Here is a 576,716-nt window from a genome sequence, read left to right as displayed (position 1 = left end):
TCATGAATGCAGAAGAGCAAAAAGTTTAGAACAATCTGTTCAGATTTGGTGAGCAATTTTTAATTTTTGCTTGCTGCCAGTTTGTCTGTGGGTTTCTCAGTCTGCTGAAAGATAACCATAAGTCACTCTCTTGTTTTTTATCCTGAGAAGTTCATAAATCATGACTTTATCAGAGGGATTTGCCACTGTAAAATGCTGAGTTCCTATAACATGAATTGCCTCTCATCTTCCTATGGAATTCTTATACTTTTAGGAAAAAAACACAAACGACAATAACAAAAAGCACAACAGAAATGGTTAGTGGTGGAGTCATTTTCCTGTGAGTAGAAAATGTGGCTAAACAAAACCATTACACAGTCTTTATGAGAACTGCTGCAGTCCATGGCTGGGACATAAGAAAACAGATTATATCTACAAAGCACTTATCTTGTCGCTGTCTGCAGTGTCTACAGAGAATGGACTGTTTCATTTCCTGGATTCATGGGTCCCTAATGAAGTATAATTGTATCTCCATGATGCTTTCATGCTAATTGAAGGAGACTAGAGGAAACTAGCTTCTGAGAGCAAGCAGTCAACATTAGCCTTTCAAGGTACTTCCAGTATTAGGCCTCTTTCAAAGTAGTTCCATCTATTTTTTCACCATCCATTTCTATCATCATTTCATCCTTTCAGAAAACACAGAGACATAGGAATAACAAGAATACATTATACTTTTTATAATATATAAATATTAATGTTTTAATATCTTCTTGCAAAGAAGTAATATTTTTAATTGGATTACAAATTTTACTAGCTTTCCTACACTGGCATAAATTCAGCCTCATATTGTCATGAGACATAAAATATACCACTAACTAAAATATTCTTCTTATTCTGTCAAAACAGGTATTTTATTAATCCATTTATTACTGAGCCTTGCCTATTGAGAATCAGGCAGAACCCTGCATGATCTCTCTCTCTCTTACCTCCTTAACCACCTGCCTGGGGCAGAGCAGGATCATTTACTATTTCTACTTCTGACTTTTTTCAGCCAGAAATTGTTAATTACAGATGCAAAAAAACAAAGTCAGGCCTTTCCTAATTACTTTCCCCCAACTGCCTCAAACAAAATGATTGTTCTATGTCTGAGACTACACAATAGAGATTTTGAAACTGAAAAGAATGATCTGCCAGGCTGAGGTGGCATTAGCTAAATTGCCACCTTCACGAGAGCAGAGGGTTAAGATTTCACACAACCATTTCCCTTGCTGTGATTCAGACATTGAGAAGTCTCTTCTTATACTGCACCCACTCTGTGCACTTGTATTACATCACTGTAACCTCAGCAATATAACTGCTCAGGCAACATAAATTAGCCTTAATGTGCTTGTACACATAATTCACAGGGGTTTAACTCCCTCTACTTGTCACAAGTACAAGCTGCCCCTAATACAAGCCAAAGTCTAACCTGAAACATATTTTGACTGCCTGCTTTGTTTTTCTCTGCTGAGGAAGATTTCTCACAGTACTGTGAGTAATCACAACTGTTTTTTCACCTTCCTTTCACCATCACTCTTGCTAAAAGTCTTCAGAGGTGTCCCAGGTAAAATGACTAAAAGAAAAAATATGCTTACATCCCCTCAACTATTTTGTTTAGATTCTGTCCTGCAGTGATCTCCTTTGAGTACATTAAAGTACTAATTAAAAAAAAGCATAACCAGTTTGGCAACTTAAAATACATGCATTTAAGAAAAAGCCAGAGTTTAAGAAATATTATATTGTTATTTCAACTTTTGCATTTGCATCTTCAAAATAATGTTATTTTAGCTCTGTGGAAGAATTATCCACTCTAACCATTCTCTGCTTTACAAAATTTATTTGGTAAGTATAACTTCCCTACACCTTCCTAACTGACAGTAGAAAAACTAAATCTTACTCCTTTTCAAACACTTTGGGTTTTCCCTTATTTTTGTAGAGGATTATGGAGACAGCTTTGACTGAATCAAATTATGCTCCAAAAGCTTTTGAAGAGAAGTTCAGTCTCTCCAGATACTCAGAATTCTCTTCTATAGGCTGAAGAAGCTGACTGAAAGGTTTAATCAGGTTAGATCAAAGAGCCTCTCCTCCAGGGTACAGACTTTCCTGACGTAGATTAGAACTGGAATAATGAACATTGTAAGAGTCAGTAATGTATACATTTAAAAGGAAAAAAAATATAGGATTTTGTCTTGCCTGGGAAACGTGTGTATAACCTATATTTCTAGGTCCATGTAATTCAGTGCCATTACACTTCATCATTTCATGGTTCTTCAAATGATTACCATTTCAATAAAATTTCACATTTAGTATTTGTAATTCAAGGACATAAAACAGAAAATAAGAAAAAGTAGATAACCCAACCATGACAGTAAAAATTAGAGCAGGCATTGAAAGTGCAGTAAACACCATAACTATTTCTTCATGGAGGGAATTTGTGCATTTCAGTTCTTGATGTCTCAGGGTTTTCAGCTTACCTGGAGATGCTGTTTCACTTCATGAGCTCCTGACTCTACAGAAAGCCCAGAGCTCCACTGAAGTGAGCAGAGCTGTTCTCAGGCCCCACAGCTCAGCTCTGTTCTCAGCTTGAAGGGTTAGTGTCTTTTTGGCTGCCTAGCCACACAAAGAAATTCCAAAGCCAAAAAGCTTCTTATGACTGTGGTAGCTGGAATTACTACTAATGATTTATTAAAGAGATGAAATTTTGTTTCAAAGGCCCCAGACATGTCTGAAATAAATGTTGCTGAAACTTTCCAATTGCATGTTTTTTACATCCATTTATCTGATTAAAAAAAATATAGCAATATTCAGCTTTTTTCCTAAAAAAAATTATGTCCTTTCTATCCAAGTTCCACTGCAGACCCACTCCCCTCACAGAGAGGTAGCCACACTAAGTGCAAATTGCATTTGGTCGCCCTCAACCCTGCAATGCCATCAGTTCATCTCTATATCACTGCCAGTTATTTGCACTGAGATATCTGTTTTTGAAAAGCACATAAATTTAGGTCCTCCAATTCCCTATTGCAGCAACATGTCTCTGCCTATGTGTTGGAGATGTTTTCACTTTTAGCTATCTGATTTCAGAAGTGTCTCAACCTGGTGAGAGAAGCAAATGCTTTTTTTTTTTTTTTTTTGAGTCACTGATTGCTGTAAGGCTGAAACAAATGCTTGAAAATTACTTTAAAAATAAATCTCAAAACTTAGTGATCAAAATAGCATCTTTTCCATTAGCATATTATTGACAAGTGTATCTTCTCAGTGAAGTTAATTGCTGTTCTCTGCTCTTACAAACCAGTGTGAATGTAAATCATGCCTTCCAACCAGCTTTGGGATTGGAGAATATTGTCCATTGTTACATTGTTCTCCCTTTTACACATGAATTAACATGTCCTAATAAGCTGCTTTCATCATTTGATGCTTCCATCCAAAATACAAACTAGCTCAGCTTCTCTAAATCATTATCAAATCTATCATATTCTGTAAATTTTAGGCTTTATTTATAAACTTGATCTTTCCCTTTCAACTGAAGCAACTGATTTTCAGTTTTTTATGTTCTCATTCACTCTAATTACCCAAGTAATATCACAAACTGACTGGGACTGTACTGAACTCCTTTTCAACTCATACAAAAATTGCTTCTGGAACTTGAGGTAAGGTGCTTTTTGGATGGTCACCTTCCTATCTTGAAATATATGTAGTGTCAAAAGTGCAGCTATGTAAAGAAACTTTAGTAAAGATTCCTTCTGCAATATAGGACAACAAATGACAGATTTTTTTGGATCTTAAGAGGTCCTCATGTCTTTTCCTGTTAATACTGGAAATTCTGTTTGATGTTATGTTATGTGAGACTTCATCAGCTGAAACACAAGAAATAATGTGACAGTCACTGGATCTGCAAAAATCCAAGAGCAGTGACTCCTAAAGAAGTCACATAAATTGTAGGCTGGCTAGGATGTAATGTCTATCAAGAGGCCGGTGGAAATTACATGTTTTGCTACAGGAACACTGATTTAAATCTACACAAAGATATTCTCATCCAAGTGTAACTCAATTATCAAATGTATCTCTTTATCTTCTGTTATTTTTTAGAAAAATATTGCAAATTATTACATCCTTGTGACTGTGTAAATTCATACCTTAAATTTTTTTATAACTGCTTAAATATATAAAAATTGATTTTGAGGGAGAAGAGGGGGGCTGGGGAAAGAGAGAGAGAGAGAGAGAGCAGGTGGTGTGCCTTATCTGAGTCTGGATCTCAATCCCATTTGTAAGATCTCTGTTTCTAGTAGTTTAGCTAAGCAAAGAGAACCAAGGAGAGAGGAATGGGAGGAGGGAAGAAGGGAAGCTCACAGGATCCAGAACCTATGTGTTTGTGCTTCTTTCAATCCACTAAACTGATCTATTTGAGCTAAACCAGAGAACATATCTTAATAACAGGTAAGAAAGGAAAACTTTATCATCAGCTTACTGATGTAGAAGCCATGACTGCCATGACATATTTCTGTTTTATGAGTTCTTGCATTGGCTGAAGAAGGAAATTTTTGAAGGGAGCTAGATATCTAAGTCACACTGAAGATGGGTATTCAGTTCTCTTAGGTTCTATAGGACATTCTACCACAAATAAAGTTATTTTAATTTAATCCTTCTGACTTTATAGAAAGAAAATAAGATATCTCACTGATGATAGCTGCTGCTACTAATATTATTGTTTTTGTTGTTGTTATTATTATTTTTATAATTTACCAATTCTCCTGATTATTATTAAAAATAATAAGTAATGAAAATTCATATACTGAAAAAGACATGTCATGACATAGACTACAACTGATGAAGCAGGTAAATGAGCTGTTTATCAACACAGCTGAAAATCCAGGAAAAAAACCCAAGGATTCTGTTCATTAAAAAAAAAATTTCATTTTTGAGCCAAACCAGTGAATCTTTGTGGCTGAACTGTCAGACTTTAATTGCTCTGAAAGCCTAATGACAAACGGGGAGAGGTGTCAGAAATTCGCATGATTTATTATCTTCCTACACTTCAGTTTCAAGCAAATGTACAATCCCAGAGGGATTCTCAACCACTTCCTGACAGGCCCTCAGCACTGAATTAATACACAAGGTAAAAGAAAAGTTAATGTAGAGTATCAGAATTGATTAATGGAAGTCATGTCAGCTGCCAGTCCTCTGCAAACTAATTAGACAAAATGCTCAAGAAAACTCAGTGCTGTGTATGAAGGTTGCCAGAAACTTTAAAGAGGATCATTAAAAAAACAGTAGATGATTATTTAAAAAAATAAAATAAAATAAAAGACAACAATTAGGGGTTTTTTTCTTCAATGTTTAATATGTATTCATTTGGCCAACTGATTTTTGCCTAGAAATTAAGATGTTAGTCCTACAAATTCATTCTAATGATTTCTGTTTGAATTTTCTAATCTCTGGAGTAACTTTTAATTTCAAGACTTTTGATTGGTTTATAACAGAGTTCTAAAACACTGATAAAGCCCAGACAATCCTAGGTAAAAATAATGCCATCCTCAGTACAGGAATTTTTGTCATTAGGTTGAAGTAATTCATTCAACCATGTGCCTGGACTACTGAAGACTGAAGTATTCTAATTTTCAGCATGCTCCAAAATCAAACCCTGTAACAACTGACATGCTTTTGGCCTTGAATCATGTTCAATATGGACATAGCATGCTAAGGGATAACCATGTAAATGCTTCATATAGCACAACCTGGAATATCTTTTTAACCATTCTAAATGTTCCTGTACCCAGGCACTTCAGCTGATGCTGTTGGTTTTTTTTTTTAATTATATATGTTGTCTGCCCTATAAAGGATCAATAACCTCTTCTCAACATTGAGGTCTCTAGTCACAGTACAGGGCTTTCATGAACATTATTCTGTCAGAAATATTGGACTCAGTTCAACCACTTCATCCCATGAACAGTTGGAACTACTGCTCTGGTACCAAATAAGTCTATAAAAAGTCATCTCCTCCACCACAGAACAATGTCACCTTATGGTATTTTCTCATGTCCAAGTGGAAGTGTCAGAAGTCAGAGTTCACTGCAGCTCTGAACTGAGCAAAATCAATGTCTACCCCATCCATATTGCTTTTAGTTTTTTCATGTATATTCTACAAATAATCCCATATGGGACCTTTACTGCACTTCTGGGGATCAAAAGCCGAGGGCAGTGTATCCATGCAATTTATATCCTTATTCATGCCATGTGGAAAAGAGTTGAAGCTCACAGACAGCTGGAGGTAGAGAGGCAGAGGCCAATAGCTTCACTCTGAAAAGGCTTCTTCATCTGCTTGCTAATTCCTCTTCCTGGAGCAGGGTCAGCTCAGCCCTTCAATAACTGGATCCATAACTTGCCCAGTCTCACATCCCCATAGAGTATTACCAGCTTCATCAGCCCATTTCCAGTCCTTTCTCATGAATCACATCCCAGCTGACTCAATGTGGTGGGAGTGTGTGAAATCAGAGATAGCCCTGCTGTGCTTAGAGACAGAGAGGGACTCCAGCTTGTCCTGAAGTTTCAATGCAAACATGCTTGACAGCCTGGTTCTCTCATGGTCTGCCAGGTCCCTTTTCTGCTTAAGCATCCCTAGAGCTCACACTTCCCTAGAGTCCACACATCTTTGGAAAAATTATCAACACAAGGAGTGGACTTCAATGCTTGAGTGGAAGATATCCTTGTAGCTGGTTCTGTCACACATTTTCTTCAACTCCAGACCCCTTGTTGGTCTATTTATTCCTTCTTCAAGGGATCACACACCCAAGCTCCATCAGTTCCAGGAGAGCTCAGGCTCCCAGTCATAAGAGATGCCACCCTAGAGCAAAAAATAAGTTTTTGTTCCAGGATTTTCAAAGGAATTTCTCCCACAGAAGCAAATTGATAATGGTATGACACTCCACAAGGAGGGGTTCTGGGGACAGATCCCTTCTGCCTGTACACATTTCAGTCTACAGAGAAAGTCCAGCTATGACAGATTAGGTGTTCACTGTGTTTTGCATGCACATGTCTGAGAAAGAGCCAGAGAGGGCTCAAGACTCATTTGAGAGCATTTTGTTTGATTGTGGTCTCTGTGAATGAGAGAAGGAAAATCCTAGACAATAACAGTTGGGACAAATTGCCAGAATGAAGTGTGCAGTGTCTGATATTCTCAGGATATAACAGATTCAAACTGATACACCCACATAAAATTAAGAATCAACACCCAAGTCAGCTAGTGCCATATCCATGGGGCCTGATACTCATTCAGATGCTCCATTCAGACACAAAAGTGCCAAGCTGATATGGACAGATGTTTCACAGCATATTTTACTTTGCCTTGCAGAGAAAGAACTGCTATGTGAGCAGTGGGGAAAAGTTGGTCATTCACATTTCACAGTGCCACATCTTTAATCCCTCTTCTCATCTATTTATCCTCCCATTGCAGTTCTCTGGAAAAAGAGGAGCTGGGAGATTATTGCCATTAATTTGGGAGAGTGGATGAGGGCAGACAAGGTTTGATGTTTAGAAGCAGTCCAGGAGCATCAGAACTCTTGGCATGGCCAAGGCATCCCATGGGCTCTGTTATGTGCCTGTAACCAGAGAGCTCTGAGGACACCTGCAGCTCTCAGAGAACAAGTGACTTAACAGGTGCCAAAAACCTCTTCAGGAGCCTAGGTCTATGATAAATTTAAACTTAATCCCCACAATCTTTATTTCTATTTCCCCACATCTTTATGACAACTAATATCTAAATCTAGCCAAAATGTTCTCTAAATAAAAACTGCCTAACATGGTCAGAGATGCATCAGCTTGAAGTAATTAGCCCAAACAGCAGAACACTTATTAGCTGTAGTTCATCTACTGATGGATAATTGTTTATTAATATTAAGTATATATATGCCTTGGAGATACAGGTCCCACTCTCTCACTGTGGTTGTCACATTTTGCCACTGCCACAAATGCCAGTGCTCTTCTTGAATATCCTTTGGGAAAAAGAGACAGATCAATACAGCATGGCAGTGATGGGCTACGGCCTGCTCCTATTTCACTTGACATTGATTGACACTGAGTTTCCTGGAGAAGAATTGATCCATGCTCAGCAGAGAGTCCTGCACATCCCATCTGCAAAGGCAGGTTGGCAGGCACAAGGACCCCCCTGTCTGTCCCCAGGCATCCTGATGCAATTCCACACTCTTAAACCACAAGGGCCAGACTTCAGCCCTGCAGCTCTCAATGAACAAATGCAGTCCAATGGCTCCCTGAGGTTGCTACCCCTGATACAGTCTGTAAGACCTTCCTGCTGCTGGCAAAGGCTGCTTGATGACAGACATAAAACTGACATATGCATGTGCCTAGATTCTGATATCCATGAGCAAACCCAGAGTATTACCCTGAATATCCTGCCAGACTTGTTCTTGCACATCAGTGTTATATTCTTCAGCCAGAACATCAGATCCTCTCAGGATAATTATGTCAGGGAAACTAAGCAAACACTTCACAGCAGAATGGACTCATCCAGACAATCTATAAAGGATTAAGTAGTTGCCAATGGATGAAGAGTTTTCACAGAATAATCATCCTCTCTCTAATCCTCAGCTCTGAATCTTAGGGAAAACCCACAAAATGCCTGCAAAAAATGAGCATGAGAGCTAAGACCCATAATTTTAATGAAAATAGAAAATTTGGGCTCAGCAGAGCTAGCATTTGTACCACATATGATATGATCCATTGCCTGGTAATTTTCTCTCTTTCAAAGATGTAAAATGATATTACATCTCCTTTTTCCTTTTCTTTCCAAAATGGTCTGCCTGTTATACAAACTAACTGAACTCCAAACACATTGTAAAATTGTGTTTGCTTTCAAAATCTGCTTTTCTTTCAGACATGAAGTGTTCTCAGAAGTTCATTAAAATTTTTCCAAATGAGCAAAGAAATTGGCCTCTACCATACCAATAGCAAAGGAATACAATGAGGAATTATTGAATTCCATACATTTAAAGTTACTGCAAGATTAAAACAGGATTCATAGACTTTTCTTGAATAAAGAAAAAGGAGGAGCATTTGCTATCAAAAATGTTTTCTGAAGCCATAATGTCAAGATGCAAATGAGCTCTGCAGGGATTTAATTCCTTCCAGGCTGGATACTTGTCATTATTTCACCTTACACAGACTTGAGATTAGGCTGTTATCTTGAAACAATCTGTCACAGAATTCAGTATCTATTTTTTTCTTCCTTATTGCACTAGTGGAAAATTTTCTATCCTGACCATTTTATGAAAAAATTGGTGCCTTTTATTTTAAATTAAATACAGTCTTTAAAAACAAATGAGAGGGTGTGACAGAGGTATAAGTTGTATACTGGGGTAATTGTAAGATATCTGCACAATCCAGTGAAATGAGATGAAGTCCTTTTACAGAGCTGACCTAGAAAAGCCACGTTACAAAGGGCAGATGCATGAATCTCAGCTGATGCCCAAAGCTGGAGAGTGCCTAATGAGCTGTGGGAGAGCAGGGCTGGAGGGGATGTGTTAACTAACACAACATCAGCCACGACTGCACTCGGGGCTGGCAGAAACAAGCCTGTGCTGGGTGACCAGCCGACCCTGCTGCCTGCAGCTGCTCCTCTTCAGCTGCCCCTGCACAGTGCCCACGAGTGAGGTCAGGCAGAAAGACGAGAGATGTTGGCTTGTGCAGCCAAACCAGCACTGCTCCTTCCCTCTGCTGTGCAGGGAGACGTGTGTGCCCTGCAGCCCCAGAGCCCGCAGCCCCATCTTCTGCCACTCTCTTCAGCTTAATAAGCACTTCATTTCATCCTTGACACCTTAGCAAGGGACCTCAAGCAGTTTTAATTTTCTTTTCTGCCTGCTGGCCCCTTATGACGTTTAGCCCTCCAACACCTCTTAATGCAGCTGACTAAATCAGACAACATCACCAAACAAAATGTTTGCTTTCATGCAGAATGTTTAAAACACTATTTTATTCATATTTTTAAGTTTGCTCCAAAAGAAAAACAAAACAAAAAACCCAGTGAGATTGCAGGTCTTTGAAACCAAATAAAGGCACAGAATATGAGCAGTGTGACAAATGACAGGGGTCTGAAATACATTCAGCTTCTCTGAATTTTTCTGAGCCTTGGTTCTGGAAAAGCTCTTGAGTTGCACAGGACAGCCTGGAAAGCAGGAAATGAAATGGAATTTGAGTTAATTTTATTTCATCATTTGGACCAGATGTTCAGGTGTTCTGATATAGAGATTCAAGAAAAGAAGTTTAAAGGATGTTTCTCATAAAAGCTAATCACAGATCCCTACTATTTTCAATGGCAGCTGAACATAGTAAAGTGCTTCTAAATAACAAGAATCAAAAGATTCAAAGGACCAGAGTAACTAAATCATTATTTTGTGATTGCTGACACATGGCTGCCACCCCTGCATTTTATCTCACATTCTCTCGGTCTCATTTAACTTCTTTATCCTAGTCACTAGCAGAGAGGAGTTTCTTTCTGAAACTATCTGCTCACTTAAAACACAAAAAAATTTGAAAAGGAAAACAAAAAGGATAAGATTTTTGTACAGACATTTACTTAATAGATGTTACTGTATTATGGTATTAGTGAAAATAAGAGCAGTTTGACTCCAGAGATTACAATATTCATTGTATTCTAATGCAGCCACTAAAACATAGCAAACATATCTATTATCCACAGTGCTATGATTCTTAAAATTATAGGTAATGTGTAAATTAGTTCCATGGTGAATAAAATCAGTGTTTGTATATTTTTTAATAGTCTTCTGAAAGTCCTTTCATACTTTACATTGAGAAAATTTAGCTCTGGAAAAAAAGCTTAATTTATTGACCTAAGGCAAACCATACCTTTCTTGTAAAAAAATATATTGGTCCTCCAGTAGAATGAAATTACAGTTTGGTAGTAGTTAACAATTGCTCTCTAATGCAAAGTAAAAAGATACACCCAGGGGTTGGCTAGTGCATGTCTGGGCAGGGCAACCACACTCAATGTTTCTAACTCACATTTGCACAGAAAGCTTGCAGCATCCAATATTGTCTTAGTACAGAGGACCACTGATTAACAAGGCTAATTAGAGGTATTTTACCCTGCTGTGCATCCAGAAGCACTCTTCCTATCATATAAAAACCATACTGGCATGCATGGAGAACATTCATTCCTTTTTCCTTTGCACATTTGGGGAGTGTTTCCATGTTGCCATCTCTTCTCTGTCTTATCCACCCTTCCCTCACAGGCCACATTTTGTGTTCTTATAGCCCTGTCCTAGCATTATTACATTTGTTCACATCAAGTCATACGTTTGTTATTTTTCAGACAATGTATCCTTTTGCCAGTTATTCTGAATTCCTAACACTGTCCACCCTAGTTCTTCTAACTTTCATTTTACCTTCCTCAGATAATATAAATAAATAAGCTCTTTCATAACATCTTTGATGCAAGGAGTGACTGACACTGAAAAATGTATTTAGAACATGACTTGAAATATTTTCTCACTTTGACCAGGAACTTTTGGATGAACTTTGTGAGAACAGCTCCCCAGCCCCCTTTTCCATGTCACAGTAATTTCATCAAGGTAGTTTTGCCTAGGGTTTTTTATGAGAAAAAAATATGACAGAGAACAAACCAGCCCATTAAAGCCAGTTGGGTTTTTTCTCTATCTGAAAAGCCTGCTATTATTCATAAAAAGAAATTTAGTTGATATGACATTTTTTTCCCCAAATCCATTCTGGCTATTATTTGTCATTTAGCTATTTTCCAAGCTTTTTGATTATTTCTTCTGTGACCATTATAGACATCAGAGCTGAGCTGACTGGTCTGTAATTTCCTCTCTCTCTTTTTTTTTTTTTTTTTACTATGTATAAGGACAGGTAATACATTTGCCCTTTCTTGAATGCCATCATTTCTGAATAACTTTACAGAATAATGGTTAATGGCACTGACATTTTTTCTGTTTGTTCTGGAAAAACTCTTGAAGAAGTTTCAAGGCCATGTAGTGTGTAGACACTGAACTATCTAAATATTCAAACATATTCTTTGACCAGTCTGTTGTTCTGGACTTTCTGTCACAATGAACACTCAATGTGATGGCCAGTACAGGGCTGAATATCTTTTTTTTTCCACCTTTTTAATATGATCTGCAATTAGCTGTTGGGAAGGGGGGTGGTAATTATTGTTTGTTCTGCTTCTTAGTATCAGTATACTTTAAAATGTGTTCCTGTTACAATTAAGACCTCTTTCCTTGTTCACAGACCTTGCATTCCTGGTGCTGTGCACAGAGACCTTCTCATCCCCAGTACCAGACTGTCAGTTCAACATTTTGTTCAGGCCTGGCAAGTATTCATGTTTAGTGAAGTTTTTTGCTTATCTTTCCTTTGCACTTATATTGCACACATTTCTTCCTTTTCTGAGGTTTCTAACTCTCTTGAAATCTTTTTCCTTCACCTTCCTTCTGCAGAAAGATTATACATGGCTTTTTAAAGTCTGTCTATTGTTTTATTTTTTTTATCCTTTCTCCTTTCTTTCCAGTGAATCATGCCTTTCATCTTTAAATTTCCATTTCATTTTGTCTGTTATTCATAATCAAGAATAACTAGTTTTAATTACTTTCTTTCAAGTTCAGTGCAGTGTCAAGAAATTGCTTTCAGCACACTGCAAAAGCTTTTCAAATGGTTTGGTTAAACTACAGCTCAGCAGACTGATAGTTGCTGATGCCTCTACAGCATTTGAATTTGGGGGTCAGCCAGGAATGGCTTTTTAGCTGCTGTTTGGCAGTGCTCCTTGTGCCCAGGACAGCCTCTCTGCTGATATACATCACCTGATAGCATTGCAAGAACATGCACCAAAGGAGAAGTTCCTGTGTCTGCAAAGAAGGAAAAAAAGATACTCCAAGTTTTCCAACCTAGAAGTATGTGCTGCACCATCTCAAAGTTGTGCAATTGAAAATAAATGTGGGGATTCACCCTTTCTGGAAAGCTTTCCTGCCTAGCAGAGCAGAAGCAAACTGCATATTCAGCCTCCTTCATCGAGATGTGCAACTCTTACCTTTTGGAGAAAATTTAATTTTAGATAAAAACAGGACCAGCTGCTTTACCTCTTTAAAATAATTATCATAGTTGACTCTTACAAAGACTGTTCATCCCATTCTCTCCTCTTTTCATTTCTTAGCAGATTTTCACTGGTGTCTATGTCTCTGTCTCCTCTGTCTATATGTTCTTAATTATAAAGCAATATATTTTCCTCCTTTTATCAACCCAAACTTCTTGAGCCAGCTCTACCCCAGTATATCAATATTGTAGTTATGTGAGTTATTCCCTAAAGCCTCTGCTATGCCAATCAAATAATTCTAATTATGTGCTGAGATTTCTATGTCTGATCTTCCTAGAGATGTAGTATTCAGCACGTGCATCAATAAAGCCTTCTGTTTAGTTTTTCAAAAGTTTAGCTTCTCCTTCTTTATTAAATTTTTGCATTGCCCTTGCCTGGATATCATTGTACACTATATAGTCATTGTTTTGTTTTAGCCCTCTAAATGTCCCTGAATGAGAAAACTACAATGTAAATTCACCAAAAATATTGCATTTAAAAGTGAAGGTGGCAGTTATGATACATTTTAAATATCTCAACCCAACAGGCTTTTTATTACTTATTATAAGGAACAGAACAGAGACAGAGGAAAAAAAAACAGAGAATTTTGCTTATGCAAAATGAGAGGCTGCATGTCTGCCTTAAAACAGCAATCACAAGAGTGTTAAATTCAGTTTCCTGAACAGAAAGTCACACTGTTGAAAGACCTGGGGGGAGAGGGAGGGGATCATGTTCATGGTGTTTATTCTCAGGTGTTATAGTTCTTACTGACTTTCACAGTGCTAAATCAATTAAAACCAGTTCACATTCTCTTCCTAGGTCACTATTGCCTTCCTTGTATTCAATTTCCAAGCAGTCAGACAAAAGCACCTTAAGACATAATGTGTTCCTTAGCCTGCAACCTCTTTAGTGTCCACTAGTGACTGAATAAAAGATGATTGCAGGATAATACACTGATGTAATTTCAATTCACTTCTTTTTGTTTCATTTTTAACAAGCAATGGTTCCTAATAAAGCATGCTCTTGGCACATTTTCTCTGTAGATTTTAGTGGTAAGAATTTCACTTTTCTCTTAACATAAACCAGTATCACACCAGTACACCAGTATTACATTCTGCAAGCAGTAGTTACAAATGAAACACAGCAACTAAATGTACAAAATACCTGGGGACAGATTCTGCTATCAGTCCCCTTCAGTGAGTCTGGATCAGAACACAGAAAAAGCCCAAGATTTACAGCCTTATGACATGTAACAAGAAAAGAGAGTCATGTTAAATTGAAAAAGCTAATTGAAAAGCTGTTTGATATTTCTGAAATTATACCTAAATTGGTATTGAAGCCACTGGAGTTGTAGGGGTGCTACTAAGAGAAGTGCAAGTCAGTAGTAATGCATTGCATAGGCTGCATTGCCAATTCTTATTAAACAAAAAATACACATTCAAGCTACTTTTTCTTGCATGTCCTTCACACTGATTCCAAACATATTTTATGAGAGATATCCTGTGATTCAACCTAGCAGCTTTATACTGCTCTTCCAGTTATTTGTCTTAAGACACAGTGCAAATTATAATAACCCAGATTTTCACACAGCAAAATAATCTTCTTAGTTGATTCTCCACAGATTAATTTATTCAGCCTTCTTTCATAGGTCTTGAAATAATGTACAGTAACCTCTTTTTCCATTTTCCTATCACTGAAAAAAATAAAGGTTTTTTTCAACAAGAGACACTGAGTGCTAACCACAGAAAAATCCTTTTAAAGAATGTTTATTATTTATTCAATTTTCAGACTCAGCATAGATACATAAGGTATTAAAATTGTGCTTTTAATACTGATCAGTCACTTTTAGAAGACTCTCTAATCTGTACAGTTATTAAGTGTAATGGGATTTATTTCAATAAAGTTTAACACTAGGAATGAAAGTACATGTGGTAAATCCTATTATATCTAAAGAGATGGGTTGCATTTCCCATTTTACTTCTTAATCCTTCTTTGTCAGGAACAACACATTTTCATTTGAGAGTGTTCGAGGGTTCTTTTCCTTGATGATCAATTTTACCATTTGAAAGCAGAGTGAAGGTTGAACATCTCCCTTTGAAGGGAGCAAACAGGATTCCCATGAAGTTCAACAAAAGGAAGTGCAAAATCCTGTACCTGGGAAGAAAAACACCCAGGCAATATTACAGGCTGGAGGCCAACCACTGAAAAGCAGCTTTACAGAAAAGGACCTGGAAGTCCTGGCAGGTGCAAAATTGGACATCAGCCAGCACTACATCCTTGCAGCAGCAGAGGGCCAACAGCACCTGAGGATGCATTAGGAGAAACATTGCCAGCAGACTGAAGGAAATCATCCTTCCCCTTTACTGAGAATTGGTGAGACACACCCAGAGTGTTGGATCCAATTCTGGGCTCCCCATTGCAAGACAGACATGGAGCTACTGGAGAGAGTCTAGCCAAGAGCCAAGGACACAAAGGGAAATAGAGGAAATTCCATATAAATATAGGGAAAATTTCTACTGTGAGGGTGCTGAGAGAGGTGGTGCTCCCTGCCTTGTGCTGGATCTACTCAAAACCCAACCAAAACATGTCCCTAAGAAACCTGCCCCAACTACCCTTGAACTGAGCAGCTTGTTGGACTAGGTGATCTCCAAGAGGTGTCTTCCTCCAATCCCAGTGATTTTATCACCCTGTGAAACCATTCATTAAGTGATCAGAGATATAACCCCAATCTAGCAGAATCTTACTCTATACTACTAGTTTCAAGGCTAAGAAGGAAATCATATCCTGTCTCTTTACCTAAAGAATATATTAGGCTGATTTTTCAAGTTTAGCCTGAGCAAAGACAGGTTCATTTTTATTAGAACTCTGCTCTCTTTATGCTTATTATTCTGTAATAATTTCTGCACATACACAGGGAAAAAGAAAACAAAAGAGAAATAAAGACAAGGAAGAGAACAAAAGAAAGAAGAAGGAGGAAAAGGAGAAGTGAGGAACGAGGGAAGGGAGGGTGTGAAAGATGGAAGGGAGGAAGGGAGGAAGGGAGGAAGGGAGGGAGGGAGGAAGGAAGGAAGGAAGGAAGGAAGGAAGGAAGGAAGGAAGGAAGGAAGGAAGGAAGGAAGGAAGGAAGGAAGGAAGGAAGGAAGGAAGGAAGGAAGGAAGGAAGGAAGGAAGGAAGGAAGGAAGGAAGGAAGGAAGGAAGGAAGGAAGGGAGGGAGGGAGAGAAAAAAATAATGGAATGGAATGGAAAGAAGGAAGGAAAGGAAAGGAAAGGAAAGGAAAGGAAAGGAAAGGAAAGGAAAGGAAAGGAAAGGAAAGGAAAGGAAAGGAAAGGAAAGGAAAGGAAAGGAAAGGAAAGGAAAGGAAAGGAAAGGAAAGGAAAGGAAAGGAAAGGAAAGGAAAGGAAAGGAAAGGAAAGGAAAGGAAAGGAAAGGAAAGGAAAGGAAAGGAAAGGAAAGGAAAGGAAAGGAAAGGAAAGGAAAGGAAAGGAAAGGAAAGGAAAGGAAAGGAAAGGAAAGGAAAGGAAAGGAAAGGAAAGGAAAGGAAAGGAAAGGATCACTTGAAAAAGAATTACAAACTTGAGCCACGAATCAGTGTTTGATGTTTACAGAGGCATCACAAATGTTGTTCAATGAAATGAAAAGCAACATGAAAAAAAAGAAAAAAATAAACCCCAAGATATTTCAAAGTTCTAGTTATGTTCACCAGAGGCAATTTTTCTTTTTAATGTTGGATCACTTATTCAGCCAATAGAGAGGTGATGAACAAAAATGCTGTCTCCTGGAAGGGTGGGTAAATAACTTCTTCTTGGTGTCCTTTCAAAGGCAGGAAATTCAAAACATGACTTCAGTAGAAAGTGACACTTAATTAGGCAGCTTGTGTTCTTAGACACCAAAGGGAATAAAAGGTAATGTGAGATGTAAAGCTGAAAGTGAATCATGATGGAATTCATGTATTTTTACACACCAGGAGGAGTGCAGGTCTTCAGCAGTGAATGCAATTTGCAATTTCCAGTTCCATAGTCTTCTTCAAATAAAGTCTTCTGTCTCAATTCTTACTTTTAGGCAAATGTGTCTGGGAGCCCCACTAAACAGTTCCAGAGAGGTAAAAAAGACCAAATACATCAAAATCTACAGATATGCAACCATATCCCCTGCAGTCCAGGTTTGAAAGGATACAGATGGGAGAAGTTGTCTTACTGCAGCTGATGTTCAGTGTAGTGTATACCATTTGTCTACTGATGTGTATTTCATAGACTGACAATTCTAAGTCAGACAATACACTTAAAATAAAAATTAAAATTGCCATAACTTCAGAATAAGAGAATTGCGTATTTTCTGACAACAGCATGCAATCCCTTCTAATTACAGAACATATTTTAGAGATGTAATGATATCAGTGAAGTTATGTCCTCCTATTCATCATATTTTGATCTTTGTTATTCTCATTTCAGTGCTTGGAGCATGAGAGTTGGTTCATGTAAGATTCAATCTGTATAATTTCAAATGTTGTTCTTAAAGTGCTTCTTAGACTTGCCAAAAGCAGTCTCTATTCATGGTGTGCTATCTATCTGTCCATCATGGTAACTATCACATAAAATAGCTTGCCTTTTGCTAAGTTTATAATACAATGTATAATATGGCTTTTATATGGGCATCTTGAAACCTTCAAAATTTTTCCCTATGTAAATATTAAATTAGTCAAAACATTGTTCCAAGATTATATCTGGTATGGCTTCTCAGACAATTTTTTTAGAAGAAATTAATGGAAAATATCAATGAATAATAGATACAAATAACTTGAGAAGTAACGCATTTTGCAAAGAAATCATTTGACTCTTAGAGTGAAAATTGATTATTGCATGTAGTACCACAGCATCAGGAGAAAAGAAAGGGGGTTTAGTTCCACTAGCAATACAGAGACAAAATATTGCTTATTTATTTCTTCATGCAACTTGCTTCTGTGCTTCTCTCAAGTCCCTGTAAGCTGAGAGGCCTCAGACAAGCTGGGCTCTTTCTTCTGCATTTAGCAGATGCTCCTGTAGAGCTGCATCTGGGATCTTTTTCCCTGGAAGGCACAAGGCACAGTCTCTGTCTTGTAGCACAGCCCACTGCAGCTCTCCCTTTCCCTTCTGAAAACAGGAGTGACCACCCACCTCGTCCCAAACAGGCCATTTTGGCAGACTCAGAATTTTGCATGGCAAATATGATGCACACTGGAGAACTGTGGTGATGGAAAGTACTTGTGTGGCCCACAGGTAGGGGTGGCAATTCCTCTCTTCAGGTCTCACTTCACCTTTTCAGGATGAGATATGAAATTAAATTTCTTCAGCTGCCCCTTGAGCCAGGTTATTCTAAAGCAAACTTCTCTGGTGCTGATCATGTCACCTTGTCCCACTGTGAAAATGTTAAAAGACACAGGTTTACCTTAACAGAAGAGCTCTAGTGTCAGCTCCATGGTAGTAGACCCTCTACAGAAATTTAAAAGGGAGATCTTGCTCTGTCCTGCAATAGAAGGATGTGAATAGAGGAAACGAGGTAAGACCAGGCAAAATTAAAATAGACATAACTAGTATGAAGAAAAAAAGTAAACAATGCTGAACTGTGACTTCCTCTCCAGACTGGTCTTTCAATCTGCATTATTAGATCCTGCACAAAAATGATAAAAGCAAATATTCCTGTCAGCATTTTCACAAGGGAAACCATTCTGATATGTTCTAAGGCATCAGGTTAATAGCACACACATTCTGCACTGAGGATTGTAACCTCCTGTTACAGAGGAAAAGAATTGCAATTGTTTCTTCCAAGCCTGATTATTTACATTCTGTGTGTCTGTGACTCATTAAAGAATACTGAGAGGAAGCTGCTACATATGCAAGACAGAATGTGTACACACACACATATGTATGTATATTGTTCAGACACATTTACAAAAACATACAATACATATTATGGAATGGGAACACAATACTGCCATTAGGAAAACTAGTGTTTTGCAAATTTTGTTTATTCGCCTTTTAAATTGGAATCAGAGAGACCACAGGGATATATTGGTACCACTTATGTTGCAATCCTCAACAAAGTAGCTATGTTTTCCAAAATTAGCAATAACATGAACAATGTGGAATCTTAATTACTGTTCTGTAAAGAAAAATAACTGAATTAAAGGGAGTGTTACTGTCATTATTTAGGAATTAATTTCACACAATAACATATGGAAAACAGTGCAAAAGAGAGTAGGATGAGAGAAGAAACAGCAGCGTTCCCTACACTGCTATTGTGTCCTATTTTCTGTATGGCACATCAGGAAGTTTTCCCTGCATTTGTATTCTCTGTATGTAGCCCCCTGAGAACACCTACCTGGCTTTGGCTAATTGGAACATGAACAGAGTGGAGTGCTTGACTTTGTGAATGGCAGTTGAAAATTGCTCAAAGGTAGTTTTTAACCAGTGACTCATTTCTGAGTGGGCTTCAGGAGCTTGACCATCAAAGGAGATCTTTATGTCTCATTTTATCATCCTGGGACTCTTTGAATACAAACATGTCTGGGCAAAGGCAGAATGACTGGTGAGGTCAGTGGTTTAATTTCTGTTCCTGCACCAGAAATACGAGTTGCTAACACACCAGGAACTTTTCTTCCTTTGCAATAACACTGCCATAATTTTGAGTGACAAATAGAAACCATAACACTGCTACAAATCTCTCTGGGTTGTTGAAGAGCACTAATCAGAAAATAACATTCCACAGCTGTTGTGTTCCTGAAGTACTATTCACTGTTTACCCTGGGAACAGCTGTCATTATCTCCTGTTAGCAGAAAGCCTGCACAAATAGGGTCTTTAAGGTCATCAGCACCATGCCCAGCCTGATCTTTTCTTGTGGCAGTCCCAGAGCTTCCTGCATGTGCTGAGCACACCTCACTCCTTTTGCCTCTTTCAGTATGCCACAGAGCACCCATCTTTGCTGGAGAGAGATATTCTCAGTAGATAAGTATAATCACAATGCTAGACACCTCACAGCCACAGTAGGGATGGGTTTGTTCACACACACCCAACTCACACAGCTGCTGATGGATTTTTTTGCATTGTCCACACAACAGCAGGAGGGAATGACAACCAGTGAAATGGAACAACTTAAAGCAAGCAAGCAGGATATGAGTACAAATCCCACATCACACAAAACAGTGGCATCGTTTTAGATAAGGCAGAGAACAGCCCTTACATTTTATATATGAGTAGAGGCATATTTAACTAATGAAACATTTTATAAGTTCATGGAAAACATGGGGATTCTCTCTGAGCAAGATTGAAACACTTTACAGTAATCTTCATGGTTCTTTTAATACCTGCTGTTCTCTAGGTACAGTTCAAGATTTATCTTCCCTTTCACTTCAAATCCTTTATTTTAAAGGGAGGCCAGTGACTACCCTAGGGGGAAACAAAAGAAAATCCCATCTGTTGCTTTGGGTTATATGCTTTCAACACTGCCACTTGCTTCCTTGCAAAAAGAAAATTCCAGAATTTGCTATCAACCTAAGATGAACTTTTCACAAAATTTCAAAATGATTTAATGATATTTCCTTGCAAATCTTTCAAGTCAGAGAAAAAGGAGGTTCAAGAAAAACCCTTTGGTAGTTCAAGACTCTCCAGTATCTAGGGCAAATTCAAGGAACAATTACTTTGGAAGTTCTAGGTCAACCCAAAATTTGCTATGTAACCTTCAGGATTTGCTTAAAACTAGAATCAAAACTGGATTGCTGATTAAAATTGAAACAAAACCACATTCACTCCTTTGTGTATTAAATTGGATTCTCTGGGATATTCACATAGCTCACTTATCCTTTGGGCTTTCAGATTCACCATTGCTGAGTCATGGAGGTTCTCAAGAACCTTGTCCTTGAGAGAACCTTGTTAGCATGTCACACAGGACACTAGACATGCCAAGGTTTGTTTTCATCATTCATCATGCAGAAAACTGCTGAAGCAATTCAGTTAATAAAAAAAGACCCAGTGTAAGACAAAGCCAGAAGGCATTTAACTGTATAAAATCCCTGGATGCCATCAGTGGGAGCTATCCTATTGTTTGGCAATGCTTTAAGCAGTAAGTTATCATGTATTACTGGGTGTTCTTACTGTACCTGTCTCCCTTTCCATGACTGAGAGAGAATTGAGCTAGGTCCTGTAGAGGATTTGATCAGAAAAGGTATTTGGTATAACTGCTCTGGCATTCATATGCTACAGTACTGCCTGCAAACACAGGGTATTTTAGCTGTTCAGAAATGTGAATGCATCCCAGGCTCTCAGAAAACCTGCTGTTACCTTTCTCTGTGAAAATTTATTGGTTTGTTTGTTGAGGTTTTTTTCCCAGCACCAAATACCAATGATCTTCCCATTTGCCATAGCAAGCCCCTTAATCAAGCTGGCACATTGCCTGGTTGAGATGGCTTTGAAGTTATGGGACTGGCAGATCTCTTTATGGCTGTGACCTGAGTGATTAATCATGTGGAGTGGTCATTTGCTGAGAGTGGGAAGCTTTTCATGACTGATGAAAATGGGCCAGTCTGGAGGAAGAAGCAGCTGAGAAGGAACCAGAATATTGATTTGAAAACCCACTCACCTGTATGAGTTAGAAATGCTAGTAACAAATTCCTCCTTCTCCTCAAGCATTTGCTTACTACAGGTCTACAGCAGGAGAAAGAGCAGTGAACGGTGAATGAATACAATCTAATGGACACAGCCTCTGAAGTTTCCTTATGAGAAGACAAACTTCCAAAAGCCTTCCTGTGGCACTGTGGCACTTGTACAGTGCTAGAGCACAGAGATCATCCAGCAAAGAAATCATGCCTGTATGTAAGTACATGCTCTTCTGTGCATGGATTAGTTAGCCACAAGTATTGTTTGGCTCTGTGCAGTTGCAGTCAGCTGTCAGAGGCAAGGCTTGAGGTGCTTGCCTGGCTTGAAGGGATATCCAAGAGCAGACACCTCAGAGCACACTCAGCTCTGCCTTTGGCACTTGGGGAGGGGTGGAGCACTTCACAGAGAGATGCCAGGACATCATTCCCATGGTTGCCTGGAAGGCTGCATAGGATCCCCAGCATGTCTGACCACACTGTGACACCCCATGAGGTGCCCATGGAACTGCAAGCTGCTGCACGAAGCAGAGAAAGAAAGGGCTCTGTTAGATTAGTCAGGTCATACATGCACAGCAATCAGTTACAAAGGGAGCAGGGAGAGAGATTAGGAACATAGCACATGCTGAACTTTCAGATCCATTCTAATGATCATGGATAATCACCCACAAGGTCCCGTGTTGTTTAGCAGGTCGTGTCTCACCATCACAAGGGGCTGAGTTTTGCTTCTCTTCTTTGCTTCTGCTTAGAGCCCTGGCTTTGCTATTGTCTGCCAATCATGCACACAATTTTTGTAATGTATCTACAGCACATCCAAGCTCATCACCACTACAAGCATTCTGGTGTGCTTCTGGTGTTCCTGGCCTGCCTTTTGTTCTGTTTCTCATGTCTTAATCTATCCTCTAAAGGTAATCCAGTAAGTATGTTTCCCTGCTCCCACATCAAGCACCTAGAACAGAGTTAGTTTTTTGACATATTTCTTTCCTCAAAGGGCTTCTCCTCTGAAACAGTTTATCACTGAACAAAGTCACAGTCCATAATTTCATGCTGACTGGCATAACAGCAGATTCCCCTCCTTACCAGCTACTACATCAGGTTTTCCTCAGAAACAGCAAAAAAGTATTGTGGACAAGAAAACTGAAGCTGGTTCCCTCTAGCCCAAGCCTTCTTCAAGTCAGAGTGCTCACACAACATAGTGAAGGTGGTTCTCAGGCCCTTCTGTATTCACCACTTTCTGCAAACAGCAGCTTACCAGATGAATAACAATGAGGTGGGTACATATCAATAGCTGAGCACACGAATAAGTAAATAACAAGGCACGTGCTTGCAAACCTCTCTCTGTCACTGCAAACAAATCCTACCTGCAGAAGGTCACCTCCCCCTCATTCCTAAACACTGCATTTCTCTGGAGTGGTTTAGAACTCTTCCCATCATACTGATCAGGTTTCTTGTCTCAGCACCAGACACCCTAAACATCCTGGATGGTGAAGTTGGCAGACAATTTCACCCAGGAATAGGAAACCTAAATACATTTAAGAATTTTTTCTTGAAGATTTACATCAGACTTGGCTGTGGGCAAAGGAATTACACTTGAAATCTTGGTTTCATAAAAAAATTACGACATTTTCATGTAAATCAGCATATAATTGATCCTACAGATATTGTATTTGGGTAACAAAAGTGACAGGCATACATTAGAACCTGTCACACTCTTTTATGTTCAGCCTCCTTTTTTCATGCCCCTTCCCTCTAGAGCTTCACCCAACTAATCACTATGCAATGTCACAGCTGTCTGGAAAAACATTGCCTGAATATAACAAGCAGACACATGAAAAATCAGTTTCAGTGGATTTTATTTGCTTTGGTGCTGCTTTTATTTGTGAAAATTCTGGGCTTTTAAACTCTGTACAGACTCTGTGACCTGGAGGCAGAGGAGAAATGGTAATGGAATAGGTCAACTTTTCTGTGGCTCTTAAGGAAAAGTTCTAGTGCTTATTGAACTGATGAAGTCTTGTTGTCCGTAGTTATTCTTATTTTCTGGTTGATTGCAAGCTCTGATTAAAGCTTCTGCCAGGGCAGGGGCACTTATAAGATCTCTCTCAGAGTGGACTCTCTACTAAATGAGTTTACTCTTCAGCCTTTAGTCAGGGTACTTCAAGAGTCTCCAACCTATCTGGCTGGCTATTTTCACAAAATGCATAAGAATTAAATTACCTTGGAATTCATTTATTTGTCTTTAAATCATTGGAAAAAAAATTCAAAAGCCCTGTACAAATAAATAAGGTACTGGGTTAAAATCCACCACAGGGCTTTTCTCCTTCCCTCTTTCATGCACAGGAACCTGCAGACACATGCACACACACACAAAGAGAGAAGAAAATGTGTGATAATGCCTTAACACACTTGATGAGAGAAACTAACCCTGACAGGGCAGGCTGTGCCTCATCTATACTATTACCCCTGAACTGCAGTGATCTCTGAAAATTTTCCTACCAACCTTCAAGTTGGTGGGAATTCCTTTTGTTGCATCTTCCCATCCAGTGACCTCCTCTCTGCTACTTTCAATAAGGGAAGGCTCTTCACTGCAAACATGATATCCACTGCAACCATTGCTGGAGAAACCCCAGCTGCTACCTGCAGCACTAACCCACAAAGCTGAAGGATCCTTCTGTCAGGAAAAATAGAAAGGATCCTAAAAAGCTTTGCTTTATTTTCCTGTGGTTTTTGCTAGTATGTGCCACTGACCCCTTATGTGGAGGGAGATGTGGAATTAATTTTTTTCAACTAAATTTTGTCTTTTCTCACCATAAATATAGGTCAAGCTCAAATCTGGGGGATGTACCTTCAAAACATTTTCTGCCATAAATCTAGCTGCTGTTCCTTTGTTTGTAGTTGCAGTCCACTAATTATTCAACCTCTTAATCACAAGGCATTTCATTACAGTCCAAGAAGTAATTACTCACAAGAGTTGGAGTGCTATCTCCATCCAGTGGTGAAATGTTAAAATGCTGCTTTCCAGGAGCTTCAGTTTTTCAGACTTTTTGCAAAGCATGAAATACATGAGGTCTTGATTTTAAATTGCCCAGCTAGCAACTGGATAACTGCATTGAAAGACTCTATATGAGACCTAAAAATGAACATTCTATATATTAAAAAAAAACTTAGTATTTTTATCATTAAAAAATCCATCAGCGAATGTTGTGAATTTTAATTCTTATCCCCCCTCAGATTTCAGCTTTGTCTTTGAAACCTGATGGTTTTCTGCCATTGTAACTGTGGAGACAAGAATGCAGAGCTTCACCCACCTCCCTCGCCCCTTCCTCCTCCAGTTTAATAAAGCCACATTAATAACCTCTTCTTTGCTAATGTAAAAAAAGGCTTCTGGCAGTTCCCATTTTTCATGTGTGGCAGCAGGAGAGCACCACTAAAGAGAGTGCAGGGTTAGAAGAATTACTATGGCTTTGCCAGCAGAGACTCCATAATTAGTTAAGCTCCTGGTTCTTTGCCTTTCTTATGCTACATTGATTTTAGCTGCCATGGACAGAAAAGAACAAAATGCAGGCAGAGCTGGCTTACAGTACCCAAAGGATTGCCAGGTTCATTCCTCAATGTAGCAGCTTGTGCTTTAAGTCTTTCAAAGACAGGATGCCCCAGCTTGACTCTTACCTTGGCCTCCAGGAGCACATTCTTGTTTTCCTTTCCCTTTATTTTTGGCGTGGCCTCAGGAAACATTCAGTCTCAGATTCTCCTCACAAACAAGAGAAAAAATGTTGTTTTCTCAGCAGCACAACATCAACTTTATCAAAAAATGGTGTGAAAGGTTAATTCAGACAATAAATGGCCTACGCCAAGCTCTCAGCAATATTACATTGACCTGCTCTTTGTTTTGTTTTGTTTTCCCTAATTGCTTTCAAGTATGCCAAGGCCTGGCTGATCTCCAAAAACCTGGAGCTGAAAAACTCTGCAAATCCGTTTCTAACCCATCTCCTTGGACTATCCTCAAGGCAGAGCTGGCACAGTTCAGACTGTGGTTCTTTGTATTCTGAGGACACTATTGAAGCCTGTGCAGGTTCACTGTATGTGCTGTTTGTCTATGAAGCTGCAGTATAGGATTGGGAAGAAATCAATTTTTTCAATGTGCCTTTCAGCATTTTAACCCCATGTATGGCCCATTCTCTTTTGAAGGTATGATAGCTCTGTAGTTGATAAAAGGAGTTATCAGTAAAGCTGTGCCTGAGATATTTGTAGAGCCACTGCTGAATGCTCATTTGATATTCCCTTCAGCTGCCAGGTAAACCCCCAATTCCAGAAAGTTTTGAAACAAGAGTTTTCAGAAAGCTCAGGAGTATTTGGACCACCTCCTTGTTTTGGATCAGTTCCTAGATAGGAGCATTCATTCAGATAGTCCTAGACTGAACAGGACTGATAAGGTACTGTTAGCATACCAAATTATGTATGAAAATATGGCAAATTAATTTTTCACTAGGTCAAAGTACACATCTGGAAAAACTGAGGATAATTTTCCTTTAATTTTTGAAGTGCTAAGGAAAGACATTAATTTTTACAGAAGAAAATATACCTCATTCAGGAAAATCATTAGTTTATTATAAAACTAAGAGTTAAACAATATCCCTTTTTCTTTCACATGAATTTCTTTAAAATAGATAATACAGTTCTTCGAAAAGATGTGACTTTTTGAAAAAATGTTCTGCAAGTCTCTTGGACTTAACAGATGCATTCTCCCAAAAACTTGCTTTAAGAGATATTTGTAATCATTTTTAGAGAAGCATTTTTAGACAACTGGATTGTTCATAAAGGCTGAACACTTGTTGAGGAGACAGAGGCTGTCTATAATATTCAACTGATTTATCAGTTCTCGACCTTGTACCCTGTGACTCACAAATCCCCTGGTCCCATCAGCCTGCAATGATCTGAGAGTTCTTCACCATACTTTATTTGGAAGTAATTCTAGCCAATTTACAATGCCCTGGGGAAAAGGCCCTGAACTGCCCAAACTCTCATATAAGTCACTTATTGCATTTAAATCCTCTAGTCCATGGAATTATTCATCTACCCTTTGTCCAAGGAAAGAAAAATTAGGTAATAAAAGTATTTTCATGGAAAGCTTCCTCTATCTGTTAAACTAAAGCAATTTCTCCATTCTGATTGAAGAGTTGCCAGACTCCCAGACTCCCACCACTACTTATAGTGCATGTACACGTACATGTTTCTAGTATTCTGCAAAAAAACATGATGAGTAATGAAAATAGGACTCAAATTCTTCTAATGTTCATTAAAATATATTTGCCCTTCTTTTAACCCCATTTAATTCCTTAATTTTTCTCTTTTATTATAATCTGTAGAATTCAGACTGCAACTTGCAGCTGCTATCCACTGACTTTACAATCTGGCTGCCACAAGACCAGGCATCGTATCACAAGTCATAAGAAATATGGGTGAAAAAGGGAACAAGACTAAGTTCTTTCTTCTACTAAATAACATTAATAACATTAATGAATAACTCTAAGTGTGTAGTCAAAATTTGTTCTGAAAAACTACAGTACTGAGAGTTAGGAGTGACAGCTGTATCTGCCAGACATCACATCAAGCTGAGTACAAATTCACCTGTAAAATTACACTTGCTAAAAGATGGCTTACTAACAGGCTGGAAAGTGAGTACAAAAATCCTATCAAGATGATTAATAAATGTAAATATAGTAAGGAATTTTAAGAGCCTTAAAAAAATTGGAATGGCTGCACTAGCTCAAGCCAAAGGTCCTTCAAGTCTAGTACTTTCTCTTCAACTGTTCCATTAGCAAACCCCTTAGAAGGTTAGCACAGGGTAAGCACCTTTGTTGGTGTTCCATTCTATTCCCCTTAGCTCTAAATATTTTCTGCTCAGGAAATTCCTGAACTTGACTAGATTTATATGTTTATTAAACCCCAACAGAAAACTCTTCCAAGATGTGCCCAGTTTCAAATTGAACCTCTCTCATAATACTGTCCTCACCCTATTTTTTGTGAATTCTGTAAGTCTACTCTCTCTTGTATGAAGAACAGCTTACTTTCTTTATTTTCCTGGAACTGACTGGTCCTTGTAGCGCAAAAGACTATGAGCAGACAAACCCTATCCACGACCTCATTACCACTGACAAGGCCTGTGCATTACCCATAGGCTACTTCTCAAGGCTGAAGAAAGATAATTTGCTCATCCAAACCTCATATGCAAACTCTTCCATCTAATTATCCCAGTGGCCATTTTCCAAATGCCTTCCAGTTTTAACATTGTGTCTTAAAGATCAGGGGATCAGAACTGGCCAGAGTCCAGGGTTAGGTAAACCATGGATTTATATGGTGGCATTAACTATGTTCTTTTCATTATTTACTCCTTCCTAAAATCTGGTCTAATTTGCTCATTTCTCCCAGACCCAGAGCTGATGTTTTCCTGGACTCCAAGGTCTTGCTAACAGTGATCATCAAACCTACTCATCAAATTTCATTTTACATCATGAATATCACCTTACATTCATCTACTTCAATCTCCACTTGACACTTCATTGTTTAATCACCCAAGCCTCGCTGGAAGTACCAATATTCACTCACATTGATAATTTACTTATACAGTCAGTAAGTGTAAAGAGATCACCCTTACAGCTGTTCTTTCACATTCTTAATCCAACAAATTTTCAGAAGTGACTTTCTTCCCCTCTTACAGCACTTCTTTATAAGTTTCAGGAAGAAGAAACACAGTCTCTACAGAAAGCTCAACTTGTCATAGGATTTATTTTTCAAAAATGAAAAAACAAGCAAAAAAATCAACAATTTTCTGGTCAGAATCACCTCACATATCAGCTTGAAATGAAGTAAAACCTTTAGGCATGTACAACAGAAACAAGCCTGTATTCCTAGACTGTGTTAAATGACTAATATATTTTCTGAGCCTAATTTGTGTATTTGTTTGCCAGGAAAAGAATTGCATGGTATAAAGAAAAATGCACTAAAGATGGTTTGTTGCTTATTTCATAGGGAAGCACTGCTGTGCCATGTAGCACTTCTGTGGCTCTTAGCCTTCATGGACAGCAAGTAAACAGATTTGTGATATTGTTGGAATAGACTGTGGGTCTCATGAGGCGTGACAGCTGTTATTTTACAGTACTTAAGTCAGTGTGAAGTGACAGTCAGCCACCTACTGGAAATGCTACATACAGGCATAAATAATGTGTATCCACAGGACTCCTGCAGCACATAAATGCACTAATGCAGTCATATCCCCTCTTTCAAATGCACTCTCCTTGGAAGATCAAGGCCACTTATCGGGCAGCTGTGATGCTCTGTGACAAACTGCCCATTCTCCATGCTTGCCCATTCTTTATGGCACAATCCACCGTTTTCAAACATAGTCTTTTTGAGCTTGCAATTTATTCTATCCACATTCTTTTCAGTACACAGACCAATTAAACTATTGTAAACCCACAGATGTGAAAATAACTACCTATGTGTTCTTCACATACCAAAAAATATATTATTTTCATCATAAAAAGGGGTAGTTCCTGATCCACCCTCAACACAACAGAAGAAAAAAGTTTCAATAGAAGCACCTTGTACACAGGACATGTTTTATAACACAGCCAAAAACATTACCTGAAGCAGTCTGTTAATTTGACACTGGTTCAGGAGGCAGAATAGATTGAATCAGGTTCATGATAAGAGCACAATGTCAGGAGTCAAGAAATCTCTCCTCATGGCTCTCAGATTATTTATGTAACCATGAGTAACTCGGGTCAGGGCTCAAAGGCGTGACTGAATTATGATCATGCAATAAGTTACTGTGGGTCTAAGCAGCAATAACTCATGATAACTCCTTGCATTTTCATAGCCAGTGAAGGATATGTAAGCTGATGCAAATACTTTGAATGGGCAGATGCAGAACAGTACTTAGAAAGTGTAAATAATACTCAGTTGACAAGGGGATAACTTCATAGAGTACCCTATGTTGATTTCATTAGGTGCCCATAAGTTGAAATAAATCTTTTTATTTTAGCAACATAAACTTATCTGTGGAGGTATAACTGCTCTAGCCACTTCCTTCCATTATCTCTTACAGGTATTTATTTTATCATTTGGTAAAAAGTCTGTTTCCCTCAACACAGAAGAAATTTTGTAAAATAGTTTCCCTGCTCAGGTTAACCTTCACACTCACCAAGGTAGTGGATTTAGGTTTGGTTGGGTGGGGTTTCAGGTTTGCCTATCTTTAAGCTTCAAGGTTATCACACAAAGTGCTGATTAGACCAACTTATTCTGCCAGGGATATTTTTTCCCAAATATTTTTAGGTTAAATTTATATCAGCAGATTTTATACAAGATATCATCTGTCAGCACCTGTCTCACTTTATGCCAAATTAGGTATCATTTGTCCTCCCAGAGACAGAATAAAAGCAGAAAACCAGTACAAAACCTCATGCTGTGTATGTAGCTCACTCAACAGGAGATGGGGAAAGACAGGAGAAAATTAGGTTTCATTTAAATGGTCTGCACTATTAAATAACCCCTAAACCTATTTGGATTTGGAAAATAGGTTTTGTATATATAGACGAAAGTCAATTAACAAGAACTTGCAAAACAAGTAGAAACATAACTAGTATAGCCACTGCCAAATGGGGAAAATACAGCAACTGCAGCAGAGTCATCAGTCATCAAGAGCAGAAAAAAAAAAGAGGGGAGGAGGGTGTAAGAAGAGGTGAAGACAGTATATGTCGTTATAGTAATAACATTTTAACCAACAAGACACAAGCTCTGCATTCAGCTCCCAGCAGAAAAAAGCTATATTTATGCTCCATCTGTACAGGTAATAATTTAATTTATTTGTACACAAGTGATAACATCTGCACTCTGCTCCCAGCAACAGTCTGAGCCCTTCCTCTGCCCTGCCTCCCCATCTGTCTCCAAGTCTGAACTACCAAGAGGTGGCAGAACCACCTGACAGCATGACAGGCTGAAGATCCATATTATTTTAAAACAATTTTCAATGCAAAAATTTACATATTAAAGCAGAAAGACTGAATCAAATTCATTGCTGGGATTCATCAAGCAATTTAGGCAGAGAGTCCCTTCTCCCTCAGCTGGAGCTCTGCATGCTCAGCATAAACAATTATGATGCTGAAATGGATTCCCCTGCTTCAGCCAGGTGGAGTCTGGTAAATGCTGCCACAGCACAGGCACTTCAGCTCCACTTTATAATTTGAGCTCCCTAAAGTGCCTATTGTTGCACAGCAGAAGAGACAGGTATGTTACTACTGCTGCGTGGGCATAACATACAACTTGTCATTAGATCACTACCTAAAATCCTGTACATTGAAGGCTGAAAATCTTGCAAGCTCTAAATCCTAAAGTAAAACGGGTTAAACTATTGCAACTTCCAGACAGCTCGCTTCATCTTTCCTGATCCACACTCCCATATCAGTAGGAGATGAATAGATTACAGCAATAACATCCAACAAGCAACCACTAAAACGTCATTTTCTTTATCATATCTAGGTAAAATTTTACTAACAAGCGGTGCTTAACAAGAGCATTCAATGTGGAATTAAAACAATCTTCCTAAGGCAGCAACCCGAGTATAGCTTCAGGCTCCCTTGATGAACATTACCCAATATTCTGCACTTGTTTCTCATTTCCTCTAAATCCAGCATAACTATCTAGAGTGACAGTAACAGTGTCTGCTTGTGCTTCTGGCTACCATATGTACGCTGGCCAGAATTCTTCAGTTTAACATATGAGACAGTACTGAAGAAAAGTTCATGATTCAAACTATTGAGAGAGCCAGACACTGATTAACACTGGTTCCACCACACCAGCACCACTGAGCCAATTGTCAGCACCCATTCCCAGTTGCCCATGGCTGGAGATCAGGAGCTGGGCTGAGCAAAGGTGCATCAGACACTTCTCTCTCCTCACGGATGGATGCTTTTTAGGGGACCATCAGTTTCTGCCAGCCTAGAGAAAAACACAGCTCAGATTCTCAACAGACCAGCAACACAAGGCAATACAACCCCCAGCACAACCCCCTCCCTTTTTATGCAAACACACAAAAAGGATACACTAATACCAGGGTCACACTCATTCCTTGGTGGACTGTCCCAGAAGAGCTGCTTGGACAAGATGGTCTACCATCTCCGGCTAGTGTCTCAGAGCCTTGGCAGAATCCTGCAGACATCCTTAGGGATCTGAGCATCTCCACACCACCTGCTGGTGCGACTGCAATCTCAGCAGGTACAAAACACAAGCAGTAATGTTCATTTCAGTTCCATTGTAGGTCATAAAATAGGTGCTGTTGAATCACACACTACTGCATAATAGGTAACATGCCCCAAATTAAGCTTTGGAGTACCTCACTTCAAAGCAGTCTTGTTGGGCTTTGGTTTGTTTGGGGTTTTTTATTACTATTGTGTATATTTTTTGTTTGATTTTGAAGAAGTTTGCTGTTTTGAAAAACTTTTCAAAACAAGAAACTGGAATCAAGGGTGAACCACAGCCATAACCTAGAATTGATTCAAACTTATACCAGGAGTGACTGACAGTCAAGGGATATCACAACTGCTAAGTGTGGATGTCAATGGATAGCACAACTGCTGAGTGCAGCCTCTACAGAGCTGGTCTCTGTCTGTTCCTGAAGGAACAGGTGCCCAAAGGACAGAAGCCAGCAGCACGGCTGTGTGAATCACTCACTATCTGAGGGCAGACCAGTCAGACTCAACCACAACAGCTGCCAGAGCCAAACAATCCTCTGAGCAGCATTTTATTCTGAAAGGAGCCCCATACATGGCTGCTAAACAACCAAAAACTCTACACAAGGCTTTCAAGTCCAACAGGCACTTTTAACGAGTTTTCAATTTACAAGTGATTTTTTAAAACACACACACTCATCATTAAAAATCTAATGTGGATCTTACATTGTTTCCAACACATTTAGTCCTCAAAATCTAGGCTTGCATTATTAAGATGACAGTTTGCTTGAGTTCCAGGGAAGATAATTCTAATGAGAAATGGCCAGACAAGGCAAACCAAATCCCAAAATTTTCATACCCTCCACCTTTTGAAGATTAGACCCAGAAAACAAAAACGATCAAGCAGTCTTGTGAATCAGCACAACAGCAGCTGACCTTGGCTTCAGAGCCACCTCTAGTACTGGCAATACTGCCCTCACACACCTCAGCAGTGCAGAGCACAGGCAGTGACCCATCAGCTCCAGGCAGAAGCTTTCAGCTCTTAAACCCTCTGCTTCTCAGAAAAAAAAAAAAATTCCTTTTGCACAGGCTTTTTTTGCCTGCTTTGTTTAAAGGCATAATATTTTAACTCCAAGCCATTCCCAAAAAATACAAATCAGGTGAAATCAACTAAATGTTTTTCAACTCCACTCTCTTCTCCCTGTAACCCCAACATCTCATTCAGAGAAAATGTAGTGGTCAAAACATTCCATAAAACACAAGCACCACATAAACCCCTTTAATTTGGTTTCCCATCTATATATTGAAGAAACAAAAAAAGACATCACACCATTAATTTTCACATGTTTAATGTAATGGCACTCTAATGAATTTTACAGTACTTTAATCTCCACTAGATATTGTGTTTCATAAGTACAATGGCAAAAAACAAACATGAAAAAATACTTCTTTTCTGGTTTAAAAAAAAAATCATTTTGAGTTACATATGCATAAATTACTTTCAAAAAATTGTTCAGGATTTTATTTTATTTTTCACCCATATCTAACAAAAACTGGTTTTGTTGAGTATTTTCCTAAGATTTAAAGAGAGATCAGAGATGGCACTTAAGAAACTCTGAAGTCAGAGGTGTCATAAGGTTATACCAGGACTTCCGCTGGAGCCTGCCATGAAGCAAACACTATAAATAGGGAAAGAATGTGCAAGAGCTCTGAATAAGTGAGAAGCACAACATGTTTTGCAAGCTTGTGTTCTGAGGGCCATGAAAGTGAAGACTCTGGGCTGAGGAGAGCCCGCCCAAATTTCCCCAGCTAAAGTCTATTCAAAGCAAACCCATCATAGAAAACCACAGGGACAGCCATTTACCGGTTTCTGCAATACTCATGACAAAATTTCCTTTGGATTGACAACTAAAACAACCAGAAAGGTGACCTGGAGAAGCCATAGAAATAATGGAAAGCATTTGTTGTTTCTGCCATGACAAATAATTAGGAGAAATAATGTGAAATCAAGTTAAAATAGACTAGGCAGAAGTTTTTTTAAAGTGGATCAGCTAAAAAAAATAGCAACACTATTGGTTTTCTTATCTGTTTTATATTCACTTTAAAAAGACCAGGAGAACAAGTATACTTTGTACTAAGATTGGAGCATTCTTAAAGAGATGAAACTAGTCTAGAAATAGCCAGGACTCTTATTTTCACCTAAAAGTTTAGCTCAAATGATCGTGAACTTGCACAGTCACTTAAATGACTTGAGTTTTTGGGGTTAAATGTGTTTTCCTACAATTTACGGTGCTCATTTTACCTTCTGTTCCCTCGAATTCAGAGTTCCAGAGGGGACCCAAGTGAATTGCTCATTCTACTATATCAAATTTTTTTTTTTTAAATTAAGAAAATATTCACTAGACTAAGAAAGGCATTAATATTTTACCTTTGCATCCCATTTCTGGAGCTGCCTCTCACCAAAGGACATTCACAAATACTCTCATGTTAAATACTTCTCTTTGTGAGAGAAAGTAATTCATAACTTTAAGTTAATATTTTGTTCACTTGGATGCCCATAGGATATGAATTGGGCAGACAGTTTGATGCATGCACAGGACTAATGAAGTATGTTAGAGAAAATAAATGCAGAAAGCTACACAAAGTAGAACTTTTCCTTGAATCATATATTAAATTATACAGAAGAAACAAAAATCTCTACTTACACAGAGAAAGGGTGAAAAAACACCACACTCAATCCAGCACTTTTCCTACTATTAAGAGTATTGCACATTCCGATAATGTTGCACAAATTACTGGCTTTTAATAAAGACCATATATGAGGTATTAGTCTATTAATAAATAAAGAAGAACACAGAAAAGGAAAAGCACTTAATATAACCTGACAATCCACTCCAAGGATTAGGCAATGAAAACTGAACAAGCAGTAATACATACGCTTGAGGGGAAGGCTAAAGTTCCTTAGCAAATAGGCAGCTTTCAATATCCATCCGAGAACCAATGGGTTAAATCTCTTAATACAGATTTTAAAAACTCAAAGACTGTTTAGAACACTGCTAGTTTAAATGCTTATTTTGCTCATGCAATCAACCTGAAAGGTAAATTCTTACCTCCCAGCCCTAAAGGGACAGACTATTTAACATACTGTATCTGTATGACTAGTTAAAAAGAGTTAGAACAGAACTTTTTGATTGACATCAGCTCAACATCAGTATTTGGGGGTTTTGTTGCGCAGCATTTTCTGGTTATTTTTCCTTCCTTTTTAACTGCAACTAGTTGACACTGGTTGTGGGTTCCCATGGTGCTGAAATCAATACCCATTAGTACTGCCCTTATTAGCAGTCTCCAGCCCCACAAGGCATTGGATGAATACAAGGACTGTAATTTTCAATTTTACTCTATGGTTAGGCTAAGAATTTACCTTTCAAATCACAACGCTGAAAAATTTCTGCTGACAGGTAATAAATCTGTCAATCTAAACACTGTAGCTTTTACTTAGACCCTTTCAGGAACACCACAAATCTGAAGGCAAGCTTATCTTATTGAAGTTCCTAAGATCTCATAGGGGTATTTTATCTCAATAAAGTGAGTTATAAAAAGTACATTGCACATGTGGTAATATAGTAAGCATAAAACAAGAGTGTTTTGGGTGTGCGCTTCCAAACCTTGTTAGAGAGATATTTGTATTGTAGGAGAGGGAAAATAAACCAAAACAAAAACCTTGTGTGCACACAAACTTACATTCATGAATATCCCTACATGCCCTAAATAAGTCAAGGGTTATTCGAATCCTAAGATCCCTTCAGGCCAATTCAGAAATAAAACTATTTTCTACATCACTCACATTCTTAACATATTCCCTCACTATTTTCCAACTTCAAAAAGTAAGGGTGTTAGTAATACTTTTGCAATGCTAGAGAGAGTAACAAAGATCCAGGGAAATCACATTTCCATTTTGTGTAAATTTTGTAATTTGCACTTTAAATCTGTATCAGGTAAAAACTGCAAGTGCAAACTTGGAAAGAAATGATTAAAAAGAAAAAAAGGTAGCACATCAAAATTAAAGTACCTCCTCTGCTTCAATCCACACACCAGTAATTCAATCAGTCCTGAACTGGCTTGTATGAAAAAAAATTATATTACGTTTCTGAAATGAAAAAAATATATCTTATGGTCAAATTTAGGGAAAGTTTTACTAAATTAAAATATATATATAACTTTTTCTGTCACATGAGATTATTTCTCTCCCATTCTAAGCAGTTGTTGACACATTTACTTCCCAACAGCATACTATTTCTATTCTGAAAATTAGTTTCATCTACAACTTCTTTATAGTAGCTTAAGTGTTTTTTAGAAAACACAGTTCAGAGAATTTCTTCCATGTTAGCACAAAACCAAGAAAGGTTATGAAGATGTTGAGAAAAGAATAAAAGTTTAGAAGAAAGGAAACATTATTGTCCAGAACAGTCAGTGTATGTGGTAACCATGTTTCCTCGTCTCTGAGTGACAGTCCTGCAGTGCTTGCTGGATCCATGAAACCTGGCATCAGTTCGCACCGCGTGTCTGTGTGCATTTTCAAAGTCACTGAATGAAAACATCTTTTCCATATTTTCAAACACATCATCAAACAGTCCACCTCCAAAAGAAAACTCTTGGAAAGAACGTCTTTGCCGATTGTGAGCCTCCCGATGACTTCGGAAGTGATTTTCAAAGTGCTTTTTTGACCGTGAGTTTTGACTAAAAAGGTCAAAGTCTTTGAACAGATCGTCAAAGTTGAAATTAAATGACTGATGGAACGGGCTTCCATTACTTCCTTTTCCTCCATGACGGCCAAGCTGATCATATTCTCTTCGTTTATTCTCATCCGACAAAGTTTCATATGCTATTTATGTAAAAAAAAAATAAAAGTAGTTACAGTTCATTTCCATTTAAAAATGGAAAAAAGAAAACCACATATGAATACAAAGAAGAGTAGCTTTCTCTCCCACTCCTCCTGAACTGAACAAATTTCAAACAAGACTTACATTCAATGTGCAGGCCCAAACAAGCTCAATGTTTACTTGCCTTTCTCCAAAACAAAATAAACTGCCCCAAAATAGTTACTTACAATAATAAACAAACACAGTTATATTACGAGGACAGGCTATACACAATGCAACACAGTTTAACTCCCAATACATATTAATAAATCAAATAAAATAGTTGAAAGAAAATAACAATGAGAGGTGGTGATCAGAAAGCCTGAAGGAAGAAGGATGAATTAGGAGCTCTACAGAACAAGACAAAGGATCTGCTGCACTGTTATCACACAAACACAGAGCAACATCTGCAAAGCTGCTTGCTAGCCAGCAAGTTCTACCTACACCAGTTACAACCAAGCAACAATAAACATCAAGGAGATAAAGGAAATCAATTTCACCATGTGCCAATTCTCAATTTTTCAGAAGTTCTGCAATAAACCTAGATTTTGTGACTGGATATACCCAAAACAAAATTAGATTTCCCTCCAATCTTTGGTTTAGAACTATAGCTACTGGTATTCAAAGGTAGAAACTCTGATAGAAAATATACCCATTCTGATAACTAAATATTTTAAAACTCCATTTCATTTTCTTACCTGTCAAAGACTTGCAATTCTTCTATATAATTCAATATTTAAGAGTTCCTATGTCCTCACGTAGTAGGTGCTAACAACTGAAATAAGTATCTAACAAGTCTGTCACTGCCTTTCATTATATTACTAACCACTTTTCATTCAAAATAACTCTTCTGCAGACCAGAAGGTAAAAGCCAGAAATCTCACTTAGCTTAGTTAGGAGAACTACACAGATAGATGGATGTTACACCTGAGTCTACAGGGAATAGAAGTGGGTATACCTTATTTTTCAGCAAGTCTTTCTGTTCTTGATTATCCACTTGAACCATTTTATTTTATCACACAATACTTATAAGTGGCATAGTCATAGGATCACAGGATAGTTCAAGCTAGACATGACCTCAGCCTCTACTCTAACCTCCTGCTCAAAGTAGGGTCAGTTATGAGAACAGACTAGGTTAGTCAGCACTGTACCCAGTCATTCCTGACAAGTATCCAAGGTTGGAGCTGCACAACCTCTCTAGGCAATCTAACACTGGCCTTTAGAATAGAGTCACAGAATTGTTAAGACTGGAAAAGATCTCCAAGATCATCAAATCCAACCATTACCCTCAAGGTGAAAAAGTTTTTCCTTGTAACCACTTGAACCTCTTGCACCTGTTCTCTATTGTATTCCCACCATGAGCCATGAGGCACCCTGCTCTGTGTTTTCTTATAATCTCCCCATAGTTACTGCAAGATTGCTGTTAGGCTTCCTGAAGCCCTCGTAGTAATCCTGAGCTGGATCTTATGGAACAGACCAAAAGGTAACAATTAACCTGCTAGGGCTAAAGCTGTCTTACTACCAAGTATTTTTTGTGAAAAGAGGAATATGCCAAAAGCCTAATAAAGCAGAAATGCATAAGCTGTGTAAAAGGCCTTCCTAAGTGCAAGAACACAGAAACAACTCAGATTTTGATGCTGGACATTTGACACAACTTACCTGGAATTAAGGGAAAAAAAAAACACCAAAAAACTTTATACCTCTTATTCAGTAAAAACAAAATGTACTTAGGTTATAGATGTAAGGCGTATCAAATTATTATGACAAAAGATAGGGTATATTACCTTCAGCAATTTCTCTAAATTTTGCTTCTGCTCCAGGACTCTTATTTTTGTCTGGGTGGTATTTCATAGCCAGCTTGTGAAATGCCTTCTTAATCTGGCGGTCAGATGCATTTTTTGGAACTCCTAAGATATCATAATAGCTCTCTGTAGCCAGTATTAATTCAGTTATCATTAAAATGCAGAGAGCAAATGTGAAGACAGATTGTGTAGTGGCCATTTCTCCAGTTCCTAGAAAGAAAAGGAAATATACTTAAACAATGAGTTATTTTACATTCCACAACAGCTCAGTTACAACTGTAGGCTGGCAGAGGAAGACCAGTATGTTTCAGGAGTCAATGACAGACTTGTAAGTGCGTTGCTTTACACCTGTCAAACTCCATTCCACGGTTTTCACATTCACAGAACACGTAAGTGAAAATACTGCAAAGTGACATTGCACATGCATAACAATTACCTTAGTGTTCGTCTTTGTTTCACACTTAACTGATCATCGTCATACAAAGTTGCAAAAGTAAATACAGAACACATTTCATTGCATCTAACATTTCACACTGCCATACCTGAACTAGTTTTACATTAATCCTTCACTTCTAGGACCACAAACACAGCAGCTCTCCATTGAGCACAGGATGCAAAAACTGACTCTCTACTGGAAGACCAATTCACTGATTAGCTGGTGCAACAATAGAAGCCTGAAAACACAACTGGCCTAGAAATGACTGTGAGGCACAGAAAGACAGCTCAGCTCCAGTTTGTTTAACCAACCTAAGGTGAACATGGAGCAGATCATTCATTTCCAGAGTTTAGCCAAGTAAAGCACATTTCCCCTTATTTAACAATAGGCTGGTTTAGCTCATCCACATATCAGATTGCATTATAAAGGAAAACACCTACCATATCTTTGACATCAAAGAACCCATCTGATAAATACCACTGCATAGAAAGGTATACATATGAAACCCTCAGTGTTGGAACTGAAGGCAAAAAAAAAGTATTTTATACAGCATAAGTAGCTTCAACAATAATTAAAAGCTGTAACTCTTTTTCCAACAACACATCTATCAAAAAGATAATATTTTGAAACAAATATATGAGAACTCAGGGGAAAATTGTGGTATATATAAACGATTTCAAAACAGGTCCACATAGCCACATGATGTCTCATGATTTTCATGAAGGACAGGGTGAGCTGTTCTACTAGAAGGTGAAAACAGATAATATGCCTGTGCATATTATATTTAAAACAGAGTGCAGAAAGGCAAATGTTCAAAGACAGAATGCTGGCTGACACCTGACCAGAAGGATGTATGACAGGACCCTGAACATTCCAGATGTAATGTGTCCCTCCCACCAGATTATGCTGATTTGAATGTAATGCAAGAACAGCTCAGAGACGATCAGTGTTACTTCCCTCAAAGCTGAATAAACAAACTTACAGCCTGAGCAGCATTAAAGCTAGAATACTTTTGCCAGGCAGCATGGGACCCAATAGAATTCAAAACCTTTGAATATCTGATATATAGAATAAATCAAGCATTTATCTGAAAGTCAATACCCTCTAAAGAAAATTAAAATGCAAGAACCAAAAATGGAAAAAAAAGAATACCATTTCTCATAAGTAAGTCAGGGGGCTAAAATGAATGCTGTGAGATGAGAGCAAAAGGCTTGCAAGATTAATCTACCCATGCCCTCTTAGGCATCTATTTGGCCAGCAGCCTGCATGATATCAAGTGTTAAGGGGCAGCAGTTGAAACAAACTGTATTTTGATCAGTGTACTTAGATACCAAATGACAGTTCTTTCCAGTATTCTTCACTAACAATATCAGACATATTTTTAGTACAAAGTTTTCCCATATATCCTCTCTCACCACTTCACTAACCTGAAATTTTACCACTTGGCACTATGAACTAAACACGTGCATATCCTTCTATGCTTTTGGGGCTTTCTGCCTGTTTGAGCTTTACAGATGCAGACTTATATGTTCATCTCACACATGTGATGGTTTTTATTTACTTTACTAACCCACATCTGCATCATACTTGTATAATCAGCTGCTGCATTCTCTTAAGGAAAACCATCCTGCTTCTACTACTGAATACTGACAAGAGTTAAAATGAACAGTTCATGTCCTCCATTAAGAGGAAAATAACTCTCTTCCATAACTCATAAGAGCCAGAGATCATCAAGTTAACCCTTTCAGGTTTTCTGCTCTGGCAAACCATTTCAACTTGTATTATTCTCGACAGAAAAATACACCTGAATTTTTCTTTTTCTACAGTTCTTGACATTAGGAATTCTGTAACGAACTTCTTTGCTATTTTTGATTTCTAAAGCATTTAAGTTTCACTGGTTTTTGAACTAGCAAACACAGATTTAATGCTGCCCTTGAACAAATCAAACTCAAATTTAAGATATAAATGAAAATCAAAAACAAATAAAACTCCAGTATAAGCAGCATTTTAAACTTCATAGGGTTATCAGAGAGAGCAAGTCTTATATTTATATACTATCAATTATTCAATTTACTTTTTGGAAAACACCTATTTTATATGCTGTTAGTATCTTAGTGTTGCTACCGTCAACTATTTCAGCCCTAACAATTCCTAATTATTTTTACAATCCTTTTCAAAATAAAGTCTCTTTTAAATACTTCTTTTGCTTATGTCTCTTCACCCTTTGTTTCTCAATCAAAAAGGGACAGGTAAGTCACACTTTCCAGGCCATACACTGTCGCTACTTAAACCACATTCCAGAATTCATTAAATTCTGTGCACATTAAGCTCATGCCATAATGAGCTCTTCTAATAATTATGAAGAGCTACACTTTATTTAGGTATATCTGTCAATGAAGTAAGAGACCTTACACCACATATTAACTATTTAACTGTTGGGTAAGCAGGTACAGATCTCAACTACTATTCATCTTTGCATAAGAAGTACTTATTCCAAAGTACTGCAGAGGTGATAACAATCGGTTCTTCAGTAGTTTATCAACATTTATCAACAGCTGCACAATGAAGTGATGTTGGGGGATCATGTACTTAGAATAAAATCTGTCAGATTTAGAAAATAAGAAGCTACTTCATCTTGCAACACAAATACCCTACTCCATCCTTCTTTGAAATTAATTAACTAAAATCTTGGATAAATGTTCATATTTAAAGTCTCACACACTCAAAGAACACAGAGCATCACTAGCGTCCTGCTACTGCTTTAATTACAGAATTGCTATACACTAACCTGGGGAATGCTCACGTCCTATAATTATTGCTGCAAACAGTTTACTAAAAGTAATAAAGTTACCGAGGTCTTCCCTTGGTTCTACTACCACGACTAATCTGATGAGTTAGCAAGTCTTCCAGTCCTCAAGCAGCTACAAGCAAATCCGTCAAACTGAGGGGCTTGCACTTGTACGCAGCCTCTCCTATACTGAATCGAAAGCAATACATAAGAAGGTTCCTGAATCTCGCCCTAGAGCACAGGGAAACGATGGAATCACCTGGCACCACCCTGCCTACCCAGACCCCTGAAGAGCTCGCTGGAGCCGGACCGCACCGTCGGGCGGGGCCCGGCCAGGCCGGAGCTGGGCAGCCTCTCACAGCCAGACTGAGCTGTCCCACTGCCAGAGCAGCCAGGCTGGCAACCGCCACCGCAGCGTGACCCAGAGAGGCCCAAATTCCAAATCAATGCTCCGGACCGAGCCCCAGTGGCCCCTCTCTACGCCCCCCACCCCAGTTTCCCACGCTGCCTCAAGCTTCCCAATGCACCCCCCCCTTCCCGACCCCTCCGCGTTCGCCTTCTCGCCACCTACTTCAGCAACCTTCCACTTTCTCCGAGCCCTCACCCGCCAGGTGCGGCGGCCCTTCTCCGCCGTGCTCACCTCAGCGTTCCCCGCTCCCCCGCCGCCCCTCAGCGCCGCCGCCTTCCCGCCCGCGCGCGCCCGGCGCTCGCGCAGTCCGGCCCCCCGCGGTTCCTACACGAAGCGCTGCGCCATTGGCCGCGCGGGCGCACGTGACGCGGTGCACGAGGGAGGCGGCAACCGCCGCGCCGCCGCCACCCGCCGCTGGGGGCGCTGTGAGCAGCGGGGCCGCCCCTGGCCCCGCCCATCCCATCGCGGCCCGGCCCATCCCGGCCCATCCCATCCCAGCCCAGCCCATCCCGGCCCAGCCCAGCCCATCCCGGTCCGGCCCGGCCCGGCCCATCCCGCCCGGCCGTGCCCGCCGGTGGCCGCCATGCCGCGGTACTGCGCCGCCACCCGCTGCAAGAACCGCGGCGGCCAGAGCGCCAAGGACCAGCGCAAGCTCAGCTTCTACCCGTGAGTGGCGGCGCAGCGGGGCAGGGTCTGGGTGGGAGTGAGCGCCACCGCGGAAGGAAATGGCCCAAAGACTCAGCGCCGCGGGTCGACCACGCTGGTGGTCGCCTTGGAACCCCGCCGGGTCCCGGGGGGCTGGAGGGAAGCAACGCTGGGCGAAGGGAAGGCGTAGGGAATAAAGAGTGGGCAGCTGGGGCGTAATCGCCCCCAGCGTCCCTCGCAGACGGACGGAGCTCGGGGAGGCGGCGGTGATACGGCAGCGTTTGAGGACTCCGGAGTAGGTGCGGAGTGAAGAGCAAAGGGATTCGATTAAAAAATAAAATTTGCACTTCTGACTCTTTTCGCTGCTGCTGCTATGGAAGCGATGTTCCAGCAGGGCAGGCAGTAGTGGAAGCTTTGTAGTAGTGGTGAAGTGTCTTGTGTATGACAGTTCACATGCCAGGGGAAGGAAGGGCCGGGAAGAGTCAGCAAGTAAACATACAATGATTCCTTAAAATTAAACTTTGCCGCTAGAATTATTACCTTACCTGCGCTGTGAACAGAGGCATTGCTGGTTGTTTGGAAGCAGCTGAGTTAGCTGGAACTTAGCTACCTCGGTTTCCAAAAAAGCTTGTGGTGGCAGCATGGTGCTGCCCAGACCCTGCATGGACCACCCCAGGCCTGCAGTAACCCCTGCGCTGTTGTGGTCACCTGTCTGTCGCTTCCCAGCATGGGGAGTCACAATCAGTATTTCACAATCCTGAGAGAAGCACAGTGCAGGTAACTAAATATACTTGTGTAGAATAAAAGTATGGAACTGTTTGTCAACAGAAGCAACTTCGGAAAATTTTCCAAAATAAATTTCATAACAGGACTCAAAATCTGTTTTGGTAGAATTTGTACCTCAGACTAAGTTTCTGATTAGTCACATTTACTCCAAGATCAGGAAGGCTGTGTAGGAAGACCTACAGGAAGACTGCTTTGAAAGAAATTTTATTCTAGATTGAAGAACACCTTATTTCCCTGGCACATTTTTAATATGGGATGCATCATAAAACAATCATGAAAATAGTTTCTGTTCCCTTATGCTTTAGAGAGTATGAGTGTTGCATGGATAATCAAAACAAGTTTGAGCACTGAGATGTTTATATTCAAATGTATGGCATAAGTATGGAGCTGACTGCCAAACCTTAGCTTTTTTACCTAGCCTTTGAGTTGTGATGCATTCTGAGTTTCATGCTCCTATAGAACGGATGCTGAGATTTGTTTTCTAGATTTCTCTCCTTATATTAGTGACTACTATTGACATGAAAAGCAAGTTTCATTCTCTTGCCTCTTACCACCACCGACGAAGTCCTCTGCTGCTCTGTGGTTGGGGTCTGAGCCCCTTCCAAATCTTCTGTCGCCTAATCTCAACTGGCCTAACAGCCCTTCTGTGTTTTATTTCTTTACTTCTCTGACTTTTGTAGTGAGGCAACTGCTGAATAAATTCTGTCCACTTCCTCTTTACATTTCCCCATTTTTTTGTGTCTTGTTTATGCCAGAGAGCAGATTCTGTTGATTAGTGAAGGAGCATGCATGAGCAGGTTTTAGCAAAGTTGCCTTTAAGCTAAAATATAACTTTCACTATCAGGTTATTGCCATTTTTGCTACAGATTATTCTGTTTTCCATCTGAAGCTGGCTGGGTCTTGGTAGAGCAGTGTTGTGAGGGTAACTGCAGTAGGAGTGAGTGCTCCCAAGGCCTTCTTGGAGAGAGTGTGATGGCGACATGACCTTCAGTGAAAGGAAGCCATCGTCTCCTTGAGAGACTTTGTTGGACCGCTGGAGTGACACCCAGGCTAAGCTGTGTTACAGAGGAGCATATTCTGGCATACATCCAATGCTGCCACTGGGTGTTCATGATCTAAGCAGATAGGATTTGAGAAGCCTCAACCTCTGACTTGTGTTCTTATCAGCATTATTCCTTCCATTCCTCAGATATGCAGAGCTGGATGCATCAAAAGCTTGCTCTGTTTCCCTGTAATTGAAGACTTACATGGCATCAGGTTCAAAAGATTGGGGAAGGGGTAAAAACTTGCACCTTTATGCTGTGAATTTCAGCTGTCATTCTCTCAAAATCACCTGAGTTTGCAGTTTTGGAGCACAGGGCCTGTGTAAGAGTCATTGCTATGTGTGACTTTTGGAGGAAACCTGCAGCTTCAGGGATTTGAGGGGGGATCACAAAAGCAGAGATTTTTCCTTTGTAATTATTATTGCTCATGATTCTCAGAAATACTGTTTTTTGAACAGTAGTCACTTAACAGTGCTCAAAATTCAACTTGTGGTTTATGTATAATAATGTGGTTATATGCTATGTTAAAATAAAATTGATATGCACCAGAGAAATATAGAAGCACATTTCAAATACTCTGATACTGTGAGAGAAAGAGTGGTCTGAATGTTTGTGTTCATGTTACTATCACTTCTTGACTGTACATGCATGTACATGTACATGCATAATAAGCCTTTAATTTCCCTTTAATTTGTGTATTGCAATTCATTAAGTAAATTACATATCTTCATACACTTTCCTTTTAATTTAGTTCTCTTTCTGATGCAATTTGTCTGACCATTTGCATGTATTTTTAAAGTCAAATTTTTTTTCTATGAAGGTGTGTACTCATCATTTTCCTTTTTAAGTAGGTTAGATGATTGAGAAGTTAGTTCTAAATTATAAAATACGATGTGGGCTCTTGACACTGTGAGAAGGTTTAATTGCTGAAACACAAAATATAGAAATGCTTTGCATCTGCATGCATTTACTTTTTGAGCAAAATTTAAATCCTTTATTGGAAATATTCACATTGCCAAATTATCTGATAATCCAAAGAGGGGCATGCATTAGGAGGTACTCTGTTAAACAGAAAATACTAGTTGTGTCTAGAAAGACAGGCCCTAGAAATACTGTTAATAAAAGGAGGACCGGTCTTAACTTTCTTTAAATTATGTCTCAGTATTTCATCTCCCTTCAGCAGAACTGCTTTCTGAGCAAGTGTTGCAGGATCAAACCTTTCAAAATATCTTGGCCATGGGTTCTGAAACCCTTGGCTAGCAGAAATCAGAAAGTCTGCTTCTGAGCTCTAGAGCAAATTCCCAACTAGAAATAATTTGGATAATGATTGGACTAATATGTATATGACATCCAGATTAGCATTTAATACTTAAAATTTTTGAAAAAAGATTATTTTAATCTTTTCTAAAGGAAGGCTATCTTCTAAATAGCAATGAGATATTCTTATTTAAAACAAAGAAAGACAACGATAACAGGATTTTTTTGTATTTTCTTGTTTGTCTTTTCAACTGCTCTAAAAAGATTTCCACTTCACGATAAAGAGAGACTTGAGAAATGGTTGCGGAATATGAAGCGAGATTCGTGGACTCCAAGTAAGCACCAGCTGCTCTGCAGTGACCATTTTACCCCCGATTCCCTGGATGTGCGATGGGGGATACGCTACCTGAAAAATACTGCTGTGCCAACTATTTTCTCTTCCCCAGATGATGAGGTAATCTATTTCTATCTTGTTTTGTTTTGTTTTGTTTTGTTTTGTTTTGTTTTGTTTTGTTTTGTTTTGTTTTGTAGTACGAAGCTAACCAGCTATTGATGTAATACAGATTTTCTAATCTGTGAGATATTCATATTTTATTTAAAAAAATAGAATTCCTGTCCATCAAAACAGTTTGTCAGCAGGACTGACACAAAACAGATATGTGATTCCATAATGTAAAGGAAGAACAACTTCCCCTATTTTAGGTGGAGGTTCAATATCTTTTTTAAACTGGAAATTACAGAAGCATTAACTATAGAAAATGTTAAATTTCATATGAGAATATTATGATTCTAAGTTTTTTTTAAATGCAATTACTCTTAATATTTTAATGTTCTTTTAAAGTCTTTTATTAACTGTACAGAAATACTGGCTTTGGAATGTGTTAGTTTCAAACTATATATTTCTCCCAGTCTATAAATTTTAACCTCAGGACTGTAGGCTGCCCAAGGCAACCTACAACCGACTTACCCTATTGGTTACATAAAAATACTGTGCTACACAGGCACCTAGTCTTGATCAAACCTGTACTAATTCTCTTCTAGCATGTATTTATCTTCCACTGGATCATCACATTGGAGGTGGGAGGAATAGAAGGACTGATTTAAGGCTAAATGGGTGAAACTGAAAAATGGGCAATTAATTTTACAAAGCAATTTATTTTTAGTCATGAAGTGCTCTGTCTTGAACACCTGCAACTGTTGTTTAGACTCTTTTGACTCTGTGGAGTGAAAAGTAATCTTGATAAATCTCTCAAATACAAAAACAGAAAATCCTGCAAGTTGTGGCAGTGCTAATTTAACAAGAAATATCTTCCCTTTAACACCCCCCCTCGCCTCACCCTGGTTCTATCCCTCACATTCCTGTGCTGCTGTTGTAACAGGGATATGTAAATTTGGAACTGGATTTCCCATTTTTCTGTGCAGCTACAGATAAGCTGGGTGTTTTGACCCCAAAGAAAAGTTGTCTTTTACCCACCTCTTCATTTTCTTTTTTGCATGTGACCATAGACTAGTCATAGTAGACCTGCAGAGGTGGACAGGAGAATTACTAAGGTAACAAACTCTTGATGCAGTTGTATTGCCAAGAACGTTTCTCTAAATTATTTTGGCATCAGCAATATGTATCTGAAAAATCACAGATAGATTTATCCAGTTTGGAAAAGTAATTTCTATGCTTATTATTAATATATCCATCATTTTCCTGCTATCTAAAGAAATGCCAGTGCTTCATATCTGTGATATTGTGAACATGTACACAGTTTTATATGAGTACAAATTCTTCAGATTTTCATAATCAGGTCTACTAGAAAAAAATAAGACACCCACTATTTCTGTATTTCTGTTTCACTGATGGACATACCTAAAAGCTTATTTGTATATTGATCTTAAATGTAATCATGTGATGTAGTTTATGTGAAGGAAGGGAAAAGAAAGTGGCTAAAAAAGGATAAGCTTCAAATTGAGTCTCTTTCATTATCAACTTCTGTTTAAAGTCCTGTTAACATTGTATTTTTCTGGTAAGATTTCTATCTATGAAAAAAAAAATGTACTCCATTTTTATAGATTGTCAAGTTTAGTTGGCAGAATTGAATTGCTGGTTTGCAATCATCTTTAATGCAGGAACCTTGTACCGTGTACATTTAATATATTTAATACAATGTTTTAGATAGTAATAGAGGATGCTAGCTTTGTGTAACCACTTTTCTTCAAGTGCATTTAAAATTACTGTATCTTGTCTAAAACAGTCCTAATTCCCTAAAGTTTGAAAACATCCCACAATAAAACAAAAAAACCCAAACCACAATAAGAAAAAAAACTCAAAAAACTAAAAACCCAAACACTATTATTGCTTTTAGTGCTTTAAAATAGTATTTTAGCATTTGGAACCTGAAGCAAAGTTGTGGAAGATGCTTACGTGAATTCCTGAACCTCTGATGTAATTTTTAGACAGTGCTCCTCTAAGTTAGTTCTTTTGCAGTATCACACTATGAAATGAGATTTGCCTATTTTTTTCATGCTCAGTGATTTTCTTGTTACAAGGTGGTGATTTTGGTTTTGGGTTTTGTTTTTATTTTTCTCCTCCAGGAAAAAGATTCTTCTCAGAACACTCCACAACAGGTACAGAAAGAAGACCAGGAGCAAACAAATGTTGTGTTAGAGAAAGTGTGTATGCAACTTGAACCTTGTACACCAAAGAAAAATTCTGTGATTGCACAAAATGTAGATGAAAAAGCAGAAGTGGTTTGTTCAACTGCACTGAGTAAACCTTTACAAATTCAAAACCTGCAGCTTCCGAATGAAGGTGGCTTTCTGGCAGACAGTGTCATTCTTGACAGTTCATCTAAGCAGTACGTACATCAGCCTAATCCTGTTTTAATGACAGCAGCAGTCCAGGGCATGGAAGCTACCAGTGTTCATACTTCTGTAGAGGATTCAGGAGGTTGTACAGCTACAGTCCTGCAGTTTACAGACCCTGACTACTCAAATTCATCTCTGAAACTGGACAGTGCCTTAGGCTTGGTTACTGACTATGCAGTTGAAAATTCTGTCCCTCACGTGGTCTGTTCTGGTGAAGTGCAGACAAGTGAAGATGCAGTTCTACTGAGTACAGTCACACAAACTATTGAACAGTTCAGTGGAAGTGAAGAGTCTGTCATTGCTATTATTATGCCAGCTGAGAATCCAGAAGAGCCTGAAAGAGTAAATAGTTCTTTCCTGCCTGTTAGTGAAGAGTTTCTTGACATTGAGGGGACAGAAGTGATTGAATATGACAGGAATGAAATACTGCAGACTGAGCATTCATACTGCAGACAAGACATAGACAGAGATCACCTTTGGCAAAATATTTCGAAACTCCACTCTAAGATAACTTTACTTGAAATGCAGGAAGTAAAAACTTTGGGGAGGCTCAGGTCGTTGGAAGCTCTTATTAGACAATTGAAGCAGGAAAACCTACTTTCTGAAGAAAAGCTGAAAATGGTAGAAAACTACTTTACAACACTCGAAGTGACTATGATTCAGTAAAGGCTTTCAAGTGATGGTTCTAAAATATCTTTTTAGCCTCTTTGACTGTACTTTTGGACAAATTAACTTTTTTTCCAGTTGTGTTTTAAACGTCTAATGCAAATTGTGTGAATAGCAAATATTCTTTAAAATGTTACACCAACCAAAGCTAAGTGGTAGAATGTTGTCTGTGAGACATGACTGGAAAGTAAGATTTAAAAAAAAACACTGAATTGGGCAAAGTTTTAAGTCTGTAGGCTTCTCTTAAACATGTAGTGCCTGTATCTGGGACAGCAGTGGAATGGACAGAATAAGCATATAGGATGAAGAATTATACATGTATATATATGCATTGTCCAGTGAGGCCAAAATTGCTCTTTAGTTTTCTGTTCGACTAACATTTGTTCTGATAGTTTTTTGTACGCTTTGATCTTATTAAAATTGTTTCTGCATAAAAGGTGTTTTCTTTCATTTGTTTCTAGAATCAAAAAATCTCATACAAATACTGTTCCAGTGGACAGGCCCATCTGATTTTTAATTTTTTTTGTTATGATTCAGCTTAAGTGGAAAACAATTACAGATGTTTTTGCTAGTTAGTAGAAGAGAAAGCTCTGTTTAGTGAGTGCTGTCTGCATTGATCCTCTTAAAGCCTGCAGCTGGGTAATGCATATACCCTTAATAATACACTGAAGAAAACAATGTTCAGCAGAGCAGACGGCTAGTGAAAGTAGCAGAATTTGACTTTGCAAGAAAAAGAATTACAGAACTAGAGAATTACTCCCTCTACTCATTTTATTAACTATTTCTAGTGCATAGGTTATCACTATAGTAAACAAATAGTATAATTCATTTCGAGGAAAATTAATTTCCTTAAATAGTTTCTGCTTACTCTGTCAGTATGCCACCCTTTGGATCTAGTTTGCTGTATGCTGTAGTACACTGAAAAAGTCCTAGATCATCTGGTCCCTGGCTAGACATCATAGCTGCACTGATCCTTGTTATACCCCTTCAGCTGAACTCTTCTGGTACATTAAATTTTACAACCATTAGATTGCTTGAGAATGTGTTTTTCTACAATGGTGTCATCCCCCCTTCCACAAGTTCAGTCTAGGACTAGAGCAAATGGCTTCATTTTTAATGGTATTTATACTGGCTTTTACACACTTTCTAAACTTTTGATAATCTTTTCATAAGGAATTGAGGATCAGTTCACACTAGCTACAAAGCTGGCCTCTGACTAGATAATAAGTTACAAACAAATTTCAAAATTTTTGAGACTTGGAATATCTCGAAGTGCAGAAGTTGGTCTGCTAGAGCACAGTGCTGTAGGAGGTTAGTCTGCATTAGTAAACACTGGATTAGGCTTGTTTTGTCCTTCAATTCATTAACTCCTTCCAGACTTAAAGCACAGGCTGTGCTTGGTAAAATTGCTAAAGGACATAAAGGCCACTTATAATATGGTGGGTTATTTACCATGTCTCTGACCTGCTCATTTTGCTCTCCCTGGAACAAGAGAACATTCCTATTCTGCCTTGTGTGCAATGAAATCACAAGGAGTGTCCTGTGTACTGTAGAAACATTGCTGCCATATCTGATCCTGTCTTGGGAACATTGTCTAGGTGGCCTCTCTGAGCTGTATGTTTTGTAATGTTTTACAAAGCAAGAGATCTTTCAAAGTGATTTACAAAATGCTATATGAAATTGCTAAATGATTTGGCAATTTTAGAAGTTTCATGAATGTATTACAAATCCTCTGCTGATGCTGTATCTTTTAAGACTGACAACCTGTTTCAAAAGCTCACTCTAGTTCTTGAATGGCAGTGAGAGCTCAGGCATGGCAAAAGAATTGCAACACCACAAGCTGTTATCTCAGCAAAGCTCCATTCCTCCCCCAAATTTGTGGAGTTTAACATGGGATTAGCATTGCTGATATATTTTTGCTTTTACTAAGAGCTTACAGTATTAAAATTGAGAGTATTATTTGTGGCATAGATTTCTTTAAACATAGGGGAAAACCCAAAATGCTCAATTTTCCTTTCTTTTATGGAGTTTCTTGGGACTTACAGCAGGTTGACTTTGGCTGGATGCCAGATGCCCGCCAAGCTGTTCTATCTCTTTCCAGTTGGACAGGGGAGAGAAAATAAGATGGAAAACAGCTCATGGGTTGAAATAAGGCAGTTTACTAAAGCAAAAACAAACGTTTTCATGCACACAAGCAAAGAGAAGGAAAAAGAAGGGTTAATTCTCTACTTCGCTGTGGTAATGACATTCAGCCACTTCCCAGGAAGCAGTGCTTCAGCATGCATCATGTTTGCTTCAAAAGGCAAATATTGTAAATAACCAATTCCTTCCCTTCCTCTTCCTTCCCTTAGCTTTTATGTTTGTGCTGACCCCACATGGTATGGAATATCCCTTTGGACTACTTGGGTCAGCTGTCCTGGTTTTGTTCCCTCCTGGGATCTTGCCCACCCCTTTCCAGGAAGTTAGGGAGACAGCACTGATGCTGTGCTAGCTCTGCTCAGCTGCAGCCAAAACAACAGTGTGTTATCAGCAGCTTTCCAGCTACCAGTGCACAGCACAGCACTGTGAGGGCTGCTCTGGGGAAATGAACTTCATCTCAACCCTAGTTTACAACAGAAAAACTCAGTAACTCTGCAAGCCAGACCCACCTCATTTCTGGGCAACCCAGGAGACACTGTGAGCAGCAGAATGAATTTTTTTAAGCAGAACTAGACAAATGCCACATCCAACCTTGAGGAAAGGTATAAAACATAGGTGAATGACTTGCCTCTTTTCCATAAATTCCACAAGCAGGAAGCCTCTTGCTGTATTTTAAGTCTGGACCAGAAAGAGCACCTGCACACTGGGGCCTTGTGAGATGCTCAGGGAAGTGGGAGGAAGGAGTGAGCTTTGGCATTTGGACAAAAAATATATTCTCCTTTGTTCATTTATGAGACAATTTTCTGCCTTACTAACATGAGCTAATTTAAATTTCTGCAGCCTCAAGTGGATCTCTGTAAATGCTTTAGAATTTTATTCCTGCTTACAAAAAATCACTGCTCTATATTCTCCTTTACTGGAACCAGTGTAATGGATTTCTAATTTACCAGACCATTTACTGCTTCCACAATATGAGTTTCAGCCAAAATATTTTCCACAAAGAAAACACAGTAAAGCATCTAAATAGACATTTTACAGTAAACATATCTCTCAGCATTGTTAAATATTGTGGGGTACATTGCAAAATGTCTATCATTGTTTAAATACCTGCCTGTCCTGTAAAGGATTGACATTTCTGAGAGCATGAAAGCAATATAGAAACCTTTCAAAAAGGTTAAATCCCAGAGATGCTTATGGAATGTATGTACATTTCTATATAAAAATAGTACGTATTGAATATAACTATAGCAGCAGTGCTCCCTGTAAACAGCAGGTGGTGCTACTGGATCACACTGTAGAAGTGAAACTAAAGCATTTTATTTTTATTCTTTTGTTGATTCAACATATGCAAACAGATTAACTATGCGGGGTTTGGGGGATTGTTTTCCTTATTTCAGATGTATCTTTAAATTTCAAATGGATCTTTAATACGGGAGGGTAGTGTATGAACAAAACAGTGTGACATTCTCTTCAATCTTGCGGAAATAAAGCTTCAGCCAAGATGAAACTCATTTATATTCTGAACATAAAACATCAAATTTGAGAGCCTTCTGCTCAAATGAATGGCAAAAAAAGAAATGTATTCACTGTCCTTAGGTGGAGCATGATTGCATTCCTCATTTGTTGAAGTGGGTCAGTGATTACTGTTTGAATTCCATAAACAGTTTAGTGTTGCTTATTTGCATATTAACCAGGATAACAGTGTGAGTGTTTAATCACACCCTTCATCAGAGGTGTCTGGTTTGCTGCTCAAGAGCTGCAGCCATGCTTTTGAGACTGGGAAGATATGTGCCCAACAGCTTATGTGTGGCATCATCCCCTCCAAATTTTGCTGAGAATATACAACTTGAGATAATCAGAATAGGGGAGAGCTGGTCGTACACATTCAAGCAAGTTTCTTCTTCCTTTTTCAGTGTTACTTTCACAATGTGAATAGATATTTGGGCATTACAGTAAATATTAGTTTCTGAATTAAAGGAATGGCAGCAACAATGGCACTGCAAAACCAGGTAGTAAAGGGATCTGTAGTATCAAGGCAACCACTGGCTTCAGAGGCATAAATGATCCTCAGGGGTGGTGGGGTCACGTGTTGAGATTGTCTAAGTCCTCAGGAAGTGGTGGTCAGCCCCTCCACCACAGCCTCCTGAAAGAAATCATCTCACCTCACTCTGTGTGTCTCCGACACAATTAAGTGATATTTTAGATGAAGAAGAATAAATTAACTAAGTAATGTAAGTAAGAATAATTTACTAAGTAAATGTCTGTTCATCTACTGAGTATAGCCAGGGGGTGTTCTAAATAGACATTTCATATATATATATATAATAAATACCTAATATATTATAAAAACCTAAGTTCCCTAATGTAGATTTCACCTTTTCCAAATGTAAATCATTTCTAGTTCTCAGACAGGGGCTAGTTAAAAAGACTAAAGTCTAGCACGAAGGAGTTGGGCACAACAGCCCTTCAAAATTGTGACTCAAGTTTCCTGTACAGCCAGTGACAAGATGAAAAGCTTTGAAAATTCTAGAAGGGATTTTGCTCAGATATTTCATTTGTATGGATACAATCCTTTTTTCCCTTAAGATTTTGAAAGACACCTCTATCTCTGTAAGAAATTTGTAGGACATTAGGAAAACTGATTTACCAGGTGCCTGCCTTAGTCAAAGTACATCAAAGGCACAAGTCTAGGCGCTGCAAAACATCCTCACAAGGTGCACATCAGCTATGAGAGCTCTGTACTGTTTGATTAGTACCATGTAAAGCTGGCTTAGCTGGAGGGTAGTTAGTGTCCCTTTTTTTTGGCTGGACTAGAGTTAATTTTCTGCTCAATAGATGGTATAGTGCTTTGGTTTTTTTGATTTATCATGAGAAGAATGTTGATAACTCAGAGATGTTTTAATTGCTGTGAAGGAGTGCTTACCCTGAGTCAAGGAGTTTCCAGTTTCCCCTGCTTTGCTAGGGAGGAACTGCAGAAGAAGCTGGGAGGGGGCATGGCCAGGACAGCTTACTCAAACTGGCCAAAGGGATATGCCATGCCATAGAGCATCATGTCCAGTTTATAAACTGAGGGAAGCTGGCTGCAGATCAGTGCTCAGTGATGGGCATCAGTCAGCAGGTGGTGAGCAGTTGGTTTGCACATCACTTGCCTTTCTAGGGGTTTATTTCTCTCTCTTTCTCTTTTTTTTTTTTTTTTTTTTTTTTTTTTTTTTTTTTTTTTTTTTTTTTTTTTTTTTTTATTATTATTTCCATTTTTAATACAATTCTTTCTTTTTAGATTATATTTTATCTCAAATATTATATATAAACTGTTATATGTAAACAGTTCTTATCTCAACCCACAGGTTCTACCTTTTCTTTTTTCCTTCTTATCTCTCCCATCCCACAGGGAGCCAAGGGTGTGAGTGAGCAGCTTCATGGTACTTAGCTGCTGGCTGGGTTAAGCCATGGCATGGAGTGACAGCCCCATATTGCCTCAGTGCCCCCTGACAGGCTATGAATGCTCTCAAAGCACTGAATTAACCTCCCCAGGGCTGGCTCCAGCAGGCTGACAGGCTGTGTGCAGGAAATGGTGAGTGTTCTGCTGCTGCCAGATAAGGATGAGTATAACAGCAGAGTTGCTTTTCAAGCCAGAGGCCCAGCCAACATCTGCAGAAAGGCATCCACACCTCACTGGCAGCCCAGCAGCCCCTCTCTGAGGCTCAGTTATCTGTGTAGCCCCTTAAGAAGTGGGGGACTGTCTCCTAATGAGCTCAACTTCCCACCTGGTACAGAAACACTGCATTTTCCCACTGTGAGGAAAGCACATATTCAAGGTTTGGCTGGCTCAGAGGACATCTGCTTTGACCTGAACCACAGCTCAGACCTCCAGCAGGGACTTGACAAAGAAGCAAAACCTGGACTGATGCTGGCAAGTGAAAGAGGAACCAATAATCCAAGACTCTGAGACTTACTGGGATAGGAAATCCTGCAAGGGAAAAAAAAATACAGATCATGAGCACAAAACCACATTTATGAACATTATTAGAAGCAACAAAAAATCCTAATTAGATTTTTACTTAAAAATATATTAGACACTGACACTTATCTGAGGCTTGCTACAGAAACATGAGCTCAGCCAGAGTTTCATTTGAGATGATTTATTTCACAGCTTTTAAACAGATAAATCACCATAATGACATCACAGTCATAAATCCAAATTTAATTGTATTTTACATCTTTCACATTAAAAACCATAAATTTGCTTTTTCACTTACCCATTTTGTGAGATTTCAATAAATTTTATGCTGTATTTAACATCAAAAATGAATTTACATCTTTATCAGTGGGGTTTGGTGTGTACTGAAGGGCTGGAGACATTCTTTGTTTACCTTTACTTGTTTTTGTTCACCTTTTACACCAATCTCATTTCAGAGCTGCAAGAACACAACACCCTATTGCAAAATCTCTCATCAGGCTGCCAGGAGCCTGCTGCTTGAAACAGGCATTGCTTACAGCCTATGGCCCTTTGTCTTACCACAAGCTCACACATTACATTTGTGGGGTGTAGATATGCCCATGGCTTATTGCACTGAAATCCTCAACTTCTTTGACTGCACCCTGCCTGGCAAGGTCAATTATCCTTCACCACCCAATGTAAATATGTTAGGTGTTTTCTTTTTCAATGAATAGGACAGTTTTTAACCTAGTTTATTCAAAATTAACTCTCCATTATGTCTAAAAGGATTTTACTTATAATAATCTGTCACTGTGGGGGTCTGCAGCTCCATCTCACTCATTATTGATAGCAGATAATATATGGAAATGGAAGAATAGTGGCAAAGAATACAATACTAAAACACAGCTATGGATCTTTTCTAGTTATCTGTTTCTTGGATAAATACAGATTTTAAAAATCTGCCATCAACAGCTGCATACAATAAAGGAGCAGAAATCACTGATCTAATCCCCAGCATGAGAGACATAAAAGATGGAAAGCTTTTGGGAGTCACTGTGACAACTGCCTGTTCTAAACACCTGCGGGTTTTTAAAATTTTGTAGTTACTCATCACAGGAAAAAAAATAATCTGACAATTAAAGAAATATTTTAAGTTTCTCAAATGATGTTTTAGCTAGAACTAAAAGTTTTGCTTTGGGTTTTAAATAAGTATGCTTAAGAACAATTAAAATACAAGCTTTTAACATAAGTTTGATTGGAGGTGAAGTGAAGCTGTGAGTGTCATGCACTGATATAAACACAATGTTGAAGTGAACTGATACAGAGGCAGATGATTTTACTCTATCATACACACATGCACACCCCAAAAACTCTTGAGATACCATACTTGCTTTAAAAAGCAAAAAGATGTTTTAATAATGTTGCCAAAACAAGACACACTACAATTTTCTCCCTCTAAGCATAAAAATCAGCACACTCTTGGTTCTCAACATGTATTGTAAATATGCATTTTATTGTTTATACAACGTTTGTAACAATAGAACAAGAAGCAGTAATGAAATGTTATATTACAGGATAATAAGTTCTGCCTTTTATTTCAGGGCAGTCTCTAAAACAGTATTTGACATCAGTATTTTACATTTGACAGGATCAATAACCTTCTGGGAAATACCTCTTACTGCTTTCTAATGAGCATATTTATGGATTTTGAAACAGAAACAAGTTATCTTCCTGAAAAGCTATAACTGGGAATGAACAATTTTAAATGAATGCTGACACCTACACAACAGCCATGTTTCTGCAGTTCTCCAGAGAAAATGCAATAGCAAATAACATTTCAGAGCTGCAGGAACATTAAAAATATTAAGTGACTGTTCATTTTGATTTTCTTCCCGAAAGGTTTATAATTTTCAAGGCATATGAGTAAGGCCATAAACAAAAGTAGAGCCATGAATTTTAAAAAATTAAATCAACCCTGATATTCTTTGTTCTCCACAGAGACCATTTCCTGTCCTTTACAACAAAAGTTTGTTTCTGTTATGAAAGAAATTCCCTGAGCCAGGCTCAGGCAGGCAGCCCTGTGTTAGATCCCACAAACAATGTGAAAACTCACCAGAGACCTTGTCAGAGGTAAGATACTTATCACTGAAGTTCCTAATGCATGGCCCTCTAGCAGGTCCTTTATGCAAAACAAAGATTACAAATTTCCACTGCACTTTTCCCCAGCCCCCTTTGTCAGGGCAAGATGTAAGTAATTCCAAACATGGCTTTTCGTATTGCTGCACTTGCCTCAAGTATTTACATTCCTTAAGAAGAAGCTAAAGACTAAAGGTTTTTTACCTTTTTAAAGGTATGTAGGTGCTACACATCAGGCTGCCTTTACAAATCATGCCTCTAATGTTTTTTATTCCCTGCAGATCCAAGGTGCTTGGCCAGAGGCTGGAAGTGGTGTGCCAAGGCTGACAGTCTGTGCCACTGGCCTGGAGCCACAACACACGCCCCAGGCACACCTCTTCCTCACAACCAGCCCCCCAAAGGGACAGCAGTAGCTGCTAAGAGGAGGTGACATGATTTATACAGACTCAGGTCTGGGAAGATGCTGCAAAAGCTAAAAGAGAGAGCAGATACCTTTGTCACCTGAAATGGGGTAATAAAGAAGCACACAAGCACCATACTCATGAAATGTAGACCTGAAATAACGAAAGAACTGGCCTCAACATACTCAATGCTTCCTCTGAGAAATGCTACTCCTTCTTCTTCCTCAGATATATCAGAGCCTGCACAAAATGAAATTCACAGTGAAGTCAGGAGCTGCCTCCCAGCCAGTTGTGATCCCTTGTTGCTGGAAAGGGCTTCTGAGTGACCCCAATGAAGGACAAATATTTGCTCTCTGTCGAGTCTAGTGTCAATCTGATGTTGAAAAAAAGTCACTGTAAGGTAGCTCCCAAAGGAAGAAATGCAAACCTTCCCTTCCAGAGTGAAAATATTTGAGTCATTTGAAACATGAAAATAGTGACCTACTGCAAATAGTGACCTTCCATAAGAAAAATGGAGCTCTATAAGAACAGGAGTCCTGGCAAAGAGGACCCCCATGCCTTGTACCATTTGCAAGCTACAGTGCTCCTTTATTGCCAGCTGCTTACTTTTAGAGCAGCTTACCAAATCACACGTACAACATGCCTTTGGCATTGCACTTTGTCTTTATTCAAAACTCCTAAGTGGTCAATATTGTTCTTCTAAATGTAATCATTAGTAATAAATATTCAGATGATTTAATTCCATAAATATCATGTTTCTGTTTTATTATTTGATTCAAAGGGAAACAATGCTCTTAAAACTGATGAAAAGCTTTGAAACTGAAAACATTGGTTTTAGATTTGAGCCAAAGCATGAATCTAACATGGGAAATATAAGAGAATAGGAACTAACTCGTGATCCTGAAGGGACTATGAAACATGCTATAAAAATATTTTTAAAGGGTTTGAAAGAGAGTGAGGGCCAAACTAACACAAAATGTCAAGCTTTGACCCACATTCTGTCTCCCATGACCCATTACAACTGCAATATGACTGCCTGCTGGCTAAATTTCCATTGCTGTTATGAAGGGAACATGGCTCAGGGGTGATGGACCCTGGAAACACACCCAGTTCTGAATCTAATAGAAGAATCAGCTGAAAAGTAAAAGAAAGAGGATTTTACCACCCCTATTTATAGATCTAGAGCCAGACAGGGATGTGAATGGCCTTGGGAAAGCTGAGAAAAGACTCTACGTCTTCCAAGCTCTACACCTCATTAAGCATCCACACACAAATTACAAAACCACAAAATCCCAGAAATGTAGGTTCTATCAGGGCTCTGGAGGTCACTTACTGTGGTTCCCTCTCACAGCAGCCCTTCCCCTCCCAGCACTCCTCCAGGCCCTGATGCAATGGGAATCTCCAAGCTGGGCAGCTCCCCGCCAGAAGCAGAGAGAAGACACGGTCCTGGTACTGGCATGGCCCACAGCACCACCCTGAAACACTCTCTTTTCTACCAACAAACACTGCCTGAAACAAAAGGCAAGGGTCCTCAGTTATAATTTCTGAATGTAATATTGGCTCAAAGATGTGCTTGTGTTCACACAAGAATCTACAGACCAGGCAGACATTTTATGGTGGAAGCCTTTTAAATTACTTTTGTAGTAGTTGAAGTAGGAGTAGCAGTTTTTCCTTTAGTTTTGATACTGGTGAAAATTTGTCATCAAGGGAAAAAAAAAAAAGATGGAACAAGAATGACAATGATTCCCATCTATGTCCCAGCTGTACTCAGAGGCTGCAAAAATGCTGTTTTGATTTTAAGACTGCATGCAGAGCTCTGCTTCTGCTGAATGGGAAGTGGTCATGATGCAAAACATCAGAATTAATGGAGACAATGCACTGTGCTATACTTTCTCCAGCTAGGGGAAAATGCAAAGAGAAAATGTACTCTGTTCTTTGACACAGCTTCTCAGAATTACAGCAAATGCTTTGTTGCTAATAGATTATTTTTTCTAACACATAGATACTTTATAATATTTTTGCAATTCCTTTATCATCCCTTTCCATTACCACATTTAGTGAGAAATATGGGTGAAAGGCTGGAAAACAAGGGAGCAGCAGAGTCTCTTTCAGGCTTTGAAGTTACAATGGCACTGGAGACAACCCAGCACGATTAAGGGAAATCCAGGAATATCCATTTGAATCAGTGGCAGTGGAACAGCATAATCCTTGCACACTAAGCCCTGCTTTGTTTTCAGATTGTGCTGCTGATCCTAATGAGAAATATCAATGGCAGAGTAAAAAGGGGCCTGGATATCAGTTTATATTATGTGGAATAAACAGGGTCATTCCCATTTCTGATAGCATCCCCCAGGGCTGCCAGTTGCCTCTAAACTCTGCTTTTATTGGCCAGTATCTGAAATCAGTCTCAGAAGTCAATCACTAAAATTGTCACCAACCATTTATAAGTACATCTGTGTACACACACACACACATATATATATATATATATTTCTGTACAGGTTTGTTTCCTTACAGGTAAAAGCACCAAGATATACAAAACCTGAAAGCAAACCTGCCAGTACCTTCTTATGGGCTTTGTTGTGGATTTGTGGATACTCCTGTGACTCGAGGCAGTCTCAGCATATTCTGATTAAAAGTGTGAAAACATGTTCTCAGGGAAGAAAAGAGTGTCAGATCCTTTCCCCAGGGAAGCTGAACTAATTGGCACAGTGTTTGCCCAGGAATGACTGAGAAGTAACAGAGAACTTAAATGATAAAGAAACATCTTGTGATTCATAAATCCTCTTATTTCCCATATGCCATTCCAGTTATTTCACTGGGTCTCACCCTCAGAACTATTAATAACTTAGAACACTCAATTCTAAAGGAAACCTCTGCTTTTAGCAGCATGGCTATTACAATATGCAAGCTGTCTCATTTGACAGCCGGAGCTGCCCTTACACAGTCTGGTAGGCTGCAGACAGACACTATTTTCCACACAAAAACCCTTTCTGCTTGAGCAGCTCCCATCAGACATCACTACCAGCAGCACACCATGATATCCAAGTGAGCAGCTGCCACACTCATCAACACAGCATGGTAATACTCAAGCATAAGGAGCAGAGAGGAGCTTACAACCTCCAGCAGGCTAAGGGATCTGAACCAGGTTGATGTGGCAAGGGTTTAGCTTTTGACAATTTACTGGCCCCTGGGAGATGGTGTTCCAGCAGGCACTAATTATGTGCTCTCTTTTGGTTGAATTTTCACTGAGAACAAAGTGCCTTGCATGTATCTTGGCCTCTTCTGTAAAATTTCATTCATTTTCTAGTGTTTTCATCTATTCTTTGCCATTGACGTTTAAGTGTAAATAAAGTTTATACCATGAAGAAGGGTGCCTAGGGAGTGCCCTGCTATTTTCTCCACTGTCTCAAAATGCTTTCCAGGATCACTTAGGAGGTGGTGACTTGCTAAGACTTATGACTACTACATTTTCAACTAATCTTCTTACTTGGTTTCCACAGCTGTCATCATACTGAATGGGATTTAATTTTTGTAGCAACATGCTTATCTCAGAAGTCAGTGTTATCTCTTCATAAAATCCTTTGTGTGCCAAAGATTAGAGGAGCCATTCTTTAGCATGCTCAGCTTTTGCAGCTCCTATAGGCAACCTGGAGAGTCCTGTAAAACCACTGTATCTAGAAACATCTTAATTCTGATTTGAGAATCAAACATGCTGTTCAGAAGCCCAGCTTAGCCAAAGAGGAAATCAAAACAGTTTTGGACACTGCTGAAAGCAAGCAATATTTTTTAGAACTGAGGGGAAAGGAAGATCACATTTGACTACCTGAACCAAGGTCATTCTGATCTCATTCTACAGTTTTAACTAATTTGTCTCATTGTTTCTAAAAATCCCCCACTACATTCAGGTGTCATTTTTCTACATTATGGGGTCTTACCTTTGTTTTAGTCTAATAGACATGCTGAAAGACTAAAATATAAACAAGAGTAAGACTAAAATATAAACAAGAGAATTGAATCTATTGAATATATTGAATATATTTTCATTCTAGCATCTAAAGGCAGATTTGTTATTGAAAGAATTACTTTATTTATCAGTCTGGCTTACAACCAACCAGTTTCATGGCTGCTAATCAGACTACAGCAGCTGCCACCTTCAGAAGAACATGTGTGTGCCAAGATGTCTGCTGACTGCTTTGTAATTTCCCAGTACAGCTCCACGGGCTGCTGAGTCCTTCCTCTTGCATCTGAATCTCATGACCAAAGAATAACAACTTTCTGAAATAAGAGTTTGTAGATCTAAAGTGCTATCCACATTAAAAAATGGTGTTTTATAGCATATTATTAGATTTTGTATTAATTCCAGCACCCAAGTTTTCCCCACCCCCAAAAAGCCCCAGTATCTGCTGGCAGCAGAATATGCCCAGCAGAAGCCAGAGAGGGATCCATCTGTACATGGAAGGGAGAAGACCACTCATGGAGACCTGCTCCAGGTGGTGTAATATGCCATATGGGTTTTTTCCACATGGGTCAAGCTTTGCTCCTGTGTTTAACCTGGACCATTTGTCTGCTATTTTCAAAAGTAGAGGCTGCTCAGATTTTATGTTGGCCATGGAGATACATATTGAATTGGTTGAAAACTCTGCAGTGTATGAAAGGTTTCTATCTTACAGGTTTTGTACCATCCAGACATCAGTAACAATGAAACACACACTATGAAGGAAAAAGATTCAGTGACATTTTTTCCATTAAATTTTCTGTAGAGCAGGCATTCCTCTCCATAACTCCCAAATGTTTGAACTAATCAAATGTAGTGCTTCATGCAATGAGGTAGAACTTTTTTAGAGCAGGGGGTTTCATGAGACTTGGCCAGAGGACACTGTGAGTACAGGCTTGTCTCAGGAGGAGTGGGGTGATGAGGTGGAAAGGCAACGTCTGGCACCTTCTACTGCTTGGACTCACTAAGTAAGCAAAATACATCCAGGGAGGTAGGAAGTGTCATCTGCATTTACCATGGTCTTGTGCTTTTGACCCTTGTTGAGACAAAGGGGCAGGCTGAATGGACCTTTGGCCTGAGCTGCTGCAATCATCTGGTGTCCTGACATTGATTTATGGTAATTTCTGTAGTAACTTCGAAATTATTATTCAAATGTAGGGAACCTAAAAGACCTTTGCATACATTTAAGTTATTATTTATTAATAATGCATTGTTAAATACATTTAAGGATTACCTCAACAGGGCTATTCATGACAATGCATGCAACCTTTAAAAGAATATTTGTAGGACAAAACCTGGGGGCATTTGTCATGTCTTCCATGTTTTTTAATGAGAAAAAAGTAATTTGCTTTATATGTATGTATGACAGCAATGATTCTGAAGATGCTTTGTTAAGGAGCCATAAAACATGGTTTTATTTTTTACAGGAATTAAAATTTTATCTTGATTTTGCATGCTTTAGAATATAGGAAAAAGTTTTGTGTGCACACACTGCATTGTCATAAAGTCTTCAAACTGGCAAAACAATTATGGCTCAAAACTTGAATCAAAAACAGGCTGAGGAAAAAAATGGTGCCATGAAACTGAACATTACTAAGCTCATAACTATGTAGTCTGCTTCAGTACTTTCCATGGATGTTAAACACACAACCATTATGATTAAGGTTTTCTGTCTCCCACAGGACAATCTCACTTGTCAATCTTCCATGTATATTTTACTTTCAGGATGCAAACTCAGTGAACTGAAGTATCATTTGAAGTTTCCTACAGTCACTTGTAAATTCGAAGTCATGTTTTCAGTTACTTTTGCTGATACAGTCTATCATGAGATTAGAAGATATCAAAACTACAAGCTAATCAAAATATTTTGTATGATAATATTCAATTTCCCGAGGACAAAAGCTTCTCTTTTCTTCCCAAAAATAAAACAGGGCTAATACAGACCTTAAATGTGTCATTGTCAGGGAAGAATGTAACCCCTAAAATCTGCTTTGGCAAAAAATGACAATAATCTTGAAGATCAACTCCAGACATCAAGAAAATGAAACTATTCTGATAAAATTGCCTTCTTTTACTTGCCAACCACAAAACAATCCAGAAAATCTGGAGCACTAGGCATCATTTTCCCATCGTCCCACCACAGCCAGCTGTGCTGGGCATTGAGGCAAGTGGCAGCATGGCAGATTCCCTCCAGACCCTTTCCCATTCCTCAATGGCTTCATCATCCCAGTACAACCTTCAGCATCTTTCAGCAGCAAATGCCCCTGCTCCCTCATGCCTGGGGGGTCTCCACAGGTCCATCAGCTGGGGGATGTGGTCCAACAAGGCAGTGTAGCTCCAGGCTGCACAGTGCTCAGGCAGCAGATCCTCTGAGCCATCTGCCTTTTAACTCTCAGCATTCCTCAGCTGTGGTTTGTGCTTCTCTCATAATCAGTTAAACTTCTTTTTTTCATTCTTTAATTTAAATATTGCATTTTGAAGGGTCTTAAAAAATTGGAACCCCATAAAAAATAAAATCAATGGTTTTTTTTCTTTATTATTCCCTTCATTTTTCTGTCTGATTGCCCACTAAGAGTTTTTGCCACTTGAAAGAAAGGATTGAGCTTTTGCTTTACATCTAAATATCTCATCTTTAAATTTTTAGTCATTGGTTTATACAGCTTTAAATGATTTTTGAGATGCTTTCTGAATAGTTTACTTTGGCCATAACATATATTTTTTCAGTAAAATGTCCTGTGTTCTCACATTTTAAAGTATTTTTCAGCTTTGAGGTGAGTCTTCATTTTAAGCTGTGGAAACCATATCTTACCTAAAAGAGATATGGCCAAAGGTTGTAGTTTCAAGGAACATTTTCTTTGAGCTCTAAAGTGATGATGGATGCTAAGCATGTGCTGCCTTTGATCTACCATTCTTGAAAGCAAACCCTCCCTTAACTTCAAGTTAAAATAAGAAAGTTACTCTTTGCTCAGTAATTAAACAGCAGCAGTTATCACCCATGTGATTGACAAGCTAGATTTATTTGGCAAAACAGAAGGTAAGTTAAGTAGGTAAAATTGCTCCTACAGGCTCAATTGCAAAACACCACCACCACAGAAAACTGCTTTCTGCTGTTTCTCCTGCATGTGTTAGGGAAGTACACTGCTGCTTGCATTTCTGGAGATAGAGAGGCTTGTGCTGAACATATACTTGAATCTTTCAAAGATGTGTATTGCAAAGAAAACCCTTCTAAAAAGGTCCTGAATATTTTTTGCCAAGTAGCAGCACTACCATCAGTCATGCAAAACTGACTGCATTTTGTAAGAAGGGAGACATCCCAGCATCTGGGACCTCCCCCACTAACAAGGACTGATGGAAATGATGGAAAGTGGTTTGGAGAGCTCTTCCACCAGCTCTCTCAGTACCCTTGGGTGAATCCTATCTGTCCCCATAGACTTGTGTCTAAGTGGCAGAGCAGGTTGGTAACTACTTCCTCCTGAATTGCAGGGAGCCAGTTCTGCTCCCTGTCCATCAGTTCAGGGGATGTCTGGTTTCCCTGAGGATATTCATTCTTTCTGTTAAAGACAGAGGCAAAGAAGACACTAAGTACCTCAACATCTTTATCCTTTGTGGCAATGTTCCCCTTCACATCCAATAAAGGATGGGGATTTTCCTTAGCTCTCCTTTTGTTGTTAACATATTAATAAAAACACTTCTTATCTTTCACAGCAGTGGCCAGATTGAGTCCTAGTTGAGCTTTTGCCTTTCTAATTTTCTCTCTACCTAATCTAACTACATCCTTGTACTCTTCCTGAGTTGTCTGACCCTCTTCCAAAGGCAAAAATTCCCTGCTCAGCCAGGTTGCTTTAATGTCTCATCTTTCAGCACATAGGGCTGGTCTGCTCCTGCACCTTCAGGATTTCCATCTGAAAGTATGTACAGCCTTCCTGGACTCCTTCATTTGTTAAGGACTGCTTCCCAAGGGAGTCTCTAAAGCAGGGCCCTGAAAAGGCCAAAGTCCTCCCTCTGAAAGTCCAAGGTAGAGGTTTTGTTGATTTTTCCTTACTTCACCAAGAGCCAAATCTCAATCATTTCATGGTTTCTGCATCCAAGAAACTAACTCTTACCACCTCATCTCCCACCATCCCTTCTCTGTTTATAAATAACAGGTCTAGGGGGGCTCAGTGACCAGATATGTCAGGAGTTCTCTTCCACACACTCCAGGAACCTGCTAGGCTGCCTCCTCTCTGCTGTGGGGAGTTTCAGTTTCGTGAAATATCAGCCAGCAGCTTATATTCTTCACTGAAGAGGCACTTCATCTGCCTCTTCATCATGGTTGGGTGGTCTATCAGGATGTCTGTCTTGATAGCCTTTCCCCTGATCCTTACCTAACACAGCTGCCCTTCTTCTTTCTGACAGCCATAGCTAAAATGTGTGGAGGTGGCTGACTTGCTCTGGGCAAACCCCTGACCTTCACTACCATTTCCCCAACCCTCAAGTTCCAGAGCTTCATGTCTATTCCCATATCTGGGGTGGTGAGGGAAGCTGAGAGGTCATAGTTATGGCAAAAGTTATTTAATGGTGACTATCTGAATCTTTTAGACCTAAGCATATGTATAGCAGCAGACTAGAGCCAAAGGCAACAGAAAGAAGCAGTGGGTAAAACTTACTCCATCTCACACATTAGTTTGTTTGCTTCCCTGCTTTCTTGCTTGCAGCTTTTAAAAATTTTAAGTAGCAGTTTTAATAGGGAAACTCATGGTTGTTATAAATTTCTAAAGTACAAAAAAAAAAAAGATCTTGATAAACTGCCATATATTATCTTTAGCTAGAGTAGTGTGAAGAAGCATGGGAACCAGCTTGCTCTGCCCATCCTGCCTATGCTCTGTTTGGGAAGCTGCCAGGGAAAGGGAAACTGAACAACATTACAAATTACCAAAAGTTCCTCACCCAGGGGTTCCAGACTTTTAAAGTACACTCTGATGTCCTTTCTTTGATGAAGCTCAAAAATATAAGGGATAAATGAACAGGGGAAAATGCAGCAGAAGATTTACAACCGTCTTCATGTCTGAGTTACTTTCTCACTTCTTTTATTTTCTGCTTTTTTTCTCTTTTACGGAAAAAAAAAAAAAAAAAAAAAAAAAAAGAAGAAGAATAGATCTTCTAGTTTAAGATCTTATATGTTACAGCTTGATTAAACTACTCATTCTGCCAGAAGGAGAGTGTGGGTGTAATCAGAGTGAGCAGCAAATCTCTGCAAAGGAGATTTCCTTGTTTCCCACCAGAGTCTTGTGTTTCTGGGACACAGTTCAGCAGTTCAGCTGGACATGTGGGTGCAGCTTAGCATTCACCTTGGGAATTCCAATATTTGATTTTCATACATCTGTACACAGACTGATTTTGGCAAGGCAGACACATATATTAGAACAAGGAATAAAAGCTGGTTCAAAACACATCTTCAGAGTGTACGATAATCTGGTTTGCAATTTTTTTGTTCCTACTCACAGATTGAGTAATCAATTCTAACAGTTCCACTTTTAAGACAGAGAGAGAATGCCGTTTATTAACTTATTGTATTTGAAAGGCTGTTTGTGGTTTTTTCATAAGTTTTCTCCAATGATTTACCTTGTAAAAAGAGCAGCAGCTGCTATTTAGTCATCTGATTAAACGAAATTCTGCTCTTTGCAGCCTCATGTCTCTAATGCTCTAGGGGCATATGAGAACTAAATACAGAGTTCTCTCACCAAATGGGGTTGACAAGAAATTTTCCTTATTTTACCTCTTCAGTGTCAGCACAGGGACAGTATTGTGCGTCATAAAGGAGGTAAAGGTAGTTATGTCATGTGCTTTGGCTTTCTGTTTGACATTTGTCATCAAAATGAATTGCTGCAAAGCATTTTATATATAAAAACATTTGAAGAGATTTGTATCCAGGCAACAGTTGTAAGCTACTAGATAAATTGCCTATTACTCATTGCTTGTAAATTAGTTCCAGCTAATTTCTCCTAGCAAACAAGGGCTGCAGAGACCTGATAAAGGGAAGTGATTAAAGCACATTTCAGGAAAGCCAACAAAACAGATTGTTTTGTCTCTGCCCCTACTTTTCCTGTGGAATATGAGTCTGAGAAGGAACCCCGTGTTATATTCTTAGCAGTGCTGCAAATTCTGACCATAGCAGAGTTGCTAACCAGGCCACATGTTTCTTGCCTGTAGATGGAAATGCTGCCTGTTAATAGCACTCTTAAAATTATAATTATAATGATTTAAAAAATGATAAACCAGATGAAAAAGCATTCCAATAGAAAAGAAGTAATAAGGTGAGTACAGGCTGCAGGAAGGTGCCCCAGTGACCCCAAAAGTCACTGCTAGCTAGCAGTATTAGAAGAGCAGAGTTGATGATTTTATGCTAAACTGAGCACAGCTGTCTCTAGCTTCAGTAGATGGTTTGTGGCAGATGTCTCCAGAAGACAGAGAAAACCCACAGCAATTTAGAAACCATTGTTCTTCTCACAGTGGCTGGACTTTGTGGACATCTCTAATGGGAAATAAAATGAAATGGGTGCTGTTCCTTGCTTCTGAGAAAAGTGCTACAGTGCAGGTATACACCTAAACCCTCTCATAACCCCTAAAAAAAGCAGTTATATTAGCATTACATAGAGACCAATATTAATATTAGTAGACATTATCATTATTAACACATTAATAAATTTTTTTAGCTATATGGTAATTATTATTTATATAGTAATTACTAATAGTACTACTCTATAGTAGATTTCTATTAAACCAGTATGTAAATGTTTGTGCATTTTATATATATTTTATATTTTATGTAATATATAAATATATTTTATTTACTACATATATTATATATGGTAAAAATAATGTACTAATATTACTATTATGCATATAATTTAATATATTGACATGGCCCTTTGGGAGTGGTCTCTGGTTTGTGGTAATCACCTCAAGTCCAGACACTGTTTGGGAAGCACTTAGCTGACCAAAGGCAGAACTGGGCCAAAGTCTGGGCAAACACTTTAGCAGATGGTGAGCACATACCAGAGCTCAGCCCTGGCCTTGTTAATGTCCTAATGCACACAAAGCCTGTAATTCCTTCAGACTTAGACAAATGCCTTTTAAAAGGCAGATCTTCACTTTAATCCTGTTGGATCAGCGTGGCTTTCAGCTACCAAGAGAGCAGGAGGAGGCATTGCTTGGCCCTGTGGGTCTGGAAAGGGAGGCAGATGTGAGGCTTTTCCAAGCCACCCCATATTGCACCTCTGGGGCAGAAATGGCATGAATGGTGCCAGGGGTGAAGCACAGTTCATGACCTGCACCCCCTGGCTCGGGGCAGCCAGGCTGAGGATGCTCACTCCACGCCTAAGCCTGAAATACAATCACTGTGCACAGCAGCCCAGCCCTCTCAGAAGGCAGCTTGTCTCAGAGACCTGCACGATTGTTGTTCTAAAGGGAGGCACAGGGATCTGTGTAGCAGCAGCCAACAGCTTGAAATCAGAATCCTCTTGTCTTGGGCTGGTGAATATGCATTTGAGGCTGATAGAATTTCAAAATACTTAAGAAGGAGCAACCGAGTGCCTCTGCATGTGTTCAGCCTCTTTATTTTTCTCTCCTGTGCTTAGATACTTTCATGTATGAGCTCTGTAGGAAAACTTTTCTTTTTATATTTAAAAAATGATAATTTGTAGACACTTTTGATAAAAACCCAAAACTTTCATGACAACAAATACACTTCAATTCACATGAAAATCAACTCATGAAGGATGGCAAGAATAAGGAGTTTTAAAGTACTGGAAATATGTTAAAGTATTTGCTTCTCTTTTGAATTAATATACCATAATATCTAAGAATGAAAAATCTAAGAAAGATTTAATCTCTTTTTATAAACCCAGATAAAAATTGAACATGGGAACTGTAATGTTTATAGTAAGCTATTAAAATACAGAAAAAAACTATACACTCACTCACAGAGACCTGCTATATTCACAATAGCTCTGACTGTAATTAAGGACTTTTAACATCTGATTTTTAAAAGCTTTATTTTCTTCTAACCTTTCAAGGTGTTTCACCTTTCTACAACAAAGAAACTAGTCTTACTAGTTTTGTACAGGACTGTAATAGAAAAATATCTTCATTTTTACAGAGGCACTTTGTAAACACATACCAGATCTCATTCCTGAATCTGAATTGATTTCTATGTTCCAAGCCAACATTCTCAGTTATGAAACAAATATTTACATCTACATCTTGAATTTAGAACTATTTCCAGTGGCTCTACTAGGATTTAGATCAAGTGTTAAGTAAGAAAATAAGAATAAATTCTCTACACTGTTTTGTCTCTTCACCCTTTTTTATGGCTCAGTGAGCACAGGTATGACAGAATCTATTCACCTGCCTCCTTCCTTAATACCACTGATGGCTGATATGCACAAGAATGTCAGTGAGCCATTGCTTGTGGGGAACTGTATTCTAGAAAGGGGGACAGACCACACAAACTGGCAGAGAGACCTAGATTTTAAAAAGCAACATACATAATTCACCTTCCTAATCAGTGACACAGCAGTGTCATATTTCTTAAAGGTCCCAAGACTAAAAGCAAAATACTCTTCCTCATTTCTTCCACCAGTTTTAAAGACAAAAATCCCTTCCCAGCTGCAGACTAGTCTTTTAAAGCTAGTTTGGATATTTGATGGATATTTGGATATTTTTCCTGACAGATTAGAAATACTGCTCCTAACTTTCACTTGCTACCTCTCCCAGCCATTAAAACTGGTTTTCCTGTTATATGTATATATTTTAGCTAATGCATATGTAGGGACATCTTTATCAGAAACTTTGACTCCATTCATTAGCTTGCCAGCTGTTACTTCTTGCCAGAGATGATTAACTTCCCCCACGTGATTCCTATCCTAAGAGCTAGATTTGCCAAAGAAGGGGGAGAAGGTAAAAATAACTGCTTTGTTAAATAAGCCATAATAGCTGTTTAACTAAATAAGATGCATTGTTCTTCGGAAGAAATATTTTCCCTGCTCTCACATTCTTTTGTTTCAGTTCTTTCCACTCTGGTGAGACACCAGCTGTGTTTTCTGCCTTTGTTATGGACTATTTTTGTTGATATCTTTAGTTTACCATTCTTATCTGGCAATGTATCTGTAGGACTTCTATGGCAGCTATTAAGCTGCTTCAGAAAATCCCTTCCCTTAAGCCTCTTCACAAAAATAAGACAAGTGACATACGTATATTGGATGCTGTGTTTTTCCCCTCAAATTTTCCTTGGGAGGTGGAAAAAAAAAGACATTTTCCTCTTTATTCTGATAGCAAGAAAACAAAAGAAGGGCAGCTATAGGTGTGAAACTTAACTATCAGACCACTTTCCAGGGAATACTCAGGACTGCTGATTTCATTTGCACAAAAGAAGTAAAGAAGCATTTTTACTAGAAAGATCTTATCCCTAAATCTGCCAATAGACATTTAAGGAGCATAATTTTTGCTTTCAAAACAGATTGAAGATGGCATGCTTTGAGGAGGAGGTGAGGAAGCTGAGGAGGAGTGTTAGGACAGTTGACCTTGAAATTCACATTTCAGGATTTTCAGGGACCCACTCTATACTTTACTGTATTAAGTGTGACTTTCTAACCTTCCTTTGGCATTCATTTTCTTCTTCTTTTTTTTTCTGAGTTCAACGTGCACACAGAGAAGCACTTCTACAAAAATGTTATTTTCAGCCTTTACAAGATTCTTGTAAGTCTAGTAATAGACAACATACTAAAGCACAGGCTGCAGTATTTAAAACATTTCAGGAGGGCAGTGTACCACAGTATGGGGGTTTGTAGTCAGCCACAGGTCCTGAGTCCAGCTGCCATCCTCCTCATGCTTGAAAAGTGGAGAAGAAGGAAACATTGAAGCTGATGTCTGGCTCTTCATTGCTTATGAAGAAAATTTTGCACAAGACTTCCAGTCTTATATTTTTGGGATGTGGTTATGGAGTGTGCAAGCAGTTATGCATTCATGCTGAGCCTGACTTTGAAGCTTTCAGTCAGGAAGATCCAAGAAAGAAGCAGATGCTGGAAGCTGGCTGGGCAGGAGCCCTGTTTACTTATCTTCTTGGCCAGACTCTTCCAGGATCCCTGAAGCATCTATCTCTTCAGAGTTGACAGGGAAAATGCCTCTAGACTGAGTAGTCCTAATCTTCTGTTTGGCACCTTCAAATAAATACAGAAAGGGACCTAAGTATAACCTCAGTGGAAAGCTCTTACCTGTAACTGCCAGTGTTAAAATGAGTTCTTGTTTTGTTTACTCAGCTGAATAACTCTAGTGCATTTATACAGCTACAAAAAAAAAACTAATTAGACAACAAAATTGCAGTCCTCCTTGCTGAAACCAAGTGTAAAAATTACAATCTCCATAGAACCTCTTAGTCATATGAGATTTCTTCCAGCCATCCTTCTGAATATTTGTCATGTCTTTATAATTTCCACATTGAAAACATTCACAGAATTAATCATACCACCTGGTTTAGATGACAAAGACCTTTTTAGATAAGAATATTTGCCATCTGATGTAGACTAGAAGACCTAAATATGAGACAGTTGTTCTCAGAATGGCACCAAAGTTTACCAAGAGTTGATGCAAGTGTGAAAAAAGATGATGTATGTTGAGCAGGTCAAATCCTTTGGTACCTGTGAATGAAGTCACATCCTTCTCTCCATCCTGAGCAACAACAGGAGAAGATGAACTCAAATGAATTACTGTTGCTAAGTGCAGTTAAGCATAGGGCAGGATCAAACTCTGCTGCATCTGTAGAGCTGGCTTGAGCTTTCTCCCAAGTACAGACTTGCCTCTCACAGCATATTTTGTCAATCTAATTTTGACCAGAGGCATACTCGTACTCCCTTGCAGATGTGAAACTATTCTGAAACACAAGAAAACATGTTAGCTCCCAAGGAGTGTCTTTGTCCAGGTCCTCTAGAGACAAGCTTTTAAAATCCCTTAGAAATCCCTCATACTCAAGAGACTACATTCATTCCTGCATACATCCCTAGCACTACCTTCTCCAAAATGCGATTTATTTTCCACAAAACATGTTGTAAAAATTATACAGCACATCCTCAGAGTTTCTCCAGAGTCATTGCCATAGTCTTCCACAGCAAAACAGGATTATTTTTATTCCTGCCCTTATTTACTGCCAACTGGTTGCAGCCATCTGAGAAGAATCTGGACCCCACTGTATGTCATTGCTTATGAACAATAAAATGGCTCATTTACATCTGGATTCTGTCAGGGTGCATCCTTCCTTCCTTCCTTCCTTCCTTCCTTCCTTCCTTCCTTCCTTCCTTCCTTCCTTCCTTCCTTCCTTCCTTCCTTCTCCCGCCTTAATTTGAAAAAAAAATCATATTTTCAAAAATGAAAAAAAGTTGTTGCTTTGTCATGATTGCTTGGGAAAACACTGCCACTCAATTAAGGGAACAAATTAATGGTCTTTAGATCCAGGATCTCATTTATCAGATGATTTTTTTGTTTGTTTGTTTCTCCACAGTATCCTCATTACTGACATTACCCCACCACATCTGAAGACAGTGTTGGAAATCAGCAAGGCTGACATGAAAACAGCCTGCAGAAACTTACAATTGATGCTGCTGATGTTGATGGAGATGAGCAAGCAGGAGAGCTTCCAGTTTATTTTTACTTCTTCTATCTTCAAAGTAGTCATTCAAGCACATCTGTGTCTCTCTAAATGCACCACAATGTTGGATGATGAGCCTGTTGCTAGGCTACTAACAACATGTCCTTTTATATGTCTAAAAATACATTTAACTCCTGTATTTAATGGTGATGCTTCCTCTGCTATTCTAAAGTGCACATGATTATTGCAGACTACCTTGAGGCTTCATGAAGATGAGTGTTTTAGTCCCTATTACAGCCCTGTTATTAAGATTGTTAGAGAATCTGGGAGGAGGCATGATTATTCCTGGCTCCTAATTCATACATGCTGTTCTTTCTTAGCAAGCACAAGAAATAGAACTGAGAAGGACTTTAAAGGTCATATTACTTTTCTATCTGTATAAGACAGGATCAACTAAATAACTCCTGGCAGACATTTGTCAAACAAGAGTCTGCAAGTTTATAGAGGTGGAGATTCTTTTACCTTCCTAGGCAACCTAATTCCATGTCCAAATATTCCCACTAGAAGGTATTTCCACAATATCCATCCTAAATTTCCCTCACTGCTCTTTAAATTCATTAATGCTTTTATTAAATGCATTCATGGGTGTTGTCTGACTAGACATACTGGAAAAAAAATAGCCAAAAAGAGCAAATTTAGATACCAGATCTTTTTCAGACTACAAAAAGACAGTATTTCTAATAAATAGAATAAAGGCAGCTGCTGATTTTGCTTCAGACTGAGATGCAAGACTCTAAAACACTTTAAAAGGGGAAGCTTCCATATGTTCAGAATTCTGTATATGATTTCTTCTCTTATTGATGGAAAGCAACACCATGGGAGAGATCTGATATGAGTTTGGGGGATTATTGAGGGATGTCAACATGGAGCCCATGCTGAAATTTTACTGCAGCCTTATTTACCCACTTGCTTCACATAAGTACAAGTGAATAAAAGACTAAATCCTTACAGAGTCAAGGCCTTGGCTCTTATGGGCCAGTCTCTGTCAGTAGAAGTGGGTAATGAACAGGATCTTACAGTATGAGTAAAGGAGAAAATTTTCCCTACCACCACAGGGAAAACTGCAGCAAGCAGCTTCAAAGGATACCTGCACAAAAGCCCAGGCATGTGCAGGGTGGGGATGGATTTCTAACACTGTCACTGTGAATAATGTATTTTGAGCAGCTGAACCAGAAGAGGAAAGATCAGAAAATCAAGCAAAAAACTACACAAGTGGTAGTACCAATGAAGTCTAGTGCTTTATAGATTTGTATATAAGGCATGTATTCTCTACAGCCTGTCCATCGCGTCACCAGGACAATCTCTCTCCTCTGTCAAAGTACTGACTTTCATGAAACATGTAAGACCCTGCCTTACTTTCATTTTTTGGTCAACCAAAAGTTATTTCCATGACAGACAGGGATACTTCACCTGTTCTGATCAGGAAGGATTCCAAAATTAGGTCGATGTTAAAATTATTGCTCTGATGTTAACAATAAGCAGCACTTAGAAAATATCACAGTGAAATAGTATGGCATTTTTAAAATAATAATGAAAACCACAGACTCAAAACACTAAAAAGAGTTAAAACTAGTCCTTATAAATGAGAAAAAAAATCAAAACAAAAAACTAACAAGAAAATGGAACTGTCTAGCTCTTGGCATAATGCCAGCCCTACCCTGGAAAATGATGAAAGTAAGTAAGGGCTCATACAGCATCAAAAAAGAGAAGACCAAAAATACTGTAAAAGAAACCAGTGTGTTGGAAGATTGGAAGAGGAGAATGATCCTTTGATAGGACTTACTCAGGTTTTCTTCCTTTTTAAGAGTGGCTGGATGGAATCTATACCAGAAAAGGTTCAGGATTAATTGGGGGTTTTACTCAGAAAAGACAGTTCTTCACAGGAAAAAGAAATAAAAAGCTCAAAGCAACGGCCTCTTAATTCTTAGTGTAGTACAGATCTCTCCAGGTTCACAACACTCACAGTCCTCCATAGCTGCACTTCCCAGGCTGCATAATCCCTAAGGTACTCAAAGCCCCTTCCATTTGTTTGTTCAGTAATTGCCCCTCACACAGATTTCAGGGACTTGAGGTTACAGACCCCACAGGAGGACAATGGGCTAGAGCTCACTGAAATGTGCACATTTAGTTTGGATCACTTTCAGCAGTGACTTAGCATTGGAATAGACCAGCTATGTTGTTGTTGTCTCTAATAAAGTCTTGTGTTAGTTGGAAAACAATGTCTTGCTGAAAGGGGATGTTTCTGGAGCCAAAATCTGCTACAAGGGTGACGCAGCCTTGTAACATCACTTGGGAGGTTTGAACTGCACTCAGTCAGACATCTCATGAGCAGCACTCCCAGATACCCATTCTTCCCAGTACTGATCAGTAATAAACAGCTGGAGTTTGGGATAAAGGTAGTATTTTCAAATCCCACAGCTGTTTCTAAAGTGAACATGCTTTTTCTTTTGTAAAAGACATTGGACTGACTTTAAAACAGCTGAGCTCCACATTTAAGGAGTATCTTATTGCTGAATGGTGCCACAGGAAGGAAGGAAGGAAGGAAGGAAGGAAGGAAGGAAGGAAGGAAGGAAGGAAGGAAGGAAGGAAGGAAGATGATTTCCATCACATTTTTCCCCTTAATACTTTCCATCGTGGTTTGTTTAAAGTCCCTGTTAAAGTCCCTGTGAAAGTACTGCATAAGCATTCTCTGTTAAGTTCATATGTACAAGTATCATTGCATAACATTTATCCCATCTTTAAATAATGCTACTGACCTTGCTGTGATCTGTGCTTGCTTTTTCTCTGCTATAAACAGAAATCTGCAAAGCAATAGGAGATGGAAAGAGGCAGGAGGGAGAGAAGGGTGCAGGTCTCAGGCTTGTGGTAGCCACCTCCAATGAGAAGCCAGCCTAACAACAACACAGAGGTCTGTAGGCACAAAGTGATGGGATCAAAGACAGCAGAACAACACATGGAGAAAATACTGCCACAGTGACTATGGAAAAACAGTGCCCTGGAATTTCAGAGGAGAGAGTGTATCAGTAAAGCTGAGATACAAAGCAGTGCTGGGATACCAGCCATAGCCATCTTCAAATCAGAACAGGATTAGCAGGGAAAGGGTTGATTTTCAGTTTCTTCTGTGAGAAAGACTAGGACCAAGAACACAATCCTGGAATGCAAATATACAACACAATATAAAGTCAACAAAGAGATCTGAATTGAGTCTTTCCTTCTCTGATGGCAAAAAGAAGAAAAAAAGACAAGAAAAAAATACAAATAAAAAGTAATAATAAATGAACTTGCTGCCATATATTTGTGGAGTGATGCAGATTAAATCGTGTCTATGAGAAGCAATCATTAATATTCATAAAGAAGCTCAGCAGCTGCTGCCAAAGGATGAAGGGAATGTTCAGGTAATTTCAGACTGGCAATAAAACAAGTTAGGGTTATAAGAATGGCAAGTTTGCATATGAAAGTAAAATGTATCAATTTTCTGAAGGTCTTGTGATATATATTCCTCCACAGTTCCAGAATTCCTGCACTGAGAGTGAGCAGATATTATTTTGAATAAAACATTGCACTGAGATATGACAGGCTTTGGTGACTTGGGAAATCATTGCTGGGAATCTTTAGTGAAGTCCTGCAAAATATATCAGGAAGTTCAACTAAAATACAATCAAAATGAGTCCACAGACAAATCTTTCAAAAGAAAAATTTACCTAGGCAGTATGAAAAATGTACAAAATTGTTCCCTCTTTCCTACAGAACTGCTTCATGTTACAGACACAGTTAATGAGTGCTCAGATGAGGTTCCAACAAGATATGAAGCAGAGGAAATATTCTCCTTTATAAATTGTTCCATGCAGTAAATTTTATATATAGAAATTTTATAAACTGAAAGTACTGACAAGCTTTTTCTGTATGCAACACGGTGGAAAAAAATTGTTCTGATGTGAACAGTCACAAGGAAAAGCAGCTGACACAAAAGCTGAAGAAGGAGGCACTTCCTCCATGCTAACATGTTACTACACTTGAGTCCCTTTCATTCATGAAAAATTAATTTCTATGTTTCTAAAAGGCTGTAAGTTTTCCTATACAAACTTCTCATTTCCATTTAAACACGTCTTAACAGTAAAAAGGGACAAGTCACGCATGGGCTTTTCACCCTGGAAACAGACTAGGATTGACAGAAAAACATGTTTTTGTGTAATTGACATTGTTCCCACCTTTCCTCCTGTGCTCATACCGTCTGCTGTGTTCTGTAAAAGCACAATGCTCTCACCTTGCTCTGTAGCCATGCTCTGTCCCCAGCACATCCCCTCTCTAGAGACAGACCTCAGCCTCCCCTGACTGCACACAACTGCATCCAGAAAGGGAAAATACTGCCAAGGATGTTGGAGTAAACACCTCATTCTCCCTCAGCGGTGATGAACACTATCAAAACTTGTATCTGAGAGGAATAATACAGGGCTCTTCTCAAATCATACTCTTTTCTGAGCTGGGGTTGATTGAAAGCTGAATTAAATGGATTAATGTTACAAGAACTACAATAAAAAATGAGTTGCTGTGACATGATCTTTCCTTCAGAGAGATTTCAAGGCAAGATAATTTCCATGTCTGACAAAAATTACTGTTTTGGGGGCACTGTTCTGTTTTTTTTTCTTAGAGACCATGAAGAATTCCATAAATACCATAAAAATAAATAGATGCAGATCCAGGACAAATGTGCAACTAAGAGATATTAATATAATTAAGCTTTTGTCTCCACAAACAAGTGGTTGCACACATGGGTTTTAATTGCAGTAGTTTTAAGCAGATGAGATCAACTTGTTTCCCTGCAGTGCGTACACATGAAATACTTGAAAAAATATATACTGCCACTTTGCATTTCCAAGGTCCCCAGCAAACAGCAACCAGCATCTTGACACCCAGGTGGATAAATTATTGTATTAATGTCACAGTGACAGAGGCAAAGTAACATCTTAAATTTTGACAGATGCAGTCATAAGCCAAGGAAATACTGATTCATCCTTGACAGGCATGATTGTGAAAAGATTTATACATCTTTTCAGGGTGAAATACACCAAATTGAGATGTATTTGATCCCTTTGTTAAAGATCCTAAGTTCCAATTGCCTTAATTTAATTTCATTTTCTCCACCTATAAGGACATTTTCAAATAAGAGCATATACATTCAAGTCAGTACATACATCCTGTCAGTATCAACGAATACTAAATTCTTCTGTACCATGGAAAAATACCTACTCCAGTCTCAGTGGCTTGGAATTGACCATATTTGATCAGAAAGAATATCTCCAAAAGAGGTTACAGTAACTAATTTCTCTGGCAATTTTTGAATCTAGTGAGATAGAAACACCCTATGAAATCTTTGCTAGAGAAATAACAACAGAACTAAATGTAAATGACAGATCCATAGCTGGTAACATAAAATATTAGAAAAATAAGACAGAACAAAAAAACATTAGTAGAGCCAGAAAATCATCAGACTGTGAATATATTTTTGAAGACTATGCCACATTTGGGTAGATAGCGACATGAATAATCTCGATATAAACTGCAAAATTGAAAAGGAACATCTCATCTGCATATAGTCACTTACTTGCAATGATCAAAATTTTGTTCCAGTAAAGCCATATACACACAGACATGAACACTAGGCTACAAGATTTTTACAGCTTCAAAATGAAATGGTTAAATGGAGTAGCCAATCTGCATAACCTCCATAACACACATTTTGGTGGACAATGTGGAAGACTACATCTTTCCAGTGCCTATAATAGAGATTAAATTTAAAGTATGAGTGCTGCTATTTTTTTTAATCTCTGTGTCATTTGGCACTAAACAGAGTTCAAAAGCTTACTGTTTGATGATCACCTTCAAGCTTGAGGTGTTACACACCAATCAAACTTTGCATTGAATATGGGAATTCTTTATAGACTTCCTCTATAGTATTTGTCTTTCCAGTATCTGAGCATTGTATACATATAATTGCATTTTTATAGCATGCTTTTGAGAGAGTGCATGTTACAAGCCCTCCTTTAGAGAGGCAGAGCTGAGGCACAAGGTGAACAAGACGAGAAGTAGACACTAATTTTCAAAGTCTGGTTTGAGTTTCTTGAGTTTTCAAAGTACTTATCATTATGTAAAAAATTTATCTATAGAACATGCAACACACTTCTTACACTACAGCACACAAAGAAGGACAGATGTTTTTACCCATAAGCTTCTGATATTATTTCAGATTATCTGAAATATCTTAGACCTTAAAGTGTAATAATATAAGAACTAACACCCTGAGTTCAGCCGTGGCAAGTGAGTGTAAAGATCTGAATGTTGATTAGAAGTGCCCAAAGTAGCCTGTGTTGCTGAGGAAGACACAGTCACATTGTGTACTACTTGAAGTTTCCTAAAAGTCGTAAATCTCTATGCTAAATATATCCAAATATAGTTTTGTCCTGTGTTTCCCACTGTGTTCTAGTGGGAAATGATTAAGTAATAAAAGGTTGCCAGGGAACCATATTTTACTCCACTGCTTTCCTGAAGAACTTTCAGGAGAGATCTCATACATGGTCTCACAAAGGATTGCTGAGGAAGCAAGATAAGTCTACAATGATGCATATTCCTATGTGAAGAACCAAAGCCTTGCATTTTATCTGATTTCCCAATCCTAATTAAAAACTAAACAGCAAATCGTCTACAGAAAACTGCAACACATTTAAAACCATCAGTAGGTAGTTGATCATATGGTGTTAATTATCATTTTAAATTCTGCACAACAGCATAATAATAATAACACTGGTGGTCAGAAATATAACTACAGTTATTGGTTTAAATGATTGACTGCAAAACTGTAATTATACAAGTAGGCTTTTCTGCCCTTTTGAGATAAGCTCTCAGGGTATTAAAAAGATCAACTTGTGTGGTATCTTACTTTTATTCTTAATGTCTTCTAATGAAAAGTTTCTAAGAAAGATACTCAAATAGACTTTAGTGTTCTTCACATCAATACCTATAAGACAGGAAATACTTTCAGATTATAACTGTAGTTACACTTTCTAGTTAAATTCTGAAAAATTATTTATTATGTCTATGCTGTTCATGTCAGTGCCACAGGCTAATAAATAGTGCATTTCTGGGGTGCTCATAGATTTGGCTAACCTAAAAATTTAGTCAAGTTCTAGTAATTTCATTTCTGGTTAAACATAAGTAATTAAGTTGTTCTGCCATTCATCACCCATGCAACAGAGAAGGAAGATTTTTGAGATTTTTGAGGAAGATTTTTTCCAGCATGGGAGGTACTCCTGTGGATATTCTACTCAAAAACAAAGAATAACTGTTTGAGGATATGGCAGTCAAGGACAGATTTGGGCTGCAGTGACCACAGTGTGGGCCCTGAAACAAGGGAGAATGCTAACAGAGTAACTAGTGCAAGGGTATAGGAAAGATGAAGCCAGACCCTTCCTGAAGGTATTCAGTGACAGGTTGAGAGGCAAGAGTCACAAGTTAAAATAAGGCAAATTCTGATAGAAAAATTTTCAAATCTGCAGGTAGTCAAACAGCGGAACAGATGGGGTACAGGTATATTGCGGAATCTCTGTCCTTGGTCCTGAGCAACCCAAGATAGGTTGGACCCATCTTGGCTGTGGGACAAGATGAGATGATTTCCAGGAGGCTGTTCCAACCTAAATTTTTCTTAAAAACTGTAATGCTGGACTTTAGGATTAGTGGAGTTATGCTTGTTCAGGGAAGTGTTAAAATGGTTGCCCTGGGAGGCTGTTCTCACAGGCAAGAGTGCCCAGGGGAGCTGGTTGATGTCAAGAACAATTTCCATGATGTGCAAGTGCAATTAAGCCTGGTTTGCAAGAAAAAAGACAGATAGAGTAGAAAACCAGCTTGCCTAAACAAGAAATGCCTAAATTCCTAATTACCAGACTGATGACCAAAAATAGGCAAATGCCACACATATCTTCAAAAAAACTGGCAAGAAAGAGGATTTGGAGAGCTATATGCTGGTCAATATATCCATAGCTACAGGATGACTGCAGAACAAATCAACATGGAAGTCATTCCACATGAGATAGTTTCAAATTAGCTGTTAAAATTTGAGAGGTGAAGGAAAGGAAGATTATTATTCCCTGGAAACGGAGGCACCAAGTGACTTCTTTTTTTCTTTATTTTTAACTTCCTAAGGGTTGTGGATGTTTCGTTGCCCTCCATTTAAATAGAAGCTGAGTTTAAAAACATGAAAAAAACTCCCTAAACCCTACCCTGGTGGGATTCCAAAAAGCCTCCTTGAAATTAAATGTGTCTATTTTTTATAAGCATTTGAAGTAGCATATACATATGTGCCTATGTCTGTGTCTGTCTGTGCATTCTGTGGCTTTCAACAAGCAGCCTGCTCAGCATATCTTTGCCTGAGTTGGATTTATTTGTACTGCTCTGTAGAATATCACATAATCCATTTACAGGAGAGTGTGTAAATGTTTTGGGCAATACACAGGCTGAACAGTTTATCCTTATCCAGACATGGGTCCTGTGAACCATTCAGCTTGTTCTACTGACTTACTTTTCTAAATGGCATTGCCAGCTGGTTTAGATTTGTAGGACACCACAGACAAAATTTCCACACAATTTCAGAGGCAATGGTCCCTGGGAAATTCACTCTTTGCAGGGTATGGCTATTGTCCAAACTGCAGATATTGGCAGGCTCCAGATTCCACAGTCACCCATTAGCCCCAGGCTCTTCTGTGACAATCCCAGAAACACTGAGTGCCAAAGCTGTACCCATTTAGCCACTGTGCCTCACACACCTGTGCATAGATAGGAGACTTAAAGTAGACTTGAAATCACTGGGAAGTTTACCTTTTTGGTTGTCCAATCTCCCAGTTTCACTCTTTCCTCTCAATCAAGCCTACAATCCATACAAGGCATTACTGCTTGGAGTATGACTCACATCTGTTTCCACAAAAACCCCAGGCAAGATTTCATGTAACACTGGCAGTGAAATGAAGTAAGCATCTTTGTGGTGTGTGCTTAGATTAAATGAAAGAAGATAGACTATGGAAAGATAGCTGAAAAACAGAAGACCTCTCTGGAGATGTTTCAGGCTTATCTAAGACTCAGACTAAGAATTACAATGAAGACAAGAATATGGTGAAAAGCATTCAGAAAACAAAGACAGACAGAAGAATCTGATTGTAACTAGTCTGAATTTAAGCTAGTAAATTAAACAAACTGTGGGTGGAAGTAACAAAAAAAAAAAAAAGTAGCAGAGGCAGCCTCATTTTCCTAAAAAAACCTTGGCTGGCTGAGTGGGATGGACATAATTAGGATTTGGCAGTGCTAGGTTAGAGGTTGGACTGGATGACCTTGAAGGTACTTTGCAACATAAAATGATTCTATGATTCTCTGTAGGTCACAAAACCATTATTTTTAATGTTTAAATGAAATGAAGGTTTAAAATACTTACCATATCTCCTTTATCCAGAATTCTATCACAAATAAACAAAGACAAGGACAAGATATAATTGTCTTAGTATCACTCCTCCATTTTTAAAAATTTAGCCTACTTGTCAATCAGTGATAAATGAGTCCACTTCCAAGGCTGTCTGCCCCCGTAACAGAAAATAAATGTTCTGTCTCTCTCTTGTCATGTCTCTTCTCACTGAACATTTAATCTTACCCAGACAAAAAGCTCACTTTTATCATCCACAGTACTAACTTTTCTCACTCAGATTTTATGTGGATCCCTCAAGGTATCATGCCTACTAATCCCTTACCCATCTTGCTGTGATTTTGGGCTATTCTGAGACACCTTTTCAAACAATTATGTCCTTCTGTGTGTGTAACAGAGAAGTAATACAGGGCAGCTTTAAATAACTATATCAGTCAGCTAACCTGCCTTTGTTGTCTGAATAGTCAACAGAAAGGTGATTTCTCTGGAGATGGTCTCCACAGATTCAAGATTGTCTCCTGCTCCTTCCCTCCATCATGTCCCTAACTGCCCACGAAACCTCCCAGCTAGGACTCCTGTGCCACCTTTTCCACCCTCACCAGCCTGATTCTCCAGCCATCCCAGCAGAGAAGGTGCTGGAGGGCAGCATGGTCATTGGTCTCATTTGTGGATACAGGGACACCAGTGTGTAGGTAGGAAGGGTGAGGAGAGTGTGATGTCCTTTTCCCCCTGCCTCAGTCAGATGTGTCTGGGTTCATACCTGAAGACTTGAGCCAAAATCAAGAGCTCCCAGATTCAAGAGCAGAGCTGTGGCCTAAGTTAGATATTGGCTTCCAAAATACATACCAAGCAACATGAAATTTTTTCGGCCATTCTCAGGCAATCAGGCACAAAGAGTAACTCCAGAGAGTTGAATGTTTTCACTTGATTCACTAAGCTTCCAATCAAGCAGTATGGAAGTAGCAGGCCAGCAGTAGTGATGAACTAGCTCTGAGAATGCATCCAGACCAATCATCCCATCCTGTAAAATCCTTGCTGACAAAACCCATAAATAAATAGAAGCAGCATAAATTGCAATCTGAGAACAAAACAAAACAAAAGGCTTTATAGAGCTGAAGGATCCATAAAAGATTTTCCACTACATTGTCAAAACTTTGCAGTATACTAATAAATAATTCATGTAACTCTAGTTCAAATGCAAAAGTAAAGAATAAGTCGTGATGAAATCCATTACAGCAGGAAGCTTCTCGACAGTTTGTGTACTGGTAGAACTTGAGTGGGCTTGGGAAATATAATAAGTATTATGGCTTTAATGAAAAATAGACTATATAATCTTCCCTAAATTCTCCATAAGTACATCTTGCCTAGTTACAAAAACAGGACTTTGAGTTAAAAATAAAATGGAAAAAGTTTTTAAATTCTCTTCTGCTTACTCTGCTAGACAAGTCCCTGAGCAACTTGAACTAATTGGACCTATCTTGAGCAGGGGTTTGGACTCTTCCAAAGGTCCTTTCTATCCTAAATAATTGTATGATTTCATAATACAATAGTGGCCAGAGCAAGATGAACAAATTTCTGGAGGAAATAATTGCATGTTGCAATGTAGGCCTTACCTCTCAGTGATGTGCCTTTTCATCAAACTATGGTGTCTCCCAGTGGATGCTTTTCCTTTGGGAGGAATAACAGGCCATTTTCTTAATTATAATATGAAGTACCTGTGTGCTAAAAATTACTAGAATCCTCAGTTCATAAAGTTAGCATGCCACTTGATATGACAAATTTCAAAACATGAAGGCATTATTCATGCCCAGAGGCTTTTTAATTATATTCTTCCATAAGAGATTTATGAGTCAGTGATTGCCTGGTTATTAACTTCTTGCTGATTTGCATTTGAAGTCCAAGGAGTTTTAGTTCATAATTCTTTTTCACACAATGCAGGTATTATTAGCTATCCAGAAGGACAGAAATAGCAGAAATATCCTTTGGAAGCTCAAGTAGCTGTAACAGTATGAAGAAAGCACAAAAACTGACATAGACCTATAGCACTAGATGGATTATAATGCCATCTATATTTGCAGAGTGCCACTCATCTCTACTCTTTTCAAGAGCTGGTATGAGGTTTGGGGTATGACTTCCCAGACAGTGATCCCAGATAATTTTAAAATCTGTGCATACCATAACACATTGGGCCATCTCTGTTTTCTCAGAGACAGAGTCAAGTAACTAAAGCGTATTTTTTAAAATAGGACATTGAAAATAATATTGAGATAAATTCAAAATAGAAAGACACCTCCAATTTATTGAGAAACAAAATTGACTAATCACATTGTTTAATTTTTCAGGTGAATCCTTATTTATTTTTCCATAAACTGATAATCTTTCAATGAAAACTTATCATGTGGAAGTAGTACAATTTTTTTTTCTTATACTTCTTTAGCTCAAGCTTTTAACTCAACTTGGATCAAACTCTCCAACTGATTTAATTGTCTCAGACAAATCCAGTAAACAAAATCTATACTAAACCTCTCAGAGAGTGCCAAATTTCCAGGGATTTCCAGGGACTCCTCTAAATTCCTTTACTATGACACCTACAGATATTGAAAAAGTCAGTACTTCGCACACATTTCTCTGACAATGTTAAAGGAAAATTAAAATAATCCATATCTCAAATCTGAGAAATAACCCAGTATAGAGAATGGAAGACAGCTGCTCTGACTCCTACTCAAACCTGCCCATTTTCCTCAAGTAATCACATGCTTGACCACAAATCCACAGGAAATATTCAGTGCTGTGCTGGTCTTGTTTGGAGCAGCTGTTCTGACTCCATCTGCAGTCAAGCCCTCCACAGTGGCTGGTGCTGAGCTGACTTCTGATTCCCACCACCATTTCTTTCCATCTTTATCTCTTCTTGTTGGTGGAACTGGGATGAATATCACTAGCCATCTACTGGACTGCTACTAAAAAAATCTACCACATTCACAGATGTAGTTCCCATTTAGGAACACTTTATAGAAGAACTAATGTTTTTGACATATGATGTTTCTCAGAAGAAGCCACCAACCTGCTTTTACAGTAGACATAAACAAATAATGAGATTTACATGAAGGAGCGTACTTGAAACTATGAAGCTAGGTTGAACTTCAAGTGCATTCACTGGTATCCTTGGGCCCATTTCTGTTTATTCTCCATGGTTGTTGTATTCACATTTTTATTTAAAGAATACTTTAAAGGTTCTTAATCCTTTCACCCATCTCATTTTCTTTTTTCTTACCCATTTCAGTCTGATTTTTTTCATATTTAGGAAGACAAACATTTTTAGGAAGAACCTCTAAGAATATATTATAACTGATTTGTATTTAAAATGATACCTGTAAATTAATCTCTGTTCTTCAATAAACAAGCTGTTCTTTTAAAGACTTACCCTTCAAAGCTGCCTTTTCTAAAAAGATGAATATCTTGGCCTCTTTCTTTAACTACACCACTATGGGTATCTAAAATACATATTGCACTGCATTGTCACTGGAAGATACAGAGCCATGGGTAGCTGATGAAGGCAGAAAAGATGCACTCTCATTTACTGGCTAGCATTTATTTTCAGTAATGTTGTTATTTGTGAGTATGGGCTTGTGGTGAAACTGCTGAAGGACAGGACAGCTGGAAGCCTCTGTGTTCAACAGCTGATGCATAGAGTGAAAACCAAACAAACTATGTTAGGAAAATATTCACACTTTCAGATTACTGTCTGAAAAGGACCCATAATTTCTATCTTTGGCCACCTGCTAATGTGGTATTTAGTCTTAAAAATGTGTGAATATCATGTGGAAGGAATGGTTTATCTGTTTGTAGAGCACTCAGTATAATCATATTTAAAAGACTGTTTTAATGTTCTTTTTTCATAGTGTATACAATAAGAGGACAATGAAAAGAATAACTGGTTTATATAAGAATGTCTCCCTGTCTGAAAAACCCATAAGTGTGGACCAGAAATCTAATTATATGGGTACATATCACTTGCAGAAGAATAAAATGTATATCACCTCTTCCTCAAGATATTATTTAGAGCATGCCAGGGACCCAAGCAGCCCCTGAGGACAATTACCAGGAGTTCTTTCAGACCTTTGCATTACATTGAATACCTTATTGTTTTCATCCAGACCTAAGATTAGGCACCCAAAAGGTGGCAGGCTGTTGGCACTCACTAGATACCCATTGGCTCTGACATTATGATTTAGCCATTGAAACTTTAGTTTTGAACAGAACACAATGAAACTTCAGAAAAAAAACCCCCAAGACTTAAGAAAAAGAGGTACCAGCTGTTCAAGCAGCAATCAACTTCAAACCACAGACATTTAAAAAAAGTAATATAAACATCCTAAAATTTGAACTGTTCTTCTGCCAAAGAGCAAGCTGCAAGCTTTTATAGTTATTATGTAATTTGTAGATGTTTTCATGGGCGTAGGAAAAAATTGGCACAAATGGTTTTACAATTGCATCATACAAATTGGCATTGTTCACTGACCCTCAAACCTATATTTTCATCTCTTTTAGAATTTGCTGTTCTGCAGCATATGTGCTGCAGAAAGCTTGGTTAGTAACTGCCTGCTGTCTACAATCTGTGCTTCCTTAAATATATTTGCTTGATACTGAGGCAGGCTGTGAATGTGCCACTCAATTACACAGCAACCCAACAACTGGCAGCACACAGGGATGTTGTTGAGCTAGTGTTGCATAGGATGGAATTGGCTCCTAAAAATTGTTCTGCATGTGACACATTAAAGTATTTGACAATATTGTTTCAAAGCCTACTCAGGGACAAATAGTCCCATTTTCCCTAGAGACCACAAAGGAAACCACAGATTTCTACATGATGCACTTTTTTGCCAAACCATGCTTTAATATAGACAAATGAGACAAACTTTTGTTTACAGGAGATGTTGTATGATTGAGCAATCATCATGTTTGCACTTTTTTTTGGTATTTTTATTCTTGTAGTAAGTGATCTAGTTCTAAATAGCCTAAGACATAAAATGGCTTTTCAAGTACCTTCTCCTGAATGGCAATTGCTCCTTGCCATTTTGCTAAATGGAGGATTTGTTTCTTTCTATGTTTAAATGTGCATATGCACTTGGTTTCAAACCTTGGATTTAGTTTTTTGTATTTTTTAATCAAGCCATTTTTCTGATTTATCATGTTCATCACAGTCTGAGTGTGCAGCATATCTGGGGCTGGGCAGCTTTGCTGTCAGTACTTGTGACCCTGCAGAGGACCCACACTGCATTGTCTGTTCCTGAAGGACTTACTCTTTGGAAGGGAACCTTGCTGGAGCAGTTTGTGAAAGTGCAGCCCATGGGAAGGACTCACACTGGAGAGCTCCATGAAGGACTGTCCCCTGTGGCACGGACCCCATGCTGGAGCAGGGCAACATTTGTGAAGAGGAACATTTCCCCCCATGAGGAGGAAAGAGCAGAAGAGAAAATGTGTGATGAATTGACCACAACCCCCATTCCCCTCCCCACTGTCCTGTCTGCAGGGAGGAGGGAGAGAATCCAGGTGTGAAGTTGAGCCTGGGGAGAAAGGAAGGATGGAGGGAAAAAGGTGGGGTTTAGGATTTGGGTTTTTTCTCATTACCCTTCTCTGATTTTGATTGGCAATACACTAAATTAATTCCCCAAGCTGAGTCTGCTTTCCCTGCCACAGTAAATGGTGAATGATCTCTCCTTTTCTTTATCCCCACCCATGAGCCTTTAATTCTATTTTCCCTCCCTTGTCCAGCTGAGGAGGGGAGATAGAGTGACTTTGGTGGGCACCTGGTGACCAGACAGGGTCAACTCACCAAACAGTGAAGTCTAAATATTTTTTGCCACTAATGAAAACTCTTCTAAACACTTACATTACCTTTGACACCAGAGAAATGAGATACTTTAAAATAGCTTGAATTAATAAAGCAAACAGATTAATTTTGAGACTTGTGGAGCAATCCATGAAGAGCTGAATTTAAAGAAGCAAAGCTCAAAACAATTTTCAAAGAAGAATTTTCAGAATTATTTCTATTTCATTTTCCTATTTTTATTATTAAGAGGTGAACCATAATTGATAAAAATGTGAAATTATACAGTGCCAAAATATTAACCATGAAGGTAAGGGATGTTTATTCATTACCACATTATGACACTTTCTAGCTACTTAGAATACTAACAATATATTTTCATAATGTTCAGTGTTAGAGAAATGTTGAAACTTCTAGAAAAACAGTACTGCTTGCACAATTCCTTTCCCTTACAGATGCAAAGTGTTCATGAATAATTTGAATGCAGTTCAGTTTGTGACTTCTGTCTGAATCAACCCCACATTTCCCTTCAGGACAAAAAAGTATTTATAAATTTTAATTGATTTCTTAACCTGAAGGCAGCGAAAATATTTCGTCTTTGGAGCACAATATAGAAAAAAAAAATCAGAGTATTACAAGATGCAGTTTGTATCAAATCACAATTAAATTTTAACATATAAACATATCTATATCTGACATGGATATTTTTATTGTAAAATTATGGAGTTAGAAATTGATTTATAAAACAATATTCTGTCACTTTCTATCGATAATCCTGTTGTGCCTGCAGTTATTTTGCAGATAGTGCACATAAAATACTCTCTTTATATTAAATATCAAAGTCTCAGATCAATTCTTTGTCTTCTATCAATGATTTAATTGTATCTTGCAGCCTTGGCACAGCTTAAAATTCACTAGGATTAGATTAGTTTCACATTTATTATATCCTCTTATCTGCTTTAATTTACAGAAAAGAATCTTTATTAAAGGAAAACCTGTAACTACTGAATTAATAAATAAGTCAGCTATTCAGTCAGTCTGGTTTCTTAATTTCAGTGACTGAAAATCTAATTTTTGTCGTGTCCCTCAGGTAATTAATACAAAATTCAGCTCTTTCATGGCATACAGTCCTTGCTTAAATTGCAAGTAAGACGAGTTTAGCAGTCTCATTCTTAGCAGAACAAAACCTCTATAACAGCATAACACTTTTCTCTTGCAGAATCATTTGGGAGTCATGCCAGAAGTATCAGACTAAGGTGACTTTACAGTGAAAGGAGTCAAAAGATGAAGATATTTACACATCTATATGTTTGTAAGAGATGCAATGATGTGCTTTGTCTTCCTTTTATTCTCATGGAATAAGGAAGAGGTGAAGGTGGGGAGAGTGCTGGGCCACAGAGCACCTCTGTCCTCTGGACTCCTGAAATAGGCAGTGGCACCCCAGCAGGACTTATCCACAATGATGTCAACTTCCACACACTGATTGCACATTTTGGTGTGTTCATGCCCAGCTGGATACTCAGTGCATTGTTTCGTGGCACAAAATAAAGCAATGGGTGTGCCTGTGCTAGTGCCTTCAGTGTGGACATCACCTGAGATGCTCCTTTGTCATTTTGCCTGTTGTGTTCATACTTCCATGGGCAGACAGCCTTGTTAATAAAGCAAATAGTCCAGTTCTGATCATCTGTTCTCACCACTGTTCACAATATAAACACAGAGTGCTTCACCCTTGCAGTATGCAATGTTGACACATGTGCACCCTTAGTGCCATCTGACTCCTGCTTGGGGAGCATTTGGGAGGGAAATTTCCTAAAAGCTGTGTACGTGCTGGGCATGCTTCATCCATGATCCACAGGATCAAACACAGCTTGTGTTCGAAAGTTCAGTGTTTGGACTCGCTTATCTTGGTGGTCTTTTCCAACCTTAATGATTCTATGAATCTATGAGTCCAGAGCTCTAAGCACTCAACTCGCCGTGGTATCATTCCTTTGATACTATCTACGTGGAAGGGTCAGACAATCCAGTATTAATTCTTTTGTAAATGCAAACAAAACAAACCCCAATGCTACATTAATGTTTTTAACCTCATCTTTCACAGCAAATGCATTTAATTCCAAGATTCAGTGCTCACACTTGCTGAGCTAAAAATAAGAATTTATTTTCTGATGTTTTTCTCATGTATTTTTTGGGAACAGTTAGTTACAGATAAACATATATCATCTTGGAACATGAGTCTTGTCAAGAAGGGATCAGGAATATGAATCACATTTCCAGCAGATTGTAATTTGTATTAAATGTATCAATAAGCAGTGTATTCACACCATGACTCTGCTTGCCAGAAGGCCTGTATTCTCCATGACAAAGTACAATATTTCCCTTCAAAAGCTGGAGCTACTCAGCATTAAATAATTTGAGGCCAGACATTTTTTCACACATTTAGAGATATGGGCAAATATTTCCAATGCACTGTGATAGCTAGCATATAATTTACTCCTAGTATTCCTTCAAAGGGGTTGATACAGATAGTAACTGAACTCGTGAATAAGCAAGAACAGCATCTTAAAGCAAAAATTTTTGTTTAATATCTAAGTAAATGTGTAAAAATGAAACAAATTTTTAACATTTTGTACCAAAATTAATATTAAGGTAGTTTCATGGAATTCAATGCACAGCAATAATATTGAAACTAAAAAAAAAACTTTATATTTTTAGCTAAATAAAATAGCAGTATTATATATAAAATTTGCATTTGTGATTTAAATCAAGGTTCTCATTTTTTAGCTTCATAACTTTAAAAAGTTTTCTTTTAAAACTTATTGTAAGCTCCATAATGATTTCATTTAAATAATAGTGACGATGGTGATGATCACAATGATGGAAATGATAACAATGATGGCAAGGATCTTTCTTGAGTCTTAGTATTTGTTGCTACATCAATTGTCTTGAAAAGTGGTCACTGGCTTGTAAGGAAATGTCTTTCTAGTTATATCCACCTCCCCAGACATAATTTCCAGACATCTTCAAGGTCAAATGTTTTCATTTGACATTTTTTTAAACTTCTTCCCCAGATGGCAATGTAATGTTTCCTACACAAAGTTGTGCTGATTCCTTCATTGTTAATGAAGAATTCATAAGATTTGTAGCTAAAATCTGGGTAAAACAAAATTTTAACAATTTTTGGTATACTGAAATGGACGCAGGAAACACAAATCCAGAATTCTCAAGATTGTTCAAAGTGTGAGCCATGATATTAAAAACTCCCAATTCATACAGCAGTACTTGAACAGGTTTGTGCTTTATCTCTAGGACATTTGGATGGAAAGGTGAGAAACCTTTTAGTAGAGTTTCATTGACCCCAGAGTTCGTGATGGAGATGGATGATATTCCTTAGTCAAATTAGCTGCTACAACCTACCAGCAGAAAGAATATACTTTGGTCTGCTGCACTGGCAAAAAAAGGAAGCACAAGGGAATGGGTATAGCTACTTAGTTTCACTCAAAGTCTATTCTTTCTTTTGCTCCTAAAGAGTGAAGTGCAAATCAATTAAAATTTTATGGAAGAGTTGAAAAAATGCCCAGAATCTGCCCTCTTAATGAGATGACCTTCAGGAGTCCTCAAGGGGCAATAGCAGGAGCATCATACAAGCCCAGGGAAATGACTTATCTTCTGTCCTTTTGTTTCAGAGTGAAGTGAAAACAACCTTGGCTACCTTAGCAAGAGATTAAGGCAGGTAGAGTTTGGGAAATATATTGCAGATCATGAAGTTCTACCTGGGACCAGGAGAGCAGAGAGGAACCTGATGCTGACACACATAGGGCTGAAGAGGTACAATTTGCAATAGCAGTCAAAGTTTTGATCTGGCAGGATAGATTACATTCATTTTTTATTTCTGATTTTCTTACAGCATGATTTCCTTTCAATTTAAATCTATATGGACCATCTATGGATCATCATAAATAGATCCTCGGTAGAGAATAAATTATTCAAGTATACAATTATTCAATTATGCAAGTAACACAATTCCCATTTGAACTCTTTGCAATTCCGTTTTGCTGCTGTATGAACAATCTGTTTCATAATCATGGATGTTTCCTGTAGATAGCCAGGGCATTCAGGCCCAAATCTCTACCTTGTGAAGTCAGAAAACAACTTTTTTTTTTTTTTTTTTTTTTTCTACTCTAAGAAACCCAACCCAAATTCGCCTAAAAAAATGGATTAGCTGGGTCATCCTGCTCTGCCTTTGTCAGTTCATGACACCCTTAGGCCAAAAGTAGCCAACATTCACAACCTCTTGAGGATACTTTTGTCCTGGTCATGTGAGAATACAGAGAATACAGCCACGTTTGCCTCAGAGATTAAATCCTGCCAGTTCCAACTTGTGTCTCCGGAGCACTCTGCCAGCCTTCCCCCAACAACACAGACACAGGAGTGGTTTATTCAGCTCCACAACCAGTTCCTCTTGTCAGAACTAAATGTGAAAAGTTAAATTGTCAGGATATTAGTTTGGCATCATCTTTAAAATTTCTCAGCATTATTTCATTGCAAGATTAAGAAGATTATCACACAACACTTCTATCTTCAGTATTCACCATTTACAAGAATTTGAACTGGGACTGGCTAAAATAGAAAACAGAAAATAGAGAAGCAGTTCTGTAGAATAAAAGAATTATCAAAAAAATAGAAAACAGAAAATAGAAAAGCAGTTCTGTAGAATAAAAGAATTATCAAAATATACTCTTAAGAAAGCAAAACATGGTGCAATTTTCTTTTCATTCTACTAGGTTGTTTTTGTAGTTTCTTTTTTCTGTAATAAATCTATAGAGAATCAATAGATTACATTGTATTTGATTCTTCTTATCTGTACTGCAAAATAGAAACCACTAATTTTTAGGCAAGAATCTAAGTCCTTTTAGTGAACTGTGCCCTTCCCAAGTACTAACAAAACCGTGGAAAGTAAGAAAAAAATTCCCACCCAGATAACCAGAAAGCATATCACAGTGCCAGCATCAACAACATAGTCATTCATTTTAAGACTGGGAACACTGGGTATTTTTCTACTCAGAATTTATTTGTATGAGAAAACAGAATCTGGGCTTTGATGAGAAAAGCTTTCATCTGATAATTGGATTTTCATTCATTTTTATGGGCCTTCACAGTGCCCCTGGGGACTCATACATTTGAGTTATTGATTCTCCCATATGGATTAAACACCTTGGCCAGACTACAGTGTTGTGCCAAAGTCAACCCTCTCCCTTAATGAAATACTGCAATACCTGTTGGAAATCTAAGTGCAGTGAATTGAAAAACATCTCGTTCAAATGAAGACTCAAAACATAGACTAAAACAAGAGCAAAAGATGTTCAAAGTACAACTTCCAAGAACACTGATAGCTAAAGTTACAAAGAGAAAAAATTTATTTTATTTTTAAATGTCTTTTTTTGTTGTTTATTTGTTTGGGGTATTTTGTTTGTTCTTTATTTTAAGAAATAAGAGAAGTCCTGTAAAGGGCAGGTCATAAGGATTCTTAAAAAATAAAAAGGAAAAGGTGAAAAGTTACCCAAATGAATTTCCCATCATTTGAAAATGAGTTTTGATGGAAAAAAGTGGACCTGAACCAAAGTCCCCACTGAGACTGTTAGTCAGTGCTACCCATGGGGTAGGCAGGGCAGGGCATGCAGGATAAGGACTAACATCTGGAAGGTGCAGCCCAGTTTATCTTCCTAAGGGAGAAAGCAGGAATAGCTGTGTTCAAGTACCTCCTGACAGACTAAAACCAGTATGCATAGTCTGTTGTTTGCAGCATAACACAGTAACCTTTAATTTTCTTTTTAAAAGCACTACTAATGTCAGGGGAAGGAAGATAAAAAAATCAGAAAGAAAGCACTTGAAAGACAAAAATATAAGTGTTTTGAACATTACAGACAGTGAATAATCATCGCTGAACTTAAGAAGTTCTGATACTTCATTCAATACATGATCTGAGATATGGGCTTTAAATGAACAGAGTGAGGTACTGTTATTTGGAAAATCCAGCTCTACCAAATAATTTTTAGTGCCAGTAACAAGTACATCAGCAATGCAGAAATATAAGTAGAAGTTATACCTTTTAAGTTTCTATCAGAGGTCGGATCAGGTGGTGTTAAATGGCACAGCTCCATGTGATGTCTGAGCTGAACAGTGACTTCCATCAGTTCTGGATCTGGACAACTCTTTGCACACAATCTGAATGCCTGTTTTCCTTGCAAATTAATGTCTTTTGAGGAGTTTTGCTGCCAATACAGTAGTGCAGTGACACGGTGATTCCTTGAAGCATTTCAAGGACTTGAAAGTTTGCATACCTTCAAGTCTGCATATTATGCTGTGTAACTACGATCAAATGAAGTGGAAAAACGAAAAATCCCACCATTAACCATTGGATTAAGTCATAAGGGAAAACTTCACTGAGAGCTAATTGACTGGAAGTCTTAGACAGTCAGTGAGTGGCTGTATCAATATCCTACCAATAGAATGGATTGTATCTTGGATATTCTTACCCCAGGTGAGGACATTCACTTGAGTTACAGATTTGCTGTAATAGGGAACTTTTTGTGGGGTAAAATTATTAACTACTAATTAAAGGTGGCGGGGAGGGGGGGACAGCAAGAAAAACTATCAGCTGCAATTATAGAAAGAGACTTCTACAAACCTTTCCCATTCCTGTCTGCCTCTGGTACTACCTTCATCCACCTTCTTCCTCTTCCTAACAGCTGGAGACCCACCCTTCTTGTCAGCTGGGCTGGGGCACAAGCTTTTCCTTTATAAAGAACAGCAATGTTTGGTTCTTGCCCTGGTCTAATTATACAGAGAATAGAAATCATAGAATATGCAGACATATCAGCATAAATTAACCTGAAGTGTAACTATTCACTTTACAGCAGAATTTCTCACAACGTGATCAGTATTAAGTTTAAATCAATATTCCTTTGACTACAATTTAAAGACTATTAAACCCCCATCATTTTATAGCATTTCTATTGATATATGAGACTTCTAGCACTCAGAAAACTGAAATGCAATGAAACACAGTAAAATGTAGACAGATTACATGTCACCAGATAAGTGCCACAAAGAGTCCCCACAAATGCAGATCTATTCTCACCTGAAAGAGCCTTGCTGATATTCCTTCCATACTCCTCTGATCAGATTGAAGGCATTGAAAGGAAATAAATAGCTACCTGCTTATAACATTCACAAACCAGGAATAAAATGGCATCTGCGATAAAGATATGCAGATTTATTTTTATAGCAAAGGGAAATATTTGAATTTGAACCTAAAGGGATACTAAGGAACAGAATAATAATTGGTTATCTGCCAATAAATCCCATGCTAGAACACATAGGTCTGAATGCCAAATTAAAGTGTACACTCTTAGCACCCACTTTTATTTAGAGTATGTATATGTGTGTGTAAGGGGTGTGTGTAGGTGTCCAGTTAACTGCTTGCACATCAGGAAATGCATGGAAAATCAAGTCCCATGTTGTGAAGCCAAAAAACCTGAACTGCTGCTGTGCTGCTGATACCTGTGATCCACAATGGAATTCAAAACTGAAGCACGGGTTCAGTGTCACAAGCACACCAAATTCTTTTATTTTTAAAAATTACATTAAGCTGCTTGGCATTCTAAAAATGTACATAAAGAGTTAATTTAAACCAGGTGCTAGAAAGAGTTAATTTAAACCAGGTGCTAGTAAGAGATGGCAAAATCTTTTTCTGACTTTGTGCTGCCTTCTCAAGATTTGTCACTGTCCCCCAGTCACACCAGAATGATGAACAATTCATGGTTCTCTCTGAAAACATATTCAAGTTTAATTATATCAGGTTCCTTTTCAATTACGTTTCAATTTGTTGGACCAGGCATTAGTAAAATTTTACTACTTAGAAATCCAGAATCACATATGGGGAAGTACTTTAGGACACAAAATATCTAAGATACTCTTATGTATCTTTGTCGGTCTTTACAGGGATTCATTCTGATAAGACGATGGTGATTGAAGCACTAAGCCAGGCTTGCACAACACAGAAACTTCCTGTACATGTTACAGAACTGCAGAGAAATATATTTTTACAACAAAACCCACATTTTTTCAGCTTCCTTATCCACAAAATCAGGGATGGTAGTAAAATATCAATATGTCTTGTGAACAGAGGGAATGTAACAGAACAGCAAAAAGCTCTCAACATTTATGCAGAAGTACTGTTTTCCTCAGGGTCTCTGTCTACGAGATGAATGCTCCCCGTGAACATGGATTCGTCTTGAGCCGAGGTATTCTCCAGCTGCTTCTTTGTGCAATATGGAATCTGGCCACAGAAATACATATAAATCCATGGGTTGGTGCAACTATTTAGGTTGCCAAGGAGCATTATAATGGTGAATGCCGAACCTAGAACAAAACAGTTAAAGGGATAAGAGATTAAACAAAACACTCATAGAAATAAGTCACATTTTCACAGTCTGCTGCTTTCTGCTGTATCTATTCATATCTTAAAGGTAATCTAATAATAGGAAAATCCCATTTCAATGCAATTTGCAGTTGCTGAAGGTATAAAACACACTTTATTGTATGCATTCAGAATGAAATAGTTTCATCTAGTTCTTTTTTGATGTAGATACATTAACTTTAAAAGCAATTACTAAGCTGTTAAATTTAACACATATAAATAAACACAGATACATATTTTGACATAAGTATATGTAGAATAGGTCTCAAATTCACACTGACAGGAAGAATTCTTAAAATTCAGAAACAATACTGTTTTTATCGGGCAGGATTATTATATTTTTTTCCTCCTTCTTAACCTCTATTAGAATAGGAGAATTTAAAGTCACATATAGAATTTGCCTTTCAGAAAGAGGCAATAGCATAAATTTGACAAGACTATTTCTGTTTGCAACATGCTGTTTGATAACTCTCTCAGGCTTGCTTTTTTGCATTATATACAGCTGTTTGACAACTTTGAGTTGCTTCAAAGTGTACTACAGAAATTCCATCAATATGATTTCAATATTAAAAAAAAAAAATCAGATGTCTTATAATATCACTGTTCCACCCAGTAAATAAGAAATAATTTTATTACTTTGAATAGTCAATTGCTCCTTTTCACCTCAAGAATCCAAAATACTGCTGCTATAACACCTAAAACCTCTAAAAATCTAGGCTCTGCTGAAGCACAATACTTTTCACCATGCTGTTCATGAATCTTTAAATTCTTAATCACTCAAAATACACACACAGAATAGACACATGTTGTTTTGATCACATAGCACAAGAAATTCCCTGTACCTAATTAAATACAGAAGATAATCAATCCAGGTATTTCTTTTTCTCGAATGACCACATGTAGCCTTTACACAACAGCAAAATGCAAACATAAAGCACTCGACAGCAGTGTGCTAGCCTGCTCTGCAGCTGTGACTGAGGAGGGAGAGCATCTTACCTTCGGTCAGGATGCTGGGGAACCACACGGACCAGAGCTGTGCAATGAAGAAAGGTGACCAGCAGAGAACATATGCAACAACTGTCACCACTGTCATTTTTACTGTCTTGATCATAGCCTTTGAAATACAGTTCACACTGCTTGCCCGGGATGGCAGGACTTGATTCTGATTTGTTGCTTCGCATTCATTCTGTTTTTTCACATTTATATTTCTTCTGATTATTTTGCAAATCTTGACCTGGCATGTGATAAGGATTGCTGAGGGAATGAAGAATATAACTACAAAAATCCAAGTCACATATGCCCTTGGGCCCCAAGGCTGAATAAATTCACCCCAACATTCAAAGACACCTGGAGATATTTCAGTCTTAGAAAAGATAAATACCTGCGGTAGGCTAAGAATCAGTGCTATAGACCAGCTGGTGCAAATGGGGATGTTCCAGAGAGCTCTCTTCTTTTGGAAAGTGACCATAGGGTAGCAAACGGCTTGATATCTGTCCACTGTCATAACCACTATCATATAAGTAGAGGCAAACATGCCCAGCAATTGTAGATACTTGATAATTCTGCACAAGAAATCTGGCCCTATGAAAACATCTGTAATATCCCATATGAGTTGAGGCAGCACTTGGAAAAAGGCTACCACTAAGTCAGCAATGCTGAGGTGAAGCATGAACACATACATCCTAGACAGCTTCTTTCTTCTCCGCCACAGCACCAGTATGAGAATGAAATTGCCCACAGATGCTGTCAGAAATATGACCCCCAGCACAGCAATCTCTACTTGAGCTAATTGCTCATCTCTTTCTGGTCTTCCAATAGGATCTGACTGATTTGTCAAACCCAGGAATCTGTGAGAAGCAGGACTCTCGGTCTGATGTGTGTTATCCTGCATAGGAAATGAGAAATTCTTCATAATGCACAGAAGCTACTCTCAGTAGCTGCCACTTGCGACTCAGGTTGACAGCTGTGAAGCACTGGCTGGCAAACAAACCAGCCTGGGTCCGAGTTGCAGGATATCTTCAAGCAAATCTTCCTGCTCATGTGAACCAAAGCAGTGGGACTTGGATAGTGATAAAATTCTGTCTCTTGCTGGCATGCAAAAAGGCTTTATATAGGCTCCCAGCAGACAGAGCCTTATGTAACTGCACAGCCCTCGGGTAGGCTGCAGGGACAGCAGCCAATGGCAGACCGAGCCACACAATTGGGGGAAATATATAAATAAAAGGCAAACTTCAGAGGCTCAACATGATTCAACTACTCACTTCAGAAAAAACCCGAAGTTGTAAATAGCTGTGGTCAGACTCATACTTAAATGACCTTACTCAGGAGAGTTCTTGCAAAATTTTTTCTACGCAAACCAGCGGAGCACATTTCAGGAGAAGTGGGAGGAAGGTTTATACAGAGATAAAATTGGGTCCCTGAGCTCAGGCACATCGTAATGGCAACCTCCAGCCTCCTGGGGCATGACCACATCCTAAATGCAGCACAGACAAAGAAATGCATTTTTCCATAGCCCTTTTTTTTTTTTTCCTTCTTCTCTTTTTTGGAGTCACCTGGTTCTAAAATAAAAAGAAAAATATTTTTACATAGCCCTAAAAATAAAACTTTTATTTCAACACAGGGTCAAGACTTAGAGGTTGTTTCTCAGCAAAATGACAAATAACACATGTTAAATAAATTACTTTTATTGGGACTGAGTCTACTGAGAATTTAATAAAAATAATAAAAAAAGTCAAAATTCATTGCAAATCCAACTGAGGAAAAGGTCTCTATGATGAAACAATATCCAAACATCTCTGTTCTATTATAGAGATAAAAGTTTGCGAGGTCATTTTTTAATATCTAAACATTTTCATTTTTGTGGAGTAAATTGTATCATGAACACAGGAAATTCATTGTTCTTCAACTTTACAGTATGACTTTTGCATAAAGGTACTGGCAGATAAGAATAGAAAATTCAAACTGATTTAATTTTTTTAATCTCTCAGCCTTTCCTCTTAATCACAAAAGAGAGATTTAATAAAATTTATTAGTTTAATATGAAAAATAACAGATATTTGTATGCAATCTTACTTGAAGCTAAGGCACTCATATCCTTCTGGTTACAGTCAAGAGACTGGTAATTTGAAGTCTTTCTGAAGAGGAAACCAGTAATGTGGAAAGCAATATTCCTGCTGCATACATAGTACATAATACTGAACCAAAGCTGATTAATCACTGTGATCACAACTATATTATAAGACCAGCTCAGGAAGCTCACAGACAGACCACCACTTCTTTCACTAAAGGTTTTCATGTGCCAACAAGCAGGTGAAAGACAAAATTCATAAACAGCATGCTGAGGTAGACTACAAAAGAATTTTCTCTCCCTCTTTCCCCCTTATCTGCCACAATGTAATGGATGTTAATAGCTCATGAAAGGGTAAGACCATGAGAACAGACAACAGAGAAGCTGAACAATCTCAGGAAACTTTTCCACTGACAGCAGCTGTAAGTATCCATAATCTAGACTTGGCTGAACACTGCTGCAGCTGCCTGAGTCTACAAAGGCTTTTCTCTTAAGACTGTGTTGCAAAGAGCATGAATCATAACAACTTAATCTAATACACCTGATTTTTTTCCCCTAAATTAAGGCCTATTTGTAAGAAACTTGGATTTCTGAGGTTGTTTCCTTTTAGTTTCCCCCCTCAATCTATCTCAATTAGTGGGAAACAGGCATAGCAAGACCATAAGGGAACAAATGGGTTTGCCTTAACCCTCACTCTCCCTTCACCCAGAAACTTGCAGTAGAGTAATGGAACTGGCCACAAACAATAAAGCCTGGAAATGCTGCACTGGAGAGCAGCTGGGCTGATTTCAGGTTATGTCTTCTGACAGAGACTAAGTTTTAGGTGTGTGCTCCAAAATCATTTATCTTGATTTGATTATCTTGATTATCATTATCTTGATCATTTATCTTACCATCCTCATTCCACAACTTAACAAACAGCCAAGTGGGATCTTTATTCTTTGAGCAAGTATATTATGTAAACACATACATCTCATCACTAGGATTAAATGGGTTGAAACAGGAACATTTTGAAAAGAAAATTAAGTTCACGGTCAGGCATGGAAGACAAACATACATTTATATTTTATTATTATATATATTTCAATATCAAGAAATTATATGCAAAAAGCCAGTATATGCAAGAGAAGTAAATTCTGAGATACTGTTGGAAGACTAACCAGAATATCATACTTATTTGTATTATTTTTCACAATGCATAAGGTATGGATAGACATGTATTTCAGGCATATGTGTTTTATCAGCTATACCTAGAATGGTCCAATAAGATCTCTGGGGACACACAACTCTCCCTTGGTATACACATGCACACAGCACACAGTATCTGGGCAACAGCCCAGGTGCTGGATCCAGCATGTGGACACAGGTTAAAGGGCAAGCACACTGTGAAACAAGTAGCCTCAGCTATGTTTATAAAAAGGGTGGTGGCCCTCCTTGTACAAGTTGTCCTAGTGATGTTAAACTCTATTCCATCACGCATATAATCACTTCAATATATGTTAATGGTTTAATAACTTTATAATTGTGCCCTTTCAATCTTTTTCATCCATGCAAACAGATAGGCAGGAACGTTAAATTGAAACGTTAAATTGAAATTTAATCCACTCTTGGAGTATAACTAGCTGAGGAAAGAAAATTAGGATAACAGATGAAAATGTTTAAGTAGCCTTAGCTGTGCCAATATTGTCCTCCCATTGCCCAGCTTTTCTTCATTCCAAACTGCATCTGCCCAAGTTAAATTCTTTCCCTAAATTATTTTAATTAAATTCTGCTTAACTTCTCAGTAATGTTAGTTAGCTAAAGGGAGAGGTTCAGCTCACAGATTGACTCCAATTTAGCTATCTGCTCTGAATTTCAGAATCACACAGCTGCTCAAGGCATACTGAATTCAGAGCACTTCACCCAGGGTTTGTCCAGTCAGGTCTTGAAAACCACCAAGAACTTTAAAGCCCAAACCTCCCTGGGTAACTGGTAACAAATGCTTATTATCATTGTGAAAAAGCTTTCCCTATGTGTTACCAGACCCTTCCCTTCAGGCCACCTACCCTCATTCTTCTGGTATGATTTAAGTAAAAGGCTGGCTCAGATCTCCTGCCAGCCTCATCCTAAGCATTGTGGGGGCACTGTTAGTGCCTCTGAAGCTTTCTTTCCTCCAGGCTGAAAAAGCTACATTGAGAGCATTGTGGAAAATGTTGTATTCAAGGAGTTAATGATCTTAAACATGACATGTCTGTTCTACTGAGCCTTGTACTTAAAGCCTGTGCTGACAGTGGTGAATATTTTGAATGAGATGACATCCCAGCCTGTTGGGAGAAAATATAAGTGATTGTTTGCCACACAAAAGAAAAGGCTCCACATTATGGGGAGAAGGAGGAATCCCTCCACAGATGGCATCTGTGCAGGGAAAGATCCATGTAACGTCTGTCTGATGCTGCACAAAAATGGAGTTGTGGCAGTGGAAGGGACCTAAGATTTCCTCACTATGCATGTTTCTGGGGTTTACCCTACCTTAAGAAAACAGCTGTTTTGCCACCCACTTTATTGTTGTACCCCCTGGTGTAGAGCACAAGCCCAGCTCACCCAGCCTCCCTTACTGGGCTACATCTTCCAGCCCTTTGATCAGACTCACAGTGCTATGCTGAGTTCACTGATGCTCATCACCACCTTTCCTGTACAAGTTCCAGGACCAGAGGAAATATTCCCTTGGGCTGAGTGGGGAGTGCTGAGTTAGTGGTGAATAAACACTTCCCCTGATCTATTAATTCCATGTGACCTGTGTGTCTGTCAAGTCCCATCACAATCTTTATTTTCCAAAAACTGCATGCAGTGCATTGCAGATTTTTTTTTTTTTTTTTTTTTGCCAACTCAGGTGAGAAATATATGCTGAAGCAGAAATAGATGCATTTCAGAGTTAAATGCCTTTGACCAGTTACTAAACCCCAGAAATGTTTAATTTTTGACAGACATTACTTATTAAATACAACTTGTGAAGGAATAGGTTTGCAGTCTTTTACTTTGGAATGGATAAGCAAGTTCTAAAATGTTCCTATTTAAGAAAAGATCAAGTGGAAAATATTGCTGTCAGCTTTTGAGGTAAGAAACCCTCTTTTCTCAGTGAGATTCTGTAGATGTGAAGAGCTAGCAGATTATTGTTACTGCACTTGTCAAGTCATGAAAACCAACTAATTAAGAAAAATAAATTTTTGCACGATTTGGTACATCTTTAGAGGACCTCAGAGAAATCAAAAACTATTTCCTTAGTGCTGATGTGACTCTATTTACTTTCATGCATTCCATAGGCCTTATAAGGAGGAAAGCACTAGAATGTGCAGTAAAAGAGTCAGTTACCAAGAAGATAGTAAAAACACTTAGTTCTTAGTATTTTTTTACATGAAATACTTACTTAGTAATATATTCTGGGGTAGGCAAAAGAAGTCAACATAACATTGTATTGAAATTGCCCTACTAATAGAGACTGTGTTTGAGGAGAAGTAATGTAAATATACAACAATAGCATGAAATGTTATGAGAACTGCTTCTGGAAGTAGTGCAATGGATAGCAAATGGATTCTTTCCTACTGGAGGTTAGTCGAAGTTACACATGAATACTGTTCAATACTTAGCCTGTAGCACAGATGCATTTACAAAATCTACAACAAGTTAGGTCCATATTTTTCACTAATGTAATCATGTTTATTTCCAGAACATGATGGATAAACTACTTTGCTTTAAGTGTTTTACTGGACTAAAATTACATACGCTTTAATGATGCTGTACAATCTCCTACTGCTCCGAATTCTTAAAAAAATATCCCACCCTTAGTACAGTAGTTATATTAATATACAAGGTTCTTTGGACCAGTGCACTTACATAGTTAAAAAGTTACATCTGATGGCAATGTGCCAACAGAAGACAGAGACAAATACATTACAGACACTATTACAGACAGCATATAATGAATCGTGCAGCTACCAATGCCACTGTCACCACACAACGAGACACAAAGTGATGAATAGCATCCATAACTTTATTCCTCACAAAGAGTTAAGCTTTGATTCGGACAAAACCACTTCTGGGCAGGAAGGAGAGATCTTAGTGAAGCCAAAAGAATATTAGCAAATGTCAGGACAACCCAAAATCTCATCCATTTCCAGTCAAGATGAGGTAAAACTACCCTTAGCTTTTCAAATTAACATTATAGCGAACACAGGACAACATTTTGTCCTGGCAGCCCTGTTTATACACCAAAGGGGAACTGTGCACATCCATGTTTGGTGTACATATGTTATGTGTGTGTGAACGCTGCTCTCCTGCACACAGATGACCTGGATGTCTTTCACTTTATATGAAACTATGTTCATTTCTCAAATGAGTAAATTAACTATGGATTTAAAGGACAAGGGTATTACTTCAGAAAGATTAAAGGCTACATCAAAACAAATGCAGGTCTATATAGCCTTAGAATGTCGGACTGAAACACATCAAACAACTAATTTACTGTTAGGCAATATTTTGGAACAAGACCTTCCTAAATAAAGTGCATCTTCCAGTAGGAATTAGCCACAGGCATTAAAGCCAGAGGAAGAAAAAATGTGTATGGGCCCCCTGTGACTTGTAACTACGCACGTCCCAGATACTCACCACAAAACAGTACCACTAACTACATACAGTACTACGTGCCTCTTTTTAATCCCTAGGGAGATTAAGTCTAAAACAATAACTTTTTAACCTGTTTCAGTAAGAACTTTATTGTTTGCTATAACCGATCTCATTCTTTAGGTAAGTTTCTGATTTTATAGCTGTTACTGACAGCAGTGAGTGAGGGTACTACTGGGTCCAAAGCCTGGAACCAGTTTGCTTAATTCATGTACTCATTATGCTGCTAGAATTGTCTTCCACAATGTGTAAGCCATTCACTAAGTAATGCTTCTTTCCTATTGCCGCTCTAAAATTCTGTGCAACTTTAATAAAGTGTTTACCCATAGCGTACAGAACTTTTACTCTTTCTTGTACAACTTCCATCAGGCTATTTTAAGACAGAAATAAATCATTATATATCAGTAACACAGACTTCTGCCAAAAACTGTCTTTTTCATTTGCAGTATTCCAGACAGTCTGGGTTCTCTATTAGGATGCTAAGTGGCCTGATAGCTCACCTGCCACCAGGGTCATGGAAAACAACTGACAGATAAGCAGCTTCACCAAGGCTGGTCAGAGCAAAGAAAAATGGACAAATAATGTGTAACTTTAGGAGAAGGAACTATGATGAACTGGTTTTGATGAAGAATCACAAAGCACTTTTTCCACAGATGAAAAGTTATAAACAGAGCTTTTAATAAAGGCGAAAATCCTAAGATGGCACCTAATGCAATACTTAGAGGTCTAGAACAAAGATCCACCATTTGTCAATAATTTAATTAAAAGACAATGTAAATAAAAATGACAGTCAGTTTCTCCAGCAATACTGAGTAAACAGTTGTAAACACTGTGGACAGTGAATTAACTCCAGCAGACCTAAAGACTGAATTTTGATCTCTATCCATTTACACCAAAACCTTGAGTGACACTTGTACAATCATACTCTCAACCAGATGCTGCAGTAACAACACATCTATCACTTCTTGAGTGCTGAAAGGTAACAGAATGACTCTTATGATAATCACAGGGGGCTGAAGAGGAATTTATATGACCTCTAACACAAGCTTGAATTTCATATTCTAAGTAATCAACTACATTATTCATATCTAGTATATAATTATTTGATTGGTACACTCTTGTTTTGGCAGATAGATTTCTAGCACAGGAAATCAAGGATAGATGTATAAAGGACTTCAGGTGCCAATTCCCTGAGCAGGATCCCTGATTAAGGGATCCAAGCACCTTTATGTTGTGTGGGAAGCATGAAACTGCTTGGATTTAATGGAGCAGGACATTGCAAAATTTCAGATCCTGATGGTAGAGTCTTAACTCTGCATGAGAGCCAGGTACCTTTATGCATTCAAAATGCAGTCTATAACTCATTTAATGATGCCCTATAAGAAACAGGCTGAAAATTGTGCTAGTAGTGCTTTCAAATGTGGTGAGGAAATGTAGGTTCCTGGGTGAGGAGAGGAGGTACAGCAGGAAGAGGAGGGAAGAGGAACAGCAATGAGGCCATTGACAATACCTAGGAAAGGAATGTTTTCAATGGAATATTTATTCAGCTGATGAAAGAAAATTGAGTCAGTGCTATTTTCAGCCTGAGAAGGTTTAAATACACATTTATGATTTTTTAAGAGAATTTCCTGTTCATCAACTTATTGGCAAGACAGAATGGATAATGCTTTCCCCTCTTGTTGAAACTAGGTGACTACAAACATAAGAATTCATGAAACCAAGAAGAAACCTTGGGAAAAAAGCCCATGTATCCTTGTGGGTAAAGCACTCCTATGAGAAGGGGAGTGCCACAGTCTGATATTTGCTCTTATATAAACATTTCATACCAAAAGCTATTGTGTAATGAGAATAATCAGAGAAATCAAACTCAGAAGGTAAGGACATCTTTGTGGCTGACTTTCTGACTGTGAAGCAGGCAAGTCATACTTTTGCACTTACCCTTCCATTTCAGTCCATTTCTTTTTTTCATTTGGAACAACTCCATCAGAGAAAACACCATGGGAATAATTTGGTTCTTTTCTGGTTTCAGTCCATAAAGCTGCCAGCACTGGCAGGAAAATAGCCATCCTGACTTTCTATCTCTGCAGCCACAATACAAGCACTGAGAAAGATGAGGTGGGATTTGGTGCGAATTGTTATGTTTCTAGTACTGTGTAAGCACATCATGATTAGCTAGAAGAAATGACATTTCAGAGTGAGATCCAGAATCTTGGGGATTCTGACCCTTCTTTTTGGATGATGTATCTGGGAGAGGAAGGGGATAACAACCCAAGATATTCACTGGCTTCCAGGTAAACTGATTGCATAATGTTTGGCCCACTAATTTATAATATTCTATGAAGAGAGTTGCCCCCTTAGCAAACATGTTACTTCCATATTTATCTAAGATTCAAGAACAATAAGGAGCAAAGCAGCCCAATTATTTTGGGTAACTGATGCAAGGCAAAAATACTAAGCAGCTGCAATGTAAGTCTTACATCATCTGCTCTTTGGATTTAGAGAAGACAATTTCACAATAATGTGAATACCTGGCAAGGACACTTTTTTTTGAAAAATTCTCTTTTATTTGAGTTGCTTAACCTTTTCTAAGGCTTCTAGAATTTTTAGCACTTTGACAACAGCAAAATATTGAAGGAAAGTAAAAGATAAAAAAGCAATACGAAAATTATGTAGTAAAGTTCCACTTGATTAATTTCAGTGTTTGTGCCAAAAACCACCTCCAAACAAAAGGTTGCAGAAAGTATCCATGCTGTCATAAGCATGGGTTCAATTGTCCTAATTCTTATTACTTTGAGTTTTCAGTGAATGTTGATTCAAGTTGGAAATTAATTATTCAATATTCTATCCCTGAAAACAAGGAAATGTTTTCCCATTTTTGTCTGCCATCTAGTGTTAAGAGGCAGAATGCTTGTGTTTGCAAATCCTAAAATATTTGCTAGCACTATACAGCTTCTGTCCACGTCATATTATGCTGATGAAAATAGAAAACAGTGTTTTCCCTAAAGCTTGACTGAAAAAGTTAGATTTAAGCAATTACCTCAGATACCACTATTAGCAGAATACTGCTCTACCAATATATGTTAACTTGTCACAGTGCTTTGATATACTTGGGGGTTTTAAAAATTTGTTTGAGTCTCTTAGGTATAGTTGTGTATTTTCAGAATACCATGCATAATCAATATGGCAAGTAAAAATAAACTAGTACTATATATAAAAGTGTTATTCATATAATAGCTTTTTATCAAGCATACCGTGAGAGTACGAGCAAAACTATTTTCTCAAAATAAAAACTTCCGTATTTCATAGATCAAGAGTGAGAATCCTAGACAGAAAAATTTTGGAATCATTATTTCTGGTAAATATCCAGTTTTTGTCAAACTGTCTCATAACCCATTATGACTTTCTTTCAAAGCATCAGTTCAAGAAAAACATACAAATATAAATGTTAGAAATCATTAATGGCACTGAAAAGTATAGCATGCATATACATGAATACAGTTAACGCACATGAATTATTGACACCACAATACATTGGCTATAACATGACAAAATTCACATACACTAAAGAAATCTCTTTCTTTAAAACAGGAAGATGCACCACAATTGATGTGTAACTTGATTTACAAGTTTTCATCCTACCTACAAAAATCTGTATTAACAGCTATAATGAGAAAGTCTTTTGAAAGCCTTTCACTTTTTAAATTTAGTAACAGAGATTGTATGCATTAAAATCAAACTACTCTCAGTGTTGTCCTAAACTGAAAACAATCATGTTTCAAGGGACCACTCTGAAAAAGCTTGAGTGCTGCATATACAACCTAAGAGAGATCAACAAAAACCCATCAATAATAACATCAACAGATTTCTCTCTTAATCCTTCCCATGGAAAGTACTGAAATGGAAGTATTTTTCAAATAGCTAATGTACATACTATTAAAATTTAAATACATCTCAAAATTATTTAAATGAGATGATGTCTGTATTACGTGAAAACAACTACAAAAAGAGTTGGCCACTGTTCAAATACCATATGTGGATTCATCTCTCTTATTTAGAAAGTAGGTATTTAGTCAAAGAGAATGAATTCATCTTTCACTACTAAGAGAGCTTATAAAATTAATCTATCTTTTAAATAAATTTGAGATAATTTCTTCTTAATGTCATGACTACAGTAAAGAGAATTGGCAAAATGTTTGAGAAGGTGCAGAATTTGTGCCTGGGAATACATAAATCTATCTTTTCCTGTCCAGTGTTTTTCAGTTCCTTTGTATTGTTTCACGGTTGTTTTGAGAAGCTGATGAATCAAGCACCTCTGAACATGTCAGATCAGACAGGTCTGCTCATCCTTGGGGACAACAACAGAACATATGGGTCTGTGACTGGACCAGAAATGTGAAACCCTTGAATCTTTTCCTTAGCAAAGGTATGAATCAACACACCATTGTACAAATCCCAGTGGTGAGATGAATGTCTGAGCAGGCACAGGAGAGAATTTTACAATAAGATTATGGGATAAAGTGTGAATGTTTAGGAAGGAGCCATGTGCAGCTAAAAGGGATCATTTGCCTCCTACCTCCAATACCTTATTTGCAAGTCAAAGAGAGGCAGGATGTGCCCTGGCAGGATGAAGCTTATCATTTCCAAACTTCCTTCTTTCTGAAGTTGTAGGTCTTGTTTTGCCTTAACTTTTGTTGTTGTAGTAAAGCAAGCTACCCTGCTTAAAGGCAGCTCAGACTGTGGCTTCAGATGGGCCACTGCTTCTTAAGTCATCTGATGAGATCCAACTCGGTTCAGCACACTTGCAAACACTTGCTTAGAGAAGAGCAAACACACCCAGGGAAGCTGCTTAAGCTAACACTGCTACACGTTCTAAAACTATCCGTACTGTGTTGACAGTATTCAGGCTTTTACGTGAAGTAACTCATACATCAGGAGGCAATGAAACCTCCCTGCTTAGCTGCATCTGGCACTTAGGGCAGACCTCACTACTGTATGAAATATTTAGTTCAAAAACGAGCTTAAGCATATATAATGAAATCCTGTAATAAATTAAAGCATAGTAATTAAATCTTGAAAACACAAGCATACCACCACTGGATAATAAAACCAGGTGTGTAGCAATCTACAAACAAGGCAGGCAGACCATACCTGCGGAACAGGACAGAAAGCAGCAACTCTGGAAACATTTAGGAGGGAACAGACGACCACCTGGGTATGAACTGACACTGTACAGTTCAAAAGGATCCTAATAATACATGGCTCATGAGTTATTTGTGGCCACTGAGTACTTCACCAAGGAAGTGACGTGCCTTGAGTCATTGCATTGGGTTAATGTGACAAGATCTTGGTGGGGAAGGGTGGAGAGTGCAGAAGAACATCAGAAGCTGCCCCTGTGTTGGAAGGTCCGTTCCAGTGGGCTCCAAGATGAACTTGTCACTTGCCAAAGCTGAGCCCATCTGCAATGGTGGTAGTGGCCCTGTGATGACATATTAAGAAAGGGCAAAAGCTTCTGTGCAGCAGCAGCTGGGAGAGAGGGGTGAGAATATGGGAGAGGAACAACTTTGAAGGCATTTGAGTCACTGAAGAAGGAGGGGGAGGAGATGTTCAGGTGTTGGAGCAGAGATTCCCCTGCAGGTCCTGGCAGACTGCATGCCAGAACAGGCAGGTGCCTGAAGCAAGCTATGACCCCATGGGAAACCTGCACTGGAGCAGGCTCTTGGCAGGACCTGTGGCCCCATGGGGAGAGGAGTCCACACAGGAGCAGGTCAGGACCTGCACCCCTGCAGGAGACCCACACTGGAGCAGTCTGTTCCTGAAGGACTGACCCTGTGGAAGGGACCCTCACTGGAGCAGTTTGTGAAAACTGCAGCCCGTGGGAAGGACTCACACTGGAGAAACTTGTGGAAGAATGACTCTTGTGGGAGGGACCCCACACTGGAGCTGAGAAGTCCTCCTGCTGAGGAAGAAGGGGCGGCAGAGACAGTATGTGTTGAACTGACTGCAGGTCCCATTCCTTGTCCCTCTGCTCTGCTGTATGGAGAGCAGGAAGAGAATTTGGGAGTGAAGTTGAGCCTGGAAAGAAGGAAGGGGTGGGAGGAAAGTTCTAAGACTTGGTTTTATTTCTCATTACCCTACTCTGATTTGATTGGTAATAAATTCAACTAATTTCCCCAAGCCAAGTCTGTTCTGCCCATGATGATAAATGGTGAGTGATCTCTGTCCTTATCTCAGTTCACAAGACCTTTGTTCTAGTCTTTCTCCCCTGACCAGCTGAGGAAGGGAGTGACAGAGTGACTTTGACCTGGCATTCAGACGGGTATGTCCTGCTCTGGGACATGTGTAGAATTTAAACCGGAGCACCTCCCGTACAAAGACAGCCTGAGAAAGCCAGGGCTGCTCGGCATGGAGAAGGTTGTGTGGGAACCTCAAAGAAAGCATCTTCCAGTACCTGAAAGGGGCTGACACAGAAGCCAGAGAGGACAGAAACTATAGTGACAAGACAGTGAGTAATGGGCACAAAGTGAAAGACAGGAAATTCAGGTTAGATATTAGGAATAAATTATTTATTGGGAGGGTGGTTAGGCACAAAAACAGGTTGTCTAGGGATGTGGGTGCCCTGACAGGCAGCATGACACTTTGACCAGCCTGGCCAGGTGTGGCGTGGCGTGGCGTGGCGTGGCGTGGCGTGGCGTGGCGTGGCGTGGCGTGGCGTGGCGTGGCGTGGCGTGGCGGGCGGGAAGCTGGGACCGGATAACCTTGCCCGCGCGTTCCACCGCCCCCGCCCTCAGCGCTCCGGGAGCGCGCCCCGGGCGGAGCAGGCGCCGCCCCGCCCTCCCGCGTGCCGCGCCGCACGTCGCCGCCCGCCCCGCCCCGCCCCGGCGCAGGCGCAGCAGCCGCGGCCCCGGCCTCGCGCCGCCCGCCCACGCCGCGCGAGCCGTCGCGCGTCACGCCCCATCGGCTCCCCCCGCACTGCGCGGCGGCCCGTGGGACGCCGGCGCGCGCCCCAGCTGTTTCCGGCGCGCGGGGCGGGCGCAGGCGCAGTGCGGCGGCCGCGCGCCGCAGGTGTTGTGGTGCCGGGCCCCGCCGCCTCCCGCCCGCTCCGCCGGGGCGGCACCGCTCGTGAGGGCGCGGCCTCTGCCTGGCGCTCGGCGGCGGCCTAGGGACAGGGGGGAGGCGGGAGCGACTGGCCAGCAGGTACCGCCGCCAGGACGGGCCGCGTCGTCGCCGGATCGCGCCGCATCTCCGCCGGGTCGTGGGGCAGTATGAGGACGGGGAGGACGCGAATAGCGCGTGCCGGGCACGCGGGGCTCGGTCGCGTAACGGGAGGTGGGCCGGGGACAGCGGGGCCCGGACTCGGTGCTTGTTTACGCCGCCGCTCTCGGCAACGTTTCTGGGAAATGGCGCAAGGCAGGAACAGCGCCCGCGCCTGCCCCCGGGGCCGGAGGCGCCCCCGTGCCTATATAGCCCGGCCAGGCCCGGGGCCCGCAGCTCGGCTGCGCGGCGGTCACCCGGCGGGACAGGCACAGCGTAGGCAGAGGAGACTGTGAGTACCCATGGCGCTGCCCGCGGTGGTGTCGCCTCTGCTGTCACTGTGGAGCCGGCCTCTGCAGGAGTTGGCCTGCGTGCCTGCCTGGCAGCCCTTCCCGGTGACTTCAGTGACTCAAGCGCTGGAGAAGCCTGGGATTGCTTTTTCGGCAAATAATGGATTTGTGCGGTATCAGCACATCTTTGATACGCTGTGTAAAACGCTGCTCCACTAGTTGCACCTTTCTTTGCAGAAAAAGGATTATATACTGCTCTTGGCTCTTAGAATGGGCGCGTTTCCTTGAACTTTGCTCAAAGTATTGGAGTCACTTCTCCCCCGTGGGGAATTCTGCGAAGGGGGTGGTAATATGATGACATTTGAAACTTTGTGTCTGCGCAAGATAATTTACTGGAAAAACAACAGTCAATTTTCTGTATGTCACTAAGTGCTTTTGAGAAGTGCCACATATTGCTCAAGATGAGGTTAAACTGGCCTTTAGGGGGTATTGTGTTGAAATGTTGGGATGAGCTACCAAATGTCCCGAGCAGTAAATATTCCCATGAGATTATTTGATTTGATTTGAATGTTTATCTGTCTTTATCAAAAGGATACATAAGCTTCATCTTTTTTAAACAACTCTGTGATTTTAATTTAACTTGTTTCTGGTTTGGGATTTGCATTGTTGGTTTTTGTTTTGTTTTGTTTTTTCTTTTTCAGACAACACTACATTACAGGACTTATTTATTGACATATATTTTGGAATGAAGTAGAAAGCAACATAGAAAAGGTGCAATTATTTATAAGTAATGACAGTTCATTTATCCTTGGACACTTATTTATTCTTTTTGATTAACCCCAAAAATCTTTGGTGGAAGCAGAGAAACAAATACCTGTGTTTCTGTAGACCTAAAGCCTACTGGAGGATAAATCATGCTGCACACCTGAGAGATTTTCATACAAGTGAGCCTTGGTGTAAGTGGGCCAGAAGCAGAACTTTTTGGTATAACAAGTACATTTATAGCCATGAGTTTTTATACTACAGAGTTTCCAAACTTTTAATTTCTTCTTCTAAAGGACTTAAAAGGGTGAGCATTCGCATGTCACGAATTAAGAGTACTATAGAATCTGTTTCAAAGGCAGTATCTGGCACTCACAGTGAACTGGTGTCACGGATAGCTCGATTAAAGTCCCCCTCAGGTACTTCGGGTAAAGCAAATAAAAGTAGTGCAGATGCAAATAACATCAGCACAAATCTAGAAAATGATAAACAAGTTACAGATGTCAGAACTCAGGACGATTGCAACAGAGGCCCAGCTGCTAAGAAATCCACTTGTGCAAGTGAAAACTTGGAATCTGTGTTACTAAGTTCAAGTGGCGCTCATCAAGATACTCCAGAAGTTTCAGCATCTAGTAAAAACCACCTTTTTCATATAAGCTACTTTTCTACAAATTTTGGAGAGACTTACAACTTCGTAGCTGATCACATCAACTCTTACTTTAATAATTCTGTTATGGAACAAGGAAGAAAAAGGAATGCTTTATTGCAGGACTCTGAGGAGAGGAATAAGCTTGATTCATCAGCAAAGACTGTAACAAGTGAAGAGAAGAGAGTGGAATCGGCAGGTACTTTAGCTACTGAAGCAAAGACCTTGGATACAGAAAAGGCAAATACTGCTCTCCCAGTTTCCACTAAAAAAAGTATTGCAAATTTTCTTTCATATCCCAGTAACAGCGTACAAGCTTTTGTAGACAGCTATATTGGTGGATTGGTTCCAAAGTTAAGATCTGATGCAAAAGTTGTTTCATCAGAAAAGAGTAAACAGCAAGAACAAGAAGTGTCTGAGAAGAGTGATGAGGACAAAGCAAAAGAGGCCAGGACTGCAGAAGAGAGAGAAAAGCATCTGTCTCTTCAGAGAGAAAAGGCAAGTCTTTGTTTCGTGTTAATTTATGTATTATTTCTATGTATATTTTATAAAAGTGTATATATATGCTACACTAGTGTATATACCTACATATAAGCATAGATACATATAAATAAGTATGTACTTGTGTATATATGCTTGTGTATATACTTACATGCATATGTGCATGTACTTTTACTTATATATAAGTACTTCCATTTAAGTGTATATGTGGTGTTCCTGCCCACAGCAGGCAGGTTGAACTAGTGATCTTTAAGGCCTCTTCCATCCCAAACTGTTGTGTGATTGGTTCTGTGTACTTTGATAAATAAGTACATATATAAAACTATATAGATTTTATATATGCCTACTTTTTGTAAACTTAAAAATACATATGTGTACTGAAATTGATACATTTGTGTGTAAGCATTAAATATTTATGTAAGTATAGATATGTTTATGTAAGTTTATATATAAGACTGTATGTATATATATATACACATACCTCTGTATGTATGTGTTTTAGGTAAATATATTTAGTTCATATATGCATAGAGTCCATAATAACAGAAATATCTAGTTGTGCTATTTTTTGTAGTTATAGAAATTCTAAAGGTCATGGTTTTTTAATGGTTTAAATACCAGAGAGTTACCCTGAAAATCCATCTGAATACATACTGACATGTTTGTTTGGTGTATTGTTACTGTAAATTTTATTTAGTTTTTACTAAATAAAGAATCAAAATGTTTTTGTTGACAATTTAAGCAGTGCTTACTTGGAACCTGTAGGAGATCTCTAGTACAATATGCTGTTCATTGCTTCTGAGAAATCTTAAAATAACACGTTGAAATAAGTCTTGACAAACTTTACACATTTCTTAGAGTAGTTTTATGTTGTCTTTTTGTCTTCTTTAGATCATTGCAAGAGTGAGTATTGATAACAGGACCCGAGCTTTAGTTCAAGCCCTACGGAGATCCTCTAATCAAAGAGTCTGCATCAACAGGGTTGAAGAGCTGACCTATCATCTTCTAGAATTTCCAGAGAGCAGAGGAGTTGCAATTAAGGTGCAAATAGTTCTGATGCTTACATAAAAAACAATCTGATATAGAATGTTATAGAATTATGTTATAGAATGACATAGAACTTTCTTCTGTGCTTTTGTGGACTAGTCATATTTCTTAGTTGCAAAGATTAGAGTTTGAGTGTCTCCTTTTAGCTGGTTCAAGCATATTCATATGCAAACTACTGGTAGTTTAGGTAAAGGCTTTTAAGATTGTGATGTTTAATTTAGAAGCATACGGCATGGTCATGTGGATAGGTAGTATAGCTTTTTCCAGTGGTAGATAAAGGTCGTACACTGTGTACTCTGTGGCACTTGGCCAGATGGGAATGTGCTGTACAGTTGATCTGTATATGGACAGTACTTAGTATGCTTGTTTACATGCTCTCTTTAAAGGAGAGATGGCAAGAGAACCATCAAATTAGTTCATGTAATCTAGTCCTACTTGTTTCCTTCCCTGGATTGAGGCCAGGAGGTGGGTGGTAGACTATTCTAGAAGTACCAGCTAAATCACAGCATTTGTCAACCTTGTGCATTTTTCCATGAGATGTGATAGACCTGTGGCACAGACTGTAGAATTCCTGGAAGAGTAGCCGGGAATGGAGTGCAGGCCAGATGAATCATCTGAGCAGGGTACAGGTCAGGCATTCACATAAATATATGTGAATTACTTTATTATGAAAGAGTGTACTCACTTCTCCCATTTTGATTGTAATGTTATATATCTATGTGGGAAGGTACATTTTAAAAATACTCTGAGAAAGCATTCTAAATTTTGTTTTGATATTAGTGTACTTAGAAGTAATTTCTTGTTTTGATGCAGTGTGTACTTATTAAACAAATCTGGGTTTTACCTGTACTTCGTGTGCTTCATACTCAAATTTTGGCTGGTATGATACTGAGTCAATAAAACTAAACTGGTAAATGTAGCTTTCCTAGCTATTCAATATATGTTCATATCATCTTGATTGTTTAGTTCTGATAGGTAGTTACTGATGTGTGTACAGCATAATGTTGACATTCTTTCTTTCCCTTGTTAAGAGAAAGACATGGGTAAATACAGATTTGAAGAAGTTTTCTTCCAAGTTTAACTAGGATATTGCTTCTACTTTAATGCCACACTTGTAAATTTAAGAACGGATTATTTTGGTGTAAACATATGGTTAGAATGAAATATCCTTGTATTTATCAATAGGAAAAATTAATCCCATGCCTGTTGCGACTGAGACAGGCTAATGATGAAAGTCTTCAGGCTGCTGTTAGAGAAACTTTAGCTCTGATTGGATATACAGACCCTGTGAAAGGCTGGGGAGTTCGAATCCTCAGCATTGATGGAGGAGGAACAAGGTAAAACTTCCGGGGTTTTACATACTTGTAACCTTTTCGTAGTGTAACTAGAAATAAAAATTTCAGTCTCTCTTTGATAAATAAATGCTCAGAGAGGCAATTTATGAGTTACATTTTTGTTACATTTGACTATCTAAGGGCTGAGTATTGTTTTTGTATGCATTTCTGCTTGAATGGTGTTTGTTTTGGTGCTCATATTGTTATATACAGCTACCTCACTCTCTGCCAACAGAGTTCACATGCTGCATGCTAGATACTGTTTCGTGCTAGAGAAGCACAAATCTGATGGTCTCTAATGCATCTCTCTCATTATTTCAGATACATTGAAGTCAAGCAAACCCCACACTGGAAAATACTGTGCCCCAGGTGGCAATATATAGCCTTGTAAGACCAAAATATAAGTGCTGTGTAGGGGGCATGCAGCTAAAATCTGTCCTTAGTTTACATCGAAAACGTTGATCACTCCCCAAGCCTTTGCTATAAAAAATATGGCTACACCTGTTGAATGCTATTTTTGGTATTCCTGAGTATGTCATTCATACTAAGTATTCATCATTCTATTTTAACTCTGTTCTGCTGCTCTTTTATTTCCTGAAATATTCAGGATTCTTATTTTTTGCAGTTATTAAATTATAATTAGTTATAATGAAGCAAAGGTGATTGAAAAAGGATTAGTGCAATGTAAGATAAGACTACCATTGTATCTGAAGGGGAATTTTGTGTTTCAGGGGTTTAGTTGCACTTCAGACTCTACGGAAACTAGAAGAATTAACTGGAAAGCCGGTTCATCAGCTCTTTGACTACATCTGTGGCGTAAGCACAGGTAATTATTAAGACAAAAGTTGGAGTTTTACTATCAATATAGTAAAAGAACATCTGAGAATAAATACAAATTTAGCAGTTTCTGTCTTAGAGTGTAAGCTGGAAAAGTACAGTCGTGATTTCTGGAATCTTTCCTTTTTCGTCTGAATAAAAACTTTGGGCAGTACATGGTAAACTTCTGGCTTCAAACTGATTTGTCGTTTTTTCAATTTACGTGAAATCTTCAATTTTCACACAGAAACAGTTTTCTTAGATATTTATGGAGCTTTACAGACTACTGAGGTAATATTCCTCAGGAATTGATACTGGGTGAGTTGTGTTTCCTTGATTAAGTTAACAGCAATATTTCTTTCTTAATTACCTGCCAGAAGGACAGAATGTGCCTGTAGCAAGATCTTGAATGATCTAAATTAGAGGAAGTGGTCAGTGCTGTGGCCCTCTGTTCATATTGGTCTGTGCAGGCTGGAGAAATGGCTCAGCAGGTTCAGTAAAGCCAAATGCAAAGCCTTCCATCTGAGGTGGGCTTACGGCCTAGAAAGCAGCTTTGCAGAAAAGGACCTGGTCTTGTCTGGAACAAGTTGGACATGAGTCATCTCTGTACTCTAGAGCAAAGAAAGCTGCTCACATTGGCTTGCATGGACAAGAACATATCCAACAATTTAAGGGTCTCTGTTTGGCCACAAATGCCTTGTTATGGGCTCCTCTATTAACCCTTAATTTTTTGGGTATGTTTTTGTACATAATGGGTGAGTCTGGCAGCAAGCCGAGTCTGCCAGAGATCAAGGGGCTGGGGCTCATGACATCTAAAGGAGAGAGTGCAAAAACTGGGTTTATTTGGCGTTGAGTAGTCTAAGGGTACACCTTTATCCTGGTTCAGCTAATAAAAAAAAGATAGGTCTAGAATAATTTTGAAGATGCATAGTGATAGGAGAAAAGCCAACAGACAAGTTGGAGTATGGGAGGTTATAATTAGGTATGGGAACATGTTTTTCTTGCAGGGATGGTCAGACACTGAAAGAAATTGCCTTTACAGCCTTTGTAATCTCTGTCCGTGGAGATACTCAAAATTTGTCTGTACAAGTCCCAAATAACCTATTCTAATTATACCTGTTGGAGCAAGAGGTTGGACTAGATGATGTCTACAGGTCCCACCCAGACTTAATTACACTTGTGACTCAGTGATAAGTTACTCCTCCCTAGAAAGCAGGAAGCTCCAAAGCATGTTTCTCCCTTTAAGACAGTAATCTCCTTCAGAAATTGTTAGACCAGTAGCAGCACAATTGTTTTCTAACATGAGAGATATGCTGTAATTTACTAGCTCAGTTTCCTTTAGAAACCCACAATCTTCAAATTTTTTGCTATACTTATATTCTATACAATTTACCATGAGTAGATAAAATGAGATTTGCTTAATAGGCTCAGAATAGTGGCGAAGACAGTTTAGGACTCCTAGACAGAATTCGTTTGTAGGCACAATATAGTTTCCTGCTTTACATTTTTAATAGTCTTCCAAATAAATCCTTAGTTAGTTTAGCAGTAAGTGGTTGTTTCTTTGGAAGGTGTTTTCCCTACAAAGTACTTTTCCAGTGGTGTCTTCAATGATAATAAAGGTATTTTGCCTTGGACATAGAGGCCTCGTGTTCTTCATTTACTCCCACTAGAACTAACTTCGTTTTTAATTCTTCCTCAAATTTGGGGATTTATGACTTCTAGTAAGTACTTAGCATATTCTTTTAAATTTTGTTTACACAATCAAGCTTTTGTCTGCAGTTGTCCAGTTTGCAATAATAAATGAAAAGACATGGCTGGGTGAGGTTGTGCATGTCTGCCAGCACTGCTGGCAGTTCTGTTTGTATTGACAGTACCCATGCCAATAGTCACTCATTTACAAGAGTGATGGATTAAATTATAGGAAGGATGCCTCTTGTGCACTGCACTTCTCTTTTTTGCTGCAGTTTTTGTATTTATTACTGTTGTTCAGTTGTTTTGCCTTTGAAGTTTAGAAATGCCGTTGCTGTGAATTCAGCATCACTGTCTTTGTAGTTATATTTCCTGTGCTTCTCTTCATTGGAGGTCAGAGGGTGTAAATGTGGGCAGTCACAGACAGAGATCAGCACAATGTTGCTGTAAAAGGCCCTGCATACTTTGAATCTGCTCAGCAAAATAGAAAATGTATGATATTGTAGGGCTAGTGCTGCAGCGTTTAGAGGAAGAAAATGGGGCTTAGGATTTTCATGACCCTGGAAAATGGTGTTTCTCTGCTGCTACTGTGTTAAGTCTGCCTCAAATGGAGGCATCTTTGGCAATTAAGAAAGTTCCTCTTGATGAAACTTTGTGCCAAGTAGGCCCAGGTTGCCTTAAGCATATGTGCTACCTTTTAAGAAACTGAGACCATCAGTCCTCTAGTGCTCAGGTGTAGCAGTGGTGGGCATTGTGCAAGTGAAAAGGGGCTTGGAAGTCATGTTTGCTTTAAAGCTATATGTAACTTCCTGCATGTAGTTTTTTCTGCACATGCATTATGTTCTTACTCTATTTCAAGAATTGGAACCTTTTAAAATTAATTTTATTCAAGCCTATGGCATTTATTTCCAGATTGAAAAAATCATGTGTCTTAATTATTCCTAATGCTTAATTACACATTCTCACAGTATGGAACGGCTAGATTTAAAGGTTATATGTGTCCCTTTCAGTTTAATATATCTAAGAATTACATGGGTAGGTCGTCATTCTTGTTGGGCACACACTAGATGGCAGCATGTATGAAACTAATTATAAATGGTTGCAAACAAATGTAATCCAAACTACTGAAATCTCATTTATTTTATTTTTATTATTTTCCTAGAATATGTCTCTACTTACTTAAGAGTTTGCATGGTAGCAAATAATGCTCCAAATAAAATTTTAATACCAAAACAAAGATTTCTCTTACTCATTTCTCTTTCCATGTAAAGTAGTATATTTCATTTGCTTTCTGGCATATGCTTATTGTCATCTGAAAAACGAAATAATGTAATTTTTCAACTTCCCATATTTCCATTTTTGAAAATAGACTTTTATATCTTGTGTATGTTCTTTTAAAACATAGTCTGTAATCTTTGATCAGTGGTATAAATGTCAATTGGTCTTGCTGTTTCAAGACAGATACTCTGTTAACTAATGAACTATGTTAACTGGTAATCCATCTTTGTAATCTTACTCCAGGATACTTTTTACATTGCAAAATATTTGTTTTTTTCAGGAGCTATATTGGCTTTTATGTTGGGGTTGTTCCATATCCCCCTGGATGATTGTGAAGAACTGTACCATAAATTAGGATCAGATGTTTTTAAGCAGAATGTCATTGTTGGAACAGTCAAAATGGGCTGGAACCACGCATTTTATGACAGTGATATATGGGAAAAAATGCTCAAGTAAGTAAAAGATGATCAGATGAAAAATAATTAGCGCAATGTCTGAGTGCATTTGTCTTTTTTATTGCTTCACTGGTATGCAGATTCTTAAAACAGCTAGAAGGGATTAACGTATACTCTCATTCTTTTGAAATAGCTGTTTTCATGTTTACCAAAATGTTGAAAGCTTTTAATGTAATCATTTGCATTTCTGGGGAATAAAGTAAGCTTTACTGCACTGATTTCTGATTATATTCCTGTATGCTTGCCAGCTCTGCTTGATCTGACTCATTGCAGATTTGCTACAAATTTTATTAGCCACCTGCTGTGCCTTTTTTCTTAAAGGAGATTGGTGAGAAATGAAATAATGTGCTGTAGTAGGGATTTTTAATGTTTGCTACTATATTGGAGGGCTTTGTCCATTGCCACTTTTATCAAAAGGGAAATGAGCTGTAAAGGTTGCAGTGAAAAATTATCTGCAGTGTCAGAGTTGCCCCTGGACTGTATTCACATGCATTGATGGCTGTTCAGGAAAAGCCACTAGAAAGAATTATTATATTACAGGTTTTATTTCTTAGTTTTATTCATCTGTATTTGTATTGATAGTTCAATTGTTGATAATTTTTAGCAAACTAATGTCGTAGTTTCCCAACCAGCATAAGTTGACCCTGCCACTGAAAGAACTGGAACAATCTCTTCTGAGAAAATCTGAAATGGTAAAAGGTCCCTTCTGATAAGTAATAACAAGTTCCTTTGGGAATGTGATTACTGTGTTTTATGGGATTAAAAGAGTTTTTTGACATATATGACATAATAGTGGGAATACCAGTGTCTGAATTTTAAGCATCTTAATTCTTAGATGAAATGGAGAAAACTTCTAAGCACTTCTTCTCTATGCTCTTGCAAATTTTCAGAAATAAATAAATTTGTCATATTAATATAATGAGCTTTTCTTCTCAGATATACGAAGGGTTTTTTTAGAAGTCATATTTTTCTCTGTCTTCCCTCATTACTTTCCCCACCCAATTAAAAGAAGTCTTGTGAAAAATCACAATAACCTCATGTGAAATTATTTTACATGCCTTTAATTAAAATACAGTTATTTTTCTGCAGCTACTTGTAGCACATGGGGGAGGTAAAGAACTCCTGTGCAATAGACAAAAGCAGGCAATTAATATATTATCCATAGAGTAAATTAAAAATTAAATGTGCTGATCAGCAAATTACTTCTTTGTGACCTGCAATGTTGAAGGGAGATGCTGTGCCTGCACAGCATTTTGCTGAAGCGATTCCTAGAGGCTTCCCTGTGGTGTGGGAGCCTGGAACTAAGAAGGGAATTGTAAGGTTATATAGTATCTCTTTACAGCAATAGCGAAGGTCAGGTCTAACATTGTAATAGCGTGAGGAAACTGCTTTATGTTTTGCTTTGAATTTAAAAGCATTACTTGAGCTGTGTGTGATTTTGTAGTTTAAATGGTAACTTGTCAGCCTTGCTTGAAATAGAACATTCCACTGACAATGTGCAGACATGTAATACGTGTTTAGTCCTACCATAATATCAGTGGTGGTATTTTCTGTCAGAAGGTATTCTTACTGACTATAATTAAGTAGATGTTTTATCAGGCTAATGTTCCATGCATTCATGTGATATATTATAAATTGCATTTCAGAAAATGACAACTAATTTTGGATAACAAAATTTTTATTCAGAGTACTTTAGTGAATTGATTTCATGTGTCCTTACGTATTTCTTGAGTTGCAATTTGAGGACCAGTTTTAATCATTTGCATTATGTAGGATTTACTTACAACATATCAGTGTATGTGATGCTATATTGAATCGCATTTGTAAGAACCTGGCTTATAGTTCCAACTTCTCTGTTTTCTTTTGACTGTTTTTGACATCTACAATTTTCTTCTTGCATGCTGTCTTAAGAAACCACTGGAGAAATTTGGTGAGCAGCTAGGGGGTTAGCAGCTAAAATCTCATGTTGGGAATTTATAGTCTTGAGAAGCAATCAGTCGCTGTATGGAGCATAGGATAAAAATTACATGTTCTCTTTTGGTAGGAAAATGAATAATGCATGTGTTTGGGGATACAGGTAATAATACTTCAGTATTTATTTTGCAGAGTGAAATATAAATTGACATTGCTCTCTAGTGACTAGATGGGCAACACATTTCATACCAGCACATTATATAAAAGTCTCTTCTGTAGGTTTGGTAAAGATGTCATAGTTTCCTGATACTGCTGTTGTTGTTAGAAGAGGATAAAAGTTAAAATTTTGCCTTTTGCATTGAGTGCTCTTTCTCCAGAGTATTTGCATCACTCTGTAGGTCATTGGAATGTTTCTTCCAGCATATGGTTGGCAATATGTTCTTCATAACATTACTGAAATAAGTGTTGCAGTACTAGTGACTTGAAGCAATGAAAGAGCAATGTTTGTGAAAGAGACTCGTTGTTTAAGTAGGTCATGTCTAGAGGACATAGGTCACAGACAGACACAAACAAGTAGATAAATGGAAAAATAGGATGGCAAAAGAAATGATATGTAAAATAATAACTGATGAGTGGAAAAATGTAAAATGCTTACAGGATTTAAAGTAACTTTAATATCGGAAGGGATTTGGGTGTAGTCATGGACAGTTTAATAAAACATCTCTATGCTTGTGGTCAAACAAGATGATTCAATGTGTGACAGCTGGGATTGAAAATACGGAAAATACTGTAATGCCACTTTATTAATTTACAATACAGTTTCATTTAAAATATTATTTACAGTCCTGGTTTCCCCGTTTAATAGAATATTTCTGTTGCAAGATTGGGGGAAAAAGTAGCCAGTGACCTAAAGACAACACACATTAGGAGTCTTTAACAAAAGCAAACAAGTTATTTGAGATAGCAAGGGATCATGAGAATTAGCAGTATCTTCTTTTCTTTGAGAACAGGGGAGTATTCAATAAAATCAAAATTAGAAGACTATTTTTAACACAACGTGTGAATAAACTGGAATTACTTCTGCTATAACTTCCTAAAAGAAAATTTAACAGTGAGACAAATACATTTATTTAATATGCAATTACAGTGTTAATGCTAGTAACAGAACTAAAATAAATGTAGAGGTGATATTAAACTTTTCTTCTTAGACTGTAATGTCTGAAGTTGCACAGTAGTTTAAAGGATTTCTTGTTCCTACTCTGGAGTATCAGTTTCTGGCCTTCATAAAAAACAGGATGTGATTAGATAGTTATTCATTTTGATGGTTCCCATAATTAAGCAGAGGATATTGCTTATGCATTTTTTTAATCTTCGTGTTCAGGGTTTGGGAAAAATACCTAATACAGACATTTCAGAAGTAGATGAAAGTGATGCAAATCAGTAGATGTCTTTGATATCTCACTGCTGTCAGTCTCACTTCTTTTATTCCTACTTCATGGTTCTGTGTGCCTTCGTCTTCTTCTGTAATCAGTTAGTGAGTGCAAATGTCATTCTTCCCCTACTGGCTGGTGATTCAGAGACTAGAATCAATGCAAAAATAATACAAAACTGTGCTACTGGTACAAGAATGGTGTCAGCAGTTTTCCATCATAGGACTGGAACCTGTCTTCCTTCCTTCCTTCCTGTCAAGGGCATATATGCAGCCATCCTCCAAGCACAGATATCCACTAGAAGAACACCAAATTGTCCTAATTGCACATACAGTCTACTGTCTGCATGGAGGGCTGCTGCTATGGTAGCCTTTAAAGCTTCTTTTATCTTCTGACCTGAGTAGGTCAGTAAAGGTGTTTTTAACAGTTGAAGCACTATTCCCTCCTGTCATGGGTGCAATTGATGGATGACCTCATAACAACAGCCTATGGAATATCTTTACTTTAAAAATGTGGCAGTATGGAAGACCATTGTCGTAGAATAAGGCAGATGCACCAACAGTGTTTGGGCGGGCTGTGTTCTAGGGGAGGAAGAAAGCTTGCTGATTTAAAGGAATCATTGGGTGACCACCCACTCGGTAGGAGTTTAATACCTTTATTGTATGCAAATGAAAGTAGATGGTAAGGTGAGATTACTCACTAGTGTGGTAATTTGCTCCAGTCTCCTCTACTGTGCAGAAGGGCTATTTTCTAGTTAGCAACAGAAATACGGACCCTGATATAGTGAGAAATTACGATGCTAACCATTAGTGTGATTTATAAAAAGATGTTTATGTGAAAAAATATTAACTCAAAAAGGAACGGTACATGCATATTGGATTACTGTTAGGAAGACTAGATGCAGCTGTTTTAACTTTCTTCTAAGTCATATGGAATGCCATCTTTCTCTCTGTAGCTTTTGTTTCTGTAATTACAGAACAGTGATTTTTTCACTTCTGTAGAACGACTAAATAAGGATGTTGGTTTTTTGATTCCTAAATATTGGAAAGTATTTTGTCTAACTATGTAGTTGAGTAATCCTAATGATTTATTGTTAAGTATTGAACTGAGTAGCTTGAATCAAGACCTCTATAGTAACTCTTCAGACTTATTTTGAACAGACTAGAAAGTTTGAAATGTTGGTCCATTGAAGTCAGTTGCAGAAATCTGATTGTTAAAATTAAATACAAACATTGCTTCTTTTAAATGCAAAGTTCTCAGAAATGGGGATGATAAAAATGTACATTTTGTTCATGGTAAACTGATGGAGCATTTTCAATTTTTTACGCTTTCTTGTAGAGAAAAAATGGGCTCAAATCTTATGATTGAAACTGCAAGAAAGTCCAAATGCCCAAAGGTAAGTACAATTTTCTAAGGTAAATACTAATTGTATATTTCACGAGTACATTTAAGAGTTCTGAGTAAATTCTATACCTCAAAGAATATTGGATAGACAGAATGAATGTTGAAGTGCTCTTCAGGCTTCCGTATGTGATAACTCATGCTTTTAAAGGACACAGTTTAATTAGATTCTTTAATTTCGTCAGTAATTTCTGATATTTTTATTGCTTTTAGTTGGAATATATGCAGAGATTTTAAAAAACCTTGTAAGCGTGGAAATACTGGGTCGGCATTTTGGGGTTCTGCAAAGCTTGTTTTTTTCATGTAAGAATTCTTGTGTCTGGAGATTCTATCATGTCAGCTGTGATCTGTGTTACTGTGTTGCAAGAGGGCAGGGTTTCTTCCCACTTTGTTTGGAGTACCTGGTTTTCTCCAGTCACATTCTTGGGCCTCAAGATCTCTTCTCTTCCTGTGTGATAGAAAAGGCAACAAGTCATAGGAGGGGCATTACATACAGCAGCATGGGAGTGAAAGATGAGAAAGCATGGGCATTTTATTTTTGGTGAAGGATAGAGTGTGAAGAAAGAAGAGAAATATAATAGGATACATTTCAGAACAATCTGTAATTAACAGGTGTTTTGGTGTCATAGCACTATATTCCATGCTTTACTGTTAAATGGAAGATATTCACATTTTTCTAAACATAGAAACATGTGCCTTACTGACTGCATTCCTAGTCCATGTCTAAAACAAGGACATGAAAAGGCTGGTGTGGTATGTTGCTTTCTGAGAGCGAAGCTATCCTATGTTGACTTGAAAGTTATCTTTGAACCAGGATCTTTGGCTTCCTTCCATGTTCTTCAGTAATAAAATGTGAATATAAATAGAGTTGAAACTAACTGTTCCCAGTAATCGCTTTATAGTGCTGTCAGTGGTGGCACTCTTTACAAGGCACATCAAAATCAAAATAAAACACACAGTTCTGTGCTCTGCTGCTGTTAAATTCATGGCAAGATGGGTTTTTCCAGACGGTGCTGAGCACTTTGCAACTTAGACTGCATCGTGGAGTGTATGTGGGTATTGCCAAAAATGAAAGCATCCTTTTAATAAGTTTTCTATTAAATTTTCTGCAATTATTTTTCTTACTGCTTTTGGTAGTGCTTAGAACTAAACCCTCCTTTTGAAAAAAACAGGAAACTTTTACTCCATCAAATGATGGTGTGTGAATCAGGCAGTATTGCTTTTACATTGTAATGTGGAAGTTATGCTTTTGTTTTCTATAAGGATGAATTTACAGTGAATAAAATTATTTAAGTAGCTGAAGAGTGAAAATGCATACAGTGATGTCACAGCATCAGTTGTGCTGTTGTGTGACATTTCATGAAAACACTCTACTCTTCTACTCTGTAAAACAGTAAACAAGATTTGGAAAAAAAAAATTGAACACCCCCTTGGCTAAAGTGTTATTCTGACAGTGCCCGCCAGGCTGGCTGCATCACCTCTAAAGGTCTTGCACATTCTAACACTCACCCATGACTACATGTACTTTTCCCTTGTGATTAGATCTGTAAGATACATTATTTTTGTCATAACAGTTGGCGGTTTTTTCAGTGGAGATATCATTTTGACTTTTCAGTTGGATGAGCATATGTGATTTCTGCCACTGACATTTCAGTATCCTTACAAAAAAACCTTAAAAGACTTATGTTTGAGTCTTGTGCAGGAGGGATTCTTATTACAGTTCTACAACTCCAGTTGCAATATTAAGTAATCATTTTCTTGGAGAAAGAAATTGATGGATGGTTCTGACATTCATATTTAATGGCATTGTTTTATTGCTTGTTACAGACTTCTGAGAATTAAATACTATTTCAAAAGGAAAAGTATTTTAAAATCGTATAGTTGACACCAGCATGTTGTTTAAATATCATAGATATTTGTAGAAACAGAGTAGCCAGTGGAAATAATTAGTTGCAGGCTAAAAATGGGGTTTTCTTTAGGGATTTGGGTCTCTTGTTTGTGTTTTACTTTCACTTTTTAAAATTTAGATAGACATTATAAAAATGTATAGAAATAATGAACTTAGTAAGACTTCCAGAGGTGCATTAATATATAAATTTCATATGGTGGGAAGCTTTCATTCTCATATTATGGTTATTATCATCATATATAAATAATTTTGTTCCTCCTCATTTACTAGGTAGCTGCAGTAAGCACCATTGTAAACAGAGGAACACCACTGAAAGCATTTGTGTTTAGAAACTACAACCACCTTCCTGGTGTTAAGTCCCATTATATTGGAGGCTGTCACTATAAGCTGTGGCAAGCAATTAGAGCATCATCTGCTGCGCCAGGTTACTTCCAGGAATATGTTTTGGGAGGTGATCTTCATCAGGTAAGTTGAAATCTTTTCTTTGAGTAAATATTTCCCAATGTTACACCTGAGAAAAAACATAGTCTGAATCTCTGAATCAAAACTAAGCAAATAAGTTGGTAGCACAAAGGAAATCTAGGACAGATGGGGTAAGAAAGGATATTTTTAGCTTCCATAGCCCTTACAGAACTAGAAAGGCTTAAAAATCTTAGTCTTCTCAGTACAGACCTAAGCTCTTCTCCTGTTGCTTTCTTCTGTGCTCGGAAGGAAACCTTATATGAGTTGTAAATTGCCTCTGACTTCCAACTTGCAACTGGTATTTCACTAAGCATTGTTTCACTAAATAGATGGTGTAACTTAAAAATCTAACAATATTGTAAAATGTGAAAAAAACAGGTTATGCACTTCAGCATACTTTTTATTAGTGCACAATTTCAGTTTCTGGTCTGCTTTTTAATTCTTTCAGTTGATTGCTTATTCAGCTTTACCCTGGTTCTGGGTTAGTCAGAGGAGTAAGAGATGCCACAGCAATAAGATTAAACTCAGGGGACAACTGCAAAAGAAATTCCCTTGAGGATAAAGCAGTGTATCCTATTTTGTTATATTACAGCCTCTCTTGGTGGCCCTGATAAGTAAAGAACAAAGGAAATTAATTTCTTTAGTAGATTTTTAACCATGGGGTTTTAGTCCTCCAGTGCCCCTATATTATTCTGCAGTTCTTCAGGTTTTTAAAGATTACTTCTTGCAATGCATACTAATTTAAAACTATTAGTATTTATTTTAATAAATACATGATGCAGATGTGTGGCAGAAAAGACTGCAAAGGGTTACTGAACCAGACAACTTCAACAAAGAGAGCATAGGATTGAATCACTTAAGTTTAATGAAAGCATCTGTTACATTTCTCATATTAATTCATATGATGGCATTCGCCTCAAATGCTGGGAAAAAAATAGCATATTTGATTAATAAGGTATACTAATTTATCTGTTAGCCTTTAAATTTCAGTACTACTCAAGCACATTACAATGCTAAGGATATTACAGTCTTCCAGTGGACACCATCAGAAATTCTGTATGTGATCCAAGTATAAGATGAAATAAAGAAAAATTCTTTAGATTAAGAGGTGGTCAAAAGAAGCATTGGTGAAAACAAACCGCTACAATTTAACCTGAAAAATGACAGCATATTTCCATATTTTGTTTCAACATTTATAAAGTGATGAAATATTTTTTTTATTTAGGACATTCTTACCCCCCATCCTTTATCTGACTGCCCCCCACAACCTTCCCAATATGGTACATCTTGTTATCCTCAAAACATTTTAATCAAGTAGTATCTAAAATAAGCAAATAAGTTTTGAGGGGTTTTAAAACCTAAAAATGGAGTAACATATCAGATTCCAAGCCAAAACACTGCTTGAAATCCTGAAACGTGTTCATCTTCCATCTGGACAAGCAAACTTGGGAAGGGAGCTGCTTTAGCCTTGGGAGCTGTTCCAAGCTACTCCTTAACTAATTGGATGGGTCAGTGTTAATCTATTTAAAGAAGTTTTCTTTCTCTTCTCACCTTTCCACCCCCTTGTTCCCTGAATTGAAAGTACCGGGAAATTGATCTGTGCTTTTACATGAAAGATAGCTGAATAAAAAACATAATTTTATAACTTCTACACAGTTCTTAATACAATTCTTTATCTTAGCATAGTTTCTGAATTGCCAGACTTGTGTGAAATGCAGTAAGGCTGGTACTTATTTCGTCTATGTTCACTTCTAAGTTCAGTTTACCAGACTAGAGAATGTATAATTAGTGTAAATAGAGATCAGATCCAGTATTTTCAGACACACAGGACTGGAATGAAGTCTACTTTATTTTTTCCTTACTCCAGAGTCTTTGGACAAAGCCCTTCCATCTGTTCTTAAAAACCCTGTTTCCCAAGTTCAGCTTTCTTCTCTATTTGATGTATTATAATTACTAGAAAGCAAGGGCTTAGGATGCAATTCACCTTTGTCAGCTGTAAAGAACTAAAGAACTAGTAGAACTGCAATAGTAGATGCTAAATTTTTGGATTCAAACTCTTTCATATAATCTGAAAAGTATCTCTTCTCCCCAGCCAGGAATGTTTAAACACTTGAATTCTTACAGAAATCACCTTTCATGTCTGACATGCTTTTCTTTCCTCAGATTACACTTTTCTTAACACATCGCTATTTCCATAATTATCTGGTTTGTGTGGGGGTATTTGGATGTCCAGGTAACAAGTTACTAGATAGCAAATGCTCCATAATTGTTTTCATGTGGCTTTTTAGCAGAGATTATAAATCCATTGCATTGTTTTAACCCTTGGGTAAAAGCCTCTGTGCATGCAGCAGACTGTTACCCTTATTTTCCTGGGAGTTCATGATACCTCACTGGAAAATGCAAGATATTCAAGCTTTTTAACTCTGCTGAAATATCCAATGTGAACTGAAAGAATTACATATGCATAAATACATTTTAAAATAGATACAATCCTAAATATTCTTTCTTAAAATAGCTTTCTAATTAAAATTAGTTAATATTGGTAACTTTTTGTTCTTATAGTTCTTATCATAAATATGGGAATAGTTGGTTCTTGTTAAGCATCTTTATTCTGAAGATGCAGTACAAGTGTAATTTTAAGTTCCTTGGCCAGTAGTATATATGAAGTGTGTATGGAAATTCTTGCTCTTTTCTGTATGTACACTGTCTAACAGATTGAACTGCTTTTGAACATGAATAAATGAAGCATAACATTGTTAGGCATTTTTGATGGTACTGTGATTTTTGAAAAATGTATCAGCACAGTGTGCATTAAGTGTAAATAATAATTTATGCCGAAGGCTTCAAAATTATAGTACAGTGTCAGAAAGATGGTATTTTAAGTATTTTTTTCTTGATTGGGAGCTTCCATTAATCACCATAATCTGTTTTCTGGCCATTAACTGTGCTAGTTTCTTACTAGTTTATATATAACCAGCCTCTGAAGTGTTGGTACTTCTAAACAATTCCAAGAACAGAGGTATCCAAAAAGTATGTGAAAATTCAGAATACTAAGTACAATATTTGTTTCCTAGCTTTGAAGTTTAGGACTCTTTAAGTATTATATAGAAACCAGGTACCATATTAGCTTATCAATTAGTTGTACATTTAAATCTGAATGAGAAACACTCTGGCATTTCATCTGACTGAATACTCTTCAAATGGGTGCAAATGCTTATTTTGATAATGGAAATTTAATGAATTTTCATGTCTTACATGATCTAGCTTTTGTAGGAATCAGAGTCCTTTCACAAACTGTATGAAGTATCTGAATGAGAGTTACGTGTAGGGTTGAGATGAATTCTTAAAGTTTTTATGTATGACTCTAGATGTCTATGGTGGAGTCATGGCTGAACAGAACTGTTGGCTTTGACTCGTGTTTTTGTAACTGTAGAGTTATATATGCACATTATGTGTATTATATACAATACACATTATTTGTGTACACATGCATGCCCTTTCACTGGAAACATTTCAGTACTGGGCACTCTCAATGTAAAGCATGTTTGTTTTTTTAATGAGGTAATAAATCTGTTTTACAATTTTTCTGATGTCATTATTTAGAAAGAGTTTCTAGGTGCCTGAACACTTATTTATTCTGCAGGTGAGCTGATGACATGATTTGTTAAATTTCTGCAAAAAGCCATCAGTTGTTGCAAATAGCAATATTTACATTCAGGTCAATCATGCCATGCTATCTGGTTCTGCTCTGTCAAGTAGATAAAAACAGTGCAGCTGTTGGTAGATGAGGGCAGTAGGATTAATATTCTTTGTGGTTCAAAAGAGGAACACATTAACATTCAAAGGGATTTAATCCCTGTAACATGCTTCTCCAGGAAGCCTACAACTTAAGGGAGACCAAGTCATGATGTTACATGATAGAAGCTGTATTGCCACATGTCAGTTCCTTTATTTTAGAATGTATTTTTGAAGTACTGAAGGCTCTTAACCTCTTCCCGGTCCTGCTACAGCCAGTGACTTTTTTCCTCCTCTACTTCCCACAGTGGGGTGTTATTTCTTATATCTATTATTTTTATTTTTTCCTTTTTTTCCCCTTTAGCATGAAAAACATTTGTTATGTTACTTCAGTAGACAGTAAAGTATGCTGATGAAATTATTAATTAAATTAATTAAAATAGCAATTTAAAATGTAAGAAAATCATTATGCACACTTCATTTAGTAGCTTTTACAGTAAAAACTAAATTCATCCCACAGGATTAATTCAAAGGGCAGCAGGGATTGTGTATGTGGTGGTGGTGAATTCAACAAAGCCACAGATTTTTTTTCAAATGAAGTATGCCCAATTTAATACAAAGGACTTGATCACTTTTTCTTGACAGCTTCCCATGATTCCATTGTTGTATTACAATTCCCTTTATTATAGTGCTGATGTTGATGTATAATATTGTTCAAATAAATGTGTTTTCTTTGAGCAAGATCAGATAGTAAAGCAGTTAAATTGGCACCTAGTCTTTTAGTGGAGTTTTAATAATACAGGATGTGTGATGAGAATACAACCTAAAAATTAAAAATATATGTAGTACAATAAGATGATATAACTAAAATTTTAAGCCACATTAAGATAATTCTGGTTTCTACATATTTTTCAAAATTTCCCTTTCCTTTTATTAGGTAATAAATCTGTAAAGCCAATTCATCTTTGTAGCTTGTTACAGGAGGGGACTTCACAAGTGATTGGCTTAGTGCATCCTACCCTAATTGGTTTTACATGGTAGCTTTTAAAATTAGATTCAAGGGTGCTTCCCAGACTCTAAGAAGACATAGAATATAGGTCACATTGAAGTTCTTTTCATTCTTAGGATATGCCATGGTGATCAGTATGCGCCAGAGCTTGTGCAGGCTGCAGTTTAATAGGTGTATCTTGTTCTCACAATGATAGAAACAACTCTTTCTTTGTTTCTCTACTTGTTGCCATACACATTTGCCTACAGCCCTCAAGGCAGTGTTGCTTGCTGTTTAAGGAAAAGAGAATTTACTGGAACACGTAAGCTACATGGATATCTGCGTTTCTTTCTCTCTTATGGATTCTATAGGTTTGGATAATAGCTCTGAAGGTGGACACGCCCTGTGCAGTTTACCAGCCTTTGTGACATTGCTGTGTTACTGTACCAGTAGTATTTTGCAGAGCTTGAAACATTCCCTGCAGAGGCTTGCTAAGTAACATATTATTGGCAGATTTGCTTAGTATAATGAAATTGAGAGTGTCTGTTGTTTAGGCATTTAACTTGGAAGCATTCTAATTTTTATCTCAATTGTTTCAGAATGATGTTGTCCTAATGTAATCTTCAGAGTGCTTATTTAAAAGGAGAAACAAAAGTTTGCTCTCAAATAAGCTGTATTCATTTAACTGTTTATTTTGCTTAGACTTCTGAGTCCATGTATCTTCAGTGACACTGTTGACCAGCTAATATTTGTTATAAAACAAACCTTGTAAAATCAGAGGAGGCTGTGTAGAGTGGAAAACTGTGAACCGAGTCCATTCAGTAATCTCTATATAGACAGTCTAGGTTCTGCATTTGTGTTCTGATGTTGCAGCCACCATTTCTTAGATAAAAAAGAAAACTTTTTCGGTGCTTGATAGCTTAAAGATTTTATTTTCCTAGGTTGTGTATTTGTCCAACACTGACTTAAACGGGGCCATATTTCCAAAGAAAATAGCTTTGCAATATTCATTGCGAATAAAAGCCCAAGGGTGTAGTGATTCCATTGATATACTTTTTCCTCTTCTCTCAAGGAAAGCTTGATTTTGATATACAGTGGTGTGGTGCTTAATGTGTCTGATGTTTTTATATAAACACTGATCCTTTTGTTTTTTCTTAGTCTAGATATGCCAGTCTGTCTCAGTTTTGCAAAATAGACTCTGTTCTCTTGGTCATCCTAACGGTCTTCTGCTGCACCTGCTGCATTTTGAGTAATCTTTCTTGAAACGGGGCTATTCAGTGTGTTTTTGGCATGACCCAAGACACGTTGTGCAACGTTGAATGATATAGCAGAGTCAAAATTAGCACTTTCAAATCAGAAATAAAGTTCAGAGGAACTAACTTGGTCAGACTGGAATGCAGTATTCTATGTGCTATCTTAACAGTATGATGTGTTTCCTTTTTCAGAGAAAGATACAGCTTAGAATTACACTTGCCTTTCTGACTGCAACTTTATATGTGGGTGATTTAAATAATTGTGTGATAGCTCCCTACTCAGAGGTTTCTCATAATGGCTCTGACACCAACTCTCATTTAGCCATGTACTTCTCAATTTAGGGAATTTGTGAATGTGCAGAATTCTCTTTCAGTTCTTTCTCCCCATCCACCTGCCTCCAGTGTGGATACAAGATACTAGGTAGTTCACGTCCAAATCCTGAACCCTTCACAGCAATTATCTTCAGTAATGAATTCACTTTATCTCATACATTTTGTCCATTTTAGGATCAAATACTTTTAACTGCAAACATACTTTGTTTCAGATGCAGTGAAACCAAGTCTAATGTTTGAGTCAACATATAAAGAATAAAATTGTCTTAAGAAATTTAAGTAGCTTGCATAGTTCTATAAATAAAAGGGATTTAATTGGAAATCCAATTTTAGTTCGAAATTGCAATATGAAAGATAATGAGAAATTAGAGGAGTCCATAAAACATTTAGTTTTGAAAGTTGACTGTAGAGTTAGCTTACAGCATTGATTGTTATATTTGGTTTGAACAGATGAATGACCAACATGTTTTAAGTAGCATTTATAAGTGATAGATCCAATCATGAGCCACCTACATTCATAAGCTAGCAGCTAAAATGTAGACCAATTAATTAGGAAAACTAATATCAATAAGTAATAGCATTACCATTGATGTAAAAATGTATTGTGTCTAAGTGTTTCCATTCTTATCTTGGGAAATAAAATTCAAAGAATTTTGAAATTTTGAATATTTAACTTAGTCATATTTCACAAATATTAGGATTTATCCATATCTGGGATTCCTTGTTCACTTGTAGAGGTTTTATATTAATGTAATTGTTTTGTGCAGCTCCTAGAGCTTTCTTCTTAGTTCAGTATATTCTGCCATAGCAAATAGAGTGTTTACATGCTTCTCAAACTGAATGTTGTCAGCAAGGACAAAACTTCTAGACTTGAGTGTCCTGGCAACATCTGAATACAGAAGGATTTTATTCAGTTCCATGGGCTGGGGCGTTTTGTTGGTTGGTTGTTCGGTTTGGGGGTTTTTAACTGGACTGTTGAAGTTTGCCTGTGCTTCACAGGTATTGTAAGAGAACCTGAGTTTGGGTCTGTGTCAGTGATTGGTGTAGATTCAGCCATGGGCCCATTTTTTTCTTGGTTACACACTGTGATCTTTGCTTTTAATATTACAGGCAATTTATCATTTGAGAACCACAGTTAAAATACATACTGTTTTTGTGATGTGTGTTGTTAGCTGCAGAATTAATGTAATTACATCTGTCATGCACAACTTACGTTTTTAATGAAATATCTGACAATATATTTTATTGCCAAATAATTCTTTCTTTTATGATGTCTACTAATATTTAGCACACTTCCTCAGTACCCTGTAAGCATACATCTTACGAATCTGACATAAACCCATAAATTCAGTGATGTCTTCAGAGCAGCTAGTCATTTTCTGGGAATTAATGACTTGCTAGGATGAGTTAATAATTCAAGATAATCACCTAGGGTCTACCTCAGTCAGACATTCATTCTGTTGAATATAAAATATATTATTAAATGTCTTGCACATAAAAGCAATAGTATTGACAGTTCTTGGAAGCATTTATAATGACATTTAGGGGTATGCCAACTATATTATGATGTTGCTAGTTTTTAGTGGGGGGAAGTGATAAATACTATATGGGAAAACAGCTGAACTGAAAAGAAAGCTTCTCAGTGAACTTTCAGACATTATTAGATTTATATTTTTACTTTGTCACGTGATCTCAGTATAAAGTCTCTCTGTAACTGTTGTGGTAGAAGTACAAATATAGCTAATGCACCTTCATATTTTCTTTAATTGTAAAAGAATGCAGTAATGGAAATTTAATATTATTGTCATCCAATAAAATAAATACAAATGCATTGCATTTTCATATTCTGTACAAATGTTTTTTCTAGAATTTTTCCTAATGCCAGTTCAAGAGAAATCCTTTTTTCACTACACTCTTTATGACAAGTAATTTGGGTTTTTTTCTAGTGTCTAAAGAGAAATCATAATTTTGCAACAGCATTTCAAAATAATGAGCACAAGATGTTTATTTCAGGAATCTAAAAGAGCACTCTGCTTCTCCCTAAATAAGAGAATGGGTTCTTTCTGTAATAGAAATCTGATGTATAGGAGGATTGCATTTATATCTGTCACCAATTAGGGCCTCTGTTGGGAATCAGCATAGTGCAGATTATATTATAATTGTATGTAGTTGACCCAGTAGTCTGCTTCTTAGCATGATTATAAAACAAGGGTGAATCTTCACAAAGAAATTGGATTAAATACTTGTATAAGGAGACAACTGTAGGTCATTGTATGCTTTATAAAAAATGATTGAAGTTATTTTGAAAATTTTCTCAAACAGCAAAGTGGAACACACTGTTAGAATGAAGCTAAAACAAATCGTTCTTGATCACTATGTATTTTAGACAGAGATTTGTTAGAAATATTGGCACCACCATCCATTGCTTGTCAGCAAGAAGAAGAGAAAACAGTTCTGCTTCCGTCCTGTTTCATGTTTATAAAACTTTATATATTTTGCCAAATAGTTTGTTAAGGAAAATAAAGATTTCCTGTCTTACTGGAAGCCCTTCATCAGTTTCATCCTTGGTAGTACTGTGACCAGTCTGACTGATTACTCCCAAGAGTAGAGCCATAATTCATGTATATTTCAAACATATTCGTACACATGTAACGGAACAGTGTAATCATATAATCTTTGTATTGTATTGTCCTGAATGCTATCGGAGCCTAGTTTATTGTACAGTTAAATCTGAATGTATCAATTTCTTTTTCTCAAAGCATTTGTCAAAAACTATAACTTTTTTAGCCCAGTGATTCTTGAATGAGCAAGCCTTAAAGCTTAGGGTACATATATTAACATTTTCATAATGGCTCTGGGTGCCCAGAGCAGTGAGAGGACTAGGCTGGGTTGTGAATCTTGAAGTTACCTGTGTTGATAGACCTTACTGCCTTAGGTAGTGAAAGAATCCTCCCCTTTCTCATTCCTGTCTTCTACTCTGAGGACATTTGCTGCTACATACATAAATATATTGAGATGATTTTATAGAATGATGTGGCAAAGCATACCCATTTACTTATGGAAAATAGAGTAAACGTTTTTAAAATAGTTCTTTTATTTTTCTAATAAGTAACCCCTTATTACTTTGCAGCAACTCCTCAAACTCCTCATTTGCAGCAACTAGACTTGTCCTTAAGCTGCATATTTATTATATTTATATTGACTTTAAGTACTGAATTTAAAAAAATACGTTGCAGAAATCCATTCAGAATTTTAGTGTGTCTTGTCCTGGAACAGCTTTGTACTAATTCTCTCTGCTTTTTCACAAAGACAATGAAAGTAAACAACAGAGCAAGTCTGTAAGAGTGAACTAAAATGCAAAGCATGTCTGCATAGGCAGTGAGGTGAAGTGGTTACTATGGAGCCAACAAACTCAGCTTCCAAATATCAGGCTTGGCTTTCATACATTATATATCCTTCATTCAATGCTAGATTATTTTCTTCACAAAGTTTAGCATCATTTAAATGAAACTGCAGCACACAATGTGTTATGCAGAATAATTATAAGATTCAACTTGAGTCTGACAGAATTAGGAAATGCAATGAAGGCCTATGAATGTAGATAATGTTCTTGTGAGAAACAACTGCTCTCCCATGGTAAAGTATGGTATGATTTTTGAATTTTAGTATCTTATATTTAAATAATTATTTTCAAAGTATTGACTTAAGTATGTCACTGGTGACTTCATGCCCATTCACCATAATTATTTAAATAGGACAAGATTTTCAGAAAGTCCTGTGTTCCCAAGTGCTCTGAAACTCTTTCTTTGAGACTTCCCAACCTATTTTCCTTCTGATTGTAGAATTTGCACCCATCTTTTTCAGTGTTTAACCAGGCCTTTCTTTATCTCTAGAACTGTGCAAGCAGGGTATCTCCAACAGAGTTTTTATTGGAGCATTTGTTTACAAAAGATGTATTTTTCCTATGAGTCTGTAAGTCAAATCACACAAGGGAAGCCTTGCCTGACCCTTTTGCAACTATCAAAACGTTGATAGAAAATACTGGCTACAGCTTTAGACTCCATGTTACCTACCAGCAAGCCCTAAAAATATGGTTACTGTTGCATTAAGGAATTTTTGTGGAAAAAAATCTGTGAAAAAAAAATTAATTGGCTTAGTCTGGGAAAAAGAAATAAAACAGAACATCTCAATGTTTACCACCTGGAAAGCCTTTGACAAAAGACTCAAAACAATATCCTGGTCTCTGAGTTCACTGCTTTGCTGTCACTAGCAAATTTGGGGTTGTATTATTATTAATTTCCATTTTAATATTTAACTTATTTGATTACTTCTGCTATTTTTAATTTAGAAATATCTGGTTTTTATTTAGAAATTTTTAAAAAGCCTTTTTCCTTGCTGCTTTCCTGCATGATGACATTGGGAGAGTTTTGCCCCCTTTTCCAGTATCTCCTTGCATTAGCATTCCTACTCCAGCACTTTGTCTTTGGTGTACTGCCAGCAAATTAAGTTGACTCAAGTGTAGAATGGTTTTGTAAAGTTCAGCAGATGAAGCAGTGTCTGGCACTTGCCAGTGCACGAGTGTAGCAGCAGAGAAGGGAAGGGGTGACTCATTTGTGCTTGGGAAATGAAAGAGTTTACAGTTAGATTGAGAGGTTGAAATATAGGGAAGGCCAGATAATCCAAGAATGAGAGAACAGGAATAAAAGGGGATCTGCCTTGGCTGTTTGCCCAACACTGAGTCCTGAGTCAGAACTTGGGCCAATTCCACCTGTTGTGGATATAGGTCAACAGTTTAGTCGTTTGAAGAGTTCCTGTAAGTTACTCTTTCTGTTTAAGACTGCAAGGTGTGAATCATAGACTCATTTATGTTGGAAAAAAACCTATAAAATCCAACCTAACCTAATACTGCCTAGTCCACCACTAAACCATGTCCCTAAGCACCACATCTGAATGTCTTCTAAATACCTCCAGGGATGGTGACTCCATCACTTCCCTCTTTAGTCTGTTCTAATGGTTTTTGGTGAAGACATTTTTCTTAAAAGTCCAACTGAAACTTTTCCTGACACCACAGATTATGTATTTTACACAAGACTAAGGCTGGACTGAAAAAATTAAATTTCTGATAAAAATGGATTTTGAAATGTAGTTTTGTTTTATAGCTAAAATTACATGCATCTGTGATTCGTGCAGTATTTCTTTAAATGGACTAGAACCTTAGGAAAACTGCAGGAGGAGAGTGCCTCAGATGGTTATCTGGTCCAGCCTCCTGTTCAAAACAGGCTAAACCTCAAAATTGGGTTGGGTTGCTGAAGACTTTGCCCAGCTTAGTTTTGAAAATATGCAAGGATGGAGGTTCCACAGCTTCTCCAGCTCTTACTCTATACTTTTTGAAAGAATCTGGGTGTTTCTACTTTAGATAGTGAAACACTGTGATTAGTTTACTCCTTGGCTTTCTCTCTTTAATGGGGTAAGCAAACCTAGTTCCGTGCATTTCTTCTCATATATTATGTACTTCAGGCCCCAAACCATCTTAATGGTTCTTTACTGTATGGTTACCAAGACATTCCTTACAACTGGCAATCATTCAGTATTTATGTTTATTGCATTTTGGTTAAGGTATTTTTAAATACATTTTAGAAGTTAAATGCTTACAATAAAATATTCTAATTAGTCAGTAATAATGATTAGTAAGTAATAATTATTGTTTAAAAATGTATTTATTAAGGATGAGTTTATATAGTATTTTATAGCTACAGAATAAGTTTAACAAAATCAGAAAAAAATTTAAGACAGCAGATTTAGCAGCTCTCCAAGACAAGGATCAGTGAAGTTTCTTGTGATCTCAGTATCTTTTGTACAAAACTGCGGAGTTGATCACTTGGGAATTCTGTTTCTGTGTCTCAAGGGCAAACATGGGAAGAATATGTCATGATTTCTTAAAATTAATTTTGAAACATTTAGATCTGGCTGTCATATTTCTGTATTGCTAGTTCAGTAGATTCTTGGGATGGGCTGTTTTCCAGTTTTATGAAGTTAGAGGAATTACTCAGAATCAGAAGGTTTAGTTTCTATTCATTCATTTTCAGAATGGAGAATTCTTTGTTGTTTACATTTTCTTAGAATGCACATAAATGTGAAACTGTAACTAATTTTAAAAATGGTGAAAATTACTTTTTCACAAGAATTTCAGCTTTTGACATAATTAACTATATGGTTTCTGGAGCTGCAGATTTAAACCAATTACTGCAGTATTTTCTTCACTGAGTCCTTAATAGTACAGTTTAACTAATTGCATTATTTATACTTCAGTAGTTCATCATTGTAAGCAAAAAAAAAAAAAAAAAGCAGTATGATGAACATCACTTTATTAACAGAGTAATTTTTTTAAAGTATTGATTAGGACATGGTTATTACCACCTGCAATCTCTTTGAAGGAGAAGGAAAAGGTCAGTTGCCTTTCTTAGTCCTGCTTCTGACTTGCAAAAATCTAACTTTGTGTCTATTATCTGAATAAATGGTAGAAGCTGTGTCTAAATTGAAAATCATTAGGAATTTACTGTCATTACAATAAACCTAAATTGGAGAATGTTTAAATATGGAAATTATTGCACAAAGCTGTTAGTTATCATCACAAACACATTTGGTATGTGTAGATATTTTATGTTCCTTTGATCTTTTATTTGTCAGTATCACTAAAATATTGTAGTATTCTCGTATTATATACCCTCAAACTTCTGATAACACTAATTTTCCCATGGTGTAGCAGTCATGTTTAATTCAATTATATTGACAATATCAATAGAAATTATTTTGTAAGCATGTTTTTAATCTAGGATTTAAAGAAATAATTAAGCACCACTATTATAATTCTTAAGATTTTAGATAAAGATTCATGGGGAATTATATGGAGGACAAAAACATCCTTGTATTTATTTTTCTAGACTAAACATGAGCAAAGAATAATGGCACTGAAGAGACCATTCATGTTAGCAGTGTATTTAGTGTTTTGAGCAAGGCGGATGGTGTCCAGAAAGGGTTCAAAGAGCTTTTTGTGGGTTGAAATGAAAGGTTAATTAAAGCAAACTCAAAAAACTAAGCCCAGTAATCCTTTCTTACTTATCTAGCACAGCTGTAGTTACAAGGAGTTTCTGTAAAATGTTTTTCATCTCTAAAACCTTTTCATTCTAAGCTATTCTTGGGTAGAATTGCTTTTCCTTATTGTTCTAATAATGTGATGGTCAGATATGGGATATAGTGAGTTCAGGGAACTTTAGAATATAGGTAGTGCTTGCATTATACCTATTGTGGTAAATATTCTGGTTCTTTTATGTTTTACTTGTTTGTATAGATTCTGAATGGATACAGCTATTTTCATCAGTGCTGTTGATTATGTTCTCAAGCTTAAGTTTTGCCTCTATAACTGCTGATTTTAAGGTATTCCCAATTTAAAAAACCAGTTCAAATTCCAAATTAGTCTATTTTTTAGTGATGGTCATTTTACTTCCAGGAAGTGCTGAATGCACTTCTTGAGATTCAATGGATCAAAATCTCATTGTCTGAATGCTTCTCAGGCTTATTGTCATTTACACTGCTTCTTATTAGTCCTGAAGTATTTTATCCCAGCCTCATCAACTACACTTTTAACATGTTGCTAGCAAAAGATGTCTCTCCTCAATTCCAGAGTAGCATTTGTTCCTAGTAGTGTTGGGCTGAATTATGATCTTCAGAAAACTGAAGAAGCTTCATATCCCCAGGGCTGGTCCTCACAGGACCTTGAATCATCCTGAGACTTGATGAAAGGACAATACAGAAGAGCTCAAGCCATCAAGGAGATCTTTTAAATGCATTGATGACAGCAGCTGTCATAGTTGATGGTGGAACCAACAAGGAATGGTGTTTTGTTGGACCTGGTGATTATGAAGAATAAACATCTGGTCAGGGATTTGAAAGTTAAAGAAAGCTTTGGCTATAGTGACTGTGAGAGGATGGAGGCCAGGATCCTAACGGGAGGAAGCAGGGGAAAAAAGCAGGGACTCTCCTGTAAGGAAAAACTTGAGTCAGCTGAGACTATTCAGCCAGGAGAAGGGAAGGCTCAGGGAGGGCATTTTACCTGTGTGTACCAATCAAGAAGAAGAGGAAGCATTTCAAGGGTCAGATTTGTGATTAAGAAATTGTCAATATGCGTACCTGTCTTACTGAAAAGGTCTTCAAAAAATGAAGTTATAACTTCTCTAGATATTCTAGTGAATGCTGCTGTTTCAGTCTACCACTTCTATATAGTGCAGCAGAACTGGACACAGCCCCAGCAGCTGCTCTGACAGTGCCAGGGAGGCTAAGCTAGGCAGCTGCTGCATTGCACAAACAAATTCAATTCAATTTCACAAATTTTTGCTTATGGAAATTAATTCTTATTGGTTTTAATTGATTTTATATATTAGGGCTATGCTAATTTAATTTATAGTTTCATTTTCTTTTGTGACTATATGTTATGTATAGGACCAATATTTGTATTTCTTCTTAATTTACAGGATGGAGGTCTGCTCCTAAATAATCCTTCTGCACTGGCAGTTCATGAGTGCAAGTGTCTCTGGCCAAATGTTCCATTGCAGTGTCTGATTTCGCTGGGCACTGGTCGATATGAAAGCGAGGTAAAGACCAACGTCACACACACCAGTCTGAAAGCCAAACTGACGAATGTTATCAACAGTGCAACTGATACAGAAGGTTGGTGTCTTAAGATACACACATACTGTGATTGTCTTCAATTTTATTTATGTTTCTTAGAATTATAGTTCTAATTCAGAGAACGATCTTCAATCATTTGTCTTTCCCCTTCTTCTCTCTACCACCCCCATGAAACTAATTGAAACATGTCTATCCGTAACTTACTTTGTATAGTTTTAGCACCAGTATTATGTGTTTTCTGGAGGATAAATGTTTTTACTTGAGCTTTTGCATAAAAGGCATATTCAAGAATTCATTTAAAAATGGTATTTTTTTATATTTTATTTGTTTTTCCCTTAACACAGAAATGCTATGGTTAATACACAACATTGATTTTCAACATCCTCAGAAAAAGTATTTGATTACTGATATTTTTTTCTATATGCTATTATACCTGTACTTTTCCAAGGACTGTACTGTATCTGGCAGTGCTGACAACTTCAATTGCTGTCAGGAAGAGCCAGTCTGTTTTCTAAAATAAAATCGGTTCCTAGATGGGAGTACACTAGTATTCTGTCACTAGCAGTTTACATCTGTCTAATTTTTATAAACAGGATATACTGGTACACAGATAATTTCCCCCTCCCATTACAAAGGAAACTGATACTGCAAAAAGTCAGGGAACAAGAAATGCTTTTATGGTCTAGATCCCTTACTGTATAGCCTCTGTCAGCTGACTGTCACTAGTAGGAAGAAGCTAGATTTTGAATTGCCTTTTAGTTTTTGCACAGTTGTGGAAAGGCAGTGGGAATTGTGGCAAGGAGATGTTTGTTGTCCACTTTCTGTCAAAGTTTCATTGCAGCTGAAAAATGAGGCAAGAAATTTGAAGAGAAGAGGAAGAGAGGAAAGTTCATTGTGGGAACCAAATGAAAAGTGGAAAGAGAGGAGAGTAGATTTGAGCAAATGGAAAGTTATATTACAAGGGAAAGAAGGGGAAAGTATTAATTAGGGCAAGAAAGACTGGATGTGGTGAGACAGAACAGACATAGCTGAGTAATTTGCAGGAGGAGAGGCCAAGCCAAGAGGATTTAAGATTTGCAAGAATCTCTTGCTTTGATTTATCCGTGGTATTTTTTTCACTTCAAAATTTCAAAAAAGAATGGAGGAACATGGTAAGAATAAAAGAAGATAGAACGAATGCTGAAGGAAGTGATAGAAAAGATCAACAAAAAGATCTAAAGGGAGAGAGAAACAGGTTGTAAAAAAACAAAAAGAACATGTAAATGCATTACATTGTTTTTTATTTTACTAGTTAACTGAAGTAATATAATTTAACTAGAATATTTTAAATTAAATGCATGTTAAATTCAAGCGTAGAATCTGTAGTGATATATTAAAAAAGTAATAGTTGTGAACAAAATAAAGCTTTAATCCTACATATTTTTACTTTGAGATTGCAGAAGAACATATCTGTTGTTTTCATTATACCTACTTCTGTTAGTACCAAATGTGAAAAATCATGGGTATCCTGAAATGGGAATATGCAAGTTACATTCCTGCTCTTCAGGACATGCTCTTACTTGTTAAGGAATGGAATGTAATTAAAAATCTCTAGATAGCTGCAAAGCTTACTTAATTGTCATACCAGTGAAGCTGTCTTGGAATAAAAGATGAAGCTTTTCCAGAGTAAACAGAGCTGCAGGGTCATTTAGAAGTCTTCTAATGAGAAAGTGGTTTTGATGAGGTAGCGGTAGAAAAATGTTTACTCAGCAAAGCAGCACATATTTACTCTTACTGTGTCATTTCAGAGCAGTTGTTGTTCAGATCACTTGCAGGACTGTTAGACTCTCTCATGTGAATGTGACACTTTTCTTCATTTGTTTTCAATACAGAAGTTCACACCATGCTGGATGCACTGTTACCTCCAGATACATACTTCAGATTTAACCCTCTAATGAATGAAGATATACCTCTAGATGAAAGCCGTAAAGAGAAACTCAGTCAGCTGCAGACAGATGGAATTCGTTATTTAGAACGAAATGAAGAAAAACTGAGAAAAGCTGCAAAAATATTAACACAAGAAAAATCAGCTTTGCAAAGGGTTCAGGACTGGATAAGAGTAAAGGCTGACATGTATGAAGGCTTGCCATTTCTTTCCAAATTGTGAATAATTAATGCATGAAAGATAAATGTAGATCTTGTTCCAGGAAATCCATTTGGTACTGTAAAGGAAGAACACTGATTCAGGGTAAATAACATATTTGGTAAGCTATCAGAATTCTGGAGGAAGCCATTCAGGAGGGCTGTTTTGTGTACACTCGTTACAAGTTTTTTGAATCTTACTGTTGCTCTACTTTAATTTCTGAAAGTCGGTAAAACTGAGAATTATGGAAAAAATTGTGCAATGCATTTTTGGATGTATGTACTATGATTACGGTGGCAGAAAACCTTTATTTATCAACTACCAGGCTTATTCAAAGTTAAAAAAAATTAAATCCTCATTCACTTAAGTGTAGGCTATATACCTGTTAGGCTCTTATGTAGGCAGTGAATTTAATAGAAATGTAATGTTCTTGCAAAAACTCTGCCTGTGTTAATTGCACTTTTACATCTGAAAGATAACATTTAAATTTGTTTTTTTATTTTAGTGGATTTTGTACATAACAGTATTGAGTAAAATGTTTGGATGACTATAAATGGCCTATTAAATTATCAACATTAACTGGTATTTTTAGAACTTTCTGCTTATTGCTTTTATGAGAATAACTTCAGATTGATTAATTCATTACTTGAAAGTAATCCTAAGCCCCAAAACTTCACTTGAGCAACTATTCCAGTTACATCATATAGGAAATAAAATATTGCAGTAGTTGGTATGAATGAGAAAGTTCCTTAGAGAAACTTCAGTTTTGGGCACCAGACTTGAGGTATAGTTCTAGTGAAGAAGAAAATTAGAATTGCTACATCAAATTATATTAATTTCCTTTTTGTCTTCCAACTTTCATATATGCATTCTCCTGAAATTATGTCAGGGCTGTGAAGTCAACATTTAGAACTTACTCCAGTCCTATTGCCCATTCCTTTGGGCATACTTCCTGCATATGCCATGAGGGATGTTGTGAGCTGTGACAACCCAGAGTGTCAAACAGCATTTTCAACAACAGGAAGGTATGCAGGAGTTCTTCAAAACAATGCTATGGAATTTGAGGTAGACACAGCTGCTGTCACATGTTGGCACGTACCTGTTAATAAGATTGTTTGACAAGTGCCTGGGTGAGTGTTTGTCTTGTAGTAGACATCTACAGTGCATGAGAATATTGACTAGGTAAAAGGTAAGTTCTATGCAGTAGCTAAAACATTCAATTTCACCAAAAATCAATGCATTTGCCACTTTGTTGTTTGGAACTAATCACCTAAAAATAACATTTATTATGATAGTCACTTTCTGTACTTGTTTTAAGACGTTGAAAATGTTATTAGGCTGCAGTTCAGAATGAACTATGAGGCACGCAGCTGAGATCCTTGGAGGTGCTACATAGTATTCTTGACTGTGCAAGAAAACATTTGGTTGGGATGTTGTTTTGGGGGTTTTTAATTTGATATATTTTAAATTTTGACTTGTGTAATTTTACTTAGATATTAATATTTTTCATCCTCCATTCTCTCCCTTGTGTTTGCCATACAAGGCAGATTTATGATCATAATCCAGCTTTCATTTATACAGCCTCCCTTTTGCATTCCAGTTACTAAGAACTGAGTAGAAGAATAATGAAATAAACCTTTCCCATAGGTGTGAAATGATTTAAGCATATAAAAAAGAAATGTCAACATTATTCTGATAGAGGTAGTTTGTACAGAGTTAAACTGTGTTGCCAGCACCCTAAGTCAAAACAGTATCAGGTGGTCTCACATAACAACACACAGTATGCACCTCTGTGGCAAAGAGCAAAGTCACAGCATTATCCATGAGATATCAAAGGCATTATTCTGAATTTATAAGTTTCCAGGCACAGTTTTTTGGGGCAAGTATTATCTGAGGAAACAGATACCTTTAGTGAAAATAGTGATAACATTTCCATTTAATTTTTTATACAAGTAAAACCTTGTGTTCTGAGGATTTTATTTCAAATAGGGTAAGATCTGGATTTGTGACAGTACTGTTTTTGCTGGAAGCTGTTGTCTTATCTTCATTCACCCCTTTTTCCCTTCCTCTTTATTGCTATAACAATATTTTTCTTAAGTGTGGCTTTTAAAAGTACATATGGAATTGAGTTGAGCTATAGAGTAATTAATTCAGACTGTTATAGGCCTCTGTGTACATAAATTCACAAGGTGCTTGTATTGAATGCCTTCAAATTAACTCTGATTCTTGGTGTTGCAAGTGCTGCACTGTCTATCAGGCACTAATGAGGAGTTTATTTTCCTCTCTAAACCATTTTAAAATATGGAGATGCAATAGGTGTTTCACTTGAGCTGTAATTAGTTTTTAATTACTTTAAAAAATCAGCAATTTGCCAGGAATCCTAACTACTATGGATGTGTTCTTACAGCACTCTATTTATAAAGTAAAATTATTTTCAGGAAGTTTGAGGCATTGACTGTGGAATACTGCACGATACTTTTAACAGCAGAAAATGGAATAAGAACTGTTGTGGAATGTAATCTCACTAAATTAGGAAACAGAATTTTAAATTAAAATTCAGGGCTTTATTGATAGGGAGCAGGGGAATTAGCACTGGGTCAAATACAAGCAGGTTTTAACTCATCATTGTGATGGACTGAAGAACATGATCATTCCCTCTACAGATGAATCTAGGAGTGATCGTGAATATTTCAAACAATGTGATTTCAGTGCAGCATGGACTTGAGAATAGACTAGAATGGAAAAAGTGCCTCTGAAGAATAAAAATATTAACAATGGGAAAAGGAATACTCTACTGCAGAACATCATGTTAAAGGAATCCTGCTTTGAAAAAGTAACCCTGGGAATGCTGTGGGGCTATCCAGTTAAAAAACTGAAATTGACTCAGCAGTCACCATTACTAAAATAACTGAATCACTGCACCAGAGAATTTCCCCACCCAGGAAGGAAAATGTGAGCAAACCTGAAAAAATTAGATCAATGTGAATTTTGAATCTAGAATAAGCAGTCACACAAAGACAGTAAGTAGATAAGCATGCTAGGTAACTTGGGCATTCAGAGTTGACTGCAAGGTTTGTCTGACCAGATGAGAGTAACCATTTGAAAATGTGCCTGTATCCTGGAAATAAAATCAGGAACTTTATTGGTGCCCCTACCCACAGCAATGGGGTTGGCACTAGATGACCTTTAAGGTCTCTTCTAACCCAAGCCTTTCTATGTTTCTCTGATGAGTTTAGGCTTTAGTTGAGAAAGTGAAAATGTAAAATTTGCAAAATTGGCAAAGTGTCTTTGCTTTGATTTTGAAAGGCAGAAAGAAAGAATCCAGACTAGGAAATGAAAAGGAATATGCATAAAATAATCTCCCTTTATGCAAAGTCAGAAAGAGAAAAGCCTCTTAGGTTTTCCTGGATAACCTGTTAGGTCATATCTTAGCTTCTAATTATCTATGCAGAAGGAGATGTTAATTGAAGGAGGTTTCATTACCAAAGGAAAGAAAATAAAACTTCTAAATGTTGAAGTGTGATCTCTTTAAGATACTTCCTGTCAGTGTCCATTCCAGCAGTGAAGATACTGATTCTATTGCACAAGCTGCAGGCAGTCACAGTTGACTATAACTATAGTTTTGATCAGTGCTATTAGAGAAAGATATATTCAGACTAAAACAGATGCAAAGAAGGGCTGCCAAAGGGAAGATTAGGAGAGTGTGGTTTGTTTCATCTGACAAAACAAGGGCTAGAAGGAGGCAACCTGTTGCTGTTTAAAAATACTTCAAGAAGGAAAAAATAGTAGGCTAAGGGACAACACTTGCATAATACCAAAAGTGCTCAAACTTAAAAAGCCAATTTATTTGGAAGGTAAAAGGTGCTAAACTCCTGAGGAGCAAGGTTACCGAATGGCTACACAGAATTAAAAGAGCAAAAGACACTGATTTAATGTACATTTTAGAAATCCACCTCCTGAAGGGGGCTCTATAATGCATTGTGCTTACCAGTCTCCATGGCCAACTGAATCCCTTTAACCTCTGAGGCAGGTGAGAACTCATTAATCCCTCATATATAACAGAATCCATAGGAAATGTGGAAATGTCTAGCAGCTTCTCTTTAGTTCTAATAGACAAGGATTATGTTTTGTCTTTGATCCATTACTTATATTTCATTTATTTTGCTTTTCTTGCTGAGCTGGTAAAGGGAGCTGATACAGGCTGAAGTAATACAAGACACATGACAGGTGAAAGAAAAATCTGGTATGTGCTTAATATTTATTGGTCACATAAATTTTTCATCAGAGATTAAAATACTCATATTTTGCTGGGTCAACAGATAGTGCTGGTTTTCTTCCATTACAAGGTTGTTCTCAAAATGACAAGTATAATGTACAAACAATCTGTTGCAGGGGAGGATGTGTTAAGGCCTCCTCTTTCAGCTTAAGGACTGCACCCCAGACCAGCTGAGATACAAACCCATAGGCTTTTACAATCAACTACATAAGGCAAGACAGAAAATCCCCTTGTTTGTGTTTGTTCACCCTGTTGTTTAAACAGTGAGTCAAACTTTCAGACCTTGCAGAACTGTTCTGTTCGAAGGATAGTTTGCTGCTAGAAGTAAGATACATTCTTGGTGCAATCATACTCATTTATGAAGACAAGCATGCCAAATGCCTCTTCCTCAAACTCTGAAGGAACAAGATGAGTAGGCTCTTTCCTTGCTCTAGCTGCACATCACTGAGGTGTGAACTCAAGGAGTGCTGCCCCCCAGTTCCCCTGTACTTTGCTCAGCCTCCTCATTCCCATACCTGCAGTTGTGTCTGCCCCTGGTATGTGCCCATTAATTCCAATGTACCACCTGGTCCAATACTCTGCTGATGGCCTTCACTGTTTGCAGATAACTCATAATTTTTTTTTTTAAATTGTTCTTCAAGATTGAACAAGAACAATTCTATTACTTATTTTAATAAAGTTGGCAGTTTTCAGTAAGGGAACCATAAGCAATTTTCAATATACTGTAAAAATTAAACAAACACTGAAATCCTCTATTACTTATTTCCCTGGTAATGCATGTTTAATTTATGGAAACAATTCAATTTTGCTCTTTACTTATTATTTAATTTTATTTATTGGTTTCTCATATTAATTAACAGCTATTTCCTCATATAGTTGCAAGCATAGGAAGTACACAGGAACATTTTCGTATCTTTACCTTTCAGGCAGAAGCTGTAATATAACATTTTCACATAAAACCACAGAGACAAACTAGAAATATAACTAATACCTTTGAAGTGCAGTGCTGAGTTCAGCAAAGTTACGCTGTTAGCATTTAAAAGCTTGTTTTTCTTTTTAAAGACCTTGGAAACTGGAAAGGGAATGGATTTTGTTCTTACACGTAACCAAACCTAATTGACCTAATTGAATGATGTAATAACCATCAGACTAATACCACAGGGAAGTGGTCTTCTAGAACATCTCAAAATTTGAATAACAAATCCTCAAAAGTAACTCCTTAAAAATCTGGCGGGTGTCCAGGGCATCATTTCAAAAAAGCTGCTGTTCTATGCTTCCTCACTGGCTGCTCTGTGGAAACCAGAAATATGGTCCTGTCATGTAATTTGAATGTATTTTCAGGCAGGTGAGTCAGGCAGTCAGAAAACTTGTAACAGTGGGACAACATATATTGCTAAGAAAAAAGAAGCAGAAATGTTGGAGAGTTTACAAGCTGAGTAGGAAATGTTTATATCATCCTGCAAGGAGAGGTAGGTATTTCAGGTACTGTTTAATATGAGGAGTCAAAGGGCAAAATCATTGACACGGCTAAATCTGACTTCAAAGCATTTCTTTACAGAATCTACTAGGACATAAGCATGCCATAACTTCTAAACTTCAGCACTGTCCATTCCAAGCAGGTCTAAAGAATCTGGTTATGAATACAGCTGGAAAGACAATATTTCTATAGCAGAATAAGTTTTAAATAATTTGCACTAGATATGTCATAAATCATTGGGAAGAGCTGCAGATTAATAAGGAAAGCTTAGATGAGATTGTCAGGAAGCAAGTGTGCTCTGGACAACTGTTTATTGCGTGGGTTCATACATATATATACATAAATGGTTGTGTATACTGGAGATAGTAAAGAAAAAACCAAGACAAAATACTTCCAGCATGATGTTGTTTCTATATATTTTATGCCCAGTCTGTAGAGTGCATCTACTTCAGACTGTCTTTGAGAAATGGAAAGTTTTTCCTCATCCATTATGCAGGGCTTAGCATATTGCAGCTTCTTGGGTAAACATTACCCCTTTTCAAACCAATACATTTACAGTCGGTGCATCATAATTCCACTTAAAAGAAGCACTATTAAAAAAGAGATTGGTTTCCTGAACTGCATATATCCAGAGTGTGTTAGATCATGACTGTGGTATTACTGTCTTTTGTCAGTATGAGTTGCTCACTGGTATGAGGTGCTTTTCCTGTGGCACACCCAGAAAGCGGCATCATTACCACACATGGGAGCTTGGTCATCCTGTAAATGGCCCTGCTGGCATGGGACACTGCAGCTGCTGGACACAGACAGCAGCTGGGCATTCAACAGATACTCCTCCTCCACACTGGAGTTAATGAGGAAGAAGACTTAGTTCATTATTACCATTGAGGGCACAATGCCTTTGCTTTCCTCCTTCACAATTGCTCCTTGTAAAGAAGAAGCACTTGCAGCCAGGCCTCAGAAAACAATACTCCATGGTCACAATAGCTTACAGTCAGATCAAAGTCACTAAAAGCACTGGAAAGGACAAATTCTCTTAGGTCCCCAAAATGCCTGGTTTCCAGTTGGGCTTAGAATGCCAAAGCCTGAAGGTATTGTGAGAGACTAACAACAGTGTCAAGAGGTCCCTCTGCAGAAGGTTCTCATGGTAAGTTCCCCATTGCAAAAGCACTTTAGAGGTGTGGATTCTCCAGAAGAAATAAAATCCATCTGACAGCAGGTGCCTTGTTCTAGTAACCTTTGCTATGGAGAGCATCCCTGACAGACCAGGTATCAAGTGCCCAGGTGACATACAGGGGTTTGTGAAACAGGCACCTACTCTTAGCAGGAAGATGGTGCCAAGCCTTTTCCTTTCTGCCTGGGACTGTTCCTCAAAAGAAGATTCCCATGCCAGCCTTCTGTCCCAGAGAAACTACTGTTCAATGAGACAACAAAGTTTCCAAGCACTGGTTTGAGGGGTGTTGGATCAGGTTCTCTAATGTCTGTGGAAAGGAATGTGTTTCTTGAACAAGTCAAAGGATCAGCATGGGTGCTGCTCTGCAAACCCTACAAGCCACTTGTATGACTTTGGCTGTCACTGTGGGGTGACACGGTGATAAGCAGGCTGCTATTCCAAATGTATTTCTCTTATTATTTGGAAGGACACTCTGCTGCTGGCTGATGGTAAAACTTAATTGGTCCCAATGTGTGCCTGTGCTGCCATGCGTTTTCAGAGAAGTGCTATCTGTGATTCTGTGAAGGCACACCTGATGGTGGGGGCATGGGATATGTGCTGGCAGCCTCAAATCACTGCAGGGCACGAGAAAGTGTTCTGACTGGAACTGTGAAAGTCGTGTTCCTTGAGGAATATGGATTGTCTGGAAAACAGCTGAGTCTTTCTCTAGAGCCTGAAAGCATTAGGGATGCAGCCAGAGGCATTGTAAGGGAAAATAATGAAGGAATATGAAACTGCACAAAGCAGAGCCAAAGCCTTTTCAAAGTAGCAAAGAAAGCTTCTAATTAGGTGCTCAGAAGTATGTACTTTTTTATGACAGTTTCTGGACAGCTTTTGTTCCCTAGTAACCTAAAAAGAAATGAGAATAAAGAGCTTCTTCAGAAGGTAAGTCACCTTGTCAGACTGTATTTGTAAAAACAAACACACTGAATCTCACAAACCCTTTCTCCCACAACAGTAAACAACAGATTAGAAAATTATTGAATGCAGTTAATTTTCTAATCTGATGCAGACATGCTCAAATGACTTTATAGAGATATAGCATTGCAGCCTTCCTTCAGCTTAACAATAACTGCTACAACTAGTCTGTATTTTAGTGTTAACCTCTGGTCTGCAGTCTCTGCTGTGAAGGTCAACAAATCAGATCACAGAAGGCTCAATGTCAGTGTTTTACATCTTCATCCAGATATGTGTTAGAACTGTGCTGTGTCTCATCTCTAAGCCCATGTCTCTGTCGTTAATAAAACAAGGTGTTATGGTAGATGGTGGCAAGTAGTCAGCTGTGCACTCAGCTGCACCCAACCTTCCTCATCACGGTGAAGATGTCTAGGATCTCAAAGTTTTGCCCATCTTGCTTTATTCTCTTCTTGCTTTCAAGGTCTAGAACAACAGCTGTTGTGAACCCAGGTCTGGGTTTACTCCCTTAAGAACAAAAGGTATGATAGCATTTCTGTAGGAGTTCCAACCTGAGTACTGTTTCAAGATGTTCCCTTTTCCTTTCCCAAAATAGATTAATTTTTTTCTATGTCTTTGTTCCCCATTCTGAACAACCCATATCTTTTAGCTCTGCCTTGTGGAACTTGTCTGACTTCTGGCACCCTTCTAACCTCTAATGCTGTGATGTAAATTATTGTCTTTAAAGATCACATGCCTAATTTTGAAACCCAATGCTGATGTTATAAACAATTGTAAATGGTTTATAGAACAAGAACAACCTTTGTGCTCATCTTTTTCTCTGTTTATTTCTGGAAAAGAGTGGACTTGCCTAAGATAGCTCTCTTCATGTTAATGAAGAGAATTAATGAATTAATGAATTTCTGCCACAAAAGAAAAAAATTATAAAAGTGTTATAGAAAAAAAATAGCAATAGTTCAAAAATGTCAGTTACAGCATTTCTAAACCTTTAAGCAGAGCATAAAAGTTCCTTAGAACAGGAGATGATATAAAAAATGAGAAAATCAGTATTACGTAGCTAAAGCAACCAAAGATCATACATAGGTGGTGCCAAGGGATTGATTTTTATGGTAGAAGGTTCCTCTCTAATCAAAATAACAGAAAATAACTTCAGAACATAAAGGAAGTTTAGTAGAAAGAAACAAAGTTTGATGTCAAAGCTAATATGTACACTGTGTTTTTGAAGAGAAATGTAGATGACAGATGAATTTATTTCATTTGAAGGTACAGATTGAAACAGTAAGCCACAACTTCATCTGTGTATTGATTACAGATACTCATCTATAAATGCAAATTACTATTGAATGTGCTTAACGATTATTATTTAGCATATTTAAATATGTGAGTAAGCTCAGACTTAAAGCTGTTTCTCTGATCCATGGTAGCGGAAAATAGTGAGCATGTGTATGCACACACCCAGAAAAGAAGTGAATGTATCCACATCCAGTTTGAATTTCCCTGTAAAGAGTGCAGGCATTTTCATTACTGCATTTCAGGGACTGTATTAGATTCAAAAATCACAGAATCAGTTCCACAGATCCTTGCTTCTTGCTGTGGGCATCAGAGTCTGCCAGCTACATGCATGAGAGCCAGTGCCAGCCTACAGACCACCTTGCTCATCACCAGTTGGGACTTTCAGCACCAAGGAGTGACAAAACTTCAATGCTTTATGTTTAGGCTTCCACTCTGCCTTTATTATTAAAGTAATAAGAAAATCATAGACTAACCTGAGCCAGAAAGGCCCCAAGAGAACCATCAGGTTCAATGCTGAGCCCTGCACAGACAGCCCCAACGATCACACCATGTACCTGAGAGTGTTGTCCAAACTCTTCTTGAGCTCTGTCAGGCTGGTGCTGGATCACTTCCCTGGGAGCCTATTCCAGTGCCCAACAACCCTCTTGAGATACCTTTCCCTGATATCCAAGTTAATCCTTCATGCCATTCTCTCAGGTTCTATGGCTGATGACCAGAGAGAACAGATCACCACATGTCCTTCCTCTTCTCCTCATGATAAAGCAGTAGGCTGCTATGAGGCCTCTCCTATTCCCCTCTAGACTTCCCCATCTCTGTGACCCTTCTTTGGATGCTCTCTAATAACTTAATATATTTCTTATATTGTGGTGCCCAAAAGTGCACACAGTGCCTGAGCTGAGACTGCACTAGTACAGAGCAGAGTGGGACAATCCCCTCCCTCAACTGCTTTGCAATGAAAAAAAAGAAAAAAAAAAAACAGTTGGTATTAGTCAGTTTGAGTAAACCAGGAAAATCTTTTTTCACCACTCTTGGTGAATGATGGATTATCACACAGTCTGTGCTGTGTCACTTCAGCCATCTGATTTGAGGGCATATAGCTGGTAACTACACTAATTTGCCTCTGAAAGTTTTCAAAATGCTCAAACGAACTCCTGAGCTGAGGAAACTGCAGGACTCCTGCAGCAGTCAGCATCACAGCAAGCAGGGAAGCAGGTTCTGGCACCAGAAGAGGTGAGTGATTATCCTTTAAATGTGAGTTCTGCCTGAGCACTGTAGAAGGAGCAAGGGTATTTAGAGAATGAAAGACTGACAATCTTATAACACCAATTGGAAAAGGGCTCACTTCCAGTGAGAGGAAAGCGTGAACACCAGGGATCATACATCATAATTACAGGGTTTTGTGTATTTGACTGACACACAGCACAGAAACGGAAGATACCCAAACGTTGTGATAATTTCTGTGTGTGATAATAGCTCTTCCAGCAAAGTAAGGCAGAGAAGAGTAATTTCCAGTGTTCTTAGAAACTGTGTAACTTTCCTCTAGTTTGTGAAAGGAAAATGATACACTCTTGCCAGAAAAGAATGGAAAAATAATGCAGCTTGGGGAATGTGGTAAAGGGCAGAGGGTTAGGGGGGATCAAGCAGAAGAGGACAAAATAAAGCATTTGGTGCTGTACTGAGGAGTGCTATGCCAGTAAACCAGGAATTGGAAATGATTAAACAAAAGACAAAAACACAAGCAGAAGCTCATCTGCTAAAGACAGAACAGTAAAACTAAATAGATATACTTGCTGTTTATGTATCAGTGCAATTTTCTATTAGGAATGAGGGGATAAAAGAAAAGTATTCCATCTGTTTATGTTGGTGCTCCCACTGCACAGGAAACAGAACTTTTTCAAATTTACTGCACCTCAAGTTAAATTCAAAAGCATATGGAAATTATTTCTAGCACTATGTCACCTGATAGCATTTGGAAAATCTCAGCATTTTAAAATCTTAAAATTCCTTTACTTTGTTAAGTGTGTGTAATTACATTTCTTGTGATGCACAAATGTGTTTTGTTTAATTAATTTCTTATGTTCCCTAATTATCATTTTCAGCAATTTTTTTCTGAGTAATTTCGAGTATTTGATTCATCTGGGGCAGATCTTTTGAATCCTTTAAGGTGCCAGTTCATACCTAAAGGTCCATGCAACTAGAACATTCCCATGGGATCTCAGCTGCTCTTCTTGATTTCAAAAGGGCTACTGGTTGGCTGTTCATCAATCACATCTTTAAACACCATTTTGTGCCTGAACTATGACAGACCCTAGGAATTATTAACTAATCTCAGTGCCATTTAAAGCTGAGAATACTTGCACAACACACGACACTACTCACTGTAACTGGGGGGGATGGGCTGCACAAGGGTTGCTTTTCCTCTGCCCTGGGTGTATTTCCAGTGTGAATTGTACATTTCCAGTGTCAGAAATCAGTTTTTCTTTGGTATTTTGGGCAATCATAAATAAAACCATGAAGAGTGAAACCTTTCATTTGAAGTAATTATAGTTTTCGGGACCTTTAAAAATACATTTTTATCCTGATATGGTGACCAATACAAGGCAATCTTAGAAATATGTTTGATTATGCAGAAAAAAAAAAAAGTGATTGTTCATGGCTGTCTGCTTCAGAAGGCTACAAGGACATGACATCCCTCTGCTGTAAAACTAGTTAATTTATCCAGAGATTTTCTCACTGCTAAAGAAATCCAAATGTAAGCCATTAGGGCAATGGTGTGTTTGTAATTTAAAACTAATTTCATCCTCAGAAGGTACAGAAGATTTAAAGAAAATGTGTATCCTAAGCAAGGAGACTAAAGCCCTTTGGGTATTTTTGAAGTTCAAGACTAAAGGATAACTTCAAAAGGACTTAATTGATAAATTTTTTCACAAAGATTTCCCTCTCGGTCTCAGTTTCCCAGGCAAAACCTTACCTGTTTTCTAAGGCATGTTATAAAAATTTATATTCATGTATTGGAAAGAGGAGCAACCCTTATTTTATCACCAACTTCACTCTTTTTCTCTGTCATCATAAAATACTTAAATACATGCTTAGTTTTCGTGAGTGTGCGTAAAAATCATGAAGTTCATTCACATTATGGATATGCACAATAAAGTAATGCATTAATACTTGGTGGATAGGAGTGAGGTTTCACTGAACAAGAGTTATAGCTCTAATAGCTATTATTAGGCCTTTCCAGAATCTTGGCATTTCTTCCTAGATAATTTCCATAATGGAAAAAACTCCACTGAAGACAAAGTCTCTTAACATGTGAGACACTGCTGAAGGATGAAACAGGTTAAATCATAACATCAAGCTCGTCTTTAGGCTCCTGCTTTTGAAAATGCTTAGTATACAACACTTTAGATGTCCTTGGACAAATTGTCTGCTGTCTGTAGACTTTTGATCTTTGTGGAGTAGTTTTTCAAGAACACTGAACCTTGAGTTATGCTTCTGAGAGATTTTTAACTGTCTCAGCCAACCTCTTCTAATGGAAAAATGTGAAGTCTAATTATACATACAAAAGTGTTTGGTGTTTGCAGACAGTTTAATCCACTGTGTGTGAAGGACTTCCTTCCTTTATTTACATATCAGATAAAACACTGGTCCTGTTGAAATTAATATCAAATTTCCATTGACTTTAGCCATTTCACTATGTTGAATACAGCTGTCAAAACCAGATGTAGTTTCTGTAATATGACAGTGATAATATGAAATACAAATTTTATAATCCTTTCTCTCTCTCGCTTCTGAAAAGTTCCAACGGTCCTTTGTATCCCTTGAGATCACCTCCTGAGCAAGGAAAAAGTACTGTTGTCTGCATATGATGGTATCTGCAAATGTTTTCAAAAGTTCATCTCTCCATTTTAATGAAAATTTGATCTTTTAAGCATTCTCAGAGCACATCCACCTGATCAATTAAACTTGACACAAAACCAAGCTGATGGTACTATCTTCCTGCAATTAGAATTGTTCAGGGTGTTTGATATATGCTTAACCCTTTTTCAAGCCTTTGCTAACTAGCAGCTAAGAAATTGAGTATTTCAAAATGAAATGGTGTTTTCATATCTCCTTCTGAAGGTATTTCATTTTCCATGGAATTATTAAATGCTCATAGGCACAAGAGAGAATGCTCTAATCATTAGTCATGGTATAATCTAGACACTCCAGCTATTGGCAACAACAAATGCCACTTAAAAATCTAGCAACAGCAACAACAAAAAAGATACCCCCCCTTCCCACCTAGAAAAGCAGCAAAATATGTGTAGACATAGGGTTAAAACACAAGTTTTCCCCTACACAGTCAAATATATCAATTGCACTTTTCTTGCGTGTGATGGATTTTATGTGTGCAATCTTCCTTCCTCAGTGTTTAACTATCCTGTAAGAGTGGATTGCAAACTCTATCTTCATCCTCAGATGTTTTGCAAAGTTTGTGCCCTTAGAAATTGAAGTTCATTGGGCAAAAGAAATAATTTAGCCCAGAGTTCCTGGTTTCTTTATCAGCACTCTAATGATCAAGCTAATGAAAGATGAGGCAGGTGACAGCACTGACAGTTCATCCTCACCACCTACTTCTCAAAGTGAAGGATCACGTCCTTTTTTTTTCACTCAAGCACCTGATTCCTGAAGGAAGTTTCCACCCTGTGAATCCCTGGCAGTATTTGCCACCACCTTTGAATATCTAAAGTCCTAAATAGGCAGGATTCAAACCATTGCATTTCCATGAGGCTGTTTCCAACTGGCCCTTTGCTTAGCCTGCTAGCCTTCTGGGGTTCCAGGAGAACTCTGATTTCTTGTAAGGGAAACCTAGGTGATAGCTTATGAATCAGACATGGAAGTACCTAACTCTAGTCACAAATTGTTTTTTGAGAGAATAGCTCTTTAAGTCCTAAATTATTTTTTAATTGTTGACAGCCCATCACAACACTTCTGTGCAATGTCTTTCCTGTACAACCCTCTGACTACTCTAGTTCTCAACATATCTTACATCAAAACACATCCTTTGCCTAGTGCTCTGTGAAAGCTGATTTGTTACTCTTACCAAGAAGTGCAGCTTTTAACATTAGACAATATCACTTAAGCTTTTGATCTTGTCTTTGGTCTCTTTTCTGCTTAGAAATATTCTCATTTTATGCTTCTGTAATATACAAATACTAGATTCTGGAGAGTATTAGTCCAGCAGTTAAGTGCATTTACTTCACTACTATGGTATCAAAAAAATCCTCCAAATGAAATATGAAGTGCCTATAAACAAACTAGATTAAAATTAATCTCAAAAGTTAATCAGTGTTTGATTGGGGGCCCCCAGAATTTACTGAATATGGTTAGTCTAAATTTTATTGACTTTCAATACATTCAGTGGAGTATATCTCACCCTTTTACTTTGTGCGGAGTACTTTGCAGGCTACACCATGCTCCATTCACCATTGTACGACCTCAAGTGGAACAGTGGAACAGTGGGACAGTGGGATAACTCATGTCAAAATCACATGGATGGCATTCAGCTGAGTACATGCAGACTCTTACAATGTAGACATTTACAGCTAAATGAGACACTCACTGGTCCTGTTACAGTCAAAGGAAAGAAACAGGCATTTCTAGGATGCAACTTGGCTTATTCTAATGTAGACATCTAAAATAGGTTAGATGAATCATACACTAAAAGTGCCTATTTCTGGTTCCCTTTATGCTCAGTGGAGAGAGTGACTAGCTCAGATGCAGACATTCACATAGTAGACATCTAAAGTTAGGTGAGATGAACAACCAAAGATGTCTTTCCACACCACTTTTAAATGTCTGCTTTAGGAAAAAAAAGTCAAAGAATTCCTTTCAGCTAACACTAGCCTTTTCCAATGTATCAGATCTCTGAGTATTTTATTTGTAACTTCTTCCTAAAAACACTTTTCAACATCCAGATCACAACTGATACCCATCACAGACAAGTTTTTGATAGATTTTTTTCCCTTTGTCACAATACTGCAATACTGTGATTGTGAATCAATTTTGTGTCTCAGATAAATGTGTTGTGTACCTGATCAGTGCTTCCTTTAACAGATCAATATAGAAGAAAGCAGGAGATGATAGCTAAGTAAAGCAAGGTTGGTAATCAAGGAATGTGAAGACTAAGACTGTTTGGAACCACCCATCCATGGATATAATTGCAGCAGACAAAGTGAGAAGAAAGGTTAGGAAAAGTAATATGATGACTACAGAAAAGATGCAAGGCAGCAGAGAACTCTGAAAGCTAATATTCCTTCAGCCTTAAGAACTTCTGCTTATCATAATGGCTACTGTTGTCTATGCCACCAAGCTCTCCTGCTTCGTTTTGCTTGGTGCCACCATCCTACTGTCAGTAAGGTAGCAGTCATCCAGACTAGCAGATGCCATCACCAGTAGCTCCTGGCTGTACAAACCTTTGCATTTACTTGTTTACTAAGAGTTATGCCACAATTTGGAAAGATCTACTTTGTGCTATTGAATGTGTATATCTGTTTATCTATGCAATATAAAAAAAATTACAGATCTAAAATTCTCAAGGGAATCACAATGGTGTAATCACCTGCAACACTTCAGCCTCATCATAAATCAGTAGGAGCTGTTTATTATCTCACTATAGAGTATGCCTTCCCTGCAACAGTAAAATCTCTTCCTTTACACGGGTTTTGTGGTCTAATTTCTACCAAGTTGTTTGCCACAGCCCACTGTTTGTGCTTATAAATATTGTATGCTGGCCCTCCAAATACTAACCAGATCTTTGATCCTACATTTTAAGAAAGGTAAACTTTCAACTCAAATCTTTCTCCTCAAGTATCCTGCAGTTCTGTAGTTCCCCTCCTGAAGGTTTGGGTCACCTTGTTGCTTGTGGAATCTGTCAGGGATCCAAACAGACATACAATTTCTCAGACAGTTTTCTCTCTGCATTTTATACCTATATTTTCACGAAGCCAGGCTATATGATCTCCTGATGGAACACAGTACCACAGAAGAAAAGTCAGGCAATATCCTAGCATTTTAAGGCAATCTGTGTATACACTGATGCACATTTACTAAGACTAGTGTTTTTGCAGTTAAATAAATCAGCTGGAAACATGGGAGTTGTACAGCAAAAAACAAACAAAAAAAAACCCCAAAAAACCAGTTAGCAAACAAATGAAAGTAACGAACATTGGAACACTTCTCTCTCTATAAAATCTTTTTTCTTCACTCTTTTTTTCTTCACAGTCATCTAATCTTCTTTGCATATTCTGGTCTCAAGCATTAATATCCTGGCCTCAGATTGATAGGAGTTTGAATATCTCCAAAGTCTGAAGCAGTAATGTTTGACTTATTGTTTAACCCTTGGATATTTATATTCACGTGCCATATAATTTACAGAATCTCTTATTCATTTCAAGTGCTGCTTTCAGAAGGTCAGATGCTCAGATTTAACTTGCCAGTGTCGTAATGTGGTTTCTGCAGAGATGCAGGGTAAGGGCTATTTGTTCATCTTAGCATTGTGGTTTGCACTATTAAGTTATCACCGTGGAGTTCACCTTGAGAGCTGTTCCCTGAAATGTAAAATGGTTAACCACTGCAGAAGTTGCCACCTTGCAAGGCACAAAAGGCTATTCCTACAGCGGCTGATCCAAAGGCAAATTCAGCAGCAGCAGTTAATCACATTTACCACGTGTTAAAGGTATCGTTGGGTTAATTTTGAGCAATACTGAGCACAGCCCACAGAAGGCTCAAAATTACATTGAAATAATTTCTGATGTCGTGCATTAAATGAACTGACGGGAAAGAGAAGGAGAGCTGTGGGACAGGTGCGCTCAGCAGAAAGGTTTACTTGGAATAAGCCCCGTTCCCGGCTATTCTGTCCAAATGGTGTCACGCAGAGTTTCCCTTCCAGTGATCGCATCCAAGCGCCCGCCTTCCTGAACTTGTGAACTGTAAATTTAACGAGTTCAACAGGACAATTCTCGAGTGTAAAATAATATCCTTGTCTCCAATTTGGGAACTCGCTGAAACCATCTATTTAGAGGGGCACTGCCGGGCTAAAATAATGCGGCTATTTAAAACACCGGCCTGGCCGGGGCGGCAGCTCGGGGGGTGCCGCGGGGAGCGCTCGGCTGTCCCCGGCCGGGGAGGGCACAGGCGGGGCCGGGGCCTGCCGGGCACGGCCGCTGCTGGGGCGGCTCAGGGCCGGCTCGGTACAATGGCGATCCCACCCGCTGTAACCGCGGCGGCGGAGGCAGGGAGCGAAACGGGGAGCGAGGAAGGGATGCTCAAGATGGAAGCGCCCCGCGCCCCCTCAGGTGCGAGGGACCCGCGCCCCGCCCCGGCCCCCGCGCCGCGCGCGCGCCCACCCCGGCGCGGCTCGCGCAGACGCGCGCGCCTTCCCCGCCCCCCCGCGGGAGCGCGCCTTGCCCGCGGCGCGGCGGGGGCGGTGGTGGCGGTGAGGGGAGGGGATAGCGCGGGAGCGCGCCCGCCGCGGCTCTTCTCGCCGGGCTGCCGAACGGGCAGGAGCGGCGGGAGCAGGAGCGCCAGTACCGCCCTGACCCTCTTCTCCCCGGGCGGAGGAGCCGCAGCTTCCCGTGAGTACCGACCTGGCCGTCTCTGTCACCGCGCCGCGCATCACGCCGAGGGAGCTGCCGCGCCCGCCGTGGCGCCGGTGCCACATCCCGCCGGTGCCACATCCCGCCGGTGCCACATCCCGCCGCACCGCCGGTGCCACATCCATCCCCCTGCAGCGCCGCCTCGACGGCGAGGAGCCGCCCGTCCTCTGTGGGTACCGGGGCTCCTCCGAGGGGGCGGGCGAGGAGGAGCCGCTGAGCCGCCCGGTGCCGCGGCGGCCGCTGCGGGGCTTTGTTGCTGCGGGGCCGGTGCAGCTCCCGGCAGGCGGCTCGGGGCCGGTGCAGCTCCCGGCGGGCGGCTCGGGGCCGGTGCAGCTCCCGGCGGGCGGCTCGGGGCCGGTGCGGCTCCCGGGCGGGCGGCTCGGGGCCGGTGCAGCTCCCGGCGGGCGGAGACGCTCCGCGGCTGCGGCGCGCCCACATCCCCGGGCGGGCTCGGTCGCCATTTCGTGCGCTGCCCGGCGGGGGCGAGGGCCGGGCGTGTGCGGAGAAGGAGCTGTCGGTGCTGAACTGCCGCGCTCCGCGCTTCGGCTATTGCGCCTTTATTTATCGCCCGCACTTCTTTTTTTTCCTTTCCCCCTCCTCAGAGTTGCGATATTACTTTGGTATAAAATTGCTACAATGTGTCTGAATTGCGGGCTTTTCGTGTTTTCGCTATTTTGGCTTCTTGATGGCGATTAATGCTGAATATCGTGGTGTAGACTGTGCAGCGAGTGCACTTGTCTCTTTGGTTACAAACTAATAATTAACCAAACCTTCAGCTGTCGCTGAGGTCTTCAGCATAGATGTGTTAGTTTTGAAGTCTGAAATCTGTTTAAACCAAGGCTTTGGAGTCTAAGTGTAAACAGTATCTGATTAATAATGCCAAGCTGTTTAAATATTTAAGATCATAGTGTGCTTCAGCCCAGTCAATAAGGCTGTTCCATATTGACAAGTACTCTGTGAAAGGAATGCTATTGCTTCACTCCCTGTGTAGTTGGATAAAACAATGGAAAATGTGATATATAGCTCTACAGTGTTCTTTTATCCATAAAGGTTCAGCTTTTGTGTGTTTATTAGAAAAACCTCCTACTGAGTGAAAAAGCCAGTATTAAACACCTGGGTTTCTTTTTTCGAATTTTCCCTGTCTTTATGCATTTCTTTCTCTGTGTCTGATTTTGATTCTTAATTAAGTATATTGTGGAAAAGGTAGATGAAACCTGAAAACTTTATTGTACCTATTAAGTGCACTATTATAATTTCAACATCTTCCATAATTTAATGTAATAGATGTGATAATTTATGGATAGTAGTTATATGGATCTGTACATAAAACAAGTCACTGTAAGACATCAGAAAGCATCTGGACTGTCTTTTGAATATGAGAGCAGCCTATATGCCAAGAGCCTCATCTTGCTGCTGTTCTTTGGCGAAAGATATCAGTTGGAAAGAGGAGGATAGTTTAGTGTTACATAGCTCAAAGGACTGAGAAAGCAGAAACTGACTTGCAGGTGCAGCATCTTTTTAATATTTGTTTAACATGTTTGATGTTATCTTTTCTGTGAATATACCTCAAGCATTTGTTTACTTTTGAATAGAAATTGCAGTGCAAGTGACCAGAGCTGCTAAAGAGTGTGATGCTGAAGTCAGTGAAAGTTGCTTATTTAAATTTCAAAGTACTTTGAAATTCTCTTGGGTGTCTAAAATTAGCTGTCAGACTATATCAGTACAGAACTGGGAAAGTGTTACATTCTGAGAATATTGAATGCAGAGAAGCAAATCCAGAAAGCTGCTTGGTGGTGACAGAACTTGGAATCCACTGAATGAATTCACATTCTGGGTTGTGCAAAGGCAGTGTAACTAAAGGCAAACTGTACAGCTGTGTGACCACATCGGATGGTGGAGTAGTGTATACCAGCTAAGGATGGAACTAAAACCTTCTTCACAAGTCACAGGTAAATCCACAATTAATCATACTCATATTAGTATCTTAGTTCTGTCATTAGTATTACTGGCCACAGTAGAATTACTCAAAGGTAATAATGTTCAAGGTGAATGAGATCACCAGAATCTGAGCCTTAGATACTGTTCCTTATCTTCTTGAAGAAAACATATTATTTATCACATATACCACAGCTTGTTTGACATAAAGGACTTTAATAAGAAAATTTGGCTATTTTAAATGGTCTTTATTTTAAGAACATGAAATAACAAATCCAGTGATGCATACCAAGACCTCCTGCTAGCTTGTTGCACTCTGGTGTTTCTCTCTAGTGCTCAAAAAGGTGATAGCAGAAGCTTTAGTAACCAAGTTAAGACTTTCTTGGGGGCTAATGAGGTGTCTCTCTTATTGTCAGATGTTATTATTTTGAGGATTCTGATTTCAAGTCAGGAAACGGTGATGCATGTTGCCCATTCTTCCTGATTTAGCGAAAGGACCGCCATGGTATCTGGGCATAAAAAATTGAATACACAAAGGGTTTGGCATTTTTTTTAACAGATTGTTGCACAGCTCAAATAGCTCAATCAGCCTAAAAATTAAATCTGTTTTACCTGCACCTGTGAAATTGCTGTTGTTCTGTAGTTTTATTAATCAGTCTCAAATCACCTTGAATTGTGAATACTTCAATTATATTGAAATGGTACAGTGAAATTGTGCTATTCAGTTTTACCAGGACTTGTTCATTTTTTCATGTTTTATGAACAGAGTTGGTAACATGGGAAGTCATACAGAGGAAAGTATATCTTGGTAATGCAAGCTGAGGGAATAATGTAGGAGGTAGTGTACTGGGCAATATGCAATGAATTTGATTTTGCCTTCCTGAGTGGGCTGATAGTATTTAAAAAATTCCATTATGCTTTCTCTGCAGTGATAATTTGTTGCATTTTAAATTGGTAAGTGTGTGTATTGCCTGTTCAGTTTAGTATTAACAACGTTGCAACTTCTGCATTTATGAATACTGTCTCATAAATGCAATATTAAGGGAATTTGTAAGGAGTTAATCGCTAATAATAAGATTAACATGATGCACCGCACGTTTTGTCCTGCAGTTTGTTAACCAGGAAAGGATAGTTGCAAGCTAGCTATATTGCTTTCTTCTGAGCTACTGGAGGCTGGCTGAGCGTTCAGTTATTTACCTCAATAGAAAACTGAAAGGGAAAAAGTGAACAAAGGAGGTCTGTTTTGCCTGTCCCACTTGCTGGGCTGTTGTCTTTGCCCTTTTCAGTGAAGGAGGGGGTAGAGCTGGGTCAGAGTTGAAGAACAGTGAAAAGGAATTCAAGTCTTATGTTGAAATGGGAATGATAGCTTAGTTTGAGTGCCGAACACATTTGCTTGATTTGATTTTTTTTCTGTCTGCGGGAGCTTTAACTGACAGATGGTGATGGACTGCCATATAGACTGCTAGAAGGTACAGCTAGATATGTGTTCAGAGCCTGATTAGACACTCAGTAAACAAGTGCATATCTGATGAGACTTTTAATACTGGAGATACTGATGCTAGACACTGTGTGACACACTAGACATTTGATTGTGTGAATTAAGGGCAGACCCCTGCAGCTGGCATACATTCAGGCTTACTTGTCTAGCCTAATTGCATTGCAAATACTCCACTGGATTGATCTTTAGCTTCTCCCTTCTAGTAAATGTTGAATAAGTACAAAAATGTTCTTCTGGATCCTCTATTAACTGTTGTTAAGAAGCTTTCAGTTTGGGTTTTTTTTTGGTTTGCTGTATGAATTGGGATGTATCTTAGTATTCATTTTGTGAATACACTGTTTTCCTACACTGTTTTGGTTTTGAAATGGCTCAATTCATAAAGTGATTACAGCTTTCCCCTTGTTAACTTTTCAGTATGGAAGCATAACAGCTTGAATTATAAAATGTTTCTGTAAGAGCTCACAGTACCCCCATTCTCCTTTAAGCAGCTAAACTTTATATAAAAAAGCAGCATTTGATGCAGAGCATCTCAGATGCATAAAAATAGCCAAGAAAGGAAAAAAAGGCTAGTTCAAGTTATGAGGATGTGATAACTTTAAAAACCAGCCTCATTAGAAAGGAACTAGCTGTCTAAATTGTCAGCTACATCAGACAGAATTGGTACAGATGTTGTCTCTCTAAATTCTGTAAATACTCATGTAAGACTGCTGAATTTGGATGCATCCCAGTGGGAATTGACTTGCCCTTATACTTTGTTTGCATCACTAGGTATACATGACCTTTTAATTTCCTTTGGTTTAAAGTATGTAATTGTTACTGTTCAACGGCTTGTTTGAGGAAAAAAAAAAGCTGATCCATAACTTCCCCCTTGTATGACTTAGTCTTTAGCCACTAATTAGGTTTTTCCAGAGAGCTAACTATAAGAGCCAGCCAAAATATTAACATACCATTTTCCTTTAGACTGTTACCTAAGTGAGGACATGACAGTGTTTATACACAAGTACAGATTGTTTTTTTCTGATGCATTTGTCCATTGTGATTCTGAGGGTTCATGTAAAGGACTGCCTTTTCAATGTCACAATACTGTAGGGCTCTGTGTGTTTGCAAAGGTGGTGTGTAATCAGCGAGTGCAGAAGTCAGCCTTTGTACCAGATTTGGAGTCAGGAAACAGTTCTGCTGGTGGAGAACAATTCCATGGAGTTAACTGACCAGAGCACAGGTGCTGGCCAGGGGAAGGCTTCCCCACTGAGTGTTGTAGCATGGATAGGGTAGTAGAAATCAACAAAATTCAAAAGAAGAGAAAAAACAAATCTTGAGACGGTGTTTCAAGAATGTTTAAGAGTTAATCGGCGTTCATCAATAGGCTTGTGCACAAGCTACTCTTTTTAAAAAGATTGATGGCTCTCTTCCCTGTTTCTCCAGTGTTTAGAAGGACTAAAAAGTAGGATTTCCTACCCTCCTGCTCTCCATATCTCTGAGACAATGCAGGAGGTGCTTGATGTGCATTCCCCCTTAGAATTTTCAAGTAGCAGGAAGAGGAAAGCTTGGCCACAGCTCTTCTTTGGGAGCAATGAACAGGTTTGGTGACTTGGTTACTGCTGCTTTGTGTAAGCTGGCATCTGTGGGTCCCTCCACCCAGCCCCACCACCAACTGTAGACCAGTGCTGTGGTCTCTGGACAAACTAAATATATAATAGAAAGTTAAATCCTCTTGTTTTGGTGCTCTTTTGAAATGGAAGTAATTTTTAAATTGTGAGCTCAGCTGAATTCAGTGTATTTTGTTGCATTTGTTACATGGCAACAAAAAATCAAAACCCTGTTTTCCCATTGGCTGGGATGAGATGTTGATAGGTTGTGCTAGCCATTTTCATCTCTTCTGACTAATTCCTAATTCCTACTGAAGCTCAGAAAAGCAAGATATATTCCTTTTCCTTTCCCATCCTTTCCAAATTGTACAGGATTTCAGTAAGTTTACAAGAGAGCACTCCTCATTAAAAGAGAAGAGAACAAAAATGGAGTTTTTGCATGCAATGCTGAATACACTGAAGCCTCTAGGATTCTCGAGTCTTGGAACTGTAAGTTTTGTGTTCTGGTCCAGTTGCTGTGAAGAGATGAGTCCTTTCCACGGAGGAAGGTTTTTTACAATGAGAACAATCAGCTATTGGAATAATCTCTCCAGGCAAGTGGTTGATTCTCCAGCACTGGACACTTTTAAGATGTGTCTGGACAGACTATTGGGACATCTTGTCTAGACTGTGCTTTTGCCAAGAAAAGCTGAACCAGAGGTCATGGAGATCCTTTTACAACGTGGTGTTTCTATGGTTCTGTGCTATGTTCTTGAGGCTCTTACAATCCACAGTCTTCAAAGCTTCTTTCTGATGCAGGTGTCATTATTATTCACTTGACCTAGGTTTGGTTAGGACATAGAGGCAGACAAGAGTTATCACTATTCCTGCAACTCAGTCTAAGGGTGTTTGGGACAACTTTGGGCTTGTGAAGGAACTCATCATTCATATTGGAGCTGTATGTACCTTATGCATAGTTTGGTTTTTGCCTACTGGAGTGATTGTGTCTTTATAGAAGACACAATCTGTACAGTGCAGCTCTAACACCTGTAATGTGAAAATAGTCTTTCAAATATCCCTGTTTTCCCTCAGAAGTATTTAATGTATTTATGTACCTTGGAGTCTAGTAGCCAATATTTCAATGTATTATGAGGTGTACCATCTTTCCCAGACAACACCAAACTTATAATCTCAATGTAAATTGAAAATTCAGGTTTCTGGTTTTCTGCTTTTCATAGTTAGAGTAATTTAAAAATTATACCTAAACTCGATTCTAGACGGGGACAAAACAAGGAATATCTTAACTTATATGTGAGCTATTTCTGGATGATAGAGTTGAAATGTAAGCACTTGCATAACTGGAAAGCAAGCCAGTCCAAGGTGACTAAAAGCTAAGTATCTATTAGACCTTGTAGGTGGTAGTTGTATAAAGAGCATTTTTAACTGAAAAAGAGATAGAAGTGTAGGAACATATAAACAGAAGAGTGTGACCACCAGAGGGCAGACACAGTGTTTAAGGACTCCAACCCCAAATCCTTAGAAAGGAGTCTATGCCTTTAAAAATGGAGTGAGATAATGACTGAATAAATAACACAGTAAAAATGCACAAAATTTCATACACTGAAAGAAATATAATACTCTTTAGTGTTTAAGATGAAAGTAAATACATCTGCTTAGGACTCACCTGAGGTTTTGTATTTCTACAGTGGCAGTCAGAGTAGTTAATCAGATCATGCAGTTGACCTGTAAATAATGAGTTCTTAAACTTAACTCATTTGCCTTGAGTCCAGTAATTTTAATTAGACATGTTTTTCATTTGAAAATGAAAAGTACACTCCTTTCTCAATGGTTTCTCCCTTGTAGTTAAAAGAAAAAAGAATCACTCTGAATTAAATTTCATGTTTTCCCAGATATACCCCAGGATTTGCATACAATTTTATTTTATTAATAACATGTATGCCCTTTAAAGTATGTAATTTTGCTCTTCAGAGTATTATGGAAAATATTTAATGTTATGGACCTAAAATTAAATGCTTCAATAAAGTAGCTTTTTCAGGAAAGCTGTAGTGTAGATTTTAGTGAAAGATGATGTCTAGTAATTTTTATTTAGCTTATTTGATAGGAATGTAGGTGTTTAATTAAAGCAAGCCATGTTTTGGGTTTTACTGCTCATGCACTGTCACAAGTTACAATGATAGTGTCTTTTCTTTGGATTACTTTCCTTTAAAATCTAGACTGTTTTTGTGAGGAAAGAAAAGCCTGTAACCCTTTGTTTAGAAGCCACAGTATTCTTTATGATCATGTCTTAAAATCTTTAGTTGCTCTCTGGGGGTCTCAGCTCTACCAGTTATGCTGAACATCATCAAAACAGCCTTAAATGCTGCCCAGGTTTCCAGTCTTCCCACTATCATTTCCAGCAGGCACAGTTCCAGAGAGATCCTTTTAACATGGGTTGTAGATATCATTCCCAGAACTTTATCTGAAGGAATTTCTCCAATACTAAAGTTTTATGTAGTTCACAATCTTTTCACCCTCTTGGCATTAAAATATAGGATTAAACTTCTCATCACATCCAGAATTGACAGGATCAGACACTTGAAAGAGTATAATGGGAATTAACTATGAATATACAAATCTCAATAAATCATTCACTTGAATAATGTGTCCTAGCTTCTCCCTGCCCTCTTCCTCTAGAAGCCTAGAAACATCTAAAAATGAAATCAGAGTTGCAGTTAATAATTGGTTGTTTTTTGCACCTTTTTTGAAAAAACTGGCTAAAGTTATGAGATTCAGTAGCTCTCTACAAGAGTTCAATTCTGTCCCTTAGATACAGTGACAGAAACACTGTTGCTGAGAACATCCGCAGCATCACAATCTGTTGGAAGATAGTGGCTGCCAGGGCAAATGCCAAAGTTCACATTTAGTCTTTGTGTTCATTATGTTATACAGACATTTATGTGTGGTTTTTTTTCTGAAGTAAAGCTGTCCTAAAAGAGTCAAACAAAAGAGTTCAAACATTCCTGTGAATTCCCCCACCCACTTAGTTTAACTGAGATTATATTGAAAGGCAGCCCAACAGTTACTAATCATACTCATGTCAGCAAGCTTAAGTAAATAAATACCGTTATTTTAATTATTATAGATGGAAGAGTTCAAATGTCAAACTAATAGGTAGCTTCCTTGTTTGACTGTCAATAAAAAGACAAATTTATTGGAATAGAAGAGAAAGAAAGTGCTAAAACCAGAAGAGAATGTGAAGTGAGGGGAAACAGGGCAAAGAGAAATCTATTTAATTACATACAAATAGGTACTAACAAATTAGAGCTGTGATTTCTTGTTTACTAAAACAAAACCTTGAGCTGTAGTTTTAGTGAGTGATGCTCATAACTCTGAAATATTGTCTGAATTAGTAAAGAATTAAGTTTAAAAAATAATTTGGAAGATTTTCTCATAAAGACTGCTCATTTTTTCCTTTACTTGCTGCTCACAAATGGAAAAATGACCTTTCTGTGATGATCCCTTGCTCCAGTGATTATTCTACACTAAATTTTGTATTCTGAATTGTGACAGAACACTGGAATGAAAATTGCAAAGTAGTACAAGAGCATATTTCTGTGAAGATGCAGAATAATGCTGACTGTTGAAATTGAGTGCCTGGATTATCCTGGAAGACCAATGGAGTAGAAGATGGCGTGAGACTTCTGTTTCTGAAAGTGTATTTAAAAATAGTTGAATATTTGCTTTTATTAGTCGAAGATAAACGTCTGTGGTTGCAGTAAATAATTTATAATTCACTATGGTGAGTTAGTGCACTACTTTAATTTTGATAATTTTCAAAAATAGAATTCAGATTAGTGGAATTAGTTTGATCATAATTGTAGTAATTTTCCCGTTTTAATATTAATTTTTTTTATAATCAACGAAGAAAGGAATTGAAGTGTTTGCCTTGAAATATGACTTGGATTTTAAACATTTCAGTACTTTTCATCGCTATTCAGATATTACTATAGGAAATAGAGATATTGATAATTTTTAACACTTAAGTATCATTGGAAAAAACGACCCACTGCTTTTCAGATAAAACTGAAAATGTAACTCAACCTTTGCAATGTAATTCAATTTCTGAACATTAATCCTCTAACAAAGACTTGAGCAGAGCCCAGAATGAAACGCTTAAAAGTCTATAAGCAGGACCCAGAAGAGCAACATTTTTTATTCCCTTTTCTTCTTTATCCCTTCAGTGCTGTTTCTGTCATCCAGTGATAGATTTTTAAATACCTGCTATTCAGACATAGGCAAGTAATTAGTATGTAAATCTTGCTTTGAGTGCAATTGAGTGTTAGTAGGCACAGAAATGTAAAACAAAACTTACAGTTTCCTTTTAAGAAGGCTTATGTACTTTAATATAATCACAGTCAGACTTTATCTTAAAACCTTTGTTGTCTAATGACTTCTGAGTTTTCATATAAAATTATTTTGCAAATTTCTGTGTGTTCTTTAAGGCTGTGGTTATCTGTCCATACATTCCCAGTCCTAATGAGATTGTAATGTATGATTACAGCTTCTAGACACAATTGATGGGTACTATGCACTACAGTGTTTTAGCACTTACGTTTTTCAAGAATATTAAAGCCTGCTCCACTAAAGAGGTTCATATTGCTGAATTTTATTACTGTTTTATATGTCACTGTTCATTACCACAGTTTAAGAACTGTGTGGGAAAGGACACATGGTTAGCATAAGTATTCCACTTTCAGAAGCACTTCATGTAGCATACATATCTTGCTCATTAAGTTTTCTTTGCTGTTAATGAATCTGCGTTTGAGGTGTTTAATCTTATTGGTGATGTGGAAAGGAAAACTTAGATTTAGATCAAACTAGTTTATTTCTGAATAGTGCTTCAGTACAGGAGAGCTAACAACTATACTGTAAAGAAAATATAATATCCTGCACATGGCTGAAGACAAAGCCTCTAAATACTGAGTTTGGAGAATCAGCATGGCCAGATTATCCTCACTGACTTCAGCATGGATGGATGATACTCTGTTGTAGTGAAGTTATTGATTAGATACAAAGCTTGATGACAAAAGGGGATGAGTTTTGAGATTTATTCATTTTTGTTCCACTTTGAAGCAGGGGGTGTGTTTGGGTGGAGCATCCCTTGCGCATCCAGCCAACTGTCCCAGGAACTGGTAGTGATTTTAATGTTACACTAGCAAGCTGTAATCATTAGAAGTATCATCATACAGTAGTTTTAAATAAAGAACTTTCCATTCTGAGTATTTCTGTTGATTCTCCAAGCTGTGATTTCTTCTTAGGTTATTTCTATTTATTTTTCAGGCTATGTTTTATCTGTGCTATAAATGTAGAAGTGCCCCAAATTGACTTCATGTGAGCACACATAGGTGAGAGAGCAGGAGAGTAACTTTTTGTGCTGTGATCTGAGGTCAGTATGAGTGAAGGGATTTGTGTCCATTTCTACCAAACAGCCCAGCTGACTTCCTTGACATCAGTTACACTGCTGAGTTTTCTTCTGTAACTGGTTATGTGTATGGATGGTCTATCCCTGTGGCTTTTAATAATTATCAGATCCCTTTACTGCCTTGGATAATTGAAATAAAACTATGCTTGTAGGGAAGGAAATGAGGGTGGGAATGACACCTTCTGGGGTGATAACTGTACTGTGCACATCAGCACCAGTTCCCAGCTGGTCTTAAGGTGAAACCTGTATTTGTGATTACTGCTGCTCGTCACTGTTGATTCAAAGCAGTCATGGTTGATCTTTAAGGAATAGGAAAACTGTTGGAATTGCCTAACAGTGTATATGAAGAAATCAAAAAAAGAACAAACTTGTCTGTAGTGGCTGGGTTTTTTGAGAAGCCAGAGTTGTGAAGCTGATAACGCTTGGACTGACTGAGAACCTGTAATGTGAGTGGTAGGTGCAACCTTCACTTGGGAAATACTGTTCTGATCCTGTCTGGGTAGTAATTTAAAGTACTTGCAGGAACATTGGTGGTAAGTGAATTTACTTGAGCTGTTTGAGAAAAATGTGTGAGAAATGAGTGGAGGTCTATTTTTTCTATCTGGTGTCATTATTTTAAAGTTACATGAAAATATCTCAATGTAACTGGCTTCTTCTGGTCTACCATCTATGTAAAATGGGAATAATGCCTCTGGGATTGATCTGAAGCTTGAATTGGGCTTTTGATTATTTGCTGTCATTTAGTTCAGTGCAACTTTGATAGAACAAGTATTTCTAGGTACAATGCCAAAAACCTAAATTTGGAAACCATTAAGAAAGCAGCACAAATGCAGATAAAGTAGGCTTAATGTGTTGACAGATTTTGTGAGATGACCACAGTGTTTCCTTGCAAAAGACAAGATAATCCCTTGTCTCCAAATAACTTTCTCAGTGTTGTTGCACAGACAGCTGTTTGTTTAAAGAGGGAATGGGAAAAGTAATCGGCTGTTTTCTGTTGTGTTGAGTAATGCTCATCTGGGAAATCTAATCTCTTGGATAGGGTCCGATGGTCCTTTATCACATGGTGGTGGAAGTCTCTTCATCTGGATTAAATGAGACTCCACAAAATATTTTCTGCTGATTATGCACGATCTGTTTCTTTCAGTTTGCCATAAGCTCTATTCAGTTTTGTATTTCTTGGCTGTCTTGCATATACACAGGAGATTGCTTTGTGAATAGGAACAGTTTCAGCTGCCTCAGGGAGTCTCTGGGAATGCTGGATTCTCGACATCAGGTGCTATTCATGCTTGTAAGCAACTCCAGTTGGCCTGTGCACTGCTGGAGCTGCCTGAGGAAACTTCAGGGACTGTCCATTATTCCCAACTAAATACCAGCTGCCTTGTTTTAAGGGCAGGTGAGAGTTTATTCAGTCATCATGGTGTGCAAATGCTACAAGGGACTGATCTGAGATATTTCAGTTGAACAGCTCCTGGTCCATGCTGGAGGCTGGTGAGTGTGCTGGGTGTGCACACAGACACAGCCCTGATACCTGGCAACTGTATGGTGTTTTGAATTTAATTTTGTTTGTCTCCACAATTATAAATTCTGTATATCTTGCAGCAATATAAAGTATATTGTTTTAGACCAAAATGTGGTAGTAAAATCAGGATGAAGGGACTGATTCACATTATACAAACTTTCTTGAAAAATTTTGTGGTATTGTGCTGTTTTTCTGGAAGCACACTATGTCTTAAGTAGTTTCTGTGCTAGTGTTAATTGCTAACTTTACAGCTATTGCCACTAACAGCATGTAATTTTTCAAACAGCCTACTATAGCTTCTGAGATTGCATGTCTTTATTCTGATGACAGCATGGTGTACAAATGTTAGTACTTCATCAAGATGGTATAGCATTAGAGTTGAGCAATGAGAAATTTCATTGGGCCTCTCTTTAAACTTTCAGGTGATGAAGGCTGGGAGGGTATTGCCACAAATTTATCCTTTTCTCTCTAGCATCTGCTTTTAGCTACTATTAGAGATGAGACCTTGGGATACTTGTTATTATGCTGAGTGTATGCCAGACTCTGTAGGACATGCAGCACTTGTATTTTCAAATTTAAAGAGGCCATCAGACTGAACTAAATCAGATCAGGGCTTGGAACCCTATCGGACTGTAGGATATTTTTCTGACAAATGTTACTGTAATAATTGAACATATCTGTAAACAGAGTGTTCATTATGTGTTTATGCATAACAAGGAGGAATCCTGTTTCCATAACTGAAATTCAGCTGTACCAGAATCTGAACTATTTGGTATGGGATAGATCTGCCTTTGTTTTTAACATTTTGCATCTTGTTGAAAAATAAGAACTCTCTGAAGACCAGTCCAATGAAATCCTTGTCTGTCTTTTCTTAAAAGCATTAAGGAATTGCTAGGCTATTGTATCTAACTTTGAATTTGTTCCTGTGCTGAACAGAGTGAGAAGCAAATATTTAAACCAGGTGACTTCCAGAAATCCTTTCTAACCATAACTACTCTAATTATTCTGATGTCTCCCATCCATTTCAGAACAGGTTTGCCTGTCATTCCTCTGTGGACAAATGTTTCAGTGTATTGGAAGAAAGAACTTTTTTTTTTTACCAGTGATTGGGTCACAGAAGAAGTGGGAGATCCTGGTTCTGTTGTATTTTGTTTGGTTGGTTCTTGGGTTTTTTTTGGTTTTTTTATTTTTGGTTAGTTGGTTGGTTGGTTTGGTTTGGTTTGGGTTTTGAGTTTTTTCTTGCTGGGCTTCATGGGATCTGAGTCACTTCTGTGCTCTGGATTCTAACTGCCAGGACCCAGAGCATGTTATGTGAAAGTTTCCATCTTCCCTGAGCACCTGTGCAACAAGGAAGGAATGGCTGGCAGAGATTGTATGCCAGATTATACTCTCCAATGAGCATGTATTCTGTAATAAGCCATCAGCAGTCCTGTTCAATCAGCTCTTCCCATGTGGAGCTTGAAGTTGAGTCTCCCATCCTTAAGTATGTACTCTAGCCACCTGGCTACGGAAGAAGTGAGCAGAATTATCACTTGTTCTGCTTCTCAGGAGCTGTGATCTCCACCACATCTGACTCTTGCAGTTCTTCAAGAGAACTCTTGTAGACTTCAAGTGCTTTATCACATCTGCTTAGAGAGCTGTAGAATGTTAAACCAAAGATAAATGTTTATCTGCTCAGAATATGTGTTGTGTGCACAACTGAGGGAATGAAGTTGACTCTCTACGAGATTCTAAGGCTAAATTGGGACCTGTGCAGTGTACTTGGGTATCTGCCTACGTTCTGGGACTTTTTTAATGCTATAAACTGAATTGCTGTTTAAAATTTAAGTGGGACGAGATGAATTAGCATAAGATTTAATATTAACTTCCTGCCATAAAGTTATAATCTGTTTTATTAGTGGCAAAACTTTGTGTTACCATCCCATCCCATGGGAAATGAGTCCCATTCACCAAACTGGAACATTAGGCTTTAGTTTAATTTCCAAGGATAACTGATGATAGCTCTCTAATTTAATTTATGTTTGTACGAAAATACCAAACTTCAGGTCATACCACAGTACTGTTTATGTAAAGCACAAATGCTACAAGGACTATTCACAAAATAAAGAAAAAGCCCTGGACCAGGTCTACTATGTGAGTCCTGGTTTGGATGTTACATTTGCGATTAGAAGATATTGATTTGATGTCACAAGTATTTTTAACAGGATTTACAAAATGCAAATAGCATTATGTAAGACAGATTACCTATGGCTTTAATACAGGATTGTTTCTAAGCCAGAGGCTACATTTTGCTGGGTTATGTATGTTTAAAACTGAGCACATTAGGATTAGGTTTGGCAGAATACCATTTTCCTAATCCTTGATATTTTCAGGTTAGATGACTTCAATTTTTTAATTCAAAATATGAATTGAAAATTCGAATTGTGATTGTTTTTTAAGTAACTTTCAAGGTGGATAGCTTCTTGAGTCAGGATTGTTACAAACAATCTCGTTTGTGTTGGTAAAATGAGAAATTGCTGTAGTCCAGCATACCCGTATAAAATTTTTTTCTACATCGGAGAGCTACTTGGTTCAAAAACAAGCAGAAAAGACCAAATGCATTTCCTGCACAGCAGAACATATGTGGACAACATGTCACATTGCCAAGCAAGTCAGTCAAGTGTTGGCTTTGCAATGAACCACAAGGAAAATCTTACAGGCACTTGAACTCCAAATAGTTTCTCAAAGGCCTCATATGCACAGTACTACTTCAGGAAATGTACACAGCTGGCATGGAACAACTTCATGTGACTGCATTGTTGTCATTGCTTTATGCTCTGAATGCCTGAAATATGGCACTCTCTAATACACAGGCTAAGAAAGTCTCTTACAATGGTAATGTTTCCTAATGGAAAGCTAAATTGTTCCATCTACTCAGCAGCCAAGGTTCCCTATTAACAGACTTAACTGGAAGGATGCCTTTTTGTCCCCCCAGAGTAATTTCAATTTTTCACATACCTTATGCCTGGTTTCATTCAAATACGTTGACATCTGGTTTGTTCACCATATTTCTTCCAAACCTTTATTATCCTAGTATTTTTCCCAGGGAAACATTTGGCAGCATTTCCTGCATTACAAGACACATTTAATATACAGAGACCAAGGAAGAAAAAGTAGAAACTTCTAAAAAAAACAAAGAGGAAAAAAATTTAAGCACTTCTGAAGTGTGCATAAATATGCAAGAAAAAACCCCCCAACTTGTACTTTGCATGGTTAGATAGTTTCTTCTTTCTGTTTTAAAAAATAAAAATTCTTGTATTCTGTGACATGTATTTATATCTCTTAGTACAACTAGATGGTTTTCCCATCAGCTTAGTTGTCATTTCTGTGGAACTCTGTTCTCTGAGCACCAAAATACAGCTCCCAGATGCCACAGGCCATAAGAACTTTAAGTGTTAGGGAAATAATCAGAGCCTATCCTTTTAGAAGATAAATTGCTGTAGTATTCTCTAGCTGCCATTTCTAGGGAGCATTCAGATAGATGCTGATGTGCTCTTCAGAGGGGGATGATGATTATTTCTGAGACCCTAAAAGTGGATTCTGACTTTCAGGATTTTAGGATGGTGATAATTTCTGATAAAAATTTGCTGGAAGGCACCCTAAGAAAAGCTCCTTTTAGAGTGATTCCATACAATTTATGTTCAAAGAGACAAAAATACAATGAAGCATGAAGCTTGATGTTTCTTAAATACCAAGGCAGCAGCTGGAAAAGGCCATGGCTTTCTACAAAGCTCAGCTTTCCCTATACCCCTCAGTTTCAAGTAGGCAGGAATTAGTCCTGGAGACATCATGATCTCAGCTCTTTGGTGACAGTCTGATCGAGGACCTACCAGTATTTTACATGGCTTTTACACCTCTGCTCTTGAATAGATGGGAATAGCAGGGGTTCTTGGATTTTACAGTAAGTACCCTGAAATACATACAGGGGGTATGGGTGTGAAACAGCACTGTGATGGAACAGCAGAACAGCACTGATGGCTTCCTGGAGTGACAGTGCTGCTGGAAGAGATGGCCCCTTTCTCTTGTGCCTGGTGAGCTCCAGCTTTTGGCTTGGTTTTGTTCTTCAGTAGATTCCTTGTTACCCTCCGTGCTGCCTTTGGTCAAGCTGAGCAGTTTGCAGAGCACATGTGCCACAGGCAAGCCTAGTATGAAGCATGATGCAAATGAAGGTTTGACTTCCTCAAGTCAGAAACTATTTCCTGTTCTTTGGATTGATACAGGGAAGGGGTAAACATATGCACCTGTGTAATAGGTACACCTTCAGAGTGACACCTGCTAGCTTCCACCATGTTTTTACAACATAAACTCATTTAAATGAAAAAGAGAATGGTGACAGCTCTTCTCATCGGTACAAATGAGCCAGAAATTGCCAGGGAGTTGCTAAGCAGTGAGTTAGCAGAGCTGAGGCAAATACAGCAGATGTCTAGCAAGTTCTCTATTATCGGCATTTCACACTAGTACATAAACTGAGCTGTTTCCTCTGAAAGCAAGAGAGAGCTAGTCCACCTGGGGGGTAGAACCACTGGTCTGGCAGCTTTAGAAAGCTTAAGTTCTAATGCTGAGTCTGATCCTCCTGGATGCAGCCTTTCCTTGAAGAGGCTGACATGGCACTCTGATCAAAAGGACACTAGTTTGTTTTATGCTGCGGATGTGAGCAGGACGATGATCTAGCCTTCTGTTTTCCAAAGCTGTATTCAAACAGTGTGGCCCAGCCTATGTTACTGCTTGCTCAGCCTGTTCTAGGAATCCAAACAATTAGCTATGGATAATATCACCTAATTCCACTGTGAAATAAAAGAGAATGGGTGGTCAAAAACCTCCTGACAAGAGCTGTTTTGCTTCGAATAATGCAAATGAAGCATCCTAGCCCAGTAAGTAGGGAGCTTTTTGCCTGCAGCCACAGGTCTTTGTTCTCTTTTCTGACAGACTGCGTATCCATTCATCTCTCTGATTAGTAGAGCTACTGCTACAGTCAGTCAGAAATGGTAAGTGTGTGTCTCGCTGATGTTGGTCTCTCTTGCATTTAGGAAGTCTCTGCACAAGCACATTTAGCTGTCTTTATGTTTGGGCTTGTTAATGGTGACAAGCTAATATAAATTAATTTGCAGATCAATGCTTACTCCAGTCCCTTTGTCAGAGATGTGAGCAAAAACTGGTATCTCTGCATAATAGAAGTGCTAAATGTATTGCAAGATTTTTTTTTTTCCTGGAATGTGGTATCTTTAATATGATCTCTTCCATAATAATTTTGAAAAAACAGAAGTTGGACTCTATTAATTCATCATGAGTTTTGGTGAGTCTAAGTGAGAAAATACTTGTATCTTAAAGCTAGTTTTTTAGACCTCTGTCCATTTAGAAAGCCATCTATTAAAATGTTATTTCTAATTAGAGAACTAGCAATTTCTATACATGAGAGAAAAGAGAAAACTGGAAGATTGTTTTCAAAACTGTTTCCCAGTGTGGCTGTAGACATTTTTTCTGAGATTTGGGAGAGAAAAGAGGTTTTTGAAAAAGGAAAAATATTACACACTAGATGTAGCTGTATCATGGAGTTATACTGTAAATATCAGATATGTATATAAAATACACATTTAAAAAATCCTCTTCTGTTTCTGTGTTGTTTTCCTAGTACTTGGCTTGGCTTTTTTTCACCCAGTGATGAGTGTTGCACTGACTTTTGTCTAATCATAAACTTAAACATTGAACTAAATTCAGTATTTATTCTAGATATTTTTTGACAATAGATTCACAATTCATTATATCGCTGTTTTTGTTTGACCTTTGTTTTTGCTATTTTATTGCCTTCTGACTTTTTACTGCAAGGTCCTTCTTCAATTAGTTGTAAACAGTCCTTATCTTTACAGTCATGAGAATTTTGGAACTCCAGAAGCATCAGAGTTTACTCCTTTTCCAGGTCATTTCTGAATACCCTGAGCGGCATAAGCCTGAGCATGGATCCCTGCAGGACTCAGGATAGCCTCCCTTCCCTCTCACATGATTACCTAGTTACAATTTTAAAGCTACCCCTTTCAAAATAAGCAAAATCTGTAATAAAGGCTCCAAGCTTGTACTTTTCCCTCTCTTATACTTAATGCCTGGTCTGCATTTAGCAACCAGTATTCAGTACTGTTAGATAATTTCTCTGTCTACTGGTTGCTGTGATTTTTAACCTGCTTTGGTGTCCTAAAATACAGACTTGTGTTGTGGGACACACTAACTCTAAGCTACTGAAACTTGGACTGGGGAATAGGAAGAAGATTGTGTAAGGGAGGGCACATTTTATATCTGTTTTATGCAGTAGCTCACTGGAAATAGTTGGGAAGAAATTCATAGCTGACTACAAATCAGTGTCCTTTTTTTGAGGTCTAGTACTATTCTATGTGTTAGGATTCTTAATTATTTTTGAATAAAATAAATGAAAGTCTGGTAATGGATTTTTCCATCTTTAACAGCAAAACATCAATTCTGCTTTTGAAACAACCTTTTTATAAAATGGAAATGGATACTTGGAATGAATTACAATTATTTTTTTGTCCCACTTTAGTTGTGGATTCAATATATAGTGGCAGTTGAAGATGAGGTCATTTTGAGTTCAATCCATTATCAAATGTTACTTACCTTTGCATCATAAAAGCAGAACTACAATGTATCATATTTGCCAAATGGCAAGTTGTCTGTAGAGTGATAGGGTATTGTTTTGGGTGTGGGAGCAGCTGCCAGGTCACAAAACCAGGCTGTAGAGGTGAGGAAAGTGGCAGCAGAGCCTCTTGCCAGTGAGAGGGTGGTATGACTCAATGGTCTCAATGAACATGCTTGACTTCTGAGTGCATTTCCAGCCTTTTCTTGGATCAAAATAGCTGTAACTTTGGGGCAGCCTGACAACACTGCCTTTCTGTGTAGTCATGTTGAGAAAGCTGACTGACTCAGACATTTTAAATATTGCATGTCTAATGGCTTTTCTGGTTTTGCAGTGCGTTGGTTGTTATGTGCTGAGTTGGATTAGCAGTAATTCCTTGCTATAATATACTCTTTTGCGTGTGTATTTTTTTCTTATGATTCAAGTTTCCAGTAAATTGGAAATAGCCTTCTTTGTTCTGTATTTGTCCCCTTCATTTGCTAGTCAATGTCATTGGGTTTCATTGGGCAGGACAGTAAGAAAGGACAGACTGTTGGAGGCGACCAGGAAATGAAACTTCAGAGTTCTCAAGGGATGATAAGATGACTGGTAGAGCTGTATGGAAGAAGCAGAGAACTAAAAATGTTTTCAGCTGTGTTGAGAGAAGAGATAGACTGCAGACTAGAAAACTAGGGAAAAAAATTGGCAGGAAAACCACCTAGAGAGGATTGCGTTGTCTTGATGACAAAATTCAAATTGAGAACAAAAAATACCTTTACATTGTAACATCATAGAAGACCATCAGATTTCTCAGGCAGAGTTTGCTCTTAGGGAAGCCATGCTGGCTGTCATGCTCTTATTTTCCATGTGCCTAAGCATAGTTTCCAAGAGTATTCGCCCCATGATCCTGCCAGGCACAGCGGTGTCACTCACCTGTGTTTCTGTGGGTTCACTTAAAAATGGGGGTTATCCTTCCCCCTTTGCAGCCAGTGGGAACCTCATGGGACTGCCATGACTTCTCAAATATTATGGATATCTTAGCAGCTTCATCTGCTGGTTGTCTGAGGGCCTGCAGATTGATCTCATCAGGTCCCATGGCTTGTGCACCTTCAGGTGCCTTAGATGGACTCAACCCAATCTCCTGCAGTGGGTGGTTCTTCACTCTCCCAGTTCCTGCCTTTGCCCTCTGCCTTGTGGGTGATGTGCTTGGAGCAGTCGCCAGCAAAGATTGAGGCAAAACAGTAACTGAGCACCTCAGAGTTCTCCATATCCCAGGTAACCAGATTTCCTTCTGGAAATTTTCCCTAATTTTCTTTTCATTGTGGATGTGGACCTGTATAAGGTTTTTTGTTGCCCTGGACAGATTTAGTTCTATCTGGGCTTTTACTTTCCTAACCTGGTCCCTGGTTGATCTCACAATCCCTCTGTGTTTCTCCCAGGCTACCTGTCCCTGCTTCCACCATCTGTAGACTACCTGCTTGAATGTGTCCAGAAGCTCCTTATTCATCCATGCAGACCTTCTGGTGGTTTTGCCCTCTTTAAGAAACTTTACTGCTGAGTTTGGAGGAGGAGACCTTTTAATATTAACCAGATTCTTTAGGCCCCACTTCCTTCCAGGGCTTTATCCCATGGTGTTCTACCAAGCAGATTCCTGAAGAGGCCAGAATGTGCTCTCCTGAAGTCCAGGGCAGGGAGCTTGCTGTGTGCACCCCTCGTTGCCCCAAGGATCTTGAACTCAGGGTAATCTGAAGTGGCTGGTGTTGGCCCTGTGGGATCTTTCACTCACTGTTGCTCTCAGGCTCATGTTTAAATACTTTGAAAGGGAATGTAGAGAGTCTACATTGTCTCTAGGGCAGTAGCCTCGTGTGCAAGAGCTTTTCCCTCAGTCTCTTTCTTATCAAAGAAATATGCAATTAAAACAACAGAAAGTCCTCCCATATCCTTTTCCTGGGCTGGATTAATTAAATATATAACAGGCTGTTGTAGCACCATCTCTGTGATCACAGACATGCTGGTAGAGAATCAAGCTGACAGATGAAGGCAGCACGAGGCACTACTGAAGAGGAGTCTGTCCCAGCTCTTTTTTCCACAGTCCCTGAGGCAGTTCATCTCAGCACAGTAACCTATTTCAGTCTTACTGGGCTGTGCTGCAAATTTCATTAAAATACAAGTAAAATGAAATACAACAAAACTTATAAGCTTAATTAGGAGATGAGCTATTAAATTCATATTACCCCTAGGTATTATTTGATCATTGTAATTTTTATTTGAATTTGAGAGCAATTATCTGGTCTAACTAAATCTTGATTTCTAAAAAAAGAATTTAAAAAATCTTACTTTTTACAAGGCTTAAACCCCTTAATTTTTGTAGTTGATTTGTGTCTGTTAGAGCCAGAGTTTACTTTTTTTTTTTTTTAGTCAGACTATGTGTAATTTTCATCTACTGAACTGAGATGTCTTGGGTACAGTTAGAAGTAATGTTGAATCTTCAGTTTTTCCCTAAGGTCAGTCTTGCACACTTGCAATGATAGTAAATGTTTGTGTCGATTGAGCAAAATGGGGTCATTGGTCATTCAAAGGGGTTAAATTATTCTACCCCTTGGTTTCTGAAAAAGCATAAATGCATAAGATGGGGATGGGTGTGAAACTCCCTCTAGGAAGCATCTGTGAAACTCAGGCTGTCCTGCTTGGAGATGCAGAAGTTCAGGCATGAGGAAATGACACTTAGTTTTGATTATTCCCCAGAGAACAGGCTTGTGGCCTTTCCCCTTTACTTCTTTCCTACGTTTTGTGGGTTCTCACCTACATTGTATATTACATCACAAATTTAGCTCAGACAAGACCTGTTTTGTCAGACTGAGCCCTAAGTCACCATCTGGGAGCAGAGATTTGGCCTGTGCAAGGGCAGCAGAGCTTGTGTAAGTCTGAAATGGGGAAAGAGCCACCCAGACTCTAGTGGGGGAACATTAAACACTATTCATGTGTAGATCTAGTGGTTAACACTGTGAGGCTCCATTCCTTTCCTGGTGAGATACCTGCCTGTTTTCATGGATTTCTGTGGACTGTACTACTGTTTTTTAGCAAAGTTTGGAGTTTACAGAAGGGGAAGATGATACTTATTTTAAACTGATTTTAGTCATTCTCACTAATTTCCTTATATTTCAGTAAGTTCCTATTTCTGTATGCACTTACCAGTGCCAAGATTTTTATGTACACTCCTAGATTTGTATTTATACTTAGTCTATTTCCTGTCTTAATGCTTGTTCTATTTGGCTGGAATAAAGAGACCTAACAATCATACTGTGATCTACACCTGTCTGTGATTCTCTGCATTCTGGAACTCTGAGAAAACTTGTTCGTAGATTTATGGATGTGTGTGTATTAGAGGTCATAGTGTTTTCCATACTATGTGGAAATTTACTTGCAATTAACTTCACCAAGACATTTATTTGTTTGGTACGGAAAATACTTGCTTATCACTGTATACTCTTACCAATTTTGTTCTGGCTTGACCTTTCATACAGAAATCTACTATTCCCAGTGCTGGTGATTTCAGAGTAAGAAAGTAGTTCAGTGACTCATGAACATGCTCCCATAAGCATTTGTGGCTTAAATGAAGCTTAAATTTAGTGATAGTCAATTTTGATATTTAATACCGCGTTTCAAAATAAACATAAATGGTTATTTTCTTACCTTGTTTGTTGTTTGTTTAATTAATCATTAAAAAACCGGGAAAAACAGGAAGATTTTTATCTAGAAAAGTGCTAATCACTGGGAAGTAAGTTTACTGCTCCTAGTATTGTACCAGGAAAACCTCCTCTGTGTCATTCACTGTGTAAAACTAAATTACATCTATTCTTCTGTGGTTGAATCTTTGCTACATATAATGACCAAAGTTTACTGCTGTGTGAAAACTCTGCAAACCTCGGCATTTTTTGTTTGTGAAATCATAGCAGCTGCTCCTAGAGTGTTTTAGTCTGGACAGTGGAGAGAGTGAAGTACCAACCCAAAGTGGAAGGCTGGATAAGCTTGGTTTGGAAGGCCCAAGTTCTCACTCAGGGCTCAGCACTGGCCCTGCCTGGACTTGGGCTGTCTCCTGCTGTTTCCAGAGAGGACGTTTTTGCTCTGCCATCCTCAGCAGGTGCCAGGAGTTTGGCTTAGGTTCAGTATTCGATCTAAGCCAGCCTTATGCATTCATGCATTGAATGGGAAGCTGACAAGCTCTCTTGGAGTTCAGGGTGCTGGGTGTGTCTCAACTCTCTCCAGTAAGCAGCCTGAGATCCTAGCATGAGGTTGAAAGACCTAGTCTGACTGCTCACAGCCTTCTCAAGCTTGGCAGGATTTTCTAGCCCAAGGCCAGCATGGAGAGCCTGAGTGTGCTGTTCCTCACAGGGTGTCTGAATCTGGTTATATACGAGTTTTCATACAGACCTGCTTTACATGGCTGTGCTGCTGCTGAGCTCACCTGTACCATGCTGCCTCTGTCCCTGTGACCAGCAGCACAGACCTCAGGAGAGGCCAGGTAATTTCTGTCATGCCATGGGAGTCCGTGCCGGGTCCCACACTGCCCTGGAGATGGAGGTTTGTAGCTCCTGAGCTGTGTCAGGTGTAGCTGTGCTGTGCCATGGTGTCTGTGGGGACACATGGGCAGAGATAAAGCAGTCATTTGAGACAGTCTTAGGCTGTCTCAGTTTTAATGTTAAGGAGGAAACCAAATATGGATGGCTTGTAATGAGTGGGGGAGGAGGATAAAAATGAGAGCTAAGAAAAGAGAAAAAGTGTGTCAAAACTGTCAAAATCTTCACTTATGTGAGAGGGAAAGGGAAATTTCTCTAGTGAGGGAGGAGAGGATGTGAACAGTGAGGTTTTCCACTTGTGAAACCTGGACTATTTCTTGTGTGCTTCCTGCTGATAGTGGGTTGATAGAAATGATTCAGGAGCTAAACTGTGTGGTCTCTCCTTCAAGACAGATATCTTAGCCTAGCCCAATGTCCTAGGCAGCAATAAATGACACCTTCTGGACCTGCTGAGTCCCCTAAGGAGGAATATCTGACTCCTTCTGAACTAGTGACTGTGTGCTGGATTGTACAGTGATCCACCTACAGCAGGAGGAGTTGATACCTCTCATACTGGCTTCATGTGGCTGAGATCAGTGCCCTGAGAACAGGAACAGGGTGGTTTATGTTCTATCAGGGAGGAGTGGGTGTTGAACTAGGAATGCAGTGGTCTTAACATGCATAAGATAATTGTGGTTTCCACTAGGTTTGGTTCCCAGATGACTACCTGCTATCCCATTGTCCATCACCAACTTAAATACAGTGATAATGAAGTGCTACTTCACTGGGCATATGAAGTAGGAAGACCCTTCCCCTCCTATGAAGTATTTACCTGAAATCTAGGGCAGAGGTTTTTTCTCTGGTCTACTTGTAATAAGTTTTAAATTTCAATCACACAGAAGTGGTTAAACACTCGATTGCCTAAATGAAACAGGGCGAGAGAAAAATCCCAGTTGGTTTTTGCAGTTCACACGAAAGCCTAAGTTTGTCTAGACTTCCCCATTCTACTGAGCTTTAAGAGGAGGAGTTGCAATGCAATTTTTTGTTTGTTTATTTTGGGCTTTTTTCCTCATCATTATTTCATTATTGTTCATGCAACTAGGTCTAAGAAATTATAAACCTCAAGAAGGAAGGGGTTTTTAAGTGGAAAAAAGTGATAAAATATGTATTTTAAAATAAATTAAAAGCTTTAAGGTATGCATTTGTAGTTGAAGGTTGAGCAGTGGAATACTTTTTATGGTATGACAGAAAGGTGTGGTATTTCAGGGTGGGCTTTTTTGCCATATAAAAATGTAAAACTTTCATTTCATGTTTATTGAAGTATGGAAAGATATGGAAAACAGAACTTGGGTGTCAGGCTCAACAGGGATTCTTCTGACTTCTTTTCATGTTTTTCTCCTGCTTAATCTCTTGTAAATGAAGAGAAATACCTTGTTATACTTTCATATAATATCCTAATTTTCAGTCATGATTAGTGTGCTTGATAGGCATTCTTATTTCTTCAGTAATTAAGAATGAGTGTCTGAAAAATTGTTGGGTTTTTTCCTCTACTGCATTTCATATGCTGCTTGTTAGGGAAAGCTAACTTCACTGCTTTTGGCCTATTTCAATTGTCATGATTGTTCTGTATTGAATTCTAGGATGCAGTGTTGTCATTCATTTAAATTCTTTCTCTTCTCTGTGAAGACTGCCAAAGATGCCTGTGTATCAGAACTACCTTTGTTGAAATAATCAATGAGGTTCAAGATGATTTATAGAAAACAGTGGGTGATCCCCCTTTGTTGGAGTGTCCTTTGTAATCCTAAGGATGGCACATCAGTGTGGTATGGCAGTGAGTGGGCTCTAAAGAGCAAGGGTGCATGTGGGGTGATTCATGGAGTACTGAAACAAGATGGGGCTTTTCTAAGTTGAAATGCAAAGTGTAGAGAAGCGTTTTCTACAAGTACTAACACTGTTTGGGAATATGTGAAATATTCATTATTTTACATTTCATTTAAAGTATTAAACCAGCCTGAGACAGTTCTTTAGTTTGTCTCTGCTTTCCCTCCTGTTGGTAAGTGTACTGCCTCATTAACTTCCTGGCCTAACAATAAAGACTTTGGAAAGACTTTTGTGTATCGCCAGACAGATGATGCAAGGCATAAATACAGCCTTGGGAACATCTTTAGTGTCTTTCTTAGTGAAACCTGAACATAAAGGTTGGTATTTTTAACCGGCAGGATTTCAGTACGCTTGCATCACTGCTAGAGACTAAGTAAATTTTATTATTTTTTCTTGCTGTACTCTTCAAAGTGATGTAATGGGGGGAAAAAAGTTACACCATTTCACAAGGCAAGAAAGAAAATCCCCCACAGCATCTGAGTGCTGGTTTTGACACTTTCTAGTATAAAGGAGAGTGATGACAATAACCTCCAGTTCAGATAATGATTCCCACTTAATCATTATTTGTGAGAATGTGCTGTATTAAGAATTGTATGCTTTCCTGACATAATTTTCAATTTACTTAATAGCTGTTAAATTTGGCTTGATCTCTCTATACCCTGCTTAGCATGTCTTGCTTTGGAAGGCCTTTTTTTCCTTATTAGCTGTCTGTAACCTCAATTATGTTCTTTCTGCCTTCAGCAGGTTTATAATTTAGTTTTTTACAGTTTCTAGCATCGAATGATACCTAGTCAATTGTCAGATGTTTGACAAGCTTAGCATTATTTCCCCAGATAACCTCTCAAGGAGCTATGAAGCTATCTTGCCTTGTAGCACTGGACCCATAAACAATTTTTCAAGCAGAGTGGAAAGAATAATTTAGTCAAGGTGTAAGAAGCAGCATACCCAGTTTCCTTTTTACACACAATACATGCAGGGGTCTTAGTGGAGAAAATGTTTTGCTTTTTCTCCTTTATACAGGATGAATTTACAATGGGTAGTAGCAGTGTTATTCAGATGTCACTAGAAAATGATAACCCAGAAAAGTGAAAAATGCAAGAAATTATGTGCCAGGCAATATTTATTTATTTTTTTAACTTGAAGGCCATCTTCCTGTTAGACCACTAATTCTTGATGAAGAAGTTTTCGCTCAGATGTGCATCATGTTAAATACAAGATTTAATTATGCTGCTGAAGGTGCACATCCTGAAGGAAAACAAATTACTGTTCTCATTTCTATGGAATGCAGAAAATTCTGTGGAATATTCTATGGAATGTAGATATTCTATAGTACTTCTGCAGAAGTGTTTTTCAGTTGGGTTTTAAGTGTCATTATAAAAATGTTTTGCAGTTTTTTCAAACATTTTTAGAGTCAGTATCTTTATGTCAGCAGATAAGCTGGGAAACTTAGTCACTTGGTATTCTCTATTAGGGGGTTGTTAATGTTTTAAAATGAAAAAGTAGATTGAACTGCTTGTTTTCTAAAGCACGTTTTAGCCCTCACATTGTAAATTTCCTATTGAGGCACCAGTGGTGGTAGGAAAATGAGGAACATTTATTTAAAATACAAATCTCCACCCAGCTTGCTTAAACCATCAAATATTCAAGTGCCCTTTTTACAGGCTTATTGCATAATTATACTTTTGTTTCTAATAATTGATCTATTGAATTTATTGTAGAATGAACTCACACAAAATGTGCAGAGCTGCCTTGTATGGTTGTGCTGATCAGTGTCTATTGCAGCGTTCCTTATGCTTAAAAATATTGCATAGTAGGTATATGGTGGAGGTTTGCTTTTGTTAATGTCAGCCACTTGGAAATTCTTCATTTGGTGAATCATGAGGATGGTACAGTGATTAAATGCCAAGTCACGATCCAGTGCTTTGAGCTAATTTTACTTCCAGTGTGCTGCTTTTGAATTACAAGCTCTTCCTACTGGCACTGTTATGTTTCAGGCAGGAAAGGAACTGTCCTTCAGCTGCTCCTTGGTGTGGAGTTCCTGTCAAGGGTCTGTGCTTCGCAGTGCAGGCTACTGGCTCTGAGTTCAGACTCTAAGGGTCTCAGCTGCTCCCCCATTTCTTTTAGGGGATGGCATGTATGTGTATAGGAGGATACTTCTGCAGTCTCCTGAATACAGACTAGGCTTCTAAGAATGTGAGAACACAGAGCCAAAAGTCAAGTGTTGCTCTGAGTGGAGCAGACATTGCTGAGCCTTCTTAGTAAGCCATGTGCTGCATCAGATCTGGATGCAGCTTTTCCTTCAGTTGCCTTTAAAAGTGGTTGAGAACAACTTCCTAATTTAAACACTTGGAAGGAAATTATACCTGAGAAAACTGTTACACAAGACTGAGCTAAAATTGTTCAGATTTTGTCTCTGTCTCTGTTCAGATATGGAGATTAGTTTTTGTTATGTATTCATTCCTGTTTTGAGTCATTTTAGTTCATTCATATGGGTGTAGTGCTACCAAATTGCCTAATATAAGTATTATTATTAATATATATTTATCATATCTTATTTATTATATTTATAATATATATGTATTATTTATATATATATAAATAATATAAATAAATATAACTTGTAGTAGTTGATCATATCTCACCCTCTATCATTAGGGAGGGATTAATAGTGCTATCTGGTTTTTAAGCTCTCTGACACTAGTGTTTGCTGCAAGCTAGATTTGTTTGAAAAACTTCAGCCAAAGTAATTCAATCACTTCTGAAGATGACAGATTAGAATTTATTAAAATAAAAAAGCCACAGTTTTTGCTTAGAAACCTTTTCTTTCCTGTACAGGATTGGTACTTTGTCATTACTATGACTCATTACTGGCTGAGCTAAAGAACCTTCAATAAATTTCAACTTGTCTGTTTTCAGTAGCAAAGCATAAGCTGTAACAAATACTGTAACTGTACTGAGTGCATCCCAGATCATACCTGCAGGTATCTGACAAGGCTTTGTATTCACAGTAATAAGCTATTGGAACTGGCGAAGTTTGGGGCTTGGCAAAAGAACCAGAGGCTTAGGGGGAAAAGGAAGTTTTCCCTTTGGTTAATAATATTGCTTGTCATTAATTTTGAGGAATGAACAGCTGGTAATGTGGAAGAGCAAGGAGAGTCAGCAAGAGGATGAGTAGTTAGGCCCAGACTCTGTGAGAAGTTGTAAAACTGATGAAGCTGGGACTGTGAATTGCTTGGCAAGAAACAGATCCTTCCTTGTTAAGCAACTGGGATAAGGTGCCTCTCTTGATACTGGTAAGTGCTTTTCCTTCTAATGGCCTGGGCACTACCCCACCATGTGCTGTCTCGTTCAAGTCCTACGTGGTAATCCTGTGCCTTGAATCAAACAATGGTTTTGAAAGGTTCAGTTCAGTATCTGGTGTAATGCCAAGACTGCTGCAGCTCAGCAGGATTTTTTTTCATTGCATGGCCTTGGTTATGTATGTTGTGTGTCCTGGGGAGCATAAGAGCATACAAGAGCCAGGAGCTGCCTGGGATGGTCTTGGAGCACTGTTGGCTGAAGTAGAAGTGATGCTGTCCATTGCCAACAGCCTCCAAGTGAGGTGATAATTAAAAAAGCCAATTGAGGGAACCAAACACTGTGGATGGTCAAGCAGATCAGTGCTTAAGCTCCTAAACAGATGTTTTTTTGTACTCCTGTGTTGACATGATGAATGTGGCAGAGATTAGACCTCTGAAGTTGTAGTATTTGGAGAAACAGATTGACCTAAAGAACTGGAAGCTTGTTTATGTGCATGCATTTGGAGGACAGAAAGGGTAAGTGCAGTAGGTAAGAGCAACAGCTGGGAAGCAAGGAGATACCAGGAAAAACCCGAAGGAAAAGCTGAAGCTTGGATAGCAGAAAGCATAAGATGAGGTCAAGGTGTAGCAGTATAAGAAGAGTTAGGATACAGATGTACAAAAGTTCTCTCTAGGCTGAAGCAAGCTTGTGAGCAGTATCCATTGCACAGCTTCAAAGGTTGGCTTCAAAATGTTGGTGTCATCTTTATATTGCTGTGCATTCCACTGCAAAAGTCTCAGTTGTTTCTTCCACTGGTGGTGTTTTGCAAACAAAAGTTTCCTTTTTTATTTTTCTTCTCCTTAGATCACTTGTACAAAGCTAAGCTCAGAGTGTAGATGACTTGGAAGAGATCTGAAGTTTCAGTTCTGCTTTTAAGCTATGTCATTATTTATAATAAGGAATAGATAGAATTTATATTCCCAAAAATTTCTCTGAAGGTCTACTATGAAAGGTTTGCTGAGAAAAATAAAAAAAACTCTCCAAAATAAAGCACTCAGTAGAAACATTAGAATAAATTCACAAATGTACTAAGAACTTTATTCTTACAGTATATGTGCATTATAATCATTACATGATAAGGCATGCTGAAATTGGATTAAAATAATCATCTGCTTATATAAGGGGTAGGGTTGTAATCATTGCTGGAAAATTTGATTTAATTATTGTTGTGGTTATAGAGATCAGTGTAAAGATAACAGTTCATCCTACCATGTACTGTTTATGAAATATACATGAAGTTGGATGGAGGGAAAGCACACTAAGAAAGAATCAATAGGCACTCCCAGTGCGTTAAACATCAAAAGTTTCTGGAAAAACACTTAGCAGAAGCTCTCCCATTCCCTAGGACTGAATTTCCAATTGCATCAAGCATGGATGACTAGAGTTGTCTATTTTCAGGTACATGCTGATAGTCTTACGGGCTTTTTTCTCAGTTTCTTCTCCTGGAGTTCGTGTTTGCAGTGTGGCTGAAGCTCCAGCTTCCAGGCTTAGTGACAGTGCTGTCTTTGTGGTGCTGGCAGGTGATCTGTCAACTCTTTTCCTGCCAGGCACTGGGGGTTTGCAGCACACAAAACCCCAGTTCCCGCTGCCTCTTGGGAGAGCACAGAACTTGGAGGCTTTAATCCTTTGCCAGCTCACAAAATTATCTTGAGTTTTCCAACCTTGTAGCTAAGATCAAAATCATCTCTACTGGAAGTTCAGTTTTGTTAGCATTCCTAGTCTCTCCTCTTGTAAGGAAAGAGATATGGGATTCATTTTCTTCATATCTTAGTTATGCTGCATATTAGTGGAGTCAGGTGGTTTCTGTGGATTGCTCACTTTCTCAGCAGGTGGTGAAAATCAATTTAATGCCCTGTAGTTTTGACAGGTGTTACCAATATATGTACTGGGTACGAAATGAAAATACCTTGCTATCATTCTACACTGATTTGACTACTCCAGACTGTGTTGTTACCAGTTTGTCACTGTAGTTCTGTTTCTAGTGTTTCAATACCCAGGTGCCTGATCTAGCTTCCTAAATACAGATGCGCTTTTCACCTGCGTCTGATATATAAAAAGGTTAAGGGCACATTCCACAGTAATTTCAGGGAATGAAGCTTAGTTGAATGGGAGACTGATTTAGACTGTCAGATATGTTTAGCAGAAAGCTAAACATGCCATTAACCCAGGTACTTACAGTGTTTGCTAAAAAAGGGAACACTATTTATATGTGAAGATTCTGGCCACTGCTGACTTTTATTTGCAATATTGCAATGCAAATTGGATTGGGAACTGGGGTCAGGAAGATTGGGCTAGGGAGAGGGTGCAGAGTCCTGGTAGCTGCAGAGTGAGAGAGGCAAAAAGCAGAACCAGGTAAGTCTGGGAGGCCCATACAGAACACAGTGAAGAACTAGTACCTGTTACTGTGATCTTGTAATCACTGAAGTTTTTTGTCTTCTGAAGCTTGTGTGATTGTTATACTGGTGCATGTCATCTGCTCTGTAAGCCTGAGTCATTTCAGCTCTCAATGGAGAGCAGCCAACTTGACTGTGCCATATTAAATGGTGATTTGCAGCTTACAGAATTCTCTGTAGAACAATCTTACATTTAAATCTATATAAAGAAGATTTTTTTAAGCTTTCATTTTCCAAAAAAGTGAAGGTTCTTCACTTAATTTGTGGACATCTGAATTTTATTAGGTAACATATTAACACAGAAGGGATGATAGACTCTCTTTTTTTTCTTTTTTTTTTTTTAGCTGATAGGTCCTGTTAGTCTGCTGTTTGCCACCTAAGTTAATCCAAGTTCAACATCATTTATCAGGTTACATGGAGGATGTCATGCCTTTGTAAGGCCAACAGAAAAGTGTACTCTTTTAGCAGAACTGCCCTTAGCTTCAGGCTTCAGTGTGTTCAGTTCTCATTCAGTAAAACCAGAATGACATTCTTAAATTATCAAAAGCCATTTATATTTTATCAAGATTTCTTTTTCAAAGTAGGTTTTGATTTTGATTTCCAATTTTTTTAATGCAGATACCATCAATAGTGTTGTAATTGGCATGAAGATACAATTCATCAAATGTCCTCAGGAACTGGAAGCTGAAAGTTTTGCACTCCGTGCTTTAAACCTGAATCTCTATCTCAAAAGAGTTCTTTAATGAATTTTTTATTTTGTTAAAATAGACATCCTTGTCAGTGTTTAAAGTCAAAACAACATTAAATGTTAATAATGCCACAGATTTAACTTGCTGTGTGTTTTGAAACTACCTTACTGCTTCAAAGTCAGTTGGTGGCACTCAGTGTTAACCTCAATCAATACATGCCTGTAAATGCTTTTGAAGAACCTGCAGTGCCTATTTTTTCTTATAATATTTGTTTGCTGTTTTTTTGTTTCTTTAACATGTTTGAATTCCAGTTCCCGTCTTGAATTTGGCTTTGTCAATAGCATACACTTACTCTCTTGCTATTTGTAGTGTTTTGGGAATAAAAGTATGTTTTTAAAGTTGTTTGCTGCTAGTGGTCCTTGCCCAAGTATTTTTCCTTTTCTGATAAGGGAGAACTGTAGTAATATACCACTGCTGGCTGTTCTGATGGGTTATCCTAGACAGACTATGACACTGTGGCAACTGCAGAAAATAAAAACAGTCTGATTTGCAATTGGAAGACAGTTCTACAGCAACAGCAGAATAAAATATGCTTTTTATTTTATTTACATGATGATAAATCAAGTAAAGAAGACATATTTGAGTATGTCTTCAAGTGTCCAGTCTTTGTTTTTCTATAATCATCCTTTAAGTATTTATTGGTTTTATTTGTTTTATGTACATCCTAATAAACCTTACTATTCTTTAAAGGAAAATGAAATATTAGCAAAAATAATGAATATGTTAACTGTTTAATTTTAAATTTAAGCATATTTAAAAAAAAAACACCCCAAAGCTTAGCAAAATAAACAAAATAATCTGAGAAGAGATTTTTATTTCTGTTTGTAAAAAAGAATTGCTAAAAGCTTATTTACCAAGTCAGGAGGCCCTCTTGAATAATCTCCTATTTAAGATGAAAAAGAAATGTTTTCAGTGTTTAGAGGCTAAATTTTCATTTTTAATAGGCTGTGTTTGCTAAGGTAATTTCCAAATACATTTTGCAGAATTTCAATAAGACTTGGGTTTATCATTAGTTGGCATTTCACCCACCACAGATCCTGAGCCAGAATATCCCTAGTTTAAAAATGAGGTAACATCTCTATCATTGTGCTTTCAGGAAAGATTAATAATATATAGGTATCCACAGACTGTAAGAGTATAACTGAAATGATCAGGTAAGATTAAAGTTACAAGTCTGATTTTTTTTCCAGTAAATAATGTCGTTAGGGAAATACTTATAGATTGCTGGGAAGAAGTGTAGCTCATTGGAACTGAGAATTTTCTTAATGTGGGGAGGTGGTACTGAGAGAGAAGTAAATTAGGAGGCCATGTGATGTGTGAATGTTCAGGCTTTAATGGGATATTCACAGATCCCATCTATAACATGATTGATTTTTCTTTGTGTGCCTGTCCAATATAAGTATACTGAATAAAACAGCATCAATTTTAGTCATGGCCTTAGAAGCCCCTCAAAACCTCCTTACCTTCTGAGTTCACATTTGATTACTGTGTATGTTGTAAACTCATTGCCCTTTGAGGAATGAGGCTGCATTGTTTTGGTGCATGTGCTGTCTATACTTTAGGAGGAGAATACAGCATATTTACCTCAAGCACCTGCTGGAAGTGCATTAGTTTCCTAATAGCAATATGGTATAGCAATTTGGAAAACAGAGCTACAGGCTCTTGTGTAAGTAAAACCTGTCCTACGGATGGAGATTTCCACTGAGTTTGTAAAACAGGTAGCTGTTTTGCAATTCTATATATGGCATACAATTTGGTAAGCAAAGAAGTGCTTTAAATGGATTATATTTAAATATAGAAATTATATGTAAATTACATTCCTCCTTCTACAATCAAAAAGAACAATCTGATACCTTTAGACTTGTGTCATATACTCCTAATGAAAGGAGGAGACTGTGTTATTGCAGAGGGACTACATGGCCTCAGGAGGTAATCTAACATAACTAACATAACTGTACCTGCTGGTGTCACAGCTGCTAGAGTTACAGCTGTGCCATTTTCCCAGCTGCTCCAGTTCTGTTTGTGCAGCAGTTCTGGCTGCTACAAACCAGGTTTGCTGTACAAAAGGCAGTTAGTAAATAACTGAGCTGGATGGTTGACAACTCCAGCAAGCTCTTATGTGCAGTAATGATGCCAAACAGCTTTGCTATCTAAGGTGCTAATAAAGGAGAGGTGCATCTGCAGCTTATCAGGTTGTTTGCTAACTGCAAAACAGGCTTCTGCAAAGTTCAGGTCCTTGTAGAGATTTCTAGCTTTGCTTTTTTTTTTTTTTTTTTTTTTTTTAATCCTGTAGGAAGTCTTTTGACAAATGTGTGAAGTAAGGAAAAACTATAAAGGGTGCAACTTCTTTGGGGTTTTTAAGCAGTGATAAAGCCAGTTTCTATATGTTTCTATATGTTTCTATCTCTTACTGCAGAGAAGACAAAATCATGCAATGCATGCAAATCAAAACTTGGACCTGCTGTGAGTTTGGATGTGTGGTAATTTGGCTATAATGAATATGATGTAAATTATTTTAATAAAATTCCATATTATAATATTTAATAATTACTTTATTTCTACATTAATCCTACCCTTCTTTTTTGGTCTTGTTTGGATACTTTATACAACCTGCTGCTTTCTTCCTCCACTGCTAGTATTTGCGTAGTGTATTTTCTTACTGAAACTATCTTTTGAATATGTGATTTTATTGCTCAGTTCACCTCTGTTGCCATATAGTTTTACTGTCTTTAAAGCAAATAAAAATAATTTAATTTTTGTTGTTGCAGTGGTGAAAAATCTATTATGCTTCTGTGGCTCCTGCTTAATGTTCCTGCAGTGGCTGCTATAAAAATGAAATATTTATTCTATTCATGCAACCCAAATTCAGCAGTTAGTTGCTACACTAAAGCATTTGACAACTCACAGAATATTAATGACATGTAGTCTTTGTGAGGATGTCAATGGCACATCTAGAGACAATACTTTGAAATCACAAGCATAATTACAAAGAAAAATATCAAATGTCCTGTTTCCATAAGTAATGCCAAATTATTCAAATGTATTTAAAATCAAATGTAGTTCTGACTGGACTGCATCAAGGAATGGTTTCAAGCCTTTGAGTAATTTTTTTTTTTTTTCATATCTAGGTCAATAGTTGAAATTCATTCTAGATCAATAGTCATGAAAATTAATTTGCCTATCAGAAGATTGACAAAAAAATATTTTTAAATTTGAGACATTGAAGTCTTAATTGCATTATATAAAAGGGCTTTGCCATAGTGAAAAACTTGCAATACTTAAGAAGTTAAACCTGAAAGCAGTTTACTGTGTGTTTTTGAGATAGATGTTCATAATTTAGTCTCAGAAGTAGAAACTAGGTTTAAAGGGAAAGTTTGTGGAAGATGAAGCCCAGAAATGCAGTTATGTGCAACTTTTCCCTTTTGAAAATGGTCAAATTTGTCAAAATGGGGGCTTCTGTGCTACAGCAACTGTGCCCAGAGGGGGTGTACATGTTCACACAGGTATCGTGTGTAGCTGCTCAATTTTTAACCCTTCCCCTTCCCCTTCCCCTTCCCCTTCCCCTTCCCCTTCTCCTTCCCCACTTTGTACTGCTCCAGCTGTGCACTGCAGTGGTGCCTTGAGGGCCCCCATCTGGGGCCAGCAGTGGACACTGGGAAGAGGTGGGACACAGCAACTGGCAATCAGAAGGTCAGGAGATTCCTCCATCTGTTTTTTTTTTTATTTTTCTTATTAAGACTGCTTTACTGCTGACTGGTGGTTTGTTTTTTTGAATGAAACTCTTATATTTGAAACTTACTGGAAGAATTATTATGGATTTGTGCCTTTTCCAACAAACAGCCTTGACTGCAATACTTGCTGGAGGAAAGACTTGAGATAAAATGTACCTTTTTGGTATGCAGATGCAAGCCCCCATGGTTTGTTTCTGAGGCAAATCCCTATCCATTGTGTTTTAGGATCTTTGGATAGCAAGGATGAAGGGGTAGAGGAGTCTTTGTTTTTTCACTTCAATATGTTCCTCAGATGTGGTCTGCAAGGAGGAGAAATTGTCTTCCCTGTCTGTCTAAACAAGCTGTACCACTGAGGGGCAAAGTGTTGAAGCACCACAGCCAGTGCTGCTCAGTGTAAAGGACAAAGCACTGCACACACCATGTTCCTCTTGCTGTTTTTTAAAAGTAAGTTATAGCTGTCTGCTTTGAGGAGCCCAGTTCTTTTGTATGCTTGGCAGGCTCTGTGTGTATGTTCTGAAAACAGCCCTTAAGGAGTTTCAGGTGGCTAAACTTAGTTTCAAGCTGTTGGTCAAGTTATTGACACAATTCAAGCAGACAGTTTCTAAATTCTATTACAATTATACAGAGAAGGAATGGTAGATAGCTTGAGAGCATTCAAGTAAAGTTTCAGGCAGTGATAATTTGGATGTTTCTATGTGTAATGGTAGATGAGGGTAGACAGAGGACCATCAGCAGCTGAATGTGGCCTCCATTCCAGCCAGATTTTCTTTTGGTCTTGCAGGCTCAGGTATAGCACATATGTCACATGCAGAAGTTTCAACATGTGCCTTACCAAGAAAAAGAAAACTCCTGGACAGCTGAAGCATCTGAAAAATATTTCTACATCCCAATAAGACTCCAAATCATTAAATTTTTTCCTTCCCTTGTGAACAGAGAGAATATTGATTTTTGTCTTGTTGGGATTTTTTGTTTACCTGTTTGTATGATCTTTTGAATGATCTTTTTGTTTTGTGTTCCTGTTTGGTTGGTTTGGTTTTCACAGGATCAAGATTGTAACCCCACTTTGTAGCTATAATATTTCTTTTATCCTCTTCCCTTTCCTGCCCAGGCTTGATTCTGTAAATTTATTTTTTTTAATGTGTAGTTGATGTGAATTCATTTTGGCTATGCACTTGATATCTTTAATTTCAGTAACTTCTAGTTAGCTACAGGCACTGCAGCACCAGCAGATCTGTTTTGTTCCTGAAGCTGCAATTGTTTTTCTGGCTGCTGATAAATCTCCTCATCCTGAGGTTGGGAAGTGCTCATTTGTCTACACTTACACTGTGTTCTGTATATTTACATGGCTTTAGGCATCCAGTAGTCAAAGACACTCATTGTGCACAAAGAGGAAGGGAAAAGCATTTGTTCCACTATGAAAAGGGATGGAGAACAGTACTAGAGAAAATCTTCGTATAATTAAGGTTAATGCTGTGAATCTTATTATGGAACTTCCTCATTAAAAAGTAACATGAAAACATAAAGAAAGCCCATGTACAATACTTAACTGGATGTGCTGGTAAAATAATAAAGTGAATGAACCCTGAGTTAGTTGAAGAGGACTCTTCTCAGTCAGCTGTGCTGGAATCGCTCTGGGGAAATCTCACACTCCTTGGCAACTTCTCTGTGTGATAAACAGCTTATGTGTCTTATGTATGTGAACAAAGGCTCTCCCTGGAAAGGATTAAGAGAAATGGAACCTGTATGAGTCTGCATCCCCAGAGTGTGTGAGAAGGGATTTTCTGTAGCTGGCAGATAGTCTGCTTTGGCTGGTACAAAGAACTTCAGGAAAATGTAGAAAGGAGACAAAAGTCTAAGAACTGTGAACAAGACATACATGCTACAATTATTTTGGAAGAAGAAATAGTTACTCAGATCTAGTTAAAAATTACTTAACCTGATTTCCCTACCATAATATGTTGGTGACTGGTAAGAAATAACTGGCTATGTTCTTGTATAGAGCATCATGTTGTTTGTAGGAAAAAAACACAAAAGGAATAAATGATTACTGAGAGAACAACAGCAATGTGTTTAATTAAAGTATGTCCATGAAATTTCAGTTGCAATGGCTTAAAACCAGTAGAAGTGGTTAGGATGAAGTTTTACAGCAAATAAATAAATTCTATAATCCTTAGAGGATTCTGCTCTTCCCAATTTTTGTTTTTCAATACCACATGCCTTATTAAATATTCTTTAAAATTCACCTCCCAACCCAAGTACTTGGGTTGACTTTTTGAGATAAGGATACACACGTGACAGTGAATAATCATCTTGCGTACCTTGTTATCCCTGTGAAACTGTCTTTTGGAATGTCATCTCCACTTTAAAGTATTTTCAGACTCCACAATCATAAAAGCATTTTTCATAAAGAAACTCGAAATGTTTGCGCATAAAAAAATATGATTACTGAAAATCTTACTAGTAAAGTAAAGGAAATTCAAGCTGGAAAGTGATGTGTATGTACACATCAGGTTTTTTTCTGTTTAAACAGTTCAAGAGGTCAAAAAATAGTTTTGTTAATATGTAAATTGTGCACTAAGTCATTCCTAATGGTTATATTATTTTAAAGCATCCTGAGGCTAAAATGGTACTAAGATTTAAAAAAAAAAACCCAACTAAACAAAACAAAAAACCCAAAAACCGCAACAACAACAACAAAAACACGCCAAGGGTAATATTCTGATTACAAAAAATAAACCCTGGCTATCTCAGTGAACGTTTCCAGAGGCAGACATGACTATTTATGTTGAAGAAAAAAGCAGCTATTGTGACTGAAAACCTTCTCCTAATAAAAATGTATTGAGAAGCAAGGGAACCATATCAAAGGCTTCTTTTTAAGTCTCCACCACAAAGAACCTGTTTTATTATGATAGCTGCTGTCCTAACATTCAAGTAACAGATTTTGCTATGGGTTTTGAGCTGTCCATTAAATATAGCACCTCCATTTTTTGAATGTTTTGAGTAGCCCACTGAGTAGCTACTGTCTGAAAAGTGGAAGTCACAGTGGGAAGCTGAAGGGGAATGTGCCTCTGGAGCATTTAGTGTTTAATGGATCTACAGCTGTAGTGAAGCAGTGTGCAGAAATAATTCTGATTAGGCTTGGTCAATCAGATGACAAAATAAGCCCTGCCCCTCCTTCAGCTCTAGAATTCAGAGGACAATTTCTGCTTGAACCCAGTTAAACACAAAAAACTCTGGTCAATCAGTTATATATGAGCTGATTTCTTGATATAATATGCTGTCAAAAGCAGAGGGGAGCAAATAGTGTTAAGCCACTGTATTACCCAAATCATTTTCTTCTGGGACTTCATTTTGGAAGGAATGATCAAAACCATGAAAATAGCTATTTTGAGGATTGAGCTTTTCCAATACTTAAATATTACTAAGTAAAAATAACAGATTAATACTGTGCCACATTTCTGGCATGGCAAGTAGCTTCTTATTTACAGTTTCATGTCTGCTATTGCTGTTTGAATGTACAGCTGTAAATGTGCAGTTAAAGATTAGTAACTGAATGGCAGAGGTTTAGCCTAATCAACACTATATTATTTGGTGATAAATTTCCACATTAAAAATTAATGACCTATAATGGTAATTAACCTCTTTTTTTTTTTTTTTAATCCTTCTCAGCTAAGTGTTTGCAGCTCTAGAATCAAGACATATATGTGAAGTGAGAGCCCAAATTAGGATATTTTGAGTCTATTTTGGCAAGATTAAGACTTCAGGTGGATGCAATCATTACTGAACCTCCCTGGCAATCTGCTTTGAAGTAGATTCTTAAGTCTGGCTCATGCTTTTGTGAGGAAAAACATTGTTCTAAGAAGACTTGAAAATGGAATAGGTTTCAAAAGGACCAGATGAAGTTATTGTTCTGAACTGGTTTTGGTGCTAATAGAGGCTGATAGAATTCATCCTGCTACCTATAAAAACATGCTTTAAGATTCTCTTAAAGTTAGAAATGCTTTAACTGGACTTAAACAAACAAACAATAACCCCAAACAAACCCCCCCCAAAAAAACAAAAATTAAAAACCAAACAAAACCAAAACTAAACAAAAAGATCAATCAAACAAAGAAGCAAAAAAAAAAAAAAAAAAAAGAGAAAAACCTGGATTTGTAACAGAACAAAACAGAAAACTTTTGTATAGGGTTACTTTCTTTAGGAGTTGAAAAAAAAGTTAGTTTTCTGTGTCAGTGTTGCTTCAAGGTAGTTGCTTGGAAAGGAAGGGTGGTCCAGAGGCTCATATAGTGTATGAAACCAGTGTCTTTAGGACTGTGGGTAAACACATTTGATTCTTTAAGATGTTTTCCTTTGTCAGTACATTTTAATCTTCTTACTCTGAGTACTTCTTACTCTGTACTACTGAGTACAGATTGTAGTTTTTGTGATGATCTGTCTATTAAACACGCTGTTGGAGATAGGGGATTGTCCCACTGGCAAGTCATCAGGTAGAATGTAAAGGAGAAATGAAACTATATGTCTAAGTAAATAATCAAGATACAGGTAGCTGCTTGGAAGGAGATTGTGTGGTTAATGTAAGAGCAGGATGAAAATCTTAATGTTGCTTGCATTTTTAATGCACTACATATAACGAAAAAACATATATGTATATATATATATATGTAGATTTTAAAATTTTTAATTACTCTTAAAAAACCAAACAAATGGAAAAATGCTCTAATAGCATGAGAGTAATTTTATTAAAAGGTTCATGCAGCTAAGCAGATTTAGCTCTGCTTTTCTATAAATACAGGGAAATGTTTAACCCCTATTGTATGGCCACAAAGCCTGTGCTGATCACACAGAAGCTTGGGAGGGCCCAGGACAAAGCGACAGGCAGCTGGAAACGGCCCCTCTTGTATGTGCCCCTGCACACAGGCCAGCAACACCAGGGCTTAGCACCAGTTTTGTCAAGTTTGCAACATGAAGGGGAGCATGATACAAATTCTTACCACTTACTAAGAGGAAGAAAGGAAAATGTAACCCACCAAAAAAAGGAAGAGGACCAAGACAGCTATATAGCTACATGCACAAGGTAATGGCTGGGTTCTCTTTTCTATCCTGGTACTTCCCAGTCACTCAAATAGTTGAGATTTATGTACCTTAGTATTATTTAGTTTTGTTTAGTGGAATGGAGTATCATGAAAAAATTCAGGTTATAACTTTGAACAGAAGAATAAACCTAAATATGTAACTTACCGAAACATTCAACTTTGATTAATAGTCTAGGAATTGCAAGAATGTGGTTATAATTTGTATCCATGAAAGATGGGTATGACTTCATAACATATTGAAGATCAGATGAAATCTATATTCTGATTAGCATAATATGAATAAAATTTGGGCATTGTTCTTATGGATGTTAATATAATCTAGGCTGGACTACCCACTCTTTCATGACAGTGTGTGTATCAGATATGAAAAAAAACAAAAAGCTACTTTTGTTGTATTTCCAGTATATTTTTTTTCCATTATTACTTTGGCAGAATCATCTGGGGGGTTGGGCACACCAGAAATAAGACAGATATGACAGCAAGATGGATCACTGCCCTCATCAACCAACCCAGGGTGGTTTCTCCCTTTCTGAGACCTCCTCATTAATCTTTAGCTCTAAAAGAAGAAATTACACGAGGCTGGACAATGGAGCTCTACAGCACTGGATTGCATAAAACTGTGCTTAAATACATGAAATATCACAAAGGAAAGTTTTTCTATTAAAAAACTTTGCACGGTATTGCAAAGTAAACAGAAACTGAATTATATATATGTGTATGCGGATACATTATTAATTTTATAAGAAAGCTGCATATTATCTCACTATTGCTTTTTAAGGTTACATTAAAAATTAAAGTGTCTTGACATTTTAAATAATATTTTGCAGTGCATTTTATGTAAAACAATTTAGCCAATCAGATTATGAAATAAAAAATGGATTTTTAATATTTTGGATTTTTCACATTTGAACTTTTTTGCATAGTTACCTATTGGAATCTATGTATTTCTTTTTCTAAATTTAGCTTCCCTGTCTGTCAACACTTGACAAGAAAAGCAACAATACTATGTAAATTGTGGTTGTTTCATCAATATCTGAACAAATAAGTATTCAATAAGCATAATGTCTGGTGTGGAAAATAAAATAGTGTGTTTTCCTTTTCCACAATATGCTAATTATGCTAGGTCATATAAGCAAATTATATGGCCCTCGATATATCTCATAAATTTAAAAAAATCTAATCTGTGAACTTCTTTTAGAACCATCATTTTTACCCTCCTCCTTGATTTTTATTTCCTACTCAGTTTTTCCCCTTCTTTTAGTGAATCTTAGGAGTCTTGAAAAGATTAGTAGTAGATTAGTGTAGTCAACAGAGCTGTGGTTTTCTGCTTGTATGAGGTCTTATACAAGTCATCCCTGTGTTTCAGAATATGTCTATCTTTTAAACAAAGCCTTTGAGGCTACAGATGTTATTAAATGGCAAAACCAAGAATATGGGGACAAATGCCTGTCATCAAGGTAGTCTGGTTGGCAAGGGCCGGGCTACATCTGCATTTTAATGCTTTAGAAAATGAGTCTCTCAAAAAAGAAGGCTGGCCATAATCTGAGCATGGTCTGGGTGCTGTGCTGTTCCTGCAGCCCTGATAAGTAGCTGGTGTCTTTTAGTTCAGGGTACCTGGAATAGTGGGAGCTGTGCTGCACCCTATCAAAGTCATGATGTTACAGGCTAATACGGTCAATCTTGCGGTCTGTTCCAATGGGTCCCATGGAGGCAGGCAGAGGCTGCAAATGAGGGTGCAGTGCCTGGAATAGGAGAATTGCAGGGCTGTCAAGAGCAGAGAATCAATACTTAAGGCATTCTTACCCATGCTGTTGATTGGAAGAGTTCCTCAGGCTGGAACGTTCCCTAAAGCACACTCAGGTTTTGTCTTGGAGGCAGTTTGTTGAGGAACTGAACCAGCCAGGAAGCATCGTCAATGGCAGGGTGGATGCAGCTGGTACCTTGGTGTAATGGGATCTGTGTGATCAGTGTCAGGCTGTGCTGTCAATTAGGAGCTGCACACATGTAGCACTTCTGAATGCAAGTCCTGTGTTGACTTTGGCTCATCCAGGTCCTGCTGGTTTGCAGCTTTTCCAGCTGAATATAGAGGCAGGGGGTTGGAAGTGATTTGAGTGCCTGAATAAGGATTAAGGCAATGAAGTGAATCTCCTAAGAGAGTTTGACCCCAGTGAAATAAATTGTATATGAATGCCAAAACTCCTGATGTTACAAAGATACTGTGTTGTTTCCAATGTTTTATTATGAAAGAACAACAAGTTGTTTTGGAAGAGTGTGATAAAAAGCCATTTATGAGAACTGTTGCTTGTTACTGAAATAAATAGATACATGAGAGTTCTAGTCAACAGTTCAAGTTTGGCCAACTGACAGGCCAATCTAACAATAAAAAGGTTTCTTAAAGTATATGGAAAGAAATTGTATGGCTGAATTATCAACTTGATGAGAAATTAAACTGATCATCCTGTATCACCATTGTAAGCTGAGATGTTAAAGTCTCTCTTGGTTTTCTTTAGAAAAGCACACCAATCTGCAGTTAAAACGAAACAAGGAACTTAATTACTTTCTTACAAGTAAAATGTATATACTTTTATGTATGGGACACAAAATAACAGATGCTGTTATTTTTCAGTGATGCTAATTTGCTGCTGTTGAGTGCAGTTCATTACCAGTTCACTGACATAAGGACTGCCTAAGTGTCAAGCATAGCTGGGTTTGCAGATGAGCAACGTGTTATAGCTAAAAGACTGTAAGGGGAGTCCTCAGAAAGATTTTGAAGCTCTCTTTCAAAGTTCCTGGTCCTTCTTGAGCCTTGCTTACTTGAAAGTTCAACTCCTCATATGCACTACCGTGGAAAGATAGCAACTTGCTCTCAACAAAACATTAAATGTGTTTAAAATAGGTTAAAGTAGCAGAAAGTAAGAGATGAGATGAGCTGGCTGTAGAATTCTTGTCAATAAATGAAGAAGGTAGCAGCTGAATTCAAAACAAACCTCTTCTGCTGTCTTTTCTTTCTTTGTTTTGTGCTTTTAAATTGGGGGAGGAGGGAGTGGGGGATGTGAGTCCTATCCTTCCACTGGAGTTTAGGATGTTCTCCTAGAAAGCGGGAGTTAAGATAAATTACAAATTGCCCTTAAGTCACAGCTCTCTCTTTCTGGACAAGTGCTGTCTGTGATCAAACATTTGCCTGCAACAGAGGCCTGCTGCCAGCTGCTACCACCTCTTCCAGTGGATGTCTTTAGAATTTTGGGCACCTGTAGCACAAAGAGCACTGAAGTGTTTAGTCCTGAGGTACCCAGGATTACTGAACACTGGAAAGAAGTGTTAGGCTTCCTGATTGTCTTGCTCAAACTTTGCGGAGCACTGACTGGTTATAACTAATGGTGCAGTGAACCTGGATAAACTATGGTTGCTCTACTTTGATCTGGTGTAAGTGGCTATTTTGGAGAGCTAAATGCAAAACACAACTTCGAAACCTAAGGAGCTGCTTTTCTTTCAAATGCTTCTTGTTTTTTCTTTGGCCCAACATACATTATGTAGTTACTATTAAAATACCAGTTCGTTTGACGCATTTGAATTTAGTATTGCGACTTTATCAAGACATATATGAAGTATTTGTTGTAGTTTAAGAGTGAATGTAAAAATTTGCCTCTATAAATGCTTCAGGTTGTATGTTATTTTTTCAGGCAAGGCAGTAACATAAAGACGTGTCATACAGGAGATAAGAAAAGGAGGAAGAGTAAAGAGGGAGACAAACTTTCTCAGAAGTTATTTGTACAAAGGTAAGATAATTTTTCCTTCTAAATTTTATTTTCCCATGATAAGTGGGGAAAAAACCCCAAACTACTGATGTTGATTTTTCATCTCTTAAGTTTCTACCTTTCAATTTAGCTTCTATTATCAAGCATAGTCATATAAGATGTTATGCATTTACCCGCATTTTCATGTCTGAGTTAACAGTCTGTGATTTATGTTTGGGTTTTTTTTTTTTTGGTTTTTTTTTTAATTTCACATCAGATTTTAACTGGAGGGCATATCAAAATATGGCAGCTAGAAAAGCAACTAAAAATATTTCAGTTTCACATAATTGCAGGTAGCCTTAATCATCTCTGATGTTCCTTACTGGAGAGAACAGGTGGTCGGGGCAAGTCAACTACTGAAATAGTGAGGCTCGAAAAATGGACTTAGGAGGAACATGATATATGTACTAAAAATTGAAAGTTTTTTCTTCTAGCATAGATCACAGATTTAGTGATGGGAACATTCTGAAATCTTTGCTTGTATGGTTTAGATCCTAACACTTTTTTCCCAATCCCCCTTGATCTCCTTCCTGCTCTTGTGTTTGCATTGCATAACTCTTTCAGCGTGAGAAGAGAGATAGCTTTACTTGAAGTGATTAGTAGCTACTGAATAGTCATTGGTCATAGTCAGTGGCTTAGTACCTTATTTTTTTTTAAGCTAACAATCTGATTTGGGGAGCTTGAATGCAGTATTGTATGTAGTTTAGTAGAACAGAACTTTTCTATCTTTTACAGTACGTAAGCATGGATGGTTGTAAAGTGTTTTGTTTCTCATTGATGTGGTCAAGCAGACAGAGCATCTGAAAGCATCAGTAATATGTTTAAAACAGAGAAGGGAGCAGATGGTCACTAAAGCATTTTGAGTTCTGAATTACTTGCTGGCAGTGTTACTGAAAGTAACATTTAGTGCATCTCTCCCTGCAATGAAGATATTTTGTTCACTTGTTTGTTTTTTACCTCTTCTGAAGTGTTTCTTGTGTTAGTCACTCAGGAGTTAAATGCATAATTGGATAAAGAGAACTGTTACTGTAAGGTTTTTAAACTAGACTGCTCTGAAAAAAAAACACCATTGAAGACTTTGAAAGGCTTTTTGGATGGTAAACAAGTTAAGGAAGCTCTGAAGTAAGCTCTGAAGTTCTTTGGCTTTGCTACTGGCTCTCTCACTCACCAGGATCCTGGCACCCTATCACTGTGCCTTCATTGCCTCCATTGCTCCAGTTCTCCTGTCAGGGAATGCCACCATACAATACATCCCCTGGGGCTAATTGGATGAGTGACAACCAGCCAGCTCTGGAGTGACAAGTGTTTGAATGCCTAATTGGGTCAGTGCACAGGTGCCTGCTCTTCATGAATGAGATGTTCTAGCTTTTCTCTGTGATGTTCTCTTGGTTCCTCTCATTTTTCCTACAGTTGTGAAACAAAACTGTCAATACTTTGATGTGAGAGGAAAGGCTTTGTCAAAGGAGAAGGATGATTTCCCATTGCCCTGCTGTGGTTAAACTAGCTTTACCGCTTGAGTACTGGCTGGAGGAGACACACAGAAATTCATTGAAGTGACAGAAGTTTGCTGATACAAATGGACATTTCAACAGACAATAAGATGAATTATTTGACTGGTGAAAACAAATACATTGCCTTAATCTCTACGTTAGGTGGTTCTCATACTGTTTAGACCTACAGGCTTGGGCATCAGAAAAGCATGGGAGAGAAAATGAACCTATTTTGTTGTATCTGCACAATAAGGCTTTTCCTAAGTCAAATGAACAATTTGCCTTCATATAATGAAGTCAGACACAGGCAACTGTTTTGTCTTATTGAAGGCTTGGTGTGTGCATAGAAAAAATCTGACATTAAGCCCATAGTATGTATTACTTAGATAAATTTTCCTTCATTTTTTCTCTTCCGCAAAGAACCATATGATACCTGATTTGAAAGGGTGTCTGAAGATTGTCTAGTCCAACATCTGCCCTTATTAAGTAAAACAGCTTGCTGCTTAGACAGCTGTTGAACAACCAGAGAGCAGAAAAGGGCTTTCTTTAGCTTAGGTGGAATTTAGTGTGTTTTAGTTTGTGCCCATTGACTTTTACCCTGTTACTGGACACCACTGGGAAGTGTTGTTTACCTCTGTCCCTCTCAGGTGTTTATACACATTGATAAGATCTCTTGGAGACTTCTCCAGGCTGGAGTCTCAGTGCTTTCAGGCTCACCATGTCAGATGCTCCAATCTCTTAATCATCTTGGCAGTCCTACAGTGGACTGCATTCTGGGATGCATATGTTTACTTCTGCTGGGCAGCCCATAAGTGGACACAACCCTTCAGGCATGTCTCAGCAGTGCTGAGTGGAGCAGAATGATCTTCATCTTGACCTGCTGACAACGTATTTTCCTAATGCAGCATAAGATGCTTTTGGCCTTCCCTACTACAAGGGTACACTAGCTTATGGTCTTGCTTGGAGTCCACAAGGACCCCTAGCTGTTTTTCTGCAAAGTCTCTTTCCAGCTGATTATCCCTCATCCTGTTCTGGTGCTTGGGGTTATTTCTCCCTAAGTGCAGGACTTTGTATTTCCCTTTGTTGGACTTCATAAAATTCCTGTTGGTTTATGGCTGAGCTTTTCAAGGTCCCTCTGAATGCCAGTGCAACCCTCTGGTCTGTGAGCTACTCTTCTTAGTTGGTGTCATCAGGAAACTTGCTGAGAGAGCACTGTATCCCATTATCCAGGCCATTAATGAGCTAGTTAAAGGGAACTGGCCCTAGTACTGATCCCTGGAGTACACCAGCAGACTTTTCTCTAGCTAGGCTTCATGCTGATCACAACCCTTTGAGCCCAGCAGTACAGTCAGATTTCAGTCTATCTCACTATCCATTTCTGTAACCTGTACTTTATCAGTTTGTCTGTGGGGAATTTATGGGGGACAATGTCAAAAGCCTCACAAAAGTCAATATAAACAACATCTGCTGCTCTCCTGTCACTCACTGAGCCGACCATTAGCTGGTCTGTTCTGCCCAGTGTCTCAGTCCCAGCAGGTGCTGCTGGCAGTGTGGCTTCAGGAAATCAGTGTCTCCCCAGTTCAAGGTTTGTTTAAAACAATATTCTCACTTTTGCTTTGGCTGACTTGAGTGTGTATTTCTAAAATAATGCTTTTTCATTGGTGTATATTTAAAAGTGTGAAGAGAGTTATTTAAACATAGACAAATTTTTAAAAATTTTAAGAGGTGTGATGTCAGCTGGGTAGCTACTATCAACACTGTTTATACAGCAACTGTTTATGTTCCTCATTGTCCTTACTAATAAAAAAACCTGCTGATGGAAGTGGAAAATAAGGAGAAGAAAAGACTTGACATGGTGTCTCACAGCTGTTTACTCTAAGATGAACAGACTGAAGAGAGGGTACTTTTAGCTGATAGGAGTCAGAGGAATTGTTTATAACAGTAGAAGTACAATTTTTCAAGTTTACATTATTCCTTGTAAAATTTTATTGTGAAAAATGCCCCCATTATAACAAGTCTGGCATATAATCTAGTTAAATTTAAGAAACTTGATAGGAGAAATTGTCTGGAAAAAAGAAGCATATTTCAATAATCTGTAGTTTCCTAGCATCAAAGAAAGGATGAAGAGAGTTTCTTACTCAGTAATCAAAATGTAAGCGTTTTATGTGACAGAAATTACCCCTAGAAATCAGAGACATTTTTAACAGATTGGAAATGGAAGGGTTTAGAAAGAGAACTTTTCTATTTTCATTTGGGGAAAGATGTGCATTTATTTATGTAAAAAATACCTTACAAGGCTTTAATTTATTGTTAATAAACTGATGTGTTTCATAAATGTGTTTACAGCTAAAAAGAGTTTAAACAGAAATAGGTGTAGCTCATTTAGGGATCACAGCTACTCTAGTTCTAACCCTAACCCTAACCCTAATTCCTTAGTGATCCCTGTTGTTTCAGAGGATGAGGCTGGTGCCTGACCTCAGGACCAGTCTTCCATGAGGCTCTTTGCTTTTGCAGTGGAGGAATTTGGCCTATTTGCAATTCAGAGGCTCAGCAGGGACAGGGGAAAAGCACCTTTAGTATCTCTGGCTTGTTTTTGTGAACAGAGGGAGCACTGTTGGTGCACTCCAAATATGCATCACATGTGCTTCTGCAAGCAGGTCAGACCAAGCTTATAATAACCATTTAGCTTCACTATGATTCTTAAAGCTTTCTTTAAATTAAAAATAAAACAATGCCATTAAAATTAACTCTTTATGGAAAGCATTCCAAAACCATTAGAAGGCCTGAGTATATAGTGTGTACAGGTCTTGATCTTTCTGAATTGAAAATTCAAAGAATATTTACTATATTATTAATAATATATAATGATATAATGTGTCGTTGGTGATTAACATCCTGTATTCCAACATAAACCTTTTTTTTAATAGAGGATTTGTTTCCAAACAACGAACCCCAAATGGATTATTCATTCTGTGCTACTATGCTAGGCATTATGGCATCTCAGGCACCTCCCTTTACATTTTCCTGACAGATTACAGAGTTTCCAGAATTGCATGAACTATATAGTTTACAGTATTGTGTAATGAAGTCAGCACTTTTAGGATTTTTGCTGAAGTTATTTGGAATATTCTTTAAAAATAAATGATTCTGGTTTAACTTCCATATTTTCTGCCTTGTGAGAATTTTGAGTCTTTTTTATTTCATTATTGACATTTATTTTGAGAAGGGTTGAATGTGAGACTCCGAAATTGTTTCAGTACTAAAAAAAAAAAAGTTTTACTAACTTCATGTTCCTCTCCAATGTATTTCTTAGGTTGTGTAATCATTTGAACCTTGCTGACTTGAAATGTATGGTACATAGTCAATTTGGAGGACCTGCCAAGAATGGAAGAACTGTATAAGGGGCCTGAATAACTGCACAAGTTTAATTTTCTGAGAAGACACATTTTCAAGCAGGAAACATTTTAGTTGTATTGACAATGTAGTTAGACTAATTATGTGCATATCTCAGTTCTCAAAAGTATTGTTCCAGTGAAATGTCAGATTCCACTGAGAATAGTGCGAGCTTCTACTTCTTGTATATGGCTGTATTTAGCTCAGTAAATTTCATCCAGTCAAATATTGATTTTTATGACTGAAGGGCAATTCTGCCCTCCTCACTGACTGTGGAAAGATGAATTACAGGCTGTTTCCCCTGGAGTCTCTCAGGACTGATCTATGCCTTGGAAGTTTGTTGGCAGTTTACGGGGCAATTAAATTCCCAGGAAGTACTTCAAAGGGAAATGGATCTTTGGCTGGCAGGAGTGAATGTTTTCCAGCCAAAGAAAAGAGAAAAATGTTGCAGGAAGATTTAAACCCTGTAGGTATATATTAAAAAATCTACCACTAACTGTCAGGTTTTTCTACTAGCTCAAGTGTGTTCAGACAGATTTCTCCCATCCACCACATGAATGGCAGCTCTCAAGCTGCACAGGTTTGGAAGGTATTGAATCCTTCACATCTAGAACAGCAGACTGCAGAAGGGTGATATGCTTCCACCCATTAATCAATAGTTGTAAAGGTTATGAAGTAGAACCATATATTGAATAATGGTGTGGAATAGCATAAAACAACTATTCATCCAAACAGTATTAGTTGCCTTGCACTGCTTATGCCTAAACTATAAGGAAACTGGATCCACACCTGTTCTTTTTAAAACCAAAGTAGTCCTTCCAAGGTGTTTGATGCTTGTTTGCTGCTATCAAAGAAGTAAGTTATAAAGAGGATTTTGAGACTTGATTCTTCATACTGCTGTTCCAAAAATCATGCAGATAACCTGTATGAAGTTGCAGGAGGATTTCATTGATGCAAGGTAATTTTCATTGATGTAACTGTTTCACTTAAAGATCCAAGAAGAATTCTTATTTTTATTCTTCTCACAAGCACCTTGTAACACAACCTGCTCTTTAGCAAGTGGGACAGAGCACTCATAAGGACCAGGAACAGCCTCCACAAAACAGAAACTGACACATCGAGGGTTCCTGTTGGAGAGCAGCCCTACACAAGACAGTACCCGGAGCTTGACACACAGTGTGCTCCTTAATGCTAATACTTCTTTGCTATACTTCATACAAGGAGTTTGGTTTTCTTGAGTGCAGAGAGTCCCAGCTTATAGAGTAGTGATTTCTTAAAAATCCGACACTGATTAGTCCTTATAAAGTACAAGTGTCGGCAGATAAAAATTTCACAAAACCTTTACAAACCACCACATCGAGTAATAGAAACTCCTGAGAGTCTCGTGATTCAGGGCTTTTTGCTAGATTAAACATGAAATGCTAAAGGCCTACAATACAGGTTTCCTTCTACTCTGTATATGACCACTGGAACAGGCTCCCTATGGAGGTGATCATAGCACCAGCCTGTCAGAGTTCAAGAAGCATTTAAACAACACTTCCAAGCACATTGTGGGATTCTTGGGACTGTCCTTTGCAAGGCCACGAGTTGGACTTGGTGATCCTAGTGGGTCACTTCCAACTCAGCATATTCTGTGATTCTACCACACCAATGTATAAAGTGTTGTTGCATCCTTTTTCCATATTCAAAGTCATTATATGTTCTCATCACTTCGCAGAAGGTTTGCAGCTCTCTTTTCTGGTTCTATGCTGATATAATCATCCTTTAAACTCAGGAGAAAAAGTTTAAAAGCTTCCATTAGTTTTTGTTGTCTAGGTAGGTATTTCCTCACTGAGATAACTAGCTATTTGAATACTATGCAAAAATGAGTCTTTTGTGTTCAATATAGTAGCAGACATAGATGCCCAGACCAACAGTGTGAATTACTCTTCTTGTGGTGTTCAGTGCTTGAAAACCTGTGTCTGTTGTTTCTGGGTTTGGTCCAAGGTATTCAAGTAGGATCTTGTGTCGTGTGTATACAGTATTTCATCTGCTCAGTTTGTTCATTGTCAAGTTGTTACATATCCCTGAGTTCCATAGGGTCTAGCATTGAACGACCTAACCAGTCAAGAACAAGGTTTTCTTCCCCGGAAAAGTACAAATATACGAACACTGAGTTGCAGATTGTAGCAGCAAATGTTCCTGCACTCGTGATTGTTCTTGCAGCTGCAGTAGCACATCTCTTGTAAAGGTTCAGCTCTTCTCCTACACCTGTTGAGTGGAGGGCTCTGCTGTAGGTGTTACCTTCAGGAGAGCTTCAAGAAGAGGTATTGTACAAGAAGTGAGCCTGTGAGCGAAAGGTTACAAAGAACACAGGCTTAGGACCCAAACAGACTGTAGGGCAATGTGTCATGTATGCATTGTACCTTGACAGGTGTCAGCACTTATCTCTGTTATGTGTGCAGTTACCATCCTTGTCTGTTTGGTACATGCCTGTGACATGTTGTATCTGACAGTGGCTTCTCTATGAAGCCTGTGAGACATGGTTGGCACCACCACTATGCTCTCAGGCACTCTGTTGCACCCTGCTTTCTTCTCACAGACCTCAGGAAAGCTGATTACTTGACCTGTACTCCACTGAATTTAAACCACATTGATTCAGCTCACCTTCCATTTTGTCTCCAGGAAGAACGTATTTTGTATCAGTTTATGTAGCTCCTTTTTTACTTGTACTCATCCAGGTGATAACCTTATTTGTTTTGGATGCATTCAAGTCTAATTGAATTTAGCAGCAGAATTCCTATTGACATTACTAGTTAGGATATAATTCATTACCTTTGGGTGTCTGTGGTGGGGTTGCATTCCTAGTGGTATATGAAAACTGGTAGAATTACTTCAGAATGTTTATTTTACTTCTCTAGTTGATTTCCTGAAGCTCTTTTCATCTGTACTAGTGTACACAAGTAGGAAGATGCATACAAAGATGACTATGCTTTTTTCAGTATAACTAATTTGAAAGGAGAGTGTCCATGACAGGATATGGAAAGCTCTCTGTGACACATTGTGTTGTGATTTTGGCTTGGACGGAGTTAATTTTCTTCACAGAGACAGTATGGGGCTCTCTTTTGGATTTGTGGTGAATGCAATGATGATAATGTAGAGATTTTTTTGTTGCTGTTGATCAAGGCTTACATAGACCCAAGGCCTTTTATGCTTCTTGTACTGTCAGGAAGTTGGAACTGCATGGGAGGCTGGGAGGAGAACAGCCAGGACAGGTGATTTCAACTGACTGAAGAGAGATTCCATATGATATCATGCTCACTATATGCAGTGGGGGGAAGAAGGAGGAAGGGGGGAATACTTGGAGTGATTGGTGTTTGTTTTCCCCAGTAAAAATTACATGTGATGGGACTCTTCCCTTCTGGGGATGGCTGAACATTGCAGAGCAGGGAATTGATTCCTTTTTGTGCTTTGCTTTTTCTATTAAACTGTCTTATCATGTACATCTGAGGATAGAAAACTGATGTACAACTGAGGATAGAACACTAAAAGTTCTGACCCTGAACTTATTAGGCAGAGACAAGAAGAAGGATCTCAGCTTTCAGCAAAACAGAGGTAAAATCTCACTGAGCCTATGGTGTAGCTGTGTGGGCACTATCATCAGAGGGGAGAAGTGCTTACAGTATTACTTTGCTTTCACTTGGGATCATTATTAGAATAGTACAAAGTAGTAGGTGATTTCAGACTTCTAATTAAACACCAGGGATTGCATTTCCTCTGTTGCAAAAGATGAAGTCTAATATTTGTGATATGAAAATTCACCAGTTATGTCTTTTTCTGCAACCCTTGTAAGTCTTTTGTAGAATAGAAAAACTATTACACTGCAAAAGCATCTGTGGAGCATCTACATTTTCAGGCTTTTATTAAATGGTTAGTCTATATGGGATTTGTGGAATCCAAAGCAGAAACATTGTTAAATAATGCATACTGAGGAAAACATAATCTCATGTTTATTCCACAGAGGCTTTTGGTTTTGTTTTGGGATTCATGAACTCTCGTGGGCCTTCTAAAAATTAGCAGATCTGAGTACTGTAACAGTTCAATAATGTAATCTGTCTGGCATCAGGAGCCCTCTTTTGCAGAAGCTAAGTGTCTTTTGATATGTGATGTGGTCTGATAATGTTATAAAGCTCTCTGGCTTCACCAGAAAGTAAATGACTGAGTATCAGCAGTTTGCAAAGCTTTTTAATACTGCTGAAAGAATAGATAATGACAGTGTACAGTACTAGAACAAAACAATAAAGACTGGGATATACAAAAGTTGATGGCCACTTAGTTTCTAAAATAATTACAGTTCATGTGGTTTTGGCTTTCACAGCTTTTGACTATAAATTCTTTTTCTTTTTGTTGAATTTCTATGAAGTATTGTTCAGAAAACACATTTCTGCAAGAAAACTGTCAAATGTTTAGCCTCAGAAAGCAAAAACAGTTGTTTGAAATCTGTCATCTAGTCGTCTATCTGTGTATTCATTAGTTTTTGAAATGCCAGCAAAGCAGACATGAATTAAAAATGAAGAAATTGTTTTGAAAGATGATATATCCTGAAAATTAATAATTAAACTTAAAATTAAAATTTATACTAGAGTTTTGTAAGGAAATTACTGACCTAATCTAGTGGCAAGATGACAGAAGAACTTGCATATTCTGCCTGGCAAAATAAAAAAAAATTAGAATCTATGAATTACTCACAAAATGCTTTTGTTTTGTAATTCCTTTAAAGTAAGTCATGATAGTGTAGAAAAAAGGATGGGCAGACTCTCTGGGAACAGTGGAAAGTCTCTTTTGTGTCTATCTGCTGCAGTGCACTCTGTCAAATGGCAAAAGGAAAGGCTGTACCTGCTGTCACTGCCAGTACCTCTGTACAAAAAATGTGCTTTCTTTCATCAAGAAAGGTTAACGTGCTTTTCATTGTATTCTGTAGTCAGTAGATCATGTGTTAATTAATTTTGAGTTTCTGAGTACAGCACCTTTAAACCTATAACTAGCTTAGTAGAAATCTTCCTGCAAAAGTTCTTGTGCCCGTTGACATTCTTCTATTATTGTTAATAACATGTGTGGTACTTCTTTCATGTTGAAAGTACCTCTCTACCTTTAGAGAATAAAATAAATGTTATTTATTGTTATGAGATAAAGCTTCCTGATGCTGATAGACTGACCTAGCTACTGCAGTTTGTCTTGGCAGAGCTAAACTGAACTAAATGCTTTTCCACTCAGAAACATTTCTCCAAAGAGATACCTCAAACAAATAAAGGATTCCTACAGATTTGAAAAGATGGCAGCTGGCATGCATGTTCTCACTGACAATGCTGAAAGAGAGGGAGAAGCTTAACCAGAGCCTGAAGAGTGTCCATGGCCTGGACAAAGTGGGGGCAGTGAGCTGCACTGGCAGGGTGCTGCCTGAAAAAACCATGAAACTTTGAGCACAAAAATAACACTGGATTCATTTTTGAAAGAATGTCACATTGGACTCTCATAGATCAATTAAATGTTTTTTAAAGTCTCCTTTTGAAATAACCTACCCAGTGGGATGCCTCTTGGCCAGCATTCATGTCAAAAGCAGTATTTATCTTCTTTTTACTGTATTGACAATGTTTTAAAAGTTCCTTTTTTTTTTTCTTCCTAAAAGGATACCAACAGTTGAAATAAAATTAGTGCCAGAATTCTCTGCAAATCTTTATTCTCCTATGAGCTTTTCTTTAACATGGCAAACAATTTAGCTGATTATTTACCAAAAATAGATTGAAAATTCTGATATTAGCTTGATGAATTCTAATGGAGAATGTTGGGTTAATTCTCCCTCTTTGTCACATTCCAGAATACTATATTAAACTAACAAATTTTCTGTCAGTGATCTTTGTTTGCACCCCTTTCCCATAAATACCTTAAATATAATTTTTCATATTCCTTTTTAATAGCTGATTTGACTACTGGGTAACAATGATATGATTTGCAAACTAGCGTGCAAATGGAAAAGCTCTGTTGTACCAGAAGATTCAGTGAGCACAGGAATTGCAATCAGGGTGGTTTTTTAAAGAAGTGTACTCATCAGATGAACAAATTCTCATTATTTTCATTGAGAAATATACCTCTAATTTATTACAGAACAGGCTAAATATTATTTTCATGTGTGTATATGTATAAATATATGCACACATGTATTATTAATTCTATAAGTATATAATGTTAGTAACTTTATCACTTATGTGCAGCATAATTTTTATAGAAAAATGGAATGGTTTGTGTTAGAAAGGACCATGGGCAGGGACACTTTACACTAGACTAGGTTGCTCAAGGCCCCATCCAGCCTGAACACTTGAGGGGTGGGACATCCACACTTTCTCTGGGCAACCTGTTCCAGTGCTTTACCCTCTTCAAAGAATAGCTTCCTAATATCCAATGTAAACCTACCCTCTTTCAGTTTAAAGTCACTCCCTCTTGTCCTGTCAATACTTGCCCGTGTAGAGTTCCTCTCCAGCTTTTTTTTAGGCCTTTTTAGGGGCACTTGTAAGTCTCCCCGGAGTCTCCTCTTCTTCAGGTTGAACAACCCCAGTTCTCTTAGCCTTTCTTCATAGAAGAGGTGCTCCAGCCCTCTGATGATCTTTGTGATCCTCCTCTGGACTTGTTCCAACAGGTACATGTGTTTCCTGGATGCAGCACTCCAGATGGGGTCTCATGAGAGCAGAGTGATGGGGGGGAATCACTTCCCTTGCCCTGCTGCCCACGCTGCTTTCACGTTTGGCTCTCTGGGCTGCAAGTGCCCATTGCCAGGTTGAGCTTCTCTACATGCCCAAGATCTTCTGTTCAGGCCTGCACTCAGTCTGTTCTCTGCTCAGCCTGTGCTGTGCTCAGGATTGTCCTGATCCAGGACCTTGCACTTGGCCTTGTTGAACTTCGTGAGGTTTGCACACACCCTCTGGGTGTCATCCCTTCCCTCCAGCACACTGACCACACCACACAGCTTGGTGTTGTCAACACACCAGCTGAGGTGCCCTGGATGGCAGTGTCCGTGTGACACAGATGTGACACAGCGCCGGTCCCAGCACTGACCCCTCAGGAACAGCACTTGTCCCTTGGATATCGAGTCATTGACCACAGCTCTCTGAATGTGACCAATCCAGCCAATTCCTTATCCACTGCATTCGTCCATCAAATCCATTTATCTCCAGTTTAGGGACAAGGATGTCATGCAGGATCCGTGACAAATGCTTCACACAAATCCAGGGACATGACGTCAGTTGCTCTTCCCTTATCCATGGATGCTGTCATCCTTTTGTTTGTCAGGCACAGTTTGCTATTAGTGAAACCACATTGTCACCAATCACCTCCTTACCATCCATGTGTCTTAGTACTGTTTCCTGGAGATTCTGCTCTCTATGATCTTGCCAAGCACCGAGGTGAGACTGACTGGCCTGTGGTTCTCTGGGTTTTCTTTTGTTTCCTTTTGTAAAAATGAGGGTTATATTGCCTCCTTTCCAGTCAGTGGGAACTTAACTGGACTGCCACAGCTTCTCAGATATGATCGATAGTATCTTAGTCATAATTTTCCTATCTTTAGAAATAAAAGCCTTCAGATACAAAATTTATGCTGTTTATAAAATACATCCTGTTAAATATATGTGAAAGATGATACTAAGTTAGATTTATTTTGCAGGAAACTGCATACATTGGTGTATGGTAGTTGCTTACACTTTCTTGAATTATTTTATTCCTGATAAACCAAATACACTAATGTATTCAAGAATGATTTAAAAGGTTGGTGGATGTAAAACTCAGGGAAATTTGACATTCCTTTTTATGTGACTTACAGAGTTTGCAGAATATATTTCTTTTCTTCAGAATTAAAAATTCACATATCTAACAGCCTACACTAGGAGCAATGCTGCAACTCATTAGAAAGAAATATAAGGACATGCTTTGAATCATAAAGATGGGAAAAATAAAATGTCAATTTTTTAAAATAAAAATACACAGTGAAATTTATGAATGCATTTTCACAAAACATGTCTGAGATGTGGTGAGAGAAAAATCAGTATGGACTTCAGTCTGCTGCTCTGCTCTTGTGATAGACATGTCACAGGTAGTATGTAAGGGCAGGAGATCTAATTCTATTCTCTTCTTTCCTGTGTGTATGAGAAGAAATTCTGTTGAGGATAGTACAGTTCTATGCATGTGAAGTGATATAAATAAAATAGAACTCACTCCAAGTTAGTGTTCTTTTTTGCCAGATTGTTGCATCTGAAGTCAGTTTTCTATGAGGTAGAAATTTTAGAGCAGGATTTTTAATGTTAAGGGTACTGTGGGATTGTTTATGGCATCTAGCAGTTGAATATATTTAAACCTGAAATTTTTACAATCTGGAAGGAAATGGGATGCTGTAGTGAAAAGTTGTTTAAAAAGAAAGTATGGCTGTGAATTACAGTCACATGGAAAAACTGTGTCCTTGCTGAAGGTCATGGAAAAGAATGTCTGAATGAAAGTCATTCATAATAATCAGCTGTTCAAAATACTGGATGGCTGATTAGTCTGAATGAAAAAGCCAAGCATAAACAAAATTTGAAGACTGTGACAGAATTCTTTGGAAAAAGCAGTAAGTCTGCAATTCTGAGAAGTTCTTGCCATACAAAGTAGGTGAAAAGAAAGTCTATTTGGGAGGCTGTCTTTGAGGAGCATATTTTAACTGATATGTACTTAGTAGTGATTTGAAAAATCAGTGGATGTTGCTCATTCAATGTTCATTGAGTCAAATGTATTGAGTCAGAGATATTAGATCTTTATTTGATTTTTTAATTAATATTGCATACTTATTTTCAGATGTTTTATTCTACTTCAGAAGGAACTGCCTTTGACTTTGCAGAGTATTCCAGAGCTTCAGTAGGGAGGAACAGAGTCAGTGTAATGTGAATACTTCAGTATTACATTCACCTCACCCAGATCCATGAAGACTTGGGCTGGGGATACAGTTTCACATGCTGCTTTACCTTGTTTCATTTCAGGTTGTCATCCAAAAGAGGTAGTTCCTTTGAGGAAATCTCTATCATGTCGAAACCTAATCTTTTCTTGAAGAGGTTTGTTTTCTCTTGGATTAATGAGCTGATGCAGCTGACTGGGTATGCTGCAATTCTTAAATGTGAGGGGAGAGGCCAGGAGCTTGCAGTGAGGAAGAGCTCAGGATCTCTCTGTATCTTCATGACAGCTACTTGTCTTTAAATCAGAACAAGTCTAGTGGGAAAATCCACCCTTAAATAAAATACCAACTTTTTCATTTAAGTAAAAGGGGATGCTGGAGAGAATGCTAAGGTCTGTTCTTGGAAAAAGAAGGAAGTATAGCCAGTGAATGGATGGCCCTAGTTCCACCCCTTCACACACACACGCAAAGGTTCTATTTTAATTCGTGGAAGTAATTTTCCTACATAATCCTGTGACTCCACCCAGCAACCCAAAGAAAAAAAGTCATTGTTGAACCTCCGTTTTTTCATATCTGTAGTTGTTTAGGGAAAGATTTAAGTACAGAAAAGTCCCTTCTAATAAAGTATTTCAATGATCAAGAGATTATAGTGATTGCTGGCAAATAAAGGGGAAACTACTTTTCAACCTAGATCTTAATGCTTTTGTAGCAGCAAAACCAGTTGTATAGATTAAGTTCATTTATTGACTCAGCAGTCAAGTTCATTCAGGTTTAATTGCATTTGTTTCTGAACTCAGATTTTATTGGTTTAGTTTTTTTTTTTTTTTTTTTTTTTTTTTTTCTGCAGGTGTCTTGACTCAAATACATTGAAGTGGTTCATTTTGTTAAGCAGTAGTTTAATGACACTTTTGTCCATTTCAGATATTTGAGTCTTTCCTTCCTCTTTCTGTTTTCCCCATGACATTCAATATCTCTGCCAACCCAGCATAATGACTTGGGTAAACTTTCTCTGATTAAGTATGTGAGAAAACTTACGTGTGAAGTTCAGAGAGTCTTGTTCTGCCAATCTTGATTTTATGTCTGGAAATACTGGTTTTTTACATTAAACAAAAGATATATCATTCTTTTCCCAGTATATACTGGGAATACATCTTGCAGCATTGAAAACAGTCAAGCTGTTATGGAAAAAAAGGAATGTGGTTTAATTAAGCAGAAACTTATTATCTTACCTGGCAGCTACCCAGCAGCAAGCATTATATGTGAAAATCTGTTTTATCTGTTGAACCCAGCCTTATGCTGGGAACTCACTATCAAGATTAAAGAAGAGTGAGAAAAGATCTTATTTCATCTTTACCTTCTCCATGATTTCATGGATCATGGTTCCAGGTAGCTCCTTTTTAAAACCAGCTCCTGTTACAGAGTGAGTTATGAAGTTAAAAATTAGGCATGAGTATGAATGCAGAGATCCCTGTGATGCACTCTGAAAACTTGTACATATTTTTAAAACAATGATCAGGGATACCATAAAAAGCCTGGTTGCTTTTGTGTTCCACTCGCATTTCAAATGTGAGAAAACCAAAACTTTAAGATATGAATCTTAAAGGAGACAGATTTTTCCTTTTTCTTCTATTCAGATTTATAGGAAAAGTATTCATATATCCTCCTGAAAACCCCTAAATATGTTGATGCCAGTTTTCTGCTTTTTCCTCTGGGCAGAGAAATCTTGCAATGGTTTCTTTGCTCACTGCTGTCTAGTGACTGCTGCACAGGCAACCAACGTGATATAACCCACTTCAAAAATTTGATCCAATTCAGTACGAATCCCCAACAAAACAAAGCAAACCCAACCATACCAACAAATGTAGAAAACTTCAACACATTCCCCACATGCCCATCCTTAGAACTTTTTATATGTCTTGAATAGAAACCTTGTTTTCATGCATTTAGAGATGAAATTTGATTTGCATCCTTAAATTTGACTCCAACAGGAAGTGAACGAAGTGAAGCTTTTAATTTCAAGTTAAATGTTGGCTGGAAAATTTGAACCTACCTGAATTGTAGAATATAGTTATGAGTTTAACTTGTTTAGGCTAGAAACTGGTGAACTACTTACCAGATCATCGCAGTGAAACAGATTGAATCAAGGTACTGTAAGGAAAGAAGGAGGACTGGGAGAGGGGCTGCCCTAATTTTGCAGGCTGGATTTACCAGCCAGTCTTAGCTATTGTAACTGACTTCTGTGCAAAGGTATTCTTGATTTTGTAGTTTATTGTTCTGACAGTAAGAAAAGTCATGTCTCAATCCCTCTTCTTCAGTATGAGGTAGATTGTTCTTATTCAAGGTCTGATTAAGGTTTTTTCCCATGATGGGCTTTAATTTCCATCACCCTTTCTCTTCATAGGTGACTACACTCAGCAGTATGGAGAATAGCTTTTCTATCAGTCTGGTGGTGCTGGCTAGCTTACAGGTTTTGTGAAGGAAGGAAAGGCAGCCTCTTTCTGTCTTCTAGAAGGAATGGTGCTTAGGAGAAATCAGGGTGAGGGAGGGATGCAGTGCGTTCACAACTGTTCGGCTAAGGAAAGTTTTGTCTTGATTTCGTGCTCCTTTTTGGTTGGATGCCCTCCAGTTGTGTAGTGTGCTCACTCAGTGACACCTTCATAAACATCAGGAGCTTACCTGGGGGGTAGAGTTGCCTTTTTGGTTGTGCTATGTATTTCCATTTGGTCTGTGGAGCATTTCCCAGGAGCCCTACCTTAGGTTTCGACTTCTTCCCATGCACCATATGGAAAATTTGGTAAGACATCTCCATTTCCATATGTCTTGATTTCCAGAAGTACTGCTTTGAGATACATTATTCTTTTGAGCAAATCTGAATTGGGAATTGAAGCTGTAGAACCCTAGGGAATAATGCTTGAAGGGAAGTTAAAGGTGAGACTACAAACCAGGCTGGTTTTAGAGATGTAAGAGCAGAAGATCAAAAATCACTTTCTTCCCTATGGTGCAGTAGTTTCTACATGTCCTTACAGACCCAATTAAAATAACATTTGATTAAAATGAATACAACAAAGCACAGTTTTAAGTGGTACTATATCTCTGGATAAATTGAAAAACCACCAAAATTTAATTATATGTTAAAGATTAAAGAGTACTTTCTGGTATTAGTTATATTACAGTTTCTCTAGTATATAAGCAGTAGGGCAATTTAATGTAAAATTAAAAATCCTGGGACAGCAAATTCAAATTAGCATGTCTGAGAAAATAATTTTGGCCTTTAATGTTGATTTATAGCAATTTTTCATTCTTTATGTGCTGAAATCCAAAACTGTTATGCTAATATGGCTGTATCACCTGCAGTGGCTGCTTGAGAGCAGTCCTTTGTATTTTCTTCGAAGGATCAATATTTCAAAATGTGTGAAGGGGAGGGGTCTAACTGACAAGGTGCTTTGATACACTGTTATTCTAACTATGGCTGGATTGACTGAAAATTGCCTCAAAGAGTGAGGTAATTTACAAAAGCTATAAAGTGTAGCCAAGTGTTTGAAGTAATTAAAGAAAAGAGGAGTGATTTAATTTCACTTTTTAAATGTCTTGCCTTCACTGTTACAGTTTCTTAAGTTTTTCTTTTTGAAATGCTCATATTTGATACTGCATTTACATGAAAAAGGTTCCTTAAATGTTACAATTGCAAAAAAATTAGAGCTGTCAAAAGTTAATGAAATAATTTTTAATAGTTATGCTATGAGAAATTACTTTTATTGTACCCATGTAATTTGAGAAAAAATTTGGTTTTCATATTTTGTGTATGTCTAGAAATTGAGCAGATAACCTGGCTTAGGAAAAAATGGTAGTTTGGAAAGAAGATGGATACATAATTATAAACCAGTGCCTTTCATGAAATAGGAATTCAGTTCATTTCAGTGCTACCTCGTTTCTCTGCCTAGGCATATTGTCATAACATGCAGATATTACTTTGGAAGCCTCATTGTGTAATACAAATATTATATATGTATATATGTAAATAATCTCTTTTTATTTTTGAATCATTAAATGTGGTCATTCTCTATTGTGGATAAAATAATATGCTTATCAGTCTGCTAGTACCAATTTACAGGTTGGTTTAAAAGTTGTGTAAAGTGAACTGCTTTTGCTGTACTAATGAAGAATTTCAGGAATTTTTTCTTTTGTTATTTTGGGATTTTGTATTGTGTTTTCCTCTTGCAATGCTCTTTTTCCTTTACCTTTAATTCAGTATTTAATATTATTTTGTGGGGAGATATCATATATGCTTAGAATAGTAGTTATATAATGAGAGAGAGAGAGACTACTTCTAATGGAAAAAAGCTTTTTATCATCCATTGGTGTGACTGTGCAGAACTGTGATGAGCTTAATTTACACAGAAAAAAATTGCAATTGCAATGTGTGCTGTTTGCATTTGAGATTTTGGTGTAGAGGATAAATTAGTTTTTAAAAGTAGTGAATATGGCAATATGAAAGAATTTCCTCAGTGGTAATATGAATATGAAATTCAAGTGATTTTGAGAACAGTGTAAGTTTTTTACATCAAAGTGTAATGTTTACTTACATAGTAGAAGTCCTGGGTAAAAATTTTTGTTTCATTAATGAATAGCATAGACATTAAAAAAAAAAAAAAAAAAAAAAAAAGAAAAAGAAAAAAAAATGTTCCTAGTTAAGGAACAAACTGGATTAACTTCTTGATGAATAAATGAGTTTTTTACCCTTAAGGTTTAAATTAATGATTTTACAAAGAGCATACTCAGTCTCCAGTTATTTGTTTTGTTCTATTCTGTTTGCTTAAATTGCACCTGAAATTACATTATTTCAGTACTGCTAAATGCCTTCTCTGATTCTTTTAAATGGGAAATTAAAAATACTCTTAACATATAAAATATGTTTCAAATGAAAGAGCAACAGCATGGAACTGTAGGTTAGCACATCCAATTTAGGTTTCAGTTTTTTAGTGACATTTTAATACTCTATTAGAAGTGTAAGATTTATTGTGAGAATTAAGCCGCTGGGTTTTATTTTTGATGCATTAAACTAAAAAATACATTCATTTAAAAGCCATACTAATCCTTTAACATCACAATAGCAGAGAAATTGTTCACATTTACATAAATGTGAAATGCATAAGAATAGATATTCATTTATATTTTTGAATAAGTTCTCTTTTATTGGCCTTTGATAATGAAGATACAAGAAAATGGGTGGAGAACAGAAAATTAACAGAATCAGAACACATCTTAATCAAACCAAGGTTTAATTAAGCCTGATTAAGTCAGATTTGATTGAATAACACTGGCAAAATGAAGGATAAATCTTAAAAATATGTATTTTAGTAAATTATAACTGTTATTTGAAGTCTTCCCACTAAAATGACATAACATCATGGGTATGTCCATTTGGACAGATGTGGTTTAATAGTCAGCATCAGGAAAACTGGCTAAAATTACATAGTTTGTTTTAAACAAAAAGAAAAAGTTAGTAATAAATGGAAAGAATTCTGGATAACAGTAGACTCTGGGGAAGAAGTAATAACAGGTACAATGCTGTTTCATCCAAAATGTCTTCTATGCTTCTGAAGGTTTGATCCCAGGTACTTACCCTGCTCTGAACTGAAAATGTTCATTGTTACAGAATAATAGTATCACAGAATGCTTTAGGTTGGAAAGGACCTCCAAGATCATCACATGCAGCCATTAAGACACCACTATCAAGTCCACCACTAAACTATGTCCCAAAGTGCCACGCATGCACGTCTTTTAAATACCTCCAGGCATGGTGACTAAGCCACTTCTCTGGGCAATCTGCTCTAGTGCTTGACCGCCATTTCAGTGAAGAAATGGTTTCTAATATCCAATCTAAACCTTCCCTGGCACAATTTGAGGCAATTTCCTCTTGTCCTACCTCGTGTTACTTGGGAGAAGAGGCCAACCTCCACCTTGTTACAACCTCCTTTCATGAGGTCGCACTTTAGCCTGCTTTTCTCCAGGCTAAACAGCCCCAGCTACCTCAGTTGCTCCTCATCAGATCTCCAGACCCTTCACCAGCCTCATTGCTCTTCTCTGGATACACTCCAGCACCTCAATGTCTTGACCCCAAACTGAACACAGGATTCGAGGTGTGACTTCACCAGTGCTGAGTACAGGGGAACAATCACCCAAGCATAGTGACCTGGTTATGAAATGTACCACAACACTGGTGTACCTGCAAACAAATTATAAGTGAGTTCATTTACTTAGGTCTCACACAATTCTGTTGGAAGCAGTGACAGCAGGAATCAGTGATGTATAAAGCAGGAACAGACTTGATTTGCACAGCTATAATCATTGGGAGCATTATCAATTCTTGCTTTTGGAGAGAAGGGCAAGAGTATTTCTGTAGTGTTGAAGTTTTTGTTTCAGAGTTCTCTGTTCATTTCAGTTTTTAATGGTGGGCAGATAGCAGATGCAATTTTAAGTCCTGTAAAAATTATTTAAATTAAATGAGCAAGTAGGCCAACTTTTACCTGTTAAATAGGTGTTGCACATAGGTGGCTAGTCCCTGACTCCCATCACCAAAAAATGCACCCAGGGCAGCTAGCTGGAGTTTGTACAGTTTGTTCCCTCTGTGCTGTTTACCCTCCTTTGCTTATGTGCTTGTTAGGGTTTTTTTATATCTGACAGGATGCCTTAGTCCTCAGTTTCTGGCAATGTCCCTATTCTGAGTAACCTTCTCTTTAGCATAACTATTCCAGCATTTCATGCTAATATTACTTCCCCACTACTTCCCCAAGGGAGGAGTTGCCCTGTCTGTGAATCAGATTCTGCTCTTTTGCACAGTATGGTTTTCTCAAGAGTATCTCCAGGATTGCAGGAATACTTTTGGGCAGTCAGTGATTTGGGGGTTAGCTGTAGGGATACAAAGAAGATAATTAACCAGTGTAATACAGAGTGTATTGCCTTCTCCTTAGGTAGCTCTCTGAAACCCCTGCTCTGAATTCTGATGGGTAGAAAAAAATTAGAAAAATTGAAAAAAAAATCAGTTTCATCACATCTCCCAAGTAAAGAAATCAGTATTTTAGGGAGTATTTCAGCTAAGCATCCTCTTTGCATATTTACAAGTAACTGAACTGGAAGTCTTCACTCAGAGTAACGGTGCATTTTCCTGCTGCCCACTTAGTTTTTCTTCTGGTTCTGTTTGCACACTATGGTATGGCTGTCAAAGCAGGCTGATGATACATTGATTTTTTTTCTCTTAAGCACTATTTTGTTCTACAGCAACCTTTCAGAGGGAAAGAGATGGGGTACTTGAAAATGTTTGCCTTGTTGAAGTTTGTTCTGAATTTTTTGTACCTAATGAGCAATGAGATTATTTGCGTGCTCTAAAAGTGTCAAAGCGTGAAGAACTATCCTAATGATACCATCATCTAGGTGCCTGTTTTTACCATCCATGAGCTGTAAAAATGTGTTTCCCTAGTTTTTCTCTCACTTACTCTGAATTCTTTCTAACTTACAGAGAATTTTAGTGATCAGGAGAATTTTTTCCTCTCCTTGATCCCCATATTTAGTTATGTGCTTCAAGCCAAGCTAGCTCTCTCTCAACTGATGCATGTTATGTTTTCACTCTATCCTTTGTAAACTCATGGTCTTCAGCAGGTTTGCAAAGTTACACTCAATTCAAACATCTCAACCAAGTCTTTGAAAGACAGTAAAGTATGTAGACATGCATAAGAAGAGATGAGGTGTATTTGTTCAGTCTGTCATGACTCTAAAGGACTACTGAAATAGATGTCACTAGACCATCAGTTTTGTGCTCCATTCTTTCATTTTTATGTGAGAGCATTTAAAAGTAAAAGAATCCAATCAAGAATATACGACACCATAAAGGACCCAAGCAAGACTGAGGCACTTGTTTAAATTTGCAGCAAAAGTGCTGTTCAGATGCTGATTGACTCTGGAGGCATCTAAATGTGCCAGGCTTACTAGGCTTACCTACCTATTTGAGGGCTATCCAGAGCTTTGCTTTGCCATGTCTATAGTCACCCCAGCCAAAGCAGTTTATAATTTAAGCTGAGCAGGATCTAAAAAGTAAGTGCTGCTCTGTTTAAATCCTCAAAAGGGCCAAATCCAATCTAGGTATTCAGGGAATATTTAAGACAACTGTAAAAGGACAGATTAGCTTTACTTCAGTGTTTTAAAAATTGTCTCTAAGTGGCTGCTTTAAGGATTCAAGTCTGTGACACATGACTGAGCTTACAGGCTTACCTGCAGTCCTAAATTAGATATTTGACCTCTATGCTTAGTTGTTTAGAGGCTTTTTCCTACATTTTTTGGTGCTCATAGGTTGTATTTCTTGAGCAGACTTGAAATAAGAGTGGAATTTTTAAGGACCCCCTACCGCTGCTTTTTTAGCTGTATCACAGTGTTCATAGTGATTTACCAGAGTGATCCAGTTAGCAGCTATGAAATTTTAGGGTTTAGGGAAGACCAAGCGAAACCCTGCTCAGTCCTGTCAGGGCCAGAGGAGTCACCTTGTGTGAGGGTGCATCAGCTGTGTGTGTCTGATGACCTGGTAAAAGTGCAGTTCAGTGGCAGTGGAATATGGGTGGATACTTGAAGCAGTTCTCTGTTGCTAGTTCTGCAATTGATACTGAAGTTATGCTGGAAGCAGTTGGCTCTCATTGTGCTGGGGCTGTGTAGATGTACAGTCAGTACTTGTGTACTTGTGTTGAAAGAGCTTCTGTTCTTATGGCAGATGTGTTGCTCATTGCCATGGTGAAGACAAACAGGCAAATACTTTGGGTTTTTTTATAGGACCAAGTCTTAGGAACAGAAACGGTCAGCACTGTTTTCTGATGTTATATTATTTCAAGTAATATGATGATTTGGAAGAAAAATTATAATGCATCGTATTAGGATGAAAAACTTCTTTAGTCATAGTAACCATTAGTAGATATTGAATAATATGTGTTGAAGATCCATAATTTTATGTCATTCAGCAAGTCTAAGTGTGATGGGCCTACCTGTGACCTCCAGAGGAGCCAGTGGGGAAGATATCTGGTTCACAGGTTTTCATTTTTAATATGTTCCTTAAGACTGGAAGAAAGCTGGTGTTCTGCCCAGATTCAGAATAGACAAGCAGATTGAGCAGGGTAAATATAGCCTGATATAAATTACAGTGAACATATGGAAAAAAGCTGATTGGGGACTCAGCTGATAGGGAATTAAAGGCCTTGAGTAAAATTGATTCTGCTCAGAGTTTTATGGAAAGTAGGGCTTATAAAACAAATGATTGACAAAAACTTTATTTTAGTCTTTTAATATCCGGTAAAATTGCAAGTTTAGGAAGATGATGGTGTCAATATAAAAGACTTTCAAAATCATTTGACTTGCTGCCACGTGAAACCAGTTAATAAAAACATGAATTGAACTATGTAACAAAACAGACCAGACTTTGATGAATAACAAACCAGTTGCCAGGTCTTAATATAGGATTTCAAAAAAGAAGTTTCAAGGACTGTGTGGCATTCCCATAGTGGAAAACTGAGTGTGAGTGTAGAGAGACTTAAATTGTGTCTGGATTGTGAAAGGGAAGGAGACTTAAGTATATTCTCAGGGCCAAAACAGTAATGCTGAGTGTAGTGGCAGTTCACGAGTGCAACCAACCAGGCTGATGATTGTTTGCTGTATATAGAACTGCTGAGAACATTAAGAGTGTAGCACACAAGACCATCTGCCTTTGTCAAAATAGCTTGAAAATGGCCAAGTGCATATAAACATCTAACTCTAATAAGTACCTGAAGCAGCTGAATTGGTCCTGAGAAGATCTTACTGAATTCAGGAGTTCTGTCTGCATAGTTTCTTTTTCATCCAGTTCTCTTTAAATGGATGCCCCTATAACACATACAGTATAGCCAAATCCAAAGCAATGCGCTTAAGCTTCATAAACAGGAGATCACAGAAGATGATTAGTATTCCTTGATGACTTTAAAGGATAGATTTATAGGAGACTGTGACAAATTAAAAACTTAGAGGAAAGCAGTGTGGTGTTTTGCAGGGTTCTAGAGGATGAGAAATAGTTCTTATTTGGTGCTTTTAGAACATTTTAAGAATTATTTTTGACACCTCTATTTGAACACTCTAAAGCTATGGGTCCTATGATAAGTAGAATAAAACCAGCTACCTGGAAGTAGACCATAACTTGGATAATTTGCGTCCAATAGGTAAGAGATGGATGGGGAAAGCAAACCAGTGGGGACTGAATTGACTACGAAATTATTCAAGAGCAAAATTTTGAAAACTACTGTCAAGACATATTTGGCTGTTTAGTCATGTCATGTCATGCTACCTCCATAGAAACATTTAAAATTATACTTGTTATATAGCATTATTGTTTCTAGTGGTGCTGTGTCCATGCTGCTTAGGTAGTGTAACGCTAAGTGCATTGTTACCTGTTTCTATTTGAAAGATTTTAATTAAATGATTATTACAAATTAGCATTTTTTATGTGACCTATTATTGCAAATACTAGATAATCTAAAAAAGAAGTGTGATATTTAAAATCTTTGTTCAAATATATTTTTAATCATCTTATTAATACTTGCATATTTAGCATAGTTGTGTAAAACACATAAGTCCTGTAAAGACCTTTTGTTAAGTGATAGGGATATTGCAGTTATCCTCAAAAGCAAGCATGTTGTGCTTTTTGATTATAATCTTCAATCCTTTTTTATATACAAATCATTAAATACATTTATGCCATTTGAAATTGCTTTTCATGTTTCCGTGCATATAAGACTGCTATGAAACAGATTTCCTTGAAAACTGTTAATTTTTCCTATATTCTAATCATATCTGTCTTTCATTTGTGAGGAAAAATACAGGCATTAGACAAATGAGGCAAAGGAAGTTTTTTGCTAAGTAATACTTTTTCTCTACTCTGTAGTATCTAACTTGTTCTGCATTAATTCAATCATGTCTATATGGAAGAGAATGCTTTTTCTTCCTAATATATATGAAATATTCCAGTTGTTCTGTCTTGCAATTAAATAACCTTTCACTTCTTACACTGACCTTGGTTTCCATTCACACTTCTAAAGACCTTTTTGTCTTAAAAATAATGTAATTGAGTAGAAATGCATAATCAGTGATGCATCAAATCTCTGTGAAACAATATTACTTTTAGAAGATACTGTCTAACTTTGCACTAGATTGAATTTCAGGAAACAAACTTCCTTACACTCTTACATCCTAAAAAAGAAATTTTGCAGCAGCAATTACAAGGAAATTAAAAATGCTGTATGCTCTTCTGCTGTAGATAGCTAGATGAAAAATGTGTCCTCTCTGTCATTTGGAGCCTCAATTGACTCAGCTTTGAGGTGGCAATTGACAGAGTGTGTGTCTGTATTAATATTAAATCAGAAATCAGTATTATTCAGTACTGGTATAGAACAGTACGATATCCTCTGTGTGTGCTTGTGGGTGTTTGGTCCTCAGCCGTGGATACTGTTCAGTTGTTAATGCTCTCTTTGGCAGATACTGGCCTGACCCAATTGTAATTCTTCTACAGTGCCTGGACACAATTCAGGGAGTATCAGAGTGAGTAGGTAGGATGGATACTCCTTCAGAGGGGAAGGATGTAACCTGTGATATACCAGTGTCTTCTCCCAAGTAGCAAGGAAAAGGACAAGAAGGAACAGTCTCACACTGGTCCAGAGAAGGTTTAGATTAAATTTTAGGAAAAGTTTCTTTACTGAAACAACTATGAAGCATTGGAACAGGCTTCTCAGGGAAGTGGTTGAGTCCTCATCCCTGGATGTATTTAAATATATGTGGAACATATGTGGAATTTTGCCATGCTGATAGTTAGGCTTGATGATCTTAAAGATCTTTTCCAACCTTCTGTGATTCAATTCTGTGATTAATTTGCTCTTGAGCTCTTAAAATTGAGGAGATCCTTGTCCCTTTTGATTTACAAAAGGGATCTTGAATTCTGCCTTCCAAATTATCCCTTCCTTATGCATGCTCTTTCTCCTAGCTCCTTCAATGTTTGTGAAGTATCTGGTTTTGCTCTTCATAGCCAAATGGTCCCAGTGAAGAGACCACTGGGAAAAAACTGTGTTTTGATCTTCTGCCATATAATCTACCTCAGGTTTGCCTCAGGTGCTTGCATTCTTCTAATTGTGAATTTCTGTGGGTCATTTTTAAAACGTACTTGTTTGTTTGGTTTTTTTTCTAAGTGGAAAAAAGGTTGATGTCTCTCACTTGATCCTGTTTCTTTTGTAATACATTAAATCCTTGCCTTTTGAAATTGTACTTTGTGATGAAGTACTATTGCACTTGCTTATGCATTTTTATTTACCTCGATTCCTGTTTGCTACCCCATAGCTTCAACCTTTAGTCCATGTTGTTAGTAACAATCAGCATCTCATCAAGAAGCACAGAAGACATAACAAGTGACATTTTGTTAGGTACATAGGAAGTATGGATGTATAGAAATTCTTATTTTATAAAAATTGGTGAGTAAACTCCTGAATGAACTGTCAAAATATATGTGTTTTCCTATGAAAAGGGTAGGAAAAAACATCTGAGTTGCAAGAGCTTGTAAATAAATTATCTGGAGGAAAAGGCAGTCTGCTGTATTAATATTTCAAGTTTTGCAATTGAAGCCTTTACATTGAACTGCGCTTAGAGGCCTGTCCTTATTTTGTAGCAGATAATGTTATGTCAAAGCAATGTTTAGTTCTACACAGCAGCTGTTGTATTCATTCTAAATTATGCCAGATTTAATCTTGAATATATTCAGCAGGAGCACCCAGTCGTGCTGACAAACATAAAATGATTTTCAGTAATTTTCTATCCAAACCCTTTGGGCACATTGGCTCTGTGAGGCTGAATTCCCATATTATATCCAAACATTCCAGCAGTAGATTCAATAGGTATCCTACTGGAACTTTACAATAGCAGAGGTAGACAATATGAGACAATTTCTCAAGAGTATTACTTTCCGAATCATTTAAATTGCCCCTGCCTGATTCACCAGTGCTCATGTATTCATTTGTACTTGTTCAAAGCAAATGCAATTTAATTTTACTGTACTCTCAAATCACTGCAATGCTCATTTTACATGTCGAAAGAACAAGACAATAACGTGGATAATCAGGTTTTCAGGGTTTCATAAGGAGAAGTGAAATGTTGCATGGGGAAGAAACAACAGAAGTCAAGGTTCACTTGTGGAACACTTCCAAGAGTATCCTGTAAATCCCAGTCATTGCACAGCAAGAGCACCTTGATAATTGCAGTGATACTGTAATGAGGAGATGACATAAAGTGAGTGAGTGAGAACCTAGTTTAACTGGAGCAGACAGCTGTAGTTGATGGAATAAAATCAACTTTTCTGGAGAGCACTTCATTGCAGGAAATGTGCTGGAGTGTTCCCAGGCACTCTTGACAGCAGCTCTACTCCTTCCACCTGCTCACTGTAGCAGGAGTGTAGTGAATTCTATGTGCCGAAATGGGATGGAGAAAACACTTCTCACCTTTCTCAGCTCAACCCCCAGCAATTCAGGATGCTCATTTAAAATGTAGGAAAGTTCAGTTTATTTTTCTAGGAATATTTTTCGTGCATTCCTGCTGTATGTCTGAACCCCTTTCTGAGTATTTTATAAGTAGGTATGCCACTTTTGACTTCTTATGCAGTTCCAGTTTGTACAAATAATTATGCAAAGGCCAGAACTATGGTGTCCTCTCTTCTGATGTGTTTTGCAATTTTTCTAATCTGCCATGATAAATAATTAGTTGTTACATTTTAGTATGCAGTCCTAGAGATGGTTTGGAATGTCAATAACCAACTTGCCCTCTCCCATAATACCCCAGTCATCAGTGCCCAACAACTCCAAATAGTACATGTCTGGAACTTTAACCTACTGGAATATTCTTATATTGAAAGAAATATCTGTTTTATGGATAGTGACAGTAAGAATCAGGGTGTTTGATGTCCTAGGTTAGGATGAGAAGTAGAGCTCCATACCTCAGTTTTTGTTTCCAATTCCAGTCTCTGCTCAGAGGACTGTACAATGAGAATGATAATTTACAGCAGCAATTAAGAGGCATAATTTCTTCTGTAATGTGAAAATTGAGGGAAATTCTTTCCATAGACTGGTTTAAGTAACTTCAGGAACCACAAACAACTTTTAATTTAACATTTGTAAAGCAGCTGCTTCTTGCAGCTTTAACTCCTTGGGGACTGGCTAGCATTGTGTTTCATATCTGTAGCCAGAGCTGAGCAAATGTTCTCTTCAGGGTGGATTAATGCTGATCTCTGTGAACTCTCTGATCCATCTGGCATCTGGGAAGTACTTTCTCAGTGGATGTCCATTTACTGAGAAAGCACTGTGTAAATACTGTTTGGATTTCTAGGCCCGCATAGCACTTTGTAGGTCACTGGTGATGCTGATGGGGCTTGCAGGCAGCTAGTTTTCAATCCTCCAATGTTCTTCTCAGCTAGAGCTTGCTCCTGCATGCAGAAAATAAGGAGGGAGCCAGACTCATTCTGCATGGCTAATGTGATGTCTCATGCTTGGCTGAGGGGGGAAATCCAGCACATTTCAAGGAACACGTTTCCCTTAAGTTTCATTTCCGATGGTTTGTCACGTATGAAATGAGGAGAAGAATGTTTGAGAATATGCTGACAGTTAATTAGATTTGGTTTCAGGATAGAAGTGAAAAAGTGTTTTGATGTTATCTATTTTGAGAGGAATCAGATATCCAGAAATAGGAGCCTAGGTACAGTATACATGGTAGCACCTCAGCACCTTCATGAAGTATTGTGTATTCGGTCTACAGCTGTCTTATTAGAAAGAGTTCCAAAGTGGGGAGAAGCTGGGACACCTAACTCAAAGTTGCACAAAGATTCTACAGTTTACTTAGCAAATTCAAGGCTTGGCATGCTTTCTTTGGAGTAAATGCCTAAAGTGCCTCTTTCCAAGAATGGTGCAAGGTGCTTGAAGAGAGACCACTAAAGCTTTAATCCACTAAATCTGCTTCAAAGGACTATTATCCTTAGTATATACTCTTTTTTAACTAGATGGACTGACTGATGTGTTATCCTTCTTAGGAGAGGCATTTGTATTTCCATTCAATAAGGTTATAGGAGTTCTTCACTAGCTTCTTTAGGAAAGTGTTACGATCTAGATGACCTAAGAACTTGTGAATTTCTTGGATTTCAGTAGAACACATGGTGTAACTCTTATGCTTGGATATAGTACTTAGACTGCTTGTATTTTGTAATATTATTAAGATGTGTATGATCATTTAACTCTCCATTGTATCTACATATCATTCTTTTGTTTTTATTTACCAGGTTTTTTGCCTAAACTTATGTAACTACTGCAAGCTATCAAGTCTTATGAAGTTGAAGTTCATTCTTCAAGTGTGATTTACTCAGTACAGCATAAAATCATGATGAAAAAGTTGAGCATACCTACAAGCAAAACTTCCCTGGTCCTTTTTCTGTGCCAAATTATTTCTGCACTGGATGTACCTCTTGACTGTAAGTATTAACCTGATAAATAAGAGCAGAATAATGGAAGATTAGTTAAATCATTTCTGTAAGAAGCTGAAGATAACTCCAACATGGTGCTAAAAATAGAATGTGTTTGGCCATTCAATCATGAGTATTTATACTTACTTACTGACGATTTTCAAAATCTGCGCATAGAATTAATTACGTTGGTCAGTTGAGGCAGTTTAACACAGGATTCTCACAGAATCATAATTAGACTTCAGTGTGCCTTTGTTTGATCAAAATGAAGAAGAGCAGAAAAGCCCTCCTAAATGCTAATTATTTTTGAAATTAAAATCATATTGATAATTTTCTAAAAATCCCCGGACAATTCCTAGTTGCTTTAAACAATCACCCTTACCTTCAGGGAAGAGGTTCCCAGGAGCTGATATGAGAGCTAGTAAAAAATTCAAATACATAAAATTCAGACACTCAAAGCATCCTATTTTTTTGATGCAAAAGGGTAAGTAAGGCTCTTAGATTTCTTAAGTAGTGCCTGAAAACAGTTAAGAACTTTTACTTTAAAACATGTTAAAAATGTGCTGAGCTGGGAGCTCCAGCTGACATTAACACAAGGAAACATCTGAAGGAGGAGAAATCCCAAGATCTGAAGTTCTTGTCTAGTATATCTTGTCTAGTAAAAACTTTGTTAGTGGGGAACCTTGAAGGTAGCACTCCATGCTGAAAAGAAATGGTAGTTGCTATATTTTATATTCTCAATAGCTAATTTTATTAAATTACTCATGTTTCAGATTGATGTTTTCTTTCTAAGATAAACATGATCACATTTTCAGAACCATGTTGCACCTCTCAGTGACTATTCATTTGTTAAACTAATTACCAGGGAAGAGAACTTTAGGGCTGATGTTGAATTGGCAGATTAATACATCAGTAAATTTGCCTTTGATTCTAATCTGCATGGTTTTCTTTACCCCTGTGATTTTGATACTTTCCTGCCTTCCAGAAATGCATGTTTTTCTTCACTGACATACATTACAAGTGTGCTTTGGTGGCTTTTTTCCCTATGCATTTTACAAGCCTATCAAACCAATGACCTGTATTTCTGTAACAAAATCAATATATCTGAATCACATGCAACTTGTTTTGTTGTAAATGCCTTTAGACCAATAAGCTGTGGGTTAAACAAGGCTTTGAAAGTTCGATGAATAAATGAATTTGTTACTTTCAAAACTTAATTTTTCTCTTTAAACGTCTTTGCAGGCTATAAATAGTGTTTTAAATCTTTCTTGTAGTTCAGCAACTAATAAAAATTCTGCACCTCTCTAATATCATTATGTTAAGAGCAAGATTTTGGGTTAAATTTACCAGAAATGCATCAATAGACAAAAATGAATATCCCTTTTGGCTGTATAATTTTAATTCTGTTCTGAGAATTTAATTTCCTTCTACTTCATGCTTAATAACTTTGTGATAAAGTCACATACTTGAATTTTTAGCCAGAAATTACATCTAGAATGATGATACTGCTTTCATAAATAATTATGAGAATGGGCTCTGGGAGAGCACCCCAAGGGAAGGACCTAGATTTTTTTGTGGGTCTTCCCTGAATATCCACCATAGAGACCTGGTGATGAGAACATACTTGATTAGTTGAATATTTAGGTTTCATCCAGGTTAGAAATTCCTGTTCATAGCAAGTTCACTAGTTCCTAGTCAGTGTCTCCTCAAAGCAGGCAAGGAATGACTGAAAATGTAGGGGACTCAAGGACATTTGGCCTATTGATAAAGAAAAGTGTTTTTGCAAAGCATTGGAAGTAAGCAATAAAGATCTGACAGCTAAGGTGAATTTTTTTTATTTAGTTTTTTTATTTAACCAAAAAGAGTTGCAAGTCTGTTGTGTAGAATTGGGTGCTTTTGGCTTTACAAGAGTAATTTTAGCCTGAAGCATTCCCTTTGTTCTTCCATGTGATCATATGGGTGGATTGATTTTGACTGCAGCATGAGGGTAGTGCACTCCATTAATTCTGATTTGCTGCTGTCTCCTCTGTATTAGTGTTTTATGTCCTTGCAAGGCCAAAATTGCATAGCTTGGTTGCTGTTAAAAAGTCAACACTTCAGGAAAGTTCCTCACACCAAGAGCTTTAAGATAAATGTAATAATATCTGACACAGTGGAAATTGTGGCTGGAATTTCAGGCATTGCTGCATGGGTTGCAGTGCTGAATGTTTTAAATATTTTCTTTTTAATGGTGACCAATGTACTTGTCAGAGATACTTACCTTCCCTCTCAAAATTGCTAATTTTCTCTTCACTAACAAATGTTTCTCTTTAATCTCCATTTGTCCATTCAACTGCTGATTCTGATGTGGGAATAAAAGCAAAACTTCTAGAAGAATGTAAGTTGCTCTTCACTAAAAATAGGCTGTGTGCTGCTAAAAATTAATTCAGATTGTGTTGCAAATTGAATTTGCAGTCCAAAAATGTGTGATTCTGACATTTGTTTAAAATTTGGTTTGCTGTATCTAGGTGTTTTGTGCATGCAGTGTTCAGAAAATACTACTGTACATAAAACAACACTCTGATATTCTGAATAAATTAATTGTGTGATTTTTGATGGTGTGCTATTTGAGCATTGAAATATTCACTCAATATCAGTATGTACTGTGTTTTATTACTACTTTCAGGAGTAAATACATTTGATAAAAAATATTATTGGAATGTATGTACTTTTGTACTATTTTTCATATATGATGTGGACATATTTTCATATCTACAGTGGATATAGCTATTTAAGTAGACCTCATATTTTATGGGTTCTAACTTCGCTTTAATTTTATGGGTAATTTAATCAGTTTTAAGTGCAGTCCATAACTCAGGAGTGGAGGTTTCAGGGCTTTGATGTGCATCAGATGGAATATCTTGTGGGTTGGAAGTGTTTATGTCATATTCTTTTTCAGAGTGTATTTGCTTTTCCCAAGTAAGCATCTGACATGTACTGACCCTGAGAAATGCCTCTGCAAGGGAAAAGGACTGCCTTCAATTACTCCTAAAGAAATACACACAAAGGCATCAAGTAAAAATGTTGCCTTCCTCTTTCAAGGATTCTTCCCTGTGCAGTGAGGGGCAGAACTAAGTTCTCTGTGGCCTCTTCTGTTCTGCTTAGCTGCTGTGTTTTGTTATGATTCCATGATCTGATTTCTTTTCATTGCTGTTTCTTGCAGGTAGGGTTTTACAGACAGCTACCTCTGCCTGTGCAAAGGAGTACTTAATGTATAATGGTATACTTAAGGAAGACTTAAATAAAAATCCCAGTTGTACAATTTTAACTGTCTAGAGTGAGGCATGAGAACACAGCTAATGCTAATGATTGAATTATTTTGTTCTGGTGGCTAGAAATTACCCCAAAGCAGTAGCAAAGGATATTGCTGGACAGGTGATTTACAGCACCTAGGCAGGGATGTTCATGGGCATGTTATTTAACAGGTTTATTTAGGTGACACTAAGCTATAAACATATGAATAATGTTGAGGAAGACACCTTTCTCACTGTCCTAATATCACAAACAGTATTTTTTTTAAATGCAAAAATGGGCATAGATAATGGTAAAAGATTATAAATTACTTTCAGTAGGTAGGCACCAACTACTTTCTCAAGTGAATTGATTTTGTTCTTTGCTACTTGTTTTATAGTACTAGACAAATCACAAATGTTAAATGATTGCTTCTCCTGGGACTGTTCACAAGATTGAGTGTATTTTTAAATGGTCTCTTAAGAGGAATCAGTGCCTTACTTTTCCTACATGTTTTCTTTATTTGGAAATTAGATAATATTTTTGTCATTTTTAACAGAGTATTTTACTTATAACACATTTTTACTCCTGAAAAGTAGTTCTTAAAAGCATACTTTATAGATTAATGCAATATGTTAAGCATAATAAATGTGTGGAAAGGTTTCACCCACAGAGAATTTGAAAATACATAAAATGTTTTGAAGCACAAAGCAATGTATATTTTCTCCTTCTGTGTGGTAAAAAAAAAATTTTGTGAAGATTTATGTCTTGCAACTCTTCATTTTGGATTTTTTGGACTTAGAATTTGAGTGTCCTTTGGTTTTGTGAAAATCTGTTGAAATCTGAGGTATAGAAATAATATTTTCATTAAACTTTTTGGCCAAGATCTTCATCCACTGTAAATCAGAATAGCTCAGCTGGAAATTAGTATAGCTACACTGATTTACAAGGGTAGAGAGCTTCCTGATACAAAGGATACTTGAATCCCACTCTTCTGTCAATGATTTGGTTGCTAACTGCGATTCTTCTATCTCTGCTTACAAAAGTGTCTTGGTGATACTTTGAAAATATTGTTGAAATCATCTCTCTTTGTTGTATTCCATAATGAAGTGTCACAACCTCCTACGATAACTCAGCAGTCTCCAAAAGATTACATTGTTGACCCTCGAGAGAATATTGTAATACAGTGTGAAGCCAAAGGAAAGCCACCTCCTAGGTTAGTAGCTCTTTTTTATTTTTTTATTTTTTTGCTATTATTGGCCTAAGAGCATGAAAGAACTAGGAGAACATACTGTAATGAGTCATCAAGCAATTGTAGAATTTTTTTTCTTCTCAAAACTCTAACAATAAAATAATATTAGATTATTACCACAGCAGATAGGCAAATGCTCACAGGACACACTAGGAGGCATGCTGTACTATGAACTGGATGATGTGCCAGGTTTAGGCATAGTGTTTAAGGATAATGGACATTGAATATAGTCAGACTAACACTAATACATTCAAATGTAAGGTTTTGTAAATAATTCCATTTTAGGAAGCTGAAATACAATTTGTTGGAAGTTATGTAGCCTTGATCAGCAGCCTTGTGTACTTAACAGCCTTAAGTTTTGGTTTTGGCAGAAATGGATCAGATTCCTGATCATTGTCAATTTTAAGATCCTCTTTCAGCATCTTGAAATATTTGAAAACTACTAATTTCAAGGTACTGAGTACCTGCACTGGAAACATCAGTAGCCATGATACCTTCTGGCCTTGTTAGTAACTGCTGCTGACTGCAGAGACTATGAACATAGAAATGTGATCTCTCTGCTAAGCAGTGTTATGGTACACAGAAGGTCTGTGAAAAACTGCTCATTCAGACACAGAGCTTGTTGAGGTATTTCTTCTGAATAACCAGGCTTTTTTCTGCATTACTCCTGGTCATTGCCTTGGCATTGTGTTCATTATCAGGCTGGGCAGGAGAATGGAGAAGATGGAGGTTATCTGGGATATTCTCACCCTTTCTAGTGTTCTGTTAAGGACAGGAGTGCCACAGAGCTGCTTTGTTCACCAGCATTTTAGTTTTGCTGGCCCAATGCCACTTTTAAGAGTCAAGGTGTTTACCTTGGGGATCAAATGATTATTGTCCACTTTGGGACATCTGCATCTGCAGATGTTTGTCCTGAACACTTATGATTGGAATTACCAGAGAGGAAAAGAATGCTGTGAGACTGACATACCTGAGCCATGTACCAGGGCTCTCTGCTGTACATCCTCATCTTCCCCATCACACACAGATCTGGCCTTGTTCCCGTGCTAGTGACAGGATTTAAGCAAAGAATTTTCTAATGAGTTTTATAAGCTTGTTCTTAATCTTGTTTATTTTTTTTAAGATATGACATTGATTTAATTTGTATCAGAGTATACTTAAGAAAGTGGTGTTTACAATAGTCTAAGTTGTAGACCATGATTCTCTGCTTCTTTACAATTGTTTATGAGTTCTATTAGTCTTCATTTTTAATGACTACTTTTCAAAGCATCTCTTGTTTTGAGTAGCATCAGTACAAATTTACTAGGTTAAATAAAGGCTATCCAACCATATAATTTCAATTAGAGAATTATGTTTGCATTAGAATAGTTAAAAGAAATCAAACTCACCACAGTCTTCAATTCAGTTGCATAACTTCAAAATTGCCAAACCAATTAAAAGAAATGGTCTCCTGCTGGGGCATGAGATGACACATTTCAGCCCTGAGCAAGTTCTTAAAGACAGGTTTATAAACCCTTTCAACAATAGATTTTATAATCGAAATGCTAATGCAGCTTTAGCAATATCAGTTCTTGCAGATGTTATTGCATCAATTTTAGTAGAAAGGAAATCAGTTCCTTTCCATGTATGATTAACCTCAGAAATTTTTAATGTATTTTTAGAAAAAGAATTGACTTTGAAATAGCTCTTGTTAACAAGTTGAGCCAAACCTTTTATCTTAAAATATTGCTAGATTTCTGTATTGCTTTATTAGTTAATTTAGTTTGGGAATGAGTCTTATCTGCATATAAAAAAATAACATGTATTTTTGCTAATTTTTTTCTTTTTTTCTTCATACAGTCTACAAAAAGTAGCTGAGAATAAACTTTTTTTTTTGTTTTTATTGTTTTAGCTTCTCTTGGACACGCAATGGAACTCATTTTGATATAGATAAAGATGCACAGGTAACAATGAAACCAAATTCAGGGACTCTTGTCATAAATATTATGAATGGTGGGAAGGCAGAAGCATATGAGGGAGTTTACCAGTGTACAGCAAGGAATGAACGAGGAGCAGCTATTTCCAACAATATCGTTATAAGGTCTTCTAGTAAGTACAGCTCTTAATGTTCATAAAGTGTGAAACACTTTGTTTTTTTTATTTGCTTATGTACTTTTTACCTTTTGGTTTTCCTGTCTTAAAAATTCAGTCATTCATATGATCATGCTAGAAGTTATTGCCTATTTTCTAATATTCAGGTATAATTATATATTACATGTTCTCTCAAATAGTTTTTATACAAAAATTTAGTAACTGAGTTTTTTCTTGATGCATCTGGATAATTGTATTATGTTTAAAACAGAGTTGTATGTATGACACTACTCCTAGAATAAAATATTTAAATCCTTAAGGCTTTAAAGATTATTTGTTGACATTGATGGCATAATTGATGGCAACAATTTTTATTCTGTTTATGAAGTCTGTATTCCATACTTTTTGCATTAGCTTTAAAATATAACAGATTGGAACTAAAAAGGAGGTAAAATTTTTTGATTAATGGTAAATTGTTTCTACAGCTTTTTATGAGCTTTATCTCAGTTTAGTTTTCAAGCTTGCCAGCTTAAAATGTGCTGTTTCTCATCTTAATTAAAGAGTGTGTATATAATTCTGCTTCAGAAATGTCTAACTCTCTTTCTATTTTAGCACATCACCTTTTTTTTATTTAGTATACTTACAGTTTTGCAAGATACTGTCATAAAACCTTTAGTGAGTAGACAAAATAGCTTGGATCAGTTAAATATGCTTTTAATAAATCATTGACGTACTTTTCTTCGAAGAAAATGTGAAAAAAATGTGAAAAAGAACAAAAAAAACTTCAGCAAATGTGAAAGGATTTCTGATGGCTATAGTTCTTCCATTTCTCTGGAATACTTTGTGCATTTTCACTTTAAATCTTTGAGTTTTTGCCAATCCATAGTTTGTGTGTGTATCAAAATTCTTTTCTATAGGATCGCCTTTGTGGACAAAGGAAAAGCTAGAACCAAATCATGTTCGTGAAGGTGATTCACTAGTACTGCACTGCAGACCTCCTGTTGGCTTACCACCACCTATCATATTTTGGATGGATAATGGTGAGTTTGTTTTTTATGCAGTTGACTTTGTGCAGTTTTTCTACATAGTAGATCATTGCTTACCTAAACCACAGATGGTGAAGTTTCCCTCTAAGTTAAAATTCAGTGAATTTCCATTTCTGTAGAACAGAGGAAACAAGCATACAGCCCAAAAGCACAAAGCCAAAAGCAGCTGGAGATCTTAATGTAGATTGTAGATTAACCCACTGGGGAAGAATGGGTAGACAAGGGATTTCATCAGGAAGCTTAAAAATGTCTGTGTATGTACCAAGTCACAAATGAGTGTAATTGAATGAATGTGGAGTCTGCAGATCATAATAATAGAGTGTGTCAATTATATTGGACATAAATGTGTTCTTGTTTTCCCTTAGCTTTCCAAAGGCTGCCTCAAAGTGAGAGAGTTTCCCAAGGTCTAAATGGAGATCTTTATTTTTCTAATGTACAACCAGAAGACACCCGGGAGGACTATATCTGCTATGCAAGATTTAATCATACACAAACTATACAGCAGAAACAACCCATATCTGTAAAAGTCTTTTCAAGTAGGTATTGCATCAGCAAATTATGTATTTGCACAGTATTTAACTGGAGCTCTCAAGTTACATGCTAAAGTTGTGTTATGCTAGCAAATTTTGTCATTTTAATTTTGAATAAGAAGTTACATTACTGTATAAACTTGAAACATAATCTCATTTTCTTGATATATAATTGATCTTAAAAGCTATCATTTTTCCATTTATAAGGATTTGTGTTTTGAAAAAAATGTTTTTTAAGACTTGATACATAGAAAACATACAGTGTAAAAAATTAGTTTTCAGATGTTTTTTCCAAAGCAAGAATATTAGGTTATTATAATTATTGTAACTATTGAAACAAATTAATCGATCACTTGATTAACTCGCCGTGGCCATGTCATCACCTTTTGATTCCCAGAATTTTTATTTATCCCTCTTGTATGCTTTCTTCATGATATTCTGTTTATTTCAGTGGATTCATTGAATGACACTATAGCTGCTAATTTGAGTGACACTGATATTTTTGGTGGTGAGTTACACTGGTCCCCACTGATACTCCTTGTTTCACAGTAGCATTTAGTTAACTAACTTCACCTCCATGGCTACTTAATCTTTTGCTCCTTTTTCAGTTCTAATAAAGGTATTAATTAGTGCTGGTGATAATACATACTTTGCAAAGGGACTGCACAATGTGATCCTTTCAAATATTTAATGTTTCAGTACTCTTGTAACATATGGCTTAAAGAAAATATAAACACATAATAAGAGTGCTTTCACACTTGTGCAGATTTTAAAAACTACTCTATACTGTGTTGATTTTTTATATTTTTCCTTCAATTTACCTAGTAGTTTGATTATGTTCATTATCACTAGGACTATTCAATGTCATATGCTGCATAATAAATAACAACAATTAAGCACCTAACAGACCCACTTCACATTTAATAACTTACTGAATGTACCAATAAATTCATAGGGGTAGGATGAGTTTTGTTTGTTTGGTGTTTAAGCTGGTCTTTCCATTAATCTATGTTGAATGGTCTTTTGTATGTTCTGAATTAAATCCTCCTGAACAGATTTATGTGTGTTTAGCAAGGCTGACTTTGGAGCACCACTGATTCTAGGCTGTTCACTTGATATTGGGTGACATAGAAAATACTTTATATTTATTCCATTTTTTGTCTTTTTCCTCTTGAAATGGGGCTTTCAATATATTAAACCATAACATATATGAATCTAAAATAAAACATGGGCACAGAATATTTTACTTCTCTACGTAAAAATTGCATGTTCTTCAGGAGGAGCAAGCAAGAAGTAAGTACCTGAACACAAAGCAATATATTAGCTACAATTAGTGAGGGAAACAGTATTGGGTTGGCTCCCAACTCAGAGCCACCATGGCTAATTCTTCTGAACACTTATAGTCTGGGCAAGTGAGTCAGCAGCCCTTGGCAGTGCCAGCACTGGGTAGATGAGCTGTTGCAGTGACTGTCGGCTGCGTTCTTGACTCTAGACTGCTCTGTTCTCACACAATTTTAGGTTGTTTGTGTACTGTTATTAAGGAATTCACAGCACATACTAGATTAAAATGAAGTGTTGTATTTATGCTAATGTATCAGTTAATCCTGTACCCTAACAAACCTTGAGTTTATTATGTTTCTAATCCCATTTTTAAAAAACAAAATTATTATTTTAATTTTTTAGACTCTTACAGCACTTTAGAGCAATTTAGTTCTATATATTAAAATTGCTACAAGAGAACATTAGAGTGTTCACAGAAAGCACTCTATAATTACCGAAAACTCTCATTCTGAATTCTAAGGAGGCATAGGAAATACCGTATACTTCAAAAGCCAATATAGTGTCAGAAATGAGTCTTTTATTTATAGCTGCCTTTGTACTGTGGTTATTGCTTGCAGGTTAATCAAGGTTCTATATTGCAAGACTGGGGAACAGTCTGAATTAAAGTTAAATATATAGAAAGAGGAAAATACAAGGATTAATTTCTGAAACAATGCCTCACATTGTCTAGAAAATATTAAAACATATTCCATGTACCTTTCACTCCCTTGGTTTATATTTATGATTAAAAATAACTTTGCTTTATTTTTATTTTGATGGAAGCCCAGGAATTTTCAGTAACTCTCAGTCTTGCCTCACACCAGTGGCCTCTTACTCCCCATTATAGTTGAATGAAACAGCAGCTACTTAGGATTAAGACTGCATAGTTGCTTATGTAAAAGCTTTGTATCAATTGTTCCTGTCTTTTAATAATAACATTTCTCTTCTATGTGTTCAAAATTGTGGCATTTAACAGATATGTTATGTCTGTCAAAAAACTAATGTGTTCAGCTTTGTAGTTGTGCTGCACAATGACTTTTAATCAAATGGCCAATGTGGTACAAAATCTCTGTACAAAGTGTGGGAATGGATGTATGCACTTGATTGGTATTAGAACAAAGTTTAGAAATTAATTGTTTTACTTCTTCGTGTTCTAGCAAAGCCAGTTACAGAAAGGCAGCCCGTTCTTCTAACACCAACAGGTAGCACAAGTACCAAAGTGGAACTCAGAGGAAATGTGCTTTTGTTGGAGTGCATTGCAGCAGGATTGTGAGTTACTTTTGAGATTTTTTTTTTCTAAATAGAAATATAGAAACAGAGGGAAACATTTCAGAGATGCTTAAAAATGTGACTGCTGTGTAAGCTTAAGTGTTTCGAAGGAGCAGAAGTGTAAAATGGAAAGAGCTTTTTTAAGGAGCTCCACCACTTGGGCATCAGCAGACTTTGGAACCAGCCATGAGCATGTATGGCCTCTGCCTTCTCACATCCCCAAACCCTATGCACAGGATATGCAGGGTATGGGTTGTCCCATTGTTTTTAAAGGACACAGGCAAGTAATGCTGTAGACTAAACTAAGGCACATATCCACAGATTTTCAATCAGGAATAAAGCTTCTGTTGTTCTCCTAAGTTTACAGTCATTAGGTTCTCAAGTTATATAAAAATAGATGAGAATTTGCTGTTCTAATCCAAGAAAACTGCTTGTCTGTTAATAATTGCTTACTAGATCCTCTGGGTGGGAATTCTTAGAACAAATCTTCAGGTCCTTACATCTAATTTCTCATTGTAATTGAGCTTAATTGGTACTTGTTTCGTCAGTGCAATGCAAGTTTGCTTCTGCTGGTTATTGTGCAAAAAGAAAATTACTAAGAGCAATTTAACTTCATTAATTAGGTTGATCTTTAAATCAGTTTCATTCTCAGGAAGAAATCTCAGAATAGACTGGTTATAGAATAGAAGTGGAAAATCATTAGTACCTATTTCAAGAACTGTCAATATGTTTACAGTGCACAAAGGCATTATAATGCAGAGTGCTCTCAGGTAGCCATGAGGAAAGCCAGTAATTTCAAATCGTGCACCACAGCCCATGCACATGTTCAGCTTGCACGAGCTCCACAGGGCACGCTCAGGCACAGCTTGATCTGAGCATCAGTGCAGTGTTTCTGTCTCAGCTGCTCAGGTGTCTCCCCCAGCAACACTGGCAAAACCACCCCTCTAAGTGGGAGTAGCTCCAGCCCAGGTAATCTTCATCTGCAATATAGTTATATGCCTTTTTACAACCCTGCAATAAAAGTATTAGGTGACCCAAACTCCAGTAAAATGACTATATAAAATCTGTGAAAAAATAGAGTGTGATACATTATATGGCTTTGTGTCTTTAGCTATCATGTAATTTAAAAAAATCAGTGAGGGAATACTTGTCTTCAAAGGGCCAGATGCAGATTTTGTTTGAAACAATTCCTAATCACTGACAACATAATAAAAAGTCATCTTTGCTAGGTGTCTGTGTTATAAAATATGTGATGTTAGACTGCTAAGGTAACATTTGCCTAGAGCCATTACTATTTGAGAGGGAACATTCTATTCAATAAGCAACAAATTGTAATTTCTTGTAATTTTCAAGTGTATTTCCATGTGTTTGAACAACTTTCAACTTCAGTGGACAACATGGGGCATAGCCAAGATTTAGACTCCAGTAACAAGTAGCTATACTTGACTCAGCACTGACATTTTTTTCTTGATTTTCTGTCTCCTTACAGCTCATTAGTAAAGTTTATGTTCATGAAGCATTAGGATATTGCTCACACAAAGGACTATTATAAATCTGTCATTTTAGAGAAGCTATAAATTAATGTCTTCATTTATTGACCATCAGGTTTTTAGATTAATCAGCAGACAAATGTATTCTGTAATTATTAATCCTATGAACAGATGGTCATTGGCAATGTTAGTGTGACTTGTCATTTCCTAGAAACAAATGCTGGCATAGTTTTCATATTTGTTGGATGTGGCCCAGAATCTGGGTAGAGGCTCTTAAAATAATTATTTATAAAACATATATTAAAAAAAATTGCGTACTGAACTCTTATCTTCCTTTTCTTCAGTTCCTAAATTTGATCTGTGCTTTTCCTTCTCCAGACCCACACCGGTAATCCGCTGGATCAAAGAGGGTGGGGAACTGCCAGCCAACAGAACATTTTTTGAAAATTTTAAGAAAACTCTCAAGATTATAGATGTTTCGGAAGCTGACTCTGGGAACTACAAATGTACAGCAAGAAATACATTAGGTTCAGTTCATCATGTCATTTCAGTAACTGTGAAAGGTAATATACTAAAATAATCCTTAATGTAATGTTGTCAAGGGTCCAGAATGCAGGATCAAAGCAGGTATTCTAGGATGAAGTGTAGCTAAAAGGATGAATGATGATAGTTAAAGATCGCCTTGAGGAAACATTCAACTGTCGGAATTCTATAGTATCTTTTTCTAAATTTATAGTATCTTTTTCATCTTTTAATGTTACTTTGTAAAGCATCAGGCTAAACTGGTGTTTTACTGTAACACTATTAAGATAATGCCTTAGTTTGCACAAGTTCTGAATTTATTTTAGATTCTTTGATTATCTCTGATGAGACTGCTTTTTCTCGTTTCTTTCTTTTCCTCCTTATCTCTCTTCATCATCTCATAATTTTCTCCATTTTTCTTCTCTCCATTCATGTAGCCCAGATTATTTTTTTCCCTCTATTTTTCTATTGTTTTACAGTTTTATGTTTTTCTTCCTTTTTCTCTTTTACTGATATTTCTGGGTTCCTATCTTTTTCATGTTTTTTACCCAAGATGATGCCTTGTAGTTCTAAAAACATTTACAGCATGTTCGAAATAGGAATTGTAAGTAAGCTGTGAATACCATGAAACAAAAAACTGTAATGACAGTTAATTAGTCATTGAATTAATCAGCTGTATTGCTTACTTTGCATGCTAAATAGTCATTTATTTTGCTGTAGATCAGCATCTTTTTATGATCACACTCAACCTTCTTTCTAAGGACAGTTTAATTTTCTGTTTGCATCTGTCCATCAATCCAAAATCTGAAAATTAATTGCAAGATATGGTAATATATGCTGTTTGTGGTTATTCATTGCAAAAAAAGGATGGATAACTACTAAAAGCATGGATATTTCTGAAATTAATCAAAAGACTACTGTAGTATCTGCAAATGCCATACTCAGATAAATTTTGCTTGCTTAAGGAAAGGCAAATTAGATACAAAGCAGGCAACCCTAAATGAAACGAAGGTCCTCTTGTTGTTTATCTCAGAATTTTAATGCAGCAGGTGTCCAGAGGGTCAGGTAAGCCAATGTATGATCTACTTAATTGGGTATGACATAAATGTACATATATGTGTGTATGTGTCTATATATATATATATCTGTACATAAAAAGTAACAGTATAGCTGTAAGTCTATATCACATACATTATTTGGATTATCTTCTGATTACCATGCCTATGCCTTATGATTTTCTGTACATAATTTTGGAAAGTAATTGCTGTCTTTCTTTTCTTAAACTCAGCCGCTCCATACTGGATAACAGCACCCAGAAACTTGGTCTTGTCTCCTGGAGAAGATGGAACATTGATCTGCAGAGCTAATGGCAACCCAAAGCCGAGTATAAGCTGGTTAGCAAATGGTGTTCCCATAGCAAGTAAGATTCTTAATTACCTTACAGAAGCATGAGTAAGAAAATATGAAGAGTCTCAGGGTGGATTTTGTCAAATAGATGTGAAGAGCCTGTATTTATGTCGTTTTTTTCCTGACAGGTAAATCATAAAAGGTGTGATAAAAATACTGTGATTCATAAAAGCTGAACAACAAAATGTGCCTCAAACATGTTTGAGAGAACTAAAATGTCTAATCATGCTCCTGGTTCTTCTGTCTGGCGTTCTGCTGGTAGTATTTTTGTGGTCCCTCTCACAGGGCCATTGCTTGGATGTCATTTTTACCCCTGCGTTTCTGTGAGTCGTGTCTGCTAGATCTCTATTTGCTGCCCACTGCAACTGTAATGTTACCTAGGAATCCTAAATGTGACGTAAAAAGTGAAGTCCTCACATGTGTGCATAAGCAGAACTCTTGTAGGATTTGCAGGATTTGCAATACACTGCAGGATTTGCAGTTTAATGTATGTTGGAGCCTTCCAGGCTTCAGCTCTAAGAAGCTGCAGCAGCAAAACTGTCTGAATGTGTCAGCAGCTACCTGGCAAACAGTTTATGCCAAGTAGGTGTCAAAGAAAAGGAACCCCTAAGGCAGTGGAGCAGCTGTTTCTGTGTGCATGGGTAAGAAAAGCAGCCCTGAACTGTGATTGAGCTACTTAATTGCTGCGATGTTAGGACTGGCAATGCTGTATGACAGACACAAGGTAGCTGCTATATACAGTTCAGCTTGCCTTGGGAAGAACTTGCCGGGGGACACTGCAGTGTATTGTCAGCTGAGTCTGAGCATACCCTGTACTGTAAAGTCACACTTTGTTCTTCTACCTTTATCCTTCCTCTTTCTCAAAACAATAATAAAAAAAACCAGACTGTTTCACCTGTTGGCTTATGAGAGATAATATACTCCAAAATACTTGTCTGTTTAAAGTATAGCAGTGTCCTTTCTGTCACTTTCAGAAGTTTAGGAGTTGTTTAAGTCTGTTGGCAAAATGCAATTCATCCAGTTTGGGACATAGAGAAGGATGGTCTATGTTCAGAGTCTAGGTAATAGCAAGAGGTAAATGAGAACCGTTATTAGATATATTTGAAGTACTTGGTATACAAAAGAGATTAAACTTACTTTTAGGGGGAAAATGCAACTTTGGGGGACAAAATAAGGCTATATATTGAAAAAATAGAAATATTTAGCAAATAACCTGTTTCAGGAATCCTAATTAAATGGAAGATGAGATCTACACCTTGAGATTTAAGATGAGATGTTTTCACTGGTTAATAAGTTATGTAAACTGACATTAATCACCTCATGAAAACAATGGTAAGACAAGAAAATGGGAAAATATCAATATAATTTTGTATAGTATATATTTATAAATAAATATATCATAATGCATTTGTTATCATCAAAGTTCAGTACTTGTCCTTCACTTTCCAGTCTGAGTTTTTGGTGGTCTCATCTTCTGTTGTTTTCTGTATAATCACCATTCACTTTTTGTTTATTTGTTTGGAGGAGATTTTTATCCTGCAGTTCTTGTAGTTCAACTATTATTTCACTATTATTTCAGGCCTCCTGACTAGTAAAATCTTTTTCACCTGGCTTTCAGCTTTGCCTTGTTCTTCTTCCTTATCAAAGCTGTAGGACGAGCTGTTCAAATGACCGATGAGTACATTTTCCAGAAAAGCAGTGATGTGTTCTGCATTCTTTAATGGTAACAGTAAAACATTAAGAAACAGAGTTTTAGAAGCAGCTGCAGGATTCCATCAAATTTCCCAAGTACAAGGGCAGCATATATTTGACTGGCTTTGAGGAATTGGTACACAAAGTCTTGTTGAAGGGAATTTAGTAAAAATTAAAAGACTTTAATTAAATTACCCACTCAAACTCATTAGGGAAAAAAAAGAAAAGAACACAGGAAATTAAGAGGGTAGCTCATCCTTATATTAAAGGTCACTTTTACTGCTGAGAAAAGCTGAAGTCTTATCCACATTAAATATTTAAGTGTAAGTTGATTGGATGCTCCAGTACACTGCATCTGTCAGAAACATTGTGATCACAGAAAGTGCAGTTCTTAAGATTTTTGTGACTTTTTATTATTCTGAGTTATCAGAAGCTGTTCTGGAAATTACCAAGTACAGTGTGCCTTTTTGTTCACTTGTTACTAAATTATAGAATTGAGCCCCTCATCTTCCAACTGAATGATTAGGAAATCACTGTAAAAGGAAACTAAAGCAGCTGTTTCAGCTTCAGGGCAGTGCTGAGAGAGCTACACCCATGGCAGGATTTCAAAGAAAAAAAGCTACATTTGAATTTCAAAGCCCTACTGTCATCATATATCCCACAATGTGCCTCTTGTGGCCTAGTAATCTGTTTGCAATACTTTAATTTTCTGTTGGAAAGTGCAACTGGGAGATACTTAATTCCTCCAGTTTTGTTTTTCCATAATAGAGTCAGACAAGGAAGGGAGAATGTTGAAGAAAGGACCCTTCGTCCATATCTCGGTTAGAGGCTGAGGTTTAAATATCTGTAGGGAAAAGTAAAAAAAAAAAAGTAGAGAAAAATGTAGTGTGTGTTAGCAACTATAAAAGAAAATTGCAATGGTGTAAATTTTGTTCAATATTGCAATAATCTGATTTTAAAAATATTTAAAGCAAGATTTTAGGTTTCCCTGGAATATTTTAATGAGTTTTCTTCAACAGTCATGCTGAAATCACCAGCATTGCTAAAAAAAAAAAAAGCTGCTTTAGACATGTTGGAATAAGGACCTAACCTAACCTCCTAATGTTTACTCACAGGAGGATTATGTTGAACTCACATTCTTAGTCCCGTTAAGGTCAATTAGAATTACTTTGGCAAGTAGCAACTGAAAGTTCAGGCCATGACTCTGTGTTGCCTGTGCTTCAATTAACACTCGAGATCTGCATTATTTATATCACTGCAGAATCCATTGTGTCTTACTGCTTAGATGTTCAGCATGGTTTTACAAAAGGGAAGCCATGCATAAAGTATCTCAACTTTTAGGAAAGTAACAACCCAGATTAATTGGGAAGGGGAAATGCTTTCATATTTGGACCTCAGAAAGGCATTGCAGATACTGTACAAAAGGCTGATTTTTTGGTTCAATGGTTTATAGTTCATGATGAGCTATTAAATATTAGATACAGACACTTAGATTTATACAAAGTAGTGCAAAGGTGCTGTTTATCTTCTTTCAACACATTCTTCTCTTGTTATGTCACATTTCGCATTGAATCTCTAGCTTTGACTTAGTCTCCATTAGTACTCACACTGAATTTAAGGGAGAAACATTAACCCTTAGATTGCCTTCATGAAAGGCCCTGATAATCCCCAGCTGAGAGATTCATCATCCATAATTTTCTCTGAGAGTACACACCACAAAGCTGTTCACTGCAGCCATTGGAGGGTGGGGAGAAATTTGCTGGACCCTAATGCCCCCAGTATTTCAGTCTTGGAGAGAATACTGCTTGGGAAGATCTTTATCCACTGCTTCTGCTGTTGTGTTGGAACTTTGTATGTAGTTATAGTTAGAGCAGGTAATGCTGTGCCTTTGGAGACAATAGAACCGTCAGAATCACAAACTCAGGAAAAAAGGGATTTCAGTGATCACAGGAAAATAAGATGCTGAGGAACAAGTGAGATTGGTAAGAAAAGGAAAAGGACATTCTTTACTATTTCAGTTATCCTTTTTTTAAGTCAGATTTTTATCCTTTCAGTTTTAAGGCTAACGGTGTGTTTTAACTGCTTCTGTTTAGAGAGCATATGTCATTCTGCCTTTTTTTTCCAAGAAAAGAAAGTAATAATGGTGCCAGACTGATTATTTAAACATACTAGCGAAAGTAATTGCTTAGGCTGTCAGAAGTTTATGAAACAGATGGAAGTATGCATTCAAATGAACAAAAGTTATTCAGGGTGCTGATCTCTAACTACAATGAAAGTATTTAATGGAGGCCCTGCCTCCTCTGTATAGGAATATGCTGAAGATATCTGGAGTCAAGAAGCTGTATCATTGTACAGTGTGATGAAAAAATTAGGTAAAACCAGGTCTTTATGCAGAAAGGACTGAAACACATTCATAAGCTGAGATTCAGTGTTATTGGGAGCAAATGTTGGCTGTCAGATGGCACATGTTCACCTGTCTTGTTACAGCAGCAGAACTCCAGTAGAAAATCCTCATAATTTTTATCCTGTTCAAGCCCATTTTAAGTATTACATAGGTTTTTGCTATTTTGCCTATCAGTGCCAAATTCAGATTTGTCTAATGTGACAAAAGTATTTTTTCCTTCTCATGCAGCTGTTGTGTAATGTCACCATAATATTCATAAATACATATAAGCAGTGGCTTGAGTGGCCCTGCCATCACTCCTTTTCCCTGGCAAAAAGAAACAAAAAACAAAACATAACCAAACCAAAAAAAAAAAAAAGTTAGAGTGGTATATGGAAAGGGCTGAAGTACTGCATGCTATTTTTCCTCAGCTTTTATAGCTAGACTGACCTTCAGGAATCCCAGGTCCCAAAGACCAGGGGAAAAGACTAGGATGTGATGTACCCTTGGTGGAAAAGGACTAGGTAAGGAGCAAACTGAGTATATCTAAGTCTGTAGGCCCTGATGGAATGCAGCCACAAGTGCTGACTGAGCTGGCATATGTCATTGCAAGAACAGTATCGATAATCTTTGCTTGATCATGGTAACTGAGAGAAGTGCCTAAAGATGAGGAGAAAGCAAATGCTACTTCTGTCTTCCATAAGAGCCAGACAGAGAAACCAGGGAACTGCAAGCTGGTCACCATCACCTTTATCCCTGTGGAGGTGATGGAGCAGCTAATTCTGGAAACATTTCAAGGCACATTAAGGACAAGAAAAGTTTCAGAAGCAGTTTTCATGGCTTTACCAAGGGGTGACCAACTTGATACATTTCTATGATGAAATGACTAGCCAGGTAGATGAGGGCAAGGGATAATGTCTGCCTGGACTGCAGTGAGGTCTTCAACACTATCTTCCATTAGATCCTCATGGACAAGCTGTTGATGGAGGGGCTGAATAAAGAGACAGGGAGGTGGATAGAAAAATGTCTGAATGGCCAATCCCAGAGAGGGTGATCAGTGGAACAAAGTCCTGTGCCTGAGGAGGAACAGCCTTAGTGCCAGCACATGCTGGGGGCCATCCAGATGGATAGTGGTTTAGCAGAACAGGACTTGGACATCCTGGTGGACGCCAAGTTGACTGTGAGCCAGCAATGTGCCCTTGTGGCAAAGAGGCTAACATTATCCTGGGCTAGATGAGACAAAAGTGCAGCCAGCAGGTAGAGGAAGGTGATCCTACCCCCATCTGGACACAGTTCTGGATAACGATCCAAGTGGCCCTGCTTGAGCAGGGGGCTGGAACAGATGACCTCCAGAAATCTCTTGCAAGCTCAATTGTTTCTGTGTCTGTGAGTGCAGCAGTGAGTGCTTCAGACCATTCAAGAAGCTGTATTCAACAGACAGTTGAATAGATGCCAGTCTTAACAGGGAGCTTTTGAATCAGTGCCAGCATTCAAGTGGCTAGACCAGTTAACAGAAAGCAGCAGCTAACCTGACACTTGTGTCTTCTTTTCTCTTGGGACCCCAGCTTGAAGCCCTTTTCAGAGAACATGCACCTACCTCCCTCTTTTCCTTCAGATAGCTGAAAGGGGGTATCTCCTTTTTTCCTTCAGTGGGAAGGGAAGATGCTGCCCCTCTTTCTATATAGTAGTTTAATGGTTAGATCATTCTTATATGATGCAGTTCCTTCAGTCATAGAGGATTGAACTAATGGCTTCCATCTCTTAGGAGGGGCCCTACCATCATCCTGTAATGGATTATGTGTTGGAGTGTGTGTGAAGGGGGCAGTCTGTGCACCCATTAAAGACCTGTCTGGGTGCAGAAAGTGCTGCAGGATGAGTGGAGGGAAGCCCCACTTCAGAGCCCAGGACTGGAAGCAGCCATGCTTGGAATGGCTGTGGGCAGTTCTCCTTCCTCGTGGGAGAGCAGTTGTGTCTGTCTTCTATTTAACTGTGATTTGTATGCAGAAACAGGCTGCTTCCCGCCGCTGACTGGCCTGCCTGCTGGGCTACTCACCTGCTCCAGCTATTTTCAGCCCATGAATCTTTTAATGAAAATGGCATTTACATAGAAAAGGAAGCAATGGGAAACATGGAACACAATAGGAAGTAAAGCAAAAAAGAAAAAATACATCCCAGCAACCCAGAAGTCCGAGAATAAGCATTTAAAATCTCAGTAGTACCTTTTTCTTCCTTCCTGAAATTTTTGATTTTTGATTTTGATTTGAACTCAGAGTGATGGAAGACCAGGAAAAACAGAAATTGAAATCTGTTCTTTAAGCAGCTGTTCAGAAATTGAGGTATTTACATGAAAAATGGCCTTAGATTTCATCCAAGTTGGAAATACCCTTAAACAGAATCACAAAACTGTGGTCCCCTTAATTTGGTTTTTTCTCTTGTAGAGAATTCAGTAATAGATACTTTAAGAAAATGGAGGAGAAATGTCTCCATTTTCTTTACAGATGAGGACTAAGGTATTGTCTGAATCAAAAGGTTCCTGTCACAGAAAATTGATGTTAGTTTAGTTGATTGATCTTTTCTATGAGTTCAAACAAGAATTTTGTTATATGAGAATGTGTTCCACAAATATACTTTTTCAGGCTTCAATAAGGGTATCAATGATGCAGGCAAACTAGGATGCATTTATTTATGTATAAATGCATCTATTTTTCATATTAGTAGATCAGCAATTTTACAATTAATTCTCATTATTAATAAAACATATGCTTTTTGATACAATAATAATCTATCTGGTCTTAAATATGTTCATAAAATATTAAAATATAGATTGTGCATTTTTATACGGTGTGATGTTACAAGCTAATTTTTTTTCATTATGCTTCTCTAATGCCATCCAGTTGTATCAGAATTGACAGATATTATTATTCTTCTGTATTTTCCTAGAATTTATTTTCTGTTATGTCTTGGATGCTTCTGTGATGCAGAAGCTATATGACAGCTCAGGGCACTCCAGAACAGTTGAGGAAATGGCACTGTATCATTCTTACATAAGGGAAATAGTGCCATCTACTGAATTACTAACTCTGCTCTTGTGAATTTTATTTCTTGATTTTATGTGAAGGAATGATTATTTTTTACTGAGATAATTTTCAACTGAGTATGGCTATTTTTATACTTGGAAAATTATTTATGGCGCAACAATTGATTCAAAACTTTAAAGTCACAGAGGACTATGTCGTTGTATCAGCATTTTCTGTAGACATTCAGAAGTATTTCTGTATTTTTCTAAATATTGACTGTAATCTTGTCATATTGGTATTTTTCCTATGTATTGCATGCAAAATGCTGTCTCAGCTTCACTTCATTGGAAAAAAAGAACAAAAAAAAACCTCTCCAAAAATGGGAACTCTACCATCCTGAGTTAATACCTGTAGAATTAGAAAAAAATTTTAAACTGTATTAAAATTCACATTTTTACCAATGATCAGTTGCCTAGGGGAAAAAAAAATCATAAAGGATATATCAATCTTTTAGATTCTTCGTTCTTTTCAGAAGAATGAAACTTGCAATCCAATAATAGTTTAGGAAAAGCAATAACTCTTTTTCTTTACACCAACAGTTGCCCCAGAAGATCCTAGCAGAAAGGTGGATGGTGACACCATTATTTTCTCACATGTGCAAGAAAGGTCAAGTGCTGTCTATCAGTGCAATGCTTCTAATGAATATGGATACTTGCTAGCAAATGCATTTGTGAATGTTCTGGGTAAGAAACAGACTATATATTTTTCTGTTTTCTTGGGTATTCCATTGTCTCCTGCTAACACACAGACTCTCTGCTCAAGCCTTGCTTGAAGTCTTCATAGGGAATTGATCTATTTCCCAGTGCCTGTAAAAAACATACCTTGTTTTTTCTAGGGTATTCTTGAATTTCCCTTTCACTGTTCCAAAGGAAGAAGGGTAGATGTGAAAGCTGGGAAAACTTGAAAGAAATTTTATCTCTTTTTTTTGTTTATGTAAGTCAGTCAAACAGAAGCCCGACGAAGAAGGCAGGAATTATTATTGCTTAAGTTAGAATATTTCAATACATTTTCATTGAATCTAGATATTTTGGATTAGTGGAATAGATTATCTCCAAGTTGCTGTTGCAAGGGAACATGGTTATGCATTTGTCTCTAAGGCTTCCCTGGCATCTATTTCTGATTACAAAATGTTGTGACTGCTCTAATTCTTCTCACTGAATTTAACAAAGCTAGTAGGAAAATTCTAGACAGAATGGCCTCTAGTGCAGAAACTGGTAGATGTAGTGATTGACACTGTCATTTAAAAGAAGGAAAATGTAGGTGTTACACCAAAAATGCATCTTTCTGCCTGCAGGTTTGTTTGGAATTAGATGGTTCGGTCTGTACCCAGGAGGGTATCTTCTTGAAGTATATACTGATTTAAATTTTCCAATTGAAATCAATGCCTTTGGTGCCCATCACTATTACTTGTAAATAGGCAAGAAACAGTTGATTTTCACAAGATAATTTCTCTGCATTAACTTTTCCTCAGGGGAGTACCAATAGAATGTATTTGAATCCAGACTGAGACCCGAAATAAGCTCAGAGAAAATGTTTATATGTAATTAATTTGGCCATTCTTGATGTCTTTGTATTTTGTATTTGCAACTATACTTTTTTACTATATATTTACAATCCGTAACTTTGCAGCTATATGATATCTTTGTCTTTTCAGCTGAGCCACCAAGAATTCTGACTCCTGCTAATAAACTGTATCAAGTCATTGCAGACAGTCCCGCATTGCTAGACTGTGCTTATTTTGGGTCACCTAAGCCTGAAATTGAATGGTAAGGTCTAGCTTGCTTATGTTACGAAGATGATCCAGTTGTATCTATGGAAACAAACACTTAAAGCGTTAAAACTCTTTTACCTCTATTTACAATTTAAAAATAGCGTATTTTAAAATATATACTGTTTACAATTTGCTAATACAATATTGCATAGACTTAATGAACCAGCAGTAAAGTTACACCTACAGAGTCAAGTTTAAATTTCTTTGAGTGCTTCTGTCTCTATTTTCTATTGTGGCAGTCCTAAGTTTGTATTTTATTGATAATAAAACCATACAGTATTTAGCTGTGATGCTGGCTAATGATATTGCTTCTTATATAAAGGTTCAAGGGAGTGAAAGGTAGCATCTTGCGTGGAAATGAGTACGTTTTCCATGATAACGGAACCTTGGAAATTCCAGTGGCTCAGAAGAGTAGTGCTGGTACATACACATGTGTAGCAAGGAATGAATTAGGAAAGATACAAAATGAGGTGCACTTGGAAATTAAAGGTGAGAGATTAGTCATTCTTTTCTCACTGATTAGTACAGAATTTCAGATTTTCTGAATATCTAATTTTAATTTTAAATTTCAGATCCAACAATGATCATTAAACAGCCAGAATACAAAGTGATTCAGAGGTATGGCCAGGCTTCTTTTGAGTGCATAATAAAACATGATTCTACCTTACTACCGACAGTTACATGGTTGAAGGACAATGATGAACTGCCAGATGATGAAAGGTAAGAACCACATAGTTTTCCTCTATTTTTAATTTCCTAGGTCCTTTTGTCTGCTCATTTTTCTGATCTTTGAAAGGACTGTATTGACCTATTGACATTTTCCAAAGAAGACTGATAAACATCATAGCTATCCAATATTTGGTGACCAAAAGACTTACCTAGTGTGAAAATAGTAAAATAAAAGTAAAAATAAAATGAGATGTAAACATTTATACAATCCGTGCACACTGACCTTATAGATTAAGTGTAAGGTAAAGATAAGTGACATAAGAAGCCAAACAGATAACAGGAAACTATTTTGCTCTAGATCACATATATTTAAAATTTGTTTTAATATATTTGGAAAGAAAAGCACATTAGAATAAACAGTTACTGTGGGAAGATGGTCAAGAGCAATGAAGGAAAAAAAGAGCTGATGTTGTCCCATAGCTTAACTTGAGTAAACATAGCTGTTTAGATATGTACAAGTATATGGGTTTTGATAATGTTTTGTGCAAGTTTCTTATAACTTAGTGCCAGTTATTGAAAAATCAGTGGCTGAATCTATTGTATTTACAGGTTTCTAGTTGGTAAAGACAACTTGACCATTATGAATGTAACTGATAAAGATGATGGAACATACACTTGCATAGTTAATACTACTCTGGACAGTGTTTCAGCAAGTGCTGTGCTTACTGTTGTTGGTAAGAATACTCCTAAACTTTTAATGTTATGTATGAAAACAGCATTAGATTTAAAGTGAAAAGCACCAGAATAGTTTTGGTTTTTAGGACAGGATAAAGGAAATGTCACCTATGTGTCAATGTGTTTCTGTTTTTAAAAAATGTAGTCTCACCTTACAGTTTGCATTTGAATCAACTACTTAAAAAATGACTGAGTAGCTACAGGACAGATTTGTGCTGTATAGCTTTTTATTTTGACCACACCTGAGCTACTACAGGAAAGTAAACTTTGCAGGGTATTTGAACTTAAACATGGTAGAGTCACAGAATGGCTAAGATTGGAAGGTACCTTAAAGTCATCTAGTTCTAACCCCCCTTGTGCAGGGGCAGCTTCCACACAACCTCTCTGGGCAACCTCTTCCAGTATCTCACCGTAAAAAGTGTCTTCCTTATACGTAACATAAACCCACTCTGCTTCACCTGAAGCCATTCCCCCGTGTCTTATCACTACGTGCCTTGTGAAAAGTCCCTCTCTTGTAGCCTCTTTAGGTGCTGGGAGGCTACTCTAAGGTATCCCCAGAGCCTTCTCTTCTTTGGGCTGAGCAGCCCCAACTGTCTCAGCCTGTTTTCATAAGAGATGTGCTCCAGCTCTGTGGTCACCTCAGAGACCCTCCTCTGAACTCATTCTTTATTGTATTGGGAGAATGTTATCTCTTTGTCAACTAAATTATGCTTCAGAAAGACTGAGCATACTTGGTTGCATGACTTCTCATGGATTGTATTTTTAGTTAGTTCTCTGTTAAGTTTTTATGATTGCAGATTCTTGCCAAATATATTACTTTTTCTCTTCTCCAATTTGTAAGAAAGTTCTAAGTAGAATCTCCTGAATGATTCTTATGTGAGTTCGATTGAGACTCAAAGCAAATCTGTTTGTGTTTTAAATTCTACTGTGATCTTATGCCTATCCAGGAATGATGTAAGCCAAAAAACTAATGCTTATTTAGGTGATTTATAAGATAGTTTACTTTATTTATTTTCTTGATCTATCCTTATTTTAAAAAATGAATAAAATATTCAAGAATATTTTTTAGTTCTTCAATGAAAAATGATCATGTGTTTTTTGAAATTAACCATTTAATTTAAATAAGTTAACTTTTCTTTGTCTCTAATAACTATAGTCTTTAACTACCTACAGTATTCTGTTTCTTTGGCTACTAACTGATTAAATCCTTTATATTAATGTTCTTTTCAGCTGCTCCCCCAACTCCAGCTATCATTTACGGTAAACTAAAGCAAAGTTCTCTTTCTACGTCATCAGGCAGAATATTGCCCATTTTCCTGTTGCAATTTTTTTTTTGCCTAGTTTTTTCCCCTTTTTCCTCTGTGTGTGTATGTCTGTGTCTGTGTGGTTTCATCCCATTTTACCAGCTACTTCATTGCTGTAGTACAGAACTTTGGAATGTTACAGTGCAGGCTGCTTTATATTTAGGGAATAAGTGATATTCAGAGGTAAATTATTTTTAATTAAGATTGGGTATAGTATGGCAATGTTTTTCTCATAGACCACAAATTAGTTATATAATAAATGAAATATCTAAAATGTAAACTTGGTGAAAGGTAACTCACTATTAGAGACATTGTACCAACCGAGTTATGTTGTGTATTAACACTGGTTTTGCGGCCTTGTAGTCTTGATCTATTTTATTTCATAGTTTATCTTCATTTTATTCCAGTCATAAGATGAATATGACCATATTGACCAGTTTGACCTATAACTGATGAAATTGCCAAGATTTTGAAATTTAAGTTAAAACTAAAAAAAATTTTAAAAAATAATAAAAAAAATCTGTTAGTCAGGCATAGTCTTAAATTTGATGGTATAGAGCCTTTGATTTGGTAGCATGTTTTCTAAATTTGGAGGTTCAAGTGCAATATAATAAGCTGGAACACATTTAAGTATAAGGTTTTTAAACACTTTTATGTAAATTCTATCAGTGAAAAAGATTATGTGAAAATGTTTATGTATTCTTACATGAACCTACTTATTAGTCATGATTTTTGTGTAGCAAAGCATATAATAAATTACCTTTGTGAATTTGGAACAGACAATTACATCTTTATGCATTATAAGGATGTATAATAACAGCTTGCATGGTATTTCTGAGCCTTTTTAAAAGAACAGCAAAAAATAAATAATTTAGTAACTTGCAATTAGTTTCTATTTGAAGTATACTTGTTTTGAATTCACATAAAAATATTTGTAATGGTTCTAGAAAACCTTCTTTGGTGTAAATGCATCTTTATTTTCCATGTTGTATGAGGTATGTCTGTTACAACACATAATCACCCATAGTCATTCAAGGATAAGCTAAACATCCATTGCATAATTCCTTGCATCTCGTCATGTTATTCTATCACAGTGCACTCAGACATGGATAAATACTGATTGTTGTTATTGTATAGAGGTTTCCAAGTTACATCAGTTCTCCATTTTTGTCTGTTTCGTAAGAATTGCATGCTATTGGTCTTTAAGTCATGCTTACATAAGTGAGTAGATCTGAGCCCTGCTGTATTTGTGGAAATCTTTGATTGGAATGTAAGGATTTTTTTTTTTCAAATATAAAACTACATATTCTGGTGTGGTTACTTACTTTGTGTTCATTTGATTTACAGCTCGGCCAAATCCACCCTTTGACTTGGAATTGACAGGTCAGCTAGAAAGAAGCATTGATCTCTCATGGATACCAGGAGATGAAAACAACAGTCCCATTACAAGTATGTTTGTTTATATCTACTACACTATACATTGAAAGTGTTGTTCTAACTGTTCTCAAATTCCAAATATTTCTGGAACAAATTTTGTATACGATGTGGGAAAATGGTAAATTAATTCTCTACAGCTGCCATTTATTTACATAACATATCCTTAATAACTACTGTACAGCCAAGCAGGAAGATGTATGTACTGCCCAGAAGAGCTGGGCTTTTCTATTCAAAAACATATGCTAGATAATATAGAAGTTATATATGCTGATATGAGATCTGTCTGACAAGGTCCAATTTTATGAATATGTAGAGAGCTGACCTGTTCATTGCTTGTATGCTTTTGACAGAGAGAGCTACTAACATCTTGCATTAATTCTTTTGTAATTCTATGAATTTGAAATAGCATCAGTACCACCATCATCAGCAATTATCCATCACTGCTGGTGGAGAAGTTTATTCTTAATGAAAATATAAGGTAGATAGTTTTTCTATCTAGTTTTTTCTATCTATTTTTTTTCTAGTCCAGACAGTTAAAAGAATAAACCATATCCATAAAACTGAGCAATTAAATATCTATAAAATCTTTTGGCAGCAAATTGATCTTAAATGCTTTTATTCTTCCCAGTAAATAATAATGAAAGACTCGCTTATATTGAGCAGAGAGGATAGAGGGGGAATTTAGGAGCAAGGAACAAAGATATTAATGTTTGTTTTCCAAAAAATTCGTGGGATCAGAAAGACTTTTTGGCATTACTTTTCCCCTATGAGTAACTTAATTCAATTATTTCATTATTTATGTAGTGTATTTTTGGATAACTGCCACAAGTTGCCAAGACTAGTGTACATCTTATGTTTGGAATTAATTAGTTAGACTGACTTACTGGGGGTTGCTCTCCAGGGTTTGATGCTAGTCGGTATCAATGCTGAAAAGAAACCATCAGGTATCTGGAAATGGAAAAAATAGAATTTCACAAGTTTCTGAGCACATCGAAGGTTTTGACTGCATTTTAATGAAACACTAAGTGATTTTTCTCAAATTTTACAGTCTCAGGCATCTCTAATGTATATCAACTAGCAGCATACCTTAAAAATGTAATATATAGATCGATGTAAATAGTTGAATAGTGGTTTATTCATATACATTTATTTTTATTAGTATTCTCATTTTCTTCCAGAAGATACAAATTGTCTTTCTGTAGGAATGAGATCACGCTGTTCCAAAAAAGTTCATACTAGTTAATGTAGTAAGTGTTGACTCTTGTAGATTTTTCTAGAATGAGATATTGCATGCAGTCTCATGCTGGAAACTGAACTCCTTTAACTAAATAATGTTGGGTTTAATTATAATACAATTTATATTGCTGGATGGTCTTCTCAGAGGCTGCAAAATAAGGCATTTGCTTCCTAATTAAGCCTATTTCTTTGGCTGCTGCTATCACTTCAAAGGGCAGATGAAGACTCAAAGATTGCCCTTCATTAGGAGTGATCTATTTGCATAGTATGACTGACATGCTAGAATCTCTCTGAAAGTTCACGGTTTTTTTTTTTCCTTGAAGTTGCCTATAAATTATTCTACTAGAGTTTCAGACAGAAGGCTAGTGATCAGGGAAGCAAAAAGCAGTATTGAAAACCTTTTTGGCTTAGAATATTTTCACCTTTTCAGCAAAGCTTTTATCCCAAAGACATCCCATCCCAAGACCTGTATCACTGAGCACACAAGAGCAGCAGCAACTCAGACAGTAATTTGGAGTCAATTCTCTCTCTTTCTCTTACTATTTTAGGTCAGAATGAAATCTGCCAGCCTTAAGTCCAGAAGGCAATGATTAGTACTACTTACCTCTTTTACATCTTGCTCCTCAAATTGTTGTGCATTTTTCTATGTGGTGCTGTAAAGTATTCTTCAAAAGAAATCTCTAGATGCCACTCAAATTTTTTTTAGTAGTGTGAACAGGATGCCTCTTGAGTCATAATATGTCTCCACCTATACATAAGATAGAAGAAAACTCTTGTTGCACAACACACAAATATTTGATGCTCAAGGTTCCATGGAATGTACTCAGTCTGAGCATTCTTCTCCCATTTATTTTTTGTGTCCTAAAAATTCCTCCTAAGTATTTCAGAATTCGTATGTCATATCTTACAGCAAGGTTTTTTGGCTGTTCCACATCTGTAAAAAAGTGTCCTTTTGTCTTTCATAATGAATATTATTTTCTTTTTGGAACTGAACAAATCTATTTATCCCTGAGGTTATAATACTTTGTAGGGTCTTAACAGTAATCATCATAATGTTCACACAGAGAACTGTCAAGAAATTTAGTTTCTTGACATACATTCCCTGATTTAATTTGATGATAATGAAAAGTGCTCTCACAAACCTTCCTCAAGTATAGGTTCTTGACTTTAAATAGATTTTCATTATGCTAGTTTCATTGGGGAAAATGGAATATTCAAGGAGTTTTAAATTTATACAGGTATTGCAGGCAGTCTGCTTGATACAACTAAGAGCAATGTATTTGACAGTCAACTTCCACTTCCTTGCTGTGATAGTTCAAGTGTTCCCATTAAATTAAAATCCTTGTAATAATGTTACCTGAGAGATGGCTGCATTAGAGACAGTAGCAAAGGATAAAAGTAAGGTTCTTTACTATATTTCACCTATATCTACTTTTGATATCCACCTTATAAATTTGTGTTATGGTATATTTATCTACATGTCAAGTTCCATGATTTTTGAAAGCACTGGTTGGAGCAATCCCTTCTGACTAGCTCATTCAGAAATGCCTATCCTTGTCTAGGAAGCTGTTTCAAGTTTTGACATAAAGTTGGATTCAATTCCTGCTTGCAGACTTTGTAATTGAATATGAAGATGCACTGCATGAACCAGGAGTGTGGCATTACCAGACTGAAGTCCCTGGCACTCAGGCAACAGTGCAGCTGAAGTTGTCTCCGTATGTCAACTACTCATTCCGTGTGATAGCTGTCAATAAGATTGGCAGAAGTCAGCCAAGTGAACCATCTGAGCAGTACCTGACGAAATCTGCAAGTAAATAATTACTCCCACTTACCAGTGATTGATTCCTGCCATGAATAGCATTGGATTTGCTTGGAATCCCACAGCAGCCATTCTTGTTCACATGTTAATATTTTATTTTTAGGCCCTGATGAAAATCCTGCTAATGTACAGGGGATAGGCTCAGAACCCGATAATTTGGTAATAACATGGGAGGTAAGATAGGTCTTTTTTTCAAGGTTTCATTTATTTTCAGGTTTGTGAGTAGCTTTTTTTTTTTTTTTTTTTTTTTTTAGAACCAATGAGGAGAATACCCAAATGCTTGCTTAAAATATTCTTGAAAATGAGCTAAATTAAGACATTTCCCCATCTTAAGTTTCATGAAAAAACTGAATTTTTTTTTTAAAAAATATGAAAATAAGGGGGGCAGGACATGGTTCCTTGAGTGATTTCTCAATATAAGCCAATAATTAGGTAATGAAGGATGTTTTGCTACCAATTTAGGAAAACTTCAAAATATAAATGGGGGTTTATTTAAAGGAGAGTCTAATTCTTGGAGTGAATTATAATGTGAATACTACTTCTACTGTCATGTTTCATGAAAAACTAATCATTGTGCATTTTTGTGCCCTTACCATCATGACAGGAGCTCAAGCAGAGCCATGTATAACCAATTTGCCCTCCCAGGCAAGAAATATTGCCTAGGGTACACTCTTTACAAGGAGTTGGTGCAAGTCTGGTTTTCTCTCTTCCACTTCTTAAGAAGTATTTTGAAACAAAATATATATACTGAAATCTCAATATGTTGTTTGTGTAAGAATTAGCCACCAACATCATTCAATGTGCTCTTTACCAAAAAGTGAAAAACAGCTAAAGTGAACTCCTGTAAAAGCTAAATTGCATAACTTTCAGCAGTGCTTCTCTGTTGCAGAATACAGTGGTAAATTTTCAGTGACATTCTATAAAACAATCAATTTATTTTCTTCTAAGTTAAGATTTTTCAGATTCTTCAGAACACTTAAAAATATTTCTTTTCATTTCAGCCTTTGAAAGGTTTTCAGTCTAACGGACCAGGGCTTCAGTACAAAGTCAGCTGGCGCCAGAAGGATGTTGATGATGAATGGACATCTGTTATAGTTGCAAATGTATCTAAATATATTGTGTCTGGTACACCAACTTTTGTTCCATATGAAGTAAAAGTGCAAGCTTTAAATGACTTGGGGTATGCACCAGAGCCATCAGAGGTGATTGGACATTCAGGGGAAGACTGTAAGTTTTGTAGTTTGATTCAGTTATCCTAATTAAAAGGAACTAAATGTGTAACCTAAATGGGTAATTAGAATACTGAAATATTGATAAGGGGGATAGTAGTTATTTTTTAAATTAAAAGGAAGCAATTCAGAGATAGTAAGGCTTCATAATACTCTGTAGTATCAATCCTGAAAACATAGGAACATTTTAACCTATTCCATGAGTACAGACTCATTCTAAAAAACTATGTTTGTGTCATTTCTAATTCTAACTACATGCTCATTGCTTCCTTTCCACACAGTGCCAATGGTTGCTCCAGGCAATGTACAGGTTCACGTTATTAACAGCACATTAGCGAAGGTGCATTGGGACCCAGTTCCACTAAAAACTGTCCGGGGACACCTTCAAGGGTACAAAGTAAGTACAGTCAAAAGCATTTTCTTCCTTGTTTATTAAAATAGATTTGTCTTCTTATATGAGATTGTATCCAGATTGAAGTAACTGACATGCAAGAGGACTTGTGCTTTTCAGTGAGCTCCCAAGTTGTGCTGACAAGAGCAACAGCGTTGATGCAATTCATACAGAATTCAGGAATGTTCCAGTCTTACAGCATTAGCTTCATGTGACATTGTCCTTGAAGAAAAATAGCATGTGTTTGCAGTCAAGCTTGCAAATGTTAAACAGATTAAAAAATGGTGACAGTTTTACAGATCTTTTTCCGAAGTAATTTAGAGGATGTGAATAACAGTTTTTGTAGGAGTCTCTTCTAGGTCTAATGCTAAGGTTAATGCTCATTTTCTGCTTCAATATGATTAATTATGTCTTTAATTCAGAGTAACTGGACACTTGCTAGCATATGCTGGGTTCTGTGTCTTTTTAGACGCCAGGAAAGGGCTCAGTGTAAAAGCTCAACTTTAGAACATATGAAATGGCAGAAGATTTGGAGTGCCCATATAGTTGAAGGAAGCTTATTGTAAGGCAGTGTGCTGCCTTTGGTCATAACTGAAAAGGCTGTGCTGGAGAAAAAAGACTAACTGATAGAGAAGGGGAGGCAGGAGGACTTCAGGATTTGAAACTAGTGTCCCTGGGGAACAGGAAAAAGTTGCTTCAGTGAGGATATACTGACATCCTATGTAACAATATAAGAAAATCAAAGTAATCCCTTCTTTGCTCCTCTGCAAGGCTCTGTTCTGGCTAGGAAAAATGTGACAGTGATATATCCTTGAATAAGCTACAGATGCATCAAGAATATCTTAAATAATTTTTGCAAATAAGCTAAATCAAGTAAAATAGGTTAAAAACTAGACAAGGCATGAGAAATCATAAGACGTGGTGGCTAGCTATTGTTATAAAGCTTTCTCTCAATACAAACTGGATGTTTGGATACTTCATGGATGAAGTATCTTCATCACAGATGTAGCTTGCAAAACACATGATGAGCTCTTAGTGAGCACAGAAGCAAAATCCTACTAGCACACTCAGGATTTCCTAATTAATAAAATTATTTCTGTCAGTAGCCCAGTATACATGTCAATATACAGTTGCATTGGGGGCAGATTTCTTAGTAAAGAGGAAATTAAGAGAGAGTGTAGAGTCACATCTTGAAGGCAAATGTCTGAACGAAGCAGAAAGACATGTAACTAAGCAGCAGTCTGCAGCACGTAATTTATATTTTGCTCTTTTATTAATCTAGCTATTACTCAGTATACCGTGGTACTATAATGCTTTTCAGACATTGGAAGAAATTATGAAAAATGTGATGCACTTTAATTTATTATAGCTTATAAGTTTCAGTACCAATAGTACCAACACTTCAAGTTTTGTTATCTTGTAAATAATTTTCTAGAGTAGTTGATAGGATGAGTGCTATAGGATGACAGCTGGTGATATTGAAAAACATTAATTCAAGCCGTGTAAAACACAATGTCATTTAAAAGTGATTGAAGTGGAATGGTATGTTAAAAGCTGGTGTAAGTGTAACATTGCTTTATAGCTATCTGGCCAGGTTTTGCAAGTCTTAACAGCCCCTTTTTTAAAATTCCAATGTGAAATCCTGGCTTCCTTAATTAAAGAGGTGTTCTGCAGTTGGCCTGAATAGGAACTGATTTTTTTTTTCATTTAGATTTCTTAATCATCCATAGCTTGTGATCATATGTGCATGAAAAAATGAACAATTATGTATTTTAAGATGACGATCCTAGGAGTAAAACAAAGCTTTTGGACAACAAGGAATAGCATGGTCAGGGATATGATCTAACAAGGAGGCAAAGTCCAAATCTGCTTTGGAAGGCCTGTAGACATCATACTGAAAGAATGGATAACTTTTGCCTCTCAGATAGATTAGGTAACAGGAGAAAGATCACAGACCAGTGCAGTTCCCAACCAGATCTTGTATCAAAGTGATTTTGAGCATTAGCAGAACAGGCAGGTGATAACCTGCACCCACCAGCTGTGTAGACTGTTTCTGGACAAGGTCTGTTTCTGGAACAGGAAAGCTCTATGCTGTGTCTAACCTGAGTTTATTAAAATTGCAGTTATTTCTACCTGTAATTCATGGACACTCATGGAAAAACTTGAGTTTAGAAAATCAGAGCAGCTAAGCACTCACAGTATTTTTTTTTTTTTTTTTTTTTTTGTGTCTTTAGGTTTACTACTGGAAAGTGCAGAGTCTATCCAGAAGGAGTAGACGACATGTAGAAAAAAAGATCTTGACTTTCAGGGGAAACAAGACTTTTGGAATGTTACCAGGGCTGGAGCCCTATAGTTCTTACAAGCTGAATGTTAGAGTTGTTAATGGTAAAGGAGAAGGACCAGCAAGCCCAGATAAAGTATTTAAGACCCCTGAAGGAGGTATGAACTGAAAAACCTACATATTAAACTTAAATGGGGTTTACTTGGACTTCATAAAATAATAATGTCTCAATACAGTGATATTCTTAAGAATTAATAATTCACGACCTGTTTTAAGCTAATCTGCTTTGTATTTATTCTATGTTCTTTTTAAAAGTTCCTAGCTCACCCTCCTTTCTGAAGATTACTAACCCAACATTGGACTCTCTGACTCTGGAGTGGGGTTCACCCACCCATCCAAATGGTGTTTTGACATCATATACACTGAAGTTTCAGCCAAGTAAGTTAAATATGAATATATTTTGGGGGCTGGACTTCTATCTTTCCAGTCCTTTCCAACCCAAACCATTATTTGATTCTGTGATATAGGTCTAATTTAGGCAATGTATCTACCAAATAATAATTTATGAAGAAAAAATTATGTTAAATTTATAATGTACAAAATATATGATTGAATTGTAAATGTCAAGTTTGAAAAAGACTGTATTTGTGAATGTATTTTGATAATATATATGACTGTACTTGGAACACTTTCCTTGCTGTAGTACAAGGTTAACATTTTTATTACTTTCATTACTTCAAACCACAATTCACAAAAAAATAGAGGTGAGGTCCTACAAATAAGTGGCATCCAAGTTAGATGCAAGATACTACTATTTACAAACTCTATATTTTAATTGCAGAGAGAATGTCATTAGAAGTAAATCAAAGTATGTCCAATTATATTGTCTGCTTTTCCAATTTTCATGGTATTAGAATCTTAAAAAGAAAAATTTATAAATGTGCCATTTACTCATTTTAGGGCTATTAAATCACTCCTTTTGGATCCCAGCTGTTTACTTAGCCCAGAAATTTCTCAGCAGTGACACTAGAAAGAGTTTCATATGCATGGAACAGATAAAAAGTTTACCTTCTTCCACTTACCAAATTCCACTGTTCTTTAGCACTAGACACAAGTAGCTTCAATGTTTTATTTTACTAAGCAAACTGAACTTAGAATTTCAGAATTTTTTAATGGTCAGGGCTTTCACTTCTGCATAAATTCAGATGATTTGAATTGAACTAATTTTCCTTGGATTCAGAGATTTATGAGAATGAAACTTGATTTTAAAAAACTTGCTGGTGTTTCCTATCTCCCAGTTGGATTTTGGTGCCTTTACACAGAGGTCACTTTTTTTTGAAAGTGTAGATTTCAGCAGACAAGCAAAAAAACTCTATACAAACAAAAAAAAAAGACCTTTTTAAACACAATGACAGAGTATGCAAGTTTTCTAATTTTTTTGTTTTTCTTTTTTTTTTTTTTTTTGTAACAACAGTCAACAACACACATGAATTGGGTCCCTTGGTAGAGATAAGAATTCCTGCCAACGAGAGCAGCTTGATATTAAAAAATTTAAATTACAGCACCCGGTACAAGTTTTACTTTAATGCACAAACTTCAGTTGGATCAGGAAGTCAGATAACTGAGGAAGCAGTAACAATTATGGATGAAGGTAAGATGGGTATGTATAAGGAAAGTCCATTGAGTTTAAAAACCACTACAGATTGCATTAAACAACTGTATCCTTTAAGATCTTTTCTTAAAGAAAATACATGTAAAGGTTTTCTGCTGTAGTGGGAACTCCCAAAGAGGTATAAAGCCTCTTCTTTTAATATCAACTCACAAGTTCTAAGACAGAAACTGGCCTTTCTGGGCTTCAAGTTTCATCTGACTTTACATTTTTAGTGGTCTTTGTCTATTCACCTGTTCTGCATCATTGTCCAGCTTTGGTCACAGAGAAAAATACTGGATTGATGAAGGTTTGTGATTGGAGGAAGTTGTTTCTTTTTTATTTCTTGTAGTATACAACAGCTTCTGTGAAATCTAAATCGCTTTCACAGAACTGGCAAAAACATGTAAAACTGTTGAAATAAATTTGTCATCTGTGGCCCCAAGTAACTGTATAGTGTTTAAAAACCACCAAATATATTGCTAAATCCTGTCACCACTGACTTTTGTATTTGTAGCCATTCTAGAGATTTGCTAAAGTACTTTTTAACTAAATATGGATGCTTAACAAAATAAGAATAATTTAAAGCAAACAGGAAATTTGGAACTTTTAAAATCATTTTGATCATCTTAATAAGTCTATTTTGGTACCATGTTTTCACATAAGGTTATGCCCAGTAAAATGATGGTTCATTGGAATTGCTGTAGATGAGTTGCTATTCAATGCAATTTTTCTGACAGGGTATTAAGTTTGCATGTAAACTGCATTTGTTTTAAATCTTGCACCTTAACAAGCATGAACAATAAAATGGATGTACATTAATTTTGTCTTGTAGTAGTCTGTCAGGGTTCTGTCTGCAGTCTGTAGTAGTCTGTCAGCATAAGTGGACTGTTTCTAATTTATTTGAATTAATACATTTTATCTAGTCTGCATGCTTTTTGTAGTGAAATTATATATGTATGTTTCCTTTTGTGTTGTATCTAATTATATAGTGTTCCTATTCTTGTTTTCCTCCATTAAAGCTGGTATTCTCCATCCTGCTGTAGGTGCAGGCAAAGGTAAAATGAAACTGCATGGTTTATTAATGTGTGGATTTTGCAGTGTTGCAAATGGGGAAATTGCAGTGGTAAGGATAGAAAATCTTGGACTGCACATTTTTGTACAAAGTATTATCAGTGTTGGAAGCAAAAAGTTGTGGGGGTTTTTTGTTTGGGTTTGTTGCTTTTTTTTTTTAAGGAATCCAGAATGCTTATTAATACCTTTCATCTGTTTATTTTGCCACAGAGTTCCAGGGGAATTCATTAGCTTTGCTTCAGCAAAGTCTAATTATTTCTGAACATTTAACAGATGTATGTCACTATCATAAATATTCAGGATCCAGGTGCACTAGCACTGATTAGCTGGAGTAAAATAACCAGCATTTTTGCAAAGGAGATTCATTTACCGCTTATGCCATGTGCATTTTTTGTTTTAAAAAATTATCTGCAGTCTTGTTCTCACTGAGGATTACTGCTACCCACTTGAACACATTTACTTCATTTGCAAGCCAACTGTGCGTAGGAGACAGATGACTGACAATACCCTCTGTCTACTTCTCAGTTTGAGTATCAGATTGAATATACAGGCAAATATATATTTGTTTTAGGTTCTCAGACCTTTTGAGTGTGTACTTGAGGATAGTTCAGTGAGTAGAACCTAGTACCATCCTTACTCATGAATTTGGTAATATTTAGTTCTTTATGATGCAGTTTTGCACACAATTTTAATTAATTTTGATACATTCATTGTCAGAAGCAAAGATTGTCCTGAGGTAGCTGAAACTCAGGATTGTCTCTGTACAGAGGTGTCATTGAATGACAGAGGGTCATTAACACTAATGAACACCCATGCTTCAGATTCTCAGACCATAAACATCACAAGTCAAAATCTGTATATGAAGTACCCACCATTTTTTATAAACTTGAAAGAGACAGCATAAATTGTTTTACATATAATTTCTTTTCTCTTGATTATCAGGTGTGAATAATAGCAGCCATAAGAAAGAAATTAATTCGCTCAGTCTGGTATAAATCAGACAATATATACAATATATGTATGCCTGAATTTGGACATATATAGTATACATTTTTATATGTATATGTGAGTGTATTCTGATATCAGATATATTCTTATCATTCTGGTAAGTGTGTGAAGTTGAGGAATTATTTCAATTACTTTTTTACTGTTTTAGTCTAGCTGTAGCTGAGAAGTCAGCACAGATTGGAACAATCAAACTGGCTTTAGTTCTGGACACGCACAACAGAAATGTAAATTAAGTTCTCATTATTTATAGCTGACTCTAAAAACTCATGCAAGGAAAAATGGATTCTCTGTATGAAACTGATGTCTAATTATAGCTGTATGTGGCTATCAGAAAGCATCTTATTTATAAGATCAGCTGGAGCAGCTCACATTTCAGAGCTGTCATCTCAGATTCTCTGAAAACTAAGCAGATGTCTTTGTTTGGTTCCATGTTGTTTATGGTTTCAAAGTTTTCACATATTCCTGTAGCATATAGCTCTTGCAATTGCAAAGAAGGCTTTGGACCTGCAAAGAGCACAGAGCTAAATCCATGACATCTGTTAGGACATCTGAGTTGCTGCAGGTCTGAGATGAATGTTCTCAGTGGTTACTACATTACCATGTTAACTGCTTTGCTACTGATCAGGGACCACGACTAAGGAAAAGGAGGATCATGTTGTCAAGATCAAGCACCAAATTAGTTAGTCTCATGAGTGGGTGGATTTGAAAGACAGAAGTGCTCAGCCCACTCAAAAAATATCTGTACCCAGCAGTGAACTTTCCTTTCTCTATTAAGTGCAGGAGGGCCTATATGTCTATACAGCTCTTATTAATTTAGACCCAAAGCCAGAAATTTAGATATTCCCAACCTTTTTTTTTGGTCGATCAAAAACGTACCAAGTTTTTAATTTCGAAGGGCAGAACTACCAAGAAAATATAATTGTACTTTTTTTTTCAATTTGAACACACTGATCCTGGAATTTAAGCAGACAGTAGGTCCCAGATTCAGCCAGCCTAAACTGCTGAACTGAAATTTCTGCATTTGATGTTTTCTACTGGATAGCTGCCTGTAGATACATCAAACATGTGGTCCTGGATGAATTCAAATAATTTAAACCTTAGTGAGCTGTGCCACTTGGGACATATTTCACTTCTCAGTGTAAAACTATAAATTAAAGTGCAGAGGGATATATTGCTGTGTTAAATTTAAGGATCTTAATAGATTCAATGTTTTTACTGTCAGACGCCTACATGAGTAAATCAAGAGATGTTATTTACTAGATGAAAAAGCTATTCTATTGTAGTTGATATTCCTATTTTACTTGCACTGTCTTTTTTCTTTTCTAATACTGTGATGTTATGAATTACTTAAAATTGATCAAATTAATGGTACTACAAAGAAAAAAGGAATAGTTTTCCTTAGCAACCTATATTCTAAATGTGTCTGAAAGCTTCATATGTAAAACGGAATTTATTATACCTGATGTTAGATATTAAGTGCCCTCGTATTGCCATTTATATATTGGCATCTAACTACAACCATGAGGTAACAGAGGTGGGAGAAAAATGAGGGAATAACTGAATTACATATAAAATAATTATAGTAGCAGCTGGAAAGTGACTCAGGTGATCACAAAAGTCAAGTCTTTTCTGTCCTTTTCCATTGGAAGTTTTAAATAACTGCCCTGTAGAGGAAGAAAGAGAATTCCAATTTGATCAGTGGTAGAAAGATGCTGGCTAAAATAAAGAGTCATAGGGGTGCATGTTTGTTGTAAGCTGAAGTCATGGCATGGCATGTCAGCCTCATTTCACAAGCCTTCTCATTTCACTTTTTAGTTTGTTTTTTTTATTTAGTCGACACTTATATTTGAAATCAAGGTCTTGTAATCTGTGTGCATGCAGACACTATTAACTGATAGTCTTGAAATGCAATTAAAATAAGCTTGTTGAGATGACAGTAACCTTTAATTGTAGCTAGTGCCTGCTGTCACTGGTACTCGGTCTGGTCTGTGTTCTTCATATGAACTTCACATCTCAAGTGCTAGTGACAAATAGTACTCTCTTTTGTTACAAGGAAGAAAAAAATGTAGTCTGTCCTCTGGGTTTGAAGCTATTATTTTGGGGCTTTTGGCTGAATCCCAGTATGTAACTCCTCACTGTAGGCTAGAAATCAGTCTCATCTGAGTTTGTATCTCTGATCTCTTTGTAGAAGATCATCTCAGTTTTCTTTGTTCTGTACAAAATGCAGTTCTTTAAATAATTTTCTCTGCCCACCATCTGTTTTCCCTCCCTCTTGAATCATTTCACATAATGTCTCCATGCCTTTTGCTAACTATTTCAATCTGCTTTTACAGTCAAGTTAAGTGGAGTATTTTTATATTGCTCCTTCAGCCACTCTCCCCCTGTGGACTTCTCCATTATGTATTTTTGTGATTCTTTCAGTACCGCCTGCTATGCAGAACCACTGCTTTGTTCTCTTTTAGGTTCACTGGGAACAGTGCTTTGCATGCTAGACTAGATAAAATTATTGTTATCACTATTCAAAAATTTCTGCAAATACTTTTTGCTTTGTAGATATCATGCCAAATGCTCATCAGTGACATAACTTTTTGCGTTTCTTTTTTGGCTTCTGTATTTCTTACACTACAGAAATGCTCTTGCAATTGGCCTAAATAATCCCAGAAGTGACTCCTGCCCATTTCTCACTGCCAGAAATGGAATTCACTCCTACTGTTATACTAAAGCTTAAATTTCATACTATGAATGTTAAAAAGGCAAAGGAAAATAAACCATTTTTCTATGTCTGACAGGCTCTGGCAGAATCTATTACCTTTGTCCTTCATTTTTCTTGTGCAGGTGTGGGTTTTTTCCTTTAAATTAACTTTTCTTTTTAAATATGCATTTTAACTTAATTTTCTATAATATATTGTTTTGTGGGGTTATCTTTCTCATTTGGCACTAGTCTTCAAATTTGTGCTTGGCACTCACCCAACATTTTTTCCAAAATATTAGGTGAATTCTATGAAAATTCCTAAAGTTTAGTCACTTTGGGGATTATGTAATTTATTGTTCTTCTGGACTAAATTTTGAGAAAGAGTACCTATTTCATTGTTAATATATCTTCCAATCTCATGTCTTGTCTTACTAAATTCTATTCGTTCTGCAGCCCATCTATAACTGTTATTTGTAGGAACTGCGTTCCTGAAAGATTGAAAAATTAAATAAAACACTACCAAAAAACTCCAGTAAAAAAAGCACTGGAATTAATTTGAAAAGAAAGTAAAATTTACTTTGAGCCTAGGCCTCTTTCTCAAAAATTGGCAAATGCTTTTATATGATACTACGGGAATTAAACAATACTCAGAAGTGCCAGCTAAATTTTGCATTGTATTGAGACAGGAATGAAAAGCTTAATTTGCCAGAGGCAGGTAAATAGAGTGGGTCTGTATAAAACTTGTAACTTATTAACAGTCTATTCCCATGGTTTTTAGAGTGATGCTTTTGACAGCACCGCTGTTCAGTGGGGGCATAGTTACAGATGAGAGAGCACAGTGCTGTGCTCTCCAGGACAAAGTTTTCTGCCCACCCCATTCTTCCCCTTTTCCCCAACTGGTGCTTGCACACGCTGGGAGCTTCTGCCAGCTGACAATTACACCTTTTCCATTTGTGAACAGTGCTGGGAAACATATTGAAGAACTGAGAGGTTAGTTATAATTAGAGGTGTGGTGATAGAGAAGACAAAGAGTATGGGTAGATTGACTACAAGCTTTAAAGGTTGTAACCGGTTCACCTCCAGGCTTTCACCACCTCAGGATCCATCAGCCATCTTTTATGTTCTTCTGTGTGTAGTCATGTTGCAAATATGACACATTTAACAGACTGAAGTAAAACTTGGCAGGCCTGACGGCAAATGAGATCAAGCAATAGTGCAAAGGAGGAGAATTGCAAAAATAATAATTTTGTAAAGAAATATGCTGCTGAACAAATTTAATGGTGCAGCATATTCAATGGTTAAAACACACAGAATTTAAATCTGACTGAATACTACATGTGGGTAAATCTGTGCAAACAGCTCTTGGTAGGAATCAGATATGAGTACATCTGATAAATATAAGCATAAATCAATCACTTCAGTGGATTTAGAAATTAAGATACCAAGGAAATTAGGGTAACTTTCTGAGCAAACTTGATGCAATCAAGTTATATGTAATCATATAAACAGAAAGACTTGTACAAGATATCTTAATCTAGCAGACAACTCTTTAATGAGAGAAGAAACTGGAAACTGGAGATGGAAAAATGCCTCACAAGTTAAGATTGGGGGATTATTGAATTTGCTTAGTAATTCAGAAGCTCTCCATCATCTGGAGTCTTTCACAGAAGATGAGAGAGCTTCCTTCCTCCCCAAGTGCTCAGGTATAAGGGAGAAGTTAGGGGTAATTCTGTGGCATCTGCTTGTAGGAGTATGAAACACATTATTGGTAACAGTTTTTTCTGTCTTTAATATTGTGACAAATATGAGTCGTATGGTTGGGCTGTTAATTCGACATCTTCCATGGAAGACCAAAATCCAGGACAATATGGCTTTGAGAAAATACAATTTAATGGAACAAAACAAAAGTCATATTTCAAATACAAACGACTTGTTTTCTTGGCACAGCAAAAGTGCTGAGGTGGTTATTGAAATAAACACCTGTTCCTATGTGTAAATCAGGAAGGAAGTTTATATATCCTGTCTGCAATCTCAGACTCTGAACCCTCCTAAATTTAGAGACTGCTTTTCTTTATTCTTGCTACCTCCAAGTGGCACAGAGAAGCAGAATCTAATCCCCTTTCACTACCATAGTGTATATGGTTACATGCTAGATTTCCCACAGGCGTCTCTGGCTTTGGTATTTCTTAGGGAGGTTGTTGTGACTTGGAGACCTAGGTGGCGCTGCTTTTTTTTTTTTTTTTTTTTTTTTTTTTAAATCTAGTGCTTCTTCATTATTTTATTCAGGTGATTTTAACAAGAAATAAATCTATTCTTTATTGCATATTCCTTATTATTTTGGTTGGTGAAAGAAATTATATATAAGCACAACTTAGCTACAAAAACATCAGATGGGGAGCAGTACAGATTGAGTTGTTGAATGAGCACTGCTGGAACAGAGTTAAGAAATATCTGATGTAATTATGGGGATAAAAAATTTATTTTGTAAAACATTATAATAATAATCAGAATACATTATCAGAAGAACTAATGGAATTTGCCTAATTTAGGTATTTTAAAAAATATCAGAAACTATAGCTTTCTAGACATGGTACTCACATTATTTCATCTGTTCTAGATGCCCAAGAAAGCCATTTTCTCTGTGCATGTAACTTTGAACTTTTTTCAGTTGGCCATATGGACAACGCCAGCCTGTTAGAAGAAGAAAATAACTTAAATGGATAAATAAATTCTGTGCAGCCCCTCTTGCCTTAACAAGATAACAGGCTTTTGCTCATTTTATTTTCTTCTGTAGATGAAGCCATTGGAATTCTGTCATTTAGCTTTACTGAGACTAGGTTCTTACCTCTGATGTTTCATGGTCCTTTGGGAAGCATTTTTAATGCTCCTAATAGAAATATTTTTAGCAGGATAGAAAAGTCAGTGGCAAAGTGAGGCATTTTCAGTTAAAACTAATTTCATTAGTTGAATGAAATGGATGAGGAGCATGCTCTTTGTATCTGCCTGGTTACAGCATTAGAACTATTAAAATCTATTTTTTCATGAGTCTTAGGCAAGCAGAGGCACTGAGCTGTATGTCCATTTGTAACAAGCTAAGGTATGAGCAAAGAACTAAGGTGTGAGCACAGAAGTGGCTAATTTGAGAATGCTGAAGAGAGAAGCTCTTCTTTTCAGAGATGTGGGCATTTTGCATATCTGTGAAAAGTGCTGTTGTCTGACCGAACGGCAGCAGTAAGACACAGTACCTTACAATGGGCAGCTCCTTGCATTCCAGTGATTTGTGTCCTTCATACCAGAGTATTTTGATATTGGCTTTCCAATATCTGATGTCTACTTTTCCAGTGTCTAAAGGGGCCATGAATGCATAATATTAACAAAAGCTGGAGTTGTGAAAGCAAAGCTGCCAGTACATACATACTTCTGTTTGTTTTCAAATACATGTGTATCACTTAGCTATTTCATATTTTAACAAGTAAAACTAATTGAATCCTGCATGATCTTAGAATGTGCATGTGTTATTTATTTAACAGGTAAGGTTTCACTGTATTAGTTAACTGCCACTTTTTGATGCAAAGTGTTTTTCCTCTTTATTTTTTCTTTCCTACTATCTCTGATGGTGAAGGATATTCAGAAATCCTTTTTGCAACTTCCCCAGTCATGCACACTGTCCGTCCAACATTCTATAAGGGTATTGTCTTTCTTTTTTATCACTATCAATGCAATGGAGCCAAAATCCTATGAGGGCTTGCACTTGGGGCATTTGCAGTCCATCCAGTGCCACATGCCATAAAGGGAGGAGTGTGCCACCTTCATGCCTCCTTCTGTCCTACCATTTCTCATTACCCTGACAATGTTTTCACTTTCCAGCTGTCTGCATTTTACTTGCTGATGAATAGAAAGAATGTTTTTCAAAATTTTGGGAGTTAGGTGCTTTTTAAGTAATTGGCACTTTTTGTGGTACAGAGCATGCTCAGTAAAGTACATAGATTTTACTTTATAATTTCTTAGTATTTCTTGCCTGGGGTTAAATTTCAAAATACAGTACTTTAGTCACTAATTTCCAGTAATGGAACCAATGAAAAATGTGCTATACTTTCCCTCTATATGGTCTAAATTAACATAGTAAATTCTTTTATTTTTGTTTTTTAAAGTATGAAGTCACAACTGCGTATTCTGCTTTGTTTTTCTGTTGTGTATTTAGTTCAACCACTTTATCCAAGGATCAGAAATGTTACAACAGCTGCTGCTGAGACCTATGCCAATATCAGTTGGGAGTATGAGGGACCAGATCATGCGAACTTTTATGTTGAATATGGTGTAGCAGGCAGTAAGAAGTCATTTCATTAAATTCTGCTAAAGTTTTGAGATGTATTTTTGAGGATTTTTATAGTAAATGGGGTCTTAAATTGACCCAGTGTTAATGATAGTTCTTAAGCATGTTAAATTGTTTTTTAATTTGATCGGGAAGATCAAGTAATTTTCATTTTAATAAACATCAATGTTTAGCGGGTTTTTGATGAATAGATAGAATATGAACCTTTGTTCCTTTGTATTATTTTAGAAATTCTTTTGAACGTGAACTTCTAAAAACATAGTTCGCATGCAGTTGTTTATCATTAGCTGATTATATGTGTAAAAATATGATTACTTGCATTAAAATAGGATTTAAGGATTTTCCTAAATTATGCCCAATTCAGGAAAGAAAAAAGATTACATAAGGTATACTTTGTTTAATTAAACCTTAAAATAAGATATAAATCAATTTATGTACTAGTATTGCCTAAAATCAGGTTTAAAACTTTGATAATACTGGTAATAATTAGAGCAAAGTTAGCTAATAAAAGCAAGATACTTCTTTTCAAATAACCCGTCTTTCTAAAGTTGTGACTAAAGGTGACTAATCTGAAAATTGGAAAAGAAATCTATTTTTCTGGATATTGGCCAAAGAAATAGCTGAGATTGTCCTAGAAAAAAGATACAAGAGAGAATCAGATTTTCAAGCAGAACTTCTTGACCAAAATAAATATTGACTGAAACTGCAAAAGTGTCATTTAATTAAATGACTAAAATCTATTTTAATGTATCACATAATTACAAAGTTCAATAAGCATTTTAAAGATAAATTAAATTTATATTTCTTTAGTACAATGGAACAAATGTTTAAAATAGTTTCATAATTACTGTACAACGTATTCTTCAATATGTTGCATGCAATTTATTACTCATGATTTTGTATAATTTTATTATTTTTGAGAGAACAGCTATTTTTCTCAGATGATCCTTAGTTTAGTCAAGTAACTGTCAGTAGTATTTTGTCTAGAAACTTTTAGTAATACAGAGAAAACTAAAATTCCAATATGTTGTTTTCCTAAAATTTTTATAGGCAAAGAAGATTGGAAAAAGGAAATTGTAAATGGTTCTCGAAGCTTCTTTGTCTTAAAGGGTTTAACACCAGGAACAGCATATAAAGTCCGGGTTGGTGCTGAGGGCCTGTCTGGTTTTAGGAGTGCAGAGGATGTGTTTGAGACAGGTCCAGGTGAGGCACACTGTACCAATTCTGTATCATAGTCAGAACCGTGGTAGACCAACTGCTGAAATGCTGAACTGCTTCTAGAGAGGAGATATTGCAGCTAGAATCTTTGCATGTTCCTTTTATAGAGCAATAATAAATTATTTTATAAACTCCTAAATAATGCCAGTACATTTATATGTAGATTATGAATGTTTCCATCCTTTCAATTCACTCTACTTGACTGATATTTGTACTAGGGCCAAGTTAATGCCCTCCTCACACTCCATCTGTGCTGTGCACTGAAGATGACCTATTTCTTATATTTCTAATTAGTGTAATTAGATGGCTGTATTTAAATAACGTCTCTTTTTATAGAGCGAAAATATCTGCATCATCAGAAAGTGCAGATTCAATTTGATGTCTCATGTAATCTATTTATAGCACTCTTAAGAGATTTTCTCCTTTCCTGCCATATACTAGTTTTAGATGGATTTTGATGTCGCACATATCCTGGGAATCAGTAAGGCTGTTCAAGTTCCTTATGTTCATATTGCACTCCTATTTCTTCGTAAGCACATCAGCAATGCCGATTCCACTCAGGGAAAAGGTTCTATTGGAAGGTTTTTTGATGTTATGCTGAATATGTTGTTGCCATCACATGCCATGCCATCATCATGTTTTTGGTCAGCTGTTACTATTTTTGTCTTTGCTAGCCACTTCTGCTCATTCCAAGCATTTTGGGCAGTGCATAGTTATACAGCAGTAGCTCCACCAAGTCCAGAAAGTAAATTAAATATGAAAATACACTTGAACATTAAGATACAATTCTCAGGCAACAAAATAGATAATGGGTATGCCAGCTTGAAAATGAACACTTTCTAAAATCATCATTTATTTGCTTTGTTTTGCTCAGTTTCTTTTCACTGTTTATCATGTTGCAGGAAGGTTTGAAACATGGTTCTGAATAACATGCCAGGCAAATATGTATGGGCTGAACACAGAACCAGAAACTGTGGTACAAAAGCCTGCCTGTGAAATGCTATGCAAATACACATCTGAAGCCTAAAGGAGCAGTAAACAAGGATCAAGACTGAAATATAATTCAAAACAATCTGCAAAAACCCTCCCAAAAGTATTTTTCTGCATAAAAAGCACTGAGTCAGTACATAAGGATTAGTGTACTTTCCCAGTCATGTTGACTCATGCCTTTGTGTAGTTAAGGAAGAAGGGATTTTAGGCAATCCTTTCTGCTTCTTGATAATGGAAAGTTTCAATGTTCAGCATGAAATTATAAATAGCCTATTTCTTGCAGAAAAATCTTGTGTCACACTATCTTCAGCCTAGGCCAAGGCTTTTAAACACTGCAAAAAGATGGAGTGAACAAAGAGGCAAAGAGAGGAATATGTCCTTAATTAGGAATTAAACTCTGATATGTCAAATATGAGGCTTCTCCCACTTTCTTTTTTTTTTTTTTTTTTTTTTTAACAAGCATTCCTATAGAGCATCTTCACAGTATGCAGGTTTATCTTTTAGGGCATTCTGGGTCCAGTGTTCTGCATTGAGTCCTGCATTAGTGGTTCACCACAAGACACAAAGTTTTTCTGCCTGAGGCAAATAATTTGCTTAGTGTAGGCAGGAAATGGGCCATTTTTAAAGATGCACAGAGATCTAGAAACCCTTTTCTACTGGAAATGCAGTAAGTTAATACAGGAAGCTGCATAAATAAGTTTTCACCTTCCCATCTATCTTGCATATTTATATGCATGAGTTGTTTGGCTTGATGTTCTTTCTTACTACTTTTGAATGTGCATAATGCTTTTGCATTTTGTTGCAGTATGTATTATACAGCATTTAATGCCTTATTATGAATGCAGATGCACAAAACTCAGAATAATTTTAACCTTAACATGAAAACAAAGTTTTATTTTCATTTATAGTTCAGAGGAATATTCTCTTTGTGATTTTTTTTAATTGCCACTTTTTAATATTTATATATAAGAGTATAAATATTTAAGTATATGAACTATATATTTATATGACATGTAGAGACTTTTTTGCAAAAATAGTTTAAATTCTTGTGCATATAATAGTTTCTAAAATATCAGAAAACATAAACAAGGGCTGAGAAGTGTCCTGATTGTATCTCCACTATAACCAGGCACATTAACTCATTGAATTACTTAAATGAAAATCAAGTCATAGCTTTGCTCGGTAAGACCAAAAATTGAAGCATTTAAAGAAAGAGTTAATGTTAGCATAGTACTTCTAAAGTAGAATACACACTGGTCTTCTGTATGGAATGGACTGGAGATGTATCCAGACATCAGAAGTACTTTGCATTTTCATAGAATCCCTTTGGAATGTGGGACCATTGACAGCTGCTTTTCCAAGCTGCCTGCCTCACACTCCTTCTTAACTAGAAAATGACACTGAGACATCAGTTTGAATTCAGTCTGTTGAGCAGCTTTTCACAGTTTCACACTCTTGGGTCTGGAGAAGAAGCAGAAGAATGAATAAGATAGGTTTGGATGGATGTTCATCTTCTTCCACTTCATATTTTCTTCTGTTTAGGCATGAATCCCTAAATCCTCTTGCTCTTCTCACTTCCTTCCGGCAGCAAATCCTAAGTCAAGCTGCCTGTAGTGTGTTTCCAACAGTGGAGTAGAAAATAAGCTTCACCAGAATAATCCTCCTACTATGTTGGAGACCAGTAGATCCAGACCCTAGACCACATAGAAAATTCCTGTACTTATTTGTGCCTGTAGTATTTTCTTTGCAGTTTGCTTATTATTTACATTACCTTCTAGCTAGAGTCAGCATTTGGAGAGAAACAGTGCCAACGAAAGGCTTCCCAGTTGCATCGTGTTAAGCTCTCACTAATGCTAAATCAGGGCAATCACAATAAATTAATTGTAGGATGAGATATGGGTTTGAGGAAAGAAAGAAAGCTTGATGCTTAATAAGGTTTTAAAGGATACTTCACTGTTGATTTTTAGTTGAAATTGAATGTTAGGGCCCTTGGATGACCCAACCGTTTCCCCATTTCAGAACAATGGGAATGCATTAGCTAATCAGTATTGGCTTTTTATTCATTTTGAGAAGGCAGTTGACATGTTTGTTGGAATTATAACTTGAAACTTCATTTCATAGTTTAATTAATTCAAAATAGTTGAGAATAGTTCTGAGGTTTGTGGAAAGCAATGTAGTATGTGTGCAGATTTTGTAAAGTAGTTGCTAAGCTTGAATGTTAGCAGACTTCTTATATACTGAAAAGTAACTTCTATGCATAGGTACTTGGAAATATTCTGAATAATGAAAATACTCACAAAATCCATAATCACTGTTTTTCTTAATGCTATCTATTTTTCACAATGAATGTTATTCTTTAATGAACATTATATTGGCTGTTATTTACCTGAATTAGCATAGTATTTAAACGCAGTGAAACATAATTTTTCTTCTTTTGTCTCTAGCAATGGCAAGCCGGCAGGTAGACATCGCTACTCAAGGATGGTTCATTGGTCTCATGTGTGCTGTTGCTCTTCTGATCTTGATTTTATTGATTGTTTGCTTCATAAGGAGGAATAAGGGTGGCAAGTATCCAGGTATGCTATTTAACCAGGACAGTAAAATCCATCTATTGGTAACCCATTAATACAAATCTCAGGCTTACTGGAAAATGACATTTGCTTCTTGTTTACATTTACATATACTGTGTATATGGCAAATCAGTCTTATCATTTGGTGGGCTTGACAGGAGCCTTGTGCCTATTGGTAGAAAACCTGAATTTATTTCAGTGTTAGAGAAGGACCTTCTTCATTCCTGGAGGGTTGTATCAGAGCATGAGCTCTCTAGAGAGGTTTGAGCTTTGTTTGGAACATCACCACTAGTGCACATTCCACTTTGTGAAGTCCAATGCAAAATAGGTTTAATCCACTAACATGATTTGAGTTAGAATTTATTTGATCAGAAAGTCTAAATCATAACTACTGGTTATTTTAAATTATGGGGAATGCATGTCACAGGACAAATCTCTTCATATTTTATATTGTTTCAAATACCTTGAGTTCCTTCACAGAATCTGTGTCATCTTCAGTCTCTGCAGTTTTGCAGCTAAGTTTAAAGTTATCATCCTTCAGTTAGGCTGGAGGTGTTTTTTTATAGTTTTTTTTCTTTCTAAGAGGAGGTATAGAATAAGCATTTTTGAAATGGTAGAAATAGGAATGACCAAGTATGTTTTATAATTTTTCATTAAAAATTGAAACTACACGATATATGTATTCTATCAAAACACGCATCTCTTCTGGAGTACATTTTACAAAAGGCATGTATGTATGTATGTGGACATGAAGGTATCATATATATATATCTTTCCCTGGTCTTATATTTCTTTCTATGGAGTAGCTCTATAGACCAGAGCTCTCTTGAAATGGATAGTGAAAACCAGTTTGCACAGTACTGTCAGACAGGATCTCAGAGCAGCTGTTGAGGTGTGAGTGGCTATGAATTAACTTCAAGTGAGCATCAAAGGATGATCTGATTTTTCATTCTCCTATTCTAGCTACAATAAAAAGTGCAGTTACTAAGTTTCATGTAAAATCTTGATTTCATGAAAATATTATTTTCTCCTGAGGTTTGGAAATAACATTAATATCCAGACTCTAAAATGCTTATTTAAAGTCAACTTGAACTTCTTGAAGTTCATACTGTTAATTTGGGCATGAAAAACATGGATGCATTTAGAAAAGTATGCAAGAAAAGTCTACGCTTTATTTTATTTTCTCCTGCTTGTTTTGACCAGTGCACTTCTGAAAACTTAGTATCAAGGAACACTAAGAACTTTAGCTCTTCATATGGAAATCTGCTGGAATAGAATAGCAGATTATTTGTTGAGAGAATCAGATTATTAAGTACAAGAACCCTACTCTGCCCAGTCAAACTGTTAGATTGTTTTACAGAGAGAATGAAGATTTGTAGTGACAGCAAAAATTAGGTAAGAGAAGTTTCTGTTCCAGCTGCCTATGCCTATGAAGAAAACAGATGATTAAGGAACACAGTGTTAAATAGAGTTGTATGATGGGCTGAAGACATCATCTTAAGGTTTTTTCCCTAATACTTGGATTTTTTTAAAGAGAAAATTAGATAACAGAGGATATAGAAGAAGTGATTCAGGTGACTAAAACAAGTGAAATGATGAAACTGAAAAGAGTAGGGAGGACATGGAGTGAACCACCATCTAGAGGAGGGTGAAACAGGTTTTGAGTAAAAGTGTAGAGGGCTGTTGGATGCTAGGTTGTCATTATCTTGTGGATCCTTGATATTCTGTCCCTTTTTTGCTGCTTCTGCAGAATTATTAGTTGGAAGGTATACATTTTTTCATGGACATCTACATACACGTATACGTATACATATACATAAAGGTGGGCCTGGATTATTTTATAAGATTTCCAGAATCAGTATGTACTGGTGTTTATAGCAGCGACTTTGTGCTTTTTGGGTCATTGCAAATGTACTGTTCCACAGGTAAGGACTAAGGGAAAGCACTAAGTTATGAAATCTATGAAAATTTAAGTTATGAACTCTTTATCATCATAATTTTTGCATGTCATCTTGAGGTTGCCTGTGGTTTGTAGAAAGTAATCAATTACTTCATTATGAAATTATAGCAGCCTGATATATCTCAAGGTGTTATGTGTTATTGCAATTATGGACTCAGTAAACACTGTCAGGAATGATTCATATCCTCTTAAATAATGGCACATAAATCAATGATGTACAAACAAAGTGTGGAAACTACCAAAGTAAAAGACAAGAGATTGTGTATTGGATTATATAACTATCTTCTAGACAAGGGAAAGATTTGAATAGATGCCAAAAAAACAGAAATTAAAAGGGAAGAGCCATAAATATAATTCTTAAACTCAGTATATTGTTTTATCCTGTCAACACTCTTAACTTATAGGAATAAATGTCATCTGTAAATATCTGACTCCTCAGGTGCTGGTGGGTTTCTGTGTCAATGTGCTATATTTATTATCTTTTAGGGACAAGTTATATGCCTGGATTTATTCCCACCAGTGAACAAGGATTAAACCTAAAACCAGAATGTGCAAGAGATACAATTTCGTAAAATTTAGGTTCCAGTGTATATGACTTTGCATTGGGTTTGATAATGTTGTAGAAAAGAAGAAATTAACAGACCATGCCTAGTATCTTGAGAATTATTAATAATAGAAAAAAATATCTAAAATTCTCTGGAGGTTTACTACATGAAATTAAAGCAGAAAATATACAAACTAGCAGAGAACAAAACTGAATCTGAGTCAGTTTTATCAATCAGTATGAGAAGAATATGAAGAAGAAATAGAGAACATTGTAAAGTAGAACTAAGTAATTCAAATTTGATTAAACAATAACTCTACTAATAATCTAAATAAACAACTTATTTTAGTAGGATTTTAAACAACTCTCAGTCTTCAGTGCTAGAAATAAAAGAAAGAAAAAGTTCTGCTAATATGAAATGACATACAATCATACTGAACAAAAATAAAATTCTATAGCTAATTAACAGATCTTTTTCTTTAAAATAAAAAAAAGCAATATCCTAAGGCCCCATTTTAAAAAAATATACAAACCACATTCCTACCAAATATGATCAGTTGGAGAAACTAAGGTCTTAGACTTTCTCATCTTGCTGTTTCATGATAAAAATTACTATTTCAAATATTTTAGTGAAGGAAAAGGAGGATGCACATGCTGATCCAGAAATACAACCTATGAAGGAAGATGATGGAACATTTGGTGAATACAGGTGAGCAGCTGTTGCGTTTTGTCATATTCAGTGTTCATGTCACACATGTACTGTATATAGTATCACACTTATTAATTTAGAACTAACTTTTTTTCCATGTCAAAGATTCTGTATCCAGTGTTATTTAGAACTAAAAATAGCATTTCTACCACACCACTAGGAAAAAGAAAATATCCAAGCTTAGTATAAGCCATTTGCTAATGCAAGGTGAAAACCAGATTCAAACTCAATTGTATGTGTTAGAAAGTAAGTGTGGAATCTTCATCTACAAAGCCATCTTTCAGATAGTTCAAATGCCAGATACAGTGTCCTTTCAGTTAGGACACTATGTTGAGCAGTATAGTTTTTGAAAATAAATTTCTAACTGAAGCCTAATAAAGACAATCTGGTGTTGACTGGAAAACAAATACATTTAAAATAGCTGCCAGTACTAACATCTAATCCAATAACAAAGAAGTGATGTTGTACACAGAGGTGAAGAAGTGTCCTCCAAGAAAATGAATCTCCCTTTCATGTATTTCAGTACAAGATATATAGCAAGCAGCTTCAAAGCATGCAACACAGCTCTTATTCATGACTCTCTTCCTTTATAGTAAATGCAGTCTCGCCAAATCTGCCATTACCAAAAACATGCCTTGGCAAGACTATTCATAACAGCTATGAATATAGCTTATTAAATAAGCAGTTTATTTGTTTATTGATTAGTACAAAAAATAATATTATTTTCTAAATAGGTGACTGCAATTACATTTTGCGTAGTGTTACAGTAGATTTTATAGTGCATTCCTCTGTCAAAAGCAGTGTAGAAGTCCTTTATTATTTGCAAATGTACATAGAAAAAGACGATTTTTTCAAGAAGGATTGACTTTGTTGCCATGGCTTCTTCATAGAAGACAAAGGTACATCTTTATCTGACAGGACTAGATATAGAGTTCTGAATGCTAAGAAGCAGTTTCTGTTTATTCTTATTTGATTAAAAACAATATACTCAGTTCTTAGGTTAATGAGTTCAGAATAGTATTTTATTTGAGCTGTAAGTGCACATTAATTTCGTAAATTCAACTGATAAAAAGGGATGTGCGAAGCAATCTTTGAAAGTAGAGTTTTAAAAGTACAGTATAAGTTTTCCTGGGAAGCCTAGTTTGCATACTCCTTTATTGCTCCGCTGGGTCTCAATTCTTGGAACTTTCAGCAGCAGAAACTGATCTTTGTACAGAATTGTACAAACGATGACCTCAGTACATTTTTTCTCAGGCCTGGAATAAGTATTCAGGCCTGCTTTCATGTGTAACATGTAGCAAGATTTGAATTTATGTCTCCATATTTAAGTGGCTTGAGTTAATCTAAAGAATGATTTAGAGCTTTATTAAATTATTTTATAATGCATTTGTTCACTCATGTCTGGTGAATGTGGGCAGATGCACGCCAAGCTTTCATGAAATTCATTCTATGTACCCTGCAAAAACTCCTTTTTAAAATGTATTTCTGTGTAATTAGTCTATATTGGGCTTTCCTCTTTTTTCCTTAGAGACAGGGCAGGAGCAGCAACCAGTCAGATTACAGAAGATACCTTGTCATCCTCTCTGCAGCCCAGCATCACTGCAGTCACTCAGTTCCCAGTTTGTCTGCCTCACATGATGCGGTGCTTCTTTGAGGAAAAAGGGTATAGGGTTTCCCTTGGAAAAAAATGTAATTTTTGAAAGATCTAGGAATTCGAGTATTTTGAACTTTTTTCATCACTTCAGGTCCATGTCTGCTTGGACAGGAAAGAAACTGGACAAGGAAAAGAAAAGAAAAGGTAGCTGTGTCAATTCTCCTGAAGCAGACCCTGTCTTTACCAAAGCAAAGTCTGTGAGATCTGACAGATCCAACTTCTTCAGAAGGTCAGGGGATCAATACTCCAGCACCAGATCAGAGGCCTCCTACACCAGGAGGAGGGCTAGGCAGTCTTCAGAGCTTACAAGGGTTAGTTCTTTCTCTGCTTCCCTCTGCCGAGAGGAAAAGAGATCAGACGAATGGAAGTACAGGCATGGCTCTAGACCTCATGATTCTGAGCAACAGATAATGGGGTCGGAGGAAGGCTCAGATTCTCAGGCAGGACAGCCACCCCCTTTCCAGCAACCCCTCAGCTGCAACTCAATTGGTGGCTTACTGGCAAGGCAGCATTCCTCTCTTCAGCACTGGTGCAGCCAGACCCCAGACTGCAGCTCAGATTCAGAAGACACTCAGAGCTCCTGCCACAGGAAGGTAAGACCTTCTACTACTACTCACTTCTCTGAATCTGAAAATAATTCACTAATGAAATCTGTAATCTTGCCTGAGCTGGCCACTGTCTTAAAGGAAGCTTTGACAGCAGCCAGACAAAGCATAACGTCTGTGGCACAGGCTAGGTCCCATTCACTAAAGCATCCCAGGGTACCAGTTGCAGAAGTTCCACTGGTTCCTGTAGAAGCATCTGAGAGCAGTTCCCAGATGAGTTTTGAGTCTGATCATATGGACAGTTTAAAAGATCAAACAGCTTCTGGGAAGGAGAAGCCTAAGGCTGACAAGGCCTTGGTGGTTGAATCAGCCCCTGAAGATGAGGAGGCGGCATCTGAGCCCCCTACAGAAGATCCAGAAGGACTAGATCCTCTGCGTAAATTTGACATGGAGAATCAGAATTACCTCTTTGAACACATAAAGAGGGTGCTAATGCTAAAATCTTCCAAATCTGAATGTGCTTCAGAAGAACTGCTTATCCCCTCTGAAGAAAGCAAGGTAGATAATGCACTTCCTATCCATTCAGCTGTGGAAGATCTTGTCTGCAGGATTTGGGGAAATCCTGAAGCCAGGCATGAAGCCCCATCAGTCCTACGTAAGCTCTATCCTTTTCCAGTAGATAAAGCTGCTTTGTGGGGAACCTTGCCTGAGGTAGACAGAGCATTGGTTACTGGTGGTTCTGTGCTGTCAGTGCGTCATAATACAGATGCTCTCCCTAAAGATCCTACTGACAGAAAGATTGAGGAAGCAATTAAAAGATCTTTCAAGCTAGTTGCAGCCCAGCTTGGAGTATCTATCTACTGCAGTTATGCTTCTAAAGCTTTACTAATATGGTTAGAAGGAGAACGAGCCGGATTCAGAAAGAAATGGGTCCCATCTGGTGCCATGCAGAGGAAACGCAGGTTGTGTAAAATTGCAGCTAATTTTATCCATGATGCAGCTGAGGATTCTCTTAGACTCACTGTTAAAAATGTGGCGTGCCTTACTGTAGCCTGGAGAGCTCTATGGCTGCGTCCTTGGAGCTCATCGCTAGGTCTGAAATACAAACTGCTGTCTTTACCATACACAGGAGGCAAGCTGTTTGGTGAATCCTTAGCCCAGATCATGAAGGATTTCTCAGAACACAAACACTTATTACATCAGAGGAAAAATAAGAGCTCTGCTGGAAGCTCTTCCTGTTCTCCTCACAAGTGTGTGAGCTCCTTGCGTTCTCCTCCAAAGTTCAAAGGAGGGAAGGGAAAGTATAAGGTCTCACAATCATTTCATGCCAAGTACGAAAAGACATCTCACTTTCAGAGAGATACCAGACCATCAAGAGGAACTTTCTAAGAATATAGACTTGCTTCCTAGTTTCTCAAGAACTGAGAAGAGTGAAAGACATGGAAATGTTTCAATATTTTTGGACAAATAAACCCAATGCTTACAAAATTAGTTGTTTCAAAGTAAGATTTCAATTATGAAGTTACTTAAATCTTAATGACTAATTAAGATATTCTAGAGAAATGATAGCTCTCAGTTTTAGGGGAGGGTTTTTTCACATTTTATTTCTAGCCTTCCTAGTGGTCTTTTTTGTTTGAAGTTTTGCACTCCTAAACTTCAACTAGGAAAATACTTTCTGCATGAAAGTATCCTGCAGGACCAGACAACATGAGATTTTTCTGTCATATTGATCTGCTGAAGGAAATAATGCTTTAGGAAATGCAGGTGTTTCGGGAACCATGGAATGATTGTGGATTCCTGTGACTGGATGGATTCCTTTTTTTTACATAATAAGGGAAAACAGTGCCTCCATAGCAATCTACACTGCATTCTCAGTGGTTTTCTTAGTTGCAAAAGATTGAGAAAGTAAATTGTGGACAGTCATTGTCTACACCAAGAAACTGCAAGAAACAGAATAAATACCACAGATGTGTGTTGAGATCAGCATAGGTGTTTAGATAAGTCTAAATATTCCTCCTGGTCCATAAATTGAGAGAAATTTAGAAGTTAGGACAGCTACAGACCCATGGGTTCATGGGCAGGAAGACTGTAAGCAAGTAGCTACAAGGGAGGGACAGAAGTCCAGTGGTGTGTAGAATGTTCTTAGGAAGATAAAATAGAACAAGGCAACTCCAATAGTAGGAATGCTAGTGTGGTAACACAGGATTTTTGCACATTTTGGTGAATTATTTTGTCTCTTTTCTTCAATATTTTGATACACAGTATTTTTCCTAGAAATTCTAGGATATGCTGTGAGACACTGTGGCATAGTGTTCTGGGATTGCTGGATAATATATTACTGTTCCTTCTTCTTCTGAGTTGATTAACAATGAAAATAAAGTTTGTAACCACAACTGTGGGTTTTTTTCTTTTGTAGTTACTTAACTTGAAGCTTAGGTGTGTTTCCACAGGGACCTAGCCATGATTTGTGCCCCAAGACTGTAATTCTAAGCTTGGTCCCTTCCAGAACAAGAGATTATCTCTATGGACTGCCTGAAAAACTGAACAGTCAAATTGGATTTGGCAGTGGTCTTACTGTATTGTAATTTACACACATGTGCTTTCTTTGACAATTCTTGTTTTATTTCTTAAATACTTGTGTGATTAACAACTTTTTCAACACATTGCTTTTTAAAGCTTCATCATCCAGTTTTTCCAGTTTCTGCCAGGATTGAAGATTGAGTATTAGAGAGATGTTAATGAAAAATTACTCAGAAGATTAATATAAGTGTGCTTAAGTCTTAGCTAAATAAGAAATAGTAAAATGTTTTGAAGTCTGGATGAACTCTAATAATATTAGGACTCATAATTTAGTCCTAGTTATTTAGGAGTATGAGCAGAAACCCGTTAGGTATAGGGACAGATTCTCCTGGAGTATGCAAGGAAGTCATAGCAGAAGGTATTTCTGTGGCTTTACCTGATTGCTTTTACTTAAGCATTTCTGGGCTATTGATCTGTGGTCACAGAAAAAGGAATTTAGTGCCAACAGTTTTCATCTTCTGCATCCACTTTCTGTGTCTCATAGCCCAGAATGCTTTACCCACTTTGTTTCATGTTGCCTTTCACCTGACAGTTGTGCTTTAAGGAAAAGCAGTAAATTGCTAACCATATATTGAGTCTTTTGCATGTCTATGAATGTGGCAAAGTTTAGTTGGGAACTAGTTGCCTGCTGGACTGCAGAGGCATCGTAAAAGTGTCTTCCTCATTCTGACTGGTTGCTGCATATACCCATAACTAAGGAAGAAAAATTGAAAAGTTGAAAGAAGAAAGGAGATTTCAAGGTACATATTTCTTTCAATAACTGATAAGCTTGTGAAATTACTTTTTTTAAACAAATAAATTTGTACTTTGCACCTATGTTATTATTGCCTTCATACTTCTTATGTCTCTTAATAATTAGCTTCACGTTTGATACGTGTTTCATTAAACTAAGAAGAAAGAGAAACATATTCATATAATAGTAATCAGTAATGATTAATATTTAAATCACACTTTTAGATTATTATTTAATATTAAACACTGTTCTTACTGAAGAGTATATGGTACATATAAGTACTTACCAAAATTATTGGTACATACAAGTCTTCTTTGAGAAATTTTCATTTTTAAAAAGGTACTAGTATGGAATTTATTTATATAGCAAAAAACAATAGAAGTATGAATACACTTAACTTCCATGGCTCTAAATAAAGAATTCATACCCATTCTCACCTCATTTTCATTCCCTTCCAGTACTGTTTTCTGGTTATTAATTATATGCACTGCATAAATGACACTTTAAAAAACTTCTTCAATTTTCCACTGAAATTTCAGTCAACCCAATTTTTACTTTAATTTAATATCACAATATTACACTAGGGACATAATAAAAGTCAGCAAATAAAACCACAAACAGAAACTGAAAGAAACTATGATTTAGCCTGATTGCATTTTGGAATAGTTTTATGTACAATTGTAAGCAAGGTTGGCAAACCTTGTGGGTACAGTATCAAAATTTATGGCTTTTCCATGTTTTGGCAATATAATATTATATATTCTACAGCCAAAAGTGTTCTATAGCTCTTCCTAATGTTATTCAGCAGTTTTGCAGTTTGCTTCCTAGCAACAAACAGATAATGCATTCATTTCACCAGAGCACCAGAGCCTCTCCTCTGTTTTGAATCCCCAGGGTAGCAAAAGTGTTGTCCAAAACATTGTTATGTTCACTTTTTTCTCCTTCTCCCATTTGTTTGTTTTTTTGGTCTTTCTTCCTCAATTTCTTTCTATTCCACCCAAAACACTGTGTTCATCTAAGACTTAATAATCCAGTTTGATACAGAAAAAATGGTACTATGGCATATGTTTTCTTTTCTGAACCAGAAGTATAAAGCATCTTGTATAATCCCACTTGTTTTTCCAATGCCAGAGTCCTGGCAGAACCTCTCTCTAGACTTATGTAGTGCAACAAGTGAAGGAATCCCCAGGTTCAGATTTGATTTTTGCACTTGCTGTGACTGTGCTGTCACACCAGGGCCCACCTCCGTGCAGATACACTCATGGGTAAATCTGTAGTTTTGTTGGCTTTTAATTATAGAGATAGTAGAATTCACATCCTGACTAAAATATAGAAAAATCTTATTCACAATGCAACCGTGTAAGTACTTCTTCATTGTTTGTCTTATACATAAACTTTGTTTGCAAAAATATAAATAAGCAGAAATTCTCACTCAGATTTTTCCAAATTGTAAAGGCAAATCAAGCTTTTCATTGGATTAAACACAAAAATGTTGATATTTTTAGTACAGTAGCAATATGTTTATTTAGGTATATTCCAGCCTAGTGAATTACACTGGTTAGGGTCATACTTTAGACTATTTGCAAAGAGATTCATAACCAATTAGAATATGATGCTGTCCTGGTTGCAATTGCAGTTTTAATTTATTTTCATTTCAGTGTATTATGGTGTAAGGAATTATGAAGTTATTCACCTGAAATTAAACAATAAACCATATGCCAATGTTCTTTCCTTAACAGTGTTACCCAGAAAACAGATCTTCCATGGGACTAGGTCTGGTTACTATTTCAAAAGGAGGGCCTGGCCTTCATTTGACTTGTACAGGCTGTTTTAATGACTTTAATACCTTCTGATGGGGGCATTGGTGAAACTACATTGTGTATGAGTATTAAATACTCAATTTCATCTTCAACCTTTTAAATATAGTGTCCTTCCAAAATGAACTCTCTTCAGTAATATCTTAGTATGTGCTTCTGTCCACAGTGTTATAAACATTTTCACTTTGCTGCTGGATTATTGAAATTTTGGAGTACAGTCTTTTAAGTGTTAGTGGTCTGTATGTTTGCAGCATGAGTGAGCACAGACATTTATCCTCATGCCTTGTACACAGCAATAAGTAGAACATCAAGCCTGATACAGTCACATTCAGAGGTTTTGCTTTTGTGTGCTTTGAGCATGAAGATTCTCTTACATGTAAACAAGAGAGATATTCTTACCACTTTTTTTCCAGTGTATATGCAGAATGATAAAATCTCTGGTATGCTTTTTCTGTAAGTATATGCATATTAGAGGTGGCCTACCTTTAGAATTTAATAACTTAGTGTTTTCCAAAAACAACAGCAACAACAACAACAACAACAAAAAAAAAAGTGATGAGATGAGGAGAAACAGCTTGATGGAAAGTGGGTGTAATGGTTTTCAAGCAATAGTTTCTCAACAGGCTTACTATATGATTCGTGGCTTTGTACATCCTAGATAATATACAGATATATGGTTTCTCTGGGTGTTCAAAGGTATTAATTAGGGAAAAAATGTATTATTTGAAGAACTAAGATGTTAGGTTTTAGGAATTAGAGGTTAAATTAATTTGCTGAGTATATATTCAACCTAGTCTTCTAGAAATTTTAAAATGTAATTTATTTTCTCTAGTATTTTATATGTGCTTTTAAAATATTTCCCATAAGCTGTGACTCTAAATAAAAATATCAAGTCACTTCCTTTTTTTGTACCCCATATGCAAATCAAGTCACATGTTCTGTTTAAAACAAGGTAAATAATTGCACCCAAAAGTGCAGCTGGCAATAGTGGGTTTCAGTTAAAAATGCTTTGGAGCTGCTGCTGAAATCTTCATCTTGAAACTGAAGTACAGTGTAAAGGATTCTGAAAAAAGCCCAACTATATGTCTTTCATGAAATACAAGCCTATCACAGCTGCAAATTTTTTTAAGGATGTTGATGGTGCTGTAGCTTTTCCACTGACAAAGGAAAGACCACAGTGCTTTGCTACAGAGATCTCTACTGGCCTTTCTTTCCTTTCCTTTTTCTGTTGTCCTCCAAATCACCATCATCCTTGTCTGAACATTATCAGTCATGGAGTAGGGCAGGGAGATAGATCTGATAAGAAATGAAAAAGAATAAGCATGCACTCAACTCCTTTATTCCAGCTACTGTAAGCTAAATTGTTCCTTTACCTGTAATACAGTAAATATTGTAGCAATTTTAAGAGCAATTTATTATTGATAAAATACTGATCACTATCAGGATATGGACTTTGCTTTTCTTCTTAGGCTATTTTCATTTGTTTCTTCTGCACCCTTTTAATGGAATATGTAGGTCTCTTGAAAGGTAAGGTTGAAAATTGCAAGTCTGGCCTGCATTATGTAACAAATTATTTGAAATGCAGCACTTTTATTTTCTTTATACTAGTAAAGAAAATCAGTATATTTCATTTAACCAGATTCATTCTTCATTCATTTTCAAGGAGTCAAAGAAATTAAGAAGTTTAACAGACTAACTTCACGGCATATCATAAGCTTGTTACTTTGGAGAACAAATAAATTATTTTCTTATAACTTTACAATCCACTTCTTAATGCTTGCAGTTGCATCTACATGGCCTCCAAGCCAAGGGCCCAGGTCTTACCAATGAAAAGTCATGCACGATGGGGAAAAATAAATACAAGAAACCACAACTCCCCCTCCCTCCACTGAAGACATTCGCTGTTTAAACCATTCTTACACCATGTTTTCATGTGAACTGCATCATATTGATTTGTCTCTACAATGTGATGTGAGTTTACTAAAGGATTATAGGGCTGCACACATGCTTTTCATAAACTCTGCATGCATGGCTGATTTTGTCTTAATAGTACATCAGTTAATCCCATGTTTGTTTGTTTGTGTCTCCAGTGATGCAGAGGACCATAAACCTCTAAAAAAAGGAAGCCGGACACCTTCAGACAGAACTGTGAAAAAAGAAGACAGTGATGATAGTTTAGTTGACTATGGAGAAGGTGTAAATGGTCAGTTCAATGAGGATGGCTCCTTTATTGGACAATATAGTGGTAAAAAAGAGAAAGAACCTGCAGAAGGAAATGAAAGCTCTGAGGCCCCTTCTCCTGTAAATGCCATGAATTCATTTGTGTAACCACAGAACTCGATCCCCTTCTATCTTCAGTTTGCTTAAAGCACTTGTACATCCTCCTTCTCATACTATGAACACACAGGTAACGGAGCTCCTCACCACCAGATGTTAATGCTATGAGAATATGCAGGTTACCAGTACACAGCATAATGACACAGTAAGTGGTATGTTACTATGAATCAAAATAGAAAATTGAAATTTTGTTCAAAACTTGGGTATTTTTACTTTTCTTTTTAAAGGAACTGACACAAACAGTAATTTCAACTTGTAATTTTGTTTCCTGTTGATAATGCATGGAAAAAAAACCCCTACACAACTTACAGATAATCCTGTGTACACTATAAAAAAATGGTTTGACAATTTGTTATGCAGTCCTCAGCTGAATCCCTGGATATGAATTCCGTTCTCATTGTCAGAGTGTTATAGTAGTATTATATAGAACTTCAATGTCTTTGTGGACATTGTTGTGAAATTGGTGACTTAATGTCTAGCTATCATATGTCTTTTTGCAAGACAGTTAGGAACAGTATGTACAGTATATAATTGCTAAATGATTTAAGTATGACACTTGCATTTGCTGATGCTTAATGAGACCCTATTATCTGCTCTTTGCTCCTATTACTTTATAGCCTTTTTAATCTATCAAGTATTACAGCAGTACAGTGTTCTATTTTTACATCAAAACACATTGAATTGATTTTAGGGCATAAAAGATATGCATTGCAATGCATTTTGGAATTTGTACAGTCACTGAAAGAAAAACTTTAAAAATGAGGGAAAATATTCCAGAAAACACAGGGCAAAGTACATTCAGTGCCTTTATACAATATGCATTCCGTAATGCGCTGTACTACTAAATCAGTTGGTGCAGTAAACTGTGATTAGCAGACTACTGTCATTGCCAAATAAAGGAAAAATGTGAAGAAAAAGAAGTGTTATGAAACAGTTGTGCTAAAAATTGAAAGTTTAAAATATTTTAAATTACATGAACAACAGTATAATTTTTTCCCTTTAAAAAATGCTTTCTACACAATTACAGCACAACATGTTTTCATGGCCTTAGAGTACTTAAAACAAAAATGAAAATAAACAAACCAACAAAAATCCCAAAACACAACCAGAGTTAAATTATTTACTAACACAGCAAGGTATAAGCTCTTGTAAAATAAATAATTAAAAACCCAAACCATCTGACTCCATCGGTGAGAGTGCATTTCTCTCTGTGTCCCAGCCTGATCAGTGTGGCAGCTTTGTAATTATCTCCAGCCTGAAGCAGTGTGGGGGTTACCACCTGGAACCACAGCATTCCATCTGACAAGTGCTAATATGGTTTATTGGTAAAGGATTACCCTTATCGGTTAAAAAATTATTTCCTCGCATACTATATCAATCAAATGTTTACCTCCAAATATAAATTTTTATAACAACCTATGGTTGAAGGAATGCTCAGTTTCATTTGCCAATAAATTGGTTTTTCATAACTTGCATCAAGTTTAATTTTAAGTAAGCTTTTTATATGTAGATATTTTGTTGAATTTGTAAATACACTTAAAGCGTAGATGCTATATGCTTCTAGGTGTTACAGACAAATAAACCAAGAAAGCTTATGTTGTACTGTGTAAGAAGTACTATAGCCAATGGTGTGCATGGTATTTTAAAGCATCTACTTAATTTTTTTTTTTTTTTCTGTGAAAACAAAATAGTGATCTGCTCATTTCCTGCAGATTCCAACTGAACCATTCAGAGCTTTTGCCAGTGCACTACATTAGCCCATAGGACACCTTGCAGCTTTCATGTATATATTGTAGGTAAAGCACAACTGAAGTAATCCCAAATGTAACTCAGCTGTAATAAGCTTCGTTTGCACCTTTGAGCTTTCCATTGGTCAGTTTTTTTAATGGGAACTGAAATATGAAATGGATTATATGAACATTGATTACAAAGCACAAAGAGAACATTTCTTCACAGGATTTGCAAATGGTTTTGGTAAAAATAAAATATCATTTTTTTCTTATTTAATTGTAGATGCTGACTTATCTGTGCATGTGGGGGTAAACATACAGGCTCACTTCTGTAATAGTGCAACAGATTTTGTATTAAAAATAAATGTGGTTTTAAAATTTCACTGTTTGTTCTGTTTACACTAGCAATAAAAATCACATCAGATTTGTCTTTTAATTCGGAATTCCAAGTTGAAAAACAGCCTGAAAGAACTGTGACAGAAGTTGTTCCCATGATGTTACAGAACCTCCATTATTGCCACCAAATTATTTACAGAAAGTTGCCTACCTTCACATGCTACTATTTGAAAAAATGGTACATTTGTCTGACCATTTCCCATTGAAGTCTATTATTTGCATTTTACTTTCATGGATGTTTATATTATTTATTTAGTCATATTACTGCATAGGAAAAAAATGAAAGTCATGTTCCATACCTGTAAGAGTGAATAAGAGAAAGTAAGAATGTAGATTTGAAATTAAGAGCCCTCAGATTGGATTCCAGATAAGGACTTTGTGTCCTAAAGGAATTGTCTGACATAAAAATTTATGGTTATCTGTTTTTACATAGTATATGAAGTAAGGAATTTTTAGTTATCAACTTTTACAGTACACAAAATCCATTGCAATGCTCTTTTCATATCTTGTCTATTCTGTATGTGAATGGAAACAGACTGGGCAGGAGGGCAGCTGTTCTGCATAGAAGACTGCAGGAGAGCCATGGATTCCAAGAGATGCAGGTGCTTCAGGAGATGTATCCAAAAGTTGATGTGTGGGCATGATGCTTGAAAGAGGGATCTTATCACTGAATCAGAAGCCATTTTTTCAGCCTTTCCATATGTAATTGGAAACTCCTGGATATCTCAGCTCCTGTCATCTGCACAGACTCAGTTATGACACTTCTGTCTTCAAATATCTTCACATTATCTTCAGATATCAGCAGCCTTGGTTTTTGTACAGGTATCTGTTGATTTTAGCAGCAATGTAAATTGTCTGGGAGATATGCAATACAGCCGTTTCTGTTTCAATTAAAGAATATTTCCTGAAAAGAGGGGTCTGGGTTCCCTCAGCTTAGTTGGGAAGAAGGATTTCATACAGTAACAATTTTTGGAAACACACAAACATTTGTGCATGTTCCCCCAAGTGTGCTAATACGTATAGTTGCTGCATTTTCCTTTTACTGATACACTTTGCTTTTGATTTTATTCTCACTGAAGTGATTGTATAAAACCTGAGGGAATTAAAGAGGATACCCCAATGGTAATTTTTCTTGTAATCTATTCTCTTATTGTTCCTAGGAAAATACAATTTCCTCATGGTTCCATGTAGCAGAGGCAAAGTGACAAAAGATTTGGGGACCAAATTCTTTTTTCATGATGTGTGATCTATTTTAAAACAAAAACTCTAGGAATTATATATGAAGAAATATTATCTACCATGTGGAATTTTCTTCCTTTCTGGGAAAAAAAAAAAAAAAATTTAAAAAAAAAAAAAGATGGGTAGAAAAATCAGAAGGAGGATTCCAATCATTTCTGAAAATCCATTTTCCTGTGCAGTGTTTCTGTCTCACTCCCTCTCTGTTTTTCCTCTTCATCTACCTTAGGAAAAAACATGTCAGAGAATTGGGAGAAGCAGCAACTGGTTTTGTGAGAAGATGGAAATAACTGAATGTGCTACCTGTAGGAATCTATCCCCAAATTATGCCCCTAGAGTGAAAACAAATCTAACTGGCCATCATGTTTTGATCTCTGGCTGCCCTTTGTACATGAGAAGTGGAAACTTTAGACCAAATTGTCAAGATAAATACATGTCAGCAGGACTATGACAGACAGTAGATGTGATCCATTGTGACTGTAAGCGAGGAGGAAAATGGTGATCCTAGTGTTCTTATTAATTTTGGCAGCAAAAATATACACCAAGTTTCTTACTGTGCTCACATGTAAATGAGCTGGTAAAAAAAAAAAAATTGTGATCACATTCAATACCTGAAGGATGGATTCTTCATTTGGGGTTGGAGAAGTTTGCTCTATTGTGGATTTGGCAGCACTGGCTTTGTCCCTCTGGGAAAGCTGCAGAGGATAAATTTGAAGCCAGCTGGCAAGTAATAGGTTTGCACATGTACAAATTAGAGAGAGGTAGGGCAGGAGACAGCTCCTGTCACCTGGACCCAGCCAGCCTTTTGACTTTGCCCCAAGGTGCTCAACTAAAATAAAGAAGTTTAGAAGGTAGTGTGGTTTCCCTGCCAGCTGAAAACAAGCCCCATGGCATCATGTCAGAAATCTAAGCCACTGCTTGGATTTAATTCCACCTGGCTTTCTATCACATTTTGTATATAAGTGATGAGGTGGAAACATGCTGTACAAATGCAGGTTTCAGACCTGAGCTTTCAAACAGAGAAAGTTTAGACAGTCCAACTCTGGTGCCAAACTTTTAAAAAAATTACCAGGACTTATGAATGAACTGCATTTACCTTTGACAGTAAACTGGCTTGATATATATCTTCCAGAGATTGCTGCTGTATTGCCCATGTCCAAAGACCTCAGAAGAGGGATGCTTTGGCTTTGAAACCCAACATCTTACCTGAGAGAGGATAGCAGCCCACTCCTCTGCCCCATGTTTGCAAAGATCTAAAGGGCTTCAAGAATTCACAGAACTAAGAGAACAAATGAAGTTTTTTAAATGGCAGTGTTCAGGATACATTTCAAATAGATGTTCTGCAATATATGTACTGTAGTGAAAGAGAGTTATGGTCATGCTGGCATGAAAAGTTTGCCTGACTGCTGTGGCAAGAAGGGGTAGTGAAAATAAAACTATTGTGACAGAGAAAATGCAAAAAAAGGTGTAATATCTGAGGTTTCTTGGAATGAGTTGAGAAGCAGCCAGTAGGATAGCTGGCCTGAAGGGTGAAAAGAGAAAAACTGACAAATGGCAGAGGCAGCAGGAGCCCTTGCTAGTGTGGAGCAGCACAGCCTGCAGACCAGACTATCTGTTGGTGACAAACAGCATAAAATACATCAATCATTCTCCTTCCAGATTTAAAAAAAAAAAAAAATTATTTAATTAGTTGTTCTAAGAGACTTAGAAACACTTACCAATCTTAATGTCTGTCAAACAATTTAAAATTGCCAGGAAGTTTATAGGTTTGGCATAGGGGAAGGACTAACCAGCTGGACAATCAACCAAAAAGCAGTTGCTTTAATTTCCTCTACTTTTTGAAGTAAGCTAAAACTTTTTCCTGGAAACCACCTGCTTTCTGCAGATATAGGACAAGGCAATCTGAAGAGATCCTTTTCCCTTTTCTTAGGAATTTAACTAGTGGTGTTCCAGTAATATGAGGAAAGTGGACATTTTCCTAGCTGTTGATAAGGAAGATACAAGGGAACCATACAAACTGTTTGGTAGATGAAGAACCTACACAGTGAGGGCTCCAAACATGGAATACCAGAATTAATGTTTTTAAAGAGATTCTTCAAGAACAATACTGAAGAGAGGAAGAAGTAAAAAGACAGACAATTGCAACAGTTTTTGGACAAGTCAGAGGACAGATGAATGTAAAAGAATGCTGACATGGACAGGAATAGTTTGATTTCTGGTAAGGAGGGGGAAAATGGCCTTTCCTTGGCTATGTGATGGCCTGTAGGCACAAATACCACATGAAGAAGCACAAGAAAACTGGTTGCCCTGCCTATAAGTGAATACTATGGCTTTAATTTTCTAGCAGTACACAAGCACAATTTTTTACTATATAATTATATAAACAGTTAGCCAGCAAGAGCTTCTATGTAGCTGAGATAGTTTTTCCTTCCTGTCCTTTTCAGTACAGGTGTTTGGTTCCAAAGTTTTGCTTTAATAAGTAAACAGCCTGTGCTGTTCTACTACAATTAGGCAATGATCATAAACTTTAGCAAAAGGGAAACTCATATGTATTTTTCTAAAACAAGCTGATTTATTTCTTTTATAATGAGAGGCAGACAAGTCTTCAATCACTAACATTTAAGTAACAACTGGCCACTAGAGGGAAATAACAATTGTTGGTTAGCAGAAGCCCAAAGCATCCTAAGTTCACATTCCATGTTAATGGATATAAATAAAATAAATAAGTAAGTGTGTATGTGTGTGTGTATAAATGTGTGTGTGTGTATATCTATATATATCAAGGCACTATAAAATAGTGGTTAAAAAGAATAAGACACAGGTTCATAATAATTCACTTGTTTTGAGTAGCACATTAATTCTGTTTGTCTATGCAACAATGACCTCATTCTAATTCAACCATTTGTTATCACGATTGTAAATAGTAGGGACATTTGGGGCAGAATTGCTGTTTGAAAAGTAAACTGGCAAGAACTATGGGACAGGGATGCTTGGTCTGAAATTCAGCAGATAGCCCTGTCCCAAAGGCTTTTTTGAGGCAAAATCAGAAGCCAGACTAATGTCTTGCTAGACTGTCAGTTCCCAGATATGTGTCTGTAGGTATGTGTGCCTGGCAGCGGTACAATAATAGTGATTTTAAAAATTATGTTGACCTGGTTGGTGTGTAGCCAACTAGCTCAGCTTCTGCAATTCATGTGAAACCTACACTGCCACAATGGGTTCGGGAAAGGTGCTGCCTGGTGCTGCTGAACCTGTACAGCTGGAGGGGGCAGGTTCCCATGAGAAGTCCAGGAGTGCAGCCCGGCTGGGCAATGAGTAGGGCAGCAGTTCATCTCACTGAAGTACCACACTTAATCTGTTTTTGAATTTGTCAGGATTGCCCTTAATCTCTGTGTCAAAGAAGAAAAGCTTAGGGTTTTGATGCATGAAGTGGACGATGTCGTGGCAGCAGACTGCTCTCTGGCGGGAGCAGGCTCAGTGCTCTGACCGCCTTTAGGGCGCTCCTGTTAGAGCGCGGCCAGGGCGGGGACCGCCGCTAAGCGCTTGGAGCAGGACGGGTAACACACGGCACGTTTTCAGTGTCGCAGCCCCAGGAGCCCTGCTGCTCTGAAATTAGATGAAGAAATGCTGAATTGATTCAAGTTGTCACACAGCATCATCTTCAGAGGGACTCTGCCTGCGGGAACCGGCTCAGCACGTCAGGGCCCATTCATGTGAGGAGGACAGAAGCTCTGCCCTCTGGGATTGGCATCACATCATCCTTGTGGTGGCAGTGAGGGGTGCAAGGGGGAGGCACCTGCAGGGTGTGCACGGCTTTGTAGCTGCAGACTTGTTGCATGGATTGAGGCAGTAGAATAAAATAAAAAAGCCTGAAGTGTTAAGAAAATAACAGAAACTTTCAAGACACAACTAAATCATCGTATACCAGCATCATACCAAACAAATACGTGCATGCTGCTGTACAGATGGGAATGCAGCCTCAGGTTAATGATTAAGAATGAAGAAAATATAGCAAGTTTTTTCTTTTTGCTGGTGGTGAGAGCAGAGATGATGAAAACTGGAACCCAGGACAGATATTTCAGATGGAACAGGCAATCTTCACTGCCACAACCACTGAAGCTGCTTTCATTTACACCAGCTGAGACTAGTGCTTGTGGCATTTTAAACAGGTCTTCAGGCAGAGCTTTGAATATAATGAATATTTTTTAGTGAGTAACGTCTAATGGAATGTCAGGGTCTCTCCACTAATGACAACAGCCTCAAGCCTCTGGTGGGAACATCACAGCCACAGCCAGTTTATGTGTTGGAGAGAGTAATTTATCAGAACTGTGATCTTTTTTTTCTAAATCACATATTTCAGCCTGCAACTGAAAAATGTTCTACTAAAAATATTAAAAAAGCAAAACACTTTAATTATGTACCTGATTTTGGTGAGATTGTTGCTCATCACTTGTTCACTAAGAATTTGTAATAATAAAAATAATGGTAACAAGCCCATTGCAGAAGCATAGCCCATATTTTTATGAGGCTTGCTCTCAGGGTGCACATTTTAAATCTACACATAAATGCTTGGAGAGAATCACTTCAGTATCCTTTTTACTTGTAGATAAAAGTTTCTATTTTAATGTCTGGAATTGGATACTCCAAGTAAAAAATAAGAGAAGAAACAGGATAAATTTCACTATCACTCATAAGCTTTTCTGCAGTTTTAGTTCTGGTTTTGGTTTTGTGTGTCAGGCTTTTTTTTTAATACATCTAGTAGGATAGGTTTCAAGAGTGATTTACATCTATTCATCACTGGATGATGAGGTTTTCAGTAAGATATTAAGAGAAAGATTATTGTACACCATAAGACTTTGTCTGTCAAAAATCTGATGTGACAATCAGTGCAACCTAGTCCTGCATTTCCCTGTAACTTAAATGTGAAAGAAGCTCTCCATGTCAGACTTGAATTGGTATAAAAATACACAGATACTGAATCTGAAATGTTCCACTGCTTCAAGTGACAAAATAAAAGCTAGTGTATGAAACACATGGATTGCTCTAGTTCAAGACAAATGAAAACACAGTAAATTATGGGGAGGTTAGGGGGTTGATTTCTATTGAAAATAACATAAAGGGAAGCTTATAGGAGCAGAAATTTAGCCTTGCTAAAAGTCTTGCCATTGGTTATCCTGATCTCACATCAGAGCTACATTTCCTCCACCCCACATGCAGCCTTAAGGAGTGCTCTACTCTGAGGCAGGGCTCTCTCCCAGGGCCAAATCCTACCACCATCCCAGAGAGGAAGAGGTATGGGGGAGAAAGGTCACTAAAGGAAGGCTAATCCTTGAAGCATATTTGATTTTCCACTCCTTCAAAGTGCTGATGAGCGTCTCACACAGTAACCAGACACGCACTGGAAACAGCTCCTGCAAACGGTGGCTGTGGCCACTTGGTTTAACTTTGTCTTAACAAGTATTTTGTTATGTATTTTGAATTTAACTTTATAAAGAACTGACACTGGAGTTATTTATACAAAAAAAAAAAAAAAAAAAAAAAAAAAAAAAAAAAAAAAAGGAAAGGAATAGAGAGTAAACCAAGGCTTTGTGCACCTTTAATTCTGATCAGCAAATACAAATAGACCAGTATGTTACCACGTAGAAGATCAAAAACACATGAAAATGCCCACCTCAGTTGGCAAGATCACCCCTTTCCTGACACAGGGCAGAATTTGCACTGGCACAGAGATGAACATTTACCAAGGTTAGTAGACACCAGCCTGCCCAATGTCATAAGGTTCCTCATCATGGGAATGACTCTGAGCCACTTTTGCATTATTTCCAAAGAGTAACTTAATGTGTTTCCTTTGCCAGCATGGGAAGAGCCTGCCTGGTCAGAAAAAGGGAAAACCAGCATCACCCAGAGTCCAGATCTTTCTCAGCCAGTGTGATGTTGGTGCTGGTAGTCAAGCTGTCACCACAGCAAGCATTCCACTAACCCTGCTGCAGGGCAAAAACAGAGACAGAGCAGGACGTGGAGCTAAGTGCCTGAACCCTTCCTGGAATTAATGATCACAAGTGAACTGTGCTAATGCCAAAACAGAGTATCATGGTTTCTGAGGAAGGACATGTTTTGGTGTGGAGTCCCATGTATCATTCTCTTTTGTCTTGCCATAGTGGTTGACTCCCAAGAAAAGCTGTGGTATATGTAAAATCGAGTGGTTAGATACTGTGCTTTTCTGTTAATCCACATTGTTATGTATAATAAGTGTGGATGCAATAGTGTGGATAGGACAGTCAAACTAAGTACTGAAGATGAACCCCTGAATATACTGTGAATAGACCACCCATTAGTGCTCCTTCCTGACCTAGTGATAAACAGGATATGGTTACTGCATGTTACTCTGTTGTGCTCTTACCTTGCATGTTGGACAACAGAACACTTGGAACTATCCTGTTGACTTCTGGCTTTTTAGTTCTGATAGAGATTGAGACCCATGTAAAGGAGTAGGAACTTAGACATCAGCAGGGATTTCCTAAGCACATTACAGTAGATCTTCACCTCCAAAAAACCCCTTTAGAAATGAGTACACACACGCACGCAATTTTATTGTATGAAAAAAAAAAAAATTTTCCTCACTGCATGAAACACTCAGAGAGCTAAATCCTGAGAGAGCTTGTGTCATGCAGAATGACTATATTCCTGAGATGCTGCAGGTTGGTGGCTGTGAATCACAGTGCAGCCCAGGAGCAGGTCTCTCCATGTTTCATTGCTCCTAACAGCAACACCTAACAAACTAAAAATGCATCGGTGCAACTTTTCTAAAGCCAAATGTCTTTGAGTTTAACCCCAGCTGGCAACTCAGTACCACACAGCTGCTCTCTCCAAATGGTTTGCCTGGATAAATATGTTCGTTGAAAGGTTACTGTCCAGATTGAATAGCCCCAGGCATTCTGCTTCAGTTTTGGCATGGGTCCATGCATCACCCTTGCAAGAAAGGTTGTCAATTTAAGTAATCTATCCACTACTTTTTTTTTTTTGCTAGTAAGCTGAAAATGTGCCTCACCTTGAAGTGGTAGCCCAAATCAAATTTGGGCACAGATAAAGAAATATTTACTGATGCAAATAAATTGCACATAGCTAAGGTGCATGTGTCCAAATGTTAATAATGTGATATTATAATTACCAATTGTACCCCTGCCTTTTCAACAGGTATGCTCAAAATACATTCAGCATGTATACATATTTCTACTGAAATATACATATACCCAGGTATTTTCAGTCATAATTTCTTAGAACATTCAAACCAGTGCTGAAGTCTCCCCTAGATCCTAAGGCTCAGTGTAGCTTTGGAACATGTTAGTTTGCATCATTCTGCATTAGAGCAAACAACTGAAGCTAAACCCTAGTGTGAACATGCATTTGGAGTGTTGTTGACTCTGCACTGGCCTCAGTGGATTTGTCTCCACTGTTAATTAGAAGCATTCCTAGTCCAGGCTCAGTTCTGGGGCCCCAACCAGCCCCACAGCACTGCTGTCAGCTCATTACCAGGCTGTCTTGAAGGGCTCTGCAAGTGCTGTGAAGGCTCCCAGAGGTACCTGCTCCCCGTTGGCAATGGGGACAGGACTGTGTGAGCGGTGGCTCCCTTCGGCGCTGTCTCAGCAGGTTCCATATGCCAGAAGTTAGGATGTACTACAGTCATGCTGCAGGAAGGATGTGATCCTGTACCACTACCACAGCTTTAGACTTGGGGATGGGGAAGGAGGCTCAGGCAGAGCCTCAAGGGGGGCAGCTGAGCCCCTGCAAAGTGGGGTCTACACAGGGCTGTCAAGACTAGGTCTGTGCTCCTTGGTCTTGTGGCTACCACCTTATCCTACACCTTCTTTAATTTGAGGACATACACATAGCTGCACTTCTCTGGCCCATTGACAAATGTGCCACCCTGAAAAGAGAAGTAGGGGGAGAGAGGGAAGGTATCCTTCAACAATAACACTTTAAATAAAACACTCCAAAATTACCCAATCATATTTTCTGAGAAAATAAATAGTTGGTTTAGAAAACCCATCTTTGCACGTGTACTTTTGCAAGCAGAGCAGTGACCATGCCTACTAGAAAGCAAGATCCCACTGAGTTTCACTGTGAAATAAAATCCAAAGTGGTTAGTATGGAGAATATTCCACTCTTCTGTGAGGTTGAAGACTCTTCCCAACTAATGACAGTATAGAGTGATTGATCTTTGTGGCTGGCATATTTTATTGCTGTGCTCAGCTTTTGCTCTGTGATTACAGAGGAAATTCATGACAGGTTAGTTTTCCAAGGCTGCTTTCTTTTCTCTCTCACATGGTATGATCTATTTCTTAAGATAATATGCAATTAAATTCCAGTTTGCTTGAGACACAAGAAATCATCACTATTAAAGATGTCAATTTAAACTGTGTTTTTCAAAATATTTTAGTTTTTAATGACATGAACTAACAACAAAAATGAACAGGACAAAGTGCACAAGTCAGAGAAGATGCACATATCATATAATAGGGTGGCCAATATGTATGACGTAGGTGCATCCAATTTAAGGTACATTTTACAAATACACTGATTCAGGAATTAACAGAATTCAGGGGTAAGTGCCAAAGAAGAGAGCATAGGAGGAGTGAGGATGGTGAGATAATAGGTAAGCAACAGATCAGAGAAAAAAGGCTGAGATAAGAAAAGTGTAAGTGACCAAAACTTTTCTGCTAAAGAAGTATTTACTTCTGCAGCTTTGAAAGAAATGAATCTCTAAGACCTTCACACTGGTTTTCTAGGCAAGAATAAATCCACCTAGAAAAACTTTACTGCCACTAAGACATGAAGGGAGCATTACCCTTGAAAGAAAAAGCGAGAGATGAATGGCTGACTGCCCAAGCCTAAAAGGAAACTGTCCATTGCTATATGTACACTTGTGTGATGCCTTAAAATGTTTTTGTTAGAGGGAAAAGAACAATTTTAGACCCATGTAATAGCCACTCTTCTACCAAATAGTAGTTAATAAGACATCCATGGAGAACTGAGTTGATTTAAATGCTTTATTCTAAAGGGCATTCAGCAATCATGTTCTCACTAAATGGATAATCAAATAAGTCACACTCTCCATTTAGAAATGCAGTTCATTGTTAATGGACCTAATATCTGGGTGGACAGTTTTTTCTCAAAATCCAGCCCCCTTTGGAGACCCATACTTTGCTAAAACCTCTGAGCTGAGAAAACTCTGCTTTATGTTTTGTCAAACCACAAGGGGTAGACTACAGACATGTATGTTATCAGCTTCAAAATTAGTAACTTACTGTAGGTAATAACCTTAAGGGTTAATTGAAATTTATATGGCAGTGAAGTTAATGGAAAGAAGATCAGATTTTCACTGTTCATATCATATATTTTTCCAGTGGGTTCAGCCTGCTGTTGTGCTGCTCTGACCACCATGTGCACATCTGGTAGTGAAAGAGAACTGAATTGCTCCTCAGTCCATGTCAAACTGCTCCTACTGAGTAGGACTGAACAGGCTGGAAACAGACAGGACCAAACCCATTATGAAAATGAGAAACCCGGACTGTCAGAATTCAAGAAACTTGGAAAAGAGTTCTCAACATAATTAAATAAGTCTCCTTTTGCTACTCTTACATCTGTGATTTTCCTCCATCAGATCACATCTATCACCAAAAGGAATCCATTATGGTTGTTATTATTTATGTTACAAAAGTACAGTGAGGCTTTAGAAATCCCATCTCTTAAGTGATACTAAAAATGTGATTGGGCCCATTGTATCCAATTCAAGTTGCTTAAAAACCAGCTTAGCTTTTGACTTCAAATTCATCTTTATCCTCTCACAAGACACACAGATAAGATATTCCCCTATTTTGAAAATTCTCTTAAACAGCAGCCAACTGTGAGTCTCAGGCCCATGTTTTAAATCCTTCTGCTAAGAGTAAAACTGCACATTATGGACTGGGAGAGAAAATGGAGACATAGCAGGACCCATGGGACTTGCCACTATCCACTTACTTCTTTAAAATGTATATTTGGATCAGTCCCTCATAGCAGAAGGAACCAGCTTAACTTTTTCTTCCCAAGAACTGAAAGACTGTTGCTTAATGGACAGATTCTTATAAAAAATATACTCACCTCCAGCTAAAAGCAGAAGTTAAGGTACACAAATTTCTTCAGTAATATAGTTTAGAGACCCCTGAACAAGCTGACACACAATGTAGTTGAAACTGCAGGAACTGTGTGAGGGGTGAGAAGGAGAAGGATGGGGATGGGGAGGAGCTTTTGGTGGTCAAGGAAAGGCTCCCACTTTCTTCTGCAACCATCCTCAGATCTCTTCTCCTTCCCTAGACCCAGGAGAGCCATGTTGTAGGCACTGTATTCAATGTGAAAGCTGAAAGCTTTTTGAATAGAAGTTCATTGCTGCAGTTCTACTGCCTAATCTCAGGGGAATTAATTTTGTTAGTTTAGAAATGGGAGTGTCCCTTCACTGTATTTTGAGGATACAACCACAGCATTACCTTGGTGGAGTCTGGGTATGATATGGATTTGTCCTGTGACTGCTCATAAGCCCTTGGCCCTACACCTTACTTCTTTGTACATCAATAAAGGTCAGGAATCTGAATATTAGATTTAAAAGTAAGCAGATTATTTAGCAGTTCAGGTTAGCAAACTAAAATGTCACAGTCCGGAAAATTAATGCAGAAAAACAGGAATTGAGCTACAAATTCTGGGTAGTTTGAATAGGGACAGAAATTGTGGGACTTACAGGTTGTACATCCTTATAGAATCTGGCTGTAGGTGCAATTAATTATCAACTTGGAATCAGAAAACTCAATATATGGGCAAATTACTTGAAAAAGGAGGACAAATGGGGAACTGCACAAAAAAAAGACATTCATCCTTAAATCACAGATTCTGTAGGAAATAAAATTTCTGCCCTTGAAGAAAGATATTTCAGTATGTTAAATCCTGGCAAGGGTGATTAGAATCCATCGTGTCAGAAGTATACTGCTCCTGGAAGAACTCCAGAAATGAGATTAGCAGTTGTTCAAGCAGGAAGTAATAAAAGCAATTCAGCCTCCTCTGGGGAAAGGTAATACCACAACAACGTGATTTTCCTGGGATAATGCAGCATTAGGCTGGTGAATGAGTTGATGTCATTGATAAAAGGTAGACTGGAAACTGTGATTACTCCAGTGAAATAAGTTTCACTCTAAGAGAAAGGGCATAAATCATTATATGTACCTGGAAAATAGTCTGACATTATGCCCAAGAAGATAAAATGGCTACAAACACACATGGGTATCATACAAAAAAGTCAAGTTTATATTGATGGCAATAATCAATCACTCAGCATTTTAGTTATCAAGTGTGAATGTCTAGATACCATGCAAAATCCAAAAATGAAAAAAAAAAGTATTTCATGAAGCTTCTTGTTTTGCCCACACAGCTGCAGAAAGAAAAGCTGAACCCTGACTCTTTGGCAGCCTTGGAGCCCTGTTCTGTTTTGAACTGACATAGAAGAGGTGAGGTCCCACAGCCCTCTCCCATGGCGTGTCCACAGCTATCAGTGATGTGATTTCACAGTCTTGTACTGCAATGAATGGCTGTAGGAGATGTGCAAGTCAGCACCCTAGCCTGCAGCTGGACATGCAACTGAGAAAAGGTATTGTTTCAAACAAATGCATGGTATCCTTTAAAATTATCATTCCTGAAAGAACACAGAACACAAGAAGAAGCTGAGCCAGTGGGACAGGAAGATACATACAAACTAAGAGTAAAAGCACTGATGGCAATTTGGCAGCCTAAGGAGTATTGGAGGCATGATAATGAATAGGAACTGTATTTCCAGACACTGAATACAGCTACTGTGATTCAGATTTGGAAGCTGTATAAAAGTCTGCAAAGTGTAGGAAAAAAAACATTATTGGGACTCCAGTTCTGAGCAGATCCTATGTAACCCCAGGGGTCAGAGCTTGGTGCTATGATAACAAGTTTGACTGCTTAACTGGAATGTTTCCATAGCTACATATAAAATGATTTCTGGGAAGACAGACCTGCAGCTGAACCATTTGTCATTATTTATGGGCTGGCTGGGTTCAGACCATGTCTCAGGAGCAAAGATGCTTCCTGTGGCTCTACCTTAAGTGTACATATCAGAGTAGACATCCTTTACTCCATGACTGGCACTCTTTTTCTGCATTGGGAACTAAAAAAATCTGGACTCTGCAGTGTCAAAGGAGCCCCTATACTCTCACTGGTCCAAAATATCCCTTTTCAATTTCATGAGCTCTACATTACCAAGTGCAGAAAATGTATGGGCCTCAAAAGGACTCCATTTCTACTGAAATAAAGACAATTTTCCTTCTCCAAGAGACAAAGAGATGGCCAGAGATTTGACAGAACTACTAATATTTGGAGAGAGAAAAAATATGAAGGAGGCAGAGGAATGCAGCTACTGTCTGGAGCTGTTACTCTGATTCAGACAAGGGAGAGAAATGAGACCCAAATCTGAACAGAGAGAGGCATAAAAACTCACATAGGATGGGATACCAAGAAAATATATAATGGTTGATGTGCTGAAAGCAAAGAGAAACTGAGTTGGATGACACAATATTTCTTCTTCCATAAATGTTGCAAAAGTTCTGTGCAGAGAAGTTTCACAAAGCAAGGAAAAATGTGGGCAAAGGGGGTTTTAGAGGCAGTCACAGACAGCTGACTTGGTAGAAATGCAGAGGTAAGGATGAAAAGGGGAGCTACATGGAACAGGCTGGGAACTCTCTTTTGGAAAGAAGACTTAAGATACCAAAACAGTAAGTAGGCCTTGGTAGCTCCATTGCATACATACACAATGAAAATTCTTTATGAGTTTATGTGATAAGACTGGCAAAACCTCATTTATTTCTGAATAATAGGAGTTAATAGGAGTTTCTGCATTTTGTCAGTATGAAAACAGCAATGTAATTAAATGGCTGTATAAACTGAGTAGATATCATGGTCAAGCAGACATAACCTAATACAGGGAAATGCCATTGAACTTGCCCCATATAATTAGCAACCAATCATCAGCTTGATCAGGCCCTGCAGGGATGTGCTTTCATTAGCCTGAGCTGGCTATTGATAGCTTCCTGCATTTCCATCATCCCCTGGAGCACCAGGCAGCACTTCACACGTGTCTGTATTCAGGACTGGTTGGTCAGACATGGGGAACGACTGCTAGGGGCCAGCTGGGATAATGATTTTTAACAGCTGAACTACAGAATCCAAGGCAATTATATAAAATTAATTCAGTTTGTAAATCCAATTAAAAATAAGTTTTAGCACCATGAAAAGCAAAGCTTTTTACTGTAATTATAGAGATATGCTTATGCTAATTATTTTTCTCACCAGAATGCAAAACAATGTTTGATGAGTATAGCTCTGCATTATCAGCATTTTACAAATATCACAGAAATTGTGCAAGTCTGAAAGCTCAGCTCTGGTTAAGTGAGAAATGAAGCAAGTCTAAGCAAGTCCCCACACAGAATCAGGAATTGTGTCAGGCTTTTGATTTAGTGGCACCAGAAGCTACTGAAGGTCTATAGCCAGCAAGATTCTCACAACTGAAGAAGCAGCTCCTTGTTTGATAATTTTAGGCTGCCCATGTACACTGGCTCATAGCCACAAGTTTGAAAGTAAAAGAGTCCAGCTTTTGTGGGAGTGCAGGAGTAGCTCCTAGTGACTGTGTGATTACTGGGGTTTGGTATTCATCTGATATACATGATCATGTGTTCTAATGAGCATGCTAATGTTATAAAAATGTGATAAAACAAGCCTTTAGTAGGCCACCAGTGTAACAATTGTATCTGTTATTGTATATGATATTGTATATCTTTCAGGTTATCAACAAGGCAGCACAAAGAAAATAAATCAAGAACCTTTAAAATAATATAATTCAAAACTGCTATGAAACATCCCATTTCCTAAATTCTACAGGAATAAATACAAATTTAATATACAAATTCACAATCTTGGCAATCTCAATTTACATATATTTTCCTTCAAGTTAAGAATAACAATTTCAGAAAGAGGGATGCTCCTGAAATAGGATATGTTTTATTTCCAGGTAGCATGAGCAATATACACTGATGCTAACCTGCCTTTCTTGAGGTTGAGTGGCCTCTACCTAGGTAGAAAAGATATAATAAATGAAGTACGGTTGTGAACTTTTCAGTATTGTGACTACATGATAAATACATTTAAAATACATTGAAAATATCCAGGTACTCTCTCTGGCATTTAATTCCCCATCTTTATTCCTCTGGTGAGACTGATGGCTCTTCCTGCCTTACTCAACATGGCCACAGTTGCTACATGCAAGGTACCAACCAGAAGACCCATTATAGCCTTGGCTCCTCATCTTCACTGGCTTTTTTTTTAATTTAAGATGTCTTTTTATTTTTGGCCTTTCCACAATCACTGAAAACGTTGTTCATCCCAATACTATCCAATACTGTGTCTTCACAGCCCTTACTAACCTTCACAGCCTCGTCCCAGTACTTGACCTACAAGATTCAAACTGCTTCTATCCAAGCAAATACAGAAAATGTTTGACAGTGTTGCCAAGCCCTTGGTAGCTGAAAAACTGTAAGGACTCATAGGAGGGCTTGAGGAATGTGGCATCTCTTGGAAGGATCATTGCAAGGTTGTGTGCTAATTCTAAAAACTGAAGTAGTCAAACCTGTTATTTATTTCTTTTATGCAGCTGTCTAAATGGAACTTGAGGTCAGCAGAGGGACTTAGTTTTCTTTTGACTGTTTTCAGAGCGTGTTGTTCCCTTCTGTGCCCTGGAACCATTTGGGAGTTCTGCCTCTGGGACTCCTGGAGAGACAGAGCCAATGGAAAGACTCTAACATCTGCATGTGGCTGCCTTCAGCTTTGTAAGATTTGCTGAAAACAGGGGTGGCATCTCAACCCTTCCAGATCTGGCCAATTTCAGCCCTACTTCTCTTTCAGTGTGCTGCAGTAATTATGAGATGATGAGAAACTCTCCAGAGCCTGCCTCCCCTGGCAGCAAGGCTGCCAGCTTCAGACAAATTTTGGCTGTCTCCCAGTGCAGGGCTGTGAGCCCAGACACCAATGAATGACCCTGTTCTGCCATATAGACACAGGACACGCATTCCTTTTGAAGGAAACTGCTGTGAGGTGAGTTGTTCAGCTGTCCTTGCATTTAGTATGCTAAAATAATGCCCTTATGTTTCAAGGAGGATGTGTTACAGAGGTAGTAGACTTGTTCAAGATAGATTCAAAGAAGCCAGGAATTTTGGGAACTCAAGGAAAGCATGGCTGTGTATCTCTCCCATCTAAAATGAGTTGATAAAATCCCCAAAACTCACAGTTATTTCCCTTTTCTACCTATTTACTCCCTGTTAAAATCAGCTCCTTAACAAGCATTGTGTTAATGAGAACAAGGTGTCTATGAGGCAGAAGGGGTGCCCAAATAGTGCCAAAATGTCTCCTTCCAAATTGTGGACAATATTCCTGTTACTCCATTAATTTAAATCGCACTGAACTCACAATGGAGGTAATTGAGGGAGGGATAAATGTATGCAAAGAAATAATTTGCTAGGTTTGCATTTTCTAACCTTCTTTCCTCTAAATGGAATACATGTGTATATTGATATATGTTTGAAATATCAAACATACAGACATCTATGGCATTTACTTTGGCTAACAGAGGGTTAAAGTGCCATTTTAATTGAATCCTGGTGTAGAGCCTTCCTCATGTTTGGATGGTACTTTGTGGGCATCCAATACTGTCAGTTCTGACTCTGGCATCTAAGGACTGTAGCTCTGCTTGCCACTGTGTCCTCCTCAGATTTTATTAAGTGCAAGGCTAGGACTAGGTCAGCCTGCTGAGATGAGGGAATACCTAGTTTTATGTGTCACTGGCATTTATAGGTTACTGAGATGGCAAAGAAGCTCATTTATGTAACACAGCCTGCACATTTCAAAGTGCCCCAAGGGGAGATATTTGCTGCAAAGCACTGCCAAAAATGCATGCTTAAAAATTAGTAGCTTTGGGGGATAAAAATTGAACTTGAGCAGCTATAAGGATGATTAGCTCCTTAAATCTCTTCTGTGAATCCCATTAAATTCAGCTTCTGCTGCCTGAAGAGCTTCTGTCCTCTCCCCCTGCCAGCTCCGTAGATAATGGGAATGTGTAATTCTGGACAAAATATTATTCTAACAGAAGGCTTCCCTCATAATTAAAAATGAAGAAACACTCATCAGTTCCCAAATTACATGGGATTCAGCTCTATCTAGCGACACCATTTCTAGAGAACAATTTTGCATTCCTCTTACTGACCTGCAGAGTTATTCATGAATACTTGAAAGCTATTAACTACATAAACAACCTCAGAAGCAACCAAAGAGAATATTTAGAACTGCATTTCCAGAGAGTGCTTTGTTGTTTTCTCTTTGTGTAGAAACAACAGAAAGTAGAGCCTAAAATTATTCCTTTTTTTGGGCTGTAAGATATTGCAGTAGTGTACAATGGTGCAGATGGTGAGAAAAAGGGCCTGTTGCTGAGAATATCTTCTCTTTTTCACAAAAGTTTGAATTCACTGTGACCCCCATCAACACTTCTATGCTTAGCTGAGCTATCTGGAACCTGAAGAGAACCTGGAATCTGGGCTGCCTCCAAGATGCTCCTGAGCACACTCAGCTTGTCCTTGAGTGCAACCTGAAATCCAAGATGCAGTTTCTCCCCATGTTGTACAACCCTGAACACACAGTGCACATTAACCCTCTGACCTCCCTCTGGCACCACATTCATTTTGACAAAAAGAATAGACACCTACGTGTTTAAGGCCCAGATTTCAAGAGGCACAGAAATCCTTAATGATGCACAGAAATAGCTGTGTGGGCTTCAGGCTGCAGAGATGATCAGAAGTTGGGACATGAAGTTGGGGAAAAGTACTTGGATAAGGGTCTTGTGGAGCTGAAAAATGAATCCTGAGAAAAGAGGGAAAACACATGAGAGAAAAGAAATCTCTGGTTTCAGTGTGGGACAAACATTTTGAAAATAATTGTTTGAATGGTTATCAATTGTATTGGTAATCTCTGGTATTTATTGGGAGCATTTCTCACAAATACAGTCCTTCAAAACCATGCAGTTTGTCTAATTGCTCCCTTCATGAGCATGTTAATTAAATTAAAAATTCAATTAAAATTTGCATTTTAATCTTAACTCTGACCATTTTTTTCTCAGCCTTGAATCAAGCATACTTCCCCAAGCCCTGTACTGGCCCTGTATGAACCCCAGGAACACAGGCTGTTGGACTGCCAGCCAAATCCTCATTAACCCACTGACTATCCCAATCACACACTGACCAATGACCGAAAGGATCAAGGAAAATAAAGGTCAGGAGAGGTTGTGATGTCTGCTGGTGATGCAAACCTGTGTCCTCACAGTGGCGCTGCAATTTCATCATTGCACCTGATCCAGAAATACACCAACAGGTATGTGGAATCTTGGAGAATCTACAATGCATTCTTGGGAGATAAGGGAACTTTTTTCAATATGAGGAGTGAGTCTGGCTTTGCCTCATGATATGTGCATGGATAATCAATTTCTTATGGAATTGGTCTCTTGCATTGTAAGACACTGAAATAATCACCAAATGCCAGATGCGACAAAAAATGTAATCACCCTGGTTTTGACCCCATTTTTAATCTTGTATTAGCTTTTTATTTAATACACACACTTACAACTGAGCCCAAACAATAAGAAGGTTTTATGCCATAGTGACAGAATGAGTACAAATTGTGCCTCCAAATCTCATAATTTCAAAAAGGGATCTGATGACTAAATAAAAGTTTATGTAAGCTCTATATTAAAAGGCTGCCTCCTTTTAAGTCTCCTTCTCTGACCTATTATCTCAATCATCCCCTATGTTGTTACTGCAAAGCAAAGGCTCAATTATATTCATTATTTTATAGTCCATCTCATGTAATATTTAAAAGAGATGCAAATCTCATTTATATTTTCTCAGGTCATCACTTTTATTTCCATGTCTAAAACTTGGTGAAATTTTGAGATAGCTTGACACAGCTTCCCTACCAGAAAAGCAGGAAAGGCTGCTGAAGAATGGTATAGATAAAACCAACACTGAACTCCTCAGGTTTGATTTTGCACAGATGCTGGTACAAAACACAAGAGTTCAAGTAATCTCTCTGAAGGCAATTCTTTATAACTCTAAGCACCCCAGAGAGTCAATGAGTCCTTAATTTTACCATCAGACAGACAGTTTGTCAAATTCCTTTACTATGTCTTGTACCAAATATAGAATATCTGCTCTCATTACTACTGAAGAGCTCTCAGATGTACATTGAGTGTGTTTGTAATTAACTGCAGCCTGTCTTTGTTCTAAACTCATTTTTCCAATACTAAAGCAACATGCTCTTCAGCAGCTTATTACTACAGCTGTAAGTTGGTAATGTTTGCAGGGGCAAACAGAGCACTGCAACTGTAAATGTGCCATCCTTCCTGAGTTTAGCCCAAAGGATGGCCTATGGCAATTTTGTCAGAAAAAAACCAAAAAAATGTGCTTAAACTATTTAAACCAAAACATTGTTACATACAATTTCAATTTCTAATAGCATTTCCTAGAGTGTTTTGACTTAGTCATAGCACCAGTGCCTTTTTTATGGATTATAGTAATAATTTGCAAAATAGACATAGACTACTTTTTCCACCAAGAGGTCTCAATGGGCATATGCTAAGTAGTGTGCAAAGTAGCACTGTGGACATACTCTGGGAATGGGTTGGCATTATTTAACAGGAGATGTAACTGATGGAGCTCCAACCAGTTCTGTCCACCTGATGCTGTTTCCCCTGCCCTGTTCCTTGTCTCTCCAGTAGCTCTAACTGATAGCTGTCCAATGTTCCCCTTTGACCTCTCTGTCCAGTACCACCTCGGTCAGCACATCAAATCTGGCAGGTATTGAGTCAGGCTGCTTCTAGCACAATACCAGGACCCCAACATGAGAATAAAGGTGTCCTAAAGTAAGGCAAAAAAAGCAGTTTCAAAGAAAGTTTGGCTTGCTATAGGCAACTCTGGGCCAACAGAGATTCCCTCTCTGTTGCTCATGCAACTCAAGCGTGTTACAGAACAGGGAGTATGAAGCATGTTTGTGTGTGAGGATGGCACATAGCAGCTCTGAGGTCAAAGCTGTACTAGTAAATTAAACAGTCTTGGGGTACTGACACCCACCTGTCTGCACTCTTAAGTGATGGCAGAGTTTTGATCTGGACCAACAAGCACTCTGACAAACAGTTTCACAATTGGAAACTAGCACAGCCAGGGACCTTTCCCAGCAGGCAGCAGCAATGAGGCCCCCCTGCTGTACAGAAGCAGATTATAATGATGCCATGGGCAATGTCAGGCCAGCTGGTCTCTGTACCAGGCATGGCACATTTAATTTTTTTTTGCCTGAATATATTCTGACTCTGTTGTGCTTATTGTGCCCTGATACATTACACCTTTAACCTGTAAAACAGTGGCAGTCTTTACTCATTTGGGCAGTCATTTGCCTGAGTTTGACCAAAATTACAGATGTAAAGGCAAAAAAACTACATCCCCTTCTAATGACAAGACCATTTCCAAAGGATAAAGTTCTAGTGTTTCCTAAAGAGATACATCAGCATTTTAGGAATTTGTTGAAGACTGTATTTGGGCATGGAAAATGTCAAGCTGTATGCCCAAAAATATCCTATTTTGGCAATAATAGAAGCAAGTTGAACAAAATTTCCAAATGCAAATATAAGGCAACATTGATATTACAGTTGCCCCAATGATGACACCTGTAGGAAGCTCTTTAGCATAAGGAATAGTAAGGCTGTAGAGATTACACTTACTTTTCTTAGTTCCACCAGCACAGCAGCAGAGAGCTCAGGAGTGTTGGACATGTGGTGTGAGCAGCCTCTCTGTTCTCTGCAGCACACTGCTGGCTAGTAATTTATATTTGGGACACATCAAAGCCTTAATTTTCAGCAACTTTACCTTCCTTTTGGTCAGGCAGAAAACATTGCATTTCTTCTCCAGAATCTCTCTAAAAGGTCAGCTCACCAAGGGGGTCCCTTTGGAAAGCTGCAGGAATAGCATGTGGGCTGCCACATAAGGTGCACGCAGCTGGTGTTCAACAGCTGTGAGATGAAAACCAGTACAGAGCTCCAAAAAGACTGCTGGCAGGCTGCAGGCTTGTTGGATTTTGTGTTTGGATTATTTTTTTGTTTTTCTACCTAACAGTGACTTTCCTGTCTTCATTTTTTGCTTTCTGTGTATGGGGCTTTAAAATTCTTGTTTGCTATGGGATCATTACTGGCAATTCCATCTTTTATGCTTTACTGGTGTCAGGTTTGTACGCAGAAGGAGCCTTTTTTGGCATGTAGCTGCAGCATTTTGTGGAGATGACTGGGTCTATTGGAAAGTATCACCTAACAGCATGACAGTGTCACTGCTGATGCCTGAGATGTGTCCTCGTGTCTAAAAGTCCTAAATGCAGCTGGAATTAACTGGACGTAGCTGATTTTCAGATTCTGCTTGAAAAACAGAAACTGAATGAAAAAATTACACGATCTCCTGTCACACATGACCTTGGATCTATGGGTGCTTTGGGGGCCATTACATGGTGTCTCAGTGTTCTCCACCACTGGCACTGCAAACAAAGGTCAGATCAGAAGCAGCCTGGCCACAGCCCTAAGTGTTCATCCACATCTGCTTCCAAGGCAGTCCTTGCTTACCCACACAGGAACAACCTGCATCTTGCTTCAACCTTAGCCAAACACTGGGGGAATAAGCAGAGACTTTTGCACTCCCTTCTGATTTGCACTCAGTCTATGATCTTTGGTTTGTTTTGTATTCCTACAGTGTTACAGAATATCTCACAGCTATTTGGGTCTCTTGCTTGGAGCACCTGCTTTTTTTGTGGAGACAATTTAAATCATAGTAAGGGGATATATTGTTGTTCTCAGTGTTAACTCCAGAGAGCAATAACCCTGTGGCATTCTGGGATCTGCTCATTTACCCACCTGTGCACTTGGCTTTTTGTGTCTATATTGTTTATTTATAATGCAATTTCAGTGACTGCAGTCTGGAACATGTCAGTTATCAGGAGGTCACTGGAAAATGAGCAAATATGTACATTAAATATTGATGAATCATTTTTCCTACTATTCAAAATGCTAAGCTGGAAATTAGGAGCTTGATCCAGCAAATTTCACCATGTAGGTAGTTTCATTAACCTCATCAGCAAGGGAAGGCATTTGTGTATAAGGGTCTTTATCAATCTTTGCGTGACACAGTGACAAGAAAATCAATAAACTTCTCTAACAATGTCTGAATTTCAGTGCTTAGCAGTTTAGGGGAACATAACAGCTTTATCTGTGATATATTTTGGCAAAACCACATTCAGTGTATTACTTTTTAAAAATATGGTGATATTTAGGAAATACAGGCATGTGCTGGCTGTGTAGTCACAATGAAATAAGTGTTGCACACCAATTTACAAACACCACACGCTGCAAAAAAAAAAATAAAATATTATTTTTACAAGGTATGGTATCTTTTTTTTTTTTTTCCCTTTAGCAAGACTATGGGGTTTTGCCTTGGAAAATCCATGGAAACTTGTTGGGGAGTCAAAATTTCATGGAAAAGAACAGGAAATATTGTAGCCGTTACAAAAAGGAGTGGAATTAACTAGTATCTCTTTCTACACATAGTGTTTTTTTATCTCAACAAGAGTTCCAAGTAGCTATCTAAAAATATGTTTATAATGAAGCTCTAGGGATCACTTCATAACACCCTCTTGTACAGAGAAAGGTTCTTCAACCAGCTATTTCAGGACTCCAGTGCACCTGGGTAATATACATTGAACTCCCAGAAATCTTCTTGTGATCCCTAGTTATTCCATTAAATGAAATTATTCTGTGTTGTATGCTAACTATTTATTTCCTGTCAAACTTGATGAGTTTTTTCAAGATGGCAAAAAGAAATGCAGTCCAATGCTGTATATGTATTTAAGGGTCTGTGTGTAGGGCAAATTTATAGAGGGTGATTTTTGTTCATCTTCATTGGCTTCTGTATTTTGGATCCTCAAGCAATAAAAACACAATTAAAAATTTATCCACTTGAGGAAAAGTTGTCTCCACTAGCTCCAGAGCTTAGAGTTTTCTTCTCTTTTTCTCCTGCAAGTAACTGACTGAAAATGATTCTAGCACTGTGCAAGGTAATATTCAGAATGGAACCATTGTAATAAAGGGAGAGAAATATGCTGGGGGGAAATGCTGAAGTTGAGAAGAAGAAAGAAGGGGGAGGTGGAACAGCCATGAATCATGGAAGCAGTCTGGCTGCCTTACCCTCCAAGGGAAGCTCTGGTAGAAACCTGTGTATCTGGTAAGGTTTCAATGCTATATTGTTTAATTTAACACAGTTGATGAGTTCAGAGGAAAAAAACCTATGTGATCTTGTATGAAGAAATTTGATTTTGTAGAGCAAGGCAGGGTTAAATACTCAAACACTGAAGCTAAAAAGTGCTTCCTATTCTTTTCTCAATTAAAAATAGTGTTTTACAGAAAATAATAACACAGGAAAGGGATAGATTTTCAAGGAAAGAATCTTAGGCTAGAAGTGACATGCTCCTTCTTTTTAGATTATTTTTTAATGATTGAAAATACAATAATCTGATAATGAATATATTACTCTAGCTATAGCATGAACCTAGCCCTCACACTTCAACTGGGGAGCCTGGCCCCCCCATCCCCCTTCTCCATCTCTGATGGCCAATGTGGTTGTCCAAAGATGCAAACACCAGGTGGGTATTGCAGGAGGAACCATCTAGGTGCTCACATAATTAATGTGCTCCAGCGATGGGGGAGATGAAGAGTTTGCCATTTGCTTTGGAACTCATCAGCCTGCATATAGGTATAAAATGCTGCTGGAGACTGGGCCAATTGGGAAAACTTGTCTCCTAAGGTTACAGGAAGCTTCAACGTGGACTGCTCCCTCCACACACACCCCAGCAGGGACTCCTGCAGGGTGCATTCAGCCCAAAGACAGGAAACAGTCCCTCTTGTATGCGTGAATGAAAAACATCCAGTCAAACAAGGAGATAAAATCCAGAAGTAGCTACATAGATGTTTTGCTGCTTTTAATTGTGAATTCTAAAATGCCAAAGATTGTCAACGTGTATGTTTCTAGCTGAACCAGTTTTTATTAGAACCCTTTAAAAATAAAACTGTTGATCAAATCTGAGACTAAGTGGACTAAGCCACACCTGGAAGTTTAGAAAGCATGTGGGTCTCACTGAAGCTCTTGACTCAACAGGAGGGGCCACAACCTGAGCACACTATAATCCATGTAATAGCTGATAGAGTTGTTATTTACATGCTGCACTGGCAATATTTAGATACTGTATTAGCAATAAATTTAATCATCATCACTCACATAATCACTGTGTCCTACTTCTCGTGTCTGGCCGAGAGCCTTCTCTACACTATTCTGCCACTGTAAGCCCTGTGATATTCTCTATTGCTCCTCTCAACAATGCAAGTATTAACAGCATGCCATGGCAGGCCCTTGTCACATCTCTCAGACACCTTCCCACCTTGACTCTGGGTCACTTCTAATGACCTTGAGTATTCTTTTCCAACTGCTTTTGTAGGCAGTCAACAGCATCTATTACGATGAACCTTAAAAAACTCCTAGTATTTAACATCATCTGCCTTTTATCCTTCCTCAATATAGGTTAGACTGCTGTATGAGGAGGTTAGACCAATATGTTACAATTTGGTCTTGACATATCTGCAGAGAAGCAGACATGCAGGTTAACAAAAGGACCTAAGTGCCACCTAACTGTCATTTCAGATACCTAAGACTTGTATCATATAAACTCATAGCTTCTAATAACTTAAATTCCCTGGATTTTATGTTTCTTGTACAATGTGCGCATTTTCCTAAGTACAGTCTGCACCCCAGTAACACTTAGCTCCTAAATCCCAGCAGGATTAAGAGTCTCCAACTGAAGCTTTGGGGAAAATAAATTAAGATTTAATGGGAGAGAAATGAAGAAGAAGAAATTATGTCATTTATCCGGGATAGAGACCTTCAAGTTTCGGTAGCTGTTCAGAACAGTTTCTACATGTTCCATTAGAATGTCACTGGATGAAAAAAAACCCAAAACAGATGGATAACCGGCTGAATTTAAATTTTTCTTTCCAAACGACCCTTTGAACAGAGGAATTGTGTGCATTGCAATGTAACTATGCAATTTGTTGTGATTAGTCACAAAAATGTTAGGAACTAGATAGGCATTAATTGTTGGGGGTTTTTGTCCCCTTAGTTATTGTATCTGCTAAGCACAAATCACACCAAACCACCAAGGAAAAAATCCTAACTTCACTGGAGCCTTTTATTACCTCTCCCTTAATCTCTTTACTTTTGTGTCCTTTTAGAAGAAAAAATACCTTGCTTGAAAAAACGTGAATGAAAAAAGTATAATCTTTTGAAGTGGAAGTTTCTGATCAAGTTAAAAGATTAGCCTTTTATTAGAAGATCTCAACTACTGAGCAACCAATTTGCATCAGTCTCATGAGAATTCTTTACATTAAGTTTTGTCATTTTTAGTTGAGAAGATTAAAGAATTTTTTGGAGGTCATAAAGAAAAGATTTTATTGGATGAAAATTAGGACATAGTCCTTTTCATTATTTCCTTCCAGACGAAAACTGTTCTAAATCCATTTGTGCACAGGAACATGCATACATGCCTGTATCTATCTCAATATCATCTCTCTCTATCTCCATCATCCATCTATATCTTTACATATATACACATGCAGTCAAGACAAGGTGAACAAACAGATTTCAGTTATGAATGGAGGTTTCAGGGTTGTAGCCTTTTCATTACCACTAGCAGGTATGTGACAGATTCTATGTCCCTCATGTTGTAGCTGTAGGGCTACAGCATGCTTTTCAGCATCTACATTGTCAAAAAAGCTCACCATGGCATTCACACAATGCCCAATTTTATCAGGACACAAGGAAAGAAAAGCTGTAGTACAACTTTTGAACCTGATAATGCTGAAGTTAGGCTGCCTAAGACAGGATATTAAGAAAACAAAGATACATAGAAAATGTGGTATTTAAGCAGGGCTGTTCAGCTAATGAAATAAGAATTAAAACTATGTGAAGATGATGGTAGTCTTTGGTGACATATTTTGATGCTACTCCAGTCATCATTTTGATACACCTTATCTACTGTACCGGTGATCAACAGGCAAATGTGCTAGCAAGCAACAATCTTGGCTGTGTCTTTCCCACTGAGCTGATATTGTGGTCGTTTTGTTTTAGGCATTTGCACATCAGATATTCTCAGAGTAGCTTTGCAAGCACTGTGGCATCCCAGCCTCGACACAGACATGGCCATATTCCCCAGCTAAAGACAATAGCAGTAACAAAGAATCCACCCACTACTTAGTTAGTTAGTTGCTTGATGGCAACTAACAGCAGAGATAAAGTGGACATACAATTTTTAGCACTAATCTTTCTCCCATTTCCTCCCACAAACAGGCCGGGCTGTATTGGCTTCTTTATCTTGTCCTGTCAGGCAGATTTCAGATAAGATTTAGGAAAAGAAGGTTAAAGGACCTTGCTAATAAGCAATGACTAGTAGGCTAGTGCAAATATAAATGTACTAGAAGTCCAAGACATCTGCCACACCTTAGAGGAATGCATCTGATACTAGTGCTAAGTATATAATACACAAATACCTTCAGTGACTGAGAGACTTCCATTAGAAATGCTCCTTCTAGAAGAGCTTCTCAAAATATCATAAAAAAATTGTTTAATACTATTCAGAAAACTGGAGCATGCTGTAGCCTCTACAGATATTCTGAACTCTACTGCACAGAAATTCCTCTTCTTTGAAGTAAATTAATTATTTCATTTTGTATGTCTGATGAATATTTTATATTAAAAAGCAAATAAAAACTGACATAGAAATATGCATTATAAATTTCCCCTCACAAAATGATGCTGAAAGAACACAAAAATCCAGAGTCCAAAGTAAAGATTATGTTTGCATTGTTACTGAGGTTTGAATGAAATTACTTTCTTTGAAATCTGTGTATTTTCTTGTGAAAGCCTTACATTGCAGCACGATTTCAATAGCAGAAAGTGCTTAAAAGAAGTTATCAAGACAGAAGAACTAGGCTCCATATCTTTCACAGTATATGTGTTACTGTGCAAGCCACTTCAGTCATTTTTATTTTCAAAGACAGTAGATGTTCTCCTTATTCAACCAGCTTGACGTGCCAGTCTCAGCCCTGATTTTGGCTAATCTTATATCTACCTTCTCCTTTGCCTATAAAGAAATGGCAATGGAAAACGTTTAGCATTTCTGAAAAAAACAGGGCATCTAGTTGCTGAGATGTGTTCAATTTATTTAGAAATTTCCACATGCCCTTTTGTATCTTAGATGTATATATAATGAAATGAAGATACTAAAATTTTGTCAAACCTGAATTTTTGAAAGAAAGGTTTTGAAGATGGGAACCTTGGAGAACATCAGGAAATGCACTCATGGTCACAATGAAAAAAGAAGAGGAATTTTTACTCAGCACCATTTAGCTGTCAATCATGCCTGAATCTGTTGATTGTTTTAGACATAAAGAAATAATACAGAGATGTTGTATTCACTTTTTATAGTGAATGAAACAGGAATTCCTAGAAGGAAACTCACTAAGCCCTTGCAAAACTACAATACATAAGATGAGGGTGAGAAAAAGGATCAGGGTGAAAAAGTTAAGGTAACACGATACCGCTTAAATCTAAAGACTTGCAACAGCAGTAAATACTAGTATCCTTTTTCCATGGTGTTTATGCAGATTTTCACATATACTTAAAAAAACTGAACTATCTTCCTAATATATGAAACTGTCAGTAAACTGAAGAATTTTGTGTTCATGAGTTGATGGTCTATCACCAGGGCTAAATGAGTAACTGTGGGCTTCAACAATACAACAGTAATCAATAGAATCATTCTCACATGTGAGAAATGGCTGATAGACGGCCACACAATCTACTTTCTAAAAATCTTTGGTTTGGTTTCCTCCTTTGTTTTGCTGTGAAAAGGCTGTTTGTCTTTGCATCTGGCCATATGCATCCATGGGTATATGGACTGGACTGGTGAGAGATTGTGCTTTTTACTCTGAAGGGAATCTGGGCAGTTTCAGCTTCTCTGAAGTTGCACTTGAGTCACCTGTCCTGTGCTATCCTAGTAATAGCTCATAGAGAAAATAAATTCAAGAGAATGTTAAATATTTTAATTTGTGGATAGATTCACAGGAAAGTTGAGATCTGCCTGCTGAGAGGAAAATCTCATTTTATATCCACCCAACCCATGACACAATGTGACTGCTTTTTAAACAAACTCCAGTGCAACTTACAGCAACCTAGTGACCAAAGTTGGACTGGTATCCAGAGCATATGGTACCAGTCAGTGACCAACAGATTGTAAACATATTATCATGTCATCCTCTTAATTTCTCTCCTGCTCCAGTTCTTTGTTAGATATTAATATTTTTGTTTGTACAAAAAAACCTGTCTGAGCTCTAAGCTACTTTTATTGCCAGACCTCAAGTTCTTAATCCCTTCTGAGGAGGGATATAGGGACAGTATTCCCATTACAAGAATGGCTGAAAAAGTTGTTTTTCATTAAAAGAATCTAATTTAATCCTTTAACATCCTCAAAAGTGTCTGTATCATTTTCCAGAAACATTTTGTTCATGAAAGAGATCAAGCATAGGAAATAACAGCCTCAATGATTAAACTTCAAGCTATTGAGAATAGACTCATATGATACAGAATCTAATTTCAACCTTAAGTCTTGCCGTATGTTCTATTTTAAGCCTTATAATTAAAATTACCTTTCTGATGTGTTTCATTCACTCTGAAAAGCTTGCAATTCAACAAGAATAGTGCTCAGCTCAGTTAAGTCTGACTCTAAAACTTCCTTTCATCTGAAAATATTTAATACCATGGGAAATATTTTGCAACATTTGGAAGCAATGAAAAGGAACTTGCATGTGTCAATTTCATGGATGATAGGCTTGGGTACAGACCGAGTTCAAATTATGTCTGCAAATATACATGTGGAATTCAAATAACCATGGATTTTTAAAGGGATTCTTAGCATTGTTAGCCTTATTTTACCAGCATAAGCTGCAGGAAGATTCTTCAAAGTAATACTCCTAGTCTATTTTAATGCATTACCCTCAATCAGGTAAGACTCCACAGACACAGAGTTGAAGGGAAATTTAATTTTTTTTTTTGCAAAATTTGCATTTGGAACATGATATTTATTCTCTGCTTTCAGTATTATCCCAGGGCAGCATTGGGGTATGGAGTAACATATGGTCATTTCTGTATGTTTACAAGAAGAGCCATTTTTCAAATAAACAGCCATCAACAAAACAATAGGGACTTCTAATCTCATTAATCCTCTAAAAGATTGCTGGGACTGGGTAGGAGTATACAAAGCTCATGCTGGTCTCTGTCTCCATTTTATTACAATAATAGAAAGCTGTTGTCCCTGCTTCATATTCCCTCCCCCCTCCCTTCCTCCCACGGATGCTATGAGTATTGTAAAAATACGAAGTGAGGTCAGTGGTTGCTGTCCCTCCATAAGTGCTGCAGGCTGAATCTGTGTCTATTTCATCCTTATGTTTGGATCCCAAATGACTTTTGACTCTTTCTAGTGAGCAAATTGCCCACAGGAATCAAGTACCCATAGATGTAGGTATGTGTATGAACTAAAATATACATTGATCATAGGGAGAGTGTTATGGAATAATGAGCAGCTGATGATTGCAAATGCGCAGCATGCTGAAAGCACTGTGTTTCTGCTTTCTGCATGTCTTCTGTTCCCGTTTTGCTTTACTGACTCCCTGATTCTAGTGAAGGACGTTTGAATCAGGCAAAGGGAGAGACAGGGATGTTCTGTGCAGTGCAGAGACACCCACTGGTATATTTAAGTAAAAAAAATTACCCTGCTTCAAAATGTGTAAGACAGCCATCTTAACTTCTGGCAATGGAATCATAAACTGATATTACTGAATACTAGGGAGGAGAGTACTGTAAGTGTTAAGTGAAATATATAGCAGCCCGTGCTGTACATCAGAGGGGACATGCCACAGCACTTCTTCACCAGCTCATCCTAGAGCTGTGTGTTTTAGAGCTTCTGGCAGCAAATGCAGCCTCAGGGGACTGAATGCCATTCAGAGCAGCTGTAAGACTGCTCTAAATCCTGGTAAGGGCTGAAACAGTTTTACAGTCCTCACTATAAGAAAGTAGTTAAGGTGTCTAAAATCTGACATTCGTGTGAGGTCTGTGCCAGAGATTCAAAGCTCACTAATACCTCAAATGCCTTCTGTTTCATTACTATATACTGTGCCACTATGCATAATCTAACCTGTTTACCTTAATATGCTTAATATGTTCAGTCTTTATTTCCCAGGTTTTTTTCTGCACTTTTTCTACCACCCAATTTTCTCCCTGGCATGTAATCTCTGTCCCTGCTGCTTTGAGAGCACACCAGCGGTGACAGCTCTTCTCCTCTTCTGAATGTTTGTGAACACATAACAATAGACAGTATTGGATTAAGATACAAGGAATTAAAGACCCAAGTCTAAATCTCCAACTCTGGAATGATTAAATGAAAATTTATTGGGTTTGGGTTTTTAATGAACCATCTTTTTTATTCTTTAACAAGCTTCTGATCCATATTGTTGAGAGTGTGTGAGCTCACTGAATTTGACATAACCATACTTGGTGCAATCAGCAAACAGTAAAGCTGTAAAGTCAGTGCTATCTTGTGTTTTAGAGCTCAAATCCTTTCAGACGTGAGAGCTACCCAAGACGACAGCTACAAGTGAAGCAATCCTCCCCTCCTTACTTCAAGTGGCTGGGAAAAAAAGGAACTGCAGAAACCTGATTTTTCATAAGGGGAAATGTATGTTGCTTTGGTGTTACCCCCACCATGAGGACTGATCATGAAGAAACAAGAGAGCCTTGGACTAGCTGAAGTTTTTCACTTTCTCTGGTCATTTACTGTCATGCAGGTGGTGCAACCTAGTCAAGTGTGATTTCTGCTGTGCCTGCTAGTAACTGTGTCTTATCTGTCACTCTCTGTAAATATAAAATGTCAAGGTAGCAGGCCCTGGTACCATCAAAAATTGCATTTCATATACAGGATGAATTCATGTCTCGAAAATTTGCAGGTTTCATGTTCTGCTCCTCATGAGTTCTCCCTGCAGCAGTCGTCACAAATTTGGCAGCTGATGACTCTTCAGGGGATCATGTCTCCATTTCTCTGGACCTGTTAGCTTTCTACAAGGGGATATGCAGCAAGCCCCATCTTTGTCTTTTTCTTTTTTCCTCTGGGAATTTCGATTTCTTCAATTTACAAAGTGGAAAATACTACAAGACTTGGGCTCAAGGGACAAGCAGACACTTTAAAAATAAATAGCTCATTTTTGTGGTAATGAAAGAGATTTAAGAAATATGGTCCTACATGGAAGATGCAAAGTTCAGAAAATAAATTGAGGCTGAAAGCAAATCGTGTCATTTCAAAAAATTCTCCTAGCTTATGAGGAGGGTATGGATTGAAAGTTTGAACCTGGCCTTGCCAAGCACATCCCTCGGGGATCTCTGCTGCATCCCTGAGGTCCATCCCATCTCCCGCCTCTGCTTTGATGCGCTCCGTGGATGCCGGCGCAGTTGAGAGCCGCGCTCGGGGGTAGGGGCGGCAGTTTAACCTGGGCTTCAGCCGCCCTTTGGGCGTGTGGCTGTGCCCGTGTCACTCCGTGCCCGTGTCTGTGCGTCTGTGGCTGTGTGTGTATGTGAGAGCAGCAGCCGCTGCCGCACACGCTCCCTGGACAGCGCAGGGTGCTGTTCCAGCCGCAGCCGTGTGCCGGCCAGCGGGACGGGCGCGGACGGAGCGCTGCCGAGCCCCCTCCGGCCCCGGCCCCGCTCACCTCCGCCCCTCCCGCTCTGCAGAGGCCCCTCTCATCCCGCCCACCGCAGCAGGGCTGCGGGCCGGTGCGCGCCTCCGCCCCGCGGCACTTCTCACCGCGCTTTCACCGCACGGCTCGGGAGCGGGGACACGGGCACCCGGTCCCGCCGGCTCCCCCGCTCCGCCTTCATCGCTCCCCGCTCTGCCTCACCGCCCCGCTCGCGCCGCGCGCGCTCCCGCCCGCTCGCGCGCGCACGAGTGACATCACCCCCGTCCAATCAGCCGCCGCCGCTCCCCGCGCCCCGCTCGGCCCCGCTCGGCCCCGGCGGCCCCGCGCGCGGCCGGGGCGGGGCCGCGCGGGCGGCTGTCAGCCCAGCCGAGCCCGGCAAGGACGCGCCGCGCCGCGCCAGCCGCGCCGTCCGGGCAGGGCCGTCCGAGACGTGCCCGGTGCGCACGGAGGTGGGGACGGCGCGGGGTGACAGCCCGGCCGTGCGGCGGCACTGCGCAGGTAGGGCAGGGCAGGGCAGGGCAGGGCAGGGCTGGGCTGGCTCGGCGGCAGCGCAGCGCAGCGCGGCGGGTCCCGCGTTGGCAGTGAGGGAGCGGCGCGGGGCCCTGGGGAGGGGGCACCGCCCCGGGTGGGTGCCCTCCGCGGCGGGGAGCCGCAACTTTGCCGGGGCAGCTGGGGCAGGTGCGGGGCGGCGGGGCAGCCCAGAGTGCCCGGGGTGGAACCCGATCGGGGGCGGCGGCCCTTTCCCGGCACGGGAAGCGGGGCGGGCAGGGGAAGCCGCCCCCTCCCCGGCGCCTGCCCGCTGGGCACGGGATTACTCGGCACCCCGGGCTGCCGAAAGTGGGCCGCCCGCCCCGGGTAATCCCCCGGCGAGCGCCGTCCGCGCCGGTCCGGCTCGGCGGGGATGCCGGCTGGCGAGGGACCGGGATGCTGCCGCAGGGGAAGGAAGCCTCGTGCGCGGTTTCCTCTCCGTTTCCCACGGCGCACCGATGGATTTTGGCAGCGTGTGTGAAAACGCGTCCGTGCCGCCGTCTTCCAGCGCATCATTTCAGCACCACGGTCTATGTGCCTTGCGCTGTACGCTGATTTATCTGCGTTTTGGGTGTGTTTGGTGGTGACGGGCTAAAAAGGGTGGGCTTTTTCTTTTTTTTTTTTTTTAGTCCACCTTCTTGCAGTAAAAATAATAATGTTTCATTTTGTTTTCTCATTGTAAAATGCTAGTAATGTCTATTTCAGTGCCGCGTTTCCGTGCATGTCAGTAATTCGGAGCGGCTGTAATAAGCTGCTGGAGAGGGCAGAAATGCCATTGCTGAGCTGCGCTAAAGGCACCTGGAAAAGCTGAGCCTTGCTGAGCTGCGCCAAAGGCACCTGGAAAAGCTGAGCCTGCCCGAGGGGCCGCGCCTGAGCCGCACCTCGGTGAGCGGCTCTCCAGGAACTGCAGCTGCTCTCTGAAGCGCTGTTTAATTCTGTTTATGAAATCTACGGCAGATTATCTATGCTGTTAATCAGCTATGCTCCATTTAGTAATGAAAGTAAACTGTGACCTCCGAGCTGTGAATCTTCTCGAGTGTTATATTCTAGCATAGTCACAGTTATATAACAATATTATGATACGGTTATATTAAAGCATATTAAAAAGGGTTTTCTAGCGTTTTAAAGATAAGCCATTATGTAATTATTAGTAGAGAAAAATATGCCTTTAAAATGCAGCCACCTGTGCAGAGGTGGCTGTATCAAAGACGGTATTAACAAGTATAATATTTAGTTTCACTCTTTTGTATAGAATTACTTGTAAACCAGTAAAAATCATGAACACAGGCCGTGAAATTACATAAAATGGAAAAAGCTTTCTGAAATAATTAGAAGTTATAAAAATTCTCAATTTTTTAAATCTACCATTAGTAACTTTTAAATGTCCTTGTAGTGCAAATACTGTACAGATCTCTGTGAAAGGATGATCTTTGGCCTATGTTGTATAAATGATAGTGCACCAGAATTTCTTTAATATGAACTCACCTTAATGTTTCTGAAAACAGTTGAAAGTATGAATCTTTTGTTTGGTCGTTTACATTCAAAGATGTGTTATTACATGTTATCAGTTGCTTCATTTTTTTCTTTAGTGATAGCTGACATTATTAAAAAAAAGATACCTTTTCTGACTCTAAATTTTGCAAGAAGCAAAAATAACCTAAGCAAAACACTTCTGTCCTGGTCCATATTTGTATTATCTACAGTGCTGTTCTAAACCAGCAAGAGATTTACAGTTTCACTTTTGAGAGGTGCTGAAAAGTAATGCAACCCAAACACAACTTCATGATAGTGCAAGAACCCACTTGATTTTATAGAGTTTTAAACTGAGTATCTTAAACACATTTTGTAGAGAAATTCCACATTGTTAAGGTTGTGAAACAAAGAGGTTTTAAGTTCCTTTTTTGAGCATGTACTTCTGATACAGTTTTAATTACATGATCACATACTATTTTTTTTCCCACAGGAATCCTGTCTTTCACTGCATGGGATAGATTAAGCTCACTTAAGAGAATTCAGTATTTTTCATTGATCATTATGTGAGCCCATGATTTATTCATTCAGTGTTACTCAGCTCTGCTTTGAAGACAGAACTGATAACATCTGTATGAGCTTTGCTAAGGTGGTTATCATTATGTGATCAGAGTGCCCCACAAAGTACTAGTAGTTTATCAAACACTACTTAAGGTGAGGCAAGACTTCTACAGTTGGTGAAGAAAGACACAGAGAGGATTAGGTGAAAAGTATTCACTCATTTTTGATGTCCAGTTTGAAATTTCTACAATTCTTGTAAATACGTTTGCCCAAGTTATAGAAGCTACTGCTTCTTTTAATAGTCCTAACTGCTCCATGTCTGTGAGTGTAAGCAGAGTGAATGGGGAAAAAGAGAAATCTACAGTTAATTACAAACTACGGAAGTTTTCGGTTAAATGGTTTGCTGCATACAGTAAGGGCAGTGAGGGGAGCTACAACAGAGAGAATGTTAACCATTAAAGTCTTTGTGGCATACTGCAGAGCCCCTGTCCCTTTTTCTTTGTGCAAGCTGAGTTCTTTAGTAGATAAAACAAGAGTCCTACCTGCCTAAAGTTCTGTATCATCTTCAGTGGCAAGGTAACTTTGAATAAGAAGCACATAAGTATTTTATGACTTCATAAGTATTGTAAAATGCCAGACACACTCAAGGGAATCTAATTATGGTTGCACAGACAACAGTTTGTCATTTTACACCTTTTGAATGCTTGATTTAGTAACCTTAATAATATTCTTTTGTGTAGTTTGTGAAGTAAAATGTGCATGCATGTGGAGAGCTAGGGTAGTGCGGGAGGGTATCTTCCCCAATAACTTGCAGCTGTACTGATTACCAAAGAAGAAACATCAGTGCCCGGCCAGTCCGTCTGCAGGATATAAAGGAGTAGGCCAGCTTTCCACCAGACACTGGCACTTGGAGATAGAAATGCAGTGACATTAGAAGGCTACTGGCTGTGCTGAGAGGCACTAAGGGACATGTGGTTGTGTAAGGGCCAGATAAGGTAAGATAATGTTGTATGAGTGACAGTCCAGGGTTAGGCAGCTGGGACAGGGAAAGCTTGGGGTAGCCAGCCATGCAGAAAGGAGGAACCAGAGCCATGGAAACTGCTCATAGGTAAAGGAATCAGTGCAAGCTGCTAATAAGAGAATGGAACCAGACTTAACAGAGAGGTCTAGAAGATAAGGAGACAGAGTTATACAGAATTAACAGAGAGGCTTATGAGAAAAAGAGACAGTGTTGTAGAAGAAAATGTGTTGAGTTCAGAGTTGTATGAGAATAAGGACTGAATATGAAAACGTGTAGGGCTTGCAAATGAAGACTGGTAAGGAATGCCAGTGAGAAGGCTGATGGTGTTTCCACCCCTATCCGTCTTGCCTTAGCTGTGACGCATACATGTCCTATAAATGTGCTTAAAACCTAGACAATTAAATTTTAGGTAATTGGAAAAAAAAAAAAAAAACAAACCAAAAAAACAAGCCAACAAACAACCATGAAAATGCAGAAAAATTTAAGTTTTCCAAGTAAATTTCCTATTGTTGTACTCTGTTGGACCTACAGTGGTTACAAAGAGAAATGGAAAAGTGTAATCCTTCTCAAAAAGCTCCTGACCTTTTGCCATTATGAGTGATATTATAAGGGTGTAGTTCCTTTTATGTACAGCAGTGGTAAAACTGAATTGCATAACTTGTAGTGCGTTTGCTCAAGTGGTGGAAGACTGAAGTTGTTTGTACTGTAGGCTTTAAAATGTGTTGTGGCGTATGAGGGCTTTTTTGCTAAACTTCTGCAAGCACAGTTATTTTCACTTTGTTGTTTACAGGTATCCTGTTGACAGCACCTATGTGTCCTGTAGCCAGTCTCAGTGTTTTAGCTATTCCTAGTCTTGACCATTCCAGATTTTGGTTAGTGTCTCACCCTGTTCTGTCTCCTTGTTTTTTTCTTGTCAGCTTTCCTTCTGTTTACTTTCCTTTATCTCTTGGAAACTATCATCCTGATTTGCTGTGTCAGCCCCGTCTGGTCTCCTTTCTGCAGTCTCTAGTCACTTTTTCTGTGCTTTTAGCAGACCTTGGTCTCAATTTTTATTTCTCTTCAGAGACTGTAAGGTGGCTTTCGTTCTTCTCCACTGAAACAACACAGTACTTTCGTCTTAGAAGTTGGTCTTCATTACATTTTCAGAGATAAATGAAAGAGCATAGCATTAATTCGAAGCTTGTCTGTATGCTGGTGGCTTCAAGCCATAGTAACAAGCATTTTTTGAAGAAAAATTACAGTTGTTTTCCTCCATTGTTCCTTTCTAAGAAATGAAATATTAAATTTTTCAATGTGGCATGTAAGAATATGTTTTATATGCATTGGCAGAAAGCAAAGAAACACAGGACACTTAGAACAAGGTTGTAAGTAGTAGTAAACTATAGAGATGCTGAACAAACTCAGTAGTCCTAATTATGCAGAGAAATCAGCAATTCTGACTGTAGCATATCCTGTATTTTTGCTTAACTCAGCTAAGTTTTGCAGGGTTCTGTGCTGGCAAATAAAATAATGGATGATTTAGATTTTGTTTGTATTCATACTAATTTCTTTCATTTTATCTCAAGGATTTGTTACAACCTCTTGAGATAAATACTTACAAAAAGGTGATGTAAGCATCTCACCGAATTGAGATCTGGATAAAACTGGTGGAGTTACCACTGTACCATAGTGGTCTTATTTACATAAGGTAGTCTTGGATGTGGTAAAATAGTATTTGCAATAACTTAGTAGCTCGTGTCTGAAATAAGGGACATGGTTGAGCTGTGGTTAGCACTGCAGACAGAATAATTAATGTGATACAGTGTTAAAATGAAGAAATATAAATATACATATTTGCCAAGTTCTTTGCTTTTATTTACATAATGTTTTTGTAACTGACACATAATGGACAGATTATATGTTGGTCTCATGCAAATGAGTTAGCTTGGAGCACAGAGATCAGGATTTAGTCATGAAAATAAGTGATCTTTTTATAGCTTTATTGGAAGCATCCTATTTTACCATAAACAATTCAATTTTCTCCAGTTCAGCAAGAGTTGAACAGAAGTGTTACTATTAGTTATTCCTAGTCAAGCCAGTACAGAGTTGTTAGACATGGACTTGCATGAAATTGGTTCTTTTCCATAAAATATGAGTAATGCACTTCACCTTACCAGCTGCTGAATTTAATTTGTTAGTAAAAATCAAAGAGAGGCGTTTATATGTTCAGTCGTGCATTGGAACAGGTTACTCAAAGGAGTTGTGCAGTTTCTCTCCTTGAAAGTTTTCAAGGCTGAAAAAATAAAGCCCCCAGTAACCTGACTGAGTGTCTTAGCTTTCAGCAGGAGGTCAGGCTGCAAACCTCCTGATGTTCCTTACAATATGAATCGACCTATGACATCCCCTGCTCTGACTTCGCTTACAAAATTTCCTGTGAGGTTACTCTGTAATTCTCGGAGTGGGAGGAGAAAGTCAATATACAGTCTGAACAGAACTTTCTGAAAGGCAAAGGATAGCTGTGCCAACAGACAAAATAGTCAATTTGTGAATGAAATATTATTACAGATTGAATTCTCTTTATGGTTTTTATTGGTAATTATATTTAAATGCAAATGCACCACTGATTTGCTGTGGATTAGTTAGGCTTGATGTTTTATTATAGGTTTATTTTCAGGGAGATTATAGCAGGGTTCAGTAGCTTCACGCTGTAACAAGTTGTAGTTCTTCAACTTTAAGTTCATAGGAAAAAAGAACTGGCTCTATTAATGCCACTGTTCTTTATGAAAATTGTGTTTTTCATACGAAATAAATCTCATACACAAAATCTGAATGTAAATATTTAAAACAAACACTGACGCTGCTAAGAGGAACAGGCTGTTCGTGTTGTCTCAGTGTTGTTCCTAGTTATGGTGCTAATCTTTCTGGGAATGATGGGTGCTTACTGAATGGGGAGATAAGTAGGTGCCTTCTCTTAACCAGAGGGTGGGACAACAGAAGAGTGACTGGTTCTAACATATCGGCTTTAGTGAGATGGGAAATTTGGTATTATCTACCATCAGGACAGAAATACATGTAATTTTAAATTGTTGTGTACTGTAAAAACACTATTTTTAAATTTTTTTTTTTTAGTGCCTTCTTACAATTCAATTAATATGTGATGCAATGATGAATATGTAACTTTTTTAAAGCTTTCTTGATTTGATGGCTACCATAAATTCACTTTTCGTATGAAGTTTTGTTTTTCACTGTCTTTTCATGAGGCTTTTCATGTTTATTCCTTCTAAGCTCTAATGAATCTTAAAGCTTTGTTTTTCTCTTCTGTGAGAAAAGAGAAGCAGTCATACACCTCAGATATTTCTTGATGAAGACTTCCTTCTAGATATCTGTATTTCCAACTAGAATGCTTTCTTTGAAACTTGGAATAAAGCTGACTTTGTTTTGATAAAGGCAATCAGATGTCCTACCAATTGATAGGTCTGATAAGACCTTGAATAAAGTTGAAAATAGATTAAATGTGTCCATGTTGTAGAGCAAGACTATTTCCCTTTACCTTGGTAAGCAAACTTGTAAATGTGCCTAGAAGGGTAACACACCTGTTGGTATGATTTGCTTTTTCTACCAGTGTGAACTCTGCAACTTACTAGTAGTACTTTAGAGAAAGCACTGTGTTTTTTCACTATGATAATTTTTGAGCAAAGCAAAAAGAAAATAATTAAGATAAATGAGAGCAGCTAGAAATAACACATTTTTGTTTTCTGAATGTCTTCTTCTGAAGAATAAGGTCATCTCTCTTTTGTACTATTGCCAGAAGCCCAGCTTCCCTTTCATCAGCAGTCTACAGTTTACTTCTTTTATAAAAATGAACTTTGGAATATTGAACAGTTTCCACTTCAGACTTTCATTATAAAGGATCTCCCAGGGAGACCAGCTGCTGTTGAAACAGATCTTGGGAACTCTTCTGAAACACTCCTTTTTTTTTGCCTTCTTGATATCACTTCCTGAACTCTCTTTGCCCTGTATTTTTATTATACCTTTTCCTTCTGACTTTTCCTGACCCTGCAGTTTTTCAAAGATTTTTAACGTTTTGGAGAACTATCCAGTTCTGCCACTTAGACTAGGGCTAGCCATGATATCCCTGAGAAATGCATAAACAGGTCATCACAATGGCAGAATTAGTCTACAGCTTGACTGTTATAGGTTGCTTTTGAAATAAAGGTGGAAGTTCAGCACTTACTCCACTTTAAAAATTATGTATGAATTTGGTTTTGATTGCTTTAATTTCTTTCTTGACATAAGTACTCTGCAAGTACTATAAAACAGGCAAACAAAACCACTGAAGGGCAGCTATTGGAACAGTGCCAATGTTGACTTCCATTCTAAACATCTGGGGTGATACTTACACTTTGTTGTGTAAACATTTTCTGTTTCTGTTTTGCATCAGGCCTTCTTAGATGGATTCTTTAGTCACTTTGGTTGTGGGTTCTTTATTTAGATGGGGTTTCTTTTTAGTCAGTGTAGGAGTAAAGGTTTATTTTCAGAATTTTCAGGGAATGCTGAATAAGATTTAATTCCTTTGCCTCATCATAATAGTGCATAGTCTCTTTCATTTGTTGGTGTTGATCTGCCCCATTCAAAAGTAGAGTTTTGTGAACTTTATTGATGCATTAACTGAAAAATGCATGCATGTGGTAATTCCTATCATAACCAATTGACCTGATAATTCTTGTCTTTTTATAAAGAGTTTATATGTGTAAGCATATAGGAGTTTAGATTAAAAATGAATTTACTTTTAAGTAGCTGGTATTTATAAAATAAGAGCCTGAAAAGCACTGGCAAAACCTAGTTAAAATTATTAAAATAAATTTATTAATGGAAAAAATACTTAACTGTCTTATTTGCCATTACATTAACTTATGTTCATGTACTCAAACATATCTGCATACAAGCTCTTTCCTCTCATGCACTCCTATTTGTTTGAAGATGGTGAACTGAAGAAGAAAGCTACCTCTATGAAATACATTAAATATTCCCAAAAACAAAAGGGAAGTAGGTAATATCAAGTAGGATGATTTTGAAGAACTGAGTTTAGAAGTTGCTGATTCCATTATTAAATGCCATTGTAAAAGCTACTTTGTCTTAATTGTATTTTATTACTGAAATGAACAAGTATATTTACTTGGTAGGTGATGCTTTTTATTCTTGTGTGGATCTTCTGTCCATATGTGAAAAAAGTTGGTTGTTACTTGAGGAATTTATTGGACTGAAATATTTCTCCCTGCTTCTTCTTGGAAATTTTGTATTGACTATGAAACAGGAGCAAGAACAATATAAATTCTCCCTCTGGGACAGTAGAGTGGATAATTGTTTTAAAATATTAAGCAGTTATTTGTTTCTAACTGGTGATGATCTGTGTTTTATTAGCTAAGAATAGCAGAGATAACTAAAAGGGTTTGAGTGAGAGACATGATTGTATGTTTTATTACCAGCAATTTTTTGGTTCATTTCTTATTAGGCTGGGTGATTCCAAAATGTGATTTTGGAGCATGAAGGAAAGTGGTATGTGTGAGAAAAAGGGTTAATTTGCACTTAATTGTATAGGTGAAACACAGAAAAAGGTAAATTTGATTAAACCAAGTATTCTGTTCTTGGGGAAATGAGAGTTTACTTATCTGCTGCTCAGAATGGCAGAGACTGCTACAGAATCCTAAAGGCATAAAGAAAGTTTTGTAGTTAAAACAGCCTCAGGTTTGTAATAAAGCACAGCTGTTGCCACTTCCGCTCACATTCTTTTATACTAATACATTCTGTGGGTTCTCTACAGACCAGCTGACCCAGTCTTAAATGTGACTGAACCATAAAACCTGTTTTGTCTCATTTCTATGAGGTCTTAGTTGAAGCATTCTAAAGATAAAAAGGCTTTTTTTCCCTTCAGAAGGGTTAACTCCAGTCAAATGTGATATTTGTATCTGAAGTTACAGCATCTTCATACGGTCCAGACTTTGCCTTGCATGTACTAAAAGGAAGCACAGAGTAGCTGCATAGGATTTAATTTTTTTTTTTAACTAGGACAACTCTGAAAGAAATATACCTCAGTACATTACCATATACTTATATATTACCTCAGTTTTATTTACATTTATTTAGCAGGCTTTTGTGACCTACTAAATATTTTTAGCTGATTTTATCCTTGGCAGTGTTGCTAACATAGTATTTAAACTGATAATGATTAGATAAAGGCTGCAAATAGTCTCTAAGGTCTCCTGTGAGTATGTTGTGTGGTTTTATTTATTTTTTTTTAAAAAGCATCAGCAAACCATTCCCCCCAAACCCATCAAATATCAAGCACTCTGGTATGGTGCAAGTGCCAAGAGAAAAAAGGATAGTGAGAAAGGAATTTGTGGTTTTTGGCCGCAGTCAGAATTTACTGTTCTGTGATTATTTAATACTAACAAAGCACCTACATACTTTATGTAACAGAGCTAATCAGCTTTCAGATATTCTTTCTAGACCACCCTGAAGGAAAACTGGATTAATATAAGGGCATAGAGTACCTTGCAATGCAATTTTTATTCCAGCAGTTGAGTACCTGTCTCTAGAGAGCTACTTGTTAAAGTTAGCAAACTTCTAGGTAGAACAGTTTGGATACTTGTTTGTGACTGTGTAAACTAAAGCACTCCAAACATTTAGGGTATTCTTGGCCTATTTTTCAAGGACATTCATGTTTATGGAGTCATTAAACTTTTTTTTGTAAGTACCGAATGCCTTGCTAAAAGGCATTCTAAAACATTTATTGCGTGGGTGCTGGTGCTATTTAACGGGGTGTGCAAGCAGCCAAGGGTAGTTATTTGGCATTTGTCTTGGATCCATTGTAATCTAAGATAATAAAATAATTAAAAATGAAATATGGTTATATGTTTAGCTACTAAATTAAATTTTTGAAATGAGGGTGTACCAGCAGGGAAATTTCAGTTCAGCTTCATAAAACATAGGTAATCATTCCAAAGAATCCAGGTGCTAATTCTTGCCTCTTCTGGGACAATCAGTTATTAAATACACATTCTCAGTATTTTTTTGCTTCTCAGTTGATCTTCATCTGAAAGTTTTGTCAGAACACAAAATTCAGAGTTAAAAATAGGTGAATTTAAATGAGAGGACTTTTGGTTAGCTGTTAACTTTAGTCCTTCAACATTTATCCTCCAGATGCAAATGTGGGATTGGAATGAGTTCTCTAGTTAAATATGTTTATCATAGTATAGAATATCAATATTTAGGTGTTGGAAGTAACTTCACAGAACACGGACACTTTGCTTCCTCTAAACAATCCTTCAGGATGTTGCTAAGCACTTATGTAAAAAGGGTATTTATTTTTGTGTGTTTGTCTCTTGGTATACAGGGTAGTTTTATTGATTCTGATTTCATCATTCCTGTTCTATAGGATCTTTACCTGGGAGTTTTAGTACATATGAAAAAATGCCAGTGTGTGCATTTGGGTGACATTTTAAAACTTACTTTTCTTGAAACATAACAAAATTTTCTGTTGCTGTTTATATCAATTTGATACATTTTTTGTAGTCATGCTTGTCTCTGATCTCAAGGCTCATTAAAACTTGCAAAACAGGCTTTAATCCTGGATTATTCTTTCATCTTCCCTGGAAGATCTCTTGATGGCCTGAGAACTTTGATACATGTAATCTCGTATCTCAGGCTAGGGAGTGATGAGCAGCTGGGTCGAGGAGGCAGTAGCTAACAAGGGCTAACACACATTTCTTAATTTGCCTAGCTTGTTCTGTTCTTCAGTCTGCAGTTGTTTGCATGAGTTTTAACTTTGCATCAGCAATTTAAAACAAGTAGTCTGGTTTTGCCCTACTCTGGATGAAGACTGCTCATAAATTTGCTGGCTGTGTTTTTTCAGTGCAGTGGGATATAAAAGCAGAAATATTTGTTGCAGACTTTTAGAAATGGTCTCTTACCATTTTACAGACATTTGCAAGTAGTGTTTTGGCTAGATTTTTTAAAAAATTGTTTTATTTTGTTAATTCTGACTGCAGAAGTGTATGAAAACATTACTGTGTCTCTCTCTTCTCTCTGTTGGTCTAGTGACAGTTGGCAGGTGCTGGCTCCCAGAGAGAGCTGTAAGTTGCACAGCTTGGTAATTGGCATTGAAATTGAGTAAGGAAATTGTCTCCTTCTCTTATTCTACAATACAGGCTTTCTAAGGCAAGTTCTTTCTCTTTTCCTTTTCCAGAGAAAATCAGCCATTATTAAATTTTCACAAAGAAAAAGGGCATATGTGTGGGCAGTGTGAGGAAGAAGTACTTGCTCTCTGAATTACTTGTGTCACTAAGTGCCAGCAGCTCTGTCTTACCTATATTTCTAAAAACCTAAGAATGTTGGAAATTGAAGAGGGTGCTAATTGGGAAAAACTTCAGGGGTACCTGTGTGTAATCAGTGGTAAAAGATATTGCTGTACGAGGAAGAAAAGATTTGTCAGTCTGCAGTTATAAAAAAAAGTCTCCTTTCCCTATCATGAAAAATCAGATTTCAATAATGTGCATCTGAAAATATGATTCTTTACTACTTAATTTTTCTTTCCTTTCATTTTTTTCTTTAGTTCAGATTTCTTTTTCTTTGTGTGTTTTTAAATGGAGCAGCAGTGAAATTCATAGTGAGTTGTTTTGTGGGATATTACTGTTGAGAGATACTTAAAAGTATATTTTGCTTTGAACACAGTTATTTGAAACTGTGGCAGTATGTATGGGTAAAAATCACAGTGCACTTAAAGCCAGAATTACAGAATTCAGAGAAATCTCTCATTCTGTGAGGCTAGTGGAGTCTCTTCATGCATCAGATATGAGATCTGAGCTGATCATGTCTTGGAGTTTGTAGTACCTTTTCTTGTGATGAAAGTGTGAAAACCCCATTTATTTGAGTACATTTTCAGAGATGAGTTGTGTAAAGAATAAAATTACATGTTGACAAAATACTTCATTCTGCAGGTGTTGTAATGCATGGCAGGGTATGCAGATTAAGTCCTGATCTCATTTAGAGCATCTAAACATGCTTGTAAATTCTCCCCTCCTTGATAAGGGAGTGAGTCAGAGAGACAGATTCCAGTGACAATGTATTAGAACAACTTTTATCAATTAAGCTTTTACTATGAATAGAGTAAGGCTGTTATTAGAAGTAGGTGCTTGCATGGGGCATGTTCCCACCCCTGCAGACACACACAGCCCCTGTCACTCCCAGTGCCCTGCGTGGAGCCCAGCTGCTGTTGGCTCCCCAGAGGAGCTGCTCTGGTGGCAGTGACCCCTGGGCAGGTGTGACAGAGTCCCTCATGTTCCCCCAGCAGCACACACAGACCTGGTGTCTCTGAGGGTTGGAGCTGCCACCTGGGATGGGACTGACCTGCACAGCCCTCCCTGGCACTGACATGGCCTTACACACCTGCCACGGGCTCTGGATCTTCTTCCATGTCTTGGGAAGGCAACAGCACAGCGAATCTCCATAGCCTGTTAGTGTTTGTTAGACACCTCATCACGTAGGGTTCTCTTTCTAGTTTGGTCTTTTATACTGAGTCCATTTAGAGAAATTCCCAGCAACAGGTTTTTATTTACACAGCCCTTGTACAACCGATACTTTATTGAAGAACTGCAGTGAGATGTCTTTGACCTGTGAAACACTTTTCTCAATTTTCTTTTAATCTTTTTATTATATTTGGAATGGAACTATAATCAGTTTGAATTTTCAATTTCCTTTTTATGTTCTAATTTACTTCTGTGGAGGTTTTGTTATTTGTTCCACTGTGACAGAGTTCAATTCCATTTTCCAATTGTTATAAAAATACTAACAATACTAACTTATACCATTGTATAAGAGAAGTATGTTAAGATGTATGCTTTTTGATGTTCCTGGGTACTTAGTATTTAATATATCCTTAGATATAGACTGAAATGTAGTGTGGTGTTTTAATTTAATTTCTAGATTTTAATTACCTGAGCTTTTCATTTAGATCTGATATGTTCCTTTGAGCATATTGGCTGCAGAGTGTTCACTTGATGGTTTCACTATATGGGTCAGTTTAATGTGATGAATAGATCAGTAATTCTGGAATCATTCCATACTTCATAACTTTACAGTGAGGGTGGGAATCCCATTAATTCTTTAAAAAAAAATCTAGTTCAGCTTCTTTTGGAATCACTAAGCTGTATTTTAAAATGTCATATTGATAGCTCTGAATTTAGTATTAATTTTTTAAGAACCTGCAAGTAAAATATGCAATTAGATTTAATGAAAAATAAATAAAAGCTGTATTATCTCAGCTAAAATTTGTGTCTTCTTTTAACTTTTGTTTGGAGTGATTATGTAAATGTAACTAAACAATTTGAATTTGTCACCACTGTTAATATGGACATGTTATGAACAGGTATTTGAATACTTCAGGAAGAACATGCTGATCCCATTGTCTGAACAGTGCAAATCTCGATGGTACTTTAATAGCAAGTTCCCTTAAACTATATGCCAGTGTCATTTGTCTCCTTTCAGCTGCTTCTCTAGCTTAGTTTAGATCACATATGTGCAGAGTCTGACCACATAATCCCCTAAAGACAGTGCTTGTATTTGTTATCTTTCTAGGCACAGTTTTATCTCCTGTGAACCCATTTGATATGGGTTTCTGGTCCTTGTATGAGTGGTATACCAAGCAATGCCCTTGTAGATGTTTGCATGGAGGATTGTGAGCATGCCGTTTTTGTTGATGGTCCTGTATTTTAGACCAAATTTTCCCTTTTTTTCCCCCCAGTTCTTAAAAAGAAAGGTGTAAGCACAGCAAAAAAAAAAAAAAAAAAATAGAATAAAGTATAAATAATTATCATAGATGCAAAGGAGGAGGAAATATACTGAATTTTATTGCCTAATGAAAGGAAGATCTGTTTCAGTTTAAATTAATAAGTAATGCTGCAGGGTTTTTATGTTATGTTTTGGGATGGGTTTTTTTGCATCGTCGTAGTTTTAGAATGCTTATTATGTTTAATTTTGAGCAAGTTTTATGTTCCATTTGGGGATTTTGGTAGCTGTTGAGACAAAAATATTCTGTCGATGTATTCAGACAGATGGTTGTCCTGTACAGTATGTGCAAGGATGTTCTTTTCTCAGGGACTAAATTTCAGCTTTGACTGTTAAGAGTTTGGGATTATGTTCATTTTCACTCTCGGATTCAGATGCTGATGTAGTCCCTGGAGAGTAGTCTTCTGGTTATCACTAGAGGCAGTAAATGAAATCTGTAAAATGGAAGAAGTAGGTCATGATTTGTTCTGGTTTTGGGTATATCACTAAGTGGAGTAATAGAAAAATCAATGCATTTTGAAACCTCAGGGCATCATTTGTTGATATTGATACTATCATGAGGAGGAGTTTGACAGGTCACTCATTAAGTATTTGCATGATTGGATTTAATGAGGAAAGAGATGATGATGTTGCAACTTGAATTTCTAGTCAAGTAGAAGTGAGGATTGCCTTTGACTTTTTCTCCCACTATGTAGACGTGAAATTCATTTCAGTTTGTCTGTGAAGAATTTGCTTTTTAATGGTGATCACCTTTTTAATGACTTAGTAAATTCTGGGAAAAATACATTAGAAATCACTTTAAAAAACTGTCACTTTTTACAACTTATTACAGCTTAAGACACCTCATTTAGAGATCTCTTACAAAAGAGAAAAAAACATCCCTAGCCTGCTGAAATTATCTCCTAGTAGAGACTTGTTGTTTATTTGTTGATACAAATAAGTGTGAGTGAGCCATCTGAATGATCAGCAGTCTGGAGTCCTGAGGCACAAAACATGTCCCATTGAATCAAAACAGATGCATTGTAGAGTTATTAAAATATTTTACCTAAATCTTACATTCCTTTTTGAGTATTTGCATGGAAGATGTGGAAATGTATTCAGCATTTGTTTTTTTAATAAATGGGAAGGTAATAGGTTTGTTGTTTCAGTTCCCTAGAAATATTTCCTACTGAGAAACTAAGTTCTGTTTACAGACTGTGTGAGTTCCTGGAGAATTTAGCAAGAAGTACATAAAATTGTCTAGGACAACATGAAAAAAACTAGCTGACAAAAAATATTTTATAATGAGTTATTCCCATCTTTGTCATAGTGATAGTTTAGTGTTTCCCTTTAATTTAGGAAGACAAAAGCGTAAGGAAATTATGATCAGAGGAGTATTTGACAAATATGCTTGCATGTACTAAATTTTTAGGTATGCAAAAGATAGTTATACATTTTCTCATTTTAGATAAATGTGAATATATATTATTAATGACTCAAAAATTTAAGTCTTCCAGTTATTATAATTTAGGACTTTTAAGTATTTTGATTTGGCATCCTCCAACTGCTGATGCAGGTAGAAGTCAGATAAATAAACAGATGTGTTTTCAACAAATTACATTTTCATTGAGCAATGAGAGAATTTACTGATATATATTGGGTTTACATGGCCAGGTTTTAGTAGCAGGGGCCACAGGGGTGGTTTCTGTGAGAAGCTACCAGAAATTTTCTCTGTGTCTAACAGAGAAGGTGCCAACTGGCTCCAAGACAAACTCGCTGCTGTCTGTGGCCAAGCCCGTCAGTGACTCTCAATGACCTATCTCTGATTTGACTGGTAATAAATTAAGCTGATTCCCCTAGGCTGCACCTCTTTTTCCTATGATAGTAATCGGTGAATGATTGCTCTCTGACCTTTTTTCGTGAGCCTTGCATTCTGTTTTCTCACCTCTGTCCAGCTGAGGACGGGACAAGGTCAACCTACCACATAAACTAACTTCAGCCAGCTAATTTTCTCTCTACGTGTCCCAAGTGATCTGAGAATTAAAAGACAGTATTGGAAGCTTGTTTGAGTTGGAAAAAAAAAATTGTATTTGCTTTTTGTGGGAGGGTGTTGTGTTGAGATTTTTTTTGTTGTTGTTTTGGAGATTTGCTTGCTTTTGTTTCACTGGGAATTTTGTGGTTTTTTTGTTATAGTGTGTTTGTTTTTAAAGAGACTTCTGCATACTTCTTATCCTATATTCCAGCATAGATAGCAAGCAAACAGAGAACTTCTGTGTTCTGAACCATAAGACAGTGGGGAATCAATGTTTTGGTTTTTTTTGTTTGTTTTCTTTGTTTACATTTTTTGGATATGTGTATCTGAGTTACCACTTTATGCTTGTTATGAAAGTATTTTGTCATACTTTTAAGGTAGAAGTTAGTTCAATTCTAGAATTCACATATTGTAGTATTAGTGTACTGGTTACAGCAGACAAATGGACAGAAATTTGGTATTTTTATCACACATAAATGGCAAGAGTTCAAAATACACATATTTCCTAATAAAACTGAGCATGTCAGTATGATAGCATGCTTTGCTTTCAGCTGACCTCCTGTTTTGAATAGTTGGGGAAAATGATCCCTTAATATCATTTGCTTTTTTTTTTTTTTTTTTTTTTAATAAATAATTGGATTATGGAGTAAAATCTCATGTTACTGACATTTGTTTCCTCTTTAGTCTGAGAGTATTTATGATTTGTAGTTATGACTGCTGTTTCATAATGTAAGCTGTTGATCTGCCTCAAAAAATGGAATTGTGCAGACTCTGCAATGGTTTGTTAAATGCTGTTCTGCTACAGACAACTATCACAATTGGTTTTAATATGTAGCCCTGTTTTCTGGCCTTTCTTGTAGAGTGTTTGATGAATCAGTTTTTTCATTTTTTATTCAGGAAACTTTTAACCTGAGAGCCAGCCTGTCTTTTTTGATCTGCTGTAGGACATCAGTAAATAGCTTGGACCTGTCTTTTACCCCGCTAGTGATTCAGTCTGTGGGAGGGTATGAGAGAGCTTTCAAGAGATGTGATGAAATCCGGGATTGTTTCAGAAGAGGGTACTCCAGAGATTTTGTTTTTAAGGAAGATGCCTGTGGGATCTACATTTTGCTATAGTAGAGCATAGGGCATATTCCTGGAAAGCTGCTTTAATCTAACATTAAATGACAGTTTTTCATCTTCAGAGTACAGTTCTTTAATATTTGTGGAAGTCTCAACTCCTTCAAATGCACCATAAAGCATGTCCTTACAAAAATTGTTGTGTTTTGGTTTTTTTTAATCTCCTGTGTAAGAATAGTGTGCTATTTGGCTTATTCCTGAGTTGTGATATGTAAACTTTATGCCTTGGCTCCTTCCAGCCATTCCATCTGTATGCAGGCTGGACTGCAAGGGAAGAGGCACCCAAGCAGGGTGGCCAGGAGCCCCCATGGGGTGGGTGGCCAGGCTGCCAGAGCAACACAAATTACATCTGGAGGAGGGGCTGGACTCTGCTCATACATGATGCTAAGTGTCTCTTGTGCGGAGCTGCTTCTGTTCTTCCAAATTTGTTTCCCTTTTGTTATGATGGTCTTGTTCAGGTGAAATTAAGATTAACTTGCGTGCTTCTATTTCCATTTTTGGGGTTTTGGGGGGAAATTGAGAGAAAGGAGATGTAAAGTTAGATACTCCAGGCCGTGTGGATTTGTCTAACTGTCCCCCTCTGGTCTCGGTGGGCTCTCTCAAGGTTAGAATGTAGTTATACCTACCCTTGAATTTCCTGTGCTGTGAGCAACAGATAACCAACACAGTTCCAATGGCAGCTTTCCAGTAGTACCATGAAAGAAAAATTTCTTCAGGGTGAAAACTCTCCTCTAATAGTTGCCATGGAAACAGGGAACTGCATTACGGATTAATATCTCAGCTACATGTAAATGTTCTGCAACCTTCTCTGCCTTATCATTTAGAAGAAACATTGATTCTCTAACCATTAGTGCTTTCAGCTCTATTATAGCTTAGATTTGGGCCAAACCTTTAAAGCAGAAAAAATAGCTATCTATTTAAATAAATGGTTTGATTTCAGTCCTGCTGGCTGGTCATGAATTTAGAAAGCAACATTGTTTTTCTGCTGTTGTTGCATAAGGTCCATTTTGTAGTTTAATGTAATATAATCATGCTTCAAATAATATACTAATATCCAGGGCATATCACTACTTTTTTCCCTGTCATTGCCCCTTGACATTTCTGGTAAAAAAAATTCCTCAAGAATATTCCGGAGGATCTAAGACAGGAGTTAAAGTCAAATTGGTCATAATTGCCTCAATATGCTGCTTGTTTTTACTGCAGGCAAATCATTCTAGTGCATTCTGGTCAGGTAGATGAGTCACTGCGCAGTGTTGGAATGTCAAATTCCTCTATAATCTATTAAACTTTTTTTTTTTTAAAAGCCATGTTAAACTTGACTTGATATCAAGTGGTTTATATTTAATGTGTATTTCACCAAATCTATTATTTTAAAATGTTGTAGAACTTCATGACCTGTAGCAGCATAATTACTGATCTTTTAAAAGTTTTCATTTCTGTGGTCCCTAGCATGGAATGTAACCTTCTAAAGATAATTTGAGTCTGATCAGTTTCTGAGAGGAATAAGGCTTTAACAATATATTTTTATTTCATTCTGAAGGAGGAATTTTTACTTTTTCCAATAGCAGTGTAAAGGTACTCTTATCCTGAAAGAAAAAAAATGTGTAAAATTACCTCCTCTATGCTTATTTGTCATATCTAAGTTTTGCATTATAATTGGATTTAAGTGATGTCTGGATTTACACTGAAGATTGTAGTGTTTCCATTGGCCATGCCAATTTATTCTCTTCTAAAGATGTGACTGTGAATGGAAGTTAATGTCTACAGAGAAGGTAGTCTGGGCCAGACAACAAGCTCTCTATCTTGAGAACAATACATCTGGTAATGGAGTGTACACAGAGCACAATGACTTCAGTGTGGGGATCCAGACGTGTAGAGATATCTATATATATATATATGTATCTCTCTCTACATCTGGATATGAACTATAGATACATAGCTGACAATGGTCATTATATGTAATGACGGAAATTAAAATGCTAGTTGCTTTTTCATATGAGCTATGAATTCATGTTGCCACTTATGTGTGTGTATTCATGTATGCATGTTCTATGAAAATTGAATCCTTAATTGTTTCTAGATGCTGTACAACTTTAAGGCTATCACAGCACTGTCAGGCAGAGCATCTCTATTTTCAAGTGTGGTGACTCTACTGAGGATACCAAACAAAGTCAGTGACTGTATGCTGACTCCACACTGAGATAATGTTCAAAATTTTATTGGGCTTTATAGGTAAAGAACATCTTAAATTCTGTGTGGTTAGACTTGCTGCTAATCTGAAATTGTGTGTGCAGCTTCTCTAAAGAACACAAAGATGAGTGTTTGAATATTACCAATGAGATTAGACAAAAGTCTGAGACCAAAGAAAAATATGAATTTTTAAAAGTAAGTTTCACAAATACTATCATTTAGACTCAAGGTGCTACCAATGCTCAATTAGAATCACAGACTGTTACCTACAGGATTTTTGGAATACTGGTTCTGCTTAGTATGTAAACGTGTAGGAATAATACTCAGTCTCCATACTCTTGGTGGAAATAATCTTAGGAACACTTGCCTTGTAACTGCACTATGCTAGTCAAGAGAGCTATGTTCAGCTGCTTGTCCTGCTAACTCGTTAGAAGAGTTTTTTGCTGGAACGTGCAGAAACAATCGTGAGTATAGTTCAAGAGTTAATATGATCCTTTCAAACCATTTCCCAGGAGAGAGTTTGTCTACTTGGCCCCACTTTATACATGTACTCTATACAGTAGTGTGGCTATGGGCTGCAATGGTCTGTCAGGTAGTATGGTTCAGAGCATCTTTAATTTCTAGAGTAGACACAGCTGTGTAATACAGATTAACTTGAAGAACATACCAAATTTAAAAAAAAAATCCAAGTATTGCATGCATTGGTCAGATATTTAGTAGAAATGACTATTTTTTTTCCCATCCTTCACAACAAATGTTTAATTTTCTCTTCTTTCACTCTGGAAAACTTCTATTGGTAACTAGGCTCTATATTATTCTACAGAAGGCGTTTCTTTGGGTTTGTTGGCTTAAAAATGCATATGTAATATAATGTGCCATCTGTGATTTCTTCAAGTTAATAGCTGAGACAGAGAAATATTTTCTCTATTTCCAGACAAAATGCATGAGCCTGAGTGAGTGTGGATTCATCTGTGCCAACAACCTGCTAATCACATTTTTCTTTGGGAATTGGTTCTGAAGTGGAAGGAAGTTGTGGCTCACTGTGGATTGACAGATGACGATAGCAGTTAATCTTTCCCAAGGCGGATCTTCCTGTGAATAGGAGAACTTGTTTTCTGATTCAAGAGGAAGAAGTGGTTTTAAAAAAGGAAATTTGAGATGTACTTGTCCTTCTGACCTAACCACCTCTTGAATTTGTCCGTGATGCTGCTGAAGTGGTTTACAGGCTCATGGCAAGTAATGGAGTGTGGTATCAAAGCATGTGACAAACTCAAAGCTGTATCACACAGTCATGTTGACAAATTGAGAAGAGTAGTAGAGTTCCAATACCAGGGGAGCTGCAGTGCATACAAGGAAACACTTCAAGAGTAGTCCTTCATAAGAAAATGATGTGATAGTTGATTGAAGAGAACCTATCCAAGGACAAACAGGGGAGCGTAGTAAATCTAACTATACTGATCATGTTACTTTGTATTTAGATTCAGTGTGTTTGTTGGCCAAGCATACACTCTGTGTTTGTAATGAAGGCAAAATGGTACATCCCCAGATATGAGGAAAAAGGAATGGCCACCTTCTGGTCTGCGTGGACCACATCTCTATTTTCAGCCCAGTCTGACAGACTGCATCAAGCATTCTTAATATTCTCAGGCTCAAGTGGAGTGTAATTCACTGACTGCATGCTGGTCTTGAGATTTGTTTGTGGATAAAATAGTTGATCTTAGTCATTTAATTCCACTTCAGTATCTTGTTCTTCCCTCCACACCCCCACTTCCTTCAGATCTGTAGTTCAGTGATTTATTTCAAGGTCTGTTATTCATTCTGCTTACTATCCTGGAAATGTATGGCTCCTAGCAAGCTACAGGTGGTGATCCTTTTGATTTAGGAAGTTTTCCTCCTTGCTTTGGGGAAAAAAAAAAAAAATCAATACAAGCTAAATCCCATGGAAACTCGGGACAATATAGGTAGCAGGTGCCTTTTCCACTGTCAGAAACACTACTGTTAGCAATCATAAATCTGCATGACCTAAGTTTAAATTCACTTAATTGGGTTAATTGCTAAGGAGACAGTCTAGGAGAATAGGGCTCAATAATAGCTGCAAAATATGCTTCTGAAAAAATTCTTGAGCAATTAACCAACAATTTTTTTCTATGCTACCACACTGATGTAATTGTCCACAATGCATCTAGATAGTGTAAGTATGCTGCAATTATAATTTTGCAAAGATCACATAAGTAGTTTTAGAAATGGTGCCATAAAATTAAAGCATTCATTTGTTATGAAAGGATGTCTTTTAGCCAAAGCAGATTGGCACTGTTTTTGCCATGAACACTTCTGTTTTGTCTACATCTCCAGGACAGTGACTGCAGTAATTGGGATAGAGCCACACAGAGGTCTTGGTGGCATACTCTAGTATTGAGGAGGAAACAAGTACTGTTAATCTGGCACAATTTTGCCTAGGAAAAATTATGGGGAAACTATAAATGAACATTTTTGGGTAACAAGGTTCCAAGCTTTGTGATTAGTTCACGCAAATCTCACCCTAACAGACACCTCTCCTATGTGTATCTGTGGAATGATTTTATTTTTTTTCTCATTAAATTCAGGGTGAATTATTCCCCTATCCTATTAAACTCTTCACCTGAGTTGTTAATTTTACAAATTAGATGCTCATTTGAAATCAGTGTCAGCATACAAGTCTCATAAAGTAGATCACTCTAACTTTTACACTTTTTTAGGATGGATTGATATTCTAAAGCAATGGCCTTGAAGCATATATTTGAGAAAAAACTACTCAGGCCCAATATAACTGGTATTTAAGTACAAAAAATAATTTTTGGTCTTGGCAAAGTTGTTCCAGAAGTAACATTTAAGTAAAAGCACTGCCATCTAAAACATGTGACAGACTGAGTGTGCTCATGGAGAATCCCTCAAGATCCTTAAAATAAGCTATTTGCTTACAATAGCTAAAAATAGGCGCAAAAAAGGGTAGGGAAGGCAAACAGAATAAAAAACAACGCAGGCAGCGTTAGTTCCTGTTAATTTACTCACCAGTTCTACTAGATACCCTGTTTTATTGGTGAAGTGTCAATACTGGATTATTTTGTGAACTGGTTGATGTTTATTGTGCCTTCTGAATTGCGAGAAGGTGTCATAAAAAAACCTTAGCCTTGCTATGTGTTTAATTTGTGTGCCATTTATTGGTGTTCCTGCAGAGCTGAATGTTGTAGTAAAGTGGAACATTAGATTACCTAATTAAGTATTTCAGAGGGATATGTGCTAAAAATAAGACTTATAAGTGGTAGCAGTTTGCTTTTCTTAGTAGTTCTAAATGTGTAAAATATAAAAGCCAACTTCAATCCTATACTTGAATAGGTTTTTTTTAGTCTTGTTACATACTGTATCATCTGGGGGACTCTTCCAGTTATTTCTTTCAGAATTGGATCAAGCCCAGTAATGACTGAATCACTTACAATCTCACAACACTTTAATTGTCAATTATCTCATTTTTTTGTGGCCTTGAGTCTCCACTGGCAGAGGAGTAGTGGTTAACCCTTCCAGAGATACGATTTTCCAGTGTGTTGCATGCAGCAGTCATGGCACAGCATGGCTCTCAGAGGACTCTGTGACATTTGTTTGCCAGCAGTGATAAAACTGTCTATTGTAGTTTTGCTGACAATCAGCAGTGTGATTATGGATTTATCTGGTACTGTAGAAATGTCTGGCACATTGACAGCTGCAAAAATGATTTAATTTTGGTTCCATGCAAGTATACAGCTAAGTGCTTAGTAATAAAGCAACGTTGGTAAAGTGAATATTATGATGACTTAATGCACCCACAAAAGTGTAATTCATGCTTCTTGGAAATGAATGATGAAGCAGAAATTCTATCACATGAGAAAATACATTAGAAAATGATAAGATGTAGGTAGATGAATGTGAATAAGGCTTTTATTTATTGAATACAATTTGAAGTTTCCTAATCCTGTGAAAATGTGGTTATTTCCTTAAACTAAAGCTTCATTAATTGCATTTACTACTCCATAAATCTATTCAATGAAAGAACCTTAGGATTTCCTTAACAGTGAGGAAATACATTGTGTTGTGTATTGAAATGTTACTTTACTAGCAGTAATTGTAAAGTTACTGTGAACATTAGTAATTGAATCAGCATTGTTAAACATGAAGTGTGTACATGTGCATATGTGTACATATGAAATAATAAAGGCTAATTTTATTAAGAAATCATGTTAGTGTTTTGTTTAGTTCTTGTACATGCATTCCATAGCCGAAGAATTTTTTTTCACTACTGTGAAAGATCTGAAGGCATATGGCTCATACAGAAATACTTTGTAGTCTAGCAAAAACACCTTGCAGCGACTGACTTAAGAAGCTCAATTTATTTGGTTTATAAAGAGGAGTTCAGAGTTGGCTTGATCAAAGATTGTGGGTACCTGCACTGGGAAGAGAAAGCTCCTGTTAGAGAGCTCTTTAATTTGATAAAGTGCAGCAAGACTCTAAAGCTGGTATTTGAAAATGCAAGATATACCAGTAAAGTACAGTAAAGCGCATTTTTTAAAAGAGAAGGGTTATTTACTCTTAGATTAACCTTAACCAAGATTGACTATTTTCTGGAAGCTGTTAGTGTTTTCAGAAATTCTGAGACCTTGATGCAAGAATTACTGATGATGGTTGTTGGTATGCATTATATATATGCATACACTAAGCTGTAACTATGGCCATTTTGGTCATAGTCTTTTTCAACTGCATGTCCAAGTGATGGCCCTGTCATTGCTCAGTTTTGCTGTTACAGAAAGCTAAAAGTATAATTTGTGTTTTAATGTCTTTAAGTGTGTATCAGCAAGAATCCCTCTCTCTGGCATATATGGCTTTTCATAATATATTATAGGAGTATATTGGCAAAGAAAATTATAGTAGTAATATGTTGCTTCATAGCTGAGACATACAGGCAAAAGAACTAAACTTGGATTCATGGTAACGTTAGTTGAAACAGAAAACCAGTTTTGGAAAGCCTAAGTTCTTAGAAGCATAAACTATATAAAAGATTCAACATAATCTATGTAATTAATTTAATCTATACTAGATGAAAACAAACCTAACAGCCTAGATTTTTTTAAAGTGAAGTATTTTCAAAACCATTTTAATGTTGTCTTACTTTACAACATTTTCATTGTTTATTTATCATGGAGTGATATGATTAGTTTCTTTCCATATAAGATTGCTGGGAAGTGTAATAAATATTGGCAAAAGCTCTAAGATCCTTAGATGATAGAGACTACAGAAGTATAGAGATGAAGTGTTAGAGGTACAGCTCAAAAGTCATATGGAGAGAGACTTTTCATCCAAGATTGTTCAAGAAACCACTTCATTAAAACACTATCCCATTTTTCTTTCTATTGGCAATTTTCCAGTAGATAAACAAACAGTGACAATATGCAACATCCTCAGCATAGTACGATTTGTGTGACACAGCAAATACAAGAATAAAAGTAGATTCTTTCAGGGTATCCAGACAAAGCCTCTAACCCATAATATTTACTATTGTTCTTGCAATGATATTACATTTAAGAATGAGTTGTAGCAGTTCATGTGAAGTTTTCAAAATAGAATCAGGTGAATTAATGAATTTCACTCAATTTTTTTGAAGAACATTAGAGTTCTTTTGATTTCAAGCACCCAATCCAGTAATCTAATAAGCAAGGAAAAGCCTTCATACTGTAAAAATTACTAAGCTACCTGATCCCAATCAAGTTACTCTTATGTTCCTTTTATGAATTTACTTGAGTGAATAAAAATGCTTTCTCTGGTGTTCATTTATCTCCAGCTTTCCATACCTATTAAATATTTTCATATGCTTGATTGCTTTAGAGCTGCAGTCAAGTACCTTCAGATCTGTATTTCACTTCCTTTTAGGTATACCCTTGCTCATTAAATTTGACCTCTTGATCAAGTCTTGATTTGATCTCTCTCCATAAACAGCTTGGAAACATATTATGTTAACTCCTTGGAAATGTTCTGAAGTATTTTTCCCCCATCTAACTGGGGAAGTGAGAAAAGATTAGTTCTGTAGTAATATTCAGGTTCCTTTCCACAGTTGGTTCCCTTAGATGATTTTATCTTCCTCTTAAAGGCAAAAGAGTTGTGTCAGCTGAGTCTCATATGCAAAGAATTTTCTATTAGGTAGAAGCTGAGAAAATCTGGACAGTGCCCACAGTATGGGTCCATTGCTGCTGTCTTTGCCTTGCTTGTGGCAGCCCTGCTCCTCTGCAGGTCAGTACTCAGGCCTTGGGAAGTGTGGGGATGTCTGGGATATTTTCATGATTCCTCAAAATGCTTCCTTAAATATTTTGCTGATGCTCATCTAACCCAATTGAGGTAAGTATCTATGTCTGAGTTATTCACTCAGGAGGAGCAGGCATATTTCCATAAGGATTCACTTAACCCAATTTTCACTGAACATGAAGTGAATGTAAGTGCCTGAGACCCATGTATTTAAAAAAACATAAAAGACTAGGTCAGAGGAATTCAAACATTTTTTTCCACCATTATGTTTTGAAATAATCTCTCTCAAACTACCCAGTGTGGAGATGCATAACAACAATATTCCCATTACCTGAGTTTAGCCCAGGTTTGCCATAAAAGTGATACTCTTCACTCCTCACTCATGATGAAAAGGAGAGGGACTGGATCAGCATGTGATTTAGGATAAGAAGCTAAATAGGTAGGAAACACCCTTTCTCCAGAACAGGGATTCAGAAGGAAGTAAGTTGGTGCTTAAATAGTCCAGTGCATTACTTAAACAATTCAGTTTATTTGTCTGAAAAGTATGCAGAAAATCCTGTGGAGTGACAGTTCTGCAATGCTAAGTGATGACTGAATCAGGTATGCCAGGAAAGCTGAAAACATGTTTTTGCTGATGTTTTGGTGCATCTGTCCGTACCTGAAAGTTCATTCCATAATTGTGCCTGTCTTGAAGGAACTTTTAGATGGATTTTAGTAAATTTTCATTTGAAAAAGAATTGCTCCATTTGTTCCACCATCTCACTAGAAAAACCCTAAACAACCAAACCAGCACTTTTTATTTTTAATGCCTGCTGCAGTACAGTGAAATTTACAATAGTAACTACATGAAAATGAAATAGAAAAATAAATATTTTCAGTACACGCTGAACATTCAGGAGCTATTCAGTATGAATGTTAATGAAATAAAGAACAGATATTAGTATTGTGGCTATTTGAAGAAATGTTTCTGAAACAGCATGCTGAAAATAAACACAAATAGACTAGACATTTGTGCATACCAATTTTGGGTACCAGATCTGCTTCAGCATTAAAAATTTAATGTAGGCTGGGGTTTTTTTTGTTTGTTTGTTTGCTTTTTTGTTTTCTTCCAGTCAAAACTATGTTAATTCTTTTGAAAATAATAAAATTCAATTCCTAGGGCACAAACAGGATGCAAAATGTTCTGCAGATAAAACACAGATCCAAGTATTAGATGCACACTCATTATGTTTAAACATTTAAAACTGTTTCTATTCTAAATAATGAATCTGAGGCTAATTTTATAACAATGAGGCATTAAAACCAAGGATCATATCCTCAAATGTCTTCAGTTTTTATTTGACACAAAACAATATGTTGGCAGAAATATTTTTAGAAATTGCTGAGAGCATAAGGGACAGAAAAAGATCTCTGAAGAGATTATATTTCCCACTCCTTTTTGTATTATTAATGTCGGTCCTCTTTTAGGGCAGGTTACTTATTTGATAAGCATTCTAGAATATATGTCAATCTGTGTAGCCTGATACTACTTTTTGATAAACTCTTAAGACTTTTAATCCAGATCAGCAGGTAGATAGATGGCAAACCTGGTTCACCTTTCATCACGCTCAAGAATGATCTTAGCAGGTCAGTTGTAGGTGGTGGTGTAACTGTCTCATGTTCCACGTTCTGAAGGCTGGAGGAGGAGAACTTCATTGGGATTCTCTTTTCTCCTTCTGGATGTGTGAACAGCTTTCACCAGACCACTGAAGTACTTTGACTTCTGAAATAAAGAGCTGAGCCTACTGATGGTTATACTTGCTTTGTAGATAAGCACTGGAAATTAGCAAAGCAGGATAGTGATTTAATATTTTAATACTGTGATGTCATAAATCAGCTTCTGATGATATTTTAATTTCAAATTTTAAATTGATTTTCCAAATAAAAGCCTGTGTTTAAACTTTCTTCCTGAAATACTTAATGTCATAATGGTGTAAGTGTGCAGTCACAGTTTTTTCTATTTCCTAAATAATTACTATTATAAAAGTCAAGTCAATGTATAATTGCTTTTAAATCTTTCAAAGCAAGTTCATTATCATTCCATGATTTCAGAACAATGAAGCAGTTTGAACTTTAGTTTTTTTTATATTAAGTCCTTAAATGAGAAACTCTAGTCTTTGAAGTCTGTGTTCAGATAAATCCCGTGAAGAGTTTCCTACTTGCACATGCCTTTATGTCAGTTTTCCACATTGAATCTTCTTTGATAATTGCTTCAGAATGAGAACAAAGATAGCACTGTGTTCATGTTAGTCACATGTTTGTAGGGGCTGATGTGGCGGTGGCAGAGATGGCTTTGTCCCGTGTTGATCAGGCCATGCCGCCGTGCTGTGCAGCTTGGCCTCAGTGTGTTTCAGCGCTTCAGAGCGCGGTGGGCAGGGGCGGCTGCTGCTCACACAGCAGGCCTCCTGCATGGGGCTGCCTCTGCAGGAAAATGCAGCTTCTGGGCTTTGAACTTGAGCGTGCTAAATGCTTGATTTTTGGCCTGCTTTGCACGGTGTTTGCAATCACCTTGCTGTGCTATTTCAGGACAATTCACCAACTCAGTTTGGGAGATCCAGGCGCTGGGAGTCTGGAATGTTCTTCCACCACAATCTGCAGCTTCACTGCTGTCCATCTCTTCTCACTGCCTTTCTTTCTTTGTTTTTTTGACTGAAGATTTCACTTAATGCAAAAGGACATATGACTAGTGGTGTTAGCAATAAGAAGTACTTATGCTGTACCTGTCTTTGCTGCCTGGCTTTCTTTTACATTCTGTGGTTATTGAGGTTTAACATGCAATTCGACTAAGAAAGATGATCAGAATTCTTTCTGTGTGACCTGCTAACAGGTCTTTACCACTTTTCTCTGTGTATAAAAAGTTGCTTTACTTGTACTGAAGTTACCATTTTGGATGTGCTCCTTTTTTTTTTTTTTTTTTTTTTTTTTTTTTTTTTTTTTTTTAAGATTAAGGTGAACAGAGATCACCTGCATGATAAATTCTAGTAATTTTTCACATAGCGCAAAAGTTTTGATGTGAGAGATTTGAACTATTTATTTGTGGAGTGCTTTGAAATTGTACTGAGAATGCAGTAAGGCAAGCACGTAAGCCTGCTTACATATTACAAGAAATACTGTGTGCATAAATTATTGCTTTATTAGAAATACTTTGCCAGCAAATTAACTGGAATTTTAGAGGAAAAATTAGGAAGAAATAGCTATGACACTGAGTCTTTTCAGAGCTCTTGCAGCCTTCTTTTTATCTGGGTGTTTTTATGTGATTTTTATTAGCATGTAAGTGTCTTATTATTAGCATTTACAAGCATGTCATGTCTTACAACATTGATGATCCAGTGTTTCAGGACAGTGAAGAACCACTTTTAAAATAAACTCAGTTTATTCACAGAATTTAAAGTTCTTGAAATTTCAATTGAGTTTTGATTGATACAGTGTTTTCCTATGAAAAGAGAAGTTCAAATGTTACTTTTGGGAAAGTATTTTCTATTTTTTTCCTTATTGTGCTTTTTGGAGTTTCCACTTTGAAATCTGAAATAAGCAAAGTAGCAGCAGTTGAAGGTTTATTTGGCTAAGAAAGTAAATATTGTGTGCTGTTAAAACTGTTCAAGAGTAGGAGTTTTTAAAAAAATTAATGTGCAATACTGTAAAAAGTTGTTTATAACAGTGTAATACATTTTCCTTCATCAGCAGTTTCTTGTGCAGAATGAACAAATGACTCCCATTCTACCAAGTGTCAGTTACCTCAGATTAAATATTATGTACAAATGTACATAATAAACACAAAACACCTGTCAGCATTTTGGTTTGCTAATAGAAGCTAAAACTGTGTGCTAACAGTTCCAGCATGTGGTTTTGCTCTTTTTTGCTCATGAGCTGCTGTGATCTACTTTTACTCATATAATAAAAATTAATGGTAGTATAATTTTCTCTCTCATATGTGTTGTCCTTGCTCAAAGAATTTATTAGGTAGTTTTAATTCAATTTGTGCTCTGAAGGGATAATGTCATTACTTTATGTTCAGTGAGGCTGTTGGGTTTTATATATAACTAATTACTGTCTAAAACCAGCCTAGTATAATTTTAAAATATGGCATCACCAAGTATGAAGTCATAATAAATTGAAAAATAAATAGTTTAAAAAAATTTACCCTGGTTATATTTAGTATGTGCCTCAGGGGATAATAGGGATATCCTCAAGAGATATGAAACTTTCCCAAACTGCATTTCCTGATTTTTAAATTTTTTTTTTTTTTGAGTGGCATGCACAATATGCACATTACTGGAAAAAATAATTCATATTTATCTTATCTCTTCTGGAAGTAAGTGCTAAAACTTACCATTTGACTAATTAAACTTCCAGCTGGTGGTTAGAGAAACAGACTTGGTTGCTATTTTTAAAGTATGATGGCTGCTGCCGAGATTGTGTACTCAATCACATTGAAACATCCTTGTAATTAATCAATTGCTGTGAACATTAGTCAGTTTTTTTATATATGATCATTTGAATGAATTTTCAATATTACTAAATGAATCAAATGAATTACTAGTTTTTTAGTGGTACAAGGCCTTGGTACAATGATTTTTCTCCCCAACAAATAGAAAATGTATAACGAAATTTGTTATTACACATTTGCCTACTCACATGGTGGCATGAAAAATAGCCTAGCCTGTGAATTTAGAGAAACCATTAAGGGAAGCTTCAGCATGAAATTGAAAAAATTAAATTCAGTAATGGGAGTAAAAGGTAGCATCTTCTCTGTGGGATGATCAACCCTGCATATATGATTGCTTGCTAGGACAGGGGATGTGGGCGTGACGAGTCTTCTGCATTCTTGGTTACCCCTTGGCACTCTGGAGTAGGGAGAAATGAGTCTTTAACTGTTGATGCAGAAGGATAACTAATCCTTTATGGATTTGAATAGATAAACTCAGGCACTAAGGGGAATGTGGCGTGGGGTTTATGGGGGCAGGGCTGACACATAACTTTTTTGGTCACTGAAGTTAAGGTCCTTAGTTGTGTTTCTGTATGAATGGAACGGAGAGTGTGGAGAGGAAACTGCATTTGGGAGAAGAGGGGAAGTTGTTTTACTTGGTGTCTCACCTGGGAAGGTTTTGAATGAAACGGAGATGAAAAAGGCAGATTTCTGTACAGTAACTGAGAAGCTGAAGGTTTGTGCCAGTGGCAACATACATGTTTTTCATTGAGGTTTGTCATCAGGCTGAGGAAACTACCCTGTGTTTTACTGCTTCCTGTCGCTTGCTAAAGGGTCAGAATACTGAGACTAGAGAGAGAGCTAGAGACTAGATCTTTTTATGAATCTTCTTTAAAGAGAGCAATTCCTTGAAGAAGTTGTGTTGCTGTCCAGTGTATTATGTAGAATACCATTCCCCCACTGGTACTTGTTCTGTAGGCCCTCAATATTTTAAAATGTGAAACAGGTGTAACTGATGCCATTATGCTTGCTAAGCATCTGAAGCTAGATCTGTAAAGCTGCCTCGACAGCTGTTCTGCAGTATTGACTCCATTGTTGGTTTTGTAATTCTTCGTTTTCCTGCTTCTCAAAGTGTTTATTGTGCAGATCCAGCAAAGTGTTCATCATCTCTCATGATGAGAAAAAAGTGTTCCCTCACTTGGAGTGTGTGGACTTAGGAGGGAGCTTTGTTTCCCAAATTTTAAATACTAACAATGGAATCTGCCTGAACTGAAGTGTTCAGAGGGAGTCAGCTGCGTCTACCACCTACAGCTGGCATCTCGTTTTGGCAATGGCTTTTGTTGGAGAGGACCTTGTTTGCAGAGTTTAGAGTACTCCTGTTCTGACTGTGCCCGTATTTCCAGGTGGTCCTGCTAGCTGCTGTGGGTCATGCCAGGGCCATGCTCCACTGCTGGTGCTCTGGGCTGCTGTGAGTTTACTAGGTGTATTTGGAAGGTCCTTGTTTTGTGTGCTGTCCTCTGTCTTCCTGGGACTAGGTGTAGTCAGTTTTGGCTGGAAATCGTCTTAGGATTTGTCGCAAAAACTTCTTGATCTGAGACAAGTTGATAGCTGAATACTGTCCCCCAGCTGAAGAGCTGCTCTGTGGGATCTAGCTGCCTACACCTGAGCTACACTTCTCTTCTGTGTGTGTTTGGATTGGTTTTTGTTTTCCAGGTCATGCACCACCTATCAGCTGTTGTCCTGAGTACTGTGCTTTTACAACTGGCTAACTGCTTCTCCCAAAAAAATAGAGATGTAGGTTTTTTATTGCCTTGAAGAAATTGCAGTTGTACAGCTCCTTCATAGCACTGCTTGACCTGATGCCAGTTTCCCTGCCAGATCTCCTTTCTCCACCCGCCATGAGGTGTCAGCCCTTGGGATGCTGGTAGAAGCTCTGTCTCAGAGCAGGAACAGGGATTGCACTTCCAGCTGTTTAACACATATGGGATGTTGCCAGTCCCTGTTCAGCTACACATTGTGAATAATATTACTGTTGCCACCTTTCCTATCTGCTGGGCTCTTGTTAGTCCTGTGCCAGTTGTTGTTTGGACTACTAGTTATAACTTGTGCCACTATTCACAAACAATTCAGATTTTTAAATTTCTTTAGTTTATTTAAAAATCATACATTTATTTCTGAAACTAGAGAGACAACCTTGCAAGAATTTTGTTATACCTGTTGTAGTTGATAGACTGTAATTGTATAAGGCTGTCTATTCACCAGGACAATTTCTTCAGTGACCCAAACTGCTTTGCATTTTTCAGTGTCATTTTATTCCATTCACCAGCTTAAAGCACCAAGATCTAGCTTCCTGCATCTGATAGTGCTGATTCCTGTATCTGATACTAATGCTTTTTAAAACTGTAAAGCTGAGATAATTTTCTTTTCTCTGTGAAATAGTGATAAAGTATAATTATTTATAGATCACTAATCACAATCAAGTAAAATCATGGGATTTAGTTGAGTATAATTTTGGCATCAAATATCATTTAATACTATTAGTTAATTAGCTTAAGTAAACATCAGAAAAGTTCATTATTAGAAATCACTAGGAAGCAGAATTATATACTTATAAGTGGAAACTACTAAGAGAATTCTTTGCTTGTGCAGGCAGAATCTGTTACAAAAACACTGAGAAAATAATGGCATTCTTTGTACTGTGAGAAGCAATTTTCTTTATTCTATAAATCTGCTCTGCTCTCAATAGAGAAAGTCTGGCATCCTTGTTGATTTGAACTGGATCTTCTTGTCCCTTGGCTTATATGGGTGTTAGTACTTGGAAGCCCTCACAATTATCTGGATCATTGTACTGTTGCAGTTAAAAAGAAGAATTTTAGAAAAATCCCATGGTGCTGGTGGCAAGCAGTGAGTCATCTAGACATTTAAGCAAACCTTAGTCATCTGAAGGTGTGTGTCCAGTTGAGCTACTGTTCTGTGCTTTCTCTGGAGTCAGCAGTGAGAAGCAGGCTCCTTCAAAGGAGAGCCCTTCCTCCACATGTTCAACAGTGCAGATGACTGACTTGGATGATGAAGCAGACGTCTTTTCTTAGGCAGCAGCATTTGTACTTGCTTTGTAATCAGACTGTCAGCCCTGAACTTTGTGTAGTGTTGATACTTCACTTTCTTGAATAAATCCCATTTTGACATTAAAAATCCATAACTTGATCAACTGATCAGCAAGTGACAGAAAAAGAAAATTTGTTAATAATTTGTGAGAAAGTTGAGGTGAAGTTCTGCATATTGAGCTATCACTCTCTTATACAATTTTGTGAAAGCAGTGCCATTTTCTTTGACTGAATACAACCATCTTAAAACTGAGCTAATTAAAATTAATATTTTATTAGTGACTACCTAGCTTTCATTACTAGATACATATCATATTTTGAGAAAAAATTAAGGAGGTGAAATAGGGATTCTGTTTGTTTCAGTCTCCAAGTATACAATCAGAGTCATTTATGAGCTGGGTATTAATAATTCATACATTGTATGGATATTACAAATAATAATACAAGGTATTTATAATTCATACATTGGTACCATTCCTGCATTCCTGCTCTGGAATCTTTGTGTGGGCCATCATTTATCAGCATTGCATCTACTGTTCCAGTATAGAGAAAGTTATTATTATTTATATATAATTGAATAGTTTATTTATAGTTGAATAAGAACATATTTGGCCAGATTTTTTTAATACATAATAACTTGTCTAAAGAAATTTGACAAGTTCAGGGAAGATGCAGGTAGCCAGAAAACAATTATTTTATTATTTGAATTCGTATCTGTTTAATTGTTAAAGTTTTATTGTTTTCTTGCATTTATACTCTGAAATACAGTAATTTTATCTTAATCACTTTTGACCATAAGTTATTAGTCCATTTTGTACCTGTCATGATTCATAACTTCTGAGGAAAATTTAAATGAGTGGTTGCATTTTGCAGCTATTTTTGTGCAATAATAAATATTAATTTAGCAGCAAAGAGATGACATAGGCAGAATAAGATGTTTCAGTGTTGATAGTTGCCCTCAGAACTTCAAATGCTTAGCACACTCTTATGAATGGAGTCAAACACAGGGTACTTTATCTGCAAATCCAGCTAATAAACTGGTTAATTCTAATGTTACTATATTTCTTAATCTTTTCATTTGCTTTAAGAAATAGGCAAAAGAACAGATCTAAATGAGAGCTCTGCCTAATAGTGGGCTTGGTGCCCAAATCCCAATCCTCACTTCAGCAGTAGTTTTCTAGTACAGTGGGCATTTTCTCTGACTGATAATTGCCCAGGTTCCTACACTGACTCTGTTCCCTTTCAAATATTCCTATTCTTTGCAGCCAGTACACACCTAACACATGAATCACAGCCTGAAAGTGCCTGTCTCTCTTCACTCATTGCATAATGAGCCTACACGGCATGGTGGCTTTTGTAACTTGGACCTCTCTGTGGAGTGCTGTAATAAGATGGGATGAATCTTGATTTAAGTACTGCTTTACCTAAATCCTCTGAAGAGATCAGTGTCCTGCATGTGTTCAAAGAAAGAACATCTCATGCTTTCATCTCAGAGCAGACCTACAGCAAATGCAGTATGGTCTCAGCTGCTGGGTTTTTTTTGAAAGAAACAGCCTTTTAAAGTCAAAAGATGGGTTAGCTGTCGTTTTCTGGAGAGCACTAACCAAGAACTAGAAGACCTGACTTTCAGCCCAATGCAGTTGAGATTTTTCTGCTTCAGATGAGTTTCTTGCATAGTAAGTGAAATTGTGGGAATGTGTATGAGGGGTGACTCCCAGTTTTGAAGACAAAGGCAAATTGTTAATGAAGTTAATTATATTTATTAATTAGATTTAATTAGATATTATTTAGAATTAATAAGAAATTAATGAATACTGTGTCAAAAATAATATTCTTAAAAGAATACATAATGTTCTCTCTGTCTTTTCCAATGATGAGTGTATGCATTTCTTTTCTGGGAATATGCAGTGCTGAAACAAGTGAATTTCCATTCTCTCATGTAGTTATCCAAATGTCCATTAGACAGTAAAGCTATTGGTTTTGCCTCACCTCTGCTTATCTCTGCTTCTTAAAATTAGGTCCTAGTCATTTTGGTCTGTTTCTGTACTCCATATTAAATTTTTTTGCTGCCTCATGCAGAAAAAATATTTTCTCAGGAGCACAGGGACAGCAGTACTCTCCTGCTATATGTTTGATGGTGCTAGTTCACAGCAGAGTCAAGGTTTTTGAATAAGAAGAGAAACAGGTGAATTTTACAGTCACTGAAAGTGTCAGAGAGGAAGGGACCTCCTCATGACAGTGTTGCTGAAGCTTTTCCTTGTATAAAATAAGCCAGTAAGAAAGATCACTGCCCGTTTTACCATCCTTTAAGACAGAAGCAATTATAAACTTCTGATCTTAAAGAGATGAGAAAGTAAATGAGGAGGAAACGGTGTGGGATGGGTCTTTGTAGACTGATGTCTTTTGTTAGTAATTTCTGAAAGATTTAGATGGCTGGAAGATGGGTTATTATATGACCCACGTTCCTGTCTATTGTGTGAGTGAACTGGGATGACATTTAAAGACCTTATTCAGGGAATGAAATCTAGTTTTGATCACATGAAAATGCCAAACAGCATTTTATTCAAGGTGCCTTTGTCTTACTCTACTTTTAGGTGAAAACAGACCTCTCCACTCTACTGCATCTGCCCTTTCTGTTACTGTAAAATTGGCCAAGCCAGAGAGTTTCAAAGTTTTCAAATGCAGCTCATGGGATGGTTCAAATGTGTCTCTATGGCTAAGCCCAAAACTGCTGAGGGTGGGGTGGAGAAAGCCAGCAGTTACAGCAGCAGCGTTCACATCATCCTAGAAACATGTTAAACATCCATCTTGATGCATGCAAACTGTAAATCTTCTACCTAGAAAACCGTTTCCCCTACCTATTGTGCAGTGTGGCTTGTAGCTTTCTGTTTTTCATGTGCAGAAAGGTTTACTGACTCTATTGATGCTTTGACGGTTACCCATGAATAATGTAAAAAGAGCATTTAGTGAGTATCAAAGCCCTTAGTTCAATACCTCTTCAGACCATTTAGGCAAGACAAAGCTGATGTAAAGTTATGAAGATGACAAATGGCAGTAGAAAGGTAGTGTTTTTACCTTTTCCAGCATATAAGTGTAATGGAAGAAAACATAGTAGGAAACTACAAATCATGCAACTAAACATGATGATTAAAAATTACCACCTTTGAGGTTAATACATAGTAAACTGGTGGAATCAAGTGACACAAAGGGGAAAAAATGAGGGATAGATAATGATGAGTAATGCTGTATTGACATTTATGATCATCAGGGCGAAGATAGGGAGGATGGATTTGTTGAACAGCTCTGCCATCAGTCAGCTAATAATAGTCTTGGATTGGAAAGCGGTTCCTGGGAATCAGGAAGCAGTTATCCACTTGAGGGGTTTTAAAGGCTTTATCAGCTGGTGACTGAATACAGAATGTGAACTTGGACCACAGTCCATTCACATATGGTTGTCACTTGAAGAATAACAGTGCATCAGAATAGTTTAGAGAAACATCTTCTAGAAATGAGCAGACCTGTACCATGCAATATGGCAGGATGCCTCAAGGTAGGGAATCTATCCTGGGAAGCCACAAGTGAAGCATTAGGTTGTCTCTCTGTCAGAGGAGCATTTTGGGGGGCAGTTAACAGCTGTTGCTGGATGAATTGTTTCAATGTTTCTAATACCAATAGTGGCAGCAAGAGCTGTGTGCCCCGAGGAAAGGATGCGAAGTACAACTGAGCTATGGAGTTTACCACTTGCATCTGGCTATTAGAGGGGTTGACAAACTCCTGAACAGTGTTATACACGTTATTTCTGAGACTTTAAGAACTTTGTATTTTCTATGATTTTATTTAATATATTTAAAAATAATGAGAACTATGCAAATTTTTGAAGTTCTTTGCTATAGGTAGTAAGACCTCATTAATTTTTTTGGAACTGCTGTACCTACACAATATATATTGTTTTCAGTTCTGCCCTTGAAATATGTCTTAGGTGAGGCTGGCAACCTGTGGGTTTTTCTTGTCAGATATTTAAATTACTTCAGCAAATTTAGATATGAAAAACTTGTGCTTTCCAACGGAATTGTCACAGTAGCGTCTTGTTTTAACATTCTGTTCTCAGGAGGGCTAGGCACTTACTGTAGTTTAAAATTCATTAAGAATACTGCTCAGGAAAAAAAAAGTTAGTATTAATGAGTTAGGTGCATTCATGGTAGTATAAGCTACTTACTGTACATTACTCTGGTTTTCTGCAGGTAGAAGTTCAGAAATCTCAGGTCCTTTCTCCACTTGTGCATTTTGTCACCTTAAGAAGGTTTTCATTACTTTTAGTATTTTGATTAATTTGCTGACTTTGGTTCATTGATGCATCTTTGATAGATTGGAGCTGAGCCTCATTTTTTTCCTTTGAGTTGTCTTCATGCTTTTGGTTGTTTGATACCTGAATTCTATAAACAACTCCACCCAGTTGACAAGGACAGTAAGTTCACAGCTTCAGTGTGTGTTGTTTATGTAAGCAAAGCTGTAGCTTGAATCTCTTTTCCAGATTTCTTATGCATTTGCTAGATCTCAGTAACAGGTAATTTTTTTAAAAAAATTGGTTCCTGTTGCTTATTTTTTTGCATCTTTTGCCTTATGTAGATAAATTATTCTGATTTAATAGTTTAAAAATCTACAGTTAAAAACCCTGTCAGTGAAAGTTACTGAATAAGCACTAAATAAAGTCACTTTGTTCATTGCTAATAGTAAACATTAAGGGTAAGACTGACTGCTTTTTTTAGTTCACCTTTTTGTTCAAACAGATAAAGGTTATTTTCATCTCTAGCATTTGCTGGCTGGTCACTGTGTTCCATGTCAGAGAGAGCCTTGAATAATTTCTTTGAAGGCAGTATTGAGGCAGAGAATTAGCATTCTCTCCAGCCAGACTCCACTGCACACAGGTTGGTTTCCCATTTGTCATGGCAGTGTTTTCATTAGGTCAGCTGAAAATCTGCCCTTCTCTCCTTCAGAATGCGAAATGAGCAGGGAATACAGCAAAATGAAATTACAGAAATAAACTTTAGATAATGTACGTCAATTAACCATGAAAGCATTGGCATTTAATCTTACACAAATTTTAATAATTTGCTTGAGCCCACAAAAAGCAAAACCACAGATATTTTGTACTGGAGTTAGAGTTTGCCTTCTTTTTATGAACTTTAGAAAACAAGGTTGAGCTCTCTATATGCAGTGAGATTGGGCAGCAAACTAAATGAGGACGTGAAGAGATTTATCATCTCTTTTGACTCTCTCCATCCCTCTGAAGTTGCTACTAACACTCAAATTTGGAAACGGGGGTTTGACAGAAATTTGATGAGATCACAAGGAAAACTAAATAATAAAGCTGTAGTAATTCCTGGCACAGCAGTAGTTTAAATTTTTATTGTGAAAAACTAACTTCACTCTTACATTTTCCATAAAAAAACAATGGTACAATTCTGTGGGGGTTTTCTGCCATAAAAAACCTCTGCTGAAATAGGGAGAAGGTTGCAAAAATGTGTCCCTCTTCTAATAGTCTTATTTAGCCAGTCTACGCTTAAAGAGTTCAATTAAAATATGCTGTTTCATTAATTTTGTTAGGAGTATTTTGGTTTGAAAATAAATACTGTACATGCAGGAAAAAAGTATACACAGATACATAATAAGAATAACAGATGACCAAGGAAGATCAGATAAAATAAGAAATTAGTAGTGTGTTCCCATTCACATAGGAAGATTTCTCTTTAAATTGAATTTGTCTTACTATAAAACTGGTCCTTCCAATACTACCCGAGTTGTTATTTTAAATAACAATTCCTAGCTAGAAACTCAGTCAAGTAACGTTTTCCCATGTTTTGTCAGAAAAAATACATCTTAGTATAGTCTGTGTCCTGGACCTGTTCAACAAAATCAGATCTCTACCACATGCTGGATTTTTATAATAGAAATACTTCAGACTTCTAAATTACATAAATAGAGCAGGCAGTTTTCAGCCTTGAAAATAACTCTCATATTCAGCTAGTGGATAGGAAGATGTTTATTTTGGGTTGTACAATTCCCATAATGGAGAAGAAATTACTGTTTTGCTCTTCTATTTTTATATTGCTGATCAATTCTCTTTGCACAGTAAAGATACAGTTCTGATTCAGATTTACAGTAGGATTTGATCAGTCTCTTCAAGATCGGAGAGAAATTTCTTCTACTTTATTATTTCATTCTTAGGACTCAGCTGTGTGGTTTAATATTCTTGCCCTTTATTTAGCCACAGATTTTGTTTGATATCAAAACCAAACAGATGCCCCAGAAATTTAAGAGTGTTTGAGACTGGAAATACACCTGGCTGGAAAACACTTGACCATTGCTGCCAGCTACATCTGCCCCAGCTGTGATAGCAGCACTGGAAATGGTGGCCTAGAGCTGCCAGGGGAAACTTCAAACCCTGCCTTCTTCCCTGCTTCATAAGAAAAACATCACTGACAGAGATACTCTACTTTTATTTAGAAAAGGCTGCCTTAGGGAGCTGTAGAATCTGCTGGTGTGGTGCTGCTCTGTAGTAAAACTCAAGCATGCTTTGCTCTCCTTGGCAAGGCGCTGTGCTGAAGAATTTGCTTGACTTATTTCTGCTCTCTGGGGAACTAATCTGCCCTCTGTGTACAAAAGTGTGAAGGATTCATAATTTTACAATAAAATGTCTGATCCTGTGTTTTAAATACAGTGCTTCTAAGATGCCAGAGGCTTGCATTTAAGAACAGTATATTTTATAGCCTGCTGTCTTCCCCAGGTCATTTCTCAGGCAAGAAGTGCTAGCCCTAGCCATAGGGGAAGCAGACTCTAAGGCCTGCCATTAGCAGTTGTTTTTGGCACTCTGTTAAGTAAAACCTGATAATTCCAGCATTGGTTGCATACAGCTCAGTTGTCACCAAAGCTCTTGCTATCTGGAAAACCAAAAAATTCTGGTCATTGTACCTTTTAATCAGAAATTACTGATTACACATCCCTGAGGTCTCCAGTGGACAGGTTATTGCGAAGAACTTTTGCATCATATCAATACTGAAGAGGATTTTTTTTTTTCCCCCCAAGCCAAGTCATTGATCTTTATTCTTACAGGTGGTGTCAAAGAGTATGTTTGGCTCTAAGTCATGTTCTAGACTCTGGCTTTTGTGACTGCTAAGACCAGTAAACAATCAAATACTCCAGCCACATAGGGAAACAGGAGTGAAAAAAGAGGTGTGAGATACGAATTCCCAAGGAGCTTAAGGAATGCTTCGCTTGTTTTTCTTCTGGCAGCCAATAACCAAATACTTCTTTTAAAGCCTCATATAAAAAATATCATCTTATATTTGTTATGTAGACTATAGAAATGTCATGTGAGTGCTGTGTGAAATTCAGATACTACACCACTACATTCACAAGATTCATACAGCTGTCTGGGCTGCTAGGTATAATTTGACTAATTTTTCATCTAATTTCTCAGGTTTCTCTTTTCATTTTTGTTTCATATGTTAAAGCCATGTGAGATAGCATGGTGTCATTTGTATTGGCAGTCTGCATAATCCAATTTTTTATTGCCTGTTTTGAATCAATATGTGTGTGTGTTAGCCTTGTGTGTTAGGACCTAACATCTTGTTGCTTTCAAAGGAAGACGGTAGTTGACAGAAATGCACACCAGCATGTTTTGTGTCCTTTTTTTTGGTTGCTCATGCTTCCAACTCATTCTCCAGTGTGCTCAGGAAGAGTGAAACACCAAGTTTCTGTATGGAAAATGTAGCCTGTCTTACAGAGAAAGTCCAGTGGCTTTCATTTTTATGTATGCATTCTTTTGCAGTGACAGCCAGGAGCGGAACATTCTTTTCATCATATAATTTTGAAGTATTTTATGTCAATGGAAGAAAAATAAATCTTGTTCACATTTTCATTCCTGTAGGCTCTGGTGTAATTGTGCTGTAATAGAACTGTCATACAACTGCCAGAACCAGCCCTGCAATTCAGGCTATTGGTGTGTGTAATGTATATTTTGTCAGGGCTAATTTGAGCAATGTTGTCAATAGCATATTATAAAAAAGCTGAAGCATGGGATAGCTGTAGGAGGGCTGGAGTAGCACTTGCTACTCTAAAGAGCAATCAGAAATAGTTCAGAAACCAAAGAATTTGACCCCACTTTGATGTGAAAAGGGAGTCGAGGAAAGAAGAATTTTAATTCCTCAAGTGTGATTCGGCATCCCTGTGTCTATTTAGCATAATTTGAGACTTGGCACCCTGTGTGTGTCTGTTGCAGAACTGGCTGGCTGCAAGTGTCAGCAAAAGTCAGTGTAATTCTCCCTCTGAGGAGGCACCTGCACTCTGGGGCAGAGGATCCTGTACAGTTTTCTGCTGCATCTCTTGGTGTCATCAGCCCTTCTTCCTCTCCACGTGCTAGACAGGATTTAGAATTGTGATAACTGCCCAGGGGCTTTATAAGCTGTTCTTGCCATGTGCTAAGTTCATTTATTGCATAGTCAGGTTTTTATTAATTATTGAGGTTCCATGTGAATAAAAGTCTGTGTGAGGGGAGATACTGCGCTGACAAAATCTACTGAGAGATGGGATTTGTGATGTATGCCACAGTCCTGGGAGTTCTTCAACTGGGGACAGTTTGGAAAAGCAGCTGTTGAACGAAAAAAATAAATGCAACTTCAGCATTTGTCAACTCGTCTGTCAGAATTCAGAGATGGATAGTGCATTATTATTTGGAACACTGAGAGTTCCTTTTAACAGTTAATATTCTTTTGAGCTGAGTGGATTCTTGTTACTGTTTATTCTCTGCATTCATGGGGGTTTTTTGCAAGGTAGTGTGTGGCCTAAAATAGGAAGCTTTTCTTCAGCAATCTGCAAACTGATGAAGCAGTCAAAAGAAAATGTAGAACAATCATTTTTGTAGAAAATACTGAAGGGAAGTTACACCCTCAGTCTCTAGTGACAAGTCTGTTTTCCCCTTTGCATTAAAAGACGTTACAAGGTGATAGGAGACATTACTGCTCCTTTAATACAAATGCTGTTGAAAAGTACTGGTGAGCGTCCTCCTAGCATCTGCTGTCTCCACTTGGCAATCAGGGATGCTACACCAACCAGTTTACTTCAAAGGCCTGCACAACACAAAACATACAGCCAAACATACCACAAATTGATAGGAAAGTGAGGATCTGTAGAGTGGAAGTTACAGTTACAGATAGGTTTTTTTACTGATTTTTCTATTGGCATTGTTTCTACTTTAACTCAGGAAAGAAATCGCTTCTCATTGTTTCTGGAAAATATTTAGGGAAACCTTCAGGGTTAGTAACTGAGAAAAATATAATTGTTTCCTGTCCTTCAGTTGGAAGATACAGTAAAACTTTGTTGTCCAAAGTGGAAAATTTTTCTTGAAAAATAAATAGCAGTGGAGGTAAAATAAAACAAAAAAAAAAAAACATGGAAAGGGATGTTTTTCCAATAGGTTTTCAGGGTGAAAAATGGAAATAAGCATGGAAATATTTATAACCAAGACTTATCTGCCTTACTTTCTTATTTTCTATTCACTGAGGAGAGTAGTTTTTTTTTTTTTTAAACTTAATTCAAATTCTTAGGATTGCAATTAAAATTGTTTGAGCAGAAACACATATATATATAAAATATGTTTAAACTGTGGGAGGAGTTAAAATGCAGGCTGTTAGGCATCTCTTCGATGGCCAAGAAATTACAATTAAAAGGTATGAGAAATAATTTAACCTGTATTGGGGAAGTCCATAAGAGCAGTTTTTATAAATTCCTATAAAACACAGGAGACTTTATATGCAATATTACAAAGGCTCAAATTGGAACCTAAACTAGTTAAATACTCTGAATTTAGAGCATCCAAAAAGACACTGCTGCAAAGCTTTATATTATTCCTTGATATTCATAGATGCTTTCAGATGTTTAGCTGGATCTGTCAAAAGTGCAGTACAGTTCAGCTCCCATCTACAGTTATATTCTCAAGGGAGATTCTCAAGACAGTCCTTGGTATAAGCAGTGAGATGAAGGAATAAAAATTTCTTTTTGAGATTGAAGCAGTTTTAGAAGAAACTTCAGATATTTTCCTTTATCAATTCCAAATCACTTATGATAAACATAAGACATTTTCATTTGGGGTAGAAAGAGCTCTGGGTCAAGAAGTGAAAGTTTTCGTCAATAGTTGAGTTGAACTATACAAAAGCAGCTCTGTTTTACAGTTTTAGGAGTAGACTGCCTGGAATATCTTGTCTGCTACTTGAGCTCACCTAGTATCAAACCAAAGCTAAAATATTTAAGTTTTCCTACCCAGGTAACAGGCTACTTAGCCGATTTCCTTAACTGAAAGTAATAACAATTTGGAAATGTCTTTGGTTTTGACATATCTTTGGTTTTGAAAGATGAAATTTAAGGGTGCTGAAGGGCTAATGACAACAGGATTCTAACTGTAAGAGAGTGAGACTTCATGAAATGTTGATACTTTTCTTGGATGAAATTGCATATCCAGAACTGGGTTCCAGTTTTTGTGATATGTCAGTTAAACTGAAAGTAGTGTTTTAGTCCCTTGCTGTATTTTTTGCTGGTTCCCAGCTGTCCTAGAACCTCATTTATTTGAATAGATTTAACTGTGGAAAAAAATATAATAAAAACCATCCCAGTTTGATTATGTCATACTTTTAGCAATGAATCTGTCACTGTGTCCATATGAATTGTGGCAAGATATTTCTCCTGTTTGTTTTTCTGCCAGACATAGCTTTCTTGGTAGTTACTTATGTTAATTTCAAAAATGTAGTTTCCTTGCTAGGGAACACCCTGGTCTAGCAAAATTATTTTCTGGTCAAGATTCTCAAGAAACCATACTGGGTAGACATAGGAGTGGGGCAGTTTTTTCCTTCTCTCATTCTGCAGTCTATGAAAAAAAAAAAAGCACAGCAGAAATTAGATTTGAGAACATGGTCTGCTCTGGTGGATTGTTAAGGCTTCCTTAATAAAATTTTTTAAAAGCAATAAAGGAATAAGCAGATTGCACCACTCAGGCAAATGAAAACAAGCTTTTCTTGTGAGTTTTTAATCAAAAATATGTAATTATGGGAGGTAGACTAGGAAAGAAAATGAAAAGCATTTCTTAAACTAAATTTCTTAGTCCTAAAAATAAATAAGCAAAGAATGTTAACCATCTGTACAGATATTGCAGTATTTTTCTGTAGCAGGCACTTCCATAATATTTTGTAAACCATTTTGATCTTCCAGAAATTCCCATCTACGTAAAGTCCTCGGTATCTTCATTTGTGGTTTATCTTCCTCTACCCCTCCTCCACTTTCCTCTTAGTAAATGTATAAGATACGGGATAAATCCCCTTCAAAAGGCTTTAATTTACCGACTCAAAAAGTTATTACATCTCCAAACTCTTTCTGCAATTGGAAACCATTTCAAAATGTTTGCATTTTTTCCTTATCATGTGAGTTATTTTTGAGAATTAAAATGTAAACAAAACATGAGAAATTAATTTCTAACCTAGTAATGAGAGATCTGAAATAGATTGGAGGAACCAGTTCTCAGTTACAATAAAAATGCTGTCTTGGCCACAGAGAAGATTTCTTCCAGCATATCAGTTGTGCAAAGCAGTCCCAGTGGGAATAATGTTTCGTAACACATTGAAGAAATCCACTTAGTTTTTGGGAAAAAACTCCATGTTTCAAAGTCCGTTAATCTCTGGAACATGGGGCATTTATTATAATCTTTTCTAACGCTGTTTTTGGCTTTTAGTCTTCTAACTGGTACAGTATAGCCAGATTTCATAATCCATGCAGTCAGACCAGGCCAAGGCTTATAGGAGGCATGGAAATTCACCAGGTATGGCTCAGCCAGTTGTGAGGCACAACTCAGCACTGACACAAACAGAATTTAAGTTTGGTAGAGGTGTAAATAGAGATAAGTTTGTCATCTGGTTGTGTTTAAAGGCATGTTATAACTTCCTTTAAAGATGTTTTGTCTTATATAACCTTTGATTTTGAAACTTAGCCTTGATGTATAAACATACATCTAATGTATGTGTGCTCTTGAGAGGGAAAAAAGCAAACAATAAATCAAATCTAGAGTTTGCACATCATATAATCCATCATCTTTGGTTTATACAAGCATATGCTCCCTGCTTTCAAGGGACCGTGTCGGGAAGGGCAAGGTTCAAAGCACCATGCTTGGGAGAGTGAGAGTTTCCTAAGCAGTGCACATCTGCTCATGAAGTACTTTTGTCATATGTAGCCATGAATGACCTTCTCTAAGTTAATATTTTAAAGGGAAACCTAGGATGATGTGGATGCTGTTGAGATCGTACAGTTATTATAGGGTGTTGTGTCCAGTTTAATCAGTGGAAATTTTAACAGTGATTTCAGTCAGAGCTGGATTTGGCTATTATTTTACAAAGTCTTAACAAAGCACAGATGGAAGAAGTGATTATTTATAGGCACAAGCTTTCTAGAAATAACTATAAATGTAAGAGAGAACCTTGTAACACGGATATGGCATCACATAATGAAATCAACCTTTATTTTCCTAATTCTTACTCTTTATGAGATACAAGCACTAGAAGACTTTTCAAGACTTGTTAGAGGTGTAGAATATCTGTAGTAAAGGCTGGAATAGAGGCAAAGGATTTTGTTTTCCCTTTGTCAAGGAGAATCAGTAAGATCTGATCCCCTCAGAGGTAGGAGGGAGTGACTGGAGTGAAAAAATTTCCATAATGGTCTCTCCTGCAGAAGAGGAGATGCATTTACTCAGTCTATTCTCCTAAGGTGTAGGTGAAGGATAGTCTGGGAGAGCTCCTTTCTTGGCAGATGTGGCAGGAGTCATTCAGTTCATGATGGTAGTGAGTAGCATGACTCTTAGGATGGGCCAGAGCAGCCAACATGTCCTCTCTTAAATGGGGGCCACAGTCCACTATTGACTTGTCTGTTTTCTCTGCTTTCTTCTGATACAAGGGTAAGTTTGTTTTTGGGATGTGGGCCCTTCTTTTATCAGAAATTAATATTCAGTAGTGGTTTATTGCTCGTTCCTTGTATTTTTTATTCCCTTATCCTTACTAAGAGGAGAAGGGTTGGAAAGCAAAGCAAAGGTAAATATTATTTTCTTAGCCTGGTAAAGATAAGGGAGTTCTCTGGGGTTCAAAGAGGTTTTCTTCCCTCTGGCAGGCACTCATGGTGCTGTGAGCAAAGTAATGGCTGTCAATAAAGTAAAACAGATGAGACAGAGGACAAAACCAGACTGGTAATTAATTGTGGTTAATTGGTATAATTCATTAGCTTGTTTCTGAAAGCACTCACAGAATATCTCCCTTGTGAGAGATGAGGGCAAACTAGAAGCTAAATCTTTCATTGTAATTCTTTGTAAGAATTTTCTTAGTGTTTCATGATACATGGAATAGAAAATATCCACTTATTATCAGAATAGTAGACATTTTATGTATACAGTCACAAACAAGTTGCTGCACTACCTTTTCTTCATTCCTTCCCATCTGTCATTTGCCTGTCTTGGTTTCCTCTGACTATGAAATCTGGGGGGACTGAGCACTGCACTTTGAAATGGCTCAAGCTGTGCTGGATCCAAGTTTCATGACTCACTGGTAGCTGCAGCAATGGAGTTTTAGCAGTCCATGTGTGGATAGGAGGAAACCTCTCACTTCCCATCATGTGTTGGCAGAATATGCAGCAGCCATGCAGTGTGGCCCCATTTGCAAGCACAGGAGAAGAGTGTGACTGTTGGAGCTGAGTAAATACAGCTGATCTGCATCTTCTGCATCAGGTAAAAGGAACCCCACAGGCTAGACAGGAGCATCCCACAGGCTGAGCTGTGTTGCTGCATGTGTGACATGATACAGATAACAGAGCCCCAGTCTCTCTGGACTCTGTGATCTGACATAATATACACAATGTTAATCAGGAAAGCTCTCATAGTGCTTTCCTAACAGTCCTAATCTCATTTTTCGTTACATGGGCTCATTTATATCCCTGAGAGTTTATCTTAGTTTTTTTTCCTGTCAGCGATGTCATCCAAAATCCTAAAATTCAGTGCTTTATTTATTTTTGCCAGTGGAGAAATCTGTTTTCTATGAATTGTAGAAATGGAAAACAGATGATCAGAACTTCAGTACAGTTAGTCTCCCACATTAACTGCCCTGTATTTAAGGTAATAGTGCTTATGTCATATTCTTTCTCACCCTCCTCCAAGTTTGGGAAAATTGTAGCTGTGCCCATAAACTATGCAGAAAAAAGATAATGTGTGTTCCATCCACTTTTCCTTTCCACCTATACTCACTCAAACATTGCCTTCCTTTCAGGTAGTCGGGTGTAGTGTATAGTTCTGTCTAGTGTGTCTTGGGGCACAGGTCAGTCTCTTCAGAAGATACTTATTCAGGATCTTATATTTTTATTGTGAAGCTAATTGTAAGTCCAAATCTATATACCATAACAGTAAGATACATACTTTGATGTTTTTACTGCTTTGGTGCAGAAGGGAGATGACCCCCTGGTAGTATAAGACATTGTCTAATGGGTTCAAGGAGTCCTGTGAGGCTCTGATCTGGCTACATGCCTAATAAATAGGTAGGTTTCTAACTTTCAGCTTTTAAGCCCAGCAGGCTGGCTTAATAGAAAAATGAGGAGATGGACTTCTAGGCATGATGTGATAAACAGCATTAGCATTTTCTGTGTCTACAATTTACATTGCTCTATGAGTATTTAAGTAAACACAAAGAAAATTTGCTAAATATTTTCTGGTTTAGTACTCACAGGTGAATTGTTAAGCAAGCTGGAAGCAGAAGTCAGATATGAAAGAGGATTTTCACTTGCTAGTGCAGCTAGAGGTGCATATATTCTTGTGTCTTGTAAAAAGGTACCTTTTCTTATGGAAAATGTCTTAACAGTATTTCACAAATAAAAACGAAGTGCTTTTAATGTATCGTGCTTTTAATGTATCGTGCTTTTAATGTATCATGCTTTTAGCAGCTCTCTTCAGTGCCATGCACAAAAAATTAAAACTAACACCCAAATACATAATTTCCTTTTTTTTTTGCATACCATTTAAGCACTAGTTTGTTTATTCCTGAGGCTTGATACTTGTGGTAGTAGTATATTGAATATTACATCTGCTTTTGTCATAGAAACATATTAGTACCTTAAGGATTGCAGAATTATTAGTGCTTTTGTTTTCTAATTGGAGTTCTTAGATGAAGATATTTAGTATACTGCTACCTGACAGAAATTTTAAGGCACTCCTTCTCCCACTCCTCCTAAAATTTTTTGGTTGCTCCCAAGGAGCTGATACAACGTCCATTTCTCTTTTTTAGATCTACTAAATCCAGATCTCTTTATAGTTCTTGGGCATGCACTCACCAGCTGAAAAGCCTGTAATGAAGAATTGGATCATTTGTTTAATGGGTGTTTTGTATGATAGAAACAAGGGCAGATGCAGCCCCTTGCTCTTCCCAGTAAATCCAGGCCTGTGGAACATACTTTGAAGTGGTGACAGTTTTATGTTCTTTGGAGTAGAAATTAGTTACTCTTTCTTAACCAGATGAATTAGGGTTTAGAAGGTAATACAGGCTACCTCTGAAGCCCACAAGTCAGGAATCAGAAAACTTAAATGATGTAGAACATGTAATTTTCTGCAATATTTCTTTCTATTGATTCCAGTGATAATTAAATATGAACCTTTTGGCAGTTCCCAGAACATTTTTATCAAATTTTACAGTGATGGATTGAAGGTCTCCATGTCCAGAGGTGAACAGGGTTGTTAGCATAACTCAGCCTGAGCTGGTTGAATGCGCTTGCTAACATTATTCTCAAGGGTAAAAGATGATTTTCCTTTTGTGTACTAGGAGAAATATATTACAGGTCTTTGACAACCCTAAATTTGAAGGCCCTTGATAAATTGTTTGAGCTTGGTTCTCTCTGGCAAACCTTTTTGATTTGATGCTTTTGGTTTTCTGTATATGCTTCTATTGTCGCTGTTTTTTCAAACTGTCCCTTTATCTTTCAGAGCAAATACAGTAGTGATACATATAATACATGAAAATGAGGGAGTCAGTAAATGTGAGTTTTTTCCACTTCCTGATACATTTTATGTGAAATAGGAAAGCACTTTTCAAATCTAGTCTTAACTGGGCTAGTAATTGCTCTAATTGGTCAATGTTGAAGAACATCCTTTGTATTAAATACTGGATATACCACCCTAAGCTGAAATACTGGTTCCTCATTGAAATACCTTATTCTTTATAGATGTACCCTTATAATGACCTAGTGCACAGTGATCTCAGGTGTGTGGCTGTTACTGCTTCTATGTGAATGAACCTTGTCCGAGTCATTTGTGGTTGTGACCAAACCCAGATAAGAGCTATGTTGTGGTTTCACCCCTGCAGGCCATTAAGCACCAGCAGCCTGGTAGGGTGGGGGACAGAATCAGAAGAATGTGAGAAAACTGGCGGGCTGAGATCAAGGCAGTTAATAGGTAAAGCAGAAGCTGTGCATGCAAGCAAAGCAACAAGGGATTCATTCACCATTTCCCATGGGTAGGCAGGTGTTCAGCCATCCCCAGGAAAGCAGAGCTCCATCACAGGTAACAGTGACTGGAGCAGACAAGCACCATCACCCTGAATGTCCCCACCTTCCTTCTCCTTCCCCCAGCTCTGTGTGCTGAGCACAGCACATGGTCTGGGATGTCCCTGTGGTCACTTGGGGTCAGCTGTCCTGGCTGTGTCCCCTCCCAGCTCCTTGTGCACCCCCAGTCTCCTCATGGCAGGGTGAGGTAAGGAGCAGTGGCTCTGGGTAAGTTCTGCTTGGCAACAGCTGAAACATCCCTGTGTTATCAGCACTGTTTCCAGCACTAATCTAAAACACAGCCCCATACCAGCTACTGTGAAGAAAATTAACTATCCCAGCCATAATCAACAAACACATGCTAGAACAGGGACACCTCACAGAATCTTATGCATCTAATGCTCAAAGAATAATGCATAAGCAAAATCTATGGCTGTCCAGACATGCTCATTGGATCACTGAAATCCAATAACTAATAATCTAGTTTTGTCCTTCAATGAACTGGCAGTTTAAAGATTCATGAATGTCACCAGTCACAGCTTGAATACACCACTTATATTTATAAATATTTATGCCACTTATATTTATAACTATTTCCACTATTTATAACAAATAGCACAAAGTGAATTTCCTTATGCTGAGTATAGAATAAAATTCATTAATTCCTGCAACATGTTGGTTACCATTTAAATATTCTCATATTTTTGTAAACAAATTATTTAATTGCCCAACTGTCAATAAATGGTATGTAGGTGGTGGGGGTAGCAATGAAATAGAGGATTTTCTTGTTTTTCTGGTGTTTCTTCAGCAGTAAAATAGTGTAGAAATGAGAAATCTTGCAGTTTAGAGTGATTCTAACTTGCTCCCTGCTAAGACATTTGGAATACTACATCTCATACCCAGAGGACATTACAAAGAGACTTTTAATGTTTCCTAGTGCTGTAGTATGTGGTAGATGGTAATTTACATAACTAAAAGTTTGTTATCACATGGTTTCAGGAACAATACTAGCAAAACAAGCTTGAAGATTCTCTAGAACAATGGGTGGTGTAATCAAAAAGAAGAAACTTAGTGTCTGTCAAAAGGCAACACCTTTGGTTTGTTGGGGTTTTCTTAACCTGTTTTTGTATTCATAGCAACAGAAATTCATACTTACACTCAGCTTTGCACAGGCAGATCTTTCTGGCTTTGCCAGAAGCTATTTCTGTCTTGCATAAAGAATGGTTTATCAAGGGGACTTTGAACAGAATTATATATTCTCCAATGGGTATCATTTCCTTAAAGTGATTAGTTAGGGATTTCTTAATATATGGAGGGGATCTCCTTCCATATTGTTTGGAATAGACAATATACTCTTCAAATGCAAATAGTTTATATTATTTCAATAGTACTTTAATATGTTGGAAATCCTCTTTGCAACGCTACAGCTAAATTAGTGGTGAAACGATGATATAAAATGAATGACTTGCAAATGAAAGTGGAGGCAGCATCTGTGTGCTGTTTGTATAAGCTCAGTTTCTGAAGAAAGATTAAATAAGGTCCTGGTCCTGCATGATTATTTACGTGAATAAAGTTCCTGATATGTAAATCTGTTTCAAGATAAGAGCCTTTGTAATTTCCCAGGCAGGAGCCATATCTGTCTCTTTGCTTTGTGATACACCTCCAGTATGAATGAACTTAAAATACTCAATTTTAATTCCTTGCGAAAGCAGTGACTTAAGCTTCGGCCCCGAGTTAAAATCAGAATAAACAGGGAACAAGCATTGCAGAGGCTCTTGGCACACTGACAGTTGTCTTGTGCACTGTTGGTTTGAGTTGTTTATAGCTTGGGTTTGCAACGAGCTCATCTGTAGAAGGGTAAGGCCTTGGATCTCCACTGCTCACGGATCGTGTTGCCCCTGTTTGCAGACCTCAGTAGCTAATGGAACAGCCTGCAGCCAGTAAAACATGATGAGATGTTGCCGTGATTAACCAAAGCAATTTAAAAAATGGGTTAATCTCACTGTAACTTGATGGTGGCAGCTGGAAGTGTGGTTTTTGATATGTCTGGTAGCAGCTCTGCTGAAGGCAGGCAGGGCTCTGGTACTCAGCCTGGGACTGCAGGGGCTGTGCCTCTGTTACAGGGACAGAGGAATGCTGACTGATGTAAAGACCTGTGGTTTATCTTATAGCTATTAGTCTTAACTTTCTAATCAAAAGACAACTGGTATTTCGGTCCAGCTCCTTGCAGTTATTGATACAGTTAATACACAGACTTCACTTACTCTTTCAGCGTCCTTTGAGTCTGCAGCCTGGGGGTGTCAGTACTTCTCAAGGACAACTGCAGGGGCAGAGGAGTGAATTACGATGGGTCAGTAACATACTGGTGGAAGGACGAGTGCTAATGGTGGGGGTCCCTTTCTGCCTTCTCCATAAATCCACTAAGGGACACTTTTACCAGCACAGTTGGCTTACTTGAACTTTCTTAATTGATTCCCTGTTTCACATTGTACTTTTTCTTCTGTTTACTGCTACTAAAACTGATTTTACCTGACTCACTCCTTTACAATGTGACTTATATTTTCTGGCTCATGCCTTTGGTATTTTCCTGTGTTGGTGTTGCGCTACACTTTGAGGGTTTTTCTAGGGTTGTAGATAATTGTGATTTTCTTCCATGGCACTACAGTTAATAGTTTATGAAGGAGTTTTTTTTCAATATTTGGCTTCTGATGATTGGAAATGTTTTACACCAGTGCATAGCTTCCTGTGAATGTGCCTGTTTTTCAACTGAATCTAAGCCTGGCCTTCAGCATATGATGTGAGTTAACATCTGAGCTTAAGGAAGACTGGTATGACTTTTACACAATAGTCACAGAAAGAGTTAAGCTGCCCTAATAATTTTTCCAGTTTTCAAGCTTATTTTTTGGTATGTGAAGGATATGTAGGAAAGGCCGTATGTGTGGGAAGAACAAAAAAGATACTTAAAAGGATTATGTGGAGATGCAGAGGAGGGCTTTATGGAAGGGTGGGAAATTATTGCTAACAGTTTGACTAAAGCTACTAGAAAAATGTCAGAAGTCCTTACTGTTCTGAGTCAGAACAGAAATTTTAATGCAATCTATACGTTTAAAAATGCTTTGTCTAATGTCCGTACCAAGATCTTTTTTTTTGTGACAAATTGGCATATTGATATTTTAATTGAGCCTTAATATCTCTAGGTAGGTAACAGCTTTGTGCACCTTTGAAACTCCCTGTGTTTTTTGTCCGTGGGTGATGTTTTGCATTACGTACTCCTCCAATAGTGTCATCACAATATATTCATATATGTGACAAGTACTACAAAAGGGCTTTTCTCTGAGTGGTGGTTAATTTATAATGGCCTTTTTTTACCATTGCTGTGCACAGCCAGTGCCTGGTGCTGAATTGGTGGGTTCTTCTGATTAGCAAAGTCTGAAAGTGGTGTTTTCAAGGTTGAAATTATTGCTTTGGCATTATTGAGTTCAGCAGTAATTTTTATCCATCACAGCTCACTCTCTTGCTTCACAGTGTGATTAAGGCTGAAGAAGTGAAGATGTTCTAAAATTCTGTATGTTTTTCTATAAGTTTTCATGTACGGAGATTCATACAAATCACTTCATTATCTTTTACAGACACTGTGAATGGGAAGAGTGGAGAAAAAAATGAAAATATTCTGCCTGTCTTCATTTAATTACATTACAAGCTAAAATTATCAAATCACATTTTCATGACATCTGATGCAATATTGTGAGTCGTTGTAAAATGAATGTGATTGCTTTCCCAGCTAATTCAGTGTCTTGATTCAGGTATCAGTAGATAGAAACACTTTGACTTCAGTGTTGTTCCTCAAATATGAAAGAGGAGTGTGGCTTGATGGCTCCCAGAGCTGTCTGTGAAAGATGCTTATTTAGTCACCAGGAGTGAATCTTGCTGGAGCATCTCCTTCCCTTGCTGTGCCCTGATATGTGGGCAGGGAAGCCGCTGAGCTGTGAGAACTAAATTTGCTGGTGATTTCTTTAACCTGTTTTTTTTCTTCTTACTTTGCACAGCAGTCATAAGCTTTAGTTGAAATAAACGAATGTAAATTTTTTAACAAGAAGTGCAAAGGTTAGTGTAAAATAAAGGGATGATAGAAAATAACATAGAGAAAGTTAAAGAAATACTATTGTTAGTAGTGTTAGAGATTTTCACTGAATATGGTAGTAAATAGTTCTCATGCCTTTGCTTTAGAAAAATACATAATTATCCTAGAGAACTCAAATTTTAAAAAATCAACATTCTTAAAATACTTGCCATTTCAGAAAACCATTCAGAACCCGGATGCTGGAATTTTTCTGTTTTAATTTATTTTCCAATGCAGCTAATAAATTTTGAAGCAGGCATGTAAACCTTTCTATTTAGAGCTGAAAGAATAACAGAATATATTGCATTATTCTGATGGTGTACTCAATAACTTGTTACTCCAAGAACTACATACTCAAGATAAATATCTTTCTCAAAAACCAGGGTTGTTTTAGAGTTGCTAAGACTTCTGACCGTGCAAATATGTACTCAGCAAGGAAGTGAATGGAGAATAAAACTTAGGCATAGCAAAGTCAGTGTTTTTCTGTCTGTGACTCTGTAAGAGTAGTTAAAATTATTAAAATTAGTTTTATTCACATATTCGCAGAAGTAGTTTACAAAGAGGTAGAAATAATAAAAGATTTATAGATGGGAAATACCCTGATATTGTGTCATCAGCAGCAGAAGGATTAAGCCTGGGTGTCTTAACATGTACTCTGACTCATAAATAGAGAGAAGGATGAGCCTGAAAGTACAGCCATCATCTTCTCTCAGCACAATGAAAAGTAGTACCTACGGTAAGTCAGAGTACAAGAGAAATAGAGTAACAAGCACACCTTGACTGCTACCTGCAGAGTAATACAGCTTTGGAGCCTAAGTGCCTGGATTTTTTATGGAACTCGTAGAATTAGGAATTGGACTTGATATATCTAAAATAATTGATATATTACATAGCTAAATTGTTGACCTTTTGGCTATTCACACAAATTAAAAATCCTATTTATAATATGAATGACTACAGTTACACAGGAGTGAGCTGAAAATCTGTTCCTTTTATGTAACAAACTTCTGAAGTGAGCTCTCTATTGTATAGTGGTTGGGGTTGCTGTAGATCTTTGAAGCATTTGAAAATTGCAAGTAGAGCCACTGGAGTGTTGTTCCTCCCTTTGGTCCACTGATCAAGATGTATAGTGGATGTTGCTTCCAAACTGCTAAGCGAGGCAATTGAGATTTGGAGGTAGCTTGACAGCATCTACAGCTGTGAATCAGAAAAGAGTTGGTATGAAGTTATACCCAAAGTTGTGTACTTTTTTTTTTTTTTTTTGGAAGGGCATGTCAAAATTTGGTGGATGGAGACATATATAAGGAGGGGTCAGAAGAGATACCACAGAGAGAAGAATTATGTGTTAGAGAGAGCAAGATTTGGTGATAATATGTATCTGAGCAGGCATCTCAGTGTAATTTACTTCAGGAGAGAGCTCTAGGATCAAGTGTTTCTGATAAGGTATTAATAACTTGGAAAAATAGATAAATCTTCACCCAAGCCAGTTTGGAAAGGTGGCCTATAATAGCTTTTTGTGAAGTAATCAGGAAAAATAAAACCACACAAGTATACTCTGCTTTTGACATCTAATTTTAAAAGAATTTTATGGGTGTGTGCTGTCTTTATAAAAAAAAGTGACTTACTGGAAACCCACATATTTATGACTGCTTGAAATGTCTGAGAAAAGCCAATTGTATGACAATGTTACGGAAATGAGCATAACAAATTCTAACAGTTCGTAACTGAAAAACTGAGGACTGAACAAACAACTGAACCCTGTTTTTATTCAATTCTAGATACTGCCTCTGGATCACCAGTGAAACAGAGTCTACCTTATTAGAGGTTGGTGGCTTTTATTTTTTCAGCTCTTACATACAGTTTTTAAAGTAATTTTTCTGAAAGGCTGAACCTTAGTGTCTTTGGCAACCTGTTTTGTTGAATGTTTCTGTAGTACTGGACCCAAGGAATCTGTGTAATATAAGCAGATGACAGTAATTCTTCATCTTCATTGTGGTTTGGGGTTTTTTGTGAAATGCCTCCATGCATTTGTTTCACATACTGCTTTAGTTACTAAACAAATTAATGTAGATCAGACTTAAGTTTTCAGTCATCCTTAGCTAACCTGTCTGACAAATAGCCCAAAAATCCCCAGTTTTACTGTTTAATTCATTCTTAGAGAGTCAAATCTTTCATACATTTCCAAATCACTATGATACGACTTTTTGTATATATGACAGTATGTAGATTATATGCTGGTTCATTAATATATATGTATTGTACAGTATGACATTGACTGTTCAATTCTAATGAAATGGAATAAATTTTAGGAATTATTTCAGTCTTTGGGCCTTGTTTTATTATATGATTTCTGGAGAGAGCTAACTCATCTGTTATGCAGTTTTTATTTGCATTCTATAGAACTGGTTTCTTCCTTCATAAAGATGTAAGTGCAGCTTATTAATAGTTATTTGTGATTGTAGTTGTCTGATCAGAGCTCTGGAAGTTTGGCAATGCTTTTCTATTTGGATTATGAGTATCATATCATACCTTGCTGTTCCAGTCCTTACACAGCTATGCTTAGGCTCTTAGTGTGATTCACATACAAGTGAAGTTTCTTATCAGCCAGATCTATTGGAGCCATTAGCATTTCTCAGATTTGCAGCAAATGCACAGTGCTGCAAGTAGATGTTCATAGGGCTTCTGCCCTCTGTGCTCACAAGAGCATCTTTTTTTCCATGGAACAATTATCTATGAGACAGGTCTTTCATTCCTGAAACCTATCTGAGATGAGATCCATTAAGTTGTTCACACGCTCCTTTTCTGTTTTGAGAAAGAGTTTACCTACCCTTGTTGCATTGTTCCTCACACTCAATTTTCCAAGTACATGTTATACTTTCCTTACCAATAAACCCATAACTGGCATGGCACATGCTGTTGTTCTCTTATTAAAGAACTGCTTATTTTTCTGTATGAATGAGCTCATGATCCCAGGAGCAGCTGGATATACCTGATGCTTTTTGTCTTCATTCAAAATGGCCACAATCTCCTGCTGTTTCTAGTTTATTCTTTCATCAGTAAAGATGAATATTTCTTTTGTTCTTTGCCTGGGGAAAATGAAGAACAAAGATCCTTACAGAGACATGGAAGGTGTAAGTGCAGAAGTGTGCACTTCCCTGCAGTGGCAGATAGCATTGCTTAATCTCTGCTGGGAGAGGGCACCTGCCTGCAAGCTCATCAGGTAGTACTGTGGGTCCCTGCAGCTGCACTGAGCCACAGGTCAGGTGTAATGTAATTCAGTACTTTTCCCCAGGGAAGGAAGCAGCTGGGAGTAAGCCACTTGTCTCCTGCACAGCTCGCTCCTGGGATGCAGAGAGGGAGCAGGTCACATGCCAAGCATATAGCTCTGATCACCATCTTCAGACAGTGGCTGTCATGTAAAATGACAGAGGCTGGGGGTAGGCAGTGAGGCTGGAATGCAACACTGCAGCCTCCCTGTTGCTCTCTGACCTTATGGGATTAGCCAGTGTTTGTAGGATCTGCCAGTCATTCATGTTTTGTTCAGGTGTGGAGAGATGCTGAGCCATGCTGAGCTGCCACAGAGGAGCGATCTGGCAGAACTCAGCACTGAGGCCAAGGCTGTAGGAAAGTGGCACAAAGTGCCTGTTGTGTGCCTCTCTGTGTCTGACTCAGAGGCATGATTCTGTGATAAGACAAGCATGATGGCTTTCATATATTTGAAGAGAAGGTTGAGATGCAAGCATATCATCCTTCAGGTATTCAGCAGAAGTAATAGTGATGTGTTAATTATTGCATAAGCTGTAGCATCTCATCATTGTATGAGCTAATTAAATATCCAGACATTCAAAACTTGTGCTTTTCATATATAGTTGTATTTCTGTGGAGCAGCACACTCTCTTCCTCCTTGCAGTGCCTCTTAGAATGAAAGATTAGATCTGTTTGGTTATAACTGTTACTTCAACTAAATACTTGCCAACAGTCTTGCAGAATTCCTTTTGGATACTTTCAAATGACCAGAAATAGGTCCAATAAATATATCCCTGGAAAAGCCTTCTTAGGATAGATTCTGCTTATTAGACATTAATTTCTATAACTGTGCATCTGCCTTTTATATTGGAGGCATTATTTTCAAATTACTGAAGTGTTTTAAGATGCTCTTGGTAAAGACCTAAGCAAAGTATAAAGGCCAATCTGTTTTCCAAATAGTAGATTGTTGTTCAAGAGTTTGTGCCAGCCAGTGCAGAGTGCAGTCATGTCTTATTCCTCTCAAGAGAGATGAATTACTCAACTGCCTTGGCTTCTGCTGCTCCACATTCTTATCCTTGTACTGTTGGAGTGGTCTGCTCCTCTTGTGGAGCAGATTGGCAAAAATGTAAATGTGTAGCATTGACTTCTTGGTAAAAGATTTTCATCTGTGAGCACTAGTTTTCCCAACAGTTCAGTTAACTGTGCTTTTGATATTTTTATGTTTAAAAGAAAACAAACTTATTTTTCAATAGCACTGTGCACAGTGGTATCTTACCTAACTGCTGCAAATTTGCAGAAATTGAGTTATTGATCGATACACTGATACATTGCAATAGGCCCAAGATTGCCTGAATCAATTGTATTTGTGTCTTTGACTAATTTTCTTCTGAAGTTGGCAGGACCATGTGCCTTCGAAATTAAATTTTTTAAAAGTCTATGTTTACTACATGCATAATTCAGTGGAATTACTGCTGTACTTTCTTAACATGCCTGAGTACTTTTCCACACTGCTTGGGGTTAAAATGTGACTGGCATGTTACTGAAAGGCACCTCTCAAGTGCTTCTGCCGCTGGTGGCAAAATCCTTTGACTTTGGTAAGACAGTATGGAAGCACATATGTAGCTCATATGTAGCTCTTGCAAAGCACTGAGTGCAATCATTATCAAACCAGCAGCAGTGTCAGGCATAGATATTTACAAATTGGGTGTGTCCAGTAGCCTTAGAGGAAACACAGTAACTGAAGTAACAGAGATGGTGTATACAAGTTCCCAGAATAACACACAAGCCCTTCATTTGCAAAGGAAAATGAAACTGTATTTTTCTCAGAAGAAGCACTGTTTGCATAAACAACATAATTTATTGTAGATTGGGAGCAGAATACTTGCAGATGCTCAGAACATTTCCTTCGTTCACTCTGCACTCCCTAGACAGAGCCAGTGGGAGGAAGATTATCCAGATATTTTTCTAGCCAAAAATCAATGGAATTGATGCTGGGGTCAAACACCACCTCCTTTTCTTGAGAAAGGAAGCATCTGTGTCAGGCACTTAGATCACAGGTGTGGTGAAATGTATTTGAATCAAGGCACGACATTAGTGCACTTTTATGTGTTGTCAGTTTTCCCGAGTAAATAAGAAGTGATTCATATGGATGAAAATAGAATGTGCCAAATGGCCTTGCAGGACTCTGACATCTTTGGTATGTGACTTTTCACTTTGCATCAAGAACAGTGTGTGTTTTTCATTATAAAGAGACTAACTCTGCAAAATAGTGCTTACTGAACCTTCCAGTAATTATACAAAGCAGTTGTTACTTGTAGATTTTAAGATCCAAAAGCAATTACTAGATAGTTGCAGAACACAGAACCTTTCCTCAGTACAGACATAAGTTTGAAATGTATTTTTTTTTTTTAAAGATGTCTCAGTAAGATGCTCCATTTGTTGATACTTGCATTTTTAAAAATGCTTATTCACTAAAAATCAACTTGAGATCACAGATTAATGTTGATACTACAGACTTTTTTAACAATAGGTTGTATAAATCTCACCCAAAACAACTGCAGATAGTATGAAATCTGTTACTGTCTGCTGATATTTCATCTTAGCTTTCTTTTGAATAACCAGATAGGTTAAAGTTCTTTAGATCTTGCCTGAGACAAGTTTGACAACTGTGATAAACAGAAACTTGCCATTTGGTCTTAAATATTATTTTAAGGTGTTGATTTAAGCACTAAATGCAGAATACTAGTAATGACTTCATTAATATCATGTACTATCCTAATTATGCTAGATACAAAAGCATAAATTACGTATTTATTCTAAGAATATTTATGTATTAGTATACAATTCTCTTGTTTATCACTTCAAGGACGACTAAAACTGCACACTAGAAATGCACTTTCAGCTCGTTTCCAGGTCTTTGCTGAGTTTGCTTGAGAGCCTTTTGGGATATAACTCTCCATTTTAAAGATAAGATTTCATGCTTATTCTTCAAAATAATACCATTCTAAAACTGAAAAAGAATAGCAGAAGCATAATACTTTGTAACTGAGAGCTGGACAACAATCTGATCTAAACATGAATTATAAATGACTGAATAGTGCATACCTGATTTTGCAGACAAGGTATTACAAATTGCTGAGTTAGACATGCTCTGCTAATCCTGCATCATGGTAAATTAAACATCTAACAGTTCCTTATCTCTTTTTAATGTCATCTGCATACACCTGCATGTCTATACAAACATAAATTAATGCATACATGCAAAGAGATTTTAATGGAATTGTTCTCTCCTAGATGATACCTGTTTTAGTCACTCCTTTGGATGCAGTAGGATGGGATATTTGATTGCTCTCAACTAATAAGATTCAGAGAATCAATAATCTGCTTTGAAGTATTTGGTTAATACAGAGTGTATCCTGGCTACTGTTTTAACCTTTGAAAATTTCTCCAAAACTTATCAGCATCTCCCTTGAATGCAGAGCATGATGTGACCCATCATGATGGGAAAGCAGTGAGTCTGTTTTGGCAGTCTGTTTGGGGCTGTTCTCCCAGGAGATAAGCTATGGGATAGATAATGGATCAGAAAAGTGGCTTCCACAGCTGGAGGTGATACTGGTGTGTTCTTGAAAGACTTGAGTCTGCCATCACCAGAGTCTGTAACTGCAGAGCAATTCTGGAGAAGTGGTCACATTTTTTATCTGAGTACTGGCAAAGGAAATCTGCTTTGCTAAAAAAATATTGCTACAGATGATCTTCTCCGCAGAAACAAGAGGGATGGTGCCCTGCAAGGACTTCTTGTTTTTGCGAGGGATAACTTAATTTTGAAACTTGAGTTTGTTTCTAGAGCTCTATCAAAAATAGGTATTCAAAATATGAAATTGTGCAAGGTATGTATACTGCTGAGTTATACAAAATTATCTAGATGGCCCAAGTGCTTCCTATCTCTGTTTTCCTATTGAGATTTTTTTGTTTCATTCTCCTCCTTTCCATTTTACCTCATTTTTCTTAGCTCAGTTTTCTCTTTCTGTCACTGTTTCAATCCTTCTGGAGTAATTGCTTCCAAGGAAATCCAGTCCTCAATTATCTGACATTAGAAAAAAAGAATTTTAGGCCACTAAACTGTCACCAGCTATTAGTCTCTTTACTTAGGTTCGCCTAAAGAAGGCAAAGAAGACTGAAAGTATGGGCTATTTAACCACATCTATCCCTTACATTTCTTACAGATTCCTGCCAGATACCAGCCTGTTCATAACCATAGCAATAATTACCTAATGCAGTAATCTTATAAGCAGTGAGAAATTTTCTTCCATAAAAACATCACAGGTGTGGAGCACTGAGGGTGATAAACTTAGCAGCTACCATCTCTCTACCAGGTCTGCACAGGGAAAAGCAAAAAAACATTGCTTTATGGCCACAGACTTGATAGCATCTTGAAAGTGTTCCTTCTTCTGTTTCACAACAGAGTTTGAAGATGAAAATACTCTTCTAAATTAAAATGTTCTTCTATAGCCACAGCATGCATTGGAGTTAATAAAGGATTTAAATTAAACAGTAATAAAAACTGAAAACAATGTTATATGTTTCATTTCATGGTGATTACAGAAAGTCAGCCTTATTTCTATTTCATTTATATTTTGAAGTTCAAACCCAGGAGAAAGCTGTGGCTTATGATTGAAGTCTCCCTCTTGCTTAGGCTATTGGGCCCTGCTCACTGTTGTGGCTGCATGCATGTCTTAGGTACATAGCAGAGGTGTGTCTGTGTGTGCTTTTATGCCTGCAAAACTACTTTACAAAATTCCCATTATTGGTTTTTGCAGTGAAATTCAGTTGAACAATATTATACCAACTGGTCACAATCTTATGTGAAGAAGTCCTGGAAGACTGAAATTTATGGTATTGATATTTCATGCCTATTGTTTAGAAAGCTCAAGTATTAAATTATGTGCTTCAGCAGACCATGTGTGAGTTATTAGAGTACATTTCTGGGCTGCATTAACTTGCTGTCAGTTACTTGCCTCCTGATAACCAATTCTTAGAGAAATTGCCTTGAAGATCATATTTAAGGTAGAAGATGCAGCCTATTTCTGCTCTCTCTTCCCCTTGTTTTACTGAAAACGAGAAGCAATACTTTTCAAAGTGAGTGATGTTTGTGCAGGCTGGGAATAGTCTATGTGAATTTGGTGTTGGATCTGTGAGCAACATCTTTATCACAATCTCTGTTTTGACAGGAGGTTTTCATTTAGCTTTGTATAGTCATTTCATAAGAGGCATTTGCATGTAATAGGCAAACTGCATCAGGGAAATTGTGACAGGAGCAATCAGACTGTGGATGTTTTTACAGGTGAAACAAGCAGCTGGTTGCCAGCAACACTGCTCAGCCTCACAGAGTAGGGCTGGGAAGGAGAACCTGGAAATACCTCATGAGAAGTGCAGAAACTAAGAGGTGTCAGAGGGTTTTTCAGAGGCTTTTCCTGAATGGAAACCACCTGAAGCAAAACAAGGAACATTATCGGTCCAAAGTGCTCAAACCAAACCTGGACTAGTTGTTTCTCAGGGATGTAACTAAGAAGGGAATGAACAGTCATGTAGGTTGTAGGAAGGAAACAAATACTAAGCAACTCTGGGTCTTAATCCTGTTTGACCTTTGCTTTCAACACAAAGTAAATCTAAAGCTTCTTTATATTCATCATAAAATTTACATGAGGAGTAGAAGCTGTGAAGAATCATGAGTGAGTAGCTAACAGAACAGCTCTTGGAGCTGGCTTGGGAACCACTCCAGCTCCTTGCTCTGCCTGGTTTGGGCACAGCCCTGGGGCTGTGTTCAGAGGCACCTGTGGTACCAGCCACTGTCAGTTCGTACTTGAGCTGCTCAGCCTTGGAGGTGTGCAAGGATCAGAGTATCTCATGACCCATTTAGATTGGTTTCTATTTTGATGAGAACCTACAGCTGAAAAAAAAATCATGAACACAATTAAAATACTTTTGGGGACTTACTTCACATGACAACACATCACATATATAAATTATGCTGTGGAGGGTAGATATAAAATTCCAAATAAACATTTTGGGATATACTTTTAATGTATATTTAACTACATTATGACAGTCTTACATTACATAACTCAATAAATTTAATAAACTGATGAACCTTTCATAGAGCTTGTGCTGCCAGCACTGCTAATGTAATGGAACTTTAATTTGGTATAACATTTTTCTGTTTCCTAATGAAACAAGGGTTGTGCAACCACTTTCTTCCTGTCAATCCTCTCTATCAAGTTTTGAACTGCTGTATTAGCTCCTCCTAATAGGAGGGAGGTTTTCTGAGAGCCTTGAAGAGAATTAAGTTCTTACAAGTTTCTCAGTGTCCATGGCTCTGTAAAGAGGAAAAACCCAAATCAGTGCTCTCTTGATGGAAAGCTGTTATATATTTTCCTTGGCAGCAATCAACATGTACATACCTCTGGGCTAAGCACAGCAGGTGCTGTCTCTGGCCCAGCAGAGATGTCAGGAAGTACATGTGCTGGGAGAGAAACTGAAATTATTTTGTTTAAGAAGCATGAGAGGAGTAAGATGTCAGTCTGTAGGAAATCTTGTTTCCATACATATGTTGACCACAGAACAAATGATTGCATTTTTTTTTCCAGTTCACCATTCATGTTTCAGTTCTCAGTAACGTAATTACTGAATTCACCGACCATGCAGTTTAGACGTAAGATGCCTCAGAGATGAGAACGAGAGGAAAATTGAGTCTCTGTACATTTATGCTTAATGCATAATAATAATAATGCAAATAATATTAATAGCTAGAGCTATTTTAGACTTTAGAATTATTAGCTGTGATTTTTTGTTTTTGTTTTCTGACAGTAGTCTGAGGTACAGCTCAGCTGTCTGATGTGCAGCTTCAGAAATACTTCTGTTTGGTCTTTCAACAGATTAATTTTAGTCCTCATTAAATGTCACTCAGAAGACCATTTGAAAAAACAGACTTCTGTATGGAGTCAAGTGAATTTAAATACTTCACCACTGGTGCTACTTTAAGAGCTAATAATTTATGTTCTTATTTTTGCTAGTGTCAATATATTTACAGGATTTGAGTCCTATGAATAATTTCTAAAAACAAAGCATAACGTTCAGAATTTTTGCTTTTATAAACACTGGAATGGCCTTTGGTATCAAGCCAGAATGAAGAAAAGGAAATGAAGTAACACACCTTATCCAGGCTGAGTGAAGAAAAAAGCCTTTATGAGTGCTGTAAAATTTGTTAAATTTGACATCTGACTGACAGAGATGTAGATTCCCACTGTGGGGAGACATGAGTACCACAGACTTGCCCTTGTCCTCGTGGTGTCACCAGTGTGCCAGAGAGCTCATCAGAGTGCCTGTGGTAAGATAAGGGACACAGAAAAATTGGCATTGCACCTAGAGAAGATCAGTTTTAATAAAAGTATAAATACCTTGAATGAAATGTGAAGAACAATTGCAAAGAAGAGGACTTAGGATTAAAACCAAAGGTAAATGATCTGTCAGCACAAAAGCATAAACATATCTGGAACAGGTTAGACAATACCTTAAAAAATACATAGATAATAAGTATCTATAATAAGTAGACATTTTAGAGAAATGTTTCGATGCACAGGTGAACTATTTTGCAAAGTAATTTTTTAGGACAGTTTATTTTGCAGATGAAATACTTCCAGTGAAGGTATAATTGGAGAACTACAATTAAATGAACAGAAGTTGACTATATGTATATAAAGTTCCACCTAATTTTTCAAATAATATTAATAAAGAAGTGGCATTGTAATCCAATAATCCAATTATTTCAAAAGTATTTAAAAATAATAAAAGGAAAGCTATATTGCAAAATTATTTATTGACGTTATCACCACAATTTATTATATCTAAGGAGGTTAACAAAATTCCAAAGGACAGCCAAATATTGATAGCCCTGATAGAGGGCAGAAGAAATACATTTCCATGTGTTTTAAGGGCATAAGGTTAGAAAAGGTTTAGGACAAAGGTGTTCACTGAGGAAATCCAAACAATTTTCTCTTTAGATTCCTAGTTGCTGTTTTTAGGATGTTGGAGTAGATTAAGCTAAGCTTTGGATTCCTGCAGCATTTATGCCATCTGTGATATACTCCAAAATCTTGATCTTGGGACACATGCACACTCCAGTAGTCCTCACCTGTCAGACTTTTAATTTAGAGGATCTCGTTAAATACAACATGGCTTCTTTCCAGCCTCGATGTTAGGAAAGTGATGCACCTTAACGGAAGAGGGGAAGAAGAAAAGGCAGTAAGGAGGAGTTATCATTCAGGTATCATCTCAAATTAGGACATAGCTGGAGCATGGCATATCATGTCAACACAGTCATGAAGTAGGGAATATAGTTTGTTTTATATGAGCCAGCCTATACAATGCCATGGTATGTTCAAGAGGTTTAATATGTTTGTGCCACCAGTGCAGATGTGGGAAGGACTGTTAGGTGAGCTTGTACACATCAGCTACTGGGCTCTCCTTGCAGGCTGGGGACAGGTCACCTGCTGCTGCTTCCAGAGCTGGCTGAGTACATGGCCAATAGATATGCTTCTCAACTTAAAAACGAAAAAACTGTCACCCTGTTTTTCTTTGTAAAGCATTTGCATCAAGAGTGGGAGCTCTATAGAAGTGCATACAATTAGTGAAATGTTCTTCAGTGGTGGTGTGGGGGTTTTTGCTTCTATTGCATTTGGTTTCTGAAACCTCTAGGATTAACCTTCAGCCTGAATGACTCAGACAATCCACTTATGTTCCACTAGCAGTGCACTATATTTTCAGCAAGTCTAATATAATTTGTTTTAGTACAGTTAATATATATGTAATCATATTTTCTGGTCCTGAGCTATATTTAATAGAGTTGAAACATCATGCAACATGTAAACCTTAAAATGGCCTTTACATCTTCTCCTAGTTTCCTACCTCCTCAATATGATGTCCTTTTGTTCTGGTTGTTTTTTATGCTCTGGGTAGGCAGAGGCTGATGGTATGATTTGAAATTAAAGGTTCTCAGTATGTAATGTTTGAAACCCATCAACATTACTTTAGGAATGTCAATAATCTAAGTGCAAAGGTGAGTGTGAGGGCTAATAGAGATGTTGTAAATATAAATGGGAAGTGAATAGAGAGATGGGAAATGGGTGCCTCCAAATGCTGTGTACACTGGAATAGAACTTTTAGTGGTCACTGGCTACTCAGGGAGAAGAGAGGTAGGAACCTGCACTTAGAATTTGGTAGGTTACATTATAAAAGCGTCTGGAACATGGACAGAACTTGAAATGTGATTTTATATGTAACTTCTCATTGTTTCATTCCTAATTATGCTGAATTAATTTAGAAGGAGAAATCTCTAGGATAGGGTAAGAGCCAAGAGGCGTAGGCATATGTACTGATGATGAATTCACTGGACTCTATATATAAGATTAAATGTTTAAATATATGACCAGATAATATAATTGGTCTGAAATAAGAGCAAAAGAAAAAAAGTAAAAGGAGAGCATGATCAAACACTGTAGAATAAAAAGACAAGTTGTTCATGTTGCTCTCAAAAACTGCTGACAATTTATTTGGGCTCTTCAGAATTCATTCTGCTGCAGCTAAACGCAGATTAAATTTTACTGCAAAAATTCAGAGACACACTTCCTTGACCACTACTGTTTTCATGGTTGTGGAAAAAAAAGGAAGGTCTGTGCTTCCAAAAAGCCTCTAAATTTAAGGTTGAACACTATGGCTGGTGATTTTTTGTCAATTTTTAGTGTACTGAAGAAAGTCTTTAGAGGACTCTGAAGAGGTGCACTGCTTCTTTTAAGCAGATGGGTAGGTAGCATTTTATTGTCATGCTGTCACAGGCTGACAGCCCTATAGAGAGGCACTCTGCATGAGTTAAGGTAAAAGGGATTGGATCCCTTCAAAGAATTACAAAATGGTTTGTGGAAGGGCTTTAAAGTATTTCCAACTCCCCTTCTTCAGTAGGGACAACTTCCATTAAGTTATTCAGAGCCTCATACAATCTGAACACTTCTAGGGATGGGAAGTGTTTTCTCTTCCCAGTGTCTCACACCCTCACAGTAATTTCTTTTTAATATCCAATCTAAACCTACCCTCCTTCAGTTTAAGACTATTCTCCCTTGTTCTGTCACTACATGTCCTTGTGAAAAGTCCCTTTCTTTATTGTAGGATAATAGATCCTGGAAGGCACTATAAAGTCTCCCTAGTCTCTTCTCTTATCCAGACTTAATAGCCCTAACTCTCAGCCTGTCTTCACAGGAGTGTGCTCCAGCTCTGTGATCAACTTTGTGCCCCTCCTCTGGACTCATTCTGACAGGTCCGTGTCCTTCTTGTGTTGGGGACCCCAGAGCTGGACACAGCACTCCAGGTGGGATCTTGGCAGAATGGAGGGGCAGAATCACCTCATATGGCCTGCTTATCATGCCTTTTATTGATGCAGCCTAGGATATGTTTCACTTTCTGGGCTGCAGGTGCACATTGCTGAGTTATATCGAGTTTTTTGTCCAAAAACATCCTAAGTCTTCCTCCCACAGCTAGTCTTGGTCTATTCTTCAGATGGATTGCAGAGGATTGGCAGTTTGTTCATAACTACTGTGATCAGCTCCTACTCAGTCCAAAGGCAGATGTTACCAAGATGTTAAATAAAATGTGTTCTTGTGTTTCTTCCTTTTCTCCCTTTAACTGCAACTGAACACCCAGTTACCTATCCCAAGTATTTTTATTCTGAAGCAGCTTTTGCAACTGCTTATGGGAGAATGTGAGTAAAGGAAAAAAAAAAACGCATTTCAAAATCAAATGTGGAAGATTCTGGTTCAGGGTTTGGCTTCAGGTCAGATGTTTAAATCTTGGCCTTAAGTAGCAGAAATGGATCTTGTGATCATTTGGCTCTTTGCTGTATGTTTTTTTTAAAAGTCCTTGGCTCCATAATGGATTTTTTTTCTCCTAAATTGGTTCCTATAAAAGTTCTTCATCTTACTTCGTAGTCTTCTAGCAGAAGGCAGTTCCTTGGAGATTGTATGATAATGGTGTAATACTGAGGCAAAGTTCTGGCAGGATTTCATGGACTACTTTTATAACATTTCTACTTGATTTTCCCATTACAGGCTTAACAAAGCCAAGATAATCTTAAGCATGTCAGTCCTGTTCAAATCCAGTTGATTATTTTTATGATGAAAATTAACATTTTAAAGTGCTTTGCTGGATTGGGGCCCAGATGATTGTTGTGTCTTCCAAATTAAAGCTTCCATGATCATCATAATAAGGGAATTATAGCAATAATTATTAATGAATAGTATTATTGTGTAAATCCCCCTGTGAATCTAGCTGCATATAGGAATTAAAGCATTGGTTCCTTTAGTTTATAAATGTGCCTTAGCAATATTAATGCAATGTATTTACTTTCTTCTTACTGATAATTATTACTATTTCTAGTAAAACTAAATTCTTTGTGACTTGGAGGTGGACTGTTTGGATCACATGGGAGTAGATAATAAATCTTCAAAATTTTCCATGTTGAGGAAAACAAGAAAATATGAGTAGTTTGAGTCGACCCTTAAAAGGTAAAATTCTTTATTTTCAAATCTAGGAAGAAAAGCAGCAGAGACTGAGAAGTTAGGAACCTTCAAATGTATCTTGGATCTAGGTCTCTGTGTCAATGAAAAGGAGAATTTGAGAATAAAAATGACTTTACATAGTGACAAAACCAAGGCTGGGTCATCTCGACAAGCTGTTCCTGTTTTTCAGTGAGCATACACCTCATTGAGGTGAACACTGAAGAGAAGTGGTAGCACTAACACACTTGATCTTCCCTGGTGGTTTATGCATCATTGATTCTTTACTCTCCATTGTGATAAACATGCAGGAAAGAGTCTTTGCTGCAAGTGTCCATTGCTGTCGGTGGCAGTTTTGAATGCTGAAGCAGTTCAGGGCAGGTCTCATTTTGCTTGCATGGAATGATATTCAGCAGTATTCTTTAGCTTCTGTTTTAATAAGCCTAGGATAATTGCAAGGAAACTTCTGGATGTCAGCAACCTGGAGAACTCATATTTTCCTCTTCCGGTTGTATGATGGTGAGCTGGTTCTTTCTCCTGGCCACAGATTCTGATAAAGTTCAAGGCTTGGGTGCCAAAGTTATGATCACAAGTCCTACACCTCAGCTTCCCATACCAGCAGTGCTCCCAGTCTGGGGATGATTGGTGTCCAAGAGAAGCTTAATGCTGTGGTGGAAGGAAAGCTGGAAAGGGCACAAGAGAATGTGACTGGCTGGAGTCACATATGAAGTAAATGTCATCTATTGTAGTACCATGCAAAGACAGAAGTGAGCAAGAAATTGAGAACCACAAAAGCTGGAGATGCAACTAGGTTTTAGTTGGGTTTCTGTTTGGTGTGTATTTTTTTGTTGGTTTAGGTTTCTTTCCCTTAAGAATGGTCTGAGTCTGGATCTTTTAAAGGAAAACCCAGAAAAGTGACCTGGTTTGGTGGGAAGGGGAAAGGCTAGCACAGGGCAATGCTACAACTGCCTGTATTGCCTTATGTCTGGACATGTTTTTGAGGAATTATTTTATAATGAACACTGTAGGTACTTTCCAGACATGTTGCAGAGCTACAGAGAAGTTGTATGAAAGTAATTTTCTCCAGTTTATCTCCGATGGGTTTGTTTTCTGGGCTTAATGTTGTGACAAATAAAATCTTGTTTGTGCCATCTTTCTGACAGGTCCCACACCTCCAAGCATTTGATACTGGTTATTGATCTCCTTTAACAGCAGTTGCATGCTTCTTTTTTTGAATAAGACCTTATATCATACTGAACAAGGTATCAAGCATACTTACATACAGAGAACTGTTCCTTGATAACAGAAAGATGGACTGAAGTCAGATGATTTTTTTTTAAAATCCATTTATGTGGCAAGTTTGTGTTTGTTTGCAGAACAGAGGTATGTAACAGAGGTTTACCTTCTTCCTATCTGATATCTTACTTAAGTAGACCAAATGGGACTTAAAAGGTAGTTTCATTACAACACAAATTGATAAATTCTAATTAAATAAGAAAAGCTGTAGGGTAAACAGATAAAATTAAAAGGCTTTGAATATCCATCACTCCCACTGTACCCTTGCAGAGATGGCTTTTTCCTCTGGTGTGGTGAAACAAGTATGAAGTTCCCTCTGTTTCCCCTGATTCTGTAACTCGATTTGCTCTTCCTTATCTCAAGGAAGTTCTTGATCCAGTCTGGGATTTCCTACTTGCCTTGGACTACAGGGCCCCAGCTTGATACACCCCTCTTACTGCAGCAGCTAACCACACACTGGGTGGCAGGCAGCTTCTGGGTGGGTGACATCCTGGGACAGAGGCTTTCCAAGGAGGCAGGGAGCACCATGTTTGTTGAGCTTGGGGAGCAAAGCCCATGGAAAAGTCAAGCTCTTTCCCTCCCTGCCTTCCGAGGGCCCAGATTCCTCTGTGCAACATATGCAACAAGACTACCTTTTGAGCAGCTGACTCAATTACCTCAGCCCTCTACAGAATATACTATGCACAGCATTTTTACTCTAAACATCATCATTTAAGATAGACATACAGCACTGAGGAACTAGAGGAGGAGATAGCAGAGCCAGTGAAAGCTCTGTCACTGGCGAATTTCATAGAGTTTGGTTTTGACAGACTATGTTGTCCTCCATGCAGGTATGTCCCTTACATAGATTTTTGTCACAGTCACTGCGTGTGATGCAGGACAGTGTTTACTGCTTGCTAGTGCAAACCCACCTCCCCCATCCAGCCTTAGATAGGTTTAAGCAAAAAGTATTTTTGTCCCCTCCCATTGATAGCCCCAGTTAGTTATGTTTCCTTTTAAAGCAACAGAGTAATTGATATTTCAGCTTGTGTTTATGGAGATAGCACATAAACATAACTAACTACTTTTATGATAAACATAACTAACTACTGCAAAACAAACATTTCCCACACTACAATAATCCTGCAGTCCTGCTGAAGTTCATAGAAATTGCCAGTAGCTCCATGGCAAAATTGGAGCCTGTAGGTTAGAAAAATGATTTTTCAAACCCTGGCCACAGTTTTAAGCTTGTATAGTCATTTAAATGTCACTAATTTGTGCTCCATGTTTTGTGCAGCAATTTTGTTTTGTATTAGGAAATAATGGGGAAGATTCTGGTAAGAGACATCTATCAAATTTGGTGCTCTTATTGCTAAAGATTACTAGCTTTTTAAGATGCAATAATATATCATCAGTCTGGAAACACACTGGTAAGATAAAAATTGAATTAGTTAGAGGACTCCTGTCCTTCATTGTCAGGTTATCTTAGAATATTACTCAATCTAATAGGAACAAAACCTTTTATGTGCTTTTTGGCAGAAAGTGCTCTGAAAACAATGGGAAGAGGTGGAATGTAGCCAATATCACTTTTAAATTCAAGACTAACTTAATTTGCTCTTTAGAGGTCACTAAATATATTTATATTTATTTCTCTGATGAATAAATTCTGTTATTTACTTTTAAAGTTATATGCCTGCAGTTGTTTTATTTTAGACCATCCTCCTGCTTGAAAGAAATGAATAAATTCTATGAGAAATTGGGTGAAACTTCAATGTAATGAAACTTCTTGGAACAGGTGGGCTGTATCAGTGACATTTAGTTAAATCTTAAGTGCCAGATGGTATATTTGCAATTTATTTCAGGGTTTGATGATAAATTCATTGTTTGTCAGTACCCATAGCTTCTACTGCTGATATAAATAAAAATTTATACACAGAATGAAGTCCATTGCTTTCTGTAAATTCTAAAAATGATAGCCCCCAAACACTCAGTTAAGCTAACACAAAAAGATTAGTACCTTCTGATATTCTTCAGAAGTTAGAGTTTTCATGTGGGGTAGCTAGAGGGCTTGCATATTTGTACTTTCTATTTATGTTGTTGCCTTCCTTCATGAACACTTATGATGGCTTACAGTACATGCCCATTAAGCTGTTCACTGCAGTTTCCTTTGATACATGATATGCATTTTATTTCAGATATATAGTTTCTGTATGCCTGTTAATGTCTCAAGTGAAGCATAACTAAAAAATTAACAGGCAACTTATGTCAACTCAAAGGCCCAAACAGTTAAATTTCAATTATTCATCTCACTAGTCAGATGGAGAACTATAAGATGGACAACTACAAAACAGCAGTAATTTAACAGTTTTTTTTGGGGGGGAGGGGTTTGACTTTTTTTAACTTCTGCATCCTGTAAGGCACAGTATTTAGTCTTATATGGTAATTTAACTCATATGGAACATTTCCTGTATTTGTCAAGAAGCTGTTCGTTTTTGCAGACCTCAGTAATTGAAAGAACTTTTGGAAGTTTTCTTTAATTTATCTTCATAGGGCCATCAACACTTCAGTGCAGATGTGTATCTCTGTAAACAGCAGGAGAATGTTGAAGTCCTTCATTGGCCATATAAAGATGTTTGGTCTCTGAACTATGTCAGGAAAAAAACACTGGCCAATGACTAGAAATACTTATTTTGCATTAAATTACTTAAATTGTTTTTGTTTGTTTTTTTTTTTTATCTGTGAAATGTTTAGTTTAATTTGTGTGTATTAAAAAAATTGGTGAGCATTTAAATGTGTACTAAAGATATATTTCTGATACTGGGTAATTTCTCATTTTGATTTTTGCTGCTAAAATCAAGTAAACTGCAATGTTACAGTCATGGGACCATGTATTATTTTTTCAGAAGTACACCACACCCATTCAAAAGTATCCTTTATTTTTTATACATACTTACTGTTTATTCATTCAAAACCAATATTCTCACAGTATTTCCCATGGTAGCATTTATCTTTGGGATTAGAAATTGAGCTCATAGTTCCTCAAAGTAGGAATTCCCAATTGGAAATTTGGTTTTAGTGGCATTGCTTTAGCTTCTTCTAAAACAAGCAAAAGGGCTTGCATATACCCTATGCAGTGGTTGCAACTCCTTATGTTTTGTAGTTCATATTGTATGTTGTGCTTCTCACAAAGTACTGTCTACTATTCCTTTGTCTGTTGAGACAAAGTTTTAGACATTACTCTATTAATGCATTACTCCATGGAAATAGCCTATTCTGTATGTGCTGGTGAAATCTGCCTTTTGTTGAAAAAAAAAATCACGTAAGACCCACAAAAGTTTATGCGGGATTACAGTTTGGGGAGGAGGAAGTAAAAAGTCATGTAAACCAATTGCATTGATATAGGTTAGAAAATAAGGCTTAAAGGAAAGAAGGCTTCTCATTCCCATTTTTTATAGAACTTAGAATCCTGGTCTGGCTTAGTTTTGTGTTTTCCTCCAAAGGTGAAAATTTATATTTAATTGATTTTCTACTAAAATCTAACTGATAACAGTGTTTTCTGCTTCTATTAATTGCTAGGCTCTTCCTCCTGCAATCTATGATGCATATTTAGAACTCCTCATTTCGTATTTTCTCTTCATTTGCAGTTAGCAATTTCTCACAGTGCATTTCTAAGGTGGAAGATTAAAAACATGCTTGTTGCTGGATTTGGGAATGCACATTATTGCAGGGGAAGATCCTTCCTAGGAGAACCCAAATGTCTGATTTGGTTTTTATTTGGAGGACACAATTGTTCCCAAGCTGAAAAGAACTTCTTTTCTCTATTTTATATTTATTTTCTCTCTGGTCAGACAGGGCTAATGCTGTGTGTTGTGTGATGGAGCTGTTGCTTCAGAGAACTGTGAACAAATATAGATGAAAAAGTCAAAAGCCATGCTCTGGCAAAGAGGAGAAAGGGCTGGTGGTGAATAGCAGAGGATGATTGTCACTGACAATACAGTCTGCTGGTGGCACAGAAGTAGGAGGCTTTCTGTCTATTTTTGGTCACTTTTTGCTTCTTTACTGGCAAGCTACTGATCTAGGTTGACCTGCATTTGAAAACACTTGGTGGTAGTGACTGGGAAGTATGTTTGACATGAGGATGAAGATTAAATTCTGGCCTCCCACTTCAGTTTTCATGTGATTTTCATGCAGCCAAATGCTATCTCATGTCGCTTATTAGGAATCCCACTCACATTTCCTTCATTCAAAAGTGTAGTATGACGTGCAGAATTAGTAAGGAATGGAATAAAATTAAGTGAACAAATAATGTATTTCTTGTAGCCTTCTAGTGGCTCATTGTGGGAAAAGTCATGCTTATTTCCTCCATCAGTGCAATGCGAAGGACAGCAGTTCACTCTGAAAAGCAGCTATGTAATATGCTTTCTCTGAGTTTGCTCAGTAGAAAACAGATAAAAATCCAAATGTGAAGATCACAAAGTGAGCAGGAGAAAATGCCTTCTGACTGTCATGAACTAAGTCATGAATATTAATTTGCAGAGAGAATATAAGTTGGTATTTCTGTGGTTTGGCATCCGAAACACTTTTTCAGGGCACCAGATTCCTGTGGCCACAAGGTCTCTGAACTGGGACCATGCTGTTCCCCAGATTTCTGGAGTTGGAGGGTGCGTTCAGCAGAGCACTCTGCTGCAGCAGACAGAGGCAGAGTGGGCACAATGGGCACTGCCATGATTTCAGTCTCACCCTTCTGACACATGCTGTGCTCTGGGGAGGACCTCAGGCCTGCCCTGTTGCAAAGGTCTTCTCCAGTGATCCGGATCCATGGCTGCCCTGGCTGCCATCAGCCCAGCCCCAAACCGCTTCTTCAGGGGCTGTGGACTTGTGCCTCCAAGGCAAGGGCTGCCTGTGGCCCCTGGCTACCCATGCCCCTGCACTCACCCAGTGGCCCCCTCCCACCCAACCCCAGCAAGATGTTTGGATGCAGCAGTTTGCCTTTTGTTTGTATGGTAAAAGGCTTGTCATTAAAGCATTTCAGTCAGCTGGAAACATTTATTGGCTTGAGCTTCATGCTTAAAAAGAGCTGGCAGCCCTGAACTTGTTGCTATGCTCTGCACAGGCAGTGGCCCTGAATTTCTGCTCACAGTAATGGATACTTGGCTTTTTCTACTTTTCAGCAAAACACATAATTCAGCTGATTCCTGTGGTGCACCCTGAATTTTTGTAGGCCTTTGGATGAGGATATGGGAAAGAGTCTGGCCTTAATGCCAGGCAGCCCAGCACTGAATTGCTGCTGGGTCAAGCATGGGCTTGCTTTGTCTATCCAGTGATGTAAGTTGTTACTGTGATGACCAATAAAGCAAATAAAGGGAGTTCTTAACTAATGACAGCTAGAACAATCAATCCAGAGGTCAGCAATTTCATAGAGAAAGCATGCATGGCAGAGTGCAAAACCAGCAGTATCAAAGATACAGGAAAAAACTATATCAAACATATTGTTTCTTAAGCTCAAAATGTATGAAGACGTTCAGTTGTTCTAAGAGTTGGCCAGTTGGCCCAAGGACAAGGCTGCGACCAAAAAAACATGTGAAGAAAAGAATTTTCACATCAGTATTACAGTGATGTAATACTGCAGCAAGTCATGCTGCACTTGATGCTACTTTTGAATCAGCAGTGATTTTGAAGTAAATCACTCTGTAAACGTAAACCATTTGGAGGGAAGTTTTGTGTGTTATCTTGGATACAGCCTTTGTTGCTGTTTGAGTGCAAAGGCCTAGGAGAACATGAAAGTAGTACTATCTACAGCTCTCTAGCTGTAACTGGCTCTTGGAGCTCTTGGTACATTTGAAGTGGCATTTTTCTCAGTATATACAGAATCTCTTTTACACTTTAAATATGGCTGATATGTATAGTAGTCTGTAGTACCAATAACTGTGGTTACTATCTTATTCTATTTTATTCTTCTTTTATAATAAAACTGTAAATAAATAGTATGATATTTTAAACCTATGCTATATTACAGAATACAGTATATGTAGCAGGGACAATCATATTGGCATGCAATTTATATAATTGTATTAAATTTCATTATTGTTTCTAAATAATGATTAAAGAAAGCATTTTCATATAATCAGCTTCTTTGACATCTTGGAACACTAACTTAAACAGTAAAGCAGAACAAGCAGTGGTTTTGTTGTAGTACATATTTAGGTATTGGAAGCAAGGTGGTCTACAGAAGATGAAGGTCTTGTTTTCAGCTTAAATGACTGAACTGGCAGTCTTGATTTTGTTCAGCCTCATATGACTTCTTGGTTAGAATTTGGGGCTAGCTCAAATTCTATGCCTGACTCCATAGGTTCTATGAGATAGTCCTGGTTAAATTTCTGTTGTTCTGTGCCCTCTGGTGCTTTCCATTACTGTAGTGCTGAAAAGTCAGTCATCAAACAGAGATCCCTTTGAAAACAAGAAGTCTGTGCCTCTCCCAGTGAGAATTACTCACAGTAGTTACGAGTGGAAGTATAACATAAAAGCAAAGACAGATGGGGAATTGCAAAGAAAGAGTGAAAGAAAATCAGCCATTGAGGATAGCAGTCTCAGCAGCCTACATGCTGTCAATTTAATTTGCAATTATCATAGCAAACAAGATTTAAAAAAGGTTTTGAAGGAGGGCAATGCAGTAACTTTGCAGGTGTTGCAGAGTTCTTCCAAAATGTGAAGCATAATGGAAGGAAGCATAGAAGTGGTTCTCTGAGAATTTAACAAGGGCATAATGAAGAATAACTTGCTAAAGACTAGTTATTGAGTACCAAGTGAGAATAATAATGAGAGTGGTCCATGGAACCAATGTGAATTTGCTTTTATTTGACTTACCAAAGTAAGAAGTAGAGACAAGGAGAGAAATCACACACTCTGAGCAGCAGCGCTTTGGTAAGATGCTGTGTTTGTCCAAGCCAGAGTACAAGATTTTGGATTAATTTGTTTCTGAGATGATGAGGATCTGGAAAAAACTATTAATTAAGTGCACATGAAAAGATTTTATGTAAGTAATATTATGCAGAATGATTTTGAAAGTCTGGATTTAATCGATCTTAGAGATAACATCCAGACTGTACACAGTGATTCAGAAAGGATCTGGCAGATTGAGTTTGTGGGGGTGGGTAATGAAAACCCTAATTTGTCTATGTGGAGCCTAAACTGATGTCTGAATTTACAGTATCAGAAATACTGTCTGATATATCAATTTGAAAAGAATGAAGTAGTATTGAAGTAGAGGTGCAGCATCTTAAGAGGAGATAGGTATTTGATATTGTGTCTGTAGATGAGATTGTACTAGAGTGAAGTTTTAGGAGGAAAAAAGACCAAAAAATTCTCCAAGAAGCATAGAAGAAACCATGAAGTTGTTCCTTTGAATGACATCCAGAACAATAGTTAGAGACATCAGGATAAGACTGTTCCGAGCCAGCCAAAACATCAGAACTAAAAACTCCTTAACATGAAAAACTATTGGCATGTACTGCAAATATAGATATTTAAAGAATTCCATTTGTACTTTTTTGAGTGCAAAAGGTAAAAGCCATCCGGAAAGGAAGAGAAAAACTTCGCACAGTAGTTTAAAGCTATTAAAGAGCAACAGGAAAGCAGGAAGATGTACTGGTGGATAAGGGAAACACTAGGGAATTTTTTCCTTTGTGGAAGGAAAAAGTGGTGAGAATGGGAAGAGAATGAAATAGCAGAGAGGAAATGAATTTCTGAAAGACTGGTAAACTCTCAAATTGGTGTGGCTCTAAGGAGCCACAAAGGAACAACAAATGGATGGATTGAGCACAATAATTTTCTGTTCTTCAAGGATGAGGTAGGGAAAGGAAGGGAAAGAGAAGGAAAAAGAAAAAATCAAATTGCTATGATGTTTGTCTATTATTCCATTATTTCTATTGGAGAAATAGGCATACAGAAAGAGGAGAAAAAGGAGGATTTGAATACTGGAGTTGAAATGTTGGTCATGGATTTTATAAATAAATGATAAAATAAAATATTTATACCTAGAAAATGTGAAGGAGAACAGAAGTAATTTGTTGTGAAAAACAAAGGTTTGCTCAGTGTAGGAAGAGGAAGATTATGGAGATGATGGTTCTTAGGGACATGGTTTAGTGGTGAATTTGGAAGAGCTAGGTTAATGGTTGGAATTGATGATCTCAAGGATCTTTTCAACCTAAATGCTTGCATGTTTCTACAAATCAAGGCTGAGGTTAGACTAGTAAAAGAGAATAGCGAATGAAAAATAGAGGTGCGTGAAACAACAGAATTTGAAAAAGCTAATTATTGAAATAAAATGTTGTAAGATGTTTATAAGAAATTGCTGTATTAAATAGTTTTGTGGTCTCAGAATATACTCTGCTAAACGCGGGATCCTATGATAGAAAGTACCTTGCAGTCTGCTGCGTAGCATGTCTTAAAATCTTACATGCCATGAGTACTTTCCCATTCCAAATTGAAGAGAAAGTTCCCAATTCTGGCGTTTCTACTTTGAAGGGGTAATTTGCCAGGAGGGCTGGGAGGCTGTGTATTGTACTGGACCTGGTTTTCATCATGAAAGATGAATCTTTGTAATTTTTCTTGTGGGTTTGTGACATGTATCTGGGCATAGTAAAAATGAGAATGTCTCATTTACATGAGAAGCGTGGAATAGGTGGAGTAAAGCAAGGAGAGCAGGACATTTTCATTAGCTTCTTTTCATCATTAGCAAATCAGAGAATGCTAAAAATACAATTAAATACACAGAGAAGGCAATCAGCATGAATTGTAATACTGTCACAGCTGCTTTCAGCATGGATTGGTAGATTTTTTGGGATGCCTAGCACAGTGAAATACCTAGGCAGTACTTCAGTGTAATGATACCTGTAACACTCTTATTTGTGTTTGCTGATGCCAGTAATTTCAAGAAACCCCTAGTTTGTCCAGTTTCTAGCTCTTAAATTGTAAACCTCTCTTATCTTTGTTATTTTCAAAAGAAAGCATACCAGTTTCTATTTGTATTGTTTGGGCTTCTTTTGAAATTCTCTGATAGATGTAAGATTTACTTTATTCTCCAGAGCTTCTAAGCCTTCCTTTGAGGAACCCACCATATTACATACAAGTTCTAAAATACCAGGCAAGTATTGTAGACATTTTAACAATGTCTTCCACAAAAGTAGTTATATAACTGGTGCATTACAGTACCAATGGCAATCACATTGAGATGTTTTCCATTTCAAATTTCTGAATTCAATGAGTAATTTAACTTCACCTCATAATAAAATGCAGAAAGTTAGTTTATTTCTGAGCTAATGATCAAAATTCATATTCTGGACACAACTGTCCAATATGGCACTTGTGTTGTGGCATTTACATATGAAATCTGGTTTAAGCAATTGCTCATTTTCTGTAAGGAATCCCAAACATAGCTCGAATAGGGAGAGTGATCCTGTTCCCAAAATTACCATGTCTCCAAACCTATGTCCAGGAAATATTCTTGCTAAATCACATGAAGGGGGATACTGTGACAGAATAAAATGTGTAAATTGAGCGATCTACATGTTTGTAGATGTGATTGACATTCTCTCAGTCTGATTGTACTGGGCAGAAATCTAATCAACAGAGTCCACAAATATAAGAACGATTCAGCTTGCCCATAAATGGACCACGAGAGCTGAACAGGTTCTGATGGATTTCTGACAGAGAATGGACATCTTACTCTTGCACAGGCATGTCTGTCCAAATTTAGATATCTATCTGGAGCACACTCCCAACATAGCAAGAAGTGGGAGATGTCCACTGTAATGGCAGGTGCAGGATGAACTAGTCTACAGTGCCTACATGAGCATTCTTTTCCCAGTAAACTTCCCATTTAGAACTGATTAGAGTAAGACCAGAATAAACTTATAGTAATTGCATGACCTGGGGCATGAATCTCATCTCTGTGAGGTTTATTCCCATTCTAATTGGATTAATTAGTCAGGTGCACAACATCACATTTTCTGATATGACTTGTAACTTCCAGCTTAATGCTTGTCAGAGGTTATTGTGACCTAGCAGTCAGTATGGTAATGGTGAAGAATTTGACAAACCAAACTTTTGATGTGTCCCAAAGTAGTGATTAACTGCTGTTATGTTATAGCTTTGGTAGCTGTTGAGAAAGGATGTACCAGATAGACATACTGGAATTTCTTGGAGATGCATTTGCCAACCCACTGAAATGTATGGGCATGCCTTACCAAAAGAGAAAGCAGCAGATACTGGATGTACTGAAAGGTGATTGCTTTGGTGAGAGACAAACAAAGAAAAACTTCTTCCCAAATTTCTGCTGAAAAAGCCTCTATTCATTCAAGTTTCCAGACTGTATGCCAAATCCTGCTCACTCCAGACAATTTTCCATTAACTTACTTGGGAGGACTCTGAATGGGTACAATGCAGGCGAGTTGATACTTTAGCCTAGATTCAGGTTTTTGTCAATATGTGAGTGTCTCTGTGCTGCCGTTCCATCAATATTTTTTGTTTTGCCAGGAGTAAATAATTATCATTATTATCTTACTAACCTCTTGAATATATTTTAACAAACCTCAGTAAGAGTTCTTTATTTTAGTGATGATGCTATATTTTAGTGATTAAGGAGCAGACCCAAAATGTCGAGGCTAAGGAATAATTGCGTGGCTTTCAGGAAACGACAGGTCTGTGTGGTTCACACACCAGTGACTATGCTGTTTGGCAATGCCAGGGTAATCAAAGATTCTTGTTATTTTATTTTTCAATACTGCTTTGGAGTTTCACCTCAGTCATGACTTTATATTTTCCTTTTATACATGTTTTTCTTATGAAACAGTGGCAGTTGTGGTTTTCCTGAGTATGGGAAAAGAAGCACATGGCAGTCAGAGATGGGGAATGCTTAGAGGCTGCTGAAGACAGGGTTGATACACTGTTGATGAAACTTGTTTAAATGACAGGAGTGCAGGAAAAAGGACTATGCTGAAAAGGCTGGAAGATATCCAGATCTGTGGGAAGTAAAAACTCTGGAACATGCTTTAATTGACCTGGCAGATACAAATTGTGTGTTGTGATAGACAAAAATGGTGTATCTATGCATGGCTATGCAGATAGAATATAATATATGCACTCCAGTAAAAGGGTTCAAGTGAGAATGGACTTGTTTCCTGGTGCAAACAGGGTTCAGGTGTGTATGGGGAAAAGAATGTTCTACCCCCAAAGAATGAGCTAGAAAGCTTTTACATCTGCTCTGTGCTTTCAGAGGTTCACTGTGTTTTGAACATGGGGTTAGGAAAACATACTTGCTTCTCATGCTGCACAGAGTTACAGGAGAAACAGTCTGCTGAGAATGCAGACTTCAAATAAAATGCTCAGATAACGCAGCATTTTTTGGAGGTCAAAGAAATGCAGAGTCCTGATTAAATACCCTGCAATATGTTAATAACATGCCATGTATGTTGGAGTTACACTTGAATGCTGCAGGGGGAAGCCTGTGTCTGCATCCTGTTTTGGATGGAATATTGTTTGTTGCAGCAAAGCAATTGCCCAGCCCCAATTGTTTTAGCGATGAGCTGATCGATACCCCATTACTGGATGTAACAGTTGCTGCAGGAAGTGTACAGAAAATTTTAATGCATGAATTATGCATGCTGTCCTCATTCTTTAGTCTCAGAGCATAGTGACAGAGATTGTAAAGATGACTGGGATAGTTTCTTGCATAAAGTGACTGCAGTGAAATGCTTCATATTTTCATGCACACAAGCAGCATTGAGTGGGACGGCCTATTTAAGAAGATATAAATCCCTGAGCTTACAGCACAGGAAGCTTGATTTTAAAGCATTGCAGCCATGTACAGAGCCAGTTTTCGTGCTGTCTAAACCTGCTCTCTACTGAAGGTTGGCTGAGGGATGCTAATGGCTGTGCTCTCTGAGGTCACAGTTTGAAGTCTTTTTTTTTTTTTTTTTTTTTTTGTAATTTGCTTTCTGCCGCAGGAGAGGATCTGTGAAGTTTATTGGTTTAACTATCCTTGTATTTTTTCAAAGATGTGAACTTGGAATAGTTACTATGAACAAAAGGACAAGAAGGAATTCACCATCTAAGGTAAAAAGGTAAAATTTTTTATTTGTGGTTTTGAGTGCAGCAGAGGCATTATGCTGAGACAGGATTATGATGCAGTGTGGTTACATTGACTCAGATACCTGGGCTGGAATGCAGAGTCAGGATTCTGAGGTGGATATAACTGCAGAGATCCTACTAGTCTGATTATTTAAAAATAGTTGTTTAAATGTTGCTGAGACTAAACACTGTGTTTGGATATTGCAGTTTGTTCAAGAGTGCACATTTCTGATCCATTTTTGTCTGCTATAGGTGACTGCGTTGTGGGGAGGGGCAGGACAGTCACTGAGGTGATCAATATAATAATATGATCTATTTCATTAGAGGTCCTAACTGAATAATGACAATGAAATTTCATTGACTATTTTCTTCTTTCTGTACATTTTCTGTAACATTTGCAAGCTACAGTAAAATGTGTGCCAGGAAAATGCATTCCAGAATCTATTGCTTGTCTGTCCTGTAAATAACAAAGGTGATCATACTGTTATATTTTGGATAAAAATCTAGGCTTTCATTCAGTGAATAGACAAGCCTGTCCTTACTGTCCTTCAGAAAACTATGTACTCCTAGAAATTTTACATACAAGTACAGCTATTCTAGTTATTTCTATTTCTAATTATGGAATTTGCTGGAAATATTTAAAAAAAAATCAAAACATTCTACATTTTTTGTAATTTGACAATTTGGATATATTCAACAAAATTGTCTAACTAATATAGATATACAGTAAAAATACCACCTTTTTAAAGAAGAGAAGTTAAATTACATTTTTAAATTAAATTATTTACCACAGTAAATGCTGAAAAAAATCTGTATCATTAATAGTTTTTGCACTTGTAGATTTTCATATTCTGGAAAAACGAGTAAAAATGCTTTAACTTTTGTGTTTAGTAACTTGAAGACATACCCATACTTTCAAAGAGATATATTGTCAGGGAGTATTGAGAAATAGCTAGTTTAATAAACGTGAAAGCTATTTCCTATGTGATCTCAAAAAGCAAGGTATTGCCAGTAAGCATTAGAGGCATTCACAGCAGGATGGGTAAACGCCTTCTTCTTTTGAGTTTACATTGTAATTTTACATTTGCATTTAATGACGCCTGATGGGCCAGTTTTGGATCCCCGAGTCCTTATTCCACATTTGCACGGAAACACATACGGAACCCTCAGTGAACAGCATGTTTGCGTGTTAATTACAGAATAATCAGCTGGAAGAACGCTGAGATCAGGCATTGTTAGTATTGCCCGAGTGAAACCAAGCCATCGTGGGGCTGCAGCGGCAGTTTTGAACCCGCCGCTGTGTGTGGGAACGCGTTCCTTGTGCGGGAGCCGCACCCCACCTGCTGCTGCTGCTGCTGCCGCCCGGGGTTCGCCCTTTCACCGCCCGCCCTGCGCGCTGGGGAAGCTCCGGGAGTGTGCGGGCAGGGCTCGGCTATGGGGCAGGGCCCGGGTGGCGGCAGGGCCCGGGTGGCGGCAGGGCTCGGCTGGGGCAGGGCTCGGCTGGGGCAGGGCTCGGCTGGGGCAGGGCCCGGCTGGGGCAGGGCCCGGGTGGCGGCAGGGCTCGGCTGGGGCAGGGCTCGGCTGGGGCAGGGCCCGGGTGGCGGCAGGGCTCGGCTGGGGCAGGGCTCGGCTGGGGCAGGGCCCGGGTGGCGGCAGGGCTCGGCTGGGGCAGGGCTCGGCTGGGGCAGGGCCCGGGTGGCGGCAGGGCTCGGCTGGGGCAGGGCTCGGCTATGGGGCAGGGCTCGGCTATGGGGCAGGGCTCGGCTGGGGCAGGGCCCGGGTGGCGGCAGGGCTCGGCTGGGGCAGGGCTCGGCTATGGGGCAGGGCTCGGCTATGGGGCAGGGCTCGGCTGGGGCAGGGCCCGGGTGTTGGCGCGGCCCGGCCGAGCGCGGCCCGAGTGCGGGATGCTGAGTCACAGCGCGGGGCTGGGCGGGGCTCGCCGGCCCTGGAGGGGCCGCGGCGGCGAGATCCAGCCCCAGAGGGAAGGAAAGCGCACCCAGAGGGGGTTAAAAGCCCTGCCTGGCAAAGCCTGGCTCTCGCGTGGGCTGAAGGCAAACACACTGCTGGGCGTGCGAGCTCTGGGCCGGAACGCGGCGGGGATAGCTCGCGTGGTACTAACGGGGGAGATGCGTGAGATAGCTGGCTGCTCGCAAAGATGCTAGTCACTCTTCATTTGCAATGGAGGATTTGCTCTATTTTCTGTGCTGCCACGAACTATTACCTGAAATGCATAATTTGCAGATTAGGCAGGCTTTCGACTGTGAAAACAGATGTAAAAATGAGAATAACTAACAGCAGAAAAAAAAACCTCGTAAATTCCATTCATTCAAGTTAATTAGGGAATACCTAACTTCAGTTTTCATGGAAACTAAGTGAATTAATAGAAATGTATTTCTGTGAGAGGGAATTTCGCATATGTGTATTTAAGGGTTGCACATTCAAATAGTGAATTTGGAATATATGTGATTTACTGAAGTATGGTTCAGCTGTTGCAGTGCTTTGTTACTATATCCAGATGTATCCGTGAGTGAACATTGCTTGCATTCTTTGTTGTAAATAAAAAGCATCACAGCCATAATCACAGGACATGGATGTTATAACAACATTCTCGGTTTTTTTCACATTGAAGGTGAGGTACTTAAACTACCTGTTTAATGAGGAAACAGATATATTAATTAAAGGTAAGGAACTGGAATACGAATAGTGTCTAAAAAATAATGGTTGGGTTTCCAGTGCATTTCAGAGAGGTATCCAGGGCCCATTGAAATTGCCTAGGGACCATGGTTGTTAGTCGCTGAGATTTTCAGAGGAGCATACATAAATATTTTAGTCACTGCAGAGCAAACAGCCTGAATAAAAAGAGGAAAGCAAAGGCAGCCCAGCAACTATTTGCTGTTAATACAGGTAATTTGAGGAAGAACAGATTTTAGTCGTTGATGGTGGTGGTGTTGTTCCGATGCACAATCTCCTCAGATAATTGGGTAATTATATAATTTAAAATACCAATAAGTAAGCCATGGTGCTATACAGAGAAAAGGGTCAAAAAGGAACAATCTTGCAAGCATCTTATTAGTAAGGGATATTGTTAAGAAAAAAAAAAAGCAGCTTAATACGGATGGAAGTGTCCATCAATTACGTGTTGGAATATTGTCTTTCTTGTTCTCATTATAAAGCCAAAGATTCAATTACAGCATTCAGTTTTCTCAATTTGCAACTTTGCAAATTTTAACCAACTTGGACTTAATTCTGGAAAATTGTCTTTTGATAAATATATTTGCAGTCAGAGAATTGATGCATGCTACCAAATCTTATTGATTTTGTTCTTGCTCTGGGCTGTAGAGCAGATCCATTCTGTTCAATTAGTAACTGAATGGGTGACTAGTAGTAAAATCAGGAGCTTTAGGAGCTGATGCTTAGGCATCCTGTGAACTCAAATGAACACAGATCACCTCTCACTCCCCGTTGCAGTAAAGTAGCATTGTCATACTTCTGAGTTATGGCCTTGTGATAAGTAAAAGGAAAATTTTCTTCTGCTCAATATTGGTTTGCATTTGTTCCTATAAAGAGAAAGCATAATTAATGCATATTAGTAAGAAGAATTAATAACAAGAATTAATGTATATTAAATTATCATGCAGTTGGTATTGTTCCAAAGGTGACAAAATACTAGATTAGCTGTAAGGTAGTATTTCAGCATGTATTTTTGCAAGCAGAAGCGTGCTTCTAAATTATTCATAACACATTAAAAATTATTTTTTCCTGTAATTCACTGTATTATACACTGATTCTAGTAATTTATTTATTTTTACATTTTATCCCATAGTTGAGAAGTAATTACTGAGAATAATGAGATTGCTTTTGAATGGTTAAATAGGTCTTAAGATACTTAACAATTAGCAATTGCACAAAATAATTTAAAGCACATAACATACAGATACATTACCAGTGCTCATTAACAAAAAATATATCTGTATGTAACACCTGCTTGCTCAACAAGTCTGTTCCCTAAGTACTAATTTTGTAGCAGTAACTGAGAATAGACACGTTTTCCTGCTTTTAGCATTTTCGTATGGATAGAATTAAAGGGATTACAGAGCTCAGTTAACTTCACTCATGGATAGCACCAAAAACTCACTTGACTGAGCTGAGCAAAAAGAGAACTGAAACTTCTCTATCATTTGCTAAAAACATTGTTCACAGTACAGTAATATCGAAATATATTGGAAATGAGGTCTTGAGTCTCTTAGGAGAAACTGGTAAGAGAAGACTGTGTCATAGGATTTATACTGGTAGCATTTTTACTAAAAAAAAAAGAAAAAAAAAAAAAACCTGGCACACTGAAGATTATTTTTTAAAAATAATTACTCACCTGCCTGTTGGGCTGGAGGCTGCAAATGCATTGATTAATGTAGGTCGGTGAAATTACTTAGAATTTTTCAGCTGAGATTCTTGAGCTACATTGCATTCTTTATTTTAAAAATTAGTTTAGTATCTGAAAACTTGGTCTGCTATGGGTACAGTAAAGCATAAAGGACTGGAGGAATAGTATAGCAGAAAATAAAATGGTCGTAAACAGCAAAATCTGTTCCTCAAGGTTTGATGTTGGAAGCAGGTGTACTGCATAACAGAATGGCACCAAAATTTGCATCAGGAGTTCAAACACAGGCCATTCTTCTGGGTGCTGGAATCTGACTTAACCACAATGTTTGTTCCTGTTCAGTCCAGCAGCCAACCTCCCATCCTGAGTCCTTCTTCAAAGGCATGGGAGCAATGATCTTATATGTTAGATACAAGGCTGTTCCCACTGCACCCTTTACAGGATGAAATAGATTACCCTTGGGCTGCTTGTTTGCTTCTGTGTGGAGAAACCCAACAGACTGTGAAAGTGTTATTGCTGCTCTTGACATCAGATGAATGCCACCAGTTTGACATTTTTGTGTCACAAGACTTCATACTTGTTACTGACCAGAAAGTAATGTTAGAAACTAAATACAACATTTCATTAATTTATCTGATGAAAATGAAAAACTGTGTTATTAATCGTGCATATCTAGTTCTGGTAATGATGTTCACTTTTATATCCCAGCAGACACTTGGGGAAAGTTTAGGCCATATTTCCTCATAGGAAAACACTGACATCTGAAAAAAATTTAGTCTTTTAATTCATTAGACAGGCAAAATAATGAGCTTATATGTTAAGCTACTTTTCATCAGACAGTGCTTAGAAGTTTCAGGACCTTGTATCCAGCCTGTGACAGATTCTAGTTTATGATGTGCAGGGAAGGTTGAACTGATCTTTTGGACCAAAATATATAGCCTTTCTTGGTAGGGCTGGAACCAGACTCTTCCTAAATTTGCTCTTGATTTAAATTTCCAGGTCTGGAAGACTGAGCCCCTTTGAAAATGCTCTTAGTGGGGATGAGTGGGATTTCATAGCTGCGGGGAATGACTGCAGAGTGGTCACAAATTTGGCTTGTCTTTGTCTTCCTCCTGGGGCAGAGCATGCTGTTCCCTTGTGCTCTTTGATGAGAATGTTTCAGGGACAGCCTTAGGGAGAAGTCTCAGCCGGGAAACAGCCAAGGGCTGTGAGCTGGAAACTGACAGACGGCTTCTCTTGCCAAATAGGACAGAAGTATCAGAAGGATTTCTGCTTTACTTTTTTTCACTTCTTTTAGAAAACCTGTTTCTTAGAGTAACATAAATTGAGTCCTTTCTGCTATATTCATGTGTAGTTTAATGGGAATGAAACCAGTAGAAGGTTCCATCCATTGCTGCTGCTTCTGCTGTCTTTCAGAAGGAGGAGGTTTTAGAATGGAAAAAAGGAGGCCATGCAAGGAAAAGCAAGACCTCCAGATTCCCTCAGATCTTATCAGAGTGGTCTGCTTGGAGTGACTGGAAGATTTAGGTTGAGGTAGGGTTTGAAGGTCTCATAAGGAGCAGTTTTGTTATGTGAATACAGTGACATCTGTTTAGTCACAGCTTTCCCAACTTCTCACAATATTTTAGGATAGGGTGTTCTCCAACTTAAGTGATTCTGTGAATCTAATATCACAAATGAGGAGTACATGAATTACTGATAGCATTGATAGGTATTGTTCAGGTATTTTGTAACATAGAATTACATTTGTACAAATTTTGATTTGTCCAGGCAACGCAATCATCTCTTCTATGGTTGTTATATTCTTGCATGAATCAGACACTTCAAACAAAGTTCAATATTAATAGAAATAATAGCATAGAAATGTTATCCCCTCTGCTTCTCTGCACTGGGATTCATGGGGCTCAACATCACCTGACAGTGGCAGCCTCAACCCAGCACGGTGCTGGTTTCCTGCCACAGCTAAGGTTTCAGACAACCACATTGTCCATGGAGGCTGTAAGCCAAGCCTAGGGGCTGTACCTGAACTGGTTATAGTTCTGTAGCTTATAGTTAACTGTAAGTATAGTTAACTGTATCTCAGGATCTTCACATTGGCTGCTACTGCCAACACTGATCTTCTGATCAGTAGTTTCTGATCTCTTGCCTGTAGCAACATCATACTTTGGGAGTTTTGCAGGTTTTTTTCATGGAAAGGAAGAAAATTTGGGATGTTAACCCACATAAATAAATGCTTTTTTAGGTTAAGACAGAAGGAAATCAGAAATTGGCTTTTTAGGGCATTACTACATTTGTGATGGTAATGTAGCATTGTATTGATCATGGCTGCTATTCCAGAAAAAAATAATAGTTTTTCTATTTACTTGGTTCTAATGCTTTGTCTTTACCAGAACTAAACATTGCAGTGCAAATAGGAATGTTCTGCCATTTATCTTTTAGAGCTCCTGACCTGATTTTCCCTTTTTTTCCCCTGATTTGAAGCATCCATTTGAAAAGTACCTGGGGATGGAAAAGGGGGCATTTGTTCTGCTAGAGCTATAGAGAAATAGTTGTTAGCTACTAGTCTCCTTAGAGGTTAAAGAATAAGGTGCTATACAAGCCAGAGGTGTCTGAGTTCCAGTGGGGTTTTTTCCCCTGTTACACCACCCTAACTAGGGGAGCACTTGATGCTTCCCAGCACGCTGTGTCTGCATGGAGTCAATTTAATCTGCTGGGACAGCCTGCTGTTGGCACTGGAACATGCTCAGCAGAGCCAATGTACCAGGAGAAAAACCAGTACCTCAGTTCCTGCTGAGTTTCTCTCCTTCTTCCTTCCTCCTCTCAACTGCTCATCTTAGAGCTAGCCTCTCTGCTCTGCCTCTTCTGCTTTCCTGTTCCAGAGCTCATGTAGTGAGAGCCCCTCAGACCCCAAAGCACCCCGAGCATCTGTGCTGGGGCCAGGGCTCATCATCCTCCCTTTTGACCTTTGAGCATAAGCTCTTCATCCTCTTACTAGGCAGCTTCAATGCTCAGGGAAAGCGTGTTGCCCCCTCCTCTCTTCCTGCCCTCCTAGCCTTCATACCTGCTTTGAAATCTGCAGGCAGCTTTCCCATCAGAGAAGTTAGACTTTTCTAATTAATAATTTGACACCAATGATGTATGATACTCTCCTGTGTATTTTCTCTTCATGGTTTTAGTAGTAAGAAGCATAGAAAAATCCAGAAAGAGAGATTTATCATTCAGTCTATTTTTAGCATCCCAAGGGTTTTACATGTACTCTATGAAATTGTAGTTTATTGATTAATTTACTAAATAGGCAAGAAGAGTTCTCATCTTGATGGCAGTGCACAAGCAGCTGCAACCCACAACAGAGCTTCAGAATTGAGAAAAGTTAATTTATAAGGAAAACCATATAAATAAAGTTTTTCTAAGGAGGCCTTATGTCATCTCATGGTCCTTGTAAAGCAAGAAAATGCAACAATCTTCTGCACTTGGAATACTCCATTGCTGGGCATTTCTGCCTACCAAGAGAAGGGTACTTTGCCTTTCATGCTCAGGATTTGCCCTAGTTCTGTGAGCAAGGCTGTAGTCATACCTGCAGTGATGGGAGCAGGATCTACCTCAAAAATAGCGGCTTACTGCTGAATGCCTTTTCCAGCTGTATTTCAGTTAAGTCCTCCAGATTTACTTGTTTCCTGAACTGGGGCTAACACTGATAGCAACAGAGGACACGCGTATTTTACAAAAAGTTTCTGACTCTTACACACTGAAGCACTAAACTCCTGAATTATACCCATATAGAGCAAATAATTCTCATATTGGTATTAGATATTTTAGTGTCCTTCAGTTTATGTACAGGAAGCACCTGACAGAAGTGCTTGATTCATCAGATATAATTTACTATATTCCAGTTGTTCATATCTAGTCTGATTAGTTCTCTGGTATTGCTGAGAGGAGGAAGCCTGATGCAGCATTGCAAGAAATATAAAACTGAAAGAATTTTGTTGTGAAGTGCAATAACCTGACTCTTGAAAACAAATTAAGTAGCATGGATGTAAAGTATGTGTCTTTAGCCTTGGAAGCAGATGGGTGAGGGGAGCATGCAGAGTGTGCAGAAGGGAGTGACTGTCACTGGTTCTTGTAATTATTTCATTCAAATCTTGCTCTGTCGTGAGAAAAGCTTCAGAATAAGTGAAAGAAAGTATTTTTAATTTAAGGAACACTTAAACTGTTTGTGTTATTGCTACAGGGTGTATAGGTGCAAAACGTTCTTACACAGGCTGAGAAAGTGATGAGACAAATTTGCAGAGGAGCAATCCATTAAAGACTGTTAGGCAGAAAGGCGTTAAGTCTGATGCAGAAAGTTCCAAAATCCCCAAGTTCTGTAAGGACAGGGTGTTCTGGGGAAGTGTGGGGCAGCATCCTGGTCAGATTCTCTGGGCCCTGTTGTGGGCAGGATTGGCAGATTAGATACACCCTGGTGTTGCCCTGCATGTTGTTCTCAGGTGTTACGGTGCAGGGTCTGCCAGCGGTGTGGCTGGCAGCCAAACAAGCTGCAATGTGTGGTACTGTGGAAGTTCTGGGCAGTAGAGCTGTCCATATGCAGGTGATCACAGGCACTGGGATGCAGCCAAAGTCCTCAGCACCTTCTGGGTTATGCCACAAGCCAAAACTACAGGCCAAAGTCAGGAGGTTACTGTTCCTGGTATTGGTGATAGTTTCTTCAGAGGATGCGTACCTTCTGTCACTTACTAGTATTTTACAAAGCAGGATCATCTTTATGATTTTGAGGCTGGCATTTTGGATATTTGTTTGTTTTTAATGCTTTGTTTGCTATAATCTTATAGAGCAAGTAATGAGAAATCCTTCTAGACATTGCATGTTCTATAAAATAAAGGCATGTTCACACATGAGTCAGATAAAGTAAACCAGTCCAAATCTAAATAGACACAGACACACTTGGGTGTGAAAGTACTGCTTACATATACTGCAGGAGCTATAGTCAAGCTATATCTAGGATCACATACTAAGGTGACAGACTCTCTCCTCCTCTTCCCCCCCAATATCTTCTCCTTTGAATCTCTATTTGGGATACATTTAAAAATAAAAATACTGCCTTAACTTTCACGTGGAATCTGGAATTATTTTCCAGAATCTGGTAAAGAACCTTTGCCAAGGACTTCATGCAAGTAAGCATTTAGTAGTATTCAGAAAACTGGTAGTGTTGGCTCTTTTTCTGCCATCATTCCTGCAGATCATCTATACCTATCAGAGACACACAGGACTAGTGTATCCCACAAGATATTTTGGGTGAAATTGGATACAGTTCAGGTTTTTTGGGAGCAATGCAAGGCCATGAGGAGGACTGTACTGGACCAGACCTAGTCCGGCATCCTAGCTTGAACAGTCACTAGCAACAAATACTTCCCCTGCTTTACCTTCCAGCCTTCAGCTACTCAGAGAATCCCTGATCCAGAGCCAGCTGGTGAGTGTTCAGTAGTCTGTGATTAACCCGTCCACCAGGAATTTGTTTAATCTCTTTTTGAACTGGTTTTTCTCTTCAAATGCTTGGAAAAGCAATCTCATGACACTTTTCTCTGCACTTGTAATATGTTCTTGTTTTCAATCCAGTGGGAGTTTAGAAAATTCTGTCAAAACTACCTCAAACAGGGAAAGTATGAAGATAAAAGATTTTAAAACCAGAAATATGTGCTTTCTCAGAGAAACTCCATTCTCTTAACTACCACGGTGTCTTGGATGCTATAATGTGCTTCCTCTTTGTTTCCCACAGTGAAGATAAGTGCTGTGCCTTAGTGCTTTCCAAGGTGACTTTTTAGGAGTTTTTCTCTTTTACTGTATCTCTGCTGTGCCTGCAGACACTTCACAGGTGACTTTGTTTCCCTGGTTCTGGCATGCATCTTACCATGAATTATAGAACGCCTTATACTGTCAACTATTTTTAATGGAGACTGGAGGAAAAGAAGAGAAGCATATGTGTGCTGCTCATTTCTACACTTCCCATGTTTGTTTTCTCTCTTAGCCTGAAAGAAGTATGGACAACTGAGCCCTATATAAATGTTAATATTTTGCACTAATAATTTTTAATTAAATTCTGTTAAAAAGTGAAAGTTATGATGAGAATTAGAAAAAAAAACAACTCCAGACATCTTTTTTCAGGAGTAAAAGGATACATTTAATGCTGTAGTTTCCATTTGTAGTGACATTCTATGCTTAGTCTGATTTTTGTGCACATCCAGAAACTTTCAATTACATTAAATGAAGTTTCATCCATAACTTCTGATGAAAGAGGCACTTCAAGTGGTTGACAGCAGTGGTTCTCAGACCAAATGAACAAATGGCAAAATGAGACTGGTCACTAGAGGTTGCCTGTTGTGAAACAAGACCTGTTGCCTGCCCAGTAGCCTGATCCTGTGAATTGAGTCATTAGATGTAGGTGCCATGTACTTGTGCAGGGTAATCCTTCTTCCTTCCTGAGTGAGGATTTGTCATGGGGAATAAATACAAGGACTGGGCTCTGCTCTTGGTTGCAATGAAGGACAAAAATGCTAAGCTCTTATTTTACTCAAGCTCATCAGATTTAATGTGAGCATAGCAATGCTTCATTCTTTCCATGTTTATTAAACTTTATTTGGAATAAAATGCTTGGGAAACTCTATTATAGTTTTTCTTGCATGCAGAACAGCAGCTTTTGGAGCCTTCATTAGGAATCTTATGACTTTACTGTAGCATAAATGATAGCTGTGTCTTTGATTTTAATGACTTTCTCCAGCACTAAAAATGTCAGAAATCTCTGTGAATATTCTATGCATCTTTGTCAGTATTTCTTTCTGTGTGGAGCCCAGCTGGCAGTGGTTACATATAACCCACTTACTGTACTTAATTATTCAGAGACATTTCAGCAGTACTGTCTGTGCTGGAACATACCAGATATATACACCAGTGGCTTAGGTGTGTATGTTCATAGAAGCCAAAATAATAATAAATAAAAAAATAAATAAATAAAATTTTCATTTATTCATAATAATGTACAAATAATAACTAAGTAAAATATAAGGGGAAGAAGTGATGTCTTTGGGGCAGCAGACTGAGATGAGGGATTTCTGAGATGAGTTGCACGTTTGAAAATGATGGTTAAATTTCAGGGTGTGGTCATTTCACTGATTTGATCCAATTCCTCTTATTAATGAATATTGAGTAGTTGGATTTTAAAAAACTTGTGCTTGGTCACCTAATTTTTTTTCAGCCACAGGAAAAATACCCAGATTTGCAGGTTTCAAATTCAGTTAGATGGGCTGTGGAGCCACATCTGTCAGGCAGCTGTGGCCTGTGGTGTGCTTTGTCACTGGAGTAAAAGACTCTGGGAATGCCACCAGGGTCTGGAATAGGCAGAGAACCTGAAAGATGGTTAGGTCAGTGCTCTCTTCATTATCAAACCATATGACATGCTTGTGTATGACTTTGAGTGAATAAAACTAAAATTCATCTTCAAGCTGTGTTTGTTTGATCTAACATCAAAAATGTAACTAGAAATTCTCAGTAGCTGAGGTTGTGAGTGGTGTTGTGTAGAGTCACAGCCATTTTTTGAAATCAATATCTTAAAAGCAAACTGTAAGCAAGTGTGAAGCAAATTGATTCATCTAAATCCTTCCCCTGTATACCAGTAAGATTCTCCTATTGGCTCCAACATATTATAAAAGGTAAAAACAATCTAAAAATAGAAGTGGATGAATGTTTTTTCTTTGACAGTTCAGAAACAGCTCAAATTAGATAACAGCTGGTTAATTTAAAAATTATTCATATTTTGGTAGCTTGGGATAAATTAAAACTTTAAGAGTAGCTTTAAGGTTTTTCCTGCTAATTTTTGTAGATAATATTTTTAATATATACAGCATTCAAGCAATATAGATCAGTCTACTTAAAATGCACTCAGTTGATTTTTATAAGTTATTTATGATGAGGCTGAGAACTAAATGCTGAGCATATTTAAGGCTTTATACCATGAGAATCACAATTTTTGCTCTTTTAATTTCTTTTGAGATATAGAGTTAATAGAGCTTGGGCTGTTTTCAAATTCAGCAAGCAATACTCTTCTTTCTCTCCCCAGAAAGAGTGCAAATTGTGATTTATGCACTATGCTTAGACATTATCATCTCCAGCACTTCATTTTAAAGAGATGTTTAGATTGTAAATTATTTGGATATAATTTTTAAAAAAGTTAAGATGTTGAAATGAAAATTAAGTATTTTGTCTAAGGGGTCCAACTGAAAAACTTCTTCTGTTGTCTTGTCCAAGAAATGGTTAATTGCAAATATTGTTATTTTTTTTAGCCCAAAATTTGCTACTAATAGAAGAAGAATAGCTGTAAATCCCTTATCCCTCAAGTTAACAATCCCTTCTCATAAGCCATCACTTAACTACTTTTTAGTGGCCTATTATGTCTTCTAGATAAATTGTCTAATGTTATTTTAGGTTGCCCTGCATGCTGCCATAATTAAGATAAATTACTTCCTTAGAAGATGTTCCACCAGAGTGACTGTGTCCATACACTTACATTGCACAACTATATTGACAAAGCAACCCAAAATATTCAGCTGAAAGTAAAGATGCTTATACCACTCTATTATTTAAAATCAATAGTTAATATTGATTATTCAGAATTCTGAGATAGTGCTTCTGTCTGCCTGTCCCTTATTAACCTGTGCCAGAAGTGTGTCCTGTGGCTGCCTGTGGGCTGTGCAGTCAGGATGGAGAAGCAAGAAAAAAGACTTAAAGCATAAGTCTGTGTCAATCCATAGCTCTGAAATGTAGGAGAACATTTCTGTACTCATTTGGTTGCTTCCTGGACTGATCCCCCCACACCACAGTTCTCTACAAAAGGATCCAGAAGTGAAGCTTGCATGTTTGCCTGAGTCCTCTTGTGCCCCATCTGCCAGTTTTACTGCAGGAAGGTTCAAGGGTCTCGTGGTTAATCTTTCATTATGATTATTTGAAGAATGGTGGCATTACTTTTCACTATGACATGAATAATTTCCTTAGGCCTCTCAAACCTTGGATGCATGGGAAGCTGATCATAAAGTGAAGCTGAACACCTCCACATACTCACTCGAATAGGAGGTGAGGATGGCGCTTGACAAAAGTGATCTGGAAAACTGCTGGTGCCTAAGTAAGAGCTTATGGTAATCAAAATCCAGAAACATAAAATGCTGCTGTATTCAGATTGTTCCTTCTTTACTTCTGAATTAATTTTTTCAATCTAGTGTTCTCTAGTGCTTTATTAATAATAATTTTATTTTAAAATATAGGATTGTAGAATAAGGAAAGCGTTCTGTTGTATAACTTCTTTCAAAAATATCTCAGTTTTTAAGAGTGGTTATGGGCTCCTTCTTTGGAAGGTTGTTCCAGAATACCCCTCCTTTGGTGGGTATAGATTTCATTCTATTAAAAGCCAATTTATTTTTCTAAAACTGATCCTGGAATTAAATACTTCTCTGAAGAGTTATCTGTGAAGTCTGGTTTCTGGATGCCATCCCTGTTCTAATGCGTTTGTGCACATTAAGTTACCTTGTATCATATGCCCAGGAGTGGAAAGTCTCCTGCTTCTCTCTGCTTCTTTTTTACCACGGCTATACATTAGATCAGAGACATGTAAAGAAAGCGTGCCTAGGCACCAAACCAAGTCTTTCCTTCTGCCTCATTTCTCACATATAGTATCACTGCCCTCCAGCTTTGCTGTTCTGAGATGAAGTATCCACACAATTTGAATGTGCTCTTACACATGGTTTTAGTGCAGCATGGCAAGTTTTGTGACTAAGACTTTTTTTTTTTTTTTTAAAGTTCTTTTGTTGTCCTCAGTTCCAGCTAGTCTGTAGGTGCAGGGGAACCTACAACAGAATTTATTAGGGACAGCATATCTTCAAAGATTTCACTTAAGAGAAGTTGTAAGGAATCTTTCAGTCCCACTTTTATTTGTCCTGACCAGAAGTAACTCTGAAGTCCTTAACATTATATCATTATGAAACTAGCATCTCTTCTTGCCCTTGCATTTCATTCTTACAGCACTCAGGCCTTGTGAAGTCATTCATTCTAAATGACAAGCAGGGACAAGTCTGGGTTTTGCTTCTTGCTCTCTTAGTACAAGGTTGATGGGAAAGCATCTAGTGCATTATCCATGATAATCAGATCAATGAAATGTCTTCAAGACAGTAGGAGGTAGATTGTCCAGGTTTTTCTGTCCAGGTTCACTGGTGACATCAAGCATGTACCTATGACGAGACACGTGTGAGCCTACCTGATGTTACCAAGGCTCTGAAGTTCATCAAGCACATTTAGTGATGAGCAGACCAAAATTCCCTCTGGTGGAACTTGCTCTGTGGTATTTCACTTGTCACAGATCTGGAGTCCAGAGCAGATGGCACCAAAAAGTGCCCTCTGTCCTCTGACCCAGAGGAGAATTAAAACTCTGTGGGCTAAAAATTCCTCTGGAGGCTGAACTCTTAAGTCTTAAAGCTCCTGTCTCATTCATTCAGAACTGAGCAAGTTAGGCCATCTTGTTTGTGCTGGTGCTTTGCTTTTTTTTTAGGGTTTTTTTGTTTTTGTTTTTTTGTTTGGTTTTTTTTTTTTTTACCCTATTTCAATTTGCAGGACCTTTTTCAAACTTTTGAAGGTTTCTGTCCAACATGAATACAATGGTGTTCTTTCCTGGTGTCTAGCTTATTCAAACACTGCTGTAGTTCAGTCATTAAACTCAGGAAGGTCATCCTTTGATTGGACTGGTTGTTCAGTGAGGCTAACCAGTTTCTTACAAAAATCTATATTTTGCTTCTCAGATTTTTCAGTATATAAAGCAGTTCCAGGTTTATATAGGGTTGAATCAGGTGTTGGAGAGGCATCAAATGAGAGTGGGGCAGGAAACCAAACAGCAGGAAACCTCTTGACTGTTTTTCTGTCAAGTTTCTCAATCTGCTCTTCATCAGAATCCCTTGGCAGTGAGATAAGCCATCAAGATTTCTCAGGCTATCAGGACTGCTGCTGTAGCCAATCACAGCAGTAATGCACTGTGCTGTGGCTGCAGTGGTGAACAGAGCATTTGGTACAAGCAGATGAAGCCTGTAGAAGGCTAATAAAAAACAAACTTAATTCCTTTTTGTCTCTGAGCTACTTGTTATTAATGTTTACTTAGAATAAAAAGAATATGAGGAGAAGGTGGTCCAAATTGATTTTTTGAATCAGAGAAAAAAAATAGCTGAACTAGAGGGGCTTGAAGGAATTGTAATGGACATCAGGAAGTCATAATATACAGATGAATCTTAGTCTAGATTTCAGTTTAAAATAATACCTCAGGAAAAAAAAAAGAAAATTAATTTCTGTACTTCAGTGGCATGCAATTCTCTTTAAATAATTTCATTTTGATATTAATTCTAGCAACCGTAAATTGCAGTGGTCAGAAGGGCTTTTTCATGGTAACTTTTATGCCTTATTAAGCATTAATAGAAATATTCATTTATGACATTGAATCAAACTAAGATACTTATCAGATTTAAATAATAAATGGGTGATGAATCAGATCAGAATAGGCAAGTCAGTCTTTTTTATTTTAACAATCTAGATCTGTTATATTTCAGTGTGTGTATATACACAAGTTCTCACATATATGTGTAACACATGCTTGAGTCATTTAAAGACTTTGCCTTCATTTTCTGTCTTTTAAATGAAATGTTTTCTGATTTTAATGGAATGTGCTCAGATTGATTAGACTTTTTTAAGACCTACACAATTCTCTGAGATGAAGGAACACAATTATTAGGGGTTGAATTATTTTGTTACACAAACCAGAGCAGTTTGCAGAAGTGTTTTTAACTTCATTGGCTAAATTCAGAGGTCACATTTAAAGAAAATCCTCTTTATTTTATTTTAAACCATGGTTAAATTTTTTAAAGACCTCTAAGAGGATTTCTGTAGTAAACCATAGTGTAGAACAAGGTAACAGATTAATCTAGCATTGAAAGTGCTGCTTAAAAAAGTCTCCCAGGACCTACAGGTAAATATTATAATAAGCCAAGCCAGGTTGCCCTGCTCAAGCAGATTCATAATTAAAACAGACCCATATGCATTGATGGTCACAAGCAGAGTATGAAAAAAGAAATGGGTAGGACAGGAGCAGAGAGAAGCTTGATTCAAAACAAATGAAAACATTAGAGTACAGCTGCCAGATACTCCATACAGGAGCAGGACGAGGACAAATAAGAGCATTTGGAAACTCCTCCAACCCATCTGTTTTCTGTGAATATTAGTTAGTGCTCAGACATGAAGTATTTAGGCCATTCCTACACCACACATCACAAGCGGGCACAGCAGTTATACCACAGGAAGCTGGCAGTGCAGTGATGCCAGGCCCTGGGCCTGTCTCTCTGTGTTCTGTGTGTTCTGAGTGCTTCAGGCTTTTGCAGATCTGCCATGCTTTAGACTACATCAGTTTGTAGGCTGGAATCCAGTTGGGGCTGCCTCTCCAAACTGCAGAATCTCAGATGATTGTCTGCAAGTAGGTGTCTGGTTGAGGGTGTCATCCTCTCTGATCTCAGGTTACATAATACATCAGTATATTTTTCCCAAAATTGCAGCCTGGATGGGTTAGAAATTGCTGTAAGAGTTATCTATGCAGATGCTTGATATTAAAACTTTGTGGAATTTAAAAAAATTGCAGAACTTAAACTAAGTTGTCCAGTTGTCCCTGCCCAATTGACCAAGGGAAGCCAGTTGATGTAATCATTTTGGATTTCAGTAAATAAAGCTTTTGATACTGTCTCTCACAGAATGCTTCTGGATAAAATGTCTAGCACTCAGCTGGATAGATGCATCATGTGGTGGGTGAACAACTGGCTCATGGTTTGAGCACAAAGGGTTACAGTGAATGGGGTGACATCAGGTTGGTGACTGGTCATTAGTGGCATTCCACAGGGCTCCATTTTAGGGCCAGTGCTCCTCAAAATCTTCATAAATAACTTGGATGTGCAAAGGTATATTAAATAGGGTTGTTGATGACACTAAATTGTGAGGATCTGTTGATTCCCTCAGAGAGGCCCTTCAGAGAGACCTCAACCAAATTAGAGGGCTAGACAATCAGCACTGAATGAAGTTTAACAAAGATAAGTGCCAAATTCTGCAAATTCTGTCTCTGGGATGAGACAACCCTGGATGTGCAGACTGGGAAAGGAGATGCTGAAGAGCAACACCACAGAAAGGGACCTGGGTGACCTGGTCAAGGGAAAGTTGAATGTGAGTCAGCAGGGCCCTGGCAGCCAGGAGGGCCAGCCCTGTTCTGGGGTGCATCAGGCACAGCATCACAGCCAGGCAAGGGAGGGCATTGTTCTGCTCTGCTCTGCACCTTGAATATTTTGTGTAGTTTTGGTAGCCACAATATAAGAAAAATTAAGCAATTAAAAAGCATCCAGGGGAAAGCTACAAAGATGGTGAAGGGCCTTCAGGGGAAGCCATACAAGGAGTGGCTGAGGTCACTCGGTCTGTTCAGCCTGCAGAGGAGGAGACTGAGGGGAGACCTCACTGCAGTTACAACTTCCTTGTGAGGGGAAGAGGAGCAGCAGACACTGATCTCTGCTCTGTGGTGATGAGTGACAGGACTTGAGGGAATAGTCTGAAGCTGTGTCAGTGGTGGTTTAGGTTAAATATTAGAAAAAGTTTCTTTACCCAGAGGGTAGTTGAGCACTGGAACAGGCTCCCTGGGGAAGTGGTCCCAGCACCAATCCCTGACAGAGTGCAGAAGGGGATTGGACAGTGCTCCCAGGCACATGTTGTGACTCTTGGGGGATGACCCTGTGCTGGGAAAGAGTTGGATTTGATGGGACCCTTTCAAATCAGGATATTCTGTGATTCTATTTTAAAATGATAAGTTGAAGATTCACTTTTTATTATACATAAATCTATGATATTGTCAAAAGCACACAGTAAAGTATGAGATCAGTAAAATTAGGAAATGGATGGATTGGAAGCATTAAATATCAAATGGAAGCTTTCAATAATGGGTGTCTTGAAAATAAATGTCATTGGATTTGCTTTGTCACCTTTGGACTTTTAGAGGTTGGAGCACTGCCCTTGAGATGGTATTTATAACCTTTGCAGCTTCAAGAAGCAAGAAATTTCTCTGAACCTTTAACGTCAGCTTCTCAAATCCTTAAGGAAACACGATTAGGCTTTCAAAAATGCTGACAAGATAATTCCATTCAATTCCAAATGGATATGTAGATTCATGATGTTAAAATGCAAGTAATTTTTATTTAAAATACCATATTTGAATTTTTAACCTGCCTTTAAGAACCCAGGTTTACTAAAGGAGGAACTACAAGTTGTTCCTGACACTGGATCGCATATGAGCTCTCCTGTTGGGGCAGTGCAGGCACTCCCACTTTGCTAGTGCCCAGTCACAGAATCACAGGGTCAAGTAGGCTGGGAAAGACCTGAGATCATCCAGTGTAACCTAGGACCAAACACCACCATGTCAACTTGACCATGGCACTGAATGCCTTATCCAGTCTTTCCTTAAATACCTGCAGGAATGGTGATTCCACTACCTTCTTGCACAATTCACTCCAATGTCTAATCATGCTTTCAGTGAAGAAATTCTTCCTAATGTCCAAGCTAAAACTGCCCTGGCACAGTTTCAGACTAAACCCTATTCTGCTCCTCCTTTCAAGTAGTTGGTGAGAGCAATAAAATCACCCCCAGCCTCCTTTTCTCCAGGCTAAACAGCCCCATCTCCCCTGGCTGCTCCTTATAGGACACAAGCTCCAGGCCCTTTTTTCTCAACTCCATTTCTCTCCTCTGGCCATGCTCCAGCACCTCAATGCCTTTCCTGTTGTGAGGGCCCCAGAGCTGGACACAGGATTCAAGGTGTGGCCTTACCAGTGCTGAGTACAGGGGCAATCCCTGCCCTGATCCTGCTGGCCACACCATTGCTGTTGCAAGCCAGGATGCCACTGGCCTTCTTGGCCACCTGGGCACACATTGACCCATGTTTAGCCCCTGTCAAGCAGCACCTCCAGACCCTTTTATCTCATCAACTTTCTACCACTCTGCCCCCAGCCTGTAGTGCTGTTGAGATTGTTGTCACCCAAGGGCAGGACCTGGCACTTGCTCTTTTCAACCTCATGCCATTGGTCTCAGCACATCAATCCAGCCTGTCCAGGTCCCTTTGCAGGGCATTCCTGTCCTCCAGCAGATCAACACACTGACCCAACTTGTTGTCCACAAATTTCCCAGTGGTGGATTCAATCCCTTCACCCAGATCATCAAAAAAAATCATCAATTATCTTCTAATTATCTTCTTAGACAACCTTTCTTAACAGAAATATTTTTGCCTCTGGTCTTTTTTTCAAAGTGGAAATGAATTTGTGATTATGTGATAATTAGTGGACTGAAAAACTTTTTTTTTCTCTTTACAGATATCTGCGTGGTAAAATGATTGACTTCAGGCAGAATGATAAATGTTGGGTTCTTATGGGCTTTTAGCAGAAGAAATTACTTTCAGTGTCCTGAAAATCCATTTGATTTAATTATTGGCTTTGAAATTACCTGATTGAGCAGTGTTCTTTTTTTCCCCTCCTCCAAAAGCCAAAATATGTGTCTTAGAAAATTGTTTTCCATAGATGGCTAATGTTTTTAGAAAATTGTTTTCCATGGAGGACTTAATTTTTTAGTCAGTATGTACCAAAGGCCTGTCCTTCATCCTTGTGTAGACTTTACCAGGGAGCTTGTGTAATCACAGGATGGGATTACAGGATGTGTCATCACAGTTCTTGAGAGGGGACAGTGTCCAGTACAGCCAGCATTTGGTCACGACGCTAAAAGTTTAAGCTTATGGTGAATACACAAGTTTGGATTAAGTTTAGTTTATTTTGTCATTTTAGTACAGAGTGAACAGGGGAGAGAGAGTACAAAAATACTCTATCTTGAAAGGAAATTGTGTATGTTAGATAGTCCTTTGAGTTTACAGGAAAGAGACATATATTCCAGTGTGTGGCTAAACTAAGACATAATACATATATATCTGAAATACAGTCTATCAAATCAATTAGGATACTTAACCATGAGTCTCAAATTATTTATTCTGAGCTCACAAGCAATGCAGTGCATCTTGAGAAGCTTTTACAAAGCTACAGTATTTTGTGGTCTAAGTTTACAAAACACTAGAGAAAACTGTTTTATTAAAAACAAAATATGTTTTAAATTATTAATTGTAACATTATGTAATTAAAAGCATAAAACTTAAGTGGGAAGCAATAAAAACAAATTATTATCATTTATTTTCTTCCTCTACTTCCTTCTGGGGACATTGGAGCAGCTGTAATTACTGTATGCAATCATTTATGCTTGCCAGGGAAGAGCTAAATACATGTAATTGATAGCAACAGCTCAGTTTCTCAAGTGAGGAGAATGAGTGCTTGTGCTTACATCCAGTAATTGCAGACCGTTTTCTCTTCCCAGTTTGCAGCAAGTGACCTTGCCGTGGTTGCAAGGAAAGATAGCTGTTTTTCTTCATGAGCTGGAGGGGGTAGAAAGCAGATAAATCCAAAAGAAAGTGAAGCTTACAGAAACTGAAGTGATCATTTTCTAAATGAGGAAGCAGAAGCTCATGTCTCACTATAGTCTGAATAATATCTCTCTATCTGTGCATGTTGAATTTCACTTCGATTGTAGCCTGTTGTCCATCTTTCAGACCCGTGTGAACTAGATGTAGGGAAAGGATGCCTGCATGTACTATGGCACATTCTCTCCAGTTCCTCAGAATAGCAAGGCAGTAATGTATGTTCTCCTTAAAATATTTTTTCCGAGTTGCAGATCAGTAAGAATGCTCGTACTGGTTTAGCTTCACGGATTTGAGAAGGAAAATTGTTTATTCTTGTTAAGATGGTTATTGAGTGTTAGCCACATAGGTGCCGGTGATAAGGGCATTGGTACACTGTATCAGATGCAGAGGTCGTCGGGCAGATGTGGGAGTTGGGGTGGTTGTTGCTGCCAGAGCAGCACTTTCCTTTGCAAGCTGTGCCGATAGTCACCGAGTCTAGTGTTTGCTGCCCCAGCGTGAGCTGGTCCAGTGGCAGTAGATGTTTGTGTGAAGAGAGGCTGCTCCTATTCAGGAGCTCAGCAAAGCTGAGGATTGCTTGAGCAGTAGAGACAGATGAAAAATACATGAGGTAGGATCATTTTTCTATGTGGATTACTATTCTTAAATGATTATTCTGTATGGTTTCCCCTGGAAGGCTGTATGTGAGATCTGTGGATATATGACAGTGTGAGGCTTCTTTCTCCATCAAAGCAAGTTCACACAGTGTTTGCAGAGCTCATTTAAAGCTGCCCATTAGAGTTAGCGTACTTAACACCCCCTTTCTGCTCAACATGGTGTAACTGCATGACATAGTTAAGTTGAACTCAAAATTATTATTCTCAGCTTGTAGTAAGCCTGGAAAGCTGCTGCTTCTGCTAAGAGCCAAAGAAGTGTTGGAAAGTCTGAAGGCTTTTTAGTTTTTTTCCACCCATGTGAGGTACCTGTGATTGTGAAACTACAATTGCCTTTATCTAGAGCTTATCATAGCTACAACTGGACCAGTAGTATTCTTTGTTCACCTCTTCAAGTATTATTGAGGCTTACTGAGTAATTTCAGCTTCTGGAGTAAATTGGAAAAATGAAAAAAAGTGAAAAACAACTGAAAGAGGCGTTCACATGACAGTATTTCCTACTCCCAGTACTGCCATTTGCAAGCTGAGCAGCCTGATGAATGTGTATTCAGCAGCTTGTTGTGGAAGCACCAGTGACATCCGGTGGTGCCATCCAGTTCGACACCTCCCAGTCTGCTGACAAAGATCTTTAATACTCAGCCATTTGAAGGTGGCAGTTTAGGATTGCTTTACGTCCTGACCCAGTTAATCTTATCTTTGTTTTATGCTTTCTATTTTGGTAGAATAGGATTTCTTTTATTGCTGCATTGACAGTGAGATTCAATGACTGCCTCCAGGTGGTGTTGCCTTTTTTGTTGCTCTGCACGATATCCTAATTGACACAGAATTGTGAAATCTGCTTGAGATTACAAACTGTATGCTTTAGCAAAAGAGTCTAGGATCATTAAGATTGCATAGCTGACTTCCTGCAGTGCCTATTAAGGATGAATTCATGTTTATTTGTAGTGTTGACAACAGAAGCTGAAACCATATATCCTTTTACTTTACCTAAGAGAAGTTGTAAATATCAGCTGGCTACAAACCGTTGTTCCTGTATTAAATTTCTCTTCAGGTTTTTAACAGGTTGTGCTCCATTTGGTCTCTTGATACTGAGTGTTAGCACAGGGCAAATGCAGTTAGGATGTTAATTGTCACACTTACTAGATGAAAATTTCATGGCAGTAACAACTGTCTGGCATTCAGCTGCCCTCTAGAGGTATTATATCAATTAGAAGGAGTGCCTAGTGTTTAAATGCATAGATTTTCAAGAATAATTTCAGCAGTTTTTGAGATTGCTCTTTCCTATTGGAGGTGTAAATGAGAGCAGTTAAAGGCTAGATTCTTCTCTCAGTAACTTAGTGTTGTTGAGTCTTTGTAGTATCAGCAGAACTGGGAATATTGTAGTAGGGTTTTGCGTATAAAAAAACCTGAAAGTAACCTCTCCAACAGAAATTATGGTGCTTTATCTGTATTTTCCCCAGAGACACAATCTTACATGATGAGACCAGTTCTGCAAAGTGAGAAATCATGTATTTATTTCCATTTATCTGCTTCATTGTTTTGTTGAGTGCTGTATTCTTTTCAGAGAGGCACCATAACTGAGACTGTGAAGAGACAGACATGCTATGTATCAGAGAAGATAAAACTGGAAACCAGACCCTGTCACTAAACCAGAAATAGTCTCAAAACTATGCTTTTTATAAGCACTTTGTCTGACTCTTTGAAGATTTGCTTCTAAAAAGAGTAGGAGATACAGATTCTGTCATTTTTAATATGTCAAAATGTTAGGAGCCAGGAACCAGGCTTGTCACACCTAACTTTATCCCTGAGCTAGATTTATAGTCTGCTTTCCACTCTTAGGAGGGGGCAAGTGAAAGAAGACAGTCAAGCACCCACTAAGACACTTAGATCTTCTGTAGGCTGAGCTGTTCTTGCGGTCAGGAGATCTCTCTCTTCCAACAATAGACAGTGTTTTGAATGACTCTGCACTTAAGTTTGTAATAACAGGGCTTCAGGATGTGCTTCAGAACATTAGCCTTTGCTTCAAGATTATGCAGCTGTAAAAGATACTCATTTGAAAAAATTACCCATTAAAATGTGATTTCCCAAGCACTAACTTGATTAGTTAGTTTGTTTTTTTTTTAAAAAGAAGAAGCCTGTTTAAAATCATTAGCTGTTTTTAATTAAATTTCCAAACAATGAATGGTCTTCTTGAATAGATATTTTAGCATAGTGCTGCTTTTCCACTGAGTCCATATGGCATGCAATTAGCTACTATGAACTATAGGATATTACAGCTTCTGTAGCAAATCTTGGGGCTTGTGCTGATTCTTTATAGCACAATTATACTGATAACCAGTGTCCTGTACGTTTTCTAATGAAGCTGAACAGACATTCCCTGTTTATTCCTGATTAATTCCTGTTAATTCCCTAACTAAGAGAACTTTAGGTCTAAACTCCACAAATAAGAACCCTGTAGCAATATGGGTAAGTTTCTAAATTATTTATCAAACTGTTAGTGTTATTATCTCTGTCAGCGCTGTTAGAATAAATCTCCTTAACAATATCATTTGTTGGAAAGGTCTGTTGACAAAGAAAAAGAATCAAAGCAAAATATAACCTAAATGTCATTACTGGTAAAACATGTCACTTTTAACAACACTCAAGTCCATTCATGTTCCCAATGCCAACATGGCAGAAAAGAACATTCCAGCACTAGTCCTAATATCACCTAGGGAAAAATCCTCAAGGAGCAAGTTTTTAAAACATGTTTGTCTTCAAATATACTAATTTGTGTTCACTACCTAATTATATTAGATGTATGACTGCACTACCAACCAGAGAACCAAAACACCTTTGTTTTAATGTTATTTATTTTGTATTCCTATGCCAATTTAATGAGATAGTATACTCCATTAGTTATGAAAAATATGTAAGATAAAATGGTTTAAATTGGGGAAAAAATTAAACAAAGCAAGTTTTGTTAGTAAATCTTACCAAATTTTCACCTATTTAAAACATTCCAGATCTGAATAGGTTGGTGTATTGCAGGCATTAGTACTGTAATATCTAACTGAGAGAATACAATCATTTTTCACATCAAGCACAAAAAATCTTCTACACATTCACTGTATAAATTTCTAGTTTTGTCAGTCTTTTCAGTCTCACATTTTTCTGTTCATTTAAACCTTAGCACCTTAGATGGAGGCAACTTCTCTGCAGTGCAAAGGCAAGATGGCTTAACTTCATTAGCAGTAAGTGGATTTTGTCTCATTGGTACCAGGTTAATGCTGTTGTCTACAAACAGTAGAGGAGAGTAGCAGAAGAAAGATGCTAGGTTGCTAGGCACATGATGGAGATTAAGCATTTATTCATTCTTTATGAAAATTGGTAGATTTTTTTCTTATAAATGAGATATAATTTTTTTTGTTTAATGTTCACATAAATTTTAGTTCTAAGGAAGAATTAAACCACCAGAGTTATCAGCAAAGATAACCTCTTTAAAACTGTCTCACTCTTTCATCTCTTAGGACGGTTGAATGTATTCCTTACAAGTATCATTTATTATAGCATTTACTATGTATTTTCATTAATTGGTGAAAATCTCACATTATGGCCAGATATGTGTTAAAATTAAAACAATTAATTACTTTGGAGTGATAAAGGACTTAACTTTTATAGGTGCTGAACATCTCTAACTACTACTGAGACTCACTGGAATGAAATGTTTGGTTATGAGCATCCTCCCTGGAATTTGCCATTTGGTGGAAATAAGGAGTTTAGCACCTCTCTGGTGGTTTCATCAGTATAAAAAAAAAAATTGGATTCTGTATTGCATTATAAAAAATCAGGCTGTTTTCAGTAGTAAGTGAACGTCCTTCCAGAGCTTTAAGAGAAGCCATGAGATTTGCAGTTTGTCCCTTTAAGCTTCTTCAGCAAGAAGTAAAAGGGGTTTAATAGAGAGCTTGTGCCACTTAAATAATGTTCTGTGCTCACCAGTTTGTTCTTATAGTGTATGTTACTTTCCTTTCACACAGACACCTAAGGAAATTCCTGTTTTATAATAGGTAATTATTGAAAATATCTTTGCTAGTTTTCAGTCCCATTTCTCTCAAACGTTTGCAAAGGTCTCTCAGAAAGAGGTATTTGCCCAGCTATTACACTCTACTGAAATTACTGTTTGTATCAAAATTTTTTACAGAAACACTTGAAGGTGCTATTGGATGCTGCTGAGAAATTACAACAATGCAGTTACTGAAAATCAAAGTAATCAAAGAAGTGGACTCCATGCTCCACTTCTGTAACTATTATCCTCCAGCTTAAATGAACAAAGGTCTATTCAAATCAGTTTTTAGCCATGACTCAGTCTCCAAATTCAGTCTAAATGATTATGTATAAGGATCACTGTAACATCCCAGTTTTGTGTAATTGTGCCAATGATAATAAAATGGAATAAATGTCCAAATGTGAATAGCTCTAAGATAATAAAGCTGAGACAGTGAAGGATTGGAGGTGCTTTCAGTTAGTTACATAATTATATTTGGTACCATTTACAGTAAAATCTTAGTCTATACCATGTAAATGGAAAAGAGTCCCATCCTAGGAAACTCCATTGCAATTATCTGATGTTGTTGACTACAGCAGATGAGATGCTTTGCCAATTGTCTTCTTCAGAAGACAGTCAAAAAGGATTAAGGAATTTCCATTACTGTTTCCTCTCCTGTTTTTAACCTACTGTACTAGTACTAGTTTCTAGTACTATATAGCACATTTCATAAATTTCCCCTTCATGCTTACAGCATGTTTAAAGGCAAAATCTGCTTGTAGAAAGCATTGTTAAGGTGGCCTGTAGGCCCACCAAACTGCAGTGGGTGGATGTGGGCAAACTTCTGCCGTTGCTGAACAACGCAGTCTGCTGGAAAGTGTGAACTTTGCTGGAAATTCCTGATCATCTTAACCTTAAGATCCAGCAAAAACACAATCACCATCATGTCTGATATACTTTCACAGCAGAGAAGTGTACTGCAGAGGCATTGCAACTATTTCCACCATCATAAGAAGCAGGTTATGTGTTACAAGGCATTTTCTGTGCCCTCTTGGAGATGGGCAGTCTCCTGGATTTTCTTCCTATAGAAAACATCCTTTCATGACAACAGCCTTCTTTGGCTCTGAATTGCTGTGGTCAGTTCCTGGCAGAACAGTGAGAACTGTCTCCTGGAAGTTAAGTATTTGAGAAGGGCACAGAACATTCAGGGTTTGGCAGCTAATGATGCCTTAAGTTTTAACTTTCATATTTTCCAGATTCTGTACTGCATTAGTATATAACTCTAAACTTAATGTAAAGTGTTAGCAGGCTCTCCTCACAGTTTAGTGAGACAAAACAATCCTTTTCCAGCCTGAGAACCAAGGACACCATTGCAGCTTCAGGCCCAACAATTATAAACAGCAGCTAATTGAGGAGAGCAATGTGAGAGGATGGGACTTCATAACCTGAAGCTGTAATTGGACAATTGACCCCAATATGCAAATGGACCAAAACTTATAAAAGTGTGAAAACTTGTGGCTGGTCATCCATCTTGGGTGTAGCCTTGTCCAGGCTCTTGTACTGTCCAAGGTGTATCCTTTGAAGGCGTTTTAATAAATCCTTCCTTTATTCCTTAAACACTGTCTAGCCTCTGTTCTAGGTAGCCTCTCAAGGCATCAGTTTGAGGGACAGGGTAAGTCCAGTTACTTCACCCTGAGCTGGTAGGCTATGAGATGTTTCTTCTCTCTAATTGCCAGAGACCAGAGCAAAAGAGATTGTAGGATCTAGCTTCCATCACTAGGGTCTCCTTATTGAATTTGGGTATGTTTTGGCATTTATAACACAGATGATCCTCCTGAACTGAATATTAATGTATTGCTGCAAAAAACTATAGTTTAGTTTTGAGAGATAGTTTGTGGGTTCGTGTGAGTCTTTCCTTGCACTGGTGAAAGATATGTTTGTCCTAAGACAATTTTTCTTTGGAGAGTTATGTGACCTTATACACTTCGTGAAGTGGATAGAGTTCAGATTTAATCCCATGATGGAATTTTATTTTAAATTGTAGAGACAGACCTTTTTATTGTTGTTTTTTTAAAATGAGCAGCTCCTTTTCTGTGACATTTGAAAAGGAAGCATGTGTGGGAAATCCTTCATTACAGGCTGAATGACAAGGAAAAATTAAAGGCTCAGGAGGGAAGGAAGAACTAAAAGGCCATGTACCAGTTATCTATACAAAAATAGGTTTCTTTTTTTACTACCTTACCACTAAATAAAAGTTCATATTAATGTGGTTACTTTCCTTGGAAAGAAGTTGTCCATGTCTTCAGGGCTGATTTGGTGTCAAAGAAGGAACAAAATGGTGGTGATGATACATAGGATGATAATACAAAGAACACTGAGATACAGATCTGTGACTGCTGAGTTTTTAGGTATTCCTGAAAAGATTGGAACCATTGCAGGATTTTTAAAGTGACATAACACTTGAAAGAAAAATACAGCGTGTGTGAAAATTTTCATTCAATCTAAGCTGCATAGAGGACTTCAGCTTTGGGAACAAGAAGAAGCAGGACTATTGAATGAATCTGCACCTGAATGAATGTCTCCCTGGATACATATTTTTCCTTAACTAAGTACTAAAACTGTTTATAAGCAATTTAAAATTATTTGTTTATTAAGTACAAGTATTATTCTAATTTCTCAATGTATGGAAATCATACGATTAGTTGGTAGATAGTTCCTGTCAATGTGTGCAGAATAATGGCAATTAAGTGTTGGCAGAACATCAGCTAAAAGAGGATAGACTTTTCTCACTGCTATTCTTTTCCTTTATTTTTTTTAAAACTTGTAAAAAAAGAATAATTCTGTGTGTTATGATGAATAGAGGTAGAATGCTTTTAACACTTTCATGGTCAAATAAAATGATGGAATTTTTACAAGCAAGATCATCGTTGAACAAGCAAAACACAAATAATTTTGATTTATCTTTTATTGTACATATGTGTTTTCCTTTTTTATTTTATATGTACTTTTACAGGCAGCTCAACAGCGGGGGGTGTCATCGAGTGTCTTAAATACTAGCAGTAGACAACATCAGTGAATAGATATCTCCAAAATTAACTTTTGAACAGCTACCTTTGTGATAAAAATAATCTTCACTTATTAAAGATCGGTAATTCAAAACAGCCTAGTAAAGATGAAAATGTTGCAGAAAACTAGAAAAGAAAGTGTGCAAATTGGCTTTGTGCTGTAACATTCTGAAACTGGGACAAACAAACTTTGCATTGGGGCATTTGGAAGTAAATAGTCTCCAGCTGCTTTCATGACATAGGAAACTTGCCACACAATTACAAAAGCATGGATAATGCTTCAGTGATTGTCCTGGAATTCCTCTCTGGCTCTACAAATGGAACTTGAAGTTTGGCTGTTAATGAACAATAATAATCCTTTAGATGCTTACAGACACACGGGAAAGTTTTAAACTTTTAATTTCATTTTATTTCCTACAGACATGCAGAGTATGAAGGTGTCTCACTGATACGAAAGCTAGCCAGTTGTCTTCATCTTAAATGTAATAAGCTATTTAAGCTGTTGGATAGGAGAAATTCAGAATGTCTTTCTGTGACCTCATCATGTCTGATGTGAGTTGTTACATTCTATAAAATTACCTATTCTGTGTCTCTTTCCCGTTGTGTACAAGCTCAGCTCTTTGTGTGCTTTCAGAAGGAGATGATGCAATTTCTCAGGGCCCGGAAGAGCAGGCTGCTTGGCAGGGGAAGGCACTGCATGAGCCAAGGCAGGGCCGGTGTCCTCAGTGACACCAGTACCATTTGTGCTGCCTACACATCACCTCCTTACAGTCCCCATTTACATACTGACCCTGCTGCAACAGCCTTCCCCACTCACCTTTCATGCACACAGACACATGCAAACATGCAGAGCATTCCGTTTCTTATGACTGAAACCATATTCAGGTATATGCTTATATATAGACATACACCTCACTATTTATAACTGCATAAGAAGAGCAGAGGAGATCCAGTGATGGAAATCAGGAATCAGGCAAGAGTCTGAATTGCCAGTCAGCAAGGCATGGTCAGGTTTGGGCACAGGTGTTTGCAGCATTTCTCTGGCAGCATAGCCCCCAGCCCAAGGGTCAGCACATGCATGAGTGGAGACCTCAGGGAGGCTTCTCATAGCTGGGTTAGGGACCTATGGAGTGTGTTCAAACAGGTGTGAAAATATCAAGATGCAGTTCAAGAACAGCAGAAGTTACTTCTATCAAGGGCATTCCCAGAATCTGTGGTAAGCATTTTTTTTTAGCGTGGCATGGAATCAGACCAGCTCTGTTTGAGTAATTTGCCCTACTCTTCTTAATGGCAAACTTGGCATAGTGAGATGTGTTGAGTCCCCAGTCAACATTTTATAAATGTGAACATTATCAGTCAAATGAGTTTTGAGATTTAAGAGAGAATACAATTATAGTTTATTTGATATTAATATAATCTCTTGAACTTTGATATACATTGATAAAACAGAATCTTGTATCGTATCTGAAAATGTGAATTTGAACAACTTTCCAGTTTGTACCATATACTCTTTATAGATCCCAGTTATAAAAGCAGCAGATATTTGTGTTCTTTCCATGTAACCTGCAGCCATATGCTAAGAACATAATGCTTTGAAGACATTTTCAGTTTGTTTATTGTTTATTTTTATTTAGGAACTTTGGTACTGTTTAGTTACTGTTTAGTATACCTAGTAGTATACCAGGTTTGCTTAGTATACTAGTTTACTACCTAGATACTGAGTACTGTTCAGTACCAGCTCTTCTTTTTCAATTCTAATAATAATTTCCTGCACAGCAGTTCTAGAGGGAGACAAATGGACATTCCCCCCATTTTGTGACAATGAGTAAGTGCCAGCCCTGTGATTCTGTGCTAGAGCATAAGAATACTGATACAAGCTTGTCTTTTTACCTGAAAAGTTTTTTTTTAATGTGAAAAGTTTTAGGGGAAGCTTCTGAAAAGTGTTTTCAGATCTGAAAGAAAGCAGTTATTTATTTTTTTTTCTAATAAAACATTTTTAAAAAAGCCAGTAGGTTTCTTTGTGTGGAAAGCAGGATACCAGCCATGTCAGGACCTGCAAACACTTAAAGTTCCCTGAGAACCTATTACGTTTCTCTCCAGTTCATTTTTACGTATAAATTAAATCAAATCAAATCAAACACCTTAGACAGTGAATTATGAAACCAGCAACACCATATGTACTGGCATGCTTTCTGCAAACTCTGAAGGAAGGAAACATCTAGGTATTATGTTCAGACTGCCACTCATTAAACAGTCTCTAAATTGGTTTGCTCTAAGCTTTTACGTGTGGTGGAATTGCAACTGTGAGAGAGGTCTTTGTCATCTACCCTGGGTGTCACTGTTTACCCAGCTGAGGTACTGGAGGACAATTTAGGAGCAAGCTTTAGAGTAGGAGGTGTCACATGCTGAGACTCACCCATCAGGACCATGCAGCAGCCAGAGTTGTATCCTTCTACTAAACCCACGTTTATGGGATAGCAGGAAACAACTCTGGTTTGGCACAAGGCAATGTAGAGCAAAGCTTGGGAAACCTTTACAGGAAATGAACTGTATCTAATCCAGTTTGATATAGTAGGCAGCATACTATTAAGCCAAATCACCATGTTTATCCCTTTTTTCTTTGCACCCTTGTCACTGAGGCCAGTCCCCTTCCCTCCTCTGGGCAAGCTGTGAAGTGTATTACAACTGGAGGGATGAGAAAACCTTCCCTCTGTCTCCTCCCCTTCTTCCACCCATGCTGCCTCTCAAGTTCGTTCCAGTACTTAATGCTGAATAAGATGCAGCACTCCATTAAAACCCAAATCACTGAAATAATGAACTGTAAAAACTTGCCAGGGGCAAAGTATGTTTTGTTAAGATACCAGAAAAGATCCGCAGGGGCCTGGTCTTTGCATTTACTCCCAACAAATGAAAAAGAAAGCAAGCAAAAGAACACAACTACCAGGAGGCTATCCTAATTTTATTTTGAGACTGCTCATATTTTTAGCATTGAATCCACTTTTCCTTTTTGCCTAGCTCTGTTGTTTTTTTCCTGTCATTTTTTTGTCATCTCCTGTCATGTTTCTTCTTCTTTGCTTTTCTTTTCGAGTGATTCTGGTCAGCTGAAATGGTAATTGTCTCCCTGACAGGCCAACTCAGGAATTTGCAATTTATTTTTGCCTGTCACCTGTTGAAAAAGGACTGGAGTTTCCTTCTCTGCCAAGAGAGGAGTCCATTAGTGACACAGAAGCAGCAGCTGCATCACAGCAGGGATGCACAATAGTTATTTACATCACTTACTCTTTATCTGCTACAAGACATTGGGACAGATTGTTGCCTGTAGTTCTCTACCTAGAAAAGAAAAGAGTCCATACTGCATTTAAAATCATCTGCTTTCTATTTTAACTCTTGAAATGACATTTCTTATCCCACAAAACCTTCTAGAAAAATTATTTAAATACAAACAGAAAATTTTACAGCTAAAACATACTTCTAGTACCATGGTGCACTGTTTCTATTTTTATGTTATATAACCTTATCCAGGAGGTGTAGTAGCACAGTGGTGAATCAGGTGGCTTCTTAGGACACTTTCAAAATCTGTGATTCACTTAGACTGACTTGTCTAAGAATCCAGATTATAGTTCAAAGCCATAATGATCTTATTCATGCTGAAAAAGCAGCAGCCAATATATAAATCATTCCTTTCTTTATTCTCCATGTGTTATATTGAAGCTAGAAACATTATAAATGGTTGTGTTATATTTCAGTTTTCATTAAAAGAAGGGAAAACTAATAAAAACTGTAAGATTCATAAGTGGATTGCAGCCAAGAAATCTGAAGAATGCTGTAGTCACTTTTTAAGCTCCTTTATTCTGTTCTTTTATGTGCCATCACACTGGCCTTTGGCAGGATGTTCCCTAGGGAGACAGGTTATTTTCAATCTGCTAGCCTTTAGTCTTTGCCAAGGACTGGTAGTGATGGTGTTTCAAACATCCTTTCCAATGATGGAATTTCATATACCCTTTTTCTTTCCTTTTCTCCTTTCTGAAAAAAAAAAATACTTTCTGTCTGTGTAATGTGGTAACATTAACAGTGCACGTGGTGCAGTGTGTTGAACTAATTGCCAATTAAATAATAGGAAAGGCCAAGATCTAACTGAAAATTATTGTGCACAGTTCATTAACTGCTTTTCACAGAACCAAAAGCATGCCACGTGATTTTTAAAAACAGGTTTAAGTAATGAACAGTTTCTTCATTAGTATTGAATAGCTACAATGCAGAACGGAAAGACAGACAGACAAGCAATTCCTGGGGTTTTCAGTTCCTGCTCCTCCTCGAGGTATCTGTACAATTCAGGCATTTCTGTGGATTAACTTATCATCTCCATGAGGTGAATGGCTTTAAAAAAGACATAGGGCGTCTTGGAGATAATCAGTATCTTGGTGCTGTGTGTAAATATTCTTCTCTAATGTTCAATTACAGTAAAATAGGAAATATTCAGTAACATTGAGGAAAGCACTGCAGATGCCTTTCAGGCTGTTTTTAAAATACCTGGGTTGCTTCATAGAAAAATAATGAGAATAATGGAAGTATTTGAAAGCATGCCTTATCTATCATAAGGGGTGAATACCATAGAGTACTTAACTTACCAGGACTCAACTAATACCTGCAAGCAACGGTAACGTGCTATTGGAGGAAGCTTTTGTTTAGTAAATAAGGGTACAAAAAGGCTGGTTCTTAATGCTACTGGGTCCTGGCACGAGACAGATGCAGACAAATTGAATGGATGTACATGTGTTTATCTGAATGTGCTTGAAATTAGGTAAAAATAGCCAAAACCAGTTTATACTGAGTGTCATCACACAGCCCTTACAGGATGGCCAGGGTATCAGACCCAGCCAGTGTGGGTTTAGGAGGGGTAGGTCACATTTGACCAACCTGATCTCTTTTTATGACCAAATTACCCGCCTGATGGATGCTGGAATGGCTGTGAATGTTGTGTACCTGGACATCAGCAGGGCCTTTGACACTGTCTCCCACAGCACTCCTGGAAAAGCTGACAGGCTTGTCAGTCTGAAAGGATCCCACTCTGTGGATACACCATGCCAGAACATCTTCTGTCTGCAGCTCGAGGTCTTGAAAGGCAGAAAGCTCCAAGGTAGGTCAGTGAGTTTCAGCCAGCTGCCTCAGTGCTGGTACTTACTGCCTTGCAAGAAAGTGTTTGGTAGTTACTGAGGATCTCAGGAGCTGGTAACATCACTGTATGCCTTGCTAAAATTTTACCATGCATCACATCTAAATCATTCCAGAATCAAATTCCAGATTTCTAGTTTTATTATGTCTTTCTCTGGAAGATAGCAGTACCCATTTTTCTCTTATATTTCCAAGCCATACTTACATCCTGTAACCGGGATATTCTCCAGTCATCTCCTTGGTATGCCAGACGGGTTGAAAAGCAAAGTTCTTTTCTTGCCATAAGGCATTTTCTCCACTCCTTTTGTATATATGTGTATATTTTACATCTCTCCATGCCCTTTTTTTTAAAGTCTCTTTAAACAAATATCTCCCAGCATCACACTTATTGATAGTGTTCATATATGAGTCATGGTCGTTCCAAGCAAATTTGTTTATTTCTAACAAGCAAATTCACATGATAATTGTACTTCTTAGTCATTTAATCCATAAAGGTCACACAGCTTTTAGCCACAGCATTGTCCTGGAAACCCCAGTAAAATTGCTTGTCAATTGTATCCTTTAGATGCTTTTCAGAGTTGCTGCTGTCCAGAGAGCACCCATTCTAGTTTATGACCTCCATAATTTATTCCTTTTTGCACTGAATGCCTTGGTTTTCTAAGCATGGAAGAACACTATGTCTGCTTTGTACTTACTGCTAATTGTGGGGTTTTTTTTTAAAAATAGACTTTTTCATTTGCAGTTATACCAGGAGTGAATTTACATTTACTTCCAAATGACAAGTATTACCAAGCTGAACAGGTCAAAAACCTCCTCTGAAATATAATTCTTTTTCCATGTCCTTCCTTTGACACTATTACATGGGAAAGACCCAAGACTTCAGAGCTTTGCTTGTATCTTGCAGTTGTGTGCCTGCCTAGCAGCATGAACATCAATGCAGTTCTGAAAGACATCAGAAAGGAAGTTTCCTGTGTCAAAGTGACCCTGACACATAGCCTCCAAAAGATATACTTTAAAGAGTCTTCTTGAATTGAAGGAAACTTTCACAATGCCTGCTGTAAGAGCTGTTAACAAGGGCTGTCAGACTTCTTCCACCTGAGTGTTATTGTAAGATCTAACCTGTGTCTATTGGGAAGTAGGGAGAGAAGTGGATTGTGCACCACATAGGAAATGAAGAATTAAATGTGCAAAATCAATAACAAAAAGTTAGTGATTCAAACACAAAACAACTGTTCAGAACCAACTTCAAGGTACATATTCAATTTTGAATACAAAGTTATTAAAAATATCTTCAAAATATATACAGATTTTAGTCAAATTAATTAAATTGTTTCATAACAAGAGATTATCACTTTCAGATAACCCTCCTCAGAATTTATTTTAGTTTATTATTATGTTTTTCCATTTTATTTCAGCTAAATGGTTTCAATAAAATTTGTGAGACATTGGATGAGTCACATTAATTTTAATACATAATGGAGTCCAAGAGCTCTTCATATTGGTCACTTAGGACCATCATCTGACCATTTCTGTTGGTATTTGATTCAGATGCATTTGGTGTTCATTGTAGGTAAACACTTTGCAAGATAAATCCAAATTGCCAACCACAAACATTTTCTAAAAAAATACTAATGATGTGTTTGAAAAAATAATCTTTAGATATGCCATGAAGCATAAAATAGTGGAGCACTTACTGGAATAATCTGACACATTGTGTTATAGACACAGCACTATAATATTTTGTGAATACTAAACTTGTCCACTAGTTACTATTTTCTTCAAACTGTATACTGGAAAACAAACATCAAGACAGGAAGGCTGATGTAAGCAAAGGAATGAAATTCTCCTTACTTTGTTTTTTCTCCTCAATCTAATTGCTTTTCTTCTCATAAGACATGGACACAAGTATAAAGTCACACAATTTACTGAAGAATATAGCAGAATGTCTTAAATAATCTCCTCAACTGTAATCTCAGGTGTCAAATACGAGAGCAGAAATGAAGAAAATTTTTCTTTTTGTCTGTGTCAAAAAATCTGTTCTTGACCACATTATAGTAGTCATAGACAAAGGGGAGTTTGCCCATGTAAACCAGGAAGAATCTAGCTTTTATTCAATTCTCATGTACAAGAAAGGAATATATTAATATACATTAATTCTCAATTCTTCGGTACATGGTCGCTTAGGGGATCTCGTGCCTCCTGGAGTGTAGTTTGCTGCATGTTTTCTGAAGCTCATCTGAAAAGATGTTAACCAAACCTTGGTCCTGGGATCCTAAGGCATTGTGTTATTTCTTTTGTGCCACTCTGCTTCTGCTTAAATCCTTCAGTGCCAATATGCCATATTTCTCCACGAAAAGATTTTTTTTCATATTGTTGGTACTGTATTGTAAATTGTAAATTTGCCTCTTTTTTTACCAAAAGAAGGCAAATATCCCCACAGAATGTTACAGAACAGACGTTGTACATTGTACATTTAAAAGGTTATTTTTTGTAATATTTTGAGAAATGGAAATACTAAATGACTAGGTTTATGTTGCTATAATGATTCATTTGACAGATGCATTAGCAGACCACAGAATGTGATGTACAGCAGTTCTGAGTAGCTGTGAATAACATCATCCTTCACATTGCCTTTTAAAATATTCTTACACATGCTAAATTGTGTTCTTATCTCTGCATCAGTATGAAAGCACAGAGATTCCAGTGAAGGTAATGATGCTGTTTTATTTCTGGTATTGGTCACTGTGAGTAATACTTGGTCTGTTCTCTTGTTGTTACAGCTGTACATCTGAGGGTAATTTTATCAATTTTTTTTTACAAATAAATTGAATGTGAAAAGTACCTTGCATGCCTCTCCATTTAAATTAGATCAATTAAGAAAAGTTGACCACTTTGAGGAAAAGGACAAAGGCAGGCGTGATGGAAAGTATGTGTAAAAGTTAATGGATTAAAGCATCCATAAATTGTTTCATTGAAAGACATTAAGGTGTGGATGTTCCTAATTTGTAAATCCACTAACGTATCACCAGAGATATTAGAATATATGCTGATTATTTTTCTTTTCACCTGGTCTGCAGCTGATTATATGCTTTTCTTTTTCTAAGGTTATGGGTTTCTTGCCCTTCAATTGTGGTACCAGTCAATGAAAAATCAGAACATTAATACTGTGTGTACTTAACAGTACAGTTTGAATGACCAGCCTTGCTTGTTGAACAGTTTTGGTCATATATAACCCCTCAAATAAACCTAAATAATTGGAAAAATGAAATTATAATGATAATAATGATAATAGTGGTAATGATGATGATGATGATAATAATAACTTTTTTCTTTTCCCCCCCAAAAAAGTTGGGAATCAAGAAGTAGAAAACTGGCTAAAGATAAAAACTTTAGGTCATAATAGGGAAAATAAACAAATTTTCAGTGCATAATTACTGTCTGTCCAAGTTTTACTAAGCAAAGACTATAAACATGGTGTGTTTGAACTCTCTTCAGTGCTGAAAAACAGTAGTAAGCACAGAACCCTAACACTACTTTATCATCATTTCAAATTAGAGCTATTATTCAAAACAGGTAGGGTTCCTGTTTTGAAAGGATTATATTTTTCAGATATAATTTATTCAGTGTTCATTATACCTGTTTTGTGAGAAGTTTCTAAACAGGGAAAGCCCCTGTGTTGGAAGCCATGTCAGCTCCATGGCAGCAATGCAGTAAATACAGATTAGCTGTGCAGGACCTGCAGGCACTTGTTTAATGAAGTCTGTGGGGATTCTGTTCTCTTGCATGGAAAAACATGGAGTTGCTGCAAGATGTGACAGCATGACTTTGCAATTTTTTGCACTTTGAGGTTATTTTGATTTCTTGGCTTATCACCATAGTGAAATAGTATCTGTGAAAGAATACACGCATATGTTCAATAGAATAGTAATTAACTAAAACATTTTTAATATTTGAAATTAGTTAACTGAAGTGGACTTCCTAATGCAACTTTGATAGGTAAAGAGAAATGTCCTTTTTTGTGGCTAACATGCCTAAGCAGTACCTGCTCCCAAGCCTCTTGCTGTATTTGCTGACTGTTTTATGTTTTATGGCAATCCCACACTGGCATTCACACCCACACCAACATACCTAATCAGCTGCTGGCTGCCTGGATATTTGGATCCCTGGAGCCACTTGCCACCACTCAGATCTCTGACACGTTCTGCTGTCTCCTGCTGCTGCCACCACAGGGATCTGGGCTCATGGTCCAGTGGTGGGCACCCATCTATCCACACACATGCACACAGAATAGTGCATGTACCACTCATCACCCAGAAAAGTCACAACCAGACCCTTTTATTCTATTGCCTGTCCATTTTCCTGTCCACTTTCTTCCTTGATCCATGCTGATTCAATCTAAGTGCAGTCATGAGGTCAAGATTCTGAGTAGCTTTGGGGTACTGTGATTTCTTATGTCAGGAGTAGTGGTTTTGGCACAGAGATTTCCAAAGGCTGTTCTGATGGTATATGTCCTTGTGTCTCTTCATGTTGCCTAAGTGTTAAGAGAGATTTCTGTACATGCTGTGTGCCTCTGAGGCTCTGCTGGCACTTATAGGTAACTCATGTTTGAAAAGTATCAACTGACAACTAGGAGGCAAGAAACTAAGCTTTCAAAAAAATTACTTGTTTTTTTTTTTCTCCCCAAAAATCTGAAGACCACAGAAACAATGCTTTAGTAGTAGATTATGAAACCAATAGAATGAAACCATTACTCATCTGCTAAAATCTTCAGAGTACACCTAAGACTGCCTCATGAGTATGTATCCTTGAAAAGTAGTCTTTAAAACACAGAAGATCTTTGAAATGGTGATGGCAGCTCAAACCTATAAAAAACGCCAGTGGATCTCACCAACATCTGTTCTGAAATGTGTAAGCTTAAACCAAAAGGCACAAATAATGTATTGTTCCAAAATCCACCAGCAAGTCCTAGTAAACATTGAGTTGATTTTCCTTTTTTCTCCTTTTTGCAGCTGCTAGTCTGATTCTAACTGTTTATTCATAGGATGAAAGAGATGTTTTTAAGTATTCTCAACAGTTCCAAGTGATTGATGTAAATTTTAAAAATGCTACTCTGATTTCAAGAGAGTTGCTAGGAAACGTGCATTTTGAAGATGAAATCTCCCACAGAGCTTGTCTTTGGCTGTATAATAAGAAGTATGTTATAGGGTATCCTGAGTTACAGATTGTATGGATAAACTGTTAAATTTTTATGTATATAAATACATCTACTGTGAACTTACTGAATATACATGATTCATTCCAGTATCTCCATTTACTGATGAATACCAAGGTATTACTAAGTTCAAGAAAATGTGAAAATCAAATGAAAATGCCAAAAGCATGATAAAGATTTTTATACAGTCTTCATTTCATTTTTCTGAAACATAAAATGATTGCTTTTTCTTAGAAATGCATCTCTTTAAGATTTAATTTCAATCTGATGTTCTGATTAGTATTTTTTTTCTTTTATAAATTTTAACAGAATTTAAAGCTCAAAGAATTAATGGCAATTATATATTTAATTTTTTTTAAGTTAATGTGTTTTGTCCCTTAGAAGTTATTGACCAAAGTAACCTTAAAATTTGTGTTATAATGAAGGAATACCCAGTTTTAGTCATGGATATTTATTTGTATTAATGGCTGATATTCTTTCATGATGACTTTAGAGACTTGGGTGTGTTTGGTTACCTTGGAGTAAAATTTAAACTGCTTAGTCTTTCAGACATAATTGGAAGCTACTTGTACATATGGGAACAGAGTACACTGTTCTGTGGGAGGCTCAGGACTTGGAAAGAGGTTTATTGATTTTTGTTGCTGAAATATTTTACCAGGCAGTCTTTAAGCAGAAAGCTTTCAGAAGTGAGTGATGCCTGTGAGTCATGACAGTAGTAAGTGATATTTTTCTTTTTTATTACCTTAGAAGAGCAACCAGTTGCTGGTAGAGCAAATAGTGTGAATAGGACCTGTCTGACCCTTTGTTGCTGATGTGATAATTAAAGACAGTGCATAAGTACCACTAAGCAACACTTCATGATCTGAAAGTGTTTCAAAACTCTGTTTTTGCAACTGACTTTTCTGATAAGAAAAGTAACTAAACTTTGATGATGAATAGTAAAGATGAGTTGTTGAGCTTACCACAAATTAGAATATGCCTAATGTTCCTGAAAATGTGTTTGTAATAGTATATACCAGATGAGCCTTCATTCCAGAGGTGTTGGTTAACTGCAGGCTGAGACAGATGTGTGACTGCTCTAAGGCCCTTGTAGGGAAAAAACTTAATGTTGATTCATAATGAAGCAGTGGATGCAAATAAGAAAAATAAGACATGATATTAGTTGTGTGAACTATGAAGACAAAATAATGAAAATAGAAAGGATTATACAGCCTGAATTGGCGCATTCTTCCTCAAGTGCAGGAACCTGCATTTGCATTTATTGAATTTCAGACAGTTCTTCTCTGTCCATCTCTCCAACCTGCTGAGGCCAGCTTTCTACTGGCACTTGAAGGTGGAGATGCAGAGAGATCAAAAGGCTGCTGGCTGTGCTGAGAGGAGCCAAAGGACAGATAAGATAAGATAATGTTGTATAAGGGACAGTCCAGGGTTAGGAGGCCAGGACAGGAAAGCTTGGGGTAGCCAGCCACGCAGAAAGATAGAAGGAACAAGAGCCATGGAAAATGCTCATAGGTAAAGGAAGTACAAGTACAAGCTGTTAATAAGAGAATGGAGCCAGAATTAACAGAGAGGAGACAGAGTTGTACAGAGCTAACAGAGAGGCTTATGAGAAAAAAAAGACACTATTGTATAAAGAAAAGGTCTGTAGAAGAAAATGTGTGGTGTTCAGAGTTGTTTGAGAATAAGGACTGAAGACGAAAATGTGTAGTTAAGAATGGTAAGAAATGCAAATGAAAGGGCTTATGGTGTTACCAGCCCTATCTGTCTCAGCTGTAACAAATATTTTAAACCATACTGGGCCCAGTACTGAACCTTGAGGGGCACTAGTGACAGAACTAAACCCTGGGCCACTTGTTATGACACTATGGGATCTGCTGTTCAGCCTGTTCGCAGTCCTCCTCACTGTCCACTGATCCTGCACTTCCAGAGTTTTCCTGTGAGGATGTTGTGTTGTTGAAAACCTTGCTGAAGTCGAGCTAGAAATTACCCACTGCTCTCCCCTAATTCATCCAGGTAGCTCTTTTATTGTAGAAGGCAATAAGGTTGGTCAAGCATGATTCTGCTTCAGGAAATCTTCGTTGCCTACTCCTGATTGCCTTCTTGCCATCTATGTGCATAGAGATGGCCTCCAGAATGAGGCACTACATAAGCTTCCTGAGGATTGAGGTGAGGCTGACATTTGAAGACTGAGGTGACCTTTGCTTTCTTCTAGTCCTCAGGGATCTTTTCTGATCACCACAGGGTTTCAAAGATAATTCTAAGTAGCCTTGTTAGGGTGCCCATCATTTCCTGCTCTCCATTTAGCAACAGACCCACATTATATCCTTTGTTTTCCTATTGTATTGGTGCTGTTGAAGAACCCCTTCTTGTCATCCTTGTCATCTTTATCCAGATTTAATTCCAGGTGCTATTAAGTTCCAGATCACCTCCAAAATACTGGTTCTTTGTAGTTCCAAGTCAATGTTTATTAAGAAAAATTACAGAGCTGGTTGAGTTATCCAGTAGTGATAGAATCACTTGCTAATTTAGCCTGTTAAAATATATTAATAAACTGATTCTGGGTTTGTGCTTTTAAATTATTGCTTATTTAGCACCTCTAAGCAGTTAAAAAACATTGAGTTGTTGGAGGGGAAGAGTTAGACTTCACTTTGCTCCAACTTCGTGCTTTTTTGTTATGCCATTGCATATTGTCCTTGAAATTGTAAATTCTGTTTAAGAACAGTATCTTACTTTTGGGCTATCAAATTGATGTGCTTTTAGCTGGATTTCATTCATGTGAAAGGGAGAGTGTAGCTGTATCCTTTATGTAGGATGAAGTGGAAAATATTAGAAGTATGACTGTTGGTGATGGACTGTTTGGGCCAGTGGGCAGTGTTTTGTGTGGTGGATTTGAGATTCCATTTTCACTTGAACAAATGTGTCAAAAACAAAGATTGTAATTATAGAAATCATGAGGAAAGGAAGTATTTCTACAAGCCTTTATGAAGGGAACTAAAGTAACTTTTGGACTCCTAGGTGAGAGCCAGCTAACACCTAAAATCTGCAGATGCAGCAGTGCTGTAAGAGCAGGGCTGGCTTGGAACTTTGCTCACAGCAATCCCAGACCACTGGAACGAGACAAATCTGTGCAGTGGCAAGGAACTTGACTGTCATCACTTTCCCATTAATAGAGAAAGCTATAAATGCTAGTGGCTAAAGTACTGGCTTCAGAAGTGAATTGGATTGTGTGTGGGTGATGGTTGGGAAGCCAGACTTATGAACAAGATTCAGTGTCCTTTTTAATGGCACATTTTTACCTAGATTGTCAGAACTTATTCATTGATCACAAAATTAATTTGCAAATGCAAAAATAGAAGAAAAGGACAACAAATGATACAATAAATAATTTGCAGTGCACATAATTTGTTAAAATCAGAACATTCTGTGGTGTTTCTACATACTGAGCATCTAATAAGATTTGTTAGGAGTTACTTATCATAGAAGAAAATGCCAACTCTGTTAAGAAAATAAAGACAAGGAGCAATTACATGCTTACAAAAATCACTGAAAAAGTCTGAAGTAAAAACAAATACAAAACACTGATTAGGCTGAAGTATTGTGTGACTTCTAAAAGACTTTGATTATAACTTGCCACTGTGTTAATTTGCAAGTGGAATTATTGCAATTATATATATTCATTTTTTGAAAAAGGGTAGAGAACCACATATTTTTTTCTAGATTGTTGAATCTATTTACAGTCTAATCTGGACAGAATCTCTACCAATTCTAAAACTTGAATGTATATAATTATCATAATATACCAGGAAATGAGGCTCATAACAAGCATCTTGATTTACCTCTTCTAGCTAAGTGTACATGTCAGAGCTCCTAAATTCCTTCTTCTGCCCCTTCTTCCCCTTCAGCACTTGGGGCTCCTGACTGGAGCCTGGAGTGGAAGTTGGGGGCTGATGCAGTAATCAGGCTGCTCCCACACTGAAAGCCTTGACAGGCAAGGTTCAGGAAAGCTCTTCCATGGTAAATCTTGAGATTTACTGACAGAGATGACTGGTAATTCTCATACACCTTCATCTACCTATGTCTTCCTCTCTTTCCCTCCCTGCCTTCTTTTCTGTCAGCCCTTTTGGGTAGGTATATTGTTTCATCCTTCCCACAAATCACTTACATGTCCCACATGGCATCCCTTCCCTCTGTAGTGTTGAGATCTTTTCTTTGTCTCCTCTTCACCCCTTCAACATCCCCTACTGTTGCTCTGGAGTCCCTTGTCTATCCCTATCCCTATCCCTATCCCTATCCCTATCCCTATCCCTATCCCTATCCCTATCCCTATCCCTATCCCTATCCCTATCCCTATCCCTATCCCTATCCCTATCCCTATCCCTATCCCTATCCCTATCCCTATCCCTATCCCTATCCCTATCCCTATCCCTTCTTGACTTCAAATCCAGTAGATTATATACCTTATTTGTACTGCCTTTGATCTTGAAATTTTTTATTCAACTGACTTCAATTACCTGCTGTTTGTAATTTCTTTTTGTGTCTACTTAAAAATGCTTTATGTCATTGCAAAACAATGATGTCATCTGCATGTTTGGGTTTAGCAGGGAAGTGATGGAAAACACTGTCTGCTTCCATAGCTGTAAAATAGGTATCTTTTTCTCTTTACTAAATGCCAAAGTGCACTGAATATCTGAAGAAAGGCACATAGGGTATGGCAGAAAATGCAGACATTTTCCTAAAGTGCATTTTGAGCAATTAAAGAATCCTTACCATTGGATACTGTAGAGAGACAGGTTTATCCCTGTGTCCTGGGAACACCTCTCATCCTAATGAAGCATCACGAGACACTGCAAGCCTCCAGAAGCACTCTGGCAGGTCCCTGTTCTCAAAATTGTACATGCTTGCCATTCATAGCCAATGCCCCAGTTTTTTCCAACTCCTTTGGGAGGATTACACTCCAGACAGCTCACCAGAACTCATTTTTATTGAGTCTAGCAAAGGCTCTGTAGAGGTGACTGGCTCTTTTGGGAAACTGAACAGTCAAAAGGGACATAAGTGTGTTAATGAGCATTATTAATTAAACATGGAATGGTTGCAGTTAAATGCCTGCTCATTTTATTACATATTTTTAAAATGTCTTACTTTTTTTTCTAAAATCGTGATACTTTGTTTGGAAGAAGGAAGACTGTGCACCGTGCAGACCAAAAAAATTTATCTAGGTATGTAGTCACTCTGCTTCTTCAGAGGAGAAAAGCGACTCAGTTATTCATTTATTCAGGAATGAGTTTTAATTAGGCAGCAATATCCTTCTCAGTCTGCAAATCAAAGAGGGTGAGAGCTGTAGAGCAAAAGTAGATGGTGCTGCCTGAGCACTGCAGCCCACGGTGCTGCCTCTGGCACCAGTGCCGCTACCTGAGACCCGCCCGGACAATCCTCGGGCGGCTGGGTGCTAACTCTGTGCACAGCTCTACCTCCTCACACACAGCAGGAACCTGCGTGCTGTCTCATCTCACAGCAGCCACTTCTGCCAAAACTCAGCAGAGCGATGGGAAACAGCTTCTCACCCACAAGCTGAGATGAATCAGGAGGGATGGCTGTGCTATATATACAGAACCCACTCAGCCGAAACAAGTGAGAGTAGGGAAAGGATTTAAATCCTGGCAGGGTGGATATTTTTGTCTCTGCATAAAATGAAGTATTTATAGCATCTACTGACACAATTTTTATTTACTGCAATTGAAGCCATTGTTCAAACCTTTTTTTTTTTTTTTTTTTTTTTTCTTTCCCCCTCCGGAGCCAGCAAAATGGAGTTTTGGAGAACTAGAGGACATGGTATCTTTCCAAAATCAAACCTAAATTCTGCTGAAGAGAGGGAGGAGGGATTTTCCATCTATGACCATAATGTCAGAGAACAGACTGCTCTTAACAGTCTCCTCTATCAATACAATTGAACACAGTTATTATCACCATAAGCTGCTGTGTAATTACCATTGTTCCCTAAAGAGTTCCTGTTTCTTTGCTATTTAATTATGTGCATCATTTCAGCATAACTATGCAATTTACTCATGTCATTTGGAAGGAAATGTTTTGGGCAGTGTCATATCACGAGAATGTCATAGCCAGGGCGTGGCTGCTGGAAAAGTATACAAAGTCATTTCTTGATCTCTTACCACTTTCTTCTGGATTAATCATACACACATAGTAGTTCATATGTTGGTCAAGGAAGATGCCTGAAATAGTTGTGGATGTCCTTTTAGTGCCAATAGAAGTGGGAAAGTAAAGATGTTTGGTAATTTTTTCTCCTTGGATCCAGCTTCAGTATGTATATTTGTTTATTGCCAATGTAAGAGCCTTCTTCTAGGGAATATTTCTAAATAAATCTTGATTCTGGGGAATCACTGCTTAACTCTTGTCTTTGTTTTGCTGAGCACAGTTTTCATGTAACAGCCATAATTGTAGGGTCATATAGCTTTTAACTTTTGATTAAGGATTTATTGTACTTTAAAAAGGGAAAAAAATGTGATATGCAACAGCTCCTGTAATTTCTGAGCCAGAAGATTTTCCTGTGGTATTTCTTTTCATTTTCCTGCATTATGAGTTTATCAACACACTCCTAAAACTCTGTTCTAAGGGAAGTTCACTGTTTTAGGCATGTTCAAATGAACATCTTAGCATTATTCTAAGAAAGAGGGGACAAGTAAAGGCCCCACTGGCCAAGACATTCCTAGGGGGAGATGTGAGACACATGCACTGCAGCAGGCATGTCTGGCAGCAGTCAGATGAGAGGCTCTCTGTAATAGGGGCAGGATTTATCCCGACCATACTTAGGGAGTCAAGTGTATTTGTACTTAGGCTTTGTAATATAAAATTTCCCTTTCTTGGTGTTGGAGGTTGGAAATGGGGCAGTTTCAAAACAAGATATAAAATGTCTGGATTTTGGAAATGAGCAGTTTAGTAAAAATTCTGATGTGGAAAGGGCAAGAGCCATGGTAAAAGGTGGACTGTCACTGTCAGTCAGTCATCAGTTCCTGGCATGGGAGGCTGGAAAGCAGGAGCATTGAGATTATACCTTGAAAAAAGTGACATTTCATTATTAGAATCATAGACTCATTTAGGTTGGAAAAGACCTCTTGAGATCATTGAGTCCAGCTGCTAAGCCAGAACTTCCCAAGTCTACCACTAAACAATGTCCCTTGTCCACAAGTCTTCTTTTTCAGCATGCACCATGTCCTGGGATGCATATTACTGAAGGGTGTTTAAGTATGTATAAGCATATTTTATAATGAAATAGTAACAAAATGAATATACTGAGGGGACTGGATGATATCAGCATGTGCCTGAAATACAATATTCTGTTAGTGATGAGCTGGAAGCCTTGCTTTGTGTAAAGTTCTTAATGAGTGCTAGAGCAGAACCAATCAAGGAGCAAGGACAAGGTGTGATGGATGTAAAAGATGTATTTATATATTCATGATAAGAAATCCATCAAAAAATCCTAGAGAATTGCACATTGCAAACATGATGACACGTTTCCCTAAAAAAATAGATAACAGTCCCCAGCAAGAAACAAAATGCTAGCAAAATATTCTTATTGAAAGTAGTAACAAATCTTACAGAAGTATCTTAAAAATAATTTGTAAAATCTTAGAATATTCAAAAGAAGATGCATGCTTTTTAGCTTGGTTTTAGTATATGTATGGGTGGAGTTTCTCCCATATGGAAAAGAGACACCTTTGAAAACAGCATTGCAATAATGATTCTATTCAGTATTTAAAAGGAAACTCATAAAAGTCACCTTTGTGAAGGACCATTAATTGTATATTGTATAGATAAAATTAATCTGAAAGAGATGCATGTACTTCAGTTTCATTGTAATCTTCTTTTCACAGAGTTTGAAATCATGAATTGAAATGTAGTATTTACTGAGATGGAGGATAGTATCCAGAAGAGAAGTGCAAAAAAGGATGTTCAGTTTTAACATTTATCTTACTATACTATCATGAGGAAATCTGAGTACTCTGAAATAGAGTGCTCTCTGAATAGTAGAGATAATTAATTTGATCCAGAAGTTCTGATGATGCATTTATTATTCAAAATATTCTCTTCTATATTAACTCTTAGGTATTCAGTTTAGTCACATAATCTACCAGGCCAAATGTGGTAAGAGAGAAAGTCTTATGTCAGAATTATTCAATCTCTCTTCTTTCTCTGTAACAGGCATTTTTAGTTCTCTGAATGATGGCATTGCAGTGCACAATTCCTTTTGAGATAATGGCTGAACAGAAGATAACCATTTGGTTTTTCATCTATCATCTTATTACACCCTGTTTTGCCTACTCCCTGGCAGGTAAGATGATCTTCTGTGTTAATTCATTAAAGCAACTGTTGTTAGTTTCATATGTTTCAAGGACAAGTAGAATGTTTATATTTGTATGGTTTTAATTTATTTGTGCAGATACAGCATATTACTAAATGTGAACAAAGAAACTGGCGGGAAACATATTTATTAGAATGGCTGCCATAATAAAAATTTGAAAAAAGACAGATCTGAACTTTAAATTTGGTTTTGCCTAATTTGATATAAGGGAATGAAATCTTTCTCTCAATTGTCTATTGTGCACAGATGATCAAAATGTTTAGAATAATGAAAAACAAAATTCTGTGTTATTGACACCATCTAGAATTCATAATTTTCCAGAAGCCTAGTGTAGTGGTAGTTTTCATAATACAGTGGGGAAGTTCTGCATGTTCTGACTTCAGTTTTTTATTAAAAATTATAAAATTTTCCATAAATAGATGTGAGGCCACAAATAATATTCTAGAGTCATAGTTCTAGCATCTGCATTTAGAGAAATGTTTGCAATTGAAATTTTCATTCCGTTTTAAGAGATAGAGGGAGGTCTGTGAAAAGGCAAGATTGCAACTGTTCCAAACAGCTTCGAGATTTGCAAAGCTTGTTTCAGATTTCCCTACCAATTTAAATGAATGCTGGGTTTTGGTTGCTGGGATGAATTTTACTGTTAGCATAAACAGAGCATGCACAAAATATCAACCGATATTTGAAAAGTGCAAGATTGTGTACTAATGTTTTTGTTCATTTCAAGATAGGCTTTAGAGCCTTCCCTACTTTGAGGGCCACAGACTTCTTGATCTGGCATATAGTTTCAGGCATTGCCTCAATTTCACTACCATAAGACCATATTCCTTACTATTGAGTCAAAAAATCTGATTTATAATGTGATTGAGGCTCATAGCCCTTAAGAAATTAGTCCAGAGCTTGCAGAATAATTTCTGATGTATCAGGAACGTTAATTTATTCTATGGTTTTGAATGCTGTTCTTTACTCTGTATCTGAGTTTGATGGAGGATTTACTGATGCCTAATAAAAATCAATACCTTCACAATATATTTGCTGTGTGTTTCAAGAGCTTTGTTCAGATATGAGGCTTGCTGATAGCACCAAAATTAAAACTTTCAGTTCACCACTTTCATTCAATACTGGGCTTTTCCTGAAAGAATATATATGATAAAAAAAAAAAGACTGTGAAGTGCTATCAGTAATGTTACACACATGATTTTTCTCCAGACCTGTTGACATCAAACAAAAAAATCAGCTGCAGTAGCCAAACAAGTGCTGGACAGGGGTAGATAAAAGGGTTGAGTAAATCAGGGAGAACAAATGTTCAGGTAATTTCTTGACAGGCAAGATCAAATGATTAATGTTATTTTGTATTCTGCACATCACTATTGTGCCCATTAGCAAAAAAAAAAAAAATCCTTGTCACCAAAATGTAGCTGCTGGCAAGTGCCTGAGAATGGCTTTGGAAGGTTGTGTGCTGTGAAGGTGACAACTAAGTGACATAGGAAGAGCAAAGTGGGCTATCATGGCACTGAGTGCAGCGTGAGTACACACTGACACTGTCATAGCAAGACTTGTTTGATCTCTCACTGGACTGTTCTGGCAGCCTTAGAGTCCCACAACAAGATAGGAGCCATTGCTGTGAAGGATTGTGAAACCAGGGCAGGCTCTAATAGTGCTGTTACTGTTCAAAGAAATATCCTAACTTATCTTCTTGTATGGAATAAATACTTGCTTGCATTTTCCATCAAAAGCCAAAGTTAAGACCTGTGACCATCTCTAAAGGCATGGCACCACCCTCCAATGTGGAAGATTCCTAGTTTTATATAATCAGAGGATGTTTATTACTGCAAGGCTGAGTAGTGCACATGCTGTCTGCTCCTGGACCTGCTCTACTTCACATAAATCATTAAATAACCTTTTGAGTGGAGAGAAAATCTTCTTCTATCATCTAGAGTTTATGGTGCCTATCTAGGTTATGTAAATCTGGTGTTTCAGTCTTTGCTCAGGCCCAGCACTTGAATCTTGCTGGAGGGTTTCTCATTTCAAATGGGTGTGAGAGCTGCTGGCAGTTAGTCTTAGCAAATTCTCCTTTTGGATATATTTCTGGGCAATGAAAATACCATTGTATCCAGAAAATACGTGTCTGCAGAAACCAAGATGAAATTTAACAGGTTGCTTGGAAGTGTTCCCAGTGTGGTTAAAAAGTAAAAAATACTGAAGGGAAAGAAGAAGCACAAGTAGAGTGATCAGGTAAAGTTCTAGTTCTTCCACACACGTTATTGCCAAGGGGAATGCTGGCAGTGTCAACAGTAATGGAGGATGTGTAAATTTGGGATGGTTTTTGAGTAAAGATCATGAGTTATTTAAATAGCAAGACAGACTATGTTCCAGAGTGAAGAGACAAGTTAACCGGAAGCAGATGTTGAAAGCAGAGTATTTAAGAAGTTGTTTCAGCACCTTTTAGCAAAACACACTTTGTCTGGAAGTATATTTGTCTCCTCTTGCCTTCTGTGGTGCTGAATCCATAGTTCTAGGTGGCTCTGCTCTGTAAATTGCCTTTGGCAAACTTATCTGTTACTCTGTAGTCTAGATTTTTGCAATGCATGCTTCTTAAACAGAGCTACTGTTATATTAACTGCTCTGGACCCTGGAAACTGTTAGCTTGCAGATACATTGTTTTGAGATGTCTCCCTCTATGGGTGTCCCCAAGTTCAAAGATAGCAACCAAAAACCCTCAAAGTATTCAGAACTCATGTATTTGACTGAGTGTTGAGAGCTTTCAGATTTTAACAGCTGGAAGTATTTAGGGAACAGAGACCTAGCAACCTGAAGCTGCACTGACTTGAGATGTTCATAATTGGACCTGAAGTGATGACAGGTATTCTGAGACTCTAAAAGCTGAGGGGTGTTATTTGTTTTAATTTTTTTTTTCCTCTCTGTAGGAAGTTCTAAGAAAATCTAGAAGTACAAAGTGAAATACATATATTTTTAGAAATTTAGAGTTTTCTTTGGAGTAAACACCTTGATTTTTTTTAGCCAGTTCTATTTTGTTGAATGTGCACTTACTTAACTGAAGGGAAGCAAAGAATTTATGAAACAGTGCATTAGAGTCATAGGCAGAGATGATCTTCTGCAATGAGACAGGAGCAGTATTTATTTTCCAGGTAAATTAGTCCTTGAAATGTAGTCTTGCAGATATAAACTGTGAAAAAGCCATGAATAATTCGGTCTTCCACTTATTGATAGAACAGACAGTTGTTACAAGGGTTGCTTTTCAGAGTGCACTTTGAGTAGTGCAAGGCAAATGAGAACAGCAAATCACTCCTCAGGGAACATGTCAGTAATTGTCAGTCCACTGCCAAAAAAATTATTTCATGCCTATTAGTGATAATATTTGACTCTTCTCCACTTCCCCCTGACATTTCTCCAACGCACTTCCAAGTTGCTTTTGACTCCCCATTAGCTCCATGTCCTGTTGCTAAGTCTAAATTTCAAACTTTTTTGTCATCTTCTACTTCCCATATAAATCAGTGAGCTAAAGTGTATCTTCACATCGGGTACCAATCTATAACCAAAAGAATTAAGACTTTTTTTCAGCTACTGCTTGTTTTGTTCTTCCAAAAGACTAATCAAAAGCTGAAAAGACTCTGGATTTTACTATGCTTAATGAATGGTAGATTACATTTGGCTATGAAAGGAATCAATAGTGAAAAATGTCCCTCTGTTTATTTCTTTCTCATAAAACTTCTTCTTTTTACATGCAGCTCTTCATAGTACGAACTATCCGGCTCTTTAGTGTCCTCACTGGCACATAGGAAATAGATTCTCTTGCTCCCTTGGGTCCAGAAAAATAGAGGCAACCTTCCCAAAGACAATCTTAGTCTTTCATATAATATGAAGTGGGAGTGCTGGAGTGGTTACCTTTTCTGCTTGAGTGCTGACTGGCTCTTGAAAAATGATTTCCCTTTAGTGTCTTGATGACTTACACTTATGATGTACCCTCTCTTCTCCATCATGGTGATGCCACATTAAGAATTTTTTCAACATGAGCACGTTATTGCTTCAGCACATAAGCTTCCCGTGAATGCCAAGTACAACTTTTCCCACATGACTGAGAGAAGTAAAGAAAACAATCAAGCCTCCAAACCTTAAATTATTAATGCTTGGGCATTTTCCAGAACAGTAGGTTCAAAAAGGTATTTCTGAACTGAGGTCTAGGATCTACATTATTTAAAGCTTTTTATCACAGCATATGGAATTATTCACATTTTCTAAAGAGAGAATAATTTTCTTAAAAAAAAAAAAAGGGGGATGGATATACTTAGTACCTGTTTACCTTGTCTGTCCTGTTGCTTGGATCTTAGAAGACCAATTTGTGCTACTGCTGAGTGTCTGAAATTAGTAAATAAATAATCATAAAGTGTTTGGTGATCACAGTGCTCAGAAATGTGGAAGTGCCCTGTTTATGTTTTTGGATGCCTGGTAGAGATACTTTGGCTCATTCCCAGACTATCTTGTTTCTGAGCATGAGCTTCTCAGACACGAGTGGGTCCTCATTTCTCTGACATATTGAAAACAGTACAAGATCTACTTCTAACTATCAAATGGCTTCTGGTATTGCAAGGCTAATGCAGAGCCTAAAAACTTGTTAAACTGATAATGAATGGCTCCAAGGCTCTTGCATTCAGCATCCTTTAGCACTCAAGGTTAATCTGGCCATGCACCATGTCAACAGATCTTTGTCCCTCTCTCATGTTAAAATATGTAACTGGATACAACACTTTGGGGTAGATCAATACTCACACCCAGCCACTGTCTCGAGCAGCCACTTTTGGCAATGTTAAGTGCCAGGGAAATAGATAGGTGTACAGGAAGCAGAAAGAGAAGGAAAGACTCATTAGAAAATGTCAATTACAGAACAGATGACAGGGCCACCTTCCAGAGGGAAAGATTCTTATATAGGATCTGTAATCTCATCAGTTGAGAAAATATTTTCTTGACCTTTGCACAGACTTCTAATACTTTTTAGCACTATTGAAAGGTCTGGGTGTTCTTTTCAGAATTCACTGAAGAATGCCTCTAATAGTCAGGTGATAGCTTCTGCTCCAATTACAAAAAAAAAACAAAAAAACACCACAAGAAATATACCCAAAACATAGGACACTGTTTGAGAGGTCAGATGGTCCAGCCTCTTCTCTAAAGCAGGACTTAGACATAGGAATGTGGTCTTCATTGCATCCTCAGTTTGCCTAATACATCCATTTTCTTCGTCTTTCTCTACTTTTCTTTTTCATGTAGGCACAACTTCAGTGAGCTATTTCTTTTCCTTGTACTCTTACTGTTCCCTTCGTCACTCTCCAAACTTTGTCACACAGTCATGGTACTTCACTTAAAGTGTGAATATTTCTTGCAGATTTTTTCACAGCCCCTTTCTCTTCTCTTTTCTCCCATTTGCTCTTTCATATCACTGGTCCACGCTCACCTTGTGGCTGAGAATGAAAGGTTTATTGTTTGCCATATCTGAATTCAGTGTACACGTCTTATTCTGCTCAGAAAGACACCTGAAACTGGATTCATAATAGATTGCAGCAGAAATGCCTTTATAAAGCACATTTGATGGGTGTGAGAAGCAGGCATTCACTCAGTATAATTAATAGTTCTGGCAGCATTAAAAATTCATGCTGTGAAATGCCTAAGTGCTCTGTAACATCATTTGAGTCCTAAGGTGAAGAGTCAGCTGCATATGATATGGCTATTTGCTGCTAGAGGCTGTTATTCTGTATTCATATTTAAGAACTGCACAGAACATGCCATCAGGTTTCTGGCTTAGTCATTCCAGTCTCTGAGCAAGTACATGAATCTTGCCTTTTCAGTATGAAATTAGTTCTTATTTTGGTCTAGCAATATGTAGATTTTTATATTGTGTTGTGCTTTAAAATGTGAAGGAAAGCAAATAATTTTTCAAAATCTCTGCCTTTCTGGCTGCTCTTCTTCGCTTCTTTGAAATAATTCTCATTGCATGAATTAGTTTTTAAAAATTAAGTAACCTGACCTTATATCTCAGACCATAACAATGTCTTCTGTACCTGTTCCTGTCCTCAAGGGAAATGGTGACTTTTTACCCCAGATTTGAAGTCAAAAGGGAATTGCTTTTTATCTGTAAACAGTCTTCTTCTAGTGCTGTAATCCAGTGTTCATCTATGAATAGGGAATTTAGAAAAAATAAAAAAGATATCTGCAGAAAGTTTTATGTATATTTGATATTTTTACACTGGTATAATTCACATTCCTTAGGTATATCGAGAGACTCTGTCTTCTTTTATAGGTTTCCTAAAAAATGTCTAATTTAGTCTAAAATGTTTTATGACCAAACACAGGACTTTTAAGGGCCTGAGTACAAAGTCATAATTTGATTTGAAAACATTCATCTTTTACATGGCAAATTTACTGATCTGAGAAGATTTTTTAAATTACAGATGTAGCAAATTTCTATAGGCAGCACAGAAACTACTGAAAAATGTTAGAATTTTTCCATCCTTAACCATTGCTTTTGAGTTAAATTATTCAGCCATCTCTGAAGACCTTATTAGTTAAAACTACATTTGTTTTGTTTATTTCCCTTGTATTACAATATTCTTGCAGTCATTTTACAAGTCTCTGGCATCTCTAGGATTTGGAGCAAGGCTCTGAACTTGGATGGAAAGTGAACCTGTTAGCAGTCATGTACTGCTTTGTTCTCCCATGAATTTGCTTATAAGTGTCCATACCGTTATTTCAGTCTCAGCAGACACCTGTGAGAATTAGAAAATTGGGTTGTCTCTAAATTTTATCTGTGGGGAGCATCTCCTCACAGAGCCATTCTGTACCTAGAATGCATATTTGACATTTTCACAGGAAAAAACCCAGTTACATCCTGGATTTATTGTCCCTTAGTCTTGCTTCTTAGACCTCAGAGAGCAACCTTGTATGCTTGGAGGAGATAAAGGAGAAGGGACTGCAGCAGGGGTGGGCAGACCCTACCAACTTTACAACAGCATCCAAAAGATAAAGATTTAAAAATATAATTTGTGTTCGAACCTGTTTTACATTTATTCACCTTTAAGTGCTTGACTTTGCAAACTGAAGTTATTTTCAGTGTAGGACCTTTTCAAAATTGTATTTTGGAGTGTAGAAGCTAATACATACCTCAGCTTAAAAGGAAAGACAGGTGTGATCTGGAAGCAATGTAATTTTCAGCTTTAATACCCAACAGAAGGGGGTTTTTGTCTGATGTAGTAAAGATTCTTTCTAAATTCATAAAATCATTAGACATGATTAGGCTATAAGATGAGGAATAACTATGGGTAGTTGTTTTGGATGTGGGTCTTTTTGATCAGAATTTTTTGTTCTCTGTGAAGTAAGTTGGTTTCACTCTAAGGGGCATATCTTCAGTTCCTAATTATCTCCGCATTTGGCCTCAACAGTGACAAATAATTTCATCAGAGAACAAGGTAGTATTAAAGCAACAAAGTGTGATTTACATTGGTTCTCAGGAGGCAGTGAAGGACAAACAGCACTTTTGTTACCCATACTCCTCCAGTTTTGCTGAAGCACATAGAATTTAACTTTGAGTGACTCACTATTTTGCCTTCACATTTTGAATATGTGATGCAAATTCATCTTCAGTTTGACTGCTAGTTAAAAAGGGATTACTTTGAAACTCTATTCTGTTTTCAGAGGAAGGAAACAAAGGTTATGGACCTGTTTTTGAGGAGCAACCTATTGATACCATCTATCCAGAAGAATCTTCAGATGGACAAGTTTCAATGAACTGCAGAGCTCGAGCAGTTCCTTCTCCTACTTACAGGTAACATCTCCTGTTCTGATTTTCAGATCTTGCATATTTTATTCAGCAGCTATTTCAGATTGTGTTATTAAATGATTGACTGTCTTAAAAGGTTAGAGTGAAGTCTTCAAGGTGGGTAAAAATGGGGAGATACACAGTTTTTGAGTAAAACTTAACCTTGATTCGATTTAATAAAATGTCTAATGAGTGTTATAAACAGTACATTGTGTTAAATATTTTCAGCTTTTTAAAAAAATACTAATCCATATGAAAATTTAAAAAAAAATCTGTCCTTTAAAAAAATTAAGAGGCTATCTTTCCTGCTTAGGCTAAGCTTGACAGCTTTGAGTCGTTATTATTTTTTAATTCACAGTGGCGTTTTAAATTCTGTTTTGTTTTGAAAGGGGAAGTATTGATTGTCGAACCTGGGTATTCTACATCCCATGTTGCTTTTGCATCCACTGTGTTGCAGAGCAGTGATCAAGAATGTGTCAGCTATGCTACTGAAGACATGAAAAACTTCATTCTGAAAAACTATTCCACCTAGTTGTAATACAGATTCCCACATGACTTCTTGCACAATAATTAATTGTAGAAAGCTGTGCTTTGTTGTGCATTCATATGAGTTTGTCAGCCATCATCTGCTCATTGTGTAAAGAGAAATGTACTTAAGATTATCAGTATTAAGTCCCTGACTAAATTCCAACCTGATCTTTGGCAGAAAACTGCTGTCAATGTACTAAAGACAGGCACAATGTCTTGCTAGCAAAATAGATCCATTTCAGTAAATTACCCTGTGAGTTTATTGCTCTCACATGACATCTTTTAAGTGCAGGTTTATTGCTCCCACGTTACATTTTTTTGAGGGGATCTTTTTCTTTTTCTGAATGAAGCAGAGAAATGGGACTTCTGAGTTGCTTTAGAAAGTGCAGTTTATTTTTTTTTATCTTTTACACAGGCAGAAAGGGTAAGTTCATCTTACAGATGTTCACAGCATGGCTCAGAAGTCACAAGACCTATGGTTACAAGGCTCTTTAAGGATTTATTAACCAATAAAACAGTGCCAACAAAAATATTTACTCTATTAAACCAATACTAGGAAATTTCATTTAATTACAATGTGACCTTTCTTAGCCTTTTTTTCCTGTTTTGACACACAAACTTACGTTGCTGCACTCTAAAACTTTTTGTTCATTTTTTCTCTGTTTTAAACTCTAAAGCTAAACCTGTCTCAACTGTGTTTAATTTTAAGCTTTGGCTTACAGGCTCAATGCTCTGAGAATTCCTTATACTTTGAATTCCAACATATTTCAGTAAATTACTCTATGCCCTGCCCCCAGTACTCTCTTCTGTGTGTTCCCACACTGATTTCTGGAACAGAAAAACCAATCAAGTCTGCTGGCTACCTTTTAAATCTATTACAATATTGCGGTCAACTGTGTTATTACTCTGTCAAAACAGCTTATTTCATCTTCACTGCCACTTAAAAAATATGCTAACAGCTTGTCTACCTGTGCAGAACCACCATTTGAATATCATCCTGCTACTTGACATTTTATTGCACTTACCTCCTCTTGCCATGCTTGTAAAGTGTGGAGAGATTACATATGCTAAGATTTGACACCATTTGATGTACTTCCCCATCCCTTCCAGTTGGTCCAGAGACTCCCCCAACCCTGTCTACAAGACTGTAAACACACCATCCATAGATGATTACAGACTAAATGAATTTTGACATTCTTCTTTATCTGTTCTGGGCTCAGAAAAGTCTGAACTAGCAAAATCACTCAAAAGAATTGCATTGCACCTCCAGAGCCTCTCTGTCTAGGAAGAGATCTGACATTTAGCACTGAGAGGTGAGGTGATGATAATTGCAGTACAGAACAAGGACACTTTTCTTATTTTCTGACTCATTATTTTTAGTATACCTGTTATCTTTATCTCAGCCCTCTAACAGTTATTGAGCCAAAATTCTTCTATCTAGGAGGTAAATACTCCTTCCTGCCATTTTCATTGCAGGATGAGCTGTCCTCAGGAAATTTATACCTAGATATTTCTGAACAGAGGATATATTTATTTTTTCTAACAGAGACATATAGTATGTCTCACAGGACTGAAGTGATACCTCTAGAATTCTATAAGACCAAAATGATATTTGCTGCATCTTTAAAATTCTTCTATTTAATTAGATTTTTTAATTTTTTTTGGTTTTTTTTTTGTTTTGGTTTGGTTTTTTTTTGTTTGTTTGTTTTTTTTTGTTCATGCCACTCTTACTATTGTTTCTTTCTATGCCAATTGCAAGTTCCAGCTCCAGATGAGAACTCTGCATATTTTGGTACATCTTTAATAGTAAATGAACAGGTGGTGTGTGTGTTATCATTTTCAAAAACTAATGCCCAACCTCATCTTATGAAAAAAGAAAATATTGATGCAGAAATAATTTTATGATCTCTAAATATATTAAAGTTGCATCTTTGCTATTTGTGCATGGGAACCAGGCAGTTCCTTTCTAAGGTTGCAGGCTCCCTCTTGTGGGCACAGTAATAAACACGAATATAAATCATGAGTACTGGTAGCCACATTTCTTAAAATAAGTACACATCAGTCAGGACTGGGCTGCCAGTTTCTCTATTAATCCCTCAAGTGAAAATTGTGGCAATTTAGTGAATTGGTTGTGGGGTTTTACCATAACTAAGGGAAGAGTGTCCAGCAACTTACTGAAGTAGTAATAAGTAGGTCTTATATGAAGCATGCCACAGTTTTTGCACTGGCTTTACTGGCACATTGTTTTATAAAACATTTTCCTTATCTGCAGCAGGTTTACAGAAATTTCTCATTACCCCATACTTTAAAAGTGCAAAGGGAGTACATTTTTATCCTGTCTGGCCTTAGATATTTGTTTGAGATATGTTTGAAATCTGTGTGCTTGGTGAGTGGCTAGCTCATTCCCAGCCAGCTCAAGCATCTCTTACTGCTTGGCTAGCAACTATGTTTTAACAAACTGTGTCACATCTCTAAGAAGGAAGAACTGACACTGTTATGTTTAAGACCTCTGGAGTTCAAATCTGTGTCTCTTACTGAAGGAAAACTTAAAACTTGTATATAAATATATTAATAACTTTCTGCATAGTTTGTCAGAATTGATGAGTTATTTTTCACATCATATTTCTTACCAGGTTTGCTTTTTGAGGCCAAATCTTACATCTGGCTTTTCTTTTTGAATAGGTGGAAACTGAACAACTGGGATATTGATTTAACAAAGGAGCGCTACAGTATGGTGGGAGGCACACTTGTCATCAGTAATCCAGAGAAATCAAGGGATGCTGGAAAATATGTGTGTGTAGTGTCGAATGTCTTTGGAATTGTCAGAAGCAGTGAAGCCACTCTGAGTTTTGGATGTAAGCTGTTGTTTTTGTCAGAATATAGAAAAGCTATGGTTAGGTAGGAATGCCCAATCTTTTACACTGCAGTGTATTCTGCTAACATGTACAGTATCTGTATTACTCTGTGAAAACAGGATTTTAAGTGCCTTAGTCTGCAGAGATTGACACAAAATAAGTTTGTAAGCATTTTATATTCTTCAGCATTCAGCTGACATAACATAATAGCCTTACCAGTGAGTTATTGTTAAATTGTTAATTGAAGAGACTTATGGAGCCAGATCTGGAGATAATAATGTCCAGACACTTTTAAAATCATGGTAGGACCAGAGGGCAAATAGTCACAGAAGGAAGACTCGAGTGAGGGCATATGGTGATGAGGTGCAGTGCAAATACAACTGCAGGAGCAAGATACAGCTCCTGCTAGTAAAGTGTGCCCCGACTCCTAGGCTGCAATCAATAAACCCTGCTGGGGGAAATTTCTGTCAACTTCTGACAGTCATGAGCTAGTCTTGCGAAGACCTGCATATCATCAAATACATGAATTGTAAAAAACTGATGTACTAAATGAAGACTAAAGCAAAATTGTATGGACTTAAGACAGTGTTTGGGATTTTTTGTTTTATTTTGCCTTAAGTTACCTTCTCCCTAGATATATTTTATCATCAGAGAGCAAAAAAAGGAATCCCAAAAAAAAGAACCCACTCTAACTGGGTCCATTCACAAAGCCCTGGGTGCCCTGACACTAAGGATTTGGTGCCCCTCCATAAGTCCTTGCTGTAGAAGGTCAGACACATAGTGAAAAGTTCAGCTTTCTAATAGTACTTGTGAGACTGTGGGACCACAAATATTAGGAAAAGTCAGAAGCTATAATGAGCTGAGGGATCATATCATCATTGATACAGTCTTAGTCTGTGTTCACCCAGTGTATTTCTAGAAAAAAAAAATTGAAGGCCAGGTTGTTGGAATAAAACCCACGTTCTCTAATATACTTCATCAATTAGTCTATCTGAGAATACTGTACATACTTTTTAGATCCAGTGCCTTAAAATTCATTAAAATATTTTAAACCTAGCTACTTTAAGAGATAAAGTCTGCATTGCTTATTTCTTTCCCCTGGCATTTATAATTATGATGACAAAAATAACTTAAAAAATACATTTGGTAATGACAAATAAGTAAAACTGGCATTAGGGGTCAAGAACTTTCTATCTGCCATGTATTGATGTATTTCTGCAGTAATCTCTACAGGAGTGAAAGTAGTGATAATAATAAGAAGTTACTGTAGTTAAAATCCCTATTCTCCTCCCCTTGCTTTTTTAAAAACTAGATCTGGATCCCTTTCCACCTGAGGAACGTTATGAGGTTAAAGTACGGGAAGGTGTTGGAGCAGTGCTTCTTTGTGAGCCCCCTTACCACTACCCAGGTAATTCAGCTAAAAGTGATTAATTTTCAATATCCTAAGAGTAAAAAAATAAATCAGCATTTATTTCTGCAAGTTTCCTTTATGTTTACTTAAGCAGTAACTTTTGTGCAGGTTGAGAATCACCATTTAAGTTAGGTTTCTGTTTTGAATATATTTGTTATTGACCGTATGTAGACCATTCATTCCACCTAGTAAAGTCACCTCAGCTTCTATGATCATGAGCTTCTGTTAAAATCATGGAGTAGCAGAAGCACCCCTAGAAATTAGGTTATTTTTTCTCTGGAAGTGACTTTCTTTTATCATTAGCTACTGAAGATCTCTGCAGGGATTATACCTGTAATCTCCAGCATATGGAGTTCCATCCTGAGGGATGAAATGTTAGTGTATTTTCTACCTTGTAAAATGGAATAATGATGTCTAAGCACTGGAAAGAACTGAAGAATGGAGACATATTGCTAGTTAAAATATTCTAAGGTTTTGTTTAAATCACAAGACTGGTTCCCAGCTTCTCAGTTGCATAAGGTCAAGATCCAGCTGCCTCTTTCATCCCATCCCACTCCAGTTCCTGTGGGATGGTTGTGCCCAGGGCAAGGTGTGCACAGTGTAGCCAGGTCCCCAGTAACCTGTACTGCCAGCAGCAGTGCCCCAGTGTTCAGTGTAGACACTGTAACCTAGAAATCAGACTCAAGTGATTTATATGCAGACAGTATTCTGTGGTTTAAATAGCTGATAGTGTTGGGTTTAATATTGACTAAAATATTTTCCTCCAGATGACCTCAGTTATCGCTGGCTTCTAAATGAGTTCCCAGTGTTCATTGCTTTGGACAAACGACGTTTTGTGTCACAGACGAATGGCAACCTCTACATTGCAAATGTGGAAGCATCAGATAAGGGCAATTATTCATGTTTTGTGTCCAGCCCTTCGATAACAAAGAGTGTATTCAGTAAATTTATTCCACTTATTCCACAATCTGATCGTAAGTATTTATTGGAAATACCATGGACAGCATTTTAACTGTATTATAATTTTGCAAATTCATAACTACTTTCATTTCTGTAAGGAGAATTATAATGACTACTGCACAATGTTACTTGGTGCTTCAGATGCAGATTTACAAATCATTCCCATCCACAGTGAAAACTTTGTGAAAGAAATCTTCATGGATTAATTCACAAACTTCCTTTCAAATGATTGAGAACAGAGTTCTTATCCCCAGAATCCCCATCTCTTTTATGTGATAAGCCCCTAATCTCATCCCAAAATCTTCAATATCTTTTCTAGTCTTGGCATTGGTTCAAAGGAGTATGACTGTAAAGCAGAAACTTCATGTAAGTGTTGATGAACAGCTTCAGGATTTACTTTTTTTCCCCCAGAAAATCCCCTATTAAAGAGGAAAGTCCTTTTCCCTTGATGTAGCTTCCTATCCAGTGGTGGCTTAAGAGCTTTGTGTCTCACGGTCAATCTCTTAAACTGCCTCTTTGGCTTTGTGTTGCTGGATTATTTGCCACTATTTCTTCAGGAGAACTGCATGTTTTCCAAATTCAAACCAAGTTCCCTTTTGCCACTTCAGGCTGTCAGTAACTAGATTCTCATAAACTTATAATCAAATTTTAAGCAATCCTTTTATCTGTACAATTTTCCATATTAATGGTTGAATTTGTATAATTTCAAGTTAGTCATCTTTGACCAAATATTCCAGTATTCACACTGACATCTTCATCTAGAACTGCTAGAGAGTTCCTACAGCGATTGCTAGCAGGGAGATTTGATTATATTTACATCCCTGTGTGCTCATTAAAATGTAGATATGCTTGCTCTAGCTCCTTCCTACCCTTATTGAGATAAAATTGAGCTTAAATTCAAAATAATTTGAAGTATTCTATCCAGTAAAAAACACCAAGTCAAGTTTTTGTCTACCCACACAGCTTCAAATGCAATTAGAAATTCTGTAAAAAAAATGTTAGGATTTGTCATCCAGAGAAAGATAACTAGTTGCTGAGTAAAACAATTCTAGTAAAAGTTCAGTGCTTAGTCAGACTTTATTAACTGACAGGCTGTTTATGCAGTGTAAAGAAGAATTTTGTCTGGAATTCTAAGTAAAATTTTACTCAACTGTGGAAATTTTAATAGCTGTATAACTTTCTGATGTGCCTTTTCTTAGAATCTTTTTTTTTCATATTAGGAGCAAAAGTATATCCTGCTGATATCAAGGTGAAGTTCAAGGACACATATGCTCTCCTGGGGCAAAATGTGACACTGGAGTGTTTTGCTCTTGGAAAGTAAGTGTGTTTTAAAGTTATTGTACAGCACGAATTGCTTTCATATTTCAGGGAATGAAAATACATATTTCATGATCAAATGCTCTTTTTGTAGTCTGCAATTTAACCGCCAGTTGTTGAACACGCTGATTTGTACTTTACTGTACCTTTTCAAGTCCGGTTCCTGAGCTCAGATGGAGTAAATACCTTGAACCCTTGCCAGCCTCTGCTGAGATAAGCATGTCTGGTGCAGTTCTTAAGATCTTCAATATTCAGTATGAAGATGAAGGACTTTATGAGTGTGAAGCTGAGAACTATAAAGGAAAAGATAAACATCAAGCAAGAGTCTATGTACAAGGTAGGAAGAACAGTTTTGTTCTTGATGATCTGTGTTGCTTTCACTTATGTTGGAAATATCTGTGTTTTCACATGATGTCAGTGCTGATTTGTACTATCATCCTCACACATTGCTGTTCAAGCTAATAGAGCAGCATCAAAATTCTTGCAATAAATGCCAGGCATGATATTTATGTAATAATTGATAAACTACTCAATTTGTCTGGTTATGATTGCTGATACGCTTTGACAGTTCTGTGTTGATATACTCATGCAGAATGTAAATTAAATCAATTTATAGTACTTGAAGTGAAAGAACTTCTGGGAAGAAAAAGAGACCATTAGGTTTGTTAGGATTTCTTGTTTTCTAATTTCCTTGTGTTTTCTGTCTTAGTTCTCTGTCTTATTAGCTATGCACAGTTCTTTATTCATCTGCCCTCTGTCACTTCCCCTAATGCATTTGGTTAAATTAGGCAACTGAAAATTGTACTTTACTGCTGATAGTGAAATCATCCCGAGTAACTTGGCTTCTTGTCTGAGGTTTATGCCACAAAACCATGACATGAAAAGCTCATGCATAACATCTGAACCACCCTCAGGAGATTTATTTCTCTTTCATTGGCTGTACAGAAGATGTTCTGTGTTAAGAGCCTCAGTTAAGTGCTAGAACTTCAGTAGACCAAACTCAAAAATTAGTGTGGTAAAGTCATTACTGCTTTATAAGTAAACTAATAAATTGGTTTGTTTGCTTAGCAAAAGCAAATATGCTGCACCAGTCTCAATATTAACTTCTTACGTATACTCTTTGGACCAAGAGAATAATTTCTTGGAGATCCTTTCATTATGTACACAGTTTTGCACAAGTTAATGTAATTTAACTATCATTTTCACAGTGCTACTGAGTAATTTCAACACTGAATTTTCTACAAAACAATATTAGTTGTAATATCTTACACCTTCTGTCATTCAGGAGCCATTATCTTAATTCCATATTTTCTTCTCATAAAAAGTAGTTTGAAGCCTTTTTTAATCTAGGTTGTAAGACAAAAACTCCTTTCTTTTTTGTGCTGGTGCATTGCTGAGCTATCATCATTACTTTGATTTGCCTGTTTAGGTATAATGGAAAAAAGCAGTGAAATTAATACAACATAATACCAATATGTATGTGCTGTATTTACAATGCATCATGTATTTTATTCTGCAGCTGCTCCTGAGTGGGTAGAACATATCAATGACACAGAAAGAGATATAGGCAGTGACTTGTACTGGCCTTGTGTAGCTACAGGCAAGCCTATTCCAACAATTCGGTGGCTGAAGAATGGTGCCTCGGTGAGTGTATTGCTGTAGGTAACACAGGCTTGAATGGTTTCCTTATAAAAACAGTTTTTTGAAGCATGCATTATTAAAAAGATAAAGGAAAATTCCTTATAATGATCCAAATATTTGCTGATGACATTTGCACGAGGCAATAAAATCTACTTTTTAAAGTTTCATCTCAGTCTTTTCTTATTTCTTCAGGCTATTTAGTATTCACCTTTGAATTATGAACTTAACTTTTGACCACATATTTAGGAGGTGGATATCCCTTTTTCTCCTGGCCCATTTAAGTAAACGCTTTTCACTCTGGATAAAAAGCTTCTCTTAATCCTTTTTACCATATTAAACATGAATGTGTCTTTAAAAATACAAGACAAAATAGTCAGTGGAGATATGACAATAAAGATTATTTTTTAAATTATCAGTGGTCTTTCTATATCCTGTATTTTTTCACATTTTTTCTAGACAGACTGTTGCAAATGTTTAGATGATGTTTTAAAGAAATTTGTAGTAGTGTTTGATAATTTAATTCTATTGCATTGGATACTTGGTTTAAAAAAGTTGAATTTTATGTCCTGATTTTAGAATCATGTAATCATAGAATGGTTTGTGTTGGAAGATGCCTTAAAGATTGTTTAGTTCCAAACCTCTAGCCTGGGCAGGGGCATCATTCACTAGCCTTGGTTGCTCAGAACTCCATCTGGCCTGCCCTGGAATAATTCCAGGGATGGGACATCCACAGCTTCTCTGGGAAAAGCCTATTCAGGCATTTCAACAGTGTATTCAAAGTCTATTGCTGATACTATATGAAAAGCCATTTAAAAAACCCGAGAATATGAGGGCACAATGCAGTTCTGCATCTGCTGAGCTGTGGTGACTCTTATCTTGGCAATCAAACAAAAAAAGACAATGAAGCAGCTTGTTTTTTTTGACTGTATATCTTTAGAAAAGATATACATGATGTTGTAGGGAGAACAGGGATATCACCATCTGCTATATGGGGGTGGCTTAAACCAGGAAAAACAATGCTTTTGTCTAGCTTTCGTAGTTATTGCAAAAAATAATTTAACAAGTGAGTTACTTGCTGATCCCTACTGAATTTGGCTTCCACTAACAAAATCTGCATACTGGATTGCGGAGCACAGTGTGTAAGTCTCCAGTAGTACACCAGAAGATTATGCTGTGTGTTACTATGATGATAAGATGATTTCTAAATAGAAGGTAGCAGAAATATGTTAGTTGCCTTAAAAATATCATTTGCTTCTAAATCAGATAACTTGTAATTAGGCATTTCATTTAGCACACAACAAAGATGCTTTGTATAAAATCTGATTAAAATATTTTCACATAAAACAGTCAGAAAATGTTTCCTTTAATCTATTCTCTTTTCAGCTAAGTATTATTCTCTTAACCTTCCACTGAATCTGCTCCAATGTACTTTAGATACAGGAGTTAAAGCTTTCAGCTTGATTTTCCAAAAAAAATATGAATACATTAACATGATCTTTCAAAAAACTGGTTAACATTGATTTGTAATTTACAAAATGCCCCACTTTAGCTACCTTACTTTGATTGACTGTTTTTTTCTTTTTTTGCATTAAAACAAAGTAATAGAAAATAGTTTGTACTATCTCCCAGAGGAATCTGAAAAACTCCTACCTCACTGAGACTTGCTTTGACATTTTCCTGTTGGAAAATAATGTCACAACAGAAAGTACTGACCAGTGAGCATGGCATAACAAAGCTTATGTGCATAAAATTAATTTAATTCCTTGTTTCTTATTTCTGAATCAGTACTTTTTGCACTGATATTATAATGGGGACTTGAGAGTAAATTTGTCTACTGACACTCAACTAGGACTTTGCCAGAAACTTTATTAAATGACACTGAATCTTTTTTAAAAAAGGTGAACCCCATGTCACTGAAAAAGAAAAAAAAAAAGAAAAGAAGAATGTGGATGGGTGTGGATTTTTCAGCTTTTGTGGTTTATGTTAATATGTTGTTATTTTATTGATTCTGTGTTTTAGTTCCGGAAAGGTGAACTAAGAATGCAAAGTCTGACCTTTGACGATGCCGGCATGTACCAGTGTATAGCAGAAAATATGCACGGAATTATTTATGCAAATGCTGAACTGAAGATTGTGGGTCAGTGGGATTATTTCTCTGTTTACTATTTCAGAGTTGAGTAAGATAGCAGTTATTTTTGCAAGTACTGTTTGGTAACAGATTCCTGTGAGGATGAAGCTAAGAAGTCTAGGTGAGATGGGGTTTATTTGAGCTCTATAGCTGTTTTTTGACAAGCATTTGAGCATTTATCAACTTGTGGGGCATGTTTTCTGTTTGTATTTATGATGCTTGTTTCCTTCTGTTCCCCCTCAGAGTACTGAAGTTACATGAAACACACAGAGCTGCAGCCTACACTTTTAAGCTTGCAAAACTGCTTAAGAAGCATTTCCATTTTTGCTTACATATGATCACTCCTCTGTGAGGCAAAATCTACTTTTAAGAAACCATGTTGTCACTTACTTGGCCTTTGAAGCTCTTCATCTTCACTCTCCCCTTTGGTTTTGCTTTCTACAATCCCTTACACCAAAGTCAAAATGCTTGTATGCAATATAGCTGTGCCATTTGCTGGCTGGATGTAGTTATGAATCAATTATATTTTCCTGAGGGGCATCCTGTTGAAAGTTTGACTCAGATCTGGAGTACTCAGCCTTAAAATAATTTCTGATGTTTTTATGATTTTATTAGAGCAGACACACTGGCTGTATGACATATTTTTCTATATTTCCCTTTGGTAGTTGCTGTTCTTTCCAACTCACACTGCCTTCAGAGTTTCCCAGGAACTAAATTATTCTTAGTTTTCCCAACCCATTGCACAGCAATGCTTCATTCTACACTTTTCTTCCATTACTATGTACTCATTACACAAAATAAGCACTTTTTATATGTGCCTTTTCAAAATTCAGTGTTGGTAACATGTGGATATCGGTCAGAGTTTTGCTCTCTAATTCTGTAATTAAATAGCAGCCTTATTTCCTCAGGCTGTGCACACACTTGCTGGCATGATTGCCGATGGTGTGCCAAGATGCAAAAGAATTAAAAGCTTTTTTTCTTTTATTTGGTTTCAAATAAAGAGTAAATTAGTTAGCAAAGATCTGACCTCAGAGACATATGTGGTGCTTATGACAACCATATCTCAAAATGCTTGCACATCTGAGAGTGCACCTAAATCCAGCTGAACCTGCAGAAAACCACAAAAAATAAGAAGGACATAGTTTTAGTTTGTACAGCGGGTTAAAACCACTGAAAAGTAAACTCAGCTATTCTTTGGAATTATGATTGAGTGAGCAACTTGTTAAAGAAATTTATCTCCAGGAATCTGAATTTTATCAGGACTGATCAAAAGGCCTTTTGAAATGGAGGAACTTTCAGTGGACTTTGATCTTGTTAGATTAAACTCAGATGAAAGTTCAGAAATCAATAGAAAGAAACCTCTAGTGTAGCACAGCACAGAACTACGTAATGATTTTTCATGTTTCTTGTAGATCAGCATGTTCTTCCCAGTACATCTCTGTATCAATATTTTCTCACTAGTCTGAATAATGACATTTTTAAACAATTCAGTAGTTCTGTCATTTATTGTATGTTGCAAACAAATTTTCTTTTGCAGTAAAATCACTAACAGCAGTATTTGTGTTAATTTTTGCTTTCAGCTTCACCTCCTACTTTTGAACTGAATCCTATGAAGAAGAAAATCCTAGCAGCTAAAGGAGGGCGTGTAATCATTGAATGCAAGCCTAAAGCTGCTCCTAAGCCAAAATTCTCCTGGAGCAAAGGAACAGAATTGCTCGTAAATGGGAGTCGGTTAGTATTGACTGTTAATGAACACTTTGAGCCTTAAAAATATAACCTTGTGTATCTACCTGTCCTGTAGGATAATTTTCCATTTGGCAGACTTCAGGGACAGGGGAATGTGTAACTTCAGGAAAATAATATTCCAAAATGCAGTATGGATTCAAAGACCCGGCAGGGTATCCAACTTTACCCAGTCTAGTTTAAGAATGAATTATACCATAAAACTCTGAGAAAAATACTTGATTGACTACAACTGAATAGAAGTACATTCTCTTGCTCCAGCAATCTGAGACATCTAATCATGTCACAGCCTTTTAAAATATTTTTTACTGTATTTTTTCTACAGTAGTTAGATGTGAGCTCTCAAATTATGTTTGTGGTTTGTTCTTTCACTTACTATGGTTCTACAGGAAGCATTGCTTTCTAATACAGAATCTAATTTCTCTTAGTGTATTTCTGCACTTTCCATAGCATACGTATCTGGGATGATGGGAGCCTGGAAATTATCAATGTCACAAAGCTGGATGAAGGTCGCTACACCTGTTTTGCAGAAAATAACCGAGGAAAAGCCAATAGCACTGGTGTTCTAGAAATGACAGGTAAGCCTCAGAAATGCATTAGTTTGTTCTGGGTAGAATCCCTTAATTCAAAATGACTAATTTTTGTTCCAGCATTGCACTACTTTTTTAAGCTGTTCTACATCTTTCTAATTTAATTGCTCATTAACACTGAATAGATGCTTTTAAAGCAATTGCTCAATTTAAACTGGGTATGTTTATATCAGTTCTAACACTGTACCTCAATTCTCAGGGTTGATTTTTCCATAAGAGATTGCTAAACAAGATGCATTAAATTGACATTTTAATGTGTTCACTGTATTTGATAGCTGAGCACTCTGACTCAGCCTGACCAAGTAGAACTTTCCATTCATTAAAGAGACAAGTTTTAAAACATAGGAAATATTATAATTGAAACAAGAAATGCAACACAAGTCACGTGAGATTCATCATGTGTCTTCCTTCTACTTGAGATATAGTCAATGAATAAAAATATTGTAATGGGATTCAGAGATTTAAACAGCTGAACAGAAGTCAAGTATTTTAGGTGTAAAATGTTTGTTGTCTTCAGTTTGGTCCTTTGAAATGTAGTTGTATGAATAACATAAAAACTAGACTTTGAGGGAATAGTTATGAAGCCAAGCTTATATTTGAATAAATATTTATTTATTGGAATTTTCCATGTTTACCATTAATTTCACAGAAGCTACAAGGATTACTTTAGCTCCATTGAATGTTGATGTCACCGTTGGAGAGAATGCTACCATGCAATGCATTGCATCCCATGATCCCACGTTAGACCTGACATTTATTTGGTCTCTAAATGGCTTTGTAATAGATTTTGAGAAAGAACATGAACATTATGAACGGAATGTTATGGTAAGATGCTAGAGATCCTTATTTAATACATGAAAGCCTGGTTTCCTTTGTTGTGATTAGTTGCATTTTCTGTGTCAGTTGGGGTCCAGTAGGCCAAGAACATAAAATGGAATTACAGTTCAGACACCTTACAGACACATGCACATTTGCAGGCAGATACCTGAAATCAGCTATCTAAATTGATGTAAGTATTTTTGTACCTCAGATAAATCTCATTCTGATTATTAGTGAAAGTAGCTGGTAAGTAGATAGCCTGATTGTAAACAGGGTGAAAATTACCTTAAAAAAGTTTGCATATGCATTCATTTTTACTTACCCATGTTTTTCTCATCAACATTTCTGGATTTTGGCACAAAACTGGGCCAGATGGTGGGTAGGAGTCAAACAGTCTGTAAACACTGAAGAAGAACAGTTTATGTGAAGGCTAAACAAGTTAATACAAAAATACTAATTTTGGCATATGGAGCAATCATAGTTCCTTTTTATTTTCATATATGGTTATGTTTTTAGAGTCTTTTATCAGGTTTATTTAAAATTAATATCTCTATTAGAAATATTTTCTTTTTATGTCTAATCATGCTAATTTTTCCTAATATTCAGCAACTTCCAAGTGGTTACCTACTTTTGCAAATATTTATTCTGTTATTCTGGATTGAAATTATACAAAAATCCTCATATTTAGATACTTTTTTTTTTTTTTTTTTTTTTTTTTTTTTTTTTTTGCTATTGGTAATTGTAGTGTCTGGGAACACCAGAAATCACATTTAGTTTGAGCTCTGTGTTCAAAATGATGAACCAGTGGTCCTAAAGAGACCTTCTGCTCGGCTGGGAATATTATCTGATCATCCATGAACAAAGAGATTCCTCTTTTTTGCTTTCAATATCTGCTTATTTCCATGTGAAAAGATGTTTAAAGTGTAACTATTTTAGTTTGATTTGGAACAAAACAGCCCTTTGAGGAGTCAAGAGTTGCCTCAGTCTGATCATTTGCTGACTTTTAAGACACAGTTTCAAAGCCACACTGCTCTCTTTCAGTGAGAGAACATGTCTTTGTCCAACAAGCCACTAGAAGTATGCTAAGATCAGCTGTTAAACATTGAGACCCAAAGGCATACACTCCTTTCTGCAATAAATCTCCTGGAAGTCTATGTCCACACTCAATAGCAGGGTAGTAAGTAGTCTGCAGTGTATTTTGTGTTGCCTCAGGAATTAATAAGTTTGTATTTATTCTCTTGTGCACTGGCATATTTCAAAACATTTCCTGCAGGTGGCTATTAAGTCACAATTTTGATAGGTCTAAATTTATATTCCAGTAGAGTAATTAATGTATAGGAATACCTTGAAAAAGTTTGAATCGCCTCCTAATTTCATTGGTTTGTCCTTAGATAAAGACTGGAATGAGTCTGAGTGTCAGACACAAATTGAGCTTAAAGAGTGAAGCCCTAGTAAACTAACTCCTTATTAAAAGAGCAAACAAAATCAGTCTGTGTCAGATTTTATTTAGCTGATTGTTTTTATCTACCTGAAAGACATCACACAAAGAAATTTGTTCCATAGAACACAAAAACAGACTGAAAGTGTTGATGGATTTGTTATTTTGTTATGGAAATAAGATAAAAATAGCTTTATCAAGTGAGTTTGTAGTGCAAGAGAAAGGAACCTGAGCTTTCTCCATCTGTAGGTCATGTGTCAAACATGTTAAACAAAAATTTTTATATCACTGATGTATACTTTTGGAGTTTCCTCTAAATAATGAAAATGGAAGCAAACTGGATTCTTTTTTCCTTTTAGGGGAAATTAATTCTGAAATTTAATCCTGATTTTAGTCACATTCTAGCAAAGCATTACAAGTTAGCAAATGTGGGACCAAATAAGGCCTTCAGAAAATGTGTAATTCTCTTAGAAGATTGGCACTATTTGGTTCCCAGTTACCTGGTTCATCTTCCAGATAGCCAGTGGTCCTGGACTCCTGATCTCAAATTCTGATGATCTCCACAGTATTTTGGACCCTTTATTAAAATGCTTCGTTTCAAAACCAAATTACCCTAACTTTTTAGACTACCTTGGTTTCTACAAACTTTCTGTGGTCTGCAGAGGGAGGAAAAGAGATGCTTCTCTTCATGTGGGTGTTGAATCTTGTGCTGGAATGTTTCCTTTTTCAATAGATTATAGGGATGGATACTCCATAGAATTCAAAAGAAGCTGAGGAACTCTTAATTGACTTAGACCTTTAAAATTAAGTAGTTTCAATCTATATATCAATTAATTTACTGGTCAATAAAAGGATATCCTTCTTCCTGCAGGATATGTCTTGGTTTGTTTTGCATTTGATCTGTCAATACTGGTAGAAATTGTTTTAGCAGAGGCATCTTTTGTATTCCTAAGCCTTAATTCTGGGCTTTCAAATGCAAAGCAAGTGCAAATAGTCTTGGGCACCTTGGTCTTTATCTGGGACAGAGGGGACAGTAGGATTGCATTTGAAGTCTGCATTTGTAGGTATTAGGTGGTTCAGTGCTTAAGTAATAACAAATGCAGAATATTTAACAAATTCAGCAAATCCAATGCAATGATTTATGTAGGATATTATTAAGAGGAATATGCACTTCCTGCACTATTTCTGTTCTATTCATTTGTAATTGTATTGTTGCATTAAGGGCTTTTCTCTTTCCTGGGCAAGCAAAGGGATTTGCTGTTTTCTCTTGCCAGTTTCCCTCTCCCTGGCAGTTCTGAGCTGAAGTCACTGGGTGGCAGGTTTGCTCAGGCTTTCTTGGATGTAAGGGGTGAGCTGGTTTACACTTGACATCAGCAGCCTGAACTGCTGAGCTTGAAATGTGCTTACCAGCCCTTCACAAACACAGAAGAAAAAGATATTCCACTATGAATATTAGGATTGCCTGGTATGTGAAGTATGTGCTCTGTGCTGTAATTTCCTTTTGATGAAGAATCCTCATCTGTCCCTCTGATAATATCACCATTAATTTAAGTGACTATGCCGATCAGGTTGCTTAAACTTGATAGAGCCACGGTATTTCAGTTCTCAAAATAACACTATTATTATTGTCATATAGACATAATGAAATGCTAATTAAATTCAGGTAAACACCTGTGTAATTCTTCTTTCTTTAAATGGCAGTTTTGGTATCTCCATCATTGCTGAAATCAAAGCTAATTTGCATTATATTAGTACTAAAATTAATTTATCAAAGGACATTTGTCAGTTCTGTTTTTATTTCCTGTGAGAGCATTATGTAAGGGCAAAAAAAGGAAAAAAAAAAATGGCTAGCTTCCAAAGAGTCAAATGGAATCTTCAAAATATTACTATTAAATAGATTAACTTTATGTTTGGTGGTTCCTCTGATTATTTGAACTGAAAATTAGCACATCTTTTCAAGTCCCAAAAAGATACTCTTCAAGTAATCTGGAAAACTCTTAATGTTTGTTTGTTATTTATAGATCTGATTTTTGTCATATATTTTTAAAGATTGAAAAGATTACTTTAAAGATATTTATATTTAAAAATACGTACAGTATCCAAATAAGAATAGTCCTTTAAGTTCGTTACAAAAAAAAAAAAGAGGGTTTTTTTTATACTTTTGAGTCCCACTAGTCCATTTGTATGGATAGTCAGGAAAAGGAGCTCCATAATTTAACTGGTACAAGTCAGAAACTTGTACATAGACATAGGAAGAGTTCAAATTTAGTCTGTAGCTGTCTTAGTGACATGAAGCATTTTAAAATGCTTTCCATTCCAGCAGTATTTCTGTTTGCTACATTATTTATTAGTTGTCTTAAGTGATATCAGTGAGCCTGAAACCCTGATATTTTTATCACCACTTTAATAAGGTCAGTTGAATTGCTGCACAAGTGTTCAGAAAGTTGACCTGCTTGAAAATAGCTTTCTTCTTTAAATATTTAAAGAAAGAATGAGTGGTGATGGAAAGATACAGTAAGGCCAGGCGATGAATTTTGTCATAGAGACAAATGACTTGTTACCTTTGACATTTTCATAGAAATGGGAATTTCTCAAGCTGATGCTGACACACATCAATATCATGACTGCTAAAGAGCAGGAATTAAGACCTGCTGAATCTACACTGACTCTGAAGTGTGAATTGGGAGTTACAGTGTTGTCTCCAGTGTTCATAGGTGCAGGGACATGGCACAAGCAGACAAATACATTCAGCATAGAGCTTGCAGGACCCATAGCTCAGGCTCTATTCAGCTTTGAAGTAGCTTCTGAATCCAAGGTGTCTGTGCATAAGTAGCTCTGCAGCTATCTTGTGGTTAACCTGCAGTAGTGTAGACTTCTCTGAATACTGAAAAGCTTGCTTTTTCCTTATGCAAATATTATTCCTTTTACTTTATCTCTCTTTGAAGTACAGAAAGCTTTACAGTCTTCTAGGATGACACTCAAAATATTCTGGACATACACAGCCAGACAGATACTTTTCATTTAAGTGCAGCACACATGGAATAGCCTGTTTCTTTGTTTAATTGTTAAAGGTGATTAGTCCGGATAACCAAAATTCACACTGCTTATTTCTGAAAAAGGTGAGATGAATTCTAGATTGGAGGCAGTGTTTGCCAAAACACTTTGTTTCTTCTCCAAAACAGATGGTTTTGTAAATAAAGAACAAATTGAACTATAAAAATCAGATTAGAGGAGTAGAGATGTATAGCTGCCTGGTTTTTGTACATTATTTTAAATTGCAGTTCATTGTCTGGACATGGATAGACAAAGATACTCTACTGCATGCTCCTGCTTCAATAGATTGCTCTGAAGACAGTTTTATTGTATAAATCTATATTCCAACCCAAACTATTTTATGATTCTACTGTTTCCTGCAGCAGAAAATATACAAGGATTTTAATTTCCATTTTTATTCATTGCTTTCCCTGGTAATCCTCTTTGCAGTGTGTTCAGTCTAGCTCCAGCTGTAGACTAGGAAATTAATAGAAGTTCAAGAGAACTGAAGAATTGGAGTCAAATATTTAGATAGAATTATAGAATCATAGAATATTTTAGGATAGAAAAGACCTTTTAAGAACATTGAGTCTAACTGTTAACCCAGCACTTTGAAGTCCACCTCTAAACCTCGTCTCTAAGTGCCACATCTACACATCTAAATACCTCCAGGGTTGGTAATTCAACCACTTCCCAGGGTAGCCTGTTCCAATGCCTGACAACTCTTTCCACAGAGAAATTTCTCCCTTGTTGTTTGAGAGAAGACACCAACTCTCACCTCACTACTTAGGTAGTTGTGAGGAGTGATGAAGTCCCACCTCAGCCTCTTCTCCAGGCAGAACACCCCCAGTTCCCTCAGCTGCTTATCACACTTGTGCTCCAGCCGTCACCAGCCTTTGTTGCCCTTCTCTGGACTTGCTCCAGCACCTCAGTGTCTTTCTTGCTGTGAGGGACCCAAAACTGAACACAGTACTTGAAGTGCCTCCTCACCAGTGCCAAGTGCTGAGTGACAATCACTGCCCTGGTCCTGCTGGCCACACTTTTCCATATACAAGCCAGGGTGGCACTGGCCTTCTTGGTCACCTGAGCACACACTGGCTCATGTTCAGCTGCTGTCAACCAGCACCTCCAGGTCCTTTTCCACTGGGCCACTTTACAGCCACTCTTCCCCCGTCCTGAAGCACTGCCAGGGGTTGTTGTGACCCAAGTGCAGGACCCACCCCTGGCCTTCACCTCATAAACTTGGCCTTGGCTCATTGATCCAGCCTATCTAGATCTCTCTTCAGGGCCTTCTTGCCCTCCAGCAGATCAACATTCCTGCCCAACTTGGTGTCCTGGGTAAACTCTGAGCATGCACTTATCTCTTCATCCAGCTCATCACTGAAGATATTAAACAGGACTGGCCCCAGCCCTGGGAACCCCAGTGGTGCCCAGCTGCCAGTTGGATGTAACTCCTCTCACCACCACTCTCTGGTCCTGGCCATCCAGACAGTTTTTTCCCAGCAAACAGTCCACCCTTCCAAGCCATAGGAAACCAATTTCTCCAGGATAATATTGTGGCAAATAGTGTTGAAGGTTTTCCTAAAGTCCAGCAGATAACATCCACAGCTTTTCCCTCACCCACTAAACAGATCACCTTGTTGTTGAAACCAGGTTATTCAAAATAGAAAAGCTCAGTTACACACTGATTAGGAGGAAGAGATTATTTATGAACTAGAACAAAGCCAGAGTTGTAGTGAGCTCATTTAGTACAGTTTTTTAACATATTAAAGTGTCAGGTGATTGTTGATGAAGAATGACCAACTAAATCAACTGCTTACTTTTATTTTTTTTTTAATGAAAGAGAGTTCCAGGACTCTCTCAAGATACTGTCTCAATACACTGCTTTCAGTGCCTTAATGTATTAGGGAGGTGCTTTAGAAATGAGTGAGCTGGAAGTCACTCAAAATATTACTCCAAAGCTACTATTTTGGGTGGGTTTGGAGTAATAGTTAGAGGCAATGGTCTAATAATGACCTAGTGAGTGTGGAATGAGATGGATGGAGTCAGTGGTTAAGAGAAAGGAGGGGAAGTAAAGCAGAAGATATAATAATGCTGAGGATGAAGCCAACAAGCAGTTTTCTCTGGCAGAAGCCCTTGAGGAAACATATTCTACTTACAGCACAAAGAATTGTAATTCATTTAGAAGATGAAGATCTGCCAACTTCTGTGCTAGAATTAAAAAATACTCTGCAAAAGCAGTTGACTGTAACATTTATGTGCTTGTGAGACTTGCCAGACTACCAAAATTCACATACCATCTGTAGTTAGATAGCAGGAGCTAGGAAAGCCGGGTGTGAGCACTACTCAGAGAAAAATAGTTTGCAGTGTATTGTGAATTTTTGTCATCAGCTGTGAGCCATAAGCATAAGTGACCGAGTACCTAGGCTTTTTCTGCTTTTATAAGTGAAATTACAAGGCCCATTACCACTGGGATGCTGGTACAAAGCACAGTGTCCTCAGAAATTCTCAGTGGTATACTGAACAGAGAAGAATAATGTATCTGTTGGAAGTACTTCCCAGTCCACATGTGAAGCATAGAATTAACACTGTATATCCTTTATATATAAATATAGCTCACTGAAGGAAAAGATTCTTCAATGGGAATGACTGTCATCATTATGCTGCTGGGTTTTTTATTTATCTGTAACTATGGCTTATAAAACAAAACAAGGTCTCAGGTGAATAGGGTTAAGACAGTACTGGTGGTGGTGTCCCCAAGTCTCTGATGTCAGTATCAGGAAAACATCTATAATCACATTTACATTAATATACTTCAACAGCTGTTGGATTATTTGTTCTGGTTTTAGCAACCACACAGCTAATTCTGTATTGGCAGGATCAAACCAATTCACATGAGCTCATTTAGAGTTAATAATTTTAGGTACAGGTAGAAGAAAAAGATTTTTAAAATTATTTCTAGCTTTGAACAAACTGATCTCATCACCAAGAATCCCATCTCTTCCAGATTGCTTCTTATTGATTCTCTTTCAATTTTACATCTTCTGTGTATTAAAAAATGCTGAAGATCAGATGTCTAATTTTAGATCCTGAATTTTAAAAAACACTCTCTCTCTGCTTACCAGGTTCTTCTATTTCTGCCAAGTTAACTTTCTTATTACAAAAGACTTGTAAGTCTTATTAACAGAAGTTCCTTTATTGTCTCTGAGAGCCCAACCAAAGTGGATAAACACCATTTTCCATCAAAACACTAGATTCCTGTAAATGATACTTAATTCTACAGGGACATATTCTGATGGCTTTCAGCAATTTAGTGCACTGGTAAAGGTGATGGTAAAAAAAAAAAACAGAAAAAACAGTGACTATCATAAATAGGTCATAGAATGCTATTTTTGACATCACTATTAAATCATAAATATAGGGCTCATATGATGGAAATATTGGCTTGGAACTTGATAAATACTGAGTGGTGAACCACAGATACCCTTGGAACATCCTTGAGTATTGCTATCACTGTTTCCAGTCTGTGATTCAGTCTTCTCTGAGTTAAGGAAGGCATTTTTAAATTTAGCCAAGCTGAGGGTTTTGGATGAAAACATACAGTACATTCATATCTAATTTGTGGGCAGAATTTGCTGATGCTTGTGCTTGCATTGTGCTTTGTAAGCTCTTCTTTTACCACCAACTTGGGCTTCTTCTGAGGTATGGAAAGCTTCATTACCAACTGCATAAAACCTTGCTCCAGGAGAGCTTCTGAAGCAAGATACAACACCATATATATGGGTTGATGATCTTTAAAATTAACTTGTATTTTTCCATCTGTTTTTCATCATTTACCTTATAAGACCAAGTTCCCATAAGGGAAATTATTGTTAGTGAAAGTATATGGGCACATCATTAATAAATACAATAAAGTATTTAAATTAAAGTGCTAACACAGAAATTAATGAATACTAGCCCTAGTAAGAATTTTTGATAATTTGTTATTGAAGTAATAATATGATTATAAGAAATCTGGTCTGTTTCTAAACCTTTTTGCTTTGCCCAGCATTTGCAGATAAAAATGCAAGCAATCATCAGAGAATCACAGGAACTGTGGTTCTTTCTAGGATGACATTTAGTGTTAATGAACTAAAGCACAGCAGTCAAATAAGGAGCTGTTTGTCTTTTTTATTAGAACCAAAACCAATAAGGGAAGAATTAAAAAAAAAAAACAAAAAAACCTAACCAAGTGAAAAACAGGAACTGAAAACTCAGAGTTGATTTTTTTCAACTTTGTTGTAATTTTTTGGAGGGCAGAGGAGCAGGTAGCTGCCTTCTTTGTTCCTATAGAGGTGCTGACATTCTGACTGATTTTTCTCCCTAGAAGCTGTTGGCAGAATTGCTCAGCCCACTGTGGAGCTCACATGTGATAAGTCAGGTGTTCAGCCAGACAGTGTTCACTTATGCAGTAATTCCAGCAGATTTTCAAAGGATGCTTTCTCCTTGGAGTTCTCATGAATAAACTGGGGAGGTGTGAGCACAGAGATGACACTAACCCAGACTCTGCTCATCTCTCTAAGGCTGCATGCACTTTGACAAATCAAATTAAAAGCCATGTCATATTATCTTTGAGTGAAAAGTGTGAATATAGGTATACACATGAAAACAGTTTAATGATAACTAAGAGAGAAATTATATGGAATATATATATATTGTTCACTGATCCAGGAGATCTGTTTGATCTTGCTAGCAGCACTTGTGTCACTCAAAAAGAGAAAAGGCACGGTGTAACCTGCCTTTCTTGCTGACCTTGTAAGGCAATCAACTGAAGTACTGCTAGCCAGAGTCAAGCACTTTCTTTCATATGTGCTTGATTCTTCTTTCACTCAATTATTTATTTACCATGGTAATTTCTTAAATATGTGAATTCTTATGTTGGATCTAAAAAAAATCATGTCAACAAATTTCAGTTTGTGCTGAAATTTTATGCCAGCAGAAATTGAAGCTGGCAACCAAAATCTTCCCTGGAATCTGGAAAGGAAAAGGGTAGTGTTATCTGGGTGTTTTAATCTTCCCTAAATATAGACTATAAGCTCTCATTCTAGTTTCAGAGCATTTGGAAAAGATTTAACCTTACTTTCTTCCCTCATCCTTTTCTATCAGGAAACATAAACTGGATGCATTATCTTTATTTCATTTCTTCTGAATTTATAAATGTAGAGACCCAGCCCTAATATTTGAGATTGTCTTGAAGGTCCTTTTGTTACCCAGAATCTGTGATGATGGTAGCACTAGTTTTTACACCTAAATATTTTTTAAGTTTCTTTTTGTACATACCACTTCACATCTGAATTGCTTTTATTCCTGCTTGTAAGAGTCTATGGATTGCAGTAAGTTATCTCAATGTCTGATTTTTTTTGGGGGGAGGGTGTTTCTATTGGTATTTTTGAACAATTTTCAGGGAATTAGGAAATCTGAATGTTGCCTCTGTTGATATAGTGTGATATAAATCCATGTATTAATTTTTTGTAGCTCTTTTACTCCCATGAAAATTAAGATGTATTTTGGAGAGAGCATTTGGGGCTTTTGTGAAATCTCTTTAAGACTAGCACATGTATAACCCATTGATTTAGCCCAGTAATCTTTTTCTGGGATAAAATTCAGGATGGAAAAGCAAAGTATTTCAAGTGTGTTATTTTTTAACACTTAAGTTAAAGTCTTAATGAAAATGTATTTTCATTAAGAAATAGCTGTGGTGCACAAAGCAGTCTGTGTCCTACTTGTTGTTTTACAGGCACACATCTGGTTATTCAGAAGTGTCATAGGGTAAAAATACTATATTCTGTTTGTCTCTTTGTACAGCCAGAGGTAGCCAGTGGCCCACATTGAAAACATGGCTGTGCATTTTCCCATAGTCTGGCATTGTGAAGAGTGTTAAGGAAGGATTAGGGTCTGGGATGATAAGGGTGAGAGCCTTGTTGAACAGTAAATTGCTTCCCTGGAGTCCTGCTGTTTGCCAAGGAGCAGTGAGAGCTGAGCCAGGGGAAGGGCATGTGCAGCCTGACAGGGGCCTCAGTAGCAAGGGAGAGAGAGTACAGGGAGAGGAATACAGGGCAGGTCTTGGTGCACCTTTTTTTAGGCTGTGCTTGTAGCCTCTCTGAGATAAAAACTCAGGTACTGCTTTAGGATTAAAAAAGAATCCGTCCTCTGTTAGTAGGACTCCATGGCAAGCTATCCTGCCAATGTGTTTTAAAGTCATCTGACTGGTTTATGAACAAATTCTTGACTCAATTTAGTGTTCAAATATGGACTTCAAAAAGTAAGAGGGAAATGTTGACTTGTTAATAATCCTTTAGTAAGGTGTCTGTTTTTTTTATGTCCAGTAAAGAGCTGCAGCTCCTCAGGAAACATGAGACACTTTCAACAGCTGTCATATTGATGCCTTGGGTTTCCAGGGATCACTGTAAATCAGATGTATGTCTGAGGGTGATGTGGTCTCAAAGTAAGCACTTAATTTATAGAAATAGCAACCACTGTAAATCAGTTGGGAGGAGTATGTAGACAGGTATTGTGTAGCTGCACAGAGTGTTTACCAGTTTCACTAAGTGTTGTTTCTGTGACAGATTAAATCCAATGGTGAGCTGCTGATTAAAAATGTTCAACTGCGGCACGCAGGGAGGTACATGTGCACTGCTCAGACAATTGTGGACAACTCCTCAGCTTCAGCTGACCTTGTGGTAAGAGGTAAGCTTCTCCAGGTAATACAGAAATGTGACTGGTTTTCACCTAGACAAGACACCAAGACAAGAGTGTTTCTGATTGTTTAGGATATGTGATTTCTAATCAACAGCAGAAAATAAAATGAGTAGCACATAAACATGTGAAGTCATAAAAGTCTACTCAGGGTACTGATTTGCTTGCAGACATTCAGAGGTCTAACTGAGCATGTGTTTTCCTGAAGAGAAATAAATTTTTTTTTATTATGGGTGTTTTCCTTATGTGAAAGCAATTTTTAGATAGTTTAATTTGGTATTCATTATTAAAAATAGATTTCAAGGATCATTTCTAAGATACACGTCTAAGTCACTTCTATTTTTTCATAAAGCTGTATGGATTAAGTTATTGTGTACAATAGTGGGCCTACATTACAAAGATTCAGAAACCAAGACATCTGAGGTTAAGTTTGTCACTCTGTTTTTATGTGATTCATGTCTTTTAAGTGTTACTGCAGTCTCAAAATGCTCTTCTTGCTTTTATAGTAAGTATCCTACAAGATCTGTTACAGTGTGAAGTATTAATGGCATAATGTCCTTTGGGCATTTTGCTCTCTTTTATGCCTGTGAGCATAACATTCTGAAGTGCTAATACTCTGTTTTGCTCACAGTTCAAAGCCACTATAACTTGTACATTAAGTTGCCTTGCTGTTGTGTTTTGCCCCACATTTGAGTTACACCAGAGAGCTGTGTAGCAGCTGAAGTACAGCTAGTGTTGTGGTTCTGAACTTCTGTCATCTCAGATTGTTGAGTTGTTGAATATTTCTGCATTTAATTTTTGCTGGGTATTAACAGCCCATGAAATGTCATCAGTTTTGGATGAAATGTCAAAGCAAATATGGTAAGTGGTGAAACCACAGAATAGATCTGCAAAGTAAAAGAGTAGGATCTGTTCATATGCCTTAGTATTATATAAGCAATTCCTTTTAAAAATTAAAAGATAAGGTGGTTTATCAAGCTTCTGATTCCCCTTCCAACCCAGTAATTAAAGCCATTGCTCAGAGACTATTTTGTAGAAGAAATTAGCATTCATTTTGTTCTCAAAATGCAGATTTTTATACAATGAACACAGTTCTGGTTATGGCTGTCCTTTTTGTGAGTGTAAGACTCAGCATCTTACCAGGCCAAGAGTAAATATCTTGTGAAATCTGACAAATTTGGGATTGTAGTTTCACTGTATTGAAGGAAGGAAGAGGCCACAACAGTATGGAAGTAAAGAGCTGTGTTCCAGAGCATGTCATCAGGGAGCAGTAAAGGATAGCCACTGCCACTGCAGGCACATGAAGATGTTTTGTCCACAAAACAGTTTAACAGTTCCCATGGAGTGTTTCTTGTTTAAATTGCTAGTGATGTTAGTACGCTGAAGGCTCTGCAGCCCCTGTGTGCACCTGCAGACCTTACGGGGCCCATGTTGGTCTCGCTGGGGCTGTGTAACAGAGAGCCTGCTTCCAGCTCTGCCTGCAGGATGTGCTTCAGGCTGAGCTCTGCTGGGATATGTGCAGCAGTTTATCACCTGGATGCACCCAGTTCAGTGCCCCTGGTACCTGGGACTGCCATATCAGCACCTGGCTCTGCCCACTGTATTTGGACCCAGTGGAACTGTGCCCCATTGCTGAAGGAACTACCAACTTCAGGGTTAGTTGTGAGTCCAGTGTCAGCTTTCCTATGGAGCCTTTCCCTTTTCCTGTGGCCCTTGGTGTTTCCTGAAAGATGCCGTTTTCAGAAGCTGATGGTGAAATAATCTTTTGAAGAAAGAAGGAAAGTTGTTGGGACTGATTAACCTTTCCATACCTTCCAGCCTGCAGGCTTTTGAAGTGAACAGTCTTGCAGGAGAATGGGTCTCTCATAAGACCTTACCTATGTGTGTCCTTAGGGCTGGGATAGCAAATGTGCATGTTACCAGGCTGGAGAGTTGACCAACAACCTTCATCTTAAAAATTTGCTCTTAACAACAATTTCTGTTTTGTTCATCCTTTGTGAAGAGTAAGAAGCTGTTTCCACATGCAGCGAGGAAAGGGAGGTCCAAGGAATGAAATTGCTTGCTTGAAGGATATATTCATTGAAACCAAGGAACAGCAACATATGCTAGTGTATGCTTTTGATTCAGTTAATTTCATTTGAGTCCTTTTGCTCAGCTGTATGGAGAAAAAAAGAACTCAAGAGCTGAAAATACCTTTGGCACACTGTTTGTTTAGATCTGATGTAGAAATCTCCTTCCATTCTCTTTTGTTGTTTTGATTCTCTGTGGTTTCTCTGTAAATAGAGCAGAGAAATAAATTGTGGTATTGTTGGTCTTTTTTAATATTCTCTGGGACTTGTTCAATCAGGTTGTTGGATAATTATCTGAATCATATTGGCATATTATTATCTCTGAATGTTGAAGCAGAAGGGATGTCTCAGTAGTCCTCATGCAGTGTATCTGTTTTTACACAACAGTTAATATATATCAGACACCTGTGTATAATATAAAACAGAAGCACAATAACAAAACCAGAACTTTGTAGGAACTTTGAACCTGATGAGGGGTTTACCACGTGGGGGTAATATGAAGGCCAACAAAAATGGGAAGAGATCTATAGAAATCTCTTTTAAAGTATGATTTTTCTCCAAAATAAGTAAAAGATTTTTCCATGTAACTTATAGCCAGGGCCTATAAGTCAGGTTAATAATGTAGGTTAAAGATGGGCCCCCAGTAAGGTCATCATTAGGTAGAATTTGAGAAGGAAAATTTTTTGTGGTTTTTTTCTGAGTTCAGTTTTGTTTAGTAAAAAAAAGAAGCAACATTTTCAAAGTACCATCTTTTCACTTAAGATTATCTCAGTATTGATTAGGCAAGAATCATGGAAGTTTTATATGGTAGTTATAAAATGCAAGAGCAGCTGTCCTATGAATCATTCCGTAGAATATTACAAGTTGATGAACCTTAATAATTTCAGTGTATTTAATTTGTTAATTGTACTATCTATTTTTTCCTCCCAGGTCCTCCAGGCCCCCCTGGAGGTATAAGAGTAGAAGAAATTAGAGACACTGCTGTAGCACTTACCTGGAGTCGTGGAACAGACAATCATAGTCCTATTTCTAAATACACTATCCAGTCAAAAACCTTTCTATCTGATGAATGGAAAGATGCCAAAACAGGTAAGAGTAATGCCAGAAGTAAGTTTTAAAGTATGATTGTTAGAAAGTTTGACTAATCAGAAAATAATCACAGTAGAAGGAAACCAAGGATGCTGTTAATGTCTGCTGCAGGTTTACTGTCCTGTCAGTGTCTTGTTGACAGTTTTGTTCCCAGCTTTTGGAGGGCCTGAACTGAATATCAAGAAATACAGAAAAGAACTGGCCAGAGTGGCTACCTGGTTTTTTGCCTCTTGCTTTGTTGCCTGAAATATTCAACCTCAACTATTGGAATCATAAAATTTATTTACAAATTAATTTGGATGAAAAGTGGATGTCTCCGTTTCCGTCTTTGTTATGGAGAAAGCTGGTTAAAATTGTCTGCTTCTTCCTGGGAGCAGACTAAGTTCCAATTGCATTTAAACTGGCACTCCTAGAGAAAACATAGCTGAGATTATCCTTTTAACCACTGGATGTCATCATTGTGTCACAAAATTGCAGTTAAAGAGGACCCTACCTGAGCACAGGACGTGCTAAGATAAATTTTTTGCAGAATTTAACATAAAAGCATAAATTTAAAAATATTTTTAAACTACTAGTATCTCTGAATGTTTTATGAAGAATAGCATTGTCATAAGCTATACAGAATTTTCCTATCAATATGTTTTATTATCCCACCCTTATAAATTACAACTTAAGTGCTTTCCTATGGAATTAAGATATCACATACTCAGCATTTCAGAATATTAAGAATATTAATAGTTTCAGTCATTGTCTTCCATTTAAGTTTTCACTTAAAACTACAGATATATAAGAAATAGACTGAGGTTGAACTGCAAATCTGTTACATTTTTTAGAGTAAGAAGTTAGATATAGTAGACCTTCTGCCTTAGATCATATTTTTCTTTCAGATTATGTAGTATATCTAGTTCTCTTGGATATGATTGTCTCCATCAGCCAGAACTGATATATTTTATGTCAAAACAGTTTGGAAAATAAACCCAGAAGATTCCCCAGCCCCTTGTTATCTCTTAATCTTGTTTAATGGCTTCTGTAGAATGGATTTCTTTGAACTTGAAAAAAAAAAAAAAGTAGAAATTAGAGCTGATCAAATAACTGATTCTTTGGTTCAGTAACAAAACATGCAGGAGGGAGGTTCCTTTTAGGCTAGCCTCTGCTTTTCTTAGGATAAGTTAATTTTATTTCTTATTCATTCTGTAGTTTTCAATTAAAGAAGATAAGGAAATGTGAAGAATTCCAGGTGGCAACTGATGCTGTTTTGTCCTGTGTGTTACTGGAACTGGAAATGGAGGTGTAAGAGTTGACATAAGTGTTGGTTTCAGATCTTTATTCTGTCTGATTCAGAGCAGAGATTTGAAACCACTCCTCTCACTTCTCGGGAAGATTCCTACTTTGAATGTTATAAGCATAATGGAATGAACTTCTCTGCATCACTGAAGTTCTCTGCTTCTCAGAATTAATGAGATAGTCTTTGCGACATTCAGTCAGACTTTGAATCTTACCCTGAAGAATGCTGAGTGGAATTTACATTTTGTGTGGGACAGGGAGGACTCTAGATTGTTGAATTCCTTTCTAAATGCGCTAACACAAAAGATATACATTATTAATTTATGAAAAGTTGAAATTAACTGTTTTGGTGATTTCTAAATCATTACTTTTTCATTTGAGCTACACTTAGGAATTTTCATAAATAGGATGATTCCCTCAAAATAGGTAAAATCACCATAGTAACTGTTGTAATCCAATATCTAAAAGGTATAAGGAATGGTTTGTCCTAAGACCCCTGTAAATGTCCCATAGTTTAACCCTTCCCCTCTGTTTCTATCCCATTGGCAGAAGGCCAATGCTTCCTTCCTCCCCTTCTCCTAGATAAGACCACTTCCTGATTCCATCTTCCTCTTTGCTCCTGGACCACCATGAAATAAACAACGAACCCTAAGAAGGCAAAGGGCCTCTTTTGAATCCTTTGTTTTGTTCTATGCAGGAGCCTAGCTCCTTCTTAGAAACTGATCAGAAACTGATAGCTAGGAAGGAGGTATAGCATTTCTGCAAGTAACCATCATTGGCATCCCTGCAAGCTTTTACTTAATTGCTGAGCTGCTCGCATTTTGATTCAGTGTTAACTTTCAGATTAATGAAGCATGATGAGCAGTCCAAATTGATCTGTCACCAAAAGCTTAGGCTATCAGTTAATGCTGCTCATTTGCAATGTGTGAAAAAAGAAAATATACTTTGGCATTGCATTTTGGAAATATTGTTATTATTACTACTAGCATTATTCCCCCAACCAAATCATTCATCTCAGGTTTCATAATACTGAGTGTGTTTTGTGAAAGAAGTGTATTTTACTTCACAGTACGGAAATATGTATGAATGGATTATGTAATAAGTTTTTTATATTTATCTTGCTGTTTCCAGTAAGGGGGATTAGGTTCTCCTTGTGCCAAGTGTTCACAGTTTTTCTGGGAATCTGTGGGACAGTAAAATTAACTTAAGAGATCAGATGTAGCTCAAGAAGGGACATTAAATTTAATTCACAATTTGGATGACATGGGAGGTTTGCAGTAGTTTTACTGAATAGACAGAAAAATAATTTGAGTAAGGATGAGGGAGGTGGGCAGGTAGAAAGAAAAATGGAAAGTGTGTTCCATTCTCCTTCAAGACCTCACTTTGGAATGAAATTTTAATGATCATTAGGAAGAGGGAAGTGGTGTCAACATCTAGTGTGTACATTGTTGTTGCCTGGTTTTTTTGCAGCCATTGCATTTATATTTTAATTCCAAATCTGTTGCCTTTCCAGTGCAGAATATCTCAGTTCTCATCCTCCTCTGAACACAAGACTCTAATTTGACAAACAACTTTTGTTTGTATATAAATGAAAATCCTCTGTCTTTCCATAGCTGCAGACAGCTATAGAAACAACCCCTATTGTCTATGAATTGCAGACAGTCATGAGTTACTCATTTTATTTATGATAAAGAAGCTCATCCTTATGGCAATAACAAGTCTTTTCACAGGAATTACAAGAACATTTATCTTTGTTGATCAGACCCAGATAGCAAGTTATAACATGCTCACTAATTACGTTAGGACCACATTTTTTAAACCAGTCTTCATCAATTGATTGAAACCTACATGTCTGGCCCTTGTCTGTCCATGTAATGAGCTTTTATTTTACTGTTTCTGCATTACAGGTTTCTCATTACATTTGTCTGTAGGTAAAATGAAATTTTACAGCTACAATATGTAATTAGTAAGCAAATCTCATAACTACATGTACTAGTTCACACCCAATTAAACTTAGAAGTCAATAAGGGTTTATCCAAGATAGTGTCATAGTTTCCAAACTCCCAATCACTGATGTGGTACTCCTTGTAAATGTGATATTCTTAATGTACAACATCAAGTTTCCTTTTAGTTGTCTATGTGTGGTTGTAGAATAGTGCAAGTTTTGTCACAATCAACTACACTGTTGCTGACCTAAGTGTGAAAATGCTTTCTAATGAAAAATTCTGATTTCTAATTTATAATGAAAATGCTAAGTTTTCTGAGGCATTTAATCTTTTTTTTAGACCCATCAGATATTGAAGGAAATATGGAATCTGCTACAGTGATCGATTTAATTCCATGGATGGAATATGAATTCCGGATAATAGCAACAAACACTCTGGGGACAGGAGAACCTAGTATGCCGTCACAGAGGATTAGAACTGAAGGCGCTCGTACGTAAACAGAAAATGTCAGGGTTTTTTAAATGTGTTTCTTAATTTTCCCAGTCTTCTTCACCAGTTTGGTAATTTTAGGTTTTACTTTAAAAAAACAGTTTATAAGATCCAGTATGCAGAGGATATATTTTCAGCCACCCAGTACTACAGATTGTAGTAAGGAAGTACCAAAAAATGAAGATGTGATAACATCCAAGCAGCCAGAAAAGAAACATGATAGGGCAAATCTGTCTCCATTGCTGAAACAGAACCATACTGCATCTTTCAGAGGCTCCCCCCTGTATCTGTCAGCCAGACTATGTGTGTATGAGTGCATGCACATGTTTGGGACCATGGTTCAGGACTTAGGAAAAAACATGCATGCATTTAACCAGGGAAATGTCCATTTGCCATTTGGTATATATTCTAACTAAAGAATACATGACAGGATGTGAGTTCTACTGGATAATGCTGATTTTCTGTGAATTAAGCTTTGGTCTGGTGTCTTCTTACTTCACGTCACGTATGTGACATTATCCAACACAACACACTCTCTTATCACTGTGGTTACTCAGTGTTAATAGCTCAGAGCATATTTAAGGATAACAGGTGGAATAGGGGTAGTATCTTGCAGTTTTCTGTGTGCCATGTTCATGGAATTTTTGTAGCCTCCCCAGAAATGGCGTACTTTCCAGTTTTGTAGCAGGATGTACCTCTTTTGCAAGAAGTGGTCTATTTAGTCTGCTGTCTGACTCCCCAGGCACAGCACCGTGCTCTGGCAGACTGTGAGACAGTTTTTGGCAAACCACGGAAAATGGTAATGTAGTTTTCTTAGGCATCAGTCAGCACTTCTTGCCATGTCAAAACAGGCTATAAATAATTCACAGTTTACAGATCAACTTCTGTGCCCAAGTGGGTTTTCTGCCAGAAGCTGGAATTTGTTATAAGCAGCAATAGGATTTCGGTTGCACTGTCAATTGCAATGGTACTACAGAAGTAATATGCACAACTGAATGTGATTTTCATGTAATTCTGAAAAAGATAAATAACAAACAACAAGCCATGTCCACATATTGTAGTTATTAACATTTTCTGTGTTAAGCAGCAACAAACAGTGCTGTTTCTTTGTTGTACTATGTGGACGACAAATAATGTCTGTTACACTTAAAAGTTGTCAGTGTCTTTTTCAATTTTGAAGTCTTTCTTCTGGTGGATAACTAATTTCAGTAACTTATTAGCATGCTAAGACTATGCGCAATGTTTTTTATTTTTAATGAAACAGCTTGCTTCATCAGTAACATTTCACAGTGATTTCTAGAAATCCAATGGATCAGGGTCTGGTTTTATGTATTTTAGCTTCTAGGTGCATTAGAGTAATTGTTTAAGTATGGTTGTCAAGTTAGTTACCTGATGTTAATAGAGAGAGAAACCTGGGTTTAATGGTTGAGAGAGCGAGGAAGAATATTTAGAAAAGAATGACTTGTTAGACTTTAAACAGTCGGGGTTTTTTCAGTTCTTTGGCAGCCTGTCTATCTTCTTTGACTATTTAAGCAATTCTATTCTACTATTCTAGCAACCCTCTGCTTCTAACATAGCTCTAAATCTATATATTTATAATAGGTAGTGAGACTACAAGGTCAAGTAACAAACTCCAGCTTTCTCTCAAATTGTCTTATGTATGTTTAGTCTTGATCTTAACTAATATGTTTTCAGAAAGGCCAGAAATAAATATTGCAAACCATGCAGTGAATGCTTATTTAAATTTCAAATTTACTTTTACATGTTATTTATCCTGTCTGAAAACATTAGTTCTGCTCTGTTTTGTGTTCCTCTTCAGCTGACTGTCAGAGAAGGCCTTAGCAAACATTTTACTTACATAGTGCTTTAGCACTAAGACTTATGGCTTTCACTGATAAGTGGAGAAAATGCCTGATCATGAAAGAAATGACAATATAGAAATTATATATAATGGAGTCCTCAAAAGTATCATGCTTTACCACCCAGCTGTGCACCAATGCTGGATCAACAAATCGTATTTCATTACCCAGAATAGCAGTGTAAAATGCAATTGGTAAATTATAGAGTGTTATGGCAGCTTTGCTTAGGTACATCTACCCATCCTGAACATGACTATCAAGAATACATGTTCCACTAATCAAGAATACATGTTCCACTAATCTAGAATACAGTTAGACTGCCAGTGCTTCAAAGATAGACCCATGGGTTTAACCTTACACATGGCAAGTAGATCCATTGAAGTAGGTGAACTGATCTCAGTGTGTTAAGGTAATTACACATACAAGTCCACAGTGCTTGAGCACTTGGCATACCAACATCTGGGAAAGAACAATGCACAGTGTGATTCTTTGAAGACTTACAAGAAATTTTCCATTCTTGAATATTCAGTTAAATATTTGTAGATAATACAGGGAGAAGGAAGAATGATTGCTAGCTATGGTTAGAGCATGTTTCCTGAAGCAGTAGCTGTACATTAGTCTTGGCAGATTGCTCATCATCATTACTTTAATTGGGTGTGCCACGTGTGCTCATTGGCCTTGCAGCTGTCTCCTGCATACTATGTAGTAATTTTTCTTGTCTCTTCTGTTTCACTAGCTCCTAATGTGGCTCCTTCTGATGTTGGAGGAGGGGGTGGAAGCAATCGAGAGCTGACAATAACATGGATGGTGAGTATGGCACATGCAAGATGGCATGAAACCTGTACTATCTCATATCTGATCTTGCTCCTCCTGAAACCTGTGGATGGTTTGTCTCTGGGTCTTGTGAGAGCAGGATTTGTACATAATATATAGGTTTTCAGACTTTTCTCATGAAAAAATACATGAAAAGGAATGGGGAAGAGAGTACCTTATGGGTTTATGTGCTGGACATTTCTAGAATATCATCTAAAACATTCTAAAACAAAGAGATTGAAACACATGCTGGCTATGATAATTCATCATTAAAAGCAGTCTTCATTCTTCTGTTGAAGCAATGGTTTTCAAAACTTACCTATACTGTGGATATAAATAAAGCAAGAAGGGAAAAGAGGAAAGCAAAACGCAGCACAAGAGGGGATAAGGATTTATAAACAAAGTTGCGGAGGCAAAAGTAGCATGAAGAGAGAATTGAAATCTACTGCAGGTATTTGGTGAAGCTAGGGAGAAGAAATTTAAAAAAATAATTGTTGGATTCATGTCAGAGCCTATCAGTATCCAGGATAAACAGAGTCACAGCAGCATTACCTCTGGCAAAGAGAGATGGTTATGTTATGCTTGAGAAAATTACCAAGTTGGTTTTGTGTTGACCTCTCTGTTCACTGTCATAAGGCTATGAGATACAAAAGGCACATTATGCCATTTGTGTCTTTTGGGGAATAGTTGTTTCATATAGCATCTGAATTACCTCTAGGAAGAGCGCTTTTTCTTGTGGGAAGTAATGTAAAGATGTCTTAATTCCAATAGCATGTATTGTTGTGTAGGGATTCTCCTTATGAATATGCAGATTTTAATCCATATGCATATTTCCTTCTTTTTGTACTTAGGATTGATCATATGTCTGTGAAAGTTCTCAAGTATGACAGAAATAACCAGCTATATCTTTGAGCTATCAGATTTGGGCTTTCCTGGGTGGGTTTTGTTTTGGGGTTTTGGGTTTTTTTTTTGGTTTTTTTCATTGAGTCCAAAATATTTATTCAGTCTTCCTAAGTATTTTAGTAGTAAAGAAAATATTTATAAGTTTCTGAAAAAGAAGGTCCACAATTCTGTGACAATATATGGGAAAGGTTGTATCTTAGTTCCCCTAATAATAGGTTAGGAATTAAATGTGTCCTAACTGGCTTAATTCTGGTCTCTTATTTTGAAAAGCAAAAGAACACATGCAATGGACAGATGCAGAAGACCTAGATTATTTTACTTCACAAGCTTTTCTTCTAAAAGCTTTAACAAACTACAGAGCTGCTTCCTGCATTTTATGTAAAGATTGGTACCCATGCAATTTCCAATACAGTGATAACTTGGCTGTGACCAAACTAAACAAAGAAAATATAACCAGGACAATAGCGATTAATGCAAGATCAGAAGTACAAGACCGTTTAGTATTTCCTGTACACTCAGGCAGATTTATATTCTCATTATTTCTCTTACCAAATGTTATGCTTTTCACGTCTGTTCTGAGTAGCTCCTTTAGTCAGACAAATGAAGCATGGCTTCAAGTATTTATTTCCCAAGAATCTTCTATTTCTAGCAAGGGTTTTTAAATAGAGACTTTAGATTCACACAGTCTGACAGACAACAATATATCTATCTTTAAGGCTAAGATAAAAATATATATTGATTTCCCCAAATGTGCTGACATTTGCATAATAAATAGTCCTTAAATAGTCCTTAATTAAGAAGAGAAGAACAAAATGTATGGCAGTTCACATGTTGCTGCCAACCCCTTTTCAGCTTCTGCTATGATTCATAAGCCCAGGTTGAATGAGACAGCCAGAGATGCAATCAAAGCTCTTCTAAGACTTGTTTTGAAAGAGGACTGAGAAGGAGAGCTAGGAGTGGCATGCCCATTCTTCCTCATTCTTCCCAATTTGTCTTTCTCTCTCCCATTTTCTTTTTCAAAGTTTTCAGTGGATTATACAAACTATTCAGCTGCTTACACCTACTTATTATGTGCAGCCATTGGAGGGAAAACTGCTTTCAAACTTCATATAAGACCTTTCAGAATATATTTTTAAGTGCCAGTCCTGGCTTTCTAAAGTTTGCTCTGGCTGAAAATCATTCTGAGGCTAGGGCTTCATCCAGTCTGCTTACTTTGGCATATGAGATTGAATTCTAGTTTATTTTAAGCAGCTAGTTACATTGTTAGATTCAGAAGATCAGCTACATAGAAGTTTCATAAAACCTTGCTCAGAATATCTCCACACGTTAGCTGAAGTGCTGCAGTAGTGGGCAAACACCTAAGGAGAATAATTACTCTCTCTGTCTCTGCTCCAAGACCTTCTTGCCTCAAGATAAGCTATTTCATCTCTTTGAAATTTTTATTAGAAAAAAGGGTGATCCAGGAAGCTTGTTTTTAAAGGATACTTCTGGTCAACCTCCTGTTGCACAGATGAATTATGTGATTTTGGCTGGTTGGGTGCAGTGTCTAATAGTTGTGGTAAAAGCTCCGTGGTCTGAGAAGGAATAACTGAATGTAGAGCATTGGTAAAAGAAGAAAAATCCATTGTGGCAGATTGTTTTCCTTAAGTTCATACTTTCTAGTATTCCTAGGTATAGGAAATTAGCAATAGTTTTAAGAAAAATTTTACATAGGTACCTTAATGCCTGTACTGAAAGTGGGAGTCATTTCACTAAAAGATTTACCAGTTAGAAGCTAGGTGATCTAAATCAGCAGCTGGATCCCCTCCATCATCTGTGAAAAGTGGTAGGATGAGTCATTCTTTGAATGTGTCCATTTCTCTTTATCAGCTGTGCCAGTTGCCTAGATGACAAAGTTTCAGTAAATTAATATAATTTGAGGCAGCCACACAGATTTTCTCTTCATTTATAGATATTTGCAAGAATATCTATCTCCACACATACACGGACCCATATACTGGCATCATATGTCTGTGTTACATGTTTGCTGTGCCTCATTCCTTAGGGTTTTTTTGCTAGCTACAGATTTTTTATTACACTATTATTCTTGGTTTCTTTCTGTGGGAGGTAACATTATGTGTGTTGCACTGAGTTCAGATGAGGAAAATGACCTTAAAATGTTTTCCTAGGAAATATGCTAATACTGCAGATCTAAGAGGGCCTGTTTATAAAGGGGGTGGAAGTAAGCCATTGAAGGAAATCAGGACAAAATTGAGGTTTAGTTCAGTGTTTTTACAATGTACATATCAATACTTTCTGCATTGTTTCTATTTAATTCTAGACCTAGCTGTTTAGCAAAAATTAACTTTTTTTTGTTTTTTTGTCTCTGCAGCCTTTGTCAAGAGAATACCACTATGGCAATAATTTTGGTTATATAGTGGCCTTCAAGCCATTTGGTGAGAAAGAATGGAGAAGAGTTACAGTTACTAATCCTGAAATCGGCCGATATGTCCACAAGGATGAATCAATGCCCCCTTCAACTCAGTATCAAGTAAAAGTGAAAGCCTTTAACAACAAAGGAGATGGGCCTTTCAGTCTCACTGCTGTAATTTATTCAGCACAAGATGGTGAGTAAATGTCCCAGATGAGTTTTACACTGTGGGTCCAGATCAGCACTACCAACATCAGTAGAACCTGGTCCTTTTCACTGATTTGCATAGCAGGATACATCTTCAGCAGGGAGAGTATGCATTGCTTGCACAAAAACTTGTTCTGAACAGCCAGTTTCCACTCTGCTTTCTTTGTAATGCAGAGCACTTGGCTGTACTTGCTGACAATAAGCAATACACAGCAGCATGCAAGATTCTTCACACAACTTGTTAAGAAATTTCAGAATATCGAAAAAGAAATTATTGTCTTCACAGTGGTTGCCTAAAACATTTAGATCTTTATTCATCAATGTCTCTCTAATCTTAAATCATGTATTTGACGTATGCTAAATTTTCTTCTTCCTAACAGACCACACTAAAGCCTAGTATGTTAGTAGATCAGTATCAGAATTTAGCCCAAAATTGTGAAGGAATGATAGTTCAATTGTATCTAGTTACATTTCCAGCACGTTTAGAATCTCATATAATTATCCCTGTTACATTCCTTATTCTGGTTTGCATGCTAGAGCTATCAAGTGAGTAATTTAATAGAAACCTCTTTCAAATTCCATTAAAATATTTTTCCTAATTCTTACTGTAATTATTTTACATGCTGTGATCTTTAGGATTGAAGTTTAAATGACATTTTCAAACTTAGCAGAAGAGAGAAGGTACTGGAATAAAGTTTACCTTAAATCAGGAGAAATATATACATCTTCAATTGCATTAGCATCACACAAGCCTGTTCTAAAAAAAATCCAGTTTATTAATTTCTACCAGAAGCCCAAAGAATTGCTAGTATTTTGCTTTCCACAGAGAAAAATCTCCTTCACAAAGTCAACTGATGTAGACCAAAGAGCCAAGAGGAGGGATATGATAACATTCTCACACTTCCGATTTTCTTCTGTACTCTGTGTACTTTATGGAAGATTTATGTTCATGGTTCCCATTAGCACTAATGGGAACTTTGCTCACAAATCGGCCACACACAGAGAAAAGAAAAAAGAGCCCTCAATACCAAGCTGGCTGATGAGGATAATACTAATCTTTTTTCTCAGGAAAGTGCTCCTTAGGAAATCATCTTCAACTGCTGCTGCAGCAACACAGAGAGTTTTTTTCCAGTTGTATAAATGTGTTAGGAAATAGCTATGGTGCAATGAAAACAATATCAGTCAAATAACACTGAAATCCTTGCTCAGAGACTTTATAGACAACTGACTGATAAGCTCCCAGTGTTTATGTTAGGATTATCCATACCATGTCAGGAGTAGCAAATGTGTTTGTCTCTAAGTTCAGGGACATGATAGAGCCTAGTAGCTCAAAAAGACAGAGGAAAAGCAAATGTGCAGTAGTGCCAGCTTCCAGATAAGGAGGTCACTTGAGTGGCTGCTGCCACTTAGCAAAGTCCAGTCACCTGATAAAAAGCATTTATGGTTAAATGATGCCAGATGCAGGCTGCAAAAGAAATAGAAGCTCAGTGAACCTACTCCTTTGATTTCAAACATGAGTACAAACTTTACCAGCAGTGCTCACAGCTCCTGTGCAGAGCTGTGACCCTGACTACTGCCTATATCCAATCCAGGAACTTCAGGGCAGGTTAGAAGGAATTTTTCCAAGAGATATAATGGAAATTACTCTGAAGAGCATTGAGTGTTGTCTCCTGGCATCGGGATGTGAACAAAATCACTTTCATAACTTTTAGTGTGCTTACTGGCTGCCAGCCTGAACTTTTTATAGTTTCACTTAGAATATTCACTGTATTTTCAGTGAAGAAGTATATTTTGATGACCATGTGATTTCTCCTTTTGGAAAAATTGCTAGAAATACTGAATTAGAAGGCTGGAGGAAAGCAACTGATGCCGTATTTCTGGCTCAGAAGAGGCTGCAAAATATTTATTGATCATAAATGACAAATAAGGATATAAATTATTTTAGCTCATAAAGAAGTATGAGCAGATGAAATATTGTTAGAGTATTGTATGAGCAAAAGCCCTGGCAGATGAAACTATTTAGTATGAAAATTTTTGGAAAGTTCTGTAATTGATACAATAGAAAAGAATCTGACAGAGATTTGGGAATAGATTAAATGATTACAACTATTCTGCCTGTACTACTGTACCTTTGAGTTTTAGCAAGTGGTATTATTACTGTTAAACAACACAACTTCTCAAAGGTATTAGGGAAATCTTAAACCAATATAGTCATGCAATATTCCATACAGATTTGTATAAATATCCATGTGTACATAAATATAGTGACAGTTTCACTAAGTTGTATATTCTGTAATAGATCTATGTTTCTCTAGTTGTAACTGTGGGCATTGTTATTCCCTTCAGTGACTGGGGAATTTCTGTGTTCCCACGAATAATAAGCCAAGTTCCATGTCTGACAACTGCTAGTCATATCTGCCATTGCTAGTAGTGAGTAATGATGGCTAGTAATAAGTGCACAGGTCTCTTGCTTATCTAAATTCCTGTCATTGTGAAAACAATTTTGTAATAATGTATAATTTTTTAATTAGACATTTGCATTATGAACAGCCATTGAAAGACAATTACAAAAAGTGACTTTGCATATAAGATTATTTTGTTACCTAGGACACTTTTCATGAGAGATGTTAGTTATTTTTTTTTCTTAGCAGTGGCTGTTTTGATGCATAGTTGACTGGATGCCCAGTTGGAAGATTAAGTATATGAAAACTTTCCTCAGCTGGGTCTGCCATGCCTGTCTGTTGCAACTTGTTTCAAAAAATTCATGACAGAGAACTGTTGTTAGCTTGGAAAACTTTATCTTTTACAGACATTGCCTTCCTACTTACCTTGTTTAAAATTCAAGCAGCAGTGAAATGAAACTAGACCTTAGTATTCTAAGCCCTGAATAAAAGTCTTTCACACTATGATGGTCTGTACTCTGTGTTGGCTGATGTTCAGAACTAAGAATGCAAACAAAATCAACCTTATGGTGTACACCTTACAGAAGGGTGCTTTGGAGTATTTCACACCTATGTTCAAGTTTTTATATGCCACTGGACATCTGTGTATCTAATATCTGCTCTCACAAAAAAATGTGTTGTTAGGGCTAAGTGATAAGCACAAGTATTTGCGTGTAACTAACTTTAAAAATCTGGTGTGTGTAATATGTGAGCTGCTGTCCCACTTAGTAAAAGATCACTGAATGCCTCATTCTATTTATCAAAGACTCTTTTCAGTTTACACAAATTTCAGGAAGAAATCCATTGAAGCATAAAAATATGTAGTCTGAGCCAAGTAATAGGATCATTGCTTTGTTTTTACAGAGTCATTTTCCTTACAGATCATCACTGGACTTGAAGTTTATTCAAGGAGAACCAGATTAAAGACTAACACTTGGCTCAGTGACTTCCTCAGTCAGGAAAATTATATAAAATACTGAAAACAATATAAAATACTAAAGTGAGAAGAGTCCTTGTAAACAAGCATAACATTACCACAGGATCAGATTGAATGTTTAACATATGTTTCATCTTCCAGCTCCAACTGAAGTACCTACAGATGTGAGTGTAAAAGTTTTGTCATCTTCTGAAATGTCTGTTTCTTGGCACCATGTTTCTGATAAATCTGTGGAAGGATATCAGGTGAGTTTAGTGGTGACACTGTGAATTTTCTTATTTATTTACTATCAGTAGTTATAGCCAACAATAATTCCTACTTTGGCATTCCATCTCTTAGGGTTCACTTCTCTTTAGTTAGCATGTTCCATGCAGATTTTGCATCTTGGGAAACAGATTATTGATGTTACATATTTCAGAATATAAAATTGATTAAGAAATGTATGTTTGCACTTTGCAACTAATAAAAGCCTCCATTATTTTATGAAAGAAAATTTTTTATGTAATTGAATGCCTATCTATAACTTCTTAAAACATATTGAAATTCAACTAATTAAACCCTGGCCCACTTAAATTACCAGTAGGTTTTAATATATTTCACTCCCAAATCATATGGTAAGTGGGGCTACTTGACAAATGCCCACAATCCAGTATAATAGAGACACTGCTACTGTGCAGGACATTGATGTTTTCTTGATGGTTCCCATTCTCCACATGAAGAAGAGCTTTTGGGGCATGTTCCATCTGGTCCATCTCAATGATGTTACTGGTGAAAATTGTTCTTGTCCTTCTGCAGAGATGACGACAGCCACAGGCTGTGTGCAATGAGAAATGGCCATGTAGTACTCTAGCAAGGAAGTCTTAACATCATCCATGCACAGTGGATGCTGACAAACTCTGCAGTATACAATCTGTTTGCTCTGGCTGCAACCCAAAATAGGGGTTTGGGTCTTTAGTTTGTAAGTTTAGTTTGTAAGACTTGCCTTGTGATTTGAGTTGTCTGCTACTTGAAAATGTCCTCTGTATTCCAAAATAAGGACATACAAATGAGGAGTAACCTTATGGAATGTATTTTTTAAATTAAAATCTATGAATAAATAAGTAGTACTTGGATTTTTTTTTTTATTTCCTGATCTCTGTTTCTGTCTCCATGAGATTTATGTAAAATTTTTTCAATACTACAACAAGAATAGTGTCCCATGTAAAGCTTGATTTTATGCAGTACAGACATAAAGTCTTAAACAGAGGATGCTGGGGTTTGAAATTAAGACACTAATGTGGTAACTCCTCATTTACTAAAGCAGCCCACTGGTTTGGTGTGTCATAGGGATTTTGCAGCTAGAATAGGATAGACAAATTGATGTGAGCTCTGTGAGCTCAGCCTGGACAGCTCTGTAGCAGCGTTGCACTCCCAGGCTGGACAGTCTGCCCAGAAACTGAAGCCTTCACATGCAGAATGACCTGGGCAGACACTTGGCAGGCACACACCAGGGCACTTCTGGGAATGTAGAGAGTGGCAACTGGTGGAGAGGGGCAACTGCTCTCTCTGGTGGATAGAGCAGCAACAAGGAGTGCTGATAGAGGCTGGGATTACAGCTGTGATAGACCATGAAGATGGATGTTCAGAGCTGTGGTAGGGAATAAGGTAGTAAAGCAGGTGGGGCAAAGATGAACGTGGAAAGAACACAATAGGAAAACATGCCCATAGGCAACCCATTTTTGGCCAATTTTTAAAAATTTTGCCTTATTTGACGTAAAGATGTCTGAATTGTGTCAGGGGCCAGCAGGGGAAGAAGGGAGGGGAGAGGATTTAGCAGGAAAGACTAGGATGAATGGAACAGTCAATAGAAAAAAAGGAAAAAAATAAGAAATGTAGGGGATCTTTGGGCTGAAAAGAGAATAACTGATAGAAAGATGGGATATCCTGGGAATGGACTATGTTACAGGGTCTATGGACATTTGGGGTGTGGCCTTGTTTTGATAGCTGTAGTGTAGTTTCATCCACCTATTCCTGGAGAAATACACTTTCACAAATCCAGTGTGAACTGACTGGCTTGTACATGCACAGTGAGCAGCTGCATTAGAATATAAATTTCTTCCTTTTTTCACTCTGTTTTTCTAGGGCAATCTTCTAATTATCAGGACTATGTAAAAATTTCTGTCTGGTTAGATGATAAACAGGCTGGTGGTCCCAAATTACTGCCTCAATAAGATCTCTTTCCCCAGGGCAATCACCAGTCTCACTCTAGTAGAGGGGAAGGCAGCAAAAGGAAAGTCCATGCTTCTTCACTGAGAATGGAAAGAAAGGCTTGTGTTCCTGAAGATCAGAAACCCCATGAGTCCTGAAGGAGCCATAGGACAGGGAAAAAAATAGAGAGGGTTGTTCTGGACGGTTAAGGCCACAGATAGCATTTGTGAAGTTGCAGTAAGAGTTGTGGTGGAAGGAGTATTCAAACAGCATTATAAAATTCTAGTGACTATCTCTGGAAGGCTCTGTGTCTATTGGCATTGATAAATACTACAATAGTTACCTTTAAATTACTGCTCAGATGTTACACAGGTTAATAGAAACCATCATTCACCAGAGCACCTTCTCAGTTTCCTTTTGGTCTTTATCGTTACTTGAAAATTGCATAATTGACTTTTGAATGCTAGAGTTTAAGAGGTGGGAGTACCCTGGGAGCAGAGAACCTGAGGTATTTCACCTGTGACACAATGCTTCTCACACCAGGAGGAGTCAGATTTTCCTGACACTAAATGCATACTGTCAGGACGACTGCCCCCATGGTGATGAGTGTGAGCTGATACATTTTGCCATTACAGAGGAGTATCCTCAGCTCACACTTAAAGAAGAGATAAAGTAGGAAAACTATCTCCATCCATACAGAGGATTTAAGATTTATAAGTTCTTACAATAGACTTCTAACAGCCACATCTCTGCAGTGTATCCAGCACCAGCAATAATATCTGTATTTTATGATGCTTTTATGTAATAGATGTAGGTTTATTTTATTAAAAAAATTTATCACTACTCACCACCATTGTCTCTTGTTGACTGAAATATGCTATTAGCATTATTTCTTAATATGAGTAAAGTATATTTTTGTGTCAGTCCTATGTAGAACTTCCAAGAATATGGAAGCTTTTGTTTCATGACACTTACAGCTTCAGTATATTGAAGTTTGAATAGAGGAGAAGACCATGAAAGGCAGGTTTTTCCCTGATTTTCGCACAGAGGGCTGCATTCATGATGGCTAAGGCATTCCTTCACACAAATCCCAATTGGCTTATTTCCCACAAAAACTCCATAGAGTTTGGTTGAAATCCCCTTCTGTGTTCTCTGGGGTTTCATTGCTTATAGATTACCCTAACAAAGTAAATGCAGAGCACCAGGAATTAGAAGGCTGGCTGGGGCTACTATATAAGCTCTTTAAAAAAAGAGAGAGGGGCTGCTCAGTAGAGTGGGGAAATACGACCTCTTGAAGCAATGTGACACGTTTAATTCCTGAGGCAAGAAAGAAATTTCCAAATTATTTCAAGAATGTTTGAAATTATTTAAATATAAAGTGAGAAATGTAGGAATAGTATAAAGAAGACAGTAGTTTTCTTAGCTTTCAGGGAAGTAATATTTTTTTTTCTTTTCCAGGAGTTGCTAAAATTTTCCAAATATATAAATACGGCTGTGTAATAGAGAAGAACTTTCTGTGTTCGTGACATATAGCTCACACACTATAGGAGTAAAGTTCCACAACATTGTAGCCATGAACAATTGTATTTGGGATTGAAATTTTATCTAATTTTAAAATTATATTACTTCTGTCTGAAATGTCATATGTTCTCAGTGAAGAAATTTGCATTTTCATTCATAGTTCTTGTTGGCCTTGTTTGATGCTCTGTATTACTTTTGTTTTACACCATTAGCATCTCTGTACTGCAAACAAACATTAAGATTGTAAAAAGCTTTGCAAGGCAGAGGAATTCAAAGGCTTCCAGAGTATGCCACATGATAAATAAAAGCTTCATATAAAGTGTGTTATCTATCTTTAGGTAAAGCTGTTACTTAATTAACATAATAGATCATTCTAAAAAATAATTAATTAGTTTTCAGTGGCCAGCTAAAATCAACAACAAAACTGCTATTGGTGCTGTAATGGTTAAGAAACTTTTAGCCACCTAGAACTTTACAGACATCTTGTTGCTGCAGGCTAGAAACTTGTTTGAACTTAGAGACAGAGGTAGACATGACGTTCTCTAGTTCCTGATGTATACACCCTCTCTCACCTGAGTCAGCCACTTACAGTTAACACCTTATGGTGTACAGCTGGCTGCATTCAACCAGACCTGCTTATCTAGAACCATATGTTAATTATATAAAAGAAACTCTGACTTGAAGATCGCTATCAGACCTTCAGCTGAAATGGCTGTCAGTTTCAGGTCCATGCCACTTTGAAACCATTCATCTGGTTCAGGTTACCACTCTATAGCTGAAGCCTGCAGAAGGTACTGGATGCAGAGTCCTCACTCATTTTAGGGTAAAGGCTGTTTACTCAGGAAAATAGCCATCTTTGTAAGTACAAATGTTATGAGTGTGATTGCCTAAATTACAGTTTAGGATGCTAGTGTTTAGGATGCTAGTGGATGATACTTTCTAAACAAAATGCAGGACATATAGAGCTGAAGATTATCTTTTTGTGCCTGCTGAAAATCAGGTATGCATGCTGAACTTAAAAAGTGAAGCCAGTTTGGTCTGCAGATAAAGTGATTCTCCCTGCAGCAGGAAAGAATGACAAAGGCCACTAAGATGTCACATATATAATAATCAGTGAGTAACCTGTAACACTGGTGGGAAGGACTGTGGCAAAAAACATTTATAAGAGACAAGCTACAATAAGTATTTAATTGACTGTGATCTCTGTGTAGTGATACTGTTCTCATGTCCAAAGACATTTGAAGTAGATAAAGAGAAATCCCCTGCTAAATCGCCTGCATCTCTCCTTATTCAACCACATCATGTGTTCTAAGATAAAGTAAAGCAATATTTTTATTAAATATTGTAATTTAAATGTAAATGCGAAAAAATGAAGCCTCATTAAACAAGGGTTGTATGCACAACTTGTAAAGAATAGAGCTGTGATATTAACACCTTGACTTCAGTTTTTTAACCTATTCCTTAAATGAAGTTTTCATGGACAATGTCAGAAGAACAGAAGGTTAAAGCAGTTACTACTTAAAATACAAGATGACAGGATACCTCATGTCACCAATAATGTCTTACCAAGTAAGATTTTTCCTAGAGCCTGAATTTACCAACAATATTACCTTCTTCCTAAAAAATTTAAAATGCTTTCATGTAGCATACACAAAAATCATTAGGAAGTCAGGCAGAAGCTGAGCAGAAATGCTGAGGTAAAAACTCTCAGAACCAAAATGTAATAGGCACATTGCATTTCTGCACTTTCAGGTTTGTGCAGTGATTCAGTCTTATGCAAATGGTTATAAACCAGACAAGACCCAGAGACTGACAGTGTTTCACTGTCATTCACATCTCACAAGGTCATGCAGATTAGGCCTGTGTATGTGAGGGACTGTATGGCATGGCATCACTCCATAGGAATTACACTGTTTTCACCTGGTGCTTTGTAATGCATAATGAATTAAAGTAGGATGGACCAAGTTCTTGGGGAAAAAAAAACACCCTCATGGAATTTCTGTGTACTTTTAATTGGCTTTGGTTTTTAAGGTGTTACAAGCTTACAGTCGTTTGTCCCATATTTTAAGTATTTTCATGTTCATCTACTTTGACAAATGTCATATTGTGCTATGAAACCTGATTGAATTTAGCTGAAGAACTCTAGAAAATGGTTATATACACCTATCGAGACCTACACATGAAGCTAACATGACTCAATGCCTTGCATTTTGTAGAAAGAAGTACAAAAGGCCTAAATTTGTTCAGACATTCAAAACAAAATACACCAAAAACTTTATCAGTTTAGTCTCTACTAGTGTAAGAAAATAATACTAAAGGTCAGAGTAGAATGCAAAAACAAAAGAGCAAGAAGAAAAAGTCTTGTTCTTTGAAGGCATTATCCAGCTCCCAGGCTTCTAGTGACTTAGCTGGGAAGAAGTTATACTACTGTGAGAAAAGTATACATAGTAAATCCTACATTTATTTCAGTTTCTTTATGCCTATACGCAACTTGGTTAAAATCACAGCCTGTAGAAGGAATTCTGTGCCATTGCTGTTAGATTTCTTTTAGCTGGCTTATATCTGAATATATAGTATAGGAATACATCTGTTTTTGTAAAATTTCTTTATGATTAAATGTGTTAAATTTAATCCTCCTCTTGGCTTGCTTGCAGATTCGTTACTGGGCTGCTCATGAGAAAGAAGCAGCTGCACAGCGGGTACAGGTGAGCAATCAAGAGTATTCAACCAAACTGGAAAACCTGAAGCCTAACACTCGCTACCATGTCGATGTGTCTGCCTTCAATAGTGCAGGCTATGGACCTCCCAGCACCACCATTGATGTTGTTACCAGGAAAGCACGTAAGTAAATAGAGCATTAGGTTAAGCATAATCGTGTCCATTATGTTTTCAACCATGGCTTCTCATTCATATCATAGATGATCTCTCCTCATGTGGTATTGCTCGTTAGTCTGAAAATTTCTGCTAAAATGCTCCTTCCTCTCTTTTGTTGCCATGTTTGATGGGGATGTCTTACAAAAGGCAATAAAGAGGCTAAGATTATATGCTCAAAGGAGGGTCACCTACAAGCTCAGATCAGGTTGCTCAGGGATTTGTCCAGCTGGATCTTGAAAACCTAAAGGAATAGAGACTGCACAGTCTCTCTGAGAAACCCCTTCCAGTCCCTTACTTATTCTGAGCATGTAGTCTGAGACTCTTAATCAATTTCATCCTCCTGCCATGCCATCCAAGAGCCTGAATCCTTTTTGATCCAGGGACAAGGGGACTCTTAGGTCCCCTCCAAAACTGTCTCTCCCCCAGGGTGAACAAGCACAGCTCTTTCACCCTTCCTCCCCAAATGAGGTGTTCCAGATCCCCACCAGGTTGGTATTGCTCTTGTTGAACTCACTCCAGATTACCAGTGTCTTTCAAGCATTGGGAATCCCAAAGCTGGACACAATATTCTAAATGGTGAGCAGCTGAGACCAGCTATTACTTAGACATCTATACACTGCCTTTCTGTTTATTCGGTAGCAAGAAGGATTCCGATGATTAAAATGTGACCAACTGCCATTTTCATCAACAGCAAAGCAGCAGATTCAGGCAACCTTGAGAAGTGGGTGATCTGAAACTCACCCTAGCATTAACATACCATTACAGGTTTATGAATATTGCTCCTGACTCAGTGAGGATACCTAGCACTAGCATTGACTGAACAATGTAAGAAAAGTACCTTGTGTAATTTAGAACACAGTTATCTGGGCTAAAAATGCATGCAACTGATTTGAGGATTTCTGTCAGTAAATAGTGTATTGTGCAACTTGCACCTCCTTCATTAATAAGAGTCCATTTTATAAGCTTTTTGTGTAAGTTATGATTAATGGTTTCTGCAGTGGGGTACTTCGGTTTCTGCTGAACTGAGTTCAATGATGTAGAAATGGCTGTAAATAGTTGATTAAGTATTTGATATCAGTGAATAAATACGGCTTACACCACATTTCTGAGAGCTTCTGAAGGTAGTTGCATACCAGCAAACACTCGTGGGCAGCAGCACAGTGAAGGGTAATGTTGGCCACTTCCATTCTGGCTACACAGAAATGCAGACTCACAATGCAGCCACTGCACAAAGCCATCCAAAATTGCCTGGCTGGAGCTGTAGCAGTTCATTCCAGGAAGGAGACTATTCCTTGCTCATGTATATGGCAACCTAATTTCCATTTTCACATTTTTACATGTCTTTATAAAAACACCATTGAACATTTGTGAAATCTCATTTATGTGTACATTATACATATTTTGCTTTTCAGCTCCAAGCCAACGTCCAAGAATTATCAGTTCTGTAAGATCTGGCTCAAGGTACATCATCACCTGGGATCACGTGAGGGCAATGTCAAACGAATCTGCCGTTGAAGGATACAAAGTATGATATTTGAAAATATTTTTTATCTTTCTGTATGATTCATGCAGTGCATTTTATAGACAGTGTCGAATCTTTGTACGTAATCAGGCTTACACCTACTTGAATGCTGAAGAGAAAGGTATCATGCTGAACAATCACAACCATCCAGTAGGCTTAGGGCAAAGCCAGTGGGCTTAGTCAACATGGTGAGAAAATATTGGGGCACTGAAATTCATTTGAGTGGTAAACCATTTTATGGGAGAGTTCATAGCAGTGACTGCAACAACCTCATTTCTCACATAATCACACTTAATGTCTGTTGGCTTAAAATAATGCTAGAAAAGTTGTACGCTTTATAGTTTTTCCTTATATCAGTGTGCATTGTTCCAGTTTTCCTTTCCCATCTCCAGGGGGACTACAGTTCCTGACACATGAACTTTTAAAATCTGGGAAGGTAGAGGAAGGGAAGGGACCTCTACTATCATTAGATGCTGTTACTCTGTAACCACAGCAAGTGTATATACCGACTATAGGACATGTCGAAATCTTCAGATATTAGTTCCTGTTTAATGTTGCTGCTTGCTTGTCAGTAAGAAAATTAGTATCATATTCTCATTTGCAAATTTGATTGAGGAGTTGAATTCCTTCCTGGGAATTGCTAATAGTGTTTCATAGAGATTTTTTCAGAAAGAAGTGGGATCTTTTTTAAAGGTCCCACAATATATACCATTCCATTTGCAATAGTTTAGCGTCATTGAGAGTTAATACTAAAATTTATAATAGGTTCATTTATGAAAGTGGTTATAAATTTTATGTCAGAAAGCCCAGCTAGTTCTTATATTTTTATTTGATGGTCTCTGCCAGCCTGCATTATTATTCTCCATCACTTAATTACCTATTTTGCATGTAAGTGCTGAAATTATTTTTCAGAAGTGGCATAATTTTGTAACACAAAATGAGAAACATCCTTTCTAGATTCACCTTGTGTAAATACGGAAAAAAGCTGTATTAGCCACTAATTTTATATATATACATATATGTGCATGTGTATGTGTGTGTATTATATGTATATGTAAATATATATATATATATATAATGTTTCATGTGAATAAAAACCTACTGCTTTTTCATTGACACACTGTAAATCTATAAATGTATCTTCATGGAAATGCAACATTTCAATAATTTACCATGACTTTCCTAGGTACTGTATAGGCCAGATGGACAGCATGAAGGCAAGTTGTTTTCCACTGGAAAGCACACGATAGAGGTCCCAGTCCCCAGCGATGGTGAATATGTTGTTGAGGTGCGAGCACACAGTGAAGGAGGAGATGGAGAAGTAGCCCAAATAAAAATTTCAGGTGAGCAGATAACTTCCCTTTTCCTTTGCCACACTCCTTGGAAATCTTGGACTGAATGTTTCCCTCTTGCATGCTATTGAGAGATGGGAACATCAAAAATTGGAAAGGTAGCCCTTCAGCAGTGACTGCACTGAGAATAAGAGTATATCTTAAAACATTTCTGAGGAATCATAGCACACACAGGACACTTCTGTAACAGTCCAGCTCAATCCTGGAAGCACTGCCCATCTTCCAAATACCAGACTGCTTTTACTTGTGCCCCTGGTTAGGCTGCCCCTTCTAGTAGTGTCCTATTAGCATAACTGCATGGTGCAGGCCTCAAGATCTAGGTGTCAGTTTGGAATAACCCCATAGTTCCTAGTACCTTTCGCCTCTATCTCATTCCTCTGTCAACACTCACTAAAAGGAAAGTAATAGAGAAAAGGAGTGGTCCACAGTGATCCACACACAATTTGGGAAGTTCCATTTCTCTGTGAAAAGGGGATCTGTGGCACAAAAATGGTAAGTAAGCAATGAGAAACTCCACACGCCCTAATTCAGAGTGGTCTGGGTGATTGGTAAAGAAGAGAAGGGACCTTGGCTGAAGATAATTCAAATTTGTCTCAATGTTGACTGTAAATACAAGTTCAGATATGGTTTGCACATCTCCTTCCTGTTAGTTTTTTATCTTAAGTAGTTTCCTTGGCCCTATTTGGTATGAAAGAAAACATATGAATAGACATCAAGGAATTGGATAGTATCTTTGCAAGGTTATGATTCATACACTTACATTGTACTCTTGTCATTTTAATTAAAAAAATCAATTTGGGGAATAGAAAAGAATAAACATCAACAATATTCTTGTCACAGAAAAAATGTAATCATTATTGTGGCTTTTTAAAAAGAACAATGCTTATGCTGTATTATCTGTACTGTGAGGGAAGCTGCTCATTCCTAAAGGAGTGGACCTCCCATCTGCAGGTTTTCAGTAATATATACAGCTTATATCACCTGGTGTGAGCTCATTTTTATTTGTATGAAGTTTTTATTTTGTGTGTATTTTGTTCTAACGAACACCTGCATAGTTGACATTTTTTGCCTAATTTTATTGTCTGTGTTTATCTGGCATTGTTTCCTTTTATAGCTGTTGTTAGATTAAAGAGGATTCTTGTATCTAATATATTCTTCCCATTAAGAAATGTGACTAATGTCACTAGCCAAGTGACTAATCAAATGTTGAAAAGACTGTGTGCCTTGAATTTCTCTATGATTACATTTTCATTAGGTCTTAAATAATTTCATCAACTCTTTTCTTCACCTCTTCAGCTTCTGAGACTTTCTTTAGGACTGTAGATACTATATAAGCACTGTTTCAACTCAGCTGTTTGCAGAGATATTCTTGCCTCCCCACACTTAACTACTTGCAGCATTATTCATTAAAAGCTTTCATTAGCCATTTATTACCTTGCACAGGGCAATGAAATGATTTTCATCTTGTTTGTCCAACACCATCTCTAAATCCTTCCTGGAATCTTTGTTTTCCAGGATACAGTATCTCATCCTTTTCAGAGTACCACCACAGTGTCATGTCTTTTTGTGTTTCGTTTTGCCTGTGACTATGACAAAGCACAGTTGGTTTGAATGGTTTGAGTCCTTGTGCTGTCTGATTTTTTATATTAATATGTTGTCTCTATTTGCCATTTTGGTTCTGTAGGTTTTTACTTCTGTTTTTGATAAAAATATTTGGATTGTATTCAGTCTACAGCTGTTCAGTGTGGAATTGTGCTAGAAATTCAGTGGCCATTCTTCAATAATTGTGTTTTGAAATCTGCTGGTGATAGAATTCTTAATCCATTTAGCATATATGTTAATTGTGTACACCATGTTCTATGAGAATATTTTGGGATAGTAAGTCAACTGCTTAAAAAAGCTGGAATATATTGTGTTGTATTATCATACACTGGGACAATCACTTTCAACATTTTTATAAGGTGTAAAAAAGTTGAGGCTGCTGCTGTCTTCAGGATATGTCCTGAGTATCTTTGTATAAAGCATGCATTATAGCCTGCCACTGGTGTGGTGCAAAGACCCTTTATGTCACAGCTGGCAGCTTGCTTCCCAGACCAAAAGCATTGTGTCAGTACAAGGTCAAGCCCAAGCTGATCAGTCTTGCCAAGATTATGACCTGCCCCAAGTATGCCTGTACAGAATTAGCACCACCAGGAGAGCTGGCACCCTACAAATGCTGGTTTGCAGAGTTTTGCCTTGAAGGTCTTCCATACTGCAGACAAGTTTTCATGCACAAATTCTACCATACACCAGCTATACAGGAAATGTACCTCTGGTGAGCTAGACAGAGGCAGCATTCCCTGGACTCAGTTCAGGAAAGTTTGAAAAAGAGACAGAAGGCAAGGTAATCTCTTTGGAATACGTATTATGCAGTAAACCGGGCAAGAATTTCAGGTTATTTCTAGGCTGCTTTTCCAAAAAGCAGAACAAGGTATATTTTTAACACCTACACATTTCAAACCATGCCTGCTCATTTTTATCCTTAAGAAAATCTTCCAGTAATGCATCAGGGTTTAAAATAATTACCCCAAAAGAATGATAGACTACTGAAATTATTATTATTTTTTATTGTGGATTTTCTCAGAGTATTGCAAAGAACAGAAGTTTGATATGAATGCATGTTTCGCTGCTTGACTGACAAAAATGGAAGTTACATATTTACACAGAGATGTAAACAATAGAGCAAAACATAAGGCATCTTACCAAACTCAGAGAGGAATATTGCCTTACATGATCTTTAGATATCTGATTCCAGAGTTTGCAAACCTACCTAATGGGCAGAATTATGCAGCTAGGGCAGAATTTTCAAATAGCCTATATGCTGAACAGGAATGGCCAGATCTTAAACAAGTAGTGTCTTACAACACCAGTGTTTCATCCAGATGGGTGTTTTCCTGCTGTTCACTGGGTGTCAAATCCAAAGTAATCTACTTAATATGGCTGAGTAAGGTGTCTAAGCTCCCATTATGATCAGCTGTCATCTAGGGTGTAATTCAGAATGTTAAACAAAGCCTGTAGACTTTGAGATGTCCCAGTTTATCAGGGAAATCTACACAATTCTGACAGGCATGACACGAAATATGGGGGACCTGAGGCCTTCTGGATGGGCAGGTTGTCTTGTTTCTGACAAATTTGGAAGGGAGCTTCCAAAGGGATGATTCCTTAAAGGGCAAAATTCAGCAGTTCTTCCCTCCACCTGTTTGGGAGATAAACTTCCTTTGAGAAAAGTGGAAAGAACTTTTTTATTTAACAAGCAAAGTATTTATAAGCATGAAAAATGAATAATATTAAACAATAAAACCTTTTGCTGTTTTGAGGAGTTGACAAATTCAGAAAGTCATTCTGCAGCTCAGAGAGAGTCCTCTGTGGGTGTGTTTTGGATCACTGAGTGTCTCTCAGTCCCTCCTGTGTTGAAATGTAGCCCCAGTGGGCCACACACATGAAGTCCTGGTGTTTTTTTCTGGGTTTTTGGTCCAGAGCATGTTTGAACAGTTCCAGGAAAAGAAAAAGCAACAGTCCAGGTAACTTGTCTGCCTCAGCTAGCTAATAAAACTAACTAAAAGCAAAGGAGAGCTCTCTCCCACTCCCTGTCTGTGCTGCAGACGACATGCACCAGGAGAGAGCTGAAGCTCTTAACTCTTTTTGAATACAGCCACAAAAAATCCCACTGTTTTTCCCTCTCCCCCACTTCGCTGTCAGATCTAGTTTCAAAGGCACAAAGCGTATTTCTGGCATAAAGAGACGAGTGGGAATACAATTCAGCATCATGAAGTCACCCCAGGACACCAGAAAGGTGGAGGCCAGACAGGACACCAGAAGACATCTTTAATCTATACTTCAGGTGCACGAGCACTAACTGGCCCTGAGGTCCTTTCATGGGAATTAAGACTGTAGCATATTTTAACTAACATAATTACATTTGAAAGTCAAATGGAAAAGAAATTAGAAGTAGATTTTATTTCTGTCTCAATTCCTTTTTTAAGGGGAAAACTTCCTTTTTATTTTCCTCATCCTCTTCCATCTCACAGCAAATCCAGTCACCTGCAAAAGGGGGAAGCAAATATCCTGCAGCTACTTTGCTCTCGTGTAACCAGTCAGCTTCAACAGGATACACTATTTTAGTTGAGAGTGATATAAACAAAGTTTACCAAACACAGTTATCTCACATGCATTTCTTTTTTGTCAACATCTTGAAATAAAAGTTCTTATCATCAAATCGCTTTCTGTATATGTGCATTCCAGCATACAGCTATAATCAGTGTAAAATACAGCCATGATCTTTTGTATTTTGTTGGCCAGTGCCTGTTGTAGAGTAAGGAGCTTGGACATATTTTTCAAGCCCATTATAGTGAATTAATGAGCTACACAGTTTAAAACTAATTACTGAGTTACCACAAATAGATAAAGGTTGGAACAACTTTTTTAACCAATGGAGTATTTTTCAACAGTTAATAATAGGCTTACCTGTTTCTTTTGAAATATAGTAAAGACTGAGAATCTTTTTTTTCTCTCTTGCATGATTTTTGGACTGCAGTGCTTTTTCTTATTACTAATATTGGTGTAATCAAAACAATCTTGCAATCAGTAGGAACTAAAACCATATGGTGCTTGGTTCTTTTTTCACTTCACTTGTGTAACTGCACTGGCCTCAGTACAATTGCTTTATGCCAGAATAAAGAAAAATAGAATCAAGCTCTCAAGTTTTAAAATTTCATCCAGGGTGGGAGAGTGGGGAAGGTTACTCTTCTCATTTGGGTAAATATTGGGAAAGAAAAGAAAATACCTTCAGCTTCTTACGTGAAATCAGGTTTATGTCTCAGTTTAAATAGTGACATGGTCAAAGAATAATTTATGTATTGTATATGCTTCTAGAAAGAGAACAAAATTACAGTTTCTCTGTGTTCACTGCACACATATATATACACATATGAATTCAATTTGCCAGAGGCATGTTTCAGTATCCTGAAATAGTATTTACTTTGAAGTACAGCTCTTTCAAAGGAAAATCCATAAATTTTGCCTGTACTAATTTACACAATCCTTTTAATTATTTAACTTCTAATTTTTTCAATTACTATTTGAAAGGGGACAAATGTTTATTGTACATATTAGTATCAAGTAAGTCAGGTGACCGTTCTCTTCTCATGTGGTACAATCGCAATCTTCTGTTTGTGATTTGAAAGAGTCCATCTGTTGCAAAGATTGTTGTAGTAATAAGAGAAGGAGAACACAGGTAAAAATTGTAATACTAAAGAAAACAGACTCTGTCTAGCTGGGGCATGACAGTCCTTTGTTACTCTCCTTGGACCGATATAAACATTTGGTACAAGAATATAGCAAAAAGCTTCTATTAAAGTAAAAGTACATTTCCAAAAGAGCTCTCCTCTAAAGGAGGAGTAATTTTCAAAATGCATTTGATTTTGACTCATGACTCAAAAATTAAGTAGAAAATATCCAGAATGCCCTCTAACCTGGTACATACTTATGCTTAAATCAACATATTTTCTCTGGTATTTTTCTTGATTTTTCTTCATCACCACATTTCATTTCATCACAATTCTAATTTATTGGTATTGCCTCCTTTCAGGCCTTAGTTTGATTGAATAAGGTTACAGTTCCATGCATTACAACATACTCAGTGATAGAGCAAGTGGTTTCTTGAAAAGTCATATTCTCATGAATTTCAATTTTTTCTCTTTTTCTTGTATTCAAACTCAAAGGTTGGACAGACAGTGGAATTATTTTCATATCTAGTTATGTTTTCTTAGTCTGCATTATCCTGTGATAATCCCTGTTTCCTTTCTTCCTTTCTGCAGTGACTTTAATGCCCAATTTATGATATTTTTTTCTGCCTTGCTGAAGAGCAAGGCCAAGTTGAAGCTGGTCTGTCCTGTTGGACTAATTTCTTTACTTTGCTGCTACTCAGTCCATTATTTTCATTGTCTGCATGTTTTTCATGTTGCATTCCAGCCCTAGGTGCTGCTTGTTCGCACTGATCATTCCTTGTGATGATGCAGTACTCAGAGAGCAGAGGGAGGGAGGCTGTGCCACTATTTTGCAGTTTGCCCTGTGCACCACGTGGTTTTTTAAATGTAGACTACTTGCAAGTCAGAAAGAGTGACACATCTGGTATATAGTTGGGCTGAATTTATTTGTAAGAAAAATTCACACATCCCTATTTTCTTGAGCAAGGAGGAGTAGAATCCTCCCTCAGAAATCCCCAGACACGCCAGCTGGCCAAAGAAGATCCTCTGGGTAGGTCACAGGGGAATCTCCTCATGCTATTATTTGTTGCTTGCACAACTTAAAAAAGAGTACATTTTATAAAAAAAATTACCAGTGATCTTCTACTTTACTCTCCATATGAAAGAATCTATACTGAATATTAGTGTATGTGAAGGGGAAGAGGTATTTGAGAAATAACCTATGTTTATTGACAGCTAAGTAATAATCCAATGACTGAAAATTTTCTGATTTTCCTTAGAGTCCAGGTCATCTTTTCATGTTGGCAGCCCAGGTCTGTGGCAAGGCTAGAGTCAATGAAAAAGCAGCCCCAGCTTCTGCCTGCTGACAATGCCAAGGTTCCAGGTGCTATTGCCAGAATAAAACAAAATGTTTTCTTGACTCTGAATTTTCAAGTAGGAGAGGACAGACTAACATGGGGTGGAAAAATGCCCCAGACCATCAGCAGCAATTCAAATAAGTTTTTCTTAAGATGGATTAAGCTCTTCCCTAGATGCACAGCAACCTTAGCATAGCACAAAGCATGGGCAGATGGACAGACTTCGTTTCCATCCCATACATCTACTACTGCAAAAACAGTAAATCACAGAGTTGTGAATCACTCCATAGTGCCTTTCTTGAAAGGTTTATGGCACAGGCAAGAGGAAAATTTCCTCGTGCACAAACAAAGGTTTCCTAGACAAGGGAAAGTTGGACGCATGATTTAGTAATGATGCCAGTGATGCAAGATAAGTACATTATAATTAGTTCTGTTATTTTCCATTTACCATGAATAGGGATAACAGAATTTAAATCATGTCAGCTGATACTACCTATTTCGTTTGCAATAGCCTTTCAAGAAGACAGTATTTCCAGCTGGGGCAAGAGCAGTTTCTTTCCAATAGCCAGTTGAAAAGCAACAAACCCACCTCTTCCTTTTATGCAGTTTAGTTTAACCTAAAGAAATATTTCTCCCCCATTTCTGTTTTTCTGTTCTACCTGAGTAAACATGAAAACACTGAGAAAACAAATACAAATGAAGTTTAATAGTTGATAAAGAAACTAATGACTTGGAAGAGGCAAAAATCTATTCATTTTTCTTAGGTGGCCTTTTTTTTCCACACAGAAGTGGACAAAATTAGTTAGATGCAAGGAGAAATAGAATATGAGAAGACTTTGCAATTAACCTTTCTTATAGTAAAAATGATAGATAAAAACTAGACAGCCCTAATGGAATACAGGTCCTTGGATAAGCACATTAGTAGGTCTTTTGTAGGCCTGACTTATGAATCTAAGAGAGCAACATTCACGGTACATTTGCTATGGCATATTCACACTCATATGCACACAGACCTAAAGAGTATGTGAATACTTCCCATTGAGTTCAGTGAAGAGTTTGTGTTGAATGCATTTGCATCTTCTTAACAGGTTGAGCCTCAAGGAGTGGGATTATCAGCCCAGGCTGTCATTGGCATTCATCAGCAGTCCTCTTGCTTGGGACTGTGCAGGGGAAAAAAAAAAGAAAAAAAAACCACCAAAAAACCAAACCAACCAAATGAAAAACAACAAAAACGCCAAACAAACAAAAAAACCCACAAAAACCCAGCCAAATTAAAGGGCATGTGTTTTATTTATTTAAAAGAAATGAGGACACTTGATAGTAAGTTCACATGTGGTACGTATGTTAGAGTGGTCGTTGGGTCACGTGGTGCTGATTTGGTTTTGACACTGACTTTGATGGCTTTAGTTTGCAATTGCTTGTACAGTGGATCCATAAAATGCTGGTTTGGAGGAGAGATTGCGCATTATAGCACTGAGGAGAGAAAGAATCTTCAGGCACTACATATATCCAGCTCATATCTGGTCTGACTTCAGAGGGAGCTTAATAATCCTTCTCTTTTAATTTACATCCACATATTTATTTGTACACACCCAGTAAGTCTTTATCTGGCATTCTCCAGCTTTTAAAAGTTGCTAAAACTGACAGATCACAATTGCGCTGCTGCACAGAATTAAATCTTATCTGTTCTTAGGAAAACTTTTTTTAACTTCCATTCATGAGCCACAGGAGCGTACTGTCTGTCATGGAATGGCAAATGGTGTTACCAGTAAAGCATGGATCCTAACCATGTAGGTCAGTAATCTAACAAAAAAGAAAAAGATAACCTGTTTAAGGTGCATTTATCCTGCTAATGCTGTGTTAATGTGCTGTCCAAGGGTAGGACTTGCTTTATTTGAGAAAGCTGGTAAATATATCTCTGCAAAAGTGCCTAAACCTTGTAAGAACCACTATAATGAGGAGAATTGCTAACTGTTCTCGAGCCAGTAAGCACATGTCAGGAGAAGATTTATTATTCCTTTCTCTTTGTAGAACAACAACACACAAACAGATGTTTCCTCATACTTGCACATTGTTCAACTTCACTCAGCAACCTTTTTGTCTTGTTTTCCTCCATTAGAAGAGTTCAAAATTTTTATTTGTGTCTTTCCAACTGCATTATCCTGGTCTGACAAAAGCAGAATACATTTTCTGGGGATATTCTTGAGCACAGAACCGGATTTTTCCCCCCTATGGCTTCATTCATTAAGAAGGAACCTCTACTTTTATATTTAGGAATAAGAAGTAAATATTAATGTGCCTCATAAATCACTAAAAAATAAGATGAATATACCCCTGTATTTTGACAGTTTGTCATGCTGTGCTTGTTTTTAGGCCTGCTGAAATCTCTTCCATTCAGTTTGTGTATTACCTTCTCAGTATGGTTTTCCTTCATTTAACATTTTCTGGAGGCCTGTTCCAGCAGCGCCTCAGGACTTTTAGCACCAGCTGCAAGAATTTCTGTGCTTAGTGTTCAACAGCAAGCCAAGCAGTAAGCTGGGTGCTGCACTGCCCATCTACTATCCTGATACAGACAAGCCTCTCTGGGATGAAAGAATAGCCAGTTCTCAGGCTCATTGTCCCATCTCCAAGACTGACAGCCAGGCACAGTTTGGCTGGGTTTTTTTCTCTATAGGTGTTTCTTGACAGGGAGCTGGACCACCACAACACAAACTGCTTAACAATAGCAATTTTTATTTCTGTTTGCCAGAGGGAGTCATGTAAAGTTTGTAAGTCATAGATTAATATTTTATGTTTTAAAATATTTGTTTAAGAAATACCCTTGTGACTTTAACAGATGCAAATGCCACACTGCTAGAAGTCAGCCACCTGGACTTTGTAATCTGGCAAGTAAACAAACGGACCAGGCTCTTTGACATCTCTCAGATTATTGCTGTTCATATGAGCATTAACATTTCCAAAGGTGTCTCTTTGCTTTGTCACATTTCAAAGACTCCATTCATTTTGTTTTCCCATGCTTAAATATTTATTTTGACCTTTTGCCTCCTGGTATAATAACCTCCTGGCTTGTTGGACTGGCCAAATCAAGATACACTGATGTGTCCTGAATGGCCTTGTTTCTTGTATAAACATGCTGCATAAACATGCAGCTCTTGCAGAATAAAAGAGTGAGTCCTCTGCCGTACTGCAGCAAGTCTCTTTGTCCATTTCAGATTGTCTGTACAGGTAGGGGCTGTGCTGAGATATACCAGCTGGTTTCCAGCCTCCTTACTCTGTGGACTTCAGGATTATTCCCCCCACTGCAAGTAGTGCTGAAGTCAGACCAAGTAAGACCAATACTGTGTTGTTTTCTGCTCGATGCACAGGTGCCGCTGTTGGAGTACCAACTCTGCTCCTGGTCCTAGTGGTGCCTGCCCTGGGTGTCCTTGCCTGCTCGGGATTCTGAATGTAGCTGGATTCACCTTGTCCTCCACCTAACACAAAGGACTCCCTTTGAAGATGAGGACCACGATTTCTTTTTGATTCCTGTGGCACCATCCTAAGCCAAATAAATTACACTTTAAAAAGAATAACCCTACCAATTTCCTATGAACTTTAAGAGGACTGAGGCATCCAGGAACTCCTTCATGAAGTAAATCAACTTTTGAACGGCTAAGAAATATTTTTAACTTGTTCCAATATGCCTTATAAAACACTTATGCTGATCTGTGACAGTTGCATGATTCGGTCCAATGGGGCAAGTTACAGTGTTAAAACCCAATAACATAGGCTGTACAGTGAAAGTAAAATCACCATACGTAGGTGCTTTAACTTGAATAACAAATTGTGAAATATAATAGAGATTGAAATGTTGATTGTATGTGATAAATGTAAGAGTACTACGTCTGTCTGTACTATCCTGTATGTTTTGTGTACTGCATATTTTTGAATAGCCCCGTCATCATTTATTGGGATTACTGGTTTTTAGAGAGACAGTCAAAGCAAAAACATTTCATTATTTAGAGCTATATTTCTTGAGGTTATTGGATAGAATTTTAAAATAAAATAAAAATAAAAGCCAGTGATAAGGATTTTTTTGTTTAAAATATTTTTGGGACCCCTGAGTCATGGATAGCATGCTCAGCTTAAAGGAATTTACCTGTGCTTCACTGACCCAAGATTTATTATAATCTTTTCTTAAAAGAATTTTGTTGAAAAATTCTGTTATGGTAATTGTTGCTGGGCTTGGGAGTCAAATGTCAGCTTTAAGGGAAGCAGCGTAATGTATTGGTTTTGATTTAGTCATATTCCTATTGTTATTATTAAGGTAGCAATATAACAGGAGTTTGGAGATGAGTCCATGCTAAGATCAGCCAAGTGGACCATGAAATGGTAGGAAACGTGTGTTATTTTTTAAAGTGAAAAGATTTAAAATATAAAGAAGAAAAAGATATACAATAAATGGCAAAAGCAGAGTAGCACAGTAAAAAAATTATTATATTTACATTTTTATGCTGCAGACACCAGGTGTTACCTTCCTGTATTGAAGGCGTACATTTGGGAGAACTATATGCTTTTTCAAGAACTTGTTATTATTCTAATGTTCATAGTGTTGTAAATAAGAGTTTTAAAGTTCTGAGACCATTTCTCTATTTGATAGAGTACTGGATGATCCAACTGTGTGTTAGTACGTGAAAGTCAGATCCCAACTGTTAGTCAAATCTACATGTTTACTATGGCCTTTTCAAAATGGGAACTCTATTAGAGATAGAGAATGTTTTTGTTCTGACTGTGTCTAGAGTGTTTCAGTGCTGGGTTTCTTTGTTGGTTTGTTTGGGGTTTTTTAAGTTGTTAAAGAAATGCACATTCCTTTCATTTTCCATGGTATGCTGGGAATTAGTTTGAGTGTGAATGATGAAGAAACACAGTGATGTTGAATCAGCTGGCTCAAGTAATAGTGCAATGTCTGATGCTTCAAGAATTATAAGCTTTGAATCATATTTTATTAGCACAACCTTGCTAGCTACTTAGAAATAGATTTTATCTTTTTAGAACTGATACTGTAGAGGTCTGTAATAATATTTACATGAAGCAAGGATAGGTCTATTAATAATTTACACCCCTTTATTTTATTTGTATAATTTTGTACTATATATTTACATGTAAAATGTAGAGTCTTCATTACTAAATATCAATAATATGGTTTTAGTTTAATTTTAACTATTTGTTACAAGATGAAAATTTTTTAAATAGGCAAAAGTGATAACTCCCCTATAGAGGAATGTCAAAGTGTCAAACACTATTGAGTTTCATAAATTGTATAATTATTTGAAAGAAAAGTGAGCTGTCTTCATACATAAGAAACATATATGCTGTAAGCCTTCTGTACAAAAAAAATGTGTTTTATTGTGTTTCATCTGGTTTTGTTCTTTTGCAGTATGACTCATTTTTATATAATATACAACCACAAGTACATCTTTTGCCAAATGCATGATTGCCTTTTACTTTTCTAATACATGGTGTAAGAAGCAAAGGTGTTTCATTTTTGCATGGAAATGACCTGGGAATTAAAGCCACTTCTCTTTTTTCAAATCAGCAACATGGATGAGGTAGGTGTCACATACTGATCAGATAGTTGGAGACTTTTCTGTTTCACATAATTGTGTAAATTTGACTGGGACCTTCAGCTTCAAATTGTTGTCAAGAAAAACTAACTAATGTATCATCTGCTTTAAAACGCAAGGTTCTTAATTAAAATTTATATAGATAGACATATTTGTTGTTTCTTTATATTTCAGGAAAATTGATATTGCTATTATTTGATACTGATAAATATTGAACTGGTTTTTTAGTTACTTTTTATCTTTTCTTTTCAAATGAGTAGAACAGGACTGTGCTTTGTCCTTTTTATGAATGAAAAGTAAATGACAATTAAATAAATGTATTAATGTTACTCAAAGTATTATAACTGTCTTTTGAATTGGAGCTTTCTAATTTCATAACAGTGATGTGGTCATCTCTACTAGTAAAGGTGTGGATAGAATGAAGTCCTGTGTATCCCTGCCCTGCCTTCTTTGATTATTGCTGGAGTTTAAGAGCTTTTCTGGATGATTTGCTTTTATTATAGGTGATACAGATAGAAAGATTTTCCTAAAATCAGTAACAGGAAGCATCCTGAGAGCTTTTCGCCACTTTTGGAAGCAAGAGATAACTAAGGAGAGTATTTTTTCAGGTAATGTTTTCTATTCCTGTAGATATATGTTGTGATTTAACCCCAGCCAGCAACTAAGCCCCACATGGCTGTTTGCTCTCTGCCTGAACATGAGTGGAGAGAAGATCAGAAAAGTAAAAGTGGGAAAGCTCATGGATTGATGTAAAGACAGTTTAATAGGAAAAGCCAAAGCAGTGCACAGATGCAAAGCAAAACAAAGGATTCATTTGCCACTTCCCATAGGCAGGTGTTCAGCCATCTTTCCCTGCCAAGGAAGCAGGGATACATTATGGTGACGGGGAAAAACAAATGGCATTCCTCCAGCTCCTCCCCACTTCCTTCATCTTCCCCTAGCTCTGGATGCTGAGGATAGTGTCATATGGTCTATATGGATATCCCTTTGGTCAATTTGGGGTCAACTGTCCCAGCTGCCCCTTCCCAACTCCTGCTCCCTTCTTCATTTCTTCCAGAGATGATCCATTTGTCCTTTTAACTTTTTTACCACAAACTCTTTTTGCTTTGCCGTTTAAAATTTTTTCTTATTTCCGAAAACAGAAGAAAGGAGAGTATGCACAAAAGTCCTCATGGATAGAAAACAAGAAATCGTGTTCACATCTCAAGAGAAGTAGCACTGTATTTTCTTGCCAGGCTAATAACATTTTTCTTTTACCTTAATGCCAATTAACCAAGTCTCAAGATCATGAAAAGACACGTGAAGAGTACCTCCTTCACCTTAGTTGGTCTTGACTCTGGTTTATTCTCTTGATTAATATGAATGACACTGGAAGTTATGCCAATTTTTATTCTCCAAAACACTTTGAATGCTCATGATTTAGGTGGTAACTTCAACAGGCAAGCCCCAGTGAGCACTGATTGGATTCTTCTGGTCTATATTTAAAGAATCTAATCATGTCTTTAACACCTGATGCCTTTGGTCTTTACCGTGTTGTCACAGCTACCATCTGCTTCACAAAAAGGTATGACATGTTTTTTTTATCAAAGAGGGCAGCAGACACGACAATATGTAATATCATTTGCTGGCAAAAAGGCAAATCCAAAGAGAGAATACAAAGATACTGACTGGGCATCATCCCCTCCTCATGGCTGTCATGGTGCAGCTATTCACTTGTGTCACCTCAGTCCTTCAGTTATTTGATGCTTGCAGAAAGCAGCACATAGAGAAGTGTTTCCATTGAGATAATCCAGGTCAGGCCAATTCAGAATCTCTTTGGTAGCATGCAGCTCCAAGTGGGCACATGCCATAAGGGTAAATAGTGTTGGGGATCATTACCTGACTGCAGGCTGATCTTAAATCCTTCAGGAAATACCCTTTGGGGAAAAAAAAGCCTTTGGGAATGCACAGCAACTTGGAGGACCCATGTGCCAATAACTGTGCTAGTTACACATTAACATTAATTTCTGATCTCACAAGGAGAAACACATAAAAAAATATCAAATTCCCGGAGTCACTAGACTTGGGGAATTCATCCCATCCAGACAGCTCTCTATAAATGGCTGCAGTTGACTGCAGTGTGGTAGCTAGCACTCATGGTGGGTGAATTGGACTGGTGGAACCAAATGGTGTTTCCCAGCTGCTCAAATCTTGTATTACCTACACAATTCATTGGGCACTGTTCATGGTCAGCACTTCTCCCAGGACTTGTATTCAGATAGCACAGCCCTGAGCCACACCAGAGCCCCTGGCAGCCACTTGGCAGTGGAGGAGTCAGTGTCCCAGGGCTGGCACTACCAGCTGCAGGTTGGGTTTGTTAGTTTTCATTTTAAAAGCTTCAGGGTTACTGTAGGTTCCACAAAAGCTCAGTCCTTACTAGTAATTTATCTCTATCTGCAATTCAAAAGGGTGTGGAGACATGCGCAGGGCTTTAGGGAAAGACTCTGTGACGAGGCTTTTGCTGACCCTCCCTCTTATGCTTCAGCATTAAACTGCTATTATTTGTCTTGTGAATCGATGACGAGCCAATAATATTCATGAAGTCATATATTGTTTTCTCTGCCCAGAAAGGTTTTAGCTATAGATACTGAGAAATAAGCATCTGTCAAATCTCTGTGACAGGACTGAAGCAGTTAATTATGGATCCTTATTTAACTGTACTCTGACAGAATAATACATGTCAGACTCCCTATGGATCTACCTGCAGCTCAAAGAGCTGCTGAAAATCAGGCAGTTCTCCACAATGTTCCTCTGGGCCTGCTCTGACAGCACCAAAGTACTATTGCAGGCCTCTGACGTGTGCCAAAGCCAAGATGATGTTTCCTCTGGCATCAAATCACAAGACTCTTCAGCAAGCTTCAGTATCTGATTTATCCCTAGTAAAAACCTCATGATGGAATGACACAAAAGGGTCTTCAGGGGGTAGGTGTATTTATATATGTGAGCCTTGTGCAAGTAGGTTAAAGCATGCACTGGGATTGTAACATAATCTGAATTAATTAATACCTCAAGCAAAAAAGCCCAAAACAACAGAGGAGCTCTGCAGTTTTGGTTTTTTTTTTGTTTTTTGTTTTTTGTTTTTTTTTTTTTGTGGCAGCTTTTATACAAACAGGTTAAACTTTGTGTTCCAAGAGCCAAGCAAGTGCACACAGAATGACTCCACTGGCTTCTGCCCAGCAAAGGCTTCTATCATCAGCCTACAGCACTGACTTCTGTGATGCTGCAGAGGTGATGACTTAGACAGCAGTACAGGAGAAGAGGGTAAAACAATTCTGTGTAAGTAAGGAAGGAATCAATAATTCAAACACTCAAGACTGAGCCAAATGTGCTAATACAAATAACTTAGAAAATAGCATTAATTTTCACTGTTAGTAATTGTGTCTTGGCATACAACACAAGAACCTGCTCCTTTGGGGTTTATTGATTCCAGGAGGTAGGAATACAGAATTTTTAAAATATATAAACAGCATAATCACTGGCTTGGTCTTTTTCTGATGAGTACTGAGAAAGCTAGAAGCCTTCCTTGTCAGGAGCACAGGGGTCATGAACTTAGTTAACACAGTTTGTTTCCCTACTTGGCATCTTCCAGGATGTCCTTGCTGCAATTAGATAACCTGGTGGCTTCTGGCTAGAGCTCTCCCAGCACTCAGCCTTTCAGCAAACAGAAACAAAAATGGAGATTTCCATGATCAAAATACTTAGCTTTCTTTCTTTTCTTTCTTCCTTTCTCTCTTTCTTTCTTCTCTCTCCCCTTTTCCTTGTTTGCCTTCCTCTTTTCCCTTCTTCTCTTCCTTCTCTTAAAAGAAAAACTGAATAGGGACTTGAACACTGATAATAAAAAGCCATCACTAGGGAATATTATTGCTAGTTAAGCTCTGAAACAAGGAAAAATTCCTTAGTGACTATCCAGGTGTCCAAGAGGTTTTGCAAGCACTCAATTTCATGGACAGTTCTGGTACAACAAAGAGGGAGGTAAAACCAGCTTGACTTTTACTCCATTAAGCCCTGCATAGGCTTCTTCCCAAAGCTCTGAATTTGGAGGGCCAAGAATATATTCCAGTGATTTAAAAAGACTTGACATCAGTGTCATGGACATCTTAAAGAACTTGAAGCCACGTACTCTGAAAACTAAACAAAACCACAAGTGTTATGCATTACCCAATGGCCAACATGCAATTTCTAATCTAGTTTCATAATGAACATGATAGATATTTGGATGCCAGCATTTATTCTAACATATAGTGTAGCAGAATGGGGGAGGATATACTAAGATTGGCTTGGTGTTGAATTACAACATCAATAAAGGATTTATGTGCTATGGACAACTCACTCCACCCCAGCTCAGGTACCTCCATAACCAGCACTATGTCTGGGGAGTCAGACAGGCAAGCTGCAGTGAGCCATTTAGCCCTGAGACAGGCTGATCACCCTCACTCTGCCTGTGGCAAGCAGAGCTCACCTCAGCTGTGCTCATTGCTGAAGCTAGTTTGGAACACCTGGGTGACTGGCTGCCTCCTAGGGCTATAAAGGAAACTGAGGGAGACTGTGTGCCCTAGGGAAGGCAGCCAGCATATGTGGTTTGGGGTGGCTTGGTTTTTTTTTTGGGGGTTTTTTTTTTGGCTCAGGATGTTGAAATGCTCAAAAATTTAGGTTATCAGTGAAATACTTGAACCTTATTATACCCAAAGTAAAGTCCTGTGGGACACCTGCTCAAGAGAAATTAAGTTTGTACCATCCTAGCACAGATGAACCTCAGGGCAACTGAAATGAAGAAGTTACTTCTGTGGAATACACTACTGGAGAAATAACAAACTGAGAGGTAAAAAGATTCTTTCTAATGATAGCATTAAAAAAGCAAAGTCTTGTTGGCGGTATTAGCTTCTCAAAAATTAATGAACTAGAACCTACTGTGAGTATAATTGCATATAAACTATGATAATGTTGATGTTATGCCAAAAGCTGTGATGGCTATTGAGAATTAGTATGCAAAATCAAATTCCAGGGAAGTCAATTCCATTTCTGCCCTTTAAAATGCAAGTAAACACAGGATGAAAAAAATCTCATGAGAAAGAACATTTGTAAAAATACAATGGGATAGCTCACATCTAGTAGATCCTTCTCCAAAATGACAAATATATGATCATTATTTTAAGCTTTTCCCTTTCCATGTTTATTTGTAAAATGTGGTGGTGTCTTTTCTGATTTCCATATTCCTGATTTTCTAAATAATAGTATTTCATTGGTCTAATGTTCTCTGACTTCTTGGGAATAAATATGAAAAAAAAATATATATCTTGCAGCTCTTCATCCCATGAATAGATACTGACATGACCTGTAAGTTAATTGTATATCCAAACCACTGAAAGGAATGTACAAAGGGATAAAATAGTAGCTATACCAAATATATAATCGTATTGCTTCTTGCTTCTCTCTAGTATAATTGCAAGCAAAATCTAGATAAAGCAAATGTACACTTCATTAAGGACACATGAAAAAGAATTTTGTGGTTTTTTGACAATACCCATTTAAAATGTCATTTTTTTACTCTGGCTCATGACAGGAAGCCTCCATTATTTTCCTTTGCAAAGTGTGTGCTCAATCAGAAGTAAAAAGTAACTAATTAAAAAAAAAATATAGGAAAATAATGGAAATATGTAGAAAGATGTTTAAAAAAATCTTTCAATTATGGATGCTAATGTTTCTGTCCATTAAGCATCAAAAAGTAATTTTCTTTAATGGATGTATTAAAATTAACTCTCATTACAAGCTGATGACTGCCAGATGTTAATAAACTATTTCTAAATGCTTATCATTAGGTATAATAATGACTAAGCTCACAAAGTGTTTCATGCTTATGTGCCTGTAAAACATAGCATGGAAAGCTATATACTCTTTAAACAATAAAACATGATCATAGAATCATAAAATGGCTTGGGTTGGAAGTGACCTTAAAGATCATCTAGTTCCAGCACCCCTTCATGGGCAGGGACACTTTCCACTAGACCAGGTGGCTCAGAGCCATAAGAAAACAGTTGATTTTTTTCAGTCAATAAGAGAAAAAAACCTTCCTTTTGGCCCAGGGTAGTGTAAGAGCTGTCATGGGAGCCTTTCACACTTTGTGACCAGTGTTCCATCTACAGCTTCATTAATTTCTTGGCTAAGCTTCCATCCACTATTTAGTCAATGCCTATATGCTGGATCAACTGTCAAAAAAAAAAAAAAAATCAGCCTTTATAATGATTGGGCTGGAGGGGAAAAGTGTTAACTAGCACATTTATTACATTTATTATTATTTATTAATGTGATCTATTCATCACATTAGCCATTAAAAAAAAGCCTGCCCAGAAAGACAATGCAAGATCTGATCCTGCCTAAAGGCATTTGTGGCAGTTGCTGCCTATAATGACAGCAGACTGGGACTGAGATTGCTTCTGGATGATGCATGCAGCAGAGGTATAAAAGAATTGCTTTCCTCTCTACAATATTTATTTTCTAAATGTTGTGATATTTTAATGAATCTCCTGCTTTTTGTTTTGGTTTTTTGTTTGTTTTGTTTATTTGTGCACCCCAAGCACTTTCTGGGTAACTTTAAAAGTCACAAAGGAGCTCCTAAATTTTTGTTTTTGCCATGCTGCACTCCTTGACAACATAGAGGCACAGGAGAAACTCTGAACCTTAACTTTTCTCCTGTAATGTGTATCAGGGGAGTTAATTTGTCAAACTCTGGTCTATTTAACTTTGCAATGAACTCAGTAAAGCTGGCTTTCATTCTAGCTTGATTGAATCTACCCAGGAGCCAGGGGAATTGTGATTCCAGCTGACATCTGGCAGAGCCTCACCTGCAAGGCTGGGGCAGCCTTTGCCCTTCTAGCCACAGCTGAGGTTTGTTGTGTGATTCTTCTGTACCTCCCTGGGTATGCTTCTGTAGAAATGGAGAAGCTACAACTGCACAAGAGGGAGCAAAACAAGATTGAAGCATCAAGTTGCAATTGTTACTGGGAGAGAATGAGCTTTGTTTGGGATTTGTCCAGGGAATGACAGCCAAAGCTTTCCTGGGAAAGGTCTTCATCCCCCATGCTGGGGACCCTTCCTTGTGGGCAGCAGCAGCAAGAAGGCTTGCTCCATTGGGCTGGCCAGTAAGAGACAAAAAGAGAGCTCTGTGTTTTCAGCACAAGGAGGAATAATCACTAGGACCTTCTTTTTCCTGCTACCCCCACAATATATGCACTAGAGGCAGCCCTGCACATCCACAAATACACTGACCTCAGGGAAAAGCTTTCATCAGCTTGAAATCTCCTTACCTTGGTATCTCAGTGCTTTTCAGTTGTGCTCAGATATTTTCTTTTCAAATGTATGGTTAATTAAATTTAGCAGTTACACATTCTTATGGAAACCATTAAAGCACCTATGGGAAATCTAATTTTCTATATAATTTTGGTTGGTTTGCAATATTTTAAAAGAGCTAACAGAGTAAGTAAGCTTTTAGCTGGAATCATTTCCTAAACCGCTAAATTCATTGCAGTGCTGTATTTTCTGTTTACTCCTTTCCTCTGTGTAAAATTTCTCTCCTTATTCTTTCTTTGGATCAAGTACAACTGGCTGAGCTTAGAAGGTATGCTAAAGACCTGAACAACATGACTGACTTGTTTAAATCCAGTCCTCAAAATCCTGAGTCTAAAAATATTTTTCTTCCAAAGGAATATGGAAAAATACAGCAAAATGTGGAAGCAGATCCCTATGGCTGTCCACTTTGCACACTGGGATTTAATTGGGTCTGCTCAGGTTTCCAGGTCCTTCTGCAAAGATGAGCAGGAGCCTCTGAGCAGCAGCTCTGGCCAGTGAATGTCAAGATGCCTCTCACACCACCCTCAGACAATAGCTGGAAATGGGAGGAATGCATGATTTTTCCTGTCATGGCGTTGGTCAATGTCCCCCAGTCTGTTACAAGGGCAAATATTTGGTGGAGTTTTTTTTTTTTTAATTGCCCTGAGTTTTAGATCACAACTCCAATTCCCCTGGGGACTCAGCAGGGCACTGACCATTGCTGTTGTTGTCAGGACTTTCAGTAGTGAGGTGCATCAACTTTTTCCTTGGACAGTCAGGAGAAAGGGAAAGGGAGGGCAATGGATGCTCACAGCAAAGAGGAGACAGTGAGTCAAGAGACAGCCTTCAAGCACTGCTGGGCTGCTGTGGGCAGGGTGACACTGCCCAGATATGGCTGCTCCCCTTCCTTGAGGCATTGCCCTCGCCCAGGCTAAGCCTCTGTCCTTCCTATAATGTCCCCTATACTGAGACTACCTGCTACCTAACTGAATGTGCAGGGATCCAGACATGGGATGGATGGGAAAAAGCCTTCCTGGCTGAGAAAAGGCTTCTAGCAGCCAAACTCCTTGCAAAAAAAGGCAGCGCTTTCCCCAGCCAAAATTGCTTGTTTCTGTTCAGCTAGGCAGGCACATCCTCTGCACCTCCATGCAGGGTCCCATGAGCTAAAAGCCAGCTTTTCCAGCTATGACACAGTGGGGACCCAGGAGTTTAAAATTGAATAAGACCTCAAAGTGGCTCATTAATTTGTAGGATGATGTCAGCAAACCCTGTTTATGGTACTGAGAGAAATCAGACACCTACCAACTAAAGGAACAGCTAAGCAATGCTTTTTTGAAGATAGCAGTGGCGCCTAACTGGTGGGATCAGGCACCTACATACCTTTGAGGTACTTGGCCAAGGAGATTAAGTGACTTGCCCACGGTCACACAGGAAATCTATGGCAGAGCCAAGAACTGATCCAACTTTCAAATTACTTAACCACAGGATTATAATTCTTCCATGTATTAAATTATTAATTCTGATGCTTGTCAGGAAGCCCGAGGCATAGGATGGGTGCTTATTAATTGGAGCCAGACACATAAACACGCACATTGATTTATATATTCATATATTTAAAACTGGATGAAAGAACTATGTGGTATCTCATTTTGGATCTTTCTTTAGTTGCTCACCCCCTGGTTTACATAGAGTTGAGGATGCACTGGAGAACAACCAGTTTCCCCCCATATATGGAGCACTTGCTTATGGGCCTATACATGCCGTAGGATTCATTAGAAGTCGGGAAGTTTGGCTTCACCATGTAAAATCATCTCAGTCTGTCTTTCAGATTTAGACATTGCTGTCACACGTTCCTGGCCAGGGCTTGTTTCTCCATTAAGCCAATGTGGCAACAGTCTATTTTCTCTAGTCTGGGTTTAGTTCAAGTGCTTGTAATGCCTGCAGTTCTTTCACTAGTTTTTATTCCCTTAAGAAACTGAGATAGAAAAAATCCAGGGAAGATGGAGAACAGTAACACAGACAGGCTTATGCACTGAACTGGGATGCCTACATAAAGAAATAAGTCTCCCTCTTCTCCTTCAGAGTCAGGGGATGAGGGTAACACCTCTGGGGGTGACTCAGAGAGGAGCCTTGGATATAGGCTCTGACTTGCCCGCTGGGTGAGACGCTCTGTCTGCACTGACTATCAAGGGAGGCCAGGGAGGCAAGGCTGGCAAATTCAGGCATTTAGGCATTCAAATATATGTGCTTTTAATACATTCCTCACACCCTGCACACCTCCTACTTATGCTTGAGGTACAGTGCTGAGGACTGTGGAAATACTGGCTTTCCATTAGATGTTGTACTCTGAGCTGATATGCAGATAGAGGGAGATCAGCCAGCAAGATTAAACTCACCTGTAATTATGTTCTTGTGAACAGCAAGAGGTACATTACAGTTCTGGTCTCAAGAAAAAAGAGAACAGTCAAGGCATTTGTAGCATCTAACCAGATCCTGCTCCATTGACTCCCATCAAGAGAACAGAACAGCAGCCACACGCTGGGCAGGGAAGGGTGGTGGCAGTGGGAGCGTTCCTGAGGCAGAAGGTCTGAAGAACAGCAAAGCTCAAGAGTGTGAGACCAGAGCTGAATTTATAGCTTAGACTACAGGGACTGTAAACCTCTGCCAGCAGCAGTTCACTGTCACAGTCTACTCCACAGCAAATCCTAATGAGCAACTAGGAGTTGTATGTGGTCTCTAGGTAACATCAGGCACTGATCTTAAAATATCCAGAAGCAACGTATTTTGGGGTTAAGTTGTATTTTCATCAGATTATAGTAATCAGATAAGTAGGTTTGGTAAACCAGGTTGGTGACTTTTAAGTTATGTAACTTGGTAATGAGCTGGGTGTTTGTCATTAGTGTTTTACAATGGTATGGGACCACTTCACCATGTGTAATGGATTTCAACCTCCAACAGTTCAGTAATGCAAGGAGTTAGAATTATTATTCCTCATAGATAAGACTTAAATAGAAAGGAAAGACTTAAATAAAAGGATGGAAATTATTTCTAAAAGGTGGAGATTTTCCATTTTTTTCTCTTACAAAGAAGGTTAAGAAAAAGTACTTGTATATTGTATACACATAAATATGGCTTCCATCTGCAGCTGGCCAACAAAATGCAACAAGCTCGTGTGTCAGCATCTGGGCTATTTGAATAACACTGTGTGCTTTAGCATGGCAAACACAACCATGATATGCAGAAGGAATGAGTAATCAGTAGATACAGTGACAAGTAATATCCAATAGTGGCTGAGGAAAATACATTTAATCAGCTTTTGCATTCAAAGCCAGTGTAGCCTAACCTTTTATTTTTCTGTCTCTCCTGCTGAAGTTTGTATTAAATACAGCCACAATCAGACAATAATTCTCTTGGTCTGAGTGGAATTTACTGGGTTCTTGGTCCTTCTGAAATTTAAACTGCTTACACAGCATCCTTGCTTTTGGTTATTCTTCTAGTCATATCTTCACCTGGCTGTTCTGTGTTACTAATAGGTATTTTCAGATATCATGTCTGTATATACATATCAAATCTTGATTTTTGGTATCTATTCAGACACTTTTGGGTACTAGCTAACTACTCTGTAACCATCACTTTTGCAGAGGTTTCTAAGGGAGATCCTTGGAAAAATGAGAAGGGAAAGGGCTTGGATTTGGGAACATTTCAAAGGTGTCGAAGAAAAACCTGGAGATTAGTTTTGGAAAAAAAGTGTTCATAAGGGCCAGGATGGAGAGAAGCACTAGGTTATGGCACTGGTCAAGTATTTCACAGTAAAACTCAGGAGGAAATTGAGTAGTGGAAAAGCAGAAAATAGCTGTCAGAAAAGTGCATGGTCAAAGCTTTTCTTTTTGAAGAAATGTCAACATTTTTCAGAAACTTGAAAGTCCAAATACACCTTCCCTCTAACTGATAATGAAATAATTGTATTCTGGGAGATCCTAGTCTTTCAATCAATTCATCCAATTCATCAACCAGCATGGCCCATGACGAGTCTGTGGCTTAGCCAAGCTATTTTACCCAGCTCATAGACACTGATGCAGACAAACCCAGCATTCCCACTACCCTCAGGCTGATCAGACATAAGCCAGCTCTCCTCACAGCTGCTTCTGAGCGCAGTGCCATGCTAACACAGCCCTGTAGCACCTGCCTGTGCTTTCATGTCAGGTCACTCTGGACAGCAGAGGTCACACTTGTCTGCCCACTGGCTGGTCATGCCTTTCATGTCCTGGTGCTGTGATGGCTCCTCTCAGAAAAGTCATTCCTAATGCTCAATGGCTACAGACTTGTTTCTAAATACTCTACCCATTTCCTGATCTACTTGTAAAATCCTTTGGGTTTTCTATGTGCATGTGTTTGTTTCTTTCTTTCCTCCATTTCTTGTGCTTTCCCTATAAGCACTGGCTCTCTGTGTTTATCCTTACTTGGCTGCTGCCCAAAATGCTGCTGTCAAAAAACATCTGTAGAATAAGTGGTGAGTTTTTTAAAGGAATGTAAACAGCCAATAAATTGTTATGGGTTTTGCCCACAGAATCCATGCATCTTTGATTGTTGGTACTTGTTTTATTTTATTTAATTTGTTGTTGGAAATGTCTGGGGTTAGTTTTTGTCAGATAACTGCTGTGAGCCCCACAGAACGAGTATGACAATGTAAGAGGCATTTTTGGGTTACTTGGGGCAAAACTTCAGGGCTGCTGAGAAAGTCCTAAAGGCAGCAAACAGGTCAAGGCAGGTTGATCTCTGCTTTTGGCTTCATTATAGGTGCCCACAAAAGTGTCACAGCAAATTCAGGCATGTGGATCAACTAAGAAATCTTGTGGTTTCTTACACATGGATTTCTGTAAACTTGAGGTAATCTACTCTCACTAGTACATTAGTACTACTGACAGAGAGAACAGGGTGCCTACCCAAAGAGTGACAGAGAAAGGAAAGAAATTCTTAAACCTTGCCAGTGGTACCTACTACAAAAGGATGATTGCAGAAGGCAGGGCAGGAAGCAAAGGATGCTGTAGGGACTCTGGCCACAACCTTCTCCCTAGTGCAGAGGAGTCATTTGTTCAGCTGCAGCTGTCACAGGTTCATTCAGATTCCAGAAATACACAAAGACAAGTGTATAATCTCCTTCTGTGATCATTCAGCTGTAAAAGATGCTGTAAAGGCTGTACTCTGTGGCACAGTAGCAGGACTAAACTTTTGCAAAGGACTTGTGCCACAGGCTGTCCACACTCATATGATCATTGTATCAACAGCTGTAGATGATGTGGTCACTGAGGCTGGAGAGTCAAAGAGAAGTGGCTGAAGGCCATTCACAATGTGCCACTGGTTTCAAAAAATGATTCATTAATCCCAGTGGTGTGAAGGCCAGGCTGGACTTTGATGCCATGACAGCCCCCTACCAGGCCCATGGTGAGTCCCTCCACATATGCAGAGCAATCCACCCAGCAGCCTTCACGTGCTCCCTGCAGAATATATTTGCTTGGCTAATTGAAAATTATTTTTACATGAGAATCAAATGAGAAGCATATCTGTGGGAAGCTGCTCTTTTCCATCTTAGTAATGCTGCTGGTAGTGCTCAGATAATTGACTGTGGAGCGTGGGACAGCATGTGTCTTTCCTCAGAGACACTTATGGTGGGACAGGGAATATTTGCCCACAGAGAACACTTGATTAGAAAACTATGGTAAGAATCTTGCTCTCCTTTAGCTGCAGCCATACCCTCCTAGGAAAAGAGCCAAATTCTTAAATTTCTGTTGACAAGCTGAGGAAATTCAGATGTGTAATTGAGTGTTTTGGGTAATACATTGAAATACAAGAGAAGTGGGAAAAAGACCACTTCAGAGAATGCATGAAGGTCAAATTTTTGTCACTCCTTACTCGCTACATGTTTCCTGTTTCTAACTGGATGCATACCTGTGGAACATGAAAAATAGCAGACACATTTGTGAGGGTTGTTCTCACTGCTGTGCCATAGGTCTTTCTTCTCTACCTGACAAGAAGTAATGGTGTGTTAGAAATATGTTTGTTTCCAACCAGTTGTTGATATAAAACTTGATTATTATTTTTCTTTTGCTGGTGCCTAAGGGCAAGATGGAGATTACAACACATGAAGCAGACAGGTACAACAGGCAGAAAGATATATCTGGCAGGAAAATCTAGACCACCTAAGTAAGACAGATTTCCTACTCAAGGAAATATTTCTGCCTTTACACCTTGATCCAGAAAGCTTTACACATCAAGCAGGGATCAGAACAGAGCAACCATCAGGACATGATAGACATAGGAGTATTGAATTCCTGCCACCATTTGGCCCTGAAGCACAGCAGGGCTGTGTTCTGTTACTCTGCCTATGGAATGTGGAGACCTTCAGGTTCATGACAGGGTTAATGGTCTCCTATAGGAGCAGAAGTGCTGAGGTTTCTGATGGTATCATCTTCTTCCTCAGATGGGATCTGATCTGTAGCCTCTCTTAGAAAGACTATCTGGATAATCTCTGTCTCCTAAGGGATTATAATGCCTCTTTTTAAACACTAGGCAGCAAAACATCCTCAAGAGGACGCACAGGGAAGGGACCATATCCCATGCTCCTGTCAGACCCCAGCCTCTGCTGACAGAAGCATAAGACTAATGGAGCAGGTGATAGGAGCTTGATCCCGTAGGTAGGGTCCCAGGGTGGGCTGGGGGTGAAACTACTGTCCCTTAGTCACCCCCTAGCCAAGGGGCAGGCAGTGGGACTCCTCAGAGGAATGTCCTTCCATCACCAGGGAGCAGGCAGGCACCAGATGGCTCCTCTCTGCAGGAGCTGCACACAAAGGAACTGGCAGCTAGAGCTCACTTCTGGCCCACAGCTCGAATGGTAATTAGACAGAGGAAAGAGCCACTCTTCGTATATGGCCAGTGCCAAGCCTATATCCTACTACAACAAGGAGCTCCCAAAGAGAGACCTGGTGCTCTCCTCCACGCCCAGCCAAGCCCAGATGATGAGAAATTTTCCATGTAGAGCTGCACAGCTGCACAATCCCTCCTGAGACACGGATTCACCCAGACTGGGTCCGACACACAGGACAGAGGTGAGTCTGATAAAGAGGGGGTTGGCATAAGGTCTGTTTGTCCCTTGGGAAAACCAAAGCTGTCCTGGGCTGAGTTCTGAAGTGTTTCTGGTCTCTGCTTGTAGATGGGCTAGCAGAAACCTTTTTGGAGAGGGTGGTGTAGCTTAAGTGGAGTTTGTGGGATCATGCACCATCCTGCCATCCTCCTTGCTAGGGCAGAAGGCAAGTGCACAGTGATGCACCTGGGTAGCAGAAGAAACATTTTTCAGAATATCATCTGCAGAGGCTGCAGGTTGTTGGTGCTTCCTGAGCCTCCTTTGGATGCTTGAGCAGAGTGCTGGCCATCAGGGTGCCCTGTACATCCCCAGTGCTGTCACAGGCCACTGCAGCACTTCACTGATGCTGCCATCTTAAAACACATTTCAACATTTAGACTGAAAAATATATCAGAACCATGCTTTGCTTTTCCAGTACTTTTCTGTCTCAATTCAGGGCTCTCTCTCAGCTGATTGGTGTGTGCATGTAATGCCCTAAACAGCAGGGAAGAGAGACCAATTAGGTGCCAATTTGCAAAGGGAGGTGTCAAACAGGGCACAGGATTTGTAAAGAGATCTGCCTCCTCCTGCAGTGCATCAACTGGTTAAAATAAAAAATTGAACACAGCAGATTTTATGATGTGTTTAAATAGTAACAACAGTCTAACAAGTCCCCTTCCTGGGGTCTACTACCTGTAAATAGAAATACTCAGAAATAATCACTAGTTTAATAATCACTAGTTTAATCTGCACTTGAGTGTTATGTTCAGGTTCAAATTTGGCTCTTTTAAGGGTCACTAATTTTCCCTTAAAAAATCAGTAAGACTTCTACTAAAAATGATATCAAATTTCATACAGACTAAAGCATGTAAGTTCGTATATTCACTTCAGGAGTACCATTGCATTACTCTTATTTGCTTGCCTTGGTAGGGTTGGACCTACAGGCATTACAGCAATGCAGTTTATTCAGGTAAATGGCGACCTTCAGACAAATTTATGAGGACCATCCATCTTACAAGGCTTTAAAGCATTTTCAGTGCTACATTTAGTTTCCAATTGGTCATATGAAAAAATGTGGTATTCCCTAGTTTTTCTAAGTCACTTCTCATTTTCTTTATTGTGGTTTCAGGATCTGTGTATAGTATGACACTTTTTACTGTGATTTATGGCTTCAGGTGAACAATATGCTGTATGTGGTGTTAATTACAGTGGATGGAATCCAGAGTCATTAAAATGCTCGTCTTCCCTCTGTGCTAATGAGCTTTGATTTCTAACCTGTCAGCAGGGATTATGTATTAGAGCTTCATGTTTATGATTCTCCACAGCAGCTCCAGTGTCAACACTGTCATCCAAGCACCCTCCATTCCCTCCTCCCCAGACTAGTTCTGACAAAAGGGAAAAATTGATTTGTGCTGAGACTTGGCTTAAGCAGTGTCTGAATGCAGTAAGGGTATAATGGAAAAAAATATGGGAGCTCAGGAGAGGCTCCAAAAGAACTGGTCAGTTTAGGGGAAAATACACCTTTTAATGATACGTCATTCCAGAGAATAAGATATTAAGTATTTTCTTTGAAGTGGATGGCATCATTCTGTCTATAGGTTTGAGCAGGTGCTGAGAAATACAGAGCTCCTAACAGCTAATAATAGTCCTTCTTTGGATTTATGGTAGTCAAACAATCTCCCTACTTAGGTTTCCAATTTCTCAAACAGGGCTAAATATTTCCTACTTCTCTCATATAAGAATAAGTTAATTTGTTAATATCCACAGAAGAGGCATTCTAAATGAAGCTATGAAGTGTCTTCCAGAGGAAGTTTGGATTTTCTTCTCAGTTTGAAAAAAATAGCTTTGACTTTTAATGATCAGTACCTCACACAAGTCTATCTAATATTTGACAGTATTTCTATCAAACATTTCCATCAAACTTGAAAACAAGTCCATTTATTCTCTGAAAAGAAACTAAAAACCTAAATTAGTATGTCAATGTACTAAGACTTCAAAAATTAAATGGTGAGACAGAACATATCGGAAAGAACAGGTAATAAATGTAAATTCATCTGTCAAGTGTTCCTTATGACATGCACTTGATATCATCAGATGCAATATATTCTACTACACTTTTAACTGGAAAAACTGGAATAAAAAAAGTATTCATGATCAAGGCAGCTGCATCAGTGTTTTGTCTAGTTCCTTATAGAGTAGGTAATATAAAACTTTAGGACTGGTTTGGTTGTTTTGGTTTGGTTTTTTTTTTTGTTTTTTTTTTTTTTTTTATTATCTGGTTAATCCAGTAAGTCTTTCCCATTTTTTGAAAGCTGAATATTTGTGTTTCTTACATTTTCATTTTTTTAATTCTTTAGCTACAATGTTGTACTGACATAGGTTTTTGTATTTAATTGCCATGTTTGTTTTGAATTCAAACCAACCTGTCTGCACTTAATAATGCAAACAATTAAATATTCTCAGCAAGATTCTCACTGTGCCAGCTGAGTGTCCTCAGATTTTTTTTTTTTTTAAAACTGCTTTATATGTTGCTTTTAATTACATTCCTTTCCCAAGCGATTATATTCTCATATAAGCCCCATTCCTGCAAGCTATCCTGGCACAGAAACAGAGAGTTAAAGACAGCAGAGTACTGGGGAAAAAAAGGCCTTTTGGTCAAAGCTGAGGGATGCCAGGAGCACTGTAAGCCTTGCAAATGCATCTCTCTGGTAAAAAAGCCACAGGAAAAGTCAAGTAGTTTTGGAGGCACAAGGAAGCAGTAGGCTCTGGTTACCCACCTAGACAAACTCTAGGAGGGACCAGAAGGAGCTAGGAAGTACAGGAAGAATCTTCCTTTTGGGAAAGAGTGTGCCTGATCCTAAGTGCCCTGAATTTCTTTTTTTTTTTTTTTTTTTCAAATCACAAGGATTTAGCTCAACTGTTGTTTGAGAAGAGAGGTGTGGAGATGGCAGGGTGACCCCAGGGGAGAGGACTTTGCAGAGAGGAGCTGTGATGTGCAGGAAGAGCCAGCAGACATTGCTGGCTGCAAGGCTGTGACTTGGAAAGAAAGCAAGGCTGGCAGTGAAAAGTCTGTGCTTGTCACCCAGATTTTTCCTTAGAGGGAATAAAGCTGCTGTAAGCAGGTCCCATTCCATGCCAGGACTAAGAGTTGTGAGTACTTGAGGACTTGGTTCAGCACAAAGAAGTAGCTCAGAAGTTCTGGCCCCTAATGTGCCTATTTTTAATGGTCCCCCCAATGTAGGCCTTGATCTCTGTGTTTTAGAAACACCAGCTGGCTCTAGTGGCTTGATGAACAAGAAAAACCTTCCAGGTTACAGGATTTGGGAGAGACACAGCTATAGCTGACAGCTGGCAAAACTGACTAATTACCAGCTAACACAGATAATGAACTTCTGTTATCCTACTGGTTGAAGCCAAGAAACCAAAGATGGACAACCCTAAAACTTTAGAGTTAGGTGGGGCTATCCCCATTTACTCACCAACTACAGACATATATAAGCCAAATCAACTCAGCCTGTTTGTTGCACTAGTCTTCATTTCTCAAGCACAGACTGAAGACTGAAACTCCCTTGGTAACAAAATTATGCCTTCATATTAGAAAATGTCTTAATTTTAGCTACTCCTTCTTTTTATATTTTCTAGAATGAAAATATTTTGTTATCTGTATTTGTTGTATAGGGAACATGGCAGGTCCAAGCACGATGAGATCTAATGAAATAAAAACAAGGTTTATATTTTCAGGCTTTTTTTCCCTAGCAATCAGAACTAGGCAGCAATATGTGGCGGAGGATTGTTTATCTTTTAATGCAAGCTGCAATTTTGACATGATCTGGGAGGTCAGGCAAAGTCAGTTGACTTCTGAGTTATTTTTTTAGGTTTTTGTGGTTTTTTGTTGTTTGTTTTTTTTAATAGCAATATACTACTTAAAACGTTCTCATTCACTCCTGCCTTCCAGTTGGAGTTTCTACATATTGAGCTAGACTAGTAACTGAAAGAGTTAATGTCACATTCTGCACAAGTGCATGGTGAAATGAGGATCAGCCTTGCATTAGGAAAGCGTGATTAGCTCCCTGGTACTGATGACCCTGAAGTCCTTAACACAGTTATTGATTTCCAAAATACAATCACCCTTCTGTAACAGTAACCTACATTCTAATGTCAAGGTTAATGACATTATGTTAACCATATTCAAGTGTGAATGGTTCAAATGAGCACAGCTTATCAAGCAATTCAGATTGCTCCCAAATGTCGCCTCTTTATTTAAAGCTAGCAGTCATAATTGGTTTTTGTAATATTTTTAAAGCAAAGCTTCCTTATAAGCGCTAATAATCTTGGCTGAAAGTGGATAAGACAGAACACAAGGAAGAAAATTATTCAAATTTTAATTCTGTGTTTCTTAAATTCCTCCTTTGACTTCTAACAGATGAAAAATAGTTTTTACCAGGTGAGATGGTTTTGCCTTTATGGGAATAATTCTTGGAGGATCTCCTTGGCATAATTTGTCCACCTCTTAACTAAGTTTTTCAAGGAGTACAATCAGTGTTGTGATCTCTGTCTCAGGTTCAGTGTCTAGAAGGTAAAAAAGAAACCAAAATGAGCTGTGTTTTCTCATTCTGCAGTGGTTTTCTCCCCACTCAGTGGTTCAGTGAAGAAACAGATGCTTTTGATTTCTTAAGGACTCAGTTCCTCTCCTAGAGGAAAGATTAGCAAAAGTGCAGAGCTGCTGTACAGTATTAGAAAAGAGGAAACAAATTTCTTTTCTGCTAGTCACTTACCAGAGAAAGAAAAGGTGTAGCACATGGATCTAAATGTGGATCCTCTGTGCAATCCAGCTCTGAAAGCTGAGGCAACTGCACCTCTTTCTTTTTCCAAAGGTACAGGACAGTTCAGGTCCCCATTCTGGGATGGCATGTGAGGGCCCAGGCTATTTTTCTAATAAAAGCTTTTTCTGGAACAGTGAACACCAATAAACAGAAGTAGAGACTTGTCCTTGCCACAATTTTTTTTTTGCAGAAAGAATGTGATGTCCATTTTTTCCGTAGTGTCACTGTAATATGAACACAAGAATGCATTACTATTTCTTTGTTTCCATACACTAATGCATCTTTAAAACAAGAGTTTTATGAGTTGGCATAGATGAAGAGCATAGCTATTTATGAATCTATATTATGCAATAGTTGAATATATGTACCTACAAAAAAAGAATGCCTTCTCTCTGGCTTCCACATTTCTTTTACCCTTCCACATTGCCATTCGTTGTACGTAGCAATAAGAGGAGAAAAACAGCTGAGTTGTTGCACCCAGCAGGTTCAAAAATGAAGACAACAGAAGTGTAGTAATATTGCATAGAAGTAGCAGAGTCCTGAAGAAATAAGCCCATGACAAACGATTCCAAGGCTATATTTAGTTTCTGTGTTGAAACGTGTATTTACCACTTATAATGCATAAGGAGTCAAAACAGGGAAAAGCAGGTCCCCCTGCATCCACTTGTATGAGTTATTTTTTGTGCTGAATATAGATGTCCTTTTGCCACATGAAAAAATTGGGATGGGAGATCTTATGTTTATGGTCTTTGGACTGTGCAGTCCTCAAGATTTTTAATTTTCTTCATTTGAGTATGATTCCCAGACCGAAAAAGCTTCCTCTTGTAAATAATTCAGCTTCTTTCCTTGTGACTGCAACAGAAGCCTGCTTTCATACCTGCCAACTTACATGTACAGCATAGTATGCAAAAGAGTGCCCAAGTTAAAAAGATTTATTAAAATGTTTTGCTATGAGAAACTTGAAATGCTGTAGGTACATTTTCTTTGTTGCAAATGTCCATCCATAACTTCATTTTGAAGATACTTTTCTTCCAACAAGTCGTTCATAAACCTACATAGCAGACACTCACTGGCACTCTGCTTCTGCTTGCCTGGTATTTTCCAGAGTGAAGACAAACACACCCCTGGGGCTCCAGGACAGGCTGCTGGCAGAGGAGCTGTAGGGAGTCACTGCTCTGGAAGTGCTGGCATTCCCTTGGGGTGCCCAGGAATGCACCCTGGGGTGGGTGCTCACAGCTCCCCTGGCAGTGCCCTGCTCCCTCTTGGGGACTGAGGGTATAAATGTGCTGCTCAGGGTCCTGGCAGGTGCAATAGCTGCAGCCTCCATCTCCAACCTGGAGAGCAGTTGCAATTTCTGAATGGAAGTGGCCAAAGACAGGCAGGAGCATCTTTTGGAGAACCATGGGAGCTAATGAGATAGTTCAAGTATTATGTCTTTCTACTACAAATACATTTCTCACTTTTTTAGGGCAAAAGAAGGCAACTCCTATTTCAACTTCTACTGCCTCTTCCTTCTGGGAGGAGCCAGTCCTGTAAGCCATAAAAGTTCTCCAGCAGGCAGAAGTGCTGCAGGAGTGCTTCTAGTAAGAACAGCTCTATGTGGATTAGGGATTACTGGGAGACTGTGATGGGGATGTTGCAGCAGCAAGTTTGAGAGGAGTAGTACCAGTGGCACTGGTGTTGCAGGGCTGGAGAGCAGGTGAGGAGAGCAGCAGAGCATTGGTTAGGTGGTGGCAAAAGGCTGAGTTGAACTGAAGCCATGCAGAACATCTTTAGAGATAGAGCTAATTGTGTGGGTCTTGTATCTAGAAACACAGATGTGAGTGCTTTAGCTGAATGTAGTAACAGACCTCATGTATTTCATATCCTTTGAGAAAGAGATTTCCTTTCTAATTCCCTAAGAATAGGCAGTGAGCTGTGAGTGATACACAGGCATATCTGACTGCTGCCTTACTGAACTGAAAGAAGCATTTCAGGACTACTGCCAACACAGGTTGGAACAGCAGTGTTTCACCTAATGACATTTATTCAGACTTTTAAAGTTGATTGTTAAACTATTATTCTTCCCAAAAAAAAAAAACCTCCAAACCAAAAAAACTGTTTACTTCAATCTTTCTTTCTAAACCTAGTTTTTCTACCCAAAAAATATCAAAACCATCCCTAATTTGGTTTAGTTTTCTACATTTAAGCAAAATGAGGGAGAATTTCAGTGTTTCTGATAATGTTCTCTAGAAAAATGAGCTTGGCACATTTGCTGCTTGACACTGCCTGGCATACATTCAGCTGCAAGGATACAAAAGCTTTTATCCTAGTGCTAGTAAAGTAGATCTCAATTCTTTGTCTCACCAAGCAGACTCTGGGATTTGTCTTCATGCAGTTATTGGGAAAATGTGGGGAACATTTCTGACAAGGCCTCAAATCCTGATGTTAATTGAATGTTTTTTCTAGGATATATTTTCAATGTTGTTTTTTCTCTGCTTGTCCAATTTGTATACTCCTGAGAGTGGGGAGATGACAAGAATTAATGCCTGCTTGCATTAACCCGAACTTTATTCTCACTTAATTAACCATGATTAATGTCAGGAGGCAAAGGAGCAGCATCAAGCTATTTTCAACAGCTCTGTACTGACAAGTTCAGGAAATAAAAAATCCTCCAACAACCAAGTAGTGCCATTTCAATGTTGATTACAAAAAAACCCAGCCAAAAGATGAATTGTTTTAAAGACTTGTTTTTCAGCCTCAGACAACATCCTGGTAAATTGAAAGTGACTGTAACTCTCTGAAACCTCATTTAAGAAGCATGAATCAAAAATAGAAGCATTACCCTCAAAATTAAAAATAAAAGAAAAAATATTACCCAGAATTACTTAGTAATCATGAATCTGTGTAAACTGTACTTGAGTAATTTATAATTTTAATTTACTCAAGTAAATTTTAATTTACTTAAGTACTCAGTTATTTCAGAGAAACAGAAGAACTCAGTTTTATATTGGCTCTATTCCTTAATAATCTCACAAGCTGAATATACAATGCCAAAAATAAATCATAGGACACCAGCTAGGTCTCAAAAGAAGACCAAACAGCTGTGGGCTAGTGGGAAAAGCAGCAGATATGGCAGGGCTGGCATTTGAACTGAATTGCTAGAAATATCTAAGCTCCCTAAGAACTCTTTTTTGCATCATTGCAAGGGTTGAAAAAGAAAGATATAAAATCAATTTAAGTTGGATATTGTAACTTTCCTGAGTTCTTCATTGGGAAATCTGGAACTTTAAACAGCAGAGTGAGCTCCTGGTGACTGGCTGTGCTAGGTGATGATCTAATCTGAAGAATTAAAGTAAATGGAGTGATTTGAAAATAGACAGAAAATGGATGAGTTATTTTCTCCAATGGATGTGACCGTGCAATATTTTTAAAGGTTCAGGGAAAACTACATCTGTTCTTTTGCTAGAAGGGAATGTTTCTTTTTCTTGGTGTTCTTGTGGTCTGGGACCTCCATGGGGGATCTCTTACTCGCTTTTTCCTCACGCACAGGACGAGGGAGGAATGAAGTAAGATTTTGTAAGCTGCAAGCTTGAATGGAAGCAGCACAAGGCAACAGCTGGGTGGGACTTCTACTTTTCCCTGTTTCCCACAGGAGTTTATTTTTGTATGTGCTCCTGTGTCTCCTTTCTTCTGTGGCAGGGGGAACGCATTAGCTCATGGCTCCTCACTAGCAAAGGAGGAATAGAAAAAATGGCATAAAATGTAGCAGCCACAGATGAAAAAGGGGAGGGATGGAGAACTGGAAAGAAGAAATGGCACATTAAAGACTGGAACAAGGATGGTCAAGGACTAATATAGGGAAAGGCAAAACAATTAGAGGAAAAGAAGCAAATACTAAGATCCTCAAGAAAATGGAAGAGGAGTGGGGAAAGCTGAATGAGTAAAGGAAAGCAGACAATTGTAGGCATGATTTCCTGGATCTGTTTAGATAGTAGACGGTGTTTAAGGTAGCAGGTTTGTTTTTTTTTTTACATTAAAAAGGTTTGCTCTTGGGTTTTTGTTGTTTGTTTTGTTCTTTTATTTTATCTTGCCTTTTTAAGACTAGTTGGCCTTGCAGCGCACTGAGAATTGGTTATTCAAAAACAATTGTTGTTTATGAGAACACATTTTCACGAAGACATTATAGGGTGGCATTTTCATTCTAACATGGAATAGGGAGCAAAAGCACAGACAAACTAATCACAAAGGCTGATCTTGTCCAGCCAGTGAAACCAGCAGTTTGTGCTCTCCTTTTGTCCTCATTTGCCCAAATTATTTCACATACAAGAGGAAATTATTTTGGTGAAGAATCTATGCCATAACAGTAATCTTGCTATGAATAAATCCTTCGAGGAATTTTCTTTTTAACTCAAGGAGTGAGAGTTCTAGTTTTAGAAAAACTTTCCCTGGCCTGTTCATTTCAAATGGAGCTTTATGCAAGGAAAGAAAACATTTTCCTTGCAGTTGAAGCCATCGGAAATGGCTGAAGGAATAAAATTGTCATGGGTGACCACTTACTGATGTCACTTCTCTCAGCATTCAGCAGAGCAATCATTTTAGGGAGAAACAATTTGCAAGTAGCACCATGTTTACACTGGACTATGGCCTTGCCACTTGTAATCTCTAGGTATGGTCTTTGGTTAGGAGATCCACTGCCCTTGGTGGGTTTCAGTGGAGTCCAACAGGCTCCTTACGTAGGCTTTCAGAGCATTCCAATCTCACCACATAATTATAATGTGCTTTGTCTTCTGGCCAGCCTGGGGAGAGTAGCTGGTATGAGTCATGTGGATTAGAACTTGATATTTCATAATAACATTGGTGGTTTTCAAACAAATTTCTCTCTTTCCCTCTTCCTTTCTCTCTCCCTTTGAATACACTGTCAACCAGTTTTTCTTTTCCTGAAGTGAAGAAGATAAAGCAGTCTGTCATCCCCCTCAGTCCCCAGTATGGGTGTGGAAACCATTGCACAACATTGTGGTAGAGTGAAAAATCTCATCTAAGTGTGTGACATGACTTTGTGCAATGCTTAAATGCAACAGAAGGAAATTTTATTGCTTGCTCAGCATTTAACTATTTATAAAATTATATTCTTAGTCAAATGATTTCTAATTTAATGGCAGGAATGATCTTATAAAACTTTAAACCCTCATTCCAAATAATTATGCTGCTGTAAATATGCCCTTTCTTCTTTGACTTTAAATTAAATATTGTGCATGCAAGAATCTGAAATAACAAAATAGGACATTTAAATTTTATCTTTGGTGAACAAATAGAAATATTATCACCAGTAATTTTAATTTGTAGAGCAAATCTTTGTCGTCAAGGTTTTCACAGCCTCATTTTTCTTTCTAAAGTAAAGCAAAACGTATTCTCAAGAAACCAGACACAATGTCACACAGAAGCTAGGCTAGATTTAATTCAGGACTAATCAAAATTGTAAAAAATAACAGGTAGTGCTAGCATTACATGTTTTAATGTGTCTGCATCTAAGTCCATTCAGAACATGACATACCAAATGGGACAAAACCACTAAGATTTTTTTTTTCCATCTTCTATACATATTTAGGTATGCAAATTATACTGACAAAGGTGTGACATTTCCTCTGGGATCCCTAGGGTATTTCTTTTAGTCTATTTCATGGCAGAACCTGGCATGAGGCTTCCCAATACAGTTATTATGAAGGATAGGAACAATATTTGTGGACAGGTGTTGTGTGGATCACTGGCTGAAAGCACAGATACCTAAATAAGAAAGATTAGACAACATATCAGTGACTGGGCAAAGCAATATTTTGATCCAGCATACTTTCTTTTTTAATTTTTTTACTTTTTTTTTTCCTGTGGCAATTAAATTTATGGGTTTTTTTTGGTGCCAGTTTATCTCAAAGTGCCTGCAACGTCATCCAAAACCTAACTTAGAATATTCCTGGGCTATGGTAGATGTGGATAAGGCCTAACATGTTTTCTTCTCACTTAAAAATTTTATAATACAAACAATGCTTTGAGTAACATTTGGTAATTTTGAATGCAGTTGGTCTCCAGATGTTTGTGTGCATATGTTGTATTTGCAAATATAACTTCTGTCACAGGTACTTCTCTAAAGTTTGCTTCACACATGCTGTGTTTGAGTTTGCAGTTATTTCTGAGTGCCTATTCAGCCTGGATTAGACTAGTTTAATGTCACTTGGTTTCCCTCTCAGTTAAAACATGTTAAGGTATAATACAAAGAATATTATGGTAGTCTGGCCATTCTAACTTGATAATATTTGACTGTGTTCCCATTGTCATTGTTCTGCTCTAAGCCTATGAAAGCAGCTTCCTTGTGAGTCATAAATGGTGTATTTCTTTTAGAGGGGGAGGTAAAATAAGACATCATTACAGAAGCCTCAGGAATAAAGATTGTAGGAAAAAAATTTGCATAATAATGATGTCTGTTGTAGCCATTCATGTTTGTTTCTAAAGACACATAAGTAATTTTTCATGTTCTTCTTCAGAAAAAGTTCCTCGCAGGCAATAGATTGATGAGCACAACTTCTTTCCAAGAAATCTTGACTCCATAACATGAGACATTCTTGAGAAGCCGTGAATTATCATTACCAAAGTCTTTCTTTGTCATCCATATGCAAATACAAGATATTTGCTTTTCACCATTTATAAGTGGCTAGATACTCAAAGAGACTAAATTGCCTTAAAATTAGGGCCTCTGCTGCAGAATCCAAAATCCATGCACCACCAAATTCTGTGGTGCATGGGGAAGATCAGACACCCCAAAAAGGACTTTGAGATAACCAGAAATGCATGCTAGAAGGTGATTAAATTCCACACACACCTGTGTTCTGGATTACCAGGCAGGAAAGTGTGCTGGCAGAGCTGTTTGGAATTCTGTAGGACAAATCCCATTGGGCACTTGCTAAGAGATAAAGTAACTTGTCTGCAGATCTGTTCTAAAATTTTCTGGAGCAAATACAACAATCAGTGGTGGAACAAAAAGTGAAGAAAGTGTCCATGGGCCTGAACAACTCAGCATTGGATGAGCTCTCACATTTTCCTCCCTAAGTCTCTGCTGTCATTGCAGGACAGCCAGAATCTCCATTTGAGAGAAGAGGGAAGGTGTCTGGAGTGGGGAAAACAGCATCTAGTACAAAACAAGCTGTTTCTGCTCAGAAATCAATCAATCAGCAGGAAAATACCTAATACACAGATAAAAGAATTGCTGTGCATTGAAATGTGTCTTAAACCTGGTATTTACTGGTGCCACTAGCACAACCTGTTTGGCCTTTACAGCCATTAACACTGTTCCAGGGAGGCATCACATATTATTTTCTTCCTCCCTTTCTAGTTACTGCTTTAGAGTGCTGGGAAAATAAAAGGTCCATCCAGATTTCCCCTACAAACTTGCAGTTATATGGCTGGGCTTCTTTTAAGAAATGAGAGTGAGAGTGCACTCACCCCTGTTTGTTGGCTTCCCTAAGACCCAGACAGAGTCTCTCCTTCTACTGAGGAGAACAAGGTCAGACAAATCCCATCCTTTTTGGAATGAAAAAAAAAGGGATTCACTGTGTCTTGTGTTGCTGAAATAATTCACTTCAATAATTGCATTTTATTCAAACAATCGTGGGAAAAACTAAAAATCCAAGGCACCTGAAGAGCTCTAGTACTCACAGGGGTAGGAAGGGTTTGGCATGGCAGCTTTGCAGTTGTGTTGGTAAACCCACACTAAACATTTGTGTGCTTCTTTTGGGTGCATTGTTATCTCAGCAGGGCCTTTCACAATTCCATCAGGAACAAGGGAAACCTTTCACTGGAGACCCAGTCCTACATGAGAGGAAACAGCAGCTCTTACTCGTGTTCATGAGGAGATGAAGTGTTTTTATGTTGTGTTTCACAGGCCTTAGTTGTGCTGGAAGTATAATGGGGAGCTGGCCAGGTGATCTCATGAAAGGAGGAAGAAGTTACAAACTCCTGGGGGATTGTGATTAGTGAAATCCAACCGAAATACAAAACATGGGCCAAATGCCACATATAATAGATGCATTTTTTTCTGGCAAGGCTTATCTTAGATGTATTACCCAGATACTGAATATTTTTTTCAATTCCAATTTCTGGTTTTTTTTCCTGCTCAATTTTATTTACATAGAAATCAGTCCAGTGGCTTCAATGTGAAGTGAATGTGAATTCTAGTCCTTTGGATTGTATGATTCTGTTTATTTCTGCTTCATTGTCTACTCTGCAAAGCTTCTCAATACTTCTTTGTTTCTGCTTCTGACTGTTCTTTTATCAAATTTACCTTCCATATAAAAATCTGGCTTTTGTCTGGACTTCATCCAAAGGCCACTGAAATCAGCAGGTTCACAAAAGGTTCAGAGCCAGCTATCACTGACACTACTTCCATCCATGTTCTTTTCATGTAGCATGTTTTGCTTTTATAGTGCTGTTCTCTTTCATCATTACTTAAAAAAAAAACCATCACAGTGCAGTATATTTAATATTAATATTTTTATTTTCTTTTAAAATATGTGACAGTTTTCAATAGCATTCCTTATCTTCCTGGGATGGTATGTGGATCCAGTAGGTCTAATGATAAATTGCCAAGCACAAATGGAACTTTAGATCTCGATGTCACTGACTAATGTTTTGCTGCTTAAATAAATATTACTGTGAAATGATTTACTAAGTCTGTACTAAAATAGATGAGAAATGCTTTTCTGACAGCATCAAAAAAGTGGTCAATCCATTCTCTTGAATCTGGGGAATCAGCATTCAGAGCAAATCTATAAGAATGTTTGGTTCATCCTCATCATTAGACTTCGTTGTTTTGAAATACAATTGTATAAACTTTGCTTTAACTTCATTAAACAAGTAAAGGGAATTCTTCCATGCAATATTTCCCCCTGTTCCTTTAATCTTTGCATCTAACCCTAAGAACATAATCTACTCAATATCTCATTTGAGGTTGCTGTTGAAGTTCCCTATTCATCATTGCACTCTTCAGCCCCCACCTGTTACAAGCCATCATTCAAAAAGTTCTGCATTTAATACATTAAACAAATGGACTCTACTTCCTCTGACTCCATTCAAAGGGAAGAGGCCAAACAAACCCTTTTCCTGAACAGCCCTTCAGGGCTCTCCACATTCCCAGTATTTCACAAAAGCTTCAAATTTTAAGGGACACAGTGGGACAAAGAAAGAATAGCCCCACATGTCACAAGCCCAGGCAGATACCCAGGGACATGCCCGTGCCACAGTGCACTGGAACTGGCTGCTGGGAGCAAGATCAGTGCCAGCAACAGCTGTGTCCATCAGAGGACATCCCATACAGCCTCACTGTGCTGGGACCTGAGACCTCCCCATGCTGAATATTGATTTGCCTGTAGATCTTTGGGCTCCCACTAAAGTCTTCCCATTTGAAGCAACAACCAGTTTGAGCTGCGGCATTTTTTAAATACTTCTATCTTTTTTTTTTTTTTTGTACACAAGTCTACAAACCCCCAAACATTTTCATCTGCTTACTAGCCTTTAATTATACTAACTGCCAAAAGGTTCTATTAGTTGCCCAAAAAAAAAAAAAAAATGCTGGCTGTTGTGCAATTTTTTAATGGTGATTGATGAGGCATATTTGTGTAACATTAGGTCATGTTTGTCAGAGTTTAGCTTCTTATTTGGCAGCTACACCATTAATTAGCAATATTGCTGATAACCTCCTTTTTATATAACCAGCAAGCTCTTTTTCTGGATAAGCTGGCAGTGGAAAACAGGAAAAGGATTTTTGCATGGTGCCACAAGTCTGGATAAGAATGATCAGAGAAATACAGACAACATTCTATGGAACTACTAACTGTTAAATATTCATTATTTTTTGAAAGGCATTATTTTCTTAGGTGTTCTTATTGTGATTTTCTTTCTTTTCAGCATTACAGTACATTTATCTCTTTTTGAATGTTCTCTGAGTTTGCAGTGAGGCCGGTAGCATATTCCTGAGGTTACACATTTCAATACACATGTTCAATACATGTTGGAATATCCTACTTTCAGCTTCTCACAACTCTTCCAAACTTCCTCCATATGGAATGCTATTTTCCATCTAACTTCCATCTGACTTATTTTATTTTCCCAGAAAACATTTCTAAATATTTGGATGAGCTAGAATTGTAGTGCCAGTGTTTGGGGATGAAGAATATACTTTTAGCTGTCTCAAAACTTCGCATCTTCTCCTACTTTAAATGTAGTTTCTTCTAAGATTTAGTGCTATGATGTGAAGTTGCACAAAAGGATAACCTTATACTAGAAGCTTTTATCTTTTACTGTAACTATGAAAATTCAATTTTGGTTAAGAGACAGCCCTTTGAAATACCACGTTTCTATGGAGAAGTTCAAAGCATCTCTGTACAAAGTGGTTGTAATTCACCAGTGAAGGCCTCCAGAGATGTGGCTTCTCCCTGCCAAAGCTTCCAGAGCACATCCAAGGACCTTGCAGCCCTAAGCACACATATGACATTCAGCTTGACAGTCATTCTGCACCACACTTACAAACCTGAAACATGGGAAAAACACTAAGTCCACCTCTCAAAGGAGCTTTATGAAACCAGGTTACACATTGCAATGAAGCACACACATGCTGCAGTGAAAGGCACTGTAAAGAGCTCTTGAGGATGTGAATAACCCTACTTTCACAGCACTGCTTCATGGAGAAAAAAGACAGCTTGGGTTGTTGTGGTTCAACTCCAGACAGTTTGTTCACCCCCACACACCTTTTAGTGGAATCAGGAGAAGAATTGGAAAAAAAAAGCCTGTGGGATTAGACAAGAAAGGTTTAATAATTGAAATAAAATATTATAATAATAATAATAATAATAATAATAATAATAATAATAATAATAATAATAATAATAATAATAATAATATTGAAAGGTAAGAGAACAACAAGGAAAAGAGAAATAAAACCCAAGGGAAACAAGTGATGTGCAATCCAGTTACTCACCACTCAATGAACAATGCTCAGCCTGCTCCCCAGAGTGATCAGCTCTTCCTAGACTGATCCTCCCCAGTTTATAAATTAGACATGATGCTCTATGGTATGGCATATCCCTTTGGACAGCTGGGGTCTGCTGTCCTGGCCATGCCCCCTTCCAGCTTCTTGTGCAGTTCCTCCCTAGCAGAGCACGGGAAACTGGAAACTTCTTGACTCAGGGTAAGCACTCCTTCACAGCAATTAAAACATCACTGAGTTATCAACATTCTTCTCCTGATGAATCCAAAAAACCACAGCACTATACCAGGTACTAGAAAGAAAATTAACTCTATCCCAGGTGAAACCTAGAGAGCCTTGCACTGAACAATGAAAAGAAAATAAAATTGTGTGTTGTTACTCATTAATTGAGTACAGTCAGGGTTTTACACTAAGAAAAAACCCATGGAATGGAGAAACAACATGAGCATGTCATGAAAGATGGCATTCTAGGACATGTACACTGCCTTGCTATTTCAAAGTTCCTGGTCATCATTCATTTTCTAACTTCTGCATTCTTAATAATGGTCTTTAACCTAATCTCTGTTACCTATCTCACAACTAATAGGTGAAGAAGAATGTCTTTGTGGACAAAGTGCTGACCTTGGTCCTAGGAAGAGTAGTCTCCTTTTTGGATTCCACTGCATATTTGTATGTGTTTATGGTAGAAATCAAATCTGTAAAATAAGTAAAATTTTTTAAGACTATAAATTTACACTTAAAAATGGGCAGTTTATTTGCCTATCAGCTATCCTTTTGGATATCAGTATTTGTCAGTCTCAGCTGAGGCCTCTAGCTGTCATTTTAAGAGTAACTTTATGGGATCTGTTCAAAGCTCACTGAAACTTAAGAAAGCTTCCCCAGAGAATATGGGGGTGTTCATGATGGCTATAGGAATTTCTCTACAAGCAAAACCTAAGCACTGCAAAAGCTCTGTTCAAAAAATGTATGAAGACAATAAATTGGTCTTTTTATCCTGAGATGTAGTTAAGAGGTTCAAAGTAAATTAGATGTGCAGTCATCAGTGGACTGATTACATGTACTAAGAGGCAAAATACACTAAGGGCATTTGCAAGGCACAGCCAGGTTTGGCTGCAAGCACTTGGGAAGCTGTGAGAGACAGGAAAGGAATCAAGTGGGACATGACAGGACATGCAAGTGACACTAGATGCCTATATTTAGGAAGCTAGATTTGTTCTCTGCTTCTGAGATAGGACTGCAAGCATTTATTATGGATCCTTCTGTGCATTGCTGATGCACTAATGTAGAGCCTGCTGTGGCTTTTCGATGTCATAGGAAGCAAAGTCTTAAAACTTTGTCCCAGAATGTCACTGTGTACTGGTGCAAAAGTTTTGCTAGTGAAAAACCATTGCCAGAGTCCCAGAGATAGTTACATTAATATTGTTGACCTAAATGAAGAAAAAGTTGTGCCTGGTTTTCTTCCCCCCAGTTTATGAATTCTGGCTGTAAGAATTAGAGCAAAAAGCAGAAAGAGAGGAGTGTGAACAAGGCAATAACAGTTATACAGAGATTCCTTTAGAGTCTGACTTTAAGCAAAATTCCCCAGTAGCTTCAGCTAGTGCTCAGAAATCAGACTTTTGACAGATATACCAGAAAGACTTTCTTGTAACTTGCAGCCCAGAGGTACTTAGGAGAATGTTTTGTTCCCAAAAGCAGAGGTATTAAATCACTGAGCCAGGAGAAGGAGATGTGTTTTGATTAGGTACACAGCCTTCCTCTGACAGCTTTGAAGACCTACAGTCTAGCAGATGGCAATGTAACAAGCACAATTGTGTTTCTCCTAGGTTGCCTGATAAATTCTGTGCCCTTTGTTTTGACTGTGTGAGATTTTCCCGATCCATTATTTATTTTCTTTGTCTTGGGTTTTTGCCTGCTTCCTTTTACAGAGTGCTCTTTATTTCTCCTCAGGTTCACTGCTTGTTTGTGCATGGCCAGGAAGCCCCCATTAGCTTCCCTTAAGGCAGGGATGGAGCAGGCAGTGGCTGGGGTCTCAGGCACAAAGCTGTGCCATAGCACTGCCCAAGGGTGGGGCACTGCCACCACTGTCCAGAGCTGTCTTGGCTCAGCCTCCTGCAGCCTCAGCACTCACACCGAGCCCTGCTCTGCTTGCATGGCCTCAACAGGGATTTCTGTGTGCTCTGATAGCAGTGCCTGTGCGCTCAGAATGATGGGGAATTGCCTGTTGGTGGTGGGTTCTCTCTGTGGATAGTGTTCTCTCTGTTTTGTTGTGGGTGTGGACAGGTTTTGTTACATTTTCTTTAAGATTCAGTTGGTGGCATTTGGTTGATTCCTGCAAATGGTACAGAGGATGCAAGTGGTGTCATCCTCTTTAAAAAAATTAGGAAAGCCTTTTCAAAATATTGAGAGGATGACATTTCTGAAATATATTTGTAACAAGGAACTCTGATAGATGCAAACATCTCCATGATCTAGAAAATAAGGAAAAAGGAAGTTGAGCTCGAGGTTCCAGCAAAGAGGAATCAAATTCCAAGTAAATAATGTAATTATTTTAACTGGAAAAGTATTGTTTTATTATAAAATTTATTGTAAACATGAATTTTAAAAAAATTTGAACCAGGAGGCCCTTTTCAGGATGTGTACAGTACAGAAAGGAGAATGATTCATAGGAAGGGAGAACCAGATAAACAGCAAGCATTAGGATACCTTCACATACACTATACAAACATTCCCTTGCACAGCAGTCACAGCAGTGCTGTGAGTTACAGGAGAAAGAAGTAGATGGTATCTTATCTTCAAATTTTAGTTTACAGCTCAACACTGATGACAGGAATTCTCTTTGCTTAAATGGATAAGCCAATAAAAATATATGTCCTCTGTTATTCACAGACTATCTATTGTAACAGCTAGATAGTATAATTTATTGATAAGAAGAAAAAGTCTCTGGTGGGAAAAATTCCTCTGTTGTTCCTTTTGGGAAAGAGCAGCAGGAGGACGTCACTGGTTAAGCAAAAGTACAGTTCTGTTGACTTCAGCACAAGCTGGCTCATGTGTCTGTGTCAGACCATTTTTGTTGTGACTTGATGGTGCTGAGACACCTCTCATCAGCTATTCCAAGCACTTCTCTCCTCCTTCTGCACACTGTTTTTGCTTTATGTAAGTAGTTTTGTAGGAGCCAAGGGGGCAGAAAAGAGGAGGTAAGGCAGCATAAAGCAGCACATCTTTCATCTTTTGGGACACAGCCTTGTCAGGAAACAGTGGGGAGGTGTGCCATGCCAGAAGGCCCACTGGAGCAATTACATTTTTGGGAGAAATTATGCCTCTCTACTTCCTCAGCATGAAGTGGGGGCATTTCCTGATCCTTGGGGCAGCCCAGCCTGTCTGCTGCCTGCCATGCACAGCTGATTTTCCACTTGCACACCTGTCCCAGGGGCATGCTGAGGAAGCCACCCTGAGCCTGTGAAGGCCTCTGACAGGGACAGCACAAAGAGCTATTTTTCCATCCACCTCCACCCAAAGACAGGAGCAGGATGGGCTGGTATTTCTGAATACCTCATTGAAATCCTTTCTTAATTCTCCTAGAAATCAAGAATCCCGGACTTGCTCCCAACAAAACCAATGGCAAATCCCCATGATAATAAAGTGAAAAGAACAATCCCTAAACAGGTGTCCATTTTCATTTCTGAAAGGAAAGGTGCAGACTGCCTTTGACAGTTTTTAACTAAAACTAATACTTACTTGAACTTATGTCTGAATGATTTAAAATTCAGCGACATCCCTTTGCTCTATTGTAGTCAGATATTCAAGATCCCAGCAAAATATTTATTTTGGATAGTCTCTATATCCAATTCCTCTTTTTATCAATAGAACAATATTTACAGAGGTCAGGCTGCCAACTTTGCCAGACAGACGCCTTTGCATTCAAGAGAAAACATGATTCATCATAAGATCAGGATTTCAGCTGCAAATTAAAGCTTTTCTTTGATAGACTGAAAGAGACAAGTCAATAAAGGAAAATTCTTGACAGCTGGAAAGGAATGTCTTCTTTGAGACTGCCAATATTCAGTTCTGATCATTAATATCTTAATAGATGGATGAGATTTTTTTTCTTTATCTAATTATATCCCAGAGGCAATGTTTAAAAGAAATGGAAAGATAGATGTAAACAACTGTACTGTATGAAGATGTCAGCTTCTTCTTGTTATCTCTTTGAGACCTTGAATAACTTATAATGTATTTGTGCAGCACACAGGACAAAAGTGCTCTGACTCAAACCCATGATTCTCTAGATATTGCATATTATTAGTATTAAGCACAGTAATGAAAATAGCAACAATGAAAAAAATCAGAGATAAACTTACAGACTTGTGGCTTGTTAGTTTTCAGTGGACCATCATATCACATGTATGAAAGTAGAACTTACTCTAGTAGCCACACTGTGTCACACAGTAGGAAAAACAACCTCTATGGTGGATGAAAAAAAACAGATTTATTGAACCTTGTTTTTCAGAGCTATTACTCATGGTCTTTACTGCAGATATCCCACAAAGTTATTTCTTGACTCTCATTGAAAATATGCAATATATTTTTCATCATGTACCCTTTTAATGATGATTAAATATCACAACCCTGCATTTCAACTAATTGTAATGGCCTTGTTATTCTTGGTTTTGCCTGACTATGATTTCAAACTAATGATCATTAGTAACAGTAACAGTCCTCTACCCTTTTATCATGCCTTCCATCTGTGGGACTCTGTGTTAAGCATTACTACGTGCATTACACCAATGCTTACACTGAGTCACAGGGGTTAATTAACTTAATAGAGATCTTAAGGCACGTCAGAGGCAGACCCAGGAATAAGGGCAGTCAACCCTGAGCTCTGATCTCTCTGGCCTTGACAACGTGACTGTTGCTACTAAAGGGTTAGACAGACAATAAAATGCTATTGATGCCCATGGCATCATTATTAATCTCTAAAATCTGGACTTAGGAACAGATTATTTGTGTGGGAAGGAAAGGAGGGGATCACTTTGTTGCTAAAATAAAGCTGAAAGTGGAGCTAATGGAAAGAAAAGCTCCTACTTGTCTGAATCACACTGCTTGAAGGCACTGGGTATTGCAGACTGTTAGTACTATTTGTTAAGGAATCTCAGAATGTCATGTTCACAAAAACAGCCTGAAGACTGATGTACTGAAATTCAGTTCCCAAGCAGTACAAAAATCAGATTTCAGTGTCATTTTGCTAAGGTCACTGAAGGTCCTCAATTGAGAACCTGGGAATAGGGCAGCTCTTAATATGCAGGCTGCCAAAAGATCATGTTCATCTAAATTTTGCCTCAGAGAAAATTGGCACTTTTGGATCCTGTCCTAGTCAGCAGTGAATTACTGCTTGCTCAAACACAAAGCTGGATTAATTTTGACATTGTAGAGAGCAAGAAACTTGGAAATTTTAAAGTCTGATTACTAAAAAAGGTATTTTCTGTGTCTCTGTCTTCCCAACGACCATGCTGCTTTATTTTAATGTGAGAATGTTTTACAGACACTGTTAATGCTTCTTCAGATTCTCATGGGATGGAGACTGGAAACAGTGAATTTAAAATGGCATTTTATGCTGATGGCATATTAATATGTATGATCTAGGAAGGACTTTGGCTTTTACTACAGCTTGAATCACTACTAATTTTGGAAAATTTTCTGGTCTTAGAATGAGATGTAATAAATTTCAAACCCTGCCTCTGCATATACCAGATAACACACTTGCCATCTAAGTTTTCCCATTTATGGTGAAAGTTGTCCCAAACCTCAGCTTATGTATCGTATCACCTGTTTCTATTTAAAAGAAAAAATCATGATAGCAAAATATAAAATTAATATAAAACATCTTGCTGTGCCTTGATCCATTTTAAAACATAACCAAGGGCCAAATCCAGCTTTTCTCACTTAGGTAGAGAGCCTCTTAGAAGTTAATATCAGACTCTTATACTAAATTATATGTTATTGTTCTGAATCTTTGGTGATACAAGCAGAAATGGATGCATCCATAATATAGCTCAAGCATGAAGGGTGGAAACACCCTAAAATACATCTGAGTGGGCTGAACAGGACAGTATTAATAGGTATGAAGAAAAAGTATGTTCATCCTTTCTGAAACTGCACCTGATTTGGACCTGTTTATTTCCTGTTGATGTCACTGAAGCATCTTGCTGCTCAGCATTTCTAAAAGTCAGGCTTCTTTTTTGAGAACCTTTATAGGTTAAAAAAAATAGTGATGTGGTAATACAGCAGGTAGGAGCTGTATTAGCACTTTGACAAAGCACCCCATAACAAGACTATCAGGCTGTACATGTCAATCCTCAGTTCAGCAGTAGGTAGTCATTAGAAAGTTGCATCAGTACTCCAGAATTAACATTCATGAATCCATGATGACAGGCAGTTTAGGAAAAATGTAGATTTAATTTGTCCAAATATGCTTTAATGATGTCATCTCTGATCTTTCAGGTCTGAGTCTCTCAAAAAGAGGAGTAGATATTGTTGGTCAAACTCAAAATATTTTTAAAAGGTTTTCAAGAATCAGACAGCTATTTCTCTCTTTTCCATTTTTGGGCTCATTAGGATAAAAACTATTAAACTATGAAGTTGAAAATTTCTAATTCAGATTCATTAATAAGTAATTTCTGAAAGCATAACTTTAGGAAAACAGGACTCAGAAGAAAAACAAGGCTGAACAGGTCAAGAGCTGAAAAAACTACAAAATCCAAACTCATACTTTCTCCTTGTTCATAATATTTGCTTCTATATTATGCTGACATTTCTAAAGATTAGCTGCTATAAATCATTACTGCAGATTATTTCTACTGTCAAATGCAAACATGAAACATCAATGTTTTAAGTGTCTCCTGGAGAAAGTAAAATATATCTAGGAATCATGTTTGCTAGTGCACTAGAATAGTTAATTATATGAGAAAAACCTTTCTTTTTTAGCACTGCATTATTTGTCTTAACATAAGCTGAATCTCAAAGGGACTGGCCTTGGGGTCAATTAAATATTTAGATTATCACAGCTTTCATATTTGAGGAACACCAACAGAGTAAAGTGTTCCTTGGCTATTTCTGTTCAACCTATTTTGTACATGGAGGCAACAGGAATGGGATTTAAGAGGGTATTCTAAAGTGCATAAATTACAGTATGTTAACAAACAAATAGAAAATATAGAAGAATCAGAAGCATATTCTTATATGCTCATCTTATGACCCATATGAACAACAAGACATTAATTTTTCATTTACATTTTTGTCTATTGCTTCCATATTTCTAACCTTTTTTTTTTTTTTTTTTTTTTGGTACTGCATCATGCAAGAGTTTAACACTGAAACTGTGCATGGATTTCCATATTCCCACACACCGATTACCATTGGCTTATTTCATTTTTGACTCATTTTCTTTGACTTACCAATAGCTTTTTCCAATCTGTGTCATTTTCAACTGCATAAAGTAATCAAAATTCTCTGCACACATTTGCTAGGCTGTTCACCTGGTTTAGACTAATACCAGCCCCATTCTGGTGGCAATGATATTTAAATTTAATTTCAAAGGCATAAATTCAGGTATTTAAATAAAAGTTCTGAAAATCCTGCCACAAAGTTCCCATGTTTATTTATTTTTATAAATAAACATTTGTTATATTTCACTCTGAACTTTCCATATATGTTTTTAAATGTTTTACTTCTCTCCCTTACCAGTTGATGTGTAAGTTAATGTTAGAAAAATTAGGTAAAGGCAGTTTTCTAAAGGCTGTGCAATGTGAGATACACAAAAGGGTAGAAATACCCTGAACAATTTCTCTTACTCTGAACAGCTGTCAAAGCCTTCACTGAGGCATGCTGAGCTGGAAACTGAGGTTCTGCTTCTATCCCAGTTTGTGGTACCCTATTTTACTAATACTGGGGTGACTGTTTTTCCATCTTACGTAATTTTGCTTTGTGAAAAGGAAGCCCTAGGAGCAGCCACTAGGTGTTTGCTGGTTGATCAAGTACTGCAAGGGCAAGAGGACTTAACCCCTCCCAGGAGGGACTGTCATCAGCAATGAGGTGATCCCTTTCCAATCCAGTTTGGGCTCTGTCATCCCATAAGAGCCTGGCAGCAGCGAGTGGCTCTTCTCAGTGACAGCAACTGAGACTTCATAATGTGAAAAATTATCCCCTTGGATTCTTTTTTTCCTTGACTTAATGGGTGCTAAAATAGAAAGGTTTTTGTATCTACATACCCTTAGGCAGCAGCTCTGTGCAGAAAGGAGGTGGCTGCAGCAAGGAAGTGCCTCGTGGACAGGCTCTGCAGGGACAAATTTAAAACCTGTGATGTCTGGAGGTTGCAACAGCTGGATTGGGAAAGGGAAATGAGGCAGAAACGCCCAAGGCAAGGCAAGGCAAGGCTGTGGTGTTCGTTTAGATTTATATCCACTGCCAGCACCTTCTGCTTGGGCTGCAGCCGTCCCCATGGTGTGCAGGGCAGTGCAGGAGTGCTGGGCAGGGGTGGGCAGCCAGCACAGCCTGCATGTGGGGTGTGCTACAGACCTGACCAGTGTGAGGGATTAGCACACAGACCTGCCTTCTCTCAGCCTGGGTCTCACCTCCCCTTGCTCCTTCTCTCTGTTAAATGCTAGCAAGTAGCTTATGTTTAACTGAACAAAAGAGGGGGAAAGAAAAGGTAGAGGAGAATAAAGAAAAAGCACAGCCTCAACCCTCAAACAAGTGTATTGATACAGGTCAAGTCTTCTCCACCTGGGATTCCACTTTAGGAGATGGCTTTGCCTTGCTCATAGTTTCCTAAAGAGAAAGAGAAGAGCAATCCCAGTTCCCTGTTCTGACTCATACCTCCAGTTTATGCAAGTAATTTTGACCCAGAATCTAAAGAATTTAATTATCAACCTCCTCATCCACAAAACAGGGGTAGGAACTATTTCCCCCTTCACATTCATTTACTATTAAAATGTTCTGTTAAAAAGATATATGGAAAAACCACCTTTAAGTGCTTGTATCTACCCTTGACTCCATACCAAGGACTTCAGTAGAAATGTAATATTGAAAAAAAAAACCCCAAAGTGTCCAAAGACGATAGCAGAGTTAATTTCTATCAGGTAAGTTCCAAAAAGGCTAAACAGGCACGTTTAGGAGAATTTGGCTTTTATAGCACTGGGGAGTTTCACTCTTGGATCACACACCATCTCACTGCTCCTTGAATTCCTCTCTCTGCAAGGCTCAGACCACGGGGTGTGACTGCAGAGCACACCTCCCAGGTCAGGCACATCCTGGAAGGTGCTTTTATCCACCTGTTGAAGGTGCATATTTCAGTCCTGACTGCCCTAAGCTGCCCTAGTGAGGCATCTTTGTTAGCTGCAGGCATTGAATAGGGACTTTAGTTGACTGCTGTGAATTCTGCAGGGTAGCATTATCTGTAAGTGAAGCGAAAAGTGAAAAGCTGTTTTAGGACTTGCTTATGGCCATTTAGGGGATGGAAGAGGTGGGTCAAAAATCTAGACCTCCCACTTACTGGTTTTTAAGACTCATTCTCATTTTTCTAGTGGGCAGAGCTGAGCATTGATTCATTTGATGTCAAACATAGTTACAAAAACATAGAGATCATAAAGTGTCTTTGTGCTGGTGAACAACATAGTGTACAATTTTTTTCTGGATGCAATCTTCACTGAAAGCGTGCAGATTAATTGAATTTTCGTTCCTTAATTGATGAATGCAAACACTCAGGTTTCAGCAAAAATCTATACACTTTGAGACGTGGACACTTCCTCAAACACTTTTACTGTGCTCAGTGATAAAATGTGCTACAGAAAAATTGCTTGCTGACTTAAAAATTGTAAACCTTCTGAGGTGATTCTCTTCAATAAAACATGAGTAATATGGTCTAACTTTATGCTTATAATCTTTTTTTTTTTGTTTTGCCAAAGTGCTGTGACAAAAATTTTTTGCAGACTTCTGATGATAACAGATTTTATTAGCAAATGCTCAGATCTAAGTTCTTATCTCAGAGTGAAGTTGCTGAGTCTTCCTAGCTCTAGATTAGTTACAGCATTTTACTAGTGTGATTGGAAAAAGAACCTTCCCATGAAATCCTATGGATGAATAATAGGCAAAAAACTTTATGAAAATTAGGGAGGAAGTGCAAAAACACGTATTTTATTCCCGCATATGTGAGTTGAAAGTTTACAGGCTTTTCCCCTTTGACTTCAGTGGAGCCTGGAGCCTTTCAGTTACCTTCAGTATCTCAGAACAGTAATTCTTACTTTCTTCTGTGATTTCAGAGCAGTTATTTTTATACTCCTTCAATGCAGTTACCCCCACCAAAATCCTCCCTCAAAGTGTGTGTGTGTGTGTGCGTGTGTGTAGGTACCTGTAACTAAGGAAGCAAATGCTTTCTTACCTCAAATTACTTTTTCTGCCTTACTAAGCAGAGCAAAAATGAATGTGCTAGAAGCTGTTGAAGACATGGACTGATCCAGAGACAAGGCACTGCACATTTATTTGATCCATGACTGGGTTCAATCCGAGTGTGGTTCTTTCACAGCTGTCCCCAGTGTTCATGAGAGCATTACTGTTCCTCAGCCTCTCTCCATCTCCCTAAATCTGCTTTTCCCTTTTTGACCACCTCAATGAACCCATGCCTGGAGTGGCTGTATGAAACCTGGAGCTGTAGGTGCTGAGGTCTTGGAGGAGCAAACAAAATTATAATTATGTTGTCTCTTTAGGAATATTTTAGGACAGTATGAGGACTGTGTTTTTCATTTCCTGATTACATCAGAACAAATAGAACTAATTGTAGGAATCATCATTTGTAAGGACACTTGTAAAATTTGCATGTATTTATCCAGGTGTATCCATTTCCATGGAGGCCTGGTATGCAGACAGCTGTTATCTTTAAATGAGTTTAGTATATTTGTCTTATTACAGGTTCCTGCACTGGAAAATTGCTTCTGCTGTAAACCCAGTTGCCTGTGCTTCCATCTGTGCTGACATCATGGCAAAGATAATTTCTTAGTCCAACACAAGCAAAGAAAAAGGCAACTGCCTTTTAGGCATCTGCCTGGAACTGTTTCTCAGTGCATTGACATTTCACCAGTGCCCAAAGTAGGCCAGAAAGGACAGAGTTTTTTTTCAAGTATGCCTACCACAGGAATCCTA

At 37.7% G+C, this 576,716-nt stretch overlaps 6 protein-coding genes across 36 annotated transcripts; 4 read left to right on the top strand and 2 right to left on the bottom strand.

The window, feature by feature from the left end:
* Positions 1 to 9,241: 9,241 nt before the first annotated feature.
* Positions 9,242 to 42,630, bottom strand: DNAJB9 (DnaJ heat shock protein family (Hsp40) member B9). 3 transcript variants are annotated; one of them, XR_008839614.1, is made up of 4 exons: positions 42,489 to 42,577; positions 38,676 to 38,903; positions 35,240 to 36,854; positions 9,242 to 9,262 (listed from the first exon to the last, which is right to left on the bottom strand). XR_008839614.1 is itself a non-coding variant. In XM_056481833.1 (3 exons), exons 2-3 carry the CDS (start codon positions 38,890 to 38,892, stop codon positions 36,424 to 36,426), a joined length of 648 nt encoding a protein of 215 aa, XP_056337808.1. In that variant the 5' UTR covers positions 38,893 to 38,903; positions 42,558 to 42,630; the 3' UTR covers positions 33,305 to 36,423. The 3 variants fall into 3 exon arrangements, 2 of the variants coding, with proteins under 2 accessions (XP_056337808.1, XP_056337809.1); XM_056481833.1 differs by lacking the exon at positions 9,242 to 9,262 and having other exon boundaries at positions 33,305 to 36,854; positions 42,558 to 42,630; XM_056481834.1 differs by lacking the exon at positions 9,242 to 9,262 and having other exon boundaries at positions 33,305 to 36,854; positions 42,489 to 42,622.
* Positions 42,631 to 42,727: 97 nt separating this feature from the next.
* On the top strand, positions 42,728 to 50,015 carry THAP5 (THAP domain containing 5). Its single transcript, XM_056482182.1, has 3 exons — positions 42,728 to 42,992; positions 46,322 to 46,511; positions 48,641 to 50,015. Exons 1-3 carry the CDS (start codon positions 42,910 to 42,912, stop codon positions 49,577 to 49,579), a joined length of 1,212 nt encoding a protein of 403 aa, XP_056338157.1. The 5' UTR covers positions 42,728 to 42,909; the 3' UTR covers positions 49,580 to 50,015.
* A 46,732-nt stretch (positions 50,016 to 96,747) lies between these two features.
* On the bottom strand, positions 96,748 to 99,722 carry LOC130248484 (arg8-vasotocin receptor-like). Of its 2 annotated transcripts, XM_056482269.1 has the most exons (3): positions 99,011 to 99,722; positions 98,626 to 98,863; positions 96,748 to 97,571 (listed from the first exon to the last, which is right to left on the bottom strand). In XM_056482269.1, the coding sequence occupies exons 1-3, from the start codon at positions 99,539 to 99,541 to the stop codon at positions 97,372 to 97,374; spliced, it is 969 nt and encodes a 322-aa protein (XP_056338244.1). In that variant the 5' UTR covers positions 99,542 to 99,722; the 3' UTR covers positions 96,748 to 97,371. The 2 variants fall into 2 exon arrangements, with proteins under 2 accessions (XP_056338244.1, XP_056338243.1); XM_056482268.1 differs by having other exon boundaries at positions 98,626 to 99,721.
* Positions 99,723 to 112,337: 12,615 nt separating this feature from the next.
* Positions 112,338 to 146,238, top strand: PNPLA8 (patatin like phospholipase domain containing 8). Of its 3 annotated transcripts, none has more exons than XM_056482389.1 (10): positions 112,338 to 112,546; positions 113,595 to 114,799; positions 115,694 to 115,843; positions 117,035 to 117,186; positions 117,915 to 118,009; positions 121,247 to 121,418; positions 126,104 to 126,161; positions 128,346 to 128,540; positions 143,375 to 143,570; positions 145,403 to 146,238. In XM_056482389.1, the coding sequence occupies exons 2-10, from the start codon at positions 113,684 to 113,686 to the stop codon at positions 145,675 to 145,677; spliced, it is 2,409 nt and encodes an 802-aa protein (XP_056338364.1). In that variant the 5' UTR covers positions 112,338 to 112,546; positions 113,595 to 113,683; the 3' UTR covers positions 145,678 to 146,238. The 3 variants fall into 3 exon arrangements, with proteins under 3 accessions (XP_056338364.1, XP_056338366.1, XP_056338367.1); XM_056482391.1 differs by having other exon boundaries at positions 112,338 to 112,678; XM_056482392.1 differs by lacking the exon at positions 112,338 to 112,546 and adding an exon at positions 112,573 to 112,895.
* A 17,060-nt stretch (positions 146,239 to 163,298) lies between these two features.
* NRCAM (neuronal cell adhesion molecule) lies at positions 163,299 to 301,746 on the top strand. Of its 25 annotated transcripts, none has more exons than XM_056482362.1 (31): positions 163,299 to 163,442; positions 207,540 to 207,635; positions 236,842 to 237,030; positions 241,402 to 241,507; positions 243,435 to 243,631; positions 244,531 to 244,653; positions 245,025 to 245,195; positions 245,641 to 245,697; positions 247,667 to 247,778; positions 249,647 to 249,831; positions 251,079 to 251,210; positions 258,889 to 259,032; positions 260,004 to 260,115; positions 260,443 to 260,609; positions 260,693 to 260,840; positions 261,399 to 261,523; positions 264,176 to 264,277; positions 267,114 to 267,311; positions 267,424 to 267,494; positions 268,322 to 268,547; positions 268,831 to 268,946; positions 271,175 to 271,379; positions 271,537 to 271,659; positions 272,696 to 272,872; positions 281,266 to 281,331; positions 281,845 to 281,970; positions 283,027 to 283,179; positions 286,629 to 286,760; positions 289,889 to 289,967; positions 291,713 to 295,486; positions 299,387 to 299,468. In XM_056482362.1, exons 3-30 carry the CDS (start codon positions 236,940 to 236,942, stop codon positions 293,553 to 293,555), a joined length of 5,487 nt encoding a protein of 1,828 aa, XP_056338337.1. In that variant the 5' UTR covers positions 163,299 to 163,442; positions 207,540 to 207,635; positions 236,842 to 236,939; the 3' UTR covers positions 293,556 to 295,486; positions 299,387 to 299,468. The 25 variants fall into 25 exon arrangements, with proteins under 25 accessions (XP_056338337.1, XP_056338338.1, XP_056338340.1 ...); XM_056482369.1 differs by having other exon boundaries at positions 163,301 to 163,442; positions 291,713 to 292,214; positions 299,387 to 299,463; XM_056482367.1 differs by lacking the exon at positions 299,387 to 299,468 and having other exon boundaries at positions 163,301 to 163,442; positions 291,713 to 292,214; positions 293,296 to 293,410.
* A 32,634-nt stretch (positions 301,747 to 334,380) lies between these two features.
* CNTN1 (contactin 1) lies at positions 334,381 to 535,545 on the top strand. 2 transcript variants are annotated; one of them, XM_056481790.1, is made up of 24 exons: positions 334,381 to 334,562; positions 390,149 to 390,194; positions 463,927 to 464,056; positions 471,788 to 471,917; positions 475,122 to 475,294; positions 476,607 to 476,702; positions 477,473 to 477,679; positions 478,886 to 478,982; positions 479,138 to 479,319; positions 480,502 to 480,626; positions 482,643 to 482,760; positions 484,332 to 484,482; positions 484,945 to 485,072; positions 485,734 to 485,909; positions 496,980 to 497,100; positions 500,109 to 500,267; positions 503,837 to 503,986; positions 506,582 to 506,652; positions 509,933 to 510,167; positions 513,698 to 513,801; positions 519,919 to 520,105; positions 521,551 to 521,663; positions 522,847 to 523,003; positions 532,979 to 535,545. In XM_056481790.1, exons 3-24 carry the CDS (start codon positions 463,945 to 463,947, stop codon positions 533,056 to 533,058), a joined length of 3,072 nt encoding a protein of 1,023 aa, XP_056337765.1. In that variant the 5' UTR covers positions 334,381 to 334,562; positions 390,149 to 390,194; positions 463,927 to 463,944; the 3' UTR covers positions 533,059 to 535,545. The 2 variants fall into 2 exon arrangements, with proteins under 2 accessions (XP_056337765.1, XP_056337766.1); XM_056481791.1 differs by lacking the exons at positions 334,381 to 334,562; positions 390,149 to 390,194 and adding an exon at positions 416,471 to 416,599.
* The last annotated feature ends 41,171 nt before the right edge of the window (positions 535,546 to 576,716 follow it).

Source organism: Oenanthe melanoleuca, chromosome 1A, assembly GCF_029582105.1.
Source record: "Oenanthe melanoleuca isolate GR-GAL-2019-014 chromosome 1A, OMel1.0, whole genome shotgun sequence".
Taxonomy (NCBI): Eukaryota; Metazoa; Chordata; class Aves; order Passeriformes; family Muscicapidae; genus Oenanthe; species Oenanthe melanoleuca.
The sequence above is the reverse complement of the archived record's forward strand: the minus strand, read 5'-3'. Positions and strand labels throughout refer to the sequence as shown.

Coding starts and splice junctions, on each gene's coding strand:
- DNAJB9 (XM_056481833.1), bottom strand. CDS start 38,892: ATGGCCACTACACAATCTGTCTTCACATTTGCTCTCTGCATTTTAATG. Junction 36,855..38,675: donor ATTTAGAGAAATTGCTGAAG/GTAATATACCCT, acceptor TTACATAAATAG/CATATGAAACTTTGTCGGAT.
- THAP5 (XM_056482182.1), top strand. CDS start 42,910: ATGCCGCGGTACTGCGCCGCCACCCGCTGCAAGAACCGCGGCGGCCAG. Junction 42,993..46,321: donor CGCAAGCTCAGCTTCTACCC/GTGAGTGGCGGC, acceptor TGCTCTAAAAAG/ATTTCCACTTCACGATAAAG. Junction 46,512..48,640: donor TCTCTTCCCCAGATGATGAG/GTAATCTATTTC, acceptor TTTCTCCTCCAG/GAAAAAGATTCTTCTCAGAA.
- LOC130248484 (XM_056482268.1), bottom strand. CDS start 99,541: ATGAAGAATTTCTCATTTCCTATGCAGGATAACACACATCAGACCGAG. Junction 97,572..98,625: donor CCCCAGCATCCTGACCGAAG/GTAAGATGCTCT, acceptor GTTTTGTTCTAG/GTTCGGCATTCACCATTATA.
- PNPLA8 (XM_056482389.1), top strand. CDS start 113,684: ATGACAGTTCATTTATCCTTGGACACTTATTTATTCTTTTTGATTAAC. Junction 114,800..115,693: donor TGTCTCTTCAGAGAGAAAAG/GCAAGTCTTTGT, acceptor TGTCTTCTTTAG/ATCATTGCAAGAGTGAGTAT. Junction 118,010..121,246: donor CATCTGTGGCGTAAGCACAG/GTAATTATTAAG, acceptor TGTTTTTTTCAG/GAGCTATATTGGCTTTTATG.
- NRCAM (XM_056482363.1), top strand. CDS start 236,940: ATGATGAAAAAGTTGAGCATACCTACAAGCAAAACTTCCCTGGTCCTT. Junction 245,698..247,666: donor TGACACTGATATTTTTGGTG/GTGAGTTACACT, acceptor TTCGTGTTCTAG/CAAAGCCAGTTACAGAAAGG. Junction 271,660..272,695: donor TACACTGAAGTTTCAGCCAA/GTAAGTTAAATA, acceptor TTGTAACAACAG/TCAACAACACACATGAATTG.
- CNTN1 (XM_056481790.1), top strand. CDS start 463,945: ATGATGGCATTGCAGTGCACAATTCCTTTTGAGATAATGGCTGAACAG. Junction 471,918..475,121: donor GTTCCTTCTCCTACTTACAG/GTAACATCTCCT, acceptor CTTTTTGAATAG/GTGGAAACTGAACAACTGGG. Junction 480,627..482,642: donor GGCTGAAGAATGGTGCCTCG/GTGAGTGTATTG, acceptor TCTGTGTTTTAG/TTCCGGAAAGGTGAACTAAG.